The 487,280-nt window shown below is 30.0% G+C and overlaps 10 protein-coding genes and 1 long non-coding RNA gene across 12 annotated transcripts; 6 read left to right on the forward strand and 5 right to left on the reverse strand.

Annotated features, from left to right (window-relative positions):
• Positions 1-334: 334 nt before the first annotated feature.
• Positions 335-42,996, reverse strand: LOC123290925 (equilibrative nucleoside transporter 1). Its single transcript, XM_044871308.1, has 9 exons — positions 42,841-42,996; positions 10,272-10,543; positions 9,038-9,177; positions 7,744-7,889; positions 5,636-5,868; positions 3,505-3,679; positions 2,919-3,040; positions 1,663-1,865; positions 335-663 (listed from the first exon to the last, which is right to left on the reverse strand). The coding sequence occupies exons 1-9, from the start codon at positions 42,929-42,931 to the stop codon at positions 537-539; spliced, it is 1,509 nt and encodes a 502-aa protein (XP_044727243.1). The 5' UTR covers positions 42,932-42,996; the 3' UTR covers positions 335-536.
• Positions 17,955-19,273, reverse strand: LOC123290937 (ubiquitin-conjugating enzyme E2 N-like). Its single transcript, XM_044871323.1, has one exon. The coding sequence runs from the start codon at positions 19,026-19,028 to the stop codon at positions 18,567-18,569; it is 462 nt and encodes a 153-aa protein (XP_044727258.1). The 5' UTR covers positions 19,029-19,273; the 3' UTR covers positions 17,955-18,566.
• A 2,510-nt stretch (positions 42,997-45,506) lies between the features above and the next one.
• LOC123290646 (uncharacterized protein C05D11.1-like) lies at positions 45,507-60,770 on the reverse strand. Its single transcript, XM_044870904.1, has 14 exons — positions 60,756-60,770; positions 60,389-60,607; positions 59,735-60,309; positions 57,904-58,158; positions 56,825-57,094; positions 54,529-54,957; positions 53,418-53,654; positions 51,949-52,129; positions 50,739-50,988; positions 48,815-49,001; positions 48,596-48,739; positions 47,671-47,828; positions 46,599-46,751; positions 45,507-45,567 (listed from the first exon to the last, which is right to left on the reverse strand). The coding sequence occupies exons 2-14, from the start codon at positions 60,570-60,572 to the stop codon at positions 45,507-45,509; spliced, it is 3,084 nt and encodes a 1,027-aa protein (XP_044726839.1). The 5' UTR covers positions 60,573-60,607; positions 60,756-60,770.
• Positions 60,771-67,480: 6,710 nt separating this feature from the next.
• LOC123290647 lies at positions 67,481-71,817 on the forward strand. Its single transcript, XM_044870905.1, has 3 exons — positions 67,481-68,619; positions 69,995-70,270; positions 71,375-71,817. The coding sequence occupies exons 1-3, from the start codon at positions 67,503-67,505 to the stop codon at positions 71,815-71,817; spliced, it is 1,836 nt and encodes a 611-aa protein (XP_044726840.1). The 5' UTR covers positions 67,481-67,502.
• Positions 71,818-72,547: 730 nt separating this feature from the next.
• On the forward strand, positions 72,548-80,183 carry LOC123290668. Its single transcript, XM_044870929.1, has 6 exons — positions 72,548-74,212; positions 74,865-75,516; positions 76,236-77,043; positions 77,454-77,613; positions 79,049-79,194; positions 80,121-80,183. The coding sequence occupies exons 1-6, from the start codon at positions 73,162-73,164 to the stop codon at positions 80,181-80,183; spliced, it is 2,880 nt and encodes a 959-aa protein (XP_044726864.1). The 5' UTR covers positions 72,548-73,161.
• A 5,973-nt stretch (positions 80,184-86,156) lies between these two features.
• LOC123305055 (venom dipeptidyl peptidase 4) lies at positions 86,157-136,929 on the forward strand. 2 transcript variants are annotated; one of them, XM_044886660.1, is made up of 13 exons: positions 86,157-86,298; positions 119,502-119,718; positions 120,483-120,580; positions 120,803-120,877; positions 122,549-122,804; positions 124,808-125,090; positions 126,219-126,342; positions 128,318-128,550; positions 128,799-129,260; positions 131,376-131,570; positions 132,695-132,855; positions 135,982-136,543; positions 136,850-136,929. In XM_044886660.1, exons 1-12 carry the CDS (start codon positions 86,260-86,262, stop codon positions 136,302-136,304), a joined length of 2,466 nt encoding a protein of 821 aa, XP_044742595.1. In that variant the 5' UTR covers positions 86,157-86,259; the 3' UTR covers positions 136,305-136,543; positions 136,850-136,929. The 2 variants fall into 2 exon arrangements, with proteins under 2 accessions (XP_044742595.1, XP_044742594.1); XM_044886659.1 differs by lacking the exon at positions 86,157-86,298 and adding an exon at positions 115,388-115,556.
• A 5,658-nt stretch (positions 136,930-142,587) lies between these two features.
• Positions 142,588-149,328, reverse strand: LOC123305607. The gene is made up of 5 exons (XM_044887378.1): positions 149,286-149,328; positions 147,896-148,139; positions 147,109-147,448; positions 145,910-146,057; positions 142,588-142,967 (listed from the first exon to the last, which is right to left on the reverse strand). The coding sequence occupies exons 2-5, from the start codon at positions 148,022-148,024 to the stop codon at positions 142,697-142,699; spliced, it is 888 nt and encodes a 295-aa protein (XP_044743313.1). The 5' UTR covers positions 148,025-148,139; positions 149,286-149,328; the 3' UTR covers positions 142,588-142,696.
• Positions 149,329-154,148: 4,820 nt separating this feature from the next.
• LOC123305063 (TGF-beta-activated kinase 1 and MAP3K7-binding protein 1-like) lies at positions 154,149-157,465 on the forward strand. The gene is made up of 4 exons (XM_044886668.1): positions 154,149-154,599; positions 154,662-155,035; positions 155,835-156,091; positions 156,926-157,465. Exons 1-4 carry the CDS (start codon positions 154,268-154,270, stop codon positions 157,391-157,393), a joined length of 1,431 nt encoding a protein of 476 aa, XP_044742603.1. The 5' UTR covers positions 154,149-154,267; the 3' UTR covers positions 157,394-157,465.
• A 7,998-nt stretch (positions 157,466-165,463) lies between these two features.
• On the forward strand, positions 165,464-174,436 carry LOC123290672 (zinc finger protein 148-like). The gene is made up of 8 exons (XM_044870933.1): positions 165,464-166,557; positions 169,304-169,631; positions 169,761-169,814; positions 170,503-170,717; positions 171,102-171,270; positions 171,959-172,378; positions 173,270-173,563; positions 174,426-174,436. Exons 1-8 carry the CDS (start codon positions 165,691-165,693, stop codon positions 174,434-174,436), a joined length of 2,358 nt encoding a protein of 785 aa, XP_044726868.1. The 5' UTR covers positions 165,464-165,690.
• Positions 174,437-175,112: 676 nt separating this feature from the next.
• On the reverse strand, positions 175,113-178,901 carry LOC123301158 (myosin regulatory light chain 2). Its single transcript, XM_044883894.1, has 3 exons — positions 178,746-178,901; positions 176,318-176,739; positions 175,113-175,363 (listed from the first exon to the last, which is right to left on the reverse strand). Exons 1-3 carry the CDS (start codon positions 178,746-178,748, stop codon positions 175,192-175,194), a joined length of 597 nt encoding a protein of 198 aa, XP_044739829.1. The 5' UTR covers positions 178,749-178,901; the 3' UTR covers positions 175,113-175,191.
• A 25,006-nt stretch (positions 178,902-203,907) lies between these two features.
• LOC123304968 lies at positions 203,908-484,130 on the forward strand. Its single transcript, XR_006536826.1, has 2 exons — positions 203,908-203,998; positions 483,943-484,130. It is a non-coding gene; the product is annotated as an uncharacterized LOC123304968 (long non-coding RNA).
• Positions 484,131-487,280: the final 3,150 nt, after the last annotated feature.

The following is a 487,280-nucleotide window of genomic DNA, read 5'->3' on the forward strand; positions in this document are numbered from 1 at the left end:
TAAAAAAAATAAGCGCTATTTATAATATACGAAGATACGATAGGAAAATAGTTTCAATCGAGTGTCCCAAGACACCTCCCATTTTTTTAAAAGTTATTCAATGTTTACATACCGGTATAAAAAAATGGCGCACCCGATATAACATTTAAAATATAAAATGAATAAGTAATCATAATCTCAATAGAATGAAACAGAAGAGGATTGTAAGAAGGTAAAATAAAGTAATATATCACACAAATATATAAAACAAACACTAAAATATAAAATATTGAATAAAAAAAAGGATAAAAACATACGTAAAAGTACGTATAAAATTACAAATGTAAATCTAAAAACGTTTTTATGTTTGTAGCAGGCAGGTATAAAACAAAACAAAATTTGGTTAAATAATAAAAATAATTAGATTTTGTTTTGTATTATATGCAGCATTACGTCTAAACTTTTATATCAACTTGGATCTGTATTGTGTAGATTGATCCAACTTAACCAGCATCAGCTTTAACATGACATAAAAGTTTAACGAATGCAATCAACTGTTAAATTGGTAACCTTGATACAATTGGTGGTCCTAAAAATGAAAACAGCACTCCACATAATATTCCTGATACTAACATCGCTGATCCAAACATTCCTGCAGTACCACTGTATTGTTGATCAACTTTTCTACAAAAATTAAAACAAACAAATTGAAATCCAAAACAATACCAACCACTTACTGGAACGCTCAAAATAATGTTTTAGCGTGAACTTATTCAAAGGCAAAAAAACTAAAAAAAGGAAGGTTTCGACATCTAGTTTAACTCTGCTAGCTCACAGTCTCAGAAGTTCTGGGGGTTACGATAATTAACTCTATACTTAGATTAAAAAAAACTATTTTTGGCCAATATCTCGGAAATTAACTTTATGACGAAAGGTTAAAACAAAAATTGTCGAAAATTTTGTTCTCTAAACAAAATGCAGAATCAAAAACTGTGATATCTTCTCAGATATTTTCCCGAAAATCAGGAAAAACGGTCAAATATGTATATTTATATGCTAATTAACAATATCTTGAAACTGATTGATTTTATAACAAATTTTTTCAAACAAAAGTTGTTGGAAATATTGTTTCCTAAAAAAAATGTAGAGTGAACAATTTCGATATCAATTCAAACGAAAAATCTTAATTTCAAAGGTACACATCTTATACGGCATTGAATTAATTCCTCCCTCTAATTCATAACTGGCAAACATTAGACGAACACTTTAAATTAGAAAGTTGTTCTTTATAAAAACGCAAACATTTTTTGTTTGAAAAATTCTTTTGTAAACCGAATAGTTTAGACAGTAATTTATTGCAAAAATCTAGCAAATTTTTGTGCGTTTCTTTATTCAATTTGAACTAAAATGGTTTTTATAGAAAAACAAACCACTTTATTGGAAATATTCTGTACATGTTTTTATGAGGTTGTGTCTGCATCATTAATGCTCAAAGAGAGGTACAGCCGCACGGACCCATCTAGCTGTAGTTGCAGAACACACAGTGATGCGTCTAAGACAAGGCTTGCATTAGATTTCATAGTAGCTGTATATTGCGTCAGATGTAGCATAGAAATCATACCCTTAGGTTTCAAAGTACATATTAAAAATGATTAGTAGTGATAAAAGTGAAGTGATACATACCTAGGAACATACATCATGGCCAGTGCCCCAAAATATCCGCTTGTTAAACCTAAAGTGATTGCAATAATCCAATATGCCCAATCGTTATCAATATAAACTGGTAAATTACGTTCTATATTTTTGGGATGATAGTTCATGAATATAAACAATGGTATATACAGAGCTCTTAATATTACTGGTATAAATAAATATTTTGGACTTGGCTAAAAATAAAAAATTTATATCAAATATAATCATTGTATTTATAGTCTAGTCAACAAGTTCAAATTGGTGAAATACATACAAATAATAGAAGTACTAGTCCTAAAAAAATCATGCATTTTTGTTAATTTAAAAAAATTATTATAAACAAAGTATTAAAAATTTTTAAAATCTTTTGACGTGATCTTGTCCAGTCATTTTAATCATACACCTAAATATCTCGTCAGACCCCAAACCCTCGTCAGACCTCAGACCCTTGAAGCGTCAAGATTCCTATCGAGAATAGTTTATGAATACTTGGTGGCACTCTTGATAGGACACTGTCTATTGAACTAGCACCTTCATAATATAGAGATCTCTGAGGATCCCACTTGTAGGCCAATGTTATTTGCATCTGCAGAAATCTGTAAGGCGTTAGATTCAGAATGTTTGAAAATTGTATGCTTTCTACGTGGCGTCAAGCCTCGATAGAATCCTATTGCTTCATATGCTTAAAAAAGAATCTCTTACCCGAAGACGTCTCACCTTCGGGTGACAGGTTGTTCTCAAAGAGGGCACAAGGAACTCTTCGGTCTAGGTGCTAGGGACAAATTTGCGATATCCATCTTACGTTTTATTACTATTATTATTCTTAAACGGATGAATCGATTTGGTTTTCGTTTGTTTGAAAAATGGAGAGTGTTCTTAGTTGTGTTTAAAAAAAATCGGTTCAATTTAGAGAGAGCTACAAGGAAAAAACCGCATTCATCGGCGTTTTTTAAATTTTGTAAATTTCACTTGTCAAATAAATAACTTTAGCAGAGTTCCGAGAGGTAGGATTTTTAAGAATCTTTTTTTTTTTTAATTTCGGATAACTTTAATATTTTCCTAGATATTTACAACAAACCAAACCGTTGTTTATAATTTTTACCACAACCCTTTCATTTAAATGAAGTGTTAAATGTTTCTCAATATAATTCCGAATCAAATGAGACCTAGAACTAGATGATATTTTTTCCAAAATGGTACTTTTTGACTAGACTATTAGTACTTACTAATCACTACTCAGTACTCACCCATGTGAAAAATGAAACAAGTGAACTGCCAATCATTGCAGTGACATTAAATGTTAAAAAACAAGTTATTAATGTATACAAATGTTGAGGAACAAAAAAGTTTGGATCTGACATTTTTATATCTAAAACAAAAAAAATTTTCATAATAGTCTAATAAAATTAAATAGCTATTTATTCTAGAATATAATGGTGGTAATAAAGAAAAATTTAAAGCATCTTTTAAATTTTCCACAGTTGTTAATTAGGTTGTAAGCACTTAGTAAAAAAAAAGTCAACCTCTCAGAGGCGTACCTAACCCCCTTTTTGAGGGGTAGTTGGGGGTTTTAATAAGTTTTTTACAAATTACAAAAAACTATGCATCAAATAAAAAAAAAGTCAATTAAAAGTTCTAGCTGAAGTATTTCTGTACATTAGGCTTAATTTAGCTTGTTAAGTTCATATGCTTATTTATCCCAATGTTTTTTTCATCGTAATGATTGGATTATATTGAACAGAGGAGATGTTGTATGTACCCATATTCAATATCTTGAATTTTTTCAGGGGTTTAGGAATGAGAATAAATACTTGTAAAAATAAAAAAATTTACCTGCGTGCATAGCTGGAAACACGGATAATGTAACAAAATATACAAAGAAGACATTAAATAATTGTGGAAATGCTTGCGTGTATACTTTAAAATATGGTATTTTAGTCTTTTGATTGTCACGATTATGTTTCTTTGATTCCCTTTCATTTATCATTTTATGATATCTATAAAATCTCTAAAATCAAACAATAAATACATCAATATCATTATTATCTTTGTCAAAAATGTAACACAAACGCAAATTTTATCTCTAAATCTATTTCATTCGTACAGGGTGCTCTAAAGTAGTGGTCCAAACACAAACTTTAGATTCAAGTGATGATTGTCTATCAAATAAATCCATATTGCCTTATCCGATTGATATCACCTTTCTTGTTAATTTTGAAAAAAAACAACACTTCTCTTGAGTAAAGGGTCATAACTCTTTACTTGATTAATATAAAAGATTTTTGTAGATGCCAGCGTAAAGAGCACAAAATTTACGTACAAACTGATATAGCTTTGTGTGTTTTATAGTTGAGCTAATACAGTTTGGTAGAGTTCATTTGGGGAGACATGCTTATTAATTTTTTTCATCAAATATTTGCATCGTATTTCTGCTTAATGAGGTTATACCCAGAAAGTGTACATAACCGGGAAAAATTTTTTCAAAATTTATACAACAAAATGGCATCAATATGATCTCGCTATTTTCATTTTCAGCGAACATATGGCCTGATAACTATCAAGAAACGTGTAAAAAAAGATGCAATAATATTAACAGCAAGTAGAAAACTATGTTATATCAAAAAATTAGGAATTACCTAAAACGTATTAACCTACACTAATGACATCAATACTCGGCCTAAGCGAATAACTTAGCTTTTGCCAAAAGCTCAAAGTTAACGGTTTCAGTTCGATTTTTCTTATTAACAAGTGAAAAAAAAAGCAATTTACTGAATTAATTGTTGAAATATCATGTACAGTGTTGGTTACGCAATGGTTTGTTTTTTTTATGTCATGTAAGTAAAGAGAGATAGCTACTCTCATACACAAAGTAATAATAGTATGTTTCTTCTCACTTCCTTAGTGGGTATAGAATATATATGCAATAACAAACAAACACATACATAATATATGTAACGAATAAATTTAACGTATTTAATTTGAGCTCTCATTTCCGTACAACATTTATGTAATTCGCTTCGAAAACTTATGCAAATTTAGTATCCAGCAACGCCGTACATATTTAATGATACAGTGGTGAGACACCAAGAGGTGTGACATTCATATTCTCACCTGTACCACGCAAAACTGACGCCTTAGTGTTTGAAATTACTTTTACATATAGGAGCATCTTTTTTTGAAAAAAGTTGTTCGTATCTTTAACTTGTGATTGATTGATTCCTGGTGGGTCATTTTATCCGAAAAATTTGAGCAGGGACTTGTATTCTATACCTGTAATAACCCGAGCGCGGTCTAATTTATTTTTATTTTTAAGTGAAAACAGCCTCATAAATCGTAAAAATTGTTTTGCGCGGGAAATGCTAATAGAGTATATATTTTATATTGATGTGCCGGATCATTAAAAATGTATATCCGCGGATACGAATTTTTAGTGCCTAAATTGGCGAATACGGATACGGATCTGACCTACATGACCAAGGCATTAAATTGAACCACCAGTCATAAATCTGACGCGCTCGTGTTACTATACATGTCTATTTTTTTCTTTTAAAAAATCCGCCATGAGCTTGCATCACCTCCAAATTGTCAGTTTAAGGTATGGGAGCTTTGTTGGAGTCCACTTAACGTACCATATGAAAATCTGACGCACTCGAGTTACTTTTTTTCATTTTTAATTCTCCCGCACGGACACCTCCACCACCCAAACAGTCAGATTAATACATTTCCGTTATCAGAGGTACGTGGGAGTACTTCAGTTTCAATATCTGACGCGCTCGAGTTACTCCATGAGTTTGTTTTTGTTTTCATTTTCTAAGGCCTGTAAATCCTTCCCCCACCATTAAATTCATCGACGCGATGCTCGAGTTACTACACATTTAGTATCGTAGTATCATGGACTTCTCTACCATTTTGTGAATATTATAAATACAAAATAGATTTGAATACAAAATAAAAACATACTTACATTTAATGGTAATGCAAAATATGTATCAAAAGCGACTAATAAAATGAATAAGGCAGTGATAAAATAGTAAATAGCAGCTGTACGTTTATTTGACGTTAACGTATTTGTTAATATACTAATTAGTGTTGTAATTGTTCCACAAATATTACATCCTAATATTACAGCACCTGAATATTTAGATGGCAATGTGGCAGCTAAACCAAACACTGATGATTGATAAATACCATTAGCACCTACAAAACAACAAAAAATATTTATTTATAACAATCTAATTATTTACTAAACAGGATGTCTTTTTTATGTTGACATATGCTTCAAACTCGATAAATAAATTTAATCGAGGAAAATGCTTCAAACGAAAAATGTTAGTTATTAAGGCAGACATCTTATACCGGCATCAAATTCGTTGATCAAGTTTTCAGGTTCAATTAAAACCTCACTATGATTCATAACTGAAAAACATTTTTTTGTAAACCGAATAGTTTAGACAGTAGTTGATTGTAAAAACTCAGCTTTTTGTGCGTTTGTTCATTCAATTTGAACAAAAATGGTCTTTATAGAAGAACAAACCACTTTTATTGGATTTATTGGAAAATTTTTTTCGAAGAGTGCCTAGATTTTGCAGAAACAATTATATATACGAAATAACAAATTTGATACGAAAAAACAATTGTGGATAAAAATTTTTAGTCTGTTTTTGCCTGTTTCGAACAAAAAATGTTACTTTATTAATTAATAACAACTTTCTAATTTAAAGTGTTCATCTATCGATTATCAATTAAGGAGTAGAGCTTTCCATTGAGCTTGAAAAATTAGATCAAGTTTAATGTTTGCGTAAGATGTGCGCCTACACACCCAACATTTTTTGCTTGAAGCAATGTTATTGATAAAAGTTGTTTTCGAATTACAAACATATGTAAACCTAAACAAGACATCCTATATTTGGCAGCCAACTAGTTTATTTAGCCGTTTAATTAACACCCTAGTCTTTTTAATAAACGGTGCCGTTCAACTAGTGTCCTAAGAGATATTCAGTCATTCAATTTAGACTATTGAATATGTCTTAAAGAAAAGAGCAATAAGGAACTAAGACGTTCAGGGGTTTTTATTCCAAGAATCATTCAAAGGGTTTTATTTAAGAAGAAAACACCGCGAAGTGCTATGAAATTGAAGGGTGGAAATTGAAAATAGGAGTGAAAGAGGGGTGAAATTTAAGCTACTTCTTTTGGTTTTTTCCAAATATCTCTTAAACAAAGCAAAATTTCTCTAAATTTTATATAAAACTTTTTGTAGAGAATCAAATTCCCTATCGGATTAGTATTTAAAAAAAAAAAAGTTGAAACAAACAAGAAAAAAATTTGATTTTTGTGAATTTTTGTTTTTTTTTTTTTTTTGCCTTTAGGCATTGCTTCAAACAAAAGAAAGTAGATTAAATTTACTTTTATTTTCTATTCTAGAAAAATTTTTTGGTAAAAAATTGACCGAGGTATAGCCATTTCAACTTGGCTTTATGTCGCATTTCATCCTTCTTGAACAATTAATATTGTTTTATTTTGCATTTTATTGAAAAAATTTTGTTCTACTCACTGAAAAAAGGTAGCACCATTCTTCCGAACTTGTTGTAATTGTCATATATTCCTTAATAATAAACGTAAAATACCTTTTTTCATTGAGCAAAAAATCTTTATCAGCAGCGACGCCTATACCTATCACTGGCCAAAAAAAAAAGAAGAGACAAGCAAAAAAACAAAAAAATCATAAAAAATAGAAATTTGGGCTTTTTTTTCCTGTTTTTTTTATTTTTTGAAAAATACTATTCCGATGGGAAATTTGATTCTCTAAAAAAAATTGCTTTGTTTACGAGATATTTGGAAAAACCAAAAGAGGTATTTTTTCATCCCTATCTATCTATCTTTAACAGCCCATTGAACGATTTTATCCCTCTGCAATAAAAACCCCGTGGCGTGAACGTTTTAGTTCCTTTCTATATGACACAATTAATAGCCTAATTAAAAAGCTAGGCAAACGTCTTGAATCGATAATATTTAACTACTTGCCTAGCTTAGCTTAGGCATTTAAATTTAGTTACTGTATTTGTATATACTTACTATTTAAGATGACTACACAAGTCATTGTTGCAAAAAAAAAGAATCCAGGACTTTTAGATGTGTCAAACATTGCTAACAATATGGTGATTAAAAAGATGATTGCTAACGCTGTGATGCTATATACAATACGTTTTGTTAGATTACCTCTGAAAATATTAATTATAATACCATTAGTTTTCATTCAAATACAATCAAAATAACAAATATATTTTAGTTTTTAGCGCGCCAAAAAATACATGAATCTTAACTTTCTGCCGTGTAATAAATACCCTTCTGAGAACGGCCATTTTCGTGATCGAAGCGGGTGTAAAAATCTGGGAAAATCGTGGACTCTTACCGCCTGGAAGCAACGGTAAGTCAAAGTATCAAGTTTTTATAAACCGGGTAAAATACTGGCAGACAAATAACTCTGGCGGTTTCGGGGGGGAGTGGCATGGTGTTGAATTAAACAAGAAAAAAGTCGATCCTAACTGGTATAACTCAAGTGCGATTTTGTTGTTAAAACATGTACTTTTATGGAAAAATAGTGACAGACACCGCAGACCGACAGTATGACAGTTATTTAAAATCAAGCGTGGAAGAAGTCCTGAAAACTGCTGTAAAACAAAGTAAGTAAATGCTGAAAAAAAATTTGCCGCTTGCCAAATAAGTTACATAACTACCGCACAAACGTTACACAATACTGGTAGACATTTCTTTCCTCTCCTCCTCCCCAAAACCACCTCAAACGGCGTAAAAGTGGCTCTTTTGCTAGTAGGAAAGAGGAGGGGAAAAATTTCTACCAGTATTGTGTAATGTTTGTACGGTCGTTATGGAACTTATTTGGCAAGCGGTAAAAATTTTTTTAAGTTTTTATTTACTTTGTTTTACAGCAGTTTTTGAGACTTCTTCCACGCTTGATTTCAAATTACCGTTATACTCCCAGTCTGCGGCGTCTACCAGTATTTTTTCATAAACGTACGTGTTGTAACAAGAAAATCGCACTTGAGTTTATTCGGTTAGGATCTACTTTTTTCCGGTTTACTTCACTACTGCCACTATTTTTCCCGGTTTATAAAAATGTATGCTTTGTCTTACCGTACACTCTCCTTCCTCTATCTCGAAAATGACCGTTCTGCCATATATATGTCCTATGAGAGAAACTGCTTCACATCGATTGAGAAGCTTATTTACCACACGGCAGTATGGTAAGTAGCACGCTTAAGTTACTTAAGTTAAGTAGCACGCTGTATATTTAATTAACTTAAAAATGGTGTAAACTATTTATAAAATACAATAAAAAGAATCCAATTACCCAATATTGATGAAAATATTTCCCCAATTTAAGATTAAACCAGGCACTTGGGCAGCAAAACCAACATATGATAAAAAATTTGTTCCATACATAGATTCTTCCCCAGTATACTCTTTACTTAATTTATAATCAACAAAATACTAAAAAAGAAAAAAATTATTTTAATTTAAGTTTTTGTTGAAGAATACTAATTTTTTTTGAAAATAAAATGTCGCTCATCACCAAACTTATAATGGTACAGGAGCTCGCAACGTCGGCAAAAAAAGAATTTTATTATTGCTGATTTTATGATATGTTGTTCCCCTTGCTCTTTCTGTTAGAGCTTGGGCGGTCTGGCTACATGAAGTGGTTGCGTTTAGTATTGCGCAGCCTAAAAGTTATGAAAAATTACATTTGTTGAATATATATCTTATGTTATGTTTTTTTGTCAAGTGTGGTACATGGCTGTGGCCGTTAAGGCGCTAGTTTAGGTTATTTTAGTGATTACTAGTTCCGAGTTCGAATCCAGCAGCGGTCACCATTTTTTTTCAATTATCTTATTTAAGTTTTTTAATTTATTTAATTTTTATTGTATTGAACGTTTCATATTTTATTTTGTGATAACTCTGTATCGTCTTAGTTACGAAGTTTTAATTATTGGGTTGAATTTGTTCAATAGAGGAGGTGGTTGAGTTTAGAATTTTTTACCCTTTGCGTTCAGAAATGGGACACAATGATTTTTTAAAGAAAGAAGAATGGGTCGATTTTTATTGTTATTATTATTATATATGACCTTAAAAATTTAACTCGTAATTAAAACCGTACAGAGTTATCAAAAAATAAAATAAGAAACGTTCAATATAAGAAAAATTAAATAAATTAAAAAAATTCAATAGAAATAATATAATAAACTCGGAACTAGTAATCACTAAAATAATTTAAGCTAGCGCCTTAACGGCCACGGCCATGTACCACACTTGACAAAAAACATAACATAAGATATATATTCAACAAATGTCTTTTTTCATAACTTTTAGGCTGCGCAGTACTAAACGCAACCACTTCCGGCAGCCAGACCGCCCAAGCTCTAACAGAAAGAGCAAGGGGAACAACATATCATAAAATCAGCAATAATAAAATTCTCTCTCGAAAACGTTGCGAGCTCCTGTACTAATATTTTATGTTATTTGTATAGATGGATATGATTGAGTTGAGTGAGTGTAAGAGTTAAAATAAAAGAAATAGATATCTGTACCTCTTTGGCTGTAATGAACATATTCCAAGGAGTCAATATACCAATACCATGCAACAATATAACCCAATACACTAAATTTAAACGATCTTTTGGCGGATTCATTTCTAAGTTCGCTTGATCCGTACTAATTGTTCTAAAATTTAATTCATCATCCGGTACATTTACTTCCTCCCATGCTGGTGTCAAACGAACCGGTTCTGTAGATAGAAATGCTTGTTTTTCACTATCCGCTCCAGTTCCACTATTTGTTGTGTGATCGTTTTCCCGTGGTACTATAAATAAAATAGAAAATCGATTTATTAAAAATATGCTTAAGAATTCTTAATATCTTAATATCTTAAGAATATAAATTAATTTATTATTTTTACTAGATCTAAAATATACCTGGTGTTTACTATCAAATATTCTGCATATGCTAAATTTTGCTAATAATATAAAAACACCCCAAAATAATTTTGATAAAATACAAGTTCAAAAACTAAAACCTCGACTACAAAATTACGCTATGAAAAGAATGAAACAAGAAAATATTATCATCTGAAATTGTTATGATAAGTAAAATTGTTATTACAGTCAAGTAGTGACAATTTTATTTATCATAACAATTTCAGATGATAATATTTTCTTGTTTCATACTTTCTAGGGCATGATGTGTAGTAATCGGGGTTTTAGTTTTGAACTTTATTTTATTAAAAATATTTTCCGGTGTTTCATTTTCAAAAATATATGATTAAATTCACTTCTAATAGCCTAAGATCCCGACGTTTGAATCTGTAGATATCTTTTTCTTTTTTGATAAAACTTAATTTTTATGAATGATACATGATAGTAGAATAGATTACAGCAGGGTTGTTGCCTGGCAAATTAAGCCGCAACTACCTTTAATTAAACATATTGTAATGATTTTTGTTTAAAAATTGTATTTAAATGTTTTTTCAATTAATCCAACGTCATTTGAAAGTAAATAAAAAAAAACAAATGGTTGCCAGGTCTCAGTCAGCCGCAACTTATGGATTGCCAGGTATAAACGGAATACCCGGAATACTGTAAATTTTTTACACTTACGTGTTTTTCAAGTAAGTTATTATATCAATTAAAATTTTTTTCTATACATTATGAGTTCTATAAATTTTTATTAAGACTTATACAATTTTCTCCAATCTTAGTTGTATTTTTATACAATTTTCATCAATACAAACAATTTTATTTATTATACCATGTATATATGAAATATACATAGTACTTTTATGAAGTTTAGTCCCAAGTTTGTAACGCTTAAAAATAATGATGCTAGGAAAAAAATTTTGTCATGGGTGTTCATAAAATCACCTAATTAGTCCATTTCCGGTTGTCCGTCCGCCCGATCGTCCGTCTGTGGACACGATAACTCAAAAACGAAAAAAGATATCGAGCTGAAATTTTTACAGCGTACTCAGGACGTAAAAAGTCCTGAGCGACGTAAAAAGTCAAGTTCGTAAATGAGCATCATAGGTCAATTGGGTCTTGGGTCCGTAGGACCCATCTTGTAAACCGTTAGAGATAGAACAAAAGTTTAAATGTAAAAAATGTTCCTTATCAAAAATTAAACAACTTTTGTTTGAAACATTTTTTCGTTAACATCACTGTTTACCCGTGAGGGCGCCAATTAGGCGGAAATTTTATAATATGAACTATATTTGATTATCTTATTTTATACTATGTACTATACAGTTATGTATGTGTCACATGTTTGTATGTGTGATAAAGAAATCAACACTGACTATGCATGGTATTTCAACAATTGACTCAGTCAATTGTTTGTTTTCACTTGTTAAATTAATATTTAATACCTAAAAAATTATTTAGTGTGAGACACTCGTTTTTGACGATATTACAACAGTCTAAAAACGACGCAAAAAGGTGACGTCAACGTGAAATTAAAATTATAAATAATGAATGTGGTCTTCTGGGAGTGAGAGTTATTTATTGGAAATTTCCTTCTCTTTAAGAATCTGGTTTTTTAATTTCTTCAATATTAATTTTTATACCATGCATATATGAAATATACATAGTATATTAAGTTTAGTCCCAAGTTTGTAACGCTTAAAAATAATGATGCTAGGAAAAAAATTTTGTCATAGCTGTTCATAAAATCACCTAATTAGTCCATTTCCGGTTGTCCGTCCGTCCGTCCGTCCGTCTGTGGACACGATAACTCAAAAACGAAAAAAGATATCGAGCTGAAATTTTTACAGCGTACTCAGGACGTAAAAAGTGAGGTCAAGTTCGTAAATGAGCATCATAGGTCAATTGGGCCTTGGGTCCGTAGGACCCATCTTGTAAACCATTAGAGATAGAACAAAAGTTTTAATGTAAAAAATGTTCCTTATAAAAAAATAAAAAACTTTTGTTTGAAACATTTTTTTGTAAACATCACTGTTTACCCACGAGGGCGTTAATTAGGTGCAAATTTTATAGTATGTATTAATATAGGAATATCAGTTGTGTGTGTGTCTATTTAAAAGTGAATATCTTTTGTTATTTATGTGACGTCAAAAAAACAAACGATTGCGCATCAACACTGTCTATACATTTTTTTATGTGTTATGTGATAAAGAAATCAACACTGACTATGCATGGTATTTCCACAATTAACTCATTCAATTGTTTCTTTTCACTTGTTACTTTTGTAATTTTTGTGTGTGCAAACACTTTTACGATTACATTTTTACGACCATTATTTCTATATTTACCAATTTTAACTTGTTGACTAGACTTTTAGGTAACTTACTTAAATGGAATTAATTAATTTAAAATTTATACCTGTCACTTTTTGTTTCTTAAGGAAATAACATTCACTTTGTTAATTTCCTATCGCTTCCACCATTGTGTTTGTGATAAATAATTCTTTAACTGGTAATCCAGATGTAAACGCACTATATACTATATTATTGAAATAAGTACTAAATTCTTTTTTTAAACAATAAATCTTAATTATTGAACTTTTTACATTTAAAAATAATAATAGTAGAAATCAGAATAAAATGTTTATCACAGTAATTGATTTATTAATTTTAGAAAAATTGTATTTGATATATTTAAAATTTGGAAACTTTTGAATTTCAAAGTTAAAAAATAAAAAGTATTGTTAAAAATGTAAGTAAAGCAGATCAGTAAGCCGCCGTATGCGAATCGATTCGACCAACGTATTCATTTGGTTTAAAAAACCGGTTTCGTTTGAGAGTAGCAATTCAAGATATATTTCGCATGTTTGGTTGATGCAATTATAAGTTCTTAGAATAAAACCCACTGCATTTTTAACATGATTTTACATAAATGTTGCGGTTATTTCGTTATATTTTAGGGTTCATATTAAATTGGCAAAGTAAAGAGTCAATAACACAAAACAGGTAAAGAGAAACATATACATAACAAGTGAAAACAAACAATTGACTGAGTTAATTGTTGAAATACCATGCATAGTCAGTGTTGATTTCTTTATCACATTACACATACAAACATGTGACACATACATAACTGATAATCAAGTATAGTACATATTATAAAATTTCCGCCTAGTTGGCGCCCTCACGGGTAAACAGTGATGATTACGAAAAAATGTTTCAAACAAAAGTTGTTTAATTTTTGATAAGGAACATTTTTTACATTTAAACTTTTGTTCTATCTCTAACGGTTTACAAGATGGGTCCTACGGACCCAAGACCCAATTGACCTATGATGCTCATTTACGAATTTGACCTCACTTTTTACGTCCTGAGTACGCTGTAAAAATTTCAGCTCGATATCTTTTTTCGTTTTTGAATTATCGTGTCCACAGACGGACGGACAACCGGAAATGGACTAATTAGGTGATTTTATGAACACCTATGACAAAATTTTTTTCCTAGCATCATTATTTTTAAGCGTTACAAACTTGGGACTAAACTTAATATACTATGTACATTTCATATATACATGGTATAAAAATGATTTTAAAAATTTTAGCCTCAATATTTCTATGATACTGATTGCAAACCTTATGGATTGAATTAAAAATTTCATTAGCCCGAAGGAAAATAAACAAAACAAATTTTTACAATAAAAAAATAATTTTAAATTGTAATAAGCCACCTAGACAATGGCTTGGCTACTTTGCCAACTTTCCTCCATATTATGTATTATATAATTATGTAAGTGTATAATGTTGATTAATTTCGATAGAGGGGATCCTTTGTAAATTATTCGATTGGATCATAATCACAAAGGCATTCAAGTTGAATGACGCTACACTAACTATAATCATTGTATATGTATACAGTGTGTTCTATTATAGACTGCAGAACGTTGGCCTACAGAATAAGCTCATCAAGACGAAGGTAAAACTTATTTACCAATTTTCGATCTGAGGCCTACTTTGAAAATAATTAACCAAATAAATTAATATTATATTAATACAACGTAAATAATTTTATCGAATCACAGTTCACTTAAATATTGAAGGCTGGTGTTGAGTTAAAACCTAAACTAAGTGGGCGGTTGTCTTATATTCTATTTACATGCATAAAATAAATATACTCAATAAATAAATAATACAATAAAGTAAACAGCATAATATGTTCGAATCAGTTGGCTAATTCACAAAACAAAAACAATTGTATAGAGCAGGAACCGATCAAATGCTCAATGTGACCTCCATTAGTTTCACTAACCAACGTTGAACTTCAATACCCACAAAAAACAAGTGAAAACAAACAATTGACTGAGTTAATTGTTGAAATACCATGCATAGTCAGTGTTGATTTCTTTATCACATTACACATACAAACATGTGACACATACATAGCTGATAATCAAGTATACTACATATTATAAAATTTCCGCCTGATTGGCGCCCTTACGGGTAAACAGTGATGTTTACGAAAAAATGTTTCAAACAAAAGTTGTTTAATTTTTGATAACGAACATTTTTAGTATTTAAACTTTTCTTCTATCTCTAACGGTTTACAAGATGGGTCCTACGGACCCAACACCCAATTAACCTATGATGCTCATTTACGAACTTGACCTCACTTTTTACGTCCTGAGTACGCTGTAAAAATTTCAGCTCGATATCTTTTTTCGTTTTTGAGTTATCGTGTCCACAGACGGACGGACGGACTTTTTAAGCGTTACAAACTTGGGACTAAACTTAATATACTATGTATATTTCATATATGCATGGTATAAAAACTACGTAGGAATTTCAAAAATTTAATATACGTGCAAATAATGCATAATTCATTGGTCGTTTGTTGCTGGAAAATAGCTTGAAATTTGGATACCACGGCTAACATATAATTTATTCTTGAAAATTTCCGAAAAACGCTTTTGTTGAACTTTTTCCTTCGCCTTTATGAGCTTACTTAAGAAGGCATATTTTTTGCAGTCAATAATAGAACACTCTATACATCTACACTAAAAATAAATGTGTGCATAAATAAACTCTTGTACAGTAAAAAATATCATCCATATACAATTTGTGTTGTAAAAAAAACTTTTAACAAAAAGAAAACCGACTTCAAAAGAAAATCTTTTCCAAAACAAATGAATATGCACTAAAAAGTAAAAAAATAATGATAATATAATGAAGTAAAAATTATTGTTTTTTTTTTTGGAGTCGGTGTCAGCCAAGGAAACAACTCTGACAGAACAGTTTGCTACATTAGCTTGGCTGACACCGACTCCAAAAAAAACAATAATTTTAACTACATTATATTATCATTATTTTTTTACTTTTTAGTGCATATTCATTTGTTTTGGAAAAGATTTTCTTTTGAAGTCGGTTTTATTTCGTGATTTTTAGTGAATCTGAAGTACACTAACTAATTTTTCACTAAAAAAGAATCATCGAAATCGGTTGACGTGATATTGAGTTATTCGTCGTCTTGTCGTGCATAACGAATGCAAATTTAAAGACTTTTATGGTTTTCTCATGGATAGCGTTGTCAGAACTAGACCAAAATGAAATGGGACCACACGGGAAGCACCAGCTTTGAAATAGATAAAGAATCATCGAAATCGGTTGACGTGATATTGAGTAATTCGTCCTCTTGTCGTGCATAATGAATGCAAATTTAAATCTTTTATGGTTTTCTCATGGATGTCGTTGTCAGAACTAGACCAAAATGAAATGGGACCACACAGGAAGCACCAGCTTTCAAATAGATAAAAAAATCATCGAAAACGGTTGACGTGATATTGAGTAATTCGTCCTCTTGTCGTGCATAATGAATGCAAATTTAAGTCTTTTATGGTTTTCTCATGGATGTCGTTGTCAGAACTAGATTAAAATGAAATGGGATCACACGAGAAGTACCAGCTTTCAAATGGATAAAGAATCATCAAAATCGGTTCACCCAGTCAAAAGTTCTGAGGTAACACACATAAGAAAAAATAAATAAAAAAAATACAGTCGAATTGAGAACCTCCTTTATTTTGGTTTGAAGTCGGTTAAAAATTTTAGTAAGTACAAGATCTCGTCGTGTCTGCTAAAAATTAAAAAAAAAATCTGTCAAATTTTACGTTTTAAAAAATATATTCCAATGGTACTTATTATATTGGCACCGTGAGTGAATTTTATTGGAGGCGTTTCCATGGTAACGATACACTACTTTAATTATAGAATTGTATGGATTGCATTTATGACTTACATTGAAAACTTAATATTATTGTCTCACAAATTTAAATAAAATTAATTATGATAATTTACATTAAAAAAATTGTGCAATTTGATTTCTTATTTTCAAGTTTAATTAATGTGTGTTTTTCAATAATTATAATTTGACATTTTCTATAACATTAACATGTAAAGAACTACAAATAAGGCATAACAGCCTCCTTTATCGCCAAAATTTTTCACTGAAAGTACCTACCATGACTACGCACACAACGAATAGGAATAAAAGGATAATAAAACATACAAATATTTTTCATAGTTTTATATTAGAATTATAAAAAGAAAAATTTTTAAAGGAATTTAATTACATGTAATCTAAAATAAAATACTAAAGAGTAAATAGGCACTAAATTATAATTTTATAATTCTATAATTAATAATAATAAAAATAATAATTATTATAAAGAATGAAGTGAAGCAATGGAACGAACACCATCTGCATCTGCATGCAACTCAGCTCACAATATATAGATTACATAGATAGGTATGGACAGTGATGGATTTAGGCCTAGGCCCGTGAGGCCCGGGCCTAGGGCGACAGAATTTGAAGGGCGGTAAAATTTATGAAATGCCAAAATTTTAGAGTCACAAAAAAGTAAAGACAATCAATTATAAAAATTGGTTCAGAATAGTTTTTATAAAAAATTTTCGATAGAAAATATTATAATCCAATTCATTAATCTACTTCTCAATCTGTGTGGATAAGATGTTAATTTTTTAATCGATCAATGATATTCTTTATCGAGTAATGTTCTTTACTTTCTATTCCTTTAGTGAGATTAATCTCACGTGTATGAAGCATTTTGAAATTATTTAATCCAATTTTTAAAATTTTAAAGATTTGTATGTCCCTGATTAAAAAAAAAGTATGGAGACAAAGAAAAAAGTATTGGTTTTCTAGTCAATCTAATACTTTTTTAATTTTAACAATTTTTTAGAAAATTTATCAACAATTTTTTTAATAATTTATCTGAAATAGACACGAATGAATTAAAAAATCTTGCCAATAAACTAATCAGTAAGTATCCTGATGAATTGGAAGAGACGTTAGGCAATGAATGCATTCATTTACATTGTCAACTCAAACATTCCTTGGCAAATATGGAAGATGTACGCTCTGCACAAGAAATATGCAATGTATTGCATTCACGGAATCTTCGAGATGTTTATCCGAATGTGGACATTGCTCTCCGTATTTTTTTGAATATTCCGGCTACAAATTGTTCAGGAGAAAGATCTTTTCCTACTCTTAAAAGAGTAAAAACCTATTTACGCGCAGGCATGGGCCAAGATAAGACTTAATGCACTTGCATTACTGTCTATTGAAGCCCAACTAGTCAGTAATATTTAAAAAATTATATTTTAATAAATTAAGTTACTTTAAAATAAAAAAAACTGGATCAAAACTAATGAAATTCATTCTATCAAAAAGGGCGGCGCATTGAACGGGGCCTAGGGCGGCAGCAGGCCTAAATCCGTCACTGGGTATGGAAAGCAATTATAGATAAATATATTTAAAAAATAATACTCGTATTATGTGAAAATTTAAATCAAATATACAATTACAAACAAAAAAATTATTATAAATACACAAATTCACTTCAATTACTATCTCCCATTGCATATCTTCTTGTCCAATCTTTAGCGTTACGGATCGCTTCAACTTCATTCACTTTCCATAATTCAGCAACATCATTAGCTAATGGATCATCTGGATTTGGTGCACTTAATAATGCTTGAATTGATAATAATACTGTACGGATTTGTAATGCTGGACTCCATTTATCTTTTAATATATCCAAACAAATTCGACCTAAACGATCAATATTTGGATGATATATTTTCGTGATGAATCGTACTTTTGGTGGTGACATTGGATAATCTTCTGGTAAAAATAATTCCAATTTAAATAAACCACCTTCAAATGGTGAATCTTGTGGACCAGTTACAATCACATGGAAGTATCGTGCATTACTTTCATCTGGTACTGCACTTATTCCAGGTACTGGTTCTTGAAGTAGTCGTTGAGTTTCTTTGATTATACGTCGAGGTAATTGAGCCATTTTTTAATTTTTAAATAACAAACAATTCACAATGATTTACTGATTTGATTTGTGGAGTCTTTTTGTACACTACTTTCATACAGATACAATAGAAATCATTCTAACACAATAATTTTTTAAAAGAACTAATTTTGATGGTTTTTTTAGTAGAATTTCATGCTTAGTAGAATATTTAAATCATTTTTAATTCTACTTGTAATTCTTAAAAAGTTGTTGGAATTGAACCGGTTAATTATAAAAATAAAAGTAACGCATAACCTCACATAAAAGTGATGACTGATAATAATAATTTGTAACTGTTTTATTTCATGTACAAACCATTTATGTTTAGTATAACATACATTTATAACTTATTATTTAGTTCTAACAGATGGCATTGTAAGTCATTTAAATTTTTATTTAAATTTAATAATCAATTTGATTTCATAACAAAAATTATAATAAATGTTTAAAAAAAATAAAACTCAACACTACACAAAAAATCCTCAATAGCCGGATAGTTTTAATGGTTTTTTCATCTTGCCAGAAACATTGAAAGTCCGCTGTAATTTAGACTAATCTTAAACTTGGACCGGAAATAATAACAGAAACTTTTCCTTCAGAAATTGTTGGAGAGGCTCACTGGCAGTCTACATTGCGGTTTACGAGAATTCTAATCCTGTTGCGTCATCCGCCATCTTAAATTTGAGAGGGAATCTTTTTTTATTGAATAACTCGTTTATTTTCAATTTTACACGAAAAATGGTCCCTATCAAAGTTGCTTGGAACTAAATTTTCTACAATTTTGGCTCTTATCAATTTTTACGTGGGATCGATATTTTTCGATTTAGACCAGAAAAGAAGGCGTGAATTTTTGTTTATTGATAACTCGTTTATTTTCAATTTTACAAGAAAAATGGCCATTACCGAAGTTGTTTAGAAGTAAATTTCTTACAATTTTGGTCTTCATCGATTTTTTTCTAGTGTCGATATTTTTCGATTTAGACCCGAAAAGAAGTATTAAGTTATGGGCTCTTGGGCTATATATTTTAAGCTATTTTCATCATTTGTGTAAATCGGGTTTTAGTTTTTCAACTTTTAAAATTTTTTTGTAAAAACATATAGCGTTCCAGGTCATAAACCTGGATTATTCATTGAGCCAATTAAAAAACTAGTCTTTTAGGGTTATAATCGCCAAAATTAAAAATTGGTATGGTTTTTTCGTATTTGACAAAGCTACGTTCAGCGTTCCAGGTCACAAACCTGGATTATTCATTTGACCAACATTATAAACAAGTCTGCGAAAAATCAAACATTTACTCGAGGGTTTTCGGAGTCGTTGATCGCAATTCCGAGTTAGAATTTCGATACAATATCCCCTTCTGGGGTAATTCGCTCTGCTGATCCAAAATAGCAATATTAAGCCAAATATTCAACAAAATGAACTAAACAAGTATACTCGGTGGTATCGGGGGGCTAATGATCTGTAAATATTCAACAAAATGGACCAAAAAATTATATTCGGGCGTTTTTAGGATCAATGATCACGATTCCGTAGATAAAATGTGGATATATTTCCCGCCTCCTGAGTTAATTCACTCCCGCTGGCTCATCGCAGCAATATTTTGTAAAAATTAAACAAAGTGGAACAAAAATGTATACTCGGGCGTTTTTGGGGTTGCTGATCACGATTCCATAGTTAGAATGTAGATATAATCCCCCCTCCTATGATAATTTACCTTCACTGGCCCAACATAGCAATATTCTGTAAATATTCAGCAAAAAGGACCAAAATTGTATACTCGGGGGTTATACGTAGTTAAAATGCCCCCCTCCCTCCTGAAGTAAGTCACCCCCAGCTTGCTCAACACAGCAATATGCTGTAAATATTCAACAAATTGGACCAAAAAAGTATACTCGGGGGTAAATCGAAATTCTATCTTCGCCATCGTAATCAGCGGCCCCAAAAATCCCCAAGTATAATTTTTTTTGTTCATTTTGTTAAATATTTACAGAATATTGCTATTTTGGACCAGAGCGGTTCGAATTACTTCAGGAGGGGGGAGTATATAGAAATTTGACTTCAGAATAGTAATTAGCGACCATGAAAACTCCCGTGTATACGTTTCTGGCCCATTTTGTTAAATATTTTCAAAGTTTTAAAATTTTCAAAAATCACCTCATAAATTGATTTTAAAATTTGACCTATTTGACTCATAACAATGACCAAACTTTTTAGCGGCACCATTTAGATGTAGTTTTTGATATATGGACCTTCCTGAACATTAAAAAAAAAAAAAAAATTGGCCTCATAGGTCGAAGCAAAAAAAATTTTTCCGCTTTACACTTTCTTCGTCTAAAATGACTCGTCTAAATGGTATTTTGAAATTCTTTTGTGATCCTCGATTAGCCTAATTAATGTAAGTGAATATAGATAATTATTACTGTTTATTGTTAAGGTCAATGTTTCTTTACTTTAAATATATTATAAATTTATAATAATAATATTATGCATATAATTATATCATGTATAATTTATTGTTTGTTTATAATAAATACTTATTTTTATTACTTGTTTGTTGTTGATTGTAATCAGACGCGGATTCTTTAAGGGGAGCACACAATAACTTAGATTGATAAATTGTATTAAGAAAAAAATGATAATGTTAGTACTACATTTCACGTGTATGGTACTTAAGGACGTTCATGCGTCAACAATATTAGTAAAGAAATAAAAAACAATATGATAATGCAATAATTTAAATGATTTTCTATGATTTAAGACAGGAAAAATAACCTGTTATCGAATTAATTTAAATTTTTTTAAAGTTTAAAAAATGACTAAAAGTAAGTTTTAACATGGGACTAAATGAAAAATATAAATCGATATTTTTCAAAAATTCTATCGATAACCATACTTGAAACTTTTACCAGTTAATAATTATTTAAACTTTTAATCGAATTTCAAAAAAATTTTCTATTTTCTATTAATTTAAAATTCTTTAAAATTTACATACTGTTTCCCTATGAACGCACATAGCAAAACAGGTTGACGCATGAACGTCCTTAAGGTATTTCTAACGACATAAGAAAGCACGCGATAACTTAGTTAAAAATATATAGTTCTCTAAATAGGGACCATTATCCATTAAATATGGCATACGTTAAGGAGGGAAGGGGGTCAACGAAATGTGACATTATGTGACAAGTAGTATGGGGGGGGGGGTGTCAAAAGCTTTGTGACGCCACTTGTTATATGTAAAAAGAAGAAAAAAAACTAAACCGTACAAAAATTCCAAGTTTTTATTATACTCCATTATTGAAATTATTTGACTTGATGTTGATTTTATAAATTTTGGCGATAAAGGAGGCTGTTATGACTTATTTGCAATTCTTTACATGTTAATGTTTTGGAAAATGTCAAATTAAAATTATTGAAAAATACGAATTAATTAAACTTAATGCATTAAAAATTGTGAAAATAATAAATCAAATTGCACAAATATTATTTTTCAAATATAAATTATTATAATTATTTATTTAAATTTATGAGACAATAATATTAAATTTTCAATGTAAGTCTTAAATGCAATCCATACAATTCTATAATTAAAAGTAGTGTATCGTTACCATGGAAACGCCTCCAATAAAACTCACACACGGTGCGAATATATATGAAATATACATAGTATAATAAGTTTAGTCAGTCCCAAGTTTGTAACGCTTAAAAATATTGATGCTACCAAAAAAATTTTGGTATATGTGTTCATAGAATCGTCTAATTAGTCCATTTTCACTTGTCTGTCTGTCCGTCTGTCATCACGATTACTCAAAAACGAAAAGAGATATCAAGCTGAAATTTTTATAGCGTGCTGAGGACGTAAAAAGTGAGGTCAAGTTCGTAAATGAGCAACATAGGTCTCTTGGGTCCGTAGGACCTATCTTGTAAACCATTATAGATAGAACAAAAGTTTTAATGTGAAAAATGTTATTAAAAAATAAACAACTTTTGTTTGAAACATTTTTTCGTAAACGTCACTGTTTACCCGTGAGAGCGCAAATTATGCGTAAATTGAATAGTATTATATGGGTATATCAGTTATATGTATATGTGTGACATGTATGTATGTGACATGTATGTATGTGTAATGTGACAGTGTAATCAACACAGTATATACATGGTATTTCAACAATTAACTCAATCAATTGTTTTGCTTTAAATAAAAATATTTTGTTAATCTTTACTATACGTCCATCTATAAATTAATAAGATTCCGAAAATTATTCAACATGCTTATTTCAAGTAACAAAAGCGAAATATTTTTAGTAACAAAATTGGTGGAAAAAATTTCCCAGGGAGAAGAAAATACTTCTATACCTGCACCCCCCCCCCGCTGTATCCGCCTCTGGATGTAGTGCCAAATGAAATAGTTTATTTACTATGATGCCTTGTTTGAATATTAAAATTATTATCAATATCATGTGTAGTTTATGCATACCATTAGCATACCATTACGATTACGATTACCAAGATAATATTTCATTAATAAAACGCTGTGAATAAAGATATGAATTCATATTTTTATATTCATTTCTGAATATACAAGCGCCAGGGCAATTTGGGATATTTTTTTTTTATATAAAGTTGGCCTAAATCTAAATCAATTTTGAAAATTTTAGGGGGGTTGTCAAATTATTTTAATAAATAAATGACTTCAAAAGTAGACATATTTAACATTGGTTTTACAGGAAAACAAACTGTAAATGGATGATATGTTGTCATAGATTTCTAGAAAACTATTTTTGTATTTTTTGATCAGTATAAGAAAAAAAAGTACTCTTGTGATTTTTTTAAATACATAGAATTATTAACAAAAAAAAAGATAAGTGAGGGCTATAACGCGGTAGTCTTTGATTTTAAAGTAGAAATTTCTCAGCAAAGCGGGCGGGTATCTGCTAGTGTTAAATAAATAAAAAAAATTTGGAAAACGGTTGACCCTGCAGGTCATCCCTGTAACTTCGCGCTAAGTATTGACTCATAACGTGTAAAAAATTTTATCTATTCTGATGTTATATCCACTCGCATTTTATTGTAATTAGATGTGGTCTTAGACTAAAATGATTAAATTTTTACAATCATACTAAAATTTTTGAACGGAGTATTGGAAATAGAGGGAATAAGATAATAAAACTTGTGTAGAAATGTGATAGATTACTGTTTTATTAAATTATATTACAAAAAAAATCTGCAAATTTTTGAGGTTATTCCGAAAAAACGGTTTTTTGGGTTTTCTTTCGTCAACGATAACTCACGAACAAATCAACCGATTTTGACCGGACTGGTGCTGATCGACGTGGTTTTTTGATGTTGAGAGCTGATTAGTTTTTGGAATTGATCGATACAGCCGTTTAAAAGTTATTCAAAAAAAAACACTTAAAAAAAAATTATTTTTTTGCAGTTTTTTTGAGATTTCTCGAAATCTATCGGTTCGAATCGGTCCAAATAGGCCTCAAAATCTAAGTTTGGTCAAGCCCTTTCGAATGGCACCAACCGCGATCAAATCGGACAAGCTGTTCAAAAGTTATGAGAGGTTTACATACATCCACACACACACACACACACACACACACACACACACACACACACACACACACACACACACACACACACACACACACACACACACATACATACATACATACATACAGACACCCTCGCGGAAGTAGTCAGGGAAGCTTCCTGACACCTTAAAACGTCGAGATCTGATGAAAACTCGATTTTGGCAAAACGGGGTGAAAACAATAACTTCCCTATTTGCTTAGCGGGAAGTTAAAAATGCACAATTTACTTCCAGCCATTGAAAGGACGAACTTAAACAATATAAAACACTTGTATAAATAATAGGCTGATAACAGGGCTAAAGCAATGATATGAGATTATTCTTTAAATTTAAATTGTATTTTTTAGAAATGAACATACATAAAGTCAAAATGATTTTTAATCAAAAAAATTTTATCTTTCACAATTTATATAACACATTTAAAAAGAATTATTTTTGGAAATCAAAGAATATTTTATAATACGAAAATAAACAAAAATTTTGACCTTAGATGTTAAAGTAAATATTTATCAAAATTTACAAAATAAGTCGGTATGTACCGATTTATTGACTTTTAATAAATAAATTTTTGAACATTAATTAAAGATTTCTGTAAAAATTTAAAATAATAAATGAATTTAAATAAATTCATGGCCATCTTTTCTGATATACTCAATTATTTTTCTCCCATCATTTCTGATATACTGAATTATGACTATTTTACACTTTAAAAAAAAAATTGAAAACTGTGCGTAAAATTTAGCAGTGCAAAACAATCCCTTCGAGTGTTATGGAAGGGGGATAAGAGAAATCAAAAGCGCTGGAGGCTATAAAGCGGTGGTTGTTACTTTTAAGGCAAGTGAAGCGAGCGGGTAGCAAGCGAGTATATTATAAATGTGAAAGTAAGGATGTTTGTTTGTTTGTTACGCTTTCTCGCAAAAACTGTCGAATGAATTTATGGGCATGAAACTTAACAATAATATAGCTCATACATCAGAATAGCACATGAGCTATAATTTATAATATATTTTTTTTAAAATTAAAATAAATTTATTTTTTTACATTCCCTAAGACAGGGTTGAAGGAGAACAATTTATGGACATTGTTTTTACATTTCATAAGACATCGTGAAGGAGAACAATTTATGGACATCTGTTCTACAAAAGTTAACAGACATACTTTTTACACTTTTTACATTTAAAAGTTGAAAACTGATTATTTAATACATATATAGGATCGAAAATCGAAGAAGTGTACTTTTGATTATTGCATAGACATTGAGCTATATGCGACCAGTCAGACCGAAAGCTTAAGACTGAAGGCCGAAGCCCAGTTATTTCAAAGTTTTAAGTTTCCACTTCCATCGGTAGTCTCCATGACCGACTACATTTTTTGTTGACATTTAAAAAACATGGTGAAAGATACAATTTATGGACTTTCCTTTTTATACGTCACCTTTAATCTTCATATATTTGCACCGGATGGAAGAACATATAATAAAGTATACAGAAGCATATATTAAGCAATAAAAAAAATGTTCATATTATTTTATTTTATTTTTAATAATCTTTGCCAGTTATTTATGAGGACAAAAACACGGGCAGAGTCGCGGGTAAAAGCTAGTTAATATATAAATAAAAATATTGCTGATGGAGAATCAATGTTAAAGATTTTTTTACTATAATAATTATAAAAAATGCTTAATAAACAAATAAAAACTTTGGGGATATTATTTACGAAACTATAAAAGGTAGAATAGGTTTGAAATTTGTAGGAAGCTTCGAGTAGTAGGATAGGAGTTAATTGACCCTAATATCATACTAACCTCATATGATAGTTTTAAGGGATTGAATTACTTTCAAATAAGGCTTTGGGTGATACTTCATTTGAAAGGGCATAAAATTCTCTATTCAACCATGTAAAAAAAAATCAAATCGATCGATTGGTTCTTAAGATAAAATACACAACAAATGGAATGTATGAAAACAATTATTATTTGCAAAACATTGCGAATTGGATACGGGTGGATTTAAGGGTGCCATTTAAAATTTCAAAGTGGGGTGGCTGGAGGAGAGGGGATGAAAGCTAAAATTATCTAGGTTCATCAACTAGGTCCATTTTCCCCCTCGATATCTAAATTGACGTGTTTTCATTCAAAACAATAAGCACTTCAGTTAAGGAGTTATTAAGGGTGAATACTTTTGAAATAAACACACTTTATGATATTTTTGATCAAAAATTTGGTTGCAACACTAAAAACCATGAAAAGTGCTAATGCAAGTTCTTTTGTAATGATTTATGGTATATTTTCTAGAACGATAAATCGTGGTTAGACAAATCGTTCAAATGTTAAAACTTACAAGTAAAAATTTTGTGAACAAGCAACACAAGCTCGCTCATTGTATTTATGCTATGACCTTCAAAATAATAAATTGATGTCTTACATCCAAGATAATACGTCTAAAATTATGTATGTATTTATTATGTTATGTTGGATATACAAGGTGTTCTTTTATTGACTGCAGATCGTCGGCCTACAGAATAAGCTCAAAAAGACGGAGGAAAAAGTCATTTACCAATTTTGGATTTGAGCCCTAGTTTGGGCGCTACAGGTATGGCAAAAATTGATAAATTTGTTAATTCACTGACTATGATTCGATAACCAGCAGCCAATGATAATCAGTAGATATTAGTATCTATCATTTAATAATATTAAACTAAAGAAGGGATATGAACTGATTTCAATTGGATTATATCATTTTGAAAAACATTTAAAAAAGTATTTGATTGGTTTGGTCAAATCCTACTTTTTTTTATTTTTATTATATTTTTGCAAGAAAACATTAGATATTCCGGGCCAAATACTTGTGGAACTTTTTTGGTTTTTTGATTTTGATAACATTACGAACCTAGTGTCTCAAAAAATTTGGCCTCCAAATAGAGCGCCTGAACTTAGTATACGAATACAAACATGATATCTGAGTATTTCATATTGCGTTCTAGGCCAAGCTTAACTTTTTCATGAAGAATAACTTTTTTTTTGTACCGCTTGGACACACTGTATAAACGTATCGTATCATACATAAATATAAAATATTTGAAATAAAATAATAAATTGTTAAATATTTAGAAAACACATGAAAATTGTTACAAAATAATATTATTTATGATCGAGATGAAAGGAAATATTCTTATTAACTAAATGTGATCATGATAAATAGTTGTACACAATTATATAATAATTAGTGACAATATGTATTTTATATTGATTGTATTGTTTACCATTCAATATTTATTTATGCATACATATATTATTTATTACCTTGTATATTTTATCTTTTTTATCCACGTCAACGTCATTCACGTTGGCAAATAATTCTCTGACAGAAAGCTATCAGAGATGCTGTTTAGTTCTTTTAAATTACATTTTTTTTAACCGACTTCAAACCAAAAAAAAGGAGGTTCTCAATTCGACTGTATTTTTTTTTTTCTTTTATGTTTGTTACCTCAGAACTTTTGACTGGGTGAACCGATTTTAATGATCTTTTATCTATTGGAAAGCTGGTGCTTCCCGTGTGGTCCCATTTCATTTTGGTCTAGTTCTAACAACGCCATCCATGAGAAAACCATAAAAGTATTAAATTTTGCATTCATTATGCACGACAAGAGGAAGAATAACTCAATATCACGTCAACCGATTTCGATGATTCTTTTTTAGTGAAAAAGTAGTTAGTGTATTCACTAAAAATCACAAAATAAAAAAAACTTTTAACAAATGAAAACCGCCTTCAAAAGAAAAACTTTTCCAAAAAAAATTAATACGCACTTAAAAGTAAAAAAATAACGATAATATAATGCAGTTAAAATTACTGTTACTTTTGGAGTCGGCGATTTTAAATCTTTATCTGTGTATTTCCCTTCAAGAGAGGGGGTGCACACTCTCCCGGCGCGTGTGGTTACATGTGTTTAAATATTCAATTCAATTTAGAAAGACTAATACAAAATGTCCAACGGCTAAATATTTAATGCAAAAAATAGCAAACGCCAGAATATCTAATACACAAATACAAAAATATAAACGACATTTTAATTTTTTTCTTTTGTGCCTTAAACTAATTAAAACAAGTGAAAACAAACAATTGACTGAGTTAATTGTTTGACGTCACGTAAATAAAGAAAGATATCCACTCTTAAATAGCCACACACACTTAACTGATATTCCCATATTAATACATACTATAAAATTTGCACCTAATTAGCGCCCTCGTGGATAAACAGTGATGTTTACAAGAAAATGTTTCAAACAAAAGTTGTTTATTTTTTTATAAGGAACATTTTTTACTTTTAAACATTTGTTCTATCTTTAACGGTTTACAATTGATATTGATATTTACAAGACATAATTGATCTATGTTGCTCATTTACGAACTCGACCTCACTTTTTACGTCCTAAGAACACTATAAAAATTTCAGCTTGATATCTCTTTTCGTTTTTGAGTAATCGCGATGACAGACGGACAGGCGACAGACGGAAATGGACTAATTAGGTGATTTTATGAACACCTATACCATAATTTTGTTCGTAGTATCAATATTTTTAAGCGTTACAAACTTGGGACTAAACTTAATATACTATGTATATTTCATATATACATGGTATAAATAATATCTGCCTCTAGTTATAGCACGTGTAAAGGTTAATCTACAAATTTCAACTAACTTGAGAGCCTAGAGCAATTCATATGTTACACTCGTCTAACAAGTGAAGGTTTTGATTAAAATGGTTTTTTAAACATCACTAGGTATGGTTTTCCATACCTAGTTTCTATAAAAGGCGCTTGCACCACTTTAAAAATCTAAAATATTCAGTAAACTTACACTGAAAAAAATTCAAATAATGGCAACCTCATCCTTTTTTCATATTGAAATAAAGAAAAAATATTTTCAAACAATTTCCTAACGATTGAAACAAGTACAGCTAAATATCTGTATTTACAATAGAATGAGATGAATGTATTTACAATGAATGAGAATTTAAAATATGAATTTATTGATACAAAATCACTGAAGTTAAATAAACAATCATAACTTCTATGAAATAGATTGATTTTAGATTAAAGCCATTCATTTTATTGATGGAAAATAAAATTTTACTTAATTGTAATATATAATTGTATAAATAAAGCGAATCGATGAATTAAAAGAAAATTTCTTTGCGTTTGCTTTAAATATAGGATTTGGTTATTACGTTCACATAGCTGTTATGCCTAGTACATATGTGATTGTTTCAACTACATAAAGATTGTTGTTACTAACTTACAGTTAGTTTGAAATATATACAACCATCAATAGCGCAGGCGCGTACAGCAGCGGACTTATGACACTAAATTAATAAGAGCCTAAGTGGCCGAGCGGTCTAAGGCATTAGTTATAGACCGTTAGTTTACTTAGACTTAGGTTGCGGGTTCGAATCCAGGCAGCGGCAGTGTGAACAATTATAATTAATGGGAGTGCAGAATTGATCACATTGTCGTCGCTTGGATAAGAACGTAGTAACCGACTCCACCCACATCAAAAATGTAATTGTAAATATAATTTGTAATTAAATAAATAAAGATTCACAAATAATGATGTGGGTGGCCTCTGTTATAGGCGTATATGTCAGAGAAACGGAGGTTAAACCCCATTATTATTATTATTAATAGCAATCTATATGTCGCTGATTCAAATCCGACTCGCAATCTAATTTTTTTAAATAAACCTTATAAACAGGCTCATGTGGTTGTGACAATCACATAAGTATTTTGTTATAATATTATAAGTGGTAGAATCAATCAAAAATAGATTATTTAAAACTGTTTTGCATTTCAAAACAACAATATTCGAAATTTGTTAGACAATATATTATTTTCATACAAACAACTCATGCGTTTGTGTCAACTTCACCACTCAACCCCCGTACGGTATTTGTATTACATTCGTGGCACCATGCGCCATATTTGATCTCGTGATGAGGTTGAGACAACCTCATATCGGTTGATATTAAGAATTTTTTTTCCAGCATAAGAATACTTTTTACGTACTGTATGCTGTTTTTATAGCCACGCTAAGTATGTATTCGCTCCGTGCGTGAGTTTCGTTTCCATGGTAACGATACACTACTTTAATTATAGAATTGTATGGATGCATATATAATTGTATGGATTGCATTTAAGACTTACATTGAAAATTTAATATTATTGTCTCACAAATTTAAATAAATAATTATGATAATTTACATTTGAAAAATAATATTTGTGCAATTTGATTTCTTATTTTCACAATTTTTAATGCATTAAGTTTAATTAATTCGTGTTTTACAATAATTTTAATTTGACATTTCTATGCCATTAACATGTAAAGAACTGCAAATTAGTAATAACAGCCCCCTTTAACGCCAAAATTTTTCACTGGAAGCGCTGGCATCGATTTTATTGTCCCTACCATGACTACGCACACAACGAATACAATATTTTTTTGGTACATTTTGTATTGTGTATAATTCGTTAAATTTTCAATATCAACCTTCCGTTTTGATCAATTAGTTATAATTTTAGTCAGAAAAAATTTTCGAGTACTTACTAGAATTGTATATTTGTTTCTTAAAATTTTGTAAAGGTGTAAATTCACTTTCGATATGCTGGTTTTTTCTATACATTCTCTGTTTCCGTAACTGATTTAAGAATTACAAATTTTACACATATTACATGCATTTGATATTAATTAGAAATCAATATTGATGATATATAATAATAATTATAAATAATCAATATTTTGGTAATAGCATCGGTGACATGGGGTCAAAAGATATACTATATACATATAGTCCCGGCAAAATCTTTCATTGAGCAAGATTCATTTTCGCATGGTAAATTTTTGTAAGATCTCGTTTAAAACATGCTCCTGAACGTAAAAATTCAGGTTGCCAGTGGGTAACTCGGTAGGATAATAAATAAACTTTTTTTTAAACAAATAAGTATAATATTGACCAAATCGCTTCGGAAAAAATTGTATCACATAATTTGGATCAAAATTAACAAAAAAACAAGTGAAAACAAACAATTGACTGAGTTAATTGTTGAAATACCATGCATAGTCAGTGTTGATTTGTTTATCACATGACACATACAAACATGTGACACATAACATAACTGATAATCAAGAATAGTACATATTATAAAATTTCCGCCTAATTGGCGCCCTCACGGGTAAACAGTGCTGTTTACGAAAAAATGTTTCAAACAAAAGTTGTTTAATTTTTGATAAGGAACATTTTTTACATTCAAACTTTTGTTCTATCTCTAACGGTTTACAAGATGGGTCTTACGGACCCAAGACCCAATTGACCTATGATGCTCATTTACGAACTTGACCTCACTTTTTACGTCCTGAGTACGCTGTAAAAATTTCATCTCGATATCTTTTTTCGTTTTTGAGTTATCGTGTCCACAGACGGACGGACAACCGGAAATGGACTAATTTTGTGATTTAAATGTGATTTTATGAACACCTATGACAAAATTTTTTTCCTAGCATCATAATTTTTAAGCGTTACAAACTTGGGACTAAACTTAAAATACTATGTATATTTCATATATACATGGTATAATAGGCTTTTGAGGAATAAAAATAGTAAAAATCACATTTTTTCAAATTTTACGAATTTTTTACTTCAAAACTGGAGGGTTAAGAGAAAACTGTCTTAAAATATTTTTTATTAATTTTGACCCCAATTGTAAGATAATATTTTTGCCAAAGCGTCAAAGGTCAATATTACTTATTTGTTTAAACAAAAGTTAGTTGAAACCATATCCTACCGGGTTACCCACCGGCAACCTGCAATTTTATGTTTAAGAGCATGTTTTAAACGGGATTCTGCAAAAAATTTTCATGCGAAAATTAATCATGCTGATTGACGGATTTTTCCGAGTCTAATAGTATTTAAATGTTTTTTTATCCATCTAAAATTAGAAGAATAACACAATAATATAATTTATATTCATTTAATAAGATTAGATGATGACGATGTAACATTCATTTAAAAAGAGGAATTGATCAGATGATATAGGGTGTACCATTTTTAACTATAATGACTAATGAATCGTTTTGTTATTAATCAATCAAAAAATAACTTAAGTTGTAGAGTTTTATGGGGGACATCATGTTCTGAAATCAGATTGGACCAAGTTCTGCGGTTTGCTTTATAGCACGACCTGTAGAACTAGGCTAGGCTAATGTTGCTTTATAGCACAACCAAATTAAATCAAAAATCATGATAGTAAAGAAAACAAAGTGTTGCATTTTTGAAATTTTTCACAGTTGTTATTAGGTTGTAAAGTAAAACCTTCCTACCAAAAAATTGGCCAATCAGGGAGTGCTTCACAATCTTTTTTAAGGGTTAGTTGGGGGGTTTAATGAGTTTTTTACAAATTACAAAAAAAACTATGCACCAATTTTATAAATTTTTTTTTTTTTCGATTTTCTAGCTTCAAAATTGACCGAAATATGTCAAATTTTAAAATGGTGCATTTTTTGCCTATTCAGTCAATGAAAAAGGATAGGACAAAAATTTAAATGTAAAAGTTATAAAACTTATAAAAAAATAAAACAACTTTGAAATATTTTTTCGTTAGCATTTTCTTCAAAGTTAAGGTAGAAAAATGATTGTCACAGTTGTTTTCTTGGCTGACACCGACTCCAAAAATAACAATAATTGCAACTACATAATTTTTTTACTTTTTAGCGCATATTAATTTGTTTTGGAATAGTTTTTTTTTTGAAGTCGGATTTTTTTGGTTTTGTTAGTTTTTTTATTTCCTTTTAGACATTTAGTTTCATTGTACTATTTATCAAACATAAATTAATTAATTAAATAATATGTGTTACCTATACTTAATAAATAGTTTTATTTGGTTATGAAATTAAAGACAATTTATTAAAATTATAATATTATTAGTAAAGTGTGTAATATTTAATTAAACAAAAATATTTAATAATTTTTGTAAATTTAATCCAATTATTTCAAGTTTAAAATAATATTTATTAAATATTTGAAAGCTAATGGTTTTGGTTGTTAGTGCAGGCGCTGGATGAAGATCGTATTTTATCAATTAATTCTTGTGCAGAAAAGTTTATAGATTTTAAAACAATTTTTTTCTACTCAATAAAGGCTACTTTCTCAGTAAATATGGAATCATTTGCTTAAAAATTAAAAGAAATACGTTAAAAATAAAAAAACTTCCTTTTTGATGGTTTTTTACGATTTTCTCGTAAACTATACAATGTATCTTGATCAAACCGAATTCATTTGATAAATTATTTTTATTATCAACAATTTTCTATGGATACGATTTTTGTACTTTTATGATGCAAACTATAGTACGGTTTAAGGACGTTTCAATCTACAGGACCCTATTTTTGTCTCTGGGTAGCATTAAATTCGATTTTATCATTGGGTCATTTGTAGAATTACTGGATTAATATTAAAGTACACAAAAACTTGAAACAAAAATAAAAATTTGGTTTCATAAAAAAAATATGTAACAGAGTTAGTGTCTTATCTTAACTAAGTATATTAAAAAAAAAGGAAGCGATTTTGTAAGTAATTTAAAATGCGTTGTTTTTGGACTACCTAATAAATTGTAGCATATAATAATATAGATAACAAATAATATACCTACTAACTATCAGCAAAATTAATTTTTGATAAATATTATTATCAACATAATTTTATTATTACGAAATATAATTATCACAAAGCAATTAATCAATGTTTAATTTTTTTTTTTAGATTTTGCAAAAAAAAACGATAAATGGAAATTATTGTAATCGAGTCAAGGGGAAAATATTTGACTCCATCCCTTTCTTCAAATTTTGAAATTTTAAGTTTCACTTAATGGACTCATTAGATGATTTTACGGTATAAAGTCACTCTATACATTATAGTTGGGAAATCTCAGATTTGATTAGTTACAATTTGGAATGTTAGACTAAATCTATGATAATCAAAAGAATATTGTTATCAACACCTAAAATTCATTAAGCGACAATTGAAGTACTTTTTTTTATATCAATTTCTTTATTTGAAATAATTAGTTTATTACTGTTTGACACGAATCATAAATTATTCACGTTTATTGTTCTAAATAAAAAAAATGATTAGGCTTGATAAGATCTTCATTTTAGTGTATATGATAATGTGAAATCTGAATAATATGCTGATAATACAGGTAATATAGAAACTCGTTACTTTTGTTCATAATGCACTAAATTACGAGTTCTTTTTAGCGAATTGCCGAAGGAAATGCTATTGCTTGGAAAATTTCCTCAAATGTTCATCGATCCTACCTACTAGATGATAAAAATGTATATTGTTAAAATTTACATTATAAACCAATTGTTTATTTGAAAAATTGTGGCACTTTGAATTTGAATAATTCTGTACATAAATAAAAATATTTATTTATTAAATACTGAATGATATAATAAAAAAAAAGTTATTTATATTAAATCTAATTAAAATTTTTTAAATTCATTTAATTTAATATTAAAAATGCATTTAACAATAACAATTCCACGATTTCATTTATATTCATTATTAAATCCAGTTGCAACATTCTTTTATAGAACTGACAGACAACTCTTGAGTTCACTTCAAATTAATAAATCAAATCAAAAAATTCCCATCATATTTCATGTCGTTCAAAGTCCGCCCGCCCGATCATGTCTCAATTTAACAGCTATTCATTTTTTCAAAAAAACAAATGCATCGACTACTTAAGGATGTATGAGCATGGTAGTGGGGGCACAAATTTAAAAATAGATATTTTCAATTTTGATGATAAATTTATGTTATTACTTGACGATATAAGACGAAAAGTAAGAATAAAATTTTTCGATATCTGGCTTAATTTTCAAAATATCGAAAATTGAAAATTTTGTTTAATTATTTAGCTTTCGATATTTCGAAAACCAAGACACATATCGAAAAATTTTATTCTTATTTTTCGTCTACATTCATGAAGTTATAACAAAATTCATCATCAAAGTTGAAAATAAGATAAAAATAATTTCAACCCTTAATCTACCCTGCTCTTACATCCCTTATATGGACGGTGACACTTAGTTTTTTTCTTTTCTAATTCATTGCTAATATGTTTACTTTCTATTAAAAAGTTTTTTTTTAAATTTGTTTTCATTCATTCCAAATAAAAATTATCAAAAACTTCCAAAATATGTCGTTTTTTGAGATTCCTCCATAAGAGCCAATGTATTTTATATCGATTTTTAATGACTTTTTTCTTAAAAATTTGCACGGATACCTAAGCTGAAATTTTAACCACATATTCTTTGAGTAAAAGACTACCTACAAACAAATTTTGAGCCTTTAAATCAAACATTGTTGTCATGCTCATACATCCTTAAGCCTCGTTAATAATCGTTTTTAATTAAAAATATTTCTCAACTAATAATAGGTACTAAATGACCCGGTGAACTATACACAAAATTCACCCTACATTTACTGGTCAATTAAAAGGGCTCCCCATTTAAAAAAAAAAAAAAAACAAGTGAAAACAAACAATTGACTAAGTTAATTGTTGAAATACCATGTATAGATAGTAAAATATTGATGCAACGAACTAAATTTTGCTATAGATATTCAAAAAATCAATCATTAGTCCACCCGCTTGTCTGTCTGTGAACACGATAACTCAAAAACGAAAAGAGATATCAAGCTGATATTTTTATAGCGTGATTAGTTCGCAAATGAGCAACATATGTCAATTGGGTCTTGGGTCCATAGAACCCAGCTTGTCAACCGTTAGAGATAAAACAAAAGTTGAAATGTAAAAAACGTAAAAAAATAAACAACTTTTGTTAGAAACATTTTTTCACAAGCATCACTGTTAGGGCGCGTACCCATGAGGGCGCAAATTAGGCGAGAGACATTATATAGTACGTATACAGGTATTTTGTTTATAGCATATATAGATACTCATTACTTTGTGTGTAAGAGTGGCTATCTTTTTTTACTAGCATGACATAAAAAAACAAACGATTACGTAATCAACACTGTCTATACAAGATATTTCAACAAGTAACTCAGTTAATTATTTTAATTTCACTTGTTATATCTAATTACTAAAGTAATTTATTTAAATGGATTGACTACGGTAAGTATGGCATTATCAAAAACACTTTATTTTTGAAAAGTATTAAGTATATGAATCGGAGATCACAAAAAAGCGTCCTTAATTTTGTTATTAATAACACACATACGCGCAAGAACGTCCTTAAACGTACAATTAAGCAAAATTTTTAAGTTTTAATATGCATTCCTTTTGATAAGAAAGCAATAACAATTATAATTAACATTATCTAAGGCCAAAGAGCAAATCAAATATCCACTCAAAATTATATTTTTGTCAATTATTTATAATCTCAATTAATGAATTATTTACAAAATCTGGTGGCCTGTCCATATCACATAATTTTCCTGTACGCTAGTTTACGCTTAGACGCTTTCTTTACGTTTTACGACGGTTCCATCATGCATCTACGAAATTAATAATATATGCAGAATTAAGGAGGGTGACTCGCCAGTAATAGAAAAAAATAAATTAGTAGATAATGATCCGAATTTTTAGTATGTTATAGTTAACGAAATATATTATTGTATAAAACAAAAATTTGGGTATCTTACCGTTCAATTAAGAGAGTTTTTATTAATTAAAAATACACTAAATAACATACCATCCTCATAACAGGTTATGTTATTTAGTGTATTTTTAATTAATAAAAACTCTCTTAATTGAACGGTAAGATACCCAAATTTTTGTTTTATACAATAATATATTTCGTTAACTATAACATACTAAAAATTCGGAACCTTATCTACTAATTTATTTTTTTCTATTACTGGCGAGTCACCGTCCTTAACTTTTTTCAAATTTCATGATTTATTTTGCAAACTCAACTGAATCAAACCAGTCTCTAATATAAAATTGCAGAGGTATGCTAATTACTGAATGAGTAATGAATGTAATATTTTTGCAATGATGTATTATTGATCATTTCATTTGTTTAGTGTAACTACTTAGAGTTAGCTAGGTGGTATTATTATGTAAATATAATTGTTCAATATCTTTATTTACAATGAAAATTAATGTTAAAAACTTAAAATGACCATTTATTATTTACTACTCACATAGAATATGATATGATGTAATCCTTACTGACTTACTGAGAACTGACATGACGCTTATATTTCAAACAAATCAAATGCATAATGGATATGACCTTTAGGGGTCACCACATCAATAACAATTTAATTAAAGGTATTTCCAAACTATTATTAAGAGCTTCACCAAAGTCACAATAAGAAAAATGAATTCTCTAAAATCAACTTTTTGATAATTTATCCCCATGGCGTTTTTCAAATTCAACATATTAAGGAGGGTCCCTCACCAGTAATAGAAAAAATAAATTAGTAGAAAATTATCCAAATTTTTAGTATGTTGTAGTTAACGATACATATTATTAAATCAAAAAAAAATTTGGGTATCTTATCGATCAATTAAGAGAGTAATTCATTAATTGATCGATAAAATACCCAATTTTTTTGATTTAATAATATGTATCGTTAACTACAACATACTAAAAATTTGGATCATTTTCTACTAATTTATTTTTTTCTATTACTGGTGAGGGACCCTCCTTAATATGTTGAATTTCCCAAACTTGCGTATTGATTTTATCAAAAACTTTATTAAATAAATTAAAAAATTTAAATAAGATAATTGAAAAAAAAATGGTGACTGCTGCTGGATTCGAACTCGGAACTAGTTATCACTAAAATAATTACAAAATAGTAGCGCTTCAACGACCACAGCCATTTACCACTTTGATAAAAAACATAACATAAGATATATATTTAACAAATGTCATTTATTTTTCATAACTTTTTCGCTTTTTTTCAAGTTTTAGCAACCGAATTACCGTCTGGTAAATTAATTTTAGGTTTTTGTATACTTAAATAACATAATATTAAAATTACAGACATAATAAAATTCTTTTAAAATTTAGTATTATGACCTGTACATTTAGGCTACGCAGTACTAAACGCAACCACTTCCGGCAGCCAGACCGCCCAAGCTCTAACAGGAAAAGCAAGGGGAACAACATATCATAAAATCAGCAATAATAAAATTCTTTTTTGCCGACGTTGCGAGCTCCTGTACCATTATATCAGTTTTTCTAACCAAATTGAACTTGGAGTCTACTAATCGATTGAGTTTATTGTTTCTTGTTACAACTGTGAATAATTTGATTACGTATACAGATTGTCACAAAATTATGACTAAAGCAAGTCTCTGAAACTTTGGGAATTAATAGTAAGCATTATTAAATTCTTAAATTTAATTTTTCGTTAAATTCTGTCGAAAAAAAAAATTGTACCATTGCTTTAACATAGAAACTGCAAATACCATGCTGGAACATCCTTAAATACAACACAGGCTTTATATCAACAGCAAATGTATATTGTAACTGTTGATTGTCAAATATCATCAAAAATATGCACACAAAAAAATCAATTTCTTCAAATTTCTAGACCAGAATACTGCCTTAGAGCATGTTTATCAAAAACAAATCAGTATTGATTTGTAAACTGTTTACTCTTACTTATCGATTTATATCATAAAATAAATAAAAACTCTTATTACTAAATGTATTAGATTAATATTTAATAAAAGATAAGGAAGGATATAATCAATCCTAATAACTAGTTCCTACCTCTTGACTTAAAACAAACTCAAATGAGGATAAATGTAAAATGTACCTTTGAAAGCATTACAAAATGCATTTTGAAAGTTATCTACACAAATATTTTTTTTAACTTTATAATACGATTATCACAAAATCTTAAGGATATATCTTTAAATTACGAAATGCCTACAATGTTATAATGCCATTTTTTTTTAAATTTTATGAGTGTGTATTTAAGTATTATGTACAGTCAAACCTTGTTAAGAGAAAGTTGAAAGGACCATGAATTTTTTTTCGCTATACCAATATTTTGTTCGTAGCATCAATATTTTTAAGCGTTACAAACTTGGGACTAAACTTAGTATACCTTGCATATTACATATATGCATGGTTTCTTCTCTTTCTTCTTCTAATCTTTATGTAGTTGACACAAGCACATATGGACTAGACATGACAGCTATGTGTTCGTAATAACCAAATCTTATATTTAAAGCAAACGTAAATAATTTTCTTTTAATTCATGGATTCGCTTCATTTATACGATTATATAATCCAACTGAGTACAATTTTTTTTCCATCAATAAAATGCATGACTTTGAACTAAAATCAATCTCTTTCATAGAACTAATGATTTTGTTTATTTAACTTCAGTTAATTTGTATCAATGAATTCATATTTTAAATCCCATTCTATTGTAAATACAATTATTTAGCTATACTTGTTCCCAATCATTAAGAAATAATTTTTACTTTTTTGCAATATAAATGGCCAACTTCGGGATGGGGTTGTTATTATTTTAATTTTTTTTCAGTGTAGTTATAACACAATAATCTTTGTATTTAAAATTGAAGTTGTCCGGCGAAGCGGGTGGTTAACAGCTCGTTGTTTATAAAACCAGTGATCCTCCACCCATTGAACACAGCCCAATATGTTATTGTTAAAAGTTTCTACATCAAATAATTTTGTTTACAATCTGCATACATTGTTCACAGTTTATAAAATTAATGTGTGTGCAATAACTTTTCGAATGATTTGGTTATGGTAGATAACCACGCCTAGGCAACCAATCTTTCAATAAAAATTATAAATTTAATTGAATAGGTTCATTGATCTTAACATACAGGGGGACGCCACATTTATTTAACCTCTCAGTTTTTCTTAAACAAATCGCTTTGGGGGAAAACCAGTTAGTCCATTGAAAAGATACATTTGGGGTTACAAAAGGAGGACGTATTTTTATTTTTTCGTTGTCAAAACCAATCCAATCCTTTTCCAGCGGCCGCCATCTTATAAAAATGGCTGCGAATGGTTTTTACACTACATCGGGAAAAACTATTCGTCGCATAGAAAATTTACAAGGATTTTTTGATGCAAATTAAATTCACTACAACTTTGGTTCTCTAACTTTTAGTCGTAGAATCGGAAATAACAAAGTTATTAAAAAATATACAGTGTGTCGCATTTAAGATGAAGACATCCTCATATTTTCGTTGTTTATGGGACTATCGTTTTTAAATTTCGCATAGTCATACAAGGTGATGGGTCTCATTATACCATGTATATTTGAAATATACATAGTATATTAAGTTTAGTCCAAAGTTTATAGCGCCTAAAAATATTCATGCTAGGAAAAAAATTTTGGTATAGGTGTTCATAAAATCACCTAATTAGTCCATTTCCGGTTGTCCGTCCGTCCGTCTGTGGACACGATAACTCAAAAACGAAAAAAGATATCGAGCTGAAATTTTTATAGCGTACTCAGGACCTAAAAACTGAGTTCGAGTTCGTAAATGAGCAATACGAGTCAATTGGGTCTTGGGTCCGTAGGACCCATCTTGTAAACCGTTAGAGATAGAGCAAAAGTTTAAATGTAAAAAATGTTCTTTATAAAAAAATAAACAACTTTTGTTTGAAAAATTTTTTTGTAAACTTCACTGTTTACCCACGAGGGCGCTTATTAGGTGCAAATTTTATAGTATGCATTAATATGGGCATATCAGTGTGTGTGTAACTATTTAAAAGTGGATATCTTTTTTTATTAACGTGACGTCAAAAAACAAACGATTGCTTCATCAACACTGTCTATACATGGTATTTCAACAATTAACTCAGTCAATTGTTTGTTTTCATTTGTTTTAATTGTCTTTATCTTTAGAAAATTATCCTAAAAAAAGTCTGTATGGCTTAAAACTTTTTAATTTTAAGCCCCGCACCATTGGGGTGAAGGGTGTTTAAATCGTAAAGTAAATCAGAGAGAATAAAATAACTTTTAAAAAATTTAAAAACAGTCAAAATGCTAAGTGACCCGAAATTTAAGATATTTTTATTAATAAACTCTTTTATGCACCACCCTTTTTTGGAGAATTTTTGCCTTTTAAGGCATGTTTGGAAGTCGCTGCTCTCAAATTTATTATGGTAAAAAATTTTCAAATTTTTTCCTTCTTTTTATACCATGTATATATGTAATATGCAAGGTATATTAAGTTTAGTCCCAAGTTTGTAACGCTTAAAAATAATGATGCTAGAAAAAAAATTTTGTCATAGGTGTTCATAAAATCACCTAATTAGTCCATTTCCGGTTGTCCGTACGTCCGTCTGTGGACACGATAACTCAAAAACGAAAAAAGATATCGAGCTGATTTTTACAGCGTACTCAGGACGTAAAAAGTGAGATCGAGTTCGTAAATGAGCATCATAGGTCAATTGGATCTTTGGTCCGTAGGACCCATCTTGTAAACCGTTAGAGATAGAACAAAAATTTAAATGTAAAAAATGTTCCTTATCAAAAATTAAACAACTTTTGTTTGAAATATTTTTTCGTAAACATCACTGTTTACCCGTGAGGGCGCCAATTAGGCGAAAATTTTATAATATGTACTATACTTGATTATCAGTTATGTATGTGTCACATGTTTATATGTGTAATGTGATAAAGAAATCAACACTGACTATGCATGGTATTTCAACAATTAACTCAGTCAATTGTTTGTTTTCACTTGTTATTTTTTTAATTTCATAAAAATTTAATATTTCGTGAAATATTGGCGAAAAACGAAATACCTTTTTTTCATCTTTTTTATAACTTTTGCAATTTTTAATGTGATAAAAAACGATCCCGGTACATTTTTCTAGACATCATTCCGAATCCAACAACCTATCACACGTATTTTTACGATCCCTTATCTCTATATTTCATCAAACTGAACTTGTTGACTAAACTGATTACAAGTATTACAACGTACTTAAAACTATTAAGAATAGGTATTATAATTGATTCGATTAATTAATTAGGGCATATTAAAATAAAATACAAATTAAAAACGTTAATAAATTGTAATTAACCTTAAAATATTAAAAACAAAACATAATTGACTGAATTAGGTTATTATACCTAGTCATAAAACAAAACAAATAAAAAAAAAACTTACCTCGGGCTGTCGTAATTGTCGTTCCATTTCTTTTGTTTTGAATTAAATGTTCATTTTCATATTGTGAATTTTTAGATGTATTTAAACTCATGTTTGTAATTTATAATTTTTAAACTATTTAACTTTTAAAATATATTTTAAAGACGACCACAGCGTATTTTTTTATACATATATCTGAAATATTAAATAAAACCATTCAATTTTTATTAAATAAAAACACTAATAGAACTATAAAAAATAAATATTTTAAGGTTTTTAAGTCGATTATTGATACATATTATTATGACAAACTAAAACTCACATGGTATCGAATTCTAAATGAAATGGGGTGTAGGTATTTAATTTTATACCCTAAACATAAATAATGCACTGATTTATTTCATATTCAACTTAAAACTTACCAAAAATAAGAATTTAAAAACATTTTTTAATTGAATAATAAAATAAATTATAAATATCAAACACAACACAAGATTAACATTTAATTTATATATTTTAAAACACGTGTTTTTTAGAATATGAAAATAATAATACGTTGTACATAGACATACTATAATACATGTACACACTCAGTTTGTTCTAATTTCGTACTGACTACCGAAGTCTTAGTGAACCGGTATCGTGGGATAAATTTTATTATAATACGAATACGAATACGATAGAATTTATTATACAAAAATAATTGTGTCTCTCATACACTCATACTGTACATTTGATTGTAGTTTTATCTATTAACTACTTCACTACCATCTTGTATTCATAAACTCTACTAATCCAAATGTCAAAACTGAAATTTACACAAATGTCAAATGTCAAAATAATGATAAAAGTGGTCGCTACTTCAAATTATTTGATTTTGGTACAGTAAATCTGGCATTTTGACTGGAAAAAATTTCAATGGTGGATCTGAGGTTATAGATCGTTAGGGGGGCATGTAAATAACTTTAAAAAAAATTAAGAGAATTTTTCGTTCCGCTGTTTTTGAGAAAATCCAAAAAAATTTTGGAATCCGTTTTTCTCGGTATCTATGGGTTTAAGGGAAAAGTTTTTCAAAAAATCGTTGAAATAAAAGTTGAAGCTAATTTTGAGTCAAACAACTTTCTTATTTACACTTTTACAAAAAAATCATTTTTTCTTAATGAAAATCATGAAAAACACTTTGAGCGCCACCTACTTTTTGTAATTTAACTCGTATGACGTTGCTTTAATGACATAAAATGTAGCTGACAATGTCCTCTACATTTTTTATTTGAAAAACTTTTCCATTAAACCCATAGATTCCGAGAAAAACGCATTCCAAAATTTTTTTGGATTTTCTCAAAAACAGCGGAACGAAAAATTCTCTTAAAGTTATTTACATGCCATGAAGCATATAGGCAGGAGAACGATCGCTATAGAAAATATTGTCCCCGAAATATGGATAAAATAAGTGAGGCGCTGCGATCAATACGTAGTATCAATAAAAGCGGGCTGTTGTGCGCTAATTTCAAATGATTGCCAGCTGTTATAGCTTCTTCTATATGATACCAACAAGATGGTTGCCCTGCACATAATGCCATGATTGTAAGGCAATTTCTGGAAGAAACTTTCCACGAACGTCTTATGAGTGGTTTTAGAACCATCAAGTGGCCACCCAGATCTATCTCCTAACATTTTTTTGTTTGGGGTTTTCTCAAAACTCAGATATATTCGCGTAATAGGCCTGAAAATTTACAACAATTAAGGCAAAGAATTGTTGATACTTCTGCGAATATGTCTCCTCAAATGCTAGGAAATACCCGGGCAGGTTTCTACAATCGACTCGGATATTCCTTAGCAAGTATGTTCGAAAATATGGTTTAACATTTTCTTTTGTCGGAATTAATATTTTTTTCTTTTTGGGGTTTTATTTTTCTTTTAATTTGTGTGCATGGTTGTTTTATGTTATACCGTTAATACAAAGAATAATTTTTAATTGTTAGAAATAAGACTATTCTAACAAGACAACAATGAACATTATTTAATAGACTCTTATTACATGTTAAGGCATACTAAAGTCTGAACAACTGATGGACTTATTGAGTAGTTCATCTGTTCAACTAAGAAACGCCCACTCTCCAAGCATCTTACAACTAAATCAACGCATATCGAAGCTTCAACACATGTATATAATACCTCTTTCTTAGATGCATTGCTTAACGCATGTATTCTGTCATACTTGTGATATTCATATGCCTAGATGTAAATCGAACATTGTGTATAGTTTGTATACGGTAAAGTCGGTAAAGTGAAAGAACAACGCATTATTGATTATATTATTATTATTATTATTATTATTTTATCAATATGTAGGTAGGTAGGTAGGTAGGTATATAATGCATGTATACACAATATTTTATAAAAATAAAAAACACAAAAAATAAAATTTTCAAAAGCTACTTTGTCATTATCACATCACACATTGACACATAGCACAATGACAATGCAAGAAGCTACCACCAAATTAACTGGAACCAAATTAATTGCAAAATATTGTTTGTTTTCTGGTACCAGTAAAGCAAACCAGTACTAATAATAATACTGTACTGATTCATTATCATTATCATGTGTTTTTTTAATTAAACAAACACTCTTAATTTGTTATTTATATTCGAGGATGGATTGGATTAGCTTTAATAATTTCTTTTTTAGCAAACATTTAAAAATGAATCTTCAATTGTATTATATGAAGTTAATTTTAAATCACATCTGAAATCAAAATCAATTCGTTTTATAAATTATTATTATTTATTTAGAAGCCCTGTCTGTCATTGGTCACATGAGAGCCGCATCAAACGCCTTTTATTTTGTTATAAAAACTAGCGTATAATATTTTTAGACTTTACTCATAATAGGGAAGCCCAAGAGGGGATTTGGGTAGTAAACTGAGCGCATCATATTAACATATCGGGGACTCCTTGGAACTTCCTTAGTATTTCAACCAAATATTAGCCGTTAATATGGATAGTAGGTGACTTAACTGTAGCGCGTCAGATTAAGATTATATGCTAAAAATATATGCTAAAAAGTGTACATTTCAATAATCAGACGAATTAAGCGTGACGCTGGAAATGGGAGGATTACAAAGTTGCAAAAAAGGAAACGTTACCTGTAGTAACACGAGCGCAGTCAAAAAATTTTTTATATTGAAGGGAAAAATTCAAGGGATACGAAAAACATATAATGTGGCGATTATTGCAAGTCACAGCCTCGTAAATCGTAAAAATAGTTTTACGCGGGTATTATTAATAGAGTATATTATTTATAGTGATATAAATAATCATGGGGTTTTAAATAATATTTTCTTACATATCGAAGAGGGCTATCAGGTAATAGGACATGCCCTGTAAGCTCCCGGCAAAGTATAAGTTTTCAAATGAGCTATTATTGGTTCATAATCGATGATTTTTGCAGAGATACATCTGTTTGAAATTTAGGTAAAATTTTGTGTACGACGACGCTCAAGTTACTACACATTTAGCATCCTGGGCTCACTACTATATTATTTCTTGAAAGAAAATTATTTTGTTTTCAAATAGTTTTCTCATAAATTTTTCAACGACAAAAAATCTTAAAATAAAAATCGATTAATTTGGCAAATTTTGATTTTTTTTTTAAATATGGAAATTTGATAGGTAGCTTTATTACCATTGCAAAAATCTGCAATGAGGCTGCCAACTCATGGTAGCCAATGTAGTAACTAAGGTATATTTATTAATAACATATTATAAAATACTTACTCTTGTAAATCGATCATAACCTTTTCAATCATTCCTGGATTGCATACAATAGCCGTTTTTGATTGTTCTGGATTAAATAACGGTTCAATATATTTTTTACCAACACGTTTTAAATCATCAACAGTTACATCGTGTATCAGTTTTATTAAATTCCTATAAAATACAAATTATTCAAATTATTTTATTATCTATATACAGAGTACTTTTTTAAGTTGACGTATGCTTGAAACTCGATAAATAAATTTAATAGAGAAAAATGCTTCAAACGAAAAATGTTAGTTTCAAAGACACACATTAAAATGTGAATCAAACGCACAAAAGGCTAGATTTTTGTTATCAATTACTGTCTACAACTATTCGCTTTGCAAAAAAAAAAATGTTTGGTATTTATAAAGAACAACTTTCTAATTTGAAAGCGTTCATTTAATATTTGAAAGTTATGACTCAAAGTGAGGTTTTAATTGAACCCGAAAACTTAGATCGAATTCGATACCGGTACTTACACCGGCTTGATTAAAACCTCACTCTGATTCATAGCAACAAACATTAGATGAACGCTTTAAATGAGAGAGTTGTTCTTTATAAATACGCAAACATTTTTTGTTTGAAACATTTTTTTGTAAAGCGAATAGTTTAGACAGTAATTGATAGCAAAAATCTAGCTTCTTGTGCATTTGTTCATTCAATTTGAACAAAAATAGTTTTTACAGAAAAAGAAACCACTTTTATTGAATTTATTGGCAGATTTTTCTCGAAGAGTTCTAGATTTCGCAGAAACAATTATATGAAATAACAATTTGGATACGAAAAAACAATTTCGGGTAAAACTTTTCAGTCCGTTTTTTCCTAATACAGTTTTACCTAAACTGTACGGTTTGCGGATAAATGTTTCCAACAAAAAATGTTACTTTTTTAATCAATTACAACTTTCTAATTGTTAGAGAGTAGAGTTAGATACCAGTTAGAGAGTAGAGTGAGCTTTTCATTGAGCTTGAAATCCTGGACCCCCTTAAGCGCGTGCACTAATTATTGAATGTTTGTTGAGTGAAGTTACTACTTGTTATATACTTACTTGTTATATTCAGGACCAACTCCTTTAAAGTATGATAGCATTGATTGTGCAACCACATCTCCAATATTTTGCTCACGTTGTATAATTTCAAATACTAACGAACTCTTTGCAGATGCCATTAAATTTTCATCCCATTCATTTAAATTCACATGATCTTCCTAAAATTAAACCATTCTAATTAAATCCACTCAAACATTTATATATACACAATCAAAATATTAAAGAAAAATTTTGTTAGCACAAAATTTTACGAAAATTTTGAACAACTGTATCTCTGCGAAAAATCGAAAAATTTGGAACCGCTCGTTTAAAAACTTGTAGTTTAGATTTTTGGAAGAGAGAGTTGAAAGGGTGAAAATGTTATCCCCAAATTGTATGTGAAGCGAACAAAAATTTTAAAAATTATTGTGGAACAAATTTGTAACTTTCAAATTTTTCTTGAAAATAAAAAATAAGAAATTCCCGTACGAGGTATTTGGACCAAGCCAATCACATTCCAAGCAAATTTGATAGCAATTAGTTTTTATTAATATCTTATATATTTAAACGAGCAATTCTTGTATATATATATATATATATATATGTATATATCAACGATCTTGGAAATGGCTCCAACGATTTTCATGAAAATGAGTATGTAAGGGTTTTTTGGGGCGATAAGTCGATCTAGCTAGGTTTCATTTATCAGAAATGTTGTTTTATCCGTCTTTTCATGAAAAATTCATCAGACATCTATTGGTGTATAACGTAGTTAATGAAATACAATGCAAATTATAACATAACAAAAAGGAGGCGTTTGAGTAGTCTAAAGTGAAAAATATGACTCTTGCTGACATCTATTGGCGAATAACCGAGCAAAGCTCGGTCATCCAGATATTGTTTTAAAAACGAAAAGTGGAAGAGTGATAAAAATAAAGTGTGTTACCATTATTTTTTTAGCAACTTTAAATGCTTCTGTTACATTTGTAGCACGTGACAATACAAAATATAATAATGCTTCATTTGGAACGGGTTGTATTCGATAGTGGTAGGTCAAGCCAGCTCCACGTAGTTGACGCCACATTGGACCCTACACGAACATAACAAACAAACAAATAATATTCATATTTATTATTTATTAATTATTATTATTAATTATTATTACTTCTAATTGAGTGATGTACACTAAAAATACTAATATTGGTGCCAAGTCTGGATCATTGAAATCTTTAATACATGGTGTTGTAGTTATTAAAAATGATGATTCACATGCTCCAAGACCAACGATACAATTTGGTTTTGAAATTTGTTCTATTGGTGCCATTAATTTCCAATCAGGTGTTACATTCAATCTAAACATATCAAATCAAATCAATATATTGAAATCGGGTTGTTTTAGATATTCGGTCTAGTACGTAACTAACTCTGTCACTCTTGTTTTATGCGATTGACTTAAATTTGGAGACTTTGACTTAAAGTACACAAAAACTTAAAAAAAAAAATGTAAAAATTTGGTTTCATACTAAAAATATGTAATTTGTATTGCTTATCAGTGCGAAATGTTTGTGTGTTCTGTATACACAAACATACAAATAGAATAATGACACAAAGAGGTTACATACAGGATGTCGTTTTTCTTCCAAAACGAATAGCGCGATATTGATAAAATTTGTTGTGGTGACACTGTTTCATACAAAACAACTCATAGGCCAATCAAATGAAACAAATTTAACAAAGTAAATCCTAGTAGAATGAAAGTACTTTTATAAAGTCGAGTACTCGTATAGGTTAAATATTGATATCCGTGGTAGTGTATCCAAACAAAAGAAGCAGAAACAATATGGCGAATCCTCTTTCGATCGAAAAACATGAGAAAAAATGTTTTTTTTAATGTTTTTCGATCAAAAGAGAATCTGCCATGTTGTTTCTGCATCTTTTGTTTGGCTGCACTACCACGAATATGAATATTTAACCTATACTCGATGTTTATAAAGAGTATTTTTTTTGTAGTAAACAGTTAACTTCATCTAAATTTCATTCTTAAAATCCTTTACCACCATGCGGGTAAAAAATTGAGGGAGTTATATACTCGCACGTTATAATTTGTTTGCTGGTTGGGAGGTAAAACAAAAAAATATGCAACAATTTAAAACGACCCCAAAATCCGACGATGTGTTACCTAGGGAACTAAAACTTGTTTAATCGATACAGCTTGCCATGACTTTTGAGAATATTTTGAAAATAATTAACAATCTGTTAATTTATATTTTTTGTCCAAAGTTTATGTTTTTCATTCAAAAAAATGAGTTGTGAGTTTTCAAAAGAAGTTAAACATAATAGAGATAATTTAAAGTAAGAACAAGGAAATTTTATGTTATGTCATAATAAATATCTTGATCAAGTCAAATGAAGGTAATGTACGCATGTACATATTGGGTTGACTACTAAATCAGAAGTATGTCTTTTTATACCATGTATATGTAATATATATACAAGGTATATAAAGTTTAGTCCCAAGTTTGTAACTCCAAAAACGAAAAGAGATATCAAGTTGAAATTTTTATGGCTTGTTCAGGACATAAAAAGTGATATGCAAACAGTATCGTAAGAGAAAAAATTAAAAAAAAAAAATTAAACCTAAAATTATCAAAGCACAGAAACGCAAATAGTATCGTGAGAGAAAAAAAAAACCTTTTACAAGAAACTAATTACACTAAACCTGTAAGGTAGCGTACCACAAAACTAATATTTATAATTAATTACTAATACAGTTATTTATATTTTCAAATAATTTTTATCTTGTTATTTTTCATTTTTTTGGAATTGCGTGTTTTTCTATGGCAAATCGACTTCAAGTCACACTGAATATTTTAAAAAATAGAAGAAAAAAAGTACAAAATGACTTTAAAAAATTGAACATATGCATAATCAATCATTCAAATCAGCAAAAAATCAAAGCAAATGTGAGTAAAAAAGTAAGCGCTACATATATAGTATAGGCAGATACGATAGGAACAAAGTTCCAACCGGATGCCCTACGACACAGCGGTTTTTTTTTGTAAGTTGCTTATAAAATTAATTTGACTTACGTATTTCTAACAGGTTCGACATTACATGGTAATAAATTGAACCAAGCAGCAGCTGGATCACTGACTTTTTGTGAAATATGATCTAAATTTAATGCTAAATGCAAAACCATATTCTTTGGGTTTGTTAGAACATCTCGTACTTTTTCAACATCAGCTATAACAGCATCTCCATTTCCATTATTCATTTGATCAAGAAGACTTGTTAAAAATGTTTGTTGTCGTAACATACTATTTGAATACCAATTACTATCTAAAATTCATTTCATAACATATATTAATTGCATTCAAAATCAATTGTAACAGCTTTTCACCACACTTTTAGTCGGATAAAGGAATACATAAAATAGCCATTCTTAGGGAGGACTTAATAATAGCTCCGATTTTGATGATTTTTTTTTTTCAAAATGATTCATTTTGTATATTATTTAAAATCAGAAACATCCCAGAGGGAGAGAAATTTTTTGAAGGGGGAATAAAATACAACCTATGTTACTTGCTGATAATATAGTATTCTATAGGTGAAAGAATTTTTAAAATCGGTTAAGTAGAGAACTCAAAAATGAAGATTTGTATATATCCTCAAACCAAAGTATTAAAGAAAAATTTTTTTAACACAAAATTTTATCATAATCAAACAGCTGAACCGAAATAGCTCGTTTTGGAATCTATTGCACAAAAATTTGGATCATCCCTTGCCGATTTGCGTGGAGGATTGAAAAGGTGAGAAATGTTATCCTTTAATTTTATACAGGATGTCTACTTAAATTGGCTACATATGGAAAACTTTTTTATTATAAGGTTCTTGAAAAAGTTATTCTTTATAATCTGCTTTCGAAAATTTTGACATTCAGCTATTCACTCTTAACATCGAATATAAAGGATATCCACAAATTGAAAAAGTTCGATAGGAATGTTAATGGTTATTTAGAAATGTAGACCATTTAAAACAAATAATAAGGGAAACGGTTCAAGAAATCACTACCGAGATATGTAGGAGTGTATTTAAACAATTTTTTAAAAGAATAGTTTTACATTTTTCTCAAAGATACAGCTGTTTAAATTATTAATTTTCGTAAAATTTTGTGTTAAAATAATTTTTCTTTAATACTTTGTAGGAATTGGAACATTCTTTATAATGGAAAATAGAACAAAATAAAATAAAAGAATAGAATGTAATATAATAATAAATATAAATGAAATATCAACTTACTTTTACAGTAATATATATCTTTCATGAGATCTTTAGCAAGTTTATTTCCACTACGCTTTGCATGTGCAACATCATTTATTATTTTAGACGCTAAAACTTTTAAACGATCAACAGTAAACACTGTACAATATAATATCTCATGTAACCATGTAATGCCTCTTTCATATTTATCTTCTTCTAACTGTAATACAAATACAAAACAAAACATAACAAATCAATCAACTAATTATACCAAGTATATATGAAATATACATAGTATATTAAGTTTCGTCCCAAGTTTGTAACGCTTAAAAATATTGATACTACGAACAAAATTTTGGTATAGGTAGTCATAGAATCACCTAATTAGTCCATTTCCGGTTGTCCGTCCGTCTGTGGACACGATAACTCAAAAACGAAAAAAGATATCGAGCTGAAATTTTTACAGCGTACTCAGGACGTAAAAAGTGAGGTCAAGTTCGTAAATGAGCATCATAGGTCAATTGGGTCTTGGGTCCGTAGGACCCGTCTTGTAAACCGTTAGAGATAGAACAAAAGTTTAAGTGTAAAAAATGTTCCTTGTCAAAAATTAAACAACTTTTGTTTGAAACATTTTTTCGTAAACATCACTGTTTACCCGTGTGGGGGCCAATTAGGCGGAAATTTTATAGTATGCACTATACTTGAATATCAGTTATTATGTGTCACATGTATGCATGTGTTATGTGATAAAGAAATCAACACTGACTATGCGTGGTATTTCAACAATTAACTCAGTCAATGGTTTGTTTTCACTTGTTATTATTATAGTCTGTCTAGTTAACAAGTTCGATTTGGTGAAATATAAAAATACAGGGCGTAAAACTTATGTCTTATAGTGATTAAACTTATATCTGGATGAAAAATGATCCAAATTGACGGTATGTATGTGAATATGTATGTCAGTGCTGTTTCCCATTATCAACACTTTTTTCCGACTCATTCATTGTATTATTTCATTTAAATACCTAACACGGTACCATTAAATTAAAATTTGTTTTAAGTTCATGACTTTATATTCTCTAGAAGACGCCATATTGAATTTAATGTGACATCACATTGCCTATAATTAGTGAATGTGATCAAGAGGCTGAAAGTTAGGAGGGAACAGATGAACATACATACCGGTCAAACAAATAAGCCTTGCCGTCGTCGGGATAAAACTTGCAATTGTCTCAATTTGGATCATTTTTCATCCAGACAATCATTTTTTCCTTGAATAACACTTAATACTTTACAATTTGACATAAGTTTAATCACTATAACGTATGAACCAAGTGAGTGTCTGAATTTTGCAACAAAAAATTTCTCCCCACTTTCTTGGGGACATACGGAATCCAGGCAATCATGGCCATTATTCTTTACAAACGTGAATACCATCATTCTTGATAGTTTTCATCAATATTACCCTGCCTTTTGATTCATTATAGTATTAGTATTAGTATTTCTACCTGCAACATGAGTGAAGCTGTATGTGAAAATGGACCACATGTAAATCTGGATGTTTCTTCCAATCCAATTCTAGTTGATGTGCCAACAGTATCAGCTTCCAATTGTGTTACAACTTCTTCATATGGTATTATTTGATCTCCACGCATTATTGGCGATTCTAGTAATGCTTCTAAATACAAAGGGAGATAATTGCGTAGATGTGGATCCAATTCCATAGTATCCATTAATAGAAACATCTACAAATAACAATCATAATTATTGTTTTAAATAAACTGAGTACTAGACCGTGGGAGTGGGAAATGATTAATACATTCTTGAAACTTTCTTCGACATCCCAAGAGTGCTGCTTTTTCAAATGAGTACGATAACGTCATATTTACACTATCATCGGTTTGAAAAAACACAGCAGGGATTTTGTCGGACACTATTACTCTACATTTTTTCCTATAGCTCAAATTGACCTGAAAATTTGGGATTAAGCTTTGTTCATCCTCTAAATCAAAAGTTATATGGTGCCCAGTGGTGCACCAAAAAAGGTATGATATACTTTTTAAAAAAAACGTCCAAGTTTTCAGTTATTTAAAGTTAAATACTCCGGATTTCAACCGCCAATAACTCGGAAAGTATTGACTTTTCGAAATATACTTAAATAACAATTTTTCTTAGATTTCATCGCTCTATCGATTCCCGTTTCCATTTTCAAAAATATATATTTCCACCCCAAGAGGTGGTTACGACTCCTTGGGCAAAAGCACTATTATGCACCATATAACTTTTTGTTAGCATGTATTTGCTAGAAAACTTTTTTGGATTTTTTTCAATAATTTTTCATAAGGCTCGCAAGTTGAATTTTAAATTTAGTATATTTTCAAAATGATAATGGCAACTAATGTAAAAAAGCTCACAGTTTTTGAATTGCAGTGCAAAAACTGAAAAAAGTTAGAAAATTTCTCGGTTTTTCACTTAATACGCAGGAAGCACAAATTTTTTTTGGTTTTACACTCTCCTAAGTTTTCCAAATTACATACTAAAAAATTAGTTTTACGCACTTTGCGATTTTAATGTAGGATTTGACTGGCGTATAAAATAGGTAGTTATTTAAAAACTTACATAAACAAAGTTGGTGTTAACATGATCCACATGTGTATAAATTGGAACTTTTGACAATTCAAATGATGGACATGGTGTTGGACCATCCGTTCTATATCTAGCAATTTTATGATATTGAATTGTATCAGTTCCAGGTATTGGAATTGATCGTATCATTTCTGTTGGTGGTTCACGTCCATTATGGCTAAGAGCCGCTTCCAATGCTTCCGCTTTTGTCTTTAACCCATCTTCACCTAACTCTTTAATTTGTTTTTGTACTCGACTCATTTCCTCTTCAACCATTTTCTTTTGTTCTGCTATGCTAGGCACGCCCTTAATTGTAATCATTGGTGCTTCAAATAAATATTTCTTAATTAAATTTATCCAAAACTCTTTTGGTTCATTTTTAACACGCTGCAAATCTTCGATTCCACTTAATCGTTGTTTGAACTGCAAAGATTTTTAAACTTGTATAGTTTTGCAATTTTTTTTTTTTTTTTTATAATTTTGATGGGAAAAACTAAAAATTTTAAAAACTTTTAGCAGTTTAAAATCAATTTTGAATTATTTTATTTTTGGTTTTTTAATAGGCTGTCACAATAACATTCAATGTTTCCATAGGAATAAAATTTGATCCCAGGGTCTCCAGACCTTACTTATTTTTTGATGGACAAAATACATACAATTACAGATTATAGTTTTTAATTTAAAACAGACCTGCAACTCCCTTTTTACTATTTTACATAAATAATCTAAAAATTTTTACTTTTTTATTTCTCTGAAGGTGCCTTACTCCAGGTGGTTCTACACGATTATATAATATGTTAGAGCCATCTATTAGTTTGAATAATATTTATTTTAATGGTTGTTGGGGAAACAATATTTTATATATTTTTAAATAAATAAATGCGTCTTTCAAATTTTGCATGTAGTTAAAATTCGTTAAGTTTCTTTGTGTGTATTCTCAATTGATTGCGTTTGTTAACTTTTTTTGGACCATTTGTGTAGTAACTTTATTTAAGTATTTAGGCCGTTTTATTGTGCCTCTGTCCATTAAATAATTTGTGTATTTTAGTTTTGGTCGTTTTAGGTGTATTTATATTATTTTCTGATTTTTAATGGTATGTAATTAGTTTATTTTAGTGTTCAGGTCTTGTAAATCGTGTTGATAACCTTTAGATCGTGTTTATTTGTGATTATTAACGAACTAAAACGATTGCATTTTAACTTACACCAAATTAGTAAGTAATAATTTTAAATATGTTAATATTAAAATAAATGCTAATTTGTTTCAAATATTGCAATAAATTATTATTAATGCTAATTCTCAGGTATCAGGTGCTACAGGTACGTAACAATTATACTGCACTTTACTTACAGTCTGAGGATTGATTCTTACGTATGTTTCAAAGAACAAACATTTTTTTCTATTTTCCGGGGTATTTGAATGACCAAAGTTGTGTCAATCTTGTAGGAAGGTGTTTTACAACATATATTATCAAATGGAATTGGTTTTGTGCGGTTGCCAAGATTTTATGTTTTTGGCTTAGGCGTTTGCCAATATTAATTTAAAATATTTTACAATAGTTGTCAGACAGTAAAGTGAGTATAATATTCACGTACTTGTAAATTGACCGTCGGCCCAAGCTAGCGGGTATGTATACGTTCCCTGTACAGACTAATACTACTCTATTGTACATATTTTGTCCATCAGAAAATAAATAAGGTCTGTAGGCCTTGGGATCTTGCTCTATTATTCCTGAATGAGAAAAATTTTGATTCAAGGACCCATATCCCTGTCACCCGAAGACGAGAAGTCTTCGGGTAAGAGCTGCTATTTTAATTAGATGAATCTATGCCCTGCGCAAAGTCCCAGTAATCAAAATGGGCTTGTCGTAGCCATTCCTAAATTCGATAAATTACGGAGCATCTTACTATGGGAATGACAGACAGGTGAAAGGAATAAAGGAATGTTTGAGATGACCCTTCTCATAGTAACGAAACCACTGTTTCATTCCCTTTAACGCCAAAGTGGCCCGGTATCTAGATCAGTCTGGGTGTGTTTTCAGCACCAAACAGTTTAGTTCCTCGAAGCACTCATAGACTATTCTCGATTTGAATCTATAAAATAGACTGAAAAAAAAATTATTTCGGATTTGAGTAGAGTGGTATGGCTTCAATACTGCTATACTACCTTAAGATGATATAAAATAATTTCAAAAAAATAATGCCTTTATATTCTAAGAATCATTTAAAACAAAAGGGAGCGTAATTAAATATATAATTAAAATGATTGAGTTTGAGTTGAGTAACTTACATCATTAGCATCACGCCCGTAAAGAAAATCACCAATAATGATAAATGCCATCGCATCATGTGGATTTGATTCCAAATGACTTAAACGTTCTAATTGGAATCGATGGATGACAGTGTGTAAACGACGCATATCAATCGATTCTGTCCCATTCACAAATGATTCTAAGATCTTTAGTAATTTCGGTTCAACCAATTCTATTTTACCTTTCGGTACATTTTCAAACATTATGTATAACATTGAAATTGAATTTTCTGATAAACTGTAGCCAATCTATAACAAACAAATAAAATTAGCAGATAATCAAATTATTTAATATAATAATAATAATTATTATTAAATCTAAATCAAAATTATTCGTCCGCTCAAAATAATGTTTTTCTGTGCACTTCATTCAAAGGCAAAAAAAAGTAAAAATTAGGAAGGTTTCGGCATCTAGTTTAACACCCTACTAACGTCCAGTCTCGGAAGTGCTGAGGTTGCGATAATTAACGCTATATATACATTAAAAAACCATTTTTATGCCATAATCCGGATCATCAACTTTTTGAAAAAAAGTTTCAAACAAAAATTGCCGGAAATTTTGTTTTCTAAGAAAAATGTACAATCAAAAATTGGAATAACTTCAGCCATTTTCTCGAAAATTGGGGAAAACGGCCAAATGTATATATTTATATGCTAATTAACAATATCTTGAAAAAAAATATAGAGTGGAAAATTTCGATATCTTTAGCCGTTTTCAAAACGATCAATTATTTTTTAATTATTGAATCATTATCCTCGAATTATTTGTAAAAAGTCCCGAATATGGTTACTCGGTGGTTTTTGAGATACCTGATTCGCAATGTTATCACAGTAAATAAAATGTAAGACAGTAAAAAATATCCAGAGCACACCTGGAGGTATGTTGACATGAAAGAAATCTCGCTAATGCTATATTGAAATATAAGATATTTTTGTAGTTATTACGGTTGATTAGATTGTCACTGTCTTACTCTTATTTTAAGTGAGGAGTCCGAGGGACTTCTCTAAGTCACATTTACCAATGCCTGGTGTAAAGTTAAAATGAAAATTAAACTTACATTACTAGCCAAAGGATCTTCAATTTCAATAAATTCCCGTTGTAAAGGTGAAATAGATGTATCAGTTAAATATTTTAATAATAAAGCACAAGCATTCATTTCATATAGTTGAGTGACAGCTGATGGTCCACGCCAACCCACGTACACCAGACCATTTGTTTCTTCATCACATGGATATTTTATTTCTTTAGAAACAGATTTTGTTAGAGCTGGTACTTCATTTTGCCAAGGTCTTTCAAATGCATCTAATGGACCCTGTAAATCAAATCAAATTAGTTGATGAAAGAAAAAGTCTTTTGTGGTCAAAATTTTTACGGGACCGAGTGCAAACAGTTCTTATGAGGGTTTAGAAAAACGTCAATTTAGTCAAAAATTGTGTAATATAGGTTAGGTATATATAAGCTCGTTACTCTTGTCCATAATGCACTAAATTACAGGAGTTATTTTATTATTTAAATAGGTTCAGTATTTTGTACTGAATATAAATGCACAAAATCCTTACAGAAATAGGCGGGATAAATGCCTACATTTTAAGGAAAACCGTTATAGGCCATATCTCCATGACCCTGCACTTTAGACCAAATATAACTTTTTTTTTATATCACCGTTTATGACTTATACGACTATGACGATTTACTGATTGACTATTTGACCGTTATCTCTTCTAATAATTGTTTAAATAATAGAATGCAAATAACTTAACTTTTAAATCTACAAATTTCCTTCAACTTTTTTCCCTAAAAATAATATTTACAAAGTTATAACGCGTTCAATGTTGCAACCACCGAATGCAGGGTTAATAAAAAAGAGGTATACTTAGTGTAATGATAAAAATTCAATAAATATATAATAAAATAAAGTTCAATCCCCCGACTGTAATGACGATTTTATTTATCATAACAATTTCAAATGAAAATGTTTTCTTGTTTTTATACTTTTAAGAGCACGATTTTGTAAGAGCGTCGGGGTTTTAGTTATTGAACTTTATTTTATTTAAACTATTTTGGGGTTATAGTTTCGTGATAACGTAATACAATACTACAATACATATATTATTGAAAAGTGCTAATTACGCCCTATAATTTCATACCAAACATGTTATCATTAAATGGAAATTCGTTTTTCGATCATAACTTTATTTCCTCTAGAAGGCGACATATTCTATTTGACGCCACATAGCCTATAACTAGCAGGCAATAACTTCTTAGCCTATAACTAGCTTCCAAAGATTCCTAATTTGTCAAATTATGATAAGTAGTTCAGAAGCTAGGTCCGAACAGATGAACATACATACATATGGATCAAACACATTTACATGTCTGAAGTAAATTTTCATTTCTGAAGTAAAAATGTTAAATTTTTCAGTTTTTAACGTTAAATACTCAGAATTTCAATCGCCAATAACTCGGAAAGTATTGACTTTTCGAAATATACTTAAACCAATTAACAACTGCCATTTTCAATATATATTTTTCCACCCCTTAAAAGAAAGTCTCACCCCCTACGAAAAAGCATCACTAGGCACTATATAACTAGAGGATGAATAAAAATTAATCCCAAATTTTTAGGTCAATCGGAGCTGTAGGAAAGAATTTAAAGGTTTAAGTCTGCTTTACTGGAATATCAGAAGCTCATTTACTACGGGGCAGAAAGTTAGGGTTCATAGATTTTTTTACGTGACATATCCTAGAATACTTATATATCTGAATATGATTTCGTTTAGTACACTCCAACATTTTCCACTGACTCCCATAAAAATGAACTGACGAGGATTCGATTCCTAGGTCATATGCCTTATCTGCTCAACTACAAGGTTTTAGTAATTACTTACCCGAGCAAGAATTTTTTGTTCAATAATTTCAATGGACTTAAAAACATCCAAATGATTGACTGGACCAGTAATAATCACAACTAAATTATCAGGTCTATAATATTGTTTATGGAAATCCTTGCATTTTTCATTCGTTGTACTTTCTCGTAAATTTTTCATAATACCACCTATTTGTGATTTGTATCCACAATGACCCGGATACATTTCTCTAGACAATTCTAAATGAACACGAGATTCACCAGAGTTTTCACATCCTTGCATTTCACAATAAACTACTCCAGCATCATCACCTTCTCCTGTCACATGATGTACCTCGGTGACAAAAGCTTCATCGGTCATAGTTGGATATAAAACATGATCTAAATAAATTGGTAATAGTGACAAAAATCCTTCACTGCCAGCAGTTGAAATTGTGTAACAAGTGTGATCAACATCAGTCCATGCATTCGTTCCACGCGCTAAGCATCTATTTGCAAGCAAATCCAAGACACCTTTATAAGGATATTCTTCACTTCCCAAAAAAATTAAATGCTCTAAGGTATGAGGTAAACCATCATCGTCAAAAGTCTCCGTAGCTAAATCAAATACATAGATAGAGATAGATTAATAAAGCATACCCAGTTGGATTTAAGTTCAAGTTATCGACTAACATACCAAGACAGAAATATCCATTAACAGTTGGACCTTGAACATCGGCTAAAACAACTGTTATACCGGTTCGTGTTGATTTGTATTTATGAACCGGAATATAATTTTCTGCTTTTAAAGAATACACTAATTCAAAGTTATTTAATATTTGTTGTGCTGGTGAACCATCGACAGGTGTAGGTGCCATCATGAATTAATGTTATTGTCCCGTATTACTTTCTGAATCTGTTAATCCAAAACAAAAACTTTTAAAGAATATTGTAAAGAAATTTCAGTAATAAATTTTGGTTAATTGACAATTGTAATTTGTAATGTGGTGATGTAGAGTGCGCCTTAATGGCAAAAATATCAAAACGTTTTTATTTACTGTTACCTGAATAATCGGAATGTAGATATGCGTTTTTGTTTACAACTGTTGATACTATAGAGCAGCTATATAGATGATATAATCACAGACAAAAGATATTAGACTAGAGTGTATCACGACAGGAATAAGATTTTAGGCTGCCGGCTATGACACATAATAATTTTGTCTAGCTTCTTTTGTATACTTAACAGACAAAATTGTTATTTTTTATTCAAACTATTTTCATTCATTTGAGAATCGTTTGGGAGGATTTGGGAATATAATTTTAAAATTTGGGAATTATTAGTTTTCCTGTAATTAATTATTCTTTTTTCAGCGTATAGTTAGCAGATAGGAAATTAAATCAACTTAATTTTTATGATATTCGAAAGGAAATCATTTGGGAATTACGATAAACATGGTTTCAGAGTTTGGAAATATATAATTAATTAATTACACATATTTTTTAGTTAATTTATAGGTTATGTTAATTCGTACACCTGAACCATTTATTGTTATTCGCTCCGTGCGTGAGTTTCGTTTCCATGGTAACGATACACTACTTTAATTATAGAATTGTATGGATGCATATATAATTGTATGGATTGCATTTAAGACTTACATTTAAAATTTAATACAGTAGAATCTCGATAAGTTAAAGTCCAAGGGAAACACAAAATATTTTAAGTTATAGAGGTTTTAAGTTATCAAGGGTCTATGTTAGGTAAAGGTTAATATAGAGGTATGTACATGTTTCTATGTACCCTAGTTAATATAGAGGTATGTACATGTTTCTATGTAGTTACTGAGGGCCTATACAGAGATTATTTATTTAAGTTATAGAGGTTGCGTATTTTAAGTTATAGAGGTTTTGGGCTCTGATGGGAAGGGAACATAGTATTTTTTGAAGTAACAGAGGTTTTTATGTTACCGAGGTTTAAGTTATCGAGATTCTACTGTATTATTGTCTCACAAATTTAAATAAATAATTATGATAATTTACATTTGAAAAATAATATTTGTTCAATTTGATTTCTTATTTTCACAATTTTTAATGCATTAAGTTTAATTAATTAGTGTTTTTCAATAATTTTAATTTGACATTTCTATAACATTACCATGTAAAGAATTGCAAATTAGTCATAACAGCCCCCTTTAACTCCACAATTTTTCACTGGAAGCGCTGGCATCGATTTTATTGTCCCTACCATGACTACGCACACAACGATCCAATATTCAAATATTACTGAATAATTTATTTTTTAATTTATGTAAATGTTAAGTTTTATTTTTCATTAAAACTGTTCTTATGCAATTGAAAATCGTTTGGGAAGATTAAGGAATATAATTTTATTATTTGGGACGGATTAGTTTTCATGTAATTAACCAGTTTTTCAAAGCGTATACTAGCAGGTCAGAAATTAAATTTTCACCATTTTTAAGTTATTTGATAATAATTTGAGATAATTTGAGACTAATCTAATTTATTTGGGAATTACATTAAACACGGTTCCATCATTTGGGACAGTATAATTAATTAATTAATTAATTAATTACATTTATTTTTATACAATGTATAAGAAATATACCAAGGTATACTAGGTTTAGTCCCAAGTTTGTAACGCTTAAAAATATTGATGCTATGAACAAAATTTTGGTATAGGTGTATATAAAATCACCTAATTAGTTCATTTCCGGTTGTCTGTGTGTCTGTCGTCACGATTACTCAAAAACGAAAAAAGATATCAAGCTGAAAAAAATTTGTATAGAATGCTGAGGACGTAAACAGTGAGGTCGAGTTCGTAAATGAGCAACATAGGCCAATTAAGTCTTAGGTCCGTAGGTCCCATCTTGTAAGCCGTTAAAGTAGAACAAAAGTTTAAATGTAAAATTAAAAATGTAAAATTATTAAGTAATTTTATAATAACCTAATTTGAAATATTAGTTCATTAAGCTAGCCAGCAAAATTTATATTGTTAAATTCCTTATATTAAATATCATAATAATTGAATTGAGGTCTAATTTGTTGTATATTTAATATTTTCACCTAAAAGTTTTAAAGACCTCGGTAAATGATCAGAATCATGCAGTAATTATACAAACTGAAACAAGAACATATACAGTAATTATTACAACTTGGAGTTCCAATTTCTACTTAATTCAATCAAACAATACAAGTGATAATTCATAAAATATATTTAAACGCATCGAATATAATATTAATTATACATAATATCAAAATTACATCAGTGTTTAATTCATTGGAATTGGTTTTCATCTTCAAGGATTTTCAAAATGTTATACTTATAAAACATTAAGATTTTGTGGTGGCAGTAAAGACCTTTTGGGCACACGACAATATTTACAATATAATGACACATCAAAAACTGTTCACTCTATCTCACTGTCACCTTCATACTCCTCTTCTGATTCATCGCTTTCTAGTGTTATCATAATTTTATCAGTGACTTCATCGACAATGTGCTCCTTCTGTATATAATCTTTCTCGGCCCGCTTGCAATGGTTACATATTTGTAACAATTCTTCTTGACCCACTTTCGAAAATTTGGTCCTTGTAAACTTCTCTACGTCGTATATTTTATACGTAGTATTATTACTAGCTACCCAATTTTTAATTACCGCCCAATTTTTTTCAATAGACCTTTTCATCGATTTGCTTTTGTTTCGGACAGTTGTCAAAAAATTATTCAACCTAAGAAAGTTAAATATATTTTATCTTTTTCTAGCAGCGCTTTTTGATAAGGATAGAAGATATAAGATATGTCTTTACTTGATTGAAAACAGTCCGAAACAAAAAAGAATCATTTTGTAAATGAAAAGCCCTATTGAGTTCAATTCTGGGTGATATGGTGGTAACCTTAAAACAATATGGCCATGGCTTGCTTCCAAGCAAAGTATCTATGTTGTATTTTACACAGTTGGGTTTATTTAAGCTAATCAAGTTGTATAACTTGACTTTCAGCATTTTATTATCATAGAATATATTTCTATCAGAGAGCCATCACTGCATGTCTTTTTTTTTAGAATTGAAATTTGGAGGCCTTTCGTCGCTTTTATTATGATACGATGCGTGTCGATTACCACGACCGAATTTTTTGGCAGGTTCGGAATTACTCCCGAAGCCATTTCGAAAAATTTTCATAATTCATATCGTCATGATAATTTCCCGTTTTTTTTTTTTCTCTGTTTGGAAAATTAATCACGCATTTGATATGAAGCCCATCTCACCACCGGCATTAACTATAATTAGTCGGCGTCCTTTTGATATTGGTTTCTTGAAACCCAAATTTGAGCCATTCGCCCATTTGAATGGAGTTGTGTGTGATGATATATATATGTTTCATAATACATACGATAGGGCGCCCTTCTTGCCTATTAGAAGTTATTTGCCTTAAAAACTGCACACGTTTTCAACTAATGTCTTCTTTTTCAATGAGAAGGCATCTGTTGTCTGCGGTTTTACGCCATTTAAACCCTAATTTTTTTTACCACTGTCCTAAATGACGTTATTTTTCCCTTAAACTCAATATCTTCTTTCAGTTTATCGAATACGGCTCTTAATGTTGGCCGACAACCATAAGTCACATTAAAATTATGAATTGTCCAACGAATTAATTCTTGGGTAAAATCGTCAGTTTTTGGTTTGTCCAATTCGCTCCGAGCGTGAATTTCGTTTCCATGACAACGATACACTACTTTAATTATAGAATTAATGGATGCATATATAATTGTGTGGATTGCATTGAAAACTTACATTTAAAATTTAATATTCTTGTTTCACAAATTTAAATAAATAATTACGATAATTAACATTTGAAAAATAATATTTGTACAATTTGATTTCTTATTTTCACAATTTTTAATGCATTAAGTTTAATTAATTAGTGTTTTTCAATCATTTTAATTTGACAGTTTCTATATCATTAACATGTAAAGAATTGCAAATTAGTCATAACAGCCCACTTTATCTCCAAAATTTTTCACTTAAAGCGCTGGCATCGATTTTATTATCCCTACCATGACTACGCACACAACGAATACTCCCTTCTTGGTCAGCAAGATACATGGCCAGCTTTAGTCATTTCACGGACAATACGATAAACAGAAGTTACAACAATACGGCAAACAGGCAAGCCTACAGCGTCAATTGTTCTTTTTAAATTATTTTTGAATTCTGGTTTTCCATCAACCTCTTTTTTTAAAGAAACTATACATTCTGTGCACAATTTCTTTTGCTTGGCTATGCAATTATTTCTTAGGAGTATGAGGGCGTCCCTACAAACAAAGAATAAATGTTTAAAAAAAATATTGAAGTGACAAAACTTAAGTTAATAGAACTAACGAATTTGTGTTTAGTTACAAATGTTTAAAACTCAAATAAAAAGAAACAATGTTTTCCATAAATCTAGCCGGCAATGGAGAATAAGTATAGAAAATGAAATTAACAATTTAGTAATCATGCACATACGACCCCACGAAATTTTGATACTCGACAGTGGAAAAATGTGTTCAATCACGCCTTTTATGAAATTTTTGGAAAATTGTATTATTTTTTTATGAATTTGAAAGTAAATAAAAATTATTAAAAATGTGAAATCAGTAAAAATTTCATGCAAAACTTGATAAAACACAATTATTTTACGTTCAATATCCTAATTTATTAACATAAATTTTTTTTTCGAAATTTATTATTATAAATGATGGCAAAAAAATTGTATATACAAAATCGCGTTAAAGTATTATATAATTATAATTTGAAAAACAAATTATTATATTATTATAATTTGAAAAACGTACTTCAATATTTTCACATGGTTCTTCCAAAGAAGTTGATGCCATATTTTCCATTTTATTTAAATATATATATTTAAAAAATAATAATATTCAAAAATTACTAGTTTTCAATACAATAAAACATAATAATCTTCTTGCAGAGAATATATCGGTAAAGTGATATAGTCTCTGCTTCTTGAGAGCACTGGATTTATCATTTGTTATCACACAAAAATTCTATATATGTATTAATGATGATGACTATCTTAAAAATGACATCAAAGAAAATCAGAGAATATATCTTTACTGATATAGTCTCTGATGACATAGATTCGGTCCAAAAAAAAGTGTTTCTGCGCCGGTGCCAGTTACTTTTGCATTAACGTAGTTCCAGCATGGTATTTGCAGTTTCTATGTTAAAGCAATGGTACAATTTTTTTTTCGACAGAATTTAACGAAAAATTAAATTTAAGAATTTAATAATGCTTACTATTAATTCCCAAAGTTTCAGAAATTTTGACCGTTTAAAATGGGAAATAATTATGCCAACGTCCCAATTTCGATCAATTTACGTCAAAATTAATATCTCGAAAGTGAAAACTAATTTCTAAATTTTTTTTTTAGAATTTTATTGTATAAACATTTTTTTCTACTTTTTCTTCAATATATAATAATATCATAAAAAATAGTTGGAGAGACCGGACATTTTACATGCTTTAAATGGGACATGACCCTCAAAATCGCGAACTTTGTCTTTAAATATCTCGCGATCTAAACGGTCAAAAATTATGAAATTTTAGGAATTCATAAATAAAGCTATTATAAACCCGAGAAAAAAAATTCGGCCAAATCTGTCGAAAAGTGATTTCATGCTGGTACTACCTTAACTCTATAAATTGTAACGGATCCATATTTAAAAAAAAAAAAAAATTATACGAAACTGCTAAAACTTTTGGAGCCGGCTGCCAGTACCTAAATAAAGTTAATTGGAAAGCGGCAAGCATTAATTTTAGTTCCCGTGATAAATTTACCAATTTTTGTACTGAATAAAACTTAAAAAGAAAGGTCCAATAAACATTGTTTTCATCATAAACAAACATGTGTTGTTAATGATGTGTCAATTTATTTTGGCTTCATGAAGCATAACCTCCATGTTTGGCTTTGTGATATTTTAGGTTAGGTATGTTAATATCATGAAGGTTATAGAGAAGGAGAACGATCGCAATAGAAAATATTGTCCCCAAAATATGGACAAAATAAGTGAGGCGCTGGGATCGCTAAATTGTATCATTAAATGCGGGCTGTTTTGCGCTAATATACTACTTATCGACGACAGCGCGGCTGGTGGCTGAAAATGAACTATAAATTCTACAAATTTTCAGGGGCAGGTGCTCTAATGCTTTAGCACGTAGCGACCGTTCTCCTTCTTTATAACCTTCATGGTTAATATTTTGAAAATTTTCTGCTTAGGGAGAATATTAAAAAACGTTATTCTAATTAATTGCTTCAGATTTCAAAGAAAATCATATGCAGTAAATTGAGTTTGACAGATTTTTGTATGTACGTGTTTATACATTAATTCAAAATATTGCCAAGCTGGGTACGAGATAAAGAGGGAAGAAGGTCTCTTTTTTCGGTCAATAAATCACTTATTGCGTTTCCTATGCTTTTACGCCTCTATATTATATTAACTCTATGAATAATACAGATTTTACATAGTTATAAAAATGGTGAACAATCTTACTCACATATATAGAGCGCTAATGTGTTATTTTATATATTACTACCAACTATTATTCTATTAAGTAAATAAATATTTTTAGATTTTGTTTACTGTCAACAACTCAAACAGCTACAAAACACAAAATTTTAAATTTAATAACATTCAAAAGCAATGTTTATAAAAATTATTAATTACGTGTTAGATATACACTTTTTACATCAAGTACTTTCTAAAAAGTTTCAAATTCAACTAGCAAAATGAATTATCCAACATCGCCGCGGAAAGAAACTAGCAGTGTGTCAAAATTAACTGTTGAATATTTAAAAAAGTTTGGTCAAAATCGAGATCTTCAACAATATTTTGTTTTATCTACACCATTAGCGAAATCTGACGAAAATTTAAATATGAATACACAACCAATGGAAACTAAAATTCCAGCGAGTATTTTAATCGGATCAAAAAAGTTACCACTTTGGAGTGATTTAAATTCAGCTTCCACAAGTCGAACGCCAGCGTGTGAATATCAAAAAACATTTGACCATGAAAATATTGATACAGGTCGATTATCTTCTGCAAGTAGTGTGATATCCGATAAACGTCTAGAATGGGACAGTGGGGCTGACGTGGGCTATGTCAATTATTATAATAGTAAACATAAAGAAAAATCTTTATCTCTTCCTGCTCTCAGTACAATAGAAAGTTCTAGAGATAATTCACTTAGTTCGAATAGCTGTGCATCGAAAAAACAGACATTTGTTGAATCAACTCCAGCACACACAACGGGGACGAACACACACAAATTTTTTCAACAAAATGAAACAGAAATTACTGCAATTCCAATTGAAAATCCCGAAGAGAATGTAACAAATAATCTTCAAAAAGATAAAAGTGTTAGTTTAGAAGATACACGTTTAAAACCAGAAAGTTCACCTAAAAAATCTTTAAGCCAAATCGATTTATCGAATATTGAAAAATCATCATCAGTTATTGAAAATATGTATATTTTTTCACCAATGTTTATCAAAACTTTAAAAGGTAATAAAAAAGATGGGGAAACTGATAAGAAATCTGATAAAATAATACAAACAACATTAGAAAAAGTATCAAAATTATCTTCGAATACTAGTGATGTAGCATTATTTGAAAGTGCATGTGATAATGATAGTTCATTTAGTAAGGGGGCTAAAACTAATCGAACGGGTGAGTTTAGTAGCAGGAATAAAACCAATTCAGGTTTACAAATACCCACCAGTAGTAGTTTTGAATATATACCAGGAAATAAATACAATTTGAGTGGTTTTGGTGCATCTTCATCAAATGAAAATCAAGCATCATCTAAAGACAATCAAAACCAAGTGAATACTTCAGATTTAGGTAAATATGCATTTTAGCAACTTTTCTTACAAAAGCTCGACTAAGAACGTCAGGTAAAAAAATCAGGGTTCGAAAATATCCGATATTTATTATAAATATCAAAATGTCGGATATTTTTGATATATATCCGATATATATCAAAATTTTGATATTTAAAAAAAACTAAAATATTTTTAAGGTTTTATTTACTTAGGCATCTCAAATCAGACAAATGAAACCAAAACATAGAATATTCTTCTAGATCAGGCAAAATCAATTAAAAATAATAAAATTTTTATAAATAAAAATCAACTTTAAAACAAAAAACAATTTTATAAATTGTTATCAGTCAATGGTCATACCTACATTTAGGCAACAAAACAATAAACATTACAAATAATAACTCTAGAGTAGAATCAGTCTTTTAATTATCAAATCAGTCATCAGTCATTTGTAATAAACTGTTAATTATCAAATAAAAAATAAAAAAAATGTCGTATCATAATTGTGCTTGGTTTGACTGCAAGGAAGATAAAGCTAGATCCGATTCCGATTCTGAATCTTACTTAAACTTACTCTTTAGTAACGAACTTTTTCTGACACGACACGATTTGAGCTTAGTATTAGTAGGTTTTAACTCTACTCCAATGCCATCAAAATTTGGGAAGAAGAAATACGGTAACAAACGCCAAAAATTACTAAATTAAATTAAATTTTTTAAAATCATTTTTGTATTGATATATATCATAAAAATTCACGTGATATATATCGGATATATAACGGATATATATCATGATATATATCCATTGATATATATCCTCGAACCCTGAAAAAAATCCAAATTAAAGCATTCTTTTACTTAGATTATGAATCCGTTGTCGAAGCTGGTGAAAAACCAATAGTTTTTCTTTAATTGAAAATAATAATCGGGTTTAACAACTCCGTTTTTCAGATATCCATCTATAACAGAGACCATCCACATCCTTATTTATTTTATTTTAAACTATTTCCAATATAGCACAATAATCTTTAAAATTTTTCACATTTGTTTATTAGGTTGTAAAAACTTCGTAAAACAAGTGAAAACAAACAATTGACTGAGTTAATTGTTGAAATACCATGTATAGACAGTGTTGATGACGCAATCGATTGTTTTTTGACGTCACGTAAATAAAAAAAGATATCCACTTTTAAATAGCCGTACACAAATAACTGATTACAACTCCACCCAATAGAGGCATGGCTAATCCGTGGATCAATAGATTTTTATTAAAGAAAAACCATTGATTATTCATCAGCTCCGACAACGGATTAAAAAAAAATGCTTAAATTTGGTTTTTACTTATCGTTCTAGAAGCTTTTTTAAAAAAAGTAGCTCAAGTCCAAATTTTATCAGATTTAGATCCAAAACTTATGGATATAAACACAAGTCGAAGTTCAAATTCATCAAATCATACTCAAGATTCTTCAGGACATTCAATCGGAAGCATTTTAATGGCTTCACAATATTCAACAGATCTTACCAAAGATTTAGAACATACAGTGAGTGCTATGAGGAATATTATTGAGGCCAAACAATACAATGAAATCGATAAAAAACGTTTAATTCGGAAAATTGTTAAGAAAATCGTGAATACACATTATGATGATGATACAGTACCTCAGTCTCCTGGTAAGTTTTGTTCCTTTTTTTTTTTACTTCGAATTGGCTGAAAGCAGAGGCGATAAAAAAAATACAGCCATTTTTACCGTTTTTATTAATGATTTTTTTCAAATAGGAGGTTGACTCTAAAAATAACATGTATACCGGAAAATATAGTAGTTTTTGAGTTGTTTCATCATCAACCATTTCCGGAAAATCGTTAAATTGAATTTTTAGGACGAAAAAATAAAAATAACTTTTGTAGATTTAGATCAATATAACTTAAATATACCATTCATTAGAGTTTTGGTCAATCGAAAAAGTGGTAAATTTTTTAGGTTATAATTATTTTAGGTTGATTAAATTTTACACTTTGGAGTAGGCCACAGGACAACTTTTGCCCCTGGCTGATTTATTTTATCTCATCTAGAACTGGGGGTATTGATCAAAATGCGTTTGAGTCTGCGCTAGGAAAATCCAAATTTGCGACTTTCTAGCTATCATTAATAAATTTTTACCACCTAAATTTTTTCCTAGGCTCAAAATTGGGCCCAAGGCAATCTCAAACGCATTTTGATCAATATTTCCGGTTCTAGATTGAATAAAATACATCGTCCTGAGGCAAAAGTTGTCCCGTGGCCTACTCTAACAAAGCGTAAAATTTGGCTAATCTAAAAAAAAATCTAACCACAAAAATTTAACACTTTTTCGAAGCCCGAATTTTTCAAAGTTAGCTCAGAATGTGAGGTATTGATCAAAACTACAATATTTTTAGGTTATATTAGCCTGAGTCTACCAAATCTATTTTGATTTTTTCCAAGAACTCCATTTTTCGGGCTGAAATCTCAATTTACCGGAAATGATTGATTTTGTCGATAGTAAAAAAAAAAATAAAATCAGGGTGAAACAGTATAAAAACCACTATCTTTCCCGGCAAACATATTATTTTTTGAGTCAACTTCCTATTCGAAAAAAATCATTCAAACACAAACGGTAACAATTCATCTCGTGGTGTCAAATGACCCAAACATTCATGATCCGCGCACAAAATAACACATTAAACAAGTACTTTCAGTCATTCGCAATTTTTTTCGAAACGGGCTTGATTTTTATTACCATGTGACTGGCTTACAGGTCCAAATCCAGCATCTCATTCATCTGAGAATGATAAAATATCTACAAATCATTCAGATAGTCCGCCAGATAATATCACTTCTCCAACAGTTTTAATATCGAAAGTGCATACAAGATATTCGAATAATGTTTCTCCTGAAATGATAAGTTCTCCGCCACTTATTGAGATGGATACATCTTTTAAATCTGACAGAATTGACGAGGAAAATGTAAATAATGATGATGATGCTGATGAAGAGGTTCCACAACAAAATTTAATTGAACAAGTGTGTTGGAAAAAAGATATTACATTTTCTGAACAATTATTTGCAGAACGTATTAAAAATTTACAAATACAACGTAAACGACATCATCGTGATCGTGATAAAAAGAAAAAACAACGTAATATATTTACCAATGTGGAAGAATTACACAAAAAATTTATGTCTAATGATTATGGTTAGTACAATCAAGTTTTTATTGATTAAAAATGTAACATTTTTTGTTCAAAACTGTTTTCCGCAAACCGTCCAGTTTAGGCAAAATTGGACTGAAAAGTTTTACCCAAAATTATTTTTTCGTTCAAAATTGTTATTTCGAAAAAACAAAATTATAAATTTTCGAATAAATCCAATAAAAGTGATTCGTTTTTCTATAAAGACCATTTTAGTTCAAATTGAATGAACAAACGCACGAAAAGCTAGATTTTTGCTATTAATTATTGTCTAAACTATTCGGTTTACGAAAATAGGTTCCAAAAAAAAAAAAAATGTTTATGTATTTATAAAGAACAACTTTCTAATTTAAAGCGTTCATCTAATGTTTGTCATTATGAATAAGAGTGAGGTTTTAATTAAATCTGAAAACTTAGATCGAATTCGATACCGGTATAAGATGTGTTCCTTTGAAACTAAAATTTTTCGTTTGAAGCTTTTTCTTCGAATAACCTTATTTATCGAGTTTCAAGCATTTAAAAGCCACCCTGTATATGGTATGAGTGTAAAGAGCGGCAAATATTATTGTTGTCCGGAGCGGCTAAATACCTAGATGGGGCCCTGGACTCCTCCCTGAGTAATCGGCAAATTTCTAAGATAAAACACTTTTTTTTCTTGATTAATACGATTCTTTAATGAATTTCATTGTATTTAGGTGGCGATACTACAATTACAAATAAACAATTATTAAAAATAAGTGAAAAAGAACGTGAAAATCAATTGAATTGGGTTAAATCAGAAATTTATTATTTAAATCAATTACGATTACTTTTAGAAGATCATTTTAATGATCAAGCATCAGCATCAGTTGTAATCAATCCAACCACTACGACTACGACTACCACCACGACTCATCAAGTGTATGCAGTGTTTTCTAATTCGATTAAAAATACATCATCATCTTCATTAAGTAGTGCAAGTTCATCAGAATCACAATCAGAAATAGGTAATATCAGACCATCATCAACTTTATCAACCTCGTCTAGTAATTATAAATCCAGTCCACCTAATCCTAAACAAAATGAAATTGATAAAATCATACAAAAGAATTATATCTTTACTGAATCATCAAATAAATCAAATAGAAGTAGAAGGGGTAGAACTGATCGAGATTTACAAAGTAAAATTATTGCAAATATTAAGGATGCACAAGCTAAAGAGATTTGGAAACTTGATCAACAGGTGCAAAGAACTGTAGCTGTTGACACAGTTGCTGCTAAAAGTAAAAATAGACGATTGAAAACTAATAAAATTACTACAGCTAATCATCAATCAATATTAGAATCAATTGAAGCAATAACAACAAATTATAACATGGCATATGCTGATTCTAATTTATGTAAAAAGTCCGAATTCTCTGGAAGAACTTTAGGTGTAGAACTTGATTTACCATCAAATCAACAGGCACAAAGTACTGTAGGTGCTGAAACACTTGTTAAAAGTAAAAATGACCGATTGAAAACCAATAAAATTACTACAACTAATCATCAAGAGTCCGAATCTTCAGGAGAACTACTGGAATTGGACTCATCAACAAAAAGTACATTTAATGATCATAAACAATCAAGGACGGCAACCAATAGTAGTCGTAGTAGTTATGAAGAAAAACATAATAAACAAAGAAATATTATGAAACATCACCCACAATTAGCAGTAAAAGTTAATCCAACTGTAGCAATTCAAACAGAAACATGCAACGAAAATGTGCAAAAAAATAATGTCGACTGTTTTTCTAAAGAAATACAAGAAAATAAAAGTCAAGTAGAAGAAAATCTTGTTTGTTCTAACTCTAAGAAACATAAACAAAGACCTCCACATTTGATTGGTGATAACACAAACATGATCATACAACATTGCAACGAAAATCTGAAAAAGAATTGTATCGACTGTTATTCTAAAGAAATACTGGAAAACAAAGGTCAAGTAGAAGAAAATTTTGTTTGTTCTAATTCTAAGAAGCATAAACAAAGACCTCCACATGTGATTGGTGATAACACAAATATGATCGTACAACATTGCAGGAATAGTTCAACACAAACATCATATCAGAAAATAACTGATAATAATAGTAACGCTAGCAGTAGCAGTGAACAATACCCTTGTAAATGTTGTAAAAGTGTAAAAGTAAATCAAGCCACACAAACTTATTGTAAAAGTAGTAGTAGCAGTAAAAATAAATATTCAAATGAAGAGGCTAAGAACACAACAAAACATAAACACAAAACGAAAAATCAATTGACTTCTTTAACTTTAAATACTAATAGTTCATCTTACAACTCGTCACCATCATCTGGACATGCGCCTGCACCTGTACCTCAACAACCAACAAACTTAAACTATAAACATTGTACATGCAGTCAACAAGGTTAGTACAGTAAATACGTCAGATTTAAAAAAAAATTATACCATCCGATATTTCAACAGGATAATAAGAGAAAAAAATAGAAATTATTAAGAAAACACACTTTGGAAAAAATCGGTGTGTAGGAAGTTATTTAGAAAAAAATCGGAAAGATGACAAATACGGTAAAGGCATTTTGATAAATAACAATAAAATAAAGTTCCTAAACTAAAATCCCGACGATTACAAAAGCACGCCCTTAAAAGTATGAAAACAAGAAAATATTTAAAACTGAAATTGTTATGATAAGTAAAATCGCTATTATAGTCGGGGGAGCTCTAAAATTAAACAGTTTTCAACAGGACGGAAAAGAAATCCCCCGGGTGTAATGACGATTTTACTTACCATTGAAATTTCGCGTTAACACATTTTGTGGCCGTCAGAGCTTTTGATCAGAACGATCCAAAGAACCTTTTAGGGTGAGTTAGAAAAAGTTTCACAGAAAGTCATTTTCTTCCTATCTCTTATTGCGAGGTCCTTTCGGATTTTTTAAAACAACTTCCCACCCTCCGATTTTCTCCAAAGTATGTTTTCTTAATTATGAATATTTTTATCTTAATTATCCCGTTGAAAACCGAACATTTAAAAATTTTTTTAACTCTTTTGATTGTACTAGGTGTACACAGTAAGAATTCAATTAACCAGCCAACATCACCATCACTTTATTTACCCTTAAAATCATCCACTACGGAAAGTCAACAAAATTCTTCACGTCAATTTAGTAAAACTTCATCATTCGCTTCACCTGAAATTGTTCCTGAATCTGGTACTAATTCTATTGAATTCATAAAAAATACTCATAAACCTCCTTCAGTACCTGTAGCTCAAAAATTTATAAGTAATTATAAATCACGTGAATCATCGTCTAACTCAAAAGAAAGACAGTACGCGCATGATACAAATTTAATAAATTATAAAACTTGGCCTTCACATTTAGAATCAATGAAGAAAGTATTGGATATGGATAAATTTGTACCAAGTTCAGATCGTATCGTACAACAAAATACAAATAATTTAAAATTCACAAGAAAACCTTCAAGAAGAACATCAAAAGATTCTGAATATGAACATAATGTAGAAAAGTATTCATCTGATTCCACTGATAAATCAATTGATATCATGGATAAATATTTAACAATGACCAAGAAATGTTCATGTAAACAAGTTGAAGACCCTTTACCAGTACCTTCACCTTCACAGTTAGATGTACGTAATGATCCTTCTTGTTATTCTACATCTAATTATAACACACAACTACCAGACACCAGGTAATCAAGAAAATTGACTCTCACTTATTTTTCCATCCCTAAATTTATAAGATAGTTTAGTCAATTTATAAGATGTTGTTGTTGGATTTGGAATGATGTCTAGAAAAATATGCGGGAAGCGTTTTTCATAATATAAAAAATTGCAAAAGTTATAAACAATTAGAAGATTAAAGAGAAGGAAATTTCCAATAAAACTCCCCACTCCCGGAAATTTATCACCATTATTTATTTTCCCTCATTTTCAAGCTTATTATGTCTAGGTTTGACGAAAAATATACTCACGGTCTAAAAATGAACCGCTTTGGAAAAAACACACTAGACAAATAATTTGAACGAAAAAATATCATTTAAATAAGTTTATTAGGCAAACATGTTAGTTTTTACAGATGCTCTTTTAAATATTTTGTTCTTTTAAATATTTGTTAGTTTTCCATATGTAGCCAACTTAGCTAGACATCCTGTATATGAATTAGCAAAAGAAAATCTACCTCAAAAAATTGTAAGACAACCGGAAGTTTTTTTATTATTTATCGAAAACGAATGGACACGATAGAATTTTGCAAAGGGTTTTACAATGTGGCGTCCATGTGTAATTATTTTCATTATTAAATAGTAAATTTTATTATTTCTGGTGCATGGGTCACGCTATTTTTTTATAAATTTAGGGTTGGACCAAAAAAAAAATTGATTATCTGATGTATAGAATTTGTTTCTGATAGGTCTCAAAATTCAAGAGGATTGTGTGAAGATTTATCAAAAGAATCTCATGGTTTTAAGGATTCTCCAGCTGCATCCTCATCTCATCATATTTATTCAAATCATTCATCAATACATTATTATAGTAGAAGGACATCATCTGAAATAATAACAGCAGAAGATGTTGCTGAGCAAAACATAACAACAAAACATGACGATGACGATGACGATGAAGGTGAATATGAAGAAGAACAATTACATTTAAGATCATCTACATCTGCTGAATGTATGTATGATCATTCTAAATGTAATTGTATAGGAACAGCTTCATCACAACTACATTTACATAAAAGAATACAACAGATGTTAAATCGTTGTACAACTTGTTCAGAACAACAGCAACAACAACAAACATCTAGTTGTTATAATAAACCACAAATAAAATATTGTAGTGATTGTTATTGTCAATGTTTATTATATTTTAATTCTAATCAACAACAACAAAGTTTATTATGTAATTCATGTAAATTAAAACAACAACAACAACAACAATTTGGTGGTGGTACTCGTCGTCGAAATCATAATTCAATAGCATACTTTTTAAGAATTGAATCACGTGATGATTTAATACTTGAAGAAGAAGCAACAAACTGTAATCAACAAAATAAATCAACAACAATTGAACAAGTTAAAATTTACATACCAAAGTTGATCAAGAATAATAGTGGTCATCTTATATCGAATAAAAATCAGAATCATCATCATAATCATGTTAAATATGTAGAAGAAATTGGATTCAATCACAATGAAAAATCATTTCAATCATTACAGGTACAAAATTAATACTAATCACATTCAATCAATTCATCAAGATTTGTCTCTTACATATTTTTATACCCTGTATATATGAAATATATCAAGGTATATTAAGTTTATTCCCAAGTTTGTAACTAGAACTTTCATTTCCAGTTGTCTGTATAGAGATAATACATATAGAGAAAGCAAGGGATGTGCTAGCCTATGATGCATAGAGATTTTGTGTCTGCTATTATATTTGTATTATTTTTTTGTATGTAATGGACAAGGACACAGGGGAACTCACTGGCGTTCTATATGTATATAAACTCTTTGCGATAGATGGATTTGGAAGTATGTGAGGTTATAAGTCTTACAGTTATGATGCTTTGAATATGATTGTTGTTATAACTGAGTTTATTTTATGTGATACGTTTATTTTCTAGGAATATTTATCTAAAAATAAACCAGAATTTATTGATGCCGCAGCTGATAGACAGCAATATCTGAAAGAAATATCTGAAAAACGACATAAGCATACTAACACTAACAGTAACATGAACACTAGAAAAAATCATACTGCGGAAACAAATTATAAATCTAAAAGTAAGTATAACATTAAATCTTGAGTCTAGACCAGCTGAGTCTATTCATTAGTCTTTATTAGTCTACACTAGATCAAATATTCGATTGTAATTTTCTCATAAATACTCCACTGCAAAGAAGTTGCGCACTGTTTTTTAATTAAATTTTTTTAATCAAATTTTTGTTTTTTCAAATACAGTTTTTGATGAATAAACCAGTCCTTCCAGGTCAAAATCAGCAAAAACTGAAATGAGGTCCAAATTTTTGAGGTTTTTCTTATTTTTTGGCATGATCCGGTCGTTTGCCGAGATCGAAAACTTGGATTTATCATTGGGTTTACATTGCAAAAAACAATTCAAAAAAACAAACATACCTGACATTTGATGCTTCGTTCAACCCCTTTTCATGTTTAATTTGATTGAATCAGAATTGAGTTATACATTCGCGTTCGGTTGTAAAAACTCTAGTTTTAATAGAGATATTTGAAAAAGTAAATAACAGATTCTTAAACTAGAACAAATTTGCAAAGGTTTTTATAGGATCGATAGTTTCGGAGATACAGCTTTTCAAAGTTTGTCTATTTTTTCAAGTTACACGATTTATGAAAAATTTCATCATACATTCAGGTTCGGTTGCAATAACTTAAGTTTTAATAAAGATATTTGAAAAAATAGTTTTAAACTTGAACAAACTTTCAATTTTTTTATATATAATTATGTGGAATTTTCTTTTGCTAAGAGCTTGCTTTCGGCTCATAAACTAATGGTGGACCGGAAAAATGATAAAACTTAAAACTTACAATCGCACTAGCTTCGTTGGTATTGCATAAAACGTATTTTTATTTTCATAACATTAAAATATAGACTCATACCTTTAAAATGAATAGCTTAAAGTACAAAAATATTATTTATTGGCCAATCTACGAACGTTTCAAACCAAGCGCTGCGCGCAGACCTTGTGGATTATCAGTTTTGTTTACAATGTTAATCATATCTCTATTGGTCGTATCAAGACGAATAAAAAAAAGAAACATTTGTTTTTTTCATTTAGAATGAAATGGTACAAAATTTTGTTTAGCCAAATTTTCAATAGTTTAGGAGCTATGGCTGTATAAACAATTAATTTGTTTATAACAGGTTTCCCCCCACTTTGAGCGATGAGGAAGTTAAAATTTCGGATTCAAAGGATCAAAATACGTCGAAATACACTCCTTGCTCGGTGGAACCTATAAATGCAAACGAAACCCACTCAACTCCTACACTAAATCAAATGACCCCTTGATCATGATTTTCGGAGAACTAAATTGGGGGTTAGTCCCAAAATAGTGCTTGTTGGCTAGATTATAAAGATCTTTATAAATTTTTACCAAAGATTGTACTCTATTTTAACTTCTATTATTTAACTACTCAATAATGGACTGAACACTTTAATTAATTAATTGTTGATTTACTTTTAGAAACCAAAATATTTTCATCGAGAAAAATGAAAGAAATTACATACAGAAAATATCGAACATTACCTGAGGTTCAACAAAAAATGTATAATATGAAATTATTTCGTCAACGACGTGCAAATCGTTTGATGATGGAATTGTTTAATAAGGTTTTTAATTTAAAATAATTCATTTTAATCATACAGGGTGCTAACGGTGCAGAACCAGAACGATCCAGTCTGCAGAACCAGGCATAATAGAAATTTGAAAATTGGTATTTCACCATAACTGTGTCACAAATCTGAAAATATTTTAGGGGGATTTATCCCAAGCAGTTATGGTGTAATACCAATTTTCAGATTTCTATTATGCCTGGTTCTCCAGGAACTTCTAATTGGCGGTCATCGTGGGGCACTCTGTATAGATAGACCATGGACACTAAATAAAGAAGATCGAACTCCATGTAAACAAATGACTGCCACAAATAAGATATCAGTCAATTTAGATCCTAAAAGGTAAGAGATAGAATAACGCTTTCAATTAGGAACTTGATCCTAAAAAAACATTTTTTATTAAAAATTTTTTTTTTCGAAAATCGTTAGGTTTCGGAGGGAATGCGACTTAAAAATATGTCATTATTGCATTTAATGAAAAGAAAATACTGTAGCTTTAGAAAAATGTTTAAGACAAAAGTTGTGAAGGGCAATAAAAATCATTCGCTTGTGTTAATAACTTTTAATCTCAAATAAAATTTCAAGATCATTTGAAGATCAAGGTTAATTCACGTTGAACTTAAAATTTCAAGTCGAAATCGTGGACACAGGCGAATGAACTTGACAACTTTTGAGTAAAGCATTTTTCTGTATCCAACGTGTTTTCTTTCAATTAGATGCAATAATAACTAATTTTTATTCTATCTCTTACCTTTTAGGATTTGAATCTTTAGAAGAATTGACTAATAAAGCAACCCCTAGAACTAGGTCCAATCTGATGTCCCCCATCAAACTGTGCAACTTTTGTTTCTAGTTATTTTTTGATTGGTTAATTATAAAGCGAGCTATTTAATTTTAAATATATATTGATTGTTTGATTTCAGAAACTTCAACAAAAGGTTCATAAAGGAGAATTGGATTTATCATTAACTAAAACATTATTATAATAAATGAGTGTTATTATTTTGGTGTAGTTGTAATTGTAGGTCTGTTACAGTTACAGAATACTCTTTTGTTTTGTTTTTGTTTATTAACATTATTTTTGATAATATTTTATATTAATAAAAAATAAAAAATAAATCGTTAATCATTAATAATACCTATAATAATAATAATCCAATTAATGTATGAAACGTTGTTATAGGAGGAAACAAGTCAACAAACAGCGTTTTATGTTTGCGAAATACCGAAAAAATACACAAAAGTAAAAAAAAAAAACGGTTTTTAGCGATAAAAAAAAGTTGATGTCCAATACAAAAAAATTTTAGATCTCAAAAAACATAAAACAAGTGTTTACAAAATTTAAAAAAACCCCTGACTAATTTTCGGGTACGGAACCCTAAACTCGTACTTGAAACGTACCTAAGAACACTCTCCATTAAATTATCTTTCAAACGAAACAAAATAAATCAAACTCCGTGCATCTGTTGAGGCACTACGATGCCATAGACAAACACACATAGCGGTTAAACTTTGAACACCCCCTTCTTTTGGGGGTTAAACATGAGCGAAAACAGTCGTTTTTACATTTGCAAAAAATTTTGAAAATTTTTTGAAATATCGCTTTTTTCGAAAAACGACAATATTTTGTATTTTGCATTTTTAATAACCAATTCAAATTTACTTCGAAAACAATGTAAAGTGTCATGGCGTCTTGAATGATATCACGACTTGACATACAATCATTTTTGTGTATGCATATTTAAGCAGTTCTAATCAACTAACCTGCTTCGTTTTATTAAAATGTAATGTTGTTTACGTTGCGTTTGTTGTGGCATGACGTAATACTTTCTGATTGGTGTTTGATATCACGTGACTGAATATCTAGTTTTCCTATTTTATACAAATAATAATAATCCCTATTTTTTATGAAAAATAGTTTAGTGTTTTATATTCTACATATCATAATTAATCATTAGAAACTTTTATCAAATCGATTTATTCTTAGTGAGCAAAATTCATTAATTTTTATTGAAGATATCATTTGATTCAAATCGTGATTTAAAACTAGATTTAAATAAAATGGTTGATTCATGCCAACCCTGCAGACTACTCTCAACAAATTTATTACAATGGCAAATTTTCTATATACAGGCTGCGTCTAGCTAAGGTGGCTACAAATGGAAAACTTTTTTAATATAAGCTTTTTATAAAGAATAAATTTTTTTCGTAAACCTTATAATAAAAAAGTTTTCCATTTGTAGCCAACTTAGCTAGGCACCCTGTATATGGTATATAAATAAAATTATTCGTAAAATTTTGTTTTTTTTTCCTCTTTCGAATAAAATTGGTTTAGCATGTTCGAACTTGACCAAAAATCTGCGAAACCAAGATTAAGTAAATGCTTTGCTGTTAATTGTTAAGCAAGAGTTTTTGTTTTTTTTGTTTGAGGCATGATTGACATTCAATTGTTAATTTGTCGAACTCGCGCTTAACAAGTAACAACAAAACACTTACTTAATGTTTGCCTGACATAATTTTGGTCAAGTATGAATATGCCAGACCAATTTTATTCGAAAGAGGAATAAAAAACAAAATTTTTACGTATAATTTTGCTGTGGGACATTATGGTTACATGGAACTAGAAGGTGAGGTATCTAGTAAATTTAATTTGTTGCACAATTTTTGATTTCCCCTCTCAAGCAGCAAACAAATTATAACGTGCGATAAGGAACATAGTTTCAAAAATGTATAGATTTTCTTTGTACATTTATTACCAAAAAAAAAAAAAAAGAAGATAGTATCTGCTTCAATAATTATATATGCAAAGACAACGACTGATTAACATTTAAAAAAAAAAAACATTTAGTTAAATACTGAATACTGCAACCGATTACAAATAATTAGGTACTTCCTTATTTATTTATTTGAAACTTATACATGACTAAATACTCATTTAAACTTATCATTATTATTATCTTTTCATTTTTATTATCTTAAGGATGTATGAGCATAACGATCAATTAATTTCAGGTAAACAAATTTAAAAAAATATATGTTATCAATTTTGATATAGTACAATTAAAGTAAATATCTAAAAGGAAAAAATTAATGCATCTTTGAAATTTTATTTATTAGTTGTTTATTATGGTGTAAACAATTTGTGAAAAAATCGACCTTTTAGGAGCGTACCTAACCCTCTTTTAGGGGGTAGTTGGGGGTTGTAATCAGTTTTTTACAAATTACTAAAAAACTATGCATCAAAAGCTTTCTAGCTTCAAAGTTGGCGGAGATATGTCAATTTTAATTCAAAAAAAATAAAAATTTCCATCTTGTTAGCCCTTATACAGATAGAACAAAAGTTTAAATGTAAAAGTTATTCCTTATAAAAATTTTTTCAAGTTTTATTTGAATTGTTTTTTCGTAAACATTAATGTTTACCCGTAAGAGCGCGCAACTTAAGTAAAAATTTTGGTGTCCTTTTTCTCCAAAACTAGTAGCTTTGTGAAACATTCTAGAAAAAATAATTCCAGAAAATACTTGCTAAAATTTTGAAATTTTCGAAATTTTTGAAAGTATTTTGGAGACGCCCTCGCGGGTAAAAAGGTATGTTTAGTTTTTACTTTCACATTTATAATATATATATATATATATATTTGCGTGAAAGCTAGCTCATATATCAGAATAACACATGAGCTATAATTTATAAAGATACATTTAAAAAAAAATTAAATTAAATTTATTCTGACATTTTAATGCTCCATCTATGATAATCATTTTAAACCATAAATTATTTATAGTATTATTAATTAGTACTATTAATTTGTGATAGTAAATGTCAAACAATTCATGGCCTTCTCAATGAATCATGGCTATTTTATACTTTAAAAAATTGAAAATTGTACAAATATTTCAGTTGTGTAAAACAATCCCTTCAAGTGTTATGGAAGGGGAATGAGTGAGATCAATAGAGGTGGAGGCTATAAAGCAGTGGTTTTTACTTTTAAGCCCAGTGAAGCGGATGGGTGAAGGGTTAAATATTAATGACTACTCAAAATTCATTTCTGAATTCTGAGTGAGTTCCATATATAAAATATTTAAAAGAAAAAAGAAACTTACAAATACGTGAGGTATATCTAACTTAAAGTCAACGATATATTTTTTTAAAAATTAACACAATTCTGCTCTAATCCTGGTAAATTATATTTTCTGGCTGTATATAAAGTACTCATCACTATATCCGTATCAATTTTTATTTCATCGGAATATATGTATATTAATAATGCCATAAATGCAGCCGGTTTAATGTCAGGTATGATAACATTTTTAGATTTTGTTGCTAATGGACCAAAAAACATCGCTTCGAAGACAGTACTCCTAGCAGCCAAAATAATTTTATGCGCTGAAAATTGTTGTCGTTCAGTTTCCTTTCCAACTAAGAAATTAATATCGGTATATTTGAGTCAAAAGTAATTTAAAATGTTCCTCTATTGTTTTTATTGGTGCTTGACAATGAGATATAATTTCACCATTCGGATACTTTTTTGGATCTGTTGATGTATTACATGAACTATCGCTTGTTGAAGCCATCTCGAACTATATTTAATTATTAAAAAATAAAATATAAAACTTTATAAAACAAAATATTATTTCATAATTTATTATCACTTACATTTATACAATGAAGTTGTTATGACGAATATTTATATAGGTATGTATGACTAATATAATTATTCTAAGTAGTCAAAAATTCATTTCAAAACTAAAACGTTATAAATAAGAGGGTATTGGTATATGATTCACACAATCAACAAACTAAAGCACACATGCAATTATAAGAGACTTTTAATGCTAAGGATTTTAATGCTAAAAGGCTCTATCTAGCCATAGAAAAAAGAACTATTATCAGAATGCCCATAGATACTAAATCTAACGGAAATGTTTGTTTTCTTGAAAAATCTTGATCATAAGCATAATATGCTTATGATATATGCGTATAGTTTATTATATATTATAATAAAAGTTATTGTAACAATTTTTATTAACACAAATTTTATTAAAGAATTATATAAAACATGCATTTAAAAACACACACAACTATAAAATTAAAAGTATACAAAGTTAAAAGTTCAAAATGTAAATAAAAAAATTATAAAATTAGGTACAAAATTACAAAAAAACTCTGTGATTTTTTCGTAAACTTCTTTGTTTTCGAGATATTAACAGTTTAATGTTTGGAAAAACTCCAAAAAAGCCATTTTAAAAGCTGAAAAACGGGGCTCACAATTACATTTTTGAGCTTACGAAAATTATAAAATAATGTTTGAACATCCTTTATGAAGTTCTGAAGAGTAATTACAGATTCTGTAATTCTAAAGCCTCAACTTTTAATTCTTTAAAGATGTTATAATTCTTATTAATAAATAATAACAGTGTGTAATACTGAAATATTTAGTATCTCTGTTTTACTCATTGTTAATAATGGGCATTAAAATTCTTCTTAAGAATTGAAAATTGAGCCTCTAGAATGAAGTAACCTGTATTAGTCTTCAGATTTCTATTAAAGGATGTTCAAACATTATTTTAGAATTTTGATAAGCTTAAAAATATAATTGTGAGCCCCGTTTTTCAGCTTTTAAAATGGCTTTTTTTTAGAGTGTTTTCAAACATTAAACTGTTAATATCTCGAAAACAAAGAAGTTTACGAAAAAATCACAAAGAGCATTTTTGAGAGTAACTTTTACTTGATTAAAAAAAATGTCATTTAACTGTTTCTGTGGAGTGGAGGGGGGGGGAGAAAAATGTCATTTAACTGTTTCTTAATCGAATGTCGAAAATTGCATTCAAATCCGACTTACGGCTAAAATTTTTCGAACTTTATTCCTTCATTTCTTCGTCTATTAGTATTTCATAAAAAACAAGTGAAAACAAACAATTGACTAAGTTAATTGTTGAAATGCCATGCATAAATACTGTTGATTACTCTATTTGCACATACATATACAATTTATATAATACATACTATACAGTTTACGCCTAATTTGCACCCTCACGGGTAAACAGTGATGTTTACGAAAAAATGTTTCAAACAAAAGTTGTTAAGTTTTTTATATTTAAACTCAAGATGGATCCTACGGACCCAAGACCCAATTGACCTATGATGCTCATTTACCAACTCGACCTCACTTTTTACGTTCTGAGTACGCTGTAAAAATTTCAGCTTGATATCTTTTTTCGTTTTTGAGTTATCGTGTCCACAAACGGACGGACGGACAACCGCAAGTGGACTAATTAGGTGATTTTATGAACACCTATACTAAAATTTTGTTCATAGCATCAATATTTTTAAGCGTTACAAACTTGGGACTAAACTTAGTGTACCTTGCATATTACATATATCCATGGTATAAAAACAGACGAAATAAGAAAAAGGAAAAGTACTATACAAAAATTTTTTTTTTAAATCAAGTTTATCAGAATCACGTTTTTAATTTTTTTTTTGTTATTAAAATAACATTTCAAATAATAATATAATTTTATATTGCAGTCACCGTGATGTCACGATCAACAGATAGATAGGTACTTATACTTACTTATACTTACTGAACATCATAAACTTTAATACTTATTTTAATAAAATGAAAGTTCTTTTAGAAATTGAATGAATATTCTTAACCACACAACAACTTAAAAGTAACAGTCGTTTTTGATTGCAATTTATATAATGTCAAATAATTGCACATTCTTCCATCGTTGCTCTTTTAACTAAATAAAAATGGTTTTTCATAATTATCTTATATTCTTTATTTAGTGAATATTTTGATTAAAATTTAAATTAAAAAAAAAACTGTATGTGTATGTGTGTGTGTGTGTGTGTTTGTTAAGTTTTAATGTTTTATTATTATGATGAAGCATTGGTTGAATATTAATAATTATATACGTGGAATATTTAAAAATAATGATAAAAATAAGAATGATAATACAAACATTGCATATCAATTACTAAACCAAAATGATGAACAACAACAACGTGAACGATACAATAATCAACATACAACTGTAATTAATGATGACGTCATTGAAATGTCAAGTCAAGAAAGTTTATATATTGTTGAAGAAGTGGTATGTATTGTTTATATCTTAGATCATATATTTTAAATAGATAAGCCCAGTGTATACCAAGTATACCATGTGTGTTTGTACCATCTAAGCATATACATATCTGTAGTATGACAGAATACATCCGTTTAGTAATGCATCTAAGCGAGAGGTATTATATACATGTATTGAACATTAGTTGGAAGACGCTTGGAGAGTGAGACTTTTTAGTTACAGATAACTAGTAAGTATGCAACAAAACTCCCACTCTCTGCATGCATACAACAGAAGATCTGTCGTACCGTATCTGTAGTCTTTACAAAACATGTATATAATACCTCTCGCTTAGATGCATTACTAAACGGATGTATTCTGTCATACTACAGATTATGTATATGCCTAGATGGTACAAACACACATGGTATATATTTTGGCGTCACAGAGTAGATTAACAAAGATGAAAATACAATATTCAAACAGCGGACGGAGAAACACCATTTTGGAGGCCTGGTATTCAATGCGCATGATCGTATAACCGGAATCAGCTGCTTCAATGATGTGTTTATATTTCAAATTCACATGTGCTTAAAATAAATAAATAAAATTTTATTTTGTTTTAACGTTCAAACGAGTAATATTGTTAAATAATTTTGTGGCAATTCTATGAAAAAAAATTTTTTTAAATGGTAAAATGGTAATTTGTTCAAAATATACTGTTTTAACTTGATTTAAAAGTGGTGTATAATCTTATTTTAAATACGCGCCAGGATATTATGTTGTATATTAAGACATGCGTATTATGACCAGGCCTCGACATTTACTATCCTTGTCAATCTACTTTGAGACGTGGTTCTCACTCTGTTGGCAATTCCAGTAGTGAATTTTCAAAGGTATGTATTGTTTATATGTACTGGCTGGTGTTATAATATTTATGTTTACTTATTTATAAATGTTTTATAAATAAGTACCTGTAATATTTAAATATTTTTATTTTTATTTTAAAATGTTTATCTTTTTAGCGAATTTACTCCACAACCAAAATGATCTATTGATTTTGTAATAATTTTGCTAAAATTCCATCGTTGTCCATCGATGTACTATTACAATATCTTTGGATGTTACTCATCTCATGGAGTAACTATACCTTTCACAAAGGTGGGGGAAACTTCCATTAACGCATAAAAGTGTTAACTCATAAAATATAAGAAAATAAAAATATTTACCTGTAATATTTTAATATAGTAAACGTACCTTTTTATACCATGCATATATGTAATATGCAAGGTATACTAAGTTTAGTCCCAAGTTTGTAACGCTTAAAAATATTAATGCTACCAACAAAATTTTGTCATAGGTGTTCATAAAATTACCTAATTAGACCATTTCCGGTTATCTGTCCGTCTGTCTGTGAACACGATAACTCAAAAACGAAAAGAGATATCAGGTTGAAATTTTTATAGCGTACCTACTAAGGACGTAAAAAGTGAGGTCGTGTTCGTAAATGTCCATACGACCCATCTTGTAAACCGTTAGAGATAGAGCAAAAATTTTAATATAAAAAATGTTCCTTATCAAAAAATAAACAACTTTTGTTGGAAACATTTTTTTTGTTAACATCACTGTTTACCTGTGAGGTTGCAAATTAGGCGTTAATTTTATAGTATGAATTATATGGGAATATCAGTTATGTATGTGTGACATGTGTGTATGTGTATATATGATAGAATAATCAACACTGTCTATGCATGGTATTTCAATAATTAACTCAGTCAATTGTTTGTTTTCACTTGTTTATTATTCGCATTCGCAAAGAACGAAAAATGGTTTTATTTTATTAGTTTATTTGAAATTAAATTTTCTACAATTTTAGATCTTATCAATTTTTTCCTATAATCAATATTTTTCGATTTAGACCCGAAAAAAGGTGGTCGTGAATTTTGTTTGTTGCATAATTCGTTTATTCTATGCTTCTAAAATTTATATAAAAAAAAAAGGGGATAATATTTCTCAAGAGATTATAAAACTTTTTGAGCAAAAGGTTCCAAAACTAGAAAGTGCAAGTTTTCTAATGAGTATATAATAAGATTTTTGATAACGCCGTTTTTTTTATAAAATGGCGGCCAGATGAAAAAGCGCCTAAAATATGAAAAAATTCTGTTTTTTGAATTTTGTTAAAAACGATATTCCAGGGTTTAAAAGAAGACGTTTAAGTTTTTGAACGATATTAAATTTCAATGCGATGATTATTTAATAAAATACAGGATTTTATACCCAGAAGTACCAATTTTGCTTAGAGAGCGAATAACTTGGTCCAATAGCTCGTACAGAAATATTTTATACCTCGTTTTCAAAAGAAATAAATAAATTTTCGAGTTGTGTTGAGAAATTTTTTGGAAAATAATTTTTTAAAATTTTGGTACGCTTCTAAACTCTATATAAAATTTAGGGATAACATTTCTGATCCTTTCAACCCCGCGTGCAAATTGGCAAAGGATGATAAAAATTTTTGAGCAACATTCCAAAACTAGAAAGTATAAGTTTCCAATCGAGCTGTTGCGATTCGAATTTTGTTGATTTTTCGCAGAGATACAGCTGTTTAAAATCATGGTAAAATTTTCCTTTAATACTTTGGTTCTGTATATAATTTGTAGGATAAAATAATACAAGCACTGACATTCGATACTGTTTGTAATACAGGTTTTTCCAACAATTAACTCAAATAATTGTTTATTTTTACTTGTTAATAATTTATTTAAAAAAAAAAGCAGTACATATTTTTAAGCTAAAAATAGTTAAATAAAATTAGCGAGCAGCAAAGCTCAATCACTAAAGTCATATTTTCCGCTTGTTATAGATTTGTAATTGTAAGATGATTATTATCATTGAAATGAGATTTTTGTCTTTTCTCATGTTTTTGATAACATAAAATATCTACATTCCATATAAAAAAAAGTGAAATCAAACAATTGACATAATTAATTGTTGAAATACCCTGTATAGAAAGTGTTGAATATCAGTGCTAACATTATTATACCATGTATATATGAAATATACATAGTATATTAAGTTTAGTCCCAAGTTTGTAACGCTTAAAAATAATGATGCTAGGAAAAAAATTTTGTCATAGCTGTTCATAAAATCACCTAATTAGTCCATTTCCGGTTGTCCGTCCGTCCGTCTGTGGAAACGATAACTCAAAAACGAAAAAAGATATCGAGCTGAAATACAGCGTACTCAGGACGTAAAAAGTGAGGTCAAGTTCGTAAATGAGCATCATAGGTCAATTGGGTCTTGGGTCCGTAGGACCCATCTTGTAAACCGTTAAAGATGGAACAAAAGTTTAAATGTAAAAAATGTTCCTTATCAAAAATTAAACAACTTTTGTTTGAAACATTTTTTCGTAAACATCACTGTTTATTCGTGAGGGCGCCAATTAGGCGGAAATTTTATAATATGTACTATCATATGTACTATAATATGTACTATATGTATTATCAGTTATGTATGTGTCACATGTTTGTATGTGTAATGTGATAAAGAAATCAACACTGACTATGCATGGTATTTCAACAATTAACTCAGTCAATTGTTTGTTTTCACTTGTTAGGTTTAATCTTTTGTTCTATCTCTAACAGTTTACAAGATGGATACTTTTTCAGTTGATTGAATGATTAAAGCAACAATTTCGAAGCTAGAAAGTCGAAAAAAATAAAAATGTGCATAGGTAATTAAATCAGCCGATTAAAACCCTTAAAAAAGGGTTTAGCACCCTTCTGAGTGGTCAATTTTTTGGTACGCTGTTTTTACAACCTAATAAACAAACAACTGTGGAAAATTTTAAAGATGCAACATCTTTTTGCTCTTAGATATTTAATTTCATTGTATTAAAACTCATAAATAGTGTTCTGAAGGTCATAGAACTGATTTATAAAACACACTTCCATTTTTCTCCGTTGACGTTTGATACAGTGCATAAGTCTATATTTTCTATATGCGAAAATATAACTAAAACAATACTTAAAAAGTATGTCATTTTGTCTTTTTGTTGTGTACAACTGCGGTTTAATTATCCAAGGTCTCGTAATTAAACAAAAATTTATTTTATTTACTTTTAAGTGTAGTCATAATAAAATAATTAAAATATTAGAAAAAAAATTTTTTTACAATAAACAAGTGAAAACAAACAATTGACTGAGTTAACTGTTGAAATACCATGCATAGTCAGTGTTGATCACATTACACATACAAACATGTGACACATACATAACTGATAATCAAGTATATTACAATATATTATAAAATTTCCGCCTAATTGGCGCCCTCACGGGTAAACGGTGATGTTTACGAAAAAATGTTTCAAACAAAAGTTGTTTAATTTTTGATAAGGAACATTTTTTACATTTAAACTTTTGTTCTATCTTTAACGGTTTACAAGACCCAATTGACCTATGATGCTCATTTACGAACTTGACCTCACTTTTTACGTCCTGAGTACGCTGTAAAAATTTCAGCTCGATATCTTTTTTCGTTTTTGAGTTATCGTTTCCACAGACGGACGGACGGACAACCGGAAATGGACTAATTAGGTGATTTTATGAACACCTATGACAAACTTTTTTTCCTAGCATCATTATTTTTAAACGTTACAAACCTGGGACTAAACTTAATATACTATGTATATTTCATATATACATGGTATAATAAGTCCAGTCGTTTAGCAACTTTAATAAGCAGGACCCGACTAAAATCTAGAACGGCTCAAATCTCCCCAATAATGTTCCCCGACTGTTAAAGCCGCTATGAAAACTACTGGACTTGTTTTTTTTTTTAAATATATTTTTAGGCAGTTGGGTTTTTTGATTTTTAAATTTATTTATTTTTTATTAATTTCTAAAGGTCAAAATAAAGGTGTTTAAATTATTTCTTGGACATTTAATTAAATTGTAAAATGTCGTATTTTTTATTTTGCAATTTATCGGAAATGGTCTTAATTGGCATGTTTTATAATACCGTTATTAAGTTTATACAGAACGTTCCAAAAAGTATAAATACAGTTGAAGAATTCGCCAGGATATTTAGGTTTATATCGAATAAAAGATGTTGAGGGTATGTATTGACCATAAAGATTTGTTTCACAGTGAAATGACGGTCTACATCATTTTTTTTTTAATGAAAACCCTATAGTTTTCATAGTAATTTTGTTTTCTTTAGCAAAAAATATATGAATTCGTTTGATACATAATTCAAAAATATAATAATTTTTTATTCATAATTAGTAAAAAAATGGAATTATTAATTCTAAAATATACTTTAGACTAGATGACTTATTCTTTCATTTATATATGAATTTGTGGTAAAAAAAAAATTAATGCAAGTTCTCTATTCTCAAAATTGAGTTGAACAAGTGAAAACAAACAATTGACTGAGTTAATTGTTGAAATAACATGTTTAGACACAGTGTTGATATATCTTTTTTTGTTTTTGAGTTATCGTGTTGACACTCGGACAGACGGACAATCGGAAATGAACTCTTTAGGTGATTTTATGAAACCTATATCAAAATTTTGTTCGTAACATCAATATTTTTAAGCGTTACAAATTTGAGACTAAACTTAGTATACCTTGATATATTTCATATATTCGCTCCGTGCGTGAGTTTCGTTTCCATGGTAACGATACACTACTTTAATTATAGAATTGTATGGATGCATATATAATTGTATGGATTCTCTTATGCATATATAATTCTATGGATTAAATGATGTGATTGCATTTAAGACTAACATTGAAAATTTAATATTCCTGTCTCACAAATGTAAATAAATAATTATGATAATTTACATTTGAAAAATAATATTTGTGCAATTTGATTTCTTATTTTCACAATTTTTAATGCATTAAGTTTAATTAATTCGTGTTTTTCAATAATTTTAATTTGACATTTTCTATAAGATTAACATGTAAAGAACTGCAAATTAGTCATAACAGCCTTCTTTAACGCCAAAATTTTTCACTGGAAGCGCTGGCATCGATTTTATTGCCCCTACCATGACTACGCACACAACGAATACATGGTATAAAAATGAAGGAATATGTTCAAATTTTTTTAACAAAATTATAATATTTTTGCCAAAGAACGTATCTGATATCAAAAATATGAGTTTTGATTTAAAATAATGAAGTGGATTTTGGTTTTATCTTAAAAATAACCTCTTAAACATAAAATTTTGGGTTTGAATGTTATGCCTTATAATACAGGTAATTTTTCAATATGGCAATATCCTAACTAGTGTGCCCAAAGCAATTGTGTCCATATTTTTGAAACATTCTATATGTATTAATATATATATATAACATTGATTTTGGTAAGAATTTTTATTAATTCAGCTTCCTTGGTGGTTGGTACTAAATTTGTGGATTTTAATTCATATTTAAAAGTGAAAAATAATTCAAAAAATATTTTCCCTTCAATAACAGTTAAATCAAAGGTAAAGTGTCTAATTCAGATTTGTATTTTTAAATTTTAGTTATATAAATTATCGCATTTTTATTAGCTAATTATTTGATTATTATTTTTGTAAAAATTACTTTATAAAAGTTCTTAAGAATATTAATTAAGGTTACATGATCAGTATTATCTTTTTCAAAACCATAACATAAATAAAAATATTTAGAAAATAAAATACAATAATTTATAGTCTAGTCAACAAGTTCAAGTGAAATATAGAAATACTGGTCGTAAAAATACATGTGATAGCTTCTTGGATTCGGAATGATGTCTAGAAAAATGTATCATAAGCGTTTTTCAACAAATAAAAATTCAACAAATGATTCTTTTTGTATTTTATTTAAAATCAGAAACATTTCAGAGGGGAGAAACAATCTGAAGGGGGAAAAGGTGATATCCCGACTGATATATCGACGCCCAGCTTAAATCGCTAATGATAGAAGTTTGAAATTCCACAAAAAAAAAAAGTATTTAAACTTAATAACAATAAAATTGGATTTAAACTTTTGGTGCGGCCCCTTATATTTTTGAAAATAAAGTACAGCCCATGTTACTTGCTGATAATATAGCAGCATTCTATAGGTGAAGGAATTTTTAAAATCGGTTAAATAGAGAACTCTAAAATTAAGATTTGTATGTATTTTCATACAAACTTTCATCCCCTATTTCACCGTTTTAGTGGATAAAAGGAGGAAGGTTTTGTACTAGTGGGGACATTGCCTTTCCCCCTCCAGATAATTCCCCCCTCTGAAAGGTTTCTGATTTTAAATAATATACAAAAAGAATCATTTTGAGAAAAAATTCATCAAAATCAGAGCTGTTGGTGAGGACTCCTTAAGGAGGGTGACTCGCCAGTAATAGAAAAAAATAAATTAGTAGATAATGATCCGAATTTTTAGTATGTTATAGTTAACGAAATATATTATTGTATAAAACAAGAATTTGGGTATCTTACCGTTCAATTAAGAGAGTTTTTATTAATTAAAAATACGCTAAATAACATACCATCCTCATAACAGGTTATGTTATTTAGTGTATTTTTAATTAATAAAAACTCTCTTAATTGATCGGTAAGATACCCAAATTTTTGTTTTATACAATAATATATTTCGTGAACTATAACATACTAAAAATTCGGATCCTTATCTACTAATTTATTTTTTCTATTATTGCCGAGGGAATTTCCTTAAGAATAGCTATTTTAATTTATATTTAATTTTATGTATTCCTTTATCCGACTATTATTAAAAATTTTAAAATTTTTGAATGAATTGCAAAATCATGAAAATAGTCAATTTATCTAGCTATTATTAAATATAACTAATCAATTTCACCTAATTTTTCTATTATTAATTATTAAGGTATTATTTTATTATCTAAAACATTTAACACTTAAATGTTTGAACGTATAAATAATATATATCAAGTTTTTGATAAGTCAGTGTGATGTGTTAGAATTGATATCAACATAATACCTAATAATAATTATTAAAATTATTATAAAAATTTAAACAAGGTAAGCTAACTAATTTAATAATTTATTTATTGTACCTAATATATAAAATACCTAAAAATATTTAGTACAATATTAAACTAAATATCTAAAAGAAAAAATTAATGCATCTTTGAAATTTTATTTATTAGTTGTTTATTAGGGTGTAAACACTTTGTAAAGAAATAATCGACCTTTTAGGAGCGTACCTAACCCAGTGACGGATTTAGGCTTGCTGCCGCCCTAGGCCCCGTTCGATGCGCCGCCCTTTTTGATAGAATGAATTTCATTAATTTAGATCCAGTTTTTATTTTAAAGTAACTTAATTTATTGAAATATAATTTTTGGATTAAATAATTTCAAAATGCTTCATACACGTGAGATTAATCTCACTAAAGGAACAGAAAGTAAAGAACATTACTCGATAAAGAATATCATTGATCGATTAAAAAATTAACATCTTACCCACACAGATTGAGAAGTAGATTAATGAATTGGATTATAATATTTTCTATCGAAAATTTTTTATAAAAACTATTCTGAATCAATTTTTATAATTGATTGTCTTTACTTTTTTGTGACTCTAAAATTTTGGCATTTCATAAATTTTGCCGCCCTTCAAATTCTGCCGCCCTAGGCCCGGGCCTCACGGGCCAAGGCCTAAAAATCCATCACTTACAAATTACTAAAAAACAATGCATGAAATATAAAGAAAAGTCTAATTAAAAGTTCTAGCTAAAGTATTTGTGCACATTTTCGTTTTGTTCTTCGATTTTCTTTCGTTTTGTTCTTTCTTCAAAGTTGACCTAGATATGCCAATTTTAAAATGTAATTTTTTTGCTCAATCAATCAAATAAATAGTAACCATTTTGTAAACCGTTAGAGATAGAACAAAAGTTTAAATATAAAAGTTATTCCTTATAGAAATATTAACAACTTTTATTTGCATCATTCTTTCGTAAACATCACTGTTTACCCGATAGGAAAAACTTTTGTTGACATTTTGTTAAGATCCGGCTCAGTAGCCGCTCGAGTTAAGGCGTCTTAACTTGCTTTGACTACTGGCTGGAATGTTGTGCGCTCGAATCCAGGTAGGGGCAGTGTGATCAAAAATAATTAACAAGGCGGTAAATTGATCACACTATCGTAGCTTGGATAAGAACGAAATAACTGATTTCACCCACATCATAAAAATCACTTTTATATTGGATGTAGTTTAAGAAATAAATAACGATTAAAAATAATGATGTGGATGGTCTCTGTTAGAGACATGGTCCGAGAAACGGAGGTTAAACTCCATTATTATTATTATTATTTTGATAAAATCATAAAGTAATACTAACTAATATGTACAATTTTTTATACACATTAATCAGACGTTTTTTAAAGAAGTTGACTTAAAAGATAGGAAATTTAATTATCTACAAAAAAGGTTATTACTCCCCCCCCCTCGCCCTAAATTTTTTAATTTAGTCCAACTTCATATAAAAAAATCAAGCCTTTTATCTAAAATTGCCCTAGCGCTCGTACATCCTTAAAATTCAATGAAAATAATTCGATAACAATAATTTCTAAAAAACAATAATTTTTTTTATTTGCCTATTAAGGATGTATGAGCATGGTAGTGGGGGCATAAATTTAAAAATAGATATTTTCAATTTTGATGATAAATTTATATTATTACTTGACGATATAAGACGAAAAGTAAGAATAAAATTTTTCGATATCTGGCTTAATTTTCAAAATATCGAAAACTGAAAATTTTGTTTAATTATTTAGCTTTCGATATTTCGAAAACCAAGACACATATCGAAAAATTTTATTCTTATTTTTCGTCTACATTCATGAAGTTATAACAAAATTCATCATCAAAGTTGAAAATAAGATAAAAATAATTTCAACCCTTAATCTACCCTGCTCTTACATCCCTTATATGGACGGTGACACTTAGTTTTTTTCTTTTCTAATTCATTGCTAATATGTTTACTTTCTATTAAAAAGTTTTTTTTTAATTTGTTTTCATTCATTCCAAATGAAAATTATCAAAATCTTCCAAAATATGTCGTTTTTTGAGATTCCTCCATAAGAGCCAATGTATTTTATATCGATTTTTAATGACTTTTTTCTTAAAAATTTGTACGGATACCTAAGCTGAAATTTTAACCACATATTCTTTGAGTAAAAGACTACCTACAAACAAATCTTGAGCCTTTAAATCAAACATTGTTGTCATGCTCATACATCCTTAACAAGTCTCATGAATGTACGTTCTTAAGATGGCATTCATGGCTTCCCACGTTTTAACAAATAGTTAGTTAATTTTTAATATTTTAATTAATGGAGAATTTAAAAAAAATATTTATTAAATGTGTGAATGTTTCAATTTTTTTATTTTTGAAGAACGCAACTTACATGGTTAGTAAGCTATGTCTGCTTGAGAAAAGTTAATAGATAAAAATAGAAAGCAATCAAATTTACAAATGTTTACCATCAATTTCGTTAATGAAATTAATCTGGCTATTTATAATTTAAAACTTTGGTTTCGCAAAACATATTTTATACGCTTTTAAAATAAATTATTTTATTATTAATACCGACTGGTTCTTATTTATCGTTAGCAGTTTTATATGTTAAGAATAGTTTTGTCAATTCTTCGCAACACTTTTTATACTGACGTTAAGGAGGGTCCCTCACCAGTAATAGAAAAAATAAATTAGTAGAAAATGATCCAAATTTTTAGTATGTTGTAGTTAACGATACATATTATAAAATCAAAAAAAAATTTGGGTATCTTATCGATCAATTAAGAGAGTAATTAATTAATTAAAAATACACTAAATAACATATAATCATCCTCATATCATGCTATGTTATTTAGTGTATTTTTAATTAATTAATTACTCTCCTAATTGATCGATAAGATACCCAAATTTTTTTTGGATTTAATAATATGTATCGTTAACTACAACATACTAAAAATTTGGATCATTTTCTACTAATTTATTTTTTTCTATTACTGGTGAGGGAACTTCCTTAAACAATTGGTATAATCGATAAAGATTTTAGGATAAAAAATAAATAAAGTTCAAAAACTAAAACCCCGACTCTCTTACAAAATCATGCTCTTAAAAGTATGACAACAAGAAAATAATTTCATCTGAAATTGTTATGATAAGTAAAATCGTCATTACAGTTGGAGGGACCTCTGAGATTAAAAAGTTTACCACAGCACGGAAAAGAAGTCCCCTGACTGTAATGACGATTTTACTTATATTATAAATTATTATACTGTACATTTTATGTGAACCATTTGGTTTATTACTAGCATTTCTAATTTAATTTTTTAGCAATTTTATTTTGTTTTAGAGCCAAAATTTTTTATTAGTTTCTACATATAATTAAAATCATGCCAAAAAACAGATATTTTATTTGAATGTTTTTCCAAAATATTATACAGTAGTAGCATAAACTGTACGTAGTACTAAGTTTAACTCTCTATTCTTTCCATAAGATCCTTTGGTTTGGAATTTAACAACTTTGGTTTGGAATTTAACAATAGATTGTGCACGAAATTCAAAATATTTTTTCTGGATATTAACTACAGTTACGCTAGTAAAATCTTACAAAAAACAAGTGAAAACAAACAATTGACTGAGTTAATTGTTGAAATACCATGCATAGTCAGTGTTGATTTCTTTATCACATAACACATACAAACATGTGACACATACATAACTGATAATCAAGTATAGTACATATTATAAAATTTCCGCCTAATTAGCGCCCTCACGGGTAAACAGTGATGTTTACGAAACAATGTTTCAAACAAAAGTTGTTTAATTTTTGATAAGGAACATTTAAAATTTTGTTCTATCTCTAACGGTTTACAAGATGGGTCCTACGGACCCAAGACCCAATTGACCTATGATGCTCATTTACGAACTTGACCTCACTTTTTACGTCCTGAGTACGCTGTAAAATTTCAGCTCGATATCTTTTTTCGTTTTTGAGTTATCGTATCCACAGACGGGCGGACGGACGGACGGACAGTCGGAAATAGACTAATTAGGTGATTTTATGAACACCTATGACAAAATTTTTTTCCTAGCATCATTATTTTTAAGCGTTACAAACTTGGGACTAAACTTAATATACTATGTATATTTCATATATACATGGTATAAAAAGATTTCAGATATCAGATTTCAGATAAGATGAAATTTTTATAGCGTACTCAGGACGTAATAAGGTGAGGTAAAAAAAAATAAACTTTTGTTTGAAACATTTTTTCGTAAACATCACTGTTTACCCGTGAGGGTGCTAAATTAGGCTCGAATATTGTATAGCATGTATCTATTATATGGGAATATTAATTCTGTGCGGCTATCTAAGAGTGGCCATCTTTCTTTACTTACATGACGCAAAAAACAAACGATTCCATAATCAACACTATCTAAACATGGTATTTCAACAGTTAACTTAGTCAATTGTTTGTTTTCGCTGTTTTTTAATAAAGTTTAACATCGTTTCTATCTGTTACAATTTGCTTGGCTGATAATTCTTAATAACCCGTTAGCACTCGGGTCAACGGTTCGGTAATATTTAGTCACGTGGTGAAATATTTTCTCAAGTGTTCTACACATGCGTCGAATATTTAAAGTGGAAAATATTCTTTAACTTTGTTAATCATAACCTCTACGTAATGTTATATAAATTTATTTTTGGTTGCACTAACTAATGAAAAATAGTTTGATTACGTGATTAGTGAATGATTACCACAAATTAAATATTTTGAAGAGTTCTCTATTTATCATGTGGCAACGGAACCCTAAAATTGTTATAAACTTACCATTGTATTAAATATAAATAAATATATTTAAATTAGTTGTGTTATATTGATTGTAATGTATTGTGTTTTCTTATATTGTACTTATTTGGGTGGGGTAACTCCCTCCCCAGAGCTGTTTGTGTAATAATATTATGGTACTACTGTAGGAAATGAAGCAAAATTTATGAAAAAACAAGTGAAAACAAACAATTGACTGAGTTAATTGTTGAAATACCATGCATAGTCAGTGTTGATTTCTTTATCACATAACACATACAAACATGTGACACATACATAACTGATAATCAAGTATAGTACATATTACAAAATTTTCGCCTAATTGGCGCCCTCACGGGTAAATAGTGATGTTTACGAAAAAATGTTTCAAACAAAAGTTGTTTAATTTTTGATAAGGAACATTTTTTACATTTAAACTTTTGTTCTATCTCTAACGGTTTACAAGATGGGACTTTTTTAAATGTTAAATAAAAAGAATGCTGTGTCCGAAAGTAGGGTACTTCTATCCCACCCTATGGACGTAAATCGAAAAAGCACAAGTTCACATGTATATGACTTTGTTAAGTACACTCAGGCAAACATTTTTCACCGACTCCCATAAAAATCAACTGACGAGGAGTCAATTCCTTGGTTAGACTGGTTTTTGAGTTTTATTTCCTCGATTATACGTAGTATATTATTAGTGCAATTCAAATTAATAATAATATTGTAACATTATATTGTTACAAAGGTTCTATAAGTTTTGTTTTAAAGTTTATTACTATCAAATTCATTCGTATTTAATTTAATAGGTCTGAAGTCGACTCTACGGAATACGAATCAAATAAAAAAAATTATTTAAAAAATCGAAAAACATAGCGACTTTAACAGTTGGGGGACCCATTAAAGTCTACACCGGCTCGAATTATCACAATAATGAGTCCTGACTGTTAAAGTCGCTATGTAAACTGTTCAGGGTTCGAAAATATCCGATATTTATTATAAATATCAAAATATATCCGATATATATCAAAATATTGATATTTAAAAAAAACTAAAATGTTTTAAAGGTTTTATTTACTTAGGCACTTCAAATCAGACAAATGAAACCAAAACATAAAATATTCTTCTAGATCAGGCAAAATCAATTAAAAATAATAAAATTTTTATAAATAAAAATCAACTTTAAAACAAAAAACAATTTTGTAAATTGTTATCAGTCAATGGTCATACCTACACTTAGGCAACAAAACAATAAACATTACAAATAATAACTCAAGAGTATAATCAGTCTTTTAATTATTAAATCAGTCATCAGTCATTTGTAATAAACTGTTAATTATCAAATAAATAAAAAAAATGTCGTTTCATAATTGTGCTTGGTTTGATTGCAAGGAAGATAAAGCTAGATCATCTTCCGATTCTGAATCTTACTTAAACTTACTCTTTAGTAACGAACTTTTTCTGACACGACGCGATTTGAGCTTAGTATAAGTAGGCTTTAACTCTACTCCAATGCCATCAAAATTTGGGAAGTAGAAATACGGTAACAAACGCCAAAAATTACTAAATAATATTAAATTTTTTAAAATCATTTTTGTATTGATATATATCATAAAAATTCACGTGATATATATCGTATATATATCATGATATATATCCTCGAACCCTGATTAAAAGTACCTGATATTATACACTATAATCGGCTGACTACACAGAAAATGATATGTATTGTACAGTATGTACAAGAAATTATCACGTAAAAATAATTGTATATTGTGCCATGGCACAGATTATGCGTAGCCGTCGGCTCGCATTATGTTTAAGTTTCTATTTTTATATTTGGAAACTAGTTTGGTAAAATATTCCCTGACTTTTCAAGGTTTTCCAGACTTCAATTCGAATTTTCCACACTATTTTTTCCTATAATATTTTGTTATTAATAGGAAAATTAAAACAGTATACAGAATGTTAGATTTACATCTAGGCATATAAATATCACGAGTATGACAGAATACATCTAAGTGAGAGTAATGCATCTAAGTGAGAGGTATTATAGACATGTGTTGAAGCTTCGTTATACGTTGAGATAGTTGTAAGATGCTTGGAGAGTAGGAGTTTCTTAGTTGAATAGATGAACTACAACAGATAAGCCACGATACAAGTCACTTTTGCAATTTCATATAACATATACAATACCTCTTACTTAGATGCATTGCTTAACGCATATACACTCTGCGTCACAAAATTTGCACAGAACAAATATAAAAAAGGTACCATGTGATATATACATGTCATAACTATTTTTAACAAACCTTAGAAATTTTAAACATTAAAAAAAACCTTAGAATTTTTACTGAATTAATAAAAATAGATAATCAACTTGTCCAAATTTTGTGACACAGAGTTTACTCTGTCATACTCGTGATATTTATATGCCAAGATGTAAATCGAACATTCTGTATATTTGTTCATTTATATTTTTTTATAATTAATATGATAAAACCTACACATTCTTTTTCACATGAGTAACATGCATTGAATTTTTTCAAAAACCTCAATACACATAATTATTACTTAGGTAATAATTTTTATACCATGTAAATATGAAATATATCAAGGTATACTAAGTTTAGTCCCAAGTTTGTAACGATTAAAAATAATGATGCTAAGAAAAAAATTTTGTCATAGGTGTTCATAAAATCACCTAATTAGTCCATTTCCGGTTGTCCGTCCGTCCGTCCGTCTGTGGACACGATAAAAGATATCGAAATGAAATTTTTACAGCGAACTTAGGACGTAAAAAGTGAGGTCAAGTTCGTAAATGAGCTTCATAGGTCAATTGGGTCTTGGGTCCGTAGGACCCATCTTGTAAACCGTTAGAGATAGAACAAAAGTTTAAATGTAAAAAATGTTCCTTATCAAAAATTAAACAACTTTTGTTTGAAACATTTTTTCGTAAACATCACTGTTTACCCGTGAGGGCGCCAATTAGACGGAAATTTTATAGTATGTACCATACTTGAATATCAGTTATGTATGTGTCACATGTATGTATGTGTTATGTGATAAAGAAATCAACACTGACTATGCATGGTATTTCAACAATTAACTCAGTCAATTGTTTGTTTTCATTTGTTTTACATAAATTTTAATGATTTATTTTTGACTAACGATAATACCCTATTGTACAATTAAGGAATTGCTTGTTTTGATTATTTTTGCGTACGATTGTACGTTTCATACATCCTTAAGTACAGCTAAGTGTATTTTAATAATATTATGATGTACATACATATATATACATACATGCATACATACATACATACATACATACATATACCATGTGTGTTTGTACCATCTAGGCATATACAATATCTGTAGTATGGCAGAATACATCCGTTTAGTAAAGCATCTAAGCGAGAGGTATTATATGCATGTATTGTAAGACTACAGATACGATACGACAGATCTATTGTTGTATGCATGCAGAGAGTGGGAGTTTTGTTGCATACTTACTAGTTATCTGTAACTTAAAAACTCCCACTCTCCAAGCGTCTTCCAACTAATGTTCAATACATGTATATAATACCTCTCGCTTAGATGCACTACTAAGCGGATGTATTCTGTCATACTACAGATATGTATATGCCTAGATGGTACAAACACACATGGTATACAAACAAACAAACAATACATTATATCAATACCAATACAACAACATTACCATGAATACAATTACAATAAATACAATACAATACAATACAATAGAATACAACATTAAAATATCTGTACATCCATCAATTCACGGACCATCATCCTTCATCCATTATACATACATACATACATACATTTACATACCTATATACAATTATTATTTTATTTTATTTTATTTATTTATTGTATTATCTTTATTTATCTATATCCATTGTTTAAAACATATTTGTTTACTTTTTACCTCTTTTATTAATCGTATTGTAAACTATCACTATCACTATCAGTATCAATTTATCTATATATCTATCTATAGCTATACTTACTTATCTAGCTCTCCTTTTAACATTATTGTGTTCTTTATTACCTATACCATGTATAAATTAAATATATACATGGTATAATAAGTTTAGTCTCAAGTTTGTAACAAGAGCTTAGAAATATTAATAAATATTAAGTGTTTATAAAATCACCTAAAGTGTCCATTTCTGGATTTTTAGTCTGTCCGTCTGTGAACACGAAAACTCAAAAACGAAAAGAGATATCAAACTAAAGTTTTTATAGCGTGCTTAGGACGTAAAAATTAAGGTTGAATTTGTTAATGAGCAACATATTGCCAATTGGGTCTTGGGTTCGTAACACCCATCTTGCAAACCGCTAGAGATAGAACAAAAATTAGAAATGTAAAAAAATTTCCTTAAGGAAGTTCCCTCACCAGTAATAGAAAAAAATAAATTAGTAGAAAATGATCCAAATTTTTAGTATGTTGTAGTTAACGATACATATTATTAAATCAAAAAAAATTTGGGTATCTGATCGTTCAATTAAGAGAGTAATTAATTAATTAAAAATACACTAAATAACATAGCATGGTATGAGGATGATATGTTATTTAGTGTATTTTTAATTAATAAAAACTCTCTTAATTGATCGATAAGATACCCAAATTTTTTTTGATTTAATAATATGTAACGTTAACTACAACATACTAAAAATTCGGATCCTTATCTACTAATTTATTTTTTTCTATTACTGGCGAGGGAACATCCTTAAAAAAAATAAACAACTTTTGTTTGAAACATTTTTTCGTAAACATCATTGTTTACCCATGAGAGCGTAAATTAAAACCATTATATAGTATATATACAGGGTGCTTCTTTTTTAAGTTGATATATATTTAAAATGCCATAAATAAATTGAGTGGCTAAATTGGTAGATCGAGCCCTGTGTCCTATACATGGTACTTTAACAATTAACTAAGTCAATTATTTGTTTTTATTTGTTTTAAATAAAATTAAATATAAAGTTTAGTAGATATATTTAATAGAAAATTAAAGTTTAAGTAATCTAATCATATGATTTTTATTTTATTTGTTATTAATCATTTGTTAACCGACTTCAAACCAAAAAAAAGGAGGTTCTCAATTCGACTGTATTTTTTTTTTTTTATGTTTGTTACCTCAGAACTTTTGACTGGGTGAACCGATTTTGATGATTCTTTATCTATTTGAAAGCTGGAGCTTCCCGTGTGGTCCCATTTCATTTTGGTCTAGTTCTGACAACGCCATCCAAGAGAAAACCATAAAAGTCTTAAATTTGCATTCATTATGCACGACAAGAGGACGAATAACTCAATATCACGTCAACCGACTTCGATGATTCTTTTTTAGTGAAAAATAAGTTAGAAAAAAAAAAAAACTTTTAACAAAAAGAAAACCGACTTTAAAAGAAAATCTTTTCCAAACAAATTAATATGCACTAAAAAGTAAAAAAAATAACGATAATATAATGCAGTTAAAATTATTGTTTTTTTTTTTTTGGAGTCGGTGTCAGCCAAGCTAATGTAGCAAACTGTTCTGTCAGGGCTGTTTCCTTCGCTGACACCGACTCCAAAAAAAACAATAATTATACCATGTATGAAATATGCATAGTATATTAAGTTTAGTCCCAAGTTTGTAACGCTTAAAAATAATGATGCTAGGAAAAAAATTTTGTCATAGGTGTTCATAAAATCACCTAATTAGTCCATTTCCGGTTGTCCGTCCGTCTGTGGACACGATAACTCAAAAACGAAAAAAGATATCGAGCTGAAATTTACAGCGTACTCAGGACGTAAAAAGTGAGGTCAAGTTCGTAAATGAGCATCATAGGTCAATTGGGTCTTGTAAACCGTTAGAGATATAACAAAAGTTTAAATGTAAAAAATGTTCCTTATCAAAAATAAAACAACTTTTGTTTGAAACATTTTTTCGTAAACATCACTGTTTACCCGTGAGGGCGCCAATTATGCGGAAATTTTATAGTATGTACTATACTTGATTATCAGTTATGCATGTGTCACATGTTTGTATGTGTAATTTGATAAAGAAATCAACACTGACTAGGCATGGTATTTCAACAATTAACTCAGTCAATTTTTTGTTTTCACTTGCATTATCAACTGCATTATACATATTATCGTTATTTTTTTACTTTTTAGTGCATATTAATTTGTTTTGGAAAAGTTTTTCTTTTGAAGTCGGTTTTCTTTTTGTTAAAAGTTTTTTTTTTATTCGTTCTTCTTCTTGTAATAATACGTATACATATGAGAATGAAAGACTATGAGGAGTAAGTATATGAGTATGAGTAGAATTTGTATTGAATGAGAGACTTTGACGTTCACTTGAGTTGAGTTGAGTTGAGTTTAGTCTTGACTTAAGAAACAAAACATACACCAACAAGTGATACAAACACTCCGTGTAACCGGTTTTTTTTTTTTTTTTTTTTATAATAATATTGCATGGCAGTTAACATACTAATCTAGTGATATACTTTTATTATTTTATTGTTGTTCAATTTACCTTCGAATTTATTTTATATTTGAACAATTGTTGAAATTAACTTTAGTTTATTTTGTGTGTTCTGTTGTGTTAGTGTTGTGTGTGAATTCAGGAATTGTATATATTTGTGTTATTTTCTATCAAATATTATTTAAAAAAAAAAAAGCGTGTGTATAATAAAAAAAAAGTTATTAGTGTTTAAAATTATAGTTAATTTACTCAATTATTAATTATCTTTATTATTAAAAAAAAAAAAATTATAATTTGATAAGAAAAGTTATTTATTTAATTTTTAAATATTAAGTGAATTAAATTAAGTATGTGTCAAATTTATGTTTTAAAATTAATTAAATTATTTTTTTTTTAATAAACATTACGACTGATTTGTGGTATTAATAATAATTATATTGACATATGTTATGTAATGAATCTACTTACCTACCTACCTATGTAGTAGATACATATTATATCTGCGTTTGGTCCATCAATACGGACAGGCCCGGATTTAGAAATTTGCCGCCCCTAGGCAGTTGCCAAAATTGCCGCCCCTCCACCCAGTGGCGTCTTTACGACATTTTCTTAGGGGGGGGGGGGTAATAACTTCAAGAAGTCGCCTTGTAACTGTAAGAGAGGGTTATAGGTATACCAGAGAACCGGTATACCAAGTTCTCTGAATTTTGGAAAATTAAATGCGCGGAATGGGAAAGTCGGAATTCTCGTGACAGACTTGGAAGGATATTTAAATCTGATTTTCGATACAATAATTGAATTATGACTCTGGGAACTAACTACTACCGAAGATTTGATTTTGTTTTCTCTTTAAGATTAATCTATTCCATTGTTTTTGTCAAACTTCAAATTTTATTTGAGACCCGATTTTCGTTTTTGTTTCCTGATCTCTGGGGGGGGGTAGTTACCCCTATTACCCCCCCCCCGTAAATACGCCCTTGCCTCCACCACCCTTGAAATTTTTTAAATGGTGGAATTAGTTTGTTTTATTCAATAGAATGCATTTTTCTGAAAGCAAATATTTTATTTAATTTTAATCAGTAGCCTTATAATAATGAGGTATATGACTTAATGTCATTCAACAATACCATTATTTATGCTATTGTCTTTTGTACAAAAATTATTGCTTATTGGCCCAAATTTTTACGTCTTGTTTTTAGAATGGCAAAGTTATTGATAATGTCATCACAATCTAGAGACATGAGCAAATCTGATTCTATAGTTAACAAAGCAAGTGCATTTAATCGTTCCGCAACCAGTTTTGATCTCAAATAGTTTTTCGGTACGCTATATCATGCCATTCAAACTTGTCGCAGCACACGTATTGTTGACAATGAATTAACACAATGAATTCTCGACCGCCAATGTTCGTAAATAATCATAGAGGAGGTTATGTTTTATTTCACAACACGTATAGGAGAAATCAACATGATTATATAGAAACTTATCGAATATTGGATATTAATTCAGTGTCGAGATGACTCTATAAATCGATTTTTTTCTCGATTCAGACATTTTCCACTTTTGATGTTGGTACGCGTGCCAACAAACCAGTCGGGAAATTCAATTCCCGCGAATTGAACAAGTTTTCGAAGTTTTCGCTAAAATTTGCCGCCCCTCAATTCTTGCAGCTGTAAGCGACTGCCTACAATGCCTGCATGGTAAATCCGGGCCTGAATAAGGATACGGATCTTTATGCTTGTGCAATAAATTTCGTTCGTTTATTAGTATAAATAGGATAATTCTACTATGTTTGAAAAAGTACTTCAAAATGTTGATTTTTCTAATTAAAACCCACAAACTTATATATTTCGGCAAAATAAACACGCTTTCTTGACATAAAATTAAATAGAATTTTAAACCTTTTTTATGTAGTCATCTGGTAGTTATGCCTGGAAAATTTTCAAGAAGTTTATATTCAGATTAAACCGCGTACAGAAGATCACGCAAATCGTTCCGGAATCGGAAAATTTCTTTTCTGTATTTTTTACAACAAAAGAAACATTTTGTTTTTAATTAGCCATTTGTAAAAATTTATCGACTTCTTTATCAAAATCCGGTAGATTTTTTCAACTCAAGTATATTTCTTCATAAATTTTAATTTTTATCAAATTTCAAATTTAGTTTTCACTACCTTTATTATTAGAAACAAGTGAAAACAAACAATTGACTGAGTAAATTGTTGAAAAACCATGTATAGACAGTGTTGATGACTCTTATCACATTACACATATACCTACCTATACATGTCACACATACATAACTGCTAATCCCATATTAATACATACTATAAAATTTGCATCTAATGTGTGCCCTCGTGAGTAAACAGTGATGTTTACAAAAAAATGTTTCAAACAAAAGTTGTTTATTTATTGATAAGGTACATTTTTTACATTTAAAATTTTGTTCTAGCTCTAACAGTTTACAAGATGGGTCCTACGATTCCAAGATCCAATTGACCTATGTTGCTCATTTACGAACTCGACCTCACTTTTTACGTCCTGCTTGCGCTGTATTTCAGCTTGATATATTTTTTCGTTTTGAGTTATCGTGTTCACAGACGGACGAACAACCGAAAATGGACTAATTAGATGATTCTATGAACAACCAAAATTTTTTTCATAGCATCATAATTTTTCAGCGTTACAAACTTGGTACTAAACTTAATATAGTATGTATATTTCATATGTACATGGTATAAATATTTTACAAGACATTCAGGAACTGGTTTACTTTGTTTAAATTTCATTTGAGCTTTTCAAATTTAAGTTATTTTAAAAATTTATAACTAAAGTGTAATTTTCGTAAAAATTCAGTTTAATGTCTTTTTTTTTTTAAGTTCATCCATTTTTTTTAAGTCAGGAAAAAAATAAAAAATCAAAGCATTTTTTACTTAGATTACGAATCCATTGGCGGTGATAGAGAAGAACTTACAGTTTTTCTTCAATTAATTAAGTAAAATAGTTTCAACTTTATTGATATTATAAAAGTTATTATTTGTGTTAATGAATAAATGAGTTTAATTAACTAAAAATATGTCGTTATTTACCTTATGGATTATTAAATATGCTAAAAATGTACAGAAATTATAAAAATATACTCAATAAAATAATGGTTTTACGTAAGTTTCTGAATATTACGAATTATGGCGGATTTTAAATGTCATCGTCATTTATATGCATCATTTTGAACTATAAATTAACGATTTCTGTAAAAATGGTAAACGTTAAAATATAAAAATGTGACCGAATAATTGTGGTGGTTTTTTAAACTCTTTTAATTTGTAAAAAAAATAATGTAAGCACTGATAATCAACACTGTCTATGCATGATCTTTCAACAATTAACTCTGATACTTGTTTGTTTTCACTTTGTATACCATGCATATATGATACATAGTATATTAAGTTTAGTCCCAAGTTTGTAACGCTTAAAAATAATGATGCTAGGAAAAAAATTTTGTCATAGGTGTTCATAGAATCACCTAATTAGTCCATTTCCGGTTGTCCGTCCATCCGTCCGTCCGTCTGTGGACACGATAACTCAAAAACGAAAAAAGATATCGAGCTGAAATTTTTACAGCGTACTCAGGACGTAAAAAGTGAGGTCAAGTTCGTAAATGAGCATCATAGAGATAGAACAAAAGTTTAAATGTAAAAAATGTTCCTTATCAAAAATTAAACAACTTTTGTTTGAAACATTTTTTCGTTAACATCACTGTTTACCCGTGAGGGCGCCAATTAGGCGGAAATTTTATAATATGTGTACAAACTATACACTAAATGTCGGTCGGTAATGCAGAAACCTATAAAGTCATTTACATATGTACTATACTTTATTAGTTATGTATGTGTCACATGTTTGTATGTTCAATGTGATAAAGAAATCAACACTGACTATGCATGGTATTTCAACAATTAACTCAGTCAATTGTTTGTTTTCACTTGTTTTATTTCATTTTAATCTTTCAAGGTTTTCTATGCATATTTCATAAGTTATCAGATATATTTTTATACCATGTATATATGAAATATACATAGTATATTAAGTTTAGTCCCAAGTTTGTAACACTTAAAAATAATGAAGCTACGAAAAAAATTTTGTCATAGGTGTTCATAAAATCACCTAATTAGTCCATTTCCGGTTGTCCGTCCGTCCGTCTGTGGAAAAAACAGTGTTTGAAAATAGTAATTCTTACTAATTGGCTTCACAAGCTAATAATCAATAAAAATCGTTTTAAATTATTTCAAATATGGTGACTTCTTAACAATTTTTTTCATAGTGTTACTATGAAAATTACTTAAATATAGTTTAGATGAATTATTCTTTCATTTATATATTATGAATTTGTTATGAACAAAAAATTAATGCTAGTTCTTTATTTGATAATAAATATCCATTTTACTAAAATAAAGACAATATCTATTATTTTGAATATATATTTTTTTTTATTACTGAGAGTGTGAAGGAGTGCCATTAAATAATTAAAATCATGATAAAATAATTAAATATACGTAATTAAAGCAAATGAAACGTGATTCTAAATGACACGTTCTACCATACATTGTACAATGTACAGTACAAGATATTTATTTAGTGTTTAAAGTATAACACAGGTAATATACCGTGTGTGTTTGAAGCATCTAGGGATAGAATTATGTCTGTAGTATGACTGAATACAGAATACATTCATTAAGTAATGCATCTAAAAGGGAGGTATTATATACATGCATTGGATTACCAATACATGTATACCAAAGGAATACCAATAAACTGAATACAAACACGTATTTTAAAAACCATTCACATACTAGTAATGATTGAACGTTATCAAAGCAATTAATAATATTTGTATGCAACAAATCTCCCACTCTCTGCAGGCATACAACAGCTTGTCCTATCGTATCTGTTTATCGTATCTGTAGTCTTACTCTTTTAGATGCATTACTAAACGAATGTATTCTGTATTCAGTCATACTACAGACATAATTCTATCCCAAGATGCTTCAAACACACACGGTATAAGCTCGTTATTCTTGCCCTTAATGCACTAAATTACAGGAGTTATTTTATTATTTAAATAGGTTCAATATCACGTACTGAATGTAAATACACAAAATCATTACAAAAAAGAGGGGGGAAGTGCCTCCATTTTAAGCCAAATTATTTTGGTCTATATATCCGTAACCGTGCACTTAAAATTAAAAATAGTAATTATCTTTATTGTAAATCATTAAATTTCCTAATTTTGTATACAAAATTTAAATTATAGCTCATGAGTTATACTGATTTATGTGCTTTATTCTTACTTCTTCGTACAGATTCATTCAAATTCATTCGGTAGTTTTTGCGTGAAAGCGTAACAAACAAACAAACATCCTTACTTACACATTTATAATATATACGGGTAGTGACATAATTATTAAAAAATAATTTGCCTTCTTACCTGCAAAACAGCGACTATCCGTTGAATCCGTTAAAAACGTACGATAAAAAAAATTGGACAAAAAAGCAGCTCCCACTCATTCAAATTTTTTTAAAGATTAATAATTAACTAACTATCTACAATAAAGGCTATTACCATTTTTAGTTTAAAAAAGTTCACGATTACGGACATATAGGTCGAAACGGTTTTTCTCAAAATGACGTCACTTTCACCCTCCTTTTTTGTAAAGATTTTGTGCATTTACATTCAGTACGTGCTACTGAACGTATTTAAATAAAAAAATAACTGCTTAATGCAGAAAAAGTTCTCTATAGTCTGTAGTATATTATTGCATTAGAAATAAATTGTAACAGTTTTTCATCACATTTTAAAATATGATAGATTTTTATTAAACACATATTTCAAAGGAAAAATTTTCTCACGTGTGGGTTTCCCGCGAATGTTTGTTGAAATTATAGTTGTGTTGTTACTCTTTCGTTTATGGAATAATTTTTACGGTGAAAATTGTTTTGCTGTTTTCGTAAAGAATAAAAAAAACTTTTAACAAAAAGAAAACCGACGAGTTAATCGTTAAAATACCATGCATAGTCAGTGTTGATTTCTTTATCACATAACACATACATGTGACACATACATAACTAATATTCAAGTATAGTACTATAAAATTTTCGCTTAATTGGCGCCCTCACGGGTAAACAGGGATGTTTACCAAAAAATGTTTCAAACAAAAAAAAAGTTTATTTTTTGATAAGGAACATTTTTTACATTTAAACTTTTGTTCTATCTCTGACGGTTTACAAGATGGGTACTAGGGACTCAAGACCCAATTGACCTATGATGCTCATTTACGAACTCGACCTCACTTTTACGTCCTGAGTACGCTGTAAAAATTTCCACTCGATATCTTCTTTCGTTTTTGAGTTATCGTGCCCACAGAAGGACGGACGGACGGACAACCGGAAATGGACTAATTAAGTGATTCTATGAACACCTATAGCAAAATTTTGTTGGTAGCATCAATATTTTTAAGCGTTACAAACTTGGGACTAAACTTAGTATACCTTGCATATTACATATATGCATGGTATAAAAAACGCTTCCAGCACAATTTTCATTACGTCATTCCGAATTCAATGAGTATCAAAAGTATTTTTAAGACCATTATTTCACCAAACTTGTAGACTAAACTACTAGCATTTCAAACAACTTTTATTATAGTTATTTTTATAATTTTTTCATGCATTAAATTTTATCATTTTATCATTGTATCAGTGGTCTGTTTAGCAAGGACATTCAAAATGTCATACATACATGTTTTTGATCATAACTATTTTTACAATTAATCACAAATGTATTAGCTAATACAGTGCTAATATATACAATGTGATCATTTAAAAAGTATTCACCCTTAATAATCTTCTGGCCCGGATTTAGAAATTTGCCGCCCCTAGGCAGTTGCCAAAATTGCCGCCCCTCCACCACCCTTGAAATTTCTTAAATGGTGGAATTAGTTTGTTTTATTCAATAGAATGCATTTTTCTGAAAGCAAATATTTTATTTAATTATAATCAGTAGCCTTATAATAATGAGGTATATGACTTAATGTCATTCAACAATACCATTATTTATGCTATTGTCTTTTGTACAAAAATTATTGCTTATTGGCCCAAATTTTTACGTCTTGTTTTTAGAATGGCAAAGTTATTGATAATGTCATCACAATCTAGAGACATGAGCAAATCTGATTCTATAGTTAACAAAGCAAGTGCATTTAATCGTTCCGCAACCAGTTTTGATCTCAAATAGTTTTTTACTCGCCGCAGCACGGAAAATGAACGTTCAGCGCTACAATTTGACACGGGGGTGTACAAACAAACAGAGATTTTTGGAAGAATATCTTTTTTCGTGAACCTTATAATAAAAAGTTATTAATGTTTAGTTAACTTAAGTAGACACGCTGTATAAATAATTTATTTAAATAAAACCATCACTTTCTCCAATATTGTTATCGTAGTCAAGAGTTCGGTTTGTTTGTATGTTAATTATCCAATTTGCCATATCACAACTTGAATTTCTACATTTGTTTTTAAGACATAATATTTCAACTCCTGTTTTTTTTTTTAAATAACTATTATTCAATATTCATGAATAATGAATAACACAAACATTTTCACTCTTCATTTATAAGGATATTGATGTATTGTTAAATTATTATACTTAAGTATTTTTAACCGACTTCAAACAAAAACGGAGGAGGTTATCAATTCAACTGTATTTTTTTTTTTATGTTTGTTACCGCAGAACTTTTGACTGGGTAAACCGATTTTGATTTTATCTGTTTGAAAGCTGGTGCTTCCCGTGTGGTCCCATTTCATTTTCGTCCAGTTCTGACAACGGCATCCATAAGAAAATCATAAAAGTCTTAAATTTGCATTAAGTATGACAAAAGGACGAATAACTCAATATCATTTCGATGATTCTTTTTTTAGTGATAAATTAGTAAGAGCACTTCAGGTTCACTAAAAATCACAAAATAAAAAAAACTTTTAACAAAAAGAAAACCGACTTCAGAAGAAAAACTTTTCCAAAACAAATTAAAATGCACTAAAAAGTAAACAAATTGTGATAATATAATGGAATTAAAATTATTGTTATTTTTGGAGTCGGTGGCAGCCCAGGAAACAACTCTGACAGAACAGTTTGCTACATTAGCTTGGCTGACACCGACTCCAAAAATAACAATAATTTTAACTCCATTATATTATCACAATTTGTTTTTTTTTAGTGCATTTTAATTTGTTTTGGAAAAGTTTTTCTTTTGAAGTCGGTTTTCTTTTTGTTTTTTTATACTGTTTAATTCAAGAAATATAGTGTAGCCGCTGAGTGAGTTTCGTATGCATTTACAGGTCTTACCGAAAAAGGAGTGTATTTCGACGTATTTTGTTCCGCTGAATTCGAATTTTCTCATCGCTCAGAGTGGATAAAAATTTGTTATAAACAAACTAAATGTTTACACGGCAATATCTCCTAAACTACAAAAAAAATTTTCAAAATTTTATTCTACATGAAAAAACAAATATTTTCTTTTTTTTTATTTGATGCGACCAAGAAGATCTGACAAATAATTAAGAAAGCGAAATTCGGAGTATTTAACGCCAAATAACTTAAAAATTTGACTTTTTTTTTTTTAAAAGTATATCATACACTTTTTAAAGTACTATAAAAAAACATTGAAATAGAAAAAGTTTCAAGTCATTTTCACTTCTCTGAAAAAAGTCACATGAAAATTGGTGCTATTTCCACACTTTTCCAATGCATTCCGGCTTAGTAGTTGTACTAATCTATATATATAAAAAGAGAGTGTTTCTTTGTATGTCCCCGATTTTCCCTAAAACTAACCATTGCCCTTCGGTAGGGGATTATGTCATTGGGTAGCCCTTAGGCTCCCATTGTGAATAAGGGAGTTTGGTGGGGGTGGAATTAAAAATGATCTAGGAATTCATAGAAAATAGATTAAAAAAATAGTTCTAATAGTACAATAGGCCCCACTGTCAATAGTACAATTTTCACTAGATGGCGCTACTGGCGCAAATGTCTTTCGATTTTTCTCGCAAATTCTGGAATGTTCCATGGATTTCTATCGAATTTTCTAGAATTTTCTCGAACATTAGGGAATGTTCTATGGATTTCTATCGAATTTTCTAGAACTTTCTCGAATATTCTCGAATGTTATATGGATTTTATTGAATTTTATCAAACTTTCTCGAACAATCTGGAATGTTCCATGGGTTTCTGTCGAATTTTCTAGAATTTTCTCGAACATTCTGGAATGTTCTATGGATTTCTATCGAATTTTCTAGAATTTTCTCGAAAATTCTGGAATGTTCTATGGATTTCTATCGAATTTTCTAGAACTTTCTCTGGAATATTCTGGAATGTTCCATGGGTTTCTATCGATCTTTCCCTTACTTTTCCGTACACACAGAGAGTGTAGACATAATATTGGGATCGGCCAAAAAAATCTTACTGTTCCGTACACACAGAGAGAATTAAAAAAAAAGTCTTTCATTTAACAATTTTGATATTTAAATGTGCAAAAACAACCCAGCGAAGCGGGTTTAACAGCTAGTAATAGAACTAAAATAAAATACCCAGACAATAATAAAATAACTAAATAAAAAATTTTAGATCAAAATTCAATTACTTAATCAATAAATGTAAGTCTAAGATAATAAAGATTAAAACATTAAAAAAAGTTAACACATGTACTAAAATTTTAATGAAAATACTAAACTTGTGAAAACTAACTGAGTAAATTTGTGTCATGATTTTAAGTGTTTATTGATATTTGCATTATATATGTAATTGAAACAACTAAACGTGAATTTTCTTAATAAATAATCAAAAATGGCAAAAGATACTATGAATGTATCTGGATCTATGTCTTCGAATAATCGTTTAGAAATGCAGGTAGGTAACTTATTTTAAAAATTATTTAAGGTATATTGCATCCCTGTCTCTGTCTGATATATTATAAATGTAAAAGTAAGGTTGTTTGTTTGTTAAATGAAACTGTACAATAAAATAGCTCATTATCAGAATAATACTTATAATTTATAATGATAGTTATATAATAATAATAATACAGTAGAACCTCGATAACTTAAACCTCGGTAACATAAAAACCTCTGTTACTTCAAAAAATACTATGTTCCCTTCCCATCAGAGCCCAAAACCTCTATAACTTAAATAAATAATCTCTGTATAGGCCCTCAGTAACTACATAGAAACATGTACATACCTCTATATTAACTAGGGTACATAGAAACATGTACATACCTCTATATTAACCTTTACCTAACATAGACCCTTGATAACTTAAAACCTCTATAACTTAAAATATTTTGTGTTTCCCTTGGACTTTAACTTATCGAGGTTCTACTGTAGTTATAATTTATAATGATATATTTTTTATTTAAGGATGTATGAGCATCACAACAATGTTTGATTTAAAGGCTCACAATTTGTTTGTAGGTAGTCTTTTACTCAAAGAATATGTGGTTAAAATTTCAGCTTAGGTATCCGTGCAAATTTTTAAGAAAAAAGTCATTAAAAATCGATATAAAATACATTGGCTCTTATGGAGGAATCTCAAAAAACGACATATTTTGGAAGTTTTTGATAATTTTCATTTGGAATGAATGAAAACAAATTTAAAAAAAACTTTTTAATAGAAAGTAAACATATTAACAATGAATTAGAAAAGAAAAAAACTAAGTGTCTCCGCCCATATAAGGGATGTAAGAGCAGGGTAGATTAAGGGTTGAAATTATTTTTATCTTATTTTCAACTTTGATGATGAATTTTGTTATAACTTCATGAATGTAGACGAAAAACAAGAATAAAATTTTTCGATATGTGTCTTGGTTTTCGAAATATCGAAAGCTAAATAATTAAACAAAATTTTCAATTTTCGATATTTTGAAAATTAAGCCAGATATCGAAAAATTTTATTCTTACTTTTCGTCTTATATCGTCAAGTAATAATATAAATTTATCATCAAAATTGAAAATATCTATTTTTAAATTTGTGCTCCCACTACCATGCTCATACATCCTTAAATTTAAAAAAATAAATTTAGTCTATAACATTTCATTAGACCATTTTGAACCACAAATTAAGATTTCTGTAAAAATGATGAAAAAGATACAATTCATGGCCACATTTTCTAATGCACTCAATGAATCAAGACTATATAATATTTTTTTAAATATTGAAATCTGTACATATATTTTACCTGTGTAAAACAATCCCTACCTCTATTTCATAGTGTTATGGAAGAGGGATAAGTGAGAGCAATAGACGTGGACTCTATAACGCTGTCGTTTTTAAAGGTATATTGTATGTGTTATGTACATAAAAATACGTTTTATGCAATAGCAATTAATTTTTATCATATATCCGACCCGCTATTAGTTTATCGAAAGAGATCCTTTAGCGAACGCAAACCCCACATAATTATACATATATGAGAAAATATCAAATTTAGTTTTTTATTTTTTCAAATATCCCTATTAAAACTTGAGTTACTGCAACCGAACGCGAATGTATGAAATTTTGCGTAAAATCGTGTAAACTTTAAAAAATAGACAAACTTTGTCCTATAAAAATCGGCTGATCTGAAATTATTGCAAATTTAACCTTCTTTAAAAATAAATAGTACGGTATTGATGAAAAATGAGTCCTGTCAAGGTAAAAATTGAAATAAGGTCAAACTTTTCGACGTTTTCTTATTTTTCGGTATGATCTGATCGTTTGGCGAGGTCGAAAACTTGGATTTAACATGGCCTTTACATTGTTAACAACTTATCAAAAAAACCAAACATACCTGAAATGATGTAACGTCCTCCTATTTTCATGATTAATTTGATTGAATGAGAATTGTTTTATACATTCGCGTTCGGTTGCAATAACTCATTATACCATGTATAATAATATATGAAATATATCAAGATAAATTAAGTTTAGTCCCAATTTGTAACGCTTAAAAATATTGTTGCTACGAACAAAATTTTGGTACAGGTATTCAAAAAATCACTTATTTAATCCATTTCCGGTTGTCCGTCCGTCTGTCCGTCTGTCTGTGGACACGATAACTCAAAAACAAAATGAGATTTCAAGCTAAAATTTTTATAGCGTGCTCAGGACGTAAAAAGTGAGGCAAAGTTCGTAAATTAGCAACAAATGTCAATTGGATCTTGAGTCCGTAGGACCCATCTTGTGAACCGTTAGAGATAGAACAAAAGTTTAAATGCAAAAAATTTTCCTTATAAAAAAATAAATAACTTTTGTTTGAAACATTTTTTTGTAACTGTTTACCCACGAAGGCGTAAGCTGGGTGCAAATTTTATAGTTTGTATTATATGGGAATATTAGTTATGAATGTGTGGATATCTTTCTTTACTTACATGACGTCAAAAAACAAACGATTGCGTCATCGACACTGTCTGTACATGGCATTTCAACAATTAACTCAGTCAATTGTTTGTTTTCACTTGTTTTAATAGAGATATTTGAAAAGTTAAAAATGATTCTTAAACTAGAACAAATTTGCAATTTTCTGCATGAACCTGAAGTTGGCAACCAAAATAGCCGCTAAAAAAATAGTCGAAAAAAATTATTGTAAATTTTCGAAAAAACACCCGCAACGTAAAAAAAAACACTCAGAAAATTTGTACTCACACACATTCGCATGTCTTTCAACATTCAAGAAAATTTTCCAAAATAAAAATTTTATTTTCATAAGAAAATTTTCTTACATATTTTCTGAAATTTTCCATATTTTTTTCGTTTTAATATCTTATTTTTATTACCCATAGTTAAACGTAGCTTAAAACTAGCGTAAGCAAAATAAGACTGTTGGTCATAATGATACAAAGAGGATGATGGCTTTCACTATATTATAACGCATATTTCCATAGAAACTGATTGAACCACAACCTCAACGGTTGTAAATACGTCACTGCCTTTTTTTTTATTCAAAAACTAGCTGACCCGGCGAACTTTGTTCCGCCTTAATGGCAATAAATAAGCAGTTTTTTTTTTTTTAATTGGAAAAAATACAAAAAAAAAAAAACAAAAAAATACATTAATCATTCATAATTATTTCTGTATTTTAGTACATAGGTTGCTCTTCATTTAAGTACCTTGTGATACACGACATTTTTTGTTTTATTATCAGGCGCAAAAACAAACAACGCAGATGGTCTTCCGACCCGTGAACATGCCACGTATAATTGACCATGGGAAAAACATGAATGTTCTAGATTTAAACCACAAACTTTTAAGGATTGGCCATTGTTTAAGGATAAGGATTGGCCAATAAGTTCATCATAGATGGCACCACCGCCGAAATTAATGTTAGTTCAATAAGTTTACCATAGATGGCGCCACCATCGAAATAAATGTTAGTTCAATATGTTTACTGTAGACTTCGGTGGCACCACCACCGAAACCCAACCCAGTTATCAAGTCCCACGGGAATGCTGTCGAACGGGATAAAAAGTATCCTATGTCCTTCTCCTGGCTCTAAACTATACCTCCCTGCCAATTTTCAGCTAAATCGATTCAGCCGTTCCTGAGTTATAAGTGGTGTAACTAACACGACTTTGTTTTATATATATAGATATAAAATTTTTTATTAATAATTATTAAAAAAAATGAAATTATAATTTTAAAAAAATACTTAAATATACTTTAGATGAATTATTCTTTTATTAATTACATTTGGGGAAAAAAAAATTAATATAAATTCTCTATTAGCACTGAAAAATTTCAATATTTAACAAAAATTGAAAGTATTCTGCATAACTGTAAAGATAATCATAATAATGAATGAAATTATTTGTTTGCAGGATTTTCCAGAAGAAAGTACAAGTCGGAAAAGAAAATTTATAATGTGGGGCTTGGGTATAATGTTATTGATTGGATTATTAATTGGAGTTACTGTACTAGTGCTTGCTGAACACCCACCAGAAAGTGAACAATTGGGAAGAAAAGAAAAAATTACTTTAGAAGATATACTTACATATACATTTTACACAAAACGTTTTAATGGAACGTGGCTATCAGGTACATTTTTATTTTAAATATTTTATTGACACATCTATGAAACTACTCTTAAGATAATACAAGTGAAAAACAAACAATTGACTGAGTTAATTGTTGAAATACCATGCATAGTCAGTGTTGATTTCTTTATCACATTACACATACAAACATGTGACACATACATAACCGATAATCAAGTATCAGCTCGATATCTTTTTTCGTTTTTGAGTTATCGTGTCTACAGACGGACGGACGGACAACCGGAAATGGACTAATTAGGTGATTTTATGAACACCTATGACAAAATTTTTTTCCTAGCATCATTATTTTTAAGCGTTACAAACTTTGGACTAAACTTAATATACTATGTATATTTCATATATACATGGTATAAAAAGTGACAAAAAGCAAGCTTGAACTAAGTTAAGCAAATTTTACCGAAGACGTTGTTTTATTGACTTTATTTAAGACTGTAAAATTAAATTGAAATTGAATAAAAATTGAATTGTCGGCTGTCGCACTTTCTTTTTGACACCCATTATACAGAAACATGTGAATACGCAAACTTTTTTCAAAACATCACGTTCCGTGGTTCAAACAATGTCTGTAATTTTTATAAAAATGTAATAGTCTAGTAAAATAAATAACACAGGAACTTATAAAAAAAGGCGCTACTAGTTCTTACGCAGCTTCTCTATTTCCGTGTGGAAAAGTAAAAATTACTACAAAACTCGTAGCGGATTAGTTTAAATTATAATTTTATAATTTTTTTTCTTTTGTTTTAGATACCGAAATATCATTTCATGATAATGTGGACGATATATACATATTCGATATACTCACTAAAAATAAAACGTTATTAGTTCCAAAAATTGATCATCCAGTAAGTCAAATTTTGTTATTTATCTCAGTAATTATAATTACAGTAGAACGCCGATTAACCGAATCGCCAATTATCCGAATCAGCGTAATATAAAAAAATAAAACCAAGTACATATGTAATTTTTGTTTTGCTTTGTTGGAACTCGTTGGAGTCCAGATATATTTCAATTGTTATAGTTGAAAGTTAGAGACAAGATTTTACGACAAAATTTTAATGTTTCAGGCGTTAGAAAATTATTCGAATGCAATCCTGTCCCCAAGTCGTAAACATATATTAATCGAACGTAATCCACGAAAGGCAAGTATTAAGCTAATGAACCATCCGATTAACCCATTTATCACAAAGATAGAAAATTTATTTATGATTTATCAGTTAATTAATACCAGTTAATTAATAAAGTAGGTACCTTTCTGGCAAACATCTCGCGATTGCGCTACTATCCCCTAAACTTTTTTAAATATAAAAGAATACATTTTTAAAACCGTCTCCCACAAGGTAATAATTTTAATATGTTGTAATTTATGTATTTTAAAGTGTAAAAAATATGCCAACCCATTTTGGCGACTGTCAGTATGGATCAGACTATAAACCAAAGTTATCATAGGGGTGGTTATTCATAACATGCTCCCACAAGGCTGAAATTTTGAGGAAATATTTTTTCAATGGTTCAAAAAGTATATTAGCCAGGCTCCTGGTAGGTTTTTTGTTGATTTTTTTGCGGATGGCTCAAAATACTATAAGGAGTGCGCTGATCACGAATTTTCAGATCATTTTGTTCCCCGAGATGAGAAAAAAAAGATATGGCCATTTTCACCGTTTTTTTAAATAATTTTTCTTTAGTAGGAGGTTGATTCTAAAAATAAAATATATGCCGGGAAAAATAGTGATTTTTATGCTGTTTCACCTCGTTTTTAGTTTTTTTGAATAGCACTACTTTCGGTGCCAAAATCAACCATTTTTCATTCATTGTAAGTTTGGTCAATACAACCACATCTGAGCTTACTTAGAAAAATTCGGACAACGAAAAAGTGGTAAGATAGATATTTTCTAGTCTTTTATTAAGGTTAGAATTTTTTAGACTAGCCAAATTTTACAAGTTGTTAGAGTAGACTACGACACAACTTTTGCCGCCAGCTGACTTATTTTATCTCATCTAGAACCGAAGAGTAGCCTTAGGCATCCTTAGTTTAAATCCAAATTTGCGACTTCGAAGCTATCAATAAAAAAATTCTACAGCTCTTTGAAGCACTTTTTTATCTTCAAAGTGCTGTAGAATACTTTTATTGATAGCTACGAAGTTGCAAACTAAGGGTGCCTAAGTTTACCATATTTTGAATTTCTTTCCTAGGTCCAATATTGGGCCCAGGGTAGCCCCAAACGCATTTTGATCATTATCTCCGGTTCTAGATGAGAAATTAAAGCGGCTATTAATACCTTGATATAATTGTGTAAATATAAAATTTAGTATTTCTGACGTCAATATTTAATATTTTTTTGTGTCAAAAAAATAGTGTGAGTGTGTGTTTTTTTTTTGTGAAGCTTTTGTGCCAAAATAGTGAAATTTTTGTCCAAAAATGGCTGAGACTGCGCGTTAATAGGATTTTAAACTACAGGCCGAAACCTTCCTTTTTTTAAGTTTTTTTTTTTGCTTTGAATAAGTCTAAGAATGAAGTAACGCAAAAACATTAATTTGAGCGAACCAAACTAAAACCCCGACTACTACAAAATTTCTTGCTTTAAAAAATATGAAACAAGAAAATATTCACATCAGAAATTGTTATAATAAGTAAAATTGTCATTAAGGCGGAGAACCTTTAACGACGGTTTTCCACTAATCGGACAAATAAAAACAACACAAACTCAAAGAATAACACATAACTTTTCGCAAACTTTTGGAACTACCATAACAAACATAAAATTTATAATTTCATATCACAGCTTAATCAAAGTCATTGATTTTTTTTTCAGTTATATCGACGTAGCTATTTAGCTGAATATTTTATTGTTAACGTTGAAACTAAAACTGTTACACAATTAATCCATGGAAAAGAAAAAGAATTTCAACTAGCACTTTGGGTGCCAAAAAATGAAAGACTTGTATTCGTTTCTAATAACAATATTTTCTATGTACCAGATGTAGATCGGCTTAGAGACTATATTCAAATAACGAATACTGGACAGCCTGGTGTGTTTTATAATGGAATAACTGATTGGGTCTACGAAGGTAACAAATTGTTAACTTTAAAAGAAATCTTATTATATACAAGATGGGCCATTTTAACCTATTGTTGCAAGGTTTCCTGTGAGTTTCATAGGGAACATCACGCTCTGACATCAGATTGGATTTTAGTTCTCCGGGTTGCGTTAATAATAGTTAAAAAAAAATTTTACTTATTCTGAAAAATAAGTAGAAACATTTAAAACTTCTAAATAATGTACAGGGTAGCCAAAAAGTTGAAATCACTATTTTTCTTTTTGGTAAACTACCCTTCCTTTTTATAAATTGACAAAATGTTACTTAGAAAATTTGCTCGCAATTAACAATTATGATTCTAGTACAAAATTTCAATAAGATCTTTTCAACTTTGACAATTCCATTCTTAGTGAATGTTGCTTTATCCGAGAAAATAATAACACCCCTAGAGTTTGCAGCTTATGAGGTAAATGTACATACACTGCATAAAGTTTATTAAAAATTCAGCGTTTTGGTTGAAAAATGTATTATGGTGGGAGGAGAACATGTTAATTGATTCAATGTTATTTTCTTTGTTACGTTTTTCGGTAATTAAAACTTTTGTTCAAATAAACAATGATGTGAAAATTAAAGTTCACAGATTTCTTGATATTTTGTGTAGAGTCGACTCTACCCTTTCTTTTTATAAGTTGACAAAGAGTGACTAAGAAAAGTTGGTCGCAATTAACAATTATGATCATAATTGTTAATTGCGACCAACTTTTCTTAGTCACTCTTTGTCAACTTATAAAAAGAAAGGGTAGTTTACTAAAAAGAAAAGTAGTGTTTAAAAATTTTTCACTACCTTGTACATTATTTAGAAGTTTTAAATATGTCTTCATATTTTTCAGAATAAGCAAAATTTTTTATAAAGAAAGACTTTTCTTCTTAAAATGCAAAATAAGAAAATTTACCAGTATAGTTACCTCTACTCGGGGACACAATGTATATATATTATAATTGTGGAAAGTACGCAATCACGCAATAACTACCAAACGCATTTGGTGAAATTAGGTACAGAGATAGATTATAGCACATAGGCTACTTTTATCGCGGTGAAATGTATGGTTCCTTTGAGACAGATTTGTTGTAATTTTCATAGAGCAAAGGATTGTCATGATTTTTTGCATAGGTAGTGGTAGTTTAGAGTAAACGAGGGGGGTATCTGAATTAACACATAGCATACTCTTCATCCCGATAGTATATTCATGTGAGACAATTATTGCTGACCTTATTTGTTGGTACTTTATAATACTTTACAGCTACATAAATAATTCCACGACAGCTTAATATTATTTCACCTATAGAAAGTTACATCATGAGCGAGTATCATGAACTAAATTTTAGGTACCAATTTTGAACTTCCCCCTTGATATTTAAATCGTCGCGTTTTCACTCAAAACAATAATCACACCAAGTCAATAATTAAGGATGGATACCTTTCCATCTTCTTTGGAATCTCTCTTAAGAACTAATTGTACGATTTCATTTTTTTTATCATGGTTGAATAGAGAATTGGTTCTTAAGATAGACTGCACAGAAGATGGAAGATAACCACCCTTAATAACTCTTGACCTGATGACATACAATTCTCTCTTCAAACATGGTAACCAAAAATAAAATCGATCGATTGGTTCTTAAGATAAACTACATAGAAGATAGAAGGTATTAATTCCATCATCTGGGCAGATCGATTTAATTTTTTTAATCATGGTTGAGTAGAGTATTTTATGATCTTTCAAATGAGGTATAACAAAGTACGGGTGTCATTTTAAATTTCAAAGTTGGGGAGGCTAGAGGCGAAGGGTTGAAATCAAAAGTTCTCTAGGTACCATTTTTGAACTTCCCCGTCAATATCTAAATCGACGAGTTTTCACTCAAAACAATAATCACGTCAATTAAAGAGTTATTAAGGGTGGATATGCTTTTAAAATGAACATACTGTATAGTACTATTAATTATCAACGGGTAAGTTTTAATATTATTATTTTCAGAGGAAGTATTTAGCTCAAATAAAGCATTATGGATATCTCCAAATGGAAAATATATGGCATTTGCTACTTTCAACGACGCACGTACACGCATAATCCAAGTACCATATTACGGTATTCCTGGTGATTTAGCTTTTCAATACCCGTTAGAACAACAAATTCGTTATCCTAAAGCTGGTACTACTAATCCAATTGTTGAGTTAATTGTCGTTAATTTAGATACAATCATCAATAGTACTGAAGTACAATTAAAAAAATTACCAATCCCCGAGTCATTACAAACTAGGTAAGCATTCATATTATAGGCCAATCAAATTAAACATTGAACCACGCATCAAATCAGATTATTTATTTATATTTTGTTTGAAATGTTAGGAAAGGGCTGGTTTTTTCTGTTTATTTTTAAAGAAGGTTAAAATTTTCAACAATTTGTGTTAAACCCGATTTTTATAGGACCAATAGTTTCGGAGATACAGCATTTCAAAGTTTGTATATTTTTCATGTTTCACGATTATACGCACAATTTCATTAAATATAAAAAATTTTCCTTATCAAAAAATAAACAATTTTTGTTTTGGTGTCCATTTTCTCCAAACTATAAAATATAGGGAGTTGAAAATTTGTAGGTAGCTTCAATTAGTGGCCTTGCGAAACATTCTGGAAAAACGAAAAAAAATTATAGAAAATACTTTCGAAAATTTTTAGCGTCTTCACGGGTAAACGGTGATGTCTACGAAAAAATGTTTCAAACAAAAGTTGTTTTCTTTTTTAAAAGGAACATTTTTTATACTTAAAAATTTTGCGTAAAATCGTGTAACATGGAAAAGTAGACAAACTTTTAAACGCTGTATCTCCGAAACTGTTCCTTAAAAATATATACCACAATTTTTGGGGAAAAACCAGTCCTTCCGGGTTAAAATCGGCAAAAACTGAAATAAGATCAAAATTTTCGAGATTTTTCTAGGCTTGGATTTAACATTGCTTTTACATTGCAAACAACATATCAACAACAACAACAACAACAACAAAAACAGATTTGATCCAAGGTTCATTCCCTTTTCATGTATAATTTGATTGATTAATTATTAACCTTATTACCGCCCTAGTGTGATAATGAATTCATTTCTGCACTAGGCCAGTAATAAATTCAGTTACGACAGTAACTTTTTTAATTTTCTATTTTCTCAATAAACCATGACAAATTTTAAATAATAATCATCGTTTATTTTAACATTTTAGAGGCGTAGATAAAATTTTGTACGATATACGTGTGATAACGCATTATTAACGTACTCCACCTCGTGCCACGCACTCGTTGTGCGAACTTCGCAGGCTTACGTTAAAAATGCTTCTATCCCACTAGTATCGTAAATAACTATTTAAATCTTCACTATTAATTTTTATTTTCTTTTAGTGATCCAATTTTGTCAGTAGTTTCGTGGGCAACGGACGAATCTTTAATTGCTTTCTGGTTGAATCGAGTACAAGATACGGCTAATATTGCCACATATAATTTAAAAAATAACACTAATGAGATTGTGAGTATACGCATAAATAAGTATAGAGAAATACTGCAATAAACAAGAAAAAAAAAGATGAAATCTCTAAATTTTGACCCATTGATCGATTTCGATAAAAATTTGGGATTCAGCTTTGTTCACCCTCTAGATTAAAAGTTATATGGTGCCTAGTAGTGCTTTTGCCTAGGGGGTGGTAACCACTCCTTCCAGGAGGTGGAAAAATATATGTTGAAAATGGCAAGGGGAATCGATAGAGCGATGAAATCTAAGCAAAAAGTATCATTTAAGTATATTTCGAAAAGTCAATATTTGAAGTTTAGTGGAACACAAAACTCTACTTTATTTTAAATTTTCTACTATTAACGTTATTTGGATTCGACATATGTGGCGCTGTCTAGTGTTTAATAATGAAACTAAAACATTTTCATTAAGAGACCCATGGTTTTGTCCCACTTGACCCACGTTTCAAGCTCAGTGTAAAATTAACTCTGCTCAATAACTAATAATCGATAGATGAACACTTTAAATTAAAAAGTTGTTATTGATTGAAAAAGTAACATTTTTTGTTCGAAATATTTTTCCGCAAACCGTACAGTTTAAGACAAAAACGACTGAAAAGATTTACTCAAAATTGTTTTTTCGTATTACAATTGTTATTCCGTATAATTGTTTCTGCGAAATCTAGGCACTCTAAGAAAAAAATTTTAAAATAAATTCAATGCAACTGATTTGTTTTTTTTTTTTTTTTTTTTTTAAAAACCATTTGTGTTCAAATTGAATGAAAAAACGCACCAGAAAGTATATTTTTGCTGTCAATTACTGTCTAAATTATTCGGTTTAGAAAAAATGTTTTAAACAAGAAATGTTTGCGTTGTAATTATTTATAAAAAACCAATTTAAAGCGTTCATGTAATGTTTGTAAGTTATGAATCAGAGTGAGATTTTATTTCAACCTGTAAACTTTGATCGAGTTTGCTACCCTTGTTGAGTAAAATACCAATCAAAAACTGCCCGGTCCCCAGTTGAAAAAGATTAGGGAGCAAAAACTATCATTTAATCATTCCACCATCCTTGTGTTCCATCATTATGGCCCTCTTAATACAAAAAAACACATTTTATTTTGAATGTAGTAAGGTATTCGGAAAAAATAGACTCGGAAACAAATGGCGACAGAAAAAATAGACGCGGAAAAAATAGCGACGAAAAAATACACCCGGGAAAAATAGATCGGAAATAATAGATCCGGAAATATACATCCCAAGTACATTGATTTTTAATAACTCTGTATTGTTGTCATTCCGAGTTGGTAGGGTTGAGTTTGTCGACTATAGAAAAATTGGTTTGGTTCTATAGTTTTTAACTCTTGCGTTCAAAAATGGGACATTATTACAGAAAACGGAGATATTGTCAAAGAAAAGAAAATTGCTGAGTTTTGATTTCGATACTTATATAATATTTATGATATATAGTAATTCAAACTTTTAAAATATATGTTTATGAATAAAAATTCGAATTAAAAGAAAAAATTAACAACTTTTATCTGAAATATTTTTTCGTAAACGTCACTGTTAAGCCATGAGGGCGCAATTAAGACAAAGCGCTGTCCATTTTTCTCCAAAACGGATAGCTGCAACTAGTGGTCTTGTGAAACATTCTTGCAAAACGAAACAAAATTCTAGAAAATACATTTGAAAATTTTCGAAAACTAAATGAATGGCAACCGAAAGGCCGTCATAACTGTGTTGGTTTTTTAAATTCTTCTAATTTATAAAAAAGTAATACAAGCACTGATTTTTAACACTTTCTATACAAGGTATTTCAACAATTAACTCAGACAATTGTTTGTTTTCCCTTCTGAGTCTATTTTTTTCGGATAATTTCCAGGTCTATTTTTTTTCGATCGATTTTTGTCTTTGCTATTTTTCCGGGGTTATTTTTTTCTAGATTCATGTAGTAATGAAGGTACTATTTATTGACTGTAGTGATATTTTAGGTACAAAGCTTAAAAAACAAAAATGGATGGTTGGACTTATTTACACCACCAATTATATCTACTGATGGATCTAAATTTTTATTGATTTTATCACAAGATCAAGGGAATAATACTGGTGGATTTTCTCATATCACACTATTTGATCGTAAACAGAATGCTAAACAACAAGTGTTAACTCAAGGAAAATTTGTTGTAACTGAAATTTTGAAATGGGATGAGAAAGAAGAAATTATGTAAGTATCAATTTGTTTTTAATTTATTTTCACAAATACAAATAAAGTATCTATTCGCAGGGCGCATGAAGCGCCGGACAGAAATTTAACTAACGGAACTATTGCTACTGAACTAACAAAAAAAATGTTTATCTATTTTTGCCATTTTGCATATAGAGGTCCAATACCATCCAGTATTAAAATCCAATATTTAAATAACTTGATTTGTTTAAGTAAAAGTTTCAATTTTTGTTACTTCACATTTATAGATATTACATAGCAAATGAAGAAAACGATCCAGGAATTCAACATTTATACAAAGTAAAAACAAAATTACCAACACAAACGGAATGCATCACTTGTACGCTGACACTGCCAATATACCAATCAGATTCAGATAATGAAATAGATAATACCAATACAAATGGAAATAGGAACGATATTTGTTTAAAAAATAATGCTGACTTTAGTGTAAACAATAATTATTTTGTTTGGACATGTGACGGACCAAATGTACCATTTAGTGCAATTTATAATACAAAGAATTTAACGAAATTATTTTTATGGGAAGATAATTTATCTGTTAAAAATGCTGTTTTACGTAAAGATATGCCACAATCTAAACGATTTAAAGTCAAAATCAATGAAGAATTTGATGCACAAGTACGATTAACACTACCACCAGATATGGATACAACTGGTCGTACAAAATATCCAATGTTGGTTAACGTGTAAGTTTCATTTTATTTAATTTAAAGTATATGTAAGGAGATGATTATATTATCAGAGAAATTGCAGAAAGTTCATCTGAAGAAAAACTTCGATGCTACCAAACCTTTAATAGTGTAAACCATGGAGGTTAGAGACAAGGAGAACGGTCGCTATGCGCTAAAGCATTAGCACGCCTGTCCCTGAAAATTTGTCGGTAAGTAGTATCTGCGAAGTTAGCTGTTTATGAGTATAAGTAGATGAAGTTAGTTGCATAATGTACAAAATTAACAACAGTCCACTTTTATTGAGACAACTTAGCGATCGTAGCGCCTCACTTATTTTGTCCGTATTTCTGGGACACTATTTCCTACAGCGATCGTTCTCCTTCTCTCTAACCTCCATGGTGTAAACACTCAACTTTGACAGACAGATACTTGAATGAAATGATACTAGCGACTAATTTCACATCAATTATCCAAGTTCGAACTGGATAAAGAACTTTAACCAATTTCTTTGATAATGTAAACACCCCTTAATCCACCTACTTACAATCAGTTCATTTAAATCATTTGATTACTATGTTTTGCGTTTATTTAGAATTGAAAATAATGAACCTGTTTAAGAACTCTACTAATTACTCTACGATTAAAGAATCTTTACAGCCAATTAGTTATCATCAAATATTTCTTAGTTGTACTCGTTCCCACTGAATAGGTTTCTTTCAAGCTACTTTTTTAAAGTATAAATTTCGTTAGATATAGAAATTAGAATATGATTTTAGTTGTAGTTACGTATAGAATTTTAACGCTCAGACGTTAGCGCCACTAGAAAAAAATGTAAACCAAATTTGTTAAGCTAAGATGATTTTTTCATTGAATGAAAAGACAAAAGATTAATCATAATTAGTGTAGGCGCGGAGTGTATTTCGACGTATTTTTACCCACTGAATCCGAATTTTCAATTTGCTTATCCCTCAGAGTGGGGGGAGTTTTTTATAAACAAATTACGGCCATAGCTCCTAAACTATTGAAAATTTTGTAAACAATTGTGTATATTTTCATGTTATGTACATAAAAATGCCTTTTAGGCAATAGCAACGAAGCCAGCACGATTGTAAGCATTAACATTTATCGTTTTTCTGGCCCGCTACTAGTTTATTAGTCGAAACCGAGCCCATAGCAAAAGAAAACCCCACATAATTATATATGAGACAATTGCAAATTTGTTCTAGTTTAAGAATCTTTTTAATTTTTTCAAATATCCCCATTTAAACTTTAGTATTGCAACCGAACGCGAATGTTTGATAAAATTTTGGGTAAAACCGTGTACTTGACAACAAAAAAAAGACAAACTTTGAAAAGCTGTATCTCCGAAACTATCGGTCCTATAAAAAACGGCTTGATCTCAAATTATTGCAAATTGAACTTTCTTTAAAAATAATTGTTTATGAAAAACCAGTCCTTCCAGGTCAATATCGGAAAAAAAGGTCTAAATTTTTAAGGTTTTTCTTATTTTTCGACATGATCCAGTTGTTTGCTGAGGTCGAAAACTTGGTTTTAACATTAATTCAATCAGAATTGATTTATACATTCGATCGGTTGTAATAACTCAAGTTTTAATAGAGACATTTGAAAAAATAAAAATGATTCTTTAACTAGAACAAATTTGCAATTTTCTCATATGTAATTATGTGGGGTTTTCTTTCGCTAAGGGCTCAGTTTCAACTTATAAACTAATAGCGGGGCGGAAAAATGATAAACATTAATAATTACAGGAGCTATGGCCCTATAAACAATTAATTTGTTTATAACAAACTTCCCCCCAAAATTCGGATTCAGCGCGAAATACATCCTTCTTTGATAGGACCTATAAATGCATACAAAACTCACTCAGCGCCTACACTAAATTAATTGTACTTACATATTTTATCAAGTACAAATAATTTATGTTACGATATCTTTGAAAAAATCACTTTTTAAAATGAAGAACACACTCAAGTACACACTTTAAAAATTTTAAGTTTTTGGATTCTCACTTGGCAAATTTATGCGTTTTGTAAATTTTTTTATTTCATTTATTATTTTGTAAAATTTATTTAATAGGAAATCCTCAATACTGCATTATTTTGTTTTCAGATATGCTGGTCCTGGATCAAATCAAATTGAAGAGCGGTTTACCGTAGAGTGGGAAAGTTATTTATCATCCAGTAAAAATTTTATAATTGCCAAAATTGATGGACGTGGCAGTGGTCTAAAGGGTGACCGTATGATGCATTCCATTTATCGTCGTTTGGGTACTTACGAAATTATTGATCAAATTAATGTGACTAGGTAAATACACTACATAAAATCATAAATTTATTATTGATAACTAATAGTTGGAACTAGCCAACTGGCGATAATAATTCGTACTAATTAAAACAAGAAGTGCGTCTAAATTCAGTTGTTGCAATAGGGAATATTCATGTATTTTTTTTATATTTTTAATTCATTGTTTGCACTGTTAAAACCATGAAGGTTATAAAGAAGGAGAAAGATCGCTATGTACTAAAGCATTAGCGCACCTGTCCCTGAAAATTTGTAGAATTTATAGTTCATTTTTAAGCCACCAGCCGCGCTGTCGTCAAGAAGTAGTATCTGTGAAGTTAGCTGTTGTTGTTAGCATATTGTACAAATTGATATATCATTTCAAATTAGCGCACAACAGCCCGCTTTTATTGGTACTACTTAGCGGTCGCAGCGCCTCACTTATTTTATCCATATTTCGGGGACAATATTTTCTATAGCGATCGTTCTCCTTCTTATAAGCTTCATGGTTAAAACAAAGTAAAAAATGAGTACGTGATCTGTCAATTGGTGACAGTTCAATGTATAATTTACACTTAAAAAAAAATGAATTTACAACATAGAATTTACACTCGTTATCATTAAGTTTTCTAATAAAAAGCGTTGAATAATAGAAATTAATGTAATATCATACCAAATGTAAGTAATTATTGCCATACAACCCGTTTTAGAAATTTTGAATTTTTCTACTGAATTTGTACTTTTATTAATTGATTTTAAGTAATTAACTTTTCTTTAGGCTATTTGTTGATTGGTTAACTACAAAACGAGCTATTAGCCACAATATACTAAAATGGTTCATCTTGTATATGTGATACAAAATATCAATAGTAATTTACTTTCTTTTCATTGTGGGTAGGCAATTTCAATACAGATATGATATAAAAAGTCCGAATAATAGTTCTTAAATTTTTACTTTTTCTTAAAAAGTTTGAAAAAAACTCGGAATAACTTTTATAATTTGACGTAAAAAGTCAGAGTAATTCTCTTTTAAACTGTTTAGTTTAAAATTGCGATTAATTTAAAATTATAAGTTATAGATATCTCTAATTTTAATTTTAATGTATCTTGATTATGAAGTTTATAATTTAATATTTTTATATTTTTAGATCTATTCAAAACCAATTTGATTACATAGATACTTCTCGAACAGCTGTATGGGGATGGAGCTATGGTGGATATGCAACTGGGATGATTTTAGCAAAGGATAAGACAAATGTATTCAAATGTGGAATGTCTGTAGCACCTGTAACCGACTGGACTCTTTATGGTAACGTATTGTTCCAACAAGGACACTGGGACATAAAATCCTAAAACATATTTCACTTTACAGAGAGTGGCCAACGTCCAATATAAGACTAATCATTATAGTTTTAACTGCCTGATAGGAATATTATATCCATTCATCCTCTAGGAGGAATCGGTGTATGAGTACAAAAAACTATTCCACGTCTTTTTTATAATTCTCTACAAATTGTCCTGCTGATGATATAAATTCATGTTGTCATGGGGCAACTTGATGCCATATTGTTTACACCGAAATTAAAATTAAGATGAATTAAATAAAAAAAGTAGGCATATTTAACATTAATTTTATGGTAAAACGGTAGATGGATGATATGTTTTCATAGATTTCTCTAAAACTAGTCGATTGAAATTAAAAAAAATGTTGAAACTTGAAACCTTAATAAATTATAGAAAACAAAAAAGCCCATTTTGCCCGACTAATAAAGAATGAGCACATTAGCGGGGACTACAAATTTTAAAAAAATATTTTTTTTAAATTTTGCTGGTAAATTATGTTATAACTTGCATTTTGTTAAAATATATCCCCTTCAGGACCCACAATAAAAATTTTTAGCTAGATTATAAAATTATTATTAAGTAGCTAGCTAATGTTAAAATGCACAATACAGTCCACAGAAATGCTCAAACCTAAACAACGCAAACAAATTATCAATCTAACTTATAGAGAATAAATTTGTTTCAAAAATTTGAAATATCTCGAAAATGGTTGATTTTATCAAAAAAATAAAGAAAAATGTACAAAGTAATTTTAATCAAAATTACCCTGAATATATTGAATTTCTATTTAGATTTTGGGAATTATTAGGTCAAGTTAGTTTAGAGTAGCTATTTTGGGGTGGACACACTTGCACCATAGAGTCCGTTATAATAACAAAAAGAGGTTGACCCATCCCCGGCCACTACTCTGTGAATCATTTGGAGCTGCTTGAGAATAGTATGAGTGCTTTGACGTCAATGGACTTCAGGCCGAAGAGATTGTTAAAGAAAGGTTAGCTCAATTAAGTTTATATTCTTATGTTCAGCAAGAGCTGAACATTGACAGAGAAGATGAGACATCGTTCCCTCTATCTCCCCACTGTGGTAGCTCCTGCAATAATCGTGATACACTCGTAAGCCCAGTCGTTTAGCGTGCCTACCGCCTAGCCAGTGTCCTGTGATAGCGTAACGATTTTGATTATAAAGGCTCTTTGAAGCGATATATGGTCTTTGGACGCCTACGATTGTACTCAGACCATATATGGCTTGTTGTACCACAAATGTGTTCTTCCCTCCATCTAAGATTGGCTTTTTTTAAATATCCTCATTCAGGAGCAGCTTGGAGTTCGCAAACGGAAGTCCCGAATGCCTATTGATGCTTGTGTCCGACAGTCTTGTTTCATTTCTAACAACCTCGTTGGCTTCACAATTCCCAGGAATGTCCTTATGTACCGGTACCCATATTAGGTTTACATTCATTTGTTCCGCTAGCTCATTTAAGAACGTTCGGCAGTTGTGTACTACCTTTGATGTTAGATCCACGGAACTGAAGAAATTCGGTGAAAATAGTAATGTCGCTGCAACTGAGAGTCTTATCCATTCAAATACCTCGTAAATAGCTTTAACTTTCCCTTGATATACGCTACAGTGATTTCGGACCTATTACAATAAATAACTTGCATATGGTTGGAATGGGAATTTAATTGATAAATAACATGGATTTTGTGTCCTGGTATCTTTTTTAATAAAATATATACTAGTCTAGTTAACAAGTTCAAATTGGTGGAATATAGAGATAATGGTCGTAAAAATACTTGTAACGGCTCGTTGGATTCGGAAAAATGTGCCGAAAGCGTTTTTTAGCATGTAAATAATTGTAAAGTTAAAAACAGTAAGTTATACCCTGGTGGAAAAAATATTTGAAGAAAGAATAAGAAATTCTGAAAAAGTCTTAGGAACTTTGAATTTCTCATCGTTTTCGGACTAGTCTTATTCATAGTTCTTAATACTTTTTTAAAGTTTCTAAGACTTTTTCAGAGTTTCCTAAGACTTATTAAGACTTATTCTTTTTTCAAATATTTTTTCCACCAGGGTAAACATTTAAAGATGAAAAAAAAATGGTATTTCGTTTTTCGTCAATATTTAAATTTCCAATAAAAAAACTCCCGTTCCTGGACTCCATTATTTATAATTTTAATTTAACGCTGAAAATAGGTCTTTATACGTCGTTTTTAGATTGTTGTAATAGTGACAAAAATGAATATGTCACACTAAATAATTTTTTTAAGGTATTAAATATTAATTTAACAAGTGAAAACAAACAATTGACTGAGTTAATTGTTGAAATACCATGCATAGTCAGTGTTGATTTCTTTATCACTTTACACATACAAACATGTGACACATACATAACTGATAATCAAGTATAGTACATATTATAAAATTTCCGCCTAATTGGCGCCCTCACGGGTAAACAGTGATGTTTACGAAAAAATGTTTCAAACAAAAGTTGTTTAATTTTTGATAAGAAACATTTTTTTACATTTAAACTTTTGTTCTATCTCTAACGGTTTACAAAACCCAATTGACCTATGATGCTCATTTACGAACTTGACCTCACTTTTTACGCCTTGAGTACGCTGTAAAAACTTCAGCTCAATATCTTTTTTCGTTTTTGAGTTATCGTGTCCACAGACGGACGAACAACCGGAAATGGACAAATTAGGTGATTTTATGAACACCTATGACAAAATTTTTTTCCTAGCATCATTATTTTTAAGCGTTACAAACTTGGGACTAAACTTAATATACTATGTATATTTCATATATACATGGTATAATAATGAAGATAGACTTCCGTGGGTGGGAGTTTTTTTATTGGAAATTTCCTCTTTTTTTAAATTTCTTAAATATTAATTTTTATGAAATACTGTTTGGAACGCTCCTGGTACATTTTTTAAGACATCATCTGGAATCCAACGAGCCGTCACAAGTATTTTTACGACCATTATCACTATGTTTCACTAATTTGGACTTGTTGACTAGACTATACATTCTGATTGACTTTAATAAACATACTAACATTTATTTATCTCTATGTATTATGTAACAGATTCAATTTACACAGAACGTTACATGCGTTTGCCAGTGCCATCAGACAATTTAAAGGGTTATGAAAACAGTAAATTATTAAATCAAGTTGAGGCGCTACGAAATAAAACATACTTTTTAGTCCATGGTGTTATGGATGATAATGTTCATTATCAACAATCAATGATGCTGTCACGTGTATTGGAACGTAATGACATCATGTTCCGTCAATTAAGTTATCCAGATGAAGATCATGGTTTGGCTGGTGTACGAAGACATTTGTATCACAATTTGGAAAACTTTTTAGATGAGTGTTTAGATATAAAAACGAAACAGAGCAGCTAAAATCAAAACATTCAAATATAATATACTGCTCCGCAAAAGGCACATTTAAAAAAAAAATTTAGTTTTCTCGAAATTTCCTCGAAATTTCAAATTTATAGGTGTAGGTATATTCAGGTGTAGGTATATCTTGGCGAAAAATGATTGGATCCGAATGAAATATAGTTTTCATTAGATAGCTTGCACTTTCTAGTTTTTGAAACAATATCTTAAACATTTTTATCACGATAGAATTAGACAAGGTATAAATTTCGATTTTTGCCCCAATTTCCTAGATCAGTTTTTTTTTCGACTACCAAGTAGTCATCATCAGTAAGAATTAGCTAGTGAATGTTACTCTTTGCTAATTTGGTGGTGGACTGCACCAAATTAGCAAAGAGTAACATTCACTAGCTAATTTTTACTGATGATGACTACTTGGTAGTCGAAAATACGTATTTTAAAAATACAAAAAACTGATCTAGGAAATTGGGGCAAAAATCAAAATTTATTTCGATATATCCTAGAGTTCTCATTTATTATCTTTGATAATATTTATATTAGACAAGGTATGTTCGATGGAGGACGAGTTTTGTTTCAGTGGACACCAAAGTTTTATCCTAAGTTGTACTCTCACGGGTAAACAGTGATGTTTACGAAATAATGATTCAAACGAAAGCTATTAATTTTTTTAAAAGGAATAACTTTTACATTTAAACTTTTGTTCTATCTCTAAAAGTTTACAAGATGTAATTTTTTTCATTTGATTGAATGAGCAAAAAAATTCCAATTTAAAATTGGCATATCTCGGTCAATTTTGAAGTTAGCAAGTCGAAAAAAAAAACGAAAATGTGCACAAATACTTCAGCTAGAACTTTTAATTGAGCTTTTTTTTTCTTTTTGATGCATAGTTTTTTATAATTCTTAAAAAACTAATTCAAATCCCCAACTATCCCCAAAAAATTGAGTTAGGTACACCCCTGAGAGGTCGACTTTTATTTCTGTAAAATCATTATTTGAAGAGATACGCAGGTTAAAGGTGAAAAGGGTCTATTTTGCTTTAAGGCCAAATATCTCGACCGTATAAAGATTAATATAAGCTCATTTTAAAGAGAAATAAACAAGCTTTCGAATGCACATACTCAATTTCTTGTAAAAATACTTATGCACCCCGTGCAAGCCCTTAAAATTCATATCAAATTAATGAATAAATATGTTCTCAGCGTTTTATTAAAATGTTTGAGTTATTGATTCAAAAACTAGAAATTAGAAGCTATCGGAACATATATATTTCATTTAGATCCTAATCATTTTTCGCTGAAATATACCCGTTTGAAATTTCGAGAATATTTAAAGTGCGACTCTTTTTTTGTGGGGGCGGTACACGCCTACTGAATACCCACCCTTGTGAAATTAAATCTGTTCTGGAATGCTTAGTTTGAAATTCAGAAAAAAATATGAGAAGTAAAACTGTCTCTGAAAAAGTCAGTAAAAGTTTGAAAAAATTAAGTAAATTATTAATCAATCATTTAATGACAGAAAATGGTAATAGATTGAGACCCCTTTCGGAAGAAATATTCTGATTTTTCCTAGAATAGTTTTTCAGAATTAATCAGAGATTTTATGAAAATTTAGTTAGCAAAATAAAGTAAGAATAAGACTTTTTCTGAGTTTTTCAGAATTAATCAGTAAAATTTATAAAACATTTCACTTTTTTTTTCTGACTTATCTATTAGCTCTGAAGAGAAACCATAGTGATTGTATATTCAATACATATTTAAATATACACATGATGTCGACATTTCTATTGCGCGAATGATCATATATTTAATATAAAATGTATTATTCAGTACATTAAGGATCATTATTTCGAAAATTTACACAAGCTAAACTTTTTTGTTAAACTTTGAGCATAGTTTAGCTTGCATACATTTACTCTTACTTCATTTTGCTAACTAAATTTTCATAAAATCTCTGATTAACTCTGAAAAAGTTTTCTAGGAGAACTCTTCCTTGATTAATATTTTATTGAATACTTTCAGACGTTTTCTGACTTTTTTAGAGATAGTTTAACTTCACATATTCTTTTCTGAATTTCAAACTTAGTATTGTGAGTTCCAGAACAGATTTATTTCCACTAGGGCAATTACATACTACTACAACATCGTCATCACATTCAATACAAATAAGTACCTCCTAGATTTAAACCTAGAAAAACTATCAGCTAGACAATTTTTTCAAAACATCTTTATATTATCAGGTATTTAAGATTTTAACGTTGATAATAGAGAAAAATAATTTTTACTGCCAAACGTGTTGATGGTGTGCGTATAGAAAAAAAATTATGCTTTTTCAAAACTATCTTTCGATGACAAAAAACAAGTGATCGTGAAAGGTCGTTGTACACCGGATTTGCAATTACTAAAAACTAAAGGTAAGTAAGTCAATCGTAAATTCAACACAAAACGATCTTATTCATATTATTGGCTGACAAGTTGCAAACACTGCAACAATAGGTTGTTTTGTTTCCCTTGTCTACTATTTTTCAACAATAAAATCATCTGTAACGATACCGGTGACAACGATGTGCATAATTTTTCTACGACCGCAAAAAACACGATTAATCTGACAAAAACTTAGAAGCTTCCTTTAAGTATCACATCTTTGTGTATACTCACACCACCATCTTTTAACTGCTATTATTTAATTCTAATCTTTAAAAATCAGCCAATCTATGGATATTTGTGATTACAAATACCTACATCATTATTTACTCACCATGACCATGAACCAATACCAACATGGAGTATTTTTGATTATATAGTAGCTTTTAAAAATTTTTGCCTACCCTGTCTAAAAACTCTGTGCATGCCACTGCTTAGACTTAGGTTGAGGGTTCGTATTCAGGCAGCGGCAGTTTGAGCAATTGTAATTAATGGGGCAGTAGAATTGATCACATTGTCGTCACTTGGACAAGAACGAAGTAACCGACTCCATCCACATCATAAATGTAATTGTATAGATGGCCTCTTTTATAGGCGTATATGTCAGAGAAACGGAGGTTAAACCCCATTATTATTACTATGGAGCAATATATTTATTATTAATACTTTACAAATGTGAGGAAGACTTAAGGACACTTAGGGGCAATAAAATCGATGCGAGCGCTTCCAGTGAAAAATTTTGGCGATAAAGGAGGTTGTTATGACTAATTTGCAATTCTTTACATGTTAATCTTATAGAAAATGTCAAATTAAAATTATTGAAAAACACTAATTAATTAAACTTAAAGCACTAAAAATTGTGAAAATAAGAATTCAAATTGCATAAATATTATTTTTTAAATGTAAATTATCATAATTATTTATTTAAATTTGTGAGACAATAATATTAAATTTTCATAGTAAGTCATAAATGCAATCCATACAATTATATATGCATCCATACAATTCTATAATTAAAGTAGTGTATCGTTACCATGGAAACGCCTCCTTTAAAACTCACGCACGGAGCGATATAATTTATTGATCCCTCACTATTCTTCTATTTTAAAAACCTACTTCTTTAACCCTAAAATAATTAAGAAAATACTTCGTCGTCTCATCCCGTTCTTACCTTTTACATAAATACCCCCAGCAAGGACTAGTAAGTACTACACTTTATGCTGGAGTTAGTCTAGCTAGTTCAAATCCCACACTAATTAAATTGATTAGCTATAATATATTTGTGCCTATAGAGTTATTACAGTGCAACTGTTCAAGTGTCTTAAAAACCGTCCTATAAGCATATGGTACATAATTATAAATATAATAAAATGTTTACGATTTGATTACCAATCTACCAAACTAGTCAATATATTTTTCTACAATTATTATTCTTTTATTTTTTTTGTAAAATATTATCAATAAAAACATACGTTCTAAGTAAGAAAGAGTATTTCTAAATATTATTTATTTATTTTATTAATGCACCTAAACCTAAATTCCCATTTTCCATTTATTAGACTGCAAGGTTAACATAAGAAAATTAACAACTAACACATCGCATGGGCGTTGCCAAGGGGAGGGATGAGCAAATGGAAAAAAATATCGATATTTATCGTTTTATTTGGCACAGCCAAATTTACCACTGAAGCTACCCTTTCAGATGACACTGAAGATGCTTGACAAATCAAATATTTTAGAGCGATATCCGAGAGAACCGGTATGAAATGTTGACAATTTACCCAGAACTTTATTGGATCAGATTTTCTTTCTAAAAGTGGTTGGTCCAAATACTGCTTCAGTTCATTGGGGACACAGCTACTGTTTGGAACCTCTGACGAAGCTACGCTCAGATTTAATAATTTCTCATGTCTGGACCAGATAGAGTACCCACTAGCTTGTTCTGATGCTGCTTGATCAGGATTTTTATCCGGAGAGCGTTGTCCTCTACGCCGATGTTCTGCATGAATCTCAGCACTAATTTTGGATATAGCATTTGACACGAAAATTGGCGAGGTAAAGTGGATACGCTTGAACCGAGGGTTCAAAACAATAGCTACTGAGAGAAAAGGATTTCTTTCTAAAGGAGCCAGTTTGTCTTCAACTTTTTTGAGTAAAGTCTTGCCCTAAAGAAGTTGATGGAGTTGCTTGATATAGCTAAAATCATAAAGAAAAACGAAAATAACTATTGACGCAGGGATAAGAAAGCCATAAAAACGAATGATATACAGATATAAGGGTAGTGATGACCTGTACCAAACGTCATTAAAATCACGTCTACAGTTTTTATACCATGCATATATGTAATATGCAAGGTATACCAAGTTTAGTCCCAAATTTGTAACGCATAAAATATTGATGCTACGCACAAAATTTTGGTATAGGTGTTCATAAAATCGCCTAATTATTAATCACTTTGAAAGCTATAATTTCATGTGAAAAATATCCGCTTACCTTAATTAGGATCCAAATAAACCAAGTTGGCATCCCAATTTTGTACAGTTGTTTTTGATAGGTATTATCTTTTATTTCTAGTTAGTGTAAATATTCAAACTATATGTCCTAGAAATGTGTATAAAACATTAATATTTCGTTAGGGTTCCATAACATAAAAACATCCATCATTTATTAATTATTATTTATTATTACAATCATTATTTGATACTTAATAACATTAGGCTATTAAACTTAATTACTGTATTATGTATTTAAATGTCTATTTTACGGAAGCATGAATAGCTCACTGTCAATTTATGAGAAAGTGGAGCTACACTAGCATATTTATACCATGTATATATGAAATATACATAGTATATTAAGTTTAGTCCCAAGTTTGTAACGCTTAAAAATAATGATGCTAGGAAAAAAATTTTGTCATAGGTGTTCATAAAATCACCTAATTAGTCCATTTCCGGTTGTCCGCCCGTCCGTCCGTCTGTGGTCACGATAACTCAAAAACGAAAAAAGATATCGAGCTGAAATTTTTACAGCGTACTCAGGACGTAAAAAGTGAGGTCAAGTTCGTAAATGAGCATCATAGGTCAATTGGATCTTGGGTCCGTAGGACCTATCTTGTAAGCCGTTAGAGATAGAACAAAAGTTTAAATGCAAAAAATGTTCCTTATAAAAAATTAAACAACTTGTTTGAATCATTTTTTCGTAAACATTACTGTTTACCCGTGAGGGCGCCAATTAGGCGGAAATTTCATAATAAATGTGTTATACTAGATTATCAGTTATGTATGTGTCACATGTTTGTATGTGTAATGTGATAAAGAAATCAACACTGACTATGCATGGTATTTCAACAATTAACTCAGTCAATTGTTTGTTTCCACTTGTTTTTAAATGTGTACTATCCACAAGTATAAAACCAACTTTTAAAAAAATCATTAGTTCACTTTCAGTAAGCGCACTTGTGACTTATGGCATTATGGAAACGAACCGCTTTGAAGGTGTCGGTATTTTGTCATGTGTAAATTTCCAATTAAACGTCATAATAAACACTTAATAATACTTTTAAAAGTTAGAAATTAGGAATGTACAGGTGCAAATGAAAAACATAAACGATTAAAGCATTATATTTTTTAAATAAAGAAAATTCTCAACTAACTACATAAGACAAATTATAAACATTATCATATTATCATTAAATCCGGACCTACAATTTTTAATAATTCCAGACAGTGTCGGTACTGTCTAATTAAAAGATAGTCTTCATTGACTGAAATCTTCAAAAATGTTCGTTTCCATTATACCACATGTCACAAGTGCACTAACTTGTTGAAAGTGAACTAGTGTTTTTTTTTAAAGTTGGTTTTATATTTGTGGATAGTACACATTTAAAAAATATTCTAGGGAGCGCCACTTTCTCATACATTGAGACTGACAGTGAGACATTCAGCCTTCCGTACAATTTAAAATTTTGTTAGTTTAATCACCATGTTGTATCATTTGTAACTGAGCATTAGAAAGAAAAAATGCATTATTTACAGTTTTTGACTTAAAGCCACCATTGACATAATATTCATATGTATCTGAGAAATATTTTATGTAGGCATTTTGAACATATTTAAATTGCAACATATAATCATGATACGCATTCAATAAATGAATGTCAATTGGGGTAATATTTTTAATACCTTCCATTCCCAGTCCAAATGGCGAATATTTACTAGTTTTAAAGTGAAATATTCCTGGTGTCCTGAAACCAAATTAAAGATCAAAATCAAATAGCCAAGTCGAAGAATGATCTTATTCCAAACATTAAGACTGAAAATTTCATTATATAATATTGCAAAATTATTCAAATGGGATTCCTTGAGAGAAAAACAACATAAACGATGTTGAAATTTTGAAAATAAAATATCATCTGAACGTCACACAAACTTTAAATACTAAATATGATGTATTCTCTTAGCTTTTTTTATATTTTTAATTCATTGTTTACACCGTTATAACATAGTAAAAATATAAATACTGTTTGAAAATGCGTTAATAGGCCTTTTCATCATATCATAAGCGCAAGTGCAGAGTTTATTTTTTCGTACTGACAGCAATAAGTAGGACTAAGATAGAAGATATTTGTTATTCATTTTATCACATTGGTTATAAATCATTTAGTACGAAACAAATGTGAATCGTGATTTTAAAATGAAAAGCCCTATTAAGTGTAAAAAAATATTTAAAATACAGAATAATTTTGAAATATTTAAACGCCATGTTTTGGCGCTCTCTGTTGGTGACGTATTAATATGTGACCTGTCAATTGGTCAACGTATAATTTACACTTAAAAAAAATGAATTTAAAACACAGTATTTTCTCTCGTTATTATTAAGTTTTCTAATAAAAAGTCGTAGAATAATATAACTTGTAATACCATACAAAATATAAATAATTAATACCATACAGTATGTCAACGAATTTGACAAACCAATACTAGGACGTTATGTCCGTTTTAAAATTTGTATTTCTGTTTTAGAAATTTTGAATTTCTCTCACTGAATTTGCACTTTTATTAATTAATTTTAAGAAATTAAAAAGATATTAATTACTAAAATAATGGTTTAGTTGAAATGTTCAGTCAATAAAGTTACGGAAGAAAAACATTTGAACCAAATTTTAATTTCATGAATATTCCCTATTGAAACAAAAATGTCAATTTAATCTCTGCTTAAACTGAAAATTTAACCAACAAAATAGTTGCCACTTAATATTGCCAATAGTTTAATTTAGCCTTGCAGTGTTCTGAAAAACAATTCTAGGCAGTGGCGGATTTACCAGCAGGCTGAGTAGGCTGGAGCCTAGTGCGGCAAATTTTAAGGGGCGGCAAATTTAGTTCATAAATTTTTTATTTCGATTGACAAAATTTAGAAAAAATTATAATACACACACAAAATACGAATTTCAAAAATTATAGAGGAATTAAAATATTCAACAAAAACCGAAATATAGTCCTATATACAGTGCTAAATAATAAATATCTCAAAATCTCTGCATAAACAATTGCTAAACGCTTTTGATTATAATGTAATGATCATGAATTTTTAGAATATCGCAATAGCGATTCCATATTATAGTCGAAATTTAGTTATTTTTACATATTTTCTTCACTGATAATTACTATAATTTTTTCTCCGTGTACCTAATAATTATGAGATCTCCTTACACAATTCAATCTTGATACAATATCGATGGTCTAATCATGATTGCTGCAGCAAGTTTGCAAATTGTCAAATTCTATTCCAGAAAGTTATTTCTTTATGCGTAAAAAATACTGACTAATTTTTATTAAATAAAAAGCTAGTTCGATATCTTATAGAGATTCAGAATAAGTATAGTCTTTTTGTTTAAATCAATCGAATAACAAATCTAGATTTTTTGTGTAAGCTTTATTCCTATTACATAAGTATTGTATAGTTTTAACACATACCTTAACTTGCTTTAAAATTGGTACATATTTGAGATATTTTTTGCATAAAATATTGTTTTTTGATAATTCTTTGCTGTAAAAATAATCAAGGATCTAACACGGTACCATAGTTCTCGATGATACTAACCATACGGGAAAAGTTGATGTAATGAGGATAATGGAGCACAAATCATAAAGTTGCAATTTTATTGATAGATAATTGATATGATTGTGAACTAAGATATCAAAATTTAGAGGCGGCAAAAATTGAATAGCCTACGGGCGGCAAATCTCTAAATCCGCCACTGATTCTAGGAGAAGTAAGTCTGAAAAACTTTGAAAACCTTTTTGAAGATGTCAGTCAGTGATGACTATCCTTTAATTAGACAGTACCGAAACTGCCTGGAATTATTATATATAATAATATGCTAATGTTTATATAATTTGTCTTTTTTTGTAGTTAGTTAAGAATTTTCTTAAGTATTATTTAAAAAATATAATGCTTTAATTAGCCTTTTCCTCAAAAGATTAAAAAAGATCCGCTAGATGGCAGCAGTAGGGGAAGTACAAATATTTTTATTTATTATATTTTGATTCCCTACCATCTAGCGGATTTTTTTTAATCTTCTGAGGAAAAAAGCTTATTAGAGCTTAAATTAAAGAATTATATTTTTTAAGTAGTACTAATAAACATTTTTTAGTAACTATATAAGACATGTTATAGTTCGTACAAAACCAAGTGGCACCGAGCAAGAGAGAGTGTATGATGTATATGTATGTGCACTTATATCTATACTCTCTCTTGTTCGGTGCCACTTGGTTTTGTACGAACTATATAAACATTATCGTATTACTATTAAATCCGGTCATAAAATTATTAATAATTCCAGACAGTTTCGGTACTGTCTAATTAAAGTATAGTCATCACCGACGAACATCTTCAAAAAGGTTTGTTGCCATAATGCCACAATTCACAAGTACAAGTGCACTTGAAAATAAAAACTAGTTGGTTTTATACTTGTGAGTAATACAAATTTAAAAAATAAGCTAGTGTAGCCGCACTTTTTCATAATTTGACTATGAGACATTCAGGCCTTCGTATAGATTAGCTTTATTGATATTGTGCGTTCAGTTTTCAATGATCAAAACTTGAACATTGACAATATTTTCAGCTAGTTTATTAATAATATTCATGATATTTAATGATTCTTTATCTTTAATTAAAAAATCTCACCTTAAATTTGGACCAAGCAACTGAACATTGTGGTAATTGCAATCCGTTTCATCACATTTCACACCATAAAATAATCCTGGATTTTCTATCATTGAACCCCAATAGTCAAGTGCAGCCTTGTGACAACATTGATTTAATTTAACAATTTCTAAGGACACAAATTTAATTTATCAAGCATCGACTATGAGATATTTTGTCAATTGGCTGCTATTTTGGCAATTGACCAGATTCAGAAATAATCGACAAAAATTTAGCGACAATAGACTTAAATGAAAATTCTTTGATACATTGGGCGTTTCAAAAGGTTGAGACAACACGTGTTTATCCGTAAAGTAGAAATCACTATAATGTTCTTTAGCTAAACATAAAAAATTTCTCCGTTTAAGAGCTAGACAAAGTTTTGAAATTGTTTGATACACTTAAAAACAGTGTAAATAATTTTGTTAAAGTTTGTTATGGTCGTATTTTTATCGGATGCAAAAAACATGTATGCAAATCATTATAATTAGTAATTAATTAATAATAATTATAATTAACACTTTACTATAGTGTAGAATGTTTTAGTACAAAAGCACTCCAAATTTCAACTGAAATGGTTATATATTTAGAAATTTATAATAATAAGTAAGATATAAAGATTTAGTCTAAGCGTACTCCTTTTTTTTAACAAAAAAATTCGTTACAGGGGAAACTCAGCAGAAATGGGTCGAAAAAGGGATTAAAAATGTTGGGTAAAAAATTCAACAGCTGAATGTTTACCGGTGAAGAGGGGTGGGGGTTTAAAGGGAGAGGCAAACGGGTTTTTTGCGATTTACGGCGTAAAAACTCTTCTTAAAATTGCAAAAAACTGAAAATTATTTAATAATAAAATTTCATATCTATTTCCATTTTGTAATTTTTTATGCAATACAAATTACATATTTGATGTAATATTGTTTAGAATTTTAAGATTTCAATTCAAAGCTTCTACACAATATTACATCAAATATGTAATTTTAAGAATGTTTTTTTGCATACAGTAAAGTATTTTTTATTTTTTTATATGAATTTTGATGTCTTTACGAAGAAAATGGCCGTCACAGAAATTGCCTATCGTTAAAAAAAACCTTTTAGTGCGATCTTTAAAAGAGGTCTTTTTTACTAATTTCTTAGAAACTAATGAACAATGTTTTGCTTTTGAATTGAAAAATTTTAATTACCATCTTCCGAGTCAATTTCAAATACATAACCACTCGGGCATTTTGGTTGTAATGTTCCACCATTTGCCACTAAATCTGAATCTGATTCTTTATAAAACCGAGTACCCCATGCTCCCATATTGGTGTGTAATGCAATTGTGTAATCTGCGTATCCTTTTTGAAAATGTACCCAAGGAGATGGATCTAAGCCAACTAATAATGGTAACTTTGGAAACGTATTCTTCGCTGTTAGAAATGCAACACATCCTCCATATGAATGTCCTATAAGTTCTATACTTTGCAGGGGTAATCCAATCTTTATTAATTTGGAAATGACAGAACCAAAAAGTTCACCAAGCCACTTAAAAACACACAAATAATTATATCAGTATTATATAAATTTAAAATAATTAAATTTAAATTAATTAATTAAGGAAGTTCCCTCGGCAATAATAGAAAAAATAAATTAGTAGATAAGGATCCGAATTTTTAGTATGTTATAGTTAACGAAATATATTATTGAATAAAACAAAAATTTGGGTATCTTACCGATCAATTAAGAGAGTTTTTATTAATTAAAAATACACTAAATAACATAGCCTGTTATGAGGATGGTTATGTTATTTAGTGTATTTTTAATTAATAAAAACTCTCTTAATTGATCGGTAAGATACCCAAATTTTTGTTTTATACAATAATATATTTCGTTAACTATAACATACTAAAAATTCGGATCATTATCTACTAATTTATTTTTCTACTAATTTTCTATTACTGGCGAGGGAACTTCCTTAAGCTATATACTTACGAACATCACTTCACCATACACACCAGGAGACTTGTCTGTCGTATAATAATAATGAGACAACTGAATAATATTATAACGTTTAGATCTGATGTAAGATTCTAAAAGAGGACGAAGATGTGAACTGTCCATTGGTGTGGGATGACCCGGGATAAAAAATGCTGTTTTGAGTGATGCATTAAATATATCTTGTTCCAAAATTTGTTCAGGAGCTGTTCCATTTATAATCCGATAATCTGTATATGTTCTGCGATTAAAGAATTGAATTGAGCAAGTTTTATCTTTATAAAGTGTCCAAAATAACTTAAATAATAGACCGTCAGATAATGGCAGATTAGTGCACGGTATCTTTCGCTTCTTTCACGGTATCTTTCGCTCTTTTTCGAAATTTGCAAGGTTTCTGCGTTATAAATCAAAGATAGAACATAGCTTCGTAAAAATTTAAATCGACATTTAAAATAAAATTTACAGGAAATTAATTTAAAGATAAAGTGAAATTCCGATACAGATATGAAGCGACAGCGCAATGCGGTTTTTGATACTGCACTTATGTACTAAATGGAAATTTTACAGAAATGGGTATTTTTCATTTACTTTCGAACCAGAAACGAAAAAACTGAGGCACTTAAATTGTCAGTATCTCGTCTATTTATTATGAATTACCGATACAAAACACAATTTACATGATCAGCAGAAAGATTTAAACAATTTGTTAAACGCAAAAATGTAATCAAGAACGTCACAGTATTTTTCATTTTGGCACTTCAATCTAATTATTAAAATAAACCTTGAGTATTAAAATTACTATTTAAGTATATTTTATAATTTTTCAAAACCATAATCATGTTTTATGGTGTCGAATAGTTAAATGATTTAATGATACCGCTAATAAAAATAAATGTTTTGTCTGTGTAGCTATCAGTTACATTTCGAGATAGCTCGACGGAATTTTACGTTGGTTAAATAAATTTCGGTTCCAAGATATCAAAAGAAGATTCTGCGACGTAATTTTTAAAATACTCCTTCCATGAATAGTATTTTTACGCCTCGAAAACGAAATAAAAATTTTATGACAAGTTTAAGGTTTTGGGTGTCCACAATTTTACCGCTAGATATGTATATGCAGGATAAAGACAACTTGAGACTAAAGGACGCCAGTAATTAATCCAAAAAGAACCCCGCACGATTAAATAGGAAAATAGCTTTCTATGAAAATTTTTCAAACCACCTTCTAATTGTTCTTCGGATCGTTTTGATAAAAAGCTCTCACAGTTACAAAATTTTTTAACGAGTAGTAGTTACAGAAATGGGTATTTTTCACTTACTTCCGAACCAGAAACGAGAAACTGAGGCACTTAAATTGTCACTATTTAGTCTATTTATTATGAATTACCGATACAAAACACAATTTATATGATCAGCAGAAAGATTTAAACAATTTGTTAAAAATGCGATCAAGAACGCGATCGCAAAAATGCGATCAAGAACGTCACAAGTATTTTTCATTTTATCACTTTAATCTAATTATTAAAACAAACCCAATTATATTTAAGTATATTTTATAGTTTTGTAAAAGTAGGTTTATGGTCTAGGTTTCAATTGTGAGGAAAGTGATGATGTTGGTTGTTAATTATAAAATTAGATTTATTGTTGAAAATATTTTATTTTTATTTGTTGTAAATTTTTTAAATACATTCTTGTTTTAATTATTAGTTGACTCCAAAATAAATTTTTTATCAAGATATATTTTCTTGAATAGCGACTTCTTGAATAATTTTTTTTTTTTTTTGATTCTCTAATATTGGATTCTTTTTTTGTGAATCTTTTTTAATGAATGCTTTCTTAATGAAGTCCTTTTTTAATGAATGATCTATTCAACTCAAATTTCCCTTTCGCTAATCTGATCAAACACACTATTCCAAAATTATATTTTTTTATCCCTTCTCAAAAAACGTAACAGATTAATACATTTCCTATATAATAACAAGTGAATACAAACAATTGACTGAGTTAATTGTTGAAATACCATGCATAGTCAGTGTTGATTTCTTTATCACATCACTACATATATAAAACAAAGTCGCTTTCTCTGTCCCTATGTCCATTTGTATGCTTAAATCTTTGAAACTACGCAACGGATTTTGATGCGGTTTTTTTTAATAGATAGAGTGATTCAAGAGGAAGGTTTATATGTGTAATAACATCCATTAAATAGTGGAGAAGTACTGCTATTTTTGAGGTTAATAGTTAAAAATGTAAAAAGTAAATAAGTAAAAATGTAGTGTATGAATTTAGATATTCCAAAGATAGCAGGAAATCTTCATGGTATAGGGAAAGGGGGATTGTTTTACTCCAAAATTAACGCGTGCGGGCCACGGGCAGTAATGAATAAATCAAAACTACTGGATCGATTTTAATCACATAGGCTATATATTTTATACCCGTGCGAAGCCAGAGCGGGTCGCTAGTAACACATATGCTCACACATGCTTACGAAAAAATGTTTCAAACAAAAGTTGTTTAATTTTTGATAAGAAACATTTTTTACACTTAACTTTTCTTCTATCTCTAACGGTTTACAAGATAGGTCCTACGGACCCAAGACCCAATTGACCTATGATGCTCATTTACGAACTTGACCTCACTTTTTACGTCTTGAGTACGCTGTAAAAATTTCAGCTCGATATCTTTTTTCGTTTTTGAGTTATCGTGTCCACAGACGGAAGGACGGACGGACGGACGGACGGACAACCGGAAATGGACTAATTAGGTGATTTTATGAACACCTATGACAAAATTTTTTTCCTAGCATCATTATTTTTAAGCGTTACAAACTTGGGACTAAACTCAATATACTATGTATATTTCATATATACATGGTATAATATAAATATTGATATCCCCGGGTCTTAAAGCAAATATTAATTTTGTGCAAAAAATTGAAAATTGGACTTACAACTCTGGGCCCTAGGAGGTTAAAACTTACTATATTATGTATATAATGAGTTGTATAAGAAGATATATGCCATTTTTGTTCACTTACATGATTATTATATATTTTTCCGTATACAATAATCATATACGGTATATTCATGCGGTCTATTATTTGTTCTTTTAAGTATTCGTTTTTAAGAGCATTTCATAATAATTCTTTTTAACTTTTTTTTTTTTTAAACTTTTACAGGACACAGAGCAGAGTCGAAAAGCTGCTGGAGAGGGAAAAAGCAGGTCCTCCCAACAAGGGATTTCCCTTATTACGACATAAACAATGATAAATTTTCATTTGGCGACAATCTCTATATCCCAAGCGCTGCTTTCAGGGAGGCAAGCCATACAGATGTGCCATCAAAATTTGTTATAACGATGTCACATGCTTTATGGAAAAAAGAAACACTTGCGAAAAAGGTTGTCCGAAAGCAGCGCAACACGGGAGACAGAGAAAGCCTAACACCCAGGAAAGTTGAGTTATTAGCATTCCATTTTGAGAATTTTTTAAGAAAAAGAAACTAGAAAGGATTTTTATAGAATTAAAAAAAATAAATACCTATCTTGGGAGGGCGATTATTTCAGCCAAAAAAAAATTAAAACTGTGATTTCTTTTACTTATCTGTTATTGTTATTGTTATTTTATATTTATATTTTATATATATGATTTTATAATCAAAAACTTAAAATAAATAGAACAAATACAAATTTGTTTTCAGTTATTTCTTCAGATTACATTCACCTGATTTATTCCCTTACATGTTTGAACTACAATTTTATTTATATTTAAAAATTTGTACAAATAAATTACCTATCATGAAGGTTATAAAGAAGCTTCATGTTACCTATCGTAAGAACTAAGAAGTAATTTAACCATCAATTATCGTCGGCATTATAATTTCGTTCTGTAAAACTTAAGTATCCAGAAACAAATTATTTCGCATACGAGAGTGTAAACATGGTGTAAACTTTATAAATAGAGTTAGAAAAACTCTAAATAATTCTTTTTACATCCGCAAAAATTTTTCAAAAAAATTTTTTTGAAAGTATTAAAAAGTCTTACTAATTTTTTTTACAGCCGCATAAATTTTCAAATAAATTTTCAAAAATACTAATTCTTTTGACATTTTTATAAAATACTTTTTTTAAACTAATTCTTTTTATAGCCTATAAATTTACTATTGAAAGCATGGAGGTTATAAAGAAGGAGAACGATCTCTATGGAAATTGGAAAATATTGTCCCCAAAATATGGACAAAATAAGTGAGGCACTGGGATCGCTAAGTTGTCTCATTAAAAGCGGGCTGTTGTGCGCTAATTTCAATGATCTATCAACGTTTAATATACGTCTATATAATATCATTCAAAGGAAAAAAAAAAAGCAAATAATGAAATTATTATAAATTATTATTATTATTATTATTATTATTATTTACTAATGAATAAAAATTATAAATTATCTATTCTACTTTATAAATTTATCTATACTACTTTATAAATTTGAATGGTACTAACTTCATCTATTTGTACTCCTAAACAGCTCACTTCGCAGATACTACTTACCGACGATAGCGCGGCTGGTGGCTGAAAAATAACTATATAAATTCTACAAATTTTCAGGGACAGGTGCGCTAATGCTTTAGCACGTAGCGATCGTTCTCCTTCTTTATAACCTCCATGATTGAAAGTTTTAAAAAGTCGGAATAATTCTTTTTACAGCCTCAAAAAAATTATTAAAAACTTTTTTTAAGTATTAAAAACTCTGAAAAAGTCTTATTAACTCTTTTAGTAAGTTTTATTAACTCTGAATAACTCTTCTGACAGAGTCCGAAAAGATGGAATTATTCCGATTCCGACTTTTTACGTCTTATTAGATCTTATTTAGAGTTTGTAAGAGAAAGTAAAACTTTAAGAACTCTTATTAAAACTTTGTAACAGTTTCTTTTTTCCATAAGGGTGGCTATTTAAAAATTTTTTTTTTTTAAATTTAGCGCCTAGGTGATTTAAGGAAGAACTAAAACGAGTATAATAGATTTAACATGGAAAGAGTATATGAATTTACACGGTATGGTTAGCAGTTATAATTAGTTTGATACAGTCATTCATCCTCACAAAATTTCAAATTTATAATATATCAGGAAATACGATCGGCTTGCGGCAGTATAAACTTGGCTGCCGAAATATATAAATATATTCAAATGAATATATTTATACAGTGTCTGTACAAAGAAAATATCGGATAGATGTCGTTTACGATAATATCTCCGTTTTTTGTAATTGGGTCCCAGTTTTGAATACAAGGGCTTAAAACTTCAGTAGACAACCAACTCCTCTACAGTCGACAAATTAAACCGCGCCTATAGAATGCTAACTTGTCAGCAAATATAATGGGCTACATTTTATTTTCTAAAAAATAAGGGTTTCGTTGAAAAAAATTAAAACCCATGAAATTGTGAACAAAAAAGGGAAACAAGTGAGGGCAGGAGAAGTGATAGCTGTATCGCGATAATCTTTGTTATACCTTGTATATATGTAATATATATCAAGGTATAGTAAGTTTAGTCTCAAGTTTGTAACGCTTAAAAATATTGATGCTACCAACAAAATTTTGGTATAGGTGTTCATAAAATCACCTAAAGAGTCCATTTCCGGTTGTCTGTCTGTCTGTTTGTGAACACGATAATTCAAAAACAAAAAGAGATGTCAACGGGTTTTCGGTCCGTTGGATCCATCTTTTAAACCGTTAGAGATAGAATAAAAATTTAAATATAAAAATGTTCCTTTTAAAAAATTAACTTTTGTTTGAAAATTTTTTTGTAAACTGTTTACCCACGACGGCGCAAATTAAGACAAAATTTTGGTGTCCATTTTCTCCAAAGCTATAAAAGATAGAGAGCTAAAAACGAAAAATATTCTAGAAAATTTTCGCAAATCAAACAAATCATTGTGTTGGTTTTTTAAACTCTTCTAATTTAAAAAAAAAATAATAATGCAAGCACTGATATTCAACACATTCTATACAGAGTATTTCAATAATTAACTCGGTAAATTGTTTATTTCCACTTGCTTTAAGTTAAAACTGCCCAGCGAACATGACATTCATTGACTGTCAGGCGAACGAAGTTTGGGGTGCCAGTTAGTTAATTATAATAAATCTATGATCTTTATAGTCAATGAAAATTATTAGCGCGCTATTTTATTCTCGAATAAGTCTGTGATTCTGGTCTACGGAATCTGTCAAAATAATAATAAAACAAACGTCAATTCCATAATAATCATTAATCAAAATAAAATAGCATACGTTTTTTAAAATGATTTACTGTTCTTTTTCTGAATAAAATCAAATTGAAAATAAAAAATTAATTGAAGATTATAAGTTATAATTTAAACATGCTCTTAAGGAATACAAAACCTATTCCCGATCAACATAAATTTCAAACCACAGATAGTTGGACGGATGCACTGCCTGTTTGCAAACAATCCGCTGTAGGTTCATCAACTAATCAAATATATCGTGAAGATGGTAGCCGCGAAGAAGAACATCCTTTTGAAGACAAAAGTTTTCACTGTATTGTTAACGATTCTACATATTTTTACGGTGTATTTGATGGTCATTTCGGTTCGAAAACTGCAACTTTTGCTTTACAACGTATGGCAGCTGAAATATTATTGGGTGAATTAAGTGGAAAAAGTACAGACGAAGAAATCAAAGATGTTTTAAGGTATAATTTTATTTTGAATTTTTATTTTATTCATGGCCTGTAGTTCACCAATTTTTGTATAGACAAGCGTTTTTTTCGGTTGAAAAGGGATATATGGATTCAATAGACAGTATCTTAGCGGAACGTGCAAGTCTTTTATATGAAATTCCTGATGGTTTATCATCATATGAGGCTTATGAAAAATATCCGCGAGAAATGGAACGATTAGATCTTTTAAATTGTGAATTGTCATCTGGAACATCCGCCGTCATTGCCCTAATCCACAATGGTAAATTGTATGTGGCAAATGTTGGTAATTGTCGTGCTTTACTATGTAAAACAGATGTGAATTCTGTTCTTCGAGTTGTCCAGCTAAGTGTGGATCACGATTTAAGAAATGAAGATGAATTATTAAGACTTTCTCAGCTGGGATTAAACACAGATGAATTAAAAAGAGGTAAGTTATTTATTAATTTCATGGAATGTCCCATACTTAAAATTGTTACATAGTGGGGTAAATCTATCGGATTTTGATAATCGATTCGGAAAATTTTGGGAGAAATCTAATTTTTATACCAAGGTATACTAAGTTTAGTACCAAGTTTGTAACGCTTTCGTCTGTTAACACGACGATAACTCAAAAACGAAAAGGATATCAAGCTGAAATTTTTATAGCGAGCTTAGGTCATAAAAAGTGAGGTTAAGTTCGTAAATGAGCTCCATTAAGGTCAATTGGGTCTTCGGTCCCATCCCATCTTGTAAACTGTTAGAGATAGAAGAAAAGTTAAGTATTTTTTTCGTAAACGTCACAGTTTACCCGCAAGGGCGCAAATTGGGACAAAACTTTCCATTTTTTCCATTTGACATTTTTATGAAATGTCAAATCAAAAAATATACTGAGAAAAGTTTAACCTTGGTTAATTTGTACATTTTAAAATTATTGTTGCAATGTCTAACACCTGCGAAGGTGCATTTTACAACATATTTCGAATGGAAGACACATTTTCTCATTTCTTTGACTTAAATTAATCGGTAAAAATAAGTTTTTGTCTTTGGTCAAATTGTATAATTAGTTTTTTTTGTAACGCGTACGGCTTGGAAGACCAATAGCTTTCGCATGTATTGGGTCAACACTATCGATAAATTATTTTCTCAACCTTGTTCAAATGATGACAAAAAACTGTCACCAGCTCCCCTACCGCCATTAATTATATTAATATAAATCTAGTGATTATGAAATTTTATTTTTACATTAGGGACCGTTGTTGGCAATCAAGAAAATACACGATGCTTAGGCAATTTTCTTGTTAAAGGTGGTTATAGAGAATTTCAAAGTTTAAGTTCTGCTACATCTGAACCAGTTATTGCTGAACCAGAAATCCTTGGTGGGATAGTTATTGATGAGTCATGCAGATGTTTATTGTTAATGTCTGACGGGCTTTACAAATCGTTAGAAGAGGCTACAAGTTCAGATCAAGTGAACAAAGATATTGCTCAATTGGTTGTTAGCGAGGTAAAATACCATATTCCTATGTTTATTAGTCTAGCCAGCAAGTTCGAATTGGTTAAATATAAGGGTCGTAAAAATACGTGTAATACCTTGTTTTTTAGCACATAAAAATTGCAAAAGTTTTTGTAATTTTCAAAAAAATGTCATTTAACTGTTTTTGTGGAGGGGGGGGGTATGCAAAAATTGGACCAATGGGGTTTCTGGCAAGATCCAGAATAGTAATCTATAAGCTTTTCTCATCAAGAATCAATTGACAAAATGCGGTACTCATATTTTGCACACTCTTATTTTTTTTTTTTTTTTGATATTTTTTTCAGCAAATATCTTGATAACTATTGCTTCTACAGATATTTTGTACAAGACCTTTTTTATGTAAAATTAAATCACAAACAAATTTTATAATAACTAAAATTGCGATAAACTTAATATTTTATGAGGTATTTAAAAAAAATCTATTTTCGCGACCTTTGACCATGAATTTTTTTTTTCCACACATGATTTTGCAATGGACTTTTCATAAATCATTTTTGCATCTGAATAAATCTAATCCCGGTAAAAAAACTTTACTTGGATTTTTTAAGCAGATCGCCTTTTTTATTGCCTTATTTCTCTAACGAAAAACGAAATATCTTTTTTTAACTTTAATTGTTTATAACTTTTGCAATTTTTATGTACTAAAAAACGCTTCCACACATTTTTCTAGGCATCATTCCGATTCCAATAAGCTATCACACGTATTTTTACGAGCCTTATCTCTATATTTCATCATTTTGAACTTGTTGATTAGAAGATCATATCCTTTGTTTCAAATAATTAATTAATTATATTGTATTGCAGTTTCGTGTACAATCAACATTAACAGGAGTAGCTCAAGCAGTTGTCGATAAAACAGTTCGTGTACATCATGATTTTGCTATGTCAGTATCAGGATCAGTATCAGTATCAAAACGTGATGATATCACATTGTTAATAAGAAATTTTAATTTTGCATTACCAAATGCTAAACAATCTCCAATCAATCCAACTGTTCGATTTAATCCTCATGTAGATGCGCAAACAATGAATACATTGACTTCTGTAAACAATTCAATAATCAACTCTATAGACACAACAATTAGTAATTCTTTTCAATCAGATCAGACTGATCCTGACACTGATCCTGATCCTGATCATATCGATGCTAATCAATTAACTAATAATAATAATCGTCGAATACCATCTTATGTTGATTTCAGTTTGTATTTTAAAAATGTTGAAATTGCTAAACAAAATGGTACTTTACCTCCTGGAATTGATTTTGATTAATTCATTTATTTATTGTAAATATGTATGTCTTCTATGTAAGATTGTAAATATACCAAAACTAACTGATTTAAATATTTAAATACTTACTCAATAGTATACCTATTCATATACAGTGTGTCCATTTCAAATGTATCCACTCTTAAAAACTCTTGACTTGATGTGGTTATTGTTTTGAGTAAAAACACGTCGATTTAGATATCAAGGGGGGAGTTCAAATATGGTACTTAGAGAATTTTAATAATAAATGAAAGGATATAATGAGCACTTTTCAAATATATACATATATTGTTATGTTGAGGAAATCGAATTAAAGCCCTTGTGATTAAATATTTAGAAAGCCCTTGTTATTAAATATTTAGAAGTATTTTACATACTTAGCGCGTGCAAGTTCAATGAATTAAGCAATATTATAGTTAAATATTTTCAACATGTTATACTTTATCATAAAATTATAATCCCAAGATACTTTAAATAAAATAAAGGTCAATAACTAAAACATCACCGACTACAAAATCTCGATCTTAAAAGCATGAAAACAGGCAAATATTTTCATCTGAAATTGTTATGGTAAGTAAAATCGTCATTACAACACTTTCAAGGTATTTCTAATGACACGCGATTAAAAATATTTTTGCACGAATAATTCCAAAGATGTAGTTTTCAACGACATAAAGCTGTAAAAAAAATGTAAGACCATTGGCCGTCTTTGTTAGCTGCTACAAATTTTTTAAAGTTATTGATATTTAACATGTAAAAGATAAGATTCAATACTATTTAGACGAAATTTTTAGTTCGCTATAAAAAATAACTCTAAAAAAATTTAGATAAATGCAAATAAACAAATTAGGGATGCTTTGAACCTAATTAGGATGTAATTGACCGTTTAGTTTACGAAAAAACAATAAACAAATATTAATTTTTTGACTAATATTTAGTTTAATCCAGAAGTGAATTATAAATTGATCAATAAATAAAATAATGAATTATAAAATGACAAATTTTTGTACAGGTAATTTTAGAAAAGTTATATTTTCTTGCGGTTTTTAACACATGTATTATTAGACTAATTTATTAATTTTAGTTAAGGTAGTACGAGTGCCAATGCAAGTTTAGACTTGTGGTTGAAATTATTTGTAACTTGTTTTCAACTTTGATGATGAATTTTGTTATAACTTCATGAATGTAGACGAAAAATACAATAAAATTTTTCGATATCTGCCTTGGTTCTCGAAATATTGAAAGCTAAATAATTAAACAAAATTTTCAATTTTCGATATTTTGAAAATTACTCCAGATATGGAAAAATTGTATTCTTATATTTCGTCCTATATTGTCAATCCTTGCTCATACATCCTTAATTAGTCGGGCACAATGTTTTTTTTTTTCAATAATTTATTAAGGTTTTTAACTTTAATTTAAATAGTTTTTTTTTTTTTAATTTCCATCGACTAGTTTTGTATAAATCTATGAAAACATATCATCCATCTACCGTTTTTCCATAAGACTAATGTTAAATATGCCTACTTTTGAAGTCATTTATTTAACTAATGGGGAAACCCCTCTAAAAGGGATTAACACTCGTACATTCTTAACTCTTATCGTGTATATCTTATTTATCAATTTCAAGTTAAACTTATCAACAAAAAACAATTTTCATGATAAAGTATTATTTAAATTCTTTTTTATTCACATATCAATTCCCATTCATTTTCATAAGGTCTCCCATATTTCCCTGTTAAGGAAGTAAAAACTCTTCGTCCCAATTGATTCCATTCATCATTTCCATCAACATATAAATATTCATCATCTTTTTGAATAGTAATATCAGTTTCATAAGACGCTTGTTTAATTGTCCATGAATAATCTAATGGAAGTTCATCTTTCCGAGTGAATACTGGTCGACGATTAACAAATTTAATCCAAGAGTCAGGTTTTTCTGTAGCAGCAAATAAAAACTCTTTCGTGTGCATATTTTGAATTGTAAACTGATGATCAATTATCCACAGACTTTCTGCTTCTATTTCAGGTGTACCCACGAACACAGGACGATTATTTGAATAATTTTTGCATTGTCCACAAGCGTATAAATATTCACCCCAATAACGATTTTTTAATTTACATTTATCACCTTGCCAAAACATTTTTCGGACCCAAATAGGTAAATTCCATTTTATATTCTCAGTAATATTTTTATATTTTTCACTCAATTTTTCATACTCTGGTTGTTCCATAAATTGTTTAAGATATATTGCTAATGTTGAAATTTGATTTTGATTGTTGATGAAATTCTGTTTTTTCAATTTCTCAAAAATAGTCGATAATGTTACGATCAGGAGCTGTGAAGATCTTGCATCTAAAAGGCTTAATCCTACTGATTGTACAAAAATATCTTCAAACTTATTTGTTAAAATATTTTCTACTTTTAAAGCTTTCTGTATAGATGGTCCGATAATATTATCGAAGTATTTATTAGTATCTTCGGCTGTTACATTAGGTGTAGCACCTTCACGAAAACGGTGGTTCCAAATATGATATGCAAGTCCACGATTACTTAAAATTATTTGCACCCAAAAATCTTGAGTTTCGTTAATGCAGCTGCTATAATTTAAAAAATCACGAGAATATAAACCCATTACTGCTATGTTATCAACGGAGAAGAATGCAGGCCATTCCCAATGCTTTATCGCACTTGTGATAATAATTTTAGAAGCTTTTAGGATATTGCAATATGAACCTTCTTGACTTTCAATGAAGGCTAAAATATTTTTCAAATCATCAGCGTTATCATATAATTTATGAGTTTTTTTAAGAATTTCTTCTAAAGAAATCGTTTTTAATTCATTAAAAAGTTTGAGAGCCTCAGATGTTTCTCCAAGCAAAATTTTCAAAACACATAAATTAATTTTAATTGTTTCTAAATTCTCTAACTTATAATGATCTAACAATTCCGTGCTTAAAGTTGCATATGACATGTTTCTTTCCTCGGCATAGGGTTGTTTTTTAATCAAATTCATAATATTCTCAAAATTATTCAAATCGTACGATTCATGTATGATTTCAGACATCGAAATAAATTTTAAATGTTCAAAATGTTCAAAAGCTTCTTGAATTTTACCAAGCTTAATTTCTAAATTACATAAATTCGCTGTGATATTTTCTAACATGTTCGAACTTTCTAATGTTAAATATTCTAATGTAGAATATTCAACCATTTCGCTATATAAAATTTTGTATGAAATGTTTTTGTCTATTTTTGATTGTTTTTTAATAAAATTCATAATATTCTCAAAGGTTTTCAATTTATCAACACCATTTTGGAATGATTTTCTTATGATTTTCGACATTGAATTAATCTGAACTTCGTTTAAATGTTCAATAGCTTCTTGAATATTACCAATATTTATTTCCGTGACACATTTTTCAATTATCGGAATTTCATAACTTTCTAATTCTATCATAAAGGATTTTCTCAAATTTTTCAAATGAGTTTCTAGTCTTTCCATTTTGAATTGATTTTCTCGTGATAATGATTCCTTTACTTTATCACTTTGTTTTAAATAGATATCGTAGCAATTTTCATAAGCTTGTATCCATTTAGAAATTTCCGAAATAGATTTACCAACTAAGGCACTAAAAAATCCATTTTCTATTTGCTGAATACCCCATAAAACAGTTTTTGTTAATTCTTTACAATTGTCAGCATAATTTAGATTTGTTTCTGACGAATTTCTGTTGATGGTGTTTGAAGCTTGCGAAATTATTTCTTCAATTCTTAATTTAAAATTTGTTATCTCAACGTTGCAAATTTTACATTCAAGTCGTTCGTTTGATTCCTCTGGTGATAAACTAAATATTTTCTCCAATTCTTTTAAGCTACTTTCAACAGCTTCGAATTGTTGTCGAACTGTATTTTGTTCAATATTCGGTAATCCATATGTTGCAAGTATTTGGCATGTGTAGATGATTATTACCAAAATATTATAATTCATAATGGAATTATAAACGAATCTCGGCCTATCCATATTTCTCAGAGTGTACTAAAAAAAAAAAATTGTAAATTAATTCAAAATATGTTCTATGATTAAAAAATTTGTCTAGACTATAGTTAAAAAGTTCAAATTGGTGAAATATAAAAATAATGGTCGTAAAAATACATGTGATAGTTTGTTGGATTCGGAACGATGTCAAGAAAAATGTATCAGAAGCGTTTTTCAGTACATAAAAAATTACAAAAGTTATAAACAATTATAGATAAAAAAAAGGTATTTCATTTTTCGACAACATTTCAAAATATTAATTCTTATTTTAAAAATTAAAAAAAAAATTCTTATAGAGGAGAAAATGCCCAATAAAAACTCCCACTCTCGGAACTCTACTTCCATTATTTATAATTTTAATTTAACGCTAAAAATTTGTCTTTTAGCGTCATTTTTATATTGTTGTAATAGCGTCAAAAACGAATATTTCACACCAAATAATTTTTATACCATGTATATATGAAATATACATAGTATATTAAGTTTAGTCCCAAGTTTGTAACGCTTAAAACTAATGATGCTAGGAAAAAAATTTTGTCATAGGTGTTCATAAAATCACCTAATTAGTCCATTTCCGGTTGTCCGTCCGTCTGTGGACACGATAACTCAAAAACGAAAAAAGATATCGAGGTGAAATTTTTACAGCGTACTCAGGACGTAAAAAGTGAGGTCAAGTGAAGTCAAATGAGCATCATAGATCAATTGGGTCTTGGGTCCGTAGGACCCATCTTGTAAACCGTTAGAGATAGAACAAAAGTTTAAATGTAAAAAATGTTCCTTATCAAAAATTAAACAACTTTTGTTTGAAACATTTTTTCGTAAACATCACTGTTTACCCGTGAGGGCGCCAATTAGGCGGAAATTTTATAATATGTACTATACTTGATTATCAGTTATGTATGTGTCACATGTTTGTATGTGTAATGTGATAAAGAAATCAACACTGACTACGCATGGTATTTCAACAATTAACTCAGTCAATTGTTTGTTTTCACTTGTTTTATAATTAAAATTAAAAAATACACTTATTTCTCACTTTTAAATATAAATTAAAATCCACAAATTTAGTACCAAACACCAAGGAAGCTGAATAAATAAAAATTCTTAGCAAAATCAATGTTATATATACATTAATACATATAGAATGTTTCAAAAATATGGACACAATTGCTACGGACACACCTAAGATATTGTCATATTGAAAAATTACCTGTTAAAATTAGCCACCCGATAATAATCGGCCAAATGGCGAGTCGGAGTATGAACTCGCTTATGATCGATATAGTGCATTCCTACTGATTCCTACAAAGGAGATGTTCACAAAATATATAACGCCCTGACCGAGATTTTGTGCAGTGTATTTGTCCTCGTGGACAAAGCCATGAGACGGACACTAGTAAATAAATAAACCTGTAAGATGTTAGTTTGTTCGCTCACAAAATTGCGAAAGTAAATGTTTGCACATCACAATGCCGTTACATTTAGACTCGAACAACTTGATGAACAAATTTTGATGAAATTTCTTTCGCTAGTGTACATTTTACATTAAATAACAAATTCAAACTTTCGTTTTTTTTCGCGTAACCGTTGATAATGTCATCGATATCCAGATGTTTAGGAGAGCTAGCCCAAATACTCGATCTCTCTGCGATAATTAGGCTCGCCAGAAGAGTTGTCAGTATTTATAAGAACATTTTTATATTAGGATACAAATCTTGGTCGCATGCATGCTTCGATGAAATGAGCCAACGTCTCTGGTATGGCGGAATTGTTTTCACATTCAGTTTTCTATTTAGCCTTCCTGAGTCAGTATTGATTTATAACAGTTGATTCACTATCATTAATGAATCGCCGGTACACCTGAACCACTTTTTCACTGCCTGGATATCGAGTACCTCCGGAGATAATCTTTGCCCCAAATCATTGATAACGGAATCTAATAGAGGTTTGTAAATTGATTTCCAAAAGTACTCTTCTACCGATTTCGCTATGATTTTTTTTTTTAATTTTTGATATCTACATGCTTTGAAACAAAATAAATGTTCCCTCCAAAAATTATCAGATGAGGGTTTAGTATAAAAATTAGGAACAATAGACTAACTATTTGAAGCGATTCATGTTTTTTTTTTTAAATTTTATTAAATCATTAGTCTATTTAGGTAATGGGCATGCCCATATGGGTGGCTCCGCCACTGTAACAATGGAACCATGAAGGTTATACAGAAGGAGAACGATCGCTATGTAATAAAGCATTAGCGCACGCAATTTATAGTTCATTTTTCAGCCACCAGCCGCGCTGTCATCATTAAGTAGTATCTGCGAAGTTAGCTGTTTATGAGTACAAGTAGATGAAGTTAGTTGCATAATGTACAAATTGATATATCATTTCAAATTAGCGCACAACAGCCCGCTTTTATTGATACAACTTAGCGATCGCAGCGCCTCACTTATTTTATCCATATTTCGGGGACAATATTTTCTATAGCGATCGTTCTCCTTCTTTATAACCTTCATGGGTAATACCTACCCACAACAACTTTTATCGATATATACCTAAATATCCTGACGAATTCTTTAGCTGTATTTATACTTTTTGGAACATTCTGTATAAACTTAATAACGGTATTATAAAACAGGTCAATGAAGTTCATTTCTGATAAATTGCAAAATAAATACCTTTACCCTCACCTTTAGGAAATAATAAAAATAAATAAATTTAAAATCAAAAAACCCAACTGCGTAAAAATATATTTAAAAACAAAAAACAAATATAGTTTACATAGCGGACTGAACAGTCAGGAAACATTATTGTATAGATTTGAGCCGGTCTAGATTTTAGTCGGATCAAGCTTATTAAAGTCGCTATGTAAACTATTTTATTTGTTTTTTCTTTTCAGTTTTTATTTTAAAAAAATTTGATTTTCTAAATTTTTTATTTATTTTACACTGTGCAATGATTCCCCATTTAGCATAGTTCGTCGATTTTTATTTTCATCCTATGCATGCTTTCTGTCGTTCTAGAGACCAAACGCGGGGGCCGACTTTAAAGATTCTTAAGTCAATCGATGTCTATTTAATACCAATTCAATAGAGAACTTGTGCATGTTTTAAATGCATTTAGAGACCTCGCATGTTAAATTACTAAGAAAAAAAATTTTATTTTTATACCATGTATATATGAAATATACATAGTATATTAAGTTTAGTCCCAAGTTTGTAACGCTTAAAAATAATGATGCTAGGAAAAAAATTTTGTCATAGGTGTTCATAAAATCACCTAATCAGTCCTTTTCCGGTTGTCCATCCATCCGTCCGTCCGTCTGTGGACACGATAACTCAAAAACGAAAAAAGATATCGAGGTGAAATTTTTACAGCGTACTCAGGACGTAAAAAGTGAGGTCAAGTTCGTAAATGAGCATCATAGGTCAATTGGGTCTTGGGTCCGTAGGACCCATCATGTAAACCGTTAGAGCGATAGAACAAAAATTTAAATGTAAAAAATGTTCCTTATCAAAAATTAAACAATTTTTGTTTGAAACATTTTTTCGTATACATCACTGTTTACCCGTGAGGGCGCCAATTAGGCGGAAATTTTATAATATGTACTATACTTGATTATCAGTTATGTATGTGTCACATGTTTGTATGTGTAATGTGATAAAGAAATCAACACTGACTATGCATGGTATTTCAACAATTAACTCAGTCAACTGTTTGTTTTCACTTGTCTTTATGTTTAAATTAGAGGTTAAAACTGTTTCTAAACGTCAAAAAAATAAAAAATATTTGATTTGGATTTTTGTGACATAAAATTTAAATATCCAAGTGATTTTGTTGTGCATTCAACTCATACTGGAAAAAGACTTTTCTTATGTGTAGATTGTGAATTTGTGATAAAACATTTACTTTAGCAAGCAGTTTAAAAAGACATCAAATAATACACACTGGAGAAAGAGCATTTTCACGTGGAGTTTGTGGTAAAAAATTTAGTCATGAAAGTAATTTGAATATACATAAAAAAAATTTACATTGTGAAAAAACGTTTTTCATGTGAAATTTGTGGTGAAAAATTTAATCCTCAAAACTTCTTTAGTTCGTCATAAACAAACTCATTTATTTAATCAACCAAGTGGTTTAAATTTAATCGATGAAGTTATTTAACGGCGAAAATGATTTGATGGTATAGATTATTTGAAAAATGCAATAAAATTGAAGAAAAATTTACGAAAAATTATTCCAGAAGAAATAAAGGAGTAAATATGGAGCAAGTATTCGTTAAAGAGGAAAAATTTGAAGAAGAATTAACGAAAAATGAAATTGTAGCAGAAAAAAATGTTCACAATAAAGAAGATATGGAGCAAGTATTGATTAAAGAGGAAAAATTTGAAGAAAATGAGTCAATGGAACATGAACTAATTACAGCTGAGAATGAAACCGATAAATTAAAAGATAACATTGCTTCAAATTCTCATCAAAATAAAACATTTGCATGTGAAATTTGTAGTAAAAAATTTAGTTTACAAAGTGCTTTAATTATCCACAAACGAACTCATACTGGCGAAAAACCATTTTCATGTGAAGTTTGTGACAAAAAATTTAATCAAAAAAATAATTTAAATAAACATAAAATGATTCATACTGGAGAAAAACCATTCTCTTGTGAAATTTGTAGCAAAAAATTTGTTCAAAAAGGTGATGCAATTAAACATACACGTATTCATACCGGGGAAAAATCATTTTCATGTGAAATTTGTGGCAAAAAGTTTAGTCAGCAAATTGTGTTAATTATCCACAAACGAACTCATACTGGAGAAAAACCATTTCCATGTGAAGTTTGTGGCAGAAAATTTAGTCAACATAGCTCGTTAAAGACACATAAATTAACTCATACTGGGGAAAAAACATTTTCATGTGAAGTTTGTGACAAAAAATTTAGTCTGCAAAGTGTTTTAATTGTTCACAAACGAACTCATACGGGAGAAAAACCATATTCATGTGACGTTTGTGACAAAAAATTTTCTCAACATAGTGCGTTAAAACTACATAAAGTAACTCACACTGGAATAAAAACATTTTCATGTGAAGTTTGTGAAAAGAAATTTAACAAACAAACAATTTTAAATCGACATAAAATGATTCATACTGGTGAAAAACCATATTCTTGTGATATTTGTGATAAAAAATTTCGTCAAAAGAAAGATGTAGTTCAACATAAACGAATTCATACCGGGGAAAAATCATTTTCATGTGATATTTGTGATGAAAAATTTATTCAACCTGGTATGTTAAAAAGACATAAAGCAACAACTCATACTGGTATAAAACCATTTTCATGTGACGTTTGTGACAAAAAATTTTCTCATAATAGCTCGTTAAAGACACATAAAGTAACGCATAATGGAGAAAAACCATTTTCATGTGAGGTTTGTGGCAACAAATTTACGCGTAAAGCTAGTTTAATTAAACATAAAAGAATTCACACGCAGGACGATCAATGTATCAATGAAGTATTTAAAGAAGAAAATGGTTTGATTAAAGAAAAACGAATTGACATTGCTGAAAAACCATTTCCACTTGGCTTGGATGATGGAAAACTTGAAAAAACCATTAAATATGGTGAAGAATTTACAAAAAATGAAATCATTACAAAAGAAAATGTTCAAATTAAAGAAGAAATAAATTTGGAGCAAGTATTTATTAAAGAGGAAATATTAGATGAAAATGACACAATGATGGATAATTAAGATATCTTTAAAAGAGAAAAAACATGGTTCTTTAAATAGTAGTGTATTACTTCTGACAACACTGCAACCAATACGATCATATTCGTTGTGTGCGTAGTCATGGTAGGGACAATAAAATCGATGCCAGCGCTTCCAGTGAAAAATTTTGGCATTAAAGAAGGCTGTTATTACTAATTTGCAGTTCTTTACATGTTAATGTTATAGAAATGTCAAATTAAAATTATTGTAAAACACGAATTAATTAAACTTAATGCATTAAAAATTGTGAAAATAAGAAATCAAATTGCACAAATATTATTTTTCAAATGTAAATTATCATAATTATTTATTTAAATTTGTGAGACAATAATATTAAATTTGCAATGTAAGTCTTAAATGCAATCCATACAATTATATATGCATCCATACAATTCTATAATTAAAGTAGTGTATCGTTACAAAAGTAAATTAAACAACGTTGTCGCTTATACAATTCACTTTTGCATTATATTAAATATTTGTCAAAAAGTAATCTTTTTTTATTGTTATTTCGTAAACTAAACTGTCAATTACATAAAAAAAATCCCTAATTTGCTGATTTACATATTAGACTAAGCGTAGGTACTACCCGAGAAAGTAGTCAAATTACAAAATAATTCGTTACAAGGCAAACTCAGCAGGAGAGGGTCGATAAAGAGATTACAAATACCGGGTAAAAAATCCAACAGCTGAATGTTTGCCGGTAAAGAAGGGTGTCGGTTTTAAAGAGGGTGGCAAACAGTTTTTTACGATTTGCGGCGTAAATATTCGATCAAATAAGTGAAAACAAACAATTGACTGAGTTAATTGTTGAAATACCATGCATAGACAGTGTTGATGACTCTATCACATTTCACATACATGCATGTCACACATACATAACTGATATTCCTATACTTACATACTATACTTACATTACATACTATATTCCTATACTTACATACTATACAATTTACGCCTAATTTGCGCCCTCACGGGTAAACAGTGATATTTACGAAAAAATGTTTTAAACAAAAGTTGGTTATTTTTGTATAAGGAATATTTTTTACATTTAAACCTTTGTTCTATCTCTAACGGTTTACAAGATGGGTCCCACGGACCCAAGACCCAATTGACCTATGTTGCTCATTTACGAACTCGACCTCACTTTTTAGGTCCTGAGTGCGCTATAATTTCAGCTTGATATCTCTTTTCGTTTTTGAGTAATCGTGATGACAGACGGACAGACAGACAGACAGACAATCGGAAATGGGCTAATTAGGAGATTTTATGAACACCTATAGCAAAATTTTTTGCTTAGCATCAATATTTTTAAGCGTTACAAACTTGGGACTATATTTAATATACCTTGCATATTACATATATGCATGATATAAAAATATTTTCGTATTTTTTGATCAATTTTAAGCAAAAAAGTACTCTTCTAATTTTTTCTCTAAACGTTTAGTTTTCAAATTAAAAATTCTTGAAAAATTAAAAATGCAATATTCGATTTTAAGAAAAATGTGATATTTTTTTTTAATGTCTGGGGGAATTCTCTTAGCTAACGCAGCTCCTCCATTATGAATTTAGAATTTTGTTTTTCTTATCTAATCCGTATGAACAACAAAGGAATATATCTAATCTGCTGTATAGTTAAATGCATTTTGGTTTTTATCAATTATTCAATTTTGTATTAAAAATAAATTTTATTCGGAATTAATAATAAAAAATGGATGAAAATATAGAAAATATTAAAAATATTCAAAATACAAACCGGAAAAAAAGTGATTTAAATAAATTATATAAAATGTATAAAATTATAAACAAATTAAAATACGACTCAATCGATTCAAATTTAATACAAATATTACTTGATATAGCTGACTTAGCAGGTGGAGAAAACGGAATATCATACAATCAAGTAGATTCAAATTGTGTTCGAAATAAATATGGATATATTATACGATCGAAAAGTAACAAGGGCATTAATAAAACTGGTATTTATTTTGAAAAGTTATATCATTTAAAAGTCATTTTAAATGAGTCATCATTTTTAAGTGATACTGAAAAACAACAGCTTACGAATAATTTGTACAACTTACAAAAGAAAATTCTTAATATATTAAAGCAAGAAAATGAATTTGAAGATGATTTAGTAAAAGAAATACCAGAATCAAGTTTCAATCCTGAAGATTATATGAATGATATCAGAAAATTTTCCACTCAACGATACGAAGCAATTGCATTGAAAAAAATTAACGACGAAATAATTTCATTTGAAATTGATGATTCTATGAGTTCTGATCAAGACGATATTTATTATTTTTCAAGAAAATTTATTATTATTGGTGAATTATCACAAGAAATTATTGAAGATGTCGATAAAACAGTTCATGACAATCTTTTGAATGTCCTCAAAAATTTTCGTGATATAAGAGATTTTTTCATACATCGTCGTATTGAAGTTCAAAACTATAATAAAATGGAAATTGAAAAAATCATTTTACAATTCAAAGAAAATTTATCGATTATTATCGAAACTAACGGACAAAGTATAAATTTTAATTATGATTCAGAAATTATAGAATTATTAATGAATAATTCTAAGAAATTACATACGATTATTAACAATATAAAAAGTAAGTATACGCAAATTGAAGATATCACAGGGTATGGGCCATTTTAATCTATACACATAAATATCTCGTTTTGAGTTAGAGATAGAACCAATCAAAAAACAAGTGAAGAGAAAATGATTCTTTTTATATATAATTTAAAATCAGAAACATTTTAGAGTGGAGAAATAATGTGGAAGGGGAATAGGCAATGTCGCGACTGATATATCGACGCTCAGCCTAAATCCCTCATAATAGAAGTTTGAAATTTCGAGATACAACCCATATTAATTGGTGATAATTCAGCATTCTATAGATGATAGAATTTTTAAAATCGATTAAGTAGTGAACTCAAAAATGACGGTTTGTATATAATTTCATCCCCTATTTCACCCTTTTAGGGGATGATTTTCAAAAAATCGTTTTGTGTGACACCTATACTGTATAAAATCAATATCTTCTCAAAATTTCAAACTTCTATCATTAGTGCTTTAGGCTGGCCGTCGATATATCAGTCGCGACATTGCCTTTTCCCATTCCAGATTATTTCCCCTCTCTGAAATGTTTCTGATTTTAACTAATATATCAAAGGATAAGAATCATTTGGGAAAAAAAAAATCATCTAAATCGGAGCTGTTATTGAGAACTCCCTAAGAATGGCTATTTTATGTATTCCTTTATTCGACTATATAATCAAATAAATTAATTGTAGGTGAAACGAAGTTCACGGAGTCAGCTAAAGTTGGTAATAAAAATTCGGTTAAAACTGATGTTGCTGCTAATAGTGCCATTTCAACCACGAAATTATTGAATAATTTAAAATGTAAAATAATTTTGGCTTCTAAAACTATTAAAGATTTTGAAGAGTCATTGGAAACATTAAATAATGAATATCAGAATGGAAAGGACAAAACGAATAATGTGGAAGTTTATCCCGAAGATCTATCAATAAAGACTCATCAAAATATAATAGAACTTGCCAATAAATTCGATAAATCGAGAATAGAAAAACTTAAAGAAAATAAAAATCAAAGAAAAATGAAATCTAAATTAACTACAAGTATTCCTAGTAATCCTACTAGTTTATTAAATAAATTTGAAAATTTAATAATAAATGCTGCCAATGTTTTTGATAAATTTGAGGAATCTCTGGCTAAAATGAATTTGGAATATCAAGATATAAAGGAAAAATTAAATGAAGAATTTGAATCCTATCCTGAATGTTTATCCATAAATAATAAAGAATTAATTATCAATCTTGGAAATAAATTAAAAAAAGAAAGTGAACAAAATAAAATATTATCAATAAAGCAAATGAATGATGAAAATCGTGATAAAGAGTTAAAGAGAACACGTTCTAGAATAACGGAAATTTTAAAAAATATTCATGATGAAATTCTATATTTAGTGAAAATGGAAAAACAAGAAAATATTAATGAAAAACAAAAGTATATTATGGAACAAATTGTCTCAATAATAGGTTAGTACAATATAATTCTTGAAACCAATTAGAGCTAGATTAATTTTGATCGCAAATTTGAAAAGTATGTCCCAAATTTAGTAGAACTACATACTAGGTTTATCAAAATTGGATATAATTTTAATGTGATAGAGCAAAATTAAATTTTTTGGATTCTGATGACGTCATAAAGTTAAAAAATTCGATTTTTTGGATAATACAGGCAAAATTTGATTCGATCTTATTGGATGTTTTTTTTTTTTGAAATCCACTAATTTTGGGTCATTCTTTACAGCTGTGATGTCAGTTTTTCGCTAGCTATCACTTATGTGCTTAATTCCAGGACCAGAACTCCACATTCTTGAAACCTATTAGAGCTAGGTCAATTTTGATCACAAATTTGAAAAGTATGACCCAATTTTAGTAGAATTACATACATGATTTATCAAAAATGGAAAAAATTTCGATGTGATAGAGCAAAATTAAATTTTTTTTTCTGAAAAAAAATTACATAAAGTAAAAAAATTCGATTTTTTGGATAATGCAGGCAAATTTGATCCGGTCTTATTGGATTTTTTTTTGAAACCCACAAATTTTGGGTCATTCTTTTCAGCTATGATGTCAGTTTTTCGCTGGCTATCTATATCAAATACTTGCCACCGGTGCTATGAACCCTCGTTACGGATATGATAATTTTTTTGTATTATAGGTCAATATCGTAGAGATTTAGATGACGCATACAGTACGTTAATAAAGTTTGACGCTGATGATTTCATTTCACCATTACCATCAAATATTAGTCACGACGCAAGTGCTTCAGCAAAATATGCAAGATCTAATGAATTAGCTCATGATATATTTTCTTTAAATAGAAATTCATTGAATCAAAGAATTACAGATGATATATTACCCGCACTATCTGATTTTTATTCCATATCTCGAATATATGAATATGAATATCATAATAATAATATTCCTAAATCGGTTCAAGAGTACATGAATTTAGGATTTTATTATTCCTATTTTCAAATGACCAACGAAAGTATTAAATATTTCGAATTGGCTATCAAAAGAATCGAGGAAGTAAATACAATAGAATTTTCAGAAATTGAACAAATATTGATTAAAAGTGAGCATGAAATATCTTTCGAAATGTGTATTCTTGAATCATGCTTAAATTTAAATCATACTTATTTAATTTTGATATTAATATTAACCAATCAATATAATTTTAATTTAGAATTTGATAAAATTTATGAATTACTCGAACCAATCTATTCAAAAATTGAATCTATAAGAGATTTAGAAATAAATTATATAAATTTTCATTCCTATATAACAAAATTTTGTGCTTTATTTTCAATATGTTTATACCATCGACAAGATAGTACTTATGAGGCAGCTTTAAAAAAAGCTGAACAATTTTCAGCTTTAACAGATGATACATGGGGAAAGAATGATTTAATCAAAGTATATATAAATTTAAATAAATATAAAAAAGTAGATGAATTATGTGAATCGATATTAAAAGACTCAAAAGGCTCAGAAATTTTATTTCTAGCTTTGTTAATTAAATCATTTATGCATGAAGAAATTAATTCAAATGAGGATCCATTCAAATTAATTAATGAAACAAATCAAATTTTATCACAAATGAACGAATTAAAATTAAAAATGGGAGATATGTATATTGTAAAAGAATTGGCAATTATTAATTTAGAATTATTTTTAATTCATAAAAATCTTCAACTAATTCATAAAAACAAAATTAATTTAGATTTAAATTTGAAATTAAAATTAAAAGAAACTGAAGAAAAATTCGTAAAATTAAGTAATAATTTAAAAATAACTAATCGATTAATTCATTCAATATTATCCAAGTTATATCAAAATTTTACTTCGCTTTTTTGTCAAATAATTATGGTTGTTAGAGTGAATTCTGAAAGTGAATATGAAGAAATGTTTAATAAAGCACTTGATTATTTTAATAAATTAAGTTATTTGGATAAATCTGAACAAGTATTGGGTTTTGGAATGGCTTGTTATCGTTTTGTTATCGAACAAGGGTTAGTCACTGAATCGGAAAAACGGATAAAATATTTAAATCAAACCGTGGAAATTATAAAACCGTACATAGATCAAGTAAAATTATGTGTTCCAATTCTTTTAAGTGAATTAGGTAGTGAATGTCAAAAATTAGGTCACAAATGCATTTCGTGTGGTAATCTAAACGATGCTGTTGAAAATTATCGACAGTCAATCGATTATCTTAAACAAATTGATTTAGGTGTAGTTTTAAAATCTCAGAAGAAATGTATTTACTATCTTTTTATTATGAGTTATAAAGGAGTAGCAAAAATTCGACCTGATCTAGAATCCATAGAAGAAGCAATTTTTTATTCGGAAAATTTAATAAAATTAATAAATAGTGAAATCGAATATTTTAATATTAGTGAAGATACAAACAAAAATGAACTAATTAGAAAATTAGAAGATGAAAAACGAATGAAAGAAGATTTTATACAAAAAGCTATTCGATATAAATCGAAAATTATTCAAATATTGCTTTATCGATTTATTGATTTTTTAAGGAGATTTTATTGTAATTTATATCAAGCCCTCAGATATTTTGTAAATATTAGCAGAGAATAGAAAAATTTAGTATGGATTAAATTTCGATATGATGCGTACTTTTCGAGTTAAACATTTAAGGAATATAAATTCTTACAAATAAAATACTTATAAAATAAATAAATCTATCCATAATACAATTTGCAAAATAATTTGTAAGTCACCTAATAACAAAGTGCTTATATCAATAAATTACAAATAAAAACAAGTGAAAACAAACAATTGACTGAGTTAATTGTTGAAATACCATGCATAGTCAGTGTTGATTTCTTATCACATAACGTCATAACACATACATAACTGATATTCAAGACGAGTAAACAGTGATGTTTACGAAAAAATGTTTCAAACAAAAGTTGTTTATTTTTTGATAAGGAACATTTTTTACATTTAAACTTTTGTTCTATCTCTAACGGCTTACAATATGGGTCCTACGGACCCATAATTAATAATAATTTACATTATTATTAACAGATGTCCATAAATTGTATTTCCTTCACCCTGTTTTAAGAATTATTAATGAAAAAATTTTTTTCACTCCTTAGGCAAGGCCTAGTCATCCGCTCACTTCAATTTTCACTTCTTAGGTGACGTAAATTATTTTGGAAAAAGGGCGGGCATATTACTTATCACGAGCAGATTTTCACTTTCACCTTGGCACCCTTTACTCCCACATCAATGATTTAATCCGCCATTACTGAAGAGGCTTTCCCCGCACACCGTTTACATAATAACAACAACATTGGAAGGACTACAGATCACGAGCAAAACTCGTCTCTGTCTATTCGTCCAAAATGAGCTATTGCTCATTGAACAGCTACAGCTGTTTGAAATTTAGGTAAAATTTGAATCCTTTAATAAATTGGTTGTGTATAAAATCCACATAGAAGAATAAAAATTATGAATTATAATTGAAATGGGTCTGCAGTATTTATGAAATAAGGATACTGATAATTTAAGGTTTTCTATTTTTTATTATATTTTTTTTATTAAATTATTTTTTTTAATTTAAATTTTATTTACTGAGAATAATGATTAAATAAATAATCTATGAACATACAACAATAATAATTAATTTAAAAAATAGATGTTTTCTCTTTATTACATTACATATTCCAATTCCATTCCATTCAGGATAGTAAAAGAATAGTATATTTTATAAAAATAGCACCAATAAACAATCTTATTTTATTTGATAGTAATAGTAATAGTAATTCTTTATAGAAAGCAGATACGATCTTAAACGCTTTTTATTTTTGGTAAGATGGTATTGTACAACAACAATAGGTAAATAGATATTAAAAATTATATTTATGCAGCTTCACCGCCTTCTTCACCATCTTCTGCTGGAGCAGCTGTAAGTAAAGCGATCAATTTTCCAGTATCGATCATTCCTTTGTCGTCGATTTCCATTTGGTCATAGGCATCATCAACTTCTTCACCAGTGAATTTATCTCCCCAAGTCATGAGTGCATGCCTTAATCTAAAACATTAAAACAAATTAAATTTATTAATCTTTGACAATCAAATATTTTTAAAGTTTCATTTTATAGTTATAAATGAATCGGTGTTGGCAATTAAATTATTTTGTATTCCCTATAATTAAGCCTAAAATTAATTCGTAAATTAATAGTTTTATATAAAATATGTTTGAAAAAGTACTTTAAAATGTTGATTTTTAATCACCGAGCCAAAAAAAAGGGGTGTTAATAAGTTTTACCGCTATGTCTGTCTGTGGCATCGTAACACCTAAACGAATGAACCGACTTTGATTTTTTTTTGTTTCGTTTGAAAGATACTTTAATGGGGAGTGTTCTTAGCTATGTTTCAAGAGCGAGTTTAGGGTTCCGTACCCAGATCAACTAAAAAATAAGTACTGATCCTCGAAATTGGATCAGTTTGGAGAAGGCTCTAAAGAAAACTTGTCTTAATAAAATTAAGCCACAAAAATAGGCAGGAAAACACGATTTCTTGCCATAAAATTAAGTTAAATTTTAAACCGTTTTTATTCTTGCAAAAATGATGTTAGCCATTTTAGTGAGGTAATATTGGTAAAAACAACAGTCGTGTTTGTAATTATTATATGTATAAAGTTGATGGTAACATAACCTACAATTACTATGAAAGCCATCAACAAATTAGTAACTAATGCATATTATTTTTGTCTATATGACGTCACATCATGGCGGCTTGTGTTTTAGGTCACGTGTTATACAGATTATGGCTATTTTGTTAAATTTAAATTTAAAACGAAATAAGAAATATGTTTACTCGATTTATACCATCAATAATTTTATGGTTTGTCTTTACCCGTTTACCCATTTCCCCCATAATATACGTAAACATTAAGAATTTGCAAATAGTCCAATTAATTACGTGAAAAACAAATCAAATTTCGTTACTAGACTGGCACAAAAGAAAGTATTGTTATAATCACCTTTCGCTGTCGATTTTGCCTTCGTCATCGAAAGTTTTGAAAGCAGCAATAACAACATCATCTTCGTCACTGCCACCAGACATACGATTGGCGAACAAGGTTAATAATTGGGTGAAATTAATTGGTCCAGATGCTTCATTAACCATTTCGTCGAGTTCTTTTTCACTGGCAAGACGACCAAGTGAATCAAAGGTGGCACGAAGATCATTCTTTCCAATGATACCATCTTTATCATGATCCATAAGTTGGAAAGCTTCTTTGAATTCAGCTACTTGTTTCTGAGAGAACATAGAGAAAACATTGGAGCCGGTTCTCTTAGCTTTGCGAGAGCCTTTTGAGCTTGCACGGGTGTCAGCAGCTGGAGCTGGTGCTGCTTCCTCTTCCTTTGCCTTCTTCTTTTTGATCTTCTTTTCCTTGTCCGCCTATACAAAAATTAAATGCGAATTAGCCATTAATGTTCGTAAATAAAATTATATCAATAATATAATTTGTCCTAAATTTGAAAAATTGGTTTATACGTTACATTAGTATTTGATTTACACCAAAAAAATATTATTTAAAAAAATGACACTATTTACATTATATAGAAAACAGTGTAGAGTGTCAGGGCGACTTGAATGACATCACGACTTGACATACAATCATTTTTGTGTTTGCAAGTTATAAGTACAGTGTAGTTGTAATCAAATAATCTGCTTCGTTCTGTTAAAATATAATGCTGTTTACATAGCGTTTACTTTCTGATTGGTGTTTCCTGTCATGTGACATGATGCCTAATTTTACTAAAATTATTTTCTAAAAATAATAACAATCCTTATTCTTTATAAAAAATAATTTTTTGTTTTGTAATCTACAAATCATGATCAATATTAGAAACTTTTATTCAACCGATTTATTCTTAGTGGATAATATATTCTTATAAAATTGTTTATATTAAAAATAGTTTTCGAATATATTTTTAGAACATCAGTACTTATGTACTGGGTGAATAACTAAATATAGTATTGTGTAAGCTGAAGCTACTACTCAACAACAGTTTTAAAAATATACTATGCATATCAATTGAAGTATTGAAAGTTGGATTCTTTCCAAAAATTTATTATTAACATTCCTTTTTTAAATATACCTATTCCAATAGTCAGGCGAGTCATAGACCATAGCTGCACCGCAATTCTCTTATAAGTATTATAATATTAAATTTATTTAAATACCCGTTTAGTTAGAAATCTATAAAATTATTACTTTTGAACTGAATTAAGATTCATTGATTTTTTTTTATAGTACCTAAGTAGGTATCTAAGTAATACCCCAATAGCCAGAAAAAAAAGTTCGATCATAATGCAATTTACTGCAGAATTTTTTTTCTTAATGTAGACTCAAGTTGGAGGGATGAAGGGGGCATGAGTTTCAGCCGCCATCTTGGCAAACACGTTTTATCAATTATCTCGTGAACCGTGCATTGTACGATAAAAATAGTAGATATCATTTTTGTAGATAATAACATTTACTATAAGTTTTTTTAAACCTTTTTGGTGCATAATGCATAGGTTTTTATTTAAAGCGCTTCAAACTTATGGTATATTTAGCAATAATAACATTGAAAAAAGTTTGGAGCGATATAAATAAAAATCTATGGATTATACAAAAAAAAGTTTCAAATAAAAGTTATAGAAAATATTAATATCTACAAAAATTTGATTTGAACTATTTTTGTCTTGCGATGTACAGTTTACGAGATATTTGATAAAACGTGTTTTCCAAGATGGCAGCTGAAGCACGCGCCCCTTCGTCCCGCCAACTTGGGTTTACATTTAGGGGATATCTCTGAATATATTCTAATAAGAAAACAATTCTGCAGTAATTTGCAGAAAAAAGTACCTGGTTATTGGCCTTTATATTGATAAATATAAAGATACTCAAAAAATAAATAACAAAGCTATAACCGGGCTATTTTAAAGAGGCCAACCTTGAAAAAACAAAGTTTTTAAAGCACGCAGTTTAATTTAACTGGTTCGGTTTTTTAAATCTGCTTTAAAATAACTTATATTTAGCAAAGTTATAAATTCGAATCAATTAAATTGTACAACTAGGCTCCAAAAACAGTTTGAAGTTGCCAAGATTGACCTCTCGGGTTTAATGTACAGGCGCACGTTCAATTAATATAATTTGAAAAATAAAAAAAAATTTTCACAAATATTATTTTTTCTTAAATTTTAAATAATTTTCACATAATTATGATTGATACGTAATTCAAAAATATAAATAATTTAATTCCGAAAAAAAAAACACAAATATCACTGCGAAGAATGTAAAAAATTTCTACTCTCAAGAATATAATTCACAAACACTTTCCCCGCTGGTAATTTTCTGCGATATAGCACATACTGTTTAAAATTCCACTGTACAAATTATATATTTTGTTACTCACCATTGTTATTGTGTGAAGATCGGAAGACTTGAGAGAAATTCGACGACTGATTTTTCTTTTCACTTGAATACAGAAGTTAACTATCTTATCCCCCACTCGTATGGATTGTGTTGCCTTATTTAGGTAGCAGTAGGATACAGGAATAGATTGTAGACTTTGTAGATACCAGGAGTACAATTCAACATATATGCATACCACTAATAGAGCCGTAAGTATCGTCGTTAAATGAATCGTTTATTTACGGTACGGTATAAACGTATAACATTACTTTTTCTAGGTCATTTGTATTATTTTAAAAAAAATAATGTGTTTTCTTTATTCGTCCCACTATTTTTTACTCGCAGTTATTTTCACCGAACACAGAATGTATTAATTTAGTTCATTGTTATACAATCGCAAATTAAACATTTCATATTAATTAATATGTAATTGATATTTTTCTTTTTTTTTAATAATTATTTTTAGTGATCAAAATATCGTTGACCTCACATGTTTCGATCATAATCTAGTTATTTCACATTATTTTGATTGGTTTTCATTGTCATTGTTAGAGAAGTTTGATCAAAATAAAATTATAGATAAAAAAAACCAGAAATTTGATTTGATGTTATTTCCTACAACGAAATCAAGTGTTAAAATTTTACTTACTCATTTTATTTTTTGTCATTGTTGAATTTTATTTATTAGATTCATTATTTGTTACCATAGTAAAATTAGACAAGGTATGTTCGTGTTCGAGGGAGGACGAGTTTTGGTTCAGTTGGCAAACGTACCCAGTCGACGCCATCTTAGCTTGTTCCCGATTCAAATGTTGTAAAAAACGTGAATACGTTTGTATGAACAAACCTTGATTTTAGTAATGAAAAAATCATTCCCTACAATTAATTAATAATTAATGATAAATGAATTTTATCCGGGTTTTTTCAAATTTTTATGAGACAACTCGACATAGCAAATATGTAAACAAAACATTGACTTGACAACTCGAACGTAATAGTGAAGGCGCTGAGTGTCTACAAAAAGATTCTTAAAACTAGAGCAAACTTGCAATTTTCTTATATATATAATTATGTTGGTTTTCTTTCGATAAGAGCTCGCTTTCGAATTATAAGATAATAGTGGGCCGGAAAAACGATAAAACTTAATACTTACAATCCTGCTAGGTTCGTTGCTATTGCATAAAACGTATTTGTATGTGCATAACATAACATTGAAATAGAGCCATGCCTTTAAAATGAGTACCATAAAGTACCAAAATATTATTAATTGGCCAATCTAGGGACGTTTCAAACCAATACAAGCGCTGCGTGCCCACCTTATGCATTATCATTTTTGTTTACAATTTTAACCATATCTCCGGTTCTATTGGTGGTATCAACACGCATAAAAAAGGAAATATTTGTTTTTTCATGTAGAATAAAATGGGAAATTGTTTAATAAATTTTCATTAGCTTAGAAGCTATGACAGTATACAGAATTAATTTGTTTATAACAATTCCCCCACCCTCTCTGAGCGTAGTCAAATTGAAAATCCGGATTCAGTGGGTCAAAATACTTCGAAATACACTCCTTGTTCGTTAGGACCTGTAAATGCATACGAAACCTACTTAGCGCCTACACTATAAACAAAAAATTAATATGGCGGTGACTGGGTACCGTGAGAGAGAGATTACCGAGAGTAAGAGAATGTCTCCATCCCACTTCTACCTGCGCAAAAGCATACCTTGTCTAATTCTACTATGTTTGTTACTAATCAATCATCAAATCAGATGAATTATTTTTATCTTATTCCAGTGAAAGAGACGAGAAAAAAAACGAGATCTCTAAATTTTGTTTTAGACCTATAGCACCGATTTCGATGAAAATTTGGGATTAAGCTTTGTACACCCTCTAGATCAAAAAATATGTGGCACCGAATGGTGTTTTTGTCCAGGGGGTGGTAATCACTCCTTGTAGGGGAGGGGGTATATATGTTGAAAATGACAACGGAAAATGAACGATAAAGTGATGAATTCTAAGCAATAGTGTCATTTAAGTATATTAAAATTCTTTGGAAATGGCAATCAATTGAAAATAAAACTTTTTAAAATTAAACCTTTATTCCCGTTTTATTAAAACATTAAAAAATATATATTATAATATATTCTCAAAATTAATCCTGATCATGAAGGTTATAAGAAGGAGGACGATCGCTATAGAAAATATTGTCCCCGAAATATGGATAAAATAAGTGAGGCGCTGCGACCGCTAAGTAGTATCAATAAAAGCGGGCTGTTGTGCGCTAATTTGAAATGATATATCAATTTGTACATTATGCAACTAACTTCATCTACTTGTACTCATAAACAGCTAACTTCGCAGAGACTACTTCTTGATGACAGCGCGGCTGGTGGCTGAAAAATGAACTATAAATTCTACAAATTTTCAGGGACAGACGCACGTTTTAACACGTAGCGATCGTTCTCCTTCTTTATAACCTCCATGATCCTGATAATAAAAATATGTTATACTTTTCTTTGATAAAAAGTCAGTTTAGGCCGCTTTGACATTTGAATGAAAAAAAATTCAATGTTAAGCTTTTTACGATTTGACGCTGCTGAAGATTTTTTTTTCATCCAGATGGAAGAACTGCCTAAACTGACCACGTGACCTAATTTGACACTCAAACTCAGCGTCAAGCGTCATCATGAGAATACACCATAATAGATTTTTCAAACATTAGTCATAATTTCATACTATTCAGTAGACAGTATGAGTTCTGCTCATCATCGATTGCTAGGACAATCGTGTGGTGTAAAGTCAACATTAGAGTAACGCAAGGTACGGAATCTTGAATAAGTCGATTGATGCAGTTAATTTAATGAACAAATGATTGTATTAATACATATTTTTTGGTGAGAATTAAATATGAATATAATTATTGCACAATTAATCATACGATACGTACCTTCTAAGAATTATAGGATTTACAAAAATATATCAATAAAAAAAAAACACTGTTCACTAATTAAAACTAAACTAACATTTATGTATGATCTTTAAAAAGTGGCATATTTTTGAATACAGCATATATTTAAATATGAATATCTTAAATAAAAATTTTAATACTATATAAAAATCATCCTGTTCCATTAACCATATTAAATACATAATAAAATCAAATAAAACAAATTAATAAAGGTGGGCTATTTAAAAGTACACAATTTCATCAATCAAAAATCAAACAATTTACTCAATTTTGTCTAAAAAAAAAATAAATAAAACAACAAAATGTAATAAAAATAATCTTTATTTTTTATGCAGTAAGGTCTATATCCAAAAATAGACCTACCAAATAGTATTCCCTAACTCAATCTAAAAATAGAGTAAAGAGTAATAATCACACTCATATATATACAGGGTTTTTCAGCATATCTAGTCTAAGGCGTTTTTTAAGATGGAGTTATAAGACAACATAAAAGTATATTTTTAATAATATAATTACATTGGAATGTGTAAAAAAAAATTTCACATTTTTTCAAGCTAATTAATTTGTTGTTAATTAAATCAATCTATAAATTTAGTATTGTAAAAAGAATTAGAGAAGGTATTGATAATATTCTTTTGTGGATATAATATCAATTTAATAATATACACCCACAAAAAAATATTATCTATTCCCTCTATTGTTTCTTTTTTTCAATACTAAATTTATGCAATGATTTGATTGACAAAAAAATAATTAGCTTGTATAAACATGAAATTTGTTTTTAGCACATTCCAATATAAATATATTATTAATAATATAGTTTTATGTCATCTTATGATTTCTCCCATATTCCTTCTTAAAAAACGCCTTAGACTAGATATGCTGTAAAACCCTGTATATATACATTATATGACTGTGGTAATAATAAATAAATTATTATTAGATAGATTTTATACTGAGGTTCATCTGTTGTGAGATGCATTCAAAATTAGCGTCGAATATAACCCACAAAAATGGTTATCTATATCAAAAAATATAAAAAAAACATTATTTGAAAACAATATTTACGAATTAAATAAAAACGTAAATTAATTGAAAACAATATTTATAAATATTAGCCTCATCCATACATTTTATGATTTGATCGGAAACGACAAAGTATTCGCTCCGTGCGTGAGTTTCGTTTCCATGGTAACGATACACTACTTTAATTATATAATTGTATGGATGCGTATATAATTGTATGGATTGTATTTAAGACTTACATTTAAAATTTAATATTATTGTCTCACAAATTTAAATAAATAATTATGATAATTTACATTTGAAAAATAATATTTGTTCAATTTTGTCTCTTTTTTATTTCTTGATGCAGGAGAATTCGCGACCAGGATTTCTCAAGTTTCTCGAGAAATTTTATAATTTATTGAAAACACAATGTTTTACAATTTTTTTTTGAACACAGTGTATATGTATCAACAATCTCGGAAATGGCTCCAACGATTTTCATGAAATTTATTATACAGGAGTTTCGGGGGGAGGGGTATTTATACAAGAATTGTTCTTTGAACATAAAAGATTATTTAAGTAACTGTTTTCAATTAAAAATACAAATTTATACTTTTTCCTAACGTTTTTTGCTCTCAATAAATTGCTGCCGCTTAGTTCTTTCGGGATTTAAGAATATCGATTTATAATTGTGTATTATTTTGCAAGGGGAACGATGAGGAGCGGAGAGGGAACCATGAAAATAAATAATAATATATATGAGTGTCAAATATCAAAAAATTGCTCTCTAAATGCTTTTTCAGATTTCACAATTGCTCCAATTGTTTATTTAACATTTAATTAAATATTTTCAATTAAAAATACATAATTTTTTATACACAAGTTATACTTTTAAAGGTATTAGAAGTTAGAAATCTGCACATGAGAAAATACCGACATTTTAAAATAGGTTCGTTTCCTTAATGCCACAAGTCACAAGTGCAAACTATATAAATATTATATATATAGATATTTCCAAATTTTTATCGTTAGATCTCGAAAGAACCAAACAGGAGCAATTTATTGATAGCAAAAACGTTAGGATAAACTCTCAATTTATTAAGATATTGGAAACAAAATTGGAATAGTATTTTTAATTGAAGATATCTAATTAAGTAATAATTTAATAATTGGAGCAATTATGGGATCTGGGGGAACAAGTTTTTGATTTATGATTTGATAAATTTTATTAATATGCCACGCTAGCTTTATAACAGTTTTTCCTTTGTGTATATAATTCAAGTTAACTAATAATTCAATCTAACTTAATTTATGTATGTTTCAGCTTTTTATTGATAGATGGTAGTAGTAGTACTTTTGTTAAGTATTGGTTGTTATGGATTTCATTAGTTTACCATTGTTCTAAGAGATGGCTATAACAATATTTAAAATATGTAAGAAAAACAGTTCTATAGATGTGAAGTGTAATTATTTAAAATAAAAGGTTTTTATAATTTGATTTTTATTATTAATGATTAGTTTTCATAAAAATAGATTAGTTTAATTACACTACTTCGGCGAACTGCCCATTTCTCGGTTTGCGGCTGAACAAAAAAATACTTCCGAGTAATAAAGAACACCTCATAATCATTAAAACACTTTTCCTAAAAACCTACTCCGATATCCCCGTCCCAAAGCACCGTTAAAGCTCCCCCCCTCCCAAGAAAAAAAAATTGGGGCATTATTATGAAATACAATTGATATTTTTTCCGAAATATCACTTATAGGTATACATACTAGTCTGGTTAACAAATTCAATTTGGTGAAATATAGAAATTATGATAATATAAAAATACGGGTAATAGCTCGTAGTACTCGGAATGATGTCTAGAAAATTGTGCCAGAAGCATTTTTCAGCGCATAAAAATAGCAAAAGTTAGGTAAATAATTAAAGATGAAAAAAGAAGGTATTTTGTTTTTCGCCAATATCTCTTAATAACATTTAAGAAATTTAAAAAAAAGATTCGTAAATAGGAGGAAATTTCCAATAAAAAACTTCTACTTCCGGAAGTCTATCTCCGTTATTAATAATTTTAATTTAACGCCGAAAATAGGTCTCTTGCGTCAATTTTTGTTGTTTTATTGTCAAAAACGAGTATCTCACACTAGATAATTTTTTTAAGGTATTAAATATTTATTTAAAAAGGAAAAATTATGGTGTATTCTGAACACTCTAAAGAATTTATTATCGTTAGAAATTTATCTTAAAGTTAATTTTTCAATAAGTTAGACAATTGTTTATTCAGAGAATTTTCGATCTCATTGTAAACTAAAAAATATGTTTAAATAATTAGCGTAAAATTTTTTGGCTGTGTGGAGCCCTTCTCAAACAAGACCACGTCAAAAGATTTGAAATAAAAATTTTATTATTTTGTTTATAATAATTTTTTAAAGTTAACATGCTTTTTCATTTTTGGCTAACTTTAAAAAATTTATATTTTTATTTATATTTATAAACAAAGTAATAATATTTTTTAAAATCTTTTGCCGTCATCTTGTTAAGTATATATATATAAGAATGACTGACTCCACGAGGACAACAAATTTCATGCTAATTATTTAAACATTTTTCCGCTAATGCATTTCGATCGATACCTCAACGAAGTCAATATAGTTTTTGTTCGCGCAATATCATCAGGAACCAATACAAATAAAACTCCACCGACTCGAAACGACTCGACCCAATGTTACGAAGTTCTTTTCTGATTATATCGATCAGGAAAAAAAGGACCACAAACGTACGCACGTACGTACACACTTCTTGTCTTGATCATGAAACGTAAATATATGTTGAAAATTTCGATTTCGAAAACCCGTTACAATAACTTCCTATACTGGCAAGTAAATAAAAAGCCAAGAATCAATCAGTAAGTTTTAGTTCCAGTAATTTTGTTAATATTAAATTTTTCATGGACTTTCGCAATTTTTATACCATGTATATATGAAATATACATAGTATATTAACTTTAGTCCCAAGTTTGTAACGCTTAAAAATAATGATGCTAGGAAAAAAATTTTGTCATAGGTGTTCATAAAATCACCTAATTAGTCCATTTCCGGTTGTCCGTCCGTCCGTCCGTCCGTCTGTGGACACGATAACTCAAAAACGAAAAAAGATATCGAGCTGAAATTTTTACAGCGTACTCAGGACGTAAAAAGTGAGGTCAAGTTCGTAAATGAGCATCATAGGTCAATTGGGTCTTGGGTCCGTAGGACCCATCTTGTAAACCGTTAGAGATAGAACAAAAGTTTAAATGTAAAAAATGTTCCTTATCAAAAATTAAACAACTATTGTTTGAAACATTTTTCCGTAAACATCACTGTTTACCCGTGAGGGCCCCAATTAAGCGGAAATTTTATAATATGTACTATACTTGATTATCAGTTATGTATGTGTCACATGTTTGTGCGTATAATGTGATAAAGAAATCAACACAGACTATGCATGGTATTTCAACAATTAACTCAGTCAATTGTTTGTTTTCACTTGTCCATATAAACTTCTAATTGATTTTAACCGTAAAGCTAGCAAAATCATTTGGTGATAGAGACAAAAGCACAAGCACCGATGGGGGCCAGTTTACGAACAACAATTTTATTTGGTACAAACTGTAAGTTATTACGATCTGTGTATAAATAAAATCATAAAAGTTTGTTTACTTACTAAAAAAAAGTTATGTTAAATAAATAGTCGTTACAATATAAAGTTTTAAATTTTGGAAAATAATTCAATAATAATTTATCAATGTCGTCCTTATATAATAAATACATTATTAGTTCGATATTATTGAATAGTTTTGTATTCTATACGTATTATTAATAAATTAAGTATAAAATTAGGGAATAAAAACAAGTTTTTAAAATATTGAAAATAATAATAGCAAAAAGCACAAACAAACAACTACTAGCCACGAAACAAATCAACACAAATACATTATATTATAGAAACGAAAATTGTTATATTGTTTGTATACATATTGCAGCCAAACATTTACAGGGTGGCTTTTTTAACTTGACATATGCTCAGTGATGGATTTAGGCCTAGGCCCGTGAGGCCCGGGCCTAGGGCGGCAGAATTTGAAGGGCGGCAAAATTTATGTAATGCCAAAATTTTAGAGTCACAAAAAAGTAAACACAATCAATTATAAAAATTGGTTCAGAATAGTTTTTATAAAAAATTTTCGATAGAAAATATTATAATCCAATTCATTAATCTACTTCTCAGTCTGTGTGGGTAAGATGTTAATTTTTTAATCGATCAATGATATTCTTTATCGAGTAATGTTCTTTACTTTCTGTTCCTTTAGTGAGATTAATCTCACGTGTAAGATTTTGAAATTATTTAATCCAAATGACTTCTCAATTTGTTTTTAGTGTAAAATAAAAATAACGAAGATTTGTATGTCCCTGATTAAAAAAAAAAATATGGAGACAAAGAAAAAAGTATTGAAAAGTATTGGTTTTCTAGTCATTTGGATTAAATAATTTCAAAATGCTTCATATACGTGAGATTAATCTTGCTAAACATTGCTCTCCGTATTTTTTTGAGTATTCCGGCTACAAATTGTTCAGGAGAAAGATCTTTTTCTACTCTTGAAAGGGTAAAAACGTATTTACGCGCAAGCATGGGCGAAGATAGACTTAATGCACTTGCATTACTGTCTAATGAAGCCGAACTAGTCCAAGAAATTAATTACGACGAAATAATTGACGTTTTTGTACGGACCAAAGCCAGGAAAAAGAAATTTTCAAATTGATTAATATTAAAAGAAATATGAATTATTTATCTGTCTAAAGTTTATATATATATTTATCTGTCTTGATTATCAGTAATATTAAAAAAATTATACTTCAATAAATTAAGTTACTTTAAAAAAAAACTGGATCAAAATTAAAATTCATTCTATCAAAAAGGGCGGCGCATCGAACGGGGCCTAGGGCGGCAGCAAGCCTAAATCCGTCACTGCATATGCTTGAAAATCGAAAAATAAGTTTTATCGATAAAAATGCTTCAAGCACATCTTACGCAGACTTTAAACTTGACTCTGGCTTTCCGGCACAATGAAGAGCTAACTCCATTCTGTACCTGGTAATAGATGAAATGAATACTTTCAATTAGAAAGTTGTTAATGATTAGGTTAGGTTAGAGTGGCTGTCTTGGGGTGAGCCACACTTAGACCATAGGGTTCGTTGTGATACTGAAAAAGGTTGGCCCATCCCCGGCTACTACTCCATGAACCATTTTGAGCTGTTTAAGAACAGCAGCAGTGCTTTGACGTCAACGGACTTTAGGCCAAACGTTAAAATAAGTCTATCTCCTCATGGCAAGAGATGGACAGCGACAGAGAAGGTGAGAAATCGCCTCCTCCTCGTCCACACTGTAACAGCTCCTAAAATAGTCGTGATACACTGTCAGGTCCAGGCGTTCAGCATGCCTGTCGCCCAGCCAGTCTCCTGTAATAGCCGCAACAACTTTGCTAATACAGGCACTTGGAAGCGATATAAGAACTTCGGACCGCTTATGATTGTTCTCAGACCATATTAGTCTTGTAGTACCACAAGTACGTCCTCCCCTCTATCTAAGATTGGTCCTTTTTAGAGATCCTCTTTAACAAGCAGCTTGCAGTTCATAAACGGAACTCCCGAATGCGTATTGATGCTTGTGCTCGCTCGCATTGTGCCATTTCTAGCAAGCTCGTCAGCTTCACAATTTCCTAGAATGTGTCTGTGTGCCGGTTCCCATAACAGGTTTACGTTCATTTGTTACGCCAGATCATTTAAGGACGAGCAGTAAACCTGTGCACCTTTGAGTTAACGATTAAAAAGGTAACATTAGTCCGCAAACCGTACAGTTTTGGTAAAAACGAACTGAAAAATTTTTCCCAAAAATTGTTTTTTCGTCTTTTGCGAAATCAAGGCACTCTTCGAAAAAAAATTTTCAATAAAAGTGGTTTGTTTTTCTATAAAGACGATTTTTGTTCAGATTAAATTAAGAAACGCGAAAAAATCTATAATATGTATGTAGTTTCTTATAGGGTCTTATAGGGTATTTTTGCTATCAATTTTTGTCTCAACTATTCGGTTTACAAAAAAATATTTCAAACAAAAAATGTTTTCGTTTTTATAAATAACAACTTTGTAATTTAAAATGTTTGTCTTATCTTTGCTAGTCATGAATTAGAGTGAGGTTTTAATTCCACCGCAAAAGTTAGATCGAATTAAATAGCGAAAATTGTACCATTTTCCTCGATTCAAATTATTTTTCGAATTTCAATCATATTATGTCAATTTTAAAAAGAAAGCCACCCTGTATTGAGAAAAAAAAAGATCTGAAAATCAGTGGACCATATAAAAAAATGAACAATTCATTATTATATTTTATTTATTTGATTTGATTTGAAAGTATTATTTGTATGGTGATAGTGATGGTGAACCAATGAACATGATATGGTCAATGGTGTATTTTTACATTTTATTGGATAGGGTCAAAATAAATGGTTTGTAAAATCTTTTTATAATATAATAATATACTTACTTATAAGTTACTTTCAATTATATTATTACAAATTCAATGATTTATTTATTGACTTGCACAGTTGTATGTTTTATTTTATAGTTGCAACTGCCGATATCATTTTGTGTATTTAATTTGAAAGTAGAAGACTAAGAAGATATCATCAGTCAATAAAAACTTCTACATGTATACTAGTACAATTAAACTAAATATCTAAAAAGAAAAATTAATGCATCTTTGAAATTTGGTCCGAAACATCGGACAAGACTTTATTATATTATAAAATTGATATATTATTGTAAGAATTATTTAAAAACAAGGAAAAGCTTTAGTTTCTCAACTTCACTAATTTGGCTTAATTAAGTTTTTTTTTCTCCAGCTCCTCGGCTCCAAGGGAAGGGGTCCCAGAGGGTAGTTATATCAAACCTAGGACCTTGTTGATATAAACCCTGATACGAAGTTTCACTCCCTAGAAAATTCCATTTTCCTGTATTTTGAAATGTTTTCCCTAGGATGTGGATCTTCTCGAATTTTCCCGGACATGTGGCTTATACCAAACCTAGGAACACCTTAAGGTCTAGCCTTGTCCCCAATTTAATCGAAATCATTTGAGCCGTCTTTGAGAAAACCCAAAAAAAAGTTTTTCCCAAGAGTGTAGGCCTTCTCGAATTTTCCCGGATATGTGGCTTATACCAATCCTAGGAACACCTTAAGGTGTAACCTTGTGTCAAGTTTAATATTATTATTATTATATTTATAATATAATAAAGTAAAAAACATTTTTCGTTGAAAAATGATCAATTTTAATAGAAAATTTGAAATAATCTAATAAAAAAATATTTTTCTGTTTCATAAAAATTCATGCTTATTCTGTAATACAAAAGAAACGCTTTCATTACGTTTCATGAAAATAGAAGGTGATCTAAAATTTGAGGTTATGTGGAAAAAAGTCCCTTACAAAAGTTTTTCAGTTGTTTATTATCTCAAAGTTTTCTGTTGAACGTTTTTCGTTAGGAGGTCATTTTTCTCCTTAAATCGCAAAAAAAAAAAAAACGATTTCAACTCCTAAAATCAACCCCCATTTCACTATTTCCAAAGGTGTCGAGTTTAATTGTTTTTACATGTAACTTACACTCCAAACTAACATTTTCAGCTAGTCGCTGCCTATCAGTAATTTATTTGTATCAAAACTTTACTACGCTAGCATAAAAATATACTTGTCTTCATATTCGTTGTGTGCGTAGTCATGGTAGGGACAATAAAATCGATGCCAGCGCTTTAAGTGAAAAATTTTGGAGTTAAAGGGGGCTGTTATGACTAATTTGCAATTCTTTACATGTTAATGTAATAGAAATGTCAAATTAAAATTATTGTAAAACACGAATTAATTAAACTTAATGCATTAAAAATTGTGAAAATAAGAAATCAAATTGAACAAATATTATTTTTCAAATGTAAATTATCATAATTATTTATTTAAATTTGTGAGACAATAATATTAAATTTTCAATGTAAGTCTTAAATGCAATCCATACAATTATATATGCATCCATACAATTCTATAATTAAAGTAGTGTATCGTTACCATGGAAACGAAACTCACGCACGGAGCGAATATGTAATGTTGTTGGGCAATTGGAAAATTTTTTAAGGAAAGTTTCATTCAATCTGATACAGTCTTTGTTGGAAAAAAGCGAGAAAAATTGTTTTAAAGAATAGGATCCCTGGATTGTGAATTATAAAATTTAAACTGAACAGCAAAAAAAGTATGTAATGTATTTCTATGTATGTTTATGTATATACCTATATGCATACATTTCTATTGCCCTTATGTGCACATAGGATGGTCATAGAATAAAATAATTCGTGGGTAGGTAAAATAACCAACTATTACAAACAATACCCAAGATAATAAAAATTTATTCCCAAACACATTATTGATGCAATATTATATGAATAAAAACGTCATTATATTTTGAATTTTCACTAATTTTATTATGAGACCTCGGTGAATTCATTCAATATTTATATCTATATACGCTTATGTTGTCAGTTTATTATACATAGTATGTACGTGTTATATTTTTATTGTATTACCAGCTTATTAAAAGTATTAAGGATGTCAGGATTGGCTACTAACTTTTTTATTATAAAGCTTTATATATAATGGATCGATGATAAATTAATTTTTATGTAGACTTTTTTGTTCTACAGATATTTTAGAGACACCTCGGATATTTTATTTTACAATAGCAAACGAAATTATAATCGATAACAGCCGAAAAAGAAAGAAATATGAGCAAACATCTTGTTCTAGATTATAACGCCCATCGGTCTGCACTACTCCACTGATGAGAAAGGAGCTTGCTCCTCTCAAACCAAATTCTTCTGTGCGTGGAGAAGGAAAACTTCTTCAAACCAAAAAAATAAACTATATGATAGTACAACAAAAGAAGGTAAAGTCTACGGTGAAGAGGGTAGCATCTAAAGTATCGGTCGGTATTGCAGGTGGAACACTTTGCCTGTCCCGCCCGAAACCAGGCAAGAAGTGTTCGGAGATGGATCCCACGTTACGGGCCCCGAGCAGCCCCTAGAAAAAAAAGGTTTAAGGGCAGCAAGCCAATGTCATTGGTTGCCCCGGAGGGCTTTATGAGGAACCCTAAGAAGTTATTCGTAGTGAAAAAGAAGGAAGGGTGTTTCGAGTCCCTCCCGTATTGTGAGAGTCGTCTACGAGTCGACTGGACGTGTCAAAGGCGTCCAGAAGATTTTGGGCGACCTACTTATCGAGGTATTTTCTGCCAAGCAGGCAGAAAACTTACTATCTGTTTCAAGGTTGGGAGATGATGAGGTAAATATCACAACTCATCCAACCTTGAACTACATTAAAGGTGTTGTTTTTTGCAGTGGTCTCCTCAACTGTACAAATGAGGAGATCACGAACGAGTTGTATTCGCAAGGTATCATCGCGTACCAACGAATCAAGTGGGAAAGAAAGGAGCATTGGTGGAATCACCAATGTTAATACTAACATTTGATGGAACCAGTCTTCCATCCCATATCTATATTGGAATTCACCAGCGTGTTCCGGTCCGTCTTCATGTACCGGAACTGCTTCGCTGCTTTCAATGCCAAGGATATGAACACCTTGCATCGAAATGTAAAAAAAAAATTGTGTGTGTGGTTGGCACACCGGACAAAGGCACACCATGTGTCCAACCCTCGAAGTGTGTGCACAGTAAAGGTGCACACACTGTTCGTAACAAAAACTGCTTGACCTACAAGCAGTAGGCCGCTATTCAGCGGCTCAAGGTGCAAGAAGGACTTGCATATCTAGAGGCTCGTCGCCGGGTGCTTGGTTTGGGTGAAAGCATCGCCAGCGTATCTTACGCGAGCGCTGCGGATACTGTTCAACATCTACTGCTGTCAAAAGAAGTGGAGGTTCTGGTTGTCAAGGTGGTGAAACAATATCTTTCAACAACTTAGACATAAGAAGCTTGTAAATGAGGGGTGAATAATGGAATTTGATAATGAATAAGGCAGATAAGAGCAGGATAGAAAAAAACTTGCTAGAGTAATAATTTATAAGATAATATTATTTTGTATGTTTAGTAAATCCGTGTCAGTACACGCCTGTTGACAAATATTTTGTCCCTTTATTGTCCACTACACATATAGAGTCCAGTGTATTATGTTCATACATTATTTTTGATTGTTCCAATTAATACAGAAATGGTTTTATATCAATGTACACTCACTGTCAAAAAAAGTGCCACAGTTAAAACATTCTAAGCGTACTCATCATATGTTATGTTATAATAGTAACACTTAGAATGTTTTAAAACGAGCATTTTTTGTGACATTGAGTATACGTTCCTATATGAGAGAATATTTAATATTTTAATGTATTGAATTAATTTCTAATTTTAGTTGTAATGGTTTCATTTTTTTTTTTTAATATCGAAACTATGTGAAAAACATATTTGGTAGATTCACATTAAAAAATTTGGAAAACGGTTGACCCTGCAGGTCATCCCTGTAACTTCCCGCTAAGTATTGACTCATAACGTGTAAAAATTTTTATCTATTCTGATGTTATATCCACTCGCATTTTATTGTAATTAGATGTGTTCTTAGACTAAAATCTGATTACACGTTGAGAGCTGATTAGTTTTTGAAATCGATCGGTAGTTCCCTGAGCTCAAAAATTGAAGATGTTCGATGCTTTTGAGCTTCTAGCTCAAAAATTTCATAGACGTTTGATAAAACACTATTTTTTAAATTTTCAAATCGCGATAACTTTAGAATGAATAAACCGATTTTCACGCGGTTGGTGACATTCGACGCAGTTTTTGAAGCTTCATGAAGAATCTTTAAGTTTCAATTGATAGAACAAAAAATTTTGAGGTTATTCCGAAAAAACGCTTTCTTGGGTTTTCTTTCGTCAACGATAACTCACGAACGAATCAACCGATTTTGACCGGGCTGGTGGTGATCGACGTGGTTTTTTGATGTTGAGAGCTGATTGGTTTTTGGAATTGATCGATACAGCCGTTTAAAAGTTATTCAAAGAAAACCACTTAAAAAATATTTATTTTTGCAGTTTTTTTGAGATTTCTCGAAATCTATCGGTTCGAATCGGTCCAAATAGGCCTCAATCTAAGTTTGGTCAAGCCCTTTCGAATGGCACCAACCGCGATCAAATCGGACAAGCCGTTCAAAAGTTATGAGAGGTTTACATACATCCACACACACACACACACACACACACACTTCCATACATACAGCCATACAGACACCCTCGCGGAAGTAGTCAGGGAAGCTTCCTGACACCTTAAAACGTCGAGATCTGATGAAAACTCGATTTTGGCAAAACGGGGTGAAAACAATAACTTCCCTATTTTCTTAGCGGGAAGTTAAAAACGTAAATATCTGAATGGTTTGGTATTTGATATCTTATACGATCAAATTTTGGAATTCAGTTACCTAGTTTGTTAAATTTTAGGTTATGTAGCTAAAGAAGCTTCAAATGTTAGATGTAAGTTTAAACCTCTTCACTTAATAACAGCCAAATAGAATCAGGAGGGACCGATCTTGCATTTAAAAACAAGTTTTTTCTAAAAAATATTATGTAGTATTTAGTTATAATGAGTATTATGCGTTTTCACTGCTTAATCCGGTTGCTTAACGAAAATGACAGGTTGGAAGATTTTAACCGTTCTATGGAGACTGTCTTCTAATCGATTTACTCCAGTAAACGGGGAATAAACTTCTAATACTTTCCTATAATGCTGATTGACTTGAAAATTTGACTTAAAATAGTAAGTTGAAAAAATTTGTTGTGACTGTTAGACGTCGGATATCTAAGAGCTTGTATATCCCCTATATTTTCTTAATCATTTCCGATATAAATGCAAGCGTGTAATATGCCTGATTGCCTGTTTGGATAAAAGTAGTGAGCTTTTTTAAAACGCATACATTATTGCAATGTTCCATGAAATCAATAGACCTGAAAGTATTATTATTTTTGTTACTCGTAAAATTATACTTAAAATAAAAATTATACCAGATGAAATACCTTTATTTACAAAAAAGTACGAGTCTAATTTTTTTCTTCCACTTTTAATGTTTTGATTCAAAAACTTTTGAAACAAGTATTATTATTTTGATATTTTTGCAAAAATCTATTGTGACTAGGTGAACTTTCAAACGTAATAACTTTTCCAGACAAGAACAAAAAATTTTCTCATATCAGAATTAGTCGACTAGACATAAAGAGCTTACATGCAGTCTCAAAGATTAGGTGATCCCGAATATTTATAAGCCATGGCTCCAGGACTAATTGTTATTATTTTTTATTATTTACAAAAATCTCTTACTATTGGATATATGTATATAAAATGAAAATACTAAATTAAATTAAATTGACCGCCTTAAAATACTTGTACCATATATGCTGATTTACCCTGTATATTCCTGGTATAAAATAACTTGAATATTTCATCATTTGTTAAAATTATTTTAAGATAGTACTCAATTAAAAATTTTAGTAAATACATTTATTTGTCAAACTATAAAGATATGATATATGAATAATATTTCTAGTTTTTCATCACCATGCTTTTAAAGGACAACAAATACAAACACATGGTGCGTAGAAGTATGATGTATATTGATATTGTATATACATATAAATGCTTTGAAAATAAATAAATAAAACATGTGTTATGTATGTTCTTATCTGCACCAAAATTAAATTATTTAAAAAAAGTCTTGTGATGACGAACTTAATTGAAGTAATGTGGCACGTGGGCAAAAAGAAAAAAAAAAGAAAAAATAATATAATGAGTAAGTATGGAACTGACTTACAATGTATAAGATCACTTACATGATATGCCTTAAGGATTTTATGTTATGGACATAGTGTCAGAAAATTCTAAATTGTTTTTATACTTACTCAGAATTTTATAATACAATTACCATAAAAGTTTGAAGTCGACCATCTCCAACTCGAGATAAATTTAATTAAAATTTGGATAGTTAGATAACATAGATTCCGTTCGCGTTATGCCCAGGATAGCGGGCTCGACTCCCGCCGTCACAACAAAAATTTATTTAATCAATAGTTGTGATGGGCTGGTGTAGTGCATGGTATATGCATGAAGTAGGTGCACTCAGCCTCTGAAGTAATAGAGGAGCTGATAAATGAAATTATCAGTGAAAAAGGTGGTAAAAAACATATACTATATCACAATGGGCTTCTATAGCCTAAGTGCGTCCTTCATGGACAGCCAATATAACCTAGTCTAACCTTATATAGAGAGTATAGGAAAGGTTATGTTTTTAACAAGTTTTTTAATTTTAAAAGAAAACCAATAAGATATTTTCAAAAACTAATAGTCTAGCCGACACTTAAGCATGTGCGATAGCTCGTTAAATTCAGAATGATGTCTAGAAAAACTCCTTAGGGGTATAATTTTAAAAAAATTATACTCCTAAAATCGGATGCCTACGTCATACTAAGAACACACTCTCCAAATTTCAGGTCTCTGCGATCAGCGGTTTAGGCTGTGCAATGATCCGTCATTCAGGACAAAGCATTTTATATGTATAGATGTATATGAAATATATCAAGGTATGCTACGTTTAGTCCCAAATTTGTAACGCCTAAAAATATTGATGCTACGAACAAAATTTTGGTTTAGGTGTTCATAAAATCACCTAATTAATCCATTTCCGGTTGTCTTCCGCTGGTCTGCCCGTCTGTTTGTGGATTAAATAAATATAGCGTTAAATTTATTTTTCAAGTTACTTAACGGTAAAGATAATTTTATCGTTTTTTTCCAAAAATTTTCTGCATTTAAATTGCAATATTTCGAAAAACTATGGGTCCGAAACTGACAGAACTTTTTGAGTATGTTCTCGGTAACTAAATAGAGTAAATTGGAAAGTGAATAATTATATCTCCCGTGGTAAATTTACCAATTTTTATACTGAATAAATTATAAAAAAAGTTACGATAAACTTGATTTTCATTATAACTCCGTTAATTTTCGTGCAAATGATTTGAAACTTTTTTTATTTTTAAGGTTTTTTGTAGTACTTTCCTCCACTTTTTGAGTAATTTAATGAGGAATTGCAATCCTCAATAACTCGAAAAGTATTGACTAAATATACTTAAATGACACGTTTTGCTTAGATTTCATCTCTATTTCGATTTCCGTTTCAATTTACAACATATATTTTTCGGACTGCTTAGAATGGGTGGTTACCACCTCCTGGACAATAGCACCACTAGGCACCATATAACTGATCTAGAGGGTGAACAAAACTTAATCTCAAATTTTTTCAGGTCAATTGGAGCTATATGCAAGAATTTAGAGGTTTAAGACTCGTTTACTGGAGTATTAGTATTAAATTTTTAATTAACAATAGTTTCGTGGCAGTAAAAATGTTACACCTTTTGCAGTTTAGCCTTCATCCGTACTATAAGAAATTTCGAACCATTACTTTCGAATATAAATTCGTTAAAATAATTTATCGAAATCGAATTGTTACAAACGATTTTCAAAAACACTACTCAGAACGGCCATAGGTTGTATACCCATCTGTACTGTATTCGTTGTGTGCGTAGACATGGTAGGGACAATAAAATCGATGCCAGCGCTTCCAGTGAAAAATTTTGGCATTAAAGGAGGCTGTTATGACTAATTTGCAATTCTTTACATGTTAATATTATAGAAAATGTCAAATTAAAATTATTGAAAAATACTAATTAATTAAACTTAATGCATTAAAAATTGTGAAAATAAGAAATCAAATTGCACAAATATTATTTTCAAATGTAAATTATCATAATTATTTACTTAAATTTGTGAAATAATAATATTAAATATTCAATGAAAGTCTTATATGCAATCCATACAATTATATATGCATCCATACAATTCTATAATTAAAGTAGTAATACTTAGACGCTTCCAATTAGATATTTAATTCATGTTGCTTCAATATCATGTATAGATAGATATACCATGTGTGTTCGTACCATCTAGGCATATACATATCTGTAGTATGACAGAATACATCTGTTTAGTAATGCATCTAAGCGAGAGGTATTATATACATGTCTTGAACATTAGTTGGAAGACGCTTGGAGAGTGGGAGTTTTTTAGTTACAGATAACTAGTAAGTATGCAACAAAACTCTCACTCTCTGCATGCATACAACAGAAGATCTGTCGTATCGTATCTGTAGTCTTACAACACATGTATATAATACCTCTCGCTTAGATGCATTACTAAACGAATGGTTTCTGTCATACTACAGATATGTATATGCGTAGATGGTACAAACACACATGGTATATTCAAATTCATGCCACTTAATTTTGAGTGTCAATTAACATTTGTTATCAACTCTTAATAATTCAATCAACATTCATAAACATTCTACTGATTTGTTTTTTACAAAAACATTAATACCTATATTTTATGAAGATAAATTGTAATTGATTACTTTCTAAAATTGAAATTATCATTATCTCAAATTACAGGATATTTCAAATAAAAATAAATGTTTGCTTATAGTAAAAATGTTTTGTTCTGTTAACAAAATTTTATGGTATTTAAAAACTAAAAACTTAATAATAACAAGTGAAAACAAATAATTGACTGTGTTAATTGTTGAAATATCATGCATAGACAATGTTGATTACTCTATCACACTATACATACATACATGGGAAACAACTCTGACAGAACAGTTTTCTACATTACTTTGGCTGACACCGACTCCAAAAATAACAATAATTTTAACTCCATTATATTATCATTATTTGTTTACTTTTTAGTGCATTTTAATTTGTTTTGGAAAAGTTTTCCTTTTGAAGTCGGTTTTCTTTTTGTTCAAAGTTTTTTTTCAAACGCTTATAATCAGGACACGGGTTTTAATACGAATATAACAATAGCTTAATTGTCCAAATCTATCGAACCGTTTGGAAGATACGTGGTAATAAAGATATTTACAAATAAATATACATACACTAGCTGTGAACTACCCGCTTTGCTGGGCAACATCCCCACTTGCACCCCTCCCTCCACATTTCCTTGGGATAACAGTTTTGTAATGTACACGTCATGCTCTTTTATTTGATACCCCACTTAGGTATATTTGTAAATATTCGATAATTCCTTCCCACTTTCTCGCTACACCTTTCTACCCTCCGAAGGTTAAAAGTAGATAAAAACAATAGATCTTTGAAGCTGGTTGTATATCGTGTCAATATTTTATCTTAATCGATGCACAACTTTTTTATTTTTTGAAGCATATCCCTTTCAACCCCTATTTCAACCCCTTACTCTACTATAATATGGATGTATTATACATAAAAACCTTCCTCTTGAATCACTCTATCTATTAAAAAAACTGCATCAAAATCCGTTGCGTAGTTTCAAAGATTTAAGCGTACATAGGGACATAGGGACAGAAAAAGCGACTTTGTTTTATAATGTAGTGATATATACAATATATGTGCGAAAAACATAACCACTCCTTGGCAGTCGGGCAAAAAGTGAGTAAATTCACTTTACGTAAATTCTGTTTCATATCTTTTTTACATTTCATTATTTCGTTACTTTTAATTTAATTTAACCAACAGCCGTAATCTTTTAGTTTTTAATAACAATAGATTGTTTATAAAAATAAAGTAATAAAAAACATAAAATAAAATTTTTGATTTGAATCTGACGGAAATGATAAAATTAGACAATTAATTTATATAAATAATATATGAAGTATAAATGTACTTTATAAAATAATAAATATTATCCAGATTTTATTTAATATAAAGATTTATTTAGATTATGATAAATTAAATATTAATTTATGATATTTAAAATAATATATGAGGACGTGTGTTTCAAAAATAACGACAACACACAAACACAAGCCGTTTACAAAATAGGAATTTTGGAAAACAAAGTTTGACTCTATTTTTACAGACATCTGTAATTTATGGTAATGTCAGATTAAATTAAATTTAAAAAAAAATATATTTTATAAATTATAGCTCATGTGTTATTCTGATGTATGAGCTAGCTCTATTATATGTATGAGCTATGGTTAAGTTTCATTCAAATCCATTAATTAGTTTTTACTGATACTGCAATATTATCCACAGACGTGGACCCAAATGTAGCTTCACAAAGACTACAAAATAGTATAAATAAAATACAAAACTGGTTACAAAAGTGGCGTATTCAAGTAAATGAACAAAAATCAGTTCAAGTAACATTCTCTTTAAGAAGGGAAACTTGTCCAGCTGTAAAAATGAACAATGTCAGTTTTCCACAGGCAAACGAAGTGAAATACTTGGGAATTCACTTAGACAGAAGGCTAACTTGGCGCAAACACATCTGGTCCAAGAGAAAACAATCAAATTTAAAATTTTCGAAACTTTACTGGCTGTTAGGTCATAAATCTAAGTTATCATTAGACAATAAAGTGCTAGTGTATAAAACAATTTTAAAACCTGTGTGGACTTATGGGATTCAAGTATGGGGAACTGCTAGCAACAGTAACATCGAAATTATTCAACGGTTTCAATCAAAAGAGTTACGAACAATTAGTGAATCTCCCTGGTACGTGCGTAATGACGAAATTCATCGTAGTCTTGAAGTGCCCACAGTGCGCGAAGAAATTACGCGGTTCAGTGAAAGTTACTTGACTCGCCTTGAAAGGCATCCAAATGTTGAAGTAATCAATCTCTTAGACAATAGTGAAAGAGTAAATAGACTAAATAGATAAAGTGTTCTAGATTTAAGATTTAGATTTACGTAAATAGTTTTAATTACAGTTCACATTACTATAATAAATTCGATTAGGTGACTATCACTGGGTAGTTGCCGTTCATGTTATCTATTCATCGACCTATTTATAGTTCCTTTAGGAACTGATAATAGAATATTAGGATCATTATTTTTAAGCGTTACAAACTTGGGACTAAACTTAATATACTATGTATATTTCATATATACATGGTATAATAACCGTTTCGCTGAAAATCGCGAAAAACTGGATTTTAGGACCTTTTACCCCGCGTAAATTTTTTTCATATCTGGGATCGTTGAGGATTTTTTAGATTGCATTTATGATGGTGTTTTGAAAAAGTCTACCAAATTTCAGCTGGGTGCGAATTTTTATACCTTCGGATTCAATTGTCCGCAGATAATTTGTGGTAGACAAACAATTTAAAACACTTGGCAGTGAATTAAAACTTAAATAAATTCAAAATTGTATGTAAGAACATACAATAGTGTATGTATTTTAAAAATAATAATTTTATTAAGTAAATGTAATGAAAACAGGATTTTGATAAATTAAACAGTTTATATTATAAAAAGTGATTTTAACAACATCTGATGATGATGGTTTATTATATATATTTATTTATTTATGTAAATACAAATAAAATGCTTTAAGTGCTATCATAATATGGGAAGGTTGTCAAGGTAAACATAATAATTACATAATCAAGCATATTGTTATAAAGATCTGAGATAATCAGTGATGGATTTAGGCCTAGGCCCGTGAGGCCCGGGCCAAGGGCGGCAGAAATTGAAGGGCGGCAAAATTTATGAAATGCCAAAATTTTAGATTCACAAAAAAGTAAAGACAATCAATTATAAAAATTGGTTCAGAATAGTTTTTATAAAAAATTTTCGATAGAAAATATTATAATCCAATTCATTAATCTACTTCTCAATCTGTGTGGGTAAGATGTTAATTTTTTAATCGATCAATGATATTCTTTATCGAGTAATGTTCTTTACTTTCTGTTCCTTTAATGAGATTAATCTCACGTGTATGAAGCATTTTGAAATTATTTAATCCAAATGACTTCTCAATTTGTTTTGAGTATTCCGGCTACAAATTGTTCAGGAGAAAGATCTTTTTCTACTCTTAAAAGGGTAAAAACCTATTTACGCGCAAGCATGGGCCAAGATAGACTTAATGCACTTGCATTACTGTCTATTGAAGCTCAACTAGTCCAAAAAATTAATTACGGTGACATAATTGACGTTTTTGCACGGACCAAAGCCAGGAAAAAGAAATTTTCAAATTGATTAATATTAAAAGAAATATGAATTATTTATCTGTCTAAAGTTTGTATATATATATTTATCTGTCTTGATTATCAGTAATATTAAAAAAATTATACTTCAATAAATTAAGTTACTTTAAAATAAAAAACTGGATCAAAATTAATGAAATTCATTCTATCAAAAAGGGCGGCGCATCGAACGGGGCCTAGGGCGGCAGCAAGTCTAAATCCGTCACTGATTGTAGGGCGTAGGAAATTATATTATCGTTATTTTTTACTTTTTAGTGCATTTTAATTTATTTTGGAAAAGTTTTTCTTTTGAAGTCGGTTTTCTTTTTGCTAAAAGTTTTTTTTAGTTTGTGATTTTTAGTGAATCTGAAGTACACTAACTAATTTGTCAATATAAAAAAAAATCATCGAAGTGATAATGAGTTATTCGTCCTCTTGTCGTGCATGCTTAATGAAAATTTAAGACTTTTTTGGTTTTCTCATGGATGTCGTTGTGAGAACTGGACCAAAATGTAAGGGGACCACACGGGAAGCACCAGCTTTCAAATAGATAAAGAATCATCAAAATCGGTTCAGTCAAAAGTTCTGAGGTAACAAGCATTAAAAAAAAAAAAATACAGTCGAATTGATAACCTCCTCCGTTTTTGTTTGAAGTCGGTTAATAAATACTGAAATAACAGTAATGCGCCGACCTAGAAAACGAACCAACCCAAATAACTTTCCATTACTTACTATTATATTCAAATAAAATAAATGTTTCTAATTTAAAATTAATTTATATATTATTAATGTTTAATGTAAAATTAGTTCAATTTATTTTTATTTTTAACAATTAATGAATTATAAGTGTAATGTGAATTCATTCAGTCAAGATTTTGATCTATATGTCTACTAGATAAACTATTTGCAAATAGCCTTTGTATATGGGGTGCTCCAAAAATACGCCATTGAAAAAATATAATCTAGTATCCTTGTCGCCTGAAAGTACGGGGTAGTTTGTGTCAAATCTGGTAGTTCTGATTTTTTCGCAGGCTTGTTCATGAAGGTTATAAAGAAGGAGAACGATCGCTATAGAAAATATTGTCCCCGAAATATGGATAAAATAAGTGAGGCGCTGCGATCGCTAAGTTGTATCAATAAAAGCGTGCTGTTGTGCGCTAATTTGAAATGATATATCAATTTATACATTGTGCAACTAACTTCATCTACTTGTACTCATAAACAGCTAACTTCGCAGATACTACTTAACGATGACAGTGCGGCTGGTGGCTGAAAAATGAACTATAAATTCTACAAATTTTCAGGGGCAGGCGCGCTAATGCTATAACACGTAGCGATCGTTCTCCTTCTTTATAACCTTCATGGACTTGTTTATGATGTTGGTCCAAATAATAATCCAAGTTTGTGATCGAAAGCGCCGAACGCAACTTTGTTAAAAATCGAAAAAATTATGTGATTAGTTTTTGATAATAACTTTTCATAAATGTGCTACACTATGTGACTAGAATTGTCTTTGTTGACCCAATAGTATCTGAGATAAAGTTTTAAAGTTGATCACTTTTTGCAAGCTAAAGTCGGATTGATTACACTGGTCAACAAAATTTGATTTTTTTTTGTCACATTGATGCGACAGACATTTCTTATAGTTTTTGAGGGTGCTAAATTCGAATTCGAATTCAGAATTTCTCTAATACATAAGGTTTTCGAAATATTTTTAGCTAAAATAGGGAAATATTCGTTTTTTGGTTATATTTGAAATTCCGTAACGCCACTATGTAATTATTTTTTCATATGAAAAATTGGAAGATTTCCTTTTCCTTCCTTCTTCCTTTAAAATACTTTTTGAATCGTTCTGATATCCTTTTTGCTCTTCGAGAAATCAGATGACATTTATTATAGTTAAAATACCTATACATTGTTTTACTAATAATATAAATATTTATATATAATTAATAATTAATTCTAGACTTATATATTACCTATTCTATTTCTTGGAAAAAGATTTTGGAAAATGGTTTTTGAGGGGGAATTAATGGTATTTTCTGATGACGTAAATGTTTTCGTGAGGAAAAAATATTCACTGGTGAAATATGACCTCGAATTAAGAAGAAAAAGTTTTTTTCATGTTAAGGGACGAATTTCTCGATAACGTGACGTGCTGAAGCAATTTTGCAATCAGATTCATATTCAGCACGTCAAAAACGTTCAGGGTTAAGCTATACTTTACCTGGTTGAGAGGTGTAGAAATCTTCGAGCACATCCTCTATATAATATGAAACAAATTGACTTAAAAATATTTCTTAAAACATACGATACTGATCAATATAATGTAAATAAAATATTTATTTATATCAAAAACACTTTGAGAGCAGAAGAAAGAGAGAAGAATTGAAATATATCATTCATTTTTAAAAATCAAAAATTAAATTATTTACATATTTTACTTAAGTGCTTTAATGCATTAGCAGCATTAGCCTATTAACACATTGTTATTACAAATCTAATAAATACATTCATATTTCTATTAAAAATACAATTACTTGTGTTAATAATATATAAAAGTATACTTACTTGTGTTAATATTAATCAGGACCGTAGAACTAAGGTGTGGCACGTGTACAGGCACACATCACAGGCGCAAAACAGAATTGAGGCGCAAAACAAAAAGCATGTTTTATACGTAAAACAACATGGAATGTATGTACGTCAATAATGATTTATATTAAAGGCGCAAATTTATCTTTTTTGTAAGCCCAAACTCATTTTTTTACAATATTGTAAATGGCTTTATATACCATGCATATATGTAATATGCAAGGTATACTAAGTTTAGCCCCAAGTTTGTAACGCTTAAAAATATTGATGCTACCCACAAAATTTTGGTATAGGTGTTCATAGAATCACCTATTTAGTCCATTTCCGGTTGTCCGTCCGTCCGTCCGTCTGTGGACACGATAACTCAAAAACGAAAAAAGATATCGAGCTAAAATTTTTACAGCGTACTCAGGGCGTAAAAAGTGAGGTCAAGTTCGTAAATGAGCATCGTAGGTCAATTGGGTCTTGGGTCCGTAGGACCCATCTTGTTAACCGTTAGAGATAGAACAAAAGTTTAAATGTAAAAAACTTTCCTTATCAAAAATTAAACAACTTTTGTTTGAAACATTTTTTCGTAAACATCACTGTTTACCCGTGAGGGCGCCAATTAGGCGGAAATTTTATAACATGTACTATACTTGATTATCAGTTATGTATGTGTCACATGTTTGTATGTGTTATGTGATAAAGAAATCAACACTGACTATGCATGGTATTTCAACAATTAACTCAGTCAATTGTTTGCTTTCACTTGTTTAATATAACTTTCATGCCAGTGTATCGGAGATACATTGTACAAACAAAGGCGCACTATTGATCGCATATATTTTTTACCGCTCCAAATTTTACCACATAATAACTTATTCTTGATGTTTGCTATTCGATTTTAACGATTTTAAGATGTCAGCGCCACGATTTAAAAAAATGTACACCGTACTTGTTACAATCGGCTAATTTTTTCATTGATTGGAGAGGCAAAAGATATCTACTTGATTATACATTTTAACTCACAATAATATAATGAAAATAAAAAAAGTGGGATAATTTGACCAAATCCAATTAAATCATATTATACGTTTTTTTAAATTCTTTCCATAGTTCAATATTATTAAATGAAACCTAACTAAGGTCTACTGCTTATCATTGGCTACTACTGGTTATTGAATGATAGTCAGTGAATGAACAAATTTATCAATTTTTTCCATACCCGTATGTCCCAAATTACGCCTCAGATCTAAATTTGGAAAATAATTTTTTCGTTGCACTTGATGAGCTTATTTTGTTAAGCTGGATTTCTGCAGTCAATATCAAAACACCCTGTATATATCTTGAACGTGTAATTTAATTCCTTTATAGGTAAATTTATTTTATTATTTCATATTCAATTATAAAATAAAATCACGTATAAATAAGAAGATAGCCAGCCCTACATAACGTTCAAACTGTGAATAATTTGGTATTTAATACCTGATAGAGAACTGCAATTTCTCTATTCGAAATTTTTAAAAGAATTTTCTTTCGTTTTTCGAAAATGTTTCACAAGACCAATAGTTCAAGTTACATATAAATTTTCAACTACAGTAGAATCTCGATAACTTAAACCTCGGTAACATAAAAACCTCTGTTACTTCAAAAAATACTATGTTCCCTTCCCATCAGAGCCCAAAACCTCTATAACTTAAAATACGCAACCTCTATAACTTAAATAAATAATCTCTGTATAGGCCCTCAGTACCTACATAGAAACATGTACATACCTCTATATTAACTAGGGAAAATAGAAACATGTACATACCTCTATATTAACCTTTACCTAACATAGACACTTGATAACTTAAAACCTCTATAACTTAAAATATTTTGTGTTTCCCTTGGACTTTAACTAATCGAGATTCTACTGTATATATCTTTTATAGTTTTGGAGAATCGACACCAAAATTTTGTCCTAATTTGCGCCCTTACGGGTAAACATGTTTATGAAAAAATATTTCAAATAAAAGTTCTTACTTTTATTTCAAATAACTATTTTTATTAACTTTTTTTTATTATGAAACGATCAAGCATCTGTTAAGTTTAGTTGATGTGATCCAAAATTTCTCAAACCCCGTGATAAGGAATACCATAATTACAAGAATTTTCTTATAGGAAAAAGTTATTCGACTACGTTTAATTAAGTCACACAAGAATTCTTAGAAGATTGTTTATTAACGAAATTTATGTGGTGAGAAAATAATATTAAAATAATACAAATAAAATCTATAAATAAATTAATTGACTAAAATATAAAATAATTATATTAAGGAGGTTAGTTACACAAAAACTGAAACATTTTCCCGGGCGTTTTAGACTACAAGCACATGCTAAAAGTTTTTCAATGAAATGACTCACCAGGAATTATGTTGAAATACTGGAATAAAACTAAGCAAAAAACGACTGTTATATTGATTTAAAGTTCGGGCAGCGAAACTTAGGGGTTTTTATTTTCACATAAAAATAAGTATTTTTTGAAATTTTTTACTTTCCTGGAGTGGTGTAACATGTCTAACCAACAAAATGGAGTCAAAAATGGAAATCTTCAGAAATTCAGAAATTTTATCATTTTTATTTTATATTCGCAAGAGGGGACATCGGTGCATATCCAAATTTGGTAGGTTTGTAGTCAATGTTAAGAACTACTACTAATATTTGGGGGGGGGGTGGTTCGTCCCTTCCCCTCCCAGTTATATATATATGTATACATACAAATGGTAAAACAGTTCATTTGACTGTAACTTCGGTTAAAAAAATTCAGTAGAATTACATAAGATAATAAATATAAAAAAAAATCATGATTACTGCTGGATTTGAACTTCGAACTTCGGAACTAGTAATCACTAAAATAATATAAAAAAAGAGAGCGCCTTAACGACCGTAGCAATTTTACACATTTGAAACACATCATATCATAAGATATATATTTAACAAGTGTCATTTATTTTTCATAACTTTTTCGCTTTTATTCAAGGTTTAGCAACCGAATTAACGTCTGGCAAATTAGTTTTAGGTTTTTGTATACTTAAATAACATAATATTAAAATTACAGACATAATAAAGTTCTTTTAAAATTTAGGATTATTACGTGTACATTTAAGCTGCGCAGTACTAAACGCAACCACTACCGCCAGCCAGATGGCCCAATCTCTAACAGAAAGAGCAACTAGAACAACATATCATAAAATCAGCAATTCTATTATGTTCGCAAAAAAAATTAATACGCTCTCATTACATTACCTAAAGTCAATAAAAAGTAATAATAAAAAGCAATGATTGTGATTAATTTTTGAAACAAATAGCACATTTTTTTAATGATATAAATAATAGAAACTCAGAAAAAAAGACCAAGAATCAGCATAGAAGTGGATTATGGTACGAGTTACGCTATGGGAGAATTACTGCTTCGAAATTGTTTGAAATAATCACAGTTGATTTTACCAATATAAAGTCATCAAAATGGATTGCAGCGATTTTGACAGAATAAAAAAAAATTTAAAATTTAATTAATTTTATGGCAAGAAAGTGTGTTGGACTAAGAGCCAGCGCTTGCCAGACATACGTTAACGTATAAAAGCTGAAATTTTTTTGCGTATTCTCACTGGTGTAGGGACCAATCTTTGAGGGCTACAAACCTTGACTAATGGTTCCTTCGGTAGGTAGCAGGTAATCAGGGGCGCAGTACCCGAGCTCTCTCACGTTAAAGTATAAAAGCTGAAATTCACACAGAGTGTTCAAATGACCATTTAAAGTCAATATTGAAAAAGACAGATCAATCCGAAGGGGCTAACACTCCCCCAGACGTGATAGAAGGTCAAATGCAAAAATACACAATTATCTACATATTCTTCCATGATTATGAACTTATTTCACTGCAAGAGTTATTTTATTATTTAAATGTAAAAGCACAAAATCCTTACAAAAATAAGCGGGGGAAGTACCTCCATTTTAAAGAAAACCGTTTTAGGCTATATCTCCATAACCGTGCGCTTTAGACCAAAAATGGTAATAACTTTTACTGTAGATAATTAAATTACCTACTTTTTTGTAAACTAATTTTTTTTGTATCACTAACCGTTTATGACTTATACAACTATGACGATTTACTTATTGAATATTTGACCGATATGTCTTCTAAAATGGTCATTTGAACACTCTGTGTGAATTTCAGCTTTTATACTTTAACGTATGTCCGGCTGGCGCTGGCTCTTACTCTATGTTAATTTTGCCGAAATATAATTTTTAGTGACTTTTTATAAGGAAAACCAACATTTTGAAGTACTTTTTCGAACATAGTAGATAATACCCTATTGCACAGGCTAGATGTTTTATTATATAAAAGTGTGGAAAAGCCTAGCTCATGGGAAAAAGTTTTAGGTTTGTGTACCTAACCTCCTTCATTTTATTATTATGAATAAGAGACAAGATTAGGATATCATACAATAATAAATACATTATTATTGTCAAATAGAAACATTATAAGTTATAAGTTTAATGATAATGTGCAATATGATGTTAAAAGGTTACTCTTACAATGTTGCTAATGATTTTTATTATGATAATATTATTATAAATAAATGATCTATACATATTATACTTATAAATTAACTCATTGTATTTATTTTATTAATTACCAATTTAAAAAATTATTATTTATTTCAAAATAATTATTTACTACATATTTATTAATTATATCCAGTCCAAAGTCAAATTAATGCCAATCAACACATTCAATTCAATACTATCATATTATTTAATATTTTTTAAATACATATAAGTCATAATAATAGCAATACTTACTTAAGGTAGTACGAGCACCAACGCAATTTTAGATTTAGGGTTGAAATTAATTTGTACCTTATTACCAACTTTGATGAATTTTGTTATAACTTGTTATGAATGTGGACGAAAAATAAAATTGTCTTCAATAAATTTAATTTAAATAGTTTTTTAAATTTCCACCAACTGGTTTTGGAGAAATTTATGAGAATAAATTATCCATCTACCGTTTTACCATAAGAGAAATGTTAAATATACCTACTTTTCATTTCTAAGTCTTTTCTTTATTTAAAAACAAGAAAGGTTTCGTGGGACACCCGTTGGAACTATGGTAACATCATTTTGTGCTTTTTTATTTTGTCTATTTTTTAAAATATTCAGTGTGACTTGTTGTCGATTTGCTATAAAAAAAACACAATTCCAGAAAAATGAAAAATATACGACAAGATAAAAATTATGTGAAAATACAAAAATAATTACAACTGTATGAGTAATTAGTTATAAATATTAGTTTTGTGGTACGTGGTAAGCCAAATCGGTTAAATAGTTTTAGTTTCCTAGGTAGCACATCGTCAGATTTTGGGGTCGTTTTAAATTGTTGCACATTTTTTGGTATTACCTCCCAATCAGCAAAAAAAATAATAACGTGCGGTAAGGAACATAGTTCCAATAATCAGGCGAATCCCCCTGAAATTTTTAGAAATGATTTAGACTTAGTCTAGCTTCATATAAAAAAAATCATGCCTTTTATTTAAAATTGCCGCGGTGTTGGTACCTCCTTAATCATTGATAGGCACTGTTTGCAATAAGAAACTATTTATCATTACTAAAGTTATGGTTACATTCCAAGTTTTCCTAATCGTCATATCCAGCTTTTTTTTGCTAGCTGTCATTTATGGGCTTAATTTCGGGACCAGGACTCCAAATTCTTGAAATCTATTATAGCAAGGTTAATTTTGATCACAAATTTGAAAAGTATGACCCAAATTTAGTAGGATTCCATATTTGGTTTATCAAAACTGGGTAAAATTTGGGAAAGATAGAGCAAAATTAAATTTTTTGGATTTTGATGACGTCATGAAGTTAAAAAATTCAATTTTTTTGATAACAGAGGCATATTTGATCCGATTTTATTGGAATTTTTTTTGAAACACACTAATTTTGGGTCGAACTTTTCAGCTTAGATCTCAGTTTTTTGCTAACTATCACTTATGTGCTTAATTCCGGGACGAGGACTCCAAATTCTTGAAATCTATTATAGCTAGGTTTATTTTGACCACAAATTTGAAAAGTATGACCCAAATTTAGTAGGATTCTATATTTAATTTATCAAAATTGGGTAAAATTTGGGAAAGATAGAGCAAAACTAAATTTTTTGGATTTTGATGACGTCATGAAGTTAAAAAATTTAATTTTTTTGATAACACAGGCATATTTGATGCGATCTTATTGAAATTTTTTTTGAAACCCACTAATTTTGGGTCGAACTTTTCAGATTTGATGTCAGTTTTTTGCTTGCTATCATTTATGGGCTTAATTTCGGGACCAGGACTCCAAACTCTTGAAATCTATTATAGCTAGGTTAATTTTGACCACAAATTTGAAAAGTATGACCCAAATTTAGTAGGATTCCATATTTGGTTTATCAAAATTGGGTAAAATTAGAGAAAGATAGAGCAAAATTAAATTTTTTGGATTTTGATGACGTCATGAAGTTAAAAAATTCAATTTTTTTGATAACAGAGGCAAAGTAGATCGGATCTTATTGGAATTTTTTTTGAAACCCACTATTTTTGGGTCATTCTTTTTAGCTGTGATGTCAGTTTTTCGCTAGCTATCACTTATTCTGGTTTGTTTCTGTTTTTCGTTTGGTTATGCTCCTATTCATGAACTATTGAGTAGATTACGTAAAACCTTAATTTTTGTCGAAGAGTTTTTTTTTTGCAATATTTAAGCTAGATGCATTCATTTTGGTTTTGAAAGAATTGAGAGTTAATTATGATTAATCAAAGGACTGATGTTATTAACATAATAGTTTATAAATACAAAAGAAAAGGCAGTTTTTGTTTAAATTGGTAGAAAAATGTTTGTCTTTGTTACACAAGTCTTTAAGGTTAGTCTGTAATATGTATTAGTAATTTTATTAATTTAATTTTACTAGTTATTTTTGATTTAATTAAACTGTTGTACGTTCATGTGAGAACTGATAGGGACTCAAAAATTATAAAAGAAGCTCAGTACTACTCTACTCTTTACTTTTTAATATGACAACAGAGAGTTCCAACTCGACAACTGGCGATAATAATTCGTACCAATTAAAATCAGAAGACTCTAATTCAATAGTTTCTATTTCGACTACTAGATGGCAATACTTATACTTACCATTTTTTAAGGTCAATCAAAATATTCAAATTCCAATCAGATAAATCCCGCCAACTGGCGATAAAAAGTTGTACTATTCAACAGGAAGTGGACCGCTTTTTCAGTAGTTCCAATTTAGACCACCTGATTACTACCATTTATTATTGTTTGTTGTTGATTTGTAAATTAGTAAGTGCAATTTCTGGTAACTGAAAATTTACCCTTTGATTTAATTGATTTTATATATTAGTCTAGAAAAATGTCTAGAAACTTGTCTAGAAAAATAAAAAAGGGTCGAGAAGTCCGAAACCCTAATGTTGGATCTTTATTTGTGATTGTTTATTTTCTTTATATTGTTACTAAAATTAGTACCTATTGGTATTAATACTTTTGGATTTCATTAATTTGCTTATCAAGTGTGAATAGTTTAAAAAAATAAATAATATATCTTGAATCTTCTCTTGAAGGTTAAAGAATATACAATACATTGTATGTACGAAAAAGATTTAATCGTAATAAAAATATTATAATCCTAAAGTCATCATTATATATTTAAAAAAAAAAAAGATTAGTTTAAATTAGGTTCATATGGTATCAAACTAATTAATTACTTATCAATATAATTAGACAAGACAATTTATTTATATACAAAGTGTTAAATAAATGATTCACTTTAATTTGAACACAATGGCTGTGTTTAGCTGAAGTGTGCTGAAGTGTGCACTCAGTATTGCTCAATTAATATCTGTACTCAGTGGTGGATTTACACTAGGGGCGGTCAGGGCTAGTGCCCAGGGCGGCAAATTTTCTAGGGCGGCAAAATTTGGAATGTGAGAAAATATTTTCTATACAATATATAATTAACTAATTCTTTTAAATAAACATTTTATTTTTCAAGAAATATAATTTACGCATTATGTATCAAATCAAAATTTTGTATATTATAATATAGGAAATTTAACTATTAAAATAGTTTAATTAATTTATTTCCATAAAGGTTTGCAAAAATAAAATTTGATATTTTTATTTTCTGGAATTGATAAATTAATATAGTTTTTTTGAAGAATTAAAAATATTTTCAAATTATGTATGTCTTTTTGATAACAGAAACTTTAATTGATCAATGAATTTTCCTAAAATTGGAGAGTTATCAAATAATACTAATTAATTTTAATTTAAAAGAACAGTAATAATAATATGTAATACATAATAAATTTTCTGCAATTAATTAGTTATTCTAATTTAAAAAAAATAAGATATCAAAACTATTAAAATAAAATTTCAGTCATAGGGCGGTATTTTCTAAAGTGCCCCAGGGCGGCAGAAATTTAAATCCGGCCCTGTACTGTACTCCACGTACCTTAAAGGAAAAATCGTTGTACTGAATACCGTCCGCAATGGAAGTATCGCTGTGAAACAATATCAAAACTACTATGTTTTCCGGCAAACATATTATTTTTAGAATTAACTTAATATTCGAAAACATTAATAAAAAAAAACGGAAAATGGGTATAATGATGCAAATATAAAAATGATTGTATACTACGGTTGGATGTCATTCAAGAAGCCATGACACTTTGCACTGTTTTAGAAGTAAATTTGAATTGGTTTCTCAAAATGCAAAATACATAAGGTAAATAGTTTTTTTTTTTTTTTTTTTTTTTCAAGTAATACATATTTGGTGTAAAACAGTTATTAATGTAACGTATAAACCAATTTTTAGTCATCAATTTAGTAAATTTTCTGAAATCATTATCTGAATTGTTTCACATTAAAAATATGAATTCTTTTTGAATTAATTGTAATAAGAGTCCAAAATTTTAAGTTTTAATAAATAATTTAAATTTAAGGTGCACTTTATAGTCGTAGCTTTTGTATGTTTTTTACACAATATTTAGTGTAATGCAATTTATAAAAGTTTATATAATAATACATGTAATAAAATAATGATGTTCAACAAAGGTGATAGGTGAAGTATTTATGTATAATTAGTAATCGACTACTGACAAAAATAACATAAACATTTGTGATTATCATTAATTAATAATAAATAAGATAACACTATTACTTAGTGTATAAAAACGCTTACTTATATACGTGTTAGACATAGCTGTTCTTATAGTCGCATCAAGAAATACATAAAATCGCCATTTTTAGAAAGTCTCCAAGAGCAGCTCCGATTTTAATGAATTAAAAAAAAAGTTAATTATAATATTTTTTCCCAGTACAAAAAAAAAAAATGCAAGGTATACAAAGTTTAGTCCCAAGTTTGTATCGCTTAAAAATATTGATGCTACCAACAAAATTTTGATATAGGTGTTCATAAAATTACCTAATTAGTCCATTTCCGGTTGCCCGTCCGCCCGTCTATCTGTGAGCCCGATAATTCAAAAACGAAAAAATATATCAAGCTGAAATTCTTACAGCGTACTCAGGACGTAAAAAGAGAGGTCGAGTTCGTAAATGAGCAAACATAGGCCAATTGGGTCTTGGATCCGTAGGACCCAAGTGTAAACCGTTCGAGATAGAACAAAAGTTTAAATAAATAAACAACGTTTGTTTGAAACTTTTTTTCGTAAACATCACTGTTTACCCGTGAGGGCGTAAATTGTATAGTATGTATTATATGGGAATATTAGTTATGTGTGACATGTATGTATGTGTAATGTGATAAAGTAATCAACACTGTCTATGCATGGCATTTCAACAATGAACTCAGCCAATTGTTTGTTTTCACTTGTTTAATTTAATCTTACTTCCTATATTCATCACAGAAAATTTCAGGTAGTATTATAATATTTAATGGCATTATAGTAACGACTTTTAAGATTCTTTTTATACATTATTTAAATTCGGAAATCTTTCAGAGGGGGGAAATAATCTGAGGGAAAAATCAGTTTCTCGACTGATAGAACTTGAGGACTTCCAAGTAAAAACATTCATTGATACGACTATTAATGTTACATTACATTATATTGTATAAATAAATAATTTTTTTAAATAAATAAATAAATAATTTTTAATGTAACCTTTGCCATTTTAAAATAATATTTCACTGCTATTAAGATTATAATTAATATCAATAATTGCATTTTTACAATAATAATCAATAAAATTAATAATGTTGTCTTTATAATATGATAGATGTCATGCATAAGCAGTTTGTTGAAAATAAAGTAAATTTTTCTTATCGTAAATGAATTTAAAAAAACAATTCAATATTCGAGATCGATAGCTAAAACTAATAATACACCAACAAAAGAAACTTTATGTACCTTATGTACACTCTGTGTCACAAAAATTGCACGTGTTATTACTATTCTAAGTGTTATAACCATATTATATTATAAGCGAATTATAATAATATACAAATACTAATATAATAACAAGTGAAAACAAACAATTGACTGAGTTAATTGTTGAAATACCATGCATAGTCAGTGTTGATTTCTTTATCACATTACACATACAAACATTTGACACATACATAACTGATAATCAAGTATAGTACATATTATAAAATTTCCGCCTAATTGGCGCCCTCACGGGTAAACAGTGATGTTTACGAAAAAATGTTTCAAACAAAAGTTGTTTAATTTTTGATAAGGAACATTTTTCACATTTAAACTTTTGTTCTATCTCTAACGGTTTACAAGATGGGTCCTACGGACCCAATCAAGACCCAACTGACCTATGATGCTCACGAATCTTGACCTCACTTTTTACGTCCTGAGTACGCTGTAAAAATTTCAGCTCGATATCTTTTTTCGTTTTTGAGTTATCGTGTCCACAGACGGACGGACGGACAACCGGAAATGGACTAATTAGGTGATTTTATGAACACCTATGACAAAATATTTTTCCTAGCATCATTATTTTTAAGCGTTTCAAACTTGGGACTAAACTTAATATACTATGTATATTTCATATATACATGGTATAAAAAGTTTTCTAAATGTTGTCAACTTTGTTAGACCCTGTATGTAAATTTTAACGATGGTCATTTTAGACAATAGTTAGGTAGAATCGATGAACATTTGAAGAAATTTTTTCAAAATTCCATCATCAGTACAAAAGCAATAGCTCCATTTCCTTCGGAAAATCGACATCTAAAATGAGTATTTTCTTGATTCTAGACACGTAATATTCGAAAATGATTGTCACATTACGATAGAGGAAGGCAATTCAACTACATTCATTTGAATAATATTACATTTTAACAACACATTTCAACAAATCGTTAAATGGTTAAACTTTTTATGGTTTATATCGTTTATTGTTGCAAGATTTCTTTTTTAACCGACTTCAAACCAAAAAAAAGGAGGTTCTCAATTCGACTGTATTTTTATTTTTATTTTTTTTTTTATTTTTATGTTTGTTACCTCAGAACTTTTGACTGGGTGAACCGATTTTGTTGATGATTCTTTATCTATTTGAAAGCTGGTGCATCTCGTGTGGTCTCATTTAATTTTGGTCAAGATCTGACAACGGCATCCATGAGAAAACCATAAAAGACTTAAAAATGCATTCATTATGCACGACAAAAGGACGAATAACTCAATATCACGTCAACCGATTTCGATGATTCTTTATCTATTTGAAAACTGGTGCTTCCCGTGTGGTCCCATTTCATTTTGGTCTAGTTCTGACAACGCCATCCAAGAGAAAACCATAAAAGTCTTAAATTTGCATTCATTATGCACGACAAGAGGACGAATAACTCAATATCACGTCAACCGATTTCGATGATTCTTTATCTATTTGAAAGCTGGTGCTTCCCGTGTGGTCCCATTTCATTTTGGTCTAGTTCTGACAACGCCACCCAAGAGAAAACAATAAAAGTCTTTAATTTGCATTCATTATGTACGACAAGAGGACGAATAACTCAATATCACGTCAACCGACTTTGATGATTCTTTTTTAGTGATAAATAAGTTAGTGTACTTCAGATTCACTAAAAATCACGAAATAAAAAAAAACTTTTAACAAAAAGAAAACCGACTTCAAAAGAAAATCTTTTCCAAACAAATTAATATGCACTAAAAAGTAAAAAAATATCGATAATATAATGCAGTTAAAATTATTGTTTTTTTTTGGAGTCGGTGTCAGCCAAGGAAACAGCTCTGACAGAACAGTTTGTTACATTAGATTGGCTGACACCGACTCCAAAAAAAACAATAATTTTAACTGCATTATATTATCGTTATTTTTTTACTGTTTAGTGCATATTAATTTGTTTGGAAAAGATTTTCTTTTGAAGTCGGTTTTCTTTTTGTTAAAAGTTTTTTTTTTTTATATTTATGTTACTTTACTACATGTACCTGGTATCTAATAACTTGATGAGTAAACTAATTATTTTTTATGTGCCTTACTTTATATTATCTTTCACTTCCACCCATTAAGCTATTAAAATTATTTGAAAACTTTTTATTTGTTTTCGTTTTTTTGTATTCATTGTTAGTTAAATAAATTAAAAACCAGTACTATGAGATAATTTCGTTTAACCTTTTCAACTTTTTAAATAATACAGATATTGTTTAATATAACTAACTGTTAACTGATCGTTTCGCTGAAAAATATAGGGTGTTGAATAGTAGTTAAACTCTGTATTCGTTGTGTGCGTGGTCATGTTAGGGACAATAAAATCGATGCCAGCGCTTCCAGTGAAAAATTTTGGCGTTAAAGGGGGCTGTTATGACTAATTTGCAGTTCTTTACATGTTAATGTTATAGAAATGTCAAATTAAAATTATTGTAAAACACGAATTAATTAAACTTAATGCATTAAAAATTGTGAAAATAAGAAATCAAATTGCACAAATATTATTTTTCAAATGTAAATTATCATAATTATTTATTTAAATTTATGAGACAATAATATTAAATTTTCAAAGTAAGTCTTAAAAGCAATCCATACAATTATATATGCATCCATACAATTCTATAATTAAAGTAGTGTATCGTTACCATGGAAACGAAACTCACGCACGGAGCGAATATTAGACCTATCGCAACACTTTGATGACTTGATGTGTGAAAGGTGAGGGTTGTGCAACAAAAATATATGATTACTGTTCTGATTGTCACACCACTGTTCCCTAGTGAATTATCAAAGTTACCATCCAATACATGAGTTATGACCTGTACAAATTTGCATCTCCCTTTTAACATACTCAAGTTTTATGTTTGGTTTTAAAAGTAAAGGTTTAATCTATTTTTAAACCGTTCATCAAGATTAGTTTAGATTAAGCTTAGCGTGAAAATATGACAAACAGACAGACAGACAAAGTTACCTTTGCATTTATGTAATATTAGTTAGGATAGAGCGAGCAATAATCAAAATATCTAATATTTTAATGGTTATATAATTGCTTTGTAATGAACGGTTATACTAAAATTTAAAATATTTCTAAAATTTCTTAATCATTTCAACAACAACGAACATAAATGAATAAAAAGTAATTTATTATTAAAGTAAATATTTAAGTTATAAAGATCACCAAAACTAATCGTTAGTAACAGATTAACTAAATTGAGTATTTAATGATAAATATCTTAATATCTTAATTTAAGTTAAGACAGTTATTACAAAAATAGTTACAAAAAAAATTACATTTATCTTGATTATGTTTTGATGATTTTAACAGTCATAATAACATAACAATGTATTTGTTTGAGTAAATATTTTTTATTTTATTTTTTTAAATTAATCGTTTATAAATACCCGGTGACCTAAAATAATACTACATGTACACGGCAAGAAATTTTGGGTGGATATCACTATGTCAGTATCGATGTGAACGCCATACTGTATACTGTATTAATTCCATTTGGATAAAAAACATCGTCTAGAGTAATTTTTATCCAAAAAAACACAAAAATTGGGTTTATTTTACCATTGGATAAGTCGTTTCTGATATATGGATTAAAATAATATAAAAGAAGGTGATATTCCGGAAACTGGCCGTTTAAATGAACCAAATTTTTGTGTATTTTTAAAATAAGCCAAAGGCCTTGTTTTAGTAGGAAACGAAACAAACTTAAGGTAGTTTGGCCATTATAGTCAAGCTCATAAAAACATGCTCATATACACATATAGTATACTTAATAAGCCGGAAATACAGTCGAATTGAGAAACCTCCTTTTTTGAAGTCGGTTAAAAAATGCATAATGCATAAGTTAGACCATTGTTTAGTCAAAAATCTTTCTGAAATTTTCATTTTCATTGTAAACTAAAAAAGAAATGCGTAAACAATTGGCGTTAAATTTTTTGGCTTCGTGAAACCCTCCTGTATATACTTAAGATACAGTCAAAAAAGATTTAAAAAATTAAAAATTTTAATAATTTATATACCTCTCTGTAAACTTTAAAAAATTATTATAAACAAAGTATTAAAATTTTGTAAACTCCCTTGCCGTGATCTTTTATAAGTAGGTATATTAGTAGAGTAAAATTACGCCTTGTGTATGGATTAAAAGTTCGAGCAGCGAAACTTTGGAGTTTTTCTTTTCACATCAAAATAAGTATTTTTTGAAATTTTTTACTTTCCCGGAGTGATGCAACATGTCTAACCAACATAATGGCGTCGAAAATGGAATTTTTTTCAGAAATTTTATCATTTTTATTTTATATTCGCAAGAGGAGACATCGGTGCATATCCAAATTTGGCAGGTTTGTAGTCAATGTTAAGAACTACTGCTCATATTTTTTTGGGGAGGTTTCGTCCCTTCCCCTCCCAGTTATATATATATGTATACATACATATGGTAAAACAGTTCATTTGACTGTAACTTGAAAAATATTGGTATTGATTTAAATGAAACTAATATCAATAGTAGGTTTTATTACTTACAACTTTCGGTTAAAGTTTTAACGAAATCCGTTAAATAGTTCGGCCAAAATTTCCAATTTAGTGAATTGTTTAAAATGGCTGCCACGCTGATCTCGAATTTTTGGACCAAATAAGTACACCCCCTTAAAATATTACCATTTTTTTGATAATTAATACCTTTAAAAAATTATTTAGTGTAAGTTACTCGTTTTTGACCATATTAAAATCAATTTCTTATTTTTAGCGTTAAATTAAAATTATAAATAATGATTATAGACTTCCGGGGGTCGAAGTTTTTCATTGGAAATTTCCTCCTTTCTATATTTCACTTATTAAAACTTGTGGGATAGACTATAAATAAATTAAATAAAAATGAACAACTACATTAATAAATAATTTATAGAAACTAGATAAACATATATCAATATTGTTGATATGTTGTGTTGGTAATATTTAAATAAAAAGTATACATTTGAAAATACAATAAAAGAATGGTTCCTAATATCAAAAAAATTAACCAGAAATCAATCTTACTCCACCTTCCTATTTAAAAAAAAAAATATCGTTGAATGTTTTGTAAATATACAAACTAGAATTGGCAACAGAGTGAGAATCATCTCTCAAATATGTTCAAATTGAAATTTGAGGCCTAATTTGAAACTTTTTTGTTTGTCTTTATAAGCTTACTAGCAGATACCCGCTCGCTTTTCTGGAGCAATTTCAAATTTAAACAAAATTACTATGTTATAGCCCTCTCTTTGCTTGACCTCACTTATTTTATGGATTTTAATTTTTGGTGTGGAATCCTAATTTATTTGAAAATAAAATTTAGCCCATGATACTCGCTGATAATGTAACTCTGTACAGGTGAATAAATTTTTAAAATCGGTTAAGTTCCCAAAAAACTTCTTACCCCTGTTTAACATCGTTAGGCGATGAATTTTAATAAAATACGGAAAACGTTTTCCATCAATTTTGCAGTTAAGGATCAAAATTTGAAGTAGATTGGAAAAAGGAATCACGTTGTCTCATACAAAAGTTGCCCACGTTTTTTGCCCGCGTGTGGGTCGAATTTCTGAAAATCTTATTGGATGCCTAAGTCAAAAATAGAAAACGCCCTCCAAGTTTCAGATCTCTTCGAAGAGCAGTTTAGGCTGTGCGTTGATCCGCCAGTCCGTCAGTTAGTTAGTTAGTTAGTCAGTCAATAAGTCATTCAGGACAAAGCACTTTATTTGTATATCACACAGAATTAAAGTTATCACTAGAAAGATCTTGAGGAAAACCTTTTGATGGGTTGGTTTTTTATACCAAATTTGGCATACAGTTGCCATTTCGATACACTTGAATGGCAAAACGAAATTGGGTGGCAATTTTAATACTTAAAATATGAATAGGAACACAGTGTTAATGAGAGGAAAGAAAAAATTCGTAGATTATTTTATAAAACCATTAGTATTAATAGTTCTATATATCAAATATTCTTTCTAAAACAATTGGATTTTATAAGAAAATCTATTACACTGATTTTCCTTTAGAAATCTTAAAAAAAATTCAAATTTGTATCTGAGGTGGTTTTGCCCTCGACTTTTTCTGCCGGTTTGAACATTAATTATATAGCTTCATTACCATTGTTTCAAATATTTCATACAACGATAAAATATAGTTTCAGGTTTTCGATTTATAAAGAAGCATTCATATCATACCGCTTGTGAGAAGAATAAATATTTTGTATATATTGTATATCAAAAAAACCTTAGTTTCAATATAACATACTTTGATCTATATTCGTCAATAAAATTAATAACATACATCAACATCCCCTTTTTATCCCTTTAGGAGATGAATTTCCAAAAATCTTTAAAGGCTTCAGCCTTCTTGACTCTTCAATTTTCAGGTTTCAGCTGTGCGTTGATCGATCAGTCAGCTTCCATTCGTATATAAATAGATTCAGTAGAACTAGTTAATTTTGCATAATCAATATATTTTACAGTTAACTTATAATTTACTATCTAAATTACAACTTTTTTCTACTTTTCTCAGTCGCAAATTGATGAACGACATCATCAAAGTCAAGTTTTTCAAGCTTGTCTTTTTCGATAAACAGTAAGCCTAAATCACTAACTTTTTCTTGACACATCGATGAGCGTAAATAATTTTTGACGCGTTTTAATGCGCTGAACGATCTCTCCCCTGTACTATTAGCTATCGGTATTGTAAGGAATAGCCTGATGAGGCATTCAACCTTTGGAAACACTGAAAACAGTTCATCCTTGAAAATGATTTGGTATAATATATATATATTGTTGACATGGATTTTTTCTTTTTTTCATGTGTTATTTTTTTTTCTTTTTTTTCAAATTTTCGAGTGTGTTTTCAAAATTTCCCATTTTTTGGGGCCCCTGTCCAAGCGGGGCCCCAAGCAATTGCTCTCTTTGCTTCCCGGTAAATCCAACACTGAAGTTAAGAGTTCTGCAGTCAATTATACAGCACTTTGTATACGGAATGCTAAAAAAACAATATCATTAACAAATCGTGGTGTGAAGTACATTGTTTTTGGCTGAATAAATAAGTTACAAAGCTAACAACATTAGCCAGTTAAACAACTAAACACATCACATCATGACCGTATTTACCTATAGGTAATAGGTAACTATTTATGTATAAAAAAAAAATTAAACTAACAACAAAACAATAAATAAGACATGACTTTTAAAATTAATAGTATTAAATAAGATAAAAAAGGATAACAAATATATCTATTCATCTATATCGATCTATTCTCTTATGTTTAAGTTAACAAGCGCATATAACAACTTTTTATAAATATTAAAATTGGTTTAACAAATAATTTATTTAACAAACACCTACAACATACGATCATGGGTACCAAATAAAAATTTTAAGTTAACTTATTCCATCAAAAACATAAATGTAAAACATAACAAGTGCAAACAAACAATTGATTGAGTTAACTGCTGAAATACCAGGTATAGACAGTGTCCATTACTCTGTCACATTACATATACATACATGCCATACCAACACTACTGATATTTCCATATAATACATACTACAAAATTTGCGCCCTCATCAGTAAACAGTTTTTACGTCCTTAGCACCATTAAAATATTTCAGCTCGATATCTTTTTCGTTTTCGAGGTATCGTGTACACAGACGGGAAGATAGACAACCGAAAATGGCCTATTTAGGTTATTTTATACACCTATATCAAAATTTCGCTCGTAGCATCAATCTTTTTAAGCGTTACAAACTTGGGACTGAACTTAGTATACCTTGATATATATTACATAATGGTATAGTGACATTTTAGAAAGAAATTAAAATGGCTTGTTTATTTAATTTATGTTTGTGATGTGTAACCAGTACTTTTTTTTAATAGTATAGTCTATCTATTTTGAACACAATGTTAAATTTTCGTAGCCGAGATACACAGTTCATTTTTTCAGTTATCTGCGCATACGTTCTACTGACTTCATCCGATGAACGTAAAAAAAAGATTTTGTGCGTAGTTTGGACACAATTTTAAAATTTCTAGCCCAGTTTCTTGACCTTGGCACAGAAAATGTAGAATGACCAGCCTATAATAGTACAATTAATAAGCAGTTGCATTGGAAAGTTTGGGAAACAGCACCGATTTTAATGAAACTGTTTGTATCGTGTTTGTAGGACCCCAACAAATATTCAGTCAACTTAACCCAGGTATAAGGGGCACAGAGCCCCAGTGGGGGCTGCGGAGCTCCAGTGTGGGCTGTGGAGCTCCAGTGTGGGCTGGGAAACTCCAGTGTGGGCAATATGTAGCCCAAAACTACAGCCACATATTGGAGAAAATGCAAATCTCCATATTAAACACTTTTTCATTTTTCATAAAAAATAATATAAAACTGTATATAACCTCTTTGTACAAAACAAATATAATAGCAGACACAAAATCTCACATGATTATGACATATGACTATGACAAGGACACAGGGGAACTCATTGTCGGTCTGCTTTCTCATTCATCATATCGCATTCACTTACAGGCTAGCAGATCCCTCGCGTTCTCTATGTATATAAACTCTTTGGATTCAAAACCATAATAAAAACAAGTCATAAAAGATGTTTATATTACCTTGCAAAAATTTGAGATTAAACATTAAATTTTTAATTAAATCAACGATTAAAAAACGGTTTCGATAGATGACATTTTTTGGACTTTAACTTACTTTTAAGACAAAAATAAAATCGGTAAAAAATATCTGGTTATAATATTTCTGATAATTTATTAGTGTTTCTAGATTATTTGGTACACATAATATTGAACAGAAAGTGTTTTTGTTTTAAAATGATTGTTTTTCACCACATTAAATTATATTCTGATACCAGAATTATGTAGTCCACAACACCAAAAATATATAAAAACAAGGTCAGGGGTATGCTATGGTATGGTATGGTATGGTATAGTATGAACAAATTCTTATTGATTATCAAATAACATGGAAAGCAAAACTTTAAGGAGTTTCGATATAAAATTGAAATATATTCACAATACTATATTTTGATTTGCCCTTATTGCATGGTTTTAAAGACAATAACGTGTATCTTTTCGCCAATGATGCAACCGTTATATTTAGTGATAGCAATATGAAGAGGATAGAGGAATGTATCAACACATCACTTAAGCAAATTCAATGCTGGACTAGTGATAATGGTCACTTAATTTAACAAAGACGCAAGCAATTAAAATAAACAATATCGGTGAGAGATATGCTTCTTTAAATTTAAATGAATTTGGAAGAATTGAATTGGATGACACAGTCAAATTGCTGGGAATTTTTCTAGATAAGAATCTTGATTTTAAATGCCATGTAAATCATGTTATATCTAAGATTACTTCTAATATCTATTTACTTTGGTCGCTAGGAATTTTTTTACCAAAGCAATATTTAATAAATATATACCATGGTTCCATTGAGCCATTTTTAAGATATGGCATCATAGTGTGGGGTAACTCCACAAATTGTCAAATGCTTTTCAAAATGCAAAAAAAGGCCATACGTGCAATTGCAAGAGTAAACAGTTGTGTTTCTTGCATATTTAATATTTAAATATGCAAGAAACACAACTGTATTTAAAAAATTTAACATTTTAACTTTACACAGTCTATATGTATATGAAAGCCATAAATTTGTGAAAAATAATATTTATATACTCCATGAGCAGCAACAGAATCACAATTACGAAACAAGACACAAACATAAGTTCAAAGAAATCAAAACATCAAAAACCAAAATTAAAAATGGCTCAATAAATATGGTCATAAAACTTTATAATAAAGTTCCAAATAATATTAAAAATCTAAGTGGCTTAATATTTTTAAAAGAACTAAAATCGTATTTAGTTGATAAATGTTTGTATTCTGTCGATGAATTTTTTTAAAATGTGATCCAAAATAATGTTTTTTTCTTATTTGACTCAATTTATATAGTTTTTTGTTGTAAACTATCTTATGAATAAAGACATATTATTATTATTATTATTATAAATTCATAAAATTTTGTGTGTAAACTTTTCTTAAATCAAGTTTTGTTTCCCAAATTTGTTAAAAACTTGTCTTCTCGTAAAGACATTTTTCAAATGGTCAACAGATAGGATTGCAGGAATTTTGTGATAGGTGGAAACTGGAAAAAAAAAAAAAAATGATCGTTCATGAGGATAGCTTTAATTATTGTAAAAATGAAATTTACTAAAAATTTTGTAATTAATTTAGCCATTTTCGAAAAATAGTTATATTAAATTCAAAAAAATTGCTTATAATCTTAGAAATGCTCAGCTTTGTGCAATTTCCGCAGTCGACGACAGCAGAACAGGCGACGACAGTTCTTATTCGAGTGAGGATGTCATCGAAGTACAATAAATGATAGAAGACATGTATAAATTTTTTCAGATAGGGGTAAAGGAAAAATAAATGAAAGCACAAGTTATGAAAAGTTTCGAATCGATTTACTTGTTTTAAATTATTCTATTGTCCAACTTTCTGGAGATTCATTAATGAAACTCCTTAAATAAACATAAGGTACAACATTTAACAATTTTGTATATTATGTTTTGGGTACGCTGCACTGTTGGAGGTAAAATGTCTTCTATATATCTAAAATACCTTTACTTTACCTATACGTACCTAAAATAAAATAACATGTCATGTTTCTCTTAATTCTACACAACAGTATTATTTTAAACAACTTAAAATTTGATATTTATTTTAACGAAAAAAAAAATGTTTAAAGTTCTTTAGGTCTTTAATAATAAGAAATTTTAGCAAATAAATAAATTGTTACTTTTTTTTTATAGATAAACATAGTAAGGGTCTTTATATACAGTGGGTCGCATTTAATATGAAGACACTCTAATATTTTCGTTATTTACAGGAATATCGATTTGAAATTTTTCCCAATCATATAGTCTATCTGATGGGTTACTACAAATTGACAAATAGGACCCATTCTTAATATTTTGCCTAGCATCAGAGATGAATAGAAATCTTGAAAAAACTTATTTGAGAAAGTTGCTTTCTTATACTTTTATAGAATACTTTTTTATACATATATAATAGGTTGGCTGATAAGTCCCCCGTCTGACACATAGATGGCGTCGCTAGTATTAAATGCATATTATTTTTATATAGTACCAACCTTCAAATGATTCGTGTCAAAATTTGACGTCTGTAAGTCAATTAGTTTGTGAGATAGAGCGTCTTTTGTGAAGCAACTTTTGTTATTGTGAAAAAAATGGAAAAAAAGGAATTTCGTGTTTTGATAAAATACTGTTTTCTGAAGGGAAAAAATACTGTGGAAGCAAAAACTTGGCTTGATAATGAGTTTCCGGACTCTGTATTTTTTCCCTTCAGAAAACAGTATTTTATCAAAACACGAAATTCCTTTTTTTCCATTTTTTTCACAATAACAAAAGTTGCTTCACAAAAGACGCTCTATCTCACAAACTAATTGACTTACAGACGTCAAATTTTGACACGAATCATTTGAAGGTTGGTACTATATAAAAATAATATGCATTTAATACTAGCGACGCCATCTGTGTGTCAGACCGGGGACTTATCAGCCAACCTGTTATATACCGATTTTCATGACAAAATTCGTATTTTTAATTTTTATCAATTTTGTCTTTGCTCAGAATTATTACAAGTTTATTTTTTAACCGACTTCAAACCAAAAAAAAGGAAGTTATCAATTCGACTGTATTTTTTTTTTTTATGTTAACTTTTGACTGGGTGAACCGATTTTAATGATTTTGTATCTATTATAAAGCTGGTGCTTCCCGTGTGGTCCCATTGCATTTTGGTCTAGTTCTAATAACGCCAGCCATGAGAAAACCATAAAAGTCTTAAATTTGCATTCATTATGCACGACAAAAGGACGAATAACTCAATATCACGTCAACCGATTTCGGTGATTCTTTATCTATTTGAAAGCTGGTGCTTCCCGAGTGGTCCCATTTCATTTTGGTCTAGTTCTGACAACGTCATCCATGAGAAAACCATAAAAGTCTTAAATTTTACATTCATTATGTCCCGTAGTTTTCGTGGAAGTCAATCGGCCACGAAAAGTGTCTCAGCGGCCGGATTAAACGATAAAACTTTGCTGAGTTATTTTTTAATATCCAAAACGGACAAAAACTAACTGTGTGCATTATAAGTTAACGTTAATATAACCAACTCTTAACATACACAAGTGATAACTGACATTTACAGATTACAAAAAAAAAAAGTATAATAAAAGGTGTTAAATTTAGATTTGTTGAGTGTTTTATCAACAAACAAAGACAAATAATTATGTTCAAACACCTGAAGCAATTATTTAGATATATGTGTACTTATTTGTTAAGTTAAGATACCTTAAGCACATTGTTTGCTTGCTTTATAATTATCCTCTTAATCTAACTTTGACACCTTTGACAAAACAATAAAATTTACATTGAATTGTTTGTTTGTTAAACAATATTTGTTGTTATTTCTGTGTTCGAGTTTAGTTTATTCTCTTATTTGTTAAACCAAAACAGAAAGATTTAACTTGATCACCATGTAACAATTACGAAATGTATACGTTTTAACTAACGAAAAACCCATAAAAAATAGTTATTTACGATACTAGTGGGATAACAGAATTATTAACGTAAGGTAATTGTAAATTATTACGGGTTAGTACGTTATTCCGGGAGTTTTTTTACACTTTTTTTAACACTTTTGAACAAATAAAATCACACTTAAATACTCATATTGATCGAAAAAGTGATCGATCGGTTAACATCTGGTTTTATAACAAATATGTTGTCTGTAAACGTAAGATGACAGTGTTAGATTGTTAAGCTATTTTTAGTTTACTGGTAAGTTTATCATTTTTGAATATGTAAAAATATTGATAAGAATGAATAAATAAATCGTTTTAAAGCTTTTTCAAATTATTTTAATTAATTATTTTCTTTAAATTATGATTCCCGGAATTATGTTCTTAAATCAGTGATAGTGAACCATATTACGGGAGTCTACCGTAATTAGGGAAAATGAGAAGTAATTATTTTTAATTCTCATTTTATGGTGTTATAATTATTAAAATATTTTATACTGATTGAAGCGGTAGATACCGTAGATTTTTGTGAACTAATTACGGGATATGTTTTTCTTTTTAAATTTGGCTAATTTATGAAATAAGGGCGATTATTCAGACGAATAGAAAAATAAAATCCCTCGCAAATAAAAGCATATATGACGCAACTTTAACGCATGATTGGGTACAAAATATTATTGTGAACGTATTGGATTAGTAATAAATAAATTTTAAATTAATGCTTTAAACATGCAGGAATAAATTAAATGATTAGATTCAGTTATAGACAAGTAAGTAATTCGATTTGAGATTAAACTTAAATAAGTATATAATAAGTATTACGTGTTATATTATTGTTATACAAAGCTATTATTAAGTGCTTTACCAATTATTTTTGGGGTGTTACTTATATTAAAACCATATCGTTTCATATCTATTTATATATGAAGGGAAACATCCCCTGTTCTACTCTGTTTTAATATGTATTTATTTTTTACCAAAAGGTTCGCATTAACTTTATAGTTTGCGATTCAGTTAATTCTATCTAATCGTTCTGAGATGATGTTCTTAGCTATCATCACCTTCATAGTAATTATTAAAATCATTAGTTTCTTCCAGGTAATTCTATAAGCTGTATACGAGCAACAAAAGAGCTTCTTATAGTCCAATAATATATAGCGGATATCTTAACAAGTGAAAACAAACAATTGACTGAGTTAATTGTTGAAATACCATGCATAGTCAGTGTTGATTTCTTTATCACATTACACATACAAACATGTGACACATACATAACTGATAATCAAGTATAGTACATATTATACAATTTCCGCCTAATTGGCGCCCTCACGGGTAAACAGTGATGTTTACGAAAAAATGTTTCTTACAAAAGTTGTTTAATTTTTGATAAGGAACATTTTTTACATTTAAACTTTTGTTCTATCTCTAACGGTTTACAAGATGGGTAATACGGACCCAAGACCCAATTGACCTATGATGCTCATTTGTCGAACTTGACCTCATTTTTTACGTCCTGAGTACCATGTAAAAATTTCAGCTTGATATCTTTTTTCGTTTTTGAGTTATCGTGTCCACAGACGGACGGACAACCGGAAATGGACTAATTAGGTGATTTTATGAACACCTATGACAAAATTTTTTTCCTAGCATCATTATTTTTAAGCGTTACAAAGTTGGGACTAAACTTAATATACTATGTATATTTCATATATAGTATAAAAAGAGCCAATCTTAGATGGAGGGAGGAACGTACTTGTGGTACTACAAGACAGATATCGTTTGAGTACAATCGCAGGCGTTCCGAAGATCTTATATCACTTCCAAGGGCCTCTTTTCGCAAAGTTGCTGTGGCTATTACAGGACACTGGTTGGGCGGCAGGCATGCTGAACGCCTGGACCTGGCAGTGTATCACGACTACTGCAGGAGCTGTCACAGTGGTGAGGAGGAGGAGACAATGTCTCATCTTTTCTTTACTGCCTAGCTCTTGTCATGAGAAGATGGACTTACTTGAGTTAGCATCTCTTTGACGACCTCTCCGACCTGGAGTCCGTCGACGTCAAAGCTCTCCTGCTATTCTTAAACAGTTCCAAATGGTTCATGGAGTAGTGGCTGGGGATGGGACAACTCTTTTTCGGTATCACAACGGACCCTATGGTCCAAGTGTGTCTCACCCCAGGACAGCCACTCTAACCTAACCTATTTTAAACAATTTTACCGATTTTCAGCTTGGAGGGAATTTATGTATCCTCGAATGTTTAAATTGACCGGGCTATTAGTTTAGAAACTAACGTTTAAAATGTATTTTCTTAAAAATTTTTTTATTGTATTAAAATATCGATTGTAATAATAAATTTTATCATCAAGTTTTGTTATTGTTTTTCTTAATTTATTTTTATTTTATAATATTGTAATTTTTTATTATCATTGTACCTATATGAGATATTTTTGGCACATTCTATGCAAAGAATATTTGTTTTTGAATAAAGATTATAATTATTATTATTACTTTTGGGCAAAATATCAATTTCGACCCTGACGCAAGCGCTGACGGTTTAAATGAAAATAATGCTAGTACATTCAATCTGGCATTTTGACTGGAAAAAATTTCAATGGTGGATCTGACGTTATAGATTGTTAGGGGTGCATGTAAATAACTTAAAAAAAAATTAAGAGTATTTTTCGTTCCGCTGTTTTTGAGAAAATCCAAAATAAATTTTGGAATGCATTTTTCTCGGAATCTTTTGGTTTAAGGGAAAAGTTTTTCAAATAAAAAATGTAGAGGACATTCCCAGCTACATTTAATGTCATTGGAGCAACGTCATACGAGTTAAATTACAAAAAGTAGGTGGCGCTAAAGTATCAAAAAAAGGGTTTTTCACGATTTTCATTAAGAAAAAACGATTTTTTTGTAAAAGTGTAAATAAGAAAGTTGTTTGACTCAAATTAACTTCAACTTTTATTACAACAATTTTTTTGTAAAACTTACCGTTTTTGAAATACAGCTTGCTGAAGAGTGCACATCGGACATTTTATGCCGTGCTATGTTTGAGATTGTTGTAGAATTTAAAATTGAATTGATTGTTCGAAGAACCGTTAACTACGGTGCGTTGAATTTTTGGCCTATAGCTCGGAAACGGTAAGTTTTTCATAAAAATTGTTTAAATAAAAGTTGAAGCTAATTTTGAGTCAAACAACTTTCTAATTTACATTTTTTACAAAAAAATCATTTTTTCTTAATGAAAATCGTGAAAAACCTTTTTTTTGATACTTTAGCGCCACCTACTTTTTGTAATTTAACTCGTATGACGTTGCTTTAATGACATAAAATGTAGCTGGCAATGTCCTCTACATTTTTATTTGAAAAACTTTTCCCTTAAACTAATAGATTCCGAGAAAAACGCATTCCAAATTTTTTTTGGATTATCTCAAAAACAGCGGAACGAAAAGTTATTTACATGCCCCCTAACGATCTATAACCTCAGATCCACCATTGAAATTTTTTCCAGGTCCGGCTTTTTTTTCGTCTAGATTCACTGCATCATGCAGACTATTTTTTATTGCCACTCAGTTATATTCATATACTTACCATACCATTTATTCTTCATTTAATTTGTGTTTGATATTTTATACGCAATATGTAGTGCAGGGTAGAAGGCTGTAGGTAGAAATAGTTATTGTATACAATCTCATATAGATATTATTATTATTTTATTAATACCAATACCAACCATAACATCAAAATCTGCTCCCTTCTCTTTTATTTAGAATTAAATTATTGTGTGTTCATTGTTATTGTAATCGAATTATGATGAAGTTATTTTTATTTAATTGTTATAATAGAGGTAGGTAGGTATGTATTTAGGTTGGTACCTTCTATATCACCACTCTATTTAGTTAGTATAAGTAAAGTAAAGGGATGAATTTAACGATATATGTTTAATTATTTATGAAAATAATATATGTCTCATTCTTGCCACTTTTATATTTTGAATGTTCCGGGTGGCAATGTTCTTGGTGGTAAATGTAGTATTGTTCTTATTTGGCCCAGAGCATGAAGGTTATAAGAAGGAGAACGATCGCTATAGAAAATATTGTCCCCGAAATATGGATGAAATAAGTGAGGCGCTTCGACCGCTAAGTAGTATCAATAAAAGCGGGCTGTTGTGCGCTAATTTGAAATGATATATCAATTTGTACATTATGCAACTAACTTCATCTACTTGTACTCATAAACAGCTAACTTCTCAGATACTACTTCTTGATGACAGCGCGGCTGGTGGCTGAAAAATGAACTATAAATTCTACAAATTTTCAGGGACAGACGCGCTAATGCTTTAACACGTAGCGATCGTTCTCCTTCTTTATAACCTTCATGGCCCAGAGAGTCTAACATATACAGGTTAGACCTTTTTAATCTATTATGTCTAATAGATCGTTTTGTAGTTAGCCAGTCAAAAAATCAAAAGTTACATAGTTTGATGGGGACGTTGTGTTCTGACATCAGATTGGAATTAGTTCTTCGGATTTCTTTAATAGCAAATTTAGATTCTAAACGCCAAGAGAAAAAATAGCAAATAATTAGCAACAAAATATACCTCAAATCCCGCTTATATTAATGCTTCTAAAGATACAATGGTTCAGTTAACACTTACTTCAGCTTCGAGTCATTAGGACCTAGAATGAGAGCAGCAAAAAATTAATTCATTGACAAAAAATAGCAAATAATTAGCAACACAAGCCGTGGGTAGGGTATTTCGATTTCGAAAATCGGACCCATTTGAATTAGTTCCTATACTGGGAAGTTGGTAAAAGTAAGAGATCTGGAGATATAGCGTTGGTTACGCTGACTTCAGTCTCAAGTCAGCAGGACCATGGCTTTCTGGAAACGGCTATGACAAAAAATCAATTCTTTGGCAAAAAAAAAAGCAAATAATTAGCAAAAATATGGTGAAAGTATTATTAAGAATCTTAATTTACGACCCTATAGCTTTGCTACGTTTTGACTCCAAAAAAAACAGTAATTTTAACTGCATTATATTATCGTTATTTTTTTACTTTTTAGTGCATATTAATTTGTTTTGGAAAAGATTTTCTTTTGAAGTCGGTTTTCTTTTTGCTAAAAGTTTTTTTTTTATTTCGTGATTTTTAGTGAATCTGAAGTACACTAACTTATTTTTCAATAAAAAAGAATCATCGAAGTCGGTTGACGTGATATTGAGTTATTCGTCCTCTTGTCGTGCATAATGAATGCAAATTTAAGACTTTTATGGTTTTCTAATGGATGGCGTTGTCAGAACTAGACCAAAATGAAATGGGACCACACGGGAAGCACCAGCTTTCAAATAGATAAAGAATCATCGAAATCGGTTGACGTAATATTGAGTTATTCGTCCTCTTGTCGTCAGTCAAAAGTTCTTAGGTAACAAACATAAAAAAAATAAAAAAAATACAGTCGAATTGAGAACCTCCTTTTTTGGTTTGAAGTCGGTTAATAAAAAAAGATTGTTTAAAACTATATTGCATTTCAAAACAACAATATTTGAAATTTGTTATATAGTATGTAACTCTCAATGAGGTTGAGTCAACCTCATATTGGTTGATAGCAAGAATTTTTTTCCAGTTGTTAACTAATATCTTAATAAATAATTAATTTTTTCTAAACCTCGACCATGTTTTTAACCTCCAAACTCAATCGTTTTCCACTGAATCAAAAACAAATACAGGGTTTTATTTAAATTTACGCTCAAAGATAATATATTTGAGACTTTGACATAACTATTATAACTGAGTGAACATGAACTATAAAAGTTTACAATACATATAATAAATTGGAGAACCCAATAAATAAAATGTTTATTGTTAAACATAAAAATAGGGTAACTAATAACAAAATGATTAACAGTGTTTACCCTCTATAGAAGTAAATGGTAGTGGATCAAACGGTTCTGTTAAATACAGAGTGACCCACATTTATTGTTCAATTTTTATGTATAAACCAATCATTACGTCGGAAAAAACGGGGTAGATAAGCTAAATTAACTAACCTAACAAGCTAAAGTTTTTATATTACATGGAGGTGGCCTAGAAAAGGAGGCCTAGCTTAACTTTGTATTATCGATCGAAATTATCTTGTGGATTTTCCGCCATCTTGAAAAAAACGTTAAATTCAGTTTTTTCCATAATAACTCGGTTCTCCATTGAGATACGAAAATTTTTATGCAATACTTTTTTGTTGTTTTTCTCACGATCTACAATTAAGGTCCTTTACATTTTTGACCTATCATCCATCGTTATTGAGATATAGATCGAAAAAACTTCGAATTTGTTTTTTTATTTTTTCAGTTGACTCGAGTCTTTTTAAGCAACCGTACTTGTTGAAAAATTTGATTGGACCCTCGCGGATTTCGAAATAATGTGACATTGAAAAGTTGGACATGTGGCTCGCAGGCTGCAAATTTTCTGTCAAAGGTTCGAAGGCGTTGTATAATGGCAGTGATTTTGTTCCTTTTCACATTCCTTCTTTGGTGAAGATAGAAAATGGGAATTGAGCGAGCTCGTATGCCAGAAAATGTTTCAGATCAGTCTCGGAATTCTTCGCTATGCACATTGTTTGGTATAGCAACAATGGATTTATCGGACTCGTTGATTGTAATGCTTGTGTTTACTGCCGATAAAGAGAGCGTTTTATCCTTCCATTTGAATGGCAAGGACCCGAAATCTGCTTTTATAATTCTAGTCATCATTCAATTAATGTTCTGGTTTGTAATAACTCCTGTGCCGATAGACATCAATTCTTTATTCTCATGAAAAGGATTACAACCTGCGAGCCACATGTCCAACTTCTCAATGTTGCAATTGTCTTGGGAAATCAGCGAGGGTCTCATCAAATTTTCCAAAAAGGAGTATGCTAAATTTCGAGTTAATCCGACGTTTTGAAAGGAGTCCAAATCGTGTTCAAAGTTTCCGTTACATACTAACATACAAACATACTAACATACAAACATACTAACATACGTATGAAGCTAATAAAAGTGTGTTAAAAAATCACTTTCAAACGAAAACTGTTTCAAACTTTATCCAACGCATTATTTTCGAGTTATATGATTTTTCATTTCTACAAACACAAAAAGGACTGTTTGTTACGGTTGCGAGTAATGATATTTTTTTTACAAAAATCAATATAGTCTTATTAACAAGTCAGTGCTCAGTTTGGAATCGATACTATTTTCGTGCTTTTTCTATAATATACAAGTGAAAACAAACAATTGACTGAGTTAATTGTTGAAATACCATGCATAGTCAGTGTTGATTTCTTTATCACATTACACATACAAACATGTGACACATACATAACTAATAATCAAGTATAGTACATATTATAAAATTACCGCCTAATTGGCGCCCTCACGGATAAACAGTGATGTTTAAGAAAAAATTTTTCAAACAAAAGTTGTTTAATTTTTGATCAGGAACATTTTTTACATTTAAACTTTTGTTCTATCTCTAACGGTTTACAAGATGAGTCCTACGGACCCAAGACCCAAATGACCTATGATGCTCATTTACAAACTTGACCTCACTTTTTACGTCCTGAGTACGCTGTAAAAATTTCAGCTCGATATCTTTTTTCGTTTTTGAGTTATCGTGTCCAAAGACGGACGGACGGACGGACAACCGGAAATGGACTAATTAGGTGATTTTATGAATACCTATGACAAAATTTTTTTCCTAGCATCATTATTTTTAAGCGTTACAAACTTGGGACTAATCTTAATATACTATGTATATTTCATATATACATGGTATAAAAATGTAGTGTATGTGTGTGCCACCCTGTTATAAATAAAAGAAGTATTTTTATTACATATGGTTGTTACATTAGCTTAGCTATTTATCAGGATAGTTAGTAAGTATATAAAATATAGATGATTTAGATATAAAACCAAACCAAACAAACCCAACCTAAAGAATTATCACATATCAAATTTGATTGTAGTTTCCCTAAATAATTGCTCAATCATGTTAAATGTAATCATATTCTACTATATCTATTTTAGTCCAGTACGAATCGGCGCATGAGTACCAACAACAATTACACTACAATTTTTAACTTCCCGCTAAGAAAATAGGGAAGTTATTGTTTTCACCCCGTTTTGCCAAAATCGAGTTTTCATCAGACGTTTTAAGGTGTCAGGAAGCTTCCCTGACTACTTCCGCGAGGGTGTCTGTATGGCTGTATGTATGTATGTGTGTGTGTGTGTGTGGGTGTGTGTGTGTGTGTGTGTGTGTGGATGTATGTAAACCTCTCATAACTTTTGAACGGCTTGTCCGATTTGATTGCGGTTGGTGCCATTCGAAAGGGCTTGACCAAACTTAGATTTTGAGGCCTATTTGGACAGATAGATTCGAACAGATAGATGTCGAGAAATCTCAAAAAACTGAAAATTTTTTTTTTAAAGTGGTTTTTTTTGAATAATTTTTAAACGGCTGTATCGATCAATTCCAAAAACTAATCAGCTCTCAACATCAAAAAACCACGTCGATCACCACCAGTCCGGTCAAAATCGGTTGATTCGTTCGTGAGGTATTGTTGACGAAAGAAAACCCAAAAAAAGGTTTTTGTTTTCGAATATTTTAAAAGTTATTTAAAAAAAACGAATTAGTATTCCAATTATACTACATTTCGTCTACTCATGTGCCGAGTCGTACTGGACTATTGTATGTAGTATTCCTTCTAACTTGATATCTAATGCACAACATTGTTCTTTCACTGCTTTGTGTGTGGTTTTGTATACATTGGCTCATTTCCCATATGGGAAAAACACTACTAAACCATATAAATGTAATACACTTACGCACAATACAATTCAAATGTATTTTAATGATAATTGGAGCATCGGTTATTTAACTTTAACTATTCCCTATCTATTACACGCACATGCATTCACACAACCGTATTGTACGTTATTCAACTGCAGTCGTTAAAGTTGCAACTTTGCCATAATTGTGCTCCACAAAATTTTACTGAAAAATGGTAGGAATGTTATATTGCATGCATACCACGAGATACTCGAAATAAAATTGTATATGAAGAAATTTTAAAAATGTAATTAAAAAGCATACAACAGACTTATGTCGCTAAATATTGGCATTTCAATTGTAACGGAATCATCGTCAGTAGTTAAATTTATTCATATAATACATGCTACCATGAAACATTTTCCAAAATAGGTTGAATCGAACCCGTAAATTCCCTTAACCTATTTTGAATAATGTTCCATGGTCGCAGAGCGTAGTTTTTTAGATGCATGGAGACAATCTTTGGCTCATTCTATTTAAATTTTTTTTATTTGTTTTTTGTTCTCGGTATTCTTCTACCGTGAGCTTCGCGAGGAGAAGCAACTGTTTCAAGGACCCGCAATTAATACCAAGTTCATCAACAACATCTGATTATGGTTCCGTAGCAACTCCGTAAGTCACTTCGTCGTCAAAGAACCACTTCGCCGCGTTCAACTGGCACGACGTTCATTCAACTCGACCCTTAAGTGAATCGTCATAGGGGCTTGTTCGGACTGTCTGCTAACCGTATCATTGTGATGGATGCCTTCGCCATGGCGCTGATTTGACATTGGAGACGAAATATTGGTGCTGTATTTTTTTTTTGCTTGTAATATTTCACCAGTCGACTAGAAATAAAGTTAGTTTTCGGGAGGTAATGTAGGGGGCGGATTAGTTTGGGAGAGGTGTTGAATAACGGAGGCAATTTTTGGAAGGCGTGGGATTTTTTTGGGGGGTAATTATGGTGTTGTATTTGCAGGGGGGGATTTTTTGAAGAGAAAAATTTTGAGAGATAGAAATTTTATTATTAAAAAAATGTTATTGCAAACGTCATACTTGTTGTTATCTAGCAGAATCTGCCAGCTGGAAGTCAAAAAAATGGCCCTAAGAACAACAGCAAATAAATAATAGTTTTAAAAAAACTAAAAAACACTTTAGTTTTTTTAAAACTAAAACTTTTGTAAATAGCTGAACTAAAAGGTAGAAAATAATTTCTTTAAATTCAAAAAAATCCTTTTACCATAAAAAAAAGCGGAGTGCTTTTCAATTATTGTAAAATTAAATAGCACCCTACGCTTTTTTTTCGATAACATTTTTTTGAATTTAAATAAATTATTTTCTACTCTTTAGTTCAGATAGTTACAAAAACTTGTTTTTTAGTTTTTTTAAACTATTGTTGATGTTTTTTAGTTTTTTATACAATTATTTATTTATCAGTATAAATATGGTGGGAGCGCAAATAAATGTATATATTTTAAGATATGGAAATCGTTATTCCTGAAAATGTTGATCAGCATAATAAACTAACTTATTAAATTATTGTAATGTGATCGGTCCTCGATAAGTGTGCTAAATTTCGATCTAATCCGACCTTTTGATGGGGGGCAAAATAATGTTCAGTTTCCGTTAGCTAATAAAAACGTGTTTAAGAAAAAGTTTTATTATACCTTGACGAAGTGAACTTTAAATACAACAAGTGAAAACAAACAATTGACTGAGTTAATTGTTGAAATACCATGCATAGTCAGTTTTGATTTCTTTATCACATTACACATACAAACATGTGACACATACATAACTGATAATCAAGTATAGTAAATATTATAAGATTTCCGCCTAATTGGCGCCCTCGCGGGTAAACAGTGATGTTTACGAAAAAATGTTTCAAACAAAAGTTGTTTAGTTTTTGATAAGGAACATTTTTTACATTTAAAGTTTTGTTCTATCTCTAACGGTTTACAAGACCCAATTGATCTATGATGCTCATTTACGAACTTGACCTCACTTTTTACGTCCTGAGTACGCTGTAAAAATTTCAGCTCGATATCTTTTTTCGTTTTTGAGTTATCGTGCCCACAGACGGACGGACGGACGGGCGGGCTGACAGCCGGAAATGGACTAATTAGGTGATTTTATGAACACCAATGACAAAATTTTTTTCCTAGCATCATTATTTTTAAGCGTTGCAAACTTGGGACTAAACTTAATATACTATGTATATTTCATATAAACATGATATAAAAATGGATAAAAGTCAATTTTATTTACAACATTGGATTCATCTTAAATAAAGTCAAGCATTCACATTTTACATATACCCTTACAAAAATAGTTGTATAATCACCCTTATTATTTAGATTTGTAACGGTCATATTATTATTAGTATTATTGTCATGATTATATTTGAGAGTTGAGATTTTTATACCATGTATATATGAAATATACATAGTATATTAAGTTTAGTCCCAAGTTTGTAACGCTTAAAAATAATGATGCCAGGAAAAAATTTTTGTCATTGGTGTTCATAAAATCACCTAATTAGTCCATTTCCGGCTGTCCGTCCGTCCGTCCGTCCGTCTGTGGACACAATAACTAAAAAACGAAAAAAGATATCGAGCTGAAATTTTTCAGCGTACTCAGGACGTAAAAAGAGAGGTCAAGTTCGTAAATGAGCATCATAGGTCAATTGGGTCTTGGGTCCGTAGGACCCATGTTGTAAACTGTCAGAGATAGAACAAAAGTTTAAATGTAAAAAATGTTCCTTATCAAAAATTAAACAACTTTTGTTTGAAACATTTTTTCGTAAACATCACTGTTTACCCGTGAGGGCGCCAATTAGGCGTAAATTTTATAATATATACTATACTTGATTATCAGTTATGTATGTGTCACATGTTTGTATGTGTTATGTGATAAAGAAATCAACACTGACTATGCATGGTATTTCAACAATTAACTCAGTCAATTGTTTGTTCTCACTTGTTTAGATTAGATAGGAAGAAAGTAATATGAGCCAGCATGTATGTTATGTGTATTGGGTTATTCATAGTGTCATAGTTATTATATTTTAATGTAATTGAAAACAATTAAGGCAATAAATTAAAATGTACACTCAATTTAATTTTATCAATTGTGAAGTAAATACTGCTTATTATTATTTATTATTTAATTTAAATATTATGAATACCAAATACACAACATTTTAATTTTATTAATTATATAATATTATTTATAATATTATTTTTTATACAGATTGTAAGCAAACTCATTAGCCATATCAAATATATGAAGTAATAAGAGTTTTTATGAACATTCTTATGTATAAAACAAAGAGGAAATGTGTACTGTGTGTTATGGTTATGTGTTACTATGTATGAATGGTATTGTATGTGTACAACTGAAAGTGATGAATCCGGTTAAGTTCATGTATACACATATACAAACCCTCTCTGTTTTATACTCAAGATCGTCCGTCTTCTCACTTCATATAATATAAATGGCTAACATGATGGTTTACAAATTGTATATATATATATATATATATATATATATATATATATATATATATATATATATATACATACCACTTTATGCATCCAATAAAGCACGATGATTTTCGACTTTCTATTTTTTATAGTTTTGAAGAAAATGGACACTCAAGTTTTGTCCTAATTTTCGCCCTCAAGGGTGAAACATATTTCTAAAAAAATGTTTCAAACAAAAGTTGTTTATTTTTTATCTATTTTGAATTTAAACTTTTTTTCTATCTCTAACAGTTTACAAGATGCATTCTACGGAACCAAGACCCAATTTATCTATTAATTACGAACTCAAACTTATTTTTTAGTCCTGAGCAGCTGAGCAGAAAATTTCAGCTTCATCTCTTTTCAACACAACCGGACTATTTAGGTGATTTTATAAACATCGATAACAAAATTTTGTTCGTATCATCAATATTTTTAAGCGTTACAAACTTAGGACAAAACTTAGTATACCGTGAAATACCCTGTATATTAGAATATAATATAAATTATGTCATATTGCGTGTTAAAAACAAATCAAAAATCAAATTACGTAAGAAATGTTGTAAATATAAATAGCTAACTAAGTATATATTTATTATATTATATTTTATAATGTTATTATACGTGTTATATTATTATTATTATTATAAAATAATTTTCATTACATGACGAAGTGCATCAAACCAATTAAACAATTAAAATAACAACAGAATAACACAATAATAATGATATTAACACAAAATACTAATCATAAAAAATATTAAGATTTATAAAATATGATAACGTCCATCACAGGCGTTGAAAGTATGGAATATTCACATGTTTATTAAATGAATAAATGGCTAACTAATAATAAAAAATTATATTTTATTTAATTTCAACAATAATAGTCTAATAAAATTAAATAGAATAACAGTGGAAAATTAAATTTTCCACTGTTATTTATTAGGTTGCAAACCCTTTGTAAAGAAAAAGTCGATCTCTAAGGGGCGTAATTAATCCCTCTTTTGGGGAGTAGTTGGAGATTTTAATCAATTTTTTACAAATTTCAAAAAAACTTTAAATCAAATAAAAAAATAGTTCAATTAAAAGTTCTAGCTGAAGTATTTGGGTACATTTTCCTTTATTGTTCGACTTTCTAGCTTCAAAATTGACCGAGATATGTAAATTTTTACAGGGAATTTTTTTTGCTCATTCAATCACATGAAAAATATCCATCTTGTAAACCGTTAGGGATAGAAAAAAGTTTATAAGCAAAAGTTATTCCTTATAAAAAAATTAATTTTTTTATAAGGAATAACTTTTACATTTGTTACACTGTTCTTTCTCTAACGGTTTACAAGATGGAAACTATTTCATTTGATTGAATGAGCAAAAAAAATTCCATTTTTAAATTAGCATATCTTAGCATAACTTTGAAGCTAGAAAGTCGAAAAAAAAAACGAATTGTGCACATTTACTTCAGCCAGAAATTTTATATTTGATTGAAAAATTGACTACCCCACAATAAGGGGGTTCTGAACGCCCCTGAGAGGTCAACTGTTTTTTACGAAGTGTTTACACACTAATAAACAATTGTGGAAAATTTCAAACAAGCATTCATTTTTTCCTTTTAGATATTTAGTTTAATTGTACTATAAAATTTATACCATTTATCATATATTTTTTTTTTCTGTTTGGATCAAATTATTTAAGGTACGAAATTAATAGAAAAATAATATCCGAGACGTTTTTCGTATATAGCTTCATTTTGGCGTTCTAAACTTTTTCTGAAAAGTCTCATAAAATATCGTGTCTACGTCATTACTCAAGGCCAAAGGTAAAAAAATCAGTTTGTCGCAATTATCTCGGTTTCTATTGCTCCAATGATGTATAAATATCTGTTGAGAAATAAGAGCATAAAATTTGCAATAAATTTTAATTGAAATATTTTTTTCATGTGCTCAACCGTTTTTCAGATTTTTTTAAACTTTATATAAAACGCTTGTTCTGTGAACAATAATCAGAAGTTATCAAAGATCCGAATCAACTAATTGTAAAGCTTTAATTATTATTAGGTCTTGTTTTTTTGTTACACTTACTTAGTTACGATAGAGAAAATATATTTTTGTTCGATACACACAAAAATTCGATAAGAAACATGGTTCCAAAAACCTTTATTTATAGATTTTTTTTTAAAAATGAAGCCTGGGATACCGGACTACTACATAATATCCATATTTGCATTACCTTACATTTTTAACCGACTTCAAACAAAAACGGAGGAGGTTATCAATTCGACTGTATTCTTTTTTTAATGTGTTACCTCAGAACTTTCGACTGGGTGAACCGATTTTGATCAGCCTCTATATGTTTGAAAGTTGATGCTTCCCGTGAGATCCCATTACATTTTGGTCTAGTTCTAACAACGGCATCCATGAGAAAACCATAAAAGTCTTAAATTTGCAATAAGTATGTGTACGACAAATGGACGAATTACTCAATATCACGCCAACCGATTTCGATGATTCTTTTTTTAGTGACAAATTAGTTCGTGTACTTCAGATTCTCTAAAAATCACAAAATAAAAAATCTTTTAACAAAAAGAAAACCTACTTCAAAAGAAAAACTTTTCCGAAATAAATTAGTTTGCACTAAACAATAAAAAAATAATGATAATATAATGTAGTTAAAATTATTATTATTTTTGGAGTCCGTGTCAGCCAAGCTAATGTAGCAAACTGTTCCGTCAGAGTTGTTTCCTTGGCTGACACCGACTCCAAAAATAACAATAATTTTAACTACATTATATTATCGTTTTTTTTTTTTACTTTCTAGTGGATATTAATTTGTTTTGGAAAAGTTTTTCTTTTGAAGTCGGTTTTCTTTTTGTTAAAAGTTTTTTTTAAATTTAAATCGCATAAATGAAAGAGGCGGTACAAGTTGCTTTTAGTTGATTTTTTTGAATCCCAAATCTTATCAATAGACCACCCAAAATAAATATGCATTTTGTGTGATAAGATTTTATAAGTTTTCAACTATGTTGTAACTACTTACTTCTTATAAGATATAACTACTATTCATATTAATATTTATTTTAAGTGGCACACTTACACAAAATGTTTTTTTTACCGAAAAAAAAAACCTAACATACAATCACAAACAATACTTAAAACATCTTTCAATTGCCGATGATATATCATGAAATAAATATGTAACCATATGTATTTTTATGAACGAGCAAAGTTGTTAAATAAATTGATTTTTAAAAACATTACTTACGTATTTAGACAATGTTGTTGATAAATTAATGAATTGTGTAACTAGATCGTATACAGGAAGATTTTTAAAAAAATGTTTCCACCCTTGTATTTTGCAAACGAACTTTAACAAGTGAAAACAAACAATTGCCTGAGTTAATTGTTGAAATACCATGAGTAGTCAGTGTTGATTTCTTTATCACATTACACATACAAACATGTAACACATACATAACTGATAATCAAGTATAGTACATATTATAAAATTTCCTAATTGGCGCCCTCACGGGTAAACAGTGATGTTTACGAAAAAATGTTTCAATCAAAAGTTGTTTAATTTTTGATAAGGAACATTTTTTACATCTAATCAAAAGAAAAATATAGCATTTAAAAAAATAAAGATGGCGGCCGAATATTTAGAAAAATGTGTAATTTTTCCATAAATTTTTTCATTCTAGTGAAAATAACAACTAAATATCCTAAGATATGGTCACATGTTTTTTTATTTAAATAAAACCTGATAATATTAGCTACAAAATAAAAAAAATTGCTTGACAATCCGTCAAGTAGTTTTTGAACTATACGCATTACAAAAGAAGCGCCTGGTTTTGAAAGCCTTTATTATATTGCATGTAATGTGATGCAATGTACATACTCCAGTAGCCATGTACTTTCTACCTGGAAAGTACTCCGAAGTTAATGAAATTTTTACAGGCTACTTGGAGGTACTCTAAGATGTCTGTAATAAGTTTTCGACTTTGAGGACCCTGTGCTAACTTGAGGGGGAGGGGCAAAAACACCAAAATTTTCGGACTTCTGACAGTTTTTCGCTTATATCTCGCTACTTAAGCCAATTTTGTGTTCTACAGTCGGTTACAAAGTTGTATAACATTAAATTTGCTAAAATTTGGTATTTTAAAAGATTTTCTAGACTCATTAGTGCCCGAGATACAGCCGATCAAAAGTAGACAAAGTTACTCGAAATGTAAAAAAGTATCCGAACATGAAGATTTTGTCCCTATAACTATTTATTACCATCATATCGTGTTAATTATATTAATCGCACATCAATATCAACAGTTTAATACAACTATGGCCAGTCTTACCCCACCTCTCCCCCAACTTTCCCCCTTCCCCAAACGTGAAGGTATCTCATTTTAATGTAAAAAGTGAATTTTTAGAAATCTTCACCCACACCAAATACTCTTACGTTGTAAACACAATGTGATATTAGAGATGTCAATAAGAATCGATTGACACCTAAATCACTTAAATCGGTGCAACCGTTTTGATTCTATAAATTTTTTAAAGTATGCAGACGCCATTTTGGAAAAGGTCCGCCATCTTGAATTCCAGTGGATAAAATTTGTGTTTCCTCGGATGAAATCATTCATATTGGTCCTTAGTATCACTGGGTAAAGTGGCTTGCTTTCTGCATAAAATGCAGTTTCATTTTGTTAAGCCCTATGACTATGTTGAATTGTTCGCACCTACGTGCGTGTACACTCTGTGTCACAAAAAATGAACACAGAGAGGGTGTATATGTAAATCGTGCGTTTTTTCTGACACATAGATACATTAATTCATACATCATAGCATCCAAACATTCATCAATATTATATTTTAATTGTTATTTATTTACATTCTCTGTGGCTGTAGAATATAATAAGTGACATAGGACGTGTTTTGTTTTTATGTTTTGGTATTTCTTTATATTTTTAGGTAATAAATTTAATTTTTTTAATGTCTTGTTTAGTTTTAGTGTTAATGTTAATTTAGTGTAAGTATAAGGAGGGATGAATATTTAATTTATCATCATGTGGAGTAAATAAATTACATTTAGATATCCAGGTTTTATAAACTAACATCAACGCAAACATTAACAACCTATTGTTTTAAATTAAAAACTTATTTAGACAATATACTACAATGAAACCAAATATCTATAAAAAAAAACTTTTAACAAAAAGAAAACCGACTTCAAAAGAAAAACTTTTCCAAAACAAATTAATATGCACTAAAAAGTAAAAAAATAACGATTATATAATGTATAGTTAAAATTATTGTTATTTTTGGAGTCGGTGTCAGCCAAGCTAATGTAGCAAACTGTTCTGTCAGAGTTGTTTCCTTGGCTGACACCGACTCCAAAAAAAACAATAATTTTAACTGCATTATATTATCGTTATTTTTTTACTTTTTAGTGCATATTAATTTGTTTTGGAAAATATTTTCTTTTGAAGTCGGTTTTCTTTTTGTTAAAAGTTTTTTTTATTTCGTGATTTTTAGTGAATTTGAAGTACACTCACTAACTTGTCACTAAAAAAAGCATCATCGAAGTGATATTGAGTTACTCGTCCTCTTGTCGTGCATACTTAATGCAAATTTAAGACTTTTATGGTTTTCTTATGGATGCCGTTGTCAGAACTGTACCAAAATGAAATGGGACCAAACGGGAAGCAACAGATAAAGAATCATCAAAATCGGTCCACCCAGTCAAAATTTCTGAGGTAACAAACATTAAAAAAAAAATACAGTCGAATTGATAACCTCCTCCGTTTTTGTTTGAATTCGGTTAAAAATTGGCATACCTCGGTAAATTTTGAAGCTAGAAAGTAAAAAAAAAACAAGAATGTGCACAATGACTTCAGCAAGAACTTTTATTTAAACTATTTTTTTTTTATTTGATGCTTATTTAACTATTTTTTTGATTTGATTTCTTTGTTTTTTAACCTCCGAAAAGCGAGGGTTAACTAACCCCTAAAAAGTTTTTAAAATTGGCATATCTCTTCAGGAGCATGTTTTAAACAAGATTCCTGCAAAAATTTTCCATTCGAAACTTAAACATGCTCAACGACGATTTTTCCGTCTAATATTCTTCATGATTCTTCACTCATACATCAAATAATTGAGATTTTTTAATATATTATTTGTTAAAAATATAACATTTATTAGAACAAGTGAAAACAAACAATTGACTGAATTAATTGTTGAAATACCATGCATTATAGACAGTGTTGATTTCTTTATCACATAACACATACATACATGTGACACATACATAACTGATTATAGTACATACTATAAAATTTCCGTCTAATTGGCGCCCTTACGGGTAAACAGTGATGTTTACGAAAAAATGTTGTTTATTTTTTTATAAGGAACATTTTTTACCTTTCAACTTTTGTTCTATCTCTAACGGTTTACAAGATGGATCCTACGGACCCAAGACCCAATTGACCTATGATGCTTATTTACGAACTCGACCTCAATTTTTACGTCCTGAGAACGCTGTAAAAATTTCAGCTCGATATCTTTTTTCGTTTTTGAGTTATCGTGTCCACAGACGGACGGACGGACGGACAACCGGAAATGGATTAATTAGGTGATTTTATGAACACCTATGACAAAATTTTTTTTCTAGCAACATTATTTTTAAGCGTTACAAATTTGGGACTAAACTTAATATACTATGTATATTTCATATATACATGGTATAACAAGGGAAACAAATAAACATATTAAATTATATTCGAGTATTGTATTGAATTGTAATGTTAATTAGTGGGTGGGTGTTCTATGCTTGTATGTATACATATTTCTACGTATTAAAATAAAATAAAGACCTCCTAGTATGTTATGACAACAATCATATAGTATAGAATAGATTGCATAGTGAGTATTGTTCACTTTTAAGGATGTACGGACAAGCACCAAGGCAAATTTAAATAAACAGCTTGATTATTTTAAATATGAAGTTTAACTAAGTTTAAATCAATTACGAAAATTCTAGGGGGAGGGAGCGGTTATTTAGATAAACAAGCCGTGTATAGAGTAACAAATAACTCCCCAGCAAAATAAAAAGTTATAAAAAATTTAAAAAAAAAAATCGACTTACTCGAAACAACTCGATCGATTGTTATCGATTGCTTTGATCAGTACCTCTTAACGATCAAGATAAAATAGAAGAAAAAGCTCCCCCGACTCGAAACGACTCAACTAAATATTATGAAATTCTTTTCGGATCATATCCTGGTTGATACGATTTTCGGTTTTTTTGTTCGCGCGATATCGACGACGAAAATAATGTCTACGGACATACGTTCGTACACACACACACACGCCCTGTCCTGGAGTAACTGAAGACGCGGAGCACGTATTATTTGTATGTCTCCGTTTTGACTCGCTGCGCAACGACCTGGAACAGATCCTTCAACAGCCGATCGATCCAAGATCACTGGTAGAAGCAACGCTGTCATCGAAAGCTGCTAAATAACGCGGCCAGCATTTTCGCCACAGAGGTTCTCTAGCTAGAAGGAAGAGCAGAATCCTTTCCCCACGAAGTAATGCCTAACGGTAGTTTCCGCGGAGAAAACGAGACCGAAGAAAGAGGAGGTTTGTAGTCGGTATTGAACATCTGAGTCCGACATCCCAGATAGAACAACTAAATCTGACGATACTTAAAAATAGTTTCTCCACTTTATAAAAACACGCGCACGCACACACACACGCATACTTCTTCTCAAGATTGGCGTTAATGCCTTGCCCTAACAATCAAAGATATGTTGAAAATTTCGATTTTGAAAATCGGACCCATTAGAATAACTTCTTTACTATATTCGTTAAGTTATATGCTATAAAGTTAATAATTAACTCCAAAAGAAGATGGATGATATGTTTTCAAAGATTTCTCCAAAACTAGTCGGTAAAAAAAAAAACTAAATTAATGTAGAATCTTAATAAATTATTGAAAAAACCAAAAAAAAAAACAGTTTTGCCCGACTAATTCAGGATGTATAAGCACGGTAGTATAACTTGACACTATAAAACGAAAAGTAATTTTTCGATATCTGGTATAATTTTCAAAATATCTAAACTTGAAAATTTTGTTAAATTATTAAGCTTTCGATATTTCGAAAAAAAAGAGAGATATCAAAACATTTTATTCGTATTTTTAACCGACTTCAAACAAAAACGGAGGAGGTTATCAATTCGACTGTATTTTTTTTTTTAATGTTTGTCACCTGAGAACTTTTGACTGGGTGAACCGATTTTGATGATTCTTTATCTGTTTGAAAGCTTGTGATTCCCGTTTGCTCCCATTTCATTTTGGTACAGTTCTGATAACGGTATCCATGAGAAAACCATAAAAGTCTTAAATTTTCATTAATTATGCACGACAAGAGGACGAATAACTCAATATCACTTCGATGATTCTTTTTTTAGTGACAATTTAGTGAATGTACTTCAGATTCACTAAAAATCACAAAATAAAAAAAACTTTTAACAAAAAGAAAACCGACTTCAAAAGGAAAACTTTTCCAAAATATATTAAAATGCACTAAAAAGTAAAAAAAATAACGATAATATAATGTAGTTAAAATTATTGTTATTTTTGGAGTCGGTGTCAGCCAAGGAAACAATTCTGACAGAACAATTTTCTACATTAGCTTGGCTGACACCGACTCCAAAAATAACAATAATTTTAACTACATTATATTATCGTTATTTTTTTACTTTTTAGTGCATTTTAATATATTTTGGAAAAGTTTTCCTTTTGAAGTCGGTTCCTTGAAAAGTTTTTCTTTTTGTTAAAAGTTTTTTTTTATTTTGTCTACATTCATGAAGTTATAACATAATTCTGCAACCATAATGTAAATAAGGTACAAATTAATTCCAACCCTAAATCTAAAATTGCTTTGATGGTCGTACTACCTTAAGAATAGTTTATAATAATTTATAAGTAAGTACATTATGTATTATGTGTATTATGATGTGATGTGATGTGATGTCTTATTTGATTCATTCACTCACCTACACTACAGACTATAATGTTTATATACATATCTACACTCTACCAGTACCAGTACCTACCTATAGGAAGTTATCATTTAAAAAAAAAATTATTATTTATATAAACAATTCAATTTTATTTGTTAAACGTGCACATAATAAATATTAATTTATGAGATGTGTTTCTATCAATACCTATTTTTGAATTTTTAAAAATAACAATAAATCATTAATTTTAATTTTGTCCAAATTAAAATTTTACAATTGATGTTCCAAAGATTTCTTTTTAATCCATAAAAATTGTTTAATTTTTATACCATGTATATATGAAATATACATAGTATATTAAGTTTAGTCCCAAGTTTGTAACGCTTAAAAATAATGATGCTAGGAAAAAAATTTTGTCATACGTGTTTATAAAATCACCTAATTAGTCCATTTCCGGTTGTCCGTCCGTCCGTCCGTCCGTCTGTAAACACGATAACTCAAAAACGAAAAAAGATATCGAGCTGAAATTTTTACAGCGTACTCAGGACGTAAAAAGTGAGGTCAAGTTCGTAAATGAGCATCATAGGTCAATTGGGTCTTGGGTCCGTAGGACCCATCTTGTAAACCGTTAGAGATAGAACAAAAGTTTAAATGTAAAAAATGTTCCTTATCAAAATAAAACAACTTTTGTTTGAAACATTTTTTCGTAAACATCACTGTTTACCCGTGAGGGCGCCAATTAGGCGGAAATTTTATAATATGTACTATACTTGATTATCAGTTTTTTCACTTTTTTTTTTTGAAACAAAGTTACTTTCACGTTGAGCTAGATTTTTCTCATCACGAAACTTGTTTTATACTATGTATATATGAAATATACATAGCATATAAAGTTAAGTCCCAAGTTTGTAGCGCTTAAAACTATTGATGCTACGAACAAAATTTTGGTATAGGTGTTCATATCATCTAATTAGTCCATTTCCGGTTGTCCGCCCGTCCGTCGGTGAACACGAGAACACAAAAACGAAAAAAGATATCAAGCTAAAATTACAGCGCACTCAGGACGTAAAAAGTGAGGTTCAGTTCGTAAATCAACAACATAGGTCAATTGGGTCCGTTGGACCCATTTTGTAAACCGTTAGAGATAGAACAAAAGTTTAAATGTAAAAAATGTTTTATACCAAAAAATAAACAACTTTTGTTTGAATTTTTTTTGTAAATATCACTGTTTACGCCCGAGGGCACACATCAGATGCAAATTTTATAATTAGGAGAGCGAAGTGAGCCTTTACTAGGTTAAAATGTAACTTTTTGGTGGAACACTTTACAAAAAAAATTCAAAAGATTTAAGCATGAAATGAAAGGTTGTAGTTCCATATTTATGTCTAGATGTGTTAAAAATTATATAAATAATAAATAATAAAAAACAACAGTATTTTTTATTTATTACATGTATGTATATTTCTATATATATGCAGAGGCAGTGGCACCATCTGTGAGCTACATCTAATACTAAAATATAATTGGCTACTTTTAATATTAATTTTAATTGAGTGGCCATCTGTAGATTCTTTCAAGTACTAAAAAAACGTCATAACTAAAAAAATTAAGTGATTAATACAAGTAATGAAAAAATTTTAATTATAGTTATTATAATTTTAAAGTTATTAATTAATTAATTGTAATTTTAACAATAAAATGCCACGACGTCGTACGTTGACGGGTCGTAAAGAGCGTGATCGTAATCGATCATTAATGGGTGATGATCGGAAACGACGAAAACAAGATCAAGAAGATACATACATAGAATTATAAACACATTTACAATCCTTTTCATTGCTTAGTCGGGTATAAATTGCCTATTGTGTAGTTTTGTATAATAATTCCTGACATTTATTTTGAAAATTTTTCTGGAAGGAAGTTGGAATCTTCTAGTGCAGCCGGCACATAACGGTTTATATTAATATTTAAAAAAATATACTTCTAATAACCCAATAAAAAATCATTTAACATAATTTCTAAAATAAAATAGTTATGTTTTTAAACAATTTTATGACATTTTATACATCATTAAACATTTTACAAATAAATCAAAAAATATACCTACTAAAAATTTATATTAAAAAAAAAAAAAATTCTCATTTTACGATCCTTAAAAACATATGTAATTTTGGAACATAAAAACATAAGAATTCCTTATTTATTCACATATAATTTTTACCACGAAAGTATTAAAATATCAGTAAGGCTGATAGTATAAATTTGGTATTGAATAGTTTTGGATATTTAAAATGTTTTCGATTTTAGTGCTAGTATTAGTAGGAAAGGTGAGCGACAAAAAAAATTGCAAGCATTTTCCAAATCAGTCAGCCGGTTTCTGTAGCGTTTGGAGCAGGGATGCAAGTATTATTATAAAACAACATAAACAAGTGAAAACAAACAATTGACTGAGTTAATTGTTGAAATACCATGCATAGTCAGTGTTGATTTCTTTATCACATTACACATACAAACATGTGACACATACATAACTGATAATCAAGTATCGTACATATTATAAAATTTCCGCCTAATTAGCGCCCTCACGGGTAAACAGTGATGTTGACGAAAAAATGTTTCAAACAAAAGTTGTTTAATTTTTGATAAGGAACATTTTTTACATTTAAACTTTTGTTCTATCTCTAACGGTTTACAAGATGGGTCCTACGGAGCCAAGACCCAATTGACTTATGATGCTCATTTACGAACTTGACCTCACTTTTTACGTCCTGAGTACGCTGTAAAAATTTCAGCTCGATATCTTTTTTCGTTTTTGAGTTATCGTGTCCACAGACGGACGGACGGACAACCGGAAATGGACTAATTAGGTGATTTTATGAACACCTATGACAAAATTTTTTTCCTAGCATCATTATTTTTAAGCGTTACAAACTTGGTACTAAACTTAATATACTATGTATATTTCATATATACATAGTATAAAAATATAGTCAGTCAGTATATTTCTGTAACAGAGAATGTCAGTAGCCGATTAAAGGTGTCAACTCTAATGCGTGACTGACTCACCCGGTTACAGAAATATACTGACTGACAATATTTTTTATGATCATGATAATATTCTGCACCAATATACAAACTTTCAGATTTTAGAAAATATTTGCAAGTTTTTTGCAAAGTTAAAGCCGTCCCCGTGCCACATGCTAAAGAAACCGGCTGACTAACTACAAGCTATTTCTCCTAAAAAAAAACTTCAAAAAAATAAAAACTATTCCAAGACAAATTAATATACACTAAAAATTAAAAAAATAATTGCGTATTCTTCTGAATAACAAACAATAATCAAAATATTTTTTTGAGTTCTTCTAAGTAAAATGAAATAAAAAATATTAGACTACTTAAAAGCCAATGTTTTATGTTTACGAAAAAATGTTTCAAACAAAAGTTGTTTTATAAGGAAAATTTTTTACGTTTAAACTTTTTTTATATCTCTAACGGTTTAAAAGACGGGTTCTACGGACCCAAGATCCAATCGAATTATGTTGCTCACTTACCAACTTTTTACGCCCTGAGAACGCTATAAAAATTTAAGTCAGATATCTCCTTTCGTTTTTAGTTATCGTATCGACGGGCGGATAGACTGACGGAGAGGAAATGCACTAGTTAGGTGATTTTATAAACACCTATTGATAGCTGGGAGTTGCATCTGCGCTAACTGGCGCTAATAATTCGTACTAATTAAAACAGGAAGGAGACTTGTTTTCAGCAGTTCAAATTTAAATTACCAGAGGGAAATACTTGTACTTACCATTTTTAAAAGACAGTAAAATATTCAAATTTAAATCAGATAAATGCCGCCAAACTGGCGATAAAAATTAGTACTAATTAAAAAGAATGTGGACCCGTTTTCAGTATTTCCAATTTTGTCTACTAAGTTACTTACCATATATATTAATTTTAATCTTTTGCTCGTATCATAAATATTTCTAAGTGTTACAAACTTGGGACTGAAATTAGTATACCTTGATAAATATTTAATATATACAGAGTATAAGAAATGTTTTTATTAATTTTTAGTATAATATATTTGAAATAAATAGTTTTTAAAGAACCTATTTTTTGTTTAGTAAACACCCACAAATAAAACGTAGTTTGAATAGCTCAATAGGAGGTCATTTCATGGCTTTTTAGACATACCAAAATATGAATACTTTAATTGACTAATAACTATCTAAAAGGTTAACTAATTATGGGTTTGTTTTTAAAAAACTTAATGACTCTCTTAAATACTTTAGATTGGTTTTCAACTAGAACATATTAAATAGTTTATTTTTGACATATTTAATTACATCGAAGAAGGCTAAAACCCGTTTCAAAATTAATGGTACAATCACACTGTCGCAATGTACTATTATCCGGGATTTTATTAGCATCAAACACTTATACATTCATTTCTGGTAATCAAAAGACTTCAAACATACTCTTTTTTGATATCAATATTTTTCATGCAGGTCGGTTTTAATTAAAGATTTCCCTGACAAATTGTCGGGGTGATAAACTAATGGACTAAGAGCCAGCGCTTGCCAGACATACGTTAAAGTATAAAAGCTGAAATTTTTTTTGCGTATTCTCACTGATGTAGGGACCAATCTTTAGGGGCTACAAACCTTGACTAACGGTTCCTTCGGTAGGTAGCAGGTAATCAGGGGAGCAGTACCCGAGCTTTCTCACGTTAAAGTATAAAAGCTGAAATTCACACAGAGTGTTCAAATGACCATTTTAAGTCAATATTGAAAAAGACAGATCAATGCGAAGGAGCTAACACTCCCCCAGACGTGGTAGAAGGTCAAATGCAAAAATACACAATTATCTACATTTTCTTCCATGATTATGAACTTATTTCACTGCAAGAGTTATTTTATTATTTAAATATGTTCAGTATCACGTACTGAATGTAAAAGCACAAAATCCTTACAAAAATAAGCGGGGGAAGTGCCTCCATTTTAAGGAAAACCGTTTTAGGTTATATCTCCATAACCGTGCGCTTTAGACCAAAAATGGTAATAACTTTTATTAACGTATGTCTGGCAGGCGCTGGCTCCTACTCTATAAAAAGATACAAGTAAGAATAGCTCTTACGTATGTAAGTTTCGGCGGTAATAGACTAAAATGAGGCAAAATTAGAAGTAGGTTAAAATTGACTCCTAAGATTGTATTACATTGTTTCAACTCTACACAATTAAGTGAAGTACGCATGTTAATAAATTAATTACTTTCCGGCAAAATTTTGGTAAAGGTGATCATAAAATCTGTCCGCCCGCCAACAAGATATCTCAAAAGCGAAAAGAGATATCAAGCTGAAATTTTTGTAGCGTGCTCAGGGCGTAAAAAGTAAGGTCGTTGAGGTCGTAAATGAGAAACATATGTCAGTTGGATTAATGTCAGTTGGAGAAATTATTCCGCGTTGTATACAAAAAACCAGCAATGTATGTTGTATATTATTAAGGAAGATTCATCCCATTTATGGTCCCTTTGATAAAACTTCAAAAAAAAAAACTAACGTATTTGCTCATTGGAATTTTCTGAATCAAAATTCAGCTATTCCAAATTATTTCCACTTCGAGTAATTAGATAATAAAATAATTACGAAATAAAATGAAGCACTTAAAACGAAATAAAATGAAGCACTTATATTTTTTTTTGTTGAAACTGGGGTCATGTTATATTATAATGTTGATACGTTTATCCCGAGGGAAATAATATGTTTTGTATAGAATATATATATAATAAAATATATGATATAAAATAAAATATACAACAATATATTCAAATAACGTAGGGATTTGGAAAATAATCACCCTTATAAAACGATATATATAAGAATATTTTATATATAATTCGATATTATCTTCACCAACATAATATACAATGTGATAATTACGGAGCTACACACAAAATTGAGTAACTTTCAACGAAACTTTTATATTGTTCGAGAAAACCTTGTATGATCCATTCACTTCTCTTAAATCTTAAATGGACCCTTAATAGTCTAAGATCCCAATTAGGATCGACCTTCACCCATCTGTTTACCGAATGAAAGTTATTTTTTATGAAATATAAAATGTTAACAAATATTCCTGCAATGGGTTGCCTAAAAAAATGTGGTCAAGACTTTTAGTGAAAATATCAAGAGTAAAATTTTTCAGACTTGCATATCTAACGAATATTGATCTACTCGAAAGTAAAAGCCAAAAAGGAATATGCAGCAGCTATGCTGTCTGCCTCTTTTCGTTCACTATTTTCGCATTTATACAAATTGTGAATAGTAATTACGTTCATCTGTTAATTCATTGCCTCACATATATAAATAAAGATAATTTTATTGCAAATACGGTGCTATATGATTGTCCACAAAATATCAGTCAAAAAATAAAATTTACAAGCTTTCCAAGTTTTGATATTTTTATTAAAAGTTGTCTGGACCATATTTTTTAGGACAACCCACAACAGGGATATTTGTAAATATTTTACATTTCATAAAAAATAACTTTCATTCGGTAAACAGATGGGTGAAGGTCGACCTTAATTCGGATCTTGTACTATAAATGTGAAACTATTGACATCTATTATTAGTAAATCGGATATGGTATTTATTTATAGACCAATAGAACTACGGATTGTACGTGTTGTTGTTGGTTACAGGTCAGCAGTGGTTTTAATCTCTGGAGGGGGGTACTCACATAATAGACCTGCCTAGTCCAGTCGCACATGGAGAACCTGGAGACTGGAGGTATTAAACAAATTCGGCTGAAAATTTTGTTTTGCTTTCTTGCAAGCGATATAACTCGTAAATGGCGCACTTTAGAATACTGGTGTTATGAAACTTTTTGTTCCTTAGATATTTTTCTAGAATATCAAAAGAAAAAAAAAGTTTTTTCGAAAATATGCGAACAAATGCATAAAAAACGTTATTTTTGAATTGAATTTATTTGTTTGCAAATAATTGGTTTTTTATAAAATTGACCTCTAGCTTCTTGCTTCTTGATCTTGCAGCTGATACCTCAAAGAACAAAATTAGCTTTGGCACGTTTCATTCGTTCTAATAGTTTTTGCACAGTTCCATTTTAGTCTAGATGTCTGAAACAAAGTGATTGACTTTGAGCAGGCAAGTGAGTTTTTATGAAATCGCAATCTGCTTGACGAGAATCGAGGTTATAATCGTGGTTTAAAAAAGAAAACAACATCTCGTTATGTGGAATAAATCGTTATAATTGTTGTTAATATTGAATATGGTTATAGAGAACAAAATTGTTAAATAAAATTGATATTTCGCCCTCTTGTTTCCTGCAAGCGGTTTGCAATCGCATAAAAACTGAGACCGTGCGGCCTGCTTAAAGTCAATCGTTATTTCACTTACCTCCAGGCGTAGATTCCATTTGGTTTTGTTGGGTTTTCTAGAAGCACTTTCACACGTTTGCGACTTTCTCCTTTGTATCTACAATAATATTGTGCTTGGGCGAACGCCAAATCTGACTGAGAGTAAAGAGGAGAATTAGGACACAGGACGTAACTTTAGACGATTTTTATTTCATAGAGGATTCCTGTAGCAAACTTAATTATGAAAAGCCCATATCAGAAATTTTTTTTGTTGAATTTTGGCCGCATTTTTTTTCTTCGACCTCAGTGTGGCGGTTCTATGACAACTATTCGCCGGATGCAAATGGAATACTATTGAAAATAATAGGTTAAAAAAAGTATGTAGCAAATATTTAAAAATATTGATTAAACCTTTTTAGCCAACAATCCAACATAATTTTTGTTTCAATAATTATGTAAGTCGACCTACTTAGAATTAACACACTGTATTATTAAAGTTCAAGTCATTTGTCATTTACGGAAATAAGATTTTTATTTAAAACATTTTCTTATATAACATTTTTTCATACACAAAAGCTATATGGTTCGTTTTTTTTTTTTTTTTTGGTATCATGAGATTTTTTTCTGTTATCGCTTTCATATTTTTTATACTATATAATATACTATAGACTATATAAATAGTTTGTTTACCAACAGTATTGAATCATGTTTATTATCATATTTCATTTTCATATTATTCATATTCATACAATGATGTTTATATTTTAAAATTTGGCAAACTTCATCACATATTATAGTACAGGAGACGGTATAAGGTCGACCGTCACTCATCTGATAACCAGATGAGATATATTTTTTACTAGAGTGAGTATATCAGAAAATATGGCCGTGAAATATTTTATATTGACTATTTTTACAGAAATCTGTAACTTATGGTAATATCAAATTAAATTATTTTTAAATTATTATTATTATTTTTTTTTTTTTATTAATATATCTTTATAAACTAGCTAAAAGTATAACTTTGTAATGGCTCGCGAATGATATCATATAAAATATATATTTCTAAAATAAAATTATACTTCAATTATTGACAAATATTTTTTATTTAATTGTTTCTCAACAAACGTTAATTTCTTTAAAACATCAGGTTGTAAACCAGGATCCATGTTATTATCCGCTGTGAAAATATTCAATTCATTTTTTATTTTAAATTTATGAGAAATACAACAAAATCCATCTTCATAATTTGTAAATCAAACCAAAGACTATGACATACATTACATACTTCAAATTCAAATTCTTTTGAGCAATCTCGAAATTTTCTGACTACATTTTAAAATTAATATCATCTCGATAAAGGTATAATTCTTCTTGATCTTGTTTTCGTCGTTTCTGATCATCACACATTAATGATCGATTACGATAACGCTCTTTACGACCCGTCAACGTACGACGTCGTGTCATTTTATTGCTTTAATAACAATTAATTAATAACCTTAAAATTATAATAACTATAATTAAAATTTTTTCATTATTTGTATCAATATCACTTAATTTTTTTAGTTATTCTACTGTAGAACTGCAAAAATTAATTTTTATGTTTTGTTATTTCGTTTTTTGTATTTTTCATTATGACGTTTTTTATCACTTGAAAGAATCTACAGATGGCCACTCAATTAAAATTAATATTAAAATTAGCCAATTATATATACGCTATACAAAAATACAAATATACAAAAACCGAAGGCAGGTCAAAAATTTTGCAGTTTATCCCACTCCTCTTTTAACCATCTCTGATCAACATCTCAAAGTTTCATTAATTTTCGAATTATTTACACCTGAAACTACCCGTCGACTGGTCTAATACATTCGTGTCGAATTGATAATTTCGTTTTATGGAAAATGGTTAGTCGTTAGACACTTCGTAATTCATAATACATGACAAGGTTTTGCAAATGAAAACTTAAACTTCTTTGGTATTTACTTTGCATGTAAATGAATGGTAAGTATAATACAAATAGTAATAAAAGTGTAATTAGCTCACAAAAATTAACATGTTATAAGTAAAGATCGCAATGCATCGTGGGAGGTCATGTAAAATTGTTGCTAACAAATCGTAGTGGCAGCAGCGTGTCTCTGTAACTGTAAGTATAAATGTTTATTTAACATTTCATTACCTATTAAACAGCTAAGTAGATTTTCATATAAGTATATGGATAAATTTCTATTATTAGACTGGTCAATCTAAATTTTTCGAGCCATAGTCAAGATACAGCAAACCAATACATGTAAAAAGTCGTAAATTTTCCGTAGAATTCAATGCACTATTTTTTTACACTTTTAAATTACGGGATGACATTCAAAATGGCTGCCACAGTTGCTTGAAAACAGTTTTTTTAGATTTTTAAAAAAAATACGCTTTGTATAAAAAAAAAGTTTCGAACAAAAAATGCGTAACTTTTAATTTCGAATCGATCTAGCCCAGTTAGATGTCAAAAAATTAAAAATAAAAAATTTATTGAAAAAAAACTGTTAAAAATTGCATTTTTTTGAAACGCCCATATCTCTTTGAAAAAAATATTTTTTTAAACGACCCTTAGTGAAAAGTTTGTCCTTAATATGCCCAAGAAGGTCGTTTTTGCAAATTTGAAAAATATTGAACAGTTTGGGCAAAAATCGCTTTTATCGACCAAAAGCCATGTTTCTTTAAATTCCAATAGCTCATATACGCGTGCTTTTTTATAAACGTTTCTGTGCATAAAATTTTCTTTAATAGTTGCCTGAATATGTGCGGATATTGCGCGCTTGATTAATTGATCGATAACATGCGAAGATCGGTCGAAAAATCAGTTGTGAAACATTTTGAAACACTATATTATTTATTTTTCGAGCAACTTTGGCAGCCATTTTGAATGTCATCCCGTAATTTAAAAGTGTAAAAAAATAATGCATTGAATTCTACGGAAAATTTACGTCTTTTTACATGTAATGGTTTGCTGTATCTCGGTTACTAAAATTTAACGGTTACTTAAATTGTGCTCAAAATAGATAGACTAGACTATATTGATTATTGCTATACATATAAATTAAGGGTCTTTACACATAGAATAGACCGTGAGACAGTAAGGGTGCCTCGTTAAATTTTAAATTAATACACACTTGAAACTTTGTGAGTGGCTTCCTTTTGGCGAGTCTAAAAAACATGATAACGTTATGTTTAAGCGATCGGTTTGAAAAAATTTAGCCGGGAATTTGTCGGACATTATGACCCAGTTGACAACATTAATAATTTTGAAACAATAATATTTTGTCTGAAAAAACTACTAAATCGATGAGCTTAGCTTCCACCTCGAACATGCCGTACATAAGTAGTTTTGTTTTTGAATACATTAATGGTTCACTTTTGCTGAATTGTTAAAAATTATTAATGTTATCAAATGATCATATTATCTGACAAATTCTCTACCGCGTTTTTTCAGATCGATACCTTAAATATGCCATTATATTGGAGTAAATTTAAGCAAAAACAGACTGTTATGTAGATTAAAAGTTCGGGCAGCGAAACTTTGGGGTTTTTCTTTTCACATCAAAATAAGTATTTTTTGAAATTTTTAACTTTCGCGGAGTGGTGCAACATGTCAAAATGGCGTCAAAAATGGAATTTTTTTCAGAAATTTTATCATTTTTATTTTATATTCGCAAGAGGAGTTATCGGTGCATATCCAAATTTGGTAGGTTTGTAATCAATGTTAAGAACTACTCCTCGTATTTTTTTGGGTGGGTTTCGTCTCTTCCCCTCCCAGTTATATATATATGTATACATACATATGGTAAAACAGTTCATTTGACTATAACTTGAAATATATCGGATTGATTGTAATGAAACTAATATCAATAGTAGGGTTTATTACTAACAACTTTCGGTTAAAATTTTAGCGAAATCCGTTAAATAGTTCGTCCAAAATTTCCAATTTAGTGAATTGTTTAAAATGGCTGCCATTTTATGCCATTTTATCCTACAGGGTTTTTAAATTGTAGCATTTTTTATTATCTTTTGATTTTATAATGAGTGGCTTACCCTTAAAATGACTCCTTGATCCATATTTTTGCAAAAAACGGAAAATTTAACACTCTCTGGAAATAATTGTTTGGGGGGGGTGTATGGACTGGCTTTGGGGGATGTTTTTTGCTTTGGCTTCAGAAAACTATTTTTCAAAAAGGTCTGTACGGTTCAAAGCAAAATTTTTAAGTTTTAACCCCCGCGCTATTAGGGGAAAGCGGTGAATGGAATAAATGTATTTTAAAAGATTTTAAAAAGAGGTCAAAATAGTTTTAAATGCTAAAGTAACCCAAAACTTTAGATGTTTTTATTAATATAATCCTTTTTACAACATCCACCCCCTCCCTCTTCCGATATCATACTTTTTGCAAATTAAAAATTTTTAGGACGTATAAAGGGGTTTTTGGGGTCGCTGATCTCGGTCTCAATGGTTATGACCGACAGCAACAGAAAGTGAGTTGGACAAAATACCGTTCCGTGTGTTTTGGCCTTTAAGATATTACTCGTAGATATTGGTAAGGTATAGTAAGTAAGTATGTTCAGTACCTAAATATCATATAAAAAATGTATTTTTCATAATTATACATTCATTTATTCAAAGTATTAAATGCATGAATTTTCTATTAAGTATACTTACTTTACTTTGCATGTAAATTATCAATTACATTGTAATAGTCATAATATTCTTATTAGTTGTAAAACTATAATTTCTATTATTAAATAAAACTTTTCAATTTAGTAAAAATATTTTATTGACTTACAGGTTGTTTATAAATTAAAGTAACACGCTTCCAGCAATCACGTTTAATTTATTCAAAAAACCCCGACACAACTGCGATTCTAAAGAAAACTTACTTTTTCTGAAGACAAAGGGTCGTCGCGGCGGAGGAAAATATAAATTTGAATCTTTGCACGTTTGTTTAGTATAATTAGTTAACCTACTAGATACTAAACAAGACATTTTTACTACATACAGCATGAAGGAATGGAAGAAAAATTTGGGTATCTTATCGATCAATTAAGAGAGTTTTTATTAATTAAAAATACACTAAATAACATAGCATGATATGAGGATGGTATGTTATTTAGTGTATTTTTAATTAATTAATTACTCTCTTAATTGATCGATAAGATACCCAATTTTTTTTTGGATTTAATAATATGTATCGTTAATTACAACATACTAAAAATTTGGATCATTTTCTACTAATTTATTTTTTTCTATTACTGGTGAGGGAACTTCCTTAAGATATTTGTAATGCCCTTTCTTCCTAAAAATTTTAAAAACCCGATTGCGCTATAATAATAAAATCTCAAAGAAAGAAACAAGTCTAGTAGTTTACATAGCAACTTTAAGTAACGGGGTCCAATTTTGGAAATATTTGATCCGGTCTAGTTTTTTAAGGGACCTGACTGTTAAAGTCGCTATGTAAATAACTAGACTCGTTTCTTACATTTTAGTGCCCCGGCAACAATAAAAATTCTTGCATTCAACTAAACTTTTAAACCAATTTATAATTGCTAATTAAATTTATTCATTTAACCTAAATATATAAACATATCAAAGAGTTGTCTTTGATGGCTCCCGAGAAAAATCATTAATTGATGCGACTATAAGCGCAATTGGGTTTTTAATTTTCTTAGTTATTTATTATTATACCATGTATATATGAAATATACATAGTATATTAAGTTTAGTCCCAAGTTTGTAACGCTTAAAAATAATGATGCTAGGAAAAAAATTTTGCCATAGGTGTTCATAAAATCACCTAATTAGTCCATTTCCGGTTGTCTGTCCGTCCGTCTGTGGATACGATAACTCAAAAACGAAAAAAGATATCGAGCTGAAATTTTTACAGCGTACTCAGGACCCATCTTGTAAACCGTTAGAGATAGAAGAAAAGTTTAAATGTAAAAAATGTTCCTTATCAAAAATTAAACAACTTTTGTTTGAAACATTTTTTCGTAAACATCACTATTTACCCGTGAGGGCGCCAATTAGGCGAAAATTTTATAATATGTACAATACTTGATTATCATAGTTATGTATGTGTCACATGTTTGTATGTGTAATGTGATAAAGAAATCAACACTGACTATGCATGGCATTTCAACAATTAACTCAGTCAATTGTTTGTTTTCACTTGTTTATTATTTAATTATATATTTTAAATTAAATTTCTTAATCTACAACTTTATTTCAAGTATCAACAAAAATTTATCATTATGTTCCAAAACTTTTCGTAACGCGGTGTAACATAATTAAAAGTTCATATTTTGAATGTACTCAAATCTTTGAATAAATCAAGAAAAAGTGAAATACACACATAACTTATTTAAATTGGTACTTGATTTAAGTTGACTTAGCCAAGCCAAGAGTAGGTAGAAGAGAGAGGTAAAGAAGTAAAGAGTAAGTTGTAAGTTGTAAGTTGTGACCATACCGTGGTGATATATGTATATTTGTTCATTTATTTCCAAGAAATATATGAAATCTGATATTGTGTACTATGTGTGTTTTAATATAATTCTTGTTATTATTATTATTGTTGAAAAAGAAACATGACTATCTGAGTGTCTGTTACGTTGTATATAATACCTATTTACAGTCGGTCAGCCTTCTAGGTCTGTCGGACCTTTATATTTTGCGTTGTATATAAATACACATAGTATTTTAATTCAAATTAATGTTTATGTCCAACAAGAATCGTCTATCTTATGCTCTTTTATTTTTACCCGACTGTCAAGGAGTGGTTATGTTTTTCTCGCATATCTTGTATGTATGCATGTATCATCACTACATATTATAAAACAAAGTCGCTATGTCCCTATGTCCCTATGTCCCTATGTACGCTTAAATCTTTGAAACTACGCAACGGATTTTGATGCGGTTAGATAGAGAGATTCAAGAGGAAGGTTTTTATGTATAATACATCCATATTATAGTAGAGTAAGGGGTTGAAATAGGGGTTGAAAGGGATATGCTTCAAAAAATAAAAAAGTTGTGCATCGATTAAGCTCAAATATTGACACGATATACAACCAGCTTCAAAGATCTATTGTTTTTATCTACTTTTAACCTTCGGAGGGTAGAAAGGTGTAGCGAGAAAGTGGGAAGGAATTATCGAATATTTACAAATATACCTAAGTGGGGTATCAAATAAAAGAGCATGACGTGTACATTACAAAACTGTTATCCCACGCAAGGAAATGTGGAGGGAGGGGTGCAAGTGGGGTTGTTGCCCAGCAAAGCGGATAATTCACAGCTAGTTATACAATATTAAAGCTTTTTAAACCAATTTAAAAGATATCACGAAAGGCGACCTTCCACTTAAATTGAACAGTAAAGTGTTCAACTCTTGTATCATCCCAATTCTGCCTTACGAACTGCAGAGCAGTGCACTTACTGCACGTCACAGTCATAAGTTAAAAGTATGTCAACGTAAAATTGAAAGAAACATTTTAAAAATTCAGCTAAAACACAGGGTTTGTTGCGTAGACATAAGACAAACAACAAAAGTCAGAGACGCTGCGATGAGTGTTGGAGCTTTAAAGTTGCGTTGGGCGGGACACATTTTTAGACAAACCGCAAATAAATGGGCTAAAAGCTGTAAAATTTGGACACCGTATAACTGTATAAGGGAAAAAGGTCGACAATACAAACGTTGGAGCGACGATCTGATCGCCTTTTCAACGGCAACTGAGCAATGCTTTATAGAACTGTGCAAAACAGAGCAGAGTGGTATCAAAAGGGGGAGGCCTTTGTCCAATTATTGGGACAATAATGGGTTTATTATTATTATATAGTATAAGTACCTAAGACGGTTTTTTTAGCGTCGGGACACGAAAAAGACTTAAATAAAATTAATAATTTAAAAAAATCAAGAAACTCAACTCCGTTAAATAAAATTTGAAAAGAAAAAATAAATCCAGTAGTTTACATAGCGACTATAACATTCGGGAATCATTATTGGAAAGATTTGAGCCAGTCTAGATTTTAATGAGTCTCGACTGTTAAGGATGTATGAGCATGGTAGTGGGGGCACAAATTTAAAAATAGATATTTTCAATTTTGATGATAAATTTATATTATTACTTGACGATATAACACGAAAAGTAAGAATAAAATTTTTCGATATCTGGCTTAATTTTCAAAATATCGAAAATTGAAAATTTTGTTTAATTATTTAGCTTTCGATATTTCGAAAACCAAGACACATATCGAAAAATTTTGTTCTTATTTTTCGTCTACATTCATGAAGTTATAACAAAATTCATCATCAAAATTGAAAATAAGATAAAAATAATTTCAACCCTTAATCTACCCTGCTCTTACATCCCTTATATGGACGGTGACACTTAGTTTTTTTCTTTTCTAATTCCTTGCTAATATGTTTACTTTCTATTAAAAAGTTTTTTTTTGAATTTGTTTTCATTCATTCCAAATGAAAATTATCAAAAACTTCTAAAATATGTCGTTTTTTGAGATTCCTCCATAAGAGCCAATGTATTTTATATCGATTTTTAATGACTTTTTTCTTAAAAATTTGCACGGATACCTAAGCTGAAATTTTAACCACATATTCTTTGAGTAAAAGACTACCTTCAAACAAATTTTGAGCCTTTAAATCAAACATTGTTGTCATGCTCATACATCCTTAAAGTCGCTATTTAAATTATTGGACTCGTTTGTTTCTTTTTATATTTTATTTAACGCAGTCGGGTTTTTAATTTTTTTTTAATTATTTATTTTATACTCTGTATTGTCTGTATTCTGCATTCACCACTTGAATATGCATCTTTAATTTGTAGGTATAATGCTAACGCTTTTTTTTGTTCTATTTTAATTGACTTGTGGTATTTTTTTATATTATTATCAAGATGTTTCACTTTCATGTTTAATGCTCACGTCACGTCATTATTAACCTACCTTTATATAATAGGTATGTATGTTGGTTTTACAAAGTGATGATTTATTTCTACTGAAACTATTTTAAATGTATCAAATGTGTTTTCTAATCATTTTAACGTTTAGGGTCAAAGTTCACTCAATTAAATGCATTATTTCGTTGATATTTTTATACCATGTATATATGAAATATACATAGTATATTAAGTTTAGTCCCAAGTTTGTAACGCTAAAAAATAATGATGCTAAGAAAAAAATTTTGTCATAGGTGTTCACCTAATTAGTCCATTTCCGGCTGTCCGTCCGTCTGTGGACACGATAACTCAAAAACGAAAAAAGATATCGAGCTTTTTCATGTTTGTTTTCACTTGTTAAAATTTGTATTAATAATCAGCTGGAATAATAACTATCGATGAAAATAAATATTAATAAAAATATTAAATTAATGACCGCTTAATTATACCAAAGGTAAGTTATTATTTAAAAAAAATTTAATAAACTTTCACATATATATAATTTATTATATAATGCTTATTATAAAGTTATAAGATAATTCTGGAAAAAATCATCATTACATTTAAAAAAAAAAAAAACGATTACTTTTAAAATAATTTAAAACATAAAATGACTAATTTAATTTAATTTAATTTGAAATATTCGATAGTATTTAAGTAGTAATTAAGTACAATTATTTTGTAATTTTATAATAATTACTTGAGGGCATTTCAACAAACAGGAACAACTGTATAGTTTTTTAATCCGACATTAGATATTACTTCTTATACTTACCTATCCATAAAAATGCAGACAATGATGTTTAAATTATATAGTTAATGAATATTTCACAATGTAAAATCAAACTAAGATATTAACAAGTGAAAAAAAACAATTGACTGAGTTAATTGTTGAAATACCATGCATAGTCAGTGTTGATTTCTTTATCACATAACACATACAAACATGTGACACATACATAACTGATAATCAAGTATAGTACATATTATAAAATTTCCGCCTAATTGGCGCCTTCACGGGTAAACAGTGATGTATACGAAAAAATATTTCAAACAAAAGTTGTTTAATTTTTGATAAGGAACTTTTTTTACATTTCAACTTTTGTTCTATCTCTAACGGTTTACAAGATGGGTCCTACAGACCCAAGACCCCATTGACCTATGATGCTCATTTACGAACTTGACCTCACTTTTTACGTCCTGAGTACGCTGTAAAAATTTCAGCTCGATATCTCATTCGTTTTTGAGTTATCGTGTCCACAGACGGACGGACGGACGGACAACCGGAAATGGACTAATTAGGTGATTCTATGAACGCCTATGACAAAATTTTTTTCCTAGCATCATTATTTTTAAGCGTTACAAACTTGGGACTAAACTTAATATACTATGTATATTTCATATATACATGGTATAATTATGCAAATTACAAACGACTATTAACGAAGCCGTTTCGTCTTAATAGTACATCGGATTCAAAAAATTTAGAGAGATTTTTAATGGAAATTCAATGTACGATTATTAGTATTTTTCTGCCTTTACTTACCAGGGCCATCCTGTGTATGTGCATGTATACATATTCTTGAAATTTTAATTAGTGAATAATAATAATATTTTGAGACTTAAAATTTATTTAATTAAACTGCCTTGTGGACAATTATTGCATGATTTCATTACCTGAAATTTTTTTCTCTAATTAAACATACTGCAGTAATACAGAGAGTTCATATCAATTCAAAAAAACATATTTAAAACAAGAGAAAACAAACAATTGACTGAGTTAATTGTTGAAATACAATGCATAGTCAGTGTTGATTTCTTTATCACAAACACATACAAACATGTGACACATACATAACTGATAATCAAGTATGGTACATATTATAAAATTTCCGCCTAATTGGCGCCCTCACGGGTAAACAGTGATGTTTACGAAAAAATGTTTCAAACAAAAGTTGTTTAATTTTTGATAAGGAACATTTATATTTAAACTTTTGTTCTATCTCTAACGGTTTACAAGATGGGTCCTACGGACCCAAGACCCAATTGACCTATGATGCTCATTTACGAACTTGACCTCATCTAAATCGACGCGTTTTCACTCAAAACAATAATCACATCCAGGTAAAATGTTATAAGTTTGAAATGAACACACTGTGTATGTGTTTGTATGTATTTTTAGTTGATAAGAGAAATATATTTCATACTTATTTAATATAATATAATAATATATATTTATTATACTTATTATTATTTATTGATATTATTTTGTGTGAATTAGGACATAAATTATACATGGCTTAGTTTTAACTATTGCAAAATATAATATATTATTGTAGAGTATATTTACTTTACCATTTTATTTTTTAATTACTTTAGCTACCTGATTAATTTATATATATTTTTACACAAAATCATTTAATACGTACGTCTTTGTTATTTTTACTTTAAACCAGGGTTCGAGGATATATATCATGATATATATCCGATATATATCATGATATATATCCGATATATATCCCGTGAATTTTAAAAAATTTAATATTATTTAGTAATTTTTGACGTTTGTTACCGTATTTCTACTTCTCAAATTTTGATGGCATTGGAGTAGAGTTAAAACCTACTAATACTAAGCTCAAATCGTGTCGTGTCAGAAAAAGTTCGTTGCTAAAGAGTAAGTTTAAGTAAGATAGCTGCAGTCAAACCAAGCACAATTATGAAACGACGTTTTTTTAATTTTTTATTTGATAATTAACAGTTTATTACGAATGACTGATGACTGATTTGATAATTAAAAGACTGATTATACTCTAGAGTTATTATTTGTAATGTTTATTGTTTTGTTGCCTAAGTGTAGGTATGACCATTGACTGATAACAATTTATAAAATTGTTTTTTGTTTTAAAGTTGATTTTTCTTTATAAAAATTTTATTATTTTTAATTGATTTTGCCTGATCTAGAAGAATATTTTATGTTTTGATTTCATTTGTCTGATTTGAAGTGCCTAAGTAAATAAAACCTTTAAAACATTTTAGTTTTTTTTAATATCAAAATTTTGATATATATCGGATATATATCGGATATATATAAAAAATATCCGATATTTTGATATTTATAATAAATATCGGATATTTTCGAACCCTGCTTTAATATAAACATTAGTTTTTACAAGGATTTCGTATCTAATTGTATAATGTCTCATCCAAACTTTCTATAGTGTTGATTATTTTAATTACTATAATATGTGGAATATTTTAATTGTGAAACTTCTATTTGAAAATTTTAAATGGTAGACCCTATTATCTGCCGTTAATACTCTTCGATCGACACCTCAACAAAGTCGAAATCATTTTTGTTCGCAGATATCGATCACGAAAAAGTACACACACACAAGTTGAAAATTTCGATTTCGAAAATCGAACCCATTATAATTACTTTCTATACTAGGAAATGAACAAATTGATCCAAAATGAAAAATACATAAAATAATTGTTGGACAACTATTATACTTCAGTAATTGAGGCTTAAACCACGAAATTTGTTCCTATAGCTACGATTGACCTGCAAATTTGGGATTAAGCTTTGTTCACCTTCTAGATCAAAAGTTATATGGTGCCTGGTGGGAGGTTGGTAATAACCCCTTCGCAGGGGTGGTAAAATATATGCTAAAAATGGCAACGGGAATCGACAGAGCGATGAAGCTCAAGCAAAAAGAATCATATAAGTATATTTCGAAAAGTCAGTACTTTCCGAGTTATTGGCGATAGAAATTCGAAGTATTTAGCATTAAATAAATAAAAGATTTTTCGTTTTTTGAAAAAAGTATATTACACAATTTTTAAAGTACTATAAAAAACCTTGAAAATGAAAAGAGTTTCAAGTCATTTGCACAAAAATTAACGGAGTTAATATAATAAAAATTTAGCTCCTTTTCCCCAAAATATTTAACCTTCTCAACTTTTTTTTTGTAACTTCATTATTTTTCAAGTTATTTAACGATAAAGATATTTTGTTTGTCTTTTTCGAAAATTATTTTTGCATTTAAATTCCAATATTTCAAAAAATATATATCCGAAACGTAGTTAATTCATCAGCTTTTATTTTATTTTTATATTAAATATATGAGCCTAAATGGCCGAGCGGTCTAAGCTCTAAGCTCTTTCGCTCTAAGATCGGTCTAAGTCTTTGACCGGTTGACCACTTAAACTGCTATCAAATGCAAGACGTACTTCACCTTTTCTTAATTTCAATAAAGAAAGAAATTTCCGGAATTCAGCCATCTTAAAATGCTTGTATATTATTTGGTGATTTGTTAAAATGGTAGATGAAGACTGAGAGATAGCCCTGAACGATTTCTTCGTTGAAGCTTTTTAGGAAACTAGTAAATATGTCAAGACAAGTTTAAGTGGAGTAAAATATGAGGATTCAACGCTTGCTAATCAACTCTCAAATTGTACTTCTAACTTTACACCAAAAAAGGGTGCCGAAACGATTTTATGAATTATACTGATTCATGTATTCATTCATTGCCTTTATACGGCCTGGATGTAGCCAATGGATTGTAATGATACAAAACTTTAAATTTCGACAATCTTATCATTAGTCCAATGCAGCTACGTAAATCGAAGAGGGATGTCCCAAAAGATTGTGACACTAGATTTTTTAATTTTTTCATTTAATAGGGACTTATTTGGAGACGTTAATTCTGATTTTGCGTATTCTGGAAATTAACCCTTTTCCGAAAGCCGCCATCTCGGAAAATGATTTTTGTTGCGTTTTGGCCTATATATTTCATTTTGTTCATTGATTTTGCTCTCGTTAGAATTGTCTGCGTTTTATCTTCAAACTCATTTGTACACTCTACGATAGATAGAAAAATAATTATGCGTGTTCAAAGTCAAAAATTTTTTTGTGAGTTTCTTTTGTAACGGTTTTTTTGCAAATAGTTTTTTATAGTGTGTTTTTGTTTTTATAGCGTGCTTAGGACGTAAAACGTAAAAAGTGAGGTCGAGGCCGTCAATGAACAACATAGGTCAATTGGCCTTGGATCCACAGGACCCACATTATAAGCCGTTAGAGGTAGAACAAAAGCTTTAATGTGAAAAATGTTCCTTGTAAAAAAAATAACAACTTTTGTTTGCAACGTTTTTTTGGGAACATCACTGTTAACCCGTGAGAACCGAAAATAGCACGCTATACGCAAAGTCAGATATAAAGTCTTCAAACAAGCTTTTTTAAAATTACATTTTTTTCAAGTGCTTCAAAAATTTTAGTGCAAAATACATAATATAAGTATCCTACCTAATATTTTTTCTCAAAAACGCTCTTCTTCTAGCTTTTATACTATTTGTCCATCACCATAAAATACTAAAAAAAAAACCCAAATTTTGCGATTAAAATTATCGTAAATATATCCAGAATATATTGTTTTTTTGTTTTATCTACATAATAAATTATAAACAAATAAAAATCTACATGTATAACAAGTGAAAACAAACAATTAACTGAGTTAATTGTTGAAATACCATGCATAGTCAGTGTTGATTTATTTATCACATTACACATACAAACATGTGACACATACATAACTGATAATCAAGTATAGTACATATTATAAAATTTCCGCCTTATTGGCGGAAGTGATGTTTACGAAAAAATGTTTCAAACAAAAGTTGTTCAATTTTTGATAAGAAACATTTTTTACATTTAAACTTTTGTTCTATCCCTAACGGTTTACAAGATGGGTCCTACGGACCCAAGACCCAATTGACCTATGATGCTCATTTACGAACTTGACCTCAGTTTTTACGTCCTGAGTACGCTGTAAAAATTTCAGCTCGATATCTTTTTTCATTTTTTTTGGGTTATCATGTCCACAGACGGACGGACGGACGGACAACCGGAAATGGACTAATTAGGTGATTTTATGAACACCTATGACAAAATTTTTTTCCTAGCATCATTATTTTTAAGCGTTACAAACTTGGGACTAAACTTAATATACTATGTATATTTCATATATGCATGGTATAAAAAAAAAACCTTATAATGAATGACAAATATCCGCTAGTAAAAATAAAACAACCTAAAGTAAAATAAAAACATATAGGGAAGAAACAGAAAACTAAAGAGAACATAAAGAAAAATATCTAACATAGTATTTGTGTGTTGTATGGAATATATCTTATTTTATATTTCCCAAAACAATAGTTCGCGAAAATCGAACGATATAAATTGAATGTGACCAATAAATGAGTATCCAGAGACCAATATTGTTGTTTAGCTTTATATAATACAGAGTGAACAAAAAAATGCAAGTAGGTATGGGAAGTAAAAATTGATTGGCTAATGCATTGTCAATTGAATATTTTAAGGGATACTTAAATGAGGAAATAACTAAATTTAATAAATATATATATGAAAGTTGAGTATGGTAATATTGTTGAGTATATAGTTGAATAGGTATGGTAATAAAAATACAAACAAGTTTTTAAAAAGAAAGAAATTTTTCCAACTTTTGCTGTACTTGAAGCAGAATAAATTATAAATTAAAATGAATAAACCTGTGACAGAAAAATCAAATTTTATGAAATGAAAATATGCAAAATCTAAAACGAACAAAAAAAAATTTTAACAAAAAGAAAACCGACTTCATAAGAAAAACTTTTCTAAAACAAATTAATATGCACTAAAAACGATAATATAATATAGGTAATACAGGTAAAATTATTGTTTTTTTCGGAATCGGTGTCAGCCAAGGAAACAACTTGACAGAACAGCTTGCTACATTAGCTTGGCTGACACCGACTCCAAACATAACAATAATTGTAACTACATTATTATATCGTTATTTTTTTACATTTTAGTGCATATTATTTTCTTTTGGAATAGTTTTTTTTTAAGTCGGTTTTTTTTGTCACTAAAAAATGAATCACCGGAATCGGTTGGCTTAACTTATATATACAGTCTTCAAAGTATCATTATTTTAAAATAGCAAAAGTTATATTTTTGCAACGAAATTAAAAGAAAAACTTGATCCAAATTGATGGATGATTTTTTTAACGTCCCAATATAGAAACATATTTTTACGTTTCATGGTCAGGACAAGGCATTAGCACCAATTATGAGAAGAAGTATGTTTGTGTTGAAATGCAGAAAAGCATTTCATAACATTCGGTCGAGTCTTTTCCAGTCGGTCGAGTTTTTATTTTATTTTTTCTTGATCGATATCGCACGACTAAAAAAATGATATCGGCTTTGTTGAGACGTCGATCGAAGCGTATTAACGGTGATCATATTGCGATCATAAAGAATTTCATAACGTTCGATCGAGTTGTTTCGAGTCAGTCGAGCTATTTATTATTATTTCCCAAGGGAAGTTAATGTAATGGAGCCGATTTGGAAAATCTCCATTTTAACGTATTTCCACGATTTCAAGGCCTGAACTTTTTCAATGTGATGTCTGTGTGCGTGTGTGTGTACGTATGTGCGTATGTTCATTTGTATTTTTCGCCTCGATTATCTCGCGAACCAGTTGTGATCGAGAGATTGATCGATCGAGAAGGTGTTTAACGAAGAACCATTTTTCTATTATAACTAAACTCAAACGTAATCAAATTTAAAAAAATAATCTTAAAATTTATATAAATTTAAAATTTACTCTCAGGAATAGTTAATTTCAGGAATTGAACGGTACGCTTTCTCTTTTAGAAAGCCCTCTGCAATTGAAATTCAAAGTGGGCTTCTATTATTTTTATTATTATGTGGTTCCAACACCAAATAAAATAATCGGTTACTGAACAATTTGTAAATCCTATCTGTTTCTCTTCATTTACTTGATTCGGCATTCTTTACATTGATCATTAAAATAGACAAAGTGCCCTTAAAAACTCAACGAGCGCAATAGCCCAATCGAATAGATCTCTTTCTGTGTACAATTTTTTCTGTTTCGAAATCGCTATATAAACATTTTTTTCAATAAGTATGGCAAAAGTCGAACAACTCGAGGAAAGCAAGTTTTGAGAAACGGAAAAGCACGTGTGCAATACTTTTATGTAGTGAATTCATGAAGAATAGTGCAGTATCGATTCTACAACACCTTAGATCGCTATCATAAACTAATAATAAGGCAAATAAGGAACAGTTTCATCAATAAATGTGTATAGCCTTGCTCATTCATTTATTAATGGAGTCTGTGGATTATAAAACTTCTTTAAAGTTACAGATGTCTGCTTTAAATTTATATATTGACAAAAGTTCAATGCTTTCTCTCATTTCGAAGGAAATGGCACATTTGACGGTCTTGTGTGTGTACATTTGAGTTGGAACCCTCTACTTGTAATAAAACTTGTCCAGGGTTTTAATAGACAACGAACTTAAGAGAGCTCGCTAATTTCGCTTTGTTTTAGACGCTTTTTTCAAACTTGAGTTTGACACTCATGGTCAAATACTTGGATTAACTTGAATTCTGGATCTGATTCCTTCTGTCTTTCAGACGAGAAAGTAACTGGTAATTTTGCAGACTCTCTCGTTACTCAGTATGTCATGCAGCAGAGTGAATACGCCGGAAAAAAATGTCGATAGTGGATAAGATGGGAAACAGCGTTGAATTTAATGAAACTTTTTGTAACGTGTTAATAGGACCCCAATTTTAAACATTCAGTCAACTCAACCTAGTCATAGAAGGGCATATGTAGCCCAAAATTTATTTGAAATGCTTATTTTGGCTTAAAATTGCCATCTAGTAGGTATTTTTGGTATCTGAATATGAATCCGAAGTCAGATTACACGGATTCTGTCACCGTATGCCGCAAACTATGCCATTTTTGATTGTAAATTCCACTTTTTAGTACAAAAACGGCAAACTAAGTATTTATCGTCCAAACCGTGCTCTAGAGGGTATTTTTGGTCACTGGTTTGGTGACATGGTTACGATGTGTTACATCTTCCGAAAATCATGCCATCTTTGGCCAAGAATTTCACTTTTTTGACACAAAAACGGCACACAAAAAAACACGCACACAGTATTTTTTTGACAAGTAAAATTAAAAATTGACGTTGGCATTAAAGGCATTAAATATGAACTTTACATTTACACAATTATATCAAGGTATTAGTAGTTTCTAGAGACTATGCTCAGGAAAAAATATTTAATTTTTAGTTACTGGCAAAAATGGTCGACTTCGGATGTGTAATCCGCGAACAAAAATACCCTCTATAGGACGGTTTGGACGATAAATATTTAGTTTTCCTTTTTTTACTAAAACGTGGAATTAACGATAAAAAATGACACAGAAAAATGACAAATTGGGGCCCTTTAAACTAGCTACAAAAAGTTTCATTAAAATCAGTGTTGTTTCCCAACTTTTCCAATCCTTCCTGGGTTAATAACTGTACTAATGATCGTACGAACGAGTAGTGGCTCTTAAACCTCCTTTTATTGAATATTGTCAAATTCAAAACGATCCTACCTCCAATCATTTATAAGCAACCTATACCATGCACAAAAACGTACACACAATAAACAAACAAATAAGAGTGAAAGATTGCGAGACAATTATTTTCAATCGAACGGATATTTTTAAAGTTATAACGCTTTTACAAATGACAACAACAATACACTACAAGACGGTTTTTCATCGAAAATAATCTTTTTCTATCAAATTGTAACGATACTTCGGGGACATTGTTTTATGTTTTTTAAAATAAATTCAATACAGTTTGGTGGTTACCTCACTTTGTTTAAAAAAAATGTGATCATCATAGAACGATTCACTTTGCCATTCACACCAACCACTATCGATTTTAAATAAATCCATCCAATCTGTTTTTTCATTTAATGCAAGATGATATTACTTTTCAAAAAAGTATCAGTAATTAGTGTGACAAAATTATCCATGCAAGAGGTGCCGTGTTAGTAAATTTTTCATACTGCTAATAACGGTCTTTAAGCTGAATAACTATTTTTATTGAACTGTTATGACTAAGGAATATCTCAGTAAAGATACCAACTAATACAATATATTTTTATTATGTAAGGCATGTTCAAATTTTTGGATCGTGCGTTTATATTTATATGTAAAATTAAAGTATATGATATCAAATTTCCAATTTCATTTTATGATTTCGTCGTTTTTTTGTGATTCAATATCATTATTTGTAATATAAACGAAATTGTTTGTTGAAATGTTTGTGTTTGTGTTGGGATCAGTAATGTTACAAACGATACATACTCACTCACTCACTCTTGATTTCAATTTTATTTAACAAATAAATGTTGAAATACTATTGTAATATGATATCCTTTGATTTGATTATAAACAAAATAAAAAAACAAAAACATAAAAAACACCATACTGACAATTTTAAACGACCTGGTCCAAATGCCTAAAATTTGTAAAATTACATATCAGAGGAAAAAGGTCTGGAATTATTAATAATTGTATGTCCGGATTTAATGATAATATGATAATGTTTATAAATTGTATTATGTAGTTAGTTAAAAATTTTTATTAGTATTATTTAAAAAACATAATGCTTTAATTAGCCTTTTTACTCAGAAGATGAAAAAAAAAGAACCGCTAGATATCAACACTAGGGGGGGGGGTACAAATATATCTTGCCATCTAGAGGATCTTTTTTTAATCTTCAGAGGAACAAGGCTAATTTAAAGTGTAGGTGTAAAGTATATTCTTTTTTTTAATAGTGTACAGTATCTTCAATTTAAAAACTTGGTTTGTGGTCAAATTCCCTTAAATGGTTCGCAAAAGTTCGTTTTTCGATTTTGTTAGGATCTTATATGTTTTTCTTTACGAATATACCAGATTTTTTTCATTGCATCTGTCTTCTGCTTGTTATTATCGACACAATAATCAATTTTATATATCTACACTGTAACTTATTATACTTCCGTGAAAATGTTACACCCACAATACTAACTATTATAATAATTTTATTTTCAAGTTTATGAATGATTTTGTTTAAAGCAGGGTTCGAAAATATCCGATATTTATTATAAATATCAAAATATCGGATATTTTTGATATATATCCGATATATATCAAAATTTTGATATTTAAAAAAACTAAAATGTTTTAAAGGTTTTATTTACTTAGGCACTTCAAATCAGACAAATGAAACCAAAACATAAAATATTCTTCTAGATCAGGCAAAATCAATTAAAAATAATAAAATTTTTATAAAGAAAAATCAACTTTAAAACAAAAAACAATTTTATAAATTGTTATCAGTCAATGGTCATACCTACACTTAGGCAACAAAACAATAAACATTACAAATAATAACTCTAGAGCAGGGCTTCTTAAACTTTTGTAATTCACGACCCCATTTATGATTGCGAGTTTCTTGACGACCCCATACAAATATAAAAGAAAAATAAATTAATATTTTTTGATGATTTATTTATTAGGTAACAATATACATATACATATGAAAATATATAAGGTTTGAATTCGTTTTGAAACATACAAAAATCTAAAATTAAAAATTGCACAAAATATTTTATTTATTATAGTTGCAAAAATAAAAGTGGATTCTGACCATCTTAATTCTCTCGTATATATTCAAGTAGTTGCGTGGTAAGTATTAAGTATAAGTTAAAAATTTAATGAGATGGATGTGCCTGTTTTTTATTTCATAACAAATCAAATCTTGGTGGAATGTTTGAAACTGCTGGACGTAAGACCTTTTCAACATTTTTTATCGCTGAACGATATTGGGATTTAATATGTGTTAAAGCTGTTTCTTCAGCAATAATACCTAGAAATTTTGTTGATAATTATTTCTCGGGATTATTTCGGCTTTTAGAGATTGACAAAAATAAATTTATATATTTTATTAATTCCAATAACATTTCATAATTCATAGTAAATGTTATTCAAGTTATTATAATACTCTTAATAGAAATGCAGGTACAAACAATCTTTCCGAACTAGAAGATTTTATGATATATATTTATCTACGATAATTGTTATTTTATCTTTATAACAATAATTTATAATAAGTTAAAAAATATTTTCTGTTAAATTGTATTTTTACCTCTCGCGACCCCAAAATTTTGCTACACGACCCCAAATGGGGTCGCGACCCATAGTTTAAGAAGCCCTGCTCTAGAGTATAATCAGTCTTTTAATTATCAAATCAGTCATCAGTCATTCGTAATAAACTGTTAATTATCAAAAAAAAAATTAAAAAAACGTCGTTTCATAATTGTGCTTGGTTTGACTGCAGCTATCTTACTTAAACTTACTCTTTAGCAACGAACTTTTTCTGACACGACACGATTTGAGCTTAGTATTAGTAGGTTTTAACTCTACTCCAATGCCATCAAAATTTGAGAAGTAGAAATACGGTAACAAACGTCAAAAATTACTAAATAATATTAAATTTTTTTAAAATCATTTTTGTATTGATATATATCATAAAAATTCACGTGATATATATCGGATATATATCGTATATATATCATGATATATATCCATTGATACTTATATATCCTCGAACCCTGTATTAAAGTGATCAACTTGGTTGGTACATGTGTGACAAACAAATTCAACTTTGTAACTATGTTATCAACTAAGTGGAATATGTATGGGCCGCTTAAGTTATAAGTTACATAAAAACAAAATTAGTAAATATTCATTGATTAGTTCGTCAGCCCATTCGTTGTATAGATACACCCGTATGTCAACGCAATCAACTTTATAAAACATCTAACTAAACTTAAATAGATAGACTACAAGTGAAAACAAACAATTAACTGAGTTAATTGTTGAAATACCATGCATAGTCAGTGTTGATTTCTTTATCACATTACACATACAAACATGTGACACATACATAACTGATAATCAAGTATAGTACATATTATAAAATTTCCGCCTAATTGGCGCCCTCGCGGGTAAACAGTGATGTTTACGAAAAAATGTTTCAAACAAAAGTTGTTTAATTTTTGATAAGGAACATTTTTTACATTTAAACTTTTGTTCTATCTCTAATGGTTTACAAGATGGGTCCTACAGACCCAAGACCCAATTGACATATGATGCTCATTTACGAACTTGACCTCACTTTTTACGTCCTGAGTACGCTGTAAAAATTTCAGCTCGATATCTTTTTTTGTTTTTGAGTTATCGTGTCCACAGACGGACGGACGGACGGACGGACAACCGGAAATGGACTAATTAGGTGATTTTATGAACACCTATGACAAAATTTGTTTCCTAGCATCATTATTTTTAAGCGTTACAAACTTGGGACTAAACTTAATATACTATGTATATTTCATATATGCATGTTATAATAACTAAACTATTGAGTATAATACTTTATTATACTTTATACCTTACACATTAACTAAATGTAAAGTACGGCAAATGGGTTTCAGAAAACTCTGACCCAAACTCTTTTCCATCCTTATTCCTTTTAACAAACTATCAAGTAATTTGATCAAGTCTCTGTTGTCATTTATTTTGCTTGTTACAGGGTTGTATTGTTTTATAAAAGGGATCATTTATTCGATGAAAACTTATTTAATATCACGTTAAATAACATAATTTTATTTTTACAGGGTGTCTAAGTAACTAAAAATAGAAGTACGGCGGTAATTACACATTGAATTTTAATTCATGTAGTTCCTTTGCAATTTTTGTGTGTACCTTCTGTTAGATACGGCTGGCTTTCCAAGTAATTTTAGAAAAATTAATATTTTATAGTAAGAGTTGCTAATAATACGTTGTAGAAATGTAAATTTAGTTTGGTTTAACCGTATTAGCTTTTTTCTATAACTTTAATGTTCACGAAGATTTGTTCGTTCAAAGTTCTAAAATACTTTTAAAACAATGAACCTAGAAATGAAAGTTTAAGAAATGCCAAATTGAGATTTTAACAACTGCAAAGAAACTTTTGGCACAGAAATTCGAAGTAGAATTGTTGGTTTTCTTCTATATATACAATGTAATATTAAATTTGTTATTTTTGTCATGGTATTAAACTGTAGACAATAAATGATGATTTAACTACCCTTCATAATACACTGTATACACCAGTCAAATTCTACATAATGTTATTTGGATCCCTTAGGAGAGTAACGTTTTGCAACCAAAAACAAATTGTGCTCCAAATTTTCGGACTTTTTTAGGTTTTTCACCTATTTTGCAAGTAGCATAACTTTTTTTCTAGCAAAACGTTGTTTCACACTCTAATAAGGATTCCAAATAAGATACATTAACAAACAGTACGAGTTTTCGAAAATTTTCATAAGGCCCAGTAGTTTAAACTTTTCTTGAAAACTTTTTTTTCGTATTTTTCCAAAAAAATATTATATGGGTCACTAGTTGAAGCTATCTACAAATTTTCATCTCTCTACCTTGCATAGTTTTCGAGACAATGGACACCAAAGTTTTGTTCTAATTTAAACCCTCATGAGAAAACAATAATGTTTACTAAAAATTGTTTCACACAAAAGTTGTTTATTTGTTTTATGAAGCACATTTTTTACATTTAAACTTTTGTTCTATCTCTATCGGTTGAAATTTCTGAAATTCATATAAATTTTCAAGCATCATATCTCAAGAACTATTAGACCTACATGTGGAAAGTAGTAAGTAATGTCAAAAGCTCTTACTTTTTGGACTAACTGAGAAAAGTCCGAAAATTTTGCAGTTTTCACGGATTACGTAAGTCGCACAACTTTTTTTTCCTTGCAAAACGGAGTTTTACACTCCCCTAAAGGACCCATAGCGTCTTGCGATTTTTTCGGAAAATTTTACTGGCATTGTAACAAATAAAACAAAAAAACAATTACAGTACAGCTCAAAAGTCACCCAAATACTCAAAATTTTCAGCCTGTGCAGATTAGTGTGTTCGGATTACAGTATGTATATGTTTTAAAAGTTGTTTCTTGAAACTAAACAGCTTTTTATAATTATATAGTGAATGCAAATTTTAATCATTATCATTAAAAAAAAACTAGCAAAGTACTTTGACAACTAGGTTTCACCATTTAGTTTTATCTGGCGTATTCCATGCCTTTTTTCAATTTGTGTACAGCATAACGTCATACAAATGACGGAACAATGTAGCACGTAAAGTGAATGAACACTGAGTGACGCGAGGATAGTCTATGAGACAGCGGCATGTGCGAGCGATGTGATTGTTCGGATTATAGAGGCGTTCAGAATATTGGGGTTTCGGATTATCGAAGTCCTACTATATGACAACAGTTAACAATTTGAGTTGATTTAAAATTTTATTGATCAACTTAGAAGTTTTTGTAAGTGGTTCTCCTTGGAATAAAAAAATTGACTTGAGCCATTTTTTGTAAAAACGCTTCGTAATAAAAATATATATTCTAATTGTTTAAAGTGGGTCATTTAGTGCAACCAAATGAGTTTTAAATTTAAAATTATTATCCCGTTCGGTTTTTCAACGGGATAATGAGTGTAAAAAAAGTATTCTTTATGAAAACATACTTTGAAAAAAAAACGGAGTGTAGGAACTTGTATAAAAAACACCGAAAAAGTGCGAAACACAGGTTTTTTACACAAAAGAACCGGGGGAATTTTTATAGAGCCTACTAGGCTATAGAGCCTATTGTGATACCATATATGTGTTTTACCACCTTTCCGCTGATAATTTCATTTATCAGCTCCTCAATTTCAGAGGCTTAGTGCATCTCCTTCATGCATATACCATGCACTACACCAGCCCATCACAACTATTCATTAAATTAAATTTGTTGCAACGGCGGGAATCGAACCCGCTACCCTATGCATACCGCGTACGGAATTTGTTACGCCTTAACCAACTGAGCTAATAGGGCGATTTATTACGTAAAAAAATTAAATAAAATTACAGATATAATAGACAAAATTAACCTAATTACATTTCGTAGAAAATAATTAAGAATTAATGTAATTATTATTCTAAAGGTAGACGAATAAATAAAAAAAATAGATAAGAATTAAATTAATTAAATGAACAAAGTGAGCACATGTCAAATAAAGTGAACATTAAAAGTAAACAAAGTGATTGATCAATAATGATAACGAAGACAAGGGCTAGGGAGCGACATCTATCAAGTTATATTTTGTTCTGGTTCTTTAGCGTAGTTTATTTTGCCTCGGGTTATTCTTGGTATCGCCTTTTATTGGTGATTATTTTGTCGCGACAAGAGTCGTTTTATACTAAAATATTATATATTATTTCGTTTTTATACCATGTATATATGAAATATACATAGTATATTAAGTTTAGTCCCAAGATTGTAACGCTTAAAAATAATGATGCTAGGAAAAAAATCATCAAAAACTAAACAACTTTTGTTTGAAACATTTTTTCGTAAACATCACTGTTTACCCGTGTGGGCGCCAATTAGGGCGCCGGAAATTTTGTAATATGTACTATACTTGATTATCAGTTATGTATGTGTCACATGTTTGTATGTGTGATGTGATAAAGAAATCAACACTGACTATGCATGGTATTTCAACAATTAACTCAGTCAATTGTTTGTTTTCACTTGTTATGATTTATTTTTATACTTAACAAAACGGTAGTTGCCTGATGTCGAATTGGCCATATTACGCATAAAAATGTAAAACAAGACTAGATACCATCACATTTGAAAATGAAATTAAAATTGATTTAAAACGAAGAAGTAATAAGCATTCAAATATTGTTACCCATCTACTTTTAGCAAAACAACGTTTTATATGCATTTATGGTGATATCGTACAATAACGTAGGAATTTTAAACGTTCATATTTTGCGTACTCCTAAAGATTTCCAAAAACCAACTTTACTTTTCTACCCTTGTACCCTTTTGTCAATATGCCCATTAAGGAAACTGACATGGTCACTGAGATGTTGCCGACGGGAGATACTGTTGTGCATACGGCTAGTTCTTTATACAAGTGAAATTTACAAAATTTAAAAAAACCCCGACAAATTTTTCGGGTACCAATTGAGCTTTGGTTGACTAGAATCGAAAGTATTGGTTAGATTAAGAAGAATTAAGAATTTCTCGAGAGCTGAATAACTTTTTTAAGTACTTGAATGCAAAAATCCTACTTGAACGCCATTTCTAAGAATAATCTCCAAACTGAATCGATTTTGAAGATGCCAATTTTTAGTTTTTGTGGATACGGAACCCCAAACTCGCACTTGAAACATAGCTAAGAACATTCTCCATTAAACTACGTTTCAAATGAAATAAAAAAATTTGGAAAACGGTTGACCCTGCAGGTCATCCCTGTAACTTCCCGCTAAGTATTGACTCATAACGTGTAAAAAATTTTATCTACTCTGATGTTGAGAGAGCTGATTAGTTTTTGAAATCGATCGGTAGTTCTCTGAGCTCAAAAATGAAGATGTTCTTTTGAGCTTCTAGCTCAAAAATTGCATAGACGTTTGATAAAACACTATTTTTTAAATTTTCAAATCGCGATAACTTTAGAATGAATAAACCGATTTTCACGCGGTTGGTGACATTCGACGCAGTTTTTAAAGCTTCATGAAGAATCTTTATGTTTCAATTGATAGAACAAAAAATTTTGAGGTTATTCCGAAAAACCGCTTTTTTGGGTTTTCTTTCGTCAACAATAACTCACGAACGAATCAACCGATTTTGACCGGACTGGTGGTGATCGACGTGGTTTTTTGATGTTGAGAGTTGATAAGTTTTTGGAATTGATCGATACAACCGTTTAAAAGTTATTTAAAAAAAACCACTTAAAAAAAAAATTTTTTTTGCAGTTTTTTTGAGATTTCTCGAAATCTATCGGTTCGAATCGATCCAAATAGGCCTCAAAATCGAAGTTTGGTCAAGCCCTTTCGAATGGCACCAACCGCGATCAAATCGGACAAGCCGTTCAAAAGTGATGAGAGGTTTACATACATCCACACACACACACACACACACTCATACATACATACAGCCATACAGGCACCCTCGCGGAAGTAGTCAGGGAAGCTTCCTGACACCTTAAAACGTCGAGATCTGATGAAAACTCGATTTTGGCAAAACGGGGTGAAAACAATAACTTCCCTATTTTCTTAGCGGGAAGTTAAAAATCAAAATCGGTTCATCCGTTTAGGCGCTACGATACCACAGACAGGCAGACACACAAACAGACACACACACACACACATATCGGTCAAAGTTATAACACTATCTTTTTTAGTTCGGGGGTTAAAAATATTATTAAATAATTTATCTACTACAGGTCTGTCTAGCAATAAGAATTAAAATGACTGTTCAATATGTATACCCTAAAGTATATAACAACAACATAGTTAGTTTAAAAGCTTCTATCACCAGTGAGCTTTACCATCCGTTGTACGCTACGAGCTATTATATACCTACATCTATATAGATATGAATGAGAAAGACAAAGATAGGCATATACAATTTGTGAAACATGAGATTAATAAAATACTATAGATTAAAAGTCCCCTTGCGTCACAGCATCGATGTGCTGCTACCAGTCAGTGGTGTACTGTGCTTGCTACTTGGTTCGTATACTGTTGCTTATTGTATGTTGTTGATACATCACATCGTTACGTTCCCTCAGGATCGATTAGCCAATAGGAGTGCGCCATTTAACTAACGCTTGCTTCAGCTAATAGAGCTTTGTAGTTAAATCGACTATCTCGTTTTACGTTACATGTAATACAAATTGCATTAAGACTGTGACAACGTTCTCTTTTGTTAAGTGTTGTCTACTGTAAACGATATTTAACTATGGATATATGAGACGTTCGTTGGATGGGTGGTGAGTGTTTACATCACTAGAGATGTTATGTTGGTGGGGTCTATTCAAGAGTTAGGGTATGAGGGGAGAACTGAGAAACGATTTTATATCATACTTTATTTTTTTTTATAAAATGTTACCTATAAAATGTAAGGAAAACGTTTTAGATACTAAGATAACATCAACAGAATATTTTATCTATAAAAAAATGTCTTATAAAAACAATGGCAACTTATTTGAAAATAAATTGTTGTACTATTTACTGCTTCATTAAACTTAGTTTTTTAATGCTACATGTATATAATACATATATAGTACTAAAATTTAAGGATGTATGAGCATGACAACAATGTTTGATTTAAAGGCTCAAAATTTGTTTGTAGGTAGTCTTTTACTCAAAGAATATGTGGTTAAAATTTCAGCTTAGGTATCCGTGCAAATTTTTAAGAAAAAAGTCATTAAAAATCGATATAAAATACATTGGCTCTTGTGGAGGAATCTCAAAAAACGACATATTTTGGAAGTTTTTGATAATTTTCATTTGGAATGAATGAAAACAAATTCAAAAAAAAACTTTTTAATAGAAAGTAAACATATTAGCAATGAATTAGAAAAGAAAAAAACTAAGTGTCACCGTCCATATAAGGGATGTAAGAGCAGGGTAGATTAAGGGTTGAAATTATTTTTATCTTATTTTCAACTTTGATGATGAATTTTGTTATAACTTCAAGAATGTAGACGAAAAATAAGAATAAAATTTTTCGATATGTGTCTTGGTTTTCGAAATATCGAAAGCTAAATAATTAAACAAAATTTTCAATTTTCGATATTTTGAAAATTAAGCCAGATATCGAAAAATTTAATTCTTACTTTTCGTCTTATATCGTCAAGTAATAATATAAATTTATCATCAAAATTGAAAATATCTATTTTTAAATTTGTGCCCCCACTACCATGCTCATACATCCTTAAACTTCTCATTGCTAATGACTATTTTCGAATTCATTATAATATTTCAATTACATAAATGTTTTGTGTATGACGTTTCTGATGATGATTATATTCTATAAGCATGTAAATTCTATCTCACCAAAAACATTCTGAAAAAAACTGGCCAATTCTCGATGAAGCTGCTTCTTTGTCTCTAAAAGGTAATGTAATCTAGACAAAGTCGTGCCAAGTTATAGTTACTGTTGTGTGACTTTACCGTGGACGTTGACGTGGTCTCAGATTGATGCAATGGTGTCATGGAGCACCTGGTTTTGTACCCTTGTGTACCCTTCAACGGCCAAGTCACACAAAATTAATTATAATAATACAGAAATCGTAGTAAAGAACCTTAGACTTTGCACGACTTCGTCAAGATTTCATTACTTTTTAGAGATAAATAAGCAGCTCCATCGAGACTTGGCTAGTTTTATACAGAATGTTTTTGGTGGGATTTCACTTCTTTTTGTAGAAAATTGGGCATATTGATCTATTTTTTTTGAGGGTCACCAGGTACTCCAGATTATTATAGTTTTCCCTTTATGTGGCCATTAAACCCTAACTCCGTACCAAATTTCAGCTCTCTGAGTTTATGGGAAGTACTAGTTTTATTCTGATCATCATTAGTGAGTGAGTGAGTGTCATAAATGCGAAACTTTGCTTTCGCTTAACTACGGAACTAAATGACCTACAGACAAGAGATTTTGTATTTTAAGTATGTGATTATAGCTTACTGGATGACGATTTCTGAGTTCTGGTCTTATCCAGTGATTCTCAAATAGGGGTCTGAAAATGCGGCGAAATGGTTCCAGTAAAGGATGTTTGCTTTGCGCTCGACTTGGCGGGGGCACTGCCGTGCCCCCGATAGTTGTGAAATCACTTAAAATATGTTGCTATATATTGCCATTGAAAAATCCTGTGCATAAATAACAAATTTTTTCTATGTAAAACATACAGAGCGGGTACTTTTGGTCCTACTAACACACAGGGGAGTATTTATACCAAATTTCCAGACAATGAAGGGATTTTTATACTCAAAATTGATTCAAAAGACTATTTAGATGCAAAAGTACCTTTTATTTGGCAATAATAATTTCTGCGTTCTCCTCTTATCCAGAGATTCTCAAATAGGGGCCTGAAAATGCCGTGAATGGTTTCAGTAAAGGATGGTACGGCAGTGTTTGCTTCGCGTTGGACTTGGCGGGGGCAGTACCGTGCCCCCGGATATTGAAAAATGAAGAAAATAAACAAGCCAGGCTATTTGCGATTGATTTTAATCCTGCAAGATGCTTGCAAAAGTTCTTTGTATATAAATACAAAAACTTCACTTCATATGGCAGTATTTACCCTCCTTTTGTTCACAATTTCGTTGAACCTCTAAAATTATCGCTGTTTCTCTACTATATTACGCATGTATTATACATAAAAACCTTTCTCTTGAATCAATTAGACTCTCTATCTATTAGAAAAAACCGTTGCGTAGTTTAAAAAATCTAAACATGCAAAGGGACAGACAGGAAGCGCCTTTGTTTTATATTATGTATTGATTGTTTAGTATTAAAAATAAATATTCTTAAGAAAACAGGTCGTTTGGTGAGATTTTCTACTTGCCAGGTGATCAAGACAATTGCAAGATAAAGTAGTTTTGCAAGCATCTTGCTGGGTTAAATTCCTTCGCAAATGACCTGGCTTGTTTATTTTCTTCCTTTTTCAATATTTAAGTTTACTTAAAAAAAAAAAAATACAAGTGGTCTTAGATTTTTTTGACAACAAAAATTTTATATGTTTGATAATATAGGAGTTCTTAAGATACCGCTATCCTCAGGCAGGTCTGCATTTTTGTATTAGGATATTATGGGAGAGATATCTGAAGATTTTTCAGAATGCCTCAAACAATTACCCAAATATATCTCTCGGGCCAAATAGCGACATTTGACTAGTCGAATTAAAAAAAGATAAAAATAACGATCGAAATTAAAGTATTGTTAATTGTAAAAACACACCCAGTAATAATCCAGAATTGCAATTTTATTGTTTTCCTGTACATTCTTATGAATTAGAAAGAAAAGAAAAACCAAAACGAGAGGGCGTTCTACTTTACTAGCGTATACATCACACCATAATACACTTTCTAATAGCAGAATTTTTGATATTTAAGTTAAAACAACAAAAATGATGTAGTTAGTAAATACACGAGATGGAAAAAGTATTATTAATCTCATTTATGATACAAACGTATAATCACAATCTAAAATACAATAATAATATAAAGGGTGTTCTGTTATTAAAACTGCAGATCGTCGGCCTACAGAATAAGCTCATAAAGACGAAGGAAAAAGTCATTTACCAATTTTGGATTTGAGCCCTAGTTTGGGCGCTACAGGTACTGCAAAAATTGATAAATTTGTTCATTCACTGACTATGATTCGATGATCAGCAGCCAATGATAATCAGTAGATATTAGTATATTTCATTCAATAATATTAAACTAAAGAAGGGATATGAACTGATTTCAATTGGATTCATTAATTAATAATAATTTTGTTTGTTTACGTTAAATTAAAACAACGCCTTTTATGACGTAATTTGTTTTTTTACTAAGAATCTAATGTTTTCTTGCAAAAATATAATAAAAACAAAAAAAGTAGGATTTGACCAAACCAATCAAATACTTTTTTAAAATGTTTTTTCAAAATGATATAATCCAATTGAAATCAGTTCATATCCCTTCTTTAGTTTAATATTATTGAATGAAATATACTAATATCTACTGATTATCATTGGCTGCTGATTATCGAATCATAGTCAGTGAATGAACAAATTTATAAATTTTTGCCGTACCTGTAGCGCCCAAACTAGGGCTCAAATCCAAAATTGGTAAATGACTTTTTCCTTCGTCTTTATGAGCTTATTCTGTAGGCCGGCGATCTGCAGTCAATAACAAAACACCCTGTATAAATTATATTAAATGTAATGTAGACGGTGAATGTAATGTTTGTATATCACCCACTGAACTAGTACACCAAACCATATCATATCACATCACATCAGATCAGATTAGTAATCAAAACCATCTAACACCACACGAGCGACTCCCCAATGTAATGTACGTACATATAGATAGATAGACATTCTTAGAGATACATGCAGAAGCTTCATAACACTCTCCACTAATGTTATTACAGTATAGTAGCTCTTATATTATCATACTAATTCGTATTTTAGGGGCAGAACAATTTACTAAGGATACGTCTAAAGGGACTCATTGTTAGTTCCGGCTGCCATTTTGTGATTCATTATATTTACAGCATATTTGATACATACATATTATATATTATGGTGATAAAGTTGATATAATGAATCGTTTTTATATCAGCGCCATTAAGGATGTATGAGCATGACAACAATGTTTGATTTAAAGGCTCAAAATTTGTTTGTAGGTAGTCTTTTACTCAAAGAATATGTGGTTAAAATTTCAGCTTAGGTATCCGTGCAAATTTTTAAGAAAAAAGTCATTAAAAATCGATATAAAATACATTGGCTCTTGTGGAGGAATCTCAAAAAACGACATATTTTGGAAGTTTTTGATAATTTTCATTTGGAATGAATGAAAACAAATTAAAAAAAAACTTTTTAATAGAAAGTAAACATATTAGCAATGAATTAGAAAAGAAAAAAACTAAGTGTCACCGTCCATATAAGGGATGTAAGAGCAGGGTAGATTAAAGGTTGAAATTATTTTTATCTTATTTTCAACTTTGATGATGAATTTTGTTATAACTTCATGAATGTAGACGAAAAATAAGAATAAAATTTTTCGATATGTGTCTTGGTTTTCGAAATATCGAAAGCTAAATAATTAAACAAAATTTTCAATTTTCGATATTTTGAAAATTAAGCCAGATATCGAAAAATTTAATTCTTACTTTTCGTCTTATATCGTCAAGTAATAATATAAATTTATCATCAAAATTGAAAATATCTATTTTTAAATTTGTGCCCCCACTACCATGCTCATACATCCTTAAGGTAGATGGTCATTTGCAAAATATTTAAAAAACCAATTATTTTCTTGGAGAGGAAATTATCGTATACTACTTATATTGTACATTCTATTTTTCTTTCAAACGAACACATATATTCTTCTATCAGGATTTTTTATTAATTATTTTACCGAATACACAAATACTACTGAATAAAACCAACGAATGAAAAAAATAGCTGCTACTGTAATGTTTATCTTTTTATTATTTATTTAATTACTTTGTATTTGCTCAAGTACCAATCTACTCTCGATTTTATTTGTTTTAATTTACATTTGGTTATTATTTGCTGCTAATAAATTGTATATCTTTTTAATGTTGCATCTTTTGTATTTTATCCGGTTAATTTAAACATCCGAAGGTACAAAAAAGAGCGCACGAGGTTGAAATTTAGAATTGATGAAAACACCAACATAAATGAAATCTAAAAAGTCTTCTTCGATTCGATATGATGATATTTACGCAGAGTCAAAGCTCACAAAAACGAGTTTTTAACAAGTTATACAATACGTATAATAAAACAAAATTCATCAGAATGAAATGAACAAGACCAAAATATTTTCAATTAGTTGATTTTTTCATGGTAAATCAAATAATTAACATTCATATATAATAATTACCTCACTATACGTCAACTCAAATAAATTAATATTTATATTATTTAAGTAACTAATTACTTTTATTTTATTTATGATTTCAATTTTTTATGCTTTATTTCAATGTGCAAAATTTTAATTATATTTTTTAATTAAGTATAATTAGGTCACAGTCATGAACAAAATGATAAATCTAATACTAAGAAACTATGCCATGTAGTAATTTAAAAAATTATTTTATTTCACAGAGCCTTTGTTTTTATACCATGTATATAGGAAATATACATAGCATATTAAGTTTAGTCCCAAGTTTGTATCGCTTAAAAATATTGATCCTAGGAAAAAAATTTTTTCATAGGTGTTCATTAAATCACCTAATTATTCCATTTCCGGTTGTCCGTCCGTCCGTCCGTCCGTCTGTCCGTCCGTCCGCCCGCCCGTCCGTCCGTCCGTCCGCCCGTCCGTCCGTCCGTCCGCCCGTCCGTCCGTCCATCCGTCCGTCTGTGGACACTATAACTCAAAAACGAAAAAAGATATCGAGCTGAAATTTTTACAGCGTACTCAGGACGTAAAAAGTGAGGTCAAGTTCGTAAATGAGCATCAAAGGTCAATTAGGTCTAAAAAATATTTTTTCGTAAACACCACTGTTTTCCCGTGAGAGCGCATATTATGCGCAAATTGTAGTATTATGTGGGTATATCAGTTATATGTGTAATGTGACAGAGTAATCAACACTGTCTATACATGGTATTTCAACAATTAATTCAGTCAATTATTAGTTTTCACTTGTTTAATTATTTAACATTGATTAGACAATCAATTTTCAGCTTTAATGCTTTTGAACACGGTCTGTAAAATAGAATTGAATAAAAAAAAATTGACGGAGTTGCAACATAACTTTTATTTATCTGCAACATATTTAAACATAATCAAAATATTAAATAGTATAATCATAATAACAATAATTTAAATCTGAGTTAAGATTTACACAATTAAAACATAATTCATAACACAACACAACGCAACACAATGAATGATGTATGATAATTTACATATAACCCAATCATCTTAGTCAAAAAAGTGGTTAACATCGGAAATTAACGGAATAAGCTAAATTTTTGTACAAACTTTTATTTTGGTTTGGTTCAACTTTATGTTGTGTCAAAAGTCACATATGTTGAGACGTGCGCGTCCTTAGGTATTCACGGTCAAAGATCGCCAAAATCACCTTTTTTGTGAATATCTCGTTTCTTTTGCCTTCAATCATACTAACATAAGTTATAAAAGTTGTAGAAGATAAAATTTTCAAAAAATTTTGCATGAAACTTTTTTTTTTTGTTCGTTGAACCGATTTTGAAATAGAGGGCGCAGAAGACGGAGAGCTCAGCTTAACGTACTTTAGTGCTGGGCCAATCTTTATAAAAATAAGGTATTAAATAACTATTTCAGTAGTATTTAACGAATAATTAAAGAAAAAAACCGTGTAATAGACAGTGTCAATCATGAATCTCAGTCTATTATGCGATTGTTTTACCTTAATTATACCATGCATATATGAAATATACATAGTATATTAAGTTTAGTCCCAAGTTTGTAACGCTTAAAAATAATGATGCTAGGAAAAAATTTTGTCATAGCTGTTCTTAAAATCACCTAATTAGTCCATTTTCGGTTGTCCGTCCGTCCGTCCGTCTGTGGACACGATAACTCAAAAACGAAAAAAGATATCGAGCTGAAATTTTTACAGCGTACTCAGGACGTAAAAAGTGAGGTCAAGTTCGTAAATGAGCATCATAGGTCAATTGGGTCTTGGGTCCGTAGGACCCATCTTTTAAACCGTTAGAGATAGAACAAAAGTTTAAATGTAAAAAATGTTCCTTATAAAAAAATAAAAAACTTTTGTTTGAAACATTTTTTTGTAAACATCACTGTTTACCCACGAGGGCGTTAATTAGATGCAAATTTTATAGTATGTATTAATATAGGAATATCAGTTGTGTGTGTGTCTATTTAAAAGTGAATATCTTTTGTTATTTACGTGACGTCAAAAAAACAAACGATTGCGCATCAACACTGTCTATACATTTTTGTATGTGTTATGTGATAAAGAAATCAACACTGACTATGCATGGTCAGACACAATTAACTGAGTCAATTGTTTCTTTTCACTTGTTATTCATTAAATTCTACTTAAAAAATGAATAATACCTTATATTTATAAAAATTGGCCCAGCATTGAAGTACGTTAAACTGAGGGCTCCATCTTCTGTGCCCTCTATTTCAAAAACGGTTCAAAGTACAAAAAATATTTCTGTCAAAATTTGTAGAAAATTTTATTTTCTACGATTTTTATAGTTTTTATACGATTGAAGGTAAAAGAAACTAGCTATTCAGGAAAAACTGATGTACGCGAATTTTGACCTTGAATATCTAAGAATGCGCACGCGTTTCCATACTACTTTTGATACAACATTTGTACCATGAAGGTTATAAAGAAGGAGAACGATCGCTACGTGTTAAAGCATTAGCGCGTCTGTCCCTGAAAATTTGTAGAATTTATAGTTCATTTTTCAACCACCAGCCGCGTTGTCATCAAGAAGTAGTATCTGCGAAGTTAGCTGTTTATGAGTACAAGTAGATGAAGTTAGTTGCATAATGTACAAATTGATATATCATTTCAAATTAGCGCACAACAGCCCGCTTTTACTGATACAACTTAGCGATCGCACCGCCTCACTTATTTTATCCATATTTCGGGGACAATATTTTCTATAGCGATCGTTCTCCTTCTTTATAACCTTCATGATTTGTACTATCAAAAAAAAAAGGTTTATACAAAAATTCCACTTATTTCGTAAGATTCCGAGGTGAAACCCTTCGATGATTGGAGTAATATTAATATTTATTTAACTTGGATTTAATATTATTATGGCTGATGTTGATGTTAAATGTTAATGTTAATGTTAATGTTATTGTATTTATTTTAGTTTGACCACCATCAAACGATTTTAAAAATAATTTAAATAATATTCAAATAAACATTTATTTTAACAATTTTTGCATAACAATGTTTTAAACGTACAAACTTTACAATTTACATATATATGTGTATTATGTTGTATAGAGGTACATATGTTTATGTTATATTTATTGTATTTACAAGATTTTTGATAAAAATCTAAATAAGATTCCTTTTACATATTTTTATACATAATATAAAGTTAAAATGATGATAAAAACACATGAATGGAATTTTAAAATGAGAACAGTAACGGAATGCCATTATTATTATCATCATTCAAAAAAACAGAAACAGAAACAGTTTAGAGATTAATTCAAACTTACGAACGAATAACAATACTAAAAAAATATTTATTTATTTAAAACAAAAAACAAACTAACTATAAGTATGTTCATTATTAACGAGTCCAACCTATTACAGTATATATGGTCATTTTTTCCTTCCTTCTATATGTAAAAAATGTTCCTTATCAAAAATTAAACAACTTTTGTTTGAAACATTTTTTCGTAAACATCACTGTTTACCCGTGAGAGCACCAATTAGGCGGAAATTTTATAATATGTACTATACTTGATTATCAGTTATGTATGTGTAACATGTTTGTATGTGTAATGTGATAAAGAAATCAACACTGACTATGCATGGTATTTCAACAATTAACTCAGTCAATTGTTTGTTTTCACTTGTTAATAATTAATTTCTTGTAAACCAAACAGAGAATCTACTTGAAATATATTCAGAAGACGTATTCAATAGTTATTTATTGACACACAAAATTGCAGTTTGTTTGGTAACACTTTCGTTTTGGTATCGAAACACCTGAACATCCAGTATACTCCACCGGTATCAAAGAAACAAGCCTATTATGAATAACAATAGTGTTAGTTCAAATGACGACTCTGTTTGTTAAATGAGTTTAAATTATCAATTTAAGCGGGCAAAAAAAATTGAGTATCACATTTGAGGAATGCGTTAGTATTTTCTGGCAACACAATCAGTATGTTATTTGTACTAATATAGAACAAACTTTTTATAATAACATAAATTTGTGACCATAGATTTTTGAATACAAAGGATTGAAAAAAAAACAAATATTTCATTTTATTTTACTAAAACTGCGATTTTGTAGCACTAAAAGTGGTATAATATTAGATGATTCGATTTATTTTTTCAACACACCCGTCATCTCATCTCATCTGTGTAGGTATTAGAGTAAGAGCCAGCGCCTGCCAGACATACGTTTAAGTATAAAAGCTGAAATTTTTTTGCGTATTCTCACTGGTGTAGGGACCAATCTTTGGGGGCTACAAACCTTGACTAACGGTTCCTTCGGTAGGTAGCAGGTAATCAGGGGCGCAGTACCCGAGCTCTCTCACGTTAAAGTATAAAAGCTGAAATTCACACAGAGTGTTCAAATGACCATTTTAAGTCAATATTGAAAAAGACAGATCAATCCATCCAACTAACATTAGAAGACATATCGGTCAAATATTCAATAAGTAAATCGTCATAGTTGTGTAAGTCATGAACGGTTAGTGATACAAAAAAAATTAGTTTACAAAAAAGTAGGTAATTTAATTATCTACAATAAAAGTTATTACCATTTTTGGTTTAAAACGCACGGTTATGGAGATATAGCCTAAAACGGTTTTCCTTAAAATGGAGGCACTTCCCCCGCTTATTTTTGTAAGGATTTTGTGCTTTTACATTCAGTACGTGATACTGAACATATTTAAATAATAAAATAACTCTTGCAGTGAAATAAGTTCATAATCATGGAAGAAAATGTAGATAATTGTGTATTTTTGCATTTGACCTTCTACCACGTCTGGGGGAGTGTTAGCCCCTTCAGATTGATCTGTCTTTTTCAATATTGACTTAAAATGGTCATTTGAACACTCTGTGTGAATTTCAGCTTTTATACTTTAACGTGAGAGAGCTCGGGTACTGTGTCCCTGATTACCTGCTACCTACCGAAGGAACCGTTAGTCAAGGTTTGTAGCCCCCAAAGATTGGTCCCTATACCAGTGAGAATACGCAAAAAAAATTTCAGCTTTTATACTTTAACGTATGTCTGGCAAGCGCTGGCTCTTAGTCCATATATAAAACTACACATGTTTATACTTATACGTTTCGCTTTATTATTATAGCAACGTTAAACGTTTTTAGCATTCTTTTCAATTGTTCTAGATATGTGTTGTCTTTTGCTGCCGCACCGTCGGTTTTCTTTTGTCTTCTCCTTTGTTTGATACAAATACATTATTATTACTGTAAATAAATATATCTAGGTATCGATACTCAACATAATTCTTACACGAAAGTTTTCCTTTATTTTGATTTTGGTCCCTTTAAATTTTAAATTCACAACTAACAAATTATTAAAACACTCGGTATATATTGAGTTAAGAATGATTGTTTCAATTAGTTATCGTATCTACATTCTAGATAAGTAGTTAAATGGTGTCAATTTCACGGTATCAAAATTAGTCGAACGGACCATGATGTAAATATTGTGTGCATAATTAGAATGTGAACAACAATAATAAGTAATACCTATAAATAGTTTTTTTTTTCGCAATCAATGATTCTGATTAATTATCTCACAAATTTTACAGTCTAAAGTACAGAGGGGAGGTATGATTTCGTGACTAACAAACTCAGTGTAACCTATAACAATTTTATTTACGAAAACTTTGGAAATTGGGGAGTTAGCATAATAAAACATGTAGTCGTTAAATTGACATGTTTAAGGCTTAGGTCTAAGAAAACGGCTCATGAAATATGTAGGCCAGTAAGTACATTTATTTTTTTTTATGAATTTAATAAGAAAGAATAATAGCGGCCTACAAAAATATTCGGCCATTTGGTGTGAATTCCACCCCAACATGTCAGAAAAACGCGGAAAATTTATGAACAACCGACTTTTACTCAATTGTTTGATAATTATGAGTGTCTTAGTCACGAAATCATACACCCCTTCTGTACTGTAGACTATTAAGTACTACACCCCAAAATTCACATTAATACAACGTAGTCTTCATAAAGACCATATTTTCCCAATTAAATTAGCTAATTTTTACACTTCTTTACAATGTATTTTTAGAAGTGCTTCGATTTAAATTAAAAACATATTTCAATCAATTTCTGCCAAACACCAATATAAAAAAAAAAAAATACCCAGCTTAAACGATTCCAATTGTTAGATATTTATTAACAAATAATAATAGTTTTTATAGCTTAAGTATAACAACAGCAGCCACAATAAATACATTTCATGTATTTAAATTGAGACGATCGCGATGCAGGCATTTAGATTCAATGCTATTTCTATATACTTATGTTGATCGTTGTAGGTGCAAAAAAACACTTGAAGGTGCCGTCAGACACGACATGACATGTTATCACTGATTCGATACTGAGTGATCAATTTGAAATGTTACAGTAACAATTGTTTTACTTAGTGCAGCGACTAAAGGAAAAATTTCCGTAGAAGCAATAGTTCTCAAGACATTGGGCTGAAAAAAATATCAAAAAAAAAGAAATTAGACCTGGCCACTAACACCAAAGAATGCGTGCCAAAGTGGAATGGAAAGGATTATGTTGGAACTCAGGTTGGGACAAATGGAAAGCTACAACAATTAGGAGCACCATCAAAGTAGCAGATGTTATACTTGAAACTAGAAAAATGGAAACGGACTGGTCACATGATGAGATCAACAGCAGTAGACAAAGTGGACCAAAAAGGTAACAGAATGGTACCCGCTAGACGAAAAAAGACATAGAGGAAGGCAGAAAAAAATGGGATGAACGATATGTCCAAAGGTTAGAGAAGAGCAACAATGGACAGGCAAGGGTGGAGGGAACTTGAGGAAGCCTATGACGCTAGCCAGCCTGACCTGGTAACTGATATTGAATGTTAAGTTATATACTCACAAATAAAGCCTATTTTTATTTTTTAAAAACGTTTATTTTCCTAGCATAATTCGCTTTAATGTAAACTGACCATTCTTGCCTAGAGTCTTTCTGACCTAAGACAATACAAAAATTTGTGAACTCAGTTCTATCAATGAAAGTCACCATTGGAAAGGCACAATTTTATTGGGCAAAAAAAAAACTATTTCAAAATAATGATTAGTATCAATTCCATGGCGTAAAATGGGGAGAGGGGCTGTTTAAGATATAAAATCATGGTATTGCATGTCACCATCATTATAGGATCACTTACAGTCCATGCAAAACGATGCATTTCCACGTAACAACAAATGAGCAACAAAAATAGGCTTATACACCATTCTAATAACCTTCCGATCTAAGTAAAAACACCAGCCATTAAACACAGTTGATATGAACTCCACTCTCAAGCAGTGTTGGATTTACCGGGAAGCAAAGGAAGCAATTGCATGGAGCCCCGCTTGGACAGGGGCCCCAAAAAATGAAAAATTTTGAAAACACATTCGAAAATTTGAAAAAAAAAAAAAACACATGAAAAAAAGAAAAAATACATGTCCACAATATAATATATATTGTACCAAATCATTTTCAAAGATGAACTGTTTTCAGCGTTTCCAAATGTTGAATGCCTCATCAGGCTATTCCTTACAATACCGATAGCTAATAGTACAGCGGAGAGATCGTTCAGCGCATTAAAACGCGTCAAAAATTATTTACGCTCATCGATGTGTCAAGACAAAGTTAGTGATTTAGGCTTACTGTTTATCGAAAAAGACAAGCTTGAAAAACTTGACTTTGATGATGTCATTCATCAATTTGCGACTGAGAAAAGTAGAAAAAAGTTGTAATTTAGATAGTAAATTATAAGTTAACTGTAAAATATATTGATTATGCAAAATTAACTAGTTATTCATTATTTTGAAATATTGGGGGGGGGTATTTTACAATGAGGTTTGGGGCCCCGTCAGAGGTAAATCCGGCACTGCTCTCAAGACTTCGCTTATTGTATAGGGTTGATTTCAGAAAAATAAACCAAAAAAAAAAATTGTTTTATGCATGAAACCTGGCATCGTTTTTGATTGAACATCTAGTATTCTTCGGCTTTAAAGGCATAATATACAGACAGAAAGATAGATAGATAGATGAACAGTTTGTTTTTTGTTTTTTTTTTTCGTATTTTATTTACATTAAATAAGCTTTTGTTTCTTGATCTTTTTAATAAAGTTTTAAATTATAATATACAAAGTGACTATGAAATCATTTTACATAGATTAAGCCAGTTAATTTTTATACCATGTATAGAAATATACATAGTATATTAAGTTTAGTCCCAAGTTTGTAACGCTTGAAAATAATGATGCTAGGAAAAAAATTTTGTCATAGGTGTTCATAAAATCACCTAATTAGTCCATTTCCGGTTGTCCGTCCGTCCGTCTGTGGACACGATAACTCAAAAACGAAAAAAGATTTCGAGCTTAAATTTTTCCAGCGTACTCAGGACGTAAAAAGTGAGGTCAAGTTCGTAAATGAGCATCATAGGTCAATTGGGTCTTGGGTCCGTAGGACCCATCTTGTAAACCGTTAGAGATAGAACAAAAGTTTCAAAATAAAAAATGTTCCTTATCAAAAATTAAACAACTTTTGTTTGAAACATTTTTTCGTAAACATCACTGTTTACCCGTGAGGGCGCCAATTAGGCGGAAATTTTATAATATGTACTATACTTGATGATCAGTTATATATGTGTCACATGTTTGTATGTGTAATGTGATAAAGAAATCAACACTGACTATGCATGGTATTTCAACAATTAACTCAGTCAATTGTTTGTTTTCACTTGTTTTAATTAGGATAGAAAAATAAATATTATGCTTTAATGGTTTTCTAGTTACGGAAGATATCGCTTTTCGACATGAAAATACCCAAGTTTTATCGTGTCGTACAGTGGCATGCACTGAGTTTTTAGATGGGGGTAAACAGAAATTTTTCAAAGATACGATATAAAATATTGCATATTGGTTTTGGTTCATCATCATGGTCATGAAGTTAATAACGATGTAGGTATTTGTAACCATAAATATCCATAGATTGACTGATTTCATAGACTTTAAAGATTAATAATGTCAGTTAAAAGATGGTGGTGTGAGATACGTACATTTTCCAAAAGTGTGATACTTAAGACAAGCTTTCTAAGTGTTTTTAGATTGATCGTGCTTTTTGCGGACGTAGAAAAATTATAAATATCGTTGTAGCCGGTGAAAACAACCAACTGCGGTGTTTGCAATCTGTCAGTCAATAATATGAATCAGATTGTTTTGTATTGAATTTAAGATTGACTTTACCTTTAGTTTGTATTAATTACAAATCCGGTGTACAACAACCTTTAACGATCACTTGTTTTTTGTCATCGAAAGATAGTTTTGAAAACGCAAAATTTTTCTTTCTATACACTCGCCATTTGAACAAGTTTCGTGGTCAATCAACGTTAAAATCTTAAACACTTAATAATATAACTAAAAACAAACCAACATCAATATTGGGAACTCGACTTAATATAAAAACAATAAGATGAAAAAGTAATAGCGCTTTATGTGATCTGATCAATCAAACTTGTAGGTGTAGGTAGTTAAATGAATAATAAACGAAGTTCATTCGGCAAATGTCGGTATTTGTCGTTTAGTTAGACAGTGACTGTTTCTGCGTTCGTAATTGTGGCATTTTATTGTATTTATACGAACGCACACACACTAAGTATGGCTATTTCTATGGCTCACATAAAAAATAAAAAAATTTAGACACTTTAGTTTTTGTTTTTCCCGAGATATTTTCAACAGCGCTAGTGCAGCGCAATGCAAAGTTACTTAAAATTATATATTTATGAGTTATGTAGGGTAGGCAGTGTTTTTCTGTCTATATGTAATGCACGCCACTGGTGACGTACGAGAAAGTGCATAAAACAATGTGCACATCAAGATGCAAGCGCAACAGTCCTGAGATCATCAAGCAAAAAAAATCAGAAACATGAATTTTTAAAGCTTTTGGAGATATCAAACAATTGTGCAAAAATATATTTAAAACGGAAAGTGGAACGGGGTTACATTTTTTTTACAAACCAATAACAAGGGCCGTAAAAATGAGTTTTTCGAATGATAAGAGCCAGATTTCAGTGCCATCATTATTTCAGAAGATACAGGATTTTAAATCTAGAAATGCCAACTTTGCTTGGAGAATATCATGGTCCAAAAAAAACTAAACTTTCGGGTAAAGACACAGTCAATTGTTGTTCTCTTTATCGTTGAATTTAATTATCAAATTATGTATCTTACTTTTTATAAAATTTTTATTAAACCCCATCTTTTATTTAAAATTTTTTATTAACTGTTTTCGTTAATAATCGAGAAAGTTTGGCCTTAAATCGAAATTTGGCTAAGAGCTTTTTCGTTCGTCTTTATAAGCTTATTTATGAAGTTCGGCAGTCAATTATAGAACATCTTGTATATTTATTCTATACAGGGCGTTCTGTTATTAACTGCAGATCGTTGGCCTACAGAATAAGCTCAAAAAGACGAATAACACAATGAAATAATGAAATAATATAATAGTTTTTTTAAAAATGTTTTAAATGTTTTTTTCTAAATAATATAATCCAATTGATATCAGTTCATATCCCTTCTTTAGTTGAATATTATTAAATGACATCTACTGATTATCATTGGCTACTGGTTATCGAATGATAGTCAATGAATTTACCGATTTATCAATTTTTGTCATACCTGTAGCGCTCAAATTAGGGCTCACATCCAAAATTGGTAAATAACTTTTTCCTTCGTCTTTATGAGCTTATTCTATAGGCCAACGATCTGCAGTCAATAACAGAACACCTTGTATATTCGTGGTCGTGATCGTGGTCGCTGATTCTGATACCTACTATAAATGTGTGTGTTTATACGAACCACATTCCATTAAATATCTTTGGCGTTTATACATTTGTGTGTAATTTGTTTGTTAGTTGTTTTTATTATTATTTTTGTTTGCTTTATTTATTTGTTGTAGTTTTTATTTATTTATTCGTTTATTAAGAAATTCTGGTTTTTTAATGATTTAATTAAGTGTTTAAAACTATTACTGAATTATAAAAGCGATTTATTGTTACGTATTGCAATTTATTTTTTATTTTTAACTGATAATTAATTTTTTTTTTTAGTTTATTGTGATATATGTAGTGTTATATATATCACATATATTTGTAGAAAAACAAGTGAAGAAAAAAATTGACTGAGTTAATTGTTGAAATACTATGTATAGACAGTGTTGATTACTCTGTCACATTACACATATAACTGATATACCCATGTAATACTACAATTTGCGCATAATATGCGCTCACACGTGTAAACAGTGATGTTTACGAAAAAATGTTTCAAACAAAGTTGTTTATTTTTTAACCGACTTCAAACCAAAAAAAGAAGTTCTAAAAAAGGAGGTTCTCAATTCGACTGTATTTTTTTTTTAATGTTTGTTACCTCAGAACTTTTGACTGGGTAAACCGATTTTGATTATTCTTTATCCATTTGAAAGCTGGTGCTTCCCGTGTGGTCCCATTTCATTTTAATCTAGTTATGACAACGACATCCATGAGAAAACCATAAAAGACTTAAATTTGCATTCATTATACACGACAAGAGGACGAATTACTCAATATCACGTCAACCGATTTCGATGATTCTTTAACTATTTGAAAGCTAGTGCTTCCCGTGTGGTCCCATTTCATTTTGGTCTAGTTCTGACAACGCCATCCAAGAGAAAACCATAAAAGTCTTAAATTTACATTCATTATGCACGACAAGAGGATGAATTACTCAATATCACGTCAACCGATTTCGATGATTCTTTAACTATTTGAAAGCTAGTGCTTCCCGTGTGGTCCCATTTCATTTTGGTCTAGTTCTGACAACGCCATCCATAAGAAAACCATAAAAGTCTTAAATTTGCATTCATTATGCACGACAAGAGGACGAATAACTCAATATCACGTCAACCGATTTCGATGATTCTTTTTTAGTGAAAAATTAGTTAGTGTACTTCAGTAAATACTGAACACCAGTGCTTTTGGATCTATAGTCAGCGATTTTCAGAAAATAATTAATAAACCTTTTGTAGAAGAGAAATTTTGAATTCTGAATTCCAAGTAAAAACACCAAAATAAAAAAAAAATTTCCTGACAGACACTGGTCGATAAAATTGAATTGTATTTGGAAACAAAAGTGTGATTTAGTTTTACATAGTATAGTTTAGTCCCAAGTTCCAAGTAGTTTAGTCCAAGAAAGTTGGTTTAGGTGTTCATAGAATCACGCAATTAGTCCATTTTCGGTTGTCTGTCTGTCTGTCCGACCGGCTGTTCGTAAGCCCGATAACTCAAAAACGCAGAGATATCCAGCTGATATATTTTATAGCGTCCTTAGGACGTAATACGTGAGGTCGAGTTCGTAAATGAGCAGCATAGGTCAATTGGGTCTTGGGTCCGTAGGACTCATATCGTAAACCGTTAGAGATAGAACAAAACTTTAAACGTAAAAAAATAAACAACTTTTATTTGAAACGTTTTATTGTAAACATCACTGTTTACCCAAGAGGGCGCTATTTTTATTTCTTTATTTACATGACGTCCAAAAACAAATGATTGCGCCATCAACACTGTCTAAACATGGTATTTCAAAAATTAACTCAGTCAATTGTTTGTTTTCACCAGTTATTGAATAATGACAGTAATCTTAAGTTTTAGCAAAAAAAAAAAACCGAACAACTTAATTCACACAGACCAATAAATTTTTGCTGGATGTGTGAGCATGGTAGTGGGGGCACAAATTTAAAAATAGGTATTTTCAATTTTGATGATAAATTTATGTTATTACTTAACGATATAAGACGAAAAGTAAGAATAAAATTTTTCCATATCTTTCGATAAAATTTTGTTTAATTATTTAGCTTTCGATATTTCGAAAACCAAGACACATATCGAAAAATTTTATTCTTATTTTTCGTCTACATTCATGAAGTTATAGTAAAATTCATCATCAAAGTTGAAAATAAGATAAAAATAATTTCAACCCTTAATCTACCCTGCTCTTACATCCCTTATATGGACGGAGACACTTAGTTTTTTTCTTTTCTACTTCATTGCTAATATGTTTACTTTCTATTAAAAAGTTTTTTTTTAAATTTGTTTTCATTCATTCCAAATGAAAATTATCAAAAACTTCCAAAATATGTGGTTTTTTGAGATTCCTCCATAAGAGCCAATGTATTTTATATCGATTTTTAATGACTTTTTTCTTAAAAATTTGCACGGATACCAAAGCTGAAATTTAAACCACATATTCTTTGAGTAAAAGACTACCTACAAACAAATTTTGAGCCTTTAAATCAAACATTGTTTTCATGCTCATACATCCTTAAAGCACTTCATTGTTTAATAATATTAAAATTGCAAAACGGTATTCTACTGAAATGAATGTACTAACTTTAAGAAAAGATGTTTTAAGGCGGTATCATGGTATCAGAATAAATATTTTTTTCTTCTTATTATTATTGTAATAATTTTTTTATTTTTTTTTCATTCACTTGGTATAAGTGACGCAGATTTATAGTACCAGTTAGTTTTAGATTGACAGAGAAACATACTTTTTTTATAGTTTTCATTCCTTTTTTTTTCGGCATTAGACTGTGATATTAACATTGTTTCTTATAATATAAAATTGTCACAATCTGACAATTTAAACAAATATATACAAAAATGGCATATAGTTGAAAAAATATTCAAACAAACAAACACAGCACGGTAGGATGCTATCATCAAAGATCAAGCAAAATAAATTCAAAAAACCAAATATTATTATTTTTTTCACCTTTACATATAAACTTACATAGAGGTAATGTCTCCCCCCTGAAACAGAAATGACGAGTATACGACGTACATTTTCAAAATTTTGTTCCCAAGATCTGTTGTAAATGGAACGTCAATTTTAATGCCACTTATTTTTACTGATTTATTTTTATACCATGTATATATGAAATATACATAGCATATTAAGTTTAGTCCCAAGTTTGTAACGCTTAAAAATAATGATGCTAGGAAAAAAATTTTGTCATAGGTGTTCATAAAATCACCTAATTAGTCCATTTTCGGTTGTCCGTCTGTGGACACAATAACTCAAAAACGAAAAAAGATATTGAGCTGAAATTTTTACAGCGTACTCAGGACGTAAAAAGTGAGGTCAAGTTCGTAAATGAGCATCATAGGTCAATTGGGTCTTGGGTCCGTAGGACCCATCTTGTAAACCGTTAGAGATAGAACAAAAGTTTAAATATAAAAAATGTTCCTTATCAAAAATTAAACAACTTTTGTTTGAAACATTTTTTCGTAAACATCACCTCTTATATAGTTCTTAAAACATCACGGGGTTTCAACCTTTCATAACATTTTGTTCGAGTTATAAAAGTTTAGAAAATAAAAAAGTAACTTATTCTTAGAGAGTTAGAAATTTCTTTTCTAACAAGTTTTTTTTAACCATATTATGTGCATATATGCTAAGTCAAAGTTAGTGAAAATTTAATATCTAGCCTCGGCAACGGAGGCAAGGCTAGTTAACATTCTACTATTCATGTAGAAAAAATTGCACCGAGACCGAGACCGAGGTGAGACGAGGCTCATATTTAAAAAAGCAAGACGAAGCGATGTGATCTCGTGATACACTAATAAAAATATGGCCATAGATATAGAATTTAGAAGAAGGTTCTATATATCACAAAAAACATAAACACTGATTATTTTCTTGGGTTTATGGTTTACGGACAACATCTGGAGTAATATCAAAAAGCGTCGCTTAATACACTTTAAAATGTTTTTAATAGCATTTAATTAGTTGTCAATAGAGTATAATATATTTTTAAAATGAAATGAATACTTAAAGTTAAATTATAATAGGTATGATGAGCCACACCTACTCCACTACATGGAGATATACTTATGTTATACGTTTACAACATATAAATTCAATACATTATTTATTTATATCGATTAAGATTACTTCAATGGAAAATTGACTGACTTAACAACATCAGTATAAATTGCTTATTGCTATAATAAAATGTATATAATTTATTATCACATATAAAAACACCTAACATGTTGGGGCGCATTCATCAGAGTGCTACTAATCCAATATTTATTTATTTTTTACAACAAATATATTAAATATGTCTCCAATGGATCCAGGATGCCTGTTCATTCAATGGCTTTAGGACCACAAATTAATTTCATTCAAAATTAGGGATCAGTCATTTAATTCAAAATTAGTAGTTAATCTCGGAAAAAGGTAAAATAAGCTGTAAACTCGCCCTCTCGCCAAAGAAGTCGCCCTCTTTTTCGAGTTGATTCATATAGCGTCTACACGGTGTCCAGCCCAATGCCATTTTACTTTTTTTATTGTGAAGGCCACATCTTTTATTTTCGTTTTAGAACGTTTGAAGGACCATCTCAATTTATCCAACCTTTTGACACCAAGGACACTTCGTTCTATACTTCTTCCATAAAAACTGCGGGTGTAGATAACAAATACATGAATATTAAAAAATTTATGAGGAAAGTTCTGCTCAGATAAAGTTGGAAAAGGGGCCAGCTTTTCAAATGCGTAGAGGAGTAAAACAAATAGACCCGTTGTTCCCAAAATCGGAATATAGATTAACGGAGTCAAATTATCACATCTGCGCTTTGTAGAAGATATTGTTTTGTTAACCGCCAACATAAAAGATCTGCCAATCATGTTAAACCAACTTAATTCATACACCAAATAAGTTGGACTTAAAATAAATTCCGACAAAAAAAACTATTGTCAAATGCGAGCACAGAAAGTAATGTCACAATACTTTCAACGAGAACATCATTGAAAGGGTAAAATCCTACAAATACTTGGGGCAAATAGTTAGTTTTGACGGAAATTCCAACACTGAAGTGGCACAACGAATATCCAACGCATGGACGAGATGTTGGTCACTTAAGAACATATTCAAGAGCAAAATTCCAATCTCTCTGACAAGAAAAATTATCGAATCTTGTATTCTTCCGATATTGCCATTTGGGCTACAGACAATACCATTAACGAAAAAGAATATAGCAAAACTAATGGTTTACCAGAGAAGTATGGAAGAAGAGCACTAATATAAAAAAACATAAATGTAGCTGATTTTCTGTGGTTATACGGAAAGTGGAAGAATATTTCACCATTGCCTTTAATTAGTCGCCCTGTCGGTAATTTAGACACAATGTACATTGTGTCATGAACATTGCCAAGTCACATAGACAAAAAGCTCTGAGGACGAGAAGAGGCCTTCAAACAACGAACGATTCGGGACAACGAAGATGATGACAAGGAAACAGACATTTTCACGTACCCGAAAGATACTGATTTGATTTTTTATATCTCTCTGCCCTCTCAAAAATGGTTGGGCGTAAAAAAATTTCGCTAATTTTATACTCTTAAATTTGCATATTAAATGTTGAAACTGAATTGTGAACTTTGACCTTGAATAACTTACTTAAAACGCGGTTATTCTTCATCGATGTTGGCTTAATAGACACTACAGCTTTGTATTTTTTTTTTCAAGACTAATCGTTCGTTGTCCAGGAGATTAAAATCACTGAAATTATTTTTTTATTAAATTTCTATTTATGTAAGTGTGACTGTTTTTGTCTATAGTTGCAGCTGTCTGAATGGCCTTTTAAGTTAAAGTTCAAATAATTCATTATCGAGTTTGAGGTCCTCTTCATTATATTAGTTAGTACGATGTCGGAAACTTCGGTTGAACTACAATTTAGGCTTGGATATAATATATTATCTACGTGTTATAAGCGTGTTTTTTATCTAAATCGTACGGAATTGACTCCTCGAGGTGTTGAGTTGGTTTTTCCGACTCGACTACAGATAAATTTCTCGATAGCTCTCGAGAAGAGAATCCTCGAACAGAAATTCTATCAAGGGAGAATTTTCCTGTTACTACCACGGAAAGTCACGTATCGAAACTGCCACGTGAGCTTTAAGAGTCACAGGGACACACGCCGGTATATCTTTCAATTTGATCTGATCCGTGTTATTGCCTGCGATTTGGAGTTAATTTTATTTAATTTTATGAACTTTACATTTGATTTGAAGCACCTGAATTATATTAACAAACTCATAGATTTCATATGACAGAAATATACACCCTTCTGGAAATAAGCTGCGTACATTTTAAACGACATTCACAATTATTCTGTACACAATAGATTAAACATTCTGATATATAAAGAAGTTTAACTGTATATTTTTCTGTTTATTATTCATTTATATTATAATTTAATAAAAAAAATGTATAGGCTATGTTATAAGCACATCATATTATTTGTTTTTAACAATATAATTGACTTTGAAACGATATTATAAAGTATCTAGTTAAGAATTCTGAACGATTAACAGGCCCATAAGTGTAATAATATAACGATTATAGTATATAATAAACAACAACAACCATTAAAAAAACCTGAATATGAAAACAGACTTGTTAGTTATAAAGTTAGTGTATTCTTCATCTCTTCTTATTTAATACAATAACAGCCACAAGCTACTACAGCGAAACTTGTAAATACAACCTGAAATACTCTTAACTACAATCATCATAAGCACCTTAACAAAATAATTCACTTCAACAAAAAAGTGAATGCCTTTACTCAATCAAATCAAATCCATTGTAATATTTTAATTATACGTAACTCATCCTTTATGTCGTATTATTTCGTAGATTTTACTAATGCGTGGATGCAGTTTTCTTCTATATCAATGTTTTTTTTTTTTTTTTTTTTTTTTTTTTTTTTTTTTTTTGCGTAAATTAAACGACTCTTAACATTCATCCATAATCATTTACACTGTACTGTATAATAAAGCATTTTCTAATATTAATTTTATACACTTTGTAAGTCTAAGCGTACTAGCTCTTTTAGTTTAGTTATTTGTGACAGTATCTTACATTATCGCTACATTTTATATATCATTAAAAGTGGAAAATTGTATTCCGGTCCAAGAATTAGAGCTCTGCAGGATGCCTCGGCTACAAGAACCAGCAACTCATTAAATCAGTTTCTAACGGTTGACCCCAGCAACCCAAGAACTTTAGTTGGGGACCATTTTCAGCAAGTCTGTGACTGCTTGTAAGTTGACCACTCAGTTTTTCCCAAAGCATCCTTGAAAGAGATGTCAATTATGACCTTATATCTTTTGTTTTGTGGGTAAGTATCTCTCCCCATATATCTAAATTTGACAGATTAGGTAAGGGTTTTCGTAGGTTTCGATTTCGGGGTCTTTGGACATAACTACCTAGCCTCCTCAAATGATATCCATCTTTAAAGACGCTAGTCTCTCCCTCGAGGTGCCGAAAAATTACGTTTTCAGTAGAGAACTTTGCAGTCTTTTTTAAACTGTTTTTTATAGAGAAGACCACCGGGTAGCTCGTGTCCTCACCTCGAATCTTATGTTCGTTCCTGGAGTAGAAATCTGACGCCAGTAAAATCCGCAGGGTAAAATACCAGAGTGATGTCGAATTCTGAAGTTTTTCTTCTACCTGCTTGAGGTAAATTATTGTTTTATTTCTGATATTAAGTTTCGAAATGGTTTGGTGGATTTTCCTACCTAGTAGACTTTTAGTCCAGAAGAGCCAGGTCCTATCAGTAAAGTAGTGATACTCGATTGATTCCTATTTTCCACCTGGAACCTGACCAAGCAGTAATGTTTCTGTTTAACCTTACTACTGCTAAGCAACACTATTTGGCAGAGCTTCTCAAAAGTACTTGTTTTTGGGAGTGTGTAAAAATTTGCGTAATACTTCCATCAAATTGGTATGTTATAAGAATGAAAATTTGTTTGAGAATCGAGTTAATGCTAAGGACGTGGTTTTGGTAGTGTTGACAGATATCCTTCCGTTTTTTTTCGTAAATATTTCATATGTTCAGAAACATGAATAGAGAATAAATCTAATATTATAATAAAGAGACAAATTTACTTTCGTGAGGGAGGTTTTTTGCTCACAAGTTTTTAACTTTCAATAATAAAAGTAAAATCAATACTTTCAACGGATTTAAAAATATCGTTTTTTTTTTGGTTTAAAAACCATATCTTAAAAGCAGAAACATTTAAAATGTTATTGATTTATTATTTTTTGCTATTGAAAAATATACGGGGTGATACTTTTGGTTTTACCAACGATTTCCACATTTTAATTTGGGTGACTCTATTTGACTTGCGAAATATATATAAAATATCCTGCCAATAAGCATGATGGGATGTACTAAGGAACAGAAGCCTTGCTTGTTAACAAAAACTGACTGAAGTACAAATATGAAAATAAAACAGTTCGAACACAGATTGTTAACATTATTAGTGTATTTTGAACGGAAGTGAAATTTAATTTGGAGTAGTATAATAGCCTATAATTTGTATCATATTTAATGGACCTCTAATTTATTTAAATTTTATTTTTTTGTATATAATGATCCGTTTAATAGGCTAATATTATTAAATAATGATATCGCCTAAAATATATTTAAGAAAAAAATATTTATACAATTATTGCAAGAGCTTGGATTTTTATGAATCCTTATTTAAGTGTGTCTTTTTTAACTTAACGTAGAAAAAATAAGTTTTATCGAAACAATGCTTCAAATAAAAAGTAAACAAGTTACGAACAAATATTTCAAACAGAAAATTTTTGCCATTTTATGACTAATAACACTTTAAGTAGATTAAAGTGTTCTATTTCTTATCAGTTGTGAATTAGGATTTTGAACCAAATTTTTTAACTTCAAGCTAAGAAAATAGGGAAGTTATTGTTTTCACCCCGTTTTGCCAAAATCGAGTTTTCATCAGATCTCAACGTTTTAAGGTGTCAGGAAGCTTCCCTGACTACTTCCGCGAGGGTGTCTGTATGGCTGTATGTATGTATGAGTGTGTGTGTGTGTGTGTGTGTGTGTGTGTGTGGATGTATGTAAACCTCTCATAACTTTTGAACGGCTTGTCCGATTTGATCGCGGTTGGTGCCATTCGAAAGGGCTTGACCAAACTTAGATTTTGACTATTTGGACCGATTCGAACCGATAGATTTCGAGAAATCTCAAAAAAACTCCCAAAAAAAAATTTTTTTAAGTGGTTTTTTTTTTATAACTTTTAAACGGCTGTATCGATCAATTCCAAACTGCAAAAATCAGCTCTCAACATCAAAAAATCACGTCGATCACCACCAGTTCGGTCAAAATCGCTTGATTCGTTCGTGAGTTATCGTTGACGAAAGAAAACCCAAAAAAGCGTTTTTTCGGAATAACCTCAAAATTTTTTGTTCTATCTATTGAAACTTAAAGATTCTTCATGAAGCTTCAAAAACTGGTTTTAGTATTCTTGTAAAAATTTAATCAGATTTTAGTCTAAGATCACATCTAATTACAATAAAATGCGAGTGGATATAACATCAGAATAGATAAAATTTTTTACACGTTATGAGTCAATACTTAGCGGGAAGTTACAGGGATGACCTGCAGGGTCAACCGTTTTCCAAATTTTTTTTTTGACATAAATGGAAAAAACATAATATGTTTTACAACAAAATTATTTTCATTTTTTATTTTTTCATGATAATTTTAAAGTTGCAGACAGTTTTCGGAACTACGAAATAATGGAACTACGGAATAATCTTTATATTTTCAATAGTTTTTTTAAAATGTTAATAAAGAGAATGTGGTGTCCGGGAGTAGGGAACTTCTGCCCCGCCGCATGGGCGTAAATCGAAACAACAAGCACTCATGCCATTTTGCAGTACACTCAGACAAACATTTTCCACCGGTTCCGATAAAAATCTACTGACGAGGAGAGAATTCCTCAGTTAGACGGTATTTTTGGTTTCATTTCTTCGATTATTTGTATAAGCAGGTATTATAATATGTGATTCCTACTAAATTGTATACAAATAAATCCAATCTCAACAGTCATAGCTTTAACAATTTGAATATAATTTATACTAAATTTATTGATAAATACATTGATCGATAATTATCATTTATGTTACAAAAATACACATGCTTACTACATATATAGGTTGATTTTTTAAAAGTTTTTTATTTATTTTTACACAGAATGAAATATCAAAAAAAAAAAAAACGAAAACTTTTACTTTGAGACATGAAATAACAGTATTCAAATTTGTATACTTGGACGTCTTCACAGTCAAAGAGGGGTCATGTTCGAAATGTGTTTCTCTAAAGGTTAATTTTCGGCGCCTGATTTTACCGTTTCTTAAGGTTCAAATTATCAGACAAGGAAAGGAAAAAAATTTTTTGACAAAAACTTAAAAATAATAATCACTTAAAATAATAAAGAAAAAATTATTGTTTTGAGAATTTGTTTGTTAAAATTTTCTTGTTACTCGACTACACGACGCAAAGGAATGGCAATGTGTTTATAAGTTTATGGAAGTATACATATATGTTTCATTTGCGACACCTTGGACATGCAATACCTTCGACTAGTATTACGTCAATCGATTTGTCTAAATCTTGGGATTCATTTTTACATTACAGTGTTGATATCTAATATGGCGACAGTCAGGCGCCGGTGAAAATATAAAAATGAAAGTAAAAAATTTTTGTTATGTTATGGGCTTTCATTGAATAGTTATTAAATAGACAAATCGATTGAGATAAGAATTATTAAAATCGGTCCAAGCGTTTGCTCTCTAGAGTTCAATAAAGGACCAAATATATAAACATAGGCTCAAAATGAAAGTTGGCGAACTATGTTAAGCGGGGTATCATTGAATAGGTATTTGGAAATGTTAACTAAATGTTGCAAAATAAAAATAATCAACTTAAAAAATAAAAAAACCCCCGACTGCGTTAAATAAAAACTGAAAAGAAAAAAAAAACAAATCCAGTTGTTAACATAGCGATATTAGCAATCGAAACCTCTTAAATACCAAGACCAGCTAAAATCTTCCGAATAATTGGTGCCCACAGTTTAAGTTTAAGTCTCTTAGTTGGATTTTTTGACCTTTGAATCGGATTTTTTTACCTTGAAGACTAGAAGTCTGTTGAACCTTGAAAACTACCGGCATAAGAAAAATAAAAAATGTATTTTTATTCCTCCTAGAAAAGAGATGATACGAGTTTTTCGATTTCCGAAATATAGGATTGACAATTTTTTAAAAGATCACTCGTATATAATATTTAATTTTGTTAAAAAATTCTTGTTAATATATTATAAGATTATAGTATTAATATATTTATAAATATTCTTCATGAGTTGAGTTGAGTTGAGTTGAAGTGAACCAACAGCACCCATCATAATAATTATTAATTTTATGTATGCATTTACATCATTGTACGTTCCTATCTATGTAAACTATCGATTCAAAAATATGAAACTACTTTTCAATGTATTATCGTATACTTTTTAAGAAAAAGTCATTTCATACAAAAAAAATATATTTGAAGAGAGGGCTAAAGTTATCGTTTATTTACGCTTCGCAGATGATGATCTTAGTGGCAGAAAATTCCGCCAATTTACAAACAATGTTAAATCAGTAAAATCAAGCAGCTTGGTTGGTTTAAAGATGAATATTTCTAAAACTAAGGTTATGTCAAAATATAGAAAAGAACGTAGAAAATCCTAATATTGGAACCGTGTCAACATTGAATATGTAGACAATCGATTCCAGAATAGCAGTCGAAATATAAACCAGAATATCAAATGGTTGGAAAAAGTACTGGTAATTGGGACGTATTCTCAAAGGCGATATACTGTTAAGTTTGATTCCGTTTGATATGGTTCTCTGACTTCGGACTGACAAGGAAACATTGGAATAGGCTTCGTATATGCCAACGAAGGAATCGATGAAACGTAATATACTTAATGTTAAAATATTTGATAAAAAACATTCAGAAATAATGCGAAGTAAGAAACACTAACACCAAAGATATCACAGTCGCTGTTAAAAAGTTAAAATGGAGTTTGGCTGGACATGTCTCGAGGATGAGTGAAATGTGTTGGGCACAGAGGTTTCGCGCATAGATATCATATTGCCAAGCATAAAGGGAATTTTTAAACAAAATCATGGAAGCAATGTAAGGCTGATTTACTTTTAAATATTTGAGTATGAGGTAAAGATACACGTTTGACTAGTGCAGGGTGAATGGATGCATGGCCCGATTAGCCTATATCTATAGATAATAGACAATACTATTATCGGGACCGATTTACGTATTTTTCTTTATTCTTCGTAAATTGCGCCTCCTTATTTGACACTCTTCCGTACAAAATGACCTCTATATTTTTTTTACTCTTCGTAAATCAACTCGGCGCCCTTCTTATCCTACCAATTTGCTCTTTTCTCTTCGACTTTTACTTTAGATTTTCCTCCCATTATTAATCCCGAAATTTTGCTGTCCGCGAAAGACACACTCAGGCTATAGAACCCATTGTGATACCATATATGTGTTTTACCACCTTTCCGTTGATAATTTCATTTATCAGCTTCTTAATTTTAGAGGCTGATTGCACCTCCTTCATGCATATACCATGCACTACACCAGCCCATCACAACTATTAATTAAATTAATTTTGATACGTCGGCGGGAATCGAACCCGCTACCCTAAGCATAACGCGGGCGTAATTCTTTACCGACTGAGCTAATAGGGCGACATAATGCTCCATTATGTAAAAGTAAATTTAATCACCATGGCGTCAGTTTGGCGCTTTACAGGTGAGTACTGGTGAGAATTACGTGGTCACAGGTGCAAATGCGAAGTCAGGGTGAAGTATTTTTGTACGGCTGTCTTTCGTGTTAGATCCTTATAAAAACATTTATGTAATTCGCTTCGAATACTTAAGCAGACCTAGTATCCAGTAACGCCTTACATATGTGCTGGTGCAGGGGTGAGCGCCAAGGGATGTGACATTTCATTCACACCTCTGCTCGCCTATACCGCTTAACTAACTTTCACTTATAGGAGCATGTTTTTCTAAATGATTCCTGGCGAGTCATTTCATTCGAAAAATTTGAGCGTCCGCATGTAGTCTATTTGACATTGTGAATTTAAGTCATTTTGTACAAAGATTGTTTTGTTTGAAGGCGGTTCATTTTTTCGAATTCAGCGAATACGTATAATTTAAAATATTATTACGATCAGATTTGGTAAAACCTGTTTTTGTGGTGTTTATATTATATATATATATACATAGGTACTCTTTTTTATTTTTTTTTTATGAAACTAAAAATTTTGTTGTTGTTGTAAGCCACTTTAGCCTTTATGTTATTAATGCAAATGAATTTTATTTTCAAAAAAAAAAAAGAAGAAAGAATAATGTTTGCAATTATTTTTTGTACAGTGAACTTGTAAGTATAAATTGTAAGTATATTGATAGCTAGTTTATTAAAATTGATTTATAATGGTGTTTAACAAACTAAAAAAAAAAAAAGGTGTGAAAATATTACATGAATAAATGGTGTTGAAATTATTGTATATTACTTGATATATTTATAATAATAATAATATGTTCATATTATATTATATTATAAATATTAATATCCAGTAAAAATTAGCTATCGTGGGTGTGAGAATAACTACAGAGTGGTGACAAAATCAATTTGATTAGTTTATATCGTAAAATAACCATTTTCTTCTTAATAAATATATATTGTTAATTATTTGTGTAAAAGTAACGTGTGCAATTGATAATACAGAGTCCTGCTTAAGGATGTATAAGCATGACAACAATGTTTGATTTAAAGGCTCAAAATTTGTTTGTAGGTAGTCTTTAACTCAAAGAATATGTGGTTAAAATTTCAGCTTAGGTATCCGTGCAAATTTTTAAGAAAAAAGTCATTAAAAATCGATATAAAATACATTGGCTCTTATGGAGGAATCTCAAAAAACGACATATTTTGGAAGTTTTTGATAATTTTCATTTGGAATGAATGAAAACAAATTTAAAAAAAACTTTTTAATAGAAAGTAAACATATTAGCAATGAATTAGAAAAGAAAAAAACTAAGTGTCACCGTCCATATAAGGGATGTAAGAGCAGGGTAGATTAAGGGTTGAAATTATTTTTATCTTATTTTCAACTTTGATGATGAATTTTGTTATAACTTCATGAATGTAGACAGAATAGAAATAGAAAAATAAGAATACAATTTTTCGATATGTGTCTTGGTTTTCGAAATATCGAAAGCTAAATAATTAAACAAAATTTTCAATTTTCGATATTTTGAAAATTAAGCCAGATATCGAAAAATTTTACTCTTACTTTTCGTCTTATATCGTCAAGTAATAATATAAATTTATCATCAAAATTGAAAATATCTATTTTTAAATTTGTGCCCCCACTACCATGCTCATACATCCTTAACGTTTTATTCTAACCAGCGCCGACTCTACCCACAAATCAAGGTAGAGCGAGATCGTCTTTCGGAGTCTTTTTTCCCAAAAATTAACTTGTATTTCAATAATTAACTAAAGAAAGAAATAATTTTTCGCATTTGCCATTTTGACGCCCCTGTAGCCTGGGGCGCGCTCCACTTGTTCTAACTTTGGTCCGATGCTGATTGTATCAGCAATTTTTAGATCAATATCGAAGATCTTTCAAGCAGATCTCATCAACACAAGATTTTTGCAGAATATAGCTACATTTTAAAACCGTTACCTAGAAAACTGAAACTTTTTCAATAAAAAAAAACGCTCCTATTTAACAATAAATAAAGTTGTACAAGTGGTAACTTCAGATAACTGTTCATAGAAGACTTAGTTCAATACCAGCTGATGTACTATTGAATCGCATCATGTTGCATGGCCTTGTAGCTTTTTGTAAAATGTTTTTGGAATGGAATTGAGACTATTTTCCTGTGGTTGACGCCAAATTTTTGATTATGTGATGTCTTTCAATTTGCTTTGTGGTGGTTGTGATATTTTCTCCTCATTTATGTGGCAAAATTTTGCTTCTTTCTTCGTTTATCATTTTTCAAAATTTTACAAACGCTGGATCGACCAATGCTGTCTCAACCACAGTGGCAGATTTACCGGAAAGCAAAGGAAGCAATTGCTTGGGGCCCCGCTTGGACAGGGGCCCCAAAATATGGAAAATTTTGAAAACACATTCGAAAATTTGAAAAAAAAAATTAAATAATACATGAATAAAAGAAAAAATCCATCCAAAATTCCATCCAAACTTGACTTTGATGATGTCATTCATCAATTTGCGACTGAGAAAAGTAGAAAAAAGTTGTAATTTAGATAGTAAATTATAAGTTAACTGTAAAAAATATTGATTATGCAAAATTAACTAGTTATTCATTATTTTGAAATATCGGGGGGAGGGGGTATTTTACAATGAGGGCCCCAAAACCCTGAGGTTGCTTGGGGCCCCGTCAGAGGTAAATCCGGCACTGCTCAACCACAATTCTATCAAGAAATTAGACTCTGATAATCATTACTTTTCGTAAGGAACATTTCAGTTAAAGCATTCAACTTTCTTGCTATAATTGTATGTATCTTGTTTGAGTAAAATAACAAAAAATTCAAGATTTCTGTATACGGAATCATATCAATATTAAAAATAATATTTATAAATTATTTTCAACGTTAAACTATTAATTACGTAAAATATTTATTTTATATACAATTGTGACCATAGTAGGTCAAACAAATATCGTTTTGAGTGTCTGACTTCAGTCCCTTGTATATTCACTATAAATGTGTAGCATTGACTGTCAAAAGTACCACAGGATGCCTTAGGATACTTCATCATTAATCATGTTTCAAGCTTTAAACTCTTTTTAACATTTTCAAGAAGATGAACACATAATACAAAAAATATACAATTATAATACAGGCTTCAAAATACCATCTTGTTAATAAATTATTGTTGAGATAAGTGCAAAGAACTAACACGAAATTATCACCTAACTTCTCAGAGAACAATAGTCAAAATTAATACCACTTTTTATTTCCTTTGGTTTTCAAGATAGGAAAATTGGAAACACTCTGCCAGTACTTGTACATTATTGTCAAGATTATGTTTCTCTTTTGAAAGAGGAGCTAACATAACACAGTCTTGCAGGAATCAAAATTAGAATTATGAAAAAGAATAGTTTAATCAAATGCATTTACATCATCATTATAACATTTTTTCACCATTAACACTGGTTCAATTTTATTATTTTGTATTATAAACCAGCTGTAGGTACTTTGCTACGCTTTGCTGAGTCACATTATATTTGTATGGAAATAGATGAGAAGTTAAAGTAATAGTAAATTTTGTAAAATTTGATAACCCTGTTTTTCATAACTGTTAATGAAAACTAAGCGCATGTTTTTGTGCCGTGTTTCAAATATTTTTAAAAATTTCACACAAACGTAAGTAAACTTTTTTAACTCATTCTTGGCTAACATTATGTTGTATTGTTATTTATTATGCTTCGGGATTTTAAGGTTATTTGGGCAATTTGGAACAAAAAAGGTCTCTTACAAATTTTCTCACAACTAAAAGTTTTAGATATATTCATTGTTTAAAGTTCAAAAGCATAGAAATTGGGCACTTTCAATCCTTAAAAACTATAAGAAACACCAAAAGTTTTAATGTTGGCAAAGTTCTTAAAGAGAATAAACATATCTTAACAAAGTTCCATAGTGTTTTTGGCTTTATTTTATTGTAAGGCTTTCTATTTAAATAATTAATTAAGTCTCTAAGAGAGTTTTTTTTAAATCAAACTCATGTGTTCAGTCTCTCTTCCATTCACGCAGAGTATATATATGCAAACACTAAATTATTTAATAAAATAGAAGGGCTTACAAAAAATAAAAGCCTCAAACGCTATGCATTTAGTTTAAGGGATGCTTGCAAGATTTTTATGAACTTTAGAAACATTAAAATTTTTCAATACATTCGGTTACACACATATTAATATTGCAGATGTGGTCATTATTTTTCACATCAATAATACGTAAACACATTATTCTTTAAACTGCAGAAGGGAGTCACTTAAAAATCCACTCCGGTAATCAATGTATCTATCGCATCGCTAAACATATTATGAACATTTAAATAGTTTCATCTTTAAATCATTATTAGTTGTCCTGCGGACCGTCGTCTTCGAGCTTCACTTTCAGATTACCAAATTAATAAGTAGAGAAATCTATATATGTTTAAAAAACTATTGTTACTTCCCATGAATGGGCCGGTAATCGGGAAAAATAAACCCTGAAAAAATATACCGAAAATTTTGAAGGCATGGATTATAGTCCTTATTACGAGTTAGTTGGGTAGATTTTGACGACTATAGAGGATTTCCTTCAGTTCTGAAGTTTTTAGCGTTCAAAAATGGAACACTATTACAGAAATTTTTTCCGGTCTATTTTTTCCTAAAATCGAATGGACCATCGCAATATATGCATGTCTTACGTAATATAATAAAATTTTGTAAAGGAGTCAAGTTTCTTCAAAAACTTTCTGCCCACTGTTGACGGTATACTATTTCTGTTAACTCGATTTTTAGAGAAACTATAAATAGTAGGTTTGATAAGCGCTTGAACCATCGATTTTTCCATCAAGCAATGAAATTTGGCGCGAATGTTGTAAATACGCTGTGCCAACCTTCATAGCACCCCGTTTTCAATTTTAATCTCATATTTTGCAAGTGAAATTAGTTTTTTTTTTTTTTTTTGACGACTTCCAGGTGTGTGTGACGATATGCCGCCCTTGTAGACCAGCATGTTTGCTTAAAAAATTCACTTGTTTCAACATTCTTGTCATTCAATAGGTGGAGGAAAAATTATAAACAACATATACAAGAAAGAAAAGTTGAAAATATTAATCGAGGAAATGAAACCAAAAAAATCGTCTAACTGAGGAATTCTGTCCTCGTCAGTAGATTTTTATGGGAGCCGGTGGAAAATATTTGTCTGAGTGTACTGAAAAATGTCATATAGGTGAGTACTTGTGCTTTTTTTATTTACGCCCATGGGGCGGGGCATAAAAATATATGTTTTAAAGCTTATTTTTTTACATTTATTAAGAATTTTGATATAAGCTTATTTAAGTTTTGAAAACCGCTGAAAAATTTCAAAATCTAAATTGAATTATGTATAATGAGTTCAATTTGTTTTAAGTGCTTTAAGAAGAAATCAGTTATTTTGTTTTGTTATGAGGTTGCATTTCTTCCTTTGAAACCAATAAATTATTTATGGTTCTCGTTATATTCCCATCAGCTTAACTGAGTCAAATCCCAAATTAAAAAATGATGTGCCCTAAAGCGTTTTGCATAGGCCTTACAAGCGTTCAAATGACTCCCACCGTGGAAGAAGATAATGCTTAGAAAATTATGTTGAACGCAATTTTTTCAAATCTGTAAAACACAGATAAAAATTAAAATTGTTTTTAATTATTTTAAATGCAACTGTAAATAAATTTAAATAAATAAAAAACGAAAGAGCAAAAACTTAGTAAAAATATAGTTGTATCTCCAGTTCAAGACGCTATTCTAGATATAGTATTTAGAGCCGGGGCTGTGGATGCACAAACTTCACTTTTTTCGGAAAAAGATGAAGCACAAAAATCGTTTACGTAAACATGGACTACCAATTTTGCTGAGTTAGGAGCTTTTCCTATGATCCTTTTAGTAGGGGCTCTATAATGCTTCTAACATTCGCATACGAAAAAAGTGTGCTCAGCGTCGTCGTTTTGGTACGGACAGTACTTGCACGTAGCGGTGTGGCGGAGACCCAATTTTGGAGATACGTGTTGAATGAGTCATGACTCGTCAACATCTAAGTCAGGAAAAAGTCAGTCTCCCCGTAATCTCACGAATCCTTATAAATTCTAACATACAGCCAGATATGATAGGAAGATACGGTTGTGATTTTTTCGATTCAACGCGGAAAAGGTTTTATTTAACAGAATAATTTTAATACATTAACTTATCCATCGCTAGCCCCTCAAAAATCAGTAAGTGCTCATAGTATTCGACTCTGCTTCGTTTTTTCAAAACGATAACTCAAATATGACGCCATCATGCTCATTCGAAAGCGCAGCCTTTTCCGAAAAAATGTTAGAAGAAAATTTGGTAGACTCGTCAAAAGAGAGGAACTCATCTAAGGATGTATTCATCATTTTAAAAAAAATCCGTGGTGTCTCATGGTCAAATAACTGTCATGCAGTAAACAGATGTTTGAAGGTCGAACCTAATTCGGCTCTTGTTATACCATGTATATATGAAATATACATAGTATATTAAGTTTAGTCCCAAGTTTGTAACGCTTAAAAATAATGATGCTAGGAAAAAGATTTTGTCATAGCTGTTCATAAAATCACCTAATTAGTCCATTTCCGGATGTCCGTCCGTCCGTCCGTCTGTGGACACGATAACTCAAAAACAAAAAAGATATCGAGCTGAAATTTTCACAGCGTACTCAGGACGTAAAAAGTGAGGTCAAGTTCGTAAATGAGCATCATAGGTCAATTGGGTCTTGGGTCCGTAGGACCCATCTTGTAAACCGTTAGAGATAGAACAAAAGTTTAACTGTAAAAAATGTTCCTTATAAAAAAATAAAAAACTTTTGTTTGAAACATTTTTTTGTAAACATCACTGTTTACCCACGAGGGCGTTAATTAGGTGCAAATTTTATAGTATGTATTAATATAGGAATATCAGTTGTGTGTGTGTCTATTTAAAAGTGAATATCTTTTGTTATTTACGTGACGTCAAAAAAACAAACGATTGCGCATCAACACTGCCAGTACATTTTTGTATGTGTTATGTGATAAAGAAATCAACACTGACTATGCATGGTATTTTAACAATTAACTCAGTCAATTGTTTCTTTTCACTTGTAAGTACTAAAATGTTCTCATAATAAAAACTTAAAAGTATGAAAATTTATTTAATAGTAACAATCGTTTCGGAATGGATGGATGCAAATAAAACAATTTGTAAGAAATTGATCAGTTGCCTAATTCTGTACACGTGATAGTAACTTTATAACATTGATTGCAAGCAGCTAAATTAGTTAGATATCTATATATGAGGTAAAATCAATCTATCGATGCGTATAAGAGGTCAAATCGTAGACATAATCATAAATCTATGTTTATTTGATCAACAGTAAGAATAATGATTCATTGTTTATTTTTTATAAAAAGATTAAATTATTATTTAACAAGTTAATAAGCAATGTATGATAGTTATGTGTATTATATATACTTTTGTATGTATGTTTGTAGGTATTATGCTGAATTTTAGTTAAGACATCAATCAAAATTCAAAATATGTTTTAATATATTACCTGTTTATATATACAGGGTTATCGAAAAGTACACACACACAAACAATCGCACAATTCAAGAAAAACACTAAACTGTTAACAAATATTTCGACCCCATGAAAAAATAGACCCTCTTAGGATGCAAATATAGAAGCTCCTATTTTTGAAGTGAAAACTTCTTTAGGCGCGTTGAGCGTTTTGGTAGAGGGTAAAATCATCGGTTGGCGTCACCGACACCCTAATGATAATAGTATATCTATAGCTATGGAGAGCCAGACTAGCGCACGCGCAGTAGCCGGTGTACACGTATACACTAATACATCGACTATTTCTGACTGTATTATGTGCGCGTTGGACGCTTTTTGGATTGGTATAATTTTGTGAGTTCACGTCACCAACACGTTATAGTAGCAGTACATCTGTAATTGTAAATGTGACGCGTTGTACATTAAGTATTAGAGTGTGGTTATGTACATAAGTAAGGTTAAATTGACCACGTGGACGAGTTCCGTTTTCACTTCTATCGACAGTCCCTACGAACTGAACTTTTTACTACAGATTCAGATTCTCCATATTAAAAAATGAATTCCTTTACTTCAATTTATCATGCAGATGCTAATTGTAAGACAACCTCGCCTGTGCTTCGATATTCTAAGCTGAAGCCCCGACAAATTATTATAAATTCATATTCTCCATAGAAAATCAAATTATTCGAAACGATTGTTTATCTTTTTTGTTCGATAATGCTCTAATGGAAAAAAATTGTATGGAAAAATTCTATAAAGAAATGAGAAATACCACAATACTTTCAGTGGTAACAATTAAACTATGCGGTAAGGAGAACCACTTGCATTTTGGCTTTAAGTGATGTAACTTCACTAGACACTATTTTTCGATTTAAGAAATGAGGGTATTGTGGCGCCCTCGTTTTCGAGGGTCGCCTACCTTCACGGACAAAATGTTTGTTTTACGCCTATTTTTTGCGATGCGTGTCTTAAATTTTCAGGTCAGCGTTAAATACGTCGTAACTACATCGAAGCGCTTCAAACTAGGAGTAATTGTCCGGCGAAAAATAGTACAAGGGTTTTTAACTTTCCTCATCTCAAAAAAAGGAAAAAACCGAGTCTACCTGAACAAGGGTAGAAAATCCAAAATCTCGCCTTTTTGATCGCCCTGCCACTGTACTATTTTGACCGTTATTTAATATTATATCAAAGTGTTAAGGTATTTCCAATTATTTAGTTAAATTTAGAGAGGTAGTACTGCAGTCCATATCCATAAAACGTCGAAAAAACGATTTTGTGCTTCCAATTTTTTGAATTAAAGGGTGTCCCATAATATGTGTTCTGGTGATCATCAAACGAATTTTTAAAACAACTCCACCCTACCTCGTTGACCTTCAATACAGTGCATAATTCTATGGGAAAATATGACTAAAACTTTACCGTTATGTGTAGCTGGATTTCCTCAATCAATTGTTTTCTAATTTTTTTATTAGATTTACATCAAAATGTTTCGATGAAAATATGTTGCATTTTTATAAAGAGCAGCTTCCATCATAGCTGAAGATTACAATTCTTGGTAAATTATTTCTTTTCTTCGCTCGTCTTGATGGAACCTCTCTCTTTGTTCATCACTCGGCGCACGAAAATTATCAGGAAAATAGACTAAATGATAGTGTAGAAAATGGATTTTGAGTAACATTATATAGGTCACGATGCTGATGGCAAATTTGAATATTTTGTTTTATGTATACCCTTCTTCGAGTATCCGGAGACACTTATCGTGCAAAAATACATATACATGATTGGATGGCTCTTGCCATAACATAGGAACTGTAAAAAGCATTTTTTTTTTTTATCTTTCATCTATTTCGAAAATCCCCTGTAACGGGAAATACAACACTTTTAGGTGTCCACGACTTTTCAAGGTCTTCAATCCTAAATCCAAAATAAGAGCAGTAACCTGCTTTTATATATCTTCCGTATTCTTTTTTTATATTTGGAACTACATAACTTTCGCACACCTAACAAAAATTATATGGTGGATCTTTTTTGGTCACTACTAGCCATGTAAAATGTCGGTATAACTTAGCTTGATAAAATAGCACAAAAAACTTGATGATTCGTAATATTTAGAGTAATCTTTTGTGGGGACTTCTGTATAGTAGGCTAGTTCTAGCAAAATTATGAAACATAATACATAAATAATTCTGATATAAGACCTGTTACAACATTTTGATGACTTGTGTGAAATGTGAGGGTAGTGCAACAAAAATATATGATTACTCTTTCAGTTGTGAAACACTTGCTCCCTATTGTTATGGAATATTATTGAAGCATAAAAATTAAAAATTTGCACATCGTAGCACTTTGAAAATTCACTACTGGAATTGCCAACAGAGTGAGAACCACCTCTCAAAGTAGATTGACAAGGATAGTAAATATCGGGGCCTGGTCAGAATACGCATGTCTTAATATACAACATAATATCCTGGCGCGTATTTAAAATAAGATTATACCATTTTTAAATAAAGTTAAAACAGTATATTTTGATCCAATTACTATTTTACCACTTTTAAAATTTTTTTTCATAGAATTAACACAAAATTATCTAACAATATTCGTTTGAACGTTAAAACAAAATAAAATTTTATTTATTTATTTTAAGCACATGTGAATTTGAAATATAAACACATCATTGAAGCATCTAATTCCGGTTATACGATCATGCGCATTGAATACCAGGCCTCCAAAATGGTGTTTTCCGTCAGCTGTTTGAATATTGTATTTTCATCTTTGTTAATCTAATCTGTGACGCCAAAATACATATACTTGGTATACACTGGGCTCATCTATTTAAAATATATGATCTAAGTCGTAGCATATAGTGATAATAGAGTCAAATCTATAAATACTTCCGCTGTACGGCGATAAAATCGGTTCTGTACGGAACGAATAATTAAGCTAAGCCACAAAACTAGATGAAAATGAGTAAGGAAGGATTATTAACTTTGTATTATTTCTAATTGGATGATTAAATAGTGATACAATGTGGGCCGCGCTTAAGGTAACTTAGAAAAGCTAGATGTATATATATAGGTATATATACATACCATGTGTGTTTGTACCATCTATTCATAAACATATCTGTAGTGTGACAGAATACATCCGTTTAGTAATGCGTCTAAGCGAGAGGTATTATATACATGTATTGAACATTAGTTACAGATAACTAGTAAGTTCATCAAAACTCCCACTCTCTGCATGCATACAACAGAAGATCTGTCGTATGGTATCTGTAGTCTTACAACACATGTATATAATACCTCTCGCTTAGATACATTACTAAACGGATGTATTCTGTCATACTACAGATATGTATATGCCTAGATGGTACAAACACACATGGTATATATATATATATAGCTAATGACCTGTTGTTCCTTCATAACTCAATACAAATTTCGTGTGTAAACTTAAATATAAGAAATATAAAAAATGATTTGGTAACCGTCAAAAATAGAACAAATATTTAAGTTAAATTATTATTTAGATGATAACTCCTATAGTTTAGGTACTTATATGATGATGGTCATTAAGAATGAATTGTATTTTATTGTATTCTACCTATTTACTTTATTAATGTATTGGTTTTTTTGGTACTAAGCAATTAACAGGTGTGTATTTAATGCTATTTGGGGTTTTTGTTTCTATATATATGAAGGAATGCAAATCTTTATTCTGACATTTGAGTTGATATAAGTTCAATAGAAAATTATACCAAAATATTTTATTTTTAACCCTAGAAAAAAAAGAATGTTATATGTGTGTCTGTCTGTCTGTCTGTGGCATCGTAGCGCCTAAACGAATGAACCGATTTTGATTTTTTTCGTTTCGTTTGAAAGGAAATTTAATGGAGAGGGTCCTTAGCTATGTTTCAAGTGCGAGTTTAAGGTTCTGTACCCGAAAAACTAAAAAAATAACGATGATAATCAAAATCGGCTCAGTTTGGAAAATACTTTAAGGAAAAAGGGTAATTTAATGCAGATTGTCCTTATAAATGTTTCAAGTGCGAGTTAAGGAATGCGTACTAGACAAATTTGTCGGGGGTTTTTTAAATTTTAAATTTCACTTATAGTCAGTGCGCCTCCTACATGCATATACAATGCACTAACAGCAGCCCGTCACAACGATAAATTAATAAATTTTTTGTTGTGACGGCGTGAATCGAACCCCCTACCCTAGGTATACCGCGAACGGAATTGGTTACGTTTTAACCAACTGAGCTACTAGGATTGGCAAATATAATAATTATTTGAGGTTCAAATTAATAACTTCTTAAAGGAGTTTAGGCTCTTTAGAAAAAAGTAATCTTAAAAACATTTACTGTGGATTTTCCATATGTCCTTCTGATCTTTAGGAACATTGAATTTTATTGAAACCTAAAAGCTAGGGCAAAATTTAGACCTATTATTTTAAGAGACGTTTAAACATCTCATAATATTTATAGAACAACATTTAGGTCTACGGTTTAAGATTTATTGAATTATTATGTAAGTAATTTCAGAACGGCAAAAACTTTGTTAGAGATGCTAGCTGGTACTGCAGCCTCAATCGTGACATCATTTCGAGCTCCCAAAGGAAATGGTTGATGTTGCCAGAACCGTAGATGATGCTTTAATTAGCTACTCTTTCAAGTTTTAAAAGATTTCAGATAATAAAAATAAAAATAATAAGTGTGAAGTTTTCCGCAATGGTACTGGCTGGCTTATGTCAGTTCTATCCCATCATGAAACTAATTTCAGAAAGACTGAAACTTTGCTCGTACTAAGAATTAGGCCTAAAAATAACAAACACCATGTCGCCCACAATATAAGCGGTGGGTCTTAGTTAATTTGAAATCAGGTAAATGCCTAAACTTTAATGGGCCATTTTAAAAGGTCGGATACAGGTTAGTTTGATACCTAATGAAAGTAAAAACATCAAGTCCTTCAATTGTTAAACAGAAGTAATTTTATCCGTTTTTGATTTCTCTTCTACGGAAATCGAGGGCAGCATAACCTGAACAGCGGAATAATGTACATAAGAAACAGCGCGTTAGAAAAAGGGTATATCAAATACGGTGATAACCACCAAGAATCGCTGTACTAGCATCGCCTTGGCTTTATTAATAATAATAATAATAATAATAATAATAATGGGGGTTTAACCTCCGTTTTTGTGACGCATGCCTAATCACAGAGGCCACCCACATCATTATTTGTTAATCTTTATTTAATCAATTACAAACATATACAATTACATTTTTGATGTGGGTGGAGTCGGTTACTTCGTTCTTATCCAAGCGACGACAATGTGATCAAATCTGCACTCCCATTAATTATAATTTCTCGGCCATTTAGACTCTCCTTGGCTTTATTCAAATAGTAAAAGACCTAGAGTTTCCCAGTGTAACTCAATTATCACATACAGGTAAATGAAACACGTGTACTTTCCCGTTTTTTACTCAATAAAAATATAACTTAACAATACACTCCTGAGTTAAAATTACACGTATACTAAACGAAAAACAAAAAATTGAAATACCACCTTCTTATGATATACGACGTTTTTCACCTGTTAATTGTGTGAATTTCACAGTTGATATTTATTCATAAATATAGACCCCCTATCGGTTAGAGTGTAAGGCTCTATCCGTACACAGCATCACGTCTACTCATCTACAGGTATGCATATGTACATATATATTCATTTCATTTCACATTCTGAGATTATATTTATTTATTTATTTATTAATTTTATTCTTAAATAAGATATCGAACTTGTTATTAAAAAGCGTCATCATATAAAGGCTGATTCACATAACGTTTGTTAATCAACCTTATATTATAATTCTATCCTATTAAATCTTTCAAAAAAAAAACTGGATTACTTAAGGAAGTAATAGAGAGTTGGCACTTTAACATAGGCTTATATGGTAGCTAGCTAAAATCATAAAGAACAAGTGAAAACAAACAATTGACTGATTTAACTGTTGAAATACCATGCGTAGTCAGTGTTAATTTCTTTATCACATTACACATACAAACATGTGACACATACATAACTGATAATCAAGTATAGTACATATGTAAATGACTTTATAGGTTTCTGCACTACCGACCGACATTTAGTGTATAGTTTGTACACATATTATAAAATTTCCGCCTAATTGGCGCTCTCACGGGTAAACAGTGATGTTTACGAAAAAATGTTTCAAACAAAAGTTGTTTAATTTTTGATAAGGAACAGTTTTTACATCTAAACTTTTGTTCTATCTCTAACGGTTTATAAGATGGGTCCTACGGACCCAAGACCCAATTGACCTATGATGCTCATTTACGAACTTGATTACGTCCTGAGTACGCTGTAAAAATTTCAACTCGATATCTTTTTTCGTTTTTGAGTTATCGTGTCCACAGACGGACGGACAACCGGAAATGGACTAATTAGGTGATTTAGTGAACACCTATGACAAAATTTTTTTCCTAGCATCATTATTTTTAAGCGTTACAAACTTGGGACTAAACTTAATATACTATGTATATTTCATATATCCATGGCATAAAAACGTAAATAACTATTGACGTAGCGATAAGAAAGTTATAAAAAACGAATTATATACAGTTGTAACGGTAGTGCTGCCTGTACCAAATCTCATGAAAGTCACGCCTACAGTTTTTTTAAATTTTGATTTTCAAAAAAATGATGTCTGCGCCATAATACAAGAAGATATGGATATGGCAACCCCGCTATATTATATTAAATATTGATAGAAAATCAATTTTCTTGATAATTATATACTTTTTCAATAAAAATTATTTAGTAATTAACTAAAAACAGCTTTTGTGTTCTATAGTTCATTAAATTGAAACTGCAAATCACAGCAATAATCTTGGTCAGCGGAACCACCCCGCACCCCACATTGTGTGTACAACGTAAGAATATTTGTTGTGAGAGAAGGTTTCTGAAAATGCATTTCTTACTTTAAAATGAGACCACTTCACGCTTGGGGGAGGAGATAGGACTAAGGTCATAGTTGTACTAAACTGTTTATATTGATCTGCGATTAACATAATTAACATGGAAATGATGGTAATAAATATTTATAGGGCCAAAACCATTCATTTTTCGCCCATTTTTTACATTCCGAAAAACTTTGCCTTTCTTTGATCAGTTGTATTTCGGATATTATTGAGATACAATCTAGAAAATCCTATTACATTCCAAATTTTAGCCAATTCAATCTACAACTTTGTAATGAAGTATAGAACACAAAATGGGCTTAAAAGAGATATAAGCAAAAAACTGAAAGAATTCCGAAAATTTTGTGGTTTGTGGCCTCAATGAAGTTAGCACAGGGTCCTTGAGATCGAAAACTTAGGATGGACATCCTAGAGTACCCTCAAATAGCCTGTAAAAATTTCATAAACTTCGGAATACTTTCCAGGTAAACAGTACATACCTGCTGGAGTAATAGTAAAACAAGTGAAAAACACCATTGTCGTACTTTATCCTTGCGCCTGATTTCAATAAGAACAGAAATATGCAAAATCCAGCAGTCTTAAAATAAATTTTTTCATCATGTTGCTCTAATACCAAAAAAACCTAATAAAAATGGTTGATGATGAATGCCAATGAAATTCTTTTGTTATAATTATGTTTTTATTTAAAAGTTTATTTGGTTAAATTTTAAATAATAAAAACAATTAAAATTGTTTAATGTTTTTTGTTATAAGCTAAACAAGTTCTTAAATAATTGAAATATTTTAATATAATGTGAATATAATAATATTGTTAGCAATAATATTATACCTGTGTTTTATGTGTTGTTAATTCCAACTTTAACAAGTGAAGACAAACAATTGACTGAGTTAATTGTTGAAATATCATGCATAGTCAGTGTTGATTTCTTTATCACATTACACATACAAACATGTGACACATACATAACTGTTAATCAAGTATAGTACATATTATAAAATTTCCGCCTAATTGGCGCCCTCACGGGTAAACAGTGCTGTTGACGAAAAAATAATTCAAACAAAAGTTGTTTAATTTTTGATAAGGAACATTTTTTATATTTAAACTTTTGTTCTATCTCTAACGGTTTACAAGATGGGTCCTACGGACCAAAGACCCAATTGACCTATGATGCTGATTTACGAACTTGACAACACTTTTTACGTCCTGAGTACGCTGTAAAAATTTCAGCTTTATATCTTTTTTCGTTTTTCAGTTATCGTGTCCACAGACGGAGGGACGGACGGACGGGCGGACAGCCGGAAATGGACTAATTAGGTGATTTTATGAACATCTATGACAAAATTTTTTTCCTAGCATCATTATTTTTAAGCGTTACAAACTTGGGACTAAACTTAATATACTATGTATATTTCATATATACATGGTATAAAAACAAATACTACCGCATTAAAACCTTCTTCACACTCGAATATAGTCCATTTTTAATAAAAACCACCATCGTGTAACATTCATCATCTTACTATCCTGCCTGTTTGACACCATCATTACTTCCATCTCTTGACCAACAAGGGGCCACCACTCACGATATAATGAATACTACCTGTTAACCACTCGCTTCGCTGGGTTATAATCTTCACTTCATTATCCGTTTCTTTCCTCCTTTGTTCACAATTTCGTTAATTCAAATTTTTTGGTGTGCAACCGTAATTTTTCTGAAAACAGCTCATGAGATTCTCTCACTGATAATGCGTGAAATAATTTTTAAAACCAGTTGATCTGTAATTGTACAACTCAACTTTCATTCTCTTTTTCTCATGACCCAAAGAGATAAAAGTTTTTCCTTTGTTCCCCTACAGTGTCAAAGAAACCCACAAGCAAATTTTCACGTTCCTGAGTGATTATGTCACTCGGTCAGTTTCCTTTTATATACATAGAACAACAACATTTTCCCACCCGCTTCTCTAGACGCGTGTATATCTGTATTATAAAAAATGGGGATTGATTTTAGTTTCCTGATTAATATTTATTTTATGAACAGAAATTCGATGCCAATTTAAATACTAAAATATGAATAGAAGCATATTGTCCATGAGTGGAAAGAACAAATTTAGTAGATATTTTACCAAGCCGTAACTATTAGTATTCCTGAATCAAATATGTTAATTCTATGATATTTCATTTCTTAAGAAAACTTTTATACTGTGTTGGTACATCCCTGTAACTTCCCGCTAAGTATTGACTCAACAAATAAACGGTTGGTGACATTCGACGCAGTTTTTGAAGCTTCATGAAGAATCTTTAAGTTTCAATTGATAGAACAAAAAATTTTGAGGTTATTCCGAAAAAACGCTTTTTTGGGTTTTCTTTCGTCAACGATAACTCACGAAAGAATCAACCGATTTTAACCGGACTGGTGGTGATCGACGTGGTTTTTTGATGTTGAGAGCTGATTAGTTTTTGGAATTGATCGATACAGCCGTTTAAAAGTTATTCAAAAAAAACCATTTTGAGATTTCTCGAAATCTATCGGTTAGAATCGGTCCAAATAGGCCTCAAAATCTAAGTTTGGTCAAGCCCTTTCGAATGGCACAAACCGCGATCCAATCGGACAAGCCGTTCAAAAGTTATGAGAGGTTTACATACATCCACACACACACACACACACACTCATACATACATACAGACACCCTCGCGGAAGTAGTCAGGGAAGCTTCCTGACACCTTAAAACGTCGAGATCTGATGAAAACTCGATTTTGGCAAAACGGGGTGAAAACAATAACTTCCCTATTTTCTTAGCGGGAAGTTAAAAATTTCCATGTTTTTATCTTCAATTAATTTGTCGTGGATTTTTTCTGTCGATTAAATCTTTATGAACACAGCTTTATAACCATTGTTTGAGATTATGAACTTCTAAAGAATCATTCCTAACGTACTGCTTGTGAGAAGATAATAAGAATTCTCTTTTGTAAATATAGAGTTAAAAACCATATAGAGTTCAAATAACCTTAAAACCCATAGACATTTTAGCAACCGTTGATCTGTATTTGTCTATAAAAAATTTTTCATGGGGTTTCTATATATAAACTTTCACCCTCTTCCATAAGAGTAAAATTTCCAAAAATCCCTTCTTAGTGAGCGTCTACATCGTAAAAGGAGTAGCTACGCGAGTCAGTAATATTATTGAGTTTCTAATAAGGGAAACTTGTTTTATATTATAAATAAAATCAAAAGCTAAATTAAATGTTTAAAACAACAGTTTTTTTTTATAATAATAATATTTAGTACCAAATTAACGCCTACTTATTTGTACATTAATAGCCATTTAATCAATTTCGATAAATTAAATTTTATAGACATATTATTCAAAAGTAATGTATATATGATAGTGTGTGTATTTTTTAAATCGACTGAAAATAATTTTATGATAGAAACTAGCCGTCGGTTGCGTTAGATAATTTCACCGTACAAACAACTATCTCCGTACAGAATTTACATTGAATATTTCTCCATATTCTCTTGATGAAGTGTTCCTTTGAGCCTTAGACAACATTTTTCTTTCATTTGAAATTAATTAATAGATGTACGTTTTTGTTATTGTTTGTTTTTAGGTAACTTACAAATTGCTTAGCAAATTGTATAATGGATATATTTATTTATTTTATAAGTATTATATTTATAAGGATTTTCATTCCTTACATTTTGGACTTCTCAGTTGAATTGATAATAATTAGTACATTGAAATGTAAATTATATGTTATTATATTTAGAAAAAAATGAACTTTTGTTTTGTATTTAGTTATTTTATTTACTATCACATCAGTGCCGGATTTACCTCTGACGGGGCCCCAAAGCAACCCCAGGTTTTTGGGGCCGTCATTGTAAAATAACCCCCCCCCCATATTTCAAAATAATGAATAACTAGTTAATTTTGCATAATCAATATATTTTACAGTTAACTTATATTTTACTATCTAAATTACAACTTTTTTCTACTTTTCTCAGTCGCAAATTGATGAATGACATCATCAAAGTCAAGTTTTTCAAGCTTGTCTTTTTCGATAAACAGTAAGCCTAAATCACTAACTTTTTCTTGACACATCGATGAGCGTAAATAATTTTGGACGCGTTTTAATGCGCTGAACGATCTCTCCCCTGTACTATTAGCTATCGGTATTGTAAGGAATAGCCTGATGAGGCATTCAACATTTGGAAACGCTGAAAACAGTTCATCCTTGAAAATGATTTGGTACAATATATCTATTGTTGACATGGATTTTTTCTTTTTTTCATGTGTTATTAATTTTTTTTTTTTCAAATTTTCGAATGTGTTTTCAAAATTTTCCATTTTTTGGGCCCCTGCCCAAGCGGGGCCCCAAGCAATTGCTTCCTTTGCTTCCCGGTAAATCCAACACTGTATCACATATCTGTTCAACTGAACATTTTGAATCACACTCCGAGTGAGTGATACTTAGAAGGCATTTGATCTTTTATCTTATCTTTAGGATTGCACAAAGTAAATACCAGAATAGTTCCAAACGAATTCAGCCATATCTGCATACTTCCTTCCTTCTATTTTTATTATTCCTTTTTTACGACATGGTCTGTACAATGTTTTTATTGTTTAAAAAGAATGAATAAAATTGAACTGAATTAAATTGAAAAATGGTAAGAGGATATTAGTAATACATATTCAAATTTAAAACTACCACCAGACAGGCAACATTAACTGTCAGCGTAGGAAAGAAATGAGAGGCTTGTTTTAAAAAAAGAAATCATTTAAATATAACTTTCGTTTATGTAAGCTATTCATTTTCCTGAAAATCGGGAGAATAAATGCATTTATACGCAGTCACGACATAGGATTAAAGTTATATTCTACCAAAAAAGAAATATTTATGGTTAGTCTATATTATAGATTTATAATATTTATTTGATATAAATTTATACAAATTAATTAATGAAGCAATTAATTACACTATAATAAAAATGTAAATTAATTAAAATTGAATAATCACAATATCTTTTAAAACTACAACAGATTAAAAAATAAAAAATAAACGTTACTATAGCAGAATACTTCCATGAACAGAAGGAAGAAATAATGCATGATGCAGTTTTGAAAAAAGTCTCATTAAAATTATCATTTCAGAAATGCAATTACAAAAATTTTTATTGAATAACAAGTGAAAACAAACAATTGACTGAGTTAATTGTTGAAATACCATGTATAGACAGTTTTGATTTCTTTATCACATAACACATACAAACATGTGACACATACATAACTGATAATCAAGTAAAGTACATATTATAAAATTTTCGCCTAATTGGCGCCCTCACGGGTAAACAGTGATGTTTACGAAAAAATGTTTCAAACAAAAGTTGTTTAATTTTTGATAAGGAACATTTTTTATATTTAAACTTTTGTTCTATCTCTAACGGTTTACAAGATGGGTCCTACGGACCCAAGACCCAATTGACCGATGATGCAAATTTGATGAAAATTTCAGCTCGATATCTTTTTTCGTTTTTGAGTTATCGTGTCCACAGACGGACGGACGGACGGACAACCGGAAATGGACTAATTAGGTGATTTTATGAACACCTATGACAAAATTTTTTTCCTAGCATCATTATTTTTAAGCGTTACAAACTTTGGACTAAACTTAATATACTATGTATATTTCATATATACATGGTATAAAAAGGATAAAAATTTAAGAGTCTATTTTTTTTGTTTAAAACCTACACTTTTAAAATAAACTGTTTTGATTGTAATAGGAAATTAAAAGTGAAAAATTAAGTCTGTTGTAATATATTCAACATGTGACAAGAATCGGTTTTCTGTCGTATTCATTCTACATTAAACTGTATTAATTAGCAAGCCTTGGAACAGCAGGAGTGCTTTGACGTCAACGGACTTCAGGTCGGAAAGGTCGTTAAAGAGAGGCTGGCTCAAGGGAGTCCACGTCCTCGTGGCAAGAGCAGGGCAGTCACAGAGAAGATGAGAAATCGTTTCTATCTCCTTCGCCTCACGGTGACAGCTCCTGAAATAGTCATGATACACGGTTACGTTCAGGCGTCTAGCGTGCCTGTCGCCTAGCCAATGTCCTGTAGTAGCAGTAACAATTTTGCTAATAGAAGCCCTTGAAAGTGAAGATCTTCGGAACGCCTACGATTGTACTCCGACCATATCTGTCTAGTGCCACAAGTACGTTCCTTCCTCCATCTAAGATTGGCCTTTTTTAAGATATTCTCTTTGAGGAGCAACATGCAGTTCCCAAATAAAATTTTCTGATGTCTATTGATACTTGTAACCGGAATGCCTCTGTGTCCAGGTATCCATACCAGCAGTTAATAGTTGATTAGAATACATTTTTGGGATCCATTCATTGTCAACATTTTGGCTCAGATAATCCATACTAGTCCATACTAATATTATAAATGCGAAAGTAACTCTGTCTGTCTGCCTGTCTGTCTGTCTGTTATTCTTTCACGCCTAAACGGCTGAACGGATTTTCATGAAATTTGGTATGGTGATAGATGATAACCTAGAAATGGTCATAGGCTATAAATAATCACGCCATCGTTCTTAGGGGGTAGGCAGTAGGCAGATAACTAAATTGAGTTAGTGATTTTTAGTCGTTTTTGTTGGGACTTTTACTCTTTCACGTCTAAACGGCTGAACAGATTTTGATGAAATTTAGTAAGGTAATAGATGGTTACCTAAAAACGGATATAAGATCAAAATGATCACGTCATCGTACTTAGGGGGTACGAAGTAGGCAGAAAACTGAATTGAGTTAGTAATTTTTTTATGGTTTTTGCTGGGAGTTTTGCTCTATCATGCCTAAACGGCTGAACGGATTTTGATGAAATTTAGTTAGGTAATAGATAGTAACCTAGAAAAGGATATGGAATATGAGGGGAGGGGTGAAAGTGGGAATGTTGCTCAGCAAAGCGGGTAGTTCACAGCTAGTCTGTACTATTTGATACAGATAAGTATTATTAAGTGTGTATAAGTATATGGATGTAACGTGACAGTTGACAACAACCATTTGATTATACAAAGGTAGTTATGGTTCTAGTTGTACTCACATAGTTTTAGCTGTGGCAACCTAACAGCTAACAACAGAACAGACAGGTATGTGTAGGTATACATACAATTAAATATAATATAATACTACAAGTTATATTATATTGTATTAATTAGTTGACAACATTTTAAACAAGCTTATTAACTTGTTTGTTAATCTTAACGAGTAAATCAGTTTAACAAAAAAGTTTAACTAATTTAATAGTCAAACCATTTTAAATTGAAATAACCATAAACAAAATAAAAATATACATCAACCACTCACTATAATGTATGTATATGTATACAGGGTGACCAGTGTAATCTATTATGGCTAATAGTTTTTTTGTAGCTAACACTGTTTGAAAATATACTAACTGGAAATTGATAACAGAGTGACAACCACCTCTCCAAGTTGATTGAGAAGTATAAATATACAATATAATATCCTGGCGCGCAGTGGCGTGCATTACATATAGACAGAAAGACATTGCCTACCCTACATAATTCAGACAAATATGTATAATCTTGTTCTGATATCTAATATTATTCATCTACGAGTACTATCAATAAACACTCTTCTATACGGCATCGGCTCGATTTTTATTTAATCTTTCTTACAAAATTCGATAAATGATGATATTTAATTTATTTTCTTTTTCCAGAGATCTCAAACAATGAGTAAATTTAATGAATCTTGTAATTTACTTGCTTATTAACACCCTGTATTTTTATGTTTTGAAAGTATAAAAACACAAATACACATGTTACACAATATTTAGTGTCATGGTTGATCTATTTCCTTTAATAAAAAATAACGAAAACAATAATGATATAGATAAACAGGAGTTTTGAATGGTTACATCGCTTGGTGGTATAGAGGGAATTGACTACATTCCTTGAAACATACTTTTCAATTTAAGGCATGCCCTTCAACGCGTGCGTAGGGCAGACAATCAGATTAGTATAAAAAAACCATAGTTGAATTAACTGAGCGCGTCAGATTAAGATATGGTGGGTTAATTACATGCTAAAGAGTTTATATTTTAATAATCTGTCGATTTTAGCGTGGCGTAAGGACATCAGAAGTTGCAAAAAAGAAACGTTACCTGTTATGAACTAAAAAATTCAAGGAACACGAAAAACATAACCTTATGATTTCCGCAAGCCGCAGCCTCATGGGTGAGGTTAGGTTTTATTGGGTACCCACGAGGGACCCACTTAGGCCATAGGGCCCGTTGTGATACCATTATGTGTTTTACCACCTTTCCGCTGATAATTTTATTTATCCACTTCGCAATTGTTTGGAGAGGCCGAGTGCACCTCCTTCATGCATATACCATGCCACTACACCAGCCCATCACAACTATTAATTAAATTAATTTTTATTGTGACGGTGCAGGTGGTTCAGGAACCGAGCCCGCTACCCTAGGCATACCTTGTACATAGTTGGTTACGCTACAACCACTTAAGCCACTACGATCGACAATAGGGCAGGCAATGTCAATAGAGTATACATTTTATAGTGATGTGCTGGAGTATTAAAAATGTAAATCCGCGGATAAGAATGTGGATACGAATTTTTAGTACCTAAATCCGGGGATACGGATAGGGATCTCAAATATATACTTAACTAGTGGCCCCGACAGACGTTGTCCCCTGAAAACGTAACTTCAATTCATTAATACCTATACTACGTTTAACCTGTCCGCTAAGTCCATCCCGCTAAACCCCAATTTAACTCCATTTATTGGACTGACCTGACCTTCGACCTTTGGCCTGGCCTTTGATAGTAGAGCTCGCTGCGCTCGGATATGGCCCTGATAAATGCCTATTGACAATACCTGAATACTATTAAAAATACATAGTACACATAGTGAGTTGTAATATAATGTAATATGATTTATATGCGCTCCCACCATTTAATTAAATTTCATTTTTTTGGTACGGAGCCCTCAAAAACAGTTGTACTGGACCAAATTGTGAATCTAAACCATCCTCGAATCCCCTTGAACTCACACAAAAAATTTCATCAAAATCGGTCCGTCTAGGAGAAGTTCAGTTACATACACACGCACACAAGAAATATATATATTTCGGATTTCATAATCGGATCCCACGGTTTTCATCATTTAATCAAATTAGGTCTGTAAGGGATTTAGGAGCGATTAATCGATCTAGCTTCATTTTTAGAAAACGTCGTTTTATCTCGGATACCCTTAATTCAATTCAATTCAATTTATTCATTTTTTTTTTAAATAATACAATATTGTACAGAACACGTTATTAAAAGGGATAGAGAAAAAGAAAGGAAGGGGAAGGTATGCAGCTTTATCTCAGAAACGGCTTCAATATTTTTCATGAAATTATATCAGTATGTAATTCGTATCTAAATATAATTTCCTAAAAGCACGATTTACCAATACAAAAATGACGAGCAAAGCTGGGTCGTCCAGGTACTTTATTTTATACATCAAAATACGACTACGATATCGTTTTTATAGCTTGTACATGTACACAGAGAGTTCCATTTAACTACCAACAAATATTAAAGTATTTGTCAGGTATAATACATCAACTGGTCTGAGATAAGAATATAGAATATAATTCAATCCTATTAATATTAGACCATTCTTATACATGTAGAGTTTGTTCCGTTGTCAAATAATGGTCTTATAAATACCTGGTAAAAGAATCCGGTTTTGACACACATTTTTTTTAGAGTTATATTTTAAATATTTTTGTAAGGTCTGTTGTGTTGAAGTCAGGTGTAGAAAATATATTTATCGTATCTGTTCGTTTAAATTCTCAATTTTTTTTTTTTTGTTTTTTAAAACTTGAATATAAAAAATGATTATTATGGATGGGGTTTGTATCGATTCTTTATTATTTGAAATGTGAATGCTATTTAAAAAACTAAATCATTTCTCATTTTTAATTCATTCCTTTTGTTTTTAAGTTTTGTCTTGTTTTGCTTATTAAGGATGTATGAGCATGACAACAATGTTTGATTTAAAGGCTCACAATTTTTGAATAGGCAGATTTTTACTCAAAGAATATGTGGTTAAAATTTCAGCTTAGGTATCCGTGCAAATTTTTAAAAAAAAGTCATTAAAAATCGATATAAAATACATTGGTTCTTATGGAGGAATCTCAAAAAACGACATATTTTGGAAGTTTTTGATAATTTTCATTTGGAATGAATGAAAACAAATTAAAAAAAAAAAACTTTTTAATAGAAAGTAAACATATTAGCAATGAATTAGAAAAGAAAAAAACTAAGTGTCTCCGTCCATATAAGGGATGTAAGAGCAGGGTAGATTAAGGGTTGAAATTATTTTTATCTTATTTTCAACTTTGATGATGAATTTTGTTATAACTTCATGAATGTAGACGAAAAATAAGAATAAAATTTTTCGATATGTGCCTTGGTTTTCGAAATATCGAAAGCTGAATAATTAAACAAAATTTTCAATTTTCGATATTTTGAAAATTAAGCCAGATATTGAAAAATTTTATTCTTATTTTTCGTCTTATATTGTCAAGTTATAATATAATTTATCATCAAAATTGAAAATATATGTTTTTTAAATTTGTGCTCCCACTACCGTGCTCATACATCCTTAAGTCTACGGGTCACGTTTATAAAACTTAAGAATGATTTTAAGAAATTCATGGAGAACTTAGACTTATTTTAATAAGTGAAAAAATAAAATGAACTTCTGGACGAAATTGGGACATAATAAATTATTATTAAAGAAAGTATTTGAGATTATTCCGTAAATTTTTAAGAAATAAATTTATAAAGAAATGCCTTGATAAGTAGGCATATTAATTACGGATGTATGAGCACGATAGTGGGGACAAAAATTTTTAAAAATGTATCTTTATAATTTTTATGATGAATTATGTTAAAACTTGACAATATAAGACGAAAATTCAGAATTTTTCGTTACCTGTAGTGATTTTCAAAATATCGAAAATTGAAACTTTTGTTTGATTATGTAGCTTTCGATTTTTCGAAAACCAAGGCAGATATCGAAAAATTGTATTCTTATTTTTCATCTACATTCATGAAGTTATAACAAAATTCATCATTAAAGGTGGAAATAAGGAAATTTCATCCACATGTCTAAACTTGTCTTTGAGATCATACTACCTTAACTAAATTTCTACATATATCATGAAGGTAATGCTCAATTCTATAGCATCAGTTATGCAATACACAGCTCAATCACACAAAATTTTTGTTCGATTTCGGCTTACCTCCAAAATAGTCTAAGTACAAGTAATTTGTAATTCGAATTTCAAAAAATATATCTAAAAATCATTTAAAAATAAGAAAACTGCAAATGATTTCTCACAAACTTCTAACGCATATTTTTGCAAGGTGTTCTATAATTGACTGTGGTACTCTTGACTTCTTAAAAGAGCTACTCTTAACTTCTTAAAGACGTACGAAAAAGCTCTTTACAAAATTTCTATCTGAGACCTAATTTCCGAGATAATTAAATCCATTAATAAATTGATGCAATGACACTTAGAAATAAAATAATAACTTCTCGACTAGGTTGGGTATCATAAAAATATAAAAAGTGAGATAAATTATCTATCTTACTTTTTAAAATTTTTATTACAACAACAAAACCGCGATTATATACCCAAGTTTGTTTCGCACCATATACAATAAAATAAAACATATCGATAAATGAAATCTCAGCTTCTCATTTGGAAATACAAGCTATGGGATTGGAAGGGGTGAAAAGAGAGTTAAGAAAGTGCAGAAATTTGGGTCCATTATGACTGGGATAGTACAGGAGACGGTATAAAGTCGAACTTCACCCATCTGATGACACATATTTTTAAAGACATTTAATAATTTATAAACACGCTTATGATAGCTTGTCTATCGAAAAATGTTCATAACTACTTTTATTTAAACTAATTTTAATCAATTTTTTCCATGAACGGTTTTCCGCAGACAAACCTATACCACTTAGCCTAGTCGAATTAAAATTTGATATGTAAAAAATTCAGCGGAGCAATTTTACTTCGGAAAACAGACATTGAGAAAGTAGGGACTCAACGGCAGTCTACATTTCGGTTCATTCTACATGTTCATTCTGTATATGCATTTATAAGGTTTGTATAACTGAAAACAATATATTTAATGTTTATTGGGACGTTTTTCGTGCGTGAATAAACCATGAAATTATATTGAAGTAGTCAGTGCTACATGTATTTTATTGCAAACATTATATTATAAATATCCGTAACATGAAGGTATTATAACATCATCGTTTTAACAGAAGCAGCTTCTGAATTTAGCATTGACCTATAAATTACTATGACTTGGGATCTTACATAGGTACACTACTAAAATTTCCTAAACTAAACTAAACTTCCTAAAGAACAAGTGAAAACAAACAATTGACAGAGTTAATTGTTGAAATACCATGCATAGTCAGTTTGATTTCTTTATCACATTACACAAACAAACATGTGACACATACATAACTGATAATCAAGTATAGTACATATTATAAAATTTCCGCCTAATTGGCGCCCTCACGGGTAAACAGTGACATTTACGAAAAAATGTTTCAAACAAAAGTTGTTTAATTTTTGATAAGGAACATTTTTTACATTTAAACTTTTGTTCTATCTCTAACGGTTTACAAGATGGGTCTTCCGGACCCAAGACCGAATTGACCTATGAAGCTCATTTACGAACTTGACCTCACTTTTTACGTCCTGAGTACGCTGTAAAAATTTCAGCTCGATATCTTTTTTCGTTTTTGAGTTATCGTGTCCACAGACGGACGGACGGACAGCCGGAAATGGACAAATTAGGTGATTTTATGAACACCTATGACAAAATTTTTTTCCTAGCATCACTATTTTTAAGCGTTACAAACTTGGGACTAAACTTAATATACTATGTATATTTCATATATACATGGTATAAAAAAAAATGTACAAACAAACAAACATACATATAGATACGCTCGAAAAACAAATCCACTCCATGACAGTCGTATAAAAAATAGCAAAAATTGCCCTGAAACATAAAAAGCATACTGTATATATTATAAAATACAAACGTCATATAGCCAAGTAACGAACCGTATGATTGTTATAAAACAAATAATCGTAAAAACGATAATTGCAAATGAGTCGTAACGAACTGCCAATTCACCTTAAATGATTTATGAGGCCCTCCACTATAAAATAATTCGTTCCATATTAAAACCTAAACTAAACCCAAACTAAGGTGTTCACTTTCTTTACTTTAACATAAACAACAGTCAAAATATTTCATCTCTCTCAATTGTTATTATTGTAATTTGAAGATCTCATTATTTTAATAAATTTTGTATATGGTGTGTTCTACTTCTAGTCTAGGTAATAATTCTCGTATTTTGTAGTTGAAGGAATTATCCCAATAACTATTTCCCAAAATGAATTGATCAAAAAAGCCTAGTTAATATAGTTCGTTTATAAATTTAGCTCTAGCGCTCGAACTTTGATTTCCGGGCCTGCTATAGGGTAAGATGTAGTATCTAGTTAGTTAACCTTGAATCACTCACAGTAGATATTGATTTTTACTGATTTTTCCCTAATTATTATAAATGTGAAAGTAAGGGTGTTTTTTTGTTTGTTACGCTTTCACGCAAAAACTTATGAATAAACTTGAACCAAACTTAATAATAAGATTAAGTAAAAATAAAAAATTTATTTAATTTGACATTACCATAAATTACAGATTTCTGTAATAATATTCAATATAAAATATTTCATGGCCATCTTTTTTGATATACTTAATGAAGTATGGACTATTTTACTTTAAAAAAAAAAATAGAAAACCGTACATATATTTTTGTTTTATACAATAATATATTTCGTGAACTATAACATACTAAAAATTCGGATCCTTATCTACTAATTTATTTTTTCTATTATTGCCGAGGGACCTTCCTTAAGTACATTACAAATATATTTTATAGGTGCAAACACGCGTTGATTACTTATTTTATCTTGATTGATATTTCTATTCGACACTAACATTCCCACGTTTTGTTTTAATAATATTCTATTAATAATAATAAACTATTGTTAGAAACAAGAATATTTGTGATAAAATATTTTAAATTCTTATAGAATACATGTTCTGAAGATTTTACAAAAGATTCGAGCTCTTCAGAATCAATGGGCTTTGAAATGTCTCCTGTATTAAACTACTTATAAAGCTATAGGTATTTTTAAAATTTATAAAATTCGGTATTTTCTTTCACGAAATTACGAATAACAAGTGAAAAGAAACAATTAACTGAGTTAATTGTTGAAATACCATGCATAGTCAGTGTTGATTTCTTTATCACATTATACATACAAACATGTGACACATACATAACTGATAATCAAGTATAGTACATATTATAAAATTTCCGCCTAATTGGCGCCCTCACGGGTAAACAGTAATGTTTACGAAAAAATGTTTCAAACAAAAGTTGTTTATTTTTTGATAAGGAACATTTTTTACATTTAAACTTTTGTTCTATCTCTAACGGTTTACAAGATAGGTCCTACGGACCCAAGACTCAATTGACCTATGATGCTCATTTACGAACTTGACCTCACTTTTTACGTCCTGAGTACGCTGTAAAAATTTCAGCTGGATATCTTTTTTCGTTTTTGAGTTATCGAGTCCACAGACGGACGGACGGACGGACAACCGGAAATGGACTAATTAGGTGATTTAGTGAACACCTATGACAAAATTTTTTTCGTAGCATCATTATTTTTAAGCGTTACAAACTTGGGACTAAACTTAATATACTATGTATATTTCATACATCCATGGTATAAAAAACAGTTCTCCGTTGAAATATTTGAATAGTAACAGGTAAAAGTGAATCGATAAGTATATTGTGCTTCTTATACTTAAAATAGACGAAGGCTCATATTCATTTTTTTTTCTTGTAATAAATATTTACGCTAAATTAAAGTAAGATTTTTTCAACTTTTTATTTGAAAGTTGTAGCTGAGATTTTTACAGCGTACTCAGGACGTTAAAAGTGAGGTCAAGTTCGTAAATGAGCATCGTAGGTCAATTGGGTCATGAGTCTGTAGGACCCATCTTGTAAACCGTTAGAGATAGAACAAAAGTTTAAATGTAAAAAATGTTCCTTATCAAAAATTAAACAACTTTTGTTTGAAACATTTTTTCGTAAACATCACTGTTTACCCGTGAGGGCGCCAATTGGCGGAAATATTATAATATGTACTATACTTGATTATCAGTTATGTATGTGTCACATGTTTGTATGTGTAATGTGATAAAGAAATCAACACTGACTATGCATGGTATTTCAACAATTAACTCAGTCAATTGTTTGATTTCACTTGTTTAAATTTTGTAAATGTCACTTGTTGTCTCTGATCGGTATTTAAAATCAAACAATTTTCATAAATCTCATGTTTTTATTTTGGGTGCTGGTACTTTTTGAACACCGTGTAAACAGTAATGTGTAATCATTTTTATTTGTGTTTTATTTAAGTAAAATATCAATATTTAATATAATTATAAAAAAATTCTTTTAATTTATGATCATCACGAAATGAAAAATTAGACCAAAAACTTGTTTAAAAAAAAAGCATCTATGATTTATTTTCTATACATCATAATTGTATAGGTATACTTAATCCAAATAATATGTATAAAAAAATTACAAATTATATTTATTAGACCTTACGGTTATTATATTTGACGAAGAAATAAAGCACTAAAAATGATCAAAGTTCGGAAAATTTAAGTCGGATTTGAATGCGGTTTTCGGCATTCGATTCTTTAGAGCGTCAGGAAATTTTGTGATCTAATTTGATTCATAAGAAATTAAAAATATGCAATAAACATAATTAAAATGCATTTTATAATTGCATTTTTAAATTGACCGTAAATATCAAATTAACAATTCGGTTAATAGTGATGAAAATGATCTCACGGGGGTTTTTGATGTCGCTGAACACGAATATTGCGATAGAATTAATCTCAGAGGTTCATGGTGCCCACGGAAACTCGTTACTCCATGATTTTTGGGGTCGCTGAACACGAATATCGGCAGGATTGGCCTCCGAGGTACCTGGCGACCCTAGCAATGGCATTTTTGTTGTCCCCGTGAATTTTTTTTATTGTAACGTGATTTTTATCATAATTTTGTACATGCTTCTTAATTATGAATTTGCATTTAGACTATGAAATTCTCTGCTTCTTCGCTCACCTCCTCTATGCATTCCGATTCAGGAAAAAAGTTATCCTTCCCTCTTTGAACCTCTCTACGTTAAAACAGCACAATTTTTGCATGCAACGTAACATATTTTTTTTTTTCTATTTCATTTTTGTTACCTTGAACGTTTGTTTTTAAACACTTTCATAACTTCGTATTGTTGGAACGATTACGAATGATTACGAGTTGGCTGACTTGATACTGTCCACCCTCTGGGCACCAGATACCTCTGAGATGAATTCTGTCGCGATATTCATGTTCAGCGACTTCAAAGACACTCGAGTAACGAGTTTGGACGGATTATATAACAAATTTTCCAAAAACTCACAGGAGACGACGAGGAATCGTTTACCCTGTGCAGCAAATACCTCTGAGACCGATTATATCGTGATATTCGTGTTCCGAGACCCCAAAAACGAGTTGAGACTGATTATATAAAGAATTTCTCGAAAACTTCGGGTGGCGGCCGGGATACCGTTCACCTTGGGCACCAGATACCTCTAAGACAAATTCTGTCGCGATATTCGAGCTCAGCGACTACAAAAACCCCGAGTATTAGACGGATTATATGACGAATTTCCCAAAAACTCCAGCAGACGACGACGAACCGTTTACCCTGGGACCATGAACCTCTGAGATTAATTCTATCGCAATATTCGTGTTCAGCGACATCAAAAACCCCCCGTATAACTAGTTTGAGATCATTTTCATCACTATTCACCGAATTATGAATTTAGTATTTACAGTACATATAAATTGTAATTATAAAATGCATATTAATTATGCTAATTGCATATAGGTCAAAAAATTTCCTGACGCATAAACGAATCGAATGTCGAAAATCGCATTCAAATTCGACTTACTGCTCAAAATTTATTCCTTTGTTTCTTCGTCTATACCTATGGAAAATATAATTAAGTAGAGATTATCGTTGTGTGTTAAATAAATATAAATAAACAGTTGTAGAAATAAATACAATTTAGAAACAAAAAATTATTATATACACGCCTGCTACCTTCAACAAGTTCGAGTACACGAAACGTATAATAAATAAATATATAATCATTTACAAAAAATATATACCTTATTTGTTTATTTATAATTTTTAGCCACGTTGAATTTATTAAACTATTTATTATGCCTATGTGGAATATGATAATAATGATATATTAGTAATAATCCAAAAACCTTACATTAGTCTAGTTACAACAAGTTCAAATGGGTGAAATATAGAAATAATGGTCTTAAAAATACGTGTGATACCTTGTTGAATTCGGAATGATGTCTAGAAAAATAGATTCAGTCAATATAGACGAAAAAAAGGGCGGACCTGAAAAAAATTACAATGGTGACTCTGAGGTTATAGATCGTTAGGGGGGCATGTAAATAACTTTAAAAAAAATTAAGAGAATTTCTCGTTCCGCTGTTTTTGAGAAAATCCAAAAAAATGGGGAAAAAAAATTTGGAATGCGTTTTTCTCGGAATCTATTGGTTTAAGGGAAAAGTTTTTCAAATAAAAAATGTAGAAGACATTGTCAGTTACATTTTATGTCATTAGAGCAACGTCATACGAGTTAAATTACAAAAAGTAGGTGGCGTTAAAGTATCAAAAAAAGGGTTTTTCACGATTTTCATTAAGAAAAAATGATGTTTTTGTAAAAGTGTAAATAAGAAAGTTGTTTGACTCAAAATTAGCTTAAACTTTTATTTAAACAAACTTTTTCATTTACACTTTTACAAAAAAATCATTTTTTCTTAATGAAAACCGTGGAAAACCCTTTTTTTGATACTTTAACGCCACCTACTTTTTGTAATTTAACTCGTATGACGTTGCTTCAATGACAGAAAATGTAGCTGACAGTGTCTTCTACATTTTTTACTTTTCCCTTAAATCAATGGATTCCGAGAAAAACGCATTCCAAATTTTTTTCCCCATTTTTTTTTATTTTCTCAAAAACAGCGTAACGAAAAATTCTCTTAATTTTTTTTAAAGTTATTTACATGCTCCCCTAACGATCTATAACCTCAGATCCACCATTGTAATTTTTTCCAGTCAAAATGCCAGATTTACTGTACCAAATAAACTAAATGCTTTTTTTTCAACAAGTAAAACAATTGTTTATTCAGAAAATTTTCGTTTTCATTGGGAACTAAAGATGTTATCACTTATAAGTTTTGATCGTTTCTGTTTTGTGGCTAAGAGCCAAGGACTTCAAAAATAGACTGGTCAATCTAAATTTTTCGAGCCATAGTCAAGATACAGCAAACCAATACATGTAAATGTTTTTTACACTTTTAAATTACGGGATGACATTCAAAATGGCTGCCAAAGTTGTTCGAAAACAGTTTTTTTTAGGTTTTTTTAAAAAAAAAAACGCTTTATATAAAAAAAAAGTTTCGAACAAAAAATGCGTAACTTTTAATTTCGAATCGATCTAGCCCAGTTAGATATCAAAAAATTATAAAATAAAAAATTTATTGAAAAAAACTGTTAAAAATTGCATTTTTTTGAAACGCCCATATCTCTTTGAAAAAAATATATTTTTAAACGACCCTTAGTGAAAAGTTTGTCCTTAATATGCCCAAGAAGATCGTTTTTGCAAATTTGAAAAATATTGAAAAGTTTGGACAAAAATCGCTTTTATCGACCAAAAGCCATGTTTCTTTAAATTCCAATAGCTCATATACGCGTGCTTTTTAATAAACGTTTCTGTGCTTAAAGTTTTCTTTAATAGTTGCCTGAATATGTGCGGATATTGCGCGCTTGATTAATTGATCGATAACATGCGGAATATCGGTCGAAAATCAGTTGTGAAAAATTTTGAAACACTATATTAATTATTTTTTCAATTTTTTTATGTAATATAATTGCTTCTAGTTGATATTTTATACTATTAGTGAGGTTTTAGTTATGGATGGAGGCTTTTTTCTTCACAAATTTGTTTGGGCATCTCGTAAAACTATGTGAGAAGTTTTAAAATTGTTTCCAAACTGCGAGCAAAATCGTTTTCTTACGGTCATCCGGATGATGCTAGAGTACTAAGTCAGTAGAACGTATGCATTGACAATTGAAAAAAACTCGCTCTTAAAACAGAATTTTACTGATAATAATACGCCCAAAAGAAAAATTTTTGGTAATTACGACTTTTTACATGTATTGGTTTGCTGTATCTCGGTTACTTAAATTTAACATTGTGCTCAAAATAGATAGGCTAGACTAAAAGAGAAGGAACCTAGTACGTTCCTTTTATTTGCTCTTCCAAACTTTTACCTATCTCCTCGTTCCGGACTCAGTTGAGTGGCTATATTTTGTGTTCAGGGTTTTATTTATTAAACGCAGCCAGGAATTTTATTTTGTAATATTGTCTTAAAAATTAGTGAAATTAAAAAAATGTTTTTATAGTTCTGTCCAATCAGTAATAGATGTTTGTCCTAATTTTGGATAATTTTCATGCGGTGCGGGAATTATTCATAATGCAATATTAATCACATTTTCCACAACATATACAACTATAGCTCGCAAATCAAGATTTAAACACAAATTCAAATACAATGTTGACTGAAGGATATAATTTTTAAAATAATAATCCAAACTTTATTGTAAATGAAACAGAAGATTGTTTATCTTTTTAATATTATTATAATTTTTTGAAATAATATATATGAGATAAATAAAACACCTTCACAGATAAAAATATTGTTTTTTTAATATAGCTAATATACAGACAATTCAAAAAGTAAATCGAAAAACACTTTGTTTTGAAAAAAGAAAAATACGCATACAATATTTTAAAACATCTATGTAATGACACGAAAATCGAGACAATTCGTTCGGTAGGGGCTGTGATAGGGGTCTGCATTAAAATCTTAAATGGCAACCACAATTTTTTTTTTATATGTTCAAATGTTCCAAGTTAAATAATTTAATCATTACTCGAAACATTTTTTTGTTTTTCGATTTGCGTTAGTTAACGCTATAACACCATTTTTTTTTCGTATATTTTCATGAATATAACAATAATAATAGTTTCTTCATTCTTAAACTAAAAGTACAGAGTACAAATTATATTATGACGTGGTTAATCAATCTTTAACAACTTCTCTTAAAATGTAGAAATTTTTGCATAATTTTTTGCAAACAAATGCCTTTAAATTTTTATTTCGCTTGGAATTCTGTTAGTATACTTACGTTTGTTACTAGTTTGAATTATTCAATCAGGCCCGGATTTACCATGCAGGCATTGTAGACAGTCGCCTACAGCGGCAAGAATTGAGGTTCGGCAAATTTTAGCGAAAACTTCGAAAACTAGTTCAATTCGCGGGAAAAAGAAATTTATGAAAAATCTGCTCAGTTGATAAATTTCTACGATCAAGACATCGAAGCATCGTTTGCAAATGAAATGATTTTATTTAAAAGTTATTGTGCTAAAAAGAACATGGAAAAAAATTCTCCTATAGATCTGCTAAAATTAATAAGAACCAATGAGCTCCACACAGTTTTTCCGAATGTTGATATAGCGTACCGAATGCTTGTTTGTACACCCGTGTCAAATTGTACCGCTGAACGTTCATTTTCCGTGCTGCGGCGAGTAAAAAACTATTTGAGATCAAAACTGGTTGCGGAACGATTAAACGCACTTGCTTTGTTAAATATAGAATCAGATTTGCTCATGTCTCTAGATTGTGATGACATTATCAATAACTTTGCCATTCTAAAAACAAGACGTAAAAATTTAAGCCAATAAGCAATAATTTTTGTACAAAAGACAATAGCATAAATAATGGTATTGTTGAATGACATTAAGTCATATACCTCATTATTATAAGGCTACTGATTATAATTAAATAAAATATTTGCTTTCAGAAAAATGCATTCTATTGAATAAAATAAACTAATTCCACCATTTAAGAGACTTCAAGAGTGGTGGAGGGGCGGCAAATTTCTAAATCCGGGCCTGTATTCAATATAAAATATTAGTTCATTTACTAGAAATCACGATGCAGTTGTTAATTTTAGTTCAACTTTGTCTTTGTGTGGAGGGTGGAAAAGAACAAATTTGATATATTAAATGAGAAACCCGATTGAGATTAGTAGCGATGAGTTTTTCCAAATTCGATGGAAACAACTTTTGCGAGGTATCAAATTCAATTGAGAAAAGAAAGGTTTCGAATAAAATTGGCTTCATTTTGTATGGAGATTACGAATATGTGATCACCTGTCGTGGTTCCACAAGCCAACATAACCTCTACTGTCTCTGAAGGGATCGGTTGTCTAAAAAACTTAAAAATAAGATTATCTGCACAAACAATTGACCGAGTTAATTGTTGTTATACCATAAATAGACAGTGTTGATTACACAATCGTTTTTTTCTTTTTCATGTAAGTAAAAAAAAATAGCTACTCTTAGATAGCCACAGTCGTGTCTATATACTGTGTGTGTGATGCATACTATAATGATCTAATCTTTTTTCGCCCTCATGGGTAAACAGTGATGTTTACGAAAAAATCTTTCAAACAAAAGTTGTTTATTTTTGAATAACATTTTTTCATTTAAACTTTTGTTCTATCTCTGACGGTTTGCAAGATGGGTCGACGGACTAAAGACCCAATTGCCCTTTGTTGCTCATATACAAACTCATCCTCTTTTTTTCATTTTTTCGCCGCCATTTTGAATTTTTTCATTTTTTTATGACCAAATTCGGATACCAAAGTTGGTGATTGTAACCAAAAACCATAATGACAACAACATTTCAACAACAAATAAATTAGAATTCTGAATTTTTTTGCATTTTTGAGCGATTGATGAAAAATAACCTTTTTTTTCGAAGCGCCATTTCTCAATAACAAACTGACATGCTAATATATTTGAATAGAGAAAATTGTAGAAAATTTAACGCTCTACAAAAAAGGATGAGAATGCTTTTGTCGTAGGGCGTAAGGAAAAAGTAGAGGAAAAATTTGTGAAGGACCAACATTTTTAGTTCTTCCTCCCATCATCTTATCGTATAAGGACCTCAAGGTCGAAAACTTGAGAAAACGTTAATTAACCATTTTTGAACAATATCCCAAAGTATATCTCCACATTTTCCTACTTGTCGACTGGAAAAAAAAGTGGGTGTTTCCATTTTAAAATTGATCCTTGCCGCGATAGTTAATACACGTGTTTTTTTTTACTAAGAGTGTCTCTCAAGTTCTTCGACTGTTCTCATATTTTTTGAAAACCTTGTATATTTTATAATATAATGTAACCATAGACTAATTTTTTCATTATAAGTGATGTTCAATTATTTTAGACAGTTCTAAAATTAAAGTTTTAATATTAAAATTGACAGATATACTTCATTATATTTGTATGTAGGTACATCCAATTCCTTAGCCATGCGATTGGAATAAAAATAATGTTGTTATTAGTCATATTGTTAGTATCTAAGAACAAGAAGAAGATAAGGAACATATTATCTTTTTCAAATTGACTTTTATTTATTTCTGAATACATGAATAATGACGTAATTTGTATATTGCATGCGTTTATATTTACTATAATACATACCTATATCATAATAACATGAACATTTTTCACTACGTTTTATTTTTGTCGGTAAAAAAAATTGGAGTAATTGATTGGTTAAGCGAAAACCATGGTAAATTAAGGATGTATGAGCATGACAACAATGTTTGATTTAAAGGCTCAAAATTTGTTTGTAGGTAGTCTTTTACTCAAAGAATATGTGGTTAAAATTTCATCTTAGGTATCCGTGCAAATTTTTAAGAAAAAAGTCATTAAAAATCGATATAAAATACATTGGCTCTTATGGAGGAATCTCAAAAAACGACATATTTTGGAAGTTTTTGATAATTTTCATTTGGAATGAATGAAAACAAATTAAAAAAAAACTTTTTAATAGAAAGTAAACATATTAGCAATTAGAAAAGAAAAAAACTAAGTGTCACCGTCCACATAAGGGATGTAAGAGCAGGGTAGATTAAGGGTTGAAATTATTTTTATCTTATTTTCAACTTTGATGATGAATTTTGTTATAACTTCATGAATGTAGACGAAAAATAAGACTAAAATTTTTCGATATGTGTCTTGGTTTTCGAAATATCGAAAGCTAAATAATTAAACAAAATTTTCAATTTTCGATATTTTGAAAATTAAGCCAGATATCGAAAAATTTTATTCTTACTTTTCGTCTTATATCGTGAAGTTATAATATTATTTTATCATCAAAATTGAAAATATCTATTTTTAAATTTGTGCCCCCACTACCATGCTCATACATCCTTAAATACAATTTTACAGAATTTCGTATTAACCTCCATTCAAATAAACGTAACATTTTTGTAAAGCAATTAACTTTTTATGAACTTAAATACCACGGCAATCATAACCGTTTCAACTCTTGTTTCGGCTCGACAGCAGTATGTGTGTGTACATCTACTAAAACCAATACTCAACCGATGAGCTTTAGTAAATTCAAATGATATTTTTTGACCTGCCTCTGCTCTTATAATCTTAGTTAGGAAGTGAAGAGTTCTGCAGTCAATTAAAGAACACCTTGTATATAATATTGTCTTGATATGTGATATTGTATTAATATAATAATTAAAATGATGTTATAATGTTTTTAATAATATTTTTAAACATATTATTTTATAGATGGGTAAAAAAGTTGATTTGATCATATAACATGACATGCACAAATTTCATACGTTTGACCACCCACACAGGTGTTAATAACATTAATGTTCAACACACACAAAACCCTAAAAAAAGGTTCGTTTTCATATTAGTTTCATTTGATTTTATTTAATAAATAAAAATGAAATCATTCATTTATATCAAATGGGTGACTTCATCAATACCACAAACTGTCAATTATCAATTTTTGTGTATGGGTTATCTGTCTGTTTGTCTATCTATCTGCACCAATAACAACCAAAAAGTTATGTCTTATTATTTTTATTTTTATAATAAACTAGCTGTGAACTACCCGCTTTGCTGGGAAACATTCCCACTTTCACCCCTCCCCCCATATTCCATATCCTTTTCTAGGTTACTATCTATCACCTAACCAAATTTCATCAAAATCCGTTCAGCCGTTTAGGCATGATAGAGCAAAACTCCCAGCAAAAACCATAAAAAAATCACTAACTCAATTCAGTTTTCTGCCTACTTCCTACCCCCTAAGTACGATGACGTGATCATTTTGATCTTATATCCGTTTTTAGGTAACCATCTATTACCTTACTAAATTTCATCAAAATCTGTTCAGCCGTTTAGACGTGAAAGAGCAAAAGTCCCAACAAAAACGACTAAAAATCACTAACTCAATTTAGTTATCTGCCTACTGCCTACCCCCTAAGAACGATGGCGTGATTATTTATAGCCTATGACCATTTCTAGGTTATCATCTATCACCATACCAAATTTCCTCAAAATCCGTTCAGCCGTTTAAGCGTGAAAGAGTAACAGACAGACAGACAGAGTTACTTTCGCATTTATAATATTAGTATGGATTATTTTTTTAATTTGTGTATTTTTGTTTCATTTAAATTGATGATGGTAAATTAATAAGCCTGAGAATATTTATTTTGATTCGTTTTGTAAATAATATAATTAACACTTGATATTAATTAATATTGTTAATTCATTATGTCAACGACTTTCATTTAATTATCATTACAAATGTGAAACTTGTTCGTATTCATATCTTGTAGTGATTGTAAATAGCCTTAACTTTCTGCCGCGTGGTAAATAAGCTCCTGGGTCGATGTTAAGCATTTTCTCTCATAGAACATATATTTGGATAAGCCATTTTCGTGATTAGAGGGTGGGGGAACGAAGTTGATATAATTTTTTGCAAATTGTCACGGGTCAAAAAATACTTAAAATCGCCCAATATATAATATCTAATGGCTTTCAAATTTATCAAAACCACAAAATAATCTTTATTTTTGTCAAAAATGAGTTTTCGGTGAAAATTCGCACTTTTTCCTTCAAATGCTTAAATATCGAAATCATTGAAGTAAAGTAAATATACGGTCCGAAACATCGGACAAGACTTTATTATATTATAAAATTGATATATTATTGTAAGAATTATTTAAAAACAAGGAAAAGCTTTAGTTTCTTAACTTCACTAATTGGGCTTAATTAAGTTTTTTTTCTCCAGCTCCGCGGCTCCAGGGGAAGGGGTCCCAGAGGGTAGTTATATCAAACCTAGGACCTTGTTGATATAAACCCTGATACGAAGTTGCACTCCCTAGAAAATCCCATTTTACTGTATTTTGAAATGTTTTCCCTAGGATGTGGCCTATTCGAATTTTCCCGGACATGTGGCTTATACCAATGCTAAGAACACCTTAAGGTCTAGACTTGTGCCCAGTTTAATCGAAATCGTTAGAGCCGTCTTTGAGAAAGTCCAAAAATAAATTTTTCCCAAGAATGTGGGCCTTCTCGAATTTTCCCGGATATGTGGCTTATACCAATCCTAGGAAGACCTTAAGGTCTAGCCTTGTGCCCAGCTTAATCGAAATCGTTAGAACCGTTTTTGAGAAAACCCCAAAAATGCTGTTTTGGCCTAGAGGGAAGTAAAAAAAGCCTAGGGAAAAATGAAAAAATCGTCTGAAATTATGACCAAACTGAACCTATGTACCGAGTTTGAGACAAATCGGTTGAAAATTGAAGGCTCCAGCTTGGTAACAGACGTGTATTTCCGTTGAAACCCCGATATCCATTTTTTTTTCGATCTCAATACTTTATTATATTTATAATATAATAAAGTAAAAATTTCATGGATAAAAAATACTGAGTCTTCTTCTTCTTTTTTTACATCATGTATATATGAAATATATCAAGGTATACGAAATGAAATTGTTTTTTTCGTTTGAAAGACTAACGAAATTTACAAAATATAGAAGTTTTAAATTATTTTCGTTCCATTACAACTGCAAATAAACAGATAAAAAAGAAAAGGACCAAATTTCATTCCTCAATTAAATATGCAATATCTAAAAAAATACCCAAGAATATCAAAATAAACTGAACAAAGTATTTTCTAATTGCAGAATTGAATTTTCCAATTGCAGAATTGAATTTTCCAATTGAAGCTTCTTTTAAAAGACTGAGTAGCGAAACTTAAAAAAAAACTTATTACCGACAATAAAGCAACTGAAAAACTTTCCTCTAAAACTCGCGAACTTAACAAATGGGCAAGAAGCGTTAAGAAATAATGCTCCAAAAAATCTAGTAACTGAGCTGAACCGAAATATTAGAAAACAAATAAGAAAAGATCGGCGGTATGCTAATACTTTTCATATAGCTGAAATTTAAGAAAGCACAGGGTCTACGAAAAAATATAAAAACTATGCCAGAAAGGACAGACTTGGATTCTCATGGATCAAGACTTAGAAGGTTGTGTTCAATATGGTAGATCGAAAATAATGGATCTATTCACAAACTTCTATAAAATATTATACAATAATCCAACGAATTGTGATGTGCACGTGGCGAAACAAGTTTCAAAAAGTTTAGAATTACTGCCGTCAATTTTAAAAGATGAAGTTAGAGCAGCGATTAGAAGTTTAAAAAAGGGAAAAAAAGAGTGCCGCGGTTCAGGCAACATTAATAATGAAAGTTTAAAATATCGTGGGGAAATCATTGTTGATGTGTTAATTAACATTTTTATTGAAGTCCTTAAAACAGAGTGCATTCCAAATCAGTGGTGTAAATCAATAATATGCTTGCTTTATAAAAAAGGTAATGCCTTACTAGTAGACAATTATCGACCAATCTCAATATCGTCAAATATATATAAAGTGTTTTGCTAAAACGGATAGAGCCGATGCTAGATTCAAACCAGTCAATAGAGCAAGAAAGATATAGGCGAGGGTTTTCCACATACGAAAATCTTCACAGGCTGAATCAAGTTATAGAAAATGCACTAAATACAATAAAATCATTTACATCTTTTGACATTTATTGACTTTTAAAAAGCCTTTATTATTAAAAAGCAAACTTCCGCTCAGATAAAGTCATAAAAACTAGGACCAGCTTTCCCAATACGTACAGGTGTAAAACAAGAAGATCCGTTATCCTCAAAATTGTTTAACGCAGTAATCGAGAGCGTTTTCCACAATCAAAACTGGAACCGTTTCGCAGCTCATGTAAAACCAACTTATTTTACATTTTCAAAATTAGTTGAAAAATAAATTCCGACAAAACGAAACTATTGCCAAATGTGAGCACGGAAAGAAATGGCACACTTACTTTGAACGAGAACATCATTAAAAGGGTAAAATCCTACAAATACTTGGGACAAATATTAATGAGCAAAATTCCAATCTCCCTGAAAAGAAAAGTTATCGACTCTTGCATTCTGCCGATATTGTCATATGGGCTACAGACAATACCATTAACCTTAATGTAACCTTCACAATAAAAAAACTGAAATGGAATTGGGCTCGAATACGAACTCAACCTTACCTTTTTCATCTTGAGCACGCTATAAAAATTTCAGCTTGATATCTCTTCGTTTTTTACTTATTGTATTCACGATCGGGCAGATGGCAGACATCCGGAAATGGACTAATTAGGTGATTTTATAAACACCTATACCCAAATGGTGTTCTTAGCATCAATATTTCGAAGAGTTACAAACTTAAGACTAACATTATTATAACTTGATATGTATTTTATATATATATAGGGTATAATAAACAGGTATTCGAATACATTTACTAATTATCAGAGTGAACTTATGATCATATAAATCAAACCCAAAAAATAAATATTGACTATACATTATTTATTAAGATCTTTCACTGCTTCGTGACCAATAAAAAAAACTTTGGCTTGAGAACCGCACAACCTCTATATATTGAAGTTATTGAGCTCGTGTGTGTATAAAAAGGTCTAGAGCCTAAATGGCCGAGCGGTCTAAGGCGTTAGTCATAGAACGTTGGTCTATTTAGACTTAGGTTGCGCGTTCGTGCCCAGGCAGAGGCAGTGTGAACAATTTGTAATTAACAGGAGTGCAGAATTGATCACATTGTCGTCGCTTGGATAAGAATGAAGTAACCGACTCCACCCACATCAAAATTGTAATTGTAAATATGTTTGAAATTGAATAAATAAAGATTAACAAATAATGGAGTGGGTGGCCTCTGTGATAAGGCGTATGTCAAAAATACGGAGGTTAAACCCCCATTATTATTTTTTATAAAAAGGTCTGAACCCATCTATATTTAAAAAATAATAGTAACGGAGTTTTTGTTCAAGTTCCCGATACTTCAGATGGATTGTTATAATCATCACATAGAGTATAGTATATTAAGTATAATAAGTATATTAAGTTTAGTCCCAAGTTTGTAACGCTTAAAAATATTGATGCTAAGCAAAAAATTTTGGTATAGGTGTTCATAAAATCACCTAATTAGTCCATTTCCGGTTGTCTGTCTGTCGTCTGTCGTCTTTGCTGGGCAACATCCCCACTTGCACCCCTCCCTCCACATTTCCTTGCGTGGGATAACAGTTTTGTAATGTACACGTCATGCTCTTTTATTTGATACCCCACTTAGGTATATTTGTAAATATTCGATAATTCCTTCCCACTTTCTCGCTACACCTTTCTACCCTCCGAAGGTTAAAATTAGATAAAAACAATAGATCTTTGAAGCTGGTTGTATATCGTGTCAATATTTGAGCTTAATCGATGCACAACTTTTTTATTTTTTTAAGCATATCCCTTTCAACTCCTATTTCAACCCCTTACTCTACTATAATATGGATGTATTATACATATAAACCTTCCTCTTGAATCACTCTATCTATTAAAAAAAACCGCATTAAAATCCGTTGCGTAGTTTCAAATATTTAAGCGTACATAGGGACATAGGGACAGAAAAAGCGACTTTGTTTATATACTGTATATGGAGATACATAAACTTGTGTTTAGTGGTATATATGGTAAATATCTTATAGCGTAGGTACTATTTTATAATTTTTAATAATACACTTATTTCAACATTATAAAAACTACATATATGTATATATATATAATATATACGAATATGTATTGTGGATATTATACGTATATACTTAAGTCAATAAATATCAAATCATATTTCATGATTTATTTAAGAAAAATCAAATAATATAAAATAATAATATACATATGTCTTTTAATTTAACTATTATTACATTACAAGTTATTTTATATACAAGGTGTGTAAAAATCTAATTATACCATGCATATATGAAATATACATAGTATATTAAGTTTAGTCCAAAGTTTGTAACGCTTAAAAATAATGATGCTAGGAAAAAAATTTTGTCATAGGTGTTCATAAAATCACCTAATTAGTCAATTTCCAGCTGTCCGTCCGTCCGTCCGTCTGTGGACACGATAACTCAAAAACGAAAAAAGATATCGAGCTGAAATTTTTACAGCGGACTAAAGTCATAAAAAGTGAGATCAAGTTCGTAAATGAGCATCATAGGTCAATTGGGTCTTGGGTCCGTAGGACCCATCTTGTAAACCGTTAGAGATAGAACAAAAGTTTAAATGTAAAAAATGTTCCTTATCAGAAATTAAACAACTTTTGTTAGAAACATTTTTTCGTAAACATCACTGTTTACCCGTGAGGGCACCAATTAGGCGGAAATTTTATAATATGTACTATACTTGATTATCAGTTATGTATGTGTCACATGTTTGTATGTGTAATGTGATAAAGAAATCAACACTGACTATGCATGGTATTTCAACAATTAACTCAGTCAATTGTTTGTTTTCACTTGTTTTAAATACAAAGATTGTTGTGTTATAACCTTCACTTTGTATGCCGTCAATTATCCTCCTATTATTTTGATGTGGAAAACTAATTTTTGGGCAAAAGCCTTAACTGTATCCTGTACGCTTCACTGTAAGACATTATGGTTGCCTAGAAATAGATGAGAAGTTTTCTAGTTAATTTTAAAATTTTTTAATTTTAATTTTAATTGTAGATCAGATAATTAAGTATAAAAAATGTCTCAACAGCCACCGTCTCTGAGATATAATGTTTCAAAAAGTTTCAAGAGTTGTAATCGTCATATGATTTTATGGATGGAATTACTAGATGGCTTACGTTGAAAATTTAATAATTTTCTAACAAATTTAAATCAGTAATTATGTGAATTTACATATACAAAATATTATTTATACAATTTCGTATCTTATTTTCACAATTTCTTATGCAACAAGTTTAATTAATTGCTATATTTCCAGAATTTTAAGTAAGCAATTACTATACCATTTATATATAAAGAATTGAAAGTTAGTCCTAACAGCCTCCTTTATGTCAAGACTATTCACTGCAAGCGCTGACGTCAATTTGATGTTCCCTACCATGACTACGCACCCAACGGATATATTTAGGTAAAAATTGTACTTATGTAAGTTACACTGTCTGATAGAAAAATATGTTGTATTACAGCTTCATGTACGTGGCGTACTTATACATATTATGTCGATTACAACTCTTCCAACTTTTTGAATCGTCATATCTCAGAAACGATAGCTTTTAGAAAAAAAGTATTGAGACATTTTTACATTTCATTATCTGATCTACAATTTTTGCCTGAGATTTTATGATAAAACTTACCATTGCTCCCTGGTAGAAATGATTTGGGGCCCCTGATAAGGTTTCGAATTGTGAATTTTCGAATTTTCCCGGTTTGAATTTCGTGAATTTTCCCGGTTTGATATTAGGGCCTGACTAACCAACCCGGCTATTTCCCTGACCAGAATGTAATGCGTTTTGGGATGGTCTTAGCTTAAATGATCGACCGGGGAAACAGCCGGGAAACAATTCAAACACCCGACCTGGCGGTTGTTCGGCTTCATGATCGGGATAGGACCACGAAATCCGACCGGGCAATTAATCAATTACCTTGGCTGTTTACCCGAACAGAATGTAAGGTGTTTTGAGAGGGTCTTAGCTTAAATGCCAAATCGGGAAAATCGTCAGGGAAAAATTCGAAGACCCGAACTGGTGGTTGTTCGGCTGCAGGATCAGGAAATGTTCACGAGCCCAGACTGGGTTATTTTAAATTACCCAGGCTGTTTGCCCGACCGGAATGTAATGCGTTTTGAGAACGTTTAAGATTAAATGCTCGATCGGGACAATGACCGGAGAAAAATATGAAAACCCGATCTGGCGGTTTGTTCGGCTGTGTGATCAGGAAATGGCCACGAGATCCAACCGAGTTATTTAAAATTACCCTGGATGTTTGCCTGACCTGTTTTGCGTTTAGAAGGCTGATAATCACAAAAAATCCGGTTTTGTGACCTTGACTCGCGTAAATTTTTTTTCACGTCTCGGATCGATGAGGACTTTTTAGATTTCATTTATGATGGTGCTTTGAACAATCCTACCAAATTTTTTTTAAACCTTGACTTTAATATACGTCTATTACTACAATAAGTACATCACTTTTTGAATCACTTGTACATAGGAACCAAACCAAACAAATGATTGAAGAGGTTCCATAGTTTGTGTAGATAACTAAAAACGTGACACCAATACTAACTAAATTATGGTAATCATATATTTGTGTGATAAATAACTTTAAAAACTGAATTGTATTCTATACGCATAAATTTTAGCGCTAATGTTCCACTTATGATTAACTACTCAACAACATGAACAAAATATACTCGTGAGCAGGACATCTTCATCACTTTAGTCATATTTCCCCCTCATTTAAGTTTTGTTACTTGTTACTGTTACTGTACATGCTTTTTATTGAAGTTTTCTCGCTTTTCTCAAAAAGGTTACAATTTTATCAAAAGAACCTTCTTAACCCCCGACCTAAAAAAAAGGAGTGTTATAAGTTTGACCGCTATGTGTGTCTGTCTGTCTTTTTGGTTTTGTTTGATAGGTAATTTACTGGGCAGTGTTCTTAGCTATGTTTCAAGTGCGAGTTTAGGGTTCCGTATCCGAATTCCGGTTCCGTATATTTGTATGCTTATTACTATTAACAATATCTTGAAACTAATTGCTTTATAAAAAAAAAAAGTGATATGAAATAAATTTAAGGGGCATGATGTATCTATTAGCGATGAGCCCTCCCTTTTAACGAGGGCTCATCAAAGTTCATAAAATATACAGGCCCGGATTTAGAAATTTGCCGCCCTTAGGCAGTTGCCAAAATGGCCGCCCCTCTACCACTGGCCATAAACGCTCGACGCCAACGCTCGGCGCCCGCGCCCGACGCTTGTCATGTAATCGCACCTTAACAAATCGGGGATCAATCGAAAACCTTATTACTTGTTACCGAACCTCACTTTTTTGGCAATTCGTTTTTGATATTTTCATTTCAAAACTGTATTTTTAAAGTGATAAACAATGAATAAATTACAGCGTGCCTTTTTAAATTCAATTTTGTAGCCTTACTCTACACTATTTTTACGCTTTTTAAAGTTTGATCCTACTTTCAGTTATTAAAATCCATAAACTGCTTGTTGAGCATTCAAGTTTTTTCTACAATAGATAAAGTTAGATAAACTGTTATACAAAAATCATTGCTGTTTTTTCCGATGTTGATTTTTATGAATCTGTAGGAAAAATCTTATTTGTAAAGATAACAAACCTGAAATTTATGCCATTGAAACTTGTCGCAGCACACGTATTGTTGACAATGAATTAACACAATGAATTCTCGACCGCCAATGTTCGTAAATAATCACAGAGGAGGTTATGTTTTATTTCACAACACGTATAGGAGAAATCAACATGATTATATAGAATCTTATCGAATATTCGATATTAAGTCAATGTCGAGATGACTCTATAAATCGATTTTTTCCTCGATTCAGACATTTTCCGCTTTTGATGTTGGTACGCGTGCCAACAAACCAGGCGGGAAATTCAATTCCCGCGAATTGAACAAGTTTTCGAAGTTTTCACTAAAATTTGCCCTCCCTCAATTCTTGCCGCTGTAGGCGACTGCCTACAATGCCTGCATGGTAAATCCGGGCTTGAAAATATACTAGATATTTCTCATCTATACCCATGCTACCATAATGTCCCACACCGAAGCGTGGCAGAGTACAGCTAGTTGTTAAATAAAATTTTAAATATTTAGAAGATTATTTTACAAAAATTTTGGGTAAAGCTTATATATTATGTATTTACAAAACGAAGGTATATGATTTAAATTAGTTTTTTAATAAAATAGAATTTAAATACCTATACATATTATTGATACCTATGGGTATGGGTACCTAACTTTCTGATTTACATTGAATATATCACCTTTAAAATGTTAAAGGTATGTGCATGCATCCATATAAAGTTATTTTAAAAATATTCAAAACATAATAGAATATGACATTTCACTTAAAAAAAACCTATTGTAAAAGTCAAATTTACAATTAGGTATATAAGATCCATTTCAAAATTCAAAAGGACATATTATATACAAAGTGAAGTGATTCAGGACAAGAAAAAAAAGAAGGCCCACTTGAGTTAATCTTGTTTGTTTGACATACAAACACTACCGATTTCTATGTTATGTTCTTTTTTGGGTAATTTTAAAAAGCATTCAAACGTATTTATTACAAAATTAGATGTTGTATTGAATAAAAATAAAATCTCAATGAATTTTTGAAGTGGGTGCTGAATTGGATCAGTTTTGACAATAATAGATTTTTAAGTGGTTATTAATTTTTTAAATACAATTCAATTTTAACTTTTATTCAAAACATTTAGGAAGTTAAATAGGTTTGAGATATATTGGTGTTCATTGCAGAAAATTGTTTTCAAAAATGGTTTAACCATAGTGGGGGAGCATTAGACAATCAATTATACTCTTTACATATGCAACTGTAATATCATGCGTAAAAATTGTTGATTTAGTGCTCACTCGAACCGCTGAACAGCGCTGTAATCAATTGACCTACTCTTTTAAAATCATTGATACAAACTTTTAAATACAATGAAACTTTTTAATTATTAATGATTTTATTGTTATCCCTATATATTATAAATGCGAAAGTAATCATGTTTGTTTGTTTGTTTGTTTGTTACGCTTTCACACTAAAACAAGCGAATGTTTTTTAATAAAACTGTACAGCAATATAGCTCATACTTCAAAAATACAACAGGATATATAATTTATAAAGATATATTAATTTAAAAAAAATTAATTTAATTTGACATTACCATAAATTATAGATTTCTGTAAAAGTAATCATTTGACATTACCATAAATTACAGATTTCTGTAAAAATAGTCAATATAAAATATTTCACAGCCATATTTTCTGAAATATTCAATGAATAATTACGACTATTATATATTTAAAAAAATAGAAAAGCATACATATGTTTTACCTGTGTTAAAAAATCCTTACCATTATTTCGTGTTATAGAAATTGGATAAGCGAGAGCAATATTTATCAATCTTTACTTTTAAACCCAGCGAAGCGGGTGGGTATCACGCTAGTATATTATAATTCTGTAATTAAGGATATTTGTTTGTTACGCTTTCACGAAAAAACTAGCAAACGGTTTTTAATGAAACTGTACAGCAATATAACTCATACATCAGAATAACACATGAGCTATAAATTATAAAGATATTGATATTTAAAAAAAAAAAAAAATGAAAATTAAATTTAATCAGACATTTACTATTTTAAATTTTTACACACATCTTTAATTTATGGTTCAAAATGATGATCACAGATGGAGCAGAAGGATCATCATTTTGAACTATAAATTAAAGATTTCTGTAAAAATTTAAAACAGTAAATGTCACATTCATGGCCACCTTTTCTGATACACTCAACGAATTATGACTACTTTACATTTAAAAAATTGAAAACTATGCATATATTTTGGCTGTGTAAAACAATTCCTCTGTGTGTTATGGAAGGGTTATAAGTGATATCAAGAGAGGTGGAGGCTATAAAGCGGTGGTTTTGACTTTTAAGTCCAGTGAAGCTAGTCGGTTTTATAAATAAATCATTATCAATTTCAGGGTGTAAATGAATATGCTAAATATGATAAATTTGTGGATAAGTCCAAAAGGACTCTGCCTGCTGATTTATTCCAGTTAAATACAGTAGAAAGTCTTCAGCAAGGTTTTTACACTGGTATGCTACAGGTAAACATCTAAAAATTTACAGTTGTTATATCAGACAAAATTTTATTCACTATCACATGATCCAACACTTCTACTGAACCACCAAATCTACGGATGAGATTAAAAGGGTAATTATAATAATTAATCGGCAATAGATATTTAAAATGGAATTACAATCTCAACTTATTCGTTGTGTACGTAGTCATGGTAGGGACAATAAAATCGATGCCAGCGCTTCCAGTGAAAAATTTTGGCGTTAAAGGGGGCTGTTATTACTAATTTGCAGTTCTTTACATGTTAATGTTATAGAAATGTCAAATTAAAATTATTGTAAAACACGAATTAATTAAACTTAATGCATTAAAAATTGTGAAAATAAGAAATCAAATTGCACAAATATGAGTTTTCAAATATATATTATCATAATTATTTATTTAAATTTGTGAGACATTAATATTAAATTTTAAATGTAAGTCTTAAATGCAATCCATACAATTATATATGCATCCATACAATTCTATAATTAAAGTAGTGTATCGTTACCATGGAAACGAAACTCACGCACGGAGCGAATATCCTGACCTGTTTGTAATTGAAATAGTATACAATCTCTATAGATTGTAAGAAATCTTGTGTTATTTTTTCAAACTTTATTAAAAATCGTGTTATTTGATTTTTAGATACGATATCTACATCCAATGACTTTCTATCTAAGATATTTAAGGTTTTTATTTATTAAAATACTATAATAAATGAATAAATAATATTAATGACTCGTTATTTGATTATGATGTTGTTACTACCATGTGTTTATGTTAATTTTATTTTTTATGTCTATTTTATATCGTTTTAACACCGGATGTGTCATTTTACATTAGGTTTATTCTAGAGACTATATTATTATATAAATATAAATTCACGTTTTCTTTTCCTTTAGCTTTTCCCTAACGCCCCATTTTTCATGAGCTTGGTTTTCACCAAGCTCAATCTTCGATAGTTATCATCGATCATTCAAGAGAAATCGAGATGATAGAAATGTCTAGGAACGAAAAAAAGTGATAACCACCTTAGTTTGGAACAATTTAACTTTTATGTCACAATCCTACCCGATTAGGCAATTTTTCGCAAAATGAGAGATTTTTATGATACCTTAACATACGACCTACAGTGAGAAACTACAATAAAGAAACATTTTATCTAATCTGTGCGTCAAATTTAAAATTAAAATTAAAAATACTAATGACAATAAATCACTGGTATTATAAATATTATCGTTATTAAATTAATGAAGTTAATAGAATTGTTATTTTCTTAAATTCTTTTAATAATAGTAAAAGTTATTTTAGCATTTATAATCATCAAAAATTAATTTAAATAACAAAATAAAATCATAAGCATAAATTAAGCCAAATTAAAAAAAAAAACAAAAAAACATATCCCGTAAATACCTCACAAAAATCTACGGTATCTATTGCTTCAATCAGTAAAAAATATTTTAATAATTATAACACCAATTTTAAATGAGAGTTAAAAATAATTACTTCTTATTTTCCCTAATTACGGTAGACTCCCGTAATATGGTTCACTATCACTGATTTAAGAACATAATTCCGGGATTCATAATTTAAAGAAAATAATTAAATTAAATTTGGGTATCTTATCGATCAAATAAGAGAGTAATTAATTAATTAAAAATACACTAAATAACATAGCATGATATGAGGATGATATGTTATTTAGTGTATTTTTAATTAATAAAAACTCTCTTAATTGATCGATAAGATACCCAAATTTTTTTTTGATTTAATAATATCGTTAACTACAACATACTAAAAATTTGGATCATTTTCTACTAATTTATTTTTTCTATTACTGGTGAGGGACCCTCCTTAAATTTTTTAAATTTTACTTGTACATGTTCAAAATGACAAAATCAGTCACCAATGACAAAAGTATCGATAAAGAAGAGACAATTTGCATTTGGATTTTCTTCATTTTCGTTTCATTTTGATAGTGCTGGAATCCGTCAGCAAAACGCTGCTCCACGAATATCATTGTTCCCCTTCAAATTCTCGAAAGTCATTGCGACTCGCTACACATACAGTAATTATATTGTAAGAACATTATTAAGGCAGTTAACCATTAAAAATATATAAATAAATTGTGATTTATGAATTTAATAAAAATTTGACACATACGCTTAGCATTTATGTCTATTTTGTAGTTGTAAAACTTTGTGCGTGACTTATTGTTTATAACAATACTAATTGACAGCTGTCAAAGACACATCTTTATTTTTATAGGTGCTTGTATTATATGATTGTACCTAAAATTTTAGGTATACTATACGGGTCGTTGTATGTTTTGTATTTATGGAGACATTAATTAATTTTATTTATTTTGTCTTCTTCGAAATTTCACTATAAACGTGATCAAAAAAAATTCAAATTTAAATATTGAATAGATTAAAAGGTTTTATAATTCACACGTGCAAAGATATACAGAATAAATAATTATCCGATAATTATACCATGTATATATAAAACATATCATAGTATATTAAGTTTAGTCCCAAGTTTGTAACGCTAAAAAATAGTGATCCTACCATGAAGGTTATAAAGAAGTAGAACGATCGCTACGTGTTAAAGCATTAGCGCGTCTGTCCCTGAAAATTTGTAGAATTTATAGTTCATTTTTCAGCCACCAGCCGCGCTGTCATCAAGAAGTAGTATCTGCGAAGTTAGCTGTTTATGAGTACAAGTAGATGAAGTTAGTTGCATAATGTACAAATAGATATATCATTTCAAATTAGCGCACAACAGCCCGCTTTTATTGATACTACTTAGCGGTAGCAGCGCCTCACTTATTTTATCCATATTTCGGGGACAATATTTTCTAAAGCGATCGTTCTCCTTCCTATAACCTTAATGGATCCTACCAACAAAATTTTGGTATAGGTGTTCATAAAATCACCTAATTAGTCAGTTTTCGGTCCGCTTGTGTCTCCGTCTGTCTGTCAACACGGTAGCACAAATTCGAAAAAAGATATCAAGCTGTAATTTTATAGCGTGCTTAGCACATAAAAAGTGAAGTCGAGTTCGTATATGAGCAACATAGGTCAATTGGGTCTTGAGGCCGTAGGACCCATCTGGTCAACCGTTAGAGATAGAACAAAAAGTTTAAATGGAAAATTGTTCCTTATAAAAAAATTAAAAACTTTTGGTTGAAACATTTTTCTGCAAACATCACTGTTTACCCCCGACAGCGCAAATTATATGCAAATTGTATAGTATGTTTTATATGGGAATTTCAATTATGAATATGTGGCTATCTAACAGTATCTTTTTTTGCTTACATGACGTCAAAAAACAAACGATTGCGTAATCAACACTGTCTATACTTGGTATTTCAACAATTATCACAGTCAATTGTTTGTTATCACTTGTTTATTCCTAAGTTTCATATGTATATTCAGTGTTCTTGTTAAAATGGTCATTTGAACACTCTGTGTGAATTTCAGCTTTTATACTTTAACGTGAGAGAGCTCGGGTACTGCGCCCCTGATTACCTGCTACCTACCGAAGGAACCGTTAGTCAAGGTTTGTAGCCCCCGAAGACTGGTCCCTACACCAGTGAGAATACGCAAAAAAAATTTCAGCTTTTATACTTTAACGTATGTCTGACAAGCGCTGGCTCTTAGTCCAATAGATTATAGAAACAACATTATAAAATTTCTTTCAATTTCCTACTGAAATCTTTAATCTGCATCAAATTAATTATTCCCAGAACCGTTAAATAGTTGAATAGACTTATATAATTAAATAAAAATATTTATTTTCCATATAGATAAAGTTATTATAATCATTTTATTATTTTGTGTCAAAAAAGAGACATTCAAATTGTAGGTAAGTAAAGCTTGACATTTTTACACACATAACAAGTTTTAACTTTTATGCGTCAGTTATTATTGAGTGGTGTTATAACAGCCGTTCGTCTTATTGACAACATCTTTTGTTCAATAAAAATATGGTCAAATACATTTGGTATTTGTACAAAATAATAATCAATAATCGATTGAATTTCTATTAGTATTTATAAAAGATTCCTATAATTCTTTATTTTTTTACCTGTACAAAATCATATATTTTGTGATGTATTAAATATGTTGGTTTTTAAACTTATTTGTATTTTTTAACACAAACATAATTGGGAATCATTTATTTGATAGAAACGGGTGTTTGTAGAAGTTTGTTTCTTTTATTCTTTTTTGGAACTGTCAAATGTTTGCTTTGACATAAATGTAATTTACTTTTTTTTTTTTTGAACGTATTGTAAAATCATTATTAACGGCTATTTTATTTTGAATTTTTGTACAATGAATGTTAAATTTATTTTTAATTAACTTTTAATTGACTTTATAGGTATTTATACCATGTATATATGAAATATACATAGTATATTAAGTTTAGTCCCAAGTTTGTAACGCTTAAAAATAATGATGCTAGGAAAAAAATTTTGTCATAGGTGTTCATAATATTACCTAATTAGTCCATTTCCGGTTGTCCGCCCGTACGTCCGTCTGTGGACACGATAACTCAAAAACGAAAAAAGATATCAAGCTGAAATTTTTATAGTAAATGAGCAACATAGGTCATAATTGGTTGTAGGGTCCGTAGGACCCATCTTGTAAACCGTTAGAGATAGAACAAAAGTTTAAATGTAAAAAATATTCCTAACTAAAAAATAACCAACTTTTGTTTGAAACATTTTTTCGTAAATATCACTGTTTACCCGTGAGGGCGCCTTTTAGGCGGAAATTTTATAGTATGTACTATACTTGAATATCAGTTATGTATGTGTATTGTGATAAAGAAATCAACACTGACTATGCATGGTATTTCAACAATTAACTCAGTCAATTGTTTGTTTTCACTTGTTTGCAAATTAAAATCCTCCTGAGAGCATCACTTGAAGATCTTCAATGCCCTGTTCTAGTATTCCATTGGATAAAAACCTGCATAGGTCCGCCTTTTTTTTCAAAAGAAATAAAAAGCTGGTCCAGTTTTTCGGCAACGTTAGAATCAGTGATTTCTCCGAGTACTGGAACGGAACTCATTGCTTTTTTTTTACTTTCTTATTCCAGCTTCTATGGATTGAGACAAGTACCACTCACAAACTAAACTTCACTATACTTAAAGTCATGACTCAATATTCTTTTTATAAAGCCGTCAACGTTAACACAAAATATTTCAGCTTTGCGCAGGGAAATCACTGCTTCTAACATGACGTTGCCGAAGAACTGAATTAGCTTTTTATTTCTTTCGGAGAACAAAGCAGACTTATGTAGGTTTTTATCTGATAAAATATTGAGCACGACATTTTTAATCTTGAAGTGGTGGTTTCAGGAGGGAAGGACCTATCACACGCTGAGTCCATCGATGTTGATTTTCTTAGAGCGTTACACGAGGAAGGTGATAACCGTATGATTCTTCATGCTGTCGGCAGTACAGCTAAAAATATTGTTGTGATTACCAGAGACACTGATGTAGTGATTTTTTTTGCCCATCACTTTGCTAAATTGAAGTGCTCGCACAAGAAACTTTCACCTGTAAAAGTCAGTCATGTAGTAAGTTTTTGTGATTCAACGTCCAAACTTGCATCTGTTACAAAGATAAGCGCCTTTGAGCTTTTCTCCGAAAACTATAAACTTCTGAGCAGACTTGGATTCTCGCCACTGGATGAGATCGATCTTTTCTTGTCGTCAAATTGTATAAAGTACGTCAAAAATGGTTTTAAGTTGGTTTTATCTGTCATATGAAATAATTTTACAAACAATTGAATTTTCTAAGCAGGTTGATCCTGGCGTTGCGAGTACAGATGAGTCTGAAACTATTTTATTTCGAGCTGTAAGAAAACCCCCTCCCTCCTACATCAAATGCGCTTCGACTGCACGAAAAAAAAAAGGTATTAAATACCAAGTGAGTTGCCCTGGATATTTACATGAAAGACGGTAAGCAGTTTTTATTTATCACTGTAAGAGCCTTTATAACACAATGGCAGCTGTAGAAAAAGCAAATGTGCCGTATGTAAAACTGTGTACTCCTTAAAAACGCAGATGTCTCAATTCTGGAGAAACACATCAGCAATTTTTCAGTAAACTCCTGTAAGCTTACGTTTTTGTTTCACCAATTATTGTATTTTGTACTTGAATTAAAATTTAAGTTCAAATGTTGGTTTAGAGAAATTTTTGAAATCTTCTAACCTATAATTTTTTATACCATGCATATATGAAATATATCATTGTATATTAAGTTTAGTCTCAAGTTTGTAACGCTTAAAAATATTGATGCTACGACAAAAATTTTGGTATAGGTGTTCATAAAATCACCTACTTAGTCCATTTTCGATTGTCTGCCCGTCTGTCTTTCAACACGATAACTCAAAAATGAAAAGTGATATCAAGCTGAAATTATATTTACAGCGTGCTCAGGACATAAAAAGTGAGGTCGAGTTCGTAAATGGGCAAAATAGGTCAATTGGGTCTTAGGTATGTAGGATCCATTTTGCAAACTGTTAGATAAAGAACAAAAGTTTAAATGTAAGAAATTTTCCTTATAAAAAAATAAACAACTTTTGTTTGAAACATTTTTTTCGTAAACATTAGTGTTAACCCATGAGAGCGCAATTTATAGAGTATGTATTATATGGGAATATCAGTTATGTATGTATAATGTGACAGTGTAATCAACAGAGTCTATACATGGTATTTAAACAATTAACTCAGTCAATTGTTTGTTTTCACTTGTTTAAGTGTATTTTCAAGTTTTTTCTTTACTAGACTATCATAATAAATTAGGCGAATTCAATTGTTTGATTTAAATATCAGTTAGAAATTCCCTATTCTTCTTAATATTTATTTACTTCCAACTTTTATAACATAAAACGAATGTACTTCTTGACTTAAGGATGTATGAACATGGTAGTGGGGGCACAAATTTAAAAATAGATATTTTCAATTTTGATGATAAATTTATATTATTACTTGACGATATAAGACGAAAAGTAAGAATAAAATTTTTCGATATCTGGCTTAATTTTCAAAATATCGAAAATTGAAAATTTTGTTTAATTATTTAGCTTTCGATATTTCGAAAACCAAGACACATATCGAAAAATTTTATTCTTATTTTTCGTCTACATTCATGAAGTTATAGCAAAATTCATCATCAAAGTTGAAAATAAGATAAAAATAATTTCAACCCTTAATCTACCCTGCTCATACATCCCTTATATGGACGGTGACACTTAGTTTTTTTCTTTTCTAATTCATTGCTAATATGTTTACTTTCTATTAAAAAGTTTTTTTTAAATTTGTTTTCATTCATTCCAAATGAAAATTATCAAAAACTTCCAAAATATGTCGTTTTTTGATATTCCTCCATAAGAGCCAATGTATTTTATATCGATTTTTAATGAATTTTTTCTTAAAAATTTGCACGGATACCTAAGCTGAAATTTTAACCACATATTCTTTGAGTAAAAGACTACCTACAAACAAATTTTGAGCCTTTAAATCAAACATTGTTGTCATGCTCATACATCCTTAAAACAATTTAGTTTAATAAATACTTTTTATTATTTTTTTAAGTCAATAACATCAAGCAATAATTTTTTACACATGTTTCACACTTATTTATCAAATAAAAGGTAGATAACCAAAAAATAATAATGAAGTGTATCCAATATTCAGGTAAACAGGCAAAATTTAATAAATATAATTTACAACAAAAACCCCATTCTGTGACTTTAAATAAATAATATAATAGGTTTTTTTAACAAATAATAATAATAATAACAATAAAAATCTTTAAAAATGTGTTAAAAATGTAACCATAGAAAATCAAAATTTTCTACGAAATTGAATAATGTATGTGTTATTGACTGTATAATGATCTTGTTAAAGTATTGTTATACAAAAATAAAAAAGAATATAAGGCCTGTTAACTTATTTATTGTCAACAATATGTTTTTTTTGAATTCAAATTTTGAAGTGGTTCCCAAACTAGTATGAGTGCTTTACAAGAATACAATTGTACAGAAAATATAGTGAACATAATACAGTACGAAATTAAAGTCCGTATTGAATGTGCATATAATGAATTCTATTTTATATTTTTTTTTATATATTAAAAATAAAAAGGTGTAAAAACGGCACTAAAAGTGTGCCTATACTCATATGTAATTAATAACATTGCTAATAGTCAATGTGACATAAAAATTTTGATTTTTTTCTACAAAGAAAAATAGATTTTACAACTCTGATCAATTGATCAGACACCGAACAAAACTATGTAATAAATTTTAATGCTAGTTCTTTAAGTGTGATTTATTTCAAATTTACTTAATTTTTATACCATGTATATATGAAATATACATAGTATATTAAGTTTAGTCCAAAGTTTGTAACGCATAAAAATAATGATGCTAGGACAAAAATTTTGTCATAGTTGTTCATAAAATCACCTAATTAGTCCATTTCCGGTTGTCCGTCCGTCCGTCCGTCTGTGGACACGATAGCTCAAAAACGAAAAAAGATATCGAGCTGAAATTTTTACACCGTACTCAGGGCGTAAAAAGTGAGGTCAAGTTCGTAAATGAGCATCATAAGTCAATTGGGTCTTGGGTCCGTAGGACCCATCTTGTAAACCGTTAGAGATAGAACAAAAGTTTAAATGTAAAAAATGTTCCATCAAAAATTAAACAACTTTTGTTTGAAACATTTTTTCGTAAACATCACTGTTTACCCGTGAGGGCGCCAATTAGGCGGAAATTTTATAATATGTACTATACTTGATTATCAGTTATGTATGTGCCACATGTTTGTATGTGTAATGTGATAAATAAATCAACACTGACTATGCATGGTATTTCAACAATTAACTCAGTCAATTGTTTGTTTTCACTTGTTTTATGTGCAACTGCACAGCTCGAATGGTTCCTCCAAGCTTTCGTTAAACTTAAGAAATGTATTTATTATAAAACCCATAAAGATACTAAATTTCCCCCAATAAAACAAGTAAAAATTTGAGTAAAGTGTAATCTCTCTTTGAGCCATAATAAAATAACTAAAACTGTACTTTTAATATATTTTCTAAAATTCAAGGATGTATTCAATACCAAATACGAAATAGTGATATAAATTTTTTACGGCTGCATTGAGTTTCGTGCTTGAAAATCGTATAAAATATTAAAGTAATGTGAAAATAAGGTCTGCAACACCTATTTGCGCATAGTCTTCAACTTCAATTAACGTTATCCTGTACAACCCCTCATGATAGAAGAACACCTCTGCAATATTTGGGAAGAATCTTTAAGATACCATTTCGCATATTTTCTGATTTAAAATGAGTTTGTTTTAGATACCCTAAAAAGTAATTCTAACCGGGTATGGATGGCACCCAATCTTTACCAACCTAATGGTTTGTTACTTATCGTCTTCTTACAATAATCGTATGCATTCATAACTTTCAGTTTTAATTAGGTTAGGTTATATTGGCTGTCCGCGAAGGACACACTTAGGCTATAGAGCCCATTGTGATACCATATATGTGTTTTACCATCTTTCCGCTGATAATTTCATTTATCAGCTCCTCAATTTCCTTCATGCATATACCATGCACTACACCAGCCCACTACTGTTCAAGATATAAGACAAATCATATAGAGTTAGTTCATTCCACATTAGACTGGTCAATCTAAATTTTTGGAGCCATAGTCAAGATACAGCAAACCAATACATGTAAAAAGTCGTAAATTTTCCGTAGAATTCAATGCACTATTTTTTTACACTTTTAAATTACGGGATGACATTCAAAATGGCTACCAAAGTTGTTCGAAAACAGTTTTTTTAGGTTTTTTTAAAAAATACGCTTTGTATAAAAAAAAGTTTCGAACAAAAAATGCGTAATTTTTAATTTCGACTCGATCTAGCTCAGTTAGATGTCAAAATAATTATAAAATAAAGAATTTATTGAAAAAAAACTGTTAAAAATTGCATTTTTTTGAAACGCCCATATCTCTTTGAAAAAAATATATTTTTAAACGATCCTTAGTGAAAAGTTTGTCCTTAATATGCCCAAGAAGATCGTTTTTGCAAATTTGAAAAATATTAAAAAGTTTGGGCAAAAATCGCTTTTATCGACTAAAAGCCATGTTTCTTTAAATTCCAACAGCTCATTTACGCTTGCTTTTTTATAAACGTTTCTGTGCTTAAAATTTTCTTTAATAGTTGCCTGAATATGTGCGGATATTGCGATATTAATTGATCGATAACATGCGAAATATCGGTCGAAAAATCAGTTGTGAAACATTTTGAAACACTATATTAATTATTTTTTCAATTTTTTATGTGATATAATTGCTTCTATAGTTGATATTTTATACTATTAGTGAGGTCTTAGTTATGGATGGAGGTTTTTTTCTTCACAAATTTGTTTGGGCATCTCGTAAAACTGTGCTAAAAGTTTTAAAATTGTTTCCAAACTGCGAGCAAAATCGTTTTTTTTTATGGTCATCCGGATGATGCTAGAGTACTAAGTTTATCACATTACACATGTATGTATGTGTAATGTGATAAAGAAATCAACACTGACTACGCATGGTATTTCAACAATTAATCCAGTCAATTGTTTGTTTTCACTTGTTTTTTCTCTAAAAAAAGCTTAATTTCACGAATTTAGATAGATTTAGATAGTTGATTTGCATTCAAATAATCTATGAATGTTTCAGATAAGTTTTCATTAATATCTCTGTCTGATGTGAAACTGAAATAAAAAAAAATTGAAATTCAAAATGAAACAAACAATTAAAGCACGTGCCTCATCTATTGTTCAAAATAATTTACTAATCAAAATAACACTTAAAAATTAAGAAATAAACATACTCTCACGAATTCTTTACAATTTTTATTTTTTATGGTAAAAATAATGAATGGATCGCACACGTTAACATGTTGTTCCATGTCCCATGTTCCATACACAATCAGTAATTTTAATAAAAAATATTTTTTATGCTATACCTACAAGAAAATAAGTAATTTTTTACAACTTACTGGTGCTACTGGAAACATTATGTAATTTATGACAAGTTGTCTAATAAATAAAAAAAAAAACACGTGCGCAGCAGAGCTCCATCACTAAGGTCATATTTTCCCTTAATTTTTGGCTTTTTATTATAATTGGACCATTCTGCGATAAGATTTATTTCTTTCTTATCGAAAAACGCCAATTTCAGAAGATTTTTAATCTAATATAAGAATTAAAAAAAAAAAAAAAACGAGTGAAAACAAACAATTGACTGAGTAAATTGTTGAAATAACATATATAGACAGTTTTGATTACGCAATTAAATTTTCCTCATGATATTGCTCATGGCTGAGATTGTTTGCTCTAAATAAAAGGCCTTCTATTGTCCCAATTTTCTGGTGTTATGGGTGGTTCGATTTGTAAGTAAGCATCCGCCCAGAGCTAGTGGGTTTCATGTACCAATTTGTAAGTAGTTGATTGTCCTCGGTTCTGGTCATTTGAATGTCTGAAAAGGGAATCGTGCCATCAATTTCAATTTCCATGATGAACTTTATTTCATTGTGTATGCTATTGAAATAGTCCAATGTGTTTTTTTTTCGGTTTTAGGAGCAAGTATAATGGTGTCATCCACATATAGAAATGACATTGGAATGTCAAACTGAACTTTAATCGCAAACTTCATCCACAATGTGACGCATTACTAAATTAGCAATTGCCGGGCTTGCTGGGTTTCCCATGCTTGTTCCTTTTACTTGCTGGTAAAGTTTATTTTTAATAGTGAAATAACTCGTTTCAAAACAATACGCTAATATTTCTACCAAGAGTTGTTTAGGGACATTGACAAATTGCTCCATTTGGTTCCAGTATTTATCGATGGCATCGATTGCCAATTCTTTAGGCAAGTGAGTAAATAATGATACTACTTAGCAGACCACCCGCATTTTTTTAAAATAATTGAGCGAAAAAATTAAAATTTTCAATAATTTCTGAATAAAAAACGGCAAATTCCCAGCATGGAAAAGTTGGAAAATTCGAAAAATGGTCCGCTAACTTAATATAAGTATTATTATCTTAAAATATTGGTTGTAAAATATTAACAAATTATTTATAAAAAGTTTTAAAAGAAATTTAAGAGATTACTAACTACTTGTATTTCATTGTTTAACTCGCCTTTCTACCATAGGCATTCCCAGGATCAAAATATATTGGGGGGGGGGGGGGTGGTTCACCAATAGCAGAAAAAACGGAAAGTCACCACGATAATTAAAAAATGAAAAGAGATATCAAGCTGAAATTTCTATAGCGTGCTCAGACCGTAAAAAGTGAGGCCCGTAATAAACAACTTTTATTTGAAACATTTTTTCGTAAATATCACTGCGTACCTGTGAGGCCGCAAATTCGCTTAGAAACGTATAGTATGTATACAGAATTGTATATATTTTAAATTTATACGTTACATATACTTGTTTGTTTATAGCATATACCTTATCCGCTGAGGAAGTGAGATGGAAGGTACTCTTATTACTTTGTGAGTAAGAGTGATTATCTTTCTTTACTTACATGATGTAAAAAAAACAAACGATTGGTACGTAATCCACGTAATCCATATTGTTCTTGCATGGTATTTAAACAATTAATTCAGTTGTTTGTATTCGCTTATTAAACTCGCTGATAATAAAGCTTTCTATAGATGAAATAATTTTTGAAAACAGACAGGCCTTACGATTTCAAGTTCTAATTAATCCAAATGCTAGTTTCCATGGTCCTAGACCCAGGAGTCTGGGGCTATTCGTTGATATGCCGGTCCGTCAGTCAGTTCTTCTATATGCGTATATTTTATTGTATAAACGTGTTTTATTATTTGACATATAACTCCAGACATTTGATGTATTCTTCCTGTTAAATTATTATTATTTTAATTTGTTTACACATTGCATGATGTACAATGTGTGTGTGTGTGTGTGTGTGTGTGTGTGTGTGTGTGTGTGTGTGTGTGGGTGTGATGTGTAACGCAGTCAGTAGATTGTAAGTGGTCAATAAATAATAAATAACGCATTTGAATGCATTCTTTTAATTTTAACGCCAAACAAGCCTTGAGAATATAGACTTTAGGGGGCCAGATCAACTAAGTTGATTCCTTTAATATTGATTCCGAAGTCCTCCTAGAAATCAAACATCTATTGGAGACTAGAGTTAAGTTAATAATCGGTTATTTAATGATCTTGCGCTGTGAGTTATGAAATTTTACAAAGTAGTCTATTAATGCGACATTATTTCCATCTTTCTGGCATGTATGCAACGTAATTTTAGTGGTTGTCTTTAACATTTACGGGGTGATATGTTAATAATGAAACTTTTCGAAGAATTCTGTTACTGTGACCTTTTTTGGGTCAATTGGAGACATTCTAGCATGTATAAATTAAATATGATAAGTTTTTTTCAATTTTCCGAATGGTTGTGATGTTTTTCGATGTATTCAGTTAACTGGACTTTATTTCGAGTAGTTTGGTGAAAATCGCATCTATCAAGGACGTATAGAACAGAAAATTGTTAGTTTGGGGTGATTTTTCTTATTTTTTGGGTTGAGAACGGTTTTACTTTGCCAACCGTTTTGTTGGAATTTTTCTGATCATTTCCATATAATTGTAGCCGTATCTTCCAAAAACCCGATTTCACAGTCTTCCTTACTATACTCAATGTCACAAAAAATGCTCGTTTTAAAACATTCTAAGTGTTACTATTATAACATAACATATGATGCGTACGCTTAGAATGGTTTTAACTGTGGCACTTTTTCTGACAGTGAGTGTACATATAGTTTACATACTATTACTTCGATCAGGTGCGACCAGGTAGTCGCAGGAAACATACGGAAAAAAGTTCGAAAAATTTGAACAGTAAGTCGGATTTGAATTCGGTTTTCCGCATTTGATTCACATTCCAGGAACTTTTTAACTTAAACTGATTTATAAGAAATTAAAAGTATGCAATTTGCATAAATAATGTTCATTTTATAATTGCATTTTAAATTAACCGTAAATTTAATAAATTCACAATTCGGTTATTAGTAAAGAAAATGATTACAAACTTGTTCTTCGGGAGTTTTCGTGGTGGATGAACACGTTTATCGCGGCAAAATCGGGTACCAGGTACCTCGGTAAACCCCCACATAACGTAAACCCCCACATAACGAGATTGGACCGAATATATAACGAATTACCCAAGAGACGACTAGGATAACGTTTTCCCTGGGCAATAGGTGCCTCGGAAACCAATTCAGGTACCTCGAAAACCGAATTACTATATTTACGGTTAATTTAAAATGCAATTATAAAATTATATTATTTAAGCAAATTGCATATTGCTTATAAATCAATTTAGGTCACCAAATTTCCTGAACTCCATTGCTTCGTTTCTGCGACTAAGTGAGTAAAGCTTACTTGTGTTCATTATTACGGGCTATATGACGAACGGCAGTGGATCTCAGAAATCGCTAATCACCCCACATGAATACGTTTGAGTTAAGTCAAACACACATAAAAATTTCAAATCAAAATTGTTCGTATTAAATAGGGCATCTCATTGACATTTTGGATTGGATCTTGACATTCAAGAAAACGACGATCTATTTTAAAACAATTAAGGCAGTCAATTGTTTGTTTTCACTTGTTAAATATATTTTCAATCAAAAGAATAAATAAATAATCAAATGATAAGCAGTGTTAATATTTGGTATGACTTTATCTCAGACATTTTGCTAGAGCTACGATGCCCATTAAAGTAGGAGCTCATAATGGGTGATAGAATTTTAATTTAGAACTATAATATTTAATTAATAAAAAATATGAATTTTATTAAATATTGTTGTGTAGACTACAAAATAATTTTCTGGTTAATATTCATAAAATGTCGTACGTCTGTGATGCTTTATTGTCATTATTATCATCAGACTCAATCATCACAAGTCATGGTCTATCACATATTTACCTACCTGGATATCCATCCATGCTAACTTTTTTTTCTCTTGGAGAACTAATGTATTACGACATTTATACCATGTGTGTTTGTACCATCTAGGCTTATACATATCTGTAGTATGACAGAATACATCCGTTTAGTAATGTATCTAAGCCAGAGGTATTATATACAAGTGTTGTAAGACTACAGATACGATACGACAGATCTTCTGTTGTATGCATGCAGAGAGTGGGAATTTTGATGAACTTATTAGTTATCTGTAACTAAAAAACTCCCTCTTTCCATGCGTCTTCCAACTAATGTTCAATACATGTATATAATACCTCTCGCTTAGATGCATTACTAAACGGATGTATTCTGTCATACTACAGATATGTATATGCCTAGATGGTACAAACACACATGGTATATGTAGTAATACACAGGTGGTTTTTTCCACTCGATACAGGAATAACGAGTTTTCAACAGAAACCTTTCAGTGGGGGGAAGTAATATGGAGGAGGAAACGCAATGTTTCGACTGATAAATGAAAATAAAATAAAATGAAAATAAAATACATTCCATGTTACTTGCTGATAATGTAGCAGCCTGTAGGTGAAAGAATTTTTTAAATCGAACTTTAAACTAACGGTTTGTGTATATTTTCATAGAAACTTTCAATCACTATTTCACCCTTTTGAGGGATGCATTTCGAACAATCCTTGTTTAAATGATCAAAATGACACCTACAGTATAAAATCAATATTATTTCGAAATTTAAAACTTCTATCATAAGCTATTTGAGGATCCCTCTACATTATTAAGACACATTTGATATCTGATTCCTTGTTTATTTCCACTTTCTATTAATCTCAGGAGGTGCGATGGACTTTGTTTTATCCATATGCTATCCCAGCTATACTATCCCATAGTAAGCTTATTTTTTTAATAAAAGGAATTAGTAGGTATATTTAAAGAGATTTCTTTTAATTTTTACAAAAAATTGAAAATAACTGTTTAAGGACGTTCCCAAAAAGCTAAGTGTATGAAAATATTTGCCACTTACGTTTCAAATTTTGAAGGTGGATCTTGTTAGAAATTGGGAAAATTACACGAAAATTAAGAGTACAATTTTTCGAGGTATACCATAGTTTTTGAGAACTCGAAAATCGTAAATCTCTTTCGTAAATATTATTTTTACAGGGAAAAATAAGAAGAGGTAAATTTTGTTTGAATTATGTTTTGCAAATTAACGTGGACGCAATTTTTTCTTAAACAAATCGCTAATGTCCATTGTATTAGACAGAAAAGTAATCGTATGTTAAACATTTAAATTACAAATTTATAGTTGATACCCTTCCAAGGGCTTCTACTAGCAAGGTTGGTGCGGATATTACAGGACACTAGCTGGGCGGCAACCATGCTGAACGCTGGGCTTTACAGTGTATCATGATTACTATTGCAGAAGCTGTCACTGGAGATCAGGAGGAGAAGATGGCTCATCTTCTCTATCACTGCCCAGCTCTTGCCACGAGAAAATGGACTTACTTGAGCCAGCTTTTCTTTGACGACCTCTCCGACCTAAAGTCCGTTGATGTTACAGCGCTCCTGCTATTCCTAAACAGCTCCAAATGGGTCTCGGAGTAGTGGCCGTGGATAGGCCAATCTTTTATTTGGTATCACAACGGACCCTGTGGCCAAAGTGTGTCCCACCTTCAGGGCAGGCAATCTAATCCAACCAAATCTAACCTATTGCTTCGAAACACGAAAACATAATTGTAAGTGTTAATGAATTTTATAATCAATTTGTATATAACATAAAGAAGTTATTATATTATTTAAATTATATAAAAAAAAATTATTAAAAAAAAAAAATACACTTCACATAAATATTGGTATTCGTATACACATTTTGTCGTAAATAAAAATATTTTTCTGTATAAATTGATTATTATTCTTGAAACGTGTGTAATCTCATTGTAATTTGTGGCGTTAGTAAAAGTTGTGACATTAAATGAACAATTCCCATTTAGTAAGTAATAACTAAATAGCTATGCTGTAAGGTACTTGAATATCTTTTTTTTTATTTATAATATAACGTATTATCATTAAAAATTCTTTTTTATTGCAATAAGTCAAATCAATAATTGAATTATGATCCGATCAAATTCAATAAAGGGACAATAATTTGTCCCAAGTTTGTAACGCTTAAAAATAATGATGCTAGGAAAAAAATTTTGTCATAGGTGTTCATAAAAACACCTAATTAGTCCATTTCCGGTTGCCCGTCCGTCTGTGGACACGATAACTCAAAAACGAAAAAAGATATCGAGCTGAAATTTTTACAGCGTACTCAGGACGTAAAAAGTGAGGTCAAGTTCGTAAATGAGCATCATAGGTCAATTGGGTCTTGTAAACTGTTAGAGATAGAACAAAAGTTTAAATGTAAAAAATGTTCCTTATCAAAAATTAAACAACTTTTGTTTGACACATTTTTTCGTAAACATCACTGTTTACCCGTGAGGGCGCCAATTAGGCGGAAATTTTATAATATGTACTATACTTGATTATCAGTTATGTATGTGCCACATGTTTGTATGTGTTATGTGATAAAGACATCAACACTGACTATGCATGGTATTTCAACAATTAACTCAGTCAATTGTTTGTTTTCACTTGTTTTACTTTTACTTCTTGTACAACAACCTAAAAGGTATATAAGATTAATTCTTGAGTTGAACTAAAATTACATATTGCATATGGTACACAGTGTATAACATGCATTTCAACATGAATGGATTCATAAATAAAATACGATATGTAATCTCATGTGAATGATTCTTAAATTTTATTTATGTGTATTGGTTCATTATCGTTGTATTGCATTCTCATCGAGAAAAAAATATGATTAATTAACTCTGATGACAATATTATTTTATTATATTTATATTATGGTTGGTTTCTCCTACATAATCGAATTTGGAACACTGAAATCTGAATTGAAGACTTCATTTTATTCATATTTTTCTCATAGACTAATAGCCAGCGCCTGCCAGGCATACGTTAAAGTATAAAAGCTGAAATTTTTTTTGCGTATTCTCACTGGTGTAGGGACCAATCTTTGGGGGCTACAAACCTTGACTAACGGTTCCTTCGGTAGGTAGCAGGTAATCAGGGGCGCAGTACCCGAGCTCTCTCACGTTAAAGTATAAAAGCTGAAATTAACACAGAGTGTTCAAATGACCATTCTAAGCCAATATTGAAAAAGACAGATCAATCCGAAGGGGCTAACACTCCCCCAGACGTGGTAGAAGGTCAAATGCAAAAATACACAATTATCTACATTTTCTTCCATGATTATGAACTTATTTCACTGCAAGAGTTATTTTATTATTTAAATAAAGTTCAGTATCACGTACTGAATGTAAAAGCACAAAATCCTTACAAAAAAAAGCGGAGGAAGTGCCTCCATTTTAAGGAAAACCGTTTTAGGCTACATCTCCATACCCGTGCGCTTTAGACCAAAAATGGTAATAACTTTTATTGTAGATAATTAAATTACCTACTTTTTTGTAAACTAATTTTTTTTGTATCACTAACCGTTTATGACTTATACAACTATGACGATTTACTTATTGAATATTTGACCGATATGTCTTCTAATGTTAGTTGGATGGATTGATATGTCTTTTTCAATATTGACTTAAAATGGTCATTTGACACTCTGTGTGAATTTCAGCTTTTATACTTTAACGTGAGAGAGCTCGGGTACTGCGCCCCTGATTACCTGCTACCTACCGAAGGAACCGTTAGTCAAGGTTTGTAGCCCCCAAAGATTGGTCCCTACACCAGTGAGAATATTCAAAAAAAAATTTCAGCTTTTATACTTTAACGTATGTCTGGCAAGCGCTGGGCTCTTAGTTCATCAAAAATATAAACATATTCACTATGTAAAATGTCAACGGGAAGGAACAGTTATTCGTTATAATTCTGTTTTTTTTTTTTTTTTTTTTTTTAACGCCTGGCATACTATCTGCTAGAGGTTTTGAGGATTTTATGAATATAAACAGTGTTTAATCGGTCGAGTTTCTGAGAGACCATCAGAAAAATATTTTTAATTTCACGCCAATAAAGTTTCTTGCTTGCCGAGAAAATTAGGTTGCCATATATGAAACTTTTATCAGACCAGAGGGTGACAATAATTAACAAAAGCAAAAATCCATCCCAAAACAAGTGAAATTAGTAACAAGTTTAAAAATTGAGTTACGGGCAAAGAAATGTCTTTGACGGGTGTCAAAGACATTTCTTTCATCGAGGCTGCTCGGTCATATGATATGATTTGTAATCATTTTATTGGTCGAGTTGCCGTTATCATAAGGATAATATATACTTGTTTCCCATTCCGAGTAGGAAGTCGTCATTAAACATTCTAATGTAACGCTGCCTAGACAAAAATTGTCTATTAGTATTCACAACCAATTCGCTCTTAACAGCGTTACGTGATTTTTGAACAACAGCCAGTTAAATTCGGCGGCAAAATTTCGAGGTAGTTCACGCCGCACACGGCTAAATGAAATAAATGAATTTTATGTAACAGTTGCACGCCTATTTATATATTTAATATATACAGATAGATAATTATTATACCTGACAACTGTCACATAAAATTCATTTATCTCATTTAGCGGTGTGCGGCGTGAGTAACCTCGAAATTTTGCCGCTGAATTAACTAGCTGTCTTTTAAAATCACAATAATATAAACCATTCTCGAGATATTTCCAATTTTTGAATTAAATTTATACTCTTCACTACATATTATAAAACAAAGTCGCTTTTTCTGTCCCTATGTCCCTATGTCCCTATGTACGCTTAAATCTTTGAAACTACGCAACGGATTTTGATGCGGTTTTTTTTTTAATAGATAGAGTGATTCAAGAGGAAGGTTTTTATGTATAATACATCCATATTATAGTAGAGTAAGGGGTTGAAATAGGGGTTGAAGGGATATGCTTCAAAAAATAAAAAAGTTGTGCATCGATTAAGCTCAAATATTGACACGATATACAACCAGCTTCAAAGATCTATTGATTTTATCTACTTTTAACCTTCGGAGGGTAGAAAGGTGTAGCGAGAAAGTGGGAAGGAATTATCGAAAATTTACAAATATACCTAAGTGGGGTATCAAATAAAAGAGCATGACGTGTACATTACAAAACTGTTATCCCACGCAAGGAAATGTGGAGGGAGGGGTGCAAATGGGGATGTTGCCCAGCAAAGCGGGTAGTTCACAGCTAGTAGATTGATAATTTGCTTACGTCGATTAGGTATGAGTTACTGAAAAATTAAATTGTAGAGTAAATTTTGTGTTTAGCTCCACCGCCGAAGGACCAAGCTTGGCCGAAGGCCATCTAAAATTATCCAAGAGATGGAAGTAAAGTTTGTATTTAGAGAGCGGGATCAAGCACAGTATAGCCCATAGTATAGCGATTCATGATTTGAACCTGCAAGCGAGCGGAGCGAGCTTCAACAAATGTGTCAAATAATTAAAGAGATAGGAGTATTATGGTTGTTTTAATTGGGCAGAATAAGCGGGGGGCGGGGGGCTAAAGGGTTATAATCGAGCTTGGCGGGCGACATAGTATATAGGTATAGAATCATAGCTAAGCATAGAATTGGAGCTGCAGGTTAATTAACAATCACTGATCAAAAGCTATAATCAAATAAATTTAAGAAGAATGTACCGGGTCATCTAGTTATAAATATTAGTTATTATTTATGTGATATTAGAGATAAAAGACCTTTTGTTTGCTGATTATATTATATTATTTTAAATATTTCCTTCATACGTTTTTTCCTTTCAAATTTATTGTTTGTAATTTCTATTATTAACGTATCTATTTTGAATTAATTCTTTTATATTATGATAATATTATCATCGTTTTGTTTTATATATTTTATTGGTATATAAATAGTATTGTATTTATAATTTATTGCACCATAACTTACTTTATAAAAAATAAAAGCCATTCAATGGCATGGAAGGAAAAAGAGAAAAATCCTGTTAGAAGTTATGAAGCAAATAACTCATTAAAATTTGAATATCAGAATTATTGAAAAATAAAAAATCTAATCACAGAAAAGTTAAAAAAGACAAGTTAAACAAGTGAAAACAAACAATTGACTGAGTTAATTGTTGAAATACCATGCATAAATAGTGTTGATTCTATCACATTGCACATACATATGCAATTTATATAATACATTATACAATTTACGCTTAATTTGCGCCCTCACGGGTAAACAATGATGTTTACAAAAAAATGTTTCAAACAAAAGTTGTTTATATTTTGATAAGGAACATTTTTTATTTTTAAACTTTTGTTCTATCTCTAACGTTTTACAAGATGGGTCCTACGGACCCATAGGTCAAGATCCAATTGACCTGTGTTGCTCATTTACGTCCTGAGTGCGCTGTAAAAATTTCAGCTTGATATATTTTTTCGTTTTTGAGTTATCGTGTCCACAGACGGACGGACGGACATCCGGAAACGGACTAATTAGATGATTCTATGAACACCTATACCAACATTTTTTTCGTAGCATCAATATTTTTAAGCGTCACAAACTTGGGACTAAACTTAATATACTATGTATATTTCATATAAATGGTATAAAAAGTTCTAACGAAACTTGATTGCATTCGATTTTTTTAACTTACAGTTTTCTAGATTACCAACATCTAACATCCAACATGCAAATATTATCAATTTTCATGTTTCTGTGAATATATGAATATTTATTAACATATTGTTGAGACTAATGATTTGAGCTCTATTTTGTCCTACTATCGTACCACGAAAATAAAAAATCAAAAAACAAAACAAAAAAGAACAAAATATTATTAATTATTGAAAAATTTGTATCTTAATTGGAACAAAACCAAAATATGTGTAGTATTTAATCTCAACTTGCCTAGTTTTTGTTACCTCTTTCTCTTAAAATAAGATGTTGATTCACAAAAATTTTAAAATTTATTGTCGAACAGAAACAATTTTAGTTAGTGTTGTTGTAGCTGTAAGGAACTATATTAACATAATTTTAAACTCATCGCACACTTTATAATATAATTCAATCCAATTAAACATAGGCATCAATTCACGTATTTTTGTTTTTTTAATATGTTGTTTGCAATGTAAAGGCAATGTTAAATCAAAGTTTTCGACTTTGTAAAACGTCCAGATCATGCCGAAAAATAAGAAAAACGTCGAAAATTTTGATCTTAATTCAGTTTTTGCCGATTTTGATCTGAAAGAATTCGTTTTTCATTTTGTGGTTTTATTTAAAAAAAAGGTTGAATTTGCTACAGTTTGAGATCGAGTCGATTTTTATGGAACCGATAGTTTCGGAGATACAGCTTTTCAAAGTTTGTTGATTTTCTTAAAGTTATACGATTTTTCGCAAAATTTCATACTACTACTGGATCGATTTTAATCACATAGGCTATATATTTTATACCCGTGCGAAGCCAGAGCGGGCCGATATGTTTTTATATACAACGTTCACAGTTTTTCTGTAGTGTATTTAGTATCAGCATTGCACCCGTGCGAAGCGGGGGCGGGTCGCTAGTCTAGTATAATTAATAAGTATATAATATTATGTACAAATAATTCATAATGCGTATTCTATTAATAACAATAATAATAATAATTTAATGATAAAATTCTAAGAATAAACTAACACTTTGAACATTTAAATGAATTCTTTATTCATTTCTTACTTACTTTAATCTCTTCTTACCAATGCAATTCATATTGAATGTGTGACGACATTGTAATTGGGTTTCTATCGAATGTACGTACATTCGATAGATGCGACTTTGCTTTGCATACAAACATTACCTTAGCAACGCCTGTTGTTTGTACTCCAGATAATTGCGGAATAAAATCTCAAATATAGTTCTTTTGGTTTTATTTCGTATTTTAGATTTCTACATTTTCAGATGTAAGAGCAACCTCTTACAAATGCAATATGAATCAAGAAACATCATTCTTTAGTTCATTTAATAAATATAATAATATTAATAATAGCTGTTTATCGTCATAGTCCAAGTATTGATAACAGGAACTACACGAATATTAATTCATTAAGTGAACTTTAGATGAAACAAGTGAAAACAAACAGTTGACTGAGTTAATTTTTGAAATACTATGCATAGACATTGTTGATTACTCTGCACATATAACACATATTCCCATATAATACATACTATACAATTTACGCCTAATTTGAGCTCTGACGGATAAACAGTGATGTTTATGAAAAAATGTTTCAAACAAAAGTAGGAATATTTTAAACATTTAAACTTTTGTTCTATCTCTAACGGTTTACAAGACCCAACGGACCCTTGGGTCCTACGTGCCCTAGACCCAATTAATCTATATTGCACATTTACGAACTCGACCTCACTTTTTACGTCCTGAGTACGCTGTAAAAATTTCAGCTTCATATCTTTTGTCGTTTTTGAGTGACCGTGTTCAAGGCGGACGGGACGGACGGACGGACAGCCGAAAATCTTCTAATTCGAAGCTCGAAAAATATAGCCAACTTGCTGCTGAGTAAACCACGAAATGCTACACAATGACATTGAATGCATTAGTCGTTTGTTCGCTCGGGTTCTGGCTAGCTCAGAACTGTGGAATTGCGAAGTCATGGGGAATAGCACCCAAGTATACGCAGACCATGATGATGGTGTCGGGTACGATCTGCTGGTCGCGTAACATATACTCGAACATCTAACCAGACAGAGGCAAAACCATAAGCAATCCCCGTGACCCTACGCAAAGGTACTGGGTGTGCCCAAACACCTGAGTAACCTCTCTTCTTCGCCAATGGGAAGTTCAGTGATTGTGTGCAGTGTCTGATTTGTTAAATTTGTGATACTATAAACTGTGATATTTGACACTATGTTCGATCTTTTACACCTTTTCTAATATGTTATTTTAAATTTAGTGTTTTTTTTTTTTAAATGTTTAGTCCTACTTAGTTATAATCTTTTGCATTCCATTAAAAATGCAATTTGTAAATGTTGATATCTCTTTTCGTTTTTGAGTTATCGTGCTGATAGATTTTCGGGTAAATGGCTGAAGATATCAAAAATTATTGATTCAACATTTTTTAAAGGGAAACAAATTTCGGACAGTTTTTGTTTGAATCTATTTTTCATAAAGTTTATTGCTTACGAGATATTAGCCAAAAATCGGTTTTTTAGGTATACAAAGCGTTAATCAACGCAATCCTAGCAGAGATTGCGCGTTAGAAGGGTCTTAAACTATATGCCAAAACCTTCCTTTTTTTTATTTTTTTATTTTTTGCCTTTGAATAAATTCATAAAATCGCTTATTTGCAGTTACGAATTGCGATATTATACGAATTTTATAGGGATACAAAGTGGGAAGCAAGCAACCCCGTTGCCCTAGACCTAATATAATAATTTAGTAATTAACATACAATATTTTTTACAGAGCCCAATTTTCAAATTTCTAGGAATCAATTAAAATTTAATTAATTTTAGGACAAGATAATTTAAATGTTTTCTTAATTAAATTATCAACAAACACATTTAAAAACTCATTTAAACAACATTATTGTATTTAGTTTGATCAATAATTAGTTTTTAGATGGGATAAAATATGATTTTTATTAATTAAATTACGTGAAAGTTATAACACAAACTATGATATTTACGCATTAGTTCGTCAAGTACCACCAATACTTAATTTAGTTGAGTTGTTTTATTTGTACTACCATGAAAATACGAAGTACTACCCAAAATGATGCAAGAAAGGCAAATATAGTCTTTGTAAAAAGATGGTCCATTTGATTGGGGAAATGCAGTACAAATTTTTGTGTTGCATTTTAATGCAATTTTTAATACATTTTCCAGATACAGCTTAGAACATCTCAAAAACTTACATTTGAAATTTAAAGGTCGCTGACTAAAAATTAAAATTGAAAATTCATATAAAATCTCGGAAAAAAGTATTTTATCTTGCGTAGTTTTCTGAATTTGTTTAGTGCTTGTTTACCCTTCAGACTGGTTGTCTTTCCTATCACAATCATTACTCTTGTGATGAGAGAAAATCTCCCGCTATTGCCGAACCGCCAGGAGCGAAATTAAGAATAAACTAATGTCATATCATATATATATGAGTAATAAATAAAATAAAGTTGGGTTACTCTTATATTTGGTCAAATAAATACCAACATGTTCATGGGAATAAAATATTAATTTTATATCGATTTATTTATATTGTCAATAAAATATTAATAAAACAAAGAACATATAATATTATGTTTATCAAATGATTAATAGATGAATTGAATAATAAATTATAACAAACATTTTGCATTTCACTTTAACTACAACAAATTATTATTTTTCTTATTTTTAATTATATTTAATCCACTCACCTCTACGTATATATTCATATATAGTCTAGTGCATGGAGGTTATAAAGAAGGAGAATGATCGCTATGTACTAAAGCATTAGCGGACCTGTCCCTGAAAATTTGTAGAATTTATAGTTCATTTTCAGCCACCAGCCGCGCTGTCGTCGGTAAGTAGTATATTAGCGCACAACAGCCCGCATTTAATGAGACAACTTAGTGATCCCAGCGCCTCACTTATTTTGTCCATATTTTGGGGACAATAATTTCTATTGCGATCGTTATCCTTCTTTATAACCTCCATGGTCTAGTGTATGTATTTTGAGCACAATGTTGAATTTTCGTAACCGAGATACAGCAAACATGTAATAACTAGTTAATTTTGCATAATCAATATATTTTACAGTTAACTTATAATTTACTATCTAAATTACAACTTTTTTCTACTTTTCTCAGTCGCAAATTGATGAATGACATCATCAAAGTCAAGTTTTTCAAGCTTGTCTTTTTCGATAAACAGTAAGCCTAAATCACTAACTTTTTCTTGACACATCGATGAGCGTAAATAATTTTTGACGCGTTTTAATGCGCTGAACGATCTCTCCCCTGTACTATTAGCTATCGGTATTGTAAGGAATAGCCTGATGAGGCATCCAACATTTGGAAACGCTGAAAACAGTTCATCCTTGAAAATTATTTGGTACAATTTAACAAATGTTTTACGCTCATTTTTCCCATTTTTTTGCTTCCCGGTAAATCCGCTACTGTTTGTAAAAAATACGCTTTGTATCAAAAAAAGTTTTAAACAAAAAATGTGTAACTTTTTCTTTGGGATGGATCTAGCTCAGTAAGATGTTAAATCATTATTAAATAAACAATTTATTAAAAAGGATATTTCGAATAAATTTCGATTTTTGCCCCAATTTCCTGGATCAATTTTTTGTATTATATAAATGCGTATTTCGACTACCAAGTAGTCGTCATTAGTATGAATTAGCTAATCGTAATTATTCTTATTGTGTATGTTACCCGTTGCTAACGTTGGTGGCGGGCTGCACATTGATATTGAAGTTGAAGTTGAAAACTATTATTTATTTATTAATATCGTTAGTTTAAAATGTTGAATTACAATACGTCCTAGAATCTACAGTTCCTAGCCTAAGCTTTACCTATAATAAATCATCTTATCAATTAAATACATCAAAAAATATAAACATTTTACATCGTTTCTTAAATGGAAAAATATAAAAAACCATTTATATCTAAAATTAACCTTATTTGGATGGATAAGCCGTCCCTAAAACTAGATCTTAAATAATAATATATAAAATTTAGGTTACACCGAATCAGTTGTAATCGACATAATGTGGCATGCGATATCGTTTCCTGAAAAGCAATGTACGCGGGTCAAATTGGCCCAGTTCATTGATTTCCGGGAAAGGATTTTTGCCGGAAGATTGAAAATACGATTTTGAAATGGTTTGGATGAAGGTTTTGATTGTGGGGTGCCCAGTTTCTCTGTGGAGAGCTTCAGCCGGATATCGTAGGAGGACTTTCAAAATCGTCCGAAGACAACGATTTTGAAATTTTTGCATTTTCGCAATTGCGAAAGTGCAACGTTCGACCAGATTGGGGCAGCGTACGCGAGACCGGATACATGACTTTCAAATTCGATGTTTAAGACGTTCGTCCAACTTACTCCTAGTGTTGAGTAATGAGTACAACCCAGCAAAGGATGCGTTTCCAAATGCTGCACCTTGATATTTTCGTATATCTACAATTTATACTGTTCTAGGTATTTGTCAAATTGTAATGTCAGTGACGTCAGCCAAACAGCTTCATTCATTTGACTACTGCTTGGCCAATGCGCAATGATATTCGAGTATTTTTTTTTACGTTTAAAATAATAAATTACAAAAGCAAACTTAAGTTACAAATTATAAATAATGATTTTGCAATTTTTATTAAATCCGAATTTGGAATAGGTCCCTTGTCCAAGTTCATCCTTTCATTTAACAGTTTTTGAATGTAGATGCTGTCAAAGCGTCTAATTTGATAGGATTGGGTACAGATTTTAGAAGTTTTAAGTTCGAGTTGTCAATTTTATTATCATTTTCGATAACGTGAGCGGCTATACATTAATTTTCAATTTTCCCATATTTTAAATTTCCCATATGTTCTTTAAATCTTGTAATAATTTTACTTCTACTTTGACCAACAACTCTGTGTAAATGTTACAATCGCACTTGATGTGTAACATTTGACTTTTGGTTGTGTTACAATTGTTCCTTCCAATGTAGCAAATGTTAAAACCGCACTTGATGTGTAACATTTGACTCTCGGTAGTGTTACAACTGTCCCTGCCAATGTGGAAAATGTTACAATCGCACTTGATGTGTAACACTTGACTCTGGGTAGTGTTATAATTGCCCCTTCCAATGTGGCAAATGTTACAATCGCACTTGATGTGTAACATTCGACTTTGGGTAGTGTTACAATTGTCCATTCTGCTATGTCAAATGTTACAGTCCCACGTGATGAGGAACATTTCACTGTAGGTACTGTTACAATTGTCCCTTTTGTTGTGGTAATTGTTACAGTCCCACCTTGCAGATAACATTGTACATAAAATTTTACTTGTGTACTGAAAACTGTAGCACATAAAACTCTGGACATGTTTATTTATTTATTTTTTTCTTCATTTTATTTTTTTCTTACTCAGTTTATTTGCACAAATTTGCATGTAATTTCTGTTTGTTAAAATTCCTATTGTAAATTATCTATTAAATCATACCTCTAAATTTAAACTAGATAATTTATCTAGTATTGCATACCATCAAAAAGTGAATAATAAATTGATAAATTTTCTTTAAAAACAAAACATTATTTAAAAATTATAATTTATTTTTTGGTGTATAACATACTAATCAACATGTATTGCACAAAGTATAGCTGTATAAATATAAAAATTAATCAATAAATATTAATTAAATAAGAGCATAATCTAATTAAAAATTTCTTTTGTTTATTATAATTAAATAAAATAAAATTAAATTTTTTAAATAATACCTACATTACATAGGTACATAAAAAATAAATAATATGTTGGTTTTGTGTAAGTTTTGATTAGTTATTTATTTATTTTTTAAATTAATTTAATATACAAATAAAATTGTTCATATACATGTATATATAAATATGGCTAACACGTTTATTATAATTTCATAAATAATTATAATGTGTTCAATTATGTTTATGTTATGTGAGTTTTTGTTCTTTTGAGCCAATTAATTTTATTATTAGTTCAATAAATAAACTCTATTTTTTTTAGAACATTTTTCCCCGCTAAACATGTCTAACGATGATTTAAATGATTACAAAATTAAAATAAATAATTATATGAACTTAATATATTGTGCACTTCCTTCTTTGGTCATTTATTTACGCGTGTTTATGGATTTAAAAGTAAAATTTAACACTTATTTACCGACTTTAAAAAACAAAAAAATCTTCATGTCGGAAGCTTAAATAGGCGAGGGATATGAGAAAATAATGTTGTATTCATGGGAAATATTAAAAGCGAATGTGGTAATTCCCGAAAAGGTATCAAAGTTGGGGCAACTATCAGCGCAGTTTTGTATTACACCTATATAAAATACCTAAATAAAATAAACAGCACCTCACGGTGCACACACTTAAATAATTGCATACATTCGGTCCTCTTAAACAGCGGTTTTCCACACACTCAAATACCCTCTTCTTGCACCACGATGCTAGGTGTCCATACTGTTGGCATCGGAAACAACGCAAAATCTGCGAAACCTTAGGGACGAATCGCAACGTGCTTGTTAATTCAAAAGTCTTTAAACGGAGGAAGGTTGGTGGTAATGAAGGTGAGAATGAATATTCGTGAGTACACAGTCAGATCAGACGAAAAACGTTTCAAAGTAGTAAGTGTTTTTTTTTTTCCAGGGGAGTAGGTCCTCGGGCGATGCCGATCTGACTTGCTAGCAGTCGGGGGAGCACAGTTGCCCGCTGGCTACACCGGCTGATGCTGAGTTTCCAAGCCTCTGTATGGAATACGACTATTTACCGCAGCATCCATATAACTTGATACGGTTTCTTTCCTTTGATTTTCTTACTTTGTCGGAATAAACAAAAAATTCAGAATAGTTAAAATTTAATGGTGTTCACCGCTGGTGGCTGGATATGAGCCGGGGTTCATATAGTCCCAAGTAAGGTGCGCTAGTCAGTGAGATCTGACCGGACAGAGGCAGTACCATGAGAACCTAGAAGTAATCCGACGTTTTGAAGGAGGAAGGTCAAAATCATATTCAAAGTTTCCGTTACATACTAACCAACTAACATACGAATGAAACTAATAAAAGCGTGTTAATTAGTTACACCTATGACATACATAATAGATTTAAAGAATATTTTCATAAAAAAATTGTTTGCTCTTGTTTCAACTTTAAAATTGAGAAAATCCTTTTTTGAAACGTTTTATCTGACTACTAAGTATTTCACTACCTGCTCTAAATCATTAGATTTCTCATGCTTGATGATGAATTTGGTAATGTATAGGTATTCCTATTTCCTTATGTAGCTAAATAATAAAAAAAACTTTTAACAAAAAGAAAACCGACTTCAAAAGAAAATCTTTTCCAAAGCAAATTATATGCACTAAAAAGTAAAAAAATAACGATAATATAATGCAATTAAAATTATTGTTATTTTTGGAGTCGGCGTCAGCCAAAGAAACAGCTCTGACAGAACAGTTTGCTACATTAGCTTGGCTGACACCGACTCCAAAAATAACAATAATTTTAACTACATTATATTATCGTTATTTTTTTACTTTTTAGTGCATTTTAATTTCCTTTGGCAAAGATTTTCTTTTGAAGTCGGTTTTCTTTTTGTTAAAAGTTTTTTTAATTTCGTGATTTTTAGTGAATCTGCAGTACACTAACTAATTTTTCACTAAAAAAGAATCATCGAAATCGGATGACGTGATATTGAGTTATCCATCCTCTTGTCGTGCATAATGAATGCAAATTTAAGACTTTTATGGTTTCCTCATGGATGGCGTTGTCAGAACTAGACCAAAATGAAATGGGACCACACGGGAAGCACCAGCTTTCAAATAGATAAAGAATCATATAAATCGGTTGACGTGATATTGAGTTATTCGTCCTCTTGTCGTGCATAATGAATGCAAATTTAAGACTTTTATGGTTTTCTCGTGGATGGCGTTGTCAGAACTAGACCGAAATGAAATGGGATCACATGGGAAGCACCAGCTTTCAAATAGATAAAGAATCATCGAAATCGGTTGACGTGATATTGAGTTATTCGTCCTCTTATCGTGCATAATGAATGCAAATTTAAAATTTTTATGGTTTTCTCATGGAGGCCGTTGTCAGAACTAGACCAAAATGAAATGGGACCATACGGGAAGCACCAGCTTTCAAATAGATAAAGAATCATCAAAATCGGTTCACCCAGTCAAAAGTTCTGAGGTAACAAACATAAAAAAAAATACAGTCGAATTGAGGACCTCCTTTTTTTTGGTTTGAAGTCGGTTAAAAATAGATGATATCTTGATTATATTGAAGAGCCAACCATACGTTGAAAAACTAAAAAATAACTACGTGTTTAACTGATCAAGACAGATTAATATATTTGTTAAACAAATGTCAATGTATTAAATGATTAAAAAAATTGATAACATACTAATTATAATGATAACTATCTTCTCTAAATAGTTAATAGAGACTATTATTATTATTATTATCTAATATTATTATTATTATTCTTAGAATTAGAAACCCTTTCAAATATTTATTTACCATAATAAGATGTCTAATATACGTAACTATTATCGGTCGAAACCAATTTTCCTTTTCCAATTTTCCAACAACTCTGAATTATGAGTTGAGTTGGATTATGTAGAATTTAATTCTCTCTTTTTTTTCTTTTTTTTTTTAATTTGAAATATAATTGCAAACACTTATTCATAGATAGTAAATAGTTAATAGAAACTATTATTATTATTATTATCTAATATTATTATTATTATTCTTAGAATTAGAAACCCTTTCAAATATTTATTTACCATAATAAGATGTCTAATATACGTAACTATTATCGGTCGAAACCAATTTTCCTTTTCCAATTTTCCAACAACTCTGAATTATGAGTTGAGTTGGATTATGTAGAATTTAATTCTCTCTTTTTTTTCTTTTTTTTTTTTAATTTGAAATATAATTGCAAACACTTATTCATAGATAGTAAATAGTTAATAGAAACTATTATTATTATTATTATCTAATATTATTATTATTATTCTTAGAATTAGAAACCCTTTCAAATATTTATTTACCATAATAAGATGTCTAATATACGTAACTATTATCGGTCGAAACCAATTTTCCTTTTCCAATTTTCCAACAACTCTGAATTATGAGTTGAGTTGGATTATGTAGAATTTAATTCTCTCTTTTTTTTCTTTTTTTTTTTTAATTTGAAATATAATTGCAAACACTTATTCATAGATAGTAAATAGTTAATAGAAACTATTATTATTATTATTATCTAATATTATTATTATTATTCTTAGAATTAGAAACCCTTTCAAATATTTATTTACCATAATAAGATGTCTAATATACGTAACTATTATCGGTCGAAACCAATTTTCCTTTTCCAATTTTCCAACAACTCTGAATTATGAGTTGAGTTGGATTATGTAGAATTTAATTCTCTCTTTTTTTTCTTTTTTTTTTTTAATTTGAAATATAATTGCAAACACTTATTCATAAATAACAAGTGAAAACAAACAATTGACTGAGTTAATTGTTGAAATACCATGCATAGTCAGTGTTGATTTCTTTATCACATTACACATACAAACATGTGACACATACATAACTAATAATCAAGTATAGTATATATTATAAAATTTCCGCCTAATTGGCGCCCTCACGGGTAAACAGTGATGTTTACGAAAAAATGTTTCAAACAAGTTGTTTCATTTTTGATAAGGAACATTTGTTACATTTAAACTTTTGTTCTATCTATAACGGTTTACAAGATGGGTCCTACGGACCCAAGACCCAATTGACCTATGATGCTCATTTACGAACTTGACCTCACTTTTTATGTCCTTGGGACTAAACTTAATATACTATGTATATTTCATATATACATGGTATAAAAATTTGTTAAATTAATGTAATTTTAACTGGTCAAAATCACTTTTGACCGGCGTTTTAATTATGTCTAATATAAAAATTACAGGAAAATTCAAAAAACTGAAAACTTTAGAAATTTGATTCACATGTACTAGTCAAAATTAGGTATAACTATAGGCAAAGTATACTCTCTTTGTCTTGAAATAGTAAAAGTTGACTTTTTACAAGGAAATAGTCTACCACCTAATAAAAATCAAATAAGAAATGCAAAACCTTTATTACGGAAAAGCTTAAAAAACTAATGCGCGTAAGTAATTCTAATATGTAGATATTCGTTGTGTGCGTAGTCATGGTAGGGATAATAAAATCGATGCCAGCGCTTTAAGTGAAAAATTTTGGAGATAAAGTGGGCTGTTATGACTAATTTGCAATTATTTACATGTTAATGATATAGAAACTGTCAAATTAAAATGATTGAAAAACACTAATTAATTAAACTTAATGCATTAAAAATTGTGAAAATAAGAAATCAAATTGTACAAATATTATTTTTCAAATGTTAATTATCGTAATTGTTTATTTAAATTTGTGAAACAAGAATATTAAATTTTAAATGTATGTTTTCAATGCAATCCACACAATTATATATGCATCCATTAATTCTATAATTAAAGTAGTGTATCGTTGTCATGGAAACGAAATTCACGCTCGGAGCGAATAGAAAACGGGTGTTTAACTTGAGTCTCATGTTAATATAATTTGAAGCAGATGATTATTGTAAAGAGAATATTTACTAAAATTTTTTAGTTTTTTCTCAGATTTTCAGTGAATGAACGTAAATTACAGGGTAAACTAATAAGCAATAAACAGACCCGCGCTAACTAGACCCCATTTAAGGCATGAACAACCCGTGGACAGCGAATGAATGCTATCACACGGAAAAGCTTTTAATTTTTCTTCAAAAAACTTAATATAATATTCTATTTGCGCTACTTATCTACTCCAAATTATCTTAACATGAGAATCACGCTAAACACACGATAGTGCCCGTTTTTAAGTTTTGTTTTATGAAATTGGACCTAAGTCTAAATAAATTTAGAAAATTTTATTAGTGATTGCCCGATTATTTAAATAAATAAATGACTTCAAAACGAGGCATATTTAACATTGGTATTATGGGAAAACGGTAGATGGGTGATATGTTTACATATCTTATTTCTTAACTAACATACAATTAACTCAGTCAATTGTTTGTTTTCACTTGTTTTTCTTATAGGGCAATAAATAAGCCGGAAAATACCATCAAATGTGGAAAAGTGGTGGAACAGCTCCGATTTTAAAAATTTTTGTGTACGTGTTCCTTAGACCATTAGGAACATTCAGACGCACTAACCTTGGCATTACAGAAAAAACTGAGGAAATTAGGGTAGGTTTCCCATCCCCAAAGCAAATCAAATAGTAACAGTGAAAACAAATCAATATTTCAACTCGAAAATCGTCTCCCGAGTGTTTTTGAGGTCGCTGATCATGAACTCAAGGTTAAAAGCAACTGAATACGGTTTCAACCCCATTAAAACTACTCCTGGAAGTGATAATTAAATTTTAAACCTTCTTTAAACTGTCAAAAACGCGGGCATCCAATTTAGTGACGTAATATCGGTCATTATACGAAATAACACAGATAAGTTTGACAGATATATTCATAGACAACTAATTATAATAAATATAAATACTTATTATCTATGTATATATTATACCCAGCTGTCTACCCTGAACTAACTGATGGTTTATGACTCATACCGCTATGACATCACAGCAGGGCTTACCCGCGTTTAAGGTCATACAGTTTAAAAATTACGATTTTTAATTTTAAAATTTAAAAGAAAAATGTGCTTTTATGACTCGAAATCAGAATATTTAAGTATATTTTTACATAAATTTTACTTTTTTCAAATTTCATAATTTATTTTTGACTAATGATAATACCCTATTTTGTTGTGTAATCAATAATATCTATTCTTTTAGCATGTTTTAATTTTCTCTTCCAGTAAGAAGGTATACAGACTTAAAATTTTCGTCTGTTACAAACCCAAGAAACTTTTAAATTATGTTATAACTAGCACCCACAGTGAATGTGAAATCTACCTACGCCTCGTAAATTTATTTCCATTATAAACCATATTTGCCACTGTAATATAATAAAAATGTACTATTAAATTGATTTTTTTAGTTTTAAAGGTTCCCATAAAAATGATGTCATGTTTTAATGACCATTTAGAAGCCACAACACGAATTTTTAAGTAATTTACTATAATAATTTATTAATATATCGTTTCTACGAATCAATATTATTGGAACGTGATTCATATTATAATATTAAATTTTTGTTTGAAAGCGATTTTTTTCCAAAATACCACCCACAAAAAATACATCTACATGTTTAAAAAATGAATAGAAAGATAATTAACATTTTTGTAAAAATAAAGAATGTAAGTATTAATCATTATAATTATTGTGATTCCCATTTATATTGTGATCCCCTGTATAATGCTTCTGTCCTATCCTATTATGTTCAAAAACAGGACATAGTCAATATATCAGATATATTTCATGGCACTAATATAATAATTTTTTAAAGTTAACCAAAATGCAAAAACTTATTATCCTAAACAAAGTTTTAAAATATTTCTTTCTCTGATCTTATTTAGCAAGAACAGCTTCACAAAACCAAAAAATTTTACGTCTTTTTTTAGTTACAATGAAAACAAAAATTCGAGAAAATTTTCTTAATAAATAATTGTCCTACTCGTTGAAAAATTAAATTTAAGGTAAAATTCCAACGATAATAAATTCTTTAAAGTGCTCAGAATACACAATAATCTACATCGACTCGAATCTTCCCAATAATGAGTCCCGGCTGTTCCAATCGCTATGTAAACTGCTTGACTTGACTTGTATTTTTCTTTTCAGCTTATATTTAACTCAATCGGGTTTTTTGATTTTGTAAATATTGTTTTTTATTTTACACTTTTTAGTTAAAATTTTCAAATACCTATTCAAGGATACTCCACTTACAATAATAGTTTGTCGACTTTAATTTTCAGCCTATGTATGTATGTTTGATCCTTTAATGAGACGCTCTAAAGACCAAACGCGTGCAGCGATTTTAATGATTATTAAGTTAATCGATTTGTCTATTTAGTAGCTAATTCAATGATACTCCGTTTGACATAATTCACCCACTATCGTTTTTTTCTTTTTCACAATATCGCTTCTGGTTTTTCTGGATATCCGCCTTTTTCGTAAAAGCTTGAGGCGCTCAATTTAAAATATCAAAAATGAATCAGAACGCCTCATCTACTCCACATCCCATGATTTTCGATTTATTCTTGATATGAAGCGCCCCAAGCTTTTACAAATAGTCGGGTATGAGTGACTCATTGATAAAATTATTTTCGACTTTTTAGTACAATAAAAGCTTGTAGGTACTTTAAAAAGTATTTATTATTAAAATGCTGTAAACTTTTTTAAAAATCATACTGTGTAAAAGTACACAGGAATATAAAAAGAAACAAGTGAAAACAAACAATTGACTGAGTTAATTGTTGAAATACCATGCATAACTGATAATCAAATATAGTACATATAATAAAATTTCCGCCTAATTGGCGCCATTACGGGTAAACAGTGATGTTTACGAAAAAATGTTTCAAACAAAAGTTGTTTAATTTTTGATAAGGAACATTTTCTAAGCTTAAACTTTTGTTCTATCTCTAACGGTTTACAAGATGGGTCCAACGGACCCAAGACCAAATTGACCTATGATGCTCATTTACGAACTTGACCTCACTTTTTACGTCCTGAGTACGCTGTAAAAATTTCAGCTCGATATCTTTTTTCGTTTTTGAGTTATCGTGTCCACAGACGGACGGACGGACAACCGGAAATGGACTAATTAGGTGATTTTATGAACACCTATGACAAAATTTTTTTCCCAGCATCATTATTTTTAAGCGTTAAAAACTTGAGACTAAACTTAATATAATATGTATATTTCATATATACATGGTATAAAAAAACAAAAAAAAACAAAACAAAATTTGAAAGGCATACCATATTTTTGAAATGAATAGGTAACTAAATATAATGAATGTATACATTGTTGTACTGTAATTATAATTTAATTAAAATATCGATTATAATTATTATTTATAAGTAGTATACATTATTTATTATTATTAAATTAAATTTATTTATTATGGTTTCTTTGTATATTTATGTAGGTACAAATAATGTGTATTTAAATAATCATTTCATTTTTTTTTTTTTAAATGTAAATTAATAATTTAATTCTATATTTATTATAAACATATCTTATACACCTTCTTAATTTTTGTTGTAGTATTTTAAATCTTATTTTCTATTCATAATCTGTCTTATTGGTAATTAATTATATTATGTTTGTTAATTATTTTTAAGTTTCATGATTGTATGCAATAAATATTCATTCTTTGTAACCCATTTTTAAAAACAAAGCAATTCATTTTGCTCGAGATACAAAGCTAGTGTAAACGTAGCTCATGAGACCTGTTTATACCATGTATAAATGAAATATACATAGTATATTATGTTTAGTCCCAAGTTTGTAACGCTCAAAAATAATGATGGTAGGAAAAAAATTTTGTCATAGGTGTTCATAAAATCACCTAATTAGTCCATTTCCGGTTGTCCGTCCGTCCGTCCGTCTGTGGACACGATAACTCAAAAAAGAAAAAAGATATCGAGCTGAAATTTTTACAGCGTACTCAGGACGTAAAAAGTGAGGTCAGGTTCGTAAATGAGCATCATAGGTCAATTGGGTCTTGGGTCCGTAGGACCCATCTTGTAAACGGTTAGAGTTAGAACAAAAGTTTCAATATAAAAAATGTTCCTTATCAAAAATTAAACAACTTTTGTTTGAAACAATTTTTCGTAAACATCAATGTTTACCCACGAGGGCGTTAATTAGGTGCAAATTTAATAGTATGTCTTAATATAGGAATATCAGTTGTGTGTGTGTCTATTTAAAAGTGAATATCTTTTGTTATTTACGTGACGTCAAAAAAACAAACGATTGCGCATCAACACTGTCTATACATTTTTGTATGTGTAATGTGATAAAGAAATCAACACTGACTATGCATGGTATTTCAAGAATTAACTCAGTCAATTGTTTCTTTTCACTTGTTTTGATGTAAAGATAGAAGTAGTATAGCAAATAGTGTAAACGTAGCCCATGAGCCCATGAGACACTTTACCTGTTTTTAAATTATATTGCACAGTTAAAGATTCATATTTTTGATGGAAAGTTAGAAGTAGTAGATATAGCAAATTAACTTTTCTCCTTCGAAAAAATTGTTAGCATTTTTAAGCTATCTAAGGGAGTTTTTAAAGTTGCCGATCTTGAATATATGATAAAGTTGTTTTAATATATCTGACCCGGTTCTATCGTTCGTTTATCTGACCGCAGTATGTTTGTGTACTCAACGACTATAACCAATCCTCAAATGATCAGCTTTAGTAAATTCAACGAATTTTTTTTTTTGGTCTGGCTCTTCCATTATTTGAAAAGTATTGAGGTAGTATTTATTATTATTCATATATTGTGAAAAGGTATTTGTGAGAGTTATATACGAGCGCAGCGAGCTCAACTGCCCAAGGCATCAGTTAGACCGAAGGCCGAAGGCCCTAAGCACGTGAACCTAACGAACTTGGCGGACGCCCTGAGCATATTATAGTTATTAATGAATTAGAACTTCGGGTTCATTAAGATTAATAATCGCGGATCATCGGTCACATTTGAATAAATTGCAGGTGAAACGAAGTTCACTGGATTATCTATTTCAATATAAAAATTTGACAAAAACATTTGAATTCTTAATCTACCCTGCTCGAGCTTTCTTAATTACTCATTAAGAATTCGTTAAGGACTTACGAGACACGTTGTATACATTGAAACAATAATCGGTTAATGTATAAACAAACAATAAATATATTAATGATAAACACAAATTCATCGATAAATCACTACATATTATAAAACAAAGTCGCTTTTTCTGTCCCTATGTCCCTATGTACGCTTAAATCTTTGAAACTACGCAACGGATTTTGATGCGGTTTTTTTTAATAGATAGAGTGATTCAAGAGGAAGGTTTTTATGTATAATACATCCATATTATAGTAGAGTAAGGGGTTGAAATAGGGGTTGAAAGGGATATGCTTCAAAAACTAAAAAAGTTGTACATCGATTAAGCTCAAATATTGACACGATATACAACCAGCTTCAAAGATCTATTGTTTTTATCTACTTTTAACCTTCGGAGGGTAGAAAGGTGAAGCGAGAAAGAGGGAAGGAATTATCGAATATTTACAAATATATCTAAGTGGGGTATCAAATAAAAGAGCATGACGTGTACATTACAAAAATGTTATCCCACGCAAGGAAATGTGGAGGGAGGGGTGCAAGTGGGATGTTGCCCAGCAAAGCGGGTAGTTCACAGCTAGTAAAATATAAATGCATGATGTTTACTAACCTTAGTTTACTAACAATCATTAATATAAACAGAAAATGATTTTTATCTATATAAAAGTATTATTGTAATAATTTGGTAGGCTAACTCTGATGAACGTGAATGACAAATATTGACAACAGGTACTATTTAATACCGAATTTAATTTGATTGTAGTTGTGAAAAGAATTCTAAGATTGAGTGTATGAGAAGGTAGTAAAGGTAGGCCTTACCATGTAGAATCAGCCCTTACCATGTATTGCGTAAAATTCCCATTCGTGTAGAATCCTTATTATGTAAACTAGTCTCTCCAATTTCTTATAGAATATTAGCAGACTGATTGATCTGAAATCCTTCTACACACTACCAGTTTTTTTTCCAGCATCATTTACAACACACTGGCTTATATGGGCGTCTTGTCCGTACCATATGGCGTCAGCTATAATTCGCCATATGGCGCCAGAAAAAAATTGACCCATTTTCATTAGGTCACCCAGCCGACCATTCTCATTAAATAAAAAGTTTATAGAACCATTATAGAATGTGTCGGTATACTTATTCATATTGTAAAAATTTTGTTTTATTTTTGTTAAAGTGTGCTTATTACAGCTGATTCCTTTCTATATTTAAAAATATTGCTCTGCTGTGTTGTTGATATTTGTAATTTTCTGATTACTGTGTTTCTTGTAAATTTTGTACATTAATCGCGTTGTGTGTGTTTATAATGCATTTGGTATTTTGACTTTTGCGTTTTTAAAAAAAAAAATTTTGGTATTAGTATTATTATATTCTATTTAGAGGCATTTTATATTTATTTGATTTCCAAAAAATTTTTCGGATGTCAAAACAAATCAAAATTAATATATCCAAATATAGCCAACCTAAATTATTAAATTGTAGATAATCACAATAAAAAGCATATAATTAACAATCATAATTATGGCGAAGTCGTACATCTGTATAATATTCTCTGTCTCTAAAGTGTAAAGTAACCTAAAATAAGGTTCCAATTAAAATGGGTAGATAGAGTCCTCCTTAGTAGGATTGTCCCATTCTTTTTAATCCGTTATAAAAACAATTTTTAACTTCCCGCTAAGAAAATAGGGAAGTTATTGTTTTCACCCCGTTTTGCCAAAATCGAGTTTTCATCAGATCTCGACGTTTTAAGGTGTCAGGAAGCTTCCCTGACTACTTCCGCGAGGGTGTCTGTATGGCTGTATGTATGTATGAGTGTGTGTGTGTGTGGATGTATGCAAACCTCTCATAACTTTTGAAGGGCGATAGATTTCGAGAAATCTAAAAAAAACTGCAAAAAAAAATTTTTTTTTAAGTGGTTTTTTTTGGAATAACTTTTAAACGGCAATATCGATCAATTCCCAAAAACTAATCAGCTCTCAACATCAAAAAACCACGTCACCACCACCAGTCCGGTCAAAATCGGTTGATTCGTTCGTGAGTTATCGTTGACGAAAGAAAACCCAAAAAAGCGTTTTTTCGGAATAACCTCAAAATTTGTTGTTCTATCAATTGAAACTTAAAGATTCTTCATGAAGCTTCAAAAACTGCGTCGAATGTCACCAACCGTGTGAAAATCGGTTTATTCATTCTAAAGTTATCGCGATTTGAAAATTTAAAAAATAGTGTTTTATCAATCGTCTATGAAATTTTCACCTAATCTATCACATTTCTACACAAGTTTTATTATCTTATTCCCTCTATTTCCAATACTCCGTTCAAAAATTTTAGTATGATTGTAAAAATTTAATCAGATTTTAGTCTAAGATCACATCTAATTACAATAAAATGCGAGTGGATATAACATCAGAATAGATAAAAATTTTTTACACGTTATGAGTCAATACTTAGCGGGAAGTTACAGGGATGACCTGCAGGGTCAACCGTTTTCCAAATTTTTTTTATATTATTTTTTTGATTCATTTTAATTAATTTATATTTAATTATACATAACTTTAAAAAAAATTTTCTTGGCGAAGTACAATATTAATGATAAAAAGTTAAATAAAATACAAAAATTGTTTATTATTTGTTATTCAGCAATCCAATTGTTTAGACATGAAATGTGTAGTATAACAATTTGTTAAGTACCACTGTTCAAACATAGTGATGTGATATAGTGATAGTGGTGGCTTGTTATAACAAACATAACTTATTAACCACATTATGTATTTTGATTTTTATCTTTTAAAAAAGAAAAATAAATAAATATATAAAGATTTTTTTTTCAAAATAAAACGTTCATTGAATACTTTAGTTATAATGATAATTCGTTTGTTAACAAAAGAATACATCGATAAAATTATTATTATATCTATTTTTATAAAATTATAAACACACTTGTATTTGTATAATTGTGACATTTTAAAACAGTTTGTCTATACAAGATGGTTTTCTAAAAAGTTTGAAGGTTTCTATTTCGAAAACGAATTGGTAACTCAAAAAACTCGAAAACATGTATCGCTTCATTTTAAACGGGAATCAATATACAGTATTCAATTTTTTTAATGAAACTACGTTTTTTTTATGCCCTATATAAGAAATATATCAGAGTATATTAAGTTTAGTCCTAAGCTTGTAAAGCTTAGAAATATTGATGCTACAAACAAAATTTTAGTAGAAGTGTTCGTCAAATCTCCTAATTAATTCATTTTCGCTTGTCCGTCTATCCGGGCATCATCACGATAACGAAAAAACGAAATGCATTATCTTGCTGAAATTTTTATCAAGAGTTTAAGGCGTAAAAAAAGAGTTTGGATTCGTAAATGAACAACATAGGTCAATTGTGACTTGGATTCATATAATCCATCATAAAAAGCCACCATAAAACTTCCTCTAACTTGAAAAACTACTAAAACGCTGCTTTTTTTTCTAATGCGACATTGTTTAATTCTTTGTGTTATTTTAAAAAATAGAGAAACTGCTGTCTTTTTGGTTACAAAATTAGATGTACTCAGGAAAAGAAGTAGTTTCTATGAATAGATTTTGTATTACTTAAGTTTGTAAAATTAGAAATGGTGTGTTTCGCGGAAAAGTTTTTTAAAGAATTCATCTTTCGCGTTTGATTCTTAAATGAACAATGTCTTTCTAGTATCTATAGATTAATTTAAGAAACTGGGGTAAGTACGGGGTTATACTAACTTTTAGGGTGGTTTCATAAAATCTTGCTAGCTTATAATATAACAGGTATTTTTGAGCGTTTTACTCACTTTTGGGGTGGTTTTATTTTTATTTATTTTTAAGTAAAACGGCGTCGAGAAACTTTCATTTTTCTAGCATGTAAGTTAGTTTGGTTAAACAGAATATTTTTTGGGGCTTTAATTACTCTTGAAGTGGTTTCAAAATAGTCTAAAATTTTAGAAAACTACTGCGTAGTTTACATAGGAGTACATTTAAAAAAAAGGGAATATTCTGGACCGTTTTACCCTTGTTTGGTATGGTTTTTATTTTGAAAGAAAATTTTTTCTTAATTATTATTATTTTTACCCAGTTTCAGAGGGAATAGAAGAATTTGCGCAAAGTTAGTGTAAATAATATAGTTAAGAAATAAAAAACGAGCAAAAGGTTTTGGAAAAAAATTAGCAGTTTCTTCAATTTTGATTTATTGTGTTACAAGTATGACCCGTCAAAGTAAGAGTGAATTTTTACCGCAAAATAAACGGACTAGAAGGTAAAATTCATAGCTCATCAGTAAGGCAATTCAAGAAAGGTCAATTCAAGAAAAACGAAAAAAATTAAACAATAGTTAATTATTTCCAGTTTTTTTTTTTTTTTTTTTGTAATAATACTAATAAATTTTTATTTATTAACAGTCAAATGACCAAGATGATTTATTAATGAAGCAAATTTTAATAGCTGATTAATACTTTATTTGAATGTATAAATTATTACATTCTAACACAGGTAAGAAGTAGAAATTAGGGTGAACAAGAACATAATAATACTTAAATAGGGTGTGTTTATAAACTTACCTTTCAGTTCAATAGTTCCGTACAGTACTTCATCACACATAGAGCAGCCAATTTCTTCCATTATACCACATTCGGAAGTTAAACTTTTCTCATATATCATAAATATAAATTTTCTCAAATATAATTGCTTTATTTCATATATATTTGCACGCGATAATTTTATTATAATACGTTTCATAACTAACGCGTAATTATTACGTAATGTTTCGATTTGAGCCATAATAGAAACAGGATAATATTCAAATTCATCTTGATACAATTTTATAATGAAGATATTTATCTTTGATGGGCTGTTTATGAAAATGGGCAAAAAAAGCCTTTCAGGGAACTTTGGATAGAATGAAATTCAATATGACCTTTCTTTATATTGATGGATAAATTTTTCGACTCTAGAATGGTTTCTAGTCTTGTTTCGTGCTTTTCCAAGTTATCGCTCGCTAACAGTCTCTCGTTACACTAACTTGCTTACTCGTTTTAACAGTCTCAAAACATTTTACTAAAGCAAATAGGTTAATGGTGATCCGGGCTGAATACGAAAGAGGGTATCACGTCTCCGGAGTCAGGCGCGCAATTTAGCATTTTGTTGGAAGTTTTGTTTTCTTTATACTTCTGATACGACAGCAATTTGGTTTGAAATTAGAATTCAGCACACCAAATCACATACAGAATCTGAACATTTTCCCAAGAAAAGAAGAAAGAAATTTTCCCAATTGTGTAAGCAAAAAAGAGTCATAGAAATCACACTCAACAAAGTCAAGGATTCCACCTTTTAAACTTGTTGACATCATTTATAACTTAACCAGCTGTACCCTGCCACACTTGCCAGCTGTACCCTGCCACACGCTGTGGGACATTATGGTTGAATGGAAATAGATTAGAAGGATCTAGTAAATTTTATGAAATTTGATCAACCATCGATAAAAGAGTTCACAACTTTTAAACGGTTGAACTGATTTTCATGTATCATATTACAGATTTTTATCCCCCCATATTCCCTTGTGACGGGATAACAGTTTTGTAATGTACACGTCATGTTATTTTATTCGTTAATAATACAGCATGCGTGCCCATGACAGGAAAATAATAATTTTGTAGATATTTTATAGAACCGTAACTATTAGTTCTGTATCAAATATTCATTCTATTATATATGATTTTGTAAAGAAAATCTTTTATACTATATTTGCTTTAGAAATCTGATAAAAAATTCAAGTTTCTATCTTCAATGGTTTGCCAATTTCTGGCTGTTCGAAATTGATATACATAGCATGACATATGTAACCATTGTTTCAAATTTTTCGTGCTACGAAAAAATATAGTTTCATATTTTCGAATTTTCGATTAATGAAGAGGCATTCCCAACATACGCTTGTGAGAGTAATAATTAGAATTATCTTTTGTAAATATTATAAATCACATGAAATTAGAAAAAAAAAATCTAGTAGGACGACATTTAGACAAACGTTGATCTGTATTTTGTCTATAAAATGATTTACATAGGTTTTTCATATACAAAATTTCCAAAAAAATTCCACCCCCTGGTGATTCAATATAGATAAAAACCACCCTCGAAGCAGGTTGTATATCATGTAAAACACATGTAGATTTTAGACGAAAATAGGATTCATTTAGGATTCCGTAAGTAACGAATTTATTTCTTGGAGTAATGCTTTTATGGCTGGTAGGTAACTCTCCAAAATACCCACCCCATATGAGGTGACCGAGCATTTTGCCGAAGACCGAACCTTGGGTGATCCTCGGTTACCGTTGATTTGCCGAAGTTCGGCTAATACCGTGGCGCCAGAGACAATTTTCTCTATAGAGAGTATACTCGAGTCACGGCTGCCGTTCGTATGCCTAACCTTACTTATATTACCATGATTTTACTACTTTTTGATTCTCTTGGTTCTATTGTTAAGGTATTATGTATAAGTTGAACTTATAAATTTTTTTGAAACCGTAAAAAATAACGTCAAAATTTATATATTTTTTAAAAATTGGATGTTGTTTTACAAGAAAAATTTTTTTCAATGAATAATAAGAATGACATATTTCTGGAGTTCCTAGGACCTAGATAAGAGTAAAAAAATTAAGTTGTTTAGCAAAATTTATGTTTTTTACTTTGTTATTTTAAAATAGCTTATCTTTGGTATCTTTATCTAGTGTATTTAATACTTCAAAAATAATACAACTGGCAATTTAGGTTAATTCAGTAGATTGGTAATCATACGGTAAATGGACAACCGAACATCGGCCATAAGCTGGTAATGTGCTCAGCCGGAATTTGGCCGAGGCTCGGAAGCTCGGTCAATGATATTGGTCGATGCACTGCCCAGTGGTAAAACCCCATATGGGACGTTCTCCGATCGGGGCTGTCACCTCAAATCAAAACAAATAGTGCATTTAAATAATGTTCATGTATTTTTGGATAACTTTGTTGTTTTTGTTGGCATTTTAACACTTTAATACAATTTTGTGTAATACCTAGAAATTCAAAATGAACGGTACTCATCTGTATCCAAATATACATATAAACATATAGTTGTGCAAAGTCTTTATTATCCCCCTGTTAAATCTACTAAAACCAAACATAACTTAATAACTACAACTAATGTGTCAAATTTATTAATAATAGTTGACATATATCTAATTTATTATGAAGGCCACTTTATTATGTTACGTTCTGAGTTTTGTTCACTGTTGTGTTTGTTGTATTTATTCAAAGTATTCAAACAACAGAATAAATATCCTAATAGAATTCTTCTTTTGTTCTTTCCTTGTCTTGTCGTATTTTACATCTTTGTTATTGATAGCCAACCAGATACGTGATTACTGTTTATGTTTTACTCTGTTCTTTTAACCCGTCAGCCCTCACGTCAATCATTCGCTAAACTTTGGGCGCCGGATGATCCATTCGCCTCATGTTCTACGCATGCGTCAAATATTTCATGCGTTAAGTATTCGATAAATTTATAAATCACAACCTCATAAAAATAGTAAATTCTTCATCTTCGATTAGTTCAAGTGAATTTAAAATATCTTGGTCAAATATTCTTTTTTCAAATTTGACTAGAAGCACAAAAGTCTCTATCATATTAGTTAGCGAATCTTCAATAAAAGAATTACATACTGAAAAAAACTATTAATTTTAGTTAAATTATAGAAATTTATTATATATTCATCAATTATCCTGTAAATATTTATTGAATTGAATGAATATTATAGTTTATATTCAAAATAACAAAGCTTTCAAAATTATAATATAAATAACTTAAAAGAAAGGATACTTACTTATGGACATTTATTAAATTTAACTTTTAATTACGACTGTAGCACTGAATCGAATTTGACGTTTTTTGTACTCATTCAACGCAATATTTAAGTTTCGTTAATATTTAATTGAATGACATTTTCCGTCGGAAGTACCGTTTTCAAACTACAAGCTTAAAATTGAATAAAAAAAAACTTTTAACAAAAAGAAAACCGACTTCAAAAGAAAATCTTTTCCAAAACAAATTAATATGCGCTAAAAAGTAAAAAAATAACGATAATATAATGCAGTTAAAATTATTGTTTTTTTTTTTTTTTTTGGAGTCGGTGTCAGCCAAGGAAACAGCTCTGACAGAACAGTTTGCTACATTAGCTTGGCTGACACCGACTCCAAAAAAAAAACAATAATTTTAACTGCATTATATTATCGTTATTTTTTTACTTTTTAGTGCATATTAATTTGTTTTGGAAAATATTTTCTTTTGAAGTCGGTTTTCTTTTTGTTAAAAGTTTTTTTTATTTCGTGATTTTTAGTGAATCTGAAGTACACTAACTAATTTTTCACTAAAAAAGAATCATCGAAATCGGTTGACGTGATATTGAGTTATTCGTCCTCTTGTCGTGCATAATGAATGCAAATTTAAGACTTTTATGGTTTTCTCTTAGATGGCGTTGTCTGAACTAGACCAAAATGAAATGGGACCACACGGGAAGCACCAGCTTCCAAATAGTTAAAGAATCATCGAAATCGGTTGACGTGATATTGAGTTATTCGTCCTCTTGTGGTGCATAATGAATGAAAATTTCGCAGTTATTTGGGTTTCAAAAGCACACCTCTGCACACCTCCTGGAATTTCGCTTACTCGGATTACACGCATTTAAGACAAAATGAAGGTATTAAAACAATTTCTAGCTTGCTGGAAATTAATTCTTCGAAAAATTTTAATATGATTGGCCTGTGAGGGAATATATTCATAAAATTAATAAGAAAATTCTCCATATGTCCAATCCGGTATATTTAGATCATTAACAATCCCAACAAGAGGTACACATTTTATGGAAAAAGAGTATATCAAAAAATTATACAGAAATGGAACCAGTTTTAAAAAGAAATCAAAATACTTACACAGCCTTTTAAATAGGACTCTAATTTATCCGGTACGAGGATTTTTGAGGTATAACAATAAAAATAAAACATTTTAGTATTCACTGGTAATAGATTATTATCATGTATTATGAGAGGCGAATTCTTATTTTTATAACTATATACTTATAATAACTAATAATATCCTTAATCCTTATAAAAGCTAACAATAGCTATTAACAACATTAGCCACCTACTGGGCAGAAACTATACTACCTGTGAAACGTCAAACGTTTAAAATGTTCTTAAATAAAGGTTGTATACACATAACATATATGTTTTTTTTAACCTAATTCTAGGAAAAAAAAAACACACACACCATATTATATGTAACCAGGGTTGCTATAATCACGGCTAGTGGTAAAAAGAGATAAAAGTATAGGGATTTATTACATTTCACTATTACTGTTTGTGTCTTTTACATTTTACATAAAAAATCATTTAAATCTCCAATTAAATGTCTAATAATAATGGACCGATTTGTTTTAAATACATATTCCGTACACTTTTCGCAATATTTATGGTGTAAAATGTATAAAACTATTAATATTAATTTTAAATTTTTTGTGTTTGTTATTTAACGCCTATATGTGGAATATTAATTCATTTCTCTTAAGCATACAGGGTGTATTTACACTTTAACAAGTGAAAACAAACAATTGACTGAGTTAATTGTTGAAATACCATGCATAGACAGTGTTGATTACTTTATCACATTACAAATAGGTACATACATGTCACACATACGTAACTGTTATCTCCATATAATACATACTATATAATTTATGCTTAATTTGCGCCCTAACGGGTAAACAGTGATGTTTACGAAAAAATGTTTCAAACGAAAGTTGTTTATTTTTTGATAGGGAAGATTTTTTGCAGTTAAACTTTTGTTCTATCTCTAACGGTTTACAAGATAGGTTCTACGCACCCATAGGTCAAGACTCAATTGACCTATGTTGCTCATTTACGAACTTAACGGACAGACGGACAGACGGACAGACAACCTAAAATGGACTAATTAGGTTATTTTATGAACATCTATACCAAAATTTTGTTCATAGCATCAATATTTTTAAGCGTTACAAACTTGGGATTAAACGTAATATACCTTGCATATTACATATATGCATGGTATAAAAATATGATAACATAGAGTGGCCAAGATTCATATTTTGAATCAAATATTTACATACAGGATGGTCTATTATTGATAAAATAATACACTCTCGTTATATATGCTTTCTTGACGACAGAACTACTGAATTTCTACACGAATACAAACTAAGGAATTATCACACAAAAAAAACATTTTTAAGGAAGGTTCATCCTATACACACAATATTATAATATCAGTATATATATATATATATATATATATATAATATATATATATATATATATATATATATTATATATCATTTCTATTTCTTTTGGGTTTTCAATTGATTTATTACCGTTAAATTTTTGTGTTGTGTTAACGATATAGGTGGAGAATTTTTGATGTTTTAAATGGCTCATTAAAAATATGTAAATATTCCATTCAAAACCTGGTAATATATTTAAAAAAAATATTGTATTAAATTTGATGTTTTTACTAAATAGGAATTTATAACTTATAATTATTGTTATTTGTGCATAAATATTAATTCAAAAATATAAACATATTTACACCTATATTAAATAGCGGACCACTATACTAGCTTATAACTTAATGTACATAAAAAATTTAAGTTAAAGTTAGTTGGTGGGAAAGTTAGTACCTATGTGGTCGAACTAGCCCTATGTCTACTAGGAAGTAAACTACTGTGACTTGTGCTCCACTGCACAAGTCATAGTAAAGTACTGTGACTTGTGCTCCACTCCACAAGTAATTGTAAAATACTGTGACTTGTGCTCCACTCCACAAGTCATAGTAAAATACTGTGACTTGTGCTCCACTCCACAAGTCATAGTAAAATACTGTGACTTGTATCAGTTGTACATTATGTTGTACTTTATTCATCTACGAGGATGTAGTTTTTTTTTGTGGAAGATTATTCAATTTTTATTATCAATTCGAAGCTCCTTACTTACTTTATTCAAATTAATTAGTATAAAAGCATACAAGGCTCCACAAGTTAAATATATAGATGTACCGTGTGATATAGCTCACTGCGTGCAGTATAAAGCAATTTCAAGTCTTACAAGTTTTATCTAGACGTATACAGTCTATTATGACATACCGTGTGCGGTTAAAAACCTCGCACGGCTTGAAAATCTCTGTATAAACGCATACCGTGTGTTATAGCTTACCGTGTGCGGTTAAAAACCTCGCACGGCAAAAAATCTCTGTAGAATACGCTTTCCCATCTGTATTGTGTATACCGTGGACGAGAGTATACCGCACACGGTATGTTACATTTCTGTAGAATACGCTTTCCCATCTGTATAATGTATACCGTGGACGAGAGTATACCGCACACGGTATGTTACATTTCTGTAGAATACGCTTTCCCATCTGTATAATGTATACCGTGGACGAGACTATACCGCACACGGTATATTTCATTTGCTTCAAATAAGCCTTCCAATCTATATTGTGTATACCGTGGACGAGACTATACCGCACACGGTATAAGGGCTCGACGGCATAAAGAGTATACCGTGAAAAAGTATACCGTGCACGGTATAAGGGCCCCACGGTATAAAAGGGCAAAAATAATTTCATACCGCGTCTAAATAGACCGTATACGGTATACCGTGGACGGTCTAGACCGTAGACGGTATTGTGCGGATGGCCACTTAATTCAGTCGCGTTTTTTGATTTTTTGATTATTCATTTTATTTAAATAATAAATTCATCAAAATATTTTACCCCAAAATATAAAACATGGTACTATTCCAGTAAAATATTATTGAATGAATTGCATTATCATAAATGTGGTTTTAATAAAATTATAAAAATTAACGTACTGTTATCATTTCATTATAAATCCTAGATGGATGACACGGTATGAATAAGTAAATGAAGAAATAAATGATGGCATGTTATCAAACAATAAAATTAAAAATAACAATAACAATATTATTTATTTATTTAATAATTTTATGAATAAACACACAAAAAAATTACACCAAGTGAATCATGCATGCAATCATATCAGACTAGAGAACAAAACTATAATTTTGTTACTTTAATTGATGCATTATTCATATAAATATTTTGCACGTACGAATTAACAAAAAAAAAAAGAAGTATAATTTACTCATTCGCAACACCACCAAACCGCTTTATTTGTAAAACGATAGGTTAGAACAAGTGAAAACAAACAATTGACTGAGTTAATTGTTGAAATACCATGCATAGTCAGTGTTGATTTCTTTATCACATTACACATACAAACATGTGACACATACATAACTGATAATCAAGTATAGTACATATTATAAAATTTCCGCCTAATTGGCGCCCTCACGGGTAAACAGTGATGTTTGCGAAAACATGTTTCAAACAAAAGTTGTTTAATTTTTGATAAGGAACATTTTTTACATTTAAACTTTTGTTCTATCTCTAACGGTTTACAAGATGCGTCCTACGGACCCAAACCCAATTGACCTATGATGCTCATTTACGAACTTGACCTCACTTTTTACGTCCTGAGTATGCTGTAAAAATTTCAGCTCGATATCTTTTTTCGTTTTTGAGTTATCGTGTCCACAGACGGACGGACGGGCGGACAGACGGACGGACAGCCGGAAATGGACTAATTAGGTGATTCTATGAAGACCTATACCAAAATATTTTTCGTAGCATCAATATTTTTAAGCGTTACAAACTTGGGACTAAACTTAATATGCTATGTATATTTCATATATACATGGTATAAAAAGTATAATTTACTCATTCGCAACACCACCAAACCGCACCATTATCGCTGCACAATGGTAAAATGTGGAAGAAGCAATACGTTATTTAACTGTCAAATGAAATTATGAGGTTATGAAAGTGTTTATTTGTAAAACGATAGGTTAGAATAATATCTTTAGATGTTATTCTTATAGTATTAAATAGATATTATACGAAAATAATATGTTTAGAAGCAAATAATAATTTCAAATCTACTGTCAAAAAAATTATATGTGTTATATTTATTGTGTCTGCTTACATTGTGGTATAGGAAGTATAAAAATGAAGTTTTATTGATGTTTGTTTCTACTTATTACTATTGTGGTATTTCGTTTGAATTTTGCAGTCAAATTTCATTTAAGGAAGTTCCCAATGCATTAATTTACACAATAAGTGTAGAAAGTTGGTATGCGTCATCAGATACGTTTTTGCAAGGAAAAGACACTTCTAGTAAATTTTTCGATTGTAGAGACCAAAAAAATTATTCCTATAATGAAATATTTACATTTAAAAGTGTTTTGCAATAAATATACTCGTTCAAAAAATTGCGACATTAAAACACTTCAATTAAATTAAATATTAATTTACTGAAAGATATTTTCAAAACAATGAGTGAGCTACAATATATGTTATTTGCCTTAGCAGTGTTCAACAGGAATAATTTGCAATATATATATACGGGAAAGGGAGATAAGAAAAATGTAAACAGCTACAGAGGTTTAGGCGGCCATAATTGTGTTGGTTTTTTAATCTCTTCTAATTTATTAAAAATAATTCAAAAACTGACATTGAACACTTTCTTTACGGGCTATTTCAACAATTAATTCAGTCAATTGTTTGTTTTCATTTGTTATAGATGGTTTACTTTTAATGTAAATGTGAAATAACAATTGTATTGGGCGTTATAAAATAAAATTCTTTATATTTACCTTAACATTATTTTAAAATAATAATTTAATATTTTATTTTATCGATTAATATAATAATTACAAAGGGTAAAATTACTTTAGTTTTTTTTTTAATATTTTATTTTTATTGTATTATTTAGAACACACTCTTTAATAAAATTTTTATTTTATTTTGTAATAAAATAATCATAGACTTCACACGGTACTTAATTACAGCTGAAGAAAAAATTAAATATTAATTTGTAATCAAAAATTTATGTGTTAATTATTACAAAAGTTTAAAAGCTGTTTGCAATTATTATCAATAATAATTTGTTATTAGTTTTGTATTTTTAAAAGTTATTATATTCAAGTATAAAGTTATTGAGTTATCGTGGATGCCCCCCAACAGTTTTACAACGAGTAGTCTGTAATTGTTCACTTTATTTAAGTAAATGTGGAATAGCAATAAATTATTTTCACGCAGGAACTAAATTGCAAGCTCATATCTCCAAACAGCAACTTTATAAGGAATATTTTCTATATTTAAACTTTTGTTCTATCTCTAACAGTTTAAAAGATAGATCCTACGAACCCAAGACCCAATGGACCTATGTTACTCATTTACGAACTTAACCTCACTTTTTACGTCCTGAGCACGCTATAAAAGTTCAGGTAGATATCGTTTGTCTTTTTTGAGTTACCGTGATCACAGGCAGGCAGACACCGGAAATGGACTAATTAGGCGATTTTATGAACACGTATACTAAAATTTTGTTCATAGTATCAATATTTTTTTGAGTTACAAATTTGGAACTAAACTAAGTATACCTTGATATATATTTTATATATCCAGGCTATAACAAGTAAACCATTAAAGAAAGTTTTAGTGCACTTATCATAATAATACATTTTAGTTATTAGGTTAAACATATTTTACGGTATTTAATACGTCAGTACAAAAATATACAATTAATTTTCAAATTTATTGTAATAAAAATTTTTAAACAAAAGTGATATCACATTTAAGAAAATTTTATTATGGTGCAATACTATATCAAATTATTCACAACTTCTTTTAGATTACATGTGTAAATACGTTATGTATTTATGTATGTGGTTTTAATATAATTTAAATTTTATCAAAAATATATAAATTGTAATCATTGAGTCAAATCAACTCATATAGTCAATTGAAACGTTACATTTGGATTTGAAAAAGTCAGAGTATTGCAGTTAATAACTAATTATTACAGAGTAAGAGCCAGCGCCTGCCAGACATTCGTTAAAGTATAAAAGCTGAAATTTTTTTTGCGTATTCTCACTGGTGTAGGGACCAATCTTTGGGGGCTACAAACCTTGACTAACGGTTCCTTCGGTAGGTAGCACGATATCAGGGGCGCAGAACCCGAGCTCTCTCACGTTAAAGTATAAAAGCTGAAATTCACACAGTGTTCAAATGACCATTTTAAGTCAATATTGAAAAAGACAGATCAATCCATCCAACTAACATTAGAAGACATATCGGTCAAATATTCAATAAGTAAATCGTCATAGTTGTATAAGTCATAAACGGTTAGGGATACAAAAAAAATTAGTTTACAAAAAAGTAGGTAATTTAATTATCTACATTAAAAGTTATTACCATTTTTGGTCTAAAGCGCACGGTTATGGAGATATAGCCTAAATCGGTTTTCCTTAAAATAGAGGCACTTCCCCAGCTTATTTTTGTAAAGATTTTGTTCTTTTACATTCAGTACGTGATACTGAACATATTTAAATAATAAAATAACTCGTGCAGTGAAATAAGTTCATAATCATGGAAGAAAATGTAGATAATTGTGTATTTTGGCATTTGACCTTCTACCACGTCTGGGGGAGTGTTAGCCCCTTCGGATTGATCTATCTTTATCAATATTGACTTAAAATGGTCATTTGAACACTCTGTGTGAATTTCAGCTTTAATACTTTAACGTGAGAGAGCTCGGGTACTGCGCCCCTGATTACCTGCTACCTACCGAGGGAACCGTTAGTCAAGGTTTGTAGCCCCCAAAGATTGGTCCCTACACCAGTGAGAATACGCAAAAAAAATTTCAGCTTTTATACTTTAACGTATGTCTGGCAAGCGCTGGCTCTTAGTCCATTACCAACATTGCAATGCCAATCATTAAAATGTTTCTTATAAAAATAATGGTAAGATGAAAATGCCCTAATAAATAAAAACTTTTTAAAAGTTTGGGATGAAAATTATTGTTTACCCCGACTATACTGTGGCGAGGGTTATATGTTTGACCAGTATGTATGTATGTTTATCTGTTCCTTCCTTGTTTCTTAACTTTTTATCATAATTTGACAAAGGAGGTATCGTTAAAACCGTCTTGATCGCCCGCTGGTTATATTATGCTGTTATATGCTGGCGTCTTTTAGAGGATATAAAGTTATGATCGAAAAACAAATTTCGATTTAATGATAGCGTGTTTGGTATCAAATGAAAGAGAGTAATTAGTTCTTTTCAAAAATATGTATATGTTACACTTTATGACGAAATTTTAACGGCAAAATAACTTCCAATTTACTTATCATAATTTTACAAATGAGGTATCGGTGAAAGCGTCTTGATTGTTCGCTGGTCATAGGCTATGTGACGTCACATAAAATTTAATATGGTCTTCTCTAGAGGCCATAAAGTCATGAACTAAAAACAAATTTTTATTTCATTATACCGTGTTAGAAATAATACCATAATTAGCACTTTCCAAATATTTAAATGTTGTTTCTTACGAAATTATAGCCCCAAAATAGTCTTAATAAAATTAAGTTCAAAAACTTAAACCCTTACCACTACAGAATCACGCTCTTGAAAGTATGAAAAGAAGAAAAGATTTTCATCTGAAATGGTTATTAAATTATCATTACAGTCAGGGGAATTCTAAGATTAAACAGCCTTCCACAGCACGGAAACGAGGTCCCCCGACTGTAATGACGATTTTACTTATCCTAACAATTTCAGATGAAAATATTTTCTTGTTTTCATACTATTAAGAGCGTGATTCTATGGGCGTCGGGGTTTTAGTTTTGGAACTTTATTTTATTTAAACTATTGTTTTCCAAATTCTTATCTATTTTCTTTATTAATTACTTTGTTATTTTTGGTTTTACGACTAAAAATTCTGAAATAAAGTTGTGGAGAATTTAATTTGGAACAAAATATTTTTTTACAAATATATTCCGTTAAGAATATGTGGTTAAAATTTCAGCTTAGGTATCCGTGCAAATTTTTAAGAAAAAAGTCATTAAAAATCGATATAAAATACATTGGCTCTTATGGAGGAATCTCAAAAAACGACATATTTTGGAAGTTTTTGATAATTTTCATTTGGAATGAATGAAAACAAATTAAAAAAAAACTTTTTAATAGAAAGTAAACATATTAGCAATGACATAGAAAAGAAAAAAACTGAGTGTCACCGTCCACATAAGGGATGTAAGAGCAGGTTGATTAAGGGTTGAAATTATTTTTATCTTATTTTCAACTTTGATGATGAATTTTGTTATAACTTCATGAATGTAGACGAAAAATAAGAATAAAATTTTTCGATATGTGTCTTGGTTTTCGAAATATTGAAAGCTAAATAATTAAACAAAATTTTCAATTTTCGATATTTTGAAAATTAAGCCAGATATCGAAAAATTTTATTCTTACTTTTCGTCTCATATTGTCAAGATATAATATAAATTTATCATCATAATGGAAAATATCTATTTTTAAATTTGTGCCCCCACTACCATGCTCATACATCCTTAAATACAACTCCTTTTGTGAGTCTCCCTGTCCATTGAATTCTTATTTAAATAATATGAGTGTGATAGTTTGGATTTGTATATATTTAGATTTATTTTATTACCTTACCATATTATTTTAACAAGATTTTTGTTCGATAATCTTTGTAAAATATTTTTAAATTTTTTGTATTCTTTTAAAAACACAAAAAATATTAATATGTTATATTTTATTTTATTTCAAAAATTACATTAATCTGTATTTAATACTATTTAATAAGAATTTACTCGTATTCGATGTAAAGGATTTATCTACAAGTAAGTACTGGATTACAATTTGTATACCCTCAATATTTTTCTTTTCAATTTTAATATAATTTTCTTATTTGATTTTGGATGCATTGCCGACTTTTGTTCTTATATTTAGGTATTTATGTAAAATATCCGATGCTAAAAACACCACTTAAAAGTCAGTGCCTCAATATTCAGAATAAATAATATCTACTATGATGGCAGATTAAATAATAATTTTGTACTTGTCTTACCAATTATCATAATATTTAAAGCCAGAAAGTGTTTAAATTTTGATGAGTGATGAATATGAAAGACAAACTAGTAATTTCTCGGCTACTAATAAATTTTTGATAAATTTTTGAAGGGAAAATGTAACAATATATTTTCTTAAGGATGTATGAGCATGGTAGTGGGGGCACAAATTTAAAAATGGATATTTTCAATTTTGATGATAAATTTATATTATTACTTGACGATATAAGACGAAAAATAAGAATTTTTCGATATCTGGCTTAATTTTCAAAATATCGAAAATTGAAAATTTTGTGTAATTATTTAGCTTTCGATATTTCGAAAACCAAGACACATATCGAAAAATTTTATTCTTATTTTTCGTCTACATTCATGAAGTTATAACAAAATTCATCATCAAAGTTGAAAATAAGATAAAAATAATTTCAACCCTTAATCTACTCTGCTCTTACATCCCTTAAATGGACGGTGACACTTAGTTTTTTTCTTTTCTAATTCATTGCTAATATGTTTACTTTCTATTAAAAAGTTTTTTTTAAATTTGTTTTCATTCATTCCAAATGAAAATTATCAAAAACTTCCAAAATATGTCGTTTTTTGAGATTCCTCCATAAGAGCCAATGTATTTTATATCGATTTTTAATGACTTTTTTCTTAAAAATTTGCACGGTTACCTAAGCTGAAATTTTAACCACATATTCTTTGAGTAAAAGACTACCTACAAACAAATTTTGAGCCTTTAAATCAAACATTGTTCTCATGCTCATACATCCTTAAATTCCACCATCCATGAGTATAAAACTTACCTACAAAATGGGTCATTATAATCTATGCTTCTGAATATCTCGAAAGGGGCGCCACCTAGTAAAATATGACGTCAACAGAAATTGTAGAGTTTGGTGAGGGACATCATGTTCTGATATCAGATTTGACCTAGTTATTTAGACATTTAATTAGAAAGTTAATTCTCATAAAAAATGCGAGTTAAAAATATGTCATTATTGCATTTACTCAAAAGAAAACACACAGAAAAATTCTATTGATTTACTCGAAGTATCGATGTTTTTTCATAGAACATCGAATCAATGGTAACCAAGGTTAACAGGTGGGTAAAGGAGTCGTTTCCAATTAATAGGCCACCTCAAGGGGGTTCAAAGTTCATTTTCGAAGACAAAGTTCTATGGATTTTGGACGGTGGACTGCAGCTTTTTGCTATGTTAGTAAAAGTGCTCGATGTTGAGAAAACATCGATGTTTCTAGCCGATGCATAGTCTCGATGCATTGCATCGAATAAAAACATCGATGTATTTTTTCAGTGGATACCCCTAAGCTATGCACTTAAGAATCCCTACTGAAGATTTTTAGAACAAGTGTTAAATGAATCAAATTTATTAACGAATATAAAATATAATAATAGTAAATATAATATAGTAAAATAAATTTGGTGTTTATATTTCATACCAATTCAAAAGATACATAAATTTAATATTATTGAATGATTGGGCATAAAAACAAATGCACGTTGACTTTGGTGCGAGTGCCTAAAAAAGAAATCGTATATTTTTATACCATGTATATATGAAATATGCATAGTATATTAAGTTTAGTCCAAAGTTTGTAACGCTTAAAAATAATGATGCTAGGAAAAAAATTTTATCATAGGTGTTCATAGAATCACCTAATTAGTCAATTTCCGGTTGTCCGTCCGTCCTTCCGTCTGTGGACACGATAACTCAAAAACGAAAAAAGATATCGAGCTGAAATTTTTAGAGCGTACTCAGGACGTAAAAAGTGAGGTCAAGTTCGTAAATGAGCATCATAGGTCAATTGGATCTTGGGTCCGTACGACCCATCTTGTAAACCGTTAGAGATAGAACAAAAAATTAAATTTAAAAAATGTTCCTTATCAAAAATTTAACAACTTTTGTTTGAAACATTTTTTCGTAAACATCACTGTTTACCTGTGAGGGCGCCAATTAGGCGGAAATTTTATAATATGTACTTTATACTTGAATATCAGTTATGTATGTGTCACATGTTTGTATGTGTAATGTAATAAAGAAATCAACACATTTACACAGGTATTTCAACAATTAACTCAGTCAATTGTTTCTTTTCACTTGTGTCTATATATATTTAGTAAGATGCATGCGCCCGCACAAAACCCAATGCGCATAGTTATATTGAACAAGACCATCGCATCGCATCGTGTTATGGTTGGTATGTATTGTATACTATAGCATATAGCAACCCTATATTTTTAAATCAACACCTTTTTTTTCTAAACGATATTTATTGACAGGTTTTTAAAAATATATTTAATTGGATAATAATTTAAAAATATTATGGTATGATAAGTGGTTATTATTATATACCTTGCTTGTGTCTTTTAAATTATATACAAAATTAATATTTTGAATTGTTAACTAGTGTGTTGTCGTTTTTGATAGGTATTGGTATACATACAACATACCTATAGTAGGTAGATCCTTTAATATTACACTCATTTACAACCGTTTATTTATTTCACAAACCTCACAAAAGCATACAAAGTTTCATGCGTAAAATAAGTAAATATGGGCCATCTGCAAAGTGAATTTATAACGCACTGCCACATAAAGCTTTATTCAAAGATTATTTTATTTAAGGATGTATGAGCATGACAACAATGTTTGATTTAAAGGCTCAAAATTTGTTTGTAGGTAGTCTTTTACTCAAAGAATATGTGGTTAAAATTTCAGCTTAGGTAACCGTGCAAATTTTTAAGAAAAAAGTCATTAAAAATCGATGTAAAATACATTGGCTCTTATGGAGGAATCTCAAAAAACGACATATTTTGGAAGTTTTTGATAATTTTCATTTGGAATGAATGAAAACAAATTAAAAAAAAACTTTTTAATAGAAAGTAAACATATTAGCAATGAATTAGAAAAGAAAAAAACTAAGTGTCACCGTCCATATGAGGGATGTAAGAGCAGGGTAGATTAAGGGTTGAAATTATTTTTATCTTATTTTCAACTTTGATGATGAATTTTGTTATAACTTCATGAATGTAGACGAAAAATAAGAATAAAATTTTTCGATATGTGTCTTGGTTTTCGAAATATCGAAAGCTAAATAATTAAACAAAATTTTCAATTTTCGATATTTTGAAAATTAAGCCAGATATCGAAAAATTGTATTATTACTTTTCGTCTTATATCGTCAAGTAATAATATAAATTTATAATCAAAATTGAAAATATCTATTTTTAAATTTGTGCCCCCACTACCATGCTCATACATCCTTAACTAAATATTATATGTTGAAATCGTTTTTCTTCCATAAATTTTGAACAGATAGCGTGTTTTGATAAATTTGGTGTGAGGACACTGTTTATTCAAACAAAATAACTAATATAAACCTTAAAAGGAATATCAATTCATGGGCGTAAAATGTGGGGTTAGTGGTAGCTAAAACCCTCATGAAGGTAAAGAATTTTAAGTATGGTATTCAGATGAAGTTAACTGTTTACTACAACAAGTGAAATTTACAAAATTGAAAAAATCCTCGACAAATTTTTCGGGTACGGAACCCTTAACTTACATTTGAAACATTTGTAAGAACTCTCTCCATTAAATGGCCTTTTTCTTTAAAGCGTTTTCCAAACTGGGCCGATTTGGAAGATCATCGCCAATTTTTAGTATTTTCGGGTACGAAACCCTAAATTCGCTTAACAGAAGAACACTCTACATTCAATTACCTTTCAAACAAAATCAAAAAAATCCAAATAGGTTCATCCGTTTAGGCACTACGATGCCACAGATAGATAGATATACACACATAGCGGTCAAACTTATAACACCCTTTTTTTTAGTTCGGGGGTTAAAAAAGTCTTCTTCACTCTTCAAAAACATCGATTTTTCTTCTACTATCTTTGATAGTAGCAAGATTGAAACAAAAATTTAGTTTCGAACAATTATTTTTGGATTAAGAAATTTTTTAAATAAACAACAGTAATTATGCATATCAGCGCTTTCTTTACACAAAAATATGTTGAAAATTTCGATTTCGAAAATCGGATCCATTACAATAACTGCATCAATATTTCTAAGCGTTACAAACTTGGGACACGATCTGTCTGTGGACACGATAACTCAAAAACGAAAAAAGATATCGAGCTGAAATTTTTACAGCGTACTCAAGACGTAAAAAGTGAGGTCAAGTTCGTAAATGAGCATCATAGGCCAATTGGGTCTTGGGTCCGTAGGACCCATCTTGTAAACCGTTAGAGATAACACAAAAGTTTAAATGTAAAAAATGTTTATCAAAAATTAAACAACTTTTGTTTGAAACATTTTTTCGTAAACATCACTGTTTACCCGTGAGGGCGCAAATTAGGCGGAAATTTTATAATATGTACTATACTTGATTATCAGTTATGTATGTGTCACATGTTTGTATGTGTAATGTGATAAAGAAATCAACACAGACTATGCATGGTATTTCAACAATTAACTCAGTCAATTGTTTGTTTTCACTTGTTAAAAATAGGTATTATCATTTAACTTATTAATTTAATTAAAATATAAAATAAAATTACCTCCTGTTATTTTTACTTTTTAAAATTTTGTGTTAATCTACAAAAATTGTAATCAGATTACATGTTTTTAATCTAAATCTTACAAGGGGATTATAAATATAATATTAAGATTTTATTCTGTTTATTTAAACATTACCGCTGGCTGGTTGCTCTGTCCATAGCCTTAGTAACTTTAGGTATAGATTTGGGTACCATAAATCATTACTAATAAGCTAGGTATGAATAACAAAATATGGGTACACCAGCACTTATTATATTTTAACAATAGAATATCAAATTAAATAATTAACTTCAATAAAAATCCATCATTTCGTAAATTCCCCTTTTCATAGTTTATTGCTTTAGCTATTGTTTTTTTTTTTTTTTTCTTCAAGTAACGCCCTTAATTACCTTCACGAAATTTTATGGTACGAAAACTATTATTTCCTTAACTATCTCTAAATACTAAACGGGATGATTTTTAACTAGCAAATTCTAAAAATTATGATTAGGTATTTTTACATATTATTGTTTTTTTATTCATAGGCAAGTAACTTTTTATACCCTGTGTATATCTAATATGTATCAAGGTACCTATATTAAGTTTAGTCCTAAGTTTGTAACGCTTAAAAATATTTATGCTACGAACAAATTTTCGGTCTCAGTGTTTATAAAATCACCTAATTAGTCCATTTCCGGTTGTCCGTCCGTCTGTCCGTCTGCCTGTCGACACAATAACTGAAAAACGAAATGAGATGTCAAGCTAATAAATATAGCGTGCTCAGGACGTAAAGAGTTCGGCTAAGTTCGTAAATGATCAACATAGGTCAATTGGGTCTTGGATAAATCTTTGGTGTCAATTTTTTGCAAAACAATGAAAGATAGAGATTTGAAAATTTGCAAGTAGCGTCAACTAGTGGTATTGTAAAACCTGCTCGGAATACGAAAAAAAATTCGACTTTAGAAATTTTGGAAAATCAAATAAATAATTATTTGGATTGGTTTTTAAAACTTTTTTAATTTATAAAAACAGTAATGCAAGCACTGATATGCAACACTTTCTATACAGGGTATTTCCACAATGAACTCAGTCAATTGTTTGTTTTCGCTTATTAAACTAGGAAATTCTAAAAATATTTATTATTATTTGTTATAAACATTTTTTCCATAAGCATTTTTAACCTTAAAAAATCATTAATTCAAATACTAAAAATTGAGGTCTAAAAAACACTTTCCTAACACAAGTTGAGTTTTTTGAGGTTAAGAATCAGAATCTGCTATACAAAATAGATAGTTCTTTTTAACCCGTCAGGACTCGTGTCAACCGTTCAATAATATTTAGTCGCGCGATGAGAGATTTTCTCACGCATAATGCACATGCGTTAAATATATCTTGTGTTAAATATTTTGTAATTTATTGAATAAAAATTCTCTCTAAGTGCACTCAATCTGTAGGCTGATGTGAGTTTCCTACGCAATGCATATGTTTTTAGTGTATCAGCTCAAATAGCGTTCCATAAGTGAGTGTAGATGTTATCACTGACGCCAGCAACTTCCTTTTCCCTTTTTTTCGCACCTTCAATGTTTGGCATTAGTCGGGTAAGTGTAGCTCTGACTGTAGAAGCTTTGGTATTTGCATATTCTATGTGTTGCCTGAAGCTCAGTCTTAATATGTATGTATTTATGTATGTATGTATGTACGTATTTATTTATATGTGTGTATGTTTTTATACCATGTATATATGAAATATACATAGTATATTAAGTTTAGTCCCAAGTTTGTAACGCTTAAAAATAATGATGCTAGGGAAAAAATTTTGTCATAGGTGTTCATAAAATCACCTAATTAGTCTATTTCCGATTGTCCGTCCGTCCGTCTGTGGACACGATAACTCAAAAACGAAAAAAGATATCGAGCTGAAATTTTTACAGCGTACTCAGGATGTAAAAAGTGAGGTCAAGTTCGTAAATGAGTATCATAGGTCAATTGGGTCTTGAGTCCGTAGGACCCATCTTGTAAACCGTTAGAGATAGAACAAAAGTTTAAATGTAAAAAATGTTCCTTATCAAAAATTAAACAACTTTTGTTTGAAACATTTTTTCGTAAACAACACTGTTTACCCGTGAGGGCGCCCATTAGGCGGAAATTTTATAATATGTACTATACTTGATTATCAGTTATGTATGTGTCACATGTTTGTATGTGTTATGTGATAAAGAAATCAACACTGACTATGCATGGTATTTCAACAATTAACTCAGTCAATTGTTTGTTTTTACTTGTTTGTTCATTGTAATTTAATACAATATTGTTTGTGTATTATTAATAAAATTATAATGCCTGATCTACATGTTCCAAAATTTCAAATATAAGCATATAGTTTCGTAAGACAAAAAAATTAACGTTTATTATATACGTGTTATCTACTCTTAAAGATTATATTAAATAAAAATATATTATCCTTTGCCAGAGCTCCTCAGGGAAGCATTATTAAAAATTGATAAAAGTTCTCATCTTCTTTTCAATCAAGCTTAAGGTGTTTGGTTACCAAAGTGTTACCAAAAAACTCAAATTTTGTATGTCAATTTAAGGATGTATGAGCATGACAACAACGTTTGATTTAAAGGCTCAAAATTTGTTTGTAGGTAGTCTTTTACTCAAAGATTTTGTGGTTAAAATTTCAGCTTAGGTATCCGTGCAAATTTTTAAGAAAAAAGTCATTAAAAATCGATATAAAATACATTGGCTCTTATGGAGGAATCTCAAAAAACGACATATTTTGGAAGTTTTTGATAATTTTCATTTGGAATGAATGAAAACAAATTAAAAAAAAACTTTTTAATAGAAAGTAAACATATTAGCAATGAATTAGAAAAGAAAAAAACTAAGTGTCACCGTCCATATAAGGGATGTAAGAGCAGGGTAGATTAAGGGTTGAAATTATTTTTATTTTATTTTCAACTTTGATGATGAATTTTGTTATAACTTCATGAATGTAGACGAAAAATAAGAATAAAATTTTTCGATATGTGTCTTGGTTTTCGAAATATCGAAAGCTAAATAATTAAACAAAATTTTCAATTTTCGATATTTTGAAAATTAAGCCAGATATCGAAAAATTTTATTCTTACTTTTCGTCTTATATCAATAGTCTTATGTCAAGTAATAATATAAATTTATCATCAAAATTGAAAATATCTATTTTTAAATTTGTGCCCCCACTACCATGCTCATACATCCTTAATGAGTATTTAATACGTTTTCTGTATAAATTTCAAGTCGATTCTCTATACGGTTTACGAGAAATTAATATTTAAAAACCGCCCTTTTTACAATGGTGGTATATGAAGAGGTCGTAATAAATGTTGGTTTTTTAGTCAATAAGTGCTTTTAAAAATGTTTTACCATTTACATAAAAAACTTTTATCAATAATCCTCGAAATTTGAGTTTTGAAACGATACCAAAATTACGAACTGTACACAAAAATGAAAAACTTTTTTTGGTAAAAACACTTTTTTTGGCAAAAAACGCATAGCAGAGATTGATACATAAAATTTCGAATCTTTGGTATCGTATACAATTTACGGTATCGACATACCTTAAAAAGTTGAAATAAAAATGATAACAAAAATTTAAAATCATCATTTAATCACCCTTGTATTAGTCTTCCATATCATTTCTCTGTACGGATTCTCTGTTATGAGAAATGTGGCCTTCTTTTGATTCAAAAATTGAGTTTGCTAGTTAAAGATAGAAAATGGACACCAAAGTTTTATCCTCATTTGCGTCTCCTAAGGCGTTCAGAGAATCGATATTAATTATAATAAATAAATTATTTTTTATCCAAAATATGTAGACTAAGGTAGCGTGTCAAGCCAAGTTCAATCAAGAAAAAGGAACTGGGGGAGCAGCATCCGTGTGTTATATTGAACGAATCACTTCGGGGTTTTTATCAATTCAAACATTGGGGGGTGAAAAAATTAAAATTTCCCGCCGCACACCAAAATACCGAAACAATCTAGCATAAGAAGTATCAAAAGTCTAAGTGCAAAAAACCACATTTTTCAAGCATTTATGGAAATAAAAAGGGTAACTTTGGAAGGTTTTTCTTATGTATAAACAGCGTTGAATATCAGTGCTTGCATTATTTTTATACCATTCATATATGTAATATGCAAGGTATACTAAGTTTAGTCCCTAGTTTGTAACGCTTAAAAATATTGATGCTTAGCAAAAAATTTTGGTATAGGTGTTCATAAAATCACCTAATTAGTCCATTTCCGGTTGTCTGTCTGTCGTCTGTCGTTTGTCGCCTGTCGTCTGTTTGTCCGTCTGCCATCACGATTACTCAAAAAACGAAAAAAGAAATCAAGCTGCAATTTTTAACGCGTGCTTAGGACGTAAAAAGTGAAGTTGAGTTCGTAAATGAGCAACATAGGTCAATTGGGTCTTGGGACCGTAGGACCCATCTTGTAAACCGTTAGAGATAGAACAAAAATCTAAATGTAAAAAATATTCCTTATAAAAAAGTAACCCATTTTTGTTTGAAACATTTTTTCGGAAATATCACTGTTTACCCGCGAGGGCGCAAATTAGGCGTAAATTGTATAGTATGTAATTATGAGAATACCAGTTATGTGTGTAATGTGTAATGTGATAGAATCATCAACACTGTCTCCACATGAGTATTTCAACAATTAATTCAGTCAATTGTTTGTTTTCATTTGTTTATAAATGAGAATAGTTTAGAAAACCAACACAAGTTTTTCAAGAATGCTTATAAGATCCCTAGTTGAAGCTACGTGCAAATTTTCTTTCTTCTCTTCTCAAACTGCTTATCTTTTATAGTTTTAAAGAAAATATAAATGGACAAGTGTTTTGTCCTATTTTGCGCCCTCAAGGGTAAACAGTGATGTTTATGAAAATATATTTCAAACAGAAGTTGATGAATATTTTATAAGGTACCTTTTTTATTATATTTAAACTTTTGTTCTATCTTTTACGGTTTACAAAACCCTAGACCCGATTGACCTATGTTGCTCTGATATCTCTTTCGTTTCTGAGTGATCGCCTACACCAAAATTCTGTACGTATCATCAAAATTTTTAAGCGTTACAAACTTGGGACTAAACATAGTCTACCTTGATATATATTTCATATACACAGGATATAAATATTAAGTATCACAGTAGTTAGAATAATTTGTCTTACCAAAGCCTAATATTCGATTTAAAGTAATGCTGCATGCATGCCAGTAACATTTTTTAATGCTCATAAAATCGTTTTTTTTTTTTTTTATATATCTCAAAACAGCAGGTGAGCTCAAAACTCAATTTAATCATATGTGAGTATAAAGTAAGGGCTTAAGTGTATAAAATCTATAATTTTTTTTTTGTAGGAATAAAAATACATACAAAATCTTTTAAAAACATGTCCAAATTATATTATATTTCATAATACTTAAATATGATATTAAAATTTTTTTTAATTTTTTTATAACATTATAAATTATTAAAACAAGATATCATATTATTTTATATTATTTTTTTATAATTTTAATTTAATTATTTAATAAAGATATTATGATTGTTATTATTATTATTTAATTTTTATGACATTTTTATTATATTTGATATTTGTTAAAAAAAAAAAAAAAAAATTAAAAACTAAATAATATTACAATAGTTTTTTGTCACATTAGTTTTAAGTACTATGCAATGAAAAAGTATATTTGGAAATCCTAATATTATTGCACTAAATGCGATATACAATAATTACCGGATTACACCGGAGCAAATTCATAATTGCATTTGGGATGCAACTTGCGCGCGAATGTGTGGATTTTGTGTGGGATTGTGGTTGCAATCTGTCAATTTTTTTCGTTCAAAATTTATGTTTTTTCTATTCAAAAAGTGAGTTATGAGTTCAAGTTAAACATAATAAAGATAATTTAAAGTAAGTACAAGGAAATTTTATGTAATGTCATATTAAATATCCTGATCAAACAAATTGTGGGTAATATTGTACGTATTGGGTTGACTACTATATCAGAAACAAGCTGTGAACTACCCGCTTTGCTGGGCAACATCCCCACTTGCACCCCTCCCTCCACATTTCCTTGCGTGGGATAACAGTTTTGTAATGTACTTGTCATGCTATTTTATTTGATACCCCACTTAGGTATATTTGTAAATATTCGATAATTCCTTCCCACTTTCTCGCTACACCTTTCTACCCTCCGAGGGTTAAAATTAGATAAAAACAATAGATCTTTGAAGCTGGTTGTATATCGTGTCAATATTTGAGCTTAATCGATGCACAACTTTTTTAGTTTTTGAAGCATATCCCTTTCAACCCCTATTCCAACCCCTTACTCTACTATAATATGGATGTATTATACATAAAAACCTTCCTCTTGAATCACTCTATCTATTAAAAAAACCGCATCAAAATCCGTTGCGTAGTTTCAAAGATTTAAGCGTACATAGGGACATAGGAACAGAAAAAGCGACTTTTTTTTTTTTTTTTTTAATATTATACTGCGTGTTTAACTACTATGGTCATATACGCAGTATCAGCAGGAAAAGCGACTTTGTTTTATAATATGTAGTGATGATATGTCTTTTAAAATAAACAACGGTTGTTTGAAAAAATAAACAAATTTTGTTTGAAAAATTTTTTCGTGAGCATCACTGTTCGTGAGCAGGCCGCAAATTAGGTTATACCATTATAATATGTATTATATGGGAATATCAGTTATGCATGTGTGATACTACAGTTGTCGTGTTATAAATAACGACTGTGAGTTGCTATCTTTCTTTGCTTACATTACGTAAAAAAAAAACAAACGATTGGATTCATTGTTTCACCCTTCGGCAAGAGAAGATGTTTTGTAAAATTGAAACCGGAACTTTTCAATTCGGACAGTTCCTATTTAACAATAACGCCTATTTTCATAAAGAATTAAATGTCTCGGCAACTGTACATCTGTCAGGATTCAGTATCTCTCAAGATATATTAATTGCAAATTTAATTTTTTTTTTAGACTTGCGCCAAAAGTAATTAGGGGACTTTCGAAGGCTCATACATTCGATAGAAACGCAAATTGCAATATCGTTACACAATCCACTCTTCTCTGTCGTTGGTGTTCAATATTTGATATACTTAATTTTCAACTTTTAACATAATAATGACGTTTTCTTTTTCGCTCCAAAGATCCAAAAATTTTCTTGCAAGCCACATCTCTATGTATTATAGTCTAAGCACTTTTTTATAATAATATGGCTCAAAAACTTAAGCTGAATTATAAAGTTTTATCAGTTCACGGTCAATACAAGCTTTTTGTATAACAAGTTCGTTTGATATTCGTTAGGGGTTCATGATACCCGCTGGGAGCGGTAAAGGAACAGCGTTTTACGAATGCAAAAAAAGATAGTCAGTGATGGGGACTGTCGACGGATGTCAAAAGTTAAAACTTTGGAATAACTTTGGCCTGGCCTTCGACCTTTCTTAAAACCTTCGTTCTATCTCTAAATACTTACAAGATGAGTTCTACGCACTCAAAACCCAGTCGACAGACAGACGGACATACGGACGAGCAACCGAAAATAGAATAATTAATTGATTTTCTTCGTATCATCATTATCTCTAAGCGTTACAAACTTGAATGTCAAATTAGTATACTTTGAAATATATTTCATATATATACAGGTCATGAAGGTTATAAAGAAGGAGAACGATCGCTACGTGTTTAAGCATTAGCGCGTCTGTCCCTGAAAATTTGTAGAATTTATAGTTCATTTTTCAGCCACCAGCCGCGCTGTCATCAAGAAGTAGTATCTGCGAAGTTAGCTGTTTATGAGTACAAGTAGGTGAAGTTTGTTGCATAATGTACAAATTGATATATCATTTCAAATTAGCGCACAACAGCCCGCTTTTATTGATACAACTTAGCGATCGCAGCGCCTCACTTATTTTATCCATATTTCGGGGACAATATTTTCTATAGCGATCGTTCTCCTTCTTATAACCTTCATGATACAGGTTATAAAATTTTTTTACATATATGGTGCTGGTTTAATTGACACACTGTACATATATATAACAATGAAAATTCTCCTCAAATACTTACCTATTTTGATTTTGTAATTCCAACTGTTTCAAAAATTATATGAAATATTTAAATTAATAAATAAATAAATAAATAAAATAATAATTTATTATTTATAAAAATAAATACACAAAAGATTTTGAATAATAGACTTATTATAACTAAATTTAAAATAGTATGTACCTATGTATTTATAAATAAGAATTATAATAAAAATGATTATTGTCTGATAATTTGAAATAATATCTTGATTGAACAATAACTAAAGAAACAGAGAAAGAAAGGTATTTTATTATACCTTTTATAGTTAATATAATAGTCAATGAAAATTAATTATTATCAAAAATTTAGTGATATTTTTGTTTTGGTTACCATCTTGATGGTCTTTTCTCTAAAAAATATTATAATCATAGACTTAAAAGTCTAAACTGAAAAAAATTATAAGATGGCATCTTGCTAAATGTGTTTTGTTCATCTCATCAACCATATACAAAAAATTAGTATTAAATGATCCATGTATTAATTATCTGCTTAACTCTTAGATCATAACATTAAAGCTTGATCCATTGCTGTTAACGTCATCAAAACGGCAAAAGCTTTTTATATTCTTAAAGAGGTCTGAAGTATTAAAAAAAAATTAGTTAAACTTGTCTTAGTTACTAAAAAAGAAAACAAAAATTTTTTAATATTGGTACTATGTTTTAATATGAAAGGCCTCTAATAGTTGCCAATTTTCTCTCTGCGCATCCATGGATCACCTGGAAATTCCACTATCTCGTCCCTCCATCGTTTAACCTGGCGCCCTCTTCTCCTCTTTCAATTATCCGACGTCCATACAGTGGTCTTGAAAGCCCAACGCTCTCCTCCCATTCTCGATGGGAGGAGAGCGTTGCATGCTTAATATCTCCATTTTTTGAGATATTAAGCATGCTTCGTTCTAGTGCACGTTGACATGAGCGAAGTTTTATGTAATCTTTTTTTGTTAGTGCGGAAACCTGGGAGGCGTACGTTAGGACTAGTAGGAACACAGGCATCCATCACCTTTCCCTTTAAGCTTATTGGGATTCAGCCTTTGAATATATGTTTTAAAGACCAAATTTTTTTCCACGCACTGGCAATTCTGGCTTTGTTTTCGTCTAAGTTGTTTCGTATTGTTATTATTTTCCCAAGGTATTTATATTGATGTACATATTCTAGGGCGACTCCGTTTAAGTATATCAATGCCCTTTAGCTATTTGACATGACCTTTTTCTTTCTGGGATTTATGTTCAGCCCTATTTCCTTGCAAAAGGAATTCAATTGATTGATAATCGTTTGTAACTTTCTGGGTTATCCGAAAGCAAACACATCATCTGCAAAGGGTAGACTGAAGTGCTTGACGCCATCGATCTCCGAACCGAGATTTTGCCTTTGCAATTCAGACAGTTTGTATTTGGTGAAAGTTAGTCTCCTTGTTTTACGCCTTTACTTTGTTTTCGTCTAAGTTGTTTCGGATTATTATTATTTTCCCAAGGTATTTATATTTTTTTGCTACTTTATAATTCTTAACACCTACTTCCAACAATTCCACGACAGCTTAAAATTATTTCACCTGTACAAAGTTACAATATCAGCGAGTACCATGGGCTAAATTTTATTTTCCAAAAAAATTACATTTCCACACCAAAATATTAAAATTCATAAAATTGTGAACAAAAGGGAGAATAAGTGAGATCAAGGAAAGGGAGGGCTATAACACGGTAGTCTTTGTTTTTAGAGTTAAAATTGCCCAGCAAAGCGAGCGGATATCTGCTAGTAGTTTGTAAGTTTACAATTTTTTTTGTAGATAGTTCTGCTTTGAATTTTGATCGTGTTTATTCTTAATGGTTTTATGAACGAGGTGATTATGGCGAATCAAAAATGTGTACTTTTAACTTACACGCATATAGATGTGAAGAAACAGTGAAGGATCGCCATTGATTTGTGTTAAAAATAAAAATAAGTCGATGAATGTTACGACCCCTGCTTGGTTTATACCTATGGTTATGGTTATGGTTAAAAGGACATCAGGTGTTAAACATTTATACGAATGCAATGTATAATGCAATGCAATGCTATGTATATTATGTAGGAGTTAATATTTTGTGTTTAGATAAATAGTTAAGATAAATATACAGATATATAAAATATTATAAAAATTGAATGTAATAAGATACGTTTGAATCAGATATTTTTATTATTATGGTATGTATGGTGGGATATCTATATTCTTTTTATATGGGATGGGATGGATGGCAATGCAAGAGAATGGGGCACAGTCACACAAACTCTGAATTGAGTTGTCATTCTTCAAAACTAACATTTAAATTTAGTATTCATTTTTTTGTATGTAGGTATAAAAAAAAACCAATGTGACAAGCTCAAATTACTTCCATCTACAAGAATTATCAACAAAATAATCGGATAAACTATTAAACTACTATTCGTTGTGTGCGTAGTCATGGTAGGGACAATAAAATCGATGCCAGCGCTTCCAGTGAAAAATTTTGGCGTTAAAGAGGGCTGTTATTAGTCCTAATTAGTCCATTTCCGGTTGTCCGTCCGTCCGACCGTACGTCCGTCCGACCGTCCGTCCGTCCGTCTGTGGACACGATAACCTTAAAACGAAAAGAGATATCAAGATGAAATTTTTATAGCGTACTCAGGATCTAAAAACTGAGGTCAAGTTCGTAAATGAGCAATATGGGTGAATTAGGTCTTGGGTCCGTAGGACTCATCTTGTGAACCGTTAGAGATAGAACAAAAGTTTAAATGTAAAAAATGTTCTTTATAAAAAAATAAACAACTTTTATTTCAAAAATTTTTTGGTAAACGACACTGTTTACCCACGAGGGCGCTTATTAAGTGCAAATTTTATAGTATGCATTAATATGGGAATATCAGTGTGTGTGTAGCTATTTAAAAGTGGATATCTTTTTTTATTAACGTGACGTCAAAAAACAAACGATTGCTTCATCAACACTGTCTATACATGGTATTTAAACAATTAACTCAGTCAATTGTTTGTTTTCACTTGTTTTTTTTTTGCAATAACAACCGACATTTTACTTTATACTCATTAATTTACAACATTTATTACTCATAATGTAATAAATTAATTATGCTTTTTAGACGTTCTGTATGCACCCAATGAACAAGTATTAATGTTTTGTATATAGAGGTAAACCATTATTTTTAATCAAATATAAGATAAGATTTAATTTACAATTTTAAACAAAATGCATTATGTCTTCTTTTTTAAATAAATGATGCACACTTGTTATACCTTAGTCAATGATATCTTATTTAATGTGCCCAAAAATATGATTATGGAAAATCATTAAATATGTATTTCTTTCTATACAACCAAAGTTCTTATTATTACTAACTTAGGTACATTCTTTTGGCAGTAAATAATAGCAAATCAGATATCGTTCTAGGATATAGCTCTAGGATTTGTCAATATACTGTAACTTACATTAAACTACAAACAATTTAGAGCAGGTCTAGATACTTTTAATTACCGTAGCATAGTTATTCATCATCCTGGCTCTAAATTATATATTTTCATTGGTAAATACCGTTACTACAAACAAATAAGATTCACTACAATCCATTGCATCATTTGTAGTTTAATATGAAGAAAAAAAACCTTACTTTTTTCAAAGCCAGTTCCAGCGTGATGGAGGTTTTACTATCGTTATATTTATTATAATTTTTTTCCATATTAGATTCGCGAGATAATAAACAAAGATAGAAATAGGCCAGAAATTATTAAACAAGAAGTATAAATATTTAATTTGTAATTAAGTTATTAATAAATATTTATTGATAGTGAATGACTTTAAACTACTAATAGGTACTCTACAATATCAAATAGAATGAGCTGTATAGCAGCCAGCGTTGGACTTTGCTCAGCGAACAGCATGAGTTCTTCTTGACTATAAAAAACGCCTGCTGTGTTTTAAGCAGCTGTCGTTATATAGCCAACGCCTGAGTCTGAGTGGTAAGTAAGAGGTTCATTTTGAAGACATCTTCATCAGCTTTATACTTATAATATATAAGCATGTTTACACGTATATGCATCGCCAGCGTTAACTAAAGGTTAAAACTGTTTTTTTTCTTTATAATAAATAGAAATATTTATTTAAACAAATATTTTAATGAAAAAATTTTAAAAAGTTTAGTTCGTAATATGTTTTAATTGTATTTTATATATGCGGGGTTTCCCGATATTCGTCTACTCTTCTTCGGGAGGTCAAAAAGAAGGATGTATAAAAATGGAATATTGTTATACTAATAATAATAATGGGGTTAACCTCGGTTTCTCAGGCCACGTCAATAACAGAGGCCACCCACAGAATATTTTTTTATTTATTAAACTACATCTGATTATACAGTTAATTTTTATAATGTAGGGGAGTCGGTTACTTCATTCTTATCCAAGCGAAGACAGTGGGATCAGTTTACCACACCATTAAATTTTTTGTCCACACTGCCGCTACCAGGATTCAGCAACCCGCAACCTCTCAGCCTGTAGTCAAAGCAATTTTAGTCGCCTTAACAAACAAATGAATTGAGTCAGGTTTATTTGACCATTCATTTCCATAGTATTTATTTATATGTTAAAATTATATGTCATGGCTTTTCCAAACTAAATCAATTTTGAAGATCATCGCCAACTTTTTAGTTTTTTGGGTACGGAACCCTAAACTCGCACCTGAAATATAGCTAAGAACACTTTCCGTTAAATTACAGACAAAACTTATAATAGCCCTTTTTTGTTTAGGGGTTAAAAATCAGCTAAATGGAACATTTAGCCTGTCTGCCTCTAATCACGATAACTCAAAAACGAAAAGTAATGTCAATATTCCTTAATTGACCAATTGGGTCTTGTAAACCATTAGAGATAGAACAAAAGTAGACATCACTGTTCACGCGTGAGGACGCAAATTAGGACAAAGCTTTGGGGTCCATTTTCTCGAAGACTATGAAAGATACGGAATTAAAACTTTGGAAGTAGCTTCCTTCAACTAGTGGTCTTATGAAACATTCTCAAAGAATTAAAAAAAAAAAAACAAACTAGAAAATACTTTCGAAAATTTTCGAAAATCAAATAACCGCCATATTCTTGTTGGTTTTTTAAACTCTTCTATTTTGTAAAAAAAAAAAAAAATGATGCAAGCACTGATATTCAACACTTTCTATGTAGGGTATGTCAAGAATTAACTCAGGCAATGGTTTGTTTTCACTTTTTTTTTTAATTCCTTTAATATAATAAGTAAAATGAAAAAGTTTAAACAAAAACAATATTGTTGGCTATTAGGTCCTGTCAATGTAAATGCAAACCCAAATGTGCATTATATACATAATTAAGTTTTTATTTCATGATAAGGTCTTATATATTCACAGCAGGACAAAATATTACACAGTAGGAGTTATATAACGTTAGATTTCCTATATCAACTTTATTTTATTTCGATCATCATTAAAGTACTGAATTATTTACTATGGGTATAAGAAATTTAAGGATGTAATGCATAAAACAATGATTGACTTAAGGAGGGTCCCTCACCAGTAATAGAAAAAATAAATTAGTAGAAAATGATCCAAATTTTTAGTATGTTGTAGTTAACGACACATATTATTAAATCAAAAAAAATTTGGGTATAGCATGATATATCATGCTATGTTATTTAGTGTATTTTTAATTAATGAATTACTCTCTTAATTGAACGATAAGATACCCAAATTTTTTTTTGATTTAATAATATGTATCGTTAACTACAACGTACTAAAAATTTGGATCATTTTCTACTAATTTATTTTTTTCTATTACTGGTGAGGGAACTTCCTTAAGTTGCCACCTGTACATATGTCTGTATTATTCTATCTTCTCTGTATGTTTTCTAATTAATAGTTTAAATTTCTTGTTTTTAATGATAATTTTGGAAGTAATATTCAAAAATTATTTCCATAAAATTATAAATTAATAAATCATAAAATTATATAAATTACAATATTATTTTAAAAAATCACTGTTTTAAGGATGTATGATCAAGTAATTTCAAATAAACAAACATTTAAAATTTAATTTCTAGGAAATTTAATTTTCTAGAATAAAGCTTATTACTATTTTTGGTCTATAGTGCACGGTATTGAAGGTATAGCCTAAAACGGTTTCCCTTAAAATGGAGGCACTTCCCCCGCCTATTTTGTAAGGATTTTGTGCATTTACATTCAGTACGTGATACTGAACCTATTTAAATTAAAAAAAAATACCTCCTGTAATTTAATGCAGAAAAAAATTGTCTGTAGTCTGAAGTATTTGTATAATTTTAGAGATTAGTATAATAATTAAGTTTTAAATAACTGTAGTAGGTATAATAAATTAATAAATTATTATTTATTATTCTAATAAAAATATGGAAATAATCAACATGACATTAAATAATTAAATGTCACGGAAATGATTTTTAACTATACCTGTGTTGTATATACATAATAAATATAATAAATAAATAAAATAAAGTGGTCTATATATGTAATAGGCAAGTTTAGGTAGATTATTCTTATTACATATGTTATATTATATAACATATTATAATTAATTATATAAATATGCTTATCTTATATTATATTACTTTATATAGTCGAGGGTCGTAAGATTTATACCTTAGAATCTAGGACCAGTTAATGAATCTTTATGAAAACTGTTCGACTGCATTATTTAAGGATGTATGAGCATGGTAGTGGGGGCACAAATTTAAAAATAGATATTTTCAATTTTGATGATAAATTTTTATTATTACTTGACGATATAAGACGAAAAGTAAGAATAAAATTTTTCGATATCTGGCTTAATTTTCAAAATATCGAACATTGAAAATTTTGTTTAATTATTTAGCTTTCGATATTTCGAAAACCAAGACACATATCGAAAAACTTTATTCTTATTTTTCGTCTACATTCATGAAGTTATAACAAAATTCATCATCAAAGTTGAAAATAAGATAAAAATAATTTCAACCCTTAATCTACCCTGCTCTTACATCCCTTATATGGACGGTGACACTTAGTTTTTTTCTTTTCTAATTCATTGCTAATATGTTGACTTTCTATTAAAAAGTTTTTTTTTAATTTGTTTTCATTCATTCCAAATGAAAATTATCAAAAACTTCCAAAATATGTCGTTTTTTGAGATTCCTCCATAAGAGCCAATGTATTTTATACCGATTTTTAATGACTTTTTTCTTAAAAATTTGCACGGATACCTAAGCTGAAATTTTAACCACATATTCTTTGAGTAAAAGACTACCTACAAACAAATTTTGAGCCTTTAAATCAAACATTGTTGTCATGCTCATACATCTTTAAAGCTCACATAAAGAACTCAAAAACAAAAATTTTTGTGACCGTGGGTCTTGGGCCGGTATGATCTATTGTGTAAACCGTAAAAGATACAACAAAAGTTTAAACGTAAAAAATATTCCTTTGAGAAAAATAAACTACTTTTGTATGAAATTTTTTTTGTCAACATCATAGTTTACCCCTGAGGGTATTAATAAGGCCAGAAAATTAGTACTCTTTTTCTCTCCACCTAACAAGACGCTTCGAGCGTCTACTTCGATTGACTTTTTTTCAATTCTCTTTAATTATAATAACTAGACAAAATATTTGTCAATATTTAGTTTACGTTGTACGTATCATATTAAAAACATCAAAAATAATCGAATATTTTCTTGCATCTCTTACAATTTTTAAGACGGGTCCTATGGACCCAAGACCTAAGATTGCACAAATTTTTGTATTTAACTTCTTTAATTAAGCTTTAAACAATGCAGTCGAACAGTTTTTATAAATAATTATTGACTGATCCTGGATTCCAAGATATGACGACTTTTATACCTTAGTCTCTCTATTAATAAAAATTAATTTTTTAGACGTATAAATTTGATAAATCGTTTATGTTAAATGCTCTTTAATGAGTTAAACAGAAATTGGAAATTTCTATTGAAAACTACATATGCCGTTAGCACTCGCGTTATGAGCATTTTGCTCAAGCTTGATTTAAAACATTAAACGATTTTCTTTTTTATAGTATATGTGCTTGAAACTTTTTCTATCTTTATATAATTTTAAGTCTTAAGAAATTGTGAGAATTTCTCTCATCATAAGATTAAAGATATAAGCAAAAATTATATTTCTTCGGAAATTTTCGGGCCTGTTCGTGTACTATTTTTATGATTTATTTATATAATAATTTTTATTGAAAGCATTCTTACTGCTACCTAACCTATAAGTATATTTATTTTCTATATAAATTCATTTTTAAGATGCAAAGAATAATTTTATAAATATTTACAGTATAACTAATGAATATGATTATGATTATTTTGATTTTTGTTCTAAAATTATTTGACGCATGTGCAGAACGCGTGAGCAAATCTCTTATGACGGTAGACGCAAGCGCCGACGGGTTTAAATATGTGTTTATAGTACCCAGAAGTTTTTAACTTTAAATTGCTTTGGGAAAATACTGAATTTCTCGATATACGAATATAATAGACACAAATAGATCCAAAAACGCTTCAGTATTGCTAGGCGAGAGACAATGGCAATATATTATCTGCGAAATCGGCCATTGAGCATGACTTATTTTCTCATGCAAAATTTTTTCCGCTTAAAAATGCTCTTGAATGTAAAAGTGCAGGTTGTGGTGGGTAACCCGGTAGGATATTGTTTTAACTACTTTTTTTTAAGCAAATAAATAATACCTATTTAATAAATTGCTTCGGAATTAGATAATTTGGGCCAAAATGAACAAAAAATGTGTTTAGACCATTTCTCTTTTGACAAAACATGATTTTTACGATTTCTTCATCCCTCAAAAAGTGTATGAAAACTCAATAACATCCCGCAAAAATTTTTGGCCTAGTTGCATTTGTGCTTGATTGTTAATTGTTAACAGAGCGCGCGAAAAACCACACAAAAATAATGATTTTCTGTTCTATACATTCTAGAAAGATGGGATTTTCACTAATCGACTCGAAATAAAGTCAAAATTGACAGAAATCTTCGAAAAATTTGATTTTCCACAATGCAACTCTCTGGAAAATCGTTTTCTCCTTTTCATTTGACCAATCATTAATTATTTACTCCAAAAAATTAGTTTAAGCAATATGCTACCGGGTTACCCACCTGCAAAAATTTTCCATGCGAAAATGACGGATTTTGCCCGGTCTATATATCTTTGTGCATATTATGAATAATGACGTTTGCTATGGTAGTACCTAGGTTATAGGTTCTAACGATAGATAAGACAAGTGAAAACAAACAATTGACTGAGTTAATTGTTGAAATACCATGCATAGTCAGTGTTGGTTTCTTTATCACATTACACATACAAACATGTGACACATACATAACTGATAATCAAGTATAGTACATATTATAAAATTTCCGCCTAATTGGCGCCCTCACGGGTAAACAGTGATGTTTACGAAAAAATGTTTCAAACAAAAGTTGTTTAATTTTTGATAAGGAACATTTTTTACATTAAAACTTTTGTTCTATCTCTAACGGTTTACAAGATGGGTCCTACGGACCCAAGACCCAATTGACCTATGATGCTCATTTACGAACTTGACCTTACTTTTTAAGTCCTGAGTACGCTGTAAAAATTCAATCTTTTTTCGTTTTTGAGTTATCGTATCCACAGACGGACGGACGGACGGACGGACGGACAGCCGGAAATGGACTAATTAGGTGATTTAATGAACACCTATGACAAAATTTTTTTCCTAGCTTCATTATTTTTAAGCGTTACAAACTTGGGACTAAACTTAATATACTATTAATAATAAGTAAGTGGCGTATTTGTAATATTGATTGTAAATTTGTTTTATTTTCTTAAGATAATTTTATAAAAAGCATAGAAGGAGATCATTCATTTTATGAATAGAAAATAAATAAATAAATGAGAAATTTAATCATATTATTTTTATTTTGTATAAATACACACACTTTTATATTTGCTTGTGTAACAAAAGAAAACTGCAGCCTTTTGTATTGATATCCATACAAAATAAAATAAAAAATAGACAGACTACTTCTTGTACTTGTTTACTAACAACAGCCAACCATATCAGAAGCAAATCACATTAATAAAGATATATATCATTAAAATTATATGACAATTATACATTCATAATATCCCGTGTTATTTTATATTATGTACGTATTTAAATACATAATGCCTGCCATGTCTAGAGAAGAATCAAACTAAAAGAGAAACAAAATATATGGTTCATTCTACAAATAAAGCAACAATATTTATGTAAAGCCTGTCGTTTGCTTGATATTTTTTTTCGTATGCGCTATGTGCATGAAGCCAAGTGGCGCCAACTAGTGGAAAGTGTAGAACTATTCACCCGTCATGCGGCCATTGTTTTTCTTTGTATACATTGAACTGCATGTAAAAAGAGCAGAAAGTTTTTTGCAATACTTGTTATAATTATTATATACTAACGTCAAAAAAGGTATTGTAATTATTAAATAAACATTCGTTACCTATTTCAACTCGTTCTCAATAAAAATGTGTATTAAATGTAGTAATATGTGTATTAAATGTAGAAAAATGAAATAGCATTATAGTATTTAGATGTGTGTTAAAAAGAGTACACAATATTTTACAACCACCATGTGGAATTGGTATCATATTTAAACAGAAGTGTAACAAGGATACCAAATACACAAATATTAAACACTATATATTAAAGAGAGATAACAACTAAATAAAGATAACATTATACACAAAATGCACTAAAAATCTTTATTTTACACTTAAAGATTGAAGTCGATTGAATATTATAAAGTATAACGTTAATTATTAAACAAAGACATATATATTAACATCGTTATATTTTGTGTCCTTATTTTGATTATAAAAATTTATTGAGAAAATAACATTAATAATTTTAATATTTAAACTGAGATTAAATAGGTAGAATTCGAAATATTTACCAAAGTATAATACTAGTATAATATAAATACACTATACAATATATACTACATTTTGTACTCTATATTAAAAGTAGTTGTCAATGTATTTTCAATGTACATTATCGGCGGCTGGCGTGTAAATAGTTCGGCATTTTTCCGTCGGCGCGCCACGTGTATTGCCAAACCTAAGACCCTCCCCCTTGCACATAGCGCATACAGAGAGAGTAGTCAAAATGAAAGGCCTTGAATTATACAATCGTGCAAAAAGTCTTATTTCCATGGAACCGAAATCAAGAATAGCAAATTGATTCTCTCGTAATAAATTCATTGAAATCGAATTTTATTTATTGAAGAAATAAAGCAATAAACTGTCGATTGTGTGAGCAGTAAGACGTATCTAGATGCGGTTTTTTGGATTCGATTCATGAGGGCGTCTAAAATGAAAAATGAATTGAAACTGAAATGAAAACTGGAAACTAAGTATCAATGCAAACTAGCTCAAGATTGTTACTTAAAGATTTTGGGGGAAGCTGAACACAAATATCACTATGAAAATGGCTCTCAAGGCACCTAGTGACCAGGGCGGGCAGTATACACCTCTTGGAGTTGCTTGGAGTTTTACGAGAATATGTAACACTTTTCGTCCCTGGGTGTCCTCTGTCGTCCGGCCTAGATACCCTGTTCGTTAAGATATTCGTGTTCGGCGGCACCGAAAACCACCGGATAACGAGTTTCGTTAAAATATGTTATTCTCGTAAAACTCTGGACACTAGGTACCTCGGGGACCATTTTTTGGATGATATTTGAGTTCATCGATCTCAAAAATCCTTGAGTTATACAATTAGACTCATTTCCATCGATATTTGGTCTCCAGTTTTCCCAGTTTTTCATTTCTATCTCATCGCTTTTGTTCACAATGGTTGTAGACTCGCGATCCGAAGCAAATACAAAACACCGCATCCCGATCCGTCTTCCTGCTCGTAAAATCGACATTTGACCCGTTTTAGTGCTTTATTAACTCCAGAACTAAAAAAAAAGGGGTGATATAAGTTTGACCATTATGTGTTTGTGTGTGTCTGTTTGTTTGTCTGGGGATCGTAGCGCCTAAACGGATGAACCGATTTGATTTTTTTTGGTTTTGCTTGAAAGGTAATTTAATGAAGATTGTTCTTAGCCACGTTCTAAATGCGAGTTTAGGATTCCGTACCTGAAAAATTTGTCGGGAGTTCTTTAAATTTTGTAAATTTCACTTGTTTCTTTGTCTAATTGTAAATGATGAAATTCCAATTAATAAATATTTAATTTAAAAATAGTATCCAAGTACTTAAAACTTCACTAACAAAATTCTAATTTTATTTTGAAATAGACTGAAGAATCAATAACAAATTAACCTCGACAAAATATCTGACAACAAAAGGATCAATTTAAAAAAAAAAAAAAAATAACCAATCAAAATAATCGGGACAAAATAACCCATAAATACTTGCTGACAAAATTGCCGATATCTAAAAAGAAGTCCAAATTAACTCCTGAAAGAGCTAACATAGTAGATACCATAGTATCTGCCCCTATACCATATCAGCCTTGTAGTAAACGCCATGCATTTTATTCCGTGTAGTTTCATTGTTTGTAGGAATACCCGTAGGTATGTATTATAATACATATCCGATATGTCTATCTGTTCTTAAATCGTATTTGTCTTTTTTTTTCTTTTTTTTGTTAATGATTATATTATTATTATTAAAAGTTATTTCAATTTTGTATACCATGGCGTCTACATTTGCTGTATGAAATACAAGGAGTTACAAAATTTTTTCTTATTCTGTAATTAAGTAGGAATAACTTTCTTATAAATATTTAAACTTAGTTTTTATGTTACATATTACAATGTAAGGACTTAATTATTTATTGAATATATATAAATATACACGGTGTTCTGTTATTGACTGCAGATCGTCGTCCTACAGAATAAGCTCATAAAGACGAAGGAAAAAGTCATTTACAAATTTTGGATCTGAGCCCTAATTTGGGCGCTACGGATATGACAAAAATTTTTAAATTGGTAAATTCACTGACTATCATTCGATAACCAGTAGCCAATGATAATCAGTAGATATTAGTAAATGTCATTTAATAATATTTAACTAAAGAAGGGATATGAACTGATTTCAATTGGATTATATTATTTTGAAAAAAACATTTAAAAAAAACTATTATATTATTTCATTGGTTTGGTCCATTCCCACTTTTTTTTTTAATTATTATATTTTTGCAAGAAAACATTAGATTATTAGTAAAAAAAAACAGATAACGTCACAGAAGGAGTGTTTTTAACTCAACGTAAACAAACAAATTATTAAAACTTAAAATGCAATAAGTGAAAAAACAAATACGTCACAAAAAAGGCGTTTTTTGTTTGCCCACTCCTTTTCCTTTCTCCCATCCCATCTCCTTTTCTAACTAAAATACGTGATTTACAACACAATTTATGTAATTTGTTAATTTTGTACATTTTTCCCGCAAAGCGTCTTTTGAACAAAACCAGTCGATATTCCGAGACAAGCAACATTTCCTGTTATTAATTACATTTTCAGTAAAACACATATTTTTTAACAATTCGAAGCTCCATCTTCACCCTATTAACTTTCTCACACCTCTTAGTTCACCTTTTTCACCCAAGTTAGGTTAAATCAGGTTTTAGAGGCTATCCTTATACAATAAATGTAGAAATTGTTCAATACTTAACAAACATTACAAAAACATCACCGTATGATACAAAACTATACAATGAACAAACTTTGCCAAATCCATGCGACTCCCTGATTCGACATACAACACACAGTATCTTCACCCTATTAACTTTCTCACACCTCTTAGTTCACCTTTTTCACCCAAGTTAGGTTAAATCAGGTTTTAGAGGCTATCCTAGAGTGGGACACGCTTAGATTAAAGAGTCCATTGTGATACCGCAAATGGGTTCGCCCATCTCCGGCCACTGTTCCATAAACCATTTGGAGCTTATTAAGAACAGTAAGAGTGTTTTGGTGTCAACGGATTTCAGGTTAGAGAGATCGTCAAAGAAAAGCTCGCTCAACTGAGTTCACCTCCTCGTGGCAAGAGCTGGGCATAACAGAGAAATGAGACATTGTGTCTTCCTCTTACTCACTGTGACAGCTCCTGCAATAATGATGATACACTGTCAGGCCCACTCATTCAACGTGCTCGCCGCCTAGCTCCGATTGTTATCAGACCATATCTTGACCTACCACAAGTATGTTTCTCCCCCCCCCCCCCGTCTAAGATTCGCTTTTTTGAGATATCCACTTTGAGGAGCAGTCCGCAAAACTACCGGAAGGAGGTTTTCACCGAGGCTGCATCTTTCGGCCTCAATGATCGCTTTACTCCTTTAGTGTATGTGTTTAGATTTATAGAACTTTTATTTTTGATTCATATTTTAGTTTTTTTGGTTCAAGGGGCTTTTTACCCACATAATTTGCCTTTTAAAAGACCAGTAAAGAACTTTTGATCCACACGTACTTTTATTTTTTCTGATTCTCCATTCAGGGGTGAAGTTTTAGAAAAGAATGGAGCTTATGTATCCCAAGACCCAAGGCATTGGAATGAAAATCAATTCATTAAAATCGGTAGGATAGTTTAACAACAACTTAATATGTTTTGGATTCTTAAATTATTTTTATATGATTAACTTTGATTTAAATTGTATACATTTAAAAAACACCCGCCACAAACACTTTAAGTTGGAGTTTAACTTATTGATAAATTATAAAGTTAATTAGTACCTACTGATAATTTTTATACCATGTATATATGAAATATACATAGTATATTAAGTTTAGTCCAAAGTTTGTAACGCTTAAAAATAATGATGCTAGGAAAAAAATTTTGTCATAGGTGTTCATAAAATCACTTAATTAGTCCATTTCCGGTTGTCCGTCCGTCCGTCTGTGGACACGATAACTCAAAAACGAAAAAATATATCGAGCTGAAATTTTTACAGCGTACTCAGGACGTAAAAAGTTCATCATAAGTTCGTAAATGAGCATCATAGGTCAATTGGGTCTTGTAAACCGTTAGAGAGAGAACAAAAGTTTAAGTGTAAAAAATGTTCCTTATCAAAAATTAAACAACTTTTGTTTGAAACATTTTTTCGTAAACATCACTGTTTACCCTTGAGGGCGCCAATTAGGCGGAAATTTTATAATATGTACTATACTTGATTATCAGTTATGTATGTGTCAAATGTTTGTATGTGTAATGTGATAAAGAAATCAACACTGACTATACATGGTATTTCAACAATTAACTCAGTCAATTGTTTGTTTTCACTTGTAGTATATAAAATTTAACCATAATTGGTTTTTTTCCTGTGTCTTGAGTGACGAATACCAAATTTTAAAAACTGACTCTGATAAATCAATTTAATTACAAAGTAATTTTGTAAACAATTTTTAGTTACTTGGTGTTAAAACATTCCCGTACCAATACACTATATAAAATTATGACATTATAATAATGAAATCTTCATCATAACGTATAACTGTCAAAAGATTTGATCTTAAAATGTATCTGTATAAGTATGAAAGTTAAACTATGTAACTTTATATGAGTTAAAATTAAATAATATAATAATACACACATCACAATTTTAAACAAATTGTATAAATTTATTATAATACAAAACATACCTAACTAATATAATAATATAAATAAGTAAATAAATACATTTATAAATAATAATATATACAACACACGATAAGGTTATGTTACAATGCATTTTTTTAAAATATAATGAAATCAACTTGAAGTGTATGTGTTGTATGTGTGTATGTGCTGTGTGTTGTGTCGCCTCCTGTGGAGAGCCATTCAACTATTATAAACATGCTACTACTAACTTATATCTATCTACTTACACTATAACATTAGCTTAACAATACTTAATACTGATTAGGATTTTATTCAAAATGACATCAAAATAATGATACCACCTATTACTCTCTTATACACTATGTATGCATTTTTATTTACATCCATATACACGGTGTTCTGTTATTGACTTCAGATCGTCGGCCTACAGAATAAGCTCATAAAGACGAAGGAAAAAGTCATTTACCAATTTTGGATTTGAGCCCTAGTTTGGGCGCTACAGGTATGGCAAAAATTGATAAATTTGTTCATTCACTGACTATGATTCGATAACCAGCAGCCAATGATAATCAGTAGATATTAGTATATTTCATTTAATAATATTAAACTAAAGAAGGGATATGAACTGATTTCAATTGGATTATATTTATTTTGAAAAAACATTTTAAAAAAGTATTTGATTGGTTTGGTCAAATCCTACTTTTTTTATTTTTATTATATTTTTGCAAGAAAACATTAGATTCTTAGTAAAAAAACAAATAACGTCATAAAAGGCGTTGTTTTAATTTAACGTAAACGTATTTCTAAAAGTCTTCGAAAATTAGTAGAAAAATTTGTTTTTATGTTTTATTATAGCTTATTATTCGACTAGGAAGTTATTCGTGTTGACCTCAACAGTGATATCAGACCCACCTCACATCCACAGCTTGTTTTAAATGTAATGCTAAGAATTGAAAGACGGTATGACAATTTCTAGTATTTATAATTTCCCAAAAAGACATTTAATTTTGATCTATTTATTTGTCTTGTAGCTTTAGTATCTTACAATAAATAATGACAATTAAAATAATATTTATATAAGTATACGGAAATAATAAAATTGTTGAGTGTTAAATTAATTAAAAATATCGTTTCTTATTGGTTTGAATAAATTTTGTTAATTAATTATCACTACCTTCATGCCTATTGTCTGATATATTTTATGATAGTTAATGTTTGTAAATATATTCAAGCAAACGTCAATAATAAATGTGATAAAACCTATAAACAAACAAATTAATAATAATTCAATTCTTCTTTTTAATAAAACAATATAAAAATATTATCAACATAACAGCTATCAACATAATAATATTAATTGTATTATTTATTATTTTGTAAAATAAAATTAAATTAAATGCATTGTATTCGTTGTGTGCGAAGTCATGGTAGGGACAATCAAATCGATGCTAGCGCTTCCAGTGAAAAATTTTGGAGATAAAGGAGGCTGTTATTACTAATTTGCAATACTTTTCATGTTAATCTTATAGAAAATGTCAAATTAAAATTATTGTAAAACACGAATTAATTAAACTTAATGCATTAAAAATTGTGAAAATAAGAAATCAAATTACACAAATATTATTTTTCAAATGTAAATTATCATAATTATTTATTTAAATTTGTGAGACAATAATATTTAATTTTCAAGGTAAGTCATAAATGCAATTAATACAATTATATATGCATCCATACAATTATATAATTAAAGTAGTGTATCGTTACCATGGAAACGAAACTCAAGCACGGAGCGAAAGAGTACATATAGTATTGGTATACGGATGAAAAGCGTGATCGACCCTGCAAGTAATGATTCCATGATGCTGCTTGGTACGAATGCTCTATGAACTCATGAGTACATGAATTAACAGAGAAGGTGTCACGATGGCATCCCCTGCAGGGGATACAATATCTTTCTACTAAATCAGCTTTTTCCTGCTATACTAACTTGAAATTCAATGGTTTAATGAAAAAAGAAAACCGACTTCAAAAGATAAATTTTTCCAAAATATATTAATATGCACTAAAAAGTAAGAAATAACGATAATATAATGTAGTTAAAATTATTGTTATTTTTGGAGTCGGTGTCAGCCAAGCTAATGTAGCAAACTGTTCTGTCAGAGTTGTTTCCTTGGCTGACACCGACTCCAAAAATAACAATAATTTTAACTACATTATATTATCGTTATTTCTTACTTTTTAGTGCATATTAATATATTTTGGAAAAATTTATCTTTTGAAGTCGGTTTTCTTTTTTCATTAAACCATTGATCAGTCAATTGTTTGATTTCACTTGTTAAATTCTGAGTACGTTATAAAAATTTCAGTTCGATATTTCCTTTCGTTTTTGTGTTATCGTGATGGCAGATAGACAGACAGACAGACGGACAAACGGAAATGGGCTAATTAGGTAATTTTTTGACAACTATATCAAAATTTTGTTCGTAACATCAATATTTCTAAACGTAACAAACTTGGTACTAAAATTAGTATATCTTGATACATTTTTTATATCTACAGGATATTAAGGATGTATGAGCATGGTAGTGGGGGCACAAATTTCAAAATAGATATTTTCAATTTTGATGATAAATTTATATTATTACTTGACGATATAAGACGAAAAGTAAGAATAAAATTTTTCGATATCTGGCTTAATTTTCAAAATATCGAAAATTTTAAATTTTGTTTAATTATTTAGCTTTCGATATTTCGAAAACCAAGACACATATCGAAAAATTTTATTCTTATTTTTCGTCTACATTCATGAAGTTATAACAAAATTCATCATCAAAGTTGAAAATAAGATAAAAATAATTTCAACCCTTAATCTACCCTGCTCTTACATCCCTTATATGGACGGTGACACTTAGTTTTTTTCTTTTCTAATTCATTGCTAATATGTTTACTTTCTATTAAAAAGTTTTTTTTTTATTTGTTTTCATTCATTCCAAATGAAAATTATCAAAAACTTCCAAAATATGTCGTTTTTTGAGATTCCTCCATAATGACTTTTTTCTTAAAAATTTGCACGGTTACCTAAGCTGAAATTTTAACCACATATTCTTTGAGTAAAAGACTACCTACAAACAAATTTTGAGCCTTTAAATCAAACATTGTTGTCATGCTCATACATCCTTAAAATATTATATTATCTAAAAATTTATTTAAACATTATATGTATGTCACAATAATAATACTTAACAATAAAAAAAAAAAAAAAAAATTTAAAGAAAATAAAATACATTTTTGTGTAAAAATTATGAACAATAAGAGATATTAAAAATTTACATATACATGTTTGTATATAAAAATATTTCACACTTTTAACAATTTAATAGTAATTATTTTTAATATGAAACAATATCTAATATTATAATATTTGTATTTTAATATTACAATAATAATAATTATTATCAATAATAAAAAAAAAAAAATTAAAACTGTTGTTACTTAATCAACCAATAATGTATTCATTTCATTTCAAGCATATACAAATATTTTTTTATTTGTGGCCAATTCAACACACAATTACAATTACAAAAGTATGATAAACGATTGTAATTTTATTTTATTTTTTCAATTTTTTTTTTATTATAGTATTATTAAAATATTATACATTATTATTGTTTTTTAAAAAGGTTATTAACAATTTGACAAGAATAAGATAAAATAAATATTTTAATATTACCAGGCCCGGATTTACCATGCAGGCATTGTAGGCAGTCGCCTACAGCGGCAAGAATTGAGGGACGGCAAATTTTAGCGAAAACTTCGAAAACTTGTTCAATTCGCGGGAATTGAATTTCCCGCCTGGTTTGTTGGCACGCGTACCAACATCAAAAGTGGAAAATGTCTAAATCGAGAAAAAAATCGATTTATAGAGTCATCTCGATACTGACTTAATATCGAATATTCGATAAGTTTCTATATAATCATGTTGATTTCTCCTATACGTGTTATGAAATAAAATATAACCTCCTCTGTGATTATTTACGAACATTGGCGGTCGAGAATTCATTGTGTTAATTCATTGTCAACAATGCGTGTGCTGCGACAAGTTTCAATCGCATAAGTTTCAGGTTTGTTATCTTTACAAATAAGGAACAGTTTTTCCGATTGTTGATATAGCGTACCGAATGCTTGTTTGTACTCCCCCGTGTCAAATTGTAGCGCTGAACGTTCATTTTCCGTGCTGCGACGAGTAAAAAACTATTTGAGATCAAAACTGGTTGCGGAACGATTAAATGCACTTGCTTTGTTAACTATAGAATCAGATTTGCTCATGTCTCTAGATTGTGATGACATTATCAATAACTTTGCCATTCTAAAAGAAATTTCAAGGGTGATGGAGGGGCGGCAAATTTCTAAATCCGGGCCTGAATATTACAGAGTTTTTGAAACTTTTTATTTAGATCTCATTTCTTACTTAACATGTCAGCACTCACGTTATGAGCATTTGGCATTTAGCGAACGTTTTAAAGCATAAATAACTTTTATTTTTTCAAATGATACATTAGGTTGAAACTCTTATATCTTTGTATAATTTTATCTATTTAAGAATTTTTCAGATTTTTTCAACCAATCAACAGTTTAAAAAAATATATTTTTTCGATTCTTTCAGAAATTGTACTTCCGACACTGCGTGTTAGTAGGGTCTTAAACTAGATGCCAAAACCTTCCTTTTTCTTAGTTTTGGTCTTTTAATAAGTCAAAAACATTATTTTGATTGGACCACTATATAAATTACTACATATTAAAATTGTAGTCTTGGAGCAGCCGGTTTAGAAAATGTGTTTTTTTTCATTTTCCAAAATTTAAGGATTGATGACGCAACCGCAGTATGCTTCCCAGAACGGTATTTTCAGAATTTCGATAGTAAAACATCATTTAAAAATTTGTTTTGTGACTATAAATAATAAAAACCTTCTGCTAATGCATGCACCCGTAATTCGATTTTATTAAGTTTAAAATTTAAGATTTTTCCCATAAAATTTTGAAATAAATTTTATGTAATGTTTTTGTAAATATTTAGCTGCATGATTGGTCTATTAGCTCTATGATAGAACTGTCAAGTTTAAAATTATTAAACGATTTTTTTTTCATACTAATTTAATTTTTTTAATTAAAATCACCACATGCGGTGTCAAAAGTATCCACTCTTATCAATCATTTGATTGATTAATTCTTTTTTTTAAATTTACGTCAGTGATACTTATTTAAAACAACATTTTTGATTTATTTAAACGTTTATATAACAAGCAATTTTGTAATTACTTGATAAACAAGTGAAAATAAAGAATTGGGTGAGTTAATTTTTTAAATACCTTGTATAAACAGTGTTGAATATCAGTGCTAGCATTATTTTTGTAAAGTAGATATAATTTTCTATTCATATCATCTCTGGTATGAAATAATAGTCAATAAACTAATTATTTAAGCTACCAACAAATTTTCAACTCTCCATCTTGTATAGTTTTTTGAGAAAATGGACTTATATATTCTAGGTAAATTTTCGGCCTCACGGATAAAAAAAAAATGTTTCAAATAATAGTTACTACCCGACTGAGCAACGCAAAGAAGTGGTAATGTGTTTATCAGCTATATATGTGTGTTCCTATATGGATCACTAGAGACCCAAACGCGTGAGCCGATTTTGATGGTTCAGACGTCAATCGATTTGTTTTAACCTTGGAAGTGCTAATAAAGATATGGCAGTAAATAAAATTCAATATGACGACCACCAGATGCCATATTATGAAAATGGATATTCCTATGTGGCACACTAGATACCAAACGCGTGGCTCGATTTTGATGATTCTGACGTCAATCGATTTTTTTTAACTTTATGAGTGCTACTAAAGATATGGTAGTCATGAAAATTCCAAATGGCGACTACCAGACGCCCTATTGTGAAAAGAATGAATGTGTATTCCTACGTGGCACACTAGAGACCAAACGCATGGACAGATTTTCATGATTCGGAAGTCAATCGATTTGTCTTAATCTTGTGAGTGCTACTGAAGATATGACAGTAAAGAAAATTCAATGTCACGACCACCAGACGTCATATTGTGAAAAGAATGTATTTGTGTTCCTAAGTGGCGCAATAGAGACCACATGCGTGGTTCGACTTTGATAATTCTGACGTCAACCGATTTGTCTTAACCTTGTGAGTGCTACTGAAGATATTACAGTAATGAAAATTCAATATGACGACCACCAGACGCGATAAAGTGAAACGAATGTATATGTGTTCTTAAGTGGCGCGCTAGAGACCAAACACGAGAGCTCATTTTGATGATTTTTATGTCAATCAATTTGCCTTCACCTTATGAGCGCTACTGAAGATATGGCAGTAAATAGTATTCAATATGACGACCACCAGACGAAAAGAATGAATGCGGGGTCCTCCTATGTGGCGCACTAGAGACCAAACGCCTGAGCCGACGTCGATGATGCCTATGTTCAAATCCTCATGATATGAATTCCCTCAATGAAACTACAAGATTGCGAAATTTACCGCCTTATAATAACTAAAAAGTGTAAAATAAAAAACTAAATTTTAAAAAACAGAAACCCGGCCGAGTAAAAAGTGAACCAAACTTCATAAAAAATGAATTTTCATAAAACTGAAAAGAAAAAACAATTCCAACAGTTTACATAGCGTCCGTCCGTCCGTCTGTGGACACGATAACTCAAAAACGAAAAAAGATATCGAGCTGAAATTTTTACAGCGTACTCAGGACGTAAAAAGTGAGGTCAAGTTCGTAAATGAGCATCATGGGTCAATTGGGTCTTGGGTCCGTAGGATCCATCTTGTAAACCGTTAGAGATAGAACAAAAGTTTAAATGTAAAAAATGTTCCTTATCAAAAATTAAACAACTTTTGTTTGTTACATTTTTTCGTAAACATCACTGTTTACCCGTGAGGGCGCCAATTAGGCGGAAATTTTATAATATGTAATAAACTTGATTATCAGTTATGTATGTGTCACATGTTTGTATGTGTAATGTGATAAAGAAATCAACACTGACTATGCATGGTATTTCAACAATTAACTCAGTCAATTGTTTGTTTTCACTTGTTTATTTTCACATTGTAGATAAAGTTTTGTGAGATATACGTGTAATAACGCATCGTACTTTTGTGATTGTCCAACTACGCACTTGTTATGCAAATTTTGCCCGCGTACGCTAATAATGCTGTTACTCCACTAGTTTTGTAAATAACTATATTGAAACTTAACTTGGTATATGGTAGCTATACAGTTATGTATGTACCTAGAAATCAAAATTAATTTAATAATATTTTGAACAATAAAAATAATTAATGAAAGTAACACACATACTCACAGACTTAACAAAATAAAAATTAATTAAAATAAAAACAATAATTAATTTAGCCTTCATTTATGACTTGTATTGGTTTATGTTATTGGTTTGATCTTGTTATGTGGTATGGGTTATTAGATGCAAACAATTCATTTATAATTTCTATAAATATTAATTTTTCAATAAACAAATACAGTAAAGAATTAATTCTTAATATTAAATTTAAGTAAAATAAAGCAGCTTATCATTATGTTATTTTTAATTAAATTAATTTTATTTTGTTTTTAATAGCTTTTCGTTTCCATAAGATTTATTTTATAAATCTACCTTAACCAGCAACATTTTTGTTCTTTCAATTTAAACTAACTTATTGTTAAATAAGTTAGTTAATCAATTTGTTTGTTTCTATTTTCTATTCTAGTTGCATACAACACTTAATCAATAATATTGTTTACTAGCTGTGAACTACCCGCTTTGCTGGGCAACATCCCCACTTGCACCCCTCCCTCCACATTTCCTTGCGTGGGATAACAGTTTTGTAATGCACACGTCATGCTCTTTTATTTGATACCCCACTTAGGTATATTTGTAAATATTCGATAATTCCTTCCCACTTTCTCGCTACACCTTTCTACCCTCCGAAGGTTAAAAGTAGATAAAAACAATAGATCTTTGAAGCTGGTTGTATATCGTGTCAATATTTGAGCTTAATCGATGCACAACTTTTTTAGTTTTTGAAGCATATCCCTTTCAACCCCTATTTCAACCCCTTACTCTACTATAATATGGATGTATTATACATAAAAACCTTCCTCTTGAATCACTCTATCTATTAAAAAAATCAAAATCTGTTGCGTAGTTTCAAAGATTTAAGCGTACAAAGGGACATAGGGACATAGGACAGAACAAGCGACTTTGTTTTATACTATGTAGTGATATAATTTAAGAATAATTATATTATTTATTGCTGATTATTAATTTGTATATACAGTGAGTGCTTCTATTTGTTCTAAAAATAACAATAAGATATCAATGTGTGTAGTTGGACCTTATATACAGTCTCCCGTACTAGTACAATTTGAAATATTTAGTAAGATTTCATAATAATGCTAAATTATAATACATGCTCGTATGGAAAAATGAAGTCTTACGAAAAATTATAACAAAGTTTTCGATATTTGCGATTAGTTTTTGAAATATCGAAAGACTGATCATCATTAATTAAAATAAATTAATTTCTGGTATCTAATTTTTATACCTGAATTTTTCGTATTTTGAGAAATCTATCAAAGACATTAAAACTATGAGTTTTAGGGGAAAAATATCTCAGTCTAAAGTTGTAGAGCGTCAATTTTTTATTTGTTTTAAATCGGCATGTATATAAAGGTTTTCCTTCTTATAATTTTCACCACTAGAGGGCGGAAAATAAAGTGTGTTTACCTCCTATCACATATTATATAAACATAAGTATAGTACTGATACAAACTAAGTTGTATGCATCGTATATCTTTCTTAATATGTAAAAGAAAGTCGGGCTTGTTCAATCACTTAAAACTCGAGAACGGCTGGACCGATTTTCATCGTTATTAATTTTTTGTTTTTGTCTCCGTCCCGAATAACAGAATAACAACTCTCCCTTCTTCGTCTTAGGGGGTTGGATAGGGTGATATATTGTATGAAAACACGTCATTCTTGAATATACCACTTTAAAACATTAAAAAAAAATTTTGTCTATAGAATGCTAAATATAATTGGCGATAATCTATTTTCTAAAAAATTAAAGATCCGTTCTAATAGAATAAAACTCATGAAATTGTGAACAAAATGGAGACATAAAGTGCGGTAGTCTTTAATAACATGGGCTTAATACAAAATTAGGTTTCAACCCAAAAAATTAAATAGAATTCGAGCTGTATACCGAAAGCCATCTAATTGACCAAGAGATGGAAGTAAAGTACGTGTTGACTATTTATGACTTGACCCTAGATGCGAGCGCAGCGAGTTCCAAGATATATAAGTCTTATAGACGCGGGTGGGCTAAGTGAACGGGCTAAGCATAGTATATCTATTAATGAACTTAAACTGCAAGTTAGTGAGTTGAGTTTTCTTAAGAACTGCTTAAAAAAATTTTACGAGAAGCACACAAAAAACATTTTCTTTATGAAATATTTCAAGTTAACAGACTTATTACGTGAGAGGAATGATCTGTCTTTTTTTTTATTGTGGAACAGAAGGTCAGGAAGTGATATGTGGTGATATCACGATATTACAGGACGATAAAGAATTCTAAAATTTTGACCATTCTAGAAAAAATTTGATTTGAACACTTGCTTAAAGCGTAAACATATTAGATACAAAACTACATAATACGTAATAGAATACTGCATAGTAAGCTGGAAACACAATAAACCTTTCAACTACCATTGTGGATGTATATATGGAGGTCATTTAGCGCCCAGAATACTTTTTTTATATTTTTTTTTTATAAATATATTTAAGGTAGTACCAGCATGAAATCACTTTTCGACAGATTTGGCCGAATTTTTTTTCTCGGGTTTATAATAGCTTTATTTATGAATTCCTAAAATTTCATAATTTTTGACCGTTTAGATCGCGAGATATTTAAAGACAAAGTTCGCGATTTTGAGGGTCATGTCCCATTTAAAGCATGTAAAATGTCCGGTCTCTCCAACTATTTTTTATGATTTTATTATATATTGAAGAAAAAGTAGAAAAAAATGTTTATACAATACAAATCTAAAAAAAAAATTTAGAAATTAATTTTCACTTTCGAGATATTAATTTTGACGTAAATTGATCGAAATTGGGACGTTGGCATAATTATTTCCCATTTTAAACGGTCAAAATTTCTGAAACTTTGGGAATTAATAGTAAGCATTATTAAATTCTTAAATTTAATTTTTCGTTAAATTCTGTCGAAAAAAAAATTGTACCATTGCTTTAACATAGAAACTGCAAATACCATGCTGGAACTACGTTAATTTAGCAGCAGACCTTTTTATTGTTGATAATACTGATATAGAATTCAAGGTATAAGTTTATACACACATACGTACACTATAATATAAATTGTTATTAATAATATGTCTATATTGATTTGAGCTAATCAGGGATATCAAAAATAATTTGTAATTATTAATAGAGAGAAATTTTTAATTTTTGAAGTTATACTTCTTTTGGCGCGTTAGGCAGAAATGATGAGGGTAAATTTTTACGATGCGCGCGCACACCGTCACGAAAAACCGACATGATGAAGTTAGCTATAGTTAACATTTTAGTTTTTCAAATAAAGGTACCAACAAAGTTTTTACATATTACTTTGAATACGTTTATAAAATTTGGGGTTAGTTGACGGTATGTATTATTTATTTACATCATAAACTAAAATAAATTTTCACATTCTTATTTAATGTGTGATAAGTTTATAAATAAATTAATAAATTAATAATAGATACAAATAATAAAAATATTTAATGCCGAAAAAATTAAATTGTTCTAAATATTAAATTTAATTAAATGTTTCTTTCTTAAAGTAATCTTAAAATTTTTAATAATAAAATTTATCGTCAGATTGTCCCGTACATAGTACAACATGACGATAGTATCAAAATAAATTTTAATAAATATTGGAACACACTAATAAACTTAAACGAATAATCAAATTAATCACAGCGAGAAATAATTTAAAAAAAACTTACTTTAAAAAGATTTTTATCTTGTTACGTCGAAGAAGTATAACTTCTAACGCGTGTACATAAGTACACACACACTTTTTTTTAATAGACCACTACCACATGAAATCCCAAATAAAAAAGACGAAGTCTCTAAATTTTGACCCATCCAATAGATCAAAAGTTATATGGTGCCGAGTGGTGATTTTATCCAACGATTGATAAAATATATTTTGAAAACGACAAGGGAATCGATATAGAGGGATGAATCCTAGACAAAAAGTGTCATTCAAGAATATTTCGAAAATCAATACTTTTCGGAGTTATTAGCGATTGGAATTCGGAGTATTTAAAGTCAAATAACAGAAATGAGAGAAAAAATGAAAGAAGAGAAAGAGAGAGAATGAAGCGTCTTTATTGTTCATGCTTAACTGCTTGGACATCATTTCATCATGAAAATTCGTCTTCAAATTCTGAATCAAGGGATTAATATGAAAATTTGCCCATCCTAACTGAGAGCCAAAGTCCGATACCAATAAAACTTTTATGGGAAAACTTTAGGAATTCGGTATAAAAAAGTGTGTGCCATCGGGCTCAAAGAGAAATTTTCTTCAAGAAGAATATGTTATGATTTACTTTGAAAATGCACATAAGGTATTTCTAGCATGAAAGCACTTGTCGACAAATTTGGCCTATTTTTTCATAGACTCAGAATAATGTTAGCTGTGAGATCCTGAAGTTGTAGAATTTTTGATCGTTTAGATCTCGAGATAATCAGCTGCAACGTTCACGGTTTCAAGGGCCAAAGCATATAAAACTCACTGTCATATCCGCTATTATTTACGATTTTCAAGTTCCCTCGACAGAATCGAAAAAAAAGTAGGAGAGTTGAAAAAAATGTTTTAGAATAAAAAAAATAACACAACTTCTTTTGTTTTCGAGGTATTAATTTTTACGTAAATTGGTGAAAATTGGAAACTTAGGCATAAATTATCTCGTGTTTGAAACTGTCAAAATTTCTGAAATTTGGGGATTTGACCGTAAGGCTAATTCTTAGTCTGTTAATAAAAATTTGTTGAATTCTACCAAAAAATGGGTTTTACTTAAAATATTATTTACAATACCAAACCCTGAACTCTTAAAAATATTAGTTGGTATGTTGTGTTTGTGTTAAGAAGAACTAAGAAGGTACTGAAGACTGGCATTTGGAAGATCAGACGCAGGCAATGCTTATTATGTAATTATCAGTTAACGTGAGGTTAAGCAAACCTTTCAAATGCCTTTAACTATGTTGTTTTGTTATTGTTTTTATTTAAAGTAACCAACCAATCTTATTTCATTCACATACCTACTAAAAAAGTATGGCAGGCAGCATAAACTAACTAGCCAACATCATAAACAACTAATTTGGTTAAATTATGTTTTGAATATCATCACATCACATATCACATATGCTATGCTATGCTAGCTATAACTATAATACTATGAACATGACCAGAGTCAATTACTTGGCTTCTTAACTTTTATGGACAAAATATTTAAATACCTACAGACAAAATTAAATGCACTTATTATAGCCATATTATCGAGTCCTTTAACTAAACGTTAAATTATCGAACACGAACCTCTAAGAGTAGTTAGTTGTATTTTAAAAAGCACTCCACTTATGTCACAAAATATTACAATATAAATAGAAATTATAATAAGAAAACAATCTAAAATAAATTCCATAAGATTTTTCATTTTCTCATTTTTTCTTGCAAAAAAGATACTTGTTAGTTAAATTATGGGGAAAACGTTATATTTTCAACTCATGACAATGAAAGATGTCATAGAAAACATTTGAAAGTTTTATTCAATGTTGCTAGCGAAATATGCCAAAACATTTCTAAAATATATTTGTACTCATTCACCATTGATATATTTTACTTCTCAGCCAATGATTCTTTTTACCTAACTGCACGACGCAAAGGAGTGGTATCAGTCTATGTATGTTGGATAATTCTTGCGTCAATCGATTTATCTTAATTTTGCGAGTGTCATTGACTCGCATGATAGGAATGAAAATTCAATATGGCAACAAACAAACATCATATTGTGAACAAAAGAAAAATGAAGGTCCGAACTATGTTAATAATCCAAAAACCTTGTCGTCTGAAAGTACGAGGTAGTTTGTGTCAAATACGGTACTTGATTTTTCCCAGACTTGTCTAAGATGAATAATCCAAGTGACTTGTCGCGCCGATCGCAACGTAAAAATAAAAACCGTGAAAATTTCAGCTTTTTTCCGATTGTAACTCTAAAGTACTAGTTTTTGATAGTTCCTTTTCAGGATGTTTTTGAAATAGACTAAATAAGCTACAATAAAGACTCAATTGTCTCTGTCACCCAAAAGCTCCCAAGATAAAACCTTTCAAAGTTTATCAACGTAACTTTAAACATCAGAGCTTACGTCAAATCCGGTAGTTACGAATTACAGTCCTCAGATAAACCTTTTGGCGGAGCTCAATCTTGAAATATTACTTTGCGGTCAAACTTGACTTCCCATCGATTCCATCACATTTCTAAAAAATATTACTTGACTACGTCCTATTTGCTTGACTAACAGGGGTATCTTTTCTTCAGGAGAAGTTCTTTTGTAGTCGTAAAAATCCAAAAAAGCAATAATATAAGTTTTAAAATATGAGACTAACCTAAATGGTGGGCATTATGTTTACGAAAAAATGTTTCAAACAAAAGTTGTTAATTTTTTTGTAAGGATCATTTTTTACTTTAGCGATTAAGTATTATCTCTAACGGTTTAACAAAGGCAAAACTCAATATTTTAACATTTCTGAAAACCATCTAAATTTTCAAGCACCATAACTCAAAAACTATAGTGAACTATAAAAAACTCAAAAAATTTTGCAGTTGTTCACGTATTGCACAGGAGGCACAAGTTTTGTGCATGCAAAACGTAGTTATACACTCCTCTAAAGGGTCCAAATTACCTTCGTACCTTGTTTTTGCGTGAAAGCGAAATGCGTGAATTTGGCGTGAATGATTGATTGTGTTTAATAAATTTTAATTGTATGTAAATATTGAGATAAAATATTTTTAAGTTTTGAATGAGACTGTGCCTGAATTTGTTATAAATACTTGGTGTATTTTATCTTCAAGTATTTGTTATATTCATTAATTTCCAACAAGCGCCTTCAGCGTCTTACATGTAGTACTTACATAATAATAGTAATACATAATATTAATAATTTATACGACTAATAATACCTTTAATCATCTTATATCGTTGGTCTAGTGTCTTAGTTGGTCGAGTCACCATAAACTACAACCAAAATAGTCTGAGTTTGATCCTAGGTGCAGTTTAAAGAGAGCTCCTAGGTGCCGTTTGATGATAAAACAGCTATACTTGTAGGTGTATCATTCTAACTTTTTCTAAAAGTCTTTTTGAAAAAAAGTAAGAAATGATGCAAAGTGCTGAAATTTGAAAAACTAACCCTTTAGCAAAAATCAGAATGCTATATAACTAATTTTTATTATTATTATTATTTTTTTTAAATAATTCCTATTTTCTCTTATCAGTTTTTAAAAGAACTATAAATAGATCTAGTGACTAAAAGGTTAACTTGAACGGTAATCTACCCACTGGTGATCACCTTAATATGCTTAAACTAAGTATATGAATAGCCTTAATCTAGTGATAATGTTAAATAAAACTAAATTTTAAATATAGCACATTTTGTCTCTTTAGTCTGCTCACAATGACTGTTAAAACCTAAATTTTAAACCTAGCTCGTTTTTCTCTTTAGTCTGTTCACACTGTCACACTTGTCCAAGAGTTTGATCACTTCAGAGTTTGGATGCTGCTCAATGCGTGTCAGGTATCTATCACTGAAACGCCCAATTTCTTCACGCACTGTGGTCACTTCGAGACTTCGGTGAATATCGTCATTACGTACATACCACAGGGAATCACTAATTGTTCGCAACACTTTTGATTGGAACCTTTGCAGGATTTCGATATTACTATTGCCAGCACATCCCCATAGCTGAATGCCATAGGTCCACACAGGTTTAAGTATATTGCTAATGAATCAGGAAAAAGCAAAATTTTCTAAATTTAAAATACCTATTACAAATGCGTTTTTTTCCTTGTAGCTATCTCCAAACTGAATCGATTTTCTTGAAACACAACTAGGAGCACTGTCCAAGTTACCTTTATTTTTATTCCACGTATATATGAAATATATCAAAGTATATGAAATATATCAAGTTTAGTCCCAAGTTTCTAACACTTAAAAATATTGATGCTACGGCCAAATTTTGGTAGAGGTGTTCATAAAATCACCTAATTTGTCCATTTTCGGTTGTCCGTTAATTTATACGTCTGTCATCATGACAAATCAAAAACAAAAAGAGATATCAAGCTGAAATTATATATAGCGTGATCAGGACGTAAAGAGTTAGTTAAAGATCGTAAGCGAGCAACATGAGCCAATTGGATCTAGGGTCCGTAGGATCCATCTTGTATACCGTTGCAGATGGAATAACAGTTTAAGGTAAAAAATAAACAACTTTTGTTTGAAACATAAACATCACTTGTTTTGAACATTATACATGAATTGTTTATTAATATGTCCACTAAGGATGTAAGAAGAAAGATACTCTTATTAGTTTGTGTAAACATACTCTTTGCTTACATAGCGTAAGAAGCAAACGATGGTGTAATCAACGCTATCTTTACATCGTATTTCAACAATTAACTCAGTCAGTTGTTTGTTTTCACTTGTTAATTATTGAAACCGGGTGGAATGTTTATAAAATTGTCTGACGATAACGGAGATATGCCCAAGTGGTAAAATTTAACTATACGTTAAATGGAAAGAATTTCAAGCAAATGTTTTAGATGACTTGATTTTGCACAACATTTCCTTTTTTTACAACATTCTAGCATAAAAATTGACTATGGTACATAGTTTTTTACAAGTAACTATTTCCAAGTTTGACCAAGCCCTTGAGTTTCCGAAACAATATTTCGTACTTTGAGAACGAATTCGCATAAATCCGGAACGATGAATGAAATTTGTGCCGGCTGTATAATGTCAAAAAAAAAAAGAATTCTCAAAGTGCAATTCCACTAAGGCAACTTGGGGAATGCGGCATTGAAATATGCTCCACTTCTATCAATAGAGATAGAGGGAACACAAAGCGGCAAAAAAATATGTCTCCTTACCGCATGCTACAAGTTGAACAGTGGTGTCGTTTATCCAACAGGATCGGTGCGGCACGTAGCATGAAACATGGAATCTTAACAAAAATTGAATTTTGTACTACGTTGTCGCCCTCCAATAATAAGCAACACTTGACAACAAATATCGAGCCACATGTCGCCCAGTGTTGCTTCAGTGGAATTGCGCCTTTAGGGGTTTTGTTTTGTTAGCTAGGTTAACAGTTACTGTAGAAAGACAGCTGAGATTTTATAAGGAAACTACCTATACACTTAAAAGTGCCTTCAAGTTCGTGAGCAAATAAAATTAGGTCGCTAATAGCTGGCAAAGGCTCCAGATGGACACCGACGTCCGGGGGAGTATAAAAAAAAGGTGAGGGAGTTATTTTGTAACAGGGTGACTAGTAACCTTAGATCAAATATTTTAAATAGATGAGCCCAGTGTATACCAAGTATATATATTTTGGCGTCATAGAGTAGATTAACAAAGATGAAAATACAATATTCAAACAGCTGACGGAGAAACACCATTTTGGAGGCCTGGTATTCAATGCGCATGATCGTATAACCGGAATCAGCTGCTTCAATGATGTGTTTATATTTCAAATTAACATGTGCTTAAAATTAATAAATAAAATTTTATTTTGTTTTAACGTTCAAACGAGTAATATTGTTAGATAATTTTGCGTTAATTCTATGATAAAAATTTTTTTTAATGATAAAATGGTAATTTTTTACAAAATATACTGTTTTAACTTTATTTAAAAGTGGTATAATCTTATTTTAAATACGCGCCAGGATATTATGTTGTTTATTTAGACATGCGTATTATGACCAGGCCTCGACATTTACTATCCTTGTCAATCTACTTTGAGACGTGATTCTCACTCTCTTGGCCATTCCAGTAGTGAATTTTCAAAGCTAGTAACCCATGAAAGGGCATCATAGCAGTCAAAAAACAATAGCGGAAGACAGCAATTTTTTAAACTGCCTACTACAGATACTTACGAATACGTGTAATAAAATAACAATTATATATTTTTAATTAACACAATTTATTTTCATTTTAGTTTCTTTCCTTTACGTAATTAAAATGTTATTAATTAATTAAATGTAATAAATGTTCATTTTTGGGTCTCTCATACCAATAATAAAATATACTTAATTACAGTTAGTTTTATACAAAAATATTTAGTTTTTTTTTTTTTTTTTTTACTTTTAAATTTATTGATTGTAGAAAACCAATTATGTATCATTAAAAAGTTTTTTTTTTATTAATTAAATGTTATTACAGAGTTGAATGAATACATTTTTATGTAAATTTAAAGTATATTATTATTAATATTAAATTTGTTTATTGATGATAATTATTCAAGCACGTTTTTTTAAATTACAAATTAATTATATAAGAATTAATTGGAGGCTTTTATTATTTTAAAAATGTTCTTTTTTTTTAAATCTATTTCATTAGTAATACATAGTTTCGAAGCTATTCAATTAATTTTTTATTTTAAATCAGATTATTTATACTGATTTGTCATTGATAGGCAATTCAAATTCAAATTTTTTAACTTCAAGTGGGTATTCTTTATAAAATAATATTTTTTTTATTTAAATAAGTAGTATATATTACTTTTGTTACTTAAGACGTGTTACTAAAGCGCATACACCTATGATCTATTAACCCATCAGCACTCGCGTTATGAGCAGCTCGATTTAAAAACTTATTTTTTTTTAAAAATATTATACTGCGTGTTTAACTACTATGGTCATATACGCAGTGTCAGTAGGTAATATATTGTCAAATTGTATTTATTGTTATTATTGATATAGTTTTCTTAAGATCTATAGCTGTAAATTTTCCATTTGCTGTTGAGAAATGGGTAAGTTTGCCAGTGTTCAAGAGAGTTTGCGATGCCAGAGGAGTGGAGATGTTTGTTTGGTGGTATATATATATATTACGTAAGCCATTTAAATTTCGTTGAAGGGTCGAAATATTATTTTGAATTGGATTATTTTTGGTGTTCATTGTTTTTCTTTTTGGTTTATTTAAGTTAATCAGTTGTGATTTCGGAGTCCGTGGAGACTGTTTCTGCTTCTAATTTGTGCATTAAATTGGTTAATTGCGTTTTTGTCATTCTACCTGAGGACATGGAGTGGATTGTTTGTATCATTTCTGATAGATGATCTGGCTGGGTTGAATATTTGGTTAGTAAATGTGAAATCTTTGCATTTCCTTTTGAGTCCGAAATAAATTTTTGTAGTTGATCAAAGCTTAGTGGGTAACTATCTGGATCATTTTCAATATATATTCTTAGAGGCTCAATTAATTCGTTAAGGCTCTTCTTAGTATTTCCCACTTTTGTTTTTTTGGTTTTAAGAGAAGTAGTTTTGATGGTGGTTTTTGGTGCTGGTTCTATGGTTATTGACTGGGATGGTATAATTTTATCGTGAGTGACTTGTAGAGTTTTTTTTTTTTTGAACTGGGGAAGGATCAGAGTCAGCTTCTTGAGAACTAGCTGATAATTGCCTTTTTTGTTTAGAGTTTGCAATTGAAGTTGTTAAATCCATTTCTAATGATATTAATGAAGCGTCGTTTGTATTGGTTTGTTTTGAAGGAATAGATTCTTCTGATTTATTAATGTTGCTTGCTTTGAATATTGGGTTTGAGGGAGGTGTTGGAATCTGAGCTGTCAGAATTTTGCAGTTGTCAGAGTCTTGCCCAAATTTTTTGCAGATGGGGCAACGATTTTCATCTATACGTACTTTAATTATCCACAATTGCAACAAACAACTAGTTAAATTTGGTTTGAAAAACGGATATAAGTTTTAAAATTTTAAACGTTACAGAATATTTTAATACCATGAAGTTAAAGTGAAGTATAACTGACTAACTTTACCGGACATTGGATAAATTACGAAGATAATTTTAAAATGTACAGTTGATAGGCTACCATTTATCCCAGAAAAAAAATTTTCTTAAAGCAGTTTAGCCTTAATATTTCATGTCGAATAATATGAATAACCCTGTATAAACTAAGGATAAAAACGTAAAAGAATGTGGATTTTTTTATATGATCAATAAATAAATCGTTTGTTTTATTATATTTTTTGGTTGTGTAGTTACCTAGAATTAAATAGAAATCCACAGAAATATAAAAAGTAACTATAATTTATATTAGATATTATTATACCTACCATAAAACGATTAAATTAAAAAGGCACTACTTTATGTTATTTTTAAAATTAGATAATACCATTTATAATAATAAATACTTAAAACAATAATTATACTAATTTATCAGATTTTTAATTAAACCAAGCAAGGAAGTTCAATAGGAAAGTTGTTATTTATCATTTGAAAAAAAGGCTACTTTGGCCATCAATATAATTCAAGTGCCCCATAGGTCACATAATTTGGATTTTTCAGAAATCAATAAAAAGTGTGGCAGTCACAAACGACTTGTTATAAAGGACTTAAAGGTATTTCCAGCATGAAGGTATTTGTTGACAGATTTGGTCTATTTTTCTCACCGGCTCAGAATAATGTTAGCTGTGAGATACCGAAGTTGCATAATTTTTAGTCGTTTAGATCGCGAGATAATCAGCTGCAAAGTTCGCGACTTCAAGGATCAAATTTAGGATAAAAACGCTAATAAAAGCATGTTTAATATACAAAAACAGCCTATTTATGCCATTTTAATAATAATAATAATAATTTATTTCCAAAATATATATACAATACTGTACATGGAAAATAGTCATGATCTTTATAATTAGCTTACAAAGCGTACAGAAAGTCTTTAACTTTATAATCACACCTCTCAGTCAATAAACTTTTTAGTGCTTTCTTAAATCTTGAGTCACTGTGTAGATTACGAATTTCAATTGGTATTTTATTGAAAACTTTAGTGAGGTTATTATATGGGCCATCAAGTATTACATTAAGTTTTGTCTGGTCTATTGTGTATGGAGCATTGGATCTCGTATCATATGTTCGTTCACGCTGATTTTCGTTAAATAATTGAAAATTATTTCTAACAAACAAGGCGGACTCCAATATGTAAATGCCATATAGAGTAAGCAACTTGTTTTTCAGAAATACTTCTCTACAAGATTCATATCGCTTTAATTCAAAAATGATACGAATACATCTCTTTTGAGTTTTGAATAATTTTTCAGCATAGCTGCTATTTCCCCAAAAAAATTATTCCATATTTCATACTTGTATATTGCATTGATAGGAATTTTGGGAGGTTCTCAATTCGACTGTATTTCTAACCGACTTCAAACCAAAAAAAAAGGAGGTTCTCAATTCGACTGTATTTTTTTTTTTTTTTTATGTTTGTTACCTCAGAACTTTTGACTGGGTGAACCGATTTTGATGATTCTGTATCTATTTGAAAGCTGGTGCTTCTCGTGTGGTCCCATTTTATTTTGGTCAAGATCTGACAACGGCATCCATGAGAAAACCATAAAAGACTTAAATTTGCATTCATTATGCACGACAAGAGGACGAATAACTCAATATCACGTCAACCGATTTCGATGATTCTTTATCTATTTGAAAGCTGGTGCTTCCCGTGTGGTCCCATTTCATTTTGGTCTAGTTTTGATAACGCCATCCAAGAGAAAACCATAAAAGTCTTTAATTTGCATTCATTATGTACGACAAGAGGACGAATAACTCAATATCACGTCAACCGACTTCGATGATTCTTTTTTAGTGAAAAATAAGTTAGTGTACTTCAGATTCACTAAAAATCACGAAATAATTATTAAATTTGTTTATTACTTTCAAAAAGTTTATTTTTATTGTAAATAAAATATTTTTCAATTCAAATTTGTAAATAATTATAAACAGGACAAGCAGATAAAAAAGTCACACAGTTTTAATAAATTGAATAATCAAAATTATACAGTCAATTAAAAATAATTATTAAAGATAACAGATAACTTCTTTTTTTTAAATTTTATTTTTAGTATGTAGACTGTAGAGAATGAGATGAATGAATGGTACGTCCTATAATATAAATAATTAGGTTCAAATGTATTGATAAAATAAATAACAAAATAAAAATAAAAATGAAAAAAACATTAAAATTAATATTAATAATTTAATGAAATGAAATGAAACAAATAATAATATTTAACAGCAAAATATTTAACAATATATTAACGCCCTTAAAAACACGTAAAAAAATTAAAAACTTACATAGGTTTTTTTTTTAAAACTTATCAATATATCAAGTTGAATATGTTATGAAAGCGGATTTATAAAAAATGTTTTAACAAATTCAATACAAAGACTCAAACGTTTACAACGAACAACATTTATTGCTAGAAAATAAATTGAATTCTATAGAGAATTAGAAAGTTATCTCTTATAAAAAGCAAATACTTTTTGTTACCATTAAACATTATTTCGGGAATTGAATAATTCCCGCAGAATGCAAACTATTTCCGTTGTTTTTATAAATTATCATAAGCAATTGAATCAAAACAAACAATTGACTGAGTTAATTGTTGAAATACCCTGTATAGTGTTGAGTGCCAGTGCTTGCATTATTTTTTTTTATAAATAAGAAGGGTTTAAAAACCAACACAATTTAGTTTTCGAAAGTATTTCTAAGATTTTTTATCATTTTTCGAGAATGTTTTACAAGACCTCTAGCTACCTGCAACTAGTAGCCTGCACTTTGAACTCCCCATCTGTTATAGATTTGGAGAACATGGATACTAAATTTTTGTCTTAATTTGCGCCCTCGCGGGTAAACAGTGACATTTACGAAAAAATGTTTCAAACAAAAGTTGCTTATTTTTTTATAAGGAATAATTAAACTTTGTTTTATCCCTAACGGTTTACAAGATGGGTTCTACGGGCCCAAAACTCAATTGACCTATGGTGCTTATTTACGATCTCAAATTGACTTTTTACGTCCTGGCTTCGAGAAATATCAGTATAGATGAGAAATATTTCCCTGGCACTTTTTAGCCAATGACTTTACTTAAGTTCTTGGAATGTATTATAGACAATAACTAAACTTTGTTTACAATTCTAATCTGCTTTGTTTTCTCTTTACTAATTTGTATTAATTCTAAACTTTGGTTTTCTGAAATAACATAATTTTTCCACGGACTCTTCCAATATATTGTTTTATTTTCACTGAAAATCTCCGAAATTTAAAATATATTGGAATTTTTTACTTTGAAAATAGCGCAATAAAAGTTTTTGCTAAAGGGTCTCAGATACTGGTGTCCAGTTTTTGGTGAAATACAATTGGAATCAACTTTTTATAAACTGACACTGATAGACGTTTGCAAAATTAAATTTTTAATTTCGACAATTAAAAATGAATTACTTAAGAATTTTATTCCTAATTTCGATTATATTGCCAAGCATAGTATTTTCTGCTTGAGAAATTGATTTGTATACTGAACTTTCTAATTATCCAACCATAGAGATTGTAAAAGGAGACCGAACTCTATGTAAGCAAGTGGCTATCACAAATAAGTTGCCAGTAGTGTCGCTTTTGCATCGGGATAGTGGAGAAGTGTAAAGCACGAGTTTCATTTTAACACATTTATGTAGTAATTCGTTCGCATGCTCGCATTTATTTATGTAGCAGTTCGTTATGTAGTACTTCAAAATAAAATTAGTTACTTGCTTACTTTGCTTCCATTTATAATACTATATTCACTTCAGTGTCAAAAGAAAACTAGCAACGCTAGTGATCCAAAAAGTGAGTTTAATTTCTATGATTTCGTTGACTAATTTTGTTAATTATCCCGTTTGGGTTTGGGCTCCTTCTCTAGTGCCCATGTATCCAGCGTACAGTGGAGTATTTATATGAAATTTCTGGTCAAAAGTCAGAAAACTCAACACATGTTTTGCATTGAAAATTGTTTTTTGCTGTAGTAAGATAACCACTTCATCACAAATAGGCCACTTAAGTTACCTCAATCTCGCTCCCCACCTGTTTTGTTGTCACTTTCGATTTACCGTGTCATTCAATTTATGTTTACTGTATTTCTTGGTGCAATTAAGTAAAGATTTATATTGTATATATATTGTTTCAATAAATATAATTAAATATTTGTGATTCATATTTGCTGTTAAAGACGTACTTTTGTTTGTGTCAAGTATTGTCGGAAAAATTTTTTTTTAACAAGGCTAAGTTTTAGTATTCTTTAATATGTTTCTGAAAAAGTTATTGCGTGGATTTGCGCCTTTTTTTTAAGACTAAGGTATGGAGAGATTCAGATAGCTTAAGGCAACGGTCCAATACAGTTTTTCAATCAGACTTTGCAACTTATAATTCCAGAATCACGTTCCGTGAAAACAAAAGTCGCTCAAAAGCAGAAAAAATTAAAAAATTGAAGAAAATACTTTTGGCCAGAAATGGATATAAATATTCCACTGTGCAGCGTTGAATGATCAATGTTGATTGGATCATACTTGATGTAGTTATACTGTCCAGGATTTTCAATGCAATGTTTTTTGTTGATAAATATTGCTATTCGCTCCGTGCGAGAGTTTCGTTTCCATGGTAACGATACACTACTTTAATTATAGAATTGTATGGATGCATATATAATTGTATGGATTGCATTTAAGACTTACATTGAAAATTTAATATTATTGTCTGACAAATTTAAATAAATAATTATGATAATTTACATTTGAAAAATAATATTTGTGCAATTTGATTTCTTATTTTCACAATTTTTAATGCATTAAGTTTAATTAATTCGTGTTTTACAATAATTTTAATTTGACATTTCTATAACATTAACATGTAAAGAACTGCAAATTAGTAATAACAGCCCCCTTTAACGCCACTGGAAGCGCTGGCATCGATTTTATTGTCCCTACAATGACTACGCACATAACGAATTTGATATTTGATTTGTTTGAAGCATTGTTGCATTATCTGACTTGAATGTAGTTAGGTATCATATTAATATATTCCGCTCTGTATAAATCAAGTATAGAATACAATAATAGGTATGTATAGTATATTATAATATAATATAATATACCTATAATAATATAAAGTTTTAAAAAAGAGTTGATATGAGTTGAGAGAGGCGTGCATTTAAAATGTCATAAATAAACTGGTAACAATCTATGGCTGACAGCTTGTTAAGTTCTAACCACAGGTTAAGATATAATTAATGACTTGACGTCACACTTTAATTGTTAGTTCCTCGCTATTATAACCACCTATTTTCAAACTCATTTGTTTTCTCTTGTATATTTTATTATTATACCTTTATATGTTATTATATGTGTATTGGTTCATATACATATATGTATACCTAATATTTATACAAAATTATTTATTACAAGAGGTCGGATTCTATGTGGATCGAATCCAATGTTTTATGATTGTATTCAGTGATGGATTTAGGCCTAGGCCCGTGAGGCCCGGGCCTAGGGCGGGAAAATTTATAAAATGCCAAAATTTTTGAGTCACAAAAAAGTAAAGACAATCAATTATAAAAATTGGTTCAGAATTGTTTTTATAAAAAATTTTCGATAGAAAATATTATAATCCAATTCATTAATCTACTTCTCAATCTGTGTGGGTAAGATGTTAATTTTTTAATAGATCAATGATATTCTTTATCTAGTAATGTTCTTTACTTTCTGTTCCTTTAGTGAGATTAATCTCACGTGTATGAAGCATTTTAAAATTATTTAATCCAAATGACTTCTCAATTTGTTTTTAGTGTGAAATAAAAATTCCGAAGATTTGTATGTCCCTGATTAAAAAAAAGTATGGAGACAAAGAAAAAAGTATTGAAAAGTATTGGTTTTCTAGTCAATCTAATACTTTTTAATACTTCTTTCTTTGTCTGAATATATTCTTCGTCTCAATGCATTCATTTACATTGTCAACTCAAAGATTCCTTGGCAAATATGGAAGAAGAGTACGCTCTGCACAAAAAATATGCAATGTATTGCATTCATGGAATCTTCGAAATGTTTATCCGAATGTGGACATTGCTCTCCGTATTTTTTTGAGTATTCCGGCTACAAATTGTTCAGGAGAAAGATCTTTTTCTACTCTTAAAAGGGTAAAAACCTATTTACGCGCAAGCATGTGCCAAGATAGACTTAATGCACTTGCATTACTGTCTATTGAAGCCCAACTAGTGCAAGAAATTAATTACGACGACATAATTGACGTTTTTGCACAGACCAAAGCCAGGAAAAAGAAATTTTCAAATTGATTAATATTAAAAGAAATATGAATTATTTATCTGTCCAAAGTTTATATATATATTTATCTGTCTTGTTTATCAGTAATATTTAAAAAATTATACTTCAATAAATTAAGTTACTTTAAAATAAAAAACTGGATCAAAATTAATGAAATTCATTCTATCAAAAAGGGCGGCGCATCGAACGGGGCCTAGGGCGGCAGCAAGCCTACATCCGTCACTGCCTGGACCAAAAAGAGGAGTGTTATAACAATAATTGCTATGGATATAATTAAGATTTACTTAAATGGTCGTGACAATTTAGTGTTACTGTTAATCCGGTGTGCTACGATTTTGTTTTGTTTGAACTAATTAATATTTAACATTTTGGTTTTGTAAATAACCTCAATGTTCGCATGTGTTATTCTGAAGCCAATTATAGATTAATTATCTTTGGTTACAATATTTTTCTTAATTATCACTTGTAGTGAAATTGTTATATTGTCTGAAAGATTTTTACAATACTTGTAAATTGTTTTTCTGATTTGTACATATGTATATAAATATCTTGGTAGCATTTGTATATACTTTTATATAGAGTCGAAGCTTTTGATTTAGCAACAATTTTTGTATATATTGTTTTTCTTAATTTATAAATTGTACATACTTATTCATCACGAAAATGAAAACTTTGGTTTGTAAATAAATTATCTCGTGTACATAGTAAAACAATCTTTCATTAACCTTTTCTTACAGCGCCAAAGCAGAGTATGGATTTCGGGGAAGCCGATTCCTATTTTCACACGTTTACGTCCGCATACCATGTGAAAGGTCTAGTTTCTCCGGGGGTATGTGTTAACTTCGATTAGCACATGCTTATGGACCTACACACACTTTTCACTTACAATATTTATCTCTGTAAAAATAGATATTTATATATTATGGAATTTTGATTCCAATCAAAATTTTATTATCAGCAGATTTAACCCCAACAAGAGTTAGTTTTTTTTTTCTGCTACACACAAACTGACTTGGAAGGAACAATTTAGAAACAAAAAATAAAAGTACGAGTGTCAAATATGGAATTCCATAATTTAAAGAAGTATTAAAATGTTGCAAAGTCGATTCACTCCGAAATTACACACATATTTAATAATAGTGCAATAAATAAGCCGGAAAATGTGGAAAAGTGGTGGAACAGCTCCGATTTCAAAAATTTTTTGTGTACGTATTCCTTAGACCTCTAGGAACATTCAGCCGCACTAACCTTGGCATTGGAAAAAAAACTGAGAAAGTTAGGGTAGTTTTCCCATCCCCAAAACTCTCTAAATAGTAGCAGTGAAAACAAATCAATATTTTAACTCAAAAATCGTTGATCATGAATTCAAGGTTAAAAAGCAACTGAATATGGTTTCAACCCCATTAAAATTACCCTTAAAGTGATAGAGACAAAAACTTTATTAAATTCAAAATTTTGCCTCAGAAATCGTGTCTCGTGGAGTTTTTAGGTAAGGTGTTCAAAAATTTAAGGTCAAAAAGGAATTGAGGATTGTTTCAACCCCATCAAAAGTACCCTTAGAAGTGTCAATGATAAAAAAAAATTGAAAATTCTGAATTTCACCTCAGAAATTGTCTCTCTCTGGTTTTAGAAGTCATTGATAATAAATTTGAGGGCAAGAAGCAACTGAATGTAGTCCCAAGCCACCCCTAAAGGCCACCCCTAGAAGTGACAGAGAAAAAATTTAAAATTGTTCCTCGAATATCGTCTTTCGGGGGGTTTTTGGGGCCGCTGATCGCGAATCCAAGGTCAAAAAGTAACTTGGATGGTTGCAACCACATTAAAACTACCCCTAGAAATGTCAATGATAAATAAATTTTGAAAATACTGAATTTCACCACAGAAATTGCCTCTCTGCGGTTTTAAGAGTTGCTGATCATGAATTTGAGGTCAAAAAGTAACTGAATGTCACAGCATCCTTATTAAAACCTCCCCTAGAAGTGACAGAGATAAAATTTTAAATTTGAATTCTCTCCTCGAATATCGACTTTCGGGTAATTTTGGGGGCGCTGATTACGAATCCAATTTTTTTTCTTTCACTTATAGGGGTGGTTTTAATGGGGATGGAGCGACATTCGGTAGCTTTTTGACTCAAATTCATGATCAGCGACTACGAAAACCACAAAGAGACCATTTCTGAGGTGAAATTCAGAATTTTCTAAACTTGTTTATCATTGACACTTCAACGGGTAGTTTTATGGGGTTGCAACCATCCAAGTTACTTTTTGACTTTGGATTCGTGATCAGCGACGCCAAAAACCCCCCGAAAGACGACATTCGAGGAAAAATTTTAAATATTTACTCTGTTACTTCTAGGGGTGGCTTGGAACTACATTCAGTTGCTTCTTGCCATCAGATTCATTATCAACGACTTCAAAAACCACAGAAAGACAATTTCTAAAATAAAATTCAAAGTTTTCAAAATTTTTTAATCATTTACACTTCTAGGGGTAGTTTTAATAGGGTTGCAACCATCCAAGTTACTTTTTGACCTTGAATTCGTGATCAGCGATGCCAAAAACCCCCCGAAAGACGATATTCGATTAAAAATTTAAAATTTTATCTCTGTTTCTTCTAGGGGTGGCTTTTAGGGGTGGCTTGGAACTACATTCAGTTGCTTCTTACCCTCAAATTCTTTATCAACGACTTCAAAAACCGCAGAAAGACAATTTCTGAGGTCAAATTCAAAATTTTCAAAATTTTTTAAATATTGACACTTCTAGGGGTAGTTTTAATGGGGTTGCAACCATTTTCAGTTGTTTTTAAACCTTGAATTCATGATCAGTGACCTCGAAAACCCTCGGAAGAGATTTTTGAGGTGAAATATTGATTTGTTTTCACTGTTACTATTTGGGGATCGGAAAACTACCCTAACTTTCTCAGTTTTTTTTCCAATGCCAAGGTTAGTGCGGCTGAATGTTCCTAGAGGTCTAAGGAACACGTATACAAAAAATTTTTGAAATCGGAGCTGTTCCACCACTTTTCCACATTTGATGGTATTTTCCGGCTTATTTACTGTAGTATAATAAAAGAATGAAGGAAATCCGAACTCTAATTATTGTAATAGGTATGTTTTTATTTGTGTTCAGTCAGTTTGTTGTTTGGTTTGTTGTTGAGAGTAAAACGCTTAAGGCTTTATTTTTTTTTTAAATTTTTTTATTTTTATTAGTATTTGTTTGGCTGTGGTAATTTATATCAAAATTAAATTTATAAATATTTAGTTGTTAGGTTTTTGTTACCTATATGATTGTATGTTATTATTATTATTAGCTTTTAAAGAGCCATTTTATTTATTTGTTTGAAATTATTAGTTTATTATTAAATAATGCATATTTTATTTTATTTTATTTATATTCATAATTATTATCATTCATTTTAAATAATTATTGACAACTGTTATTTAATAATGAGCCCCGTCTATGTAATTTTATTATACCATGTATATATGAAATATACATAGCATATTAAGTTTAGTCCCAAGTTTGTAACGCTTAAAAATAATGATGCTAGGAAAAACATTTTGTCATAGGTGTTCATAAAATCACCTAATTAGTCCATTTCCGGTTGTCCGTCCGTCCGTCCGTCCGTCTGTGGACACAATAACTCAAAAACGAAAAAGATATCGAGCTGAAACACAGCGTACTCAGGACGTAAAAAGTGAGTCCAAGTTCGTAAATGAGCATCATAGGTCAATTGGGTCTTGGGTCCGTAGGACCCATCTTGTAAACCGTTAGAGATAGAACAAAAGTTTAAATGTAAAAAATGTTCCTTATCAAAAATTAAACAACTTTTGTTTGAAACATTTTTTCGTAAACATCACTGTTTACCCGTGATGGCGCCAATTAGGCGGAAATTTTATAATATGTACTATACTTGATTATCATTTATGTATGTGTCACATGTTTGTATGTGTAATGTGATAAAGAAATCAACACTGACTATGCATGGTATTTCAACAATTAACTCAGTCAATTGTTTGTTTTCACTTGTTTTATTACCTATTTAATTTTAACATAAGTACCTTTTTATTTATAAATTAATGAAAATTATGTCTTTTCATATAATTACTATTTTCTCTAAAAGTTTGATCGTTTCTCAAAGAATTTTAAATAGAATATTTCTTGATGTTATACACTCAGCTTCAGCAATTTGACCCCTTATCAATGACTATAACTATACATATAACAAGTCGCTCATAATCGAATTTAACTAAAATATATAACGAATTATTTCTTATGCTATTTCCAGAAGTGCAAAACATTATTAAACGTCAATATATTGTTACTATTTATTTTGTTGTTACAGGCAAAATCAGTCTTGGTCTCGCTGGACCGAGACCACGACTACTTTAATGAAGATCAAGATCATGCTGCTTATTTCGTAAGGAAAACTTTTAAGAATGCCTTTTTACCTTTTTTCTCTTTTAAACATGAATGAAGTTTTATGAAAGTGATAAAACACTTGTAATTTCTGTCGAAATATTTGTTGTTATTATTTGAGATTATTCTAAGTTTCTTAGTAAAAAAACTTTCAAACATTGAAAAACATTCATAATTAAATCATTGATTACGTCTACCAGAATTATATGACTTTCATATTGTAGATATTAAAAATATCCAGTTTCGGACTGCACCCAAATATTGTCAAAGAAGTAGATGGCAAAGTTAAAGACTTTATTGCTATATTTAAACTTAGTTGCAGGACGATCTCTTAATATGGCCATCATTAACGAGGTTGAAATGTTCATTCGTGCACCTGATCTGTACGTTGATCGTTTCCCAATGCTTGGTAAATTTCAGCACACAAGCAGGACTAAGGACAGTCCACGGCTAGGATATTGATAAACCGGTGTTGAAGTACACGTTGTTCTCGGAACCGAAGTGAGAGTGAACAATGCCAGGCAGCTATGCATCTGGAGGATAGGGAGAGAAAGTTGTTCAAAAATCGATGTGTTTCTTCCTGTATGCTTTAACGGAACTATTCCTGTATTCTTTGCTCTATCCCCAGGGTCGCCATAGGAGGTTCATATTGCTATGAGCTTGGAGAATTCCAAATAGTTGTTCATTATACATACATATTTTAATAACTTCGACTTCCGGAAATCTATTTTTTGAAACTCTAGTTATCGAGAACAAAATTCACACACAATAAATACTTCGTAGGGAAACCATACAGTGTTCAAGTTATAGAAAGTAATTCGTATATTTGTGCGTATAACGAAAGGGATTTTTTTCGTTTTATCGAGGATTTGGACTTAAAGAGGTTCGTGTTATCAAGATCTACTGTAGTTTAAAGACATAGCTATATTTTTGCAATTGTTCAATTGATGTGAGGGGTAACTTCGATTACACTTCGTTTAATAATGTTTTTTATATCCCTTACCGTTTAGGACTTATATAACTTTATTGATTATTTCCTTTTTGATCGGTATCTTTTCTAATAATTGCTTAAATAATAAAATGCTAATAACCTACCTTTTAAATCTACAAATTTCCAACAACTTTTACTGAATTTTTTTCTAATATTAATATTTTTGAAGTTACTGCCCGTTCAGTGTTGCACTACAACTACAAATAATTGAGAATTTTTTCTTGCACCACAAGTTTAGTGTCACGTTAAGAATTGTGACGACATTGTAATTGCGTTTCTATCGAATGTATGTACATTCGATAGATACGACTTTGCTTTGTAGACAAACATTACCTTAGCAACGCCGGTTGTTTGTACTCCAGATAATTGCGGAATAAATTCTCAAATATAGTTCTTTTGGTTTTATTTCGTATTTTATTTTAGCATTTTCAGATGTAAGAGCAACCTCTTACAATTTGGTGCATCGTCCGGGAAATAATTTTGTGCAGCGATGAGTTCGTCGTGTCCAAGATTACGATAGTTCGAAAATATTGGACCTGAACTTGTGACAATACGATGTCGAAAAGTATATTTCGAGTTATTATGAGAAAGTGATTTTTGTCGCGAAATTGTTGAATCAGTTACTAATTTAGTATCTAATTTGAATTTTCTGTTTTTGGTGGATTTTTTAGTTAACAGAGGACACTCACCATTAGCAAGATGATTTTCATTGTTTGAACTTTTCGATCTGTCAACTTTATTTGGGGAGGGGAGGTAATGTGACGACATTGTAATTGCGTTTCTATCGAATGTATGTACATTCGATAGATACGACTTCGCTTTGTAGACAAACATTACCTTAGCAACGCTGGTTGTTTGTACTCCAGATAATTGCGGAATAAATTCTCAAATATAGTTCTTTTGGTTTTATTTCGTATTTTATTTTAGCATTTTCAGATGTAAGAGCAACCTCTTACAGAATTTAAACATGCACTCCAGTTACTGTAGATAGTTAAATTTCTTATATTTTGGTTCAAATTTTTGTTTTCATAAAGAAAATTTCAACAGTAAATCGCTGTTTTTGCAGGTAAGAAAGCAAATTATTTATTGCTTATTATGTCACTGTCAAGAATATTTTTTTATATATTTATTGAATTTTCATCATTACGCTATGTATACCTCTTTTTTATTAATCTTGCACTCGGTGGTTGCAACATTGAACGCGTTATAACTTTATAAATATTAATTTTAGAAAAGAAAGTTTAAAGTAAAAGTTTTAAGAAATTTGTAGATTTAAAAGTTAAGCTATTAGTACCTCATTGTTTAAACTGATATTGGAAGAAGTATCGGTCAAACAATCGGTAAATAATTAGTAAATCGTCAGAATCATATAAGTCACAACCGATTAGTGGTACAAAAAAAAATTATTTTTCAAAAGAGATAGAAAATTTAATTATTTACATTAAAGGTTAGTACCATTCTTGGTCTAAAGTGTACGGTTACAGAGATGTAGACCAAAACGATTTTTGATGCTTTGATTCTTAAATATATTGATGCCACGCACAAAATTTTACTATAGGTGTTCATAGAATCACCTACTTAGTCCATTTCCGGTTGTCCGTCCGTCTGTGTACACGATAACTCAAAACCGAAAAAAGATATCGAGCTGAAATTTTTACAGCGTACTCAGAACGTAAAAAGTGAGGTCAAGTTCGTAAATGAGCATCATAGGTCAATTGGGTCTTGGGTCCGTAGGACCCATCTTGTAAACCGTTAGAGATAGAACAAAAGTTTAAATGTAAAAAATATTTCTTATCAAAAATTAAACAACTTTTGTTTGAAACATTTTTTCGTAAACATCACTGTTTACCCGTGAGGGCGCCAATTAGGCGAAAATTTTATAGTATGTACCATACTTTAATATCAGGTATGTATGTGTGACATGTATGTATGTGTTATGTGATAAAGAAATCAACACTGACTATGCATGGTATTTCAACAATTAATTCAGTCAATTGTTTGTTTTCACTTGTTTATCTGTATTCTGTATAAAAAATGATTCCTGTAATTTAGTGCATTATGGACAAGAGTAACGACCTTCTATATTACCTACCTGTAGTATTAATTAGAACCACGTTTTTTTTTTTCTATTATCTCTGAAAAGTGTTGATTGAAATATTCGGTTGATATATTGATAAATAAAACAAAACATTTTTTTTTAAATATTATTTTTATTTTTAAATATTTTCATACTTCAATTATGGTATTTTTTCCAATGCTTTTGTATTATTCTTTTTTTTTTTTTACTTTTGATTTTTAAATATGCTTTTTGCAATAGTTCATAATTAATTAATATTATACAATATTTTCACAGTAGTTTTTCCTCTTAAATTTTAAATATATTAAAACAACACTATAATATATAATTAAGTATAATATGTATTTATAATATAATAATATTTATATTTATGATAAGTTATTTATTGACTGTTCAAGTTCATTTTTGAAAACATTCACACAAAACACATTTTTCTTTTTTTTTGTATATTTATATATTTTATATTTTTTTAATATTATTTATAATAATAATAATAATATTTACAGAAATTAAAAAAAACAAAATACATAATAATTTTCTTAATAAAAAATATCACTAAGAAATTGAGTCATTTATTTTTTATACAATACAAAAATTGCAATTGCGCATGCATTTGACACGATTTTTGTTAAAATGAATTTTTTCATATTTATTTAAAAAAAATTTTATGGAATATTTCACAAGTTTAGTGATTTGTACAATATTTACAATAGTTATTTATTTTCAAATGTGATTTTGTATAAAAAAATTAAATTAACTAATTTATAAAATTTAAAAAAGAATGTTTTTTGTTTGTTTTGGATTTTAGTACTTCAGTAAATTTATGCCAAAATATTTGGTGATTACTGGTCTTTAAAACGATGATCATATCTCTTGTTTTGCAATAGCAAAAACTAAAAGCAATTACCTTTAAAACTCAAATTTACTGTCCAATTTGAATGAATAACTCATTAGCTAAATACTGGCGAGAATTTGATAAATTTATTGTTTTGTAGAGTAGCGATTTTCATTAAATTATAGTAGGCAAAAGTATGAAATACGTCGAATGTTAGAAAAAAGTCAAAGCTAAAGCAGCTATTAAATGTTTTCCCCGCCCGCTTCGCCCAGCATCTCGTTCGCCTCCCGTTTAGTCTACCTGCTAAACGCAAACTTTATTCTTTTCTTATCAATACAGTGTATAAGGAATTAGACCTTTAAATATAGACCATTATAATAAACATTGTTTCATTAGCTTCAGAATTTCGATTTATAAAGCAACATTTCTGACATACTCCTGATGAGAAGAAGAATTAGAATTCTCTTTGTAAATATTATAAACCAAATGAAGATAATAAAACCTTAGTAACATTGACATTATAGCATGCATTGATCTATATTTGTTTATAGAATTATTTACATGGAATTTCCAAAGACAAACTATCATTTCCTGTTTCATCACATTAGGGGGTGGGGGATAGGAGGGTGAAAAATACATTGCGACCAATTCCCATACCTACCGAAAGTATAAAAAAATTTCATTAAAATCGGTCGAGCCATTCCTGAGGAGATAAAACACTAACACCGTGACACGAGATTTTTATGTATGTGATTCTAAAAATAAATGTCTGCCCAGAACATTTAAAAAGTAAGTAAATTTAATATACTATTCTTTCATATGAATTAATGTATTTCCACATGGAAGCATATGTAACCTAAAAACATATTGCAAATAAAGTTTGAAAGTTGCTACGACCAGTTTAAAGGGTTAGCAAAAGAAAGCAAAAAATAATGGAAATATGTTTTGTCAATCTTCGAATTCTCGCCAAAAATGAATTTTAATTTTAAACAACCAATTCGTATACCGAAAGAACAAAAAAGAAATTAACTAATTAAGATATATTTAAAAATTTTGCTAAAATGATACAATTCAGTCTTGAAAATCGTATTAGACTCGAATTAAAAAAACAAAATGCATTTTAAATCAAAAGGTAGGTACAATGAAAATTACAAAAGCAAGCCTAAAAATAATTTTGTTCGAATTATTTAATAATTAGCGCTAGTAGTACCTGATAATGATTGCAATTACTTTTTTATTTGTTCAAATATAATATTTAATAAATAAATAATTTTATATTAAGGGTAGGTATATACAAAAGAAACACTCACTGGATGCTTCTACATTCACATTCATTACACTGGTCAACACAAATTTTGTCACAGAAGCATGACTTTACTTTTTGAAAAGTTTTTGACGTGCTGAATATGAATCTAATTGCAAAATTGCTTCAGCACGTCACGTTATCGAGAAATTCGTCCCTTAACAGTTTTTCTTCTTAATTCGAGGTCATATTTCACCAGTGAATATTTTTTCCTCACGAAAACATTTACGTAATCAGAAAATACCATTAATTCCCCCTCAAAAACCATTTTCCAAAATCTTTTTCCAAGAAATAGAATGGGTAATATATAAATATATAAGTATAGAATTAATTATTAATTATATATAAATATTTATATAATTAGTAATACAATGTATAGGTATTTTAACTATAATAAATGTCATCTGATTTCTCGAAGAGCAAAAAGGATATCAGAATGATTCAAAAAGTATTTTAAAGGAAGAAGGAAGGAAAAGGAAATCTTCCAATTTTTCATATGAAAAAATAATTACATAGTGGCGTTACGGAATTTCAAATATAATCAAAAAACGAATTTTTCCCTATTTTAGCTAAAAATATTTCGAAAACCTTATGTATTAGAGAAATTCTGAATTCGAATTTAGCACCCTCAAAAACTATAAGAAATGTCTGTCGCATCAATGTGACAAAAAAAAAAAAAATCAAATTTTGTTGACCAGTGTTATTAATCGGTTCTGTAATCATTTTAATTGAACTGATTTTTATTATATGTAAATATGTACTTATTTAGTGAAAATATTACAACATCCAAATAAACTGCATGATCATCCGATTCGATTCATATTGTAAATTTTAATTTAATTTAAAATCATAAACTGCGACGTAAAGTTGCTTTATTGCTTATTACGACTTCTTACGGGGTTGTACAAGCAAAAAAATTGTGCTTTTTTCAGTTTTTGCAGTTAAAACATGAATTGCTTATCATTTTTATACCATGTATATATGAAATATACATAGTATATTAAGTTTAGTCCCAAGTTTGTAACGCTTAAAAATAATGATGCTAGGAAAAAAATTTTGTCATAAGTGTTCACTAAATCACCTAATTAGTCCATTTCCGGTTGTCCGTCCGTCCATCCGTCCGTCTGTGGACACGATAACTCAAAAACGAAAAAAGATATCAATCTTTACAGCGTACTCAGGACGTAAAAAGTGAGGCCAAGTTCGTCAACGAGCATCATAGGTCAATTGGGTTTTGGGTTCGTAGGACCCATCTTGTAAACCGTTAGAGATAGAACAAAAGTTTAAATATAAAAAATGTTCCTTGTCAAAAACTTAACAACTTTTGTTTGAAACATTTTTTCGTAAACATCACTGTTTACCCGTGAGGGCGCCAGTTAGGCGGAAATTTTATAATATGTACTATACTTGATTATCAGTTATGTATGTGTCACATGTTTGTATGTGTAATGTGATAAAGAAATCAACACTGACTATGCATGGTATTTCAACAATTAACTCAGTCAATTGTTTGTTTTCACTTGTTAAAGTATAATAAATTTGAAAAAATTGAAGAGAACCCACAGTTCTATATGTCTAATAGTTTTTGAGATATGATGTTTGAAAAATCTACATGGTTTACAGAAATGTTAAAACTTTGAGTTTTGATTATGTTGGACCGTCAGAAATAGAACAAAAGTGTAAGGGCATTAAATGTTCTTTATAAAAAAAATAAACAACTTTTGTTGCAAATAATTTTTCGTAAGCATCATTATTTTCTCGCCAGGAAGATAATTAGGGAAAAATTTGGCGTCCTTCTTTTCCAAAAATTTAAACATAGAGAAATTAAACATTTTTGGAAAAAAATCAAAACAAGAATTAAAATGTGAAAACTGAAAAAAATCCGAAAATTTTACTGTTTTTCACGTATTACGCAGGTAGCACAACTTTTTATACTTGCAAAACGTAGTTTTACACTCCTCTAAGGGATTCAAACACAAAAAAAGGTTTATTTACTTCGCGTTTTTCGATTTAAATGTAGAATATGACTGGCGTATTGAATAAATATCGGATTAAATGACCAAAAAGCAAATATGTTAAAACAAAATAATGTCAACATATTCATTTTTGACCTAATTTTAATTTTCTCGAAATTTCAAACAAGTATTTTTTTGCGAAAAATGATTATGACTGAATAAAATATATAGGGTGTCCCTAAAAGGTCTTAAAAACGCTCTACCGCATAGCTCAAAATAAGGCTATTTAGCTAAACATGCACGAATAAAAGTTGTTCCGTTTTGGCGCTATACGTTCTTGAAGTTGCAATTTTGAAATCGTTTTTCTTCCATAACTTTGGAACAGATAGCGCGATTTTGATAAAATTTGGTGTGATGACTCTGATTTGTATACAAAACAACTGATAACATATACCTTATAAGTAATATCAATTCACGGGCGTAAAATGTGGTCTACTTGCCAAAACCCCCCAAATGTGTACACCTATGGAGGTAACGAATTTTAAGAACGGAATTTATAGATAAACTCTTCAAACGATTATTCTCATGGTTTACTCAAAATTTGCATATTTTAAATCTTTTTAATCTTTGATAGCAGCAAGATTGAGGCAAACAACAGCAATTATTCATATCGGCACTTTCTTTACTAAAGCATGTTCAGCTAAATCGACTTATTTTGATCTAAGCTATATGTTATAGAGTGTTGTAATGATCTTTTACTGACACTCTGTATTACCACTGAATAAAATAAGTATGCCACATTTAAAATGAATGAATTGGATGTAATTTGCAGAGTGTTGTACTTATTTGACTCAGTTATGGTTTCATTTGATATGATTTCAACCACGGATGTGGAAAACCATACTTTAAAATTTTATGGTAAATTTCCAATCGTTGAAACATTATGTACTGAAAGTATTAGTACCATATAACACATGTTCACAGTTACATTTAGTAAATCCCATTAGATCCAAGTAATATATAAACACGTACCTACACGATAAGAAATGCATGGCGTTTACTACAATGCTGGTATGGTATACAGATATACACGGTGTTCTGTTATTGACTGCAGATCGTCGGCCTACAGAATAAGCTCATAAAGACGAAGGAAAAAATAATTTACCAATTTTGGATTTGAGCCCCAGTTTGGGCGCTACAGGTATGGAAAAAATTGATAAATTTGTTTATTCACTGACTATGATTCGATAACCAGCAGCCAATGATAATCAGTAGATATTAGTATATTTCATTCAAGAATATTAAACTAAAGAAGGGATATGAACTGATTTCAATTGGATTATATCATTTTGAAAAAACATTTTAAAAAAGTATTTGATTGGTTTGGTCAAATCCTACTTTTTTTATTTTTATTATTTTTTTCCAAGAAAACATTAGATTCTCAGTA

This window comes from Chrysoperla carnea, chromosome 1 (assembly GCF_905475395.1).
Source record: "Chrysoperla carnea chromosome 1, inChrCarn1.1, whole genome shotgun sequence".
Taxonomy (NCBI): domain Eukaryota; kingdom Metazoa; phylum Arthropoda; class Insecta; order Neuroptera; family Chrysopidae; genus Chrysoperla; species Chrysoperla carnea.

Excerpts from the sequence above, each read along its gene's own strand:
- LOC123305607 (XM_044887378.1), bottom strand. The coding sequence starts at position 148,024 with ATGGACAGTTCACATCTTCGTCCTCTTTTAGAATCTTACATCAGATCT. Across the intron at positions 147,449-147,895 it reads TGTATGGTGAAGTGATGTTC|TGGCTTGGTGAACTTTTTGG; the intron begins GTAAGTATATAG and ends TGTGTTTTTAAG. Across the intron at positions 142,968-145,909 it reads TTGCTTGGTCCAAATTTAAG|GACACCAGGAATATTTCACT; the intron begins GTGAGATTTTTT and ends ATTTGGTTTCAG.
- LOC123290925 (XM_044871308.1), bottom strand. The coding sequence starts at position 42,931 with ATGAGTTTAAATACATCTAAAAATTCACAATATGAAAATGAACATTTA. Across the intron at positions 3,680-5,635 it reads ATTTTGCATTACCATTAAAT|AGATTTTATAGATATCATAA; the intron begins GTAAGTATGTTT and ends GTTTGATTTTAG. Across the intron at positions 664-1,662 it reads GCCATGATGTATGTTCCTAG|AAAAGTTGATCAACAATACA; the intron begins GTATGTATCACT and ends TAATTTTTGTAG.
- LOC123290647 (XM_044870905.1), top strand. The coding sequence starts at position 67,503 with ATGAATTATCCAACATCGCCGCGGAAAGAAACTAGCAGTGTGTCAAAA. Across the intron at positions 68,620-69,994 it reads AGTGAATACTTCAGATTTAG|ATTTAGATCCAAAACTTATG; the intron begins GTAAATATGCAT and ends AAATTTTATCAG. Across the intron at positions 70,271-71,374 it reads TACAGTACCTCAGTCTCCTG|GTCCAAATCCAGCATCTCAT; the intron begins GTAAGTTTTGTT and ends ACTGGCTTACAG.
- LOC123290672 (XM_044870933.1), top strand. The coding sequence starts at position 165,691 with ATGGAGCAAGTATTCGTTAAAGAGGAAAAATTTGAAGAAGAATTAACG. Across the intron at positions 166,558-169,303 it reads AACAAACAATTTTAAATCGA|CAAGAAAATGAATTTGAAGA; the intron begins CATAAAATGATT and ends AATATATTAAAG. Across the intron at positions 169,815-170,502 it reads GATTATTAACAATATAAAAA|GTGAAACGAAGTTCACGGAG; the intron begins GTAAGTATACGC and ends AATTAATTGTAG.
- LOC123290646 (XM_044870904.1), bottom strand. The coding sequence starts at position 60,572 with ATGATGGCACCTACACCTGTCGATGGTTCACCAGCACAACAAATATTA. Across the intron at positions 57,095-57,903 it reads AAGATCCTTTGGCTAGTAAT|ATTGGCTACAGTTTATCAGA; the intron begins GTAAGTTTAATT and ends TGTTTGTTATAG. Across the intron at positions 53,655-54,528 it reads TTAACACCAACTTTGTTTAT|ATGTTTCTATTAATGGATAC; the intron begins GTAAGTTTTTAA and ends TGTTATTTGTAG.
- LOC123290937 (XM_044871323.1), bottom strand. The coding sequence starts at position 19,028 with ATGGCTCAATTACCTCGACGTATAATCAAAGAAACTCAACGACTACTT.
- LOC123305055 (XM_044886659.1), top strand. The coding sequence starts at position 115,494 with ATGGCAAAAGATACTATGAATGTATCTGGATCTATGTCTTCGAATAAT. Across the intron at positions 125,091-126,218 it reads CCCGAGTCATTACAAACTAG|TGATCCAATTTTGTCAGTAG; the intron begins GTAAGCATTCAT and ends ATTTTCTTTTAG. Across the intron at positions 126,343-128,317 it reads AAAATAACACTAATGAGATT|GTACAAAGCTTAAAAAACAA; the intron begins GTGAGTATACGC and ends GTGATATTTTAG.
- LOC123301158 (XM_044883894.1), bottom strand. Across the intron at positions 175,364-176,317 it reads GGCAAAATCGACAGCGAAAG|ATTAAGGCATGCACTCATGA; the intron begins GTGATTATAACA and ends TTAATGTTTTAG.
- LOC123290668 (XM_044870929.1), top strand. The coding sequence starts at position 73,162 with ATGGCATATGCTGATTCTAATTTATGTAAAAAGTCCGAATTCTCTGGA. Across the intron at positions 74,213-74,864 it reads TTGTACATGCAGTCAACAAG|GTGTACACAGTAAGAATTCA; the intron begins GTTAGTACAGTA and ends TGATTGTACTAG. Across the intron at positions 75,517-76,235 it reads ACACAACTACCAGACACCAG|GTCTCAAAATTCAAGAGGAT; the intron begins GTAATCAAGAAA and ends TGTTTCTGATAG.
- LOC123305063 (XM_044886668.1), top strand. The coding sequence starts at position 154,268 with ATGCTCTTAAGGAATACAAAACCTATTCCCGATCAACATAAATTTCAA. Across the intron at positions 155,036-155,834 it reads CACAGATGAATTAAAAAGAG|GGACCGTTGTTGGCAATCAA; the intron begins GTAAGTTATTTA and ends TTTTTACATTAG. Across the intron at positions 156,092-156,925 it reads CTCAATTGGTTGTTAGCGAG|TTTCGTGTACAATCAACATT; the intron begins GTAAAATACCAT and ends ATTGTATTGCAG.